This window comes from Aotus nancymaae, unplaced genomic scaffold (assembly GCF_030222135.1).
Source record: "Aotus nancymaae isolate 86718 unplaced genomic scaffold, 86718_ANA_hifiasm-v0.15.2.pri h1tg000079l, whole genome shotgun sequence".
NCBI lineage: Eukaryota > Metazoa > Chordata > Mammalia > Primates > Aotidae > Aotus > Aotus nancymaae.
This window is the reverse complement of record NW_026988494.1, coordinates 23,400,395-23,977,110: the sequence shown is the minus strand read 5'-3', so window position 1 is coordinate 23,977,110 and position 576,716 is coordinate 23,400,395. Positions and strand designations below refer to the sequence as shown.

The window sequence follows — 576,716 nt, the reverse complement described above, 5'->3', positions numbered from 1 at the left end:
ATCCTTTTATCCTTAAATAATGTTCTTCTTTGTCATTTATTTAAAAAAACTTTGACTTAATGTTTTCTAATTTTAGTATAGCCTATCCAGTTCTATTTTGGTTGCTATTTTCAACATTTTTTCCATCCTTTCATATTCAAGCTGTATGCATCCTTAAATTGAAAGTGAGTTTCTGATATACAGTATATTGATTAATCCTGGGGGATTTTTGGTTTGTGTTTATTTATTTATTTGTTTATTTTTATTGAAATGGAGTCTTGCTCTGTTGTTCAGGTTAGAATGCAGTGGTGTGATCTTGGCTCACTACAATCTCTCCCTCCTGGGTTCAAGCAATTCTCCCACCTCAGCCTCCCAAGTAGCTGGTATTATAGGCATGTGCCACCACGGCCAGCTAATTTTTTAATTTTCAGTAGAGATGGAGTTTCGCTATTTTGGTCAGGCTGGTCTCAAACTTCTGACCTTAAAGATCCACCTGCTTTGGTCTCCCAAAGTTCTGAGATTACAGGTGTGAGCCACCACACCCAAACAAATCCTGTTTTTTAAAATCAAATTTTCCAATATATCTTTGATTGGGGAATTTAATCCACTCACATTCAAAGTAATTGTCTATATGGAAGGACTTACTATTGCCTTAACTTACTATTGTTAATTGTTTTCTGTATATCTTATAGCTTTTTGTTCTTCTTTTTCTCTCTTACCGCTTTCCTTTATGTTTTGTTGATTTTTCTGTATTGGCATGCTTTGATTTCCTTCTGATTTCCTTTTGTGTATATTCTATAGATGTTTTCTTTATAGTTACCACTATAATTACATATAACATCTTAGAGCTATACTTTATTTTAAACTGATAAATTAATTTCAATGTCATCCAAAATCTCTAGTTCTATATGCTCCATCTTCCACTTGTTATTGCTATCATAAATGGCATCTTTATAGATTGTATACCCATTGACATAGATTTATACTGTTTTAATGTTTTTGTAATTGAAATTCTATACAATAATTAAAAGTGAAAGCATGGAATAAAATTACAGTAATAAAGTTTACAATTACTACGAATTTACCTTTATCAGAGAACTTTATATTTTTGAGTGGATTTGTGCTACTGTCTAGCATCCTTTCCCTTTACCTTGAGGCATTTCCCTTTAGCATTTCTTGCCAAGCAGATCTAGTGATAATGAACAGGTCCATCAAGATCACCTGTGTTTGTCTATCCGACTAAGTCTTAATTTATTTTTTAGATTTGAAGAACAGTTTGCTGGACACAATATTTCTTAGTTGACAGGTTTTTTAAATTATATTTTTTGTTTTTGCATTTTTCTTTCAGCACTCTGAGTATAATATTCTACTTCCTCTAGCCTTCAAAGTTTCTGCTGAGAAATTCACTAATCTTATCAAAGTTATCTTGTATGTGATGGGTTGCTTTTCTTTTGCTGGCTTCAAGATTCTCTCTTTGTCTTTCATGTTTCACAGTTTGATTATAAAATCTCTAGGTGTCGGACTTTTTGGATTTATCCTTGCTGAAGTCTTTGCACTTCTTAAATTTGTATGTTCATTGTTTTCCTTCAGTTTGGAAGATATTTGGCCATTATTTCTTCAAGTAAGAGCTCTGACCCTTTCTCTCTCTTCTCCTTTCTCTCTCTTCTCCTTCTGGAAATTCTATAATAAGTATATTGAGCTGCTTGATAGTGCCCTGTAAGTTCCTTGGGTACTCTTCTCTTTCTTCATTCTTTTTTCTTTTTGTTCCTCTGACTTGATTATTTCAAATAACCTGTCTTCAAGTTCAATGACTTCTTCTGCCTTATCAAGTCTGCTGTTAAACCTTTTTGGTGATATTTTGAGGTTACCTATTATGGTTTTTAGCACCAGAATTTCTGTTTGGTGTTTTAAAAATAGTTTCTATCTCTTTGTTAATAGTCTCATTTTATTAATATCATTTACTGATTTCATTTAGTCATCTGCAATCTTTTTTAGCTCATTGAGCATATTTATGACAGTTATTTTAAATTCTTTGTCAGCGACCCCATACGTTTTAATTTCTTTAGGGTTGGCTTCTGAAGTTTTATTTTGGTCCTCTGATTGGGCCATAAATCTTTGTGTGCCTTGTATTTTTGTTGTGTTGATGATGTTGTTGAGACTTGGATATTTGAAATGACAACCACTTTTCATGAACTTTATGGTCTGGCTTCATGCAAAAGACTTTCACTTATCAGCTTAGCTGGAGATTTTAGGATCTTTCAACCACTTTCTGAGAATGTGTCTTCTCTGGGCACGTACATATGCTTTTAGTCCTGTGAAATTCCCATGGCAGCTTGTCCTTGCTTCTTCTCAGAAGCCTGTAATCTCTTGCTCCCTCTGGCACCTGCCTGTGGAACTGCAGCTCAAAAATGTCACGATTATTGAACCTGTTTTTAGCCACTTGCAAATAAGACCACAAACTCAATCAGCCCTCTGAGTCAAGTGAGATAGACAACAATTCTTGAGGCAGCTCCCAGACTAGTCAGACTGTTGTACACATGGTCTTCTCTTTTGTTTTCTTTCAAAGAGAGGATCCCTGGTGTGGGAAGTTTTCTTCCAGTTGTGTTGCATTAGGTGAAATGGGAACAGCGCACAGATGAGCATACAAAGTGCTATGAACTTCCCTAACCCTTTATCTGAAATCCCTTCCTGTTGTATGTTGGTCAGGGTGCTTAGACTTCTCAACTGCTCTCCAGAGTTCTCACAAAACTATTTTGGTCCACATATTTTTACTAACTTAGTGTCCCTGTGAAGCTTCCTAGTCTGCATCTCTAAATGTGTATTACTTTAATAGTAAGAATAAACTATTATATTTTCTAAAAGAGATGATTCTTCATTTAATGGATATCTCTCCCATTTTCACTCCCAAAGCACTTTGTTTCAATCTTTCTCATATTGATCACATTCTGCCTTTAGAGTCATCTTTGACATGTGTTGAACCTCTCCTCTACAGTATTAGGTGCCCTGAACTGTGTGTGTATCGTAGGGTGGTGTCTTTTAAGTGAAAAATAAAATAAAACAAAGTGAAGGGACTTCAAATAACAAGTCAAGGAAGGCAGTGGATTGGGGAAAAGTAGGTGTTCCAGGCATAGAATATGATAAAGAAGGAAAGAGTTGGCGATCAAGAGTAAATAAATCTGAGGGTACTAAGGGAAGGTGATAGAGGACCCATGGAAGTCTGGCAGAGACTAACAAAGGAGTAGGGAAAGAAATAACCATTTTAGTTTGCAACTGACAAAGGCCTATTGAGTATTGGGATGCTCATAAATGTTCTCTACACATTTTAACTTTAATTGACACAGAAACATGAGGACTGCAGCTCCATGGTGCATTAAAAATCAAGTCTATAGCTGAGTGCGGTGGCTCATGCCTGTAATCCCAGCACTTTGGGAGGCCAAGGCGGGCAGATCATCTGAGGTCAAGAGTTTGAGACCAGCCTGACCAACATGGTGAAACCCCATTTCTACTAAAAATACAAAAATTGTCTGGGCATGCTGGCACATGCCTGTAGTCCCAGAGTGAGCAGAGTGAGACTCCATCTCAAAAAAAAAAAAAAAAACAAGTCTATAGCATGCAAATGGTGTGCTTAAAAATGGGAAATGTGAAGACACACTGACATTAAAAAATAAATGGACTTTCACAGACTTACATAAACAATTGCATGCTGACCACCAGTCCATTGAACAGCAGCCCTGTTTTATTTTCTGTTTCCTGGTGTTGAGTACCAAAACTTATTTAAAAAATAACAAAAGTGAAGAGGGAAGACAAAAAGAAAGAACCTACTGTGAAATTCGCTTGGTTTTCAGGCCTCAGTGAGGGAATTGTATCCCAGGGTTCAGGGCCACCAAGATCACCTGCAGAGCCATTTGACTCAGTAGAGTTAGAGGAAAAGAGAGCCGTCCTTGTTCTTTATCAAATAGGGATACCGAGATAATAGTTACTAATCATCCTGCTGCCTGAGAAACACATGAACACATATACCATCATGGGCACCTGTGATTTGATAGAGTTTAAGTCGTAATTAACTGACAATGAGCAAAGTTAACTTATAAGCCAATTCTTCGAACATTTTCTATAATTACCCCAGTGTTCCTTACTAAGTCTCAGATAGCCGATTTTCAAATTGATGGGAAAAAGTCCATTTGGAGGTTTTGGTAGTGGTGCTGGTAATTTGGTTTGTTTTAACAATGGCAGGCCCCACCCAAAGGGAAATGGATCATGGCATTGTTCTTAAAAATGACCTGAGCTTTTAGCTTAATGATTGAGGAGGATGATGCAGTAGATATGATGAATCAAAAACAACCACATGAACTCTGACAACACAGTCTGGAAACAAAAGAATGCAGCTCTAAACATGAACCATAAGGCTTCATAACTAACAGCACTTTTAAATGTCTGGATTGTTGCTATTGGTTTAAATCTGGCTAACATTTGGCCTGTCTTATTATAACTGAAATGTTAGGTATAGATGCAATCTCTCTTGTATTTCAAAATGTTGTTTTTAAAGCCAGATATGAATACATCAGAGGCTCTTTCATATCTTGCAGAGGGAAAGTTCAAATGCATGAGCCTCTGTAATAAAGCCTACCCAGATATAATAAATGGGGCTGTCAGATTGATTCTCACTTGAGACACCAACTGTAGCTAATATTACTTGATATGCAGATGTTTTCTGTCTCTCTCTCTCAGACAAAAAAAAAAAGCATTTAAATGGAATAATGATAAATTAGTATTAATATGAAAAGACTCTGCTACAGTGTGGCAAAGGACTCAACAGGTCAAGGCTCGGGGACCTTTGTGAGCAACGGAGCTCTCACCTCTGTTCTAAAGGGTCTCAGGAATTTATTAGCTGAACTATTCACTCTGCTCAGGATCACACAACACTATTTTTAAAAAAGAAAATAAAACCCTGAACTATACTACAACTTCTGGTAGGAGAGACAAGGTCCCCCGCGGTGCCTGAAACACTGCACTGCCTTGCACACAGATAGAAAAGAACGGCTTAATCGCAAATAAAAGCACTAACACAAGTCCATCAAAGTGGTGAAAAATAAAAAAGCAAATCCTGACAATTCTTTATCCCAATGCCAGAGCTGATGCTTGTTCTCAGTGATTCCACTATTTCTGGACTCACCGCCAGGCTGCCTTCTGGAATTTCATTCCGCAGCACCATCACATAGTCACCTTCACATTTGTTTCCACTTAAGTTTCCCCCGCCTCTCTCGCCTTCTTGCCAACTTGTGTGCAGGTACACAGCACTGCGGAGGAATGTGTGAAAACATCACTTCACTGCTTTTCAAAAAAGGAAGAAAAGAAAAACTAATGATAGGAGCAAAGGGCAAGGGTTCTAATGGGGCATCTCCCTAAATGATGAGGCATTTCTTCCTAGAGTACACTTGGGAAGCTCTTATGAAGCGACTCCTGGTGGTAATCAAAGGCTCTCTGAAGTCCTTAGGACCTGGAGTCTGTAAACCTGGAGCACAGCCTTTTATTGTGCTTCTGAGAGTTTACTTTGAACAAATAAATGAACTCCATGGAGGGAGGGAGATTTAAGTTACCTGAAAACATAGTGTTCTAATACCCAGTCTGCAAATGAATAACGTGAGAGGGCAGTGGCTTAGGTATTCATTTATTTACATATATGTTATTAGTGGAAGTCAGAAACTAGAAGACAGCCATAGAAAGTGAACTGAATATTTATTCTATTCATCAGGACTCTATATGGCTACACACTCAACTTCCAATTTTCCACGGAAATAGTCTGGATACCCACCATATTATAGAATTCTTCACATATTACCCACCATATTATAGAATTCATCACAAAGCAACTGTTCCTCCTTCTTTGTCTTAAAACTTCAATTAAATTGAGTTAGGCTAATATTAAAGATTGCCAAATCTCAGCACCCACCTAATTCTCAGCTGAGAAAGGCAATGGAGAGCGTTACCATGATAGAGAGGCCAAGCTGATCCCAGGAATTGCCAGAGAAAATTCATTAGGTAGGAGGATCTGACCTACTAGATTTGTAGGTTAAAGTTCCAAGACTTCAAAAGAATTGAGAAGAGTAAAGGAACTTGGAATTGGCGCTTCTGGGCTGTCTTCCCCACGTCATCTCCTGCAAACTCAGGAATCATCACTCAGTGTGCTTATGGACTTCAAAGTTCCAGAGTTGAGCTTGCTGCTAACACAATGCACTGCCAAGGTCTTTCTCTCATTCACTGATAAGCCAAGGGGAGAAACAGGAGCTATGCCCAACTAAACTAAGCCCAAGAAGTAGAATGAAACAGCTGATGGCATGTCCTACCTCCGCGCTTCTCCTTGCATGCACTGTCACCCATTCCTGGGCACATTCTCTCTGCTCTGCAGCCATGGCCAGCCAGCCTTTGCCCTCTTCATCGTGGATGTGTGATGCACCAGCAGCAAATGCACAACCTGTTCTGCCCCCTTTTTTCCTTTCCAGGACCTTTGCTCCATATTTCCCCTTCCAAGGGACCTCAGATTGATTTCCTTTACACAAGACAGCTAGCAGCTTTATAGAAAACAAAAGGTGCATGTGTCATCCTGTGCAAAGGGCCAGCAGGGCCATGGGAGATTTTCTCTAACATAAGGGCTTGAGTCTGGCCCTTCTGTAACAGTCACGGGTTCCTGATAGGCCCCAGACACGCAGGGGTCCCTCTATCGTAAAATAGAAATGGTAACAATACCTCCTCCCAGCACCATTGGGATTGGATTCAACTCTTGGCTGCCACATTTAGTAACTGTATGCCTGTGAGCACATGACTTGGGCTTTCCAGCCTTAGCTTTCTCCTATGTAAAATAGGTTAGTAATAGTATCTACCTCATCAGGTTATTGTGAGGATTAAATTACCTGGTTTAAGTAAAGCACCTAGAATGAAACTGTCACACTGCAAATGCTAAGTAAATGTTGGCTGATACAACTGTCTCTTGGATTTGTATAATGTGCTAAGAAGATAACTTGAATGAAATTGCTTTATGAGCCCCATACAAATACAGGCCCTTGTACTCTCTACTCCTTGAAGTTTAATTTGAGATAAGTCCACAGGTTCTGGAAGATGCAGAAAGACCCTCACTGTCACTGTTTTCAACAGTGACTTGCATCTCACAAATGGATCCCAAGGCTACTTTGAGGAGAGGTTTTCCCTGGAGCTGAGAACAGAAAACAAAGGTTCCCACCTTCATGTAGAATGAACCACAAGTTGCTCAGGCACCTATGTCATTTCTTATCTGAACAAGAACTTTACTACTCTCATCTTATAGCTAAGAGTTGAGGCATAGTGAGTATAGGCCTAAGGTAACCTATTGACAGGTAACAATGATTCAGGCCAAGCATGTCTTCATTGCTCCCTTATTTTTTTTATCTTTGTGTTAAAAACATCTTCCTCTATGTTCCCATTCCCTTCCACATCTCAGTGCACCCTCATGGGTCAGAGTCTAACTGGTAAAGGATTTAGACTTCAGATAAGCTGATTTGTAATAAGAAGTGGGTGGCTAATGGCATCATCTTCTCCCCACAGGATTTACATTCTAAGAGAGGTCCATTGACACAGCAGGACAACGGCTAACCAAACAACCCTTGACACTCAGAAAACCAATTCATTAAAATGAATCAGAGGGTACTTTTAAGATGACCAACTTCCCAGTTTGCATGGGGCTGAGGAAGGTGCCCATCATGTGGGATTTTCTTTTTCTTTTTCTTTTTTAGAGTCAGAGTCTCACTCCGTCACCCAGGCTGGAGTACAATGGCATGATCTCGGCTCACTGAAACCTCCGCCTCCCGCGTTCAGGCAGTTCTCCTGCCTCAGCCTCCCAAGTGGCTGGGACTACAGGTGTGTGCCACCACACCTGGCTAATTTTTGTATTTTTAGCAGAGATGGGGTTTCACTATGTTGGCTAGGCTGGTCTTCAACTCCTGACCTTGTGATCCACCCACCTCGGCCTCCCAAAGTGCTGGGATTACAGGCATGAGCCACCACGCCCGGCCCATGTGGGATTTTCAATTTGAAAACTGGGACAAGTTGGCCACCCTGCTTTCCAGGCACATACTCTGCTTCCTGATGAAGCCAACCTCGCTTTGGTGGCTGGCAGTGGTAACAACCTGCTTCTTTGCGATTTGGCTTGCACAGCTACTGTTTGATCTGCTGAAACCATCTCTATACCCCCTTCTCCACACCACCTCTGCCTATGAGTTCCTTGTCATTCTTCGGAATATAGCTCAGTGGTAATGTCCTTGGGGTAACCTTTCGAGCCCACTCCACCTCAGATCCAATGGAGTTTCCTGGTTATATGTTTTCATGGCACCCTGGACATTTTCTCCCTAATACCTGAACTATAATAACAGCTTAGAGAAATCTATGTATTTGCCTGTGATTGTTTCAGGAATGGCTTCTCCATGAGTCTGTAGGCTTCATGAGAATAAGGACAAAGAGAATAATACGTCATCCATTGATTATGGTGTAAGGCAGTTGAAGGAATCAGATTCTTCTGGTGACCAACCCAAAGTAACAAAAGGAGTGACACTCGATGTCTTTACAGGCAAGAGCTCCCAAGGTCAGATATTTAAAATCTCCCAATCAAACCTCCACCAGCCAGGTCTGCCCAGGCCCTTCTTGGCTCAGTTCGTATGCACTCCTGAGTGGCTCTCATCAAGGCAAGCTGAATTTCCAGGATGAGTGACTCCAATCCAGATCTGCAGACCTGGGGCTCCTCTGGCCGAGTCATCCCTGTTCCAGCCACTGCTCTGGGTTATGCACCCCAAGGCTTTCCAAAGGTCTTACTGTGAGGTGGTTGCCTGAAACCATGCATGAGCGAAATAACTGATGAACTAAATGACGGGGAGGTGGCTCAAACACGTCTTCCCTGTACCCTCACCCTCACTTAAATTTACTTCTCCTCTAAAATATACCCTTTGACCCTGTAACAACCTTCCTAGGAACCTATTCCAAGACAGGCAACCAGATTTATGCATTAAGAGTATGGAGAGAAAGGACTTTATTTCTTTATCTTGTTTGCAACTCTTCTTATCAGATACAGGCATCTAATAGCAATTTACTCAATTACTTACACAGTATGATAGCCACTCATGAAAGCCCTGAGTATCCATGCCTAGAAAAAAAACTGAGAACTGGCCAAGCATGGTGGCTCATGCCTGTAAACCCAGCACTTGGTGAGGCCAAGGTGGGCGGATCACCTGAGGTCGGGAGCTCGAGACCAGCCTGACAAACATGGAGAAACCCTGTCTCTACTAAAAATACAAAATTAGCTGGGCGTGGTGGCACATGCCTGTAATCCCAGCTACTTGGGAGGCTGAGGCTGGAGAATCACTTGAACCCGGAAGTCGGAGGTTGTAGTGAGCTGAGATCACACCACTGCACTCCAACCTGGGCTACAAGAGTGAAACTCTGTCTAAAAAAATAAAACCTGAGAACTAAAAGTGTTTACAACAGACAACTGTTGGGGTGAGCGAGGCTTGCATAAATGTTTTCATCTTTCTCCTCTTTCCAAATTTGCAATAATGTACATGATACATTCTTTTAAAAAATAAATGAATGAATATGGAATGTGTAGAATCCTTGGTGATACTTGGTTTAAAGCCATGGAAGTAGATGGATGTCTAGGGCAGCAAGACAAGGGAATGCTAATTAGAGTCTCACACAGCCCCTTGCTGTTGCTGACCCAAGCCCAGCCTCCTAGGGTCCTGCCACCCAGACATAGCTGACCTCATCTTCGGAACAAGTTTCTTTCTCTCCAAGTCCCCTTTCTCCTTTCCCACAACCATGCCAAGAAAAGAAATATACATACTGAAAAAAACTGCCCACTTCACAATTATTTAGGGGATGGGTCTAATTTGCATCCAACTCTGCAGGAGTAAAAAGTGATCACATGGTAAAAGTAAAAAAATACAGGAGAAAGTATTCTTCAAGGTAAGGTCAACACTCCTGCAACTCATTTGTCAAAGGACACATGGTAACTGACTTCAGGAAATACAAGAACTGCTTGAGAAAAAAAGAAAAGACTACTCATTTCCAGATCTTGCTAGGAAAGGTCATTTTAAAACCCTTGAGTCAGAAGGAACAGACATACATAAACAAAAGATCGAATTGTATTCTGGATCCATTCATTATTGCTGTTTATCCTGCATGTAACCCTCAGCTTCCAGGAGCCCTCAATATTTGTTTCTGAATATCCCAGGGAATGAAACAAACTAATATTCTCTTTCTTCATTGCCAGACTAAGAAAGTGAAAGTTTTATTTTTTTATTTTTTTTTAGCAATCTGCAAAGGCCCAGAAAGCTTTGAAAATCTAATTTAGAGCCATTTAGACTCCAGGACTTACAGTCTTATTTAATTAACATTTATGGAACACCTGTTATGGGGAGGGTACTGTGGAAGGATAAAAAGATGGTTAAGATGCAATTCCCACCCTCAAGAAATGTTTGAGTCCCGCAGAGCGACAGTCTGGTGGGACAGCTGAGAGCAGCAGGAAGAGAATGTGGCCAGGTGAGCTTGAAGAGATCTGGTCTTTTCTGGCCCCACGTCTACTCACTAAGAAATACTGGTTCCATTCTGTCACTGCTGAAGGGCTTGGTTTTGTCAGCTATAAAATAGAAATTAAGATCATTGCCCTACCACCTTCCCTGGGACTGCTACCCAAGAAGCAAATGAGATGCCGGGTAAGAAAGCCTCCTGACTAAAGCATAAGATGGTGCCATCACCACTGTGAGATCCTCACTTCCTACAACTCTTTGAAAAGGCTGCAAAAGGGCTTTTATTGTTACTTATGGATGTCATTGCCCTCATAGAATGCTTTTGAGTGTAAGACAGTCGGGCACCGTGAAGAAGAGAATAAATGACATCTTCCCTGTGACGCTTTTCCCTCCTGAGTAGGTGTCGGTGTGTGTAACAGTTTCTGTCTTTGGCCATCATCTTTTCTTTTATGAAAATGCCTTTTATTTTAAGAGTAAAGGAATTTACAAATCATCGACTTTGGTCCCCAGAGAAACTTCAACAAGGTGGTTTGAGGAAGAAATTTTTGTGTCATTTTCTTCTAAATGTCTCTTTCTGAAAACTAAAAGGACTCAGTTCAAGGACATAACAGTGAAGTATTGACTGTTTACACAACACAAAAATGGTTTGAAAATGAGGGAAAAGAAGACATTAATTCAGCGGTTTATTGGAATTCCCCAAACATTCTTTTTTTTGTTTTTTTTCTGGGACTACAGGCGCGCGCCACCATGCCCAGAACTCCCCGTTCTATTTCACCTCACCGAAATCTACAAGTTCAGCTTTTTACTTTCAGATTTTTTTTTTTTTTAATAAAAATGTAGGATTTGGCTACCTTAAGGCAGCTGAATTTCAATGTTTGTTTTCAACTGTTTTACCTTCCGTATTCATTCCTTGATTGGCTTATTCTCAATCTGAGCTCATCAGCAGATATGGTAACATGAAAGGAAAGCAGAGTGTCGGCCAGATCTTTACTTGTCTTCCAGGGAATTCCAAGCCCCAGTCTTGAGCTTCCATATCTCCCCACATGGCCCCCACACTGTAACACACGAAGTTCCCCACTTCCACTACCACCACCCACCCTGGGCCTCAAACATGACACGTGTTTTCCCCACCTCTGTGCATTCGCTTGTCTTACCCGCTTGGCTTGCAAATACCCTTCCCTAACGCATTCATCTGTCAAATCCTATTGCAGATCAAAGGTCAGCACAAATGCCTCCCCCATCTGGTCTTCCCAGATTACTCTAAATTGACATCAATGTTCGCTAATCTGTGTTCCCATCACTCTTTCTTTGCAATTCTCCCATCAGCTACTACATTCTGTCCAGTCTAAATGATTTCTTTATATGCTTAGCAGAGTGTCATGCTGGAAACTGACTTGTGTTCGTTTTTCACAGTTAGCGAGAGGGGTCCTGGTGATTATCCCTGCACATTCTTTGGAAGGTGACTCATCTCTGAGATAGAGAAGGCTTTTCTTTAAGTGAAGGGAAGCAATTGTCTTGTGTTTCTAATAGCTAGGAACATCTTTGAGGGAAGGAGTTTATTTAAGGGAGAGAGGAATGGGTGGAGTGACTGGTGAGAAACCCTGGCATTTCTCGGGTTGAAAGGAAGTGTTCATGAGCCTGGCAGGGAGCTGACTCCTGAACCTTCCTGGCACAGCTCCCCAAGGTGAGGAGGAGGACTGTATAGAACCCAAAGGGCTGGGCACTGAGGGCTGTCATCTAGAAACCCAGTGAGAACAGGCCACGGGGGATAATTTAGGAAGTGGAATTAGCTGGGACTTACCCTCCTCAAAAAAGCCACTATGGCCCATTCAACAGTGGCACCATGTGGCAGCGAGGGGCAACGGCAGAGGCAGGGGCAGCCCAAGAAGAGACACCGGCTCTTACCTGTTTGCAGGAGGGGTCACGGGATCTCCTTCATTAGAGGAGCTTTATTCATTTTATTTATATATTTATTACTTTTAGAGACAGGGTCTCCCTGTTACCTAGGCTGGAGTGCAGTGGTGCAATTATAGCTCATTACAGCCTCCAATTCCTGGGCTCCAAAGAGCCTCCAGCCGCAGTCTCCCCAGTAGCTAGGACTATAGGCATGTGCTGCTACCTATTTTATTTTATTTTTTTATAGAGACAGGGTCTCACTGTATTGCCCAGACTAATCTCAAATTCCTGGCCTCAAGTGATCTTCCTGCCTCAGCCTCCCAAAGCAATGGGACTACAGGCATAAGCCACTGCACCCAGCCTTTTCTTTAGATGGTTCTGAGGATGGAGCAAGAGAGCCATAAGAGGGGGATACTGGACTTCTGACAAAGTTAGTGGGAGATAGGGAAAGAGATAGGAGAGAATTTTAATTTAATTAGAGAAATTAACAAATGATGGAAAATCTTAAATCCCCTACTAAGTTGCAAGCTCCTGGAGGACAGAAATCATTTTCATCTCAGTGCCTTGGGTGCAAACAAAGCACTAACTTGACTACATTAAATGTAAATATTTTTACTTTGCATATATTTGAGGACTAAATAAATGAGACCATGGACTCTCAAAGGATGTTATGATTGATTTAACCACTTTCGGCATGGGCTAACCCCAACTGTTGTACACACACACACACACACACACACACACACACACACACACGGTTAGTCAAAGATCAGCCAGTTGGTCTACAAAAATATTGTCCGTGATTCTCTAGGATTTAAACTTTGCTGAATTTTGTGATGTTTACGAGGACATAATTTTCTGTTTCTGAAGACCTTGCCTGCTAAGTCATCCCCGACCTACTCAAAGTCCCCAAACTGTAAACCCAGTTCAACTGACTTGGGTTACGGCCAAGTTACATCCCCTGATTCTTGGCACCTGCCATTCCCCACTTTATTCTGCATCAGACTCAATAGCATTCTCTTCTTCTTTATAAGCTACACTGACACATTCAGCTCATGAATATGCACTTCCACATCCTTTGAGAGAGTTAATTTTCACCCAGAATGGCAAAGTTTTAGGTCATAATTTCCCCCCTTCCTCTGCGTTTTGTATACTCATACCTCCTTAACTGATGGCCTCAATTGTGAGCAAAACTATTTTCAAGTAGATGAGAAAAGTGGGGCTTGAAATATAGAATATATCGTCATCTCCTCTTTCATGATAAATAGCTGTTATAGTCATTTATTGTTCCCATGTTCCAAAATCTAAAACTGCTTTACAGATGTTCTTCAGCCCAGCTTCCTAACATCTGTGCAGGGAAGGCAGGGCGCAGAGTTACCAGCTCCATTTTGCAGATGAGAATAGTTATGGGAGGCCCAAGGGGCATGGACTTGACATTTTTAGGACGTTGTGATTATACTTTATTAGCCTCTACTCATAACATACTGGAGCAGCAGGCAAACAGCCTGTGTCAATGCCCAGGTCATTCCATGAAGTCAGTGAGAGCTAGAAACAGAACCCAAGATCTGGGGACTTACTATCTCAAGTTGCACTCCCTATTTTCCTAAGTTAAAGAGGTAGGCATAAAATCACAAATACATACAGATACACCCCGAAACAAGAACACTTAGGAACCCACAGAGGTATATGTTAATACGAGGCAACAGAGTAATTTGCTTTACTTTCAAAAAGCAAAGCAGTTCATTCTGCCTTTCTGGTCTCTTTTGTGACAACTGACCTCAATCCAGTCGGCCACCCCAAAGACACAGTCCCTTCACAGGGACTATTTGTTTTCTGGGCTCCTCGAGTCTCTAATGAATATAAAGTAGGACTGCACTCTTGTTGTATGTCACTGGAGTCTATCCAAATAGGAATCAGGAAAAAAAAAAGTAATAGAACATTATGCTGGGATTTCCATATCAACACTTCAGCGATAGCTAGATATTCTCTCAATTTTTTTCCTAAATGAAGTCTAATACCTTGAGGTATTTCCCGAGGTGCGCTGTCTATTGTCTATATGAGCACTGGGTACTTCAAAGGCCGGGTTTGGGTTGCACTGAGCAGCTGGTTGGAAAACTGCATTAACCTATGTCCCAAGGTGAAAACAGCAAAGCTCCCTGGAAACGTGGGAAAATGCCCCACTTCTAATTATTTTCCCCTTCCTTCCTTGGTACTTGGCACTTGTACTGCACACCAACTTGAGAAGCATTTCCAGGGAAACGCGCCTACCTCTACTCACCCACATCATTTAAAACCCACCCAGGAAGGGACAGCTCCGTAGAGCCGGCCAAGACTCTCTGGTATCCACAGGTCAGAGACACAGGGCCCAGCTGCAGCTTTGAGGAAATTCCCAAGTATTTTATGGCTCTCTTATTCTAGATGTCCTATCAGTCTTTGGCAGGGCGATACAGTCAACCAGCAAGTCAGGAACACTGCTCTCTAATCATCAGTGAGGGTTTGGAATCGAAGTAGCTGCTTCCTTCACCTTAGATACAGTGCCTAAAATCAGGTTACCCCATCATCTGACCAGAAGCCTTCCGTTGGGTGTGTTTCACCTGACATACTCTTCCGCTCAGGAATCCTGCTTTTCATCTAGGACTGGAGCTGTTCAACGTGGCCATGCTGAAGAGTACCATGTTTTCAGCCAGGCATGGTGGCTCACACCTGTAATCCCAGCGCTTTGGGAGGCTGAGGTGGAGAGATTGCTTGAGGCCAGGACTTTGAGACCAGCCTGGGCAACATGGCAAGACCTTATCACGACAAAAAAAGAAAAGAATACCAAGTTTTAAAAGGAGATCGAGGCTGGATGCGGTGGCTTACACCTATAATCCCAGCACTTTGGGAGGTCGAGGCAGGTGGATTGCCTGAGCTCAGGTGTTCAAGACCAGTTTGGGTGACAAGGTAAAACCCTGTCTCTACAAAAAATACAAAAATTAACGGGGGGTGGTGCCATGCGCCTCTAGTCCCAGCTACCTGGGGAGGCTGAGGCAGGAGAATCATGGTCAAGACTGCAGTTAGCTGTGTTCATGCCACTGCACTCCAGGCTGGGCCACAAAGTGAGATCTTGTCTCAAACAAAGGAAAAAGGATGCTGGGTATGGTGGCTCACACCTGTAATCCCAGCACTTTGGGAGGCCAAGGCAGGTGGATCACTTGTGGTCAGGAGTCTGAGACCAGCCTGGCCAACATGGCAAAAACCCATCTCTCCCAAACATGCAAAAATAGCCAGGTGTGGTGGCAGGCACTTGTAGTCCCAGCTACTCGGGAGGCTGAGGCATGAGAATAGCTTGAACCTGGGAGGCGAAGATTGCAGTGAGCCAAAATCACACCACTGCTCTCTAGACTGGGTAACTGAGCAAGACTCTGTCTCAAAAAAAAAAAAAAAAAAAAAAAAAAAACAGAAAAGGAAAAAGGAGACAGAAATTCAAAGTAACTCAGTAACAGACCTAGGCATAATTTGGCTCTTTTTCGCTTCCTTAATCATTCTTGGTGATTTAATTTAGCCTTAATCTATCTTCTTCAATTTTCATTAAAATGCTTTTTCTTTCTTTCTTTCTTTTTTTTTTTTTTGAGACGGAGTTTCGCTCTTGTTACCCAGACTGGAGTGCAATGGCTCAATTTCGGCTCACCGCAACCTCCGCCTCCTGGGTTCAGGCCTCGGCTTCCCAAAGTGCTGGGATTATAGGCGTGAGCCACCGCGCCCGGCCAAAATGCTTTTTCTTAAGTCACCTTAAAACATTCCCTTCTAATCAAATCTTTTCTGGGAAAGAAATGTATCAAGCCTGTTTGGGATGGGAGCCCTGTCTGGTGCACGTCCTTCACTGTCGGAACTGATCTCTGCCACTCCAGGTCCCCTCTTTACCTGGCCAGGCTGCTGGAAAAGGACTGGTTTAATTGGTAGTCAGGACAGGCATCACCAACCCTGCCAGCAGAGCTGCCATCACCTGCCAGGGAGGATGCAGAAAGCCACCACCTTGCCCATATTTGACATTATCAAAGTCTTACCTCTCTTTTATAATCAAAAGGAAAGATTTTTCTGCTCTCAGATTGAACAGGTTTTCTAAGAGAAGCCAACAGTGGTTTCATCATCGCACCCTGAAGCAAACATTTCAGAAAAGTTTCCCCTTGCTCTTTGTTGGTTGCAAAACAAACACCAGAGGTCAATTGCTGCTTTCTCTGGCAACCTTAGCATACAGATGCTGTTGGCCAGCACTTACACTCATGCTTCAGATGAGGTGGAGACCTTCTCCTGCCAGGGATCCTGCAAGCCCAGTCCTTGACAAGCATTGCAGGATTTTAAGAAGGTTTCTATGTTACTTTAACAAAAAGCAGCAGTTTAATAAATCTATCCTTCTGCCAGGGAGAAAAACTTACTTTGTGTCACTCAGAAAGAAGCCTTATTTCAAGTTTATAGCGGGAACCCAGGAATGTTCTAGTAGTTCAGTGCCATGGAAGTCCCCATCCCCATCACCCCCACACACAGCTCACTGTCTCACCCATTTAGTGTGGGCTTGTGGAACCACAGAGGGACATATAAGAATGTTTTAGGCTGGATGCAGTGGCTCACATCTGTAATCCCAGCACTTTGGGAGGCTGAGGCAAGCAGATCACCTGAGGTCAGGAGTTCAAGACCAGCCTGGACAATATGGTGAAATACCATCGAATATAAAAAATTAGCCAGGAATGATGGTGCACGTCTGTAGTCCCAGCTACTTGGAAGGCTGAGGCACAAGAATTGATTGAACCCAGGAGGCGAAGGTTGCAGTGAGCCCAGATCACACCACTGCACTCTGGCTGGATGACAAAGTGAGACTCCATATCAAAAAAAAGAAAAGAAAAGAAAGAAGGAAATGTTCCAGGTCATAAGAAAAAATCTGGCTATCAGAAAACTCCCAACTTTCATATGATATAAATAACAGAGACATAAAATTATTTTGCCAAAATTTCATCCTGCAGAAGCTATTTAGCACCCTGGTAAAATCATGGTGAAAAAAGTGTCCAAGTATGGATTGACTAGAGACCTTTGTAAAAAGAGATTAAAATGGAAAATAAAACAAAAGAAACAGGACTTCTTAGGGTCTGCGATAAAATTTCTATTGATTCTGTCTGAAAAACTGTTAAGAGAAAAAATGTTTGCAGGTGCAGTGGCTCACACCTGTAATTCCAGCATTTTGGGAGGTCGAGGCAGGAGGGTCACTTGAGACCAGGAGTTCAAGATCAGCCTGGGCAACATAGTGAGACCCCGTCTCTGCAAAAAATTAACAAATCAGCCAAGGGATGGTGTGCCCCTGTAATCCCAGGTACACGGGAATCTGAGGCAGAAGGGTCGCTTGAGCTCAGGAGCTGGAGGCTGCAGTGAGCTATGACTACACCACTGCACTTCAGACTGGGCAACCCAGTGACACCCTGTCTCTAAGAAAAAAAAAAAAAGATATATATATATATTTCCCTCTCTCATTAGAAAACACAAAGTACCCAGTTCTCTTTTCTGCCTCACTCACAGTTGCCAGGCTGAGTAGAAATCAGGGGACAAAAATGGGTGGCCGTGGAGAGCTGAACCTTGGCTTCAGGAGTCTCTGGCAGGAGATCTGCCTTTTCTCAAAGGGAAAATCTGCCCATAGGAAAGGCCCAATTCTCCCTGAAGTACCAGCGGGCTGAAGATGCTCCACTCTTCAGGTATGGCCCTGTATCTAAGGTCTGGCCAGAAATGATCTGAGAGAAGATGGAAGATCCATGAGAAAGGGAGGGAAAGAATCACAGTGGGAGCACTCGGATCGAATCCTAAGACCCAGAGCTTTCCAAAAGTCGGTCCATTACTCATCCCGATCACAGAAGGGCTCACATGCAAAAAACGAGCACAATTTACATACCTCTCACCAAAGAGCAATTACTCCAGAGCTGATGTCTGCAAAGCAAGAGTATCTTTTTTGGTATACTTCCCTTTATCTAAGGCAATGCAGAGCGTGCCTGAATGCAGCCTCCTCCTGCCTCCTCTCTTCCCAATCCTTTCTCTGTTTCATTCTTTTTTCCTTTCTTTTTTCATTCTTATTTCAACTCCCCTCTAAGATTTGAGCTTCAGAAAACAGGATAGGATTCTGATAAGGTTTGGGAAGAAATCTCTTCCAATTTCTGGTCCTGGCTGTGGAGCCTGAAGGATTTTTGAGGCATTAAGTAATTGACCTCTCACCACCTCCGAGTGTTAAGAGACACGTGCTACTGTTATCTCCCATTTTATAGTCAGCACAACAGAGGCAAAGCGAGGTTTAGAGACTTGTCCCAAGTACCAGGGTCAATAAACAAGCAGGAAACACACGCTCCTTCTGTACTCACTACTCACTTCCAATAGCCTCATTTATTGTCAAATGCATGCTTGTTTGGTTAGTTTTAATCCCCATGCCATTAACATGGAAGCCTGGAACATGTTGGCTTCTTAACAGCTCCCAGAACCACAATCATTTAGGTTGGAAAGTAAACAGCATCATCCGTATGAGGGTAGACGGGAGGTCAGCGGAGAGGGAGGCTGTGGCTCTGGACGGCCCACAAGGAGGGCTGGCCGCACCAGCTCTCACTGAGCGGGCCGTGTGACTGCGTGGGGCTCTGGTCTGCGATGTGCTGACTGACCTTTCCATTGTCTCCATCGTCCAGGTCAGCTCCAGGTATCAGTGATGGCGGATTCAGGTACAGGTATCAGATCCTAAGGCTGTGAACGCCGCTCATTTGCCATTGGACAAACTCCCACAAGCCCCTCCTTAAATTCCTATCTCCTATAATCCAAATTCTGGCTACTGCGAATGTCTAATTCAGAAAATACTGCAGCCAAAAGGAGATAGATTTGGAGTCAGGCTGACCTGTCCTCCTCTTGCTGCAGCTTTGCAGCCGGAAGGCAAGTCACAGGACTCCCTAGGACTCCCTGCCCTGTTGGTTGTGGGGACAGATGATGCCCAGCTCTAGGGAGTGTTTGCTGGGATAAGGTCTAGAAAGCGTATTCTGATGCCTACCACGCGTCAGCATGGGATAGGGATTTGGAGTTCCTATTTTTTTCCCACATTTAGTTAAATAATCAATAGCGCAGGCCAGGCACGGTGGCTCATGCCTGCCATCCCAGCACTTTGGGAGGCTGAGGCAGGTGGATCATCTGAGGTCAGGAGTTTGAGATCGCCCTGGCCATCATGGTGAAAGCCTACCTCTACTAAAAATAGAAAAATCAGCTGGGTGTGATGGTGAGCACCTGTATCCCCAACTACTCAGGAGGCTGAGACAGGAGAATCACTTGAACCCGGGAGGCAGAGGTTGCAGTGAGCTGAGTTCACACCATTGCACTCCAGCCTGGGTGACAAGAGTAAAACTTGGTCTCAAAAAAAAAAAGTACACATTTGATAATTTGATTAATTTTATCCAATATCGCTGTTACTTTATTCTCTACCTGTCATTAACCATTGAGAAACAGTATTCTGCAGAAAAATAAAATTACAAAAAGAAAGAGGGAGGGAGAGAAAAAGGAATGAAGGATGGAAGGGAAGAAGAAAGGAGAGGGAGGGAGGGAGAGAAGGAAGGCAAGAGAGAAAGAGGGGAGAAAAGGAAGAGAAGGGACTGAAGAGGAAGCAAGGAAAGGGAAGAGAGAGAGAAAGAGGGAAGAGGACTAGAAGGGAGGGAGGAAAGCAGGCAGGTGGCTGCCAGCAAGGGCTGTCTCCAGCAGCAATGCATTGCTAGAAATGGGTATGGGGTCAGAGAATCTGGATTGAAATCGTGTTTGCTAACTTATGCTACCTTGGTGACGCTGGACAAGTTACTTAACCTCTCTCCAGCTTTCTTATCTCTTAAATATGCTTGTAATAAGAAAACCTAGCTCGTGAGATCATTTTGAGGATTCAATGTAATCATAGTCCTGAAGGTGTCTAGCATGGTATCTGGCACTTGACAAGTATAAAACAAGAAAAAAAGAAAAGAAAATGCTGATCAAATTTAATTGTCAATTCTAAGATATTCACCTCAACCATCCTAGAGAGGATAACTCAGTTTCCACACCCAAAATAATCAGAACAGCTTTCCAAGCTCAGAGTGCTCAGTGTGGTGTGTCCTGGAGGGACAAGAGAGCTTCGCTGTATAGTTGCAGTATTAAGTTGTTCTTATTAAAATCAGCTCGCCTGACTGCATGGGGACAGAACAAAATTCAACCCATCTACAGTGGGGCAAAAAGCAATCATTCTGTTCCTCGGCACACAACAATAAATAATTCACCGAGAAGGAGACACGAGTATCCTTCCAATTTTTCTTCTTCTAGTCATGAATCCTGCTTATATTTTCTGGAACATGGTGAAAGCCTGTCTCTACTAAAATTACAAAAATTAGCTGGGTTTGATGGTGAGCACCTGTATCCCCAGCTACTCAGGAGGCTGACACAGGAGAATCACTGGAATATGATTTTACAAACTGAGGGAGAGATGAAGCATGCTAGAAATGCAGGGAAGTTATGACACATTTTTCCCTATCACCCGGCCTTGGTGACCTTGTCCTTGATTTGAATTCCTTCAGCATTGGATTTATACTCTGTGTGACACTGTTACCAACTGGAGTATCAGACACCTTGGAGGGATTTTTCTTTTCACTTCAAAGTTGTTCTCTCAGCAGTAGTAAGAGTTAATGTTTATTGTGCACTCACTCTGTCCGAGGCATCATTTTATCATTTGATTTTCACAAATGTCCTCTATGTTGTCCTTTAAGTAAAGACCGAGGCCCAGAAAGGTTAAGTAGCTTGTCCAGTGTCACACTGTTAACAGGTGGCACAACTAAGATTTGAACCTGACACATACTCTTCATGAGTCATGGTGCATATAACCAGGATGTAAGTTTCTTGAGGGCCAAGGGCTTATCTTCCACCAAATTTGCTTCCCACTACTTGCTAGAAAAACTGAGAATTAGGAGAGGTTTGAACGGATGATTGGTAAATTGAACTCAATGAAGGCATTTGCAGACTTCCACTAGAAGACTTCAGTATACATCCCTTACCCTTGAAGACCACCACATGCAACCACACTGACCATGCCCTGCACGACCCCAGGGGTACCTTTCACAGAGACTACAATACAGAGGGACTATAATACTAAGCAAGGCCATTTGCCTCTTGCCAACCCAAATCCGTATCATTTCCCAAGCCCTTTTCCGTGCACTGCAGCCCAGACTCACTCCACTGCCAAAGAGAAACAGTCAGACACCTAGAAGTAAGTAAGCAGCAAAGTTGTATATTTCGATGTCCAGCACACAGAAGACATTTAGGGAACACGTGATACAATAGAAAAGGAAAAGGGAAGTACTGTCTACTTCTCATTTTATACATTAGAAAATGAGGTTGGAGTGTAATAGGAAATGTTTACAGGCTACGCTTTCTCCTGTCATCAAAAATAAAATCTGTGCTAATCAAGAACACAGGAGCATGGATCAATTTTTATTCACATCAAACTTATCTAAATAGGTCATCATCCTTGGCACCAGTACAACCTACAATGGTCTGCAGTGATCTGCCAGCACCATTGCAGCAGAAGAACATAGGAAACGCAGGTGCAGTTCAATGATATCATGTTGCACCCGTGGTCAGAGCCTCCGTGGAATAACACAACTCTGTGGATCAAGATGAATCCAGGAGTGGGACAGTCAGATTGTAGGCAGTACGATACACATTCATATGGTAGGAAAAGAGAATCAGCCTTCACAACATCTCCACCATTTGCTAATCACCCTTTTTAACAAAAAAAAAAAAGAGCATGGCTCAACATTAGAGCTTTCAGTATACAAGTGAATCTAGATAGAATTTAATAACATCATTTGCATGTTTTGATCATTACCTTCCCTCTTGGCCAATGATATTGGTTTTCCATTTACAGTAACGATATAAAGTTTTAAAATAAATGCATTTAAGTTTAAAAAACCAATTAGGTGATCTAAAGAAAATATATTGAGTACAGTCTGTATATGGGTATGGCAAAATTTGTGAAAGTGACAAATTAATGAATGAAGATTGGGCATCGGCCTGACACACTGGCTCACACCTGTAATCTCAGCATTTTGGGAGGCTGAGGCAGGTGGACTACCTGAGCTCAGGAGTCTGAGACCAGCCTGGGCAATATGGTGAAACCCCAACTCTACTAAAATAAAAAAATTAGCCAGGTGTGTTGGCACACACCTGCAATCTCAGCTACTGGGGAAGCTGAGGCACAAGAATTGCTTGAGCCCGGGAGGTAGAGATTGCAATGAGCTGAGATTGCTCCACTGCACTCCAGCCTGGGCAACAGAGCAAGACTCCATCTCCAGAAAACAAAAAAAATAAATAAAGACAGCATCACAGCTAAAGTGAAGATGGACAGAAGTTAATACAGGTGACCCAAGTTGCTCCAGAGAGTGGAAGAGGAGGTAGTCAGGGAAGCTAGAGAGAAAGCTTAGAGGATTAGTGAAGGAAACAAATGTCCTTGTCCCCCCAAAACTAAAATTTGGATGCCTGGGGTCTGAGCTCCTGGCCAAGTGATTGCAGGAGGGTAAAACCACAGAATGTGGGTGTCACCTGCAACCCCCATAAGGAGGCAGCATCCTCTGATGCCCAAAGAGATGGCAAGGAAGTCGGGGGAAGATGAAATGTCTGGATAAACATAAAACCACCAAGGCTGGATTCCAGACAAGCATTGTGTGACGGCAATAAACACACAGAGGAAAAGCCCTGGGGTTCTGTGGAGAGAGCACTGAATTGGGAGTCTGAGAGACCTAGTTTTAGTTCCAACTCTGCTGTCTCTGCATGACCCAAAACAAAGACTTACTCTTTCTTGCCTTCAATTTCCTCACCTGTAACACACCCCTTCCAGTGACTACATTCTTTGCCTCTACATTCTGTAACAAGTACGTTAGCACAATTTCCAATTTGATATTATGGGGATACAATTTAAAAGAGACAATATATTTGCTGCAAGAATACCAACCTCTCCTGATGCCAGTGCACACGTGTGCGTGTGAACGTGTACACACACACACACATACACACACAATTGCATTTAGAATTCTAATCATTTGACTGTTAATATAATCACTGGCAAATGTTGGTCATAAATATTAAGTGCTAACGGGGTCAGATTCCCTGGTGGATGTTGAGGAATGTGCCTGGTGGGTGGTGGAGGGGAGCTCCTTTTCCAGGGAATTACGAGGGAATTAACCACCAGTCTGTACCTCTGTGGCCTTACAAACAACACCCACACTCTTTCTGCCTAACTCTACAACTGGAATTTGCCCAGTCTTTTGGAAAACGTACTTCAACTTTGAATGTTGGAAACTGCCTATGGTACACAAAACCACAGCTCTTCTCTCCTGAGAATCAACAAAGCAAAAAAGGAGAGAGTGGATTTTTGTCTTGGTAAACTGAGGTTCAGAGAGTGCTTTTATGGGACTCACCCAGAAAAAGGTCTCCCTGTTTGTTGCCTACTGAAGGACTACTGCATTACCAGAGATGTTGAAATAGCACACATAAAAGGAAGCAACATAAACACAAAATCAAACTACCGCAAGCATCTACTGAGCACCTACTATCATTCGTGCAGAATAAACAGAAGGATAAAACACGGTTCCTGGTCTCAAGACGTCTGTGATCTAGCTAGAGTAAAGGCCAATACACACAGAACAAAGAAAGAGAAAACAGCATAGAATTGAGCACAAAAGTAGGTGATTTCCATTTAAGATAACCTTCACTTGCAGAGCTCCACCCAATCCATTCTACACCTCAAGCAGAGCCACTTTCCAAGACATAAATCTAATCAGACCACTTGCGTGCTTGAAACATTTCAACAGCTCCACCTCCAGATAAAGTCCACATTTCTTACCATGGCATTAAAGGCCACTTGGCACTGGGCCTCTGCTTACTGCTAGGGTCTCATGTCTTACCACTCTCCTTTCTCCTGGTCCTCCATGTGTCCTGGGAAATTTATACCATGTCCTGCAGAACTGAAATGTGTCTTCTCCCAGCATGCCTCTCTCTCTCTCTTTCTCACGAACATTCACATACTTCCCTCTGCCTGGAACATTTGCACACAGCCTGGTGGGCTGACTACTGCCTATCCTTCAAGTCTTAGCTGACATCACCTGTCAGGGTCTCTCTCCCCGTTCCCACAGCTTCCTATCTTCCCACATCACAGCATTTAATATACCATATTGTAAGTATTTCTTTAACTGACTGCTACCATCATTATACCTTAAAATCTACCAGGTTGCCAGGTACAGTGGCTCATGCCTGTAATCCCAGCACTTTGGGAGGCCAAGGCAGGAGGATTGCTTAAGCCTAGGAATTCAAGACCAGTCTGGGCAATATGGCAAGACTCCCGTCTCTACAAAAAATATATAAATTAGCCAGGTGTGCTGATGCATGCCTGTAGTCAGTCCCAGCTATTCAGGAGGCTGAAAGGGGAGGATCACTTGAGCCCAGGAGGTCAAGACTGCAGTAAGCTGTGAGCATGCCACTGGACTCCAGCAGGGTGAAAGAGCAAGACCCTGTCTCTAAACAACAACAGTAACAATAATCATAATAACATCTATGAGGTCAGGAACTGCGATTGTCTTAATTCACACGGTATTCTCTCCTCTAGCACAATGCAAATTCTAAGTGTCCTTTCACCACTTTTGGATGAATGAACATATGCTGTAGTTACAGAAAATGAAGATTAGTAAGAACCGGAATGTAAAGAAAGGAAGACTGCATGGAGGAGGTGCTGCTTAATTGGAACTTTCAAGGGTAAGGACGATTTCACAAAAGGGAAGGAGCAGATTAAATTATGCTCAATAGTAGAGGTAAAGTACTTTGACTTCCATCCCACACATGGAGGCCATTCAAACAAATGCTAAGTAAATTCGTGAATAAATTAATGAATGAATAAAAAATAAATAAGTGAATGGCTTTCTTGATGAAAGGCGTAACAAGTAACATGAATGAAAGGCATTTTTTTTCTAAAAATGTAACTAGCTCCCTTTATCAATATCCCCAAACACGTGGTCATTGAGTATGTATGGGAGTAGGGTGGGGGAGTTACTGACAAGTCTCAAGAAAGCAACACATTTCCATGTCTCTCGTCATTTCCAATGTCCTCCTACCCTCTCTTCGCCTGGATGTTTTATTATTTTTAAGATGTCCAAAAATCTAAAAAACACTTTTTCTCAGTTGCTTTCAGACTTTAAATATGTTCAGTAAGGTTGTATTTTACCCCACAGTTCTCACCTGAACACAAAAAGAAAGGCTCTCTTTCTACTGAAAGTACATCTAGAACTGAGAGGACTGATGGGTATTCAAAGCCAATCTCAAAAACATTTTTCAGATGTGATCATTTCTGAGCTTGACCTTCTTTTCAAATGCTCTGGATTATCCTGGAATTTTTTATTTCGTTTGCAATTCTCCTGACTAGAAGTCCTGATTAATAGGGGACATGGAGTCCTGTTTGGAAAAATTCAATACATTCTGCTCTAGTCTAATATATCCTCAGCAACTCTTGCAAACCCACACTGCAACATTCACGTTGACTCTCTCCTTGGGGGTTTGAGGGGCCGGGGAAGGGAGAAGCGAAGAGAAAGAAACCAGCTTCTTGGCTGCTTCTCAACAATAGCTTCAGCTCCCTAGCCCTTCCACACACACAAAAAATCTTTTACATAGTTGCTCTAACCAAGAAAGTATGCATACCTTCCCGACAGATTGGATAACGTGGAGATTTGAGAAAAGTGTGCAATTTCCCTCATTTTCATTTTACCCCCAAATGCTCTGGGTACAAGTATAACTTCCACCCACATATAATAGTAGTTTCAATTTCTTAAACTGAAGAGTGGGAACAGGGAGAAGTCTTTGAGCAAAGGTATTTACTTAGGCAGGAAACAGTATCAAAATGACACCCAAGTCTGTTTAGGGCTGCCCTTTTGATTAGCACTCAATTTGAGTCCAATCTCTCTCAGCAGAGCACCAGCTGACCCTGAGCTTCCCTGAGATTAGACAATACAAGGAAACCTTCCAGCTCGCAAGTTAGAGAATCCAAAGGAACCTGAATCCCAGCTCCCAGTTGCCAAGAAACTCTATATGATGCAGGTGCAAATCATTTTTTCTTCCTCTTTTAAATTCAGACTCATTAAAATATGTATTTTGCAAAGGGATTAAATTCAAACATCTGGGAAAGGGGAAAAAAATCCACAACTCTGAAATATTTTTAACTTGGTTTTGGTTTTGATTGTTTCGTTCTTTTAAGTTGGGGATAAGAGGCTGCTTGTTGTTGGGATGACAGAAAGGGGCAGAGAAAGAGTTGGAAAATTACTTCGAAGGGCCCCAGACTTCATCAGCAGCCATAATTGTGGGAAAGTAACCTGAAGATGCCAAACAACAGGAAATTATCAGAAGAATCTGTCAGCACAATCAACTGCTATTTTCATTGTTCTTTGGCAAATTTATACACAGTCGGGAACACCTGGGCTGGCCTGAAGCCCAGGTTTGACTAATTGCCAGGGGAGAGGAGTCGTCATTTGTCTTCGGAGGGATTTCCTCCATTCGCTCCTCAAAACATGTGGTTTCACTTTTCCCCTCTCTCCCCAGGAAATGGCAGGACAGTGAGACGCAAAATAAATGAGTTCACTTCCAAGAGGTTGCCTCCTAAGAGGCCACTCCAAAAATAACTGTCTTGTGAGAGGTTGTTAATAACCAAGATTCTATATACTGTCCTCAGAAAACAACGTTTCAAAGGTACAATGAATTCCACCCCCAGCCCCTTCCCTTCCAAGCACTGTGCACATTAAAAATAACAGCCATGGGAGCCGAGAGAAGTAATCAAGTCCTGTCTTCTGGAGGTAGGGAATGTCACTCCTCTCACTCCTTTGCAAAGCCCCTCTCCTTAGAGTATAACCTCTCCCAAATCCTGTTACCTGACAAGTGAAAGGTGAAATTGGAACAGCAAGCGATGTCAGAGTCCAGTCTCCCTGGTTCTTCCTTACTGCCCGTCACCAGTTGCCCTGTCTTAAACTCAACATTTAAACTTCCCAATGGGTCGACGCTTCTTGTTTGGCAAAAGAAAAAAATAAAAAACCAAACTTCTCAATGGGAACCAAGGGAGATTCCTTGAAGGCATGGACTGAGTCCTGCTTATTTTTGTTACCTTGTGCCTGGCATACAGTTGGTGCTGGATCAGTACTGGTTGAAGGTAGAACACCGAGAAGTCTACACAAATCACCTGCTTTGCGGCTTGCTGCCTAGGAGTGGGTGTAGATATTTAGAAATTTCTTGAACTTCGAGAGATCACCTTTTTACAAGAACCACCTGCCAGAATGACAGCCTTCTCCCTTAACCTCTCTCCATATTTTTATAGGTTAACATACCACTAACACACACATACACACCCCTACCTACCCGTCTCATTATTTAAGCATAGTTCTAGCCAAGATATCCTACTTGGGTAGCAAAGTCATGTTTTATATTCCTTCTTGAAGCCAGTAGAGCTTTCTAACTTAATTGCCTAGTATTTTCAACGTGCTGATTGGGAAATGTCACAGTGACAGTATGTTTCATATTGAAATGTACATCCGCCTTTGGTATATTTTCACCTGCGTTGTGTTCAACCTCTCCAGTGATTTAGGGGTTCTGGCATCGCATCAGCAAAGAATCAACTGCTTTTTCTTTCTCTCCTTCTTTCTCTTTAAAGCATTTAGAGCACGCGGCAGATCATTACTACCCTAGGTGAAGCCAGCAACATTTGGGTTTGATTTGCTTTCAGTCACAGACCCCTTTCTCAAAGTTGAGCTGTGCTGTAATTCTAAACTGACCCACCTTCCCCCTAGCAAAGGTGAAAAAATGTTATGGAGCGTTTTACAACCCACAGCCCATCATTTATGCCGAAACACTTGGAGAGTTCAGACTTGGCTTATTTTCCCTAAATCAGAGATGTTTTGACATGTTTATTTGTTTAATTTGTTTATTTTGACTAGCTCTGATTATAATTGGCAGCAGCGTATAGAATTAACATTAGACAGTGCCTTAGACTTGCCTGTTACAATGATGCAAAAGAAATGTGAAGAGAAACCTGTCCACAATAAAACAAGAGCAAGCAGGCAGGAGAACGATGGGAGGTTTCTTTCACAAAAAGAAATGCAACCCCAATTTTATATTTTATTGAAAAATTTATGCTGACAATTTTGCAAACTATCCTTAAACATAAATATTTCTTTTATTCAATAAATCTGCCCCTCTGCTAATATAGTTGTGAAATATTTACTAAAAGTGGAATTTAAAAAAAATATTTTTAACCTTTGGAATTTGTTTTTAGAGATTTTCTACTGTTCTACGGCCTCTTTAAAAATAAAGGTGCTATAACTATTCAATAATATTGCAGTTATGTTGGAATGATCACATAGTATGTATGCAATTGTACAGTTGAAAATGCACTTTCTGAATTCTTTGTCTACAAATTCCTGAACAAAGATTTACATCCCAGAGAAGTTTGTCTGACTCAGGCAATTTCTCCTGCCTTTATTTGCTGTAACAACAGTCCTATCATGTTCACGTTCTTCTTTATGCTTGCAAATCTCTACATAAAGCTTATTTCACAAGGTTGCTCCATATTCCACATATAAAAGATATAGAATATGCTTTTAGAGAAAAAAAAATCTATATTTGTTGCTTAGCTAGATCATACTTGGAAGTCTCTGAATTCATTATGAGGCGTTAGTCCCAAACCAATGAAGAGCCTCCTCTTCCCCCAGCCTCATCCCTTGCCCCGGAGTTGAAGGCTGTGCCCCAAGACATGTCTGGGAGGGCATCTGGCCATATCTCCTTAAAGAGGAATACAAGAAATCAGTTCATCTACATATTCTACTGCCAATTATGCACAGAGCACAAACATGCTTTGCTCACATTTATTATCCCATAAATATTTTCCCCATGCACAGTATGGTAAATTGCTGCGTGTGATCCTGACTTGGAACACCATATGCACTCGGAGACGGGGCCAAGTTCAGGTTGCCATATCTATGCCAAGCAGCCCAGAGGTCTCCCGCTATGGAGTGTTTACTCTGAGAAGCCTGGAGTCTCTAAACAATGGGTCCCGCAGCCTCTATGTCCCTTTAGCTTAAATCAGACTTCTTTGGGGCAAGAAAACTCATCCTAAGATTATAGGCATGGCCAGTTACACATGTGCCCCCAAGAAGTTCCTCCATGCTAGGCTCTGTTTGAGGCACCAGTTCGTATTGTTGATGGGAACTGGGAAGACAGATATCTCTTAGAGGTATCAGAGTGTTATTTACAGGAGACTGAAAATGTATTACTCCCCCTCCCCCTTTAACAAACACAGGAATTGTACATGACACAGGGAGTGAGATCGGGCATCAAGGGCAGGTTTTAAACATACAATATGGAGAAAGGGTGATGCAGAGTTCTGCCTTTCCCGACTTGCATCCTGAGTTTTCCCAAGAGGAGTACAAAGGGGAAATGGACATGGAGCTGAACACCCAGATGGACAACTTGCAGTAACCACAGCACTCAGCAACACAATCTCCACACTCTCTGAGCCTTTACACCATGGTAAATCCTTGTTGACTGAGGCATCACCATGCCAAGGTAAATGTGAAACACACAGCAGGATTCTCCTGTATTGGGTGAAAATATAACGCAGGGCTCCACCCAGACACCAGAACACGGTCTCCTTCCCAGTTCTCATCTCTGATCTATCAGAAGGTCTGACAATGATGAGCTGGTCTGGATAGGGACTGGAACTCAGAGAACCAGAATCACCAAGGAGAGATTCAACCTGGGTCTCCAGACATTACAAAGCATTCAAAGAAGAAGGGTTTACTGCAGGACATTTGTTTACTGTTTAATTCAAAGAACTAAAATACCTCATTCTCTGCATACTGGGTTAATTGTGACTTTACCATAGACAATGTTCTGTGTTGTTCCATCAGCGTCTTGGGAAAACCAGCCAGAACATGGAGATAAAGAATGCAGCCCCACATCTGGAAGCAGAGGCAGGCCTGGGAGACTCTTCCTTTTAGTTGAGAAAAGATAAAACTGTACAAGATTTGCCACAAAGAACAGTAAAAGGAAGTCCCTTTCCCCTTTTCTCTAATTTACCACCGCATACTTGCAACTGGTGTGAATGGAATACTGACTGGAGTCAAGTCCGGTCTCTGATTTCCAGTCTGCCTGCTTTTTGCTGTGTTGTCTTTGACCAAACACTTGCTTGGTCTGTTCCTTAGATTCTCCAGTCGTTTCATTGTCCAAATTACTTTGAGCTTCTTGGAAGAGAAATGTGTCATACCAAGTGCTATTATTACTACCTATCTCCAAAGGGAGCCCTTAAATTTGTTAATATGAAATGGGCTGACTATCTTTTTGGTTAAACTAAGTAATGAAGCATGGGCCATAAGTGTTTTTAAGCTCCTTGGATATAGAGGTTATATAAATACAAAGCAATATTATTGAAATGAAAGTTCTTTAGGGCGTTTGCCAAGGGACCCGGTGTTAGGAATATTTTACGCGAGAAGATTAAATGAGGGATAGTGTAATGAAGTCTTGCTGCTGAAGGTTCCATTAGGGCCAGTTCTAAATCCCACTGGATATCTGGGTGAGTTAGAACAGGAGAGCAACTGAAGAGTGGCTAACTTGAAGAATTTCGAAACCATTTCACTGCCTGCCAATGTAGTTCTATGGCTTCAGAGATTTCCCAATCTCATTACATTAAAAATTATCAAAAGATATTCAAAGAATCCTTCAGGATAATAATACCTTATGTGTGTTCATCTTTAAAAAAATGATTCCTTCTTCTAATCCTCAGGTTAAAAACCTCTGACTTTTAGATATCAGATTTCATTGCATAAGAAGAAGTACTTTTAGTTTACTGTCATTTTAAGATACATAAAAGCTGTATGTTATGTAGATAAAACAATTGTCATGGAAGAAGGAAAGTGGTGTATTGGCCAGGACTGTGAAGGTTATGGGGCTGAGTACTGAGAAGATGAAATTGGTCTACTTTTTGCCCATAGCCAAGCTCCTCCCTAACGTCTTCCCATTCCCTAACCATACCCTGCCACACACAGCCAAGGACACTCACAGGACATTACAACACTCTCTGATGTCTCATTTTCTGGTGTCACTTTAGAGTAAAGACAGTTGAGAACAACGAAACTAAAAAATTGAATTAAAATAAGAAATATTTAATAAAGTATCTTATAAACATGATATTCTCTTTTTTTTTTTCGTCACCCAGGCTGGGGTGCAGTGGCATGATTAGAGCTTGCTGCAGCCTCAAATTCCTGGGCTCAACCTATCCTCCTGTCTCAGCCTTAACAGTAGCCTGAGATTATAGGTGCATGCCACCACACCTGGCTAATTTTTTTATTTTTTGTAGAGATGGAATCTTGTTATGCTGCCCAGGATGGGATATTCTGTAAAATATATAAAAATAACTGCAAAACTAAAATGTAAAATAAATGCCAGGTTTTGCCTGACTTCTGCCCCACTCTTTGAACACATTACAGATGTCGCTGGATAAGTCACTCAATTCTTTCTGGGCCAAAGTAACTGCACTTGGTAAATCAGGACTATGAATAGTACCCTCCCTACATAACAATGCTATATGAATCAAAGTAGATCATGGGTATGACCATGCTTAAAATTGTGTTAAGTCTTGTACAAATATATGGTATTATTTTTGCTGAGGGTTGAAGGTTGAAGTAAACAAAAATAATTCAGTGGAAGGTCAGAAATATCAAATGGTCTGAGAGACACAGCTCATACTGTACCTTGACCTCAGTGTTACCAGCCATGTTACATTCAGGAAATCAACAAAGCTCTGACCACAATAAATGGGTTTGAAGTGGCTTTCAAATACAGAAACAGTTTCACATGTACTCTGAAAGCAGAACCAAATTCTGTCATCTCTCAAGAGAAGTTCCCTGTCTTGTCTTTCCAATATGCTCTTGGCCAAGAATGCCTTTCTTCTGTTTTGCTTATGATATAAGTTTATACAAATGTGAAGTGGTGGTATTTGAACATAGGTTTTATTAGTATTATTATTTTTTGAGACAGAGTCTCACGCAGTCGCCCAGGCTGGAGTACAATGGTGCAGTCTCGGCTCACTGCAACCTCCACCTCCTGGGTTCAAGCGATTCTCCTGCCTCAGCCTCCTGAGTACCTGGGACTACAGGTATGCACCACCACATCCGGCAAATTTTTGTATTTTTAGAAGAGATGAGGTTTTGCCACGTTGGCCAGGCTGATCTCAAACTCCTGACCTCAGGTGATCCACCCATCTCAGCCTCCCAAAGTGCTGAGATTACAGGCGTGAACCATCACACAAGGCCCAACATAAGGTTATATTCAATATTATTCAAAAGATGTTCCAGAGAAGTCCCTTCTTTGATTCTGATCGCTAGACCTCCCCACCTAAGAATCTCTGAATAAGCATGCTCTGGCACTCCAGTGCACACTCATAGACCGGCCTTTCTCCTTTTCCCTTGCCTGCACGCCTCCTCAGAGCATGCTGCCTCTCCCGCTGGCCCCAGACCCCTCCTTTGGAGCTCCAGGCTACAGGGACAATCAGTGGCTGACACTGTGGGAGAGGGTTTCAGGATCCCAGGGGAAGTTGTGCAATCTGGCTCCAGTTCTCAGCTCAACAGACACGGAGTTGGGGTCTTTTCTGGACTCCCACTCTGAGTCCCAGGCCAGGGGACGGATTCTCAGGCTGCACATCCATCAGCCACTTGGATCCCTGCAGCCAGCCCATGGCCCTCTTGACTCCCCAGTGGTCGGAATCTGGCTCTCGGTGTGTCCTGCACACAACCTGGGCAGAGAGCCAGGCAGGGCCACTGACACGAGGCGGAAGGCTCTGGGAGCTCCAGCAATGGCCGTCTTACAAGTATCAGTAGGTAACCTCTATCATGAGAACATTCCATTCTTCTTCTATTCTATCCTCTCTCCTTTTTTGTCTTCTCTTTCTCCTTCAATTTTTACCCCTTCTCTCTTTTCCAATGTGATAGTCAAGCCAGTGGCACCTACACATTACTGACTGCACTCAGAGCCAAAGAGATGTGCAGTCATTCCAAACTCACAAGATGGCTACATCAAGAAGTCCCTGTTTTTTCTGTCTCTGTCTTGCTCCAATTCTTTGTTTCTAGAACAACACCATCAATTAAGTCCCAGGAGGGCAGCAACCCCCACAGGCCTTTGTGTGCGCCATATAACCCAGGCTTTCCCTCTTGCAAGCAGGAAGCCACTGGAGTTTCCTTGCTCTTCTCTCAAACTTCCCCCAAAACCTCACATCGTCTTCTCAGTGGTCAGACCAGGCCCAGTGAATTGCCCAAAGGAGACAATTAGCCTGGAGTCTACCAAAGACAGATCTGATTGTCTGTAGGGAGGAGGCAAAAAAAAAATGTCATACCCAGCAAAGTTGGCTACTTAGTTCTCAATTAAAAGAAATTTTTTTTTTCAAAGAGCAACACGTGCTGTTGTCTAAAAGGAAAAGGGGGAAATGTTGCTTGGCAGTTTGCTCAGGAGTTTTAAACAGAGACCATCCATATCCACACCTATGTTCCTAATAATGAAAAATAACAAGCATGGCCACAGGTGGATGTGAAGAGATAGAAAATGGGCACAGAGCGAGAAGGGGGGTCTAAACAGCCAAGAATCAAACACCTCATAAGCAAAATTCTTGGTACTGTTCCATTCAATAAAGAAAAGGGATTTTAAACTTCAGCAACATTGAGGTGAAGTTATTCCAGGAGCCGGGACGCAGGCATAGACGGCTCTCTGTTGCCATCCAGTGGATAATCGCTGCATGATCGCGAGATTCTTCGCTGAAAGGTTCCATGCACAACATTCAGCCTGCATAAAATCACATTATCTCCTCCAAGGAATTGCTAAAGCTTCCAGAATGTCCCTTCTTCCCTCATCCTCCCACCTCCCTCATTAGCTTCCTTTGTTTGTCTTTGAGATAAAGGGATTTTGGCCGGCCTCTCCTTGTTGACTGAAAAACTCAGTACTCAAAAAGAATAGCTTTTGTGACACTTGGAGCAAATCTGCAGTTCCCTTAATTGGTTTAAAAGATGGGGCAACGGGTGGGGAGGGAGAATAAATGAGGACCAGGGAGAGACTGAGAGACCTGGCTCCCTTCTGAATGCCAAATGGTAAATAAGCCCTTTTTATTGACTCATTTGGTCTCAGTGCTACAAAGGCTGCTCTAATTGAGGGAGGAAGCAGACAGACAGTGGCTGCCTTTAAGTGACACTGGATTCTTCCTGGGGAATGCTCAGGTTTGTGGCTGATCTGAAGAACAGATAAGAGGGATTCGCCCATGGCCCTTTAAGTCCATGGGTTAGTGAACCCAGAAGGAAGCTCAAATCATCCCAGAATTTTCTTCCAAGCACATCCCTGGCTTTTCCCTCAGTGGGTCTCCCATCCTCCGGTTTATGCTCTGATGCATCTGAGACAAGCTCACAAGCCGGGTCCTGCCTATGTCAACTGCCCGCCAGCTATCCATGGTGTCTGAGCCCGACCAGTCTGAGGGTCAGTTGTCAATGACATGGGAGGTGTGGAGAGCCCTGGGATATTGCAGGCAGTTTCAAAATGTGCACCCCTGAACCCCAAGTTACACAAGGGTTTGACAAATAATGTGAATCACATATCTTTAAAAACTAGTTTTACCTTTAAAAAAGTTAAATGCACTATTGGTCTCACATGTCAAATTTTAACACACTGGATACCAATAAGTTAGCCTGTGTGTCTGGACTTTTTACAAACCCAGGCCTACGCATGACTCCGTGTATAACACTGTACATGCATGTATTTTTTGTTTGTTTTGTTTTTGATTTTTTTTTTTTTTTTTTTTTTTTTTTGAGACAGAGTCTCGCTCTGTCACCAGGCTGGAGTGCAGTGGCTCAATCTTGGCTCACTGCGACCTCCGCCTCCCAGGCTCAAGCGATTCTCCTGCCTCAGCCTACCTGAGTAGCTGGGACTACAGGCATATGCCACTACACCTGGCTTATTTTTGAATTTTTAGTAGAGACAAGTTTCACCATGTTGGCCAGGCTGGTCCTGATCTCCTGACCTCATAATCCACCCGCCTGGGCCTCCCAAAATGCTGGGATTACAGGCATGAGCCACTGCACCCAGCCACATATGTTCTTTTAACATGAACTGACTGTACTCATGCATATCTGCTCAGAGGACGTGTCTTCCAGCATCTGTCAGTTGTATAGTAACCAGGAAAGAGATGACAAGGCTTGGGATAACATCATGTTACCAATACTGCTAGCATTTATTATACATTTTTGGATACTTTTTATTTTGTTTATCTCTTAGTGATAAAGAATATTAACAGATGTTAAATATTGGTAGTGATTCAACCTAAGTTTTTTTTTTTTTTAATCCAACTGTTTCTCTTTTGGGCTCTGTATCAACATATTTGAGGAGTATCCAGAGAATGCAATATGAGCTGTTTATTTTAAACTGTTACCATTTGCCAGTGTAGAAATGACAATTTCCTCAATATTGTTCTACCAGAACAAAATAAATATTATATTAATAAAGCCAGGGGAAAAAATTCCTCTTTATATATTGATGTTTATGAGCAGATTTCATGAACAAACACAACAATGGACTTCTGTTGTCTAAAAACGTGTATACAGAAGAAAAACATAAGCTGGAGTCTGTGATGTGTCCCTCCAAAATGCATATGTTGAAGTTCTAACTCTCAGTACTTTGGAATGTGGCTATATTTAGAGATAAGGCCTTTAAGAGGTAATTAAGTTAAAATGAGGTTCTTAGGGTGGATCCTAATCAATAGGACTGGTGTCCTTATAAGAAGAGATTAGGACACAGACACAGAGAGAAGACCATGTGAAGACACAGGGAAGAGAAGGCGGCCATCTGCAAGCCAAGGAGAGAGGCCTCCTAAGAAACTAAACCTGCCAACACCCTGATCTTACACATCCAACCTCTAGAACCATGAGAAATAAATTTCCATTGTTTAATCCACCCAGACTGTGGCATTTTGTCGTGGTAGCCTGAGCAAACTAATACAGAGTCAAAAATAATTAGGTCTAAAATTACCTACTTTGCTACATACTACCTGCATGGTCTTTTTAAAAAATAGCTTATTGAGATGTAATTTACGTATCATAGAATTTATCTATTTTAAGTGTATAATGCAATGATTCTTAGTATATTTACAGAGTTGTGCAACCATCACAATACCCGTATAATCTTGAGATAGGCACTTACCCTCTCTGAGCCTTGATTTCTTCATCTGTGAAAAGAGGTTAACACGTTTTACATGAGTTTGTATTGACCATTTGATGACATACATAAAGCATGTGACACATGTTTGTTTCCTTCCTTCTCCCATTTTCTTATGACTCTGGTCTCTTCTATCTTAACCCTAAGCTGCACCAGAATTCCTGACTCACAGAAACAGGGAGATAATAAATGTTTGTTTTAAGCTGCTGAGTTTGGGGGTAATTTGTTACATGGCTATAGATAATCAAGATGCCCAATTTCCATTACTGTAGAAGAAAAAGGGTCCAAACAAGGCTGACTGCTTCAGAAAAGTCCCTACTTAGCTTATTGACCAGCACCCTGTCAATGGTCAAATCACTAGCAAGTACCATGAGCCCACACTTGGCCTTTGAGAATCTGCTAACATTTCAGTTGCTCCTGGTTGCCACTTCTTCCCATCCCCTGCAGAAAGCACAGCAGTTCATGTGTCCTAGGTCTCCTCAGATGGGCTTACTGCCCCAACACTGGAATTCAGTTCGGGTTGCCTTGTGACCTCAGCTCTCTGATAGACTCAAAATAAAGTAATGATTTTGTAGATTGTCCAGCTTTTGCTCAATGTTAGGGTGGAAGCAGTGGTCTCTTGTGGCTTTCTGCATCTTAAGTGGAAGTGGAGCCCCAGGCTGGGTTTGAATTTTGATTTCTCCCTTCTTTTCCTTCTGACCCAATGCTGTGACACAGGCCCCAGGAAGCCCACATGACCAAGATAACAAGGCTTGGATTTACTCTGAGTCCCAGTGTATTAGTCCATTCTCACACGGTTATGAAAAACTGCCCAAGACTGGGTAATTTACAAAGAAAAGAGGTCTAATTGACTCACAGTTCCACATGGCTGGGGAGGCCTCAGGAAACTTACAGTCATGGTGGAAGATGAAGCAGGCTCATCTTCCATGGCAGCAAGCAAGAGAGGGTGCAAAGAAGGAATGTCAAACACTCATAAAACCATCAGATCTTGTGAGAACTCATTCAGTATCATGAGAACAGCATGGGGGAAACCACCCCTATGAACCAATCACCTCCCACCAGCTCCCTCCCTCTACATGTGGGGATTATGGGGATTACAATTCAAGATGAGATTTGGGTGGGGAGCCTCAGCCAAACCATATCACCCAGGTCTAAACTGACTGGTCCCACACATTGATCCAAAAGTGACGGGACACTTCAAGGTGGAGGATTCAGGGCATCTGGGTAAAGCATTCAACTTGACTCCTTTCAACATTTACGTGGCTAGATTACCAACTACTTCTTAAGAGGTAGAGAAAGAACCAAGGTTTGTAGTGAAACTCTCAGCCAACAGGGTAACCTGGGCATGGTTTATTTAAAACTCTATTGGCCTGTGACTACCAGTTGGTAGAACAACCTGGATCCACTGAAATGACCAGAAACCTGTGCTGTCCCTCATTCTGGCAGCCTCTGCTTTTTGAGTGCAATGTGGCTCTAGAGGCAATGTCATTGATTAGATTGTCCTATTACACAAGTCTGCTACACATGTACTCAGATAAGTGGCATTGTGTTAGAGGGGAAAGCATGGTGTTGGAATAGCATTAGAATGGAGTCAGACACGATACTCTCTCACCCAATCCCCAATATGTGCAAGGGTAAAGGGTGTCACCTCAGATTTGGAGCCATGAGACACTAACAGATCCTATGGGGATATAGCCAAGCGCCTTGGCCTTGGTCTCATTAGTACCAAGCTCTAGCCAGCTCAATCAATCACAGAAACTAGCACTTATCTGTGTCACACATTGTTTTCCCAGGACACTTAAGGCTGGATTTAAAGGAAAGTTACATTAACAGTAGTAATCCATATTTTGTTGAGTGTTTCTACCCTACTTGCTGTAATGGAATATCCATCCAATCCCCTAACCAGTTCCCCAGTGTTACATCTCAGGGCCTCGAAGGAGGTTTTACAATCCACAAGAACAAGCCCCATCAACCATAGTGTCGCGTCCACCTCCATTAGTTTCCTTCCATCGTCTCTTTCACTGCCCTTTTAATGTCACCAAAAACTATTAACATTGAGTCCTTTAGCTTATAGCATCGCACCAGCACCACACTCCATGGAGTAAGGAAGAATCTCCCTCTAACTCCTAATGCCCACCTACAGCAACCACTCAGCCACCAGCACCATACCCTGAGAGTATACACACATGCATGCACACACAAGCACACACATGTATACACACACACAGGTTCCCGGTGACAAGGTCTCTCATAAGGATTCCCAAAAAAGAGACGTGTTATATCCCAAATCTTAAGGAGATCCTTTGTACAGAGCACATTTTCCATTCCCATATGTAGGGTTCCCTTCTTTTTATTTCCCATAGACCCATATGTGAACTCTGGTGCTGACAGAGAACCAGCTCCATGGCAGCTCCACCGCCCACTGCCTAAGCCCTCACCTCACTGACCCTACGCCCCATCCCTTCCTGTCAGCCAAAACCTCTGTACTTTCATAACCAATCCCTTGGTCGTAGCCTTGTGCTTCACTTTGATGTTTGTTTGTATGCAGATAACATCTATTTTTGTGTAACTTAAAAGATAATACAGCAATTGCTACTAAACCCAGTAATGCTGGAGAAGGAAGACTCATTGCTTCAGTTTGCCTTAAAGAAGGGAGTCCCACTACAGTATGCTTTACGGTACAGTGAGGGAGATGAATATGATGGAATTATCTTAAAATGACAGAGGGGAATTTATTTCTTTTCCTCTGCTTCTTACCCGCCATCTTATGGAGAGATACGTGAGCCATTGAAATAGAAAGTCTAACAACAAAACAAAAGAGAGTCAATCTGGTTTCATATAATTCGCCAACTAGGGAAGTCGATCTTAAATGGAGAGTGCTAAAAGTTCTTGGACTACTTGGTAACATTTTAGATTCAAATTCAGATCTCTAGTACCAAGGCCCCCTTATCTTTCTAATTCTGTATTAGAGACTTTCTTATACATTCTCCCACTTAATCTCCATGATTAAACTGTGACAGCTATAATATTTGAAACAAAATATATTGCTTTGTGCTACAAATATTCACTCTAAAAAAAATCTGATAAAAAGAAACATTAAAAAATATCTACACTTCCTCACCTAGAGAAAAACTATTTTAGCATTTTGATACATGTGATATATATTATCTATCATCTTTTGCTATGCATATGTAATTTATAATATTATCATTTTGAAGCTAATTTTTTAACAAGACATTAGTGAATATTTTTCCATATGAGATATGTTTTTCTAGAACATGTTATGATTGCATGAAGTCCATCATATGTCATACACCGTGATATATGTAACCTATTATAAGAGACTTAAGATGTTTTCCATTTGTAGTTATTATAATAATGCTTTCATCAACAATCTAATAGCAAAATCTTTGCACATATACATGATTATTCCTCTCAGATTTATTTCTACAAGTAGAATTTCTGGGTCATGGCCACATGTAAAATTTTAAGAATTTTCTTCTGTATTGTCAAATAACCCTCTAGAAAAGTTATAGTGATTTATATGGCCACAAGTGGTATAAAAATACACTAATTTCCCTACAACACTGTCAGTGATTTTATTTTTATCTTGGCCAACTTTTTGGGAAAAAAGTTACCTTTCAATTGTTTAAAATGTGTACTTCTTGACATTTACCAAGGAAGTTAAATATATTTTTCATGGACTTACTGGCCATTTACATCCTTTTCTGATGTGAAAAGATGTCCATTTCTTTCATCTGTTTTCTATTAAGTTGTTCATCTTTTTCTTGTTGATTTCCAAATGCTTTTTTATTAAATCTTCCATCTGCATTATAAATATCTTCAGGTTAACTCTTCCATAGGCACCAAAAATATGGTCACTCAGTATGCCTTTTAATAATATTTAGTATTTGATATATATGTAAGTTTTCATAATACATTTTTACTGAATAAAATTATCTCATCTTTTTCTTTATGATTTCTGTACTTTTAAGCACATTTAGAAAAGCCTTCCAAGATTACTAAAAAAATTACTTAATTATATTTTAGAATTGTGAAGTTTTGTTGTTTACATCTAAATCTTTACTTTGGATGTGGTCTGAAGGCGAGATTTTATAAACTGTCTTAATTAAATGGCCGGCCATTATTAAGCAATCCATTCTCTTCCCACTGACTTGAAGTGCCAGTGTTATCACACACAAAATTCTGTCACATATTGACTTTATTTCTGTTCCGTTCCCTTGATGTAGCACACGGGTCTCATCGGTCCCACCTCTTGCCTTTTCCATGTATCTTGCTCTCCCACTGGGAAACCGATTCCTTTTCCATCCAAAGTGAGCACTGGTCAGCTGTGTTTAGATCTCCTTGAAGAGAAAAGGATGAAAATAATAATTCACCACAGACACCATTTTAGACTTGGATATTTTTAATTTAAAGAGTGTCATTTCAAAGGAACTCCTTCCTAAAGAAATGGACTTCAGTTCCAGTGTTTTTGTTGCTATAAGCCATTAGCAACTCGGCAGGGGGAGGGAAGAGTCCTGTTAAAACACTTGTCTCTCTCTTTTTTAACCCTTGAGTTACATGAAGACCTAGTTAAAGGAAGGTGGGAGTTGGCCAGAGCAGCAGTGCTATACGATGCACGTTTATAAAGCAGGGAACCATGACCTACCCACTGGACCATCTTGTCTGCTGCCGCTCCTTTAACATGGTAGAGTAAGAACCCACTTATGCTCTTGAGTAGTGTAAATAGGCCTTTGACCCTGCACCAAAGACCTCTATCACTCACTGTTTTGAATCTGTTTCTGGTCAACTCAGTTGGCCTGAATGCGGCTCTAATGAGGCTGAGGTCATGGGTTCAATACCAGTGTGGTCTAATTACCAATAAGTCAACTGTTTTGGGGCCTCAGCTTGTACTTCTCAACCAGGCCAGCCATTTTGCATATGCCCAGCTTTGGTCACACATGGGACAAGGTGAGAGACCAGAGATAAATCAGAACAAATCTCCCACCATATTGGGACGTGCACTCAGTGCCCTGCTGTTGGCAAGTCAGTAGCAGGATTTTGGAGATGAGCAGCAAGACCACATTTTTACATGGGCACCACGGCCATCAGTAATTGGCATATGCTCCTCCACATCCTGTGGAGAGGCTGCCAAACTCCCATCTCAAAGGGCTTATTATTCTAATTTAGAGGATAGAGACTTTGAGGGGAGGGGGCCTAGTGCTTTAACAGGAATGTTTTCAGTTACCACCGATGTCCAGGAGAACTCAATCAGAAAATTGAATGGAGATGTAACACTTCTTTTTAGCTTCATTTTTTATTATGAGGTAAATAAAAGCATGTTAAAGATAATTTAGAGAACAAGGAAAAGAAGAAAACATCTAGTCTTACCAACACAATGCATGTACAACTAGACATTTTTTTAGATATATTACACATTCATTATTTTAGCGCATTGCACAAATAATATTCAACAAAAGGAATAAACATTTTTAGGTAAAATGAAAATTGCCTGCCATCTCTAACAAAGTGACTCTTTTAAATTTTCCACAGAAACTTCCAGTCATAAACCACAGAAGCACCACGTCTTGAGTGACTCCTCATAAGTGAAGAGGTCCACGAAGATGCTGGCCCACCGACATGGCAGAAAGCCCATCATCAAACTATCCCAGGAAGCAAAAGACACCTTGGTATTCTCGATACCACTCACACTTCACATACCAAAGAACTTTCTAATAACAAATATGCAGCACGAATCTCATTTGGAAAACATCAAGAGGGGGAAAAATCCTCCCTGCCTGATGTGAGTTGGTGCTCCCCTTTGGAACGTACTGTAATTTCTCATGGAAACACTTTGTGAAAAGCCAGTCGTATATCGTAGCCCCCAAATACGAGACCACGGGTCCCTCTCACCACACAAAACAGCTGTGCCCTCACAGGAAAGGTCATCTGCTGCAGTTGTGTTTCTTTTTACTTTTAAAGAAATGTCAGACCATGTTTTATGCAGTCCTTATGACAGGGTGCTGTTTATTGTATCACCAAGCTGCCATAACTTCAGGACGAGGAAACTGCCATTATTTGGAGAGTATATATCTTTCTGACTTGCAGGAAAGATGAAAATTAAGAACGGCCCTGTTTCGGAGTGGGTATAAGTATTCTTTGACAGTCTCCTACAATATTTCAAATATCTTCGTCAGACCCATAAAACCTGATGCTTGACTCCCTTAGCCCAGATGAGGCTGTGCTGGAGTGAAGACATTTATCCCAAGTGTGGTGCCAGGCTGCCCTTGGCAGATGTTTTGAACACAGACTTTAAACCAGCTTACTTGGTGCCCCCCAAGACACCAAGGCATTCATCAAGAAATCACAGACATGAGGAAATAATCACAAGAGCTAAGGCTGATCATCTGCTAGCTTCTGTGTTAAGCATTGCATGGGCATTATCTCCATTTATCCTCACATCTACAAGGCAGTCACTATTAGTATCTCTATAAGATATCTGCAATTAGATATACTTATTTACAGATAAGAAAACTAACATGTAAAGAAATCAAGTAAGACCGGGCACACTGGCCATGCCTTTGAATCCCAGTGCTTTGAAGGGCCAAGGCAGAAGGATCACTTGACGCCAGCAGTTGGAGACCAGCCTGCACAACATAGCGAGACCCCCATCTCTCTAAAAAAGAAAATAAAAAGCTTTAAAAATTAGCTGGGCATGGAGGTGTATGGCTATAGTCCTAGTTGCTCAGGAGGCTGAGGCAACAGGACTGCTTGAGCCCAGGAGTTTGAGGTTATAGTGAGGCTATGATCACAAGCTACTATCACATCACTGCCCTCCAGCCTGGGCAACAGAGTAAGACCCTATCTCTAAAAAAAAAATAATAGTTAATTAAAAATAAAAGAAAATCAAGTAACTTGCTCCAAGTTCACACTGCTGGAGAGCGAGGGTGTCAGGATTCAAGCCCGTAGGGCCTCACTCAAGCAACACGTGTAATCAACATGTATGAATCATGTGATGCTTCCCAGGCGCTGTGGTCCCATATAACAATGAGTGTCTTCGGGCTCTTTCCATGTTGCTGTTACTATCTCAATTTTCTCCAAGATGGTAAGTCCCCTCCCCACTGTAATGCAACCATGGGACAGCTTGCATTTGAAATCGGGTCTGCGTGACCTCAAACTCCATACTCCAATCCCAAAGTTCTTGATCTGCAGAGTTTTCTAGATGAGAAGTAAAGGCAGTGTGAAACATTTTCAAAACTCTGCTCCAGTTCTTCATCATCTTGGGTCAGGAGGTAGTGGGGGTGGTGGTAGGCATGTGATGAACTCACTTGCAAGTTCTGTTTAAAATCCTTATCCAATTCTGTTTCAGTGTGTTTCCATACTCTAGGGTAGGTGAAATTCTAGGAGGTCCAAGATGTTTCCAAAAACATTTCGGATCTGGACCAGGCTTATGAGGGACCCATGATTGTTAAGTACATGTAACCTGTTAGTATGGGTTAATCCAGCAGTAGTTTGCCCTGGTTGTGCAGCTAGCTAGTTGTGTCACAGGGCAGTCTCGACCAGGCCTCCAGCCAACTATAAGCTCTCTGGTGGGATGGGGAAACCGTGAAGTTCAGATTGAGTAGGTGATATGGCTGTAAACTTTCTTCTGCTTAGAGGAAAGCAAGTCACCAGGGAGGCCGACAGCCGATGTACAAATTTAGTTTTTCTCCTCCCACTTTCCCTACCCCCACATTCCCCACTCTTGTCCTGACCCCGCTCTTCTACCCCCTCCTCGGCCACCCTGAGAGCCGTGTGGTGGGAGGTTACTAGATAGGTGGGCTGGCTTCTAGCCCTCACTCTGACAGTCACTAGCTTTGTAACTTTAGACAAGTTGTTTAACCTATGTCTTTCGACCTCAATTTCTTCACTTTTTTTCAGCAGATTTGTATTAAATGCCAAACGAAATGCTCATATTTCATCAGTGACATGAAGGAGTTAGGCCAAATGGACACTTGAGTCCCTTTTAGGTTTGAAACACTGTGACTCCCCCTCTTTTATGACAATGTCCCTTTCCTTTTTTTTCTTACCTTTCCCCTTCCTTCTCTACTTCCTTCTTCTGTGACTTGTATTCCAGCACACCTCTAAGTCTCTCTCCAACACTGAAGCAGAGAAAGAAAGGTGAAGGGAAAAGAAATTCACAGTTGTGTCGACTTTCTCTTTCTCTCTCTCTTTGTCTGCTAACCCCATGGAGCTTTTCTTTGGCTTTTGAAAGAGTATTTTCTGGGGCCAGAGACGTCCCTTCACTCATTGCTTCATTCAAGCAAGCATTTTTAGCACTCACAAGTGCCAGCATTTTGTTAGGGATGGCCATAACAGTAACCACCACTGGGATCTGGGAAACACTGGCCAACATTGGTTTGCAAACAGTGGTTTTTTGGGAGAAAAAAGGATCCTCTACAAGGAGCGCCTTAACCAAGCATGAAGACTTCCTTAAAAGGGATAGTCTCGGGAGCCTACAGCAACAAAGCATGAAGGTTGCCAGTGGTTCTGGTTAGGCCCATTTGATTATTATAAGAAGACTCACTCGCATTAGTTTAAGCAAATGATGGAAGCAGCTGAAAGGAGGTGTATAGAAAGTCTATAATCATTCTATACAGAGAGTAGGATATTGGGGGTCTCCAAAATCAGGAGCTTAACAAAGTTAGGTCTTCCCATGACTAGGTGGTTCTGGAATAAATTTCAACAATTAGTTAAAAAATAAAGAACTCCATGTGAGATATCTATAAAAACTGTATTAGCACTTTTCTGGGTTTTAGCCTAAATACGTACCAATGATAACGAAGAAGCAGATGGGGGTTTAAAGGTATCTCAAGTGCAAGAAGACTAAGGAAGCCTTGTGCTTGGAACACAGATTGAATATTAATTGATCATAGATGAAAATAGAACTATTCAGCTCGAGTTAATTTTTTTTCTATCTTATCTCAAGGTGATTGAGCTTCATATTTGGAAAGATAATAAAAACATTGTAAGAGAAAAGCCAAAGTTGATTATTATTGCTCTCAATGATTTCAGATCTCCAGGTCTACACCAATTATACCAAAGGCCAGGCACAGGGGCTCACGCCTATAATCCCAACACTTTGGGAGGCCAAGGCAGGTGGATCGCTTGAGCCCAGGAGTTTGAGACCAGCCTGGGCAATGTCGTGAAACCCCATCTCTACAAAAAAATGCCAAAAAAATTAGTTGGGCATGGTGGGATGCTCCTATAGTCCCAGCTACCAGGAAGGCTGAGGTGGGAGGATCACCTGAGCAGCCTAGGAGGTCAAGGCTGCAGTGAGCCATGATGGCGCCACTGCACTCCAGTCTAGGTGCAGAGTGAGACTCTGTCTCAAAAATAAATAAATAAATTATACCACCAAGGTCTTGAAGAAATAATGAAAGGTGAAATGCTACAGATACTTTCTGAACAATTGTGGAGAATGAGGGTAAGTCTCTGTAGGCTGGAGAGGATTAAATATGTTCCCACTTTTCAAGAAAAGATGGAAAGAAAGATTCTGTAAACTAAAGACCAGTGGACTAAAGGAATGGATTGTTGATACATTTTGAAAGGAAAACAGTGATCACCAAGAGTCAGAATGGGTTCACTAAGGATAAATCATGCCAGTCTAACTTCCATTCTGCTTTTGGCCCAAAGACTTGCAAAACACTTAAATTACACCTCAACAAGGCATTGGACAAAGTCTCTCATTAGCTCCTTCTGGATTAGATTCAGAAATCTGAGCTCAATGCTGGTACCATTAGATACATTAGCAAGCACTTGGATAGCTCTCCTCAAAGAGTTTGATTAATAAATGACTGTCAACCTGAAGGGAGGTTTTTACATCGTGCCATAGAACTATCTGTCCTTGGCCTCCTCCACGAAGCATTTGCAGTGACTTACATGAGGACAATGACGGTATGTTCATTAAATCAGCAGATGACAAGGAACTAGGAGGGATAGATAACAGATTTCAGGCCTCAAATCTGCTCAAACAATCTGAGATGGGCCAACATGGGATCTGCCGTAGTTCACAATGACAAATACCCTTTCAGCTCATTGAAAGACCAGATAGGGTAAAGCCAGGAAAAATTCTCCTGAGTGATTAAAAACCCGGTTTCCACCATTTTCTGTGATCAGGCCATCAGAAACAATCTGCCTTCCAGTCTCTTCTTGGCCAGTCTTGTTTTGTGGTCAGCATAACATGCACAACGCCTCTTATCTCATCCCTTTTCTCTTGTTAGGACTCGCCTCCAGGATGACTCCTCCATCCCTTGTCTTGGCGCCCTGCTCCCCAGAAAGAAGTTTCCAAGTCTCAACCCCCAGTTATAGCCTGCAGCACTCTGCTCCCCTTCTTGGTGAGGAAGCCACAAGGCCAATTCTTTTGTTTTTGTTTGGAGATGGGGTCTCACTCTATTGTGAGTATAGCGTTGTGATCATAGCTCACTGCAGCCTCCAACTCTTGGCTTGGGCTCAAGGGATTCTCATGCCTCAGCCTCCTGGGACTACAGGCCTGCACCACCACACCTGGTCAATTTAAAAAATTTTTTTTTGTAGAGACAGTGTCTCACTATGTTGCTCAGGCTGGTTTTGCACTCCCGCTTTGGCTTCCCACAGCACTGAGATTACAGGTGAGAGCCATTGCACCCAGTGACTGACATTTTTAGATGACATCAGAGGTCAAGCTGAGCCTGCCGGACAGAGGATACTGCAGATCCCCACAACAAACCCAAGATGGTCACTGAGGACAGAAGCCCTCTTCAACCCCATCAATACGCAGATTTCAAGAACTGGCCTGGCACTCATCTTGATCTCTGAGATCATCTAAAGGTCTCAGCAGCTGGGCATGGTGGCTCATGCCTGTGATCCCAGCTACTCAGAGGCTGCATAGGAGAATTGCTTGAGCTGAGGAGTTGGAAACTGCAGTGAGCCATGATTGCACCACTGCATTCCAGCCTGTGCCACAGAGCAAGATCCCATCTCTTTAAAAAGTACAACACAATAAAATGATAATGAAAATAAAGGTCTCAGCCAATGATGCTTTGCACCTTAAGGCCTTGAGACTAAGGTCCCTGTGATATATGACAAGGTTTGTTGGGTTCAAAAATCAGTAATAAAATAGCAGTGGAACAGTAGTAGCTTGTGCAAAATCCAATGTGATTTGAGCTCTCCTATCAAAGATAGTGAGTCCATTAACAAATTGAAATTTCCTTGGAGAAAAGTGGCCAGCATAGTTAAGGGGCTTGAAGCCAATTAAACAAAACAAAAAAGTTGAAAAGTTTATGTTTTTAGCTTTGAAAGGATTATAATAGTTATCCACAAATTTTAGGACTGGCATGTGAGGAAGGATTGGCACTATTCTCTGAGACAAAGCAAACATCAGTAGGTGAAATCTACAGGTAATCAGATTTCTAACAGCAATCTGTAAGAATCAGAACTGTCCAATACCGGCCTGGGCTACTTTAGGATGTTCTAAATTCCCTGCTGTTTAGGTGCTCCAAAAGAGAGGGCTAAATGTAACGTTACAGTTGAAATGAACCACACTGCATGAACCAGTGTGCAGTTAACTAGAAAATCTTCAAGGCCCCTTAGACCCTAGACCTGTGAGTTTATAATTATAGATCTGATCTAACTTGGGCTATTATTTCCTAATTCTCCTCACCTACCATTCCAAGAATATATTCTAAAGAAGATATATGATGTTTCTTTTTAGGTTTCCAAGGCCAGAAAGAGAAAAAACAGGGAAGACCAAGATTAATTCTTCTTTGAAGACACAGCTGGTAAATATCTGCTAGGGTCTCCAAAATTCTCCTTATTGTTTGTAACAACCCTAGTCTCTATCCTAACTCCCTTGAGTTCTTTGAAATATGACCTCAATCCTGTCCTCTTATCAGAATCTGGACAACAGGTCAATATCTCTCCCAAGCCTTCCTCTTCACAGATGGGAACCACTCCAGAACACTGTGGCCAAGTGTGGTGGAGGAGCCTGCTTTACTCAGTCACTGAAACCTACCCCAATGATCCAATTCACTCTGCTATGTCACAGGATAAGAAGGGGAACAGAGAAAGGAGAGGGTGAGGACATGGATGATATGAAGCAGGCTCATTCATTCCCCTGTGTCAGCCCACGGCCATTCAACTGCTGGGCTTTCATATGTAAGTCTGTCTCTCCAGCCAAACAGCCTAAGGTGACTCCCTATCTCTCCCCCATGCCTCTGGGCCGTCTTTCCCAAATGACAGGATGTCTGCATCAGTAGCATCACTATCCAAAACCACACCTCTCACCTGGAAGAGGAAGATCTGGTTCAGACAACTACCTTCAGACAGGGAAGGGATGATTATCTTAAGTGTTACTGTTATCATCTTGATAGCAACAGGGGGCAGCCAAATGCCCAGGCAGTTAGGGATAGGTATCTGGTGGAACCCCCCCTCCAAGTGAAGACAGTTTAAAGCCTGAAAGCCAAGCTACAAGTTAAATCCTCAGACAGGACTGAGAGCTTGTCTTCCTGTTTGGAGTGCTTTCCTCTGCATCCTTCACCTATTTTACATATACCTACCCTTTCCTAATTGGTTTTCTACACTGTCATGGCCAGCTTTGACTGGTGTCTTCACTTTAACTTTTTCTGAATACCCACAAACCAATCAACACACACTCCCCACCCTGCGCCTATAAAGACCCCAGACTCAGTAGAGGAGGAGATGGCCTGACATAGGAGAAAAGACAACCTGACTTTGGGGAGGATGACCTACCCTTCTTATTCCCCCTCCAGCTCCGCTCTCCGGACCCCAGACTCAGTCAGTAGAGAAGAAGACAGCCTGACTTAGGAGAAAAGACCACCTGACTTTGGGGAAGATTACCTGCCCTTCCCATTCCTTCTCCAGCTCCCCTCTCTGCTGAGAGCTGTTTTCATCTCTCAATAAAATTATCTGCCCTCACCATCCTTCAGTCGTCAGCGTGACTTCATCCTCCTTGGATGCCAGACAAGAGCTCAGGACCCGCCAAGTGTGGGTACGTACCCAGAAAGGCTTTCACACTGGCCCTTTGCCCTCATCAGCGGAGGGCAGCCACCCCCCATGACAAGGCAAGTGGCCAACTGAGCTGCTAACACACCACTGTCCGTGGATGGTGGAACTAAGAGAGCATTGTAACACCCCCTCTGGGGCTTCGGGGTCATGGGCACCCACACCTGGGTGCTGCCACATTCCTCTTGAGGCGACACACCTGGTCTGGCCATGGGCCCCACACAAAGCTTGCTTCTGTGTCAGTGCCAGGAGCAGCTCGCTAGATCCCGTACTCGCTCACTCATGCCCACATGCTCCCTCCTGCAACGGGCTGAGCATGGGGGCAGGCCAAGTAGACCGGGTGCCCCTGCTGTGAGTCCAGCAAAGGGGCTGAGAAAAATCCTACATAAATCTCTACTTCCTCAAAACTTACAATTTCAATACTTGAAGATACTTACTTTAACAGATAAGGAAACAAGCCAGGATAAAGAATATGGAATATTCAGCTAGTCACAGGGCATGCTCTAGAGAGAGCCACAGGTGAAGGGAGGTGAAACTAGGTGATCCTAAGAGACCCTGTCAAAGCTAGACTTTGATACCGTGATTTTTAGTTTTTCTGTGTCAGCACATAGCTAATAAGGATCTGAGACACTACACAAAAGGAGGTAAGCAAGTAGGAAGGCAATACCCCTAGGCAGGAAAGTCATAGTTCTCACGGACTAGAGAATTTCCTAACTCAGAAATCACTGACCAGGCCAAGTACAGCAGCTCATGCATGTAATCCCAGCATTTTGGGAGGCCAAGGCCAGCGGACTGCTTGACCCAAAGAATTCATGACCAGCCTGAGCAACACAGTGAGATCCCCATCTCTACAAAAAGTACAAAACTAGTTGGGTGTAGTGGTGCGTACCTGTGGTACATGGGAAGCTGAGGCAGGAGGATCCCGGGAGCTTGGGAAGTTGAGGCTGTAGCGAGCTGTGGTCATGCTACTGCACTCTAGTCTGGCAACAAAGCAAGACCTGGTCTCAAGAAAAAAAAAAAAAAAGAAATCACTGACCCTTAACAGCTACCTCTCCCAGTCCAGTCTTCGTTATCTGATTTTCAGCCAACAATACATGGAGAGCAGCCCATCTGAAGAGAGGAGGAGGTGGCAAGGAAGTGATGTTAGAGGAAGACCCAGAGTCTAGAATGATATTGGATAACGATCAAAAGCATATATAAAAGCCATAAAAGTCAACCGGCAGAGGCCATTGAGTGCTGAAGCAAACAGCTCTTAGCAGCTCAACAGGCCCTGAGGGCCCAGAACAATGACTGATGCTGGTAGCAAGGACAGCATGGCATCATTCTAAGAGTTAAATACCGTCTGTGTTCTTATTTAATGAAAGCAGAAAAGCAATATTCTCATTAGATGCTTTAAATGTTTTGTTCTTAAGTGTTGCTCTTTAAAATGGAATGTGTTTCATTGTCTGGAAGATTCCCTGACCCAGAATCCCTCATTTTCTAATGATGTCTGATAAGTGAGTGTGCCAGGGAGCCAGGGATGCTCAGAGTTCTGCCATTTACACTGCCTCCTTTTTGGGGAGGGAAGTAAACTCCAGGAGGGTTTTTTTCCCTACATAGTTTGCCATACTCTTGCATATGTGTTCTCAGTTAAATAAACTCACATGGGCTACACGGGACCAGAGATCGATGCAAACCACAGGCAACCCATTCTGTAGGCATGGGGAGGGCTGGGGTGGATTGGGAGGTAAATGCTGCTCATCAGAAATGCTCTAGGTTGTATGGTAGCAACCTGATCCAACCAAATACTTTTGGTCTTTTGGGTAGGGTAAATGCTATGAAATAAATAGACGGTGGGCTGATCAAGCTTAGCCCCTTGTTCCAAAGCTGCTGTTTATGCTGAATATGTCACTTAGACTGCTTAACAAGCCCACCAGCTCTTTTTAAGGGGACTTCAGCACCCATAGTACCCAAGTGATGAAATCAGATGTTTCTTGAGCAAGAGAGCCTTTTATTGGACGAGAAATGCCACCTGCTCCAATACTGGCCAATCTATAGGCTGGTCCCCAACCAGTAAGGTGGCATGGCATAAAACATTCCACCCAATAGGTAGTTTGCTAGGTGGACCTTTCTCTCCCATCAGAATTTGATTAAGGGCCAGGCACACTGGCCTCATACCTCTAATTCCAGCACTTTGGGAGACAGAACTGGGAGGCTCGCTTGAGCCCAGGAGTCTGAAACTAGCCTGGGCAACACAGTGAGACCCTCATCTCTACAAAAAAGAAAAATTTAAACATTATCCAGGTGTGACTGCATGCACCTGTGGTCTCAGCTACTTGGGAGGCTGAGCTGGGAGGATCACTTGAGCCCAGGAGGTTGAGGTTGTAGTGAGCTATGATCACCCCACTGCACTCCAGAGTGAGGCACTGTCTCAAAAAAAAAAAAATTACAACAAGAAACTATGGAGAGACTGAACCAGTGTGCTTGGGGTACAATATCAATAAGGAAATTACTCTCTGCCCTTGTGGAGCTTACTGAGGAGTGGTTTTGCAGACAAGTGAATGCTATGACCATGAATGCTGTGAAATGGTGTGAGACATGCCGAGATAAATGAAGACAGGGTGCCAAGAAATCACAAATCTGGATTTGAGTTTGAGAAAGGCTTGCTAAGGTATAATATCAAGGCTGAAACCTAGAACCTAAGTAGAATGATGAGAAAAGAGTAGGGAAGCCAGAGCAAATCGCAAACAGATAGGACCAGTGTCAAGAAGCCAGCTAGTCAAATGATGTAAGATTAGAGCAGTAGAGAATGAGCCAGGGAAAATGAGGAGGCAAGAGAGATGTTCCAGGCCTCAGACACCATTACGAGTCTGGGCTTCGCTGTGAGGGAAGAGAGGAGCCACTGAAGAGTTTTAGGCAGAAGGGACACAATTACACTTGTTTTTAGAAAGACCATTTGAGGCCAGGCACGGTGGCTCACATTTGTAATCCCAGCACTTTATGAGGACAAAGTGGGCAGATCCCATGAGCCCAGGAGTTCAAGGCCAGCCTGGACAACACAGGGAGACCCCCTATCTCCATGAAAAACATAGCTGGGCATGGTGGCGCATATCTGTAGTCCCACCTACTTGGAAGGCTGAGGCAGGAGGATTGCTGGGACCTAAGAGGTCGAAGCTGAGGCTGCAGTGAGCCATGATCATGCCAGTGCGCTCCAGCCTGGGCAATATAGTGAGACCCAGTCTCAAAAAAAAAAAAAAAAAAAAGACCACTTAAGTTATAGAATGGAGACTAGATAGGAACAAAGCAAACAGCAAGTGAGAACGCACAGTGAGAAGGCTGTGCAGCAATCGAAGGGAAATGCTGGCAGCTTGAATTAAGGAGATGGCAAGGGGCCTAAAGAAATGGGAAAGCTGGGTGGCCTGAATTAGAAGCTGGTTTCAAAGGAAGTGAATTCTTGATTGGATTTGGGGAGCCAGTGAGAAGGAGTCAAGGATCGGGTTTCTAGATTCAGTAATTAGGTGGACAGGGATCCATTCAATGAGAGGAAGAGCAAGGTGGAGCCGGTTTATGGGAAAAGACAGTAAACTCAGATTGGCTTGATTGATTTAAAGCCTCGGGGGCAATCCTGAGGAGCTGCCCAGTAAGTGAAGTTACTGAGTCTCGGACTGAGCAGGGACACGTGAGCTGTGGCTGGAGACGCGCCTCTACCCTCTCAGCTGCAGTGGTGCAGTTACCTCTTAACCATTCTCAGAGTTTTTTCCTTTTTTTTGAGACACTTTTTGTTTGTTTGTTTTGAGTCAGAGAGTCTTCAGCTCTGTTGCCCAGGCTGGAATGCAGTGGCATGATCTCAGCTCACTATAGCCTTGACCTCCAGGCTCAAGTGATCCTTCTGCCTCGGCCTCCAGAGTAGCTGGGACTACAGGCACCCATCACCACACCTGGCTAATTTTTGTATTTTTTGTAGAGATGGGGTCTTGCTATGTTGCCTAGGCTGGTCTAGAACACTTGAGCTCAAGTGATCTTTCTGCCTCGGCCTCCCAGAGTGCTGGGATTACAGGCATGAACCACTGCACCCAGCCTTTCACCTTTTCTGGTCCTGCTCTTGATATAGTCCTTTTTTTTTTTTTTTTTTGAGATGGAGCCCTGCTCTGTCACCAGGTTGGAGTGTAGTGGTGGGATCTCAGCTCACTGCAACCTCCGCCTCCCACTTTCAAGCTATTCTCCTGCCTCATCCTCCTGAGTAGCTGAGACTACAGGTATGTGCCACCACACCCACCTAATTTTTGTATTTTTAGTAGAGATGTGGTTTTACTATGTGGGCCAGGGTGGTCTTGATCTCTTGACCTCGTGATCCACCAGCTTCAGCCTCCCAAAGTGCTGGGATTACAGGTGTAAGCCACAAAGCCTGGCCCTACTCAGCTCCTTTTATCCCCAAACAATGACCATGTGGCTGGCTTCTTCCAGGTTTTAGCCTTAGTGCTGTACAGAACCATGGGAGCCTGAGACAAAAAGAAAGACATGCTCCCCTATATATATCTTTATGTATCATTTAAATGGTCAATATTTTTCCAGAACATTAAAGTAGTTGAAAAAAATATAGAAAAAATTTAAAAATAAGTATGTTAAAACTCACAATGTTATTTTAAGTTTAAAGATTTTATCTACACCAAAACCAGGATTTCATGTAATTTTCCTTTTCTGGTTTCAGCAAAAGCAAACTTGTCAATAGCATTTACAAAACTGACTTCATGGCTTATCTCATTTTCAATTGAGTGGACTGTCATATTTCACAATATCTCCTGACCAAGTGATGCTCTTAAATAATTTGTAATTAACTTCATCTGACTAGTACTTTATTTTTAAGTTTTGGTATTGTGTTCCTAATGTTTTTGGCATTGGTTTTGCTTTTGTAAATTACTGCACTAAAAAACTGTATTTATTTTGGCTACTGATATTTTGATGCCCCCTGAAAATCTGTGCTCACTGGCCTCACCTAGGCCCAGACCTGCTCAGCTTAAAGGCCTCAAAGACACCTTCACTGACCCCTCTATCCAGACTAGCCTTCCAACTCTGCACCTGCCTAGTTACCTTCTTTTCCATTACCCTGAGTTAGGGTTTTTGTTTTGTTTTTTTGTTTGAAGACAATCTTGCTCTGTTGTCCAGGCTGGAGTGCAGTGGCATGATCATGGCTCACTGTAGCCTTGAACTCCTGGGCTCAAATGACCTTCCTTCCTCAGCCTCCTGAGTAGCTGGGACTACAAGTGTGTGCTACCATGCCCAGCTAATTTTATTTTATTTTTTGTAGAGATTCTACAAAAGACCTCCATGTTGCCCAGGCTGGTCTTGAACTCCTGGCCTCAAGGGATCCTCCCACATCAGTTTTCTAAAGTGTTGGGATTACAGGCATGAGCCATCATGCCCAGCCATACCCTGAGTTAGTTTTAATAGCACTTCTATTATTCTTAATGATCTTATTTAACTTTTAAACGTTTTCCTAGTTTTGCCTTCAGACCCCAAGTAGAAGCTCCATGAGACTATGTCCATCTTATTCACTGCTATAGCCACAGCACCTAGTACAGTGCTGACACTTATCTGATGAAGTAACTGGGAGTACTTGTATTATAGATGGTTCTTGAATCCATGGGCTTCAAAGAACATACAATACAAAAAGACAAGGTAGACTAGGGCAAAACTCTGGGAAATAGCAACATTTAGAGGGCACAAAAAGAGGAGTTTAAAAAGGTAACTGAAGACCGGGCATGATGGCTCATGCCTGTAATCCCAGCACTTTGGGAGGCCAAAGCAGGCAGAACACCCGAAGTCAGGAGTTCAAGACCAGCTTGGCCAACGTGGTTGAAACCCTGTCTCTACAAAAATTCAAAAATTAGCCAGCCAGGCATGCTGGTGGGTGCCTGTAATCCTAGCTACTCAGGAGGTATAGGTGGGAGAATCACTTGAACCTGAGAGGCAGCGGTTGCAGGGAGCCAAGATCATGCCATTGTACTCTGGCCTGGGCAACAGAGAGAGACTTCATCGTAAATAAAAATTTAAAAAAAAAAAAAAAAGATAACAAAGAATGCACAATTAGGGAAGCAGAAGAGAGGCTAGGCATGGCGAGTCACACTGTAATCCCAACACTTTGGGAGGCCAAGGCAGGAGTTCTAGGCCGCAGTGAGTTATGAATGTGCCACTGCTCTCCAGCCTGGGTGACAGAGTGAGACCCTGTCTAAAAAGAAAGAATATAAGAAAAAGGATAATTTAATTTTCAATTTTTCTGACTAGGTAGCAGTCATGGAAACCAAAACCCCAGTGGAGGAATTCACTTGGAAGAGAAAGGGAAGCAAAAGGTAGAATGGGGAGAAGGCAGTGGAAAGGCAGATACACAAGATTAATGGTGTCCACCCTGGTGCTTTCTATTTTCTTTTCTATGTAATTGGAAGTAAAATCATCTGCTGAAATGATGAGTGAGGCAACTGGATAGGAAGTTTTATTCATTCAATAAATATTTACTGGGTATCCCCCATGTGCCAGGCATTATTTTGAGTACATAGAATTCAGAAATGGACAAAGCAGACAAAGGCCCTGCCATTGTGGAGCTCGTATTCCAAGGTGGGAAGACAGATAATCTACAATGAATATAATAAGTGATTACATAGAAAGCTAGAAGGTTGTGAGTGTTTTGAGCAAATAGAGCAAGGTGAGGAGAAGGAAGAGCACTCGTGGGGAGGATGTAGAGGGAAGCCTGCAATGTCAAGTGATGAGGTAAAGACGGGCTTCATATGTAAGCAAATATTTGAAGATGGTGGGGGAGTCAGCCAGATGGGTGTCTGGAGAAAGTACTCGAGGAGGAAGGAATAGCCAGCACAAAAGTTCACAGGTGGGAGTGTGCTGGATAGTGTGTAAGTTCCTATTGCTGATGCAGCAAATTACCATCAACTTTGTGCTTAAAAACAACATAGATTTATTCTCCTATAAGTTTTGGAAGCCAAAACTTCACAAGGTTAAAGTTGAGGTGTCAGCAGGGCTGGACTGCAGGGGACAATCTGTTTCCTTGCCTCTTCCTGCTTGGAGAGGCTGCCTACAATTCTTGGCTCATGGCCCCTCCTTGTACCATTCCAACCTCTTGCTTCCGTTCTCACACCGGCTACTTCCTCTTCTATAGTCAAGTCTCCCCTGGTCTCCTCCTTGTCAGAACACTTACATTACTGCTTCTCAGGCCAATCCAGCATAATCTCCCAATCTCAAAACCAGATCCTTCATTTAATCACATCTGCACACAGTCCCTTTTGACACATGAGATAATATTCACAGGCTCCAGGGATTAGGTCCTGAATATATTTGAGAACCACTCTTCAGTCTACCACACTCATCTCCTGAACCTTAAAGATTCACAACCATCCAGGATGCAAAATACATTCACCTCGTCCCAACATCTTAATGCTTTATGGCATCAATTCAAAGACCAAACTTTCATCTAAACTTTACCTGTTCAAAAATCTCAAATCTCATTATCTAAATCAAGGCTGGTAACATTGAGGTCAAGGTATGATATGAGTTGTGTCTCTCAGACCATTTGATATTTCCTGCTTAACCACTGAATTATTTTTGTTTACTTCCACCCTCAGCAAAAATAATACTATATATTTGTACAAGACTTAACACAATTTTAAGCATGGTCATACCCATGACCTACTTTGATTCATATAGCATTGTGATGTAGGAAGGGTACTATTCAAGTCCTGATTTACCAAGTGCAGATATTTTGGCCCAGAAAGAATTGAGTGACTCATCCAATGTCACCTGTAAGGTGTTAAAAGAGTGGGGCAGAAGTCAGGTCTCCTGTCTCCTAATCAGGTGTTTATTTTACATTTTAGTTTTGCAGTTATTTTTATATATTTTACAGAATATCTCATTCTGGGCAACAGAGCAAGACTTCATCTCTACAACAAAATTAGCCCGATGTGGTGGCATGTGCCTATAATCCCAGGCTACTTGGGAGGCTGAGATAGGAGGATAGCTTGAACCCAGGAATTTGAGGCTACAGTGAGCTATGATCACACCACTGCACTCTAGCCTGGGTGACAGAAAAAAAAAAAAGAATATCATGTTTATAAGATACTTTATTAAATATTTAAATCGTCTAACTCAGGTATAGGTAAGACTCTGGGTATGATCAGTGCTTGTGCAAAATTCCTCTCTGTCTATGGACCTGTGAAATTAGAAAACAAATTATCTGCTCTGCAAATACAGTGATGGGATAGGATGCCAGTTGCAGCTATTCTCATTCAAAGCAGGACAAAATGAAAGGAAAAAAATAAAACTGGTCCTAAACAATTTTGAAATCCAGCAAGGCAAATTCCATTTTTCAAGGCCTGTGAATAATTCTCTGTGGCCAGAGGCTCCACCCTCTAGGCCTAAGGTTCTACCTTCTGGGCCATCCTTCCTTTTTTTAGAAAAGATTGTGTGTGTTTGTGGTTGAGCAGTTTTATCAGCTTGTTCTGCCTGTAGAATACTGGGAGTCTTACAGCTTTCTTTCATTTGGTCCTCTTTTTCAGCCCTCTCTTTCAATTCAGTGTTTCTGCTGTTACAAATCTCTAAAGACTTGTGGGTCTACTATGTAAATCATGGGAATCCACTCCATTAGACCAAAGACTCTTCCATAGGTTTCTCCTGATAATCTCATTATTATTCCTGGCTTCTGCTGAGATGGCTAAGTGGACCTATGAGTCATATGCCTAATCTCTTCAGAGTCCTCCCTATGACTGAATATTCTGAATTTTTATCCATTCCAGGCACTAGCAAAAAGCTGTCCACCCACACCTTTGGCCTTCTTTCCAGAACGCAGCTTTCCAGACAGTGGATCGCATCATTTTAGCATCTTTTGCAATCTGGATAGGCTGAGGATTTCCCAAATCATCAAGTCCTGTTCCTTTTTGATTAACAGTTCTTAATTAGCTGGGCATGGTGGCACACACCTGTAGTCCTAGCTACTCAGGAGTCTGAGGCAGAATCGCTTCAACCCAGAAGGTGGAGGCTGTAGTGAGCCAAGATCGTGCCACTCAACTCCAGCCTGGGTGACAGAGTGAAACTCCATTTAAAAAAAAACAAAAAAACAAAAAAAAAAACACAAAACAAAACAACAACAACAGTTCTTCCCTCAATTGATTTCTTTCCTCTCACTTTTTACTACAAGCACCAAGAAGAAACCAGGCGATGCTTTCAACACCTTGCTTGGAAATTTCCTCAGCTAAATATCCAAGTACATTGTTTAAAAGTTCTCCATTCCTGTAGGACACAATTCAACTCAGTATTTTTGCCTCTGTATAACAAGGATCTCTTTTTCTCCTGTTTTCAAAAATATATTCCCTGTTTCATTCTGGGTCTTCAAGGTTAGCACCTTTTTTGTTTGTTTCTCAATTACTATTTTTCTTTAAAAATAATTATTTGTTTTACTTTAATCCAAGCCAGTAGGTTAGCACCTTTAATGTCCATACTTCTACCAACCATCTGTTTCTGACAATTTATGTATCCTCTAAGACAATTTAGGCTTTCTCTTGTATGATCCCCACTTCCTTCTGACCGCTCAGAGAGTCTTTAACATCCATATTTCTCCTAAGTCTGTATGGCAATTTAGACTTTTTAAGTTATTTTTCTTTTTTTAGAGACAGGGTTTCACTCTGTCACCCAGGCTGGTGTGTAGTGGTGCAATCATAGCTCACTGCAGCCTTGAACTCCTAGGTTAAAAGAATCCTTCTACCTTAGCCTCCCAAAGCATTGGGATCACAGTTATGAGCCACTGCTCCTGACCCCAAGTTAGACTTTTTGAATTATGCTTCTCTAAGTTCTTCCAGCCTCTTATTCACTGCCCAATTCTAAAGCCGCTTTCACATGTTTAAGTATTTGTTACAGTAGCACTTCACTTTCAGGTACAAAAATCCATGCTGGGGTTTAATCAGAGAAACAGAACCAGTGGGAGATATATTAAGATATTTGTTGCAAGGAATTGGCATATGTGATTGTGGAGGCTGCTAGGAAAGTCCAATGTTTGTAAAGCAGGCTAACAGGAAAGGCAGGGTAGAATTCTAAGGTATGAGCTGAGGCTTTAGTTTGCAGAAAAGCCTCAGTTCTGTTCTTTAGGCCATTCAACTGATTGAATCAGGCCTCTTGAGATTATCTGGGAGCTGGCCAAGGTGGCTTACACCTGTAATCCCAGCACTTTGGGAGGCCGAGACTGGCGTATCACCTGAGGTCAAGAGTTCGAGACCAGGTTGGCCAACATGATGAAAACCCATCTCTAGTAAAAATACAAAAATTAGTCGGGCATAGTGGTGCATGCCTGTAATCCCAGCTACTCAGGAGGGTGAGGAATGAGAATTGCTTGAACCCATTAGGCAGAGGTTGTAGTGAGCTGAGATCGCACCACTGCACTCCAGCCTGGGTAACAGAGACTCCATCTCAAAAAAAAAAAAAAAACTATCTGGGATTATCTCCTGTACTTAAAAGTCAGCTAATGATGGGCTTTAATTACATCTACAAAGTACCTTCATAACAACACCTAGATTGGTACTCGATTGAATAACTGGAGAATAGCTTAGTCAAGTTGTCACACAAACTGAGACTCACAGATCCACTCCAGATTTAGGAGGGAGGCCAACAAGGCTGGACAGGTGTGAGCAAGTGTGGTGGCAGTAGGAGGTTGGGCCAGAGAAGCAATGGAAGGCCTGCAATGTAGGGTGTTGTAGGCCATTGAGGAGAATGAAAAAGGTTTAAAATCATTAATTCAGAGAATTCAGCTCAGAAAAAAAACATCAATCTAGAGCCTACCAATCTATATGATAAGGTTTTTTTGTTTTTTTTTTTTTAAGAAATAAGGTAGTCCAGGTTTAAGCAAGATGAAGTCAGACACTCAAACTGACCTATAATCCCAGGGCTTTGGGAAACATCAATCCAGGGTTTTCAGGGCGGATGTAACAAGAAAAAAGAAGTTAATTGGCAAGTATATTAGTCTGTTCTCATGCTGCTCATAAAGACGTACCTGAGACTTGGTAATATATAAAGAAAAAGAGGTTTAATGAACTCAGTTCCACATGGCTGGGGAGGCCTCACAAACATGGTGGAAGGTGAAAGGCATGTTTCACATGGCAGCAGGCAAGATGGAGAATGAGAGCCAAGGGAAAGAGGAAACCCCTTATAAAACCATTAGATCTTGTAAGACTCACTACCATAAGAACAAGATGAGGGAAACCACCCCCATGATTCAATTATCTTTCACTGGATCCTTCCTACAACATGTGGGAATTATGGGGGCTAATATTCAAGATGAGATTTGGGTGGGCCAAATCAGCCAAACCATATCAGCAAGGGAAATGTGGAAACAATGAATCAAAAAGTCTAAGGTGGGTAGAAAATAAGGTGAAGACTGGATAGGGAAAGAGCTGAGCCTCCAGGGACTAAGGGACAATGACAATAGACCACAGGGTCGGGAAACACGTGGGACAGGCATGAGTTCATGAGGGAGTCACAACATTAAGAGGCCCTGGCTGATGGAGGGCATGTCCACACTTATCATTTTGGGGATGGACAGTTACGGGTTATGATAAAGTACAGGATATGTTTGTGAAAAGGGTGGCTGGGGAACAGTAGAGAAAATGTCACAGAGATGAGCAGGACTTAGAGTGGAAAGTAGGAGCCTGAGCCCCATGCCAGAGACTTCCCTAAATGGAGGATATTTTTCAGGTGGACAGTGAGTGGCAGTAACAGGAGAGAGAGATCTATGGCAAAAACTGGGTGACAGCAGGGATTTTCTTCCCACCTTCAGGCATGCATGGAGTGAGAAAATGAAAAGGACCCATTTAAGATGGCTCCCGGGGCAAAGCAGTGTCCAGAGGAGCCAGCCCAGCTTCAGCTCAGGCAGGGCAACAGAGGAGCCTTCAGTGAAAAGGCTGAGGATGCTGAGAATCCATTTACTATGGGAGCGGTGGAAAGCTTAGAAAAAGAGCAGTGAGAAGGTAAGATGGAGAAGAGCAAGCAGAGAGCTAGCAGCAGAGAAAAAGTGGTAACCAAGGGCAACAGGGAAGGGAGGCATGATGGACTCGGTGGTGGTGAGTTTTCTAAAGGGGCATGTCACAGCAACCTCTTGGTAAGTGAGCACAGGGACACTTGGGCCTCTAAGCTTGCAGAGCTTGGGTGGGTTCCACTGGCAGGACAGGACAAAGCCTGTGGGATGAGTAGATTCTAACCTCACTAGAAGAGAACAGCAATCATCAAAGCTAACAACAGGGGCTCTCAGTGGGCAGTACCACAGGGTCTTGCAGTGGTAGAATATAAGGAGATGTGGAACCCCTCATGCCTGTAATCCCAGTATTTTGGGAGGCTGAGGCAGGAGGATCACTTGAGCCCAGGAGTTTGAGACTAACCTGGGTGGGCAACAAGTGAGACCCCATCTCTACAAAAATTTTAAAGAAATAGGCATGATGCCACATGCCTGTAGTCCCAGCTACTTGGGAGAATGGGGCAGGAGGCTCACTTGAGCCTAGGAGGTAGAGACTGCAGTGAGCTATGATTGTACTGCATTCCAGCCTGGGTGACAGAGCAAGATGCTGTCTCAAAATTAAATGAGATGTAGAATCCCACATATAAGGCTGACTACTTGGAAATGATATTGTGAGTCCCTCAAGGGTGAAGGTCAATTAAAAAAGAAAGTTCCAGTAGATTAACTATGGGACAAAGCCATAGTTATAAATACACACGCATATCTTTATACTTCTGTTTGGATGCTATAAATATTAGCAAATAAATGAAAGCTGAAGCTATGATATCAAGGAGGAAAAGTGCCATCCAGGGATGTCATGTAGAATAACAATAATAATAGCAAATATTTATTGAGCATTTCCTCCATGATAGTCATTGATCTGGCACTTGATATGTATTAACTAAGTTAATCAAACAATTCTATGAGTAGGTACTGATATTTTTCCCATTCTACAGATGCTGCTGCAAAATTTATAAATAATGGTTCTAGGATTCAAATCCAGAACCCATACTCTTAATCTCAATCTTATACTACTAAAAAAGATAAGAGAATTGAAGATATAACCCTGGAGAACATCAATAATTAAGAATATACTGCAGGCCAGATGTGATGGCTCACACCCATAATCCCAACACTTTAAGAGGCCAAGGTAGGCCGATCCCTCAAGCCCAGGAGTTTGAAATGAGTCTGGGCAACATGGCAAAACCTTGTCTCTACAAAAAAAAAAAAAAAAAGTAACCAGGCATGGTAGCACTCCCAAGTAGCATAATCCCAGCTACTTGGGAGACTGAGGTGGGAGGATCACCTCAGCCTGGGGAGGTCGAGGCTGCAGTGAAACATGATTGCACCACTGCATTCTAGCTTAAGCAACAGAGTGAGACTCTGTCTCAAAAAAGTATATATGTATGCTGCAGATAAAAATGTAGAAAGTATACATGATTGGGCTACATATCTAATGGATCCTAAATACAGTATTGAAAGTTGATTTTAGGATAAGTTCTTGACAGCATCTTGTTTTCTTGCCATTAAGTTTTTTTTTTTTTTTTTTTTTTTTTTGTAAGTAGAATGCATTAAAAAAATGGGTTCAATTTGGTTTGGTTTCAATTAATGAAACTTTTGTTGTATCTGCTTAATGGGTTAATAAAAGCAACTTTAGCACTGGGAAAATTTCCTCTGGTCTTTCTGCATTCCCACAAGAAACTTTTATTTAAGAAATAATAATCACCATAATAATAATTTTCTTGTTTTCCAGAATGGACTCCTTGGACTCCACTGACTACAGCAGTTACTGAGGAAGGATCAGAGGTGAATTTTAGTTCTCCTGGGTTATGAACACTGACATGGGACTTAAGAAAAACCTTCATCCAATTTTTTTTCCAAATTAAATCAAGAGCATTGATAATTAGTTTCTATCAAAGACATCTAGAGGGAAATGAAAGAACTGAAAAAGCCATAAGCTGCCTTTACTTCATTAATATTTGCTCCCAAATGCAGGTCAAATAAACCACACTCCCAGTTTTAAATGAGTTGCTTTAAATTTGATGAATTATTTTTCTCTTTGGATTTATACCACCCGTTGTGGCTAATTATTCCCATTACATTCTCTTCTTTTACTTGAGGTTCCAGTCAGACAAAGAAAACAAAGCTTGGCTCCCTAGAAATTGAACTCCATTTTGTTTTAAAATTTTCTCTTACCGCATATGCAATCCCATGTGGAATACTGAGATAACTGTTTTCACAATCAGAACTCCTGGCCCTAACAGTTGGTGAGGTCTACTGATTTTATGGCTTTCAGAATCTCCTGAACAGAAAAATGAGTTAGGAAGCTAAAGCCTGTAGGATCTGCAAATGCACACTCACTTGTGACCACCACTATGATAATTTTTCTCAGTTGAGGCTTCTTTTTACCCTGCTATGCCCAAGTTTGCTCATCTGTAAGACAAGGATAAGACCACTGTAGCATGGCTGGGCATGGTGGCTTATGCCTGTAATCCCAGCACTTTGGGAGGCCAAGGCGGGCAGATCACCTGAGGTCAGGAGTTTGAGACCAGCCTGGACAACATGGAGAAATCCAGTCACTACTAAAAATACAAAAACATTAGTTGGGCGTGGTGGTGCATACCTGTAGTCCCAGCTACCAAAGCAGAAGAATCGCTTGAACCTGGGAGGCAGAGATTGCAGTGAGCCGAAATTACACCACTGCCCTCCAGACCGGGTAACAGAGTGAGACTTCACCATCTCAAAAGAAAGCAAAACAAAACAAAACACTGTAGCAGAGACAGCTAGCTGGCCACCAAAAGTCATGCTTCCCCTCCTCTAGTGCAGAGTTACTGCTGAGAAGTAACTGTTCAGTCGAGAACATCTCCTCACCCTCCTTGTATCCAAGTGGAGCCATACAACTAGTTGTCACCAGCAGAAAGGAGATGGAACTGTGTAGCCCGAACCCTTGAGAGAGTGGGTGTTCACTGCCCGCAGCCCTATTGTCCCATAGAACTGATGTTTATGGTTTCTTTTGAACAAACAGAAATTGACCCTCCCAGTCTTAACACTTGAAAAAGTTACATTGATCTTATCTGAGTTCTTTTCATATGAAACCTACCATCAGTCCTACCAGATAGTAGCAAGGAGTTGAAACTTACCAGAAATCTGCATCTGGACAGTGAAAAGCCAGACCCCTTGTCCATCATGACTGCTTAAGCAACCAATTCCTCTTCCTTACCCCTCCCTAATTCATGTTTTCCTGCATGTACTGCATTTCATCCCTGCTATATAAACTCTTGATTTTAGTTTGTCAAGGAGATAGTTTGAGACTGATCTGGTTTAGTTGGTTAAGGAGATGGTTTGAGACTCATCTCCTCCACTGCACCACTCAATTAAAGCCTTCTTCCCTGGCAGTGCTTGTTGTCTCAGTGATTGGCTTTCTGTGCAATGAGCAATGGGACCTAGACTTAACTCTGCCATTTTGGTAACAGTAAAAGAGACTAGATTTACCCTCACACATGGAATACCAAAACACTAGACTATATATATGAAGTGATGGTTCTGAAGAAAATAAAGAGTGGGTGATGGTTGCCTGATGGCAAACAAATGAGATGAGCCTTATGTTAGCCCAAACATATTGCCTGGAGAAAGTTTCAGATCTTCAGCACAGGGAGGGGGAATCCAGGAAGATCCCTGTCATTCCCCTGAATTCAGGAAATGGAGCTGGAAGTCTGGGAAAGCCAAAGCAGTTAGAGTTCATGGGGCAGAGCACCAGAGAAGTGAGAGTTGCATAGAGTGAACTCTGGAGAGCTGCAGAGGGCCCCCATTGAGTATTCAGATGAATATTGTGTGAGTAAACTACCTGAGCTCAGGACATGAGCCACTCACTCAAAAGGATTAGAGGAAACAATACCCAGGGTATACACAAGGTCACAAATAGTGACCTTATGATATTGTTTGGATCTGTATCCCCACCCAAATCTCATGCAGAATTGTAATCTCCAATGTTGGAGGTCGGGCCTGGTGGGTGTGATTAAATCATGGGGGTGGAGTTCGCATGAATGATTTAGGACCATCCTCTTGATAGTGAGTTCTCACAAGATCTGGTCATTTTAAAGTGTATAGCACCTTCCCCTCACTCTCTGTCTTGCACCTGCTCCTGCCTTGAAAGACTCACCTTCTGCCATGTTTGTAAATTTCCTGAGGCCTACCCAGAAGCCAAGCAGTTGTCAGCATTATGCTTCCTGTACAGCCTGCAAAACCATGAGCCAATTAAACCTCCTTCCTTTATAAATTACCCAGTCTCAGCTGGGTGTGGTGGCTCATGCTTATAATCTCATGTTTTGGGAAGCTGAGGCAGGAGAACTGCTTGAGCTGAGGAGTTCAAGACCAGCCTGGGCAACATGGTGAAACTCCATCTCTACAAAAAATACAAAAATAAGCCAGGCATGCACCTATAGTCCCAGCTACTAGGGAGGTTGAGGAGGAAGGATCCCTTGAGCCTAGGAGGTAGAGGCACCTGGCCTAGCATAAAACAATATAAAATTCATAAATGTCTGCCATTCAATAAAAAGTTATGAGGCATGCAAAGTAGAAAGATACAGCCAATAATGAGGAGAAAAAAATCTATTAAAACTGACTCATAACTGACACAGATGATAACATCAGTAAAGAAGGACATTAATAGTTCTTATAATTGTATTCCATGTATTCAAGATGCTATAGAAAAGGTAGAACAAGCTAAATAGTCATAGAATATATTTTTAAAAGAACCAAAGTGGGAAATCTATTAGAACAAATACAAGAAAACTATTAAATATAATAAATGATTTTGGCAAGATTTCAGAATGAAAAATTAATACACAAAAATCAATTGTACTTCTATATAGTAGCAATTAACAATTAGAAATTGAAATGTAAAAGCAATACCACTTACAAGAGCAACAAAAATACTTAGGGATAAATCTGACAAAAAATGTGCAAGACAATATATTGACAATAACTCTCAAAACACATCCTATGACCAAATCACAGTCAGCAGAGAGCATTTCCCCTAGACATACTCTTGGTCTCTTTCAACGCTCTCATTCCGCCCTGCTATGGTCTGAGCATTTGTCATCCAGAATCCATGTGTTGGAAGCTTGATTCCCAATGTAGCAGTCTTGGGAGGTAGGGTCTGGTGAGAGGTCTTGGGATCACAGCCTTCATGAATGGATGAATGCCATTATCTCAGGAGCAGGTTAATTACCTTGAGAATGGATTGTTATAGAGCAAGTCTGCCCTTGTGCTCTTGCTCTGTCTCATGTGCTTGCTTCTGCCTTCTGCCATGGGAGGACTCTCATGATGCTAGCCCCATGCTCTTGGACTTCCCAGCCTCCAGAATCACAGACTAAATAAACTTCTTTTCTTTACAAATTGCCCAGTTTATGGTATTTTTTTTAACAATGGACAATTGACTAAGACACCTCCACATCTAATTAGGTCTTTGCTCTCCCCTAACCCCCACCCCCTGTCTCCAGTCTGAAACCTGCCCCAAGGTCCCACCTCCTTTTAGATTATATTTAGGTTGAGATCTGCCTCTGGCACTGATGTCAGGAAGACGTGCTTTCTGCATCTGATTCACAGTATCTGGAACATAATCACCCTCTTTTATAGTGAAGATTAGCCTCCTGCTATCTTTATCTATTGTTGGATGATGTATGTCTTCATTGCAGTCTTGAGGTAGCTACCAAGGGCCTCTTTCCATTCCTCAGATTTCCAGGACTTCAAGAAGGTGGTAGATGAGAAGAATGGGGAAACATTTCTTACCCTAATGTAACTACCTAAACTGCACGAGTAGTTGGATAACTGTCCTTAATAAATATTTATAAAAGCACTTTAAGAACCAATTGAAATAAGAACATACCTTCATCCAGGGAAAGAACTCTGTCAGTCATTAGATGCTAAGACAAGACAGCATTCAAATATCAGCCTTGGCCTTGGCTTTCTGAAGCAGACCTTCTCTATTATTCCCTCAATTAAGAAGGTCTCCTCACTACCTACAAGGCATTTGAGACATTCCTTTATCTGGCCAACATCACCTCTCATTACTTCCAAAGGGAACCCTAATGAAACTGATTTTGTCTCAGATCCCTCAAACTTACTAGGCAGGTTTCCAACTGTCAAGGCTTTTCTCAAGTTGATCTCTCTGTCTGACATTTTCATTTTTCTCTCTCTGCCCAAATTCTCTAGATAGATTTTGTTTTGAGAAAGGAGTCCAGCACTGTTACTCAGGCTAGACTGCAGTGGCACGATCATAGTTCACTGAAGCCTCAAACTGCTGGTCTCAAGTGCTCCTCCCACCTCAGCCTCCAGGACTTGAAGAAGGGAGTGGGTGAGAAGAAGGGGGAAACACAGTGTTGGGATTACAGGCATGAGCCACTGCACCCAGCACAAATTTCTTAGACTCTTAAAAGCCCTAGCTTGCCCACATCCTCCATTTAGGCATTGCCTGTTGGCACCATACATTTTACCGTTTACTCACATGATCCCACTTGATCATCACCTTATTGAGGAGAAAGACCACAATCCTCAGTGAATCAGAAAGACTAATTTTTTTCTTTTTTTTGAGACGGAGTCTTGCTCTGTCTCCCAGGTTGGAGTGCATGGCATGATCTCGGCTCACTGCAACCTCTGCCTCCTGGGTTCAAGCGATTCTCCTGCCTCAGCCTCCTAAGTAACTGCAGCATTACAGGCGCATGCCACCACGCCCGGCTAATTTTTGTAGTTTTGGTAGAGATAGGGTTTCACCATGTTGGTCAGGCTGGTCTCAAACTCCTGACTTCGTGATCTGCCTGCCTCGGCCTCCCAAAGTGCTGGGATTACAGGCGTGAGCCACCGTGCCTGGCCCAGAAGGACTAATTTTTATATCCCCAATGCTTATCATAATTCCTGTCATATTGTAGTCCTTAATATTTGCTAGCCAAATAAATTATTTAACTTTTAAATGGAAAGTGTCATGGAGGAAAACAGTATAGTGAGAACAAAAGTTCTAAACAGTTCTGCTGCAGCCTCAAATTATAATACTTCCTAAGCCAAGTCAAGCATCGTGGCCTGTGTGTGTAGTCCCAGCTACTTGGGAGGCTGATGAGGGAGGATTGCTTGAGCCCAGAGTTTGAGGTTACAGTTACCTGTGACGGCATCACTGCACTTCAGCCTGGGCAACAGAGTGAGATCCTATTTCTAAAAAAACTGGTAAATCAGGCCTGTCACAGTGACTCACACCTGAAATCTCAGCACTTTGGGAGGCTGGGGCAGGCAGATCACTTGAGGTCAGGAGTTCGAGACCAGCCTTGGCAACATGGTGAAACCCAGACTCTACTAAAAATACAAAAATTAGCCAGGTGTGGTGGCATGCACCTGTAGCCCCAGCTACTTGGGAGGCTGAGGCAGGAGAATCACTTGAACCCAGGAGACAGAGGTTGCAGTGAGCTAAGACTGTGCCACTGCACACCAGGGGTGACAAACTGAGATCCTGTCTCAAAAACACACACACTCACACACACGCAAAAACAAACCAAAAAATTGATAATGTAGTAAAAAGTTTTAAACTTTCCATGCCTCAGTGTCCTCTTGGACAACACAGGCACACTAACCTCACTGTGTATACCACACCCAAACACATATATATTTGTTGCTTTTACTATGGAATGCCCTTACACGGCCATGTGACAAGTGCAAAGCAGCTCTACATTTCTGCACAAGAGTTCTTGTACTTGCACTGATATGGCAAAGAAAGTGAGGATGGTCATGGAGGAAAGGAACAGGTAGAAGGGAGAGTGGAGTCTCGGGGAAAGGTTTTCAATACGGCAGCACAGCCTCGTGGAAAAGAACTGGATCAGTTCTGGTGCTCCAGGAAGCAGACACCAGGATAAAATTAGCAGTTTCTGAGATTTATCCTAGAAATACCATGAAGGATAAAAGAGACAGGGAGCAGGAGGAGGCAGGGAGAGGCTTCTGACATCTGTGGAAAGAGTGAGGAGTAGAAGGAGGGTTTGATAAAAAGGGCTTCATGCTGCAATGCTGGGGAAAGACAGCATCAGAGGCAGCTTCCTGGGGGACGTGGCATCTAATGCAAGGCCTGATGGACAAGTTAGAGGCTAGCCGCGGGCAGTAACAGAGTGTGGCAGCAGGAAGCGGGCAGCAGAGCAGTGGCCCTGAAGGAAGGAACGGCATCCCATGGCCAGGCGACAAAAGAGATTGCAGCCAGGAACTGAAAAAAAAGATTAGTATGGATGAAGTGCAAGGAACTTGGGGTGCAAGAGCCTGCCATGCTCCAGGAAGTCAACATTCTGCGTCAGGTAGAAGATACGGTCAAACGCCAGTTTGGGGAGAGAGGTAGGCAGGACATTTATGCTGGGTCCTGTGAGTGCTGCTCAGGAGTCTTGGCCTCTGGACTAGGGGTAAAGGGAGCAGTCTGTGAGCAGGACAACGAAGATGACCCAAACATCCCTGGGCTTGGTATCCTCTCTGCTGTAGTGGCAGGGTGGAGAGGGTGGCTAAAGGCTGGCTAGACTCCTTCCCTAGAGCACAGCTGAGTGAAATAGGACACATTAGCTGGGCATGGTGGCGAGCTGCTGTACTCCTGGCTATTCGGGAGGCTGAGGGAGGAGAATCGCTTGAACCCAGTAGGTAGAAGTTCTAATGAGCCAAGATGGCACCATGCCTGGCTAATTTTTGTATTTTTAGTAGAGATGGCATTTCATCATGTGGGCCAGGCTGCTCTCGAACTCCTGACCTTCAGTGATCCGCTCACCTTGGCCTCCCAAAGGGCTGGGATTATAGATGTGAGCCACTGTGCCTGTCCAGGTGTTTTCACTCTAATCCGCCCCTGCCTGTAGGAACCAGGTAATCCACTCCCAGTACACTGCTGATGGGCTGGATCCCTGCACCTGGAATAACATTCCTGTGAGGCTTTGAAGGTTGAGTGTTAAGCGCCCAGTCTGGGTCATCTCAGGTTCTCCACCATCAGCATGATCTGGGCTTGCCCCAGTCATGGCCTGAGGCATGGCTTTATCAAGAACCACAATCAGTTTCAGCAAGAGGACTATCTGAATCCATATATGAGGAAAATTTGTTACCTAATACAGAAAATAATCTCTGGAGATACAACTTTGCCTACAAAGAAGAAAGAACAGCTTATCTTCTTAGAACCTCTAGTTTATTTAAAAACTATCCTTTCCAAGATGAAAAGAATTGCTAGATTACATTCGCAAAACCAAGTTTCCACTGAGCTGGTCTTCCCACAGTCACGAAATATTTGTTCTGAAGTTCTTTCAAGACTCCATGATAAAAAAATTAATTTTTTCATCAAAGTTTCCAAGATCCCAAGACTAATTCTTGGGCAGGGCTCAAGTTCACAGTATCCATACTTGTCTTTTCCCAACTTACACTGCAGCAGCTCATGCAAAAAGGGAATATTTCTAAACCAGCAGTCTAAGATGGGAAACTGCCCACCCACAGCAACCCCCGGGGATCACAGCCTGTATCATATTATATGATACACATGCGCACACTCTCACACACATGTAGATAATATAACATGATATGCATATATTATACATAATACAGCACACTATGTGTAGTTATACCTGACTTATAAACAGCTGAAATATTAACAGCTCATGCCTATGAATGGCTGCCTGGCCTAAGACATGGGGTGCCTTAGGCATTTTCTAAAACATCAACCAGAGTCCTTGTTCTTAACAGTAAGATGAGGGTCCCCTATACCACATTTATAACAGCAGATAAAATAGGATTCTGACAGCTACAGGAAAGAGGGAACCTATACCATTTGAACGAAAGCATCCTTAAATCTATGCACATATTAATACTAAAGATACGTAGTAATTATCTGGATTCCACATTGTAAATAGTTTCTGAGGAACATCATTTTGTGGTGGTTTTTTTTTTTCTGAGACACAGTGTCACTCTGTCACCCAGGATGGAGTGCAGTGGCTCGATCTTGGCTCACTGCAACCTCTGCCTCCCAGGTTCAAGTGATTCTCATGCCTCAGCCTCCCTACTGGCTGGCATTACAGGCTCCATTTTCTGTTCTAAGTGACTTTGAACACGACCCTTACTTTCTTTAATGTGTTTATAATATATGATATCTGTAACAGTCCAAGAAATATTTTCTCTCCATATTTTCCTGTGACATAAATAACAGGCAGATTGCTAGCTCCATTTTACAGATGAAAAATGTAGGGCTGAGAAAGTAAATGAAACAAAGAAATTCTCCAGAGGCCCAGAGGAGAGTTTTCTTCTGCTAGGCAACACTGCCTCACCAGCACAAACCAATCTTCCAGACGAATAAATAAGAACCCGAAGAGAGAAAAGGGGAGCAAACCTTGCCCAGAAGACGTTGTGTCATCTCCATCGCCCAGCCCTGCAGACCCTGGAGTTTTTATCATTTTTCATAAATGCAGAAGTCCGCTTTGGCCAGTTGGCATGATCAGTGACCATGCTATGACAGAGGAATAAGAGAAACACAAAACTCCAAAGGATGTTGTGACTGTGCTATGCTTCTATCAATCAACCAAGAACTTCCTTGCTGGAAATAAGTATCCAAACTCCTAAATTTTCCCTCCTGTCTCCCAATCCTGCCAGCTCTGGGGAGAGGCCACCAAGTGCTCGGGACAGTTCCCCTCCTGTCCCCTCTCACTGGGCTACATTGAGTTAGAACTCCAAAAGAAACCCTGACTTCTACCCTGCTCCATTCCATTCTTTCTTAATAATGCACTCCAGGCATTCCGTTTCAGGCTAGTATTTACGTGGCTACACGGGTTAGTTCCAGGCCCAGCTATTACCAGTGAACGCGGTGACATTAATATGAGTAAATGCAGGAAAAGGGATGAAATAAAACATATCCTATTGAAGGAAATGAGCGCTCCTTAAGAAAGGAAAACACACATAGGAAAAGACACGGGCATATCAGAATACAAATAGGGCCCTTGGGAGCAGTGGATTCCACAGGCATGATGTTATTGAAGTATTTGATACTAGAGTAAGCACCTGCAGATATGAATTACATCCTTGTTCAGACCACTAACATTAGAGTACTGACATCTCAGGAAGCGCCTATGTTATATTTCAAATCCCCCTGCCTGCTGCATAAATATCCAATAAATCAATCAGTGATAAAGGACGCTAGCTAAAAGGCTCATAAAGCTGAACAAGCTGCCTCTCCCTCCTCAGAGAGGCTGCCACCCTTAATTTACTGGGGGCTTCCCTAGTCACTCACACCTCCAGCCTTGGGACATAGAGAAGGTGAGATGGGTGATTAACACCTTCAGTGCTGCATTGGGGGAAGATCAAACAGGTTGGGCATCTGGGGATGTTTCCCTAAAGTGGGCATAAGCTTTGAGGGGGCAGATAGAATTTCCTGGTGTCTTTCAGGAACTGCGAACACCCACCCTCCTCACCACCTTCTTAATGTGGTTGCTGGATTTATGAAATGAAAGAAAAACATTTCTTCCTCCTTGAGGAGAGACAGAATCATGGGCCACGTTCATTGTATTTGGTCATAATAACATGTCTTTTATATATATTCAAGGCAGGTTTTCTAATAATTTTTTGTAAGTGGAAAATCAGAGGCATAATAGAAATCTTCATGACTTTCCCGAGTAAATAAGAAACAACATGAAATCTCTAGTCAAACAGAATGGGTGATTAAAAAATTGATCTGTGACACATTAAAAAAAAACAAAAAAAAAATGTGCCAACTCTAATAATGGCTATCTTTGGGTAGCAGAACACAGAACCGGGGGGAGTTTTGGCTTCTTTCCTGCATTTCCCAGATATTCTACAACATGAGTATGGGGTTAGTTTTATGTGTTAACTTCAGTAGGCTCCAGAGTGCCCAGATGTTTGGTTATACATTATTCTGGGAGTGTCTGTGAAGGTGTTTTGGATGTAACATGTGAATGCATAGACGGAGAAAAGCAGGTTTCCCTCATTCAATCCAGTTGAAGGCCTGAATAGAATAAAAAGCCTAGGTAAGAAGGAGTCTCTCCAGCTGAACATCTTCAAGCTGGAGCATCAATCTTCTCCTGCCTTCAGACTCACGTTGGAACGTATACCATAGGCTCTTATGGGTCTCCACTTGCCAACTACAGATGTTGGAAATTCTCAGCGTCCGCAATCATGTAGGCTAATTCCTTATAATAAATCTCTTCATATGTTCATCTCTCCTGTTAATTCTGTTTCTCTGGAATCCATGACATGCAGTTGTGTTCCATGTTCATTTTATTTGGTTATAATAACAGTATATTTTATATATTCAAGGTGGTTTTTAAATATTTGTTTTATAAGTGGAAAATCAAAGGCATATGGAAACATTTGTGACTTTCCCACAACTAGTTTTGCACTTACACATTTGATATCAATGTTATTTCTATAATTAGAAAATAATTTTCAAGCTGGCATGGCAGCTCCACCAATAATTCTAGCACTTTGGAAAGCCGAGGTGAAGGATTGCTTGAGCCCAGGAGTTTGGGACCAGCTTGAGCAACATAGCAAGACTCAGTCTCTACAAACAAATAAACAAACAAATAATAGCCAGGTATAGTGGCATGTGCCTGTGGTCCCAGGTATTTGGGAGGCTGAGGTGGGAAGGAGGATCGCTTGAGCCCAGGAGATCAAGGCTGCTGTGAGCCATGATCGCACCACTGCACTCCACCCTGGGTGACAGAGTGAAACCCTGTCTCAAGAAAAGAAAAAGAAAAGAATTTTCAAAAATTACCTACACAAATTTAAGAATAACCATGTACTACACAAAGAAAATCTCACAGAATTAATCCCACTGCAAACATTCATACTACATTCAAGTTTAATTTTGATATTTATTGTTACTGCATAAATCTTAAATCACCTAGAGAATATTAACGTAAATAGTATTTACAAAACATCACTCAAAGCCTTTACTGGTTTTGAGAGCATCTTTTTTGTGTTTAAAAGTTTTGCATTGGATATGAAATCAGTTTTAGTTATATACCAACATTATTTTTCTTTAGTGATTTTAAAATCAATAATAACAAAAGTCTTAGCTTTGTTCTTCTTTTTTTTTTTTTTGAGAAGAGTTTTGCTTTCGTTGCCCAGGCTGGTGTGCAATTGGTGCGATCTCGGCTCACTGCAACCTCCGCCTCCCGGGTTCAAGTGATTCTCCTGCCTCAGCCTCTCCGGTAGCTGGAATTACAAGCATGTGCCACCACACCTGGCTAATTTTGTATTTTTAGTAGAGATGGAGTTTCTCCATGTTGGTCAAGCTGATCTTGAACTCCTGACCTCAGGTGATTCACCTGCCTCGGCCTCCCAAAATGCTGAGATTACAGGTGTGAACCACTGCACCTGGCCTTAAAACAGGTGGGTTTCAACAAAAATTTATACATACTGCATGGTAGTAAACTGCATGGACAAGAAAAATGACAATAATGAACATCTGTTTAGCCTACTAAGTATAGTATTATCTTATCAATTATTACCTTATTTAATGATTATTTAGAGAACCCCATGTCTCAGGGACATCAACTCCATTTTACAGTGGAGGAAACCCGAGCGGGCAGAGGTTCCGTGACTCACCGAAGGTTAAGCAGCACTGGGTTTCGAATCCAGGCCTCTATTTCTAAATCTTAAGCTCTCTCCTATGGCGTGTGACCCATCTCCCTGTGCCTGAAGAGCTTGCTGTCAAGAAGAGATGAATATGCAGGAAACACCGAAGAGTATAGGATGAAGCATTAAATCTGAGTGGTATGTTTATCGACTTTCATCAATTACAGCAAGTCTCATCTGACTTGCTCCATTTTGAAAACTCAAGTTCAAAGTTAGGAAATAATTCACCCATGTAGTTAGTGGCAGCTCCAGAAAGAGAATCCTGGACTGATGGCTTATGTTCCAAATGAGGCAGAAACACAGACGGAGACTGCAGCCCAAGGAGCTGTGTTGTGAGGAGGGCCAAGCAAAGGCTGTCCCCGGCTCTGCCCAGATGTTCAGGAACAACAGAATGTGATGATTCAGGGGGGAAAAGCTTTTGTTTGATTGTTGATTTTTATTAAGCCTGTATGAAATCAGTGATTCTCTTCAGAGTCCTCAACATCTTTCGTTTTTTTTTCTACATAGAATGCCAAGAACCGGATGTTCTTTTATAATTAGCCTCTTTCTTTGGATCACACAGAGTGGGACTGAGGGAGGGGCAGGGAAGGAGGATGATGGCAAGAGTGGGGAACGATCAAGAAGGGACAGAAAAAGCAGCAAAGAAGAAAAAGAAAAACAGAAAAAAAAAATCAGTTTTTTGCCCTATTCAAATTTATGTTTATTATAATTAGCCACTTTTCATGAGCATTTGCTAAGGGTCAGGGTCTATCCTAGGTGTTTAATTTACACTGTTTAAGTCTCACAAAAATAATTTGAAAGGTAGGCGCTGTTTTTATTTCAGACAACAAATTTTAAATTAACTTGCTCAGGTCACACAGTCAAGTGGTGGAGCTGGGATCCAAATCAGTCTGACCCCAGATCCCAAGGGCTGAACCTCTATGGAGGAGTTTCCCCATTTCCAGACTCCATGGGCAGAGGTCCCAAATATTCCCAGGTGCTTTCTCAACTTGGCCAAACATTCTAACTGGCGGCTTCCAAGCTACTTGGAGTTGTTTTTTTTTTTTTGAGATGGAGTCTCGCTCTGTCACCCAGGCTGGAGTGCAGTGGCGTGATCGCAGCTCACTGCAACCTCTGCCTCCCAGATTCAAGTGACTCTCCTGCCTCAGCCTCCTGAGTAGCTGTGACTACAGGTGTGTGCCAACACACCCTACTAATTTTTCTATTTTTTTAGTAGAGACAGGGTTTCACCACGTTGGCCAGCCAGCCTCGAACTCCTGACCACAAGTGGTCCACCTGCCTCGGCCTCCCAAAGTGCTGGGATTATAGGAGTGAGCCACCATACCTGGCTGGAGTTCTTTAAATATTAAAGTGCATGGTCTGTGAATTAAGATGCTTTTCCCATTGAATTTTAATACAACTGATAGCCAAGGCCACCGATTCATGTACAGGATTTTATTCAAGTAGAATTAATGCTGGTTCTAAAAGGGATCCGCTGGAATTCTTCGGTACTAAAAATCTCTAGGATTTTTTATATAGATATAAAGATATCTAGGAAGGGAAAGATATAAAAATATCTAGGAAAGAATATTTCACCCCAATGCATTATGTTGTATTTGTTGTTCTCTTTGCTTAGTCAGAAGACAGTTGAGCCAGACTACATTTAACTACATGAGGAAACAAGTTGACATCTCATAATTGCTTCTAGAATCTCAAAGCAGAGCAAGAGGCTTGAAAACAGATGACATGCCCTTGTTCTAAAGCGAGGTTTAACCATCACGCTGTTAACAATATCCTCAGCATTTCTTAGGAAAATAAACCTTCATTTCAAAAATAAACTTGACTAAAGGTATCTGAAGACAAAAGACTTGGTTCCCAGCCAACAGCAAAATGTGTAAAAGGATCACAATTATTTTGAAATGAAGTTCTGAAGAGCGCTTCAGAATGAGAAAGAATTGTGAAAACCAAACCCCTGCAGCCCAGGCCACAGATGTACGTGACAGTTTAGTGGCAAAGAGTGCTCACTGACTCAGGGGCCCCAATAGAGTTGCTTCTTGTTTTCCTTAAATAGTTTTCTCTCTCTTTTTTTTTTTTTAATTGAGATGGAGTCTTGCTCTGTAGCCTGGGCTGGAGTGCAGTGACGCAATCTCAACTCACTGCAACCTGTGCCATCTGGGTTCTAGTGATTCTCCTGCCTCAGCCTCCCAAGTAGCTGGGATTACAGCACCTGCCACCACTCTCGGCTAATTTTTGTATTTTTAGTAGAGATGGGTTTTTGCCATGTTGGCCAAGCTGGTCTCAAACTCCTGACCTCAGGTGATCCACCCGCCTCGGCCTCCCAAAGTGCTGGGATTCCAGGCATGAGCCACCGCACCTGGCCAGTTTTCTCATTTTTATAGCTGAATGTTGTAGTCAATCTATTAGGCAAGAAAGAGCACCATTTTTACTAGAGCGAATTGGGTTCAAATCCCAGTTTACCATTTCACTGAAGTCCTCTGGGCAATTTACTAACTTCCTTGAGTCTTAGTTGCTATGATCTGCAAACTGGAGTTACTAATCTGCTGCTTCACTGGGCTACTGAGAGAGATCAATGGAATATTTTTTGAACATCTAGCACTATACCGGGCACATAATATGCATTCAGTAAATTTTACTTTGATCATGATGTGAATCTGAGTTAGAGAAACATCGTGGAACTGCTTCAAGTACTTCCACTGCAATAATTACAATACCTTAAGTAAGTAATCAGTTTAAGTAGGTCATCTCTTATTTTTAGGAAATATACACTGAAGTTTATTTGTTTTGTTTTTGAGACTCACTCTGTCGCCCAGGCTGGAGTGCAGTGATGGGATCTCGGCTCACTGCAACTTCTGCCTCTGGGTTCAAGTGATTCTCCTGCCTCAGCCACCCAAGTAGCTGGGATTGCAAGCATGTGCCACCATGCCTGGCTAATTTTTGTATTTTTAGTAGAGACGAGGTTTCACCATGTTGCCCAGGCTGGTCTTGAACTCCTGACCTCAAGTGATCTGCTCACCTCAGCCTCACAAAATTCTGGGATTACAGGCTTGAGCCACCATGCCCAGCCTGTGATATTTAGGAGTAAAGAGGGATCCTGTCTACAACTTTACTTAAATTGCTCAGAAAAGAAAAAAAAAAACCATATATCTAGCTAGATATATGGAGACAGAGAAAGCAAATACAATAAAATGCTAATATTTGGGGAATCCTTTTGTATCATTTCTGTAACTTCTCTTGAAGAATAAAATTGTGTCAAAATAAGAGGTAAAAAATTAATATAACCTTATTGCATCTCCATCACATACAAAATACCAAACAAGGAGCTTTACATACATTATCACCACATAATTCAACACTCACAATAATTGTAAAAGAAAAATATTATGAATATCCTCATTTTACAAATGTGACAATTGAGGTTCAGGAAGTTAAATAATTTAGCAAACACCACAGTAACTGAGGCACTGAGATTTACACTTAGGTCTAACCTCAGATCCCACACCCATTGGTTGCTCGGTCAAAAGGACTAAGCAGAAAGTCCCAGCCAGAGCAATCAGGCAAGAGAAACAAATAAAACACATCCAAATAGGAAAATAAGAGGTCACGCTATCTCTCTTCACTGATGATATAATTCTATACCTAGAAAAACCTAACTCCACCAAAAGGATCTTGGATCTGATAAACGACTTTAGTAAAGTTTCAGGAGGCAAAATCAATGTACAAAAATATGGCATTTCTACACATCAATAAAGTCAAACTCAGAAGCAAACCAAGAACACAATCCCATTTCCAGTATCCACACACACAAAAAAATAAAGTATCTATGAATACATCTAACCAAGTAGGTGAAAGATCTCTATAAGAAGAACTACAAAACACTGCTGAAAGAAATCACAGGTGACACAAACAGAAAAATTCCATGCTCATGGATTAACATAATCAATATCATTAAAGTGGCCATACTGTCCAAAGCAATCTACAGATTCAACACTATTCCTATCAAACTACCATTACTATGCTTCACAGAACTAGAAAAGGCTATTCTAAAATTCACATAAAACCAAAAAAAGCTATTCCAAAATTCACATGGAAGCAACCAAAATAGTCAAAGCAATCCTAAGCAAAAATAATAAAGTGGGAGACATTACATTACCCAACTTCAGTCTATGCTATGAGGTTACGGTAGCCCAAACAGCATGGTACTGGTACAAAAGCAGACATGTGACCAATGGAACAGAGTAGACAACCCAGAAATAAAGCTGCACGCCTATGGCCATCTGATCTGTGACAAAGCTGACAAAAATAAGCAATGGAAAAGGACTTCCTACTCAATAAATGGTGCTGGGATAGCTGGCCAGCCATATGCAGAAGAATGAAACTGGAGCCCTACTTTTCACTGTATACAAAAATTAACTCAAGATGGATTAAAGACTTGAATGTAAGAAGACTTCAAACTTAAGAATCCTAGAAGAAAACTTAGAAAACGTCATTCTAGACATCAGCTTTGGTAAAGAATTTATGACAAAGTCCTCAAAAGCAATTGTAACAAAAACGAAAATGGACAAGTGGGACCTAATCAAACTTATGGGCTTCTGTACAGCAAACAAACTACCAACAGAGTAAACACACAATCTACAGAATGGGAAAAAATATTCACAAACCATGCATCCAAGGTTTAATATCCAGAATCTATAAAGAACTTAATTCAACAAGCAAAAAACAAATAACCCCATTAAAAGGTGAGCAAAAGGCATGAGCAGATACTTCTCAAAAGAAGATATATGGGCCAGTCACAGTGGCTCACACATGTAATCCCAGCACTATGGGAGGCCAAGGCAGGTGGATCACTTGAGACCAGGAGTTTGAGACCAGCCTGGGCAACATGGGCTAACCCCATCTCTACTAAAAATACAAAAATTATCCAGGCATGGTGGTTGAACTCCTGTTGTCCTAGCTATTAGGGAGGCTGAGGCATGAGACTCGCTTGGACCCAAGAGGCAGAAGTTGCAGTGAGCTGAGATCGCACCACTGCACTCCAGCCTGGGCAACAAAGCAAGACTCTGTCTCCAAAACAACAACAACAACAAACGGAGACATACAAGTGGCCAGAAAACATATAAAAAATGCTCAAAACAACTAATCATCAGATAAATGCAAATCAAAACCACAAAGAGACACCATCTCACACCAGTCAGAATGGCTATAATTAAAAAGTCAATGCAACCCAGGGTCCAGTGGTGCTTACAGCAGTGAGTCAAAAGAGACACTGTCTTTAGACAAAATGGACATTGTTTTCACCTGCATTTTAAAGAAGTTCCCTGTTTAAAATGGATCACATTTTAGAAATACTGAAATGATTGAGTGAGACTCCTTATCTACCCTACTCTACTCTGTCCCTATGACTCTCCCAAGGTTATAGCACTCATGTGGATTACATGTTTATGTATCAGAAATAATTGTCACAGCCCCCAGGTCAGGCACATCATTGTGGTAGTAGTGTAACCCCTCAATCCCTCAACGAGCATTTATTAAATGTGTCCTCTGTGTCCAATAGGGAGCTGGTTTCTGGGATTGGTACACAACAGAAAGCCTAGCTGGCTCCCATGTCAAGATGGTTAGAAGCTGGTTGGGTGATAGAATATCACATATCACACACAAGCAATGCGGAGAAAAGAAACACAACTGCTCTGTTGATCAAGAGACCTGGTCGCAGCCTTGAGGCTGGAAGCTGTGACCTTAGGCAAGGTACCCCAATTCTCTTGTTATCAGTTTCCTCATCTGTAAAGTGAGAAGGCTGGACAAAATAGTCCTAATTTTTTTCATCTCAATCATTTTGTAATTTTTTTTTTATACTTTAAGTTCTGGTATATATGTGCAGAAAGTACAGGTTTGTTACACAGGTATATATGTGCCATGGTGGTTTGCTGCACCTATCATCCTGTCATCTACATTAGGTATTTCTCCTAACGCTATCCTTCCCCTAGCCCTCACCCCGCAACAGGCCCCGGTGTGTGATGTTCCCCTCCCTGTGTCCATGTGTTCTCACTGTTCAACTTCTGTTTATTTTATGTAGTTATTTATTTTTGAGATGGATTCTTGCTCTTTCACCAGGCTGGAGTGCAGTGGCACAATCTCGGCTCACCGCAACCTCCATCTCCCGGATTCAAGTGATTCCCCTGTTTCAGCCTCCTGAGTAGCTGGGACTACAGGCACACACCACCACACCCAGCTAAGTTTTTTGTATTTTAGTAGAGATGAGGTTTCACCATGGCCAGGATGGTCTTGATCTCCTGACCTCATGATCCACCCGCCTCAGCCTCCCAGAGTGCTGGGATTACAGGAGTGAGCCACTGCGCCCAGCCCAACTCCCGCTTATGACTGAGACAATGTGGTGTTTCATTTTCTGTTCCTGTGTTAGTTTGCTGAGAATGATGGTTTCTGGCTTCATCCATGTCCCTGCAAAGGACATGAACTCATCCCTTCTATGGCTGCATTGTATTCCATGGTGTATATATGCCACATTTTCTTTATTCAGTCTATCATTGATGGGCATTTGAGTTGGTTCCAAGTCTTTGCTATTGTGAATAGTGCTGCAATAAACATACGTGTGCATGTGTCTTTGTAGTAGAATGATTTATAATCCTTTGGGTTATAATCCTTCGGTTATAATCCAAAGGTTCCAGTAATGTGATCTGGGTCAAATAGTATTTCTGGTTCTAGATTCTTGAGGAATCACCACATTGTCTTCCACAATAGTTGAACTAATTTACACTCCCACCAACAGTGTAAAATGTTCCTATTTCTCCAAATCCTCTCCAGCATGTGTTGTTTCCTGACTTTTTAATGATCACCATTCTAATTGGCATGAGATGGTATCTCATTGTAGTTTTGATTTGCATTTCTCTAACGACCAGTGATGAAGAGCTTTTTTTCATATGTTGCTTGGCTGCATAAATGTCTTCTTTTGAAAAGTGTCTGTTCATATCCTTCACCCACTTTTCAATGGAGTTTTTATTTTCTTGCAAATTTGTTTAAGTTCCTTGTAAATTCTGGATATTGGCCCTTTGCCAGATGGATAGATTACAAAACTTTTCTCCCATTCTGTAGGTTGCCTGTTCACTCTGATGATAGTTTATTTTGCTGTGCAGAAGCTCTTTAGTTTAATTAGATCAAATTTGTCTATTTTGGCTTTTGTTGCAATTGCTTTTGGTGTTTTAGTCATGAGGTCTTTGCCTATGCCTATATCCTGAATGGGTATTGCCTAGGTTTTCCTGTAGGGTTTTCATAGTTTTAGGTTTTACATTTAAGTCTTTAATCCATCTTGAGTTAATTTTTGTATAAAGTGTAAGGAAGGGGTCCAGTTTCAGTTTTCTGTAGATGGCTAGCCAGTTTTCCCAACACCATTGATTAAATAGGGAATCCTTTTCCCATTGCTTGTTTGTTTTAGGTGTGTCAAAGATCAGATGGTTGCAGATGTATGGCATTATTTCTGAGGCCTCTGCTCTGTTCCATTGGTCTACAAATCTGTTTTGGTACCAGTACCATGCTGTTTTGGTTACTGTAGCCTTTTAGTATAGTTTGAAGTCAGGTAGCGTGATGCCTCCAGCTTTGTTCTTCATGCTTACGATTGTCTTGGCTATACAGGCTCTTTTTGGTTCCATATGAAATTTAAAGTAGTTTTTCTAATTGTCTCAAGAAAGTCAATGGTAGCTTGATGGGATAGCATTGAACCTATAAATTACTTTGGGCAGTATGGCCATTTTCATATTGATACTTCCTATCCATGAGCATGGAATGTTTTCCATTTGTTTGTGTCCTTTCTTATTTCCTTGAGCAGTGGCCTGTAGTTCTCCTTGAAGAGAGGTCCTTCACATTCCTTGTAAGTTGTATTCCTAGGTATTTTATTCTCTTTTTGGCAATTGTGAATGGAAGTTCACTCATGATTTGGCTTTCTATTATTGGTATACAGGAATGCTTGTGATTTTTGCACATTAATTTTCTATTTTGAGACTTTGCTAAAGTTGCTTATCAGCTTAAGATTTTGGGCTGAGACAATGGGGTTTTCTAAATATACAATCATGTCATCTGCAAATAGAGATAATTTGACTTCCTCTTTTCCCATTTGAATACCCTTTATTTCTTTTTCTTGCCTGATTGCTCTGGCCAGAACTTCCAATACTATGTTGAATAGGAGTGGTGAGAGAGGGCATCTTTGTCTTGTGCTGGTTTTCAAAGGGAATGCTTCTAGTTTTTGTCCATTCATTATGATATTGGCTGTGGGTTTGTCAAAAATAGCTCTTATTATTTTGAGATACATTCCATCAATACCAGTTTATTGAGAGTTTTTAGCATGAAGGGGTGTTGAATTTTATTGAAGGCATTTTCTGCAACTATTGAGATAATCGTGTGGTTTCTGTCATTGGTTCTGTTTATGTGATGGATTACGTTTATTGATTTGCATATGTTGAACCAGCTTTGCATCCCAGAGATGAAGCCAACTTGTTCATGGTGGATAACCTTTTTGATGTGCTGTTGGATTTGGTTTGCCAGTATTTTATTGAGGATTTTCACATTGATTTTATCAGGGATACTGGCCTGAAATTTTCTTTTTTTGTTGTATCTCTGCCAGGTTTTGGTATCAGGATGATAACTCATAATATGAGTTAGGGAGGAGTCCCTCTTTTTCCATTATTTGGAATAGTTTCAGAAGGAATGGTACCAGCTCTTCTTTGTATCTCTGGTAAAATCTGGCTGTGATTCTGTCTGATCTTGGGCTTTTTTGGTTGGTAGGCTATTAATTACTGCCTCGATTTCAGAACCTATTATTGATCTATTCAGAGATTCGACTTCTTTCTGGTTTAGTCTTGGGAGTATGTATGTGTCCAGGAATTTATCCATTTCTTCTAGATTTTCAAGTTTATCTGCATAGAGCTGGTTTTAGTATTCTCTGATGGTAGTTTGTATTTCTGTGGGATCAGTGGTGATATCCCCTTTGCCATTTTTTATTGTATCTATTTGGTTCTTCTCTCTTTTATTCTTTATTAGTCTGGCTAGTGGTCTATTTTGTTAATCTTTAAAAAAAAAAACAGCTCCTGGATTCATTAATTTTTTGAAGGGTTTTTTATGTCTCTCTCTCCTTCAGTTCTGCTCTGATCTTTGTTATTTCTTGTCTTCTGCTAGCTTTCGAATTCATTTGCTCTTGCTTCTCTAGTTCTTAATAATTGTGATGTTAGGGTGTTGATTTTACATCTTCCCCACTTTCTCCTGTGGGCATTTTAGTGCTATAAATTTCTCTCTTAACACTGCTTTAGCTGTGTTCCAGAGATTCTGGTATGTTGTGTCTTGGTTCTCATTGCTTTCAAATAACTTTTTTATTTCTCCCTTAATTTCGTTATTTACCCAGTAGTCATTCAGGAGCAGGTTGTTCAGTTTCCATGTAGTTGTGCAGTTTTGAGTGAGCTTCTCAATCCTGGCTTCTAATTTGATTGCACTGTGGTCTGAGAGACTGTAGGTTATGATTTCTGTTCTTTTGCATTCATTGAGGAGGGTTTTACTTCCAATTGTGTTGTCAATTTTAGAATAAGTGTGAGGTGGTGCTGAGCAGAATGTAAATTCTGTTGATTTGGGGTGCAGAGTTTGTAGATGTCTATTAGGTCCGCTTGGTACAGAACTGAGTTCAAGTCCTGAATACCCATGTTAATTTTCTGTCTTGTTGATCTAATATTGACAGTGGGGTGTTAAAGTCTCCCACTATTATTGTGTGGGAGTCTAAGTCTCTTTGTAGGAGTCTAAGAACTTGCTTTATGAATCTGAGTGCTACTGTATTGGATGAATATATATTTAGGATAGTTCGCTCTTCTTGCTGCATTGATCCCTTTACTGCTATGTAATGCCCTCCTTTGTCTTTTTTTATCTTTGTTGGCTTAAAGTTTGTTTTATCAGAGACTAGGACTGCAACCCCTGCTTTTTTTCTGCTTTCTATTTGCTTGGTAAATATTCCTCCATCCCTTTGAGTCTGTGTATGTCTTTGCACATGAGATGGGTCTCCTGAATACAGAACACTGACAGGTCTTGATTCTATCCAATTTGCCAATCTGTGTCTTTTAATTGGGGCATTTAGCCCGTTTACATTTAAGGTTAATATTGTTATGTATGAATTTGACCCTGTCATTATGATGCTAGCTGGTTATTTTGCCTGTTTGTTCATACAGTTTCTTCATAGTGTTGATGGTCTTTGCAGTTTTGTATGTTTTTGCAGTGGCTGGTTGCAGTTTTTTCTTTCCATATTTAGTGCTTTCTTCAGGAGTTCTTGTAAGTCAGGTTTGGTGGTGACAAAATCTCTCAGCATTTGCTTTTCTGTAAAGGATTTTATTTCTTCTTTGCTTATGAAGCTTAGTTTGGCTGGACATGAAATTCTGGGTTGAAAATTCTTTTCTTTAAGAATATTGAATATTGGCCCTCACTCTCTTCTGGCTTATAGGTATTGTGCAGACAGATCTGCTGTTACGCTGATGGGCTTCTCTTTGTGAGTAACCCAACCTTTCTCTCTGGCTGACCTTAACATGTTTTCCTTCATTTCAATCTTGGCAAATCTGACGATTATGTGTCTTGGGTTGCTCTTCTTGAGGATTATCTTTGTGGTGTTCTCTGTATTTCCTAAATTTGAATGTTGGCCTGTCTTGCTAGGCTGGGGAAGTTCTCCTGGATAATATCCTGCCGAGTGTTTTCCAACTTGGTTCCATTCTCCCCATCACTTTCAGGTATACAAATCAAATGTAGGTTTGGTCTTTTCACATAGCCCCATGTGTCTTGGAGGCTCTGTTTGTTCATTTCATTCTTTTTTCTCTAATCTTGTCTTTATGCTTTATTTCATTAAGTTGATCTTCAATCTCTGATATCCTTTCTTCTGCTTCATCAATTTGGCTATTGATAATTGTGTATGCTTCACGAAGTTCTTGTGCTGTGTTTTTCATCAGGTCAGTTCTTGTGCTGTGTTTTTCATCAGGTCATTTGTGTTCTTCTTTAAACTGGTTATTCTAGTTAGCAATTCCTCTAACTTTTTCTCAAGGTTCTTACCTTCCTTGCGTTGGGTTAGAACATGTTCCTTTAGCTCAGAAGAGTTTGTTATTACCTACCTTCTGAAGCCTACTTCTGTCAATTCATCAAACTCATTCTCCATCCAGTTTTGTTCCCTTGCTGGTGATCCTTTGGAGGAGAAGCAACATCCTGGTTTTTGGAATTTTCAGCCTTTTTGCACTGGTTTTTCCTCATCTTTGTGGATTTATCCACCTTTGGTCCTTGATGTTGGTGACCTTCGGATGGGGTTTTTAAGTGGACATCCTTTTCGTTGATGTTGATGCTATTCCTTTCTGTTTATTAGTTTTCCTTCTAACAGTCAGACCCCTCTTCTGCAGGTCTGCTGGAGTTTGCTGGAGGTCCACTCCAGACATTGTTTGCCTGGGTTTCACCAGCAGAGGCTGCAGAATAGCAGAGACTGCTGCCTGTTCCTTCCTCTGGAAGTTTCGTCCCGGGGCACCTGCCAGATGCCAGCTGAAGCTCTCCTGTATGAGGTGTCTGTTGACCCTTGCTGGGAGATGTCTCCCAGTTGGAGTCACAGGAGTCAGGGACTCATTTGAGGAGGCAGTCTGACCCTTAGCAGAGTTCAAGTACTGTGCTGGGAGATCTGTTGCTCTCTTCAGAGCCAGCAGGCAGGAATGTTTAAGTTTACTGAAAGTGCACCCATAGCCACCCCTTCCCCCAGATGCTCTGTCCCAGAGAGATGGGGGTTTTATCTATAAGTCCCTGACTTGGGCTGCTGCCTTTCTTTCAGAGATGCCCTGAAGGCAGTCTTGCTACAGCGGCTTTGCTGACCTGTGGTAGGCTCTGCCCAGTTCAAACTTCCCAGTGGCTTTGTTTACACTGTGAGGGGATAACCACGTACTCAAGCCTTAGGAATGGCGGATCCTACCACCACCAGCACCACCACCACCACCAAGCTCGAGTGTCCCAGGTTGACTTCAGACTGCTGTGCTGGCAGCAAGAATTTCAAGCCAGTGGATCTTAGCTTGCAGGGCTCCATGAGGGTGGGACCCACTGAGCTAGACCACTTGGCTCCCTGGCTGCCTTCTCTCCAGGGGAGTAAACGGTTCTGACTCACTGGTATTCCAGGTGCCACTGGGGTACAAAAAAAAAACTCCTGCAGCTAGCCTGGTGTCTGCCCAAAAGGCTGCTCAGTTTTGTGCTTGAAATCCAAGGCCCTGGTGGTATGGGCATCTGAGGGAATCTCCTTGTCTGTGGGTTTTGAAGACTGTGGGAAAAGCATAGTATCTGGGCTGGAATGCACTGTTCCTCACAGCACAGTTCCTCACAGCTTCTCCTGGCTAGGGGAGAAAGTTCCCCAACCTCTTGCACTTCCTGGGCGAGGCGATGCCCCACCCTGCTTTTGGCTAACCCTCCATGGGCTGCACCCACTGTCTAACCAGTCCCATTGAGATGAGCCGGGTACCTCAGTTGGAAATGCAGAAATCACCTGCTCTCTGCGTTGATCTCACTGGGAGCTGCAGACCAGAGCTGTTCCTATTTGGCCATCTTGCCAGCCATCAGCTCATTTTGTAATTTTATATAATGGTCAAGTATTGCAAATCCAAACTACAAGTACAAAATAATATATCCTGAAATTTTATAATTTGACATTTTACTGTCACAGGAACATTTACAGGTGAAATGCAACATAAGTGAAGTAAAAGTTCTTTATTCATTTATTTATTTTATATATTTATTTCTATTGATTTATTTTTATATTGACTGATTGGCAAGATCTTGCTCTGCCATCCAGATTGGAGTGTACTGACACAGTCAGCTCACTGAAGCCTCGAGCTGCCAGGCTCAAGCCATCTTCCCACCTCAGCCTCTGGAATAGCTAGCACCACAGGTGCGCCACACCATGCCTAGCTAATTTTTGTATTTTGCATAGAGATAGTCTCACTATGTTGTCCAAGCTGGTCTTGAGCTCCTGGCTCAAGTGATACTCCTGCCTTGGCCTCCCAAAGTGTTGGGATTACAGGCATAAACAACTGTACCCAGCCAAGACACATTTTTTAAATGATCGATTCTTTGGAAAAACTATCGGGGAATGGAAGGTAGTTTTCTTCAAATTTGGAAGTTAACTCCTACAGGAGGGGATTCGCATTCTCTCTCCTAAATTTCTGTGTAGAACTAGAGCAAGGAGACGGAGAAACCCCTTAACAAGTCTCATAACTTCAGTGTGCCAACTAAAATTATGCTCTACCCACCGTCTGGTAATTAGTTGTCACTTAATAAACACTTTTGGCACTTGCTGTCCTAAGCCCCCAAAACGGGACCTGTGCCAGTTTCCCCTCCAGACCTCCCAGCAGAAATGCCAACAGCTGCCCAGAGTACAGACAGGTCTCTTCCTGGAATTAAGGTGCCTAGGATGGAGGGAGGGTGTTCAACTCCCTACAACTATCCTGAGAACAGGGCAAGACTCCCTGATAGAAACTGTTCTTTTATCAGACTCCAGAGAGAACTTCCTGGCAATCTTCCTGTCCTTCCTTCACTGACAAGCACACCTGACCCCTCCTGTTAAGCCATAGGCAGGCATATTTGGTTGTGAAACTGATTTAATAGTCCCATAGACTAAACATAAGAATTGACCCTTCTGGTCTTTTTATTTTTTGAGACAGAGTCTCACTCTGTTGCCCAGGCTGGAGTGCAGTGGCACAATCTCGGCTCACTGCAACCTCTGCCTCTGAGATTCAAGCCAATTCTCCTGCCTCAGCCTCCGGAGTCGCTGGGATTACAGGCATGCGCCACTATGCCCAGCTAATTTTTGTATTTTCAGTAGAGATGGGGTTTCAACATGTTGACCAGGCTGGTCTTGAACTTCTGACTTCAGGTGATCCATCCACCTTGGCCTCCCAAAGTGCTGAGATTACAGTTGTGAGCCACTGTGCTTGGTTGACCCTTCAGGTCTTAAAGCTTAAAACTTGTATTTGTTTTATCTTAGTTCCTTCTTTAGGAAGTGACCTTCAGCCTCTCAAAAAATTATCAAAGAACTGAAACTCATCAGATCACCATATTTAGACAATGAGATGCTGAACCTCTCAGTCATCATGATGAATACAGCGTGTGTGCATCATGATGAATACAGCTTCCTTGCCCCTCCCTAGTTCCTGTTTTTTTACATACTATTTCATTTCTTCCCAGCTATATAACCCCTTAGTTTTAACTTGTCAGGGAGATGGATTTGAGACTTAGCTCCCATCTCCATGTCTGCAGCACCTGATTAAAGCCTTCTTCCTTGGCAATAATCGTCATCTCAGTGATTGGCTTTTAGTGTGGTGAGCAGCAGGACCTGGACTGAACCTGAGTTTCGGTAACATGGTGAAAGATTCATGGATGGTTTTTAATTTCCATGGCTAGGGACAAGCTAGAGTAAGGCTATGGATAGGCTGGTGACAATTTTTAGCCAAAGCTAGTGTATTCAATAGAGGATGACACAACAAATGACCTCACTGGATTCATATAATTTCCTCACAATGTGATGAGGACAAATCTAAACTAGGAGTAAGGAGTGCAGTGGCGGGCAGCGGGGGTGGTAGTTGACGTGTGTGTACTACTAATGGGATGGATTCTTTTGGCAGAAATGCAAGATAATGCTATGGCTTAAGGAAGGAGAGTAAGACTGGAAGGAAAACATGCCCCTCTAAAGGAGCCAAGACATGGTCATTGTATCTCCAATCACGTGGCGAGGGCGGCTCTCTATTTCTGAGGACATTGGCAAGTTTCGCACAGAGAAAACTCTAATCTGTCCAGATGAGTCTCTATTCTCCTCTTTCACAGCTCCCAAATCGTTGCCTCTCCAGGTACAGCATTTTCATCAAAGGAGAATGAACTTGAGGGGAAGACAGACTTCTAATTCCAGTTCAGCTACCGACCAGCTCTGTGACCTTGGACGGGCCACATGACCTCTTAAAAGTCTCAGCTTTCAGCTGGGTGTAGTGGCTCATGCCTGTCATCCGACTTTGGAAGGCTGAGGTGGGAGAATCATTTAAGGGCAGGAGTTTGAGATCAGCCTGGGCAACATAACCAGACCCTGTCTCTACAAAAAATAAGAAAAAGTCAGCGGGATGTGGTGGCACATGCCTGTAGTCCTAGCTACCTGGGAGACTGAGGCAGGAGGATCATTTGAGTCCAAAAGTTTAAGCCTACACTGAGGTATGATCCTGCCATCGCACTCCACCCTGGGCAACCGAGTAAGACCCTGCCTCTTAAAAAAAAAAAGTCTCGGCTGGGTGCAGTGGCTCACGCCTGTCCCAGCACTTTCGGAGGCTAAGGTGGGTGGATCACAAGGTCAGGAGATCGAGACCATCCTTGCTATCATAGTGAAACCCCATCTCTACTAAAAAGACAAAAAATTAGCTGGCTGGGTGTGGTGGCACGCGCCTGTAGTCCCAGCTACTCAGGAGGCTGAGGCAGAAGAATTGCTTGAACCTGGGAGGCGGAGGTTGCGGTGAGTTGAGATCACACCACTGCACTCCAACCCGGTGACAGAGCGAGACTCCATCTCAAAAAAAAAGTCTCAGCTCCTTTTCAGTAATGTGGGTGTATAATGAAGTCACATAAAATGAAGGCACCTGGTAGCACCCCTGCTGCAGTGACAACACTGTGGATAAACAATGCGATGAAGTATTTTTCATCTTTTGGTTACCCTGTGATCAAGGGAATAGGTGTCTATAGCAAGGTGTAGGATGCTGGACTGATAAAAGCAAATTCAGAATATCTGTGTTATTTTCATAGAGGTCCCATAAAGGAGGCATCACTATTAGTCCCATTTTACAGACAAAGTTAACTGAGACTCACACTTTTGTTGTTTTAAGCACTTTTTAAAACTGATTTTAAAATAATGATGGATTCACAGGAAGTTGCAAAAAATAGCAGAGGCCCTGTGTACTCCTCATCCAATTTCCTCCATCCTTGCGTCTCCCCTGACTAGAGTCCAGCAGGGGCTTTGCCATTTCCTCACCTGCACACCTCAGGAAAGAGCTGGCCTCCCCGAGGCTGAGTCAGGAGTCTGGCTGGGGCCACAGGAGGGCTTTTATTAGGACAGAGGAATAGATTTCAGTGAGCTGGGGAGCTGTGCTAATATTCCCATTGGAGATTTATAAGACAAGACAATGCTAAGATTGGCTGACATGGTTAGCATGCTCCTGCCTCCAAGAAAGAAATCAGCCCTACCAATCTAGCGTTCAACCATCCTGCCAAAGCAGGCAGCCAACTCGCCCCCGGCGCTTCAATCTGTTAACCAGGCGCTGGACGCTGTCAAGCTGCCAGTCACTAGCTGGGCATTTGGCGATGAAAGGCTCGTCACTTTCATTGCTTAGTCCCTCCCGCTTCTCAGCTCTTCCCTCCCAGTGACCGCTGTCCGCCGCCAGCAGACGCACACAGCCAGTTCTCCTGGGTCTCTTCTCCACTCCAGCTTGTGAACTTGGAAAAGCAAACAGCTCCCACACTTCTTACTGCACTGTTTATTATGAGAGTTATTTCATCAGTCATTAACGTCTTTCCCTGAGAACCAGTTCCCAGGAAAGAGGAACTTGAGCCTCTTCTCCAGCACGGATGCTGCATACGAAGCCACGCTATCTGCACAACTGTGCTGATCTCTTCCAAACAGTCAACAAGCATTGCCCCTTTCCTGATGGCCATGATGCCCCAGCAGCCCCCTTCTCTTCTCCCTACTCACTTGGGGGTGGGGGGACACCCTTTTGCGGCTGCTGCGCCCCAATCTGCCCTAGGGTCTAGTGTCGTGCCCCGGCTCCTGAAACCGAGGAAGGGAGTGTAATGGCAAAAAACAAAGAATACTTGTATTCCTTAAAAAAATAAAGGAGAAATGTTCTCTTTGACCCCCAGTAAAACAAAAACCCTTACAGAAAAAAGCACCCTGCTCAGCTGCAAGAAGGTGAAAGTTTAAATGTGGACAGAGTAGTAATATATAAGCAGTTTCTTAGTTTTCTGATGGGAATACTTAACAACCTAAGTATGTTTCCCCAGGAGGTCATCTATTATATTTTGTCCAATTTCTTCCTCCAAGAACTGAATCAATTCATGATGTAATGCCCAAGGGAGAACAATCTTCTGGAAACAGAGTATCTTTCTGGGGACAAGGTTGAGGAAAACATCTTAATATTGTTACAGCTTTTGGCCTGGTGGAAACAGGCGTTGCTCGTGGATGGCAGAGCAAGAGGGAAAGTCAAAGGGACACACGCCTCAAAACTGCCAGAGAAATGCCTATTTTCTTCTCTTCGAGAAATATAGGGTAGAGATCCACCCATTTATAGGACAGCGCTAGGGCACTGGGCACAAACCCTTAGGGAGTAAGCTGAGAATGCTCCTTAGTCAGAGTGCTGACATTGGAAGGTAAACACAGTGCTGACTTCTGGGTTATTCACTTTTTTAGAGACAGGATCTTGCTCTCTTGCCCAGGCTGGAGTGCAGTGGTGTAATCGTAGCTCACTGCAGCCTTGAACTCTCGGGCTCAGGGATCCTTTTGCCTCAGTGTCTTGAGTATCTGGAACCACAGGAGTGCTCCATCACACCTGGCCTATTTTTGTATTTTTAGTAGAGACAGGGTTTTGCCATGTTGCCCAGGCCGGCTCAAACTCCTGGCCTCAAGTGATCCTCCTGCCTCAGCCTCCCAACTTGCTGGGATTAAGACAGGCACGAGTCACTGTGCCTGGCCGACTTCTGCTTTAAATAATGCTGCTTTTGTTTTCTTCCCTGCTCCCAACCCCTCCTGCACCCCAAATATGAGAAGAAAATGTAAATCAACATTCATCATTCAGTTAAGAAAACAGATGCAATTTTGGATTATTTTTGAGAGATTCTGGTTGGCTTCAAAACTCTGTTGTGGGTTGCTTTCCCTGGATCCCCCAACTAAACTTTGAAAGAGCAGCCAACAAGTATCCAAATGGCCTGAGATCCTCAAACATGGGAAGCTGGGGCAGCTGCAAGATGGAGGCGGCGGCTGAGACAGGGAAATAAACCACAAGTGGAGGGTCACAGGCCTCCAGCGTTTCTGTCGCCTGCTCCTCCAAGCACTTCCCTCTGCCTGTCTCATTCATAAAAATGGAAGCAATGGCACGTCTCCCTCTGTTCCAGAGGCAGGGAGATACCTGACAATACCTTAGAGAGATGTTTTCTATGTTTTACTACAGTATGAGGTGCACCAGAAAAAAAAGGGAGGGGGAAGGGCAAAAAGTCTAGATTAAGTATTGTAAGGGGGGGGTGTGGAATATTTATTTAAAAGAAAAGCCAGTTGTTTCTCTCTAAGAGGAAAGAAAGCCACAGTGGAACTTGGAGAAGGTAAATTGTTTTTAAACCCAAAAATTTTATTTAGGTTTAAAGTGATCCCTTCAGCTGTCACAGGGTTAAAAAAATAGTAAGGTAGAACTTGGATAAAGCAAAGTGTTCAATTAGTCCTTTTACCCAGAGAAAGAACTCTATGGCCTACCACATTTAAGTATTAAGACCAAGAACTGAAAGCAGTATGTACAAGTTGAAAAGGGGCCTGCTTTCCCCCCAAGATGCTAGTGCCTCCTCCCTCTCACATTAGCTTCTCGACAGCCTGAGCCACAGATCTTGGCAATACCCATGTACTCACTCGTGACAAACTACAAAGCACTCCCTCAACACGCACTGCTTGAAACCCTTTATATGCCTGGGATGTGCCAGTCAGGCTGGTTTATGGGAATATAACTGGATCTCAGAGTGCTTGGCAAAAGGTTATCTTTCCACTGCTATGCAGGGCTTCTGAGATGCAAGAGGTGGGCCTTTTCATCTGCTGTGCTTATTAGATGGAAAAGTAGCAGCCAATGGAATTTCCAGTTATTTCCATTCACACAGATGTCTAATATGTTCAGCAAAACTTCAATGAAGGCTAGAATGTTGTATTTCAAAGGGATGACGCTGGGTTGAAGTCTTTGCTACCATTATGCAAGGCAAGCTGTCTGGCTTACAATTTGTTTGCCATATTTCTTGGTTAAGAAACAAACTGAGAGCCAGCTGGTATAAATTCAAAGCTATTATTGTGACCAGTAAATATATTTTGTCGGGGTCATGAAGCACAATGGCACATTAGCAAATGAATCATCTTGATAGTGCAGAATAGGTTCTCCCCACAGATCCAAAGCAGGGAATAGTTACCAGCCTAAGTCAGAGGGGCTGGAGTCAGTAAACAACGCTGGGGGTTGCGTCATAAAGGAGCCACTGACGCTTCCTAGAGTGGATGTCTTGGGGACAGTAGAAGTCAAGGGGGTTTTAGTGCATATTTGCTGGGTATGATATTCCTAGAATTCTCAGATTCTTAGTGGTCCCTAAATGTTTAAATACTTAAATTCAATCATTTACCACTCTTCAGGGACCTCTGTAGAATTTATTTACATTCAGAGTCATTATTATCAGAGAGTTCATTTAAAAAATATTCACAAAAAGTAGTCTATTTAAAAGTATTACCACAAATGCAATTCCTTAAGACAAATCTCCAACTTTTAAGAATGCCACCTGCAAGCTGTAAATACAAGCATTAATTTTTCCCCACAGTATTTGCTTTGGCTGTGACCTACCCTAATACTCAGTTGAACAAGGGCTAAAAATTGTCAAACCAAATTCTTGCTTGAGAGCTAAACTCTAACTGCAGCCAGTTTGAGAGAAACACACATCCAGGTTTAGGGAATATGTTTTGTTTGTTTTGGCTATGACATAGGGCAGAACAGTTTCCATCCCTTCGAATGCATTCAAGAGAGTTTGAAATATTGCACAATAAAAGTCATTCATTATATCTGTCTCCTTTCCCTTCCAAAAACAAAAATGGCTGCCCAGTTCCAAATCTACACAGGGGGCAGGAAGAAGGGAGGCAGAGGGTCACTGGAAATCACCCAAGACTAACACCAGGTTTTTCAGGTTTGAGTTAGGGAATACTTCTGAAATCTTCATTCCCAGCGTTTACTTAAAACAAGAAAACACAAGACTGGTTGCTTTAGGTTATTGATGATTGCTCTGTTGTGAGCAATTATAAAATGCACATATTGTATTTTATACAAACGTTAGGCAGATAATCTTTTATTTTACATTCAAGTGCCTGGCAACCAAACTAAATGTACTTGAACTGAAAACATTCCTATTTTACTCATCTTCCCTATAAAGTTTCAACTGTTTGACACCCATTTTACATTGAAAAATTATTCCCATGTTTGAATCAGACACAGGGATGAACCTATTTTGGCAAGCACCTGATAGTTAGCAGTTATGTGATGTGAAAAAAGGAGAAGTAATTGACATTTACTTCCTTGTTTACCAACAAGCACCTGGGATATCAGAACACTGGGAATGCAATTTACTTTTCAAAGGCAAAAGAAATGCCGTATCAGATCACTGTATTTGACATTATAAAATATTATCAAAGTGGAAGAATTTTGAAAGCAAATTTTGAGTGAATAAACCATGAGAATTATTAGACATAGCAAATACATGTAAGTTACCTTCAAATTCTGAGCTTAAAAATTCACACACATACACTTAAGAATTAGAAACTTTAGGCCGGGCGCAGTGGCTCAAGCCTGTAATCTCAGCACTTTGGGAGGCTGAGGCGGGTGTATCATGAGGTCAAGAGATCAAGACTATCCTGGTCAACATGGTGAAACCCCGTCTCTACTAAAAATACAAAAATTAGCTGGGCATGGTGGCGCGTGCCTGTAATCCCAGCTACTCCGGAGGCTGAAGCAGGAGAATTGCCTGAACCCAGGAGGCGGAGGTTGCGGTGAGCCAAGATCACGCCATTGCACTCCAGCCTGGGTAACAAGAGCTAAATTCCGTCTCAAAAAAAAAAAGAATTAGAAACTTTAAAAAATTTAGATAATTTGACATTTCTTCAGTTACCTCTAAAACCAAAATCTCAGCTGTATGCATTCCTGAAGGCAACTTTTTATCACAGAACATAAATTAAGCTAGTCAATTTGTATGCCGAGGACAAATGAGAAAAAAGACTTAAAAAAGTCAGCTCTCTAGGTGGTCACTGGAAATTTTGCAATGAAATCCCAACCTACCCTTTAGAAAATGCAAACCTGTATTCTTCTTTAATGTAAATGCTCACATTTTCTCTTTTCATGTAAGAGATATAATGCTTAAAAAGTATCAAAAAATAAAAGCAGTTTCAGAAAATATTTGCTTCTCAATTTCTTAGGAATTTCTAAAAACCCTTCTAATAAATCTTTAAGGTCACATCATAATCAGGTTAAGTATGATTTTGGTTGAAGATGTGGAACAAAAATATGTAACTGTTGAAAGGCAGTAATTACTCACCTTCTCATTTAAGCTATTATGTTACTTGCAATCTGTATCCCAATTTCATAAACAGAAAAGTATCAAAGAATATGCAAAAATGAACACACCTGCACAATATTAGATACACTTGAAACTAGGCCATAGTACATTAGTTAACCAATTCTAGAGCTAAGACAAGGCTATGTAATAATCTTCAAATAAACTTAAGAACCCCCAAAATTTGCTACTTCTTGGACATACAATTATTTGCTATAAATTAATTTTATCCTAATTCCACTTGGTCTAGGACTCCAAACCCAGAGTGAAACCCTTTAGATACACTTCAAAGAAACCCAAGAGTATGAGACAGGAATGCCTAAGCATTTGAGAGCAGAGCAGGTTTCTTTAAAATTTTAGGCACAATTCACAACTTGTAGTCTAGCTTCAAATTCATGCTTTTTCCAGATGTATTTACATGTTAGAATATAATAAAAGCTAAAAAATACTTAGCAGAAAAACATAAGATGAAGCCTAGTCTTAGTTTAATGAATAATGAAATTACTGAATAGTTATTGAATAACAATCAAAGGAGATTTGGAATGGGATGTGCCTTTTGGGTCCCCATTCCTCTAAAACTCCTATCAGTGAGTTTTGTTTAAGCATCATTTCTTCTGGAAGGAAACTAAACTTACGTGATCCGAAAGTTGATGCCCTGGAGGGCTAACAGGTTGGGGTATTTCTTTTTCATCATACCCTGTATTGTAATTTTGTCCCCTTACAGAAAGAAATCTGAGTATCTTGAAAGTAATTTAGAAATTAATGCCTGGCACATAGCAGTTGTTGAATAAATGGCTGGCAAATAATTTTATCAATGAGTCCATAATCTGCCTACCTAGAACGAGCTGGTGCAGGACAATTTTCCTACATTAGGAAATCATTCTCAAATGCTGAGGTTACTGGGTAAGGACAGTGACATTCATTATTTAAGACAGGGTCTCACTCTGTCACTCAGGCTGGTTTGCAATGGCACGAACACGGCTCACTGCAGGCTTGACCTCCTGGGCTCAAGCGATTCTCCTGCCTGAGCCTCCAGAGTAGCAGAAACCATGCCCAGCTTTTTTTTTTTTTTTTTTTTTTTGGTAGAGGCAGGGTCGTATTGTGTTGCCCAGACTGGTCTCAAACTCCTGGGCTTAAGCCATCCTCCCCTCCCGCCTTGGCCTCCCAAAGCGCTGGGATTACAAGAGTGAGCCACCATGCCTGGCTAGTAATTTTTATTCTAAACCAAATTACAATAAAAACTTCAATTTATGAAAATAAATGAGCCATGCTTATTAGATAATTTTTAGCGATTTAATTTTGAACCTTAATTCACCCTATTTTTTTTTTTTTAACTGCTATACAGAGTATGGTGTCCAAAAAGAGAATTATTTCTTGATGACTGAATCTTTCAGTGACTTAGGGTCAAATTTTAAATCATAAACTGTAGTAAACTAGTTTCTAGACGACCAGACTGAACAAAGAGGCACCCAGAGAAGTGGGTTTCCTTGTTTTGTCTAGGATAGCCTGTCATTGCTGACTTGGCTTCTTGCACCCAAATGGTAGTACAGGACTGGGTATAATGAACGGCCCAGACAGATGTGGCTAGTCAACCTTTTGCTTCTTCTGGCCTCCTCTCTCCACCATAAAAAAACTTAAACTATGACTTAAAAACAAAAAATCTAAAAACTTCTTTTATAGATGCCCCCACTGTGGTGGCATGATATTGGTAGAAGAAACAGATGAACAGAATAATGTCCAGAAATAGATTTACACATATAAGGTTGAATAATTTTAACAGAGGTGCCAATGTCAATGAGAAATGGTTAATCTTTTCAACAAATGATGCTGGATCATTTTCATTAAAAATTTAAAAAACCCACCTTCACCTTATACAAGAAAATTAACGTGAATCTAACACTTAAGTGAGAGCTAAAACTATACAACTGGAATACAGAGAAGAAAATATTCGTGCCTTTGCATTTGGCAAAGATCTCTTAGCCAGGACACAAAAAGGATGAACAATTAAAGTAAAAACAAGTAAACTGGACTTCATCAAAATGAAAATCTGTTCTTCAAAAGACACTGCTAAGCAAATAAAAAGATAAGCCACAAAATGAGAAAAACATATTTTAAGAGACATAGTCAATGAAGGATGTGTATCCAAATGTACAGATTATTTTAAGTAAATAATAGTAAGACAACAATAACAGCAACGACAAACATGCACAAGAAATTTGGAAAGACATCTCAACAAAGAAGATATAAAGATGGCAAATAAGCACAGAAAAAGATGGTCAATATCATTAGTCATTAGAGAAATATAAATCAAAACCCAAGAGAAACCACTGCACACATACTAGAATGGCTAAAATGAAAAAAGACTAACAATACCAGATGCTGGTGAAGATGTGGAACAAACAAAACCCTGTGTTGCCAGTGGAAATGCAAAATCACGCAGCCACTATGGAACAGTTTGGCAGTTTCTTAAAAAGGTAAACATATTAATACTACCACCATACGGGCCAGGAATCCTACCACTAGGTATTTATACAAGATAAATGAAACCATGTGTCTATAAAAAAAGGATCCATATGCGAATGGTTATAGCAGCTTTATTCATAATAGCCCCAAATCAGAAATAATCCCAATATCCATCAAGTGGTAAACTGATAAACAAATTTTGGTACATCTAGAAAATCGAATACTACTCAGCAACAGACAAGTATCAACTACTTACAGCATGCAACATGGGGGAATCTCAAAAGCATCATGCTAAGCTAAAGACACAAAGGGGTATATGTTGTATGATCTCATTTGTATGATATTCTAGAGAAGACAGAACTGTAACACTAGAAATTAGATCAGCAGTTCTGAAGACCTGGGTTGGCAGGTAGATGACTGACTACAAAGAGGTATGAGGAAACTTCTTCTGGGGTGACAGAAATGACCTATTACTTGATTGTGGCACTGGTTACATGACTATATAAATTTGCCAAAATTCAAACTGGATGCTTTAAAAAACCAAACTTTACTGTAGGTTAATTATACCTCAATAAATTTGACTTTGAAAAGTAGCTCTCATAAAGCATAAATCAGGCATAATTAATCATTCTCTTCTGCTTATACCAGATCTAAGCCTCACCCTCAGTTCTGCAGCTTAAGTGGAAGTAGGGGCAGTAGTGACAGAAGATGGAAGCAAAATGGCATTAAGTAGTAGGAACAGAAAATGAGACGCAGAAAGAAGGCAAGAATGCTAAAATGTTTGTAAGGGGAATGTGCCAGTTACGATCCACAGAAGAGAACATAATCGTTTTAATTTCAAGAAATTTATCTTACAGATATTTTCAACAAGCCCAATATGGCTTTGTATTTGCTGTGATATGTACTGCTATAATCACAAAAGCTAGAGACAACTGACATTCATCCATCAGTAAGGAGATGGCCACCTTCTTATAATATAATACCTTATATTCAAGGTATATAACTCTATGCAGGGCTTAAAAAAGACTGAAGTAGCAGCACTGGGGCTATCCATAAAAAGACTAAAGGATACTATGGCATTTTGGTTAATTAGAAAAACCAAGTGGCAGAACGGCACATAGAGTGATCCTGTTAGAAAACAACAGAACTATGCATGCCTATTTATACAGGAAAGGTCTGAAAGGCGCAGGCCAGGTGTTAAGTGCTTCCACAGAGCTGAAGAGAGGAGGATGTGACTGGATGATGCCTATGTGGAATTGAAGGAAAATAGCTGCCATATTCCTACTATTAAATTCTGTACAGTACTGTTTTTCAATAGATACATACTATTTATGGAAGAAAAATAAGTGAAAATAGAGGGCCACCCAGGCCACAGCCATTGGGTTATGCAGAGAAGGAAAAACTTCAGAGGTTGTGCTGCCATCTTCTGGAAGAAACAAGAATCTACAAGAACAGAAACGATTTAAGAACAGCAAGGGCAGTGAAAAAGATATGGCAGGGAAAAAAAAAACCATTTTGAAGCCAAGTTTTTGATTTAACCATTAATGAAAACAAGTAGTTAAAAAAGAAAACAAGAACAACAACAACAAAAAAACCCTCCAACATGCAATAACAACCAAATACAGAACAAATCTCAGACAAATGAGACCTGGTAGACAAAAAACTGCATCTAACTTGATTTTTCAGATCTGTTCTTTTCAGGAAAAATGCCTATTTGTTACTGACAAATGTCAACAAAATGTTTACAATGAAACATTCTGAAACTAAGAGTGTGTTTACATTTTTAACTGCTGCTAGAAAAACAGACATTTCACATTTGAAAAACCATGCCAACAGATCGGAACAGTTTCCCTCATTCTCATTAACATTTTTCTGAGAAATAAAACAAAGCATGTGAAATTTAAAAAATTAAAATACAATTGAGATCATGTATCATTATGGAAAAATAGGGAGTGAAATTACAATCAATAGTTGTCAGTCTTCACATCGGACAAGGTAGAAATGCAAAATAATTTTATCAGGTTTCGGAAAGTTTTCTTTTAAAATCAGGCAAAATGAAAAAGCTTCAGAGAAGCTAATTCGTTCATTGTTTTGGTGTAGCGGGGGCGGTGAGCTTGTTTTTAGTGGTAGTGAATTGCCAACCACACCAAACTAGAAATGGGGAAAAAAAGAAGTCTATAAATAATTTACATGTAAAGATAAAAGAATTTTAAAAACAATCCACCCTTGAGCAGAAGAAATTGGGGATCACTTTGAGTGTTAATGTAAAATACATTAGTCTTTAGCAGCAGGAGTTCCAGACCTGCCGGTGCCAAGAAGGTAACAAACAGTCTCTATCTAAGAAGGGGGAAATGGGCGCCCAGCGGGAGCTTTCTTCCCTGCTGTGTTATTTATAGAGACCTCTATTTGTTAACATGTTTCTGCTATCAAGGAGAGGGAAAGTTTAATGATTTAAAGGATTTCAAAGACAATTGTTTAATGATATAATGATTTACGTGCATTCATAAATTCCAGATATATAGCAATCTAGTTTTTCAAACTGCTATCACCGAAACAGCCATAGGAGACGTTGTAAAAGCTAGAGAAATCAAGTCAAGTGCCAGATATTACATGAGAAAAAGAATTGCTGGAAAACTCAGTGTTAAGAAAAGAAATCAGTGACCTACCACCACACTTCAGGGTAGTAAACTAACTTTCTCAGTGAGTTTCTGGTTTTCAAAACTTTATAATGGAAAACCATGAATTAAGTCCCAAACTGCCTGTGCCTAATTAGAATAATCTCAGACCCCGGTCTGTAACTGAGCTGCTGTATTTTCACCAAAAAAAACAATCCTCCCACACACATACACAATAAAGCATATAGGAATCTTGCTTGAAGGAGTGAGCAGTTTCACATCAGAGTTATTTCTAAATTATATATTCATTTATGATGAATTTATAAGATTGTGGTTATTGAAAGAATTTTCTGAAATTTTCTTGTTTAGGATTTCATCTATTAAAATAAAAATAAAAATCTCATTTGAGACAGTTAAAGCAAGCCATCAATGCTTCTCTTAAATTTAACCAAAGGAAAATAAGTTTTGTAATTTCAACTTTTGTTAGTTAAGATTTACAGCCAGGTTGTTTTTTATTTTTTTGCTATTTAAAGAAAAACACGTATCTTACCCACTTTCTTTAAGTCTTCAAGTTTATATTTCCTTCAATTTTCATAAAGTTCCATAATTATATCAATTTGTCTTTTGTGGAGGGGGGGACCTCTTTTCCAGATAAAATCAGTTGATTCTAACAGATGCTTCTAACAACAGTCTAAACCTTCAGTGGTAAATACGTACTTAAATATATATATACTAAAAAAAAAAAAAAAAAGTCTAAAAATTTAGAGATGTTTTGTGAGTCTAAAAATAATTGCTTTAGCAAAATAGTAATAATAAAACATTTACTCTCTGAGGGAAAGAGTATATTTAATAGACTATTTTCTTTTTGAATGATGAAAAAATTTATTTATTTCTACTTAAAAGTAGGTTCAACTCAAATGAGTTTATTTGTTAGGAACTTCTGAAACACCAAGGTTGAACAGAAGATGGGAACTAGACAGATCATTTCGGCATAGACGGTTACTTTCCCTCTTGCCACAGGCTCTTGCAGGAAATGTCAATTACTGCTTTCTTTCTCTGCTATGCTCAATCCTTTCCAAAGCAGTCAGAGAGCTCTCTCCCTTCCCACTGAGAGAGGATCTTCTCCGGTAGCCTTTGGGCTGGGAAACAGCTTTAGTATTTGCAAGTGTAGACACACAAAAGCTCTTCCTCCTCTTTCCAGGTTCACCAGAAGAACCAGCAGCAGGGCCCAGGCTGTTTTCTTGATCTGAGATGGGAGGTGCCATTCCCGGTTTTTGTCTGGAGGGCACAGTTCCTTTTCTGGGAGACATACTATCAAATTCACTGCTGTCAAATGTACTTATTGTTCTTCTTTTAGCTTTTTGGGAAGTGGAAGGAAGTCGAAGTGAAATCCATACAAGCCCTTCCTCTTCCAACTCTTTCTGTAGCCTCATGCTACGTCGCACTTTGATTTCACTATTTCTCCTCTGAAAGGTTTGCTCAATGGTGTCGGACAAATCTTTACAAAGTTCAGAATTTTCTAAACTAATTTCTACAGCGCTGCCCACACTGTAGGAGGGTGTGTGATTTCCGTTTTTTTCCAAAGGTAAACTATGACCATCAGAATAATACATGGAGCGTCTTCTATGTTTCCTGTCTCTGCAGCTCATAACGCTGCTACTTTCTATGGGTATTCTTCCCAAATCCTCACTTTGGCTTTTATATTCATTCTTATTTTCAATGAAGACATCTCCTAAACAATGACAGTCTATTTGTGAGTTAGGCATTAAATGATTACATTGCAGTTTTCCTTCTGCAGCTACTAAGAGGTCATCTTGTCTTTCACACTTTATGTTTAGATCTGGTGAAATTTGGAAGATGTGAGAAAGGGTTTCCGCATTTTGACCAGCAGCAGCAAATTCTTGACCCTGCTGCAGGATCAGAGCAGGTTTGGGACTCTCTAATGCCACACGTTCTTCAGTTACAGAAGCACAACAAACAGGACCATCAGTTCCAGCTTTGGGTTCATTTTCACTTTCTGACTTATTTTTTGCTTTTGGAATATTTTTATTTTCATCAATGTTCATCATATTTGTATTTGGATCTTCATCAGAAGCAGTATTACCAAGTGATGAGGCACTTTTTACATAAGAGGAGAATTCAGAGGCATCATATTTATCAAAGCCTTGATGCATATGCAAATCTGGGTCCTGAGGCAAAAGATCCTTTCTTTTCACCAGATTTTTAGGAGCCTTCACTTCTTCCAGTTTGCCATTTGAGTTGAAATAACCTATGGGCAGGTAAATAAGTTTAAATCTAATTAAAAAGTAACAATGGGAACGAACTTTACATTTATTAAATAATCAGGTGCCCTGTTTTGTTTTTGTATTTTCAGCTTTCACAAGACCCACAAAATTTACAATGTACTCGGCCATCTGTCATCATCCTCTTCTTTTAGTTCTTCCACGATCCACAGGTTAAGAAAATAGGTATTCAATGCATGAATTAATAAAGCATATAACCTCAAACCATGAAAATAAGAATGGCATGTGATACTGCTCCCTCCATTCTAATATCTTTCCCCTGCTACAGGGTCCATTAGCACAAGACAGCAATGTTTCCCCATTTCCCTGAAAATGGGCAACATGATGCTTCTGAAACTTTCTATCAATGTGTCCTCTGAAAAGCAGAAGGGAAAATTTGGAATTCTGGGTTATTTGAGGACTAATGAGCTTAAACAGCATGCCTGAAGACACTCAGGTCTCATGCCCTTTGTTAAAAATTACCATAAAGTGTACTGTACTCTCAAACAGAACCATGTTTGTTTCAATATTCTCAAAATCGACCCCTAATTCCTCATACTTTGACTAATTCAGGCTTTATGAGTTCTAAATCTTAGATCTATTAGATGGAATCTTTTTGGTTATCGCAGATAATGTTTTTAAGTGGACAGTCAGATGAATAAAGTGTTTTAAACAAAATAAAAACTAAAAGATGCACATAACGTAAGGCAAGACAAAAGTCTGAAAAACAATGTTTCCATTTAAAAATACATCTATAATTAAGGTACTTAAAATCATGTCACTTAAAGCTACAGATTAAACAGGTAAGTGTCCTCTCAATGCCAACCATTGTTTTTTGGGCTCTTCAGACAGCATTAAAAATTGATATTTATGGCTGGGAGCAGTGGCTCATGCCTGTAATCCCAGCACTGTGCGAGGCTGAGGTGGGCGGATTACTTGAGGCCAGCAGCTGAAACATCATCTTTACTAAAAATACAAAATTAGCCGGGCATAGTGGCGTGTGCCTGTAGTCCCAGCTACCCAGGAGGCTGAGGCAGGGAGAATTGCTGGAACCCAGGAGGCAGAGGTTGCAGTGAGCCGAGACTGCATCACTTCACTCCAGCCTGGACAACAGAGCAAGACTCCATCTCAAAAAAAAAAAATTGCTATTTATGTATTTTGCATAAAATCCAACATACTAGAGAAGGAAGGTAAAGGAGATATAGGGAGACAGGAAAGGAAAAAGAGAAGGAGAGAGGAAAGGAAAAAGAGGGAGAGAGAGAGAAGATAAAAGAAGGAAGGAACTGAATTGCTTTAAACCCATATAGCTGGTGATACCACTGGTTACAGATAAAAAAACGCTTCAGGTATTTTTAAAAAGAAATTTTCTAATAGGATGCAAGATGGAAAATTTTACTACAATCACTGTTTAAACATCTTTTGAAAACTTCCTATTAGGAAATAGAGATGTAATGAAAATAAGACTTAGTTTCCACTGTCAAGGAGACTGAAGTTTTAGGGAGCAGACGAACATGGAAAATAGATCATAAAGCCAGGTGATGGAAGTATGTCGCAGAGTATTCCTGGAAAAACAGACGGGACATCCAAATCTTGGAAGATAAGCAACATTAGGCCAGATTAAAAAGATCTAGAGTGGTGGATCCCCTGTCACAACACAGCCTTAAGAAAGCATGGCAGAAGAAGAGTGAGCCACGGCGTGGGCGACAAAGTGGTGGCTATTTATTTAAACTCCTGTGCTATCCTAATGTTAAGCAGACGCGGAAGCCAAGAGTCTATGGTGGCATGTACCTCATTCATCCTCAAGTCTATTATTAATCTTGTATAGTATACTGTAAATAGGAGGCAGGCTATAAATATCTGATGACTGATAAAGGTAGCCATTTAAATGATTCTATACAAAATCAACACACCAAGTGGACACACATCATTATTTTCAGGCAAGGCAGGGTGGGTCATGCCTGTAATCTCAGTACTTTGGGAGGGAGGCTAAGGTGGGAAGACTGCTTGAGCCCAGGAGTTCCAGACCAGCCTGGGCAACATAGGAATACTCCATCTCTACTAAAAATTTAAAAAAAAAAAAAAAAATCCTTATGATTTTCAGCAAGAGTCAGTCCATTTACAATTTTGGCATTAGAAACCAGAAGCAATTCCAATCCATTTTTATCTACCCACTATATCAACTGACTTGCTAATAAAATAACTTTCAAGTTAATCAAGCTCAATTTATATGTATTATTTTTAGAAAATGCTCAGTAGTGCCATCTCTAACAAAACATAATTGTCCTTAACTCATATAAGGTGTATCTATTACTGAACCATCAACTCGTTTACTTTTTTGTTTTTGTTTTTTTAAGAGACAGGGTCTTGCTATGTTACCCAGGCTGGCCTCGAAATCCTAGGCTCAAGCAATCCTTCCACCTTAGGCTCCCAAATGGTTGGGATTACAGGTGGGTGCTCCAGCTCTCGTTCACTTTCAATGATGGACTACACCACCCAGTGGAATTTATTTTCACAAAATGCTTTAAAAAGCCAAAGGAAACAGGATGCATATAGATTATTACTAGTATTATATGCAAAACCTTGTGTCTCAGTTTTTCTGGGTAAAGGAGCCAGAGTTTCCATCAGAGTCTGAAAAGGATCTCAGCCACCTACAGGTTACAAGTGACTTTCCTCCACTTGAAATTCTCATGCTAATGTGAGGAAATGCTGCTTTTTAAATTTATGTACTCTTTACACAGTGAATGGGAAAAAACTGAAAAAAGTGAAATAGCAATGAAGAGGGCAAAGAGAAAAGATAAAATATAACTCCCAGGAAAAGGACAGGATACCTGAACCTAGTCTTCGGACGCTTGGAACCGAAGGTGTCATCTCAGAGACTTCAGGCAGCTCAGGAATAGGACTGAGGAGGGGCTTCTTAGAAGCAAAGTCTCTTTCCCCATATATAGACTTCTGAACACTTTTCTTTCCCTTTCCTTTCTTCTTTCTGCAACTTTTTAAAACCTGAGAAAATGCATTAAAACATTGCAATTGAGAAAGATGTAGTACCATGTAAAATTTTGACCCTTTAACTTTTTTGAGACAAGGTCTCACTCTGTCACCCAAGCTGGGGTGCAGTGGAGCGATCTCGGCTCACTGCAACTTTTGACACCGGGTGCAAGTGATCCTCCCACCTCAGCCTCCAGGGTAGCTGGGACCACAGGTGCACACCACACCACCATGTCTGTTTTTTATTTTATTTTATTATTTTTTTTGGTAGAGATGGGGTCTGTCTCATCATGTTGCCCAGTCTTGTCTCGAATTCCTGAGCTCAAGCAATCTTCCTGCCTTGGCCTCCCAAAGTTCTGGGATTGCACGTGTGAACCACCACGCCCAGCCTGACCTTTCAACTTCTATAATATCTCTCATTATTGTTTATACAGTGCTTTATTTAATAGATAATTTTTATATTTCATTTAAAATTGTAAGCATGTGAATTGAGGGTAGGGAGTCAGGTAGCTTCCACAAAGTCACAAAGTCAAATAAACGACAAAGCAGAACTGTGTTTATACATCGTATGGTAGCTTTCTACATTTCCACAAAGTACTTGCCAAAACAAGAGCTGGATAAATTTAAAAATATATGAGATGCTTGAGAACTAACTGCACGGATGTAATGTCGTGAGACATCTGTAAGAAGCACATAGTTATGATGACACAGGATGAACGTAGTGTGAGTTACACGCTGCAAGCTATGGAGACTGCTTTATGTTCCTAGGTCTGGATGAAGAAACAGTAGGTGTGTATGTAAAATACGAAGAAAACACAAAGCTAGCTGAATCTGCAGATTCAAACAACAGATGAATTAATCAAGATTCAGTCAAAACAGTGGATTTTTTTTTTTAATTAATTAATTTATTTATTTTTTTTTATTGCATTTTAGGTTTTGGGGTACATGTGAAAAACATGCAAAGTTGTTGCATAGGTGCATTCATGGCAGTGTGATTTGCTGCCTCCCTCCCCCTCACCCATATCTGGCATTTCTCCCCATGCTATCCCTCCCCAACTCCCCCCCCCCGCTGTCCCCCCCACTCCCCCGCAACAGACCCCCGTGTATAGTGCTCCCCTCCCTGTGTCCATGTGTTCTCCTTGTTCAACACCCTCCTATGAGTGAGAACATGTGGTGTTTGGTTTTGTGTTCTTGTGTCAGTTTGCTGACAATGATGGTTTCCAGGTTCATCCATGTCCCTACAAAGGACGCGAACTCCTCATTTTTAATGGCTGCATAATATTCCATGGTGTATATGTGCCACATTTTTCCTGTCCAGTCTATCATCGATGGGCATTTGGGTTGGTTCCAGGTCTTTGCTATTGTAAACTGTGCTGCAATGAACATTCGTGTGCATGTGTCCTTATAGTAGAACGCTTTATAATCCTTTGGATATATGCCCAGTAATGGGATTGCTGGGTCAAATGGAATTTCTATTTCTAGGTCCTTGAGGAATCGCCACACTGTTTTCCACAGTGGTTGAACTAATTTACACTCCCACCAACAGTGTAAAAGTGTTCCTATTTCTCCACATCCTCTCCAGCATCTGTTTTCTCCAGATTTTTTAATGATCGCCATTCTAACTGGCGTGAGATGGTATCTCAATGTAGTTTTGATTTGCATTTCTCTAATGACCAGTGATGATGAGCATTTTTTCATGTTTGTTGGCCTCTTGTATGTCTTCTTTTGTAAAGTATCTGTTCATATCCTTCGCCCATTTTTGAATGGGCTTGTTTGTTTTTTTCTTAGACTTAAAGAGAGCCAAATCAAGAACGAACTGCCATTCACAATTGCTACAAAGAGAATAAAATACCTAGGAATACAACTAACAAGGAACGTAAAGGACCTCTTCAAGGAGAACTACAAACCACTGCTCAACGAAATAAGAGAGGACACAAACAGATGGAGAAACATTCCATGTTCATGGTTAGGAAGAATTAATATCGTGAAAATGGCCATACTGCCCAAAGTAATTCATAGATTCAACGCTATCCCCATCAAGCTACCAATGACCTTCTTCACAGAACTGGAAAAAACCACCTTAAACTTCATATGGAACCAAAAGAGAGCCCGCATAGCCAAGTCAATTCTAAGCAAAAAGAACAAAGCAGGAGGCATCACACTACCGGACTTCAAACTCTACTACAAGGCTACGGTAATCAAAACAGCATGGTACTGGTACCAAAACAGAGATATAGACCAATGGAACAGAACAGAGGCGTCGGAGGCGACACAACATATCTACAACCACCCGATCTTTGACAAACCTGATAAAAACAAGCAATGGGGAAAGGATTCCCTGTTCAATAAGTGGTGTTGGGAAAACTGGCTAACCATATGCAGAAAGCAGAAACTCGACCCCTTCCTGACACCTTACACTAAAATTGACTCCAGATGGATTAAAGACTTAAACATAAGGCCTAACACCATAAAAACACTAGAAGGAAACCTAGGCAAAACCATTCAGGACATAGGCGTAGGCAAGGACTTTATGACCAAAACACCAAAAGCATTGGCAACAAAAGCCAAAATAGACAAATGGGACCTAATCAAACTCCACAGCTTCTGCACGGCAAAAGAAACAGTCAAAAGAGTGAATTGGCAACCAACAGAATGGGAAAAAATTTTTGCAGCCTACCCATCTGACAAAGGGCTGATATCCAGAATTTACAACGAGCTAAAAAAGATTTACAAGAAAAACAGTGGATTTTAACAAGCACAAGCAGAAGAAGGAAGACAAAGTTCTGAAATTAATTGATGGAAAATATAGGTTTCCATAAAAATTGAAAGTCGCTTAACAATATCTAGAATGCAGTATTACATTCAACTCTGAGTGCCATATCAGCAACTAAGAAATAATGTTTTTTTTAAAAAAAATTCGTATGGAAAAGACTTCAGGGAAACTCAAAATGCTGTACTGAAATGCTAGAAAGAAAAACTGGTTTGAGTAAAAGGAATGACATATATTCAATGTGATAATGTTGAAGAGAACCAGACTTTAGAGCTAGCATACAACATATTAACAATTAATACATCCAGAAAATATATCTGGAATTTATTCACAAATTTACTGAGACTGCCATTTGCCAGCTAATGACTTGCCAGGTGTCAGATCTACAAGCAAAGAGAATGTGTTCTTCAAGGAGCTGCTGGTCTAAAGGAAAAGAGTTACATATGTATGCACCATGCCAGACTGTGTGAACTGAGAAGATGGTACCAGGCCTGCAGGAGGTGTTCAAGATTGGTGACACAGGAAATGTAACGTCTAAGGCAAATCTCAAACAAGCAAGGGCTGTTTTGGCCTATAATGGGCTTTTCAAAGAGAAGGGAATGCCACGTGCATGAGCTCAAAGTGAGACGGCACAGCACAGGTGCAGGGCTTGCATGCAGCAAGACGCGGCCAGTGGATCCAACGGGGAGTGGCAGCAACAGAGCCCTGGTCACAATGACTTGAGTAAAAGCAATGAGGGCACACCACATGGCGACTTCGGGAGTGTCAACGTTTGATCTTAAATTCAAGAAAGGTCATTTGGATGACAGCACAGAATACTTAGGTGAAATTAATGGTGAGATTCAAGAGTACAGAAATGGCATGAAACTATGTGCTCCCTGAGATATCTATAGATGTCTTCTGAAAACAAAACATTCCACAGAAAAATAATTTTAGAATTGTACAAGATGAATGTTCTTCCTGGTGATTTACAGTATACATTTAACATGAAATTCTCTGAGAATTCCACAGTATAAATAATCTCTAGACACATTAGGAAAATGCTGGGTTAAATCTTTTTCCATTAAATATTTTTTTCATGGAACATCTGTTGATATTCCAGGGAACAGTTGGGGAAATGCTGGCTTGGTCAATGAACCTGAAAGAAAAGAGAAAATAAAAATCTGAACTTGGGGCTCACAGGTAAGTTGAAAAAGAAAAAATTGGCCTCTGGTGGCAGACACTTTGTTAAAGTCCCGACTCTGTTACTTAAGTGCTTTATAACCTTGGGCAAGTTACCTCAACTTTCTGCACCTCATTCTCCTCTGCAAAATAGGAATCACAACAGCACACTCCACATAAAGCTGCGGTGAGTATTAAACGAGTTGACACGTGATATAGTTGGTTAATGTAGGGCCTGACGTGGTAAAAGCTATCTTGTTCTTTTAAATTCTTTTCCATTACTTTGAGAGTTAATATGAGGAAAAATACTAAAAGGTTTTTTATATTTTTAGCTAGGCATGGTGGCATGCACAGCTCCGCAAGAGGCTGAGGTGGGAGGACTGCCTGAACACAGGAGGGTGAACTGCAGTGAGTTATGACTGCACCACTGCACTCCAGCCTGGGCAACAGAGTGACCCTTTTTAAAAAACAGAAAAAAAATTTTTTAATTGACAAAAACTGAATATATGTATGGCATGCAACATGAAATTTGATATATGTATACACTGTGGAATGGTTAAATCAAGCTAATTAACATATCCATTAACTCACATACTTTTAATTTCTAATATTAAATTATGTATTAGTATTACTGTAGGGCATAGAGCCAGTGTGGTCAGTTAATACATTGTAGGCACTGCCACCAGATTATAACCTCCAGAATAGTTTCTGATTTATGGATTTTAAAAAAAACTTCATCACGTGATTTTGGAAATCATGTCGCTGAACCTACAACAGTGCCTAATACACAGCGGCTACTCCACAAACATGAACGAATGAAGGAATGAATGGTCAAAGAAGTACAGTTAAGCTTACATAAAATTTGCTCAACATGATTGAAAGACTAAACTTGTTTTTTCATGGTTATGGGCCAACAGAAGTATATTACCACCCCCTCACCCCGCAGAAACAACAATTAAAGCACCTCAGGTCTGTCTGTCCTGAAAATGTTATCTGGCAGTGCCGATCTCAGTCTTGAGAAGATTTTATCAAAGGCCAGAAACTTATCAAAATCTGAATTTACCACAGTATAAAAGCCCTGCTGATTGTATAATACACAGAAGCAGCTATATACGATTGGAACCCCCCTTGGGAAGCCATTTGATCAAGAAATGGTTAGGATGGATTATGGCTTACAACAGACAAAGGACAACTGCAGGGACTGTCCCTAAAGCAATTCCATTTACTCCAAAATCACTGAAGCCTCTTCTCACACAGTGAAGGAGGTCAGGGAGCAGAAGTAAATGTTCATCTTTTGTCTTATTTGCATAATTAAGACTTCTTTAAATTCTTTTCAGAGAATAGCTTTACAATTATTTAAAAATAGGCCGAAGCAGTGGCTCGTGCCCTTAATCCCAACAGGCAGAGATGGGTGGACTGCTTGAGCTCAGCAATTTGAGACCAGCCTGGGCAACATGATGAAACCCCTTCTCTACCAAAAATACACAAATTAGCTGGGTGTGATGGTACGCCCTGTTCTCCCAGCTACTTGGGAAGCTTGAGGCAGGAGAATCACTTGAGCCTGGGAGGCAGAGGCTGCAGTAAGCTGAGATGGAGCCACTGCACTCCAGGCTGGGTGATAGAGAGAAGGTCTGTCTCAGACAAAAAGAAAAATTAATGGACATGGCAACAAATCACACCGTACAGGAAAGCTTCCAGTGATCAAGCCCATGCTTCCCAGCCCCTGGTGCTCACTTATCGACTGGGTCCACTTTTAGCTCTTGCAGTTAGCTCCCTCTCTCTAAAGGGCTCATACTGCTAATTTTTAACTTTTTATAATGGAAAATTTCAAACACCCAGAAAGTACAGAGAATAGTTTATTGAATCCCATGTACCCATCAGCTAACTTCAACAATTACTAGCATATAGAAATCATTCACTTATACTCCCCTAGCTCCAGACTATCTTAAAGCAAATCCCAGATGTAACACATCATTTCATCTGAAAATCCTACAGTATCTTGAAGAGTTAAAGGTTCTTTTTCTTTAAAGACAATTACGAATATGGTTTAACAACAAAAAGAACTACTGACACACATAACAACCTGGACAAACCTCCAGAGAATTATGCTGAGTGAAAAAGCCAGTCCCAGAATTACACAGTGCATGACTCCATTTAGGTAACCTTTTCGAAATGACAAAACTGTAGAAATGGAGAAACATTAGTGGTTGCCAGGGGATGAGGCGGGGTTATGAGTAGGAAGTGGATGCAGCTGCAAAAGGCCATGTGAGAGCTCTCTGGATCTCGACTTTATCAATATCTTGGCTGTGACACTGAACTATGGTTTTGCAAGATGTCACAACTGGGGTAAACTAGGTAAAGGGTACTTGGGATCTCTCTGCATTACTTCTTAGAACAGTGTGTGTACCTAAAATGATGGCAAAACTTAAAATGTACACCAGGCGAGGCTCATGCCTGTAATCCCAGCACTTTGGGAAGCGGCGGCAGCAGTGGTGGCAGATCACCTGAGATCAGGAGTTAGAGACCAGCCTGGCCAACATGGTAAAACCCCATCTCTAATAAAATACAAAAATTAGCTGGGCATGGTGGTGTATACCTGGAGTACCAGCTACTAGGGAGGCTAAGACAGAAGAATCACTTGAACCCGGGAGGCAGAGGCTGCAATGAGCCAAGATCTGTTCCCAGGAAAACAAAACAAAATGTAATTCAACAAAACACAAAAACCATGATGGCAATTTTCCCTAGTATCTCCTCAAAGTTGACATTTCTCCCTTGGCCCATAATTTTTTTTTAAGCAGTTGGTCTAATCAGGACCCCAATAAGATCTCCACACATCCCATTTGATGAATATGTCTTTTACTCTCTCTTATTCTATAGCTCCTTCTTTTACTTCCCTTGACATTTATTTGGTGAATCTATGCTGTCACAATGACAGGATTTCTTTAAGGCCGAATAGCATTTCCTTGTGTGTGTACACACATATTTCTTTATCCGTTCATCTGTTGATGGATACTTAGCTTGAGTCCGTAACTTGGTTATCGTTCTTTGATATACTGATTTCATCTTCTTCGGATACATACCCAGAAGTGGGATTGCTGGATCATATGGTAGTTCTATTTTTAATTTTTTGAGGAACCCCCATACTGTTTTCCATAATGGCTTGTGAAAATTGATTATTTGGAGTTGTCATGTCATAACCAACTACAGTCCAGAGACCAGGGGGAAAAAATACTTGGATTGTAAGACTAGATTAAACTACCACCATCACTCACCAGTCAGAACTTACCGACTCCCCAAAACTCTGCTTAGAGCCAGTGAGTTTTCTTTCTAAATAATATGTAACATTTCTCTTTATACTAAACATTCCAACTTTTTTTGTTGTTCAGACATATCAAACACCACCTCAGTCTGTGTGTATGCCTCAAATGGCAGTTATGTTTTCCCAAATAAAACGTTTTGTTTAGAGATTTAGCTCTGTATTTTTAGTTGACTCTGCCAATCAAAACAGGCTGCAGCAATTTACATTCCTACCCACAGTATACAAATGGTTCCCTTTTCTCCATATCCTCTCCAACACTTGTAATCTTTCATCTGTTTGATAGTAGCCAGTGATAACTCATTGTGGTTTTAATTTGCATTTCCCTGATGATTAGTGATGTTAGCCATTTGCATGTCTTTTGAGAAATGCCTATTCTGGACCTTTGCCCATTTTTAAATTAGTGTTTTCTTGCTATTGAGCTGTTTGAGTTTCTTATATATTTTGGCTATTAACCCCTTATCAGATGTATAGTTTGTAGTTACACTATCTTCTCCCATTCTATACGGTGTTTCTTTCCTCTGCTGATTGCTACTATGATGTCATATCAGCCTTTTATCTAATGTTTTAGCAGCTTTGTTGAGCATTTTTTATTTATTAGCTGAAATTATTTTATAAACAACTTCTCCCTCATCAACTATTTGTTTACCCAAAATAGAGCTCAAATCTTACTTTCTCGTTATCAAAAAAAATGAGTAGCCTGGCAAGCTTCTACAGTGGCCACTACTTGAAAAAAGTGATAACAAACTTATGTGTTATTTCATGATTATACTTTAATGCCTTGCAATGCTGATGGTCTTATCTGGTCCGTGGAAGCCCCCTGAAGATGGTTTCGTGTCCGTTAACATGACACCATTAGTTTTTTTTAGCATCGTTCCTTGTACTCTGGTACAGACTCAGCCAGGTTTGCTTTCTAGATTTGTTGTAAATCTGAAAGCAGCCATTTCACCAAGGGACCCTAATCCCTTTTAACTGGTATGTCTAATGACAGTCTATGCACCAGGGATGCTCATGAATCTTAAGCTTTATCAGCAGATAGAGCTGGACAATTCTTTTAAATGGAAAATAACATGAGTTTTTACTCTTATTTTTAAATCAAATTTAGTCTAATGAAGTTTTAAATTTCTTTGATTTAAAAATTTATCTTTTGTCTCTTAGCTAACATCTTGATTCTTAACGAGGGGGAAAACTGCTTATTTCCTTTATTCTAAATTGAATGCTTCTATTGAGTGTTTCATATTGTTTATAATTTCTTTGTACTTATTTTTGTCCTTAAGATTTATCCACCTTATATTCAAATTTCTAGGTTTGAAAAAAATTTTTAATGAGGTTAAGCCACCAACTTCACATAGTAAGATTAATTTGTCAAATTTTGCTTTCACTTTTTAGAGACTGTTCTCTTTCTCCTCATTTTGGTTTATTTCATAGTCAGGTAAAACATTTACATGGTGGTCCCACAATCCAAACTAAAACACAGTACACACTTAACCAAGTCTAGCTGGCATTCCCATTCTCTCCTGTCTCCTCCCTTCTCCCTATTGCCAGTTTTTTCTTTCTCTTTGGTTTACTCTTCCACTTAAAACAAAAATTATAACACCCTATATATGTGTGTGTATATATATACATAAACCATTATTATTTTTTAACGTTCTCTACTTTCTTAGACAAAGGGTAATGTATTAGTTTGAAAGGCTGCTGCAATAAATGTCAGACTAGGTAGTTTAAACAACAGAAATTAATTTTCTCTGTTCTGGGGACTGACAGTGTAAGATCAGGACGTTGGCAGGCCTGGTGACTCTTGAGGCCTCTCTCCTTGGCCTTCAGATGGCCATTTTCTCACTGGGTCCTCACATGGTAATTTCTTTATGGACATGCTTCCCTGGTGTCCCTTTGAGGGTCTGAATTTCCTCCTCTTATAACAACACCAGTTAGATGGATTAGGGCCCACCCTACGGATCTCATTTTAACTATGAAGTCTCCTAGATTCTCTTGTTTCCAGTCTTTCTTTTGCTCTACCTTCTGGGAGACATTCCTTAACTTTAATTCCTCTGTCCAACTACTAAATTTTATGATTTTGCAATTCCTTTTTCATAACATCTTGCTTTTATTTGGGTCATATTTTCTTAAATTGGAATACATAAAGTATTTATTTATATAAAATTTCCTTCTATTCTTTGAATAATCTATTTCTCTGACATCAGTGTTTAACCTTAACATCTCTTTCATGGTATTTCTTCTATTCAACTGTCTGTTTCTTATTTAAGATTGGTAAGTTGGTATAGGTCTCCTCTGCTTTCCAGCTCAGTCTCTTTCTTGCATGAAGATCCTACCCAGGAATTCTGTGTGGGGCAGAGCAGGGCACAATGGGGAGTGTTAACTGTCAGGCTTTGCATTAAGGCAGGAGCTGGTTGTCAAGATTGTGGGACTTTCCAAATGCCAGAATGAGGGCTTTAACCTAGATGACAACATCTGTTCTGAGCATCAGGGTGGGAGGAGGATGGCATGCCAACTGGTGCAAACTGTCCCACATACAGGACTTCAATTAATACCTCGGTTTTTCAGTACCACCTCTCACTCTCACCATCCATCGTACCTGCCAATTCTGGGCCAGGGTCTCTTGGGATTCCCATGAACAGGCCGGCTCCCAGCTCCTCTCTAGCTTCCTCCTAGCACATTCTGAGCTGTAAATCTTTCCACCTTTTTTATCTGTCAACATATTCCCATCTGCTTGGTCTTCTAGAAATTCATTGAAGGCTGTCGTCTGTTGCTTAGTACCTCTCCTCATTCCTTTCCTCCTCTCATTGCTATTCTAAGTCTATTCCTTTTTATTACATAAATTGTATTAATTCAGCAAGGTCCGGGGAGGGATTGCAGTGAGTTAATGCTCAATCCTTTTTGTACTTTCCGGCCATAATTTTACATGAATAAATAGGTGCATATTCTTTTTAACGTGCTTTAAAATTTTATATATATATATATATATTTATATATACACACACGCAAAGGAAGAAAACTGATTTCTAATGTAATAAGCTGTATACATATTTTTGAATTAATAGTATTTTTTTCAGCAAGATAATCTTTCATCATTTTATCAGGAGTGTGTGACCTAAAAAGGGAAAGCAGGAAAACACCCACTTTCTTCTGGATTTTATGACTTAAGGATATCTGTGCCATTCAGCCAAGAAAAGCAGTCATTTTTATTTCATGGAGGAGGAATGGAATTTATAGAATGTTCTGGCTATGCGTGTGGACGGTAAGTCTGGTTTTAGAAATGTTGATTTTGACATAGCATGGTTAAAGACAGATGCCTAGTAGGTAGTTGAACACAGATTTAAAGATCAGGAAGTTATGGTCTTCATATATGCTCACTAACCATGAAATTACCCAGAAAATAAATAATTTGCAAGGTAAAGAGGAGAATTCTGGAAAATACAAACATTTAACAATGGGGGACAGAAAACAAACCTTAGACAGAGACTGTACAAGAGTGTTCCACCACATCAAATGCTACGATGTCCAGTAAGAACAGGACTGAAAAGCATGCACTGGCTTTAGTGTTAAAAATAAAGTGAAGTGGCAAAGTGGTGAAGAGGAAGGCCAGATGGCAGTGAATGTGTAGGAGTACTACCCTCAACTCCTGTGTGAGTGTCTCGGTCAGATGGGGGAGAGGATAACTCAGTATGACTGGAAATTTTGCTGGATGGATGAGGTGGAAGGAAAAGGATCTGGAATTGAGATTCCTGACAAGAGTTGGAAACATTTCACTCAGTTCAGGATGAACAGGGAAATGTGAACTTAAGGTGTATCTGAAAGCTTCGTAGTGCAGAAGGAATGCCAGAGTAAGGGAGTGAGTAGGCTGGATGGACAGGAAGATGGGGTCAGAGAATGAGCATTGCTGTAACTGCAAGGGTGTTAGGCAGTAAGAAGTTGTAGGAATGGCAGCAAGAGTGAGTAGGTGGCTTCAGAGTAGTGGAGACCAGATCACTGAGTTGGAGAAGGAAAAGGAACTGGGTTAAGGTGTTAAATTGGCTAACCATGTGGACGGTAAGGGTATTTGAGGTGATGAGAAGTGTTAAGAAAGACTGACAGCTAGTTTCTTCATTTCTCCTTAAATATAGGGAAAAATTGGATTCTGCAACTGGAAGAAGAGAATCTAACAAGTAGCAAGTGGTGCAGTCATCCCTGTCTAAAAAACTCAGGATTCCCAATAGGGTGAGATGTTATATTCAAAGAGGAGAATCAATTTCAGGTTTGAGTGCCTATTAATTTACTGTGCAGGACGTACACAACACAAGATGATAAGACGCAAAAGTATCCCTTAGGTAATTCAGAGTTACGTATATAGCCCCCTATCCCACGCACCACATACTACTCCGTAAGATTGCATTAATAATCTTGGTCCAATGTCAACTGGAAAAAAATTTTTTCTATATTTTCCTAATCATACAATAAGGAAATACACCACTTCTACTCTGTATTCTATCTTTAAACACATGCTTACCTGATTCTTCTTAGGAAGTGCTCTCTTTGTACACTTTGTTTCTTGAGACTTCCTCCTATTAATTTTCTTTTCTTTATAAGGCTGAACTTCTGTATTCAGTAAGTTGCAAACACTCTCTTCTACAAAACTGACCAACTGCTATAAAGAAAGTTTAAAGTGAGGATACCATAAACCACAGCAATTACATGTTAATGTGCAGCTCTCATTCTTGTTGTGCTTCCCAGGGTATTTCTACCACTTTAGATCTCATTTCTTAATTCACAAATCCTATTAAAAGCACTATAATGAAAACTGGTGGAAATGGTAATTGCCAATTTCTAAAATACAAAACGCAGACCCAGAAGCATACATACATTACCCAATTATATTACGGAAGAAAGAAACACAGCTTAAAAATTCATTAATTCATAGGAAAGAAAACACAGCTTAAGAATTCATTAATTCATAAGAAAGAAAACACAGCTTAAGAATTCATTAATTCATTTATTCATCAACTACTCATTAAGAACCTAAAATTTAGCACCTAACTGCTGGGTTATGGGGAAAAAAAACCATTATTTTTAGATTATCTACGTTTGAATCCTGGGTTTAACATCCAGCCACATAAGCTAAATACCCTATGACAGTATATGTTTATACTTTATGATGTTATAAACAAAAATCCAAATTTTATCTAATTTAACAAAATGGCAATTTCACCTCAATGAATTCACAAAATCATATAGATCTCAAACAAATTTTGTTAACCTCCACATTAACACAACTCTGAAAGCATCTCAGTTTATTAGATTTTTCTTCTACTAGAATTAAAATTAAATCAGAAACATGTAATCACTTTATATGTTACATGTTAGACAGGATAAAGTATTAGCTTTGGCACCATCGTGGCTCACTGCAATCTCCACCTCCCTGGTTCAAGCAATTCTCAGCCTCCTGAGTAGCTGGGATTACAGGTGCACGCCACCATGCTGAACTAATTTTTTTGTATTTTTAGCAGAGAAGGGGTTTCACTGTGTTGGCCAAACTGATCTCAAACTCCTGACCTCAGGCAATCCACCCGACTCGGCCTCCCAAAGTGCTGGGATTACAGGTGTGAGCCACTGTGCCCAGCCAAAGTATGACTTCTTAATGACACTGATTAAACCAAGATTTCACCCATTATCATTTGATCATGAAAACAGAAAAGGTATATTGCATGATTTAAAAACAAATACATTGTGCCAAACACAAACACTTACATTTCTTCTGTTAGAAGTCCTTGTTATTCTACCGACTTTACAAGAGGCTATTTTCTCATGGTTATTTGAAGAACTAAAGGTATCAGTGCCTGATAAACAAGACAAAAGCCGAATCAGAGTAGGAAACACAAAATTTTAACATGGATCTTCCTTTAGAAACACTCTGTTTAGGATAGTCACCTTTAATGCCATATCTCAACAAAAATAAGAAGAACCAAGTGGCACAAATTTTGAAATCCAATTTTTTTTTTCATTTAAAAAAACTTTAAGCTTACTGGATACTCAAATTTTCACCACTTTCCATGGTGACTGCTTAATATATTACCAAGCTAAGATAGCAGAATAAATCACATTACAATAAATGCATGTTATTTTCACAAACGTCCATTTATTCCAAGATACATTTTGTATACTGAAATCACAAAAAGGACATTAAGATAACCATGAAAATACTTATTTTTAAAATGTTTTAAATTTTATTTAAAGTGTAGAAATTTTATTTTGACCACTTTTTAATTTGAGATGGAGTGTCATTCTGTCACCCAGGCTGGTGTGCAGTGACGTGATCTCAGCTCACTGCAACCTCCACCTCCCAGGTTCAAGTGATTCATCTGCCTCAGCCTCCCAAGTAGCTGGGATTATAGGCGTCCACTACCACGCCTGGCTTTTTTTTTTTTTTTTTGTATTTTCAGTAGAGACGAGATTTCACCATGTTGGCCAGGCTGGTCTTGAACTCCTGACCTGAAGTGATCCACCTGCCTCGGCCTCCCAAATTGCTGGGATTATAGGTGGGAGCCACCATGCCTGGCAGATGACTTTTAATGATATAAATTAAAGACGGTATGTGTTTAAGGGTATGGGCTTTGGAACGTAATAGACCATGGTTCAAATTTTAGCCCTAACTTAGTAACGCATGGCTTGGAGTCTACTACATTTGGTTTATGTCAACAAGAAGCCATTAAAGGGTTTCTGCCAAGGTAGATACCTGAATAAAGGTGCCCATCCCGTGACATCTGCAAGCTAAGTCCTGGTTTGTCAGAAAAGCTGGGAGCAATCTCTGTTGCTTTGTCATAATCATAACAAAGTCAAAGACCTTAGAAAGCACATGTGCTAAAATGACGCATTAATGTTGAGGAAAATGTCTGGATATTTAAGAACGATCCTTACAATCCAGATGTCAATTCTGCAAACTGTGAACAGCAGCTTGTCATTGATACTTAAGAGGTGAGAGGCTAACACCACTGCTTCTAACAACAAAATGGGGATCCCATCTGAGGAAGTGAATTGTGGGTGACATGAAGTATGAGGCTTGGAATGGAAAGGGATGAATGAACGGCTTCATATCAGCTTTCCAATACTATTAGGTTTTTTTAAAACCAAGTATATGCTGTGGTAACAAATATAAAATTTTTAAAAGAAAATAAAAAGTGTCAACGTATTCACATATTGAAAATGACATTTATGATTTTAAGATAAACAAAAGTTACTACCTGAAAGAGTTTCGGAGACTGATGACTTATTAGGAGAACTCAGAACAGCAAATGATACTTGAAGTGGTTCTATGTTTTCCTAAACAAGGAAAAAAGAATAGAAATTAGATATTTTTAAATTCAGTGAATATATAATGTGCCAAAAAGAAAAATAACAACTTATTTTGGTAGGAGAAACTATAATAAGCATAAAGATGGGTAATCAAAAAGATTCTGAAAGTCAAAGCAAAACAAAGAGACCGAATATAAAAATATATGTAGATTATATCATTTACCAATCATGTTTGCAATGAAATCATTTTCTTTTTTTTTTTTTTCTTTTTTGAGACGGAGTTTTGCTCCTGATACCCAGGCTGGAGTGCAATGGCACGATCTCGGCTCACCGCAACCTCCGCCTCCTGGGTTCAGGCAATTCTCCTGCCTCAGCCTCCTAAGTAGCTGGGATTACAGGCACGCGCCACTGTGCCCAGCTAATTTTTTGTATTAGTAGAGACGGGGTTTCACCATGTCGACCAGGATGGTCTCGATCTCTTGACCTCGTGATCCACCCGCCTCGGCCTCCCAAAGTGCTGGGATTACAATGAAATCATATTTACTAACTGCAATCCATCAAAATACTAAGACAATTTTTAAGCGAAAGTACAAAAAATGATCCACTGCTAAATTTCTAACTCCTACAAAGAAAATTTAAAAGTTCATTCATAAACACAGTTTAACGTTATAATATTATTCAGGGAACTCCAAGGTAAGATGGCAAACAAATACAGATAGCAAATCTTTCCCACATAATTGCTGGTAAGATAGTAACTGTTGCTTTTGCATAGACATTTGTCAGTTTGAAGAAATTCCCTTTTATTACCATTTTGCTCAAAAGTTTCATTTTGTTTTTTAAATGAGAAATGGATATGAGATTTTGTTAAATGCTTTTTCTATATCTACTCAGATGACCACATTTCTGTATGAATCTTTTAACAAGGCAAATTACACTGATTTGTTTTCAAACATTAAACAACATTGCAGCCGAGGCTAAATCTCACATGGTTATGATGTATTCTTTTTATATATTGCTATGCTTACAAGGATGCTGAACTGAAGCTTTGTTCTCTTGTAATCTCTGTCTGATTTCGGCACCAGGTTAATGCTGAAATCACAATGCTGACATCAATTAACCCAGCCCTTCAATTTGTGGAAAAACTTGTGTAGAATTAGTATTTTAATCTGCTCAAATGTTTGGTAGAATTCATCAGTAAAATAATAAAAAACTAGCCAGGCATGGTGATGTGTGCCCATAGTCCCAGCTACTCAGGAGGCTAAGACAGGAGGACAACTTGAGCCTGGAGAGGTTAAGGCTGCAGTGAGCCATGAGCGCACTACTGCACTCCAGCTTAGGAGACAGAGTAAGACCTCATCTCAAAAAAAAAAAAATAAAAATAAATCATCTATACCTAGAGTTTTCTTTGTGGGAAGGTCTTAACTACAGTTTAAATGTCAAGTTGATATAGGGCCATTGAGCTAATTTATTTCACCTTTAGTGAGTTTCGGTAGCTTTGTGTTTTCCAAGGATGGCATCCAGTTTACTTAATTTGTCAAATTCATTGGCATAAAGCTGTTCAATATGTACAAGGAGTCAGGGAAGTATTATTTCTAATGGGGAAAAATTCATAAAAACTTACATAGAAAATAGATTAATTTAAACCATGGTATATCATTTAGTCTATCTCATTTCAAAGCATAGTTATTGCTCATGCAAAGCAGGGTAGGTCTGATGAAAATATAGGCAAGTTTGTTTAACACTTTTCACACTTACAAGATTCTCCCCTTTGTCATCAAAATCTGGCTGAGGTAATGGCTCAGGAACTGGTGACTGCTCAAGCAGCAGGGAACTGAGACCACTCAAGTCCTTTTTACAAACAGGTGTTCCTCCTTTACGCAATGGAGTATTTGCTGGCAAAGATTCATCAAACACTTCCGGGCTTAACTCCTCTCCAAAAGTAACTCTTTTCCGCTTCCTCATATTTAGAAAGGCCGGTGCTTCCAACTTTTCTTCATCTTCTATAATTAGATAATAAATGAAAGTAACTTCTAAAAATTAAGCTAGATTTCTTATCTAAAAGGCATAAACTACAATCTTTTAATGTGATTATATTCAGCTATTATTTATATAACAGCTAGCAAAGCAGAGCTACATAATAACTATTGGTAGAGCAAATTCAAAATGGAGAAAATAAGCACATTTCCAATTAAAATTTGGTAACAGATTTCCAAGTAAAATTTTGCATGAACATCTTAAAGGTTTATAAAATTGAAACATAAATTTTCTTTACAAATTCCACCACTAAGTAAAACTGGATTCATGAAATGGACAGACTAATTCTGAGGCTCTCCAAGGAGGTTCTATCCCTCTCAACTGTTCTTCATTCACGTGTTATTTCAGACACATCAAGGTATTAATAGACCACTGAAAACTCTATATATTACAACAGGTTTTATTAACAAGAAAATGATATTTATAAGCTTAAAAACAAATAGGAATTTCTTACCCACTTCTCTATCTTTACAATAGTTTTCGAGACTTGGGATTACGCTCGGATGAGTCCCATCTTCATCACCACAGAGGTTGTTACAGTGTTCCTAAATAGAACAAGCATCGAGGAATAATTTTACATATAGAATTAAACAGACATCATTAAGAATGACAGTTCTGAATTTCTCTGTCAACTGCAGATACTCCAGTATTAAAGATTACCTTTATTTTCATTATTGTTCTGGCTCAAAACCATTACATCAGGCACAAATCAAAACTAGGTCCCCTAGATACTACTTTAGAAAACAGCATTTTACGCTAAAATTAAAGCACAGAAATAAACAAACATGGGTCAAATTCATTCTACGTTCGATCTAGCAAATAAAGCTAAGGAAAACGTGAGTAGCTAGAATAATAATATGGTCATCCCTTGGTATCTACGGGGTATTAGTTTTAGGGCCCCCCTGAAGATATCAAAATCTATGGATGCTCAAGCCCCTTTTATAAAATGGCATAGTATTTACATACAATCTGTGTACATCCTCCTGTACACTTTAATATTTATAATATCTAATACAAAGTAAATGTCATGTAAAGAATACTCTTCGTTTTTATTTTTTTTGAGACAAGGTCTGGCTCTATCGCCCAGGCTGGAGTGCAGTGGTGCAATCTCAGGCCTTGGCAACCTCTCTCCCAGGTTCAAGCCATTCTCCCGCCTCAGTTTCCCGAGTAGCTAGGACTACACCTGTGCACTACCATGCCCAGTTAATTTTCGTATTTTTTGTAGAGATGGGGTTTCAGCATGTTGCCCAAGTTGGTCTTGAATCCATGAGCTCAAGCAATCTGCATGCCTCGGGCTCCCAAAGTGCTGGGATTATAGGGGTGAGCCACTGCGCCCAACCTAAAGGAACACTTTTAAATGGCATTGTTACAATGCACTGTTAATATGTATGGTACAATACTGTTATATGGTATTGTTTTGTATTGTTTTCATGTTTTATGACTTTTTTCCCTCGTAATTTTTGATCTCTGGTTGGTTCAGTCCATGGATGCAGAAACAATGAATCTGAAGGCTACATGTACCATATATGGTGTCAAATGAGGAACACTATATAAATGATCTGAGATACAAGAACTGCACTAAGACAAGAAAAAAGCCAACAGTTAAATGGTATAACATCGTGTTCTTTTAAATGTGGGAACCACACCTATTCTTAGTATTTAAATCTTTTTACATTATTATATTCTTGAGGAAGAAACAAGGAAATAAGGTAGCATTTGTCCCTGAGGGTCTCTCCAAATGAAGATTACAGTGTAGGCAAGTTAGGAAGAAAGGGATACTGTAAGCCCTGAGGAAAAAGACAGAATAAGCCTAAATAAACCAGGGCCCCTGGAGCTCAGCAAGAGAGAGCCAGGCCTGCAGACTGGATTAAAGTTCCCTCTTTTTTTTTTTTGAGATGGAGTCTTGCTCCGTAGCCCAGGCTGGAGTGCAGTGGTGCGATCTTGGCTCACTGCAACCTCTGCTTCCCAGGTCCCGGTTCAAGCAGTTCTCCTGCCTTAGCCTCCCAAGAAGCTGGGATTACAGGGATGAGCCACCATGCCCAGCTAATTTTTGTATTTTTTAGGAGAGACGGGGTTTCACCATGTTGGCCAGTGTGGTCTTGAACTCCTGACTTTGTGATCCAACTGCCTCGGCCCCTCAAAGTGCTAGGATTACAGGTCTGAGCCACCGTGCCCGGTCTCCAAGTGCCCTCTTAATCGCCACCTACTTGTCCAGCCTCAACCTAAACCTCTGACCAGTCCTTCTTGTCAAGAATGACTCATTTTCTCCTGCACACCCAATTCTAAGAACAGTACCTGCTCTTAGAAATAGTCCTGCCCCAAACAAACCTTCTTAATCTGTCTCTGAAGTCAGTTCATTTTTCTGACCAGGAAAATGTACATACCAATACTGCAAAGTAAGTTAACTTATACAACAAAGCTCATGTTTACTTTTAGATTTATGTTCAACTAAAACAATCAGAAAAGTCACCAAACAACTCAAATTTTATATGCCTACGAGTATCACCATGTTAGTAAAAAGATCATTAATTGTAAATGTTTTCATATGATTCTAATGACAGGACTTGATACTTCCTGTGTCATATTGCTAGAAAGCAAGAGTTCTGGCTGGGTATGGTGGTTCACATCTGTAATCCCAGCACTATGGGAAGCCGAAGCAGGCGGATCACGAGGTCCAGAAATCGAGACCATCCTGGCTAACATGGTGAAACCCTGTCTCTACTAAAAATACAAAAAATAGCTAGGTGTGGTGGTGGGCACCTGTAATCCCAGCTACTCGGGAGGCTGAGGCAGGAGAATCGCTTGAACCCAGGAGGCCGAGGTTGCAGTGAGCTGAGATTGCGCCACTGCACTCCAGCCTGGGTGACAGAGCAAGACTCTATCTCAGAAAAAAAAAAGAAAAGAAGAGTTCCATGGATCATTCAGATGTTAAGTCTTTTTGAGGAGAAGATATGAACAAGCAGTGCATACATACATCCAAATCAGCTTTTTTTTTTTTTCCCCCAGACTGGTCTCAAATTCCTGGGCTCAAGTGATCCGTCTTCCTTGGCCTTCCAAAGTCAGGGGATTAAAGGCGTCAGCTATCATGCCTTGCCCCAAATCTGCTCTTTAACCAAAAACGGTATTAATGCTGAGACTCCTGCCAAGATGGCCGAATAGGAACAGCTTGAGAGCGCAGTTCCGAGCGAGAACAACACAGAAGGTGAGTGATCTCCCATCTCCAACCGAGGTACCAGGTTCATCTCAATGGGACTAGTGAGACAGTGGGTGTAGTCAAGGAGGGCAAATCAAATAAGGGTGGGGTGCTGCCTCACCCCGAAGTGCAAGGGGCTGGAGAAACCCCTCTCCTACCCAAGGGAGGCCACTGGCAATTTTCAGGACACTCCGCAACTCCAGCTCAGATACTGCACTTTTCCCACGGTCTTTACAGCCCACAGACCGGGAGATTCCCACCAGTTCCGACAACACGAGCGCCACGGGTTTCCAGTTGACTTCCAGCATAAAACTGGGTGGCCGTTTTAGCCAGCACCTGGAAAGCCTGTGAGACACAACCGCCCATTCCCCTAAAACAAAGGAGGCTGAAGGCAGGGAGCCAAGTGATCTGGCTCGGTGGGTCCCACCCCCACAAGGACCAGCGAAAAGACCCACTGGCTAGAGATTTTCGCAGCCAAGGACAGCAGTTTGATCTGCACCTGGGATGGTCCAGCTTGGTGCAGGGAGGGGAGTCCACCATTACCGAAGCAGTTCTAATCTTGCCAGCGTAAACAAAAACGCGAGGAAGTTTACATGGAAGGTGGGCAGAGCCCGTGACAGCTCAGCAATGCCTCTGCAGGCAGACTGTGACTAGACTCCCTCCTTACTGGGCAGGGCATCTCTGAAAAAAAGGCAGCAGCCCCTCAGAGACCTATAAATAAAGCCCCACCTTCCTGGGACAGAGCACCTGGGAAAAGGGGCGGTTATGAGTTTCACTGCAGCGGACTTAAACATCCCTGCCCAGCAGCTCTGAATGGAACAACAGAGCTCCCAGCACAGCACCTGAGCTCTAATAAGGGACAGACTGCCTCCTCAAGTGGCTCCCTGACCCCCGTATATCCAAAGAGAAACCTCATACAGGAGAGCTCTGGCTGACATCTAGCAGATACCCTTCTGGGACAAAGCTACCAGAAGAAGGAACAGGCAGCAATCCTTGCTCTTCTGCAGCCCCTGCAGGAGATGCGCAGGCAAGCAGGGTCTGGAGTGGACCTCCAGCAGTCTTACAGCAGAGGGGCCTGTTAGAAGGAAATCTAAAAAACAGAAAGAAATAGCTTCAACATCAACAGAAAGAACGCCCACTCAGAGACTCCATCCCAAAGTCACCAACTTCAAAGACCAAAGGTAGATAAATCCACAAAGATGGAAAGAAACCAGCACAAAAAGGCTGAAATCACCAAAAACCAGAACGCCTCTTCTCCTTCAAGGGATCACAACTCCTCATCAGCAAGGGAGCAAAACTGGATGGAGAATGAGTTTGACAAATTGACAGAAGTAGGCTTCAGAACTGGGTAATAACAAACTTCTCTGAGCTAAAGGAGCATGTTCTAACCCAATGCAAAGAAACTAAGAATGCTGAAAAAATGTTAGAAGAAATGCTAACTAGAATAACAAGCTTAGAGAAGAACACAAATGACTTCATGAAGCTGAAAACCATAGCATGAGAACTTGGAGAAGCAAACACAAGTTTCAATAGCAGAATCGATCAAGCAGAAGAAAGGATGTCAGAGACTGAAAGTCAACACAATGAAATAAAACGAGAAGGCAAGATTAGAAAAAAAAGAGTGAACAGAAATGGACAAAGCCTCCAAGAAATATGGGATTATGTGAAAAGACCTAATCTACGCTTGATCGGTGTAACTGAATTTGACGGGGACAATAAATCCAAGCTGGAAAACACTCTTCAGGATATTATCCAGGGGAACTTTCCCAACCTAGCAAGGCAGACCAACATTCAAATCCAGGAAACACAGAGAACACCACAAAGATATTCCTCAAGAAGAGCAACCCCAAGGCACATAATCGTCAGACTCACCAGGGTTGAAATGTAGGAAAAAATGCTAAGGGCAGCCAGAGAGAAAGGTCAGGTTACCCACAAAGGGAAGCCCATCAGACTCACAGGGGATCTCTCGGCAGAAACCCTACAAGCCAGAAGACAGTGGGGCCAATAGTCAACATCCTTAAAGAAAAGAACTTTCAACCCAGAATTTCATATCCAGCCAAACTAAGCTTCATAAGCAAAGGAGAAAGAATATCCTTTATGGACAAGCAATTGCTGAGAAATTTCCTCACCACCAGGCCTGCCTTACTAGAGCTCCTGAAGGGAGCACTAAATATGGAAAGGAACAACCAGTACCAGCCACTGCAAAAACATACCAAATGGTAAAGACTATTGACACAATGAAGAAACAGCATCAACTAATGGGCAGAACAACCAGCTAGTATCAAAATGGCAGGATCAAATTCACACATAACAGTATTAACCATAAATGTAAATGGGCTAAATGCCCCAATCAAAAGATACAGACTGGCAAATTGGATAGAGTCAAGACCCATCAGTGTACTGTATTTAGGAGACCCATCTCACATGCGAAGACACACATAGACTCAAAATAAAGGGTTGAAGACTTACCAAGCAAATGGGGAACAAAAAAAAGCAGGAGTTGCAATCCTAGTCTCTGATAAAACAGACTTTAAACCAACAAAGATCAAGAGACAAAGAAGAGCATTACATAATGGTAAAGGGAGCAATGCAACAAGAAGAGCTAACTATCCTAAATACATATGCACCCAATACAGGAGCACCCAGATACAGAAAGCAAGTTCTTAATGACCTACAAAGAGACTAAGACTCCCACACAATAAAAGTGGGAGACTTTAACACTCCCCTGTCAATATTAGACAGATCAACAAGATAGATACCTAACAAGGATATCCAGGACTTGAACTCACATCTGGACCAAGTGGACCTAGCAGACATCTACAGAACTCTCCATCCCAAATCCACAGAATATACATTCTTCTCAGCACCACATGGCACTTACTCTAAAACTGACCACGTAATTGGAAGTAAATCACTCGTCAGAAAATGCGTAAGAACGGAAATCATAACCAACAGTCTCTCAGACCACAGTGCAATCAAATTAGAACTCAGGATTAAGAAACTCACTCAAAAGTGCACAACTACATGGAAACTGAATAACCTACTCCTGAATGAAAACTGGATAAATAATGAAATGAAGGCAGAAATAAGGATGTTCTTAGAAATCAATGAAAACGAAGATATAACGTACCAGAATCTCTGACACACATTTAAAGCACTGTATAGAGGGAAATCTATAGCACCAAATGCCCACATGAGAAACGAGGAAAAATCTAAAATCAACACCTTATCATCACAATTGAAAGAACTAGAGGAGCAAGATCAAACAAATTCAAAAGCTAGCAGAAGACCAAAAATAACCAAGATCAGAGCAGAACTGAAGGAGACAGAGACACAAAAAACCCTTCAAAAAAAAAAAAAAAAAATCTATGAATCCAGAAGCTGGTTTTTTGAAAAGATATACAAAATAGATAGATGGCTAGCCAGATTAATAAAAAAGAAAAGAGAAGAATCAAAGAGATGCAGTAAAAAAAGATAAAGGGGATATTACCACCGATTCCACAGAAATACAAACTACAAAATCTGATGAGAGATTACTACAAACACCTCTCTGAACATAAACCAGTAAATCTAGAAGAATTGGATAAATTCTTGGAAACATACACCCTTCCAAGACTAAACTAGGAAGAAGTTGAATCCCTGAATAGACAAATAACAAGGTCTGAAGTTGAGGCAGCAATTAATAGCCTACCAACTAAAACAAGTCCAGGACCAGACGGGTTCACAGCCGGATACTACTAGAGGTACAAAGAGGAGCTGGTGCCATTCCTTCTGAAAGTATTCCAAACAATACAAAAAGCGGAAATCCTCCCTAACTCATGTTATGAGACCAATATCATCCTGATACCAAAACCTGGCAGAGACACAACTAAAAAAGAAAATTTCAGGCCAATATCCATGATGAACATTGATGCAAAATCTTCAATACAATACTGGCAAACCAAATCCAGTAACACATCAAAAAGCTTATCCATCACAATCAAGTCAACTTCATCCCAGGGATGTAAGCCTGGTTCAACATATGCAAATCTATAAACATAACCCATCACATAAACAGAACCAATAACAAAAACCACATGATTATCTCAATAGATGCAGAGAAGGCCTTCAACAAAATTCAACAGCCCTTTATGCTAAAAACTCTCAATAAACTAGGTATAGATGGAGTGTATCTCAAAATAATAAAAGCTATTTATAACAAACCCAGGCCAATATCATACTGGATGTGCAAAAACTGAAAGTATTCCCTTTGAAAACTGGCACTAGACAAGGGTGCCCTCTCTTACCACTCCTATTCAACATAGTATTGGATGTTCTGGCCAGAGCAATCAGGCAAGAAAAAGAAATAAAGGGTATTCAATTAGGAAAAGGGGAAGTCAAATCATCTTTATTTGCAGATGACATGACTGTATATTTAGAAGATCCCATAGTCCCAGCCCAAAATCTCCTGAAACTGACAAGCAACTTCAGCAAAGTTTCAGGATACAAAATCAATGTGCAAAAATCACAAGCATTCTTATACACCAATAACAGACAGAGAGCCAAATCATTAGAAATTCCCATTCACAAGTGCTACAAAGAGAATAAAATACCTAGGAATACAACTAACAAAGGATGTAAACGACCTCTTCAAGGAGAACTACAAACCACTGCTCAAGAAAATAAGAGAGGACACAAACAGATGGAAAAACGTTCCATGCTCACGGTTAGGAAGAAACAGTATCATGAAAATGGCCATACTGCCCAAAGTAATTTATAGATTCAATGCTATCCCCATCAAGCTACCAATGACCTTCTTCACAGAACTGGAAAAAAACCACCTTAAACTTCATATGGAACCAAAAGAGCCCACATAGCCAAGACAATCCTAAGCAAAAAGAACAAAGCTGGAGGCATCATGCTATATGACTTCAAATTATACTGCAAGGCTACAGTAATCAAAAGAGCATGGTACTGGTACCAAAACAGAGATACAGACCAATGGAACAGAACAGAGACCTCGGAAGCAACGCCACACATCTACAACCACCTGATCTTTGACAAACCTGACAAAAACAAGCAATAGGGAAAGGATTCCCTATTTAATAAATGGTGTTGGGAAAACTGGCTAGCCATGTGCAGAAAGCTGAAACTGGACCCCTTTCTGACACCTTACACTAAAATTAACTCCAGATGGATTAAAGACCTAAACATAAGACCTAAAACTATAAAAACCCTAGAAGAAAACCTAGGCAAAACCATTCAGGACATAGGCATAGGCAAGGACTTCATGACTAAAACACCAAAAGCATTGGCAACAAAAGCCAAAATAGACAAATGGGATCTAATTAAACTCCAGAGCTCTGTAGAGCAAAAGAAACAATCATTAAAACACAAACAGCATTGGCAACAAAAGCCAAAATAGACAAATGGGATCCAATTAAACTCCAGAGCTCTGTACAGCAAAAGAAACAATCATTAGAGTGAACTGGCAACCAACAGAATGGGAAAAAATTTTTGCAATCTACCCCTCTGACAAAGGGCTAATATCCAGAATCTACAAAGAACTAAAATAGATTTACAAGAAAAAAAACAAACATCCCCATTCAAAAGTGGGTGACAGATATGAACAGACACTTTTCAAAAGAAGACATATATGAGGCCAAGAAACGTATGAAAAAATGCTCACCATCACTGGTCATTAGAGAAATGCAAATCAAAACCACATTGAGATATCATCTCATACCAGTTAGAATGGTGATCATTAAATGGGATTTTATACTATCCCATTTAATGGTCAAATTACTCTAAAAGTAGTTACTAACTTAACACTTTTATAGATAAGGAAACCAGGCAGAGAAAGGTCAAATAACTTGCTCAGTGATTACATTTCCAAGTCAGGATCTGAAACTTGGCATTTTCACTCCCGAGGCTAGACTCTCAACCTCTCATGGACTGAGAATCTGTCATGAATTTTAATAGCAGACTTATCTGGGTTCACTGAACAACCTACAAGCCCAAGTGTATGTCAAACAGGTCTTATACCTTTCTCTGAGCACTGCTGCTGTATATATGCCAGAACTATAAAAATGACTCAATAAATGCCAGCTAGTTCTCATCAACTTCCTCTTTCCTCATACTGACTGAGCTTAGAGTGAAAAGGATGGGATGGCTCTAAGAGGTACTTTTTTTTTCTTTTTTTGACAGGGAGCCTCGCTCTGTCATCCAGGCTGGAGTGCAGTGGTGCGATCTCGGCTCACTGCAATCTCCGCCTCCCGGGTTCAAGCAATGCTTCTGACTCAGACACCCCAGTAGCTGCGATTACAGGTGTGCCACCATGCCCAGCTAATTTTTCATATTTTTAGTAGAGGTGGGGTTTCACCATGCTGGCCAAGCTGGTCTCAAACTCCTGACCTTGTGATCCGCCCGCCTCAGCCTCCCAAAATGCTGGGATTACAGGCATGAGTCAATAAGCCCGGCCAAGAGATAGTTTTAAGACCAAATATTTTGGGTGGAATGATCAGTTTAACAGATTGACACATTAATTATGATTAATTAGTATCACTTATATAATTTTATAATTAATCAAAAAGATACAATTATGTTAGTGCAGTAAGATTATGACCTCTATAAACTACAGTCTACTTATATTAAATTCTGCATACTATATACTATATTTAATTTTAAAAAAAATAAGAACAGAAAGAAACTACACATAGTGTTGTCAATAAGATGAGGAAAAAAATTTATAGTAAGACATTTCCTTTTAAACCAGTATGATATGACATTTCAGTGGTATTACTTTGAAGCAAAATGCATTTTTATTCATTTGCTTTAGGAAATTTAACTCTCTTCTTACCTGTAAGCTCTCTAGACACATTGGAACAGAGGGTTTCTTCAGAACAGAACGAAGTATAAAGGTGTTAGGGGAGGGAAGGTCCTTCCTGCACACTGGAGTAGCTGGTGCCCTGCCATCAGGGACTGCGTCTGAGCTCACTTCTGCTGTGAATGGGTCAGGCGAACCGGCACTGTTTGATCCTTTGCCCACTACGGAGTCAGCAACCTTGAGTGCTTCAAGATAAACATGTAATCTTGAGAGGTGGAAAACCTCTTAAATGTGTTTGTTCTAGACCAAAAACACATTATGTATTTGCAAAGATAATAATGTGCTATGAAAAATTCAAACTTAATACAACCTGCTTAAAGAGTAACATCTGGGATTTCATTTGGAAAGCAAAATGGAGGAAAAGAAGCAGCACTGGTCACTTTTTACCTCAAATCTGACTATGAAGCATAAAGTGAGTATGGGGATTTGGCTCCCCAGGAAATCTCTGCATCAGAGTTTGAAAGAAGGTATCATGAATCAGCTATAAACTATTAGCGTGCCTCTACTGACTGCACCTATTACTTGGACTATAAAAGCTAATTTGAGCGGAGCACTGACTAACAAGCAACTTTATTGCTAAATTCACAGGCATTTCAACATCTGAGGGTGGCAGGAATAAGAAAAAGATCATCACACCAAACTGCAAACACACTGTATGTGCCCCAAACAGGGTCAGATAAAAACAGAGGACATGGGATGGAGACTGCAGCCACCAAAGAGCAAATTCTGGTGGGCTGCATTCCAGCTAATGGAAGTGCCACACCTGAGAAACCAGCCAGCAGTATTAAGCTGCAGGAAACATGGTTAGTGGGTCTTCCAGGTTAAAATCCCTATCCAGCTTCCCTACACAGCCTGGGTGCTCCCATTAGGTCTTCCCCAGCTCAAGAGGAAACTGCAGGTCAGCGACTGCCCAGAGGAAACGTCTGGCCCTCTAGCTGTAAAGATGTGATCCAACAATATGTTCTGGTGCTTGCAATAAGTCCTTCCCCATGGGGGAGCAACTGTAGGTCAGCAATTGCCCATGAAAAGTACATCTGGACCTACCGAATCCTAGCAGTGGAAAGGTGATCAAATAAGCCCTTGTGCTCTCACTAAGTCTTCCCCAAACCAGGTTGTGTGGGTGATTACCCGTGGAAGGAGCATCTGTTCCTGCCCAACCCCAGCTGCAGAGCAGTGACTCTACCAAACCTCAGTGCTCTGCTTAACCCTACCCTAAGCTGGGAGGCAAGCCCAAATCCACACACATCTGTGGAGTACAGCCTCAGGCCCTGAGCACCCTATGGGGCCAAGCAACAACCTCCAGCAGTCTCAGAGCCCATCACGTGGTTCTGCGCAACTAGATTCCAAACAATAGTACTGACCAGCCAAGGAAGACAACCTGCGACTCTGCCAAATCAGAGACCATCACAGAGCCAGGCAGCAGCTCCACCTGAAGGCAGAGTGCAGCCAGTGATCTTACTAGACCACGGAGTACAGCTGGCAAGATCATTTGACTTCCCAGCACAGGAAGCAAACTAGCATTACCAGAAAACCTGACACCAAAATACAAAGGATCGCAAGAAACTACTATAAATAATTAAACACCCAAAATTGGATAACCTAAAAGAAATGGATCATGAACAAACAGAAAATCTCGAAAGACCAATAATGAGTAAGAAGACGACTGAATTAGGCCAGGTGCGGTGGCTCACTCCTGTAATCCCAGCAATTTGGGAGGCCGAGATGGGTGGATCACCTGAGGTCAGGAGTTCGAGACTAGCCTGGCCAACATGGTGATGCCCCATCTCTATTTTTTATTAAAAAAAAGAAGAAGAAGAAGACTGAATTAGTAATAAAAAGTCTCCCACCAAAGAAAAGCCCTGGACCAGATAGCTTTATTGCTGACCTCCACCAGACATTTAAAGAACTAGTAAGTTTTCTCAAACACTTCCAAAAAAAAAAAAAAAAAAAGTAGAGAAAATACTTCCAACTAACTCCTTGTCATTTAACAAGGTTAGCACTCCCCTGCTACATATAAGAAAATTGTAAGAAAATATGTAAGAAAATTATACACCAATATCCCTGGTGAACAAAGATGCAAAAATCCTCCACAAAATATTAGCAAACCTAACTCAGGAACACATTGAAATAATCATTCACCATGATCAAATTAGATTCATTCCTGGGATGCAAGGATGATTCAACACATGCAAATCAATGTGATACATGACATAAATAAGATGAAAAATAAAAAATTATGTGATCACCACTTTCTGTGTGTTTTCTTAACCAGATCATTGTGAAATTATTCATTAATTATGCTATGGTCCTCTGCCCAGTTTGTTTGTATCTGACAACTGCTAGGATTTGGTCAACACTATCATGATTTAGGGAAAGGAGCAAGTCAGAATAGAAATTAGTACTCCCCTCCTTGCATTACGATAGTAGTCTCAAAGAAGCTACTGTAAGGCAATTGTGTTGCTCTCAGCAGTGTTTCGTGTGTGTGTTTTACACTGGTAGGAAACTGGGTGCATATTTATAAAAATAAAAAACTGGAAGAAATGAAAAAATATATCAGAAATAGCCTGGCTGCAAATTTTAAGCATGTACAAATTCTGTCTCTGCGTTATATTATGAAGCTTTTATGTGAAACATGTTTCTTTGTAATGAAAACCATGGTGGAGATGTTTAGTAATTATACCCTCTTACTGGTACCAAGACTACTAGGGAAATGCCTGTGTACTTGGAAGTACTTTTGACGTTTTATTATACAGACAGAAAAACTGAGATGTAGTCCCTCTCCTGGAAGTGCTAATTTTGAATAACTGCTCATATGATGCACATGTACTGATTATTGCCTATTTTAATAAACACACTTGAAAAACGAAAAAAAAAAGATGGAAAACAAAAACCATATGATCACCTCAACAGATGCAGAAAAAGCATTTGACTAAATTTAACACAATATCACGATAAAAATCCTCAGACTAGGAATAGAAAGTTCTTCAACACAATAAAGGACATATAACAAACCTGTTGCTAACATCCTTCTCATCAATGAAAAGTGTCCATTAATCAGTGAATGGATAAAGAAAACATGGTATATACACACAGCAGTATACTACTCAACCTTAAAAGCAAGCAGACTCTCATTTGCAACAACATGGATAAATCTGGAAGAGATTTTGCTAAGTGAAATAAGCCAGGCACAAAAGACAAAAACCACGTGATCTCACATACATGAGGAATCCATAGAAGGAAAGAGTTTATAGAAGGGAAGAGTTGAATTTATAGAAGGAAGGAGTTGAAGTGGGGTTCCCAGAGCCTGTAGTTGGGGGGTGCGGTGGAAGGAAGGAAATGGGGAGTTGTTGATCAAGGAATACAAGGTTCCAGACAGACAAGCAGAATTGGTTTTGAGATCTATTGCACAACAGAGGGTCTACAGGCTATATTAATGTATTATGTATTTCAAAATAATGAAGACAGTAAATTTCAAATGTCTCACCATAAAAAAAAAAAAGACAGGTAAGTGAAGTGAGGGACATGTTAATTATAAGCCTGATTTAATCATGCCACATTGTATAAATACATCAAAACATCATATTGTTCTCCATAAATGTATAGTTATGGTTTATCATTCAAAAATAGTAATAAATTTAGCCAAACAAAATTACATGACACATACACTATAAAATTACTTGTTTAAAACATAAATTATACGTATCTAAATTTTAAAAAGAAAAGGAAGGAGTGTTGGCTACTTTAAGGGAAAAATAAGGTGTGAAAGTGTGTGAATTAAGAAACAACACAGATGGGCCAAGAGTGGTGGCTCATGCTTGTAATCCCAGCACTTTGGGAGGCCAAGGCAGACAGACCACCTGAGGTCAGGAACTCAAGATCAGCCTGGCCAACATGGTGAAACCTCATCTATACAAAAATACAAAAATTAGCCGGGCATGATGGCGGGTGCCTGTAATCCCAGTTACTCAGGAGGCTGAGGCGGGAGAATGGCTTGAACCCGAAAAGCAGAGATTACAGTGAGTTGAGATCACACCATTGCACTCCAGCCTGGGCAACTCGGTAAGACTCTGTCTCAAAAAAACAAAAACAAAAACAAAAAGAACCAGCACAGAGTCATTTGAGATGAAAAACTGAGGCTATCAGCATACCAAATAGCAGCTCTGGGGCAGGTGCAGAGAAGGTGGAGAGATTCACTGAGTTGGATTTCTGGATAGAAAGGTAAAACAGAGGAAGCAGAGAGGGTAAAGGAGAGATGGAAGGTGTCATGCAGGTGTCCTTCCCAAGCTCCCTCTTAACAAGGGACGTTCGATTCCATCTTACAACATCTTTTTATTCTTCTCAAAGTTGCACTGCTGGGGATGCCACCAAATAACCACACAGTTTAAAATACAGAAATCAATGCCAGACTCCTTTAATCGAGGCCCCATCTACTACGGTAGATCTATTTTTCCTGTCTTATTACAGTATTTCTGAGTAGGGCTTCGTGGCATGGTGAAATGAAATTTTGACCCTTGTGATTTCAATGCTTCACATTGTAGAGTGAGAGTTTGGTATGATGACAACTGTTAATCACCACACTTCAATCTATAATCACTGTCAGAGAATCTGTCACTCCTAAGCAAAGTCCCATAAGAGCAAAGGAAAAAGAATTGTTAAGAAACTGTTGAAGGTAAGAGCACCTTACTCCATATCGTGGTAACAAACTCACAACCTGGCCCTGTGCAGTAGGACCATACAGGCCGACATCCACCCATTTATCTTATGACTAAAATTAAAAGTCAGAGCAGATTCACTACAAAAAATGCTAAAGAAGTTCTTTCTCAGGCTGAAGGAAAATAAGACAGAGAAACTCAGATCTTTAGGAAAAAATGAAGAACATAAGAAATAGTGTATCTGGGTAAATATAAAAGACTCTTTTTCCCCTCTTAACCTGTTTAAAGCACGTATAACTGTTTTGGTTGGGTGTGGTGGCTCACATCTGTAATCCCAGCCCTTTGGGAGGTCAAAGAGGGCATATTGCTTAAGGCCAGGAGTTCAAGCCCAGCCTGGCCAACATGGCAAAACCCCATCTCTACTAAAAACACAAAAACTGGCTGGGTATAGTGCTGCACACCTGTAATCCCAGCTACTCAGGAGGCTGAGACATGAGAACCGTTTGAACCTGTAAGTGGGAGGTTGCAGTGAGCCGAGATCATACCACTGCACTCCAGCCTGGGTGACAGAGTAAGAAACTGCCTAAACAAAAGGAAAAAGAGAAAAGCACATATAATTGTTTAATGCAAAAATGATAAGATCTTGTGGGACTTAAAATGAAGTAACTGTGTATCTGTAAAGGATCATAAAAGCCATGGCTGGTAGGGAGAGGAAATTCATCTGTAGAGTTTGTAAAGCTTCTGTGTGAAATTGTACAGTATTACCTAAATAGACTATGAAAGGTTACAGAGCAATAATTAGGAACAGAAAACATACTATAAAATGACAGATGTGAATAAAACCATGTAAGTAATTACTTGAAAAGTTAACAGGCTAAATATTCCAATTAAAAATAAATTATCAAAATGGATTTTAAAAAAACACAAGATCCAATCATATGCCCATAAGAGTTTTACTTTGAGGACCCAAATAGAATAAGCCAATCTAAACCCTCACTAGTAACGTTCACTCACTACAAGCATACTAATTTTAAGAAGGAATAAGTCATTATTACATCCTGATAAAACTCTTTTTACATGCATAAAAACAAATTAAAATACCATGAGTAGTGTTTCTCTAACAAAGAATATTTGCTAATATATTCATAGGTCCTACCTCTTTATACTAAATTTCATGAGCTTGGAAATACTTCACTAATTCTTAGAGATGGTAGCTTAAAAAAGAGAATATCCCTCATATAACAAGAATTTGGAAGCACTTCTAGTGGGCCACGAGCTCCTAAAAAGTAGGGAACCATTTCAGTTCCCCTAAATTTTAGCAAATAGGTACACTAATCATAAATGTCTCTGAATCAGGCAACTGGCTGTGTACTAAGAAAAAGTTAAATACTTACCATTTGAAATCTCTGTGAGCTCTGAAAGGGGAGCAGACTCTTCCATGAAAAATCCAGACTGTGTTGAACCAGGTTTAGACGATTTCTTGAGGAAACATTGAAAGAGTATTACATTTTATTACTTACAGTACTACTAATAACTTTTTGAAGATTTGAGTAAACATTATAGATTACCTGGAAATTTGGTATTCAATCAGTCACCTTCATTAGCTCATAAACTCAAAGTATACAGGAATCTAACAATGAAGTATTCATACTAATTGCATCCTAAACATCCCACAAATCAACTTTTAATTCCCCATGAAACGTTTAAAGGACCTATTTTTGTTGTTAAAGGCTAGACAGTTGTATCTACAGTTCTTTAGAGAAAATTCTCAAAATAAAGACGTTTATATAATTATTAATCAAATGCCAAACATTATCAATAACTAAGATATGAAAAACATTGAACACTAAGATAAAAAACACATTCACATTAATTCAGAAATAATGTCTGAATCATGATGTATGTTCAAACAATTAACCAAAGTTCTGCTTACAAACAATTACTATTGTTTCTGTCAGATGGAGATTTCACATTAACCTGAATAAGGCAGAGGGAGCCAAGATTACAGGTGACTGATATACAAAGGAAACCCACTGAAGCCTGAAGAATCTCTAACAACTATCAAACCTTTATTCTGCTAGTCCACAGCCAATGAATAGGACAAGCACTGGATCTAAGCGACAGAGAAGGTACAGAAAGAGTTCCAACTGTAATGGTGTTAGGTGTCTCCTCTCACAAAGGACATGAGAAGCTACTGTGTCAAACCAGAATGAGGAACGTAAGCAGGAAAAGTCCATCATCAAAGACCAGCTCCCTGTTCACACGTGCGTGAAGGTCACCTGATCTTCACTAGTATTATTTTTCTCCTAATAGCACCTTTTGATCATCTTGACAGGGTTTAGGTAGTTATAAGCCACAAAAATCCCTAGAGCAACTTGAAAGAAGTGAGCAGTGCAAAGGAGCAATTGCTGAATGGCACCCTGACTTCCAGTCAGTAGGAAAGCAGTAAGGGGCAGTAAGAAGTGCAAGATTCCCAGACCTGTGGAGTACACCCCACACACAATCTCCACCTGATCCACCAGCTCCACTGAAGCCATCTGCTTATAACCCGCTCCCCAGGAGAAAAAATACTGCCTGAGGGCAGGACTGTGACTTCCTCCCTTCTTGGAGCATCACCCTATAGAGTATCTCACACACGAAAGACCACAGGGCTTATTCTCTTCGTAAGGTTAGTAGTCAAAAGTGAGATCTCTATCCAAACACTTTCTAAGAAGTGATAAATACCAACAACCGGCCGGGCGCTGTGGCTCACGCCTGTAATCCCAGCTCTTAGCGAGGCAGAGGCGGGAGGATAGCTTGAGCCCAGGAGTTCGAGACCTGCCTGGGCAATATGGTGAGACCCCATTCTCCACAAAAAGGAAAAAAACAAAAAGACAAAAATAAATAAATAAATAAATAAATACCAACAACCAAACATAAAATTAACAAGTAGTAAACACATACACACACACACACACACACACACACACACACACACAAATCCCAGCTACCACAGCGCAAAACGAGGTAATCATAAAATTAACAGGTGGGAAACACACACACACACATACACACATACACACCTTCACTCACCCATCCAGCTACCACAGGGCAGAACGAGGTAATAAATTGAAGAACAGCACTGACAGCCTTAAAACTGCCTATGCAGAAAACCAAAATTTCCTTTTCCTATGTGTAAAGTTAAGTGAATTACCTTGGAAAGATCTGCAGAAGATTCAACTGCACATCCTCTGTCTGTATCAATATTGAGTATCTGGAGATCAACTGCTTTTCCTTCAGCATCCCTTAGATTTTCATCAGAGTCCCTCTGACAGGATATTCTCCGACGTTTGGAGGCCAACACTGCAGGGAACCCAGACTGCTGGCATGTGCTAAGACCTGCCTTTACGGCTATAAACACAAAACAAAAACAAAATGACACAGGCATAAATGTTTTCATACATACACACACATATATACATATGCATGTGTGTGTGTGTGTGTATAGTGTGCGTGTGTGTATGTGTCTGTGTGTGTGTGTCACACGGAGGTTCGCTCTTGTTGCCCAAGCTGGAGTGCAATGGCGTGATCTCAGTTCACTGCAACCTCTGCCTCCTGGGTTTAAGCGATTCTCCTGCCTCAGTCTCCCAAGTAGCTGAGATTATAGGTTAACACCACCAGGTCCAGCTAATTTTTTATCTTTAGTACAGATGGGGTTTCACTGTGTTAGTCAGGCTGGTCTTCAACTCTTGACCTCAGGTAAGCCACCCGCCTCAACCTCCCAAAGTGCTGGGATTATAAGCATGAGCCACCATGCCCTGCCATTGTGCACCATCGTAATTTTCTTACAATCTAAGAGCCTAAATCTAGTAAAATCTAGTGCCTGAGTCTAAATTATCAAGGAAAAGAAAAATCTAGCACAATTTTTTATACCAAAAAAACAAAAACTAACAGAAAGGAATGTAACATGCCTATTGAAAAGATAATAAATTTTATTATTAGAATTGAGTTTTTTCAGACCTTAAAATATGCAAAGATATACTAAAATACTTTTGCGTGTCTAAGACAGTACCTCACATTTTAAATGTATGATGACAACTGTTATTTTACTTATTTGACAGAGTCTCACTCTGTTGCCCAGGCTGGAGTACAGTCGTGCAATCTCAGCTCACTGCAACCTCTGCCTCCCCGGTTAAAGTGATTCTCCTCCCTCAGTCTCCAGAGTAGCTGGGATTACAGGCATGTGCCACCACTCCCAGGCTAATTTTTGCATTTTTAGTAGAGACAGGATTTCACCATGTTGGTCAGGCTGGTCTCAAACTCCTGACCTCATGATCTGCTCGCCTCATGATCATGCTGGGATTACGGGCATGAGCCACCGTGCCCGGTGACACCTGTTATTTTAAAAGATGTGGTTATGTTCTAACACTCTGTACGACTTCGTGAAAAAGGCCACCACAATGTGCCTCAGTTTTTTCTAGCTAAAAAAAGGAGTTAAATTGTGTGCAGAATTATAATGATGTAAATAAATTTAAAAACCCAGGAAAAAACTGAAACAATAAGTGAGTCACAAAGTACAAATCTAAATAGGAACACTGAATGGATCACGCACTCTAGATGAGTGAGACTTGTCTTGGGCTAACAGAGCAATGCACATGGGTAGTGTTGAAATGTACTTGAAGATAGTTCAATAATTCAAAACCAAATCATTTAAAATCTTAGCATGTAAAGTACCAGAGAAATGGTTGTAATGATTACAGTAAGACCAAGATTTTGTCACATTCTGGTGTCTGAAATGCTCTGTGACTGGAAAAAAAAAAAAAGAAAAGATTGAAAACACAACCAAATGAATTATTACAATCTAAGAGTTAAAGAATATAGCAGATTATCAGACTGGATATATTTGTATTTAACATCAGGGTTGGGTGTTTGGTACTCACATAAAATTTACACAAATTTATTTCACTTATTAAATGCTTGCCAAGCTTAATAATGATCCTGTAAAAAAAAATCAAGGTTTGTAAACTCAAATTTGCCACAGGCTCTATGGTAAAGGTGAAATTAGCTAATTCGCTCTGACATTTAAAAACTTAAAATTTAATTGCAACCATGTGGAACTGCAGGATTAGGAAGGTCTGATATCAGGTTTTTTTCCAAGAGAAACCAGAAATCCTTATTTTTGTGTGAAATGTCCCAAATTTTCAATGTTAGCCTTGTTTTATAAATATACCTGTGTTCTGAAACTATTAGTTTCACACTAAATCATTTCATATCTCAGAAGTTTGTCTTTATAAATATAGAAGTGAAAACTGAATGAATCATTTCTACTCACTCAAGTCTGTCACCTCGGACACTCTTTCTGCCTCTGAGAATTCTGGACAGCTGGTCATTTTCTCATTTTCCTTTATGGAGTGAAAAGCTGACTGGAAGGCAGATATTCGTTCTCTTAAAGAGTTAACACTTCGATACAGCGCAGGGCTGCCCTGTGAAAGTATAAAAAATACAAGGGGTATTATAAATCAATTCATACTTTCTACCTTTTTTTTTTTTTTTGAAACAGAGTCTCTCTGTCGCCAGGCTGGAGTTTGGTGGTGTGATGTCAGCTCATTGCAACCTCTGCTTGCTGGGTTCAAGTGATTCTCCTGCCTCAGCCTCCCAAGTAGCTGGGACTACAGGTGCATGCCACCACGCCCAGCTAATTTTTATACTTTTAGTAGAGGCGGTTTCACCATGTTGGCCAGGCTGGTCTCAAACTCCTGACCTCAAGTGATCCGCCCGCCTCAGCCTCCAAAGTGCTGGGATTATAGGCATGAGCCACCGCACCAAGCCTCAATTCATACTTCCTATATTCTAGGCCTATACCCATTGAATCCAAAATTAAATACAGTATACATACTTTCTGAAGATCAGAGGTAAGGAGTTAGTGTGGCAGACCCTCCTCACCCTGGAATTACACATTTTCAGTTTGAATAAAGTTAAGGTTAGCATAAAATGTTGAGAGGCCAGCCTAAGATTATATGGAGGGCACCAAAAAACCATCGTGCTCTGGGATGGTGCAAGGAAGAAGGAAGAGGAGAAAACCTGTTTATTTGTAATTTTTACCAAGTATTGTGCTGGGTGTATCCATAGGAAGGCATCGGCATGGTTCCTGTGTCACAGGTAAGTCTCAGCATACCTCCTTCAGTCCAAGATGTTTCTACTCAGCGCCTGTCTACAGATGCCCTCTAGCCCAGGGGCCAGAACAAGACACACAAGTTCTATACATGCTCAGATACCACACTTGCACTGCTCTCTTTTTTTGGCTCTTCCCAGCTAATTTTCCTCATAGTATAGGACCTGGAGGATGTTTACTTCTTAGGGCTGAAAGACAGTCACTCTCTTAAAACACAAAGTTAGATGGTGTAAGCATGCAATTTCTCTGGAAGTCCAGTTAACAGGGTTCCAGCCAAAAACTGATAAAATAAAATTTATACTAGTAGGGATTTAGAAGTGTCAGATAAAGGCAAGTAATATGAAAACTCAGAGTTCTGTTTACATAAAAAATAAATTACAAATGAAGTTCTCTATTTAGATGTTTTTTACTACTTGGACTACTAGTATTTCCACTGATACGAAGTTTGTGGCAATTTTAAAAAATTATACCAATGGGCAAAAGTGAAGTAAAAACTACCTCCCTTTAAGATATCATACAGAGTAGGCTGGGTGCAGTGGCTCACACCTATAATCCCTGCACTTTGGGAGGCCGAGGTGGGAGGATCACTTGAGGTCAGGAGTTTGAGATCAGCCTGGCCAACATGGTGAAACCCTGTCTCTACTAAAAATACAAAAATTAACTGGGTATGGTGGAACATGCTTGTAATCCCAGCTACACGGGAAGCTAGGGTGGGAGAATCGCTTGAACCTGGGAGATGAAGGTTGCAGTGAGCCAAGATCACGCCACTGCACTCCAGCCTGAGCAACAAAGCAAGACTTGGTTTCAGGAAAAAAAGAAAAGATATCATAGGCAGAAAAAGTAGTTAATATTGTGAAGCCATGTTTGATGGCAATCTGTTCACACATTTGATTCTCTTCTCAGTGAAATATACTCAAAGTTAATTGCCTACTATATAATAAGAGAACACTTTACATTGAAATATGCTTGAGGACATAAGCCTTTACAACATAAACAGCACATAATATTCATAAAAGGCTTGTGGTGAACTCATCTTTAAGAACGATAGGAAAAAGATGACCCCAAATTCATATAATTTACTTTCAACATGCTTTCTTTGTACTCATATTTGAACACAGCAGGGGCAGGTTTAATCTCCTAGGAACATGCAGCACTTTGAAATGCTGCTGCAAACAAATTTTAAGTTTCTCTAGTCAAACTTGGGTTTTCTCTATTTTCTACTGGAGAAGGAGAACGTTTACATACAAAGCAAATGAAACATTCAAAAGGTACTGTTTTTTTGATGTTTTTGTCTTAGGAATTGTGTTGGTCAATTAACAACCTTCCTTCCATGCCCAACAAACTGTTCGAGAAGCTCAGGATTCAGGGAAAATTATTTTTATTTGTGTCAAGGTCTCTCTATCAGCCAGGCTGGAGTGCAATGGCGCGACACAGCTCACTATATCCTCGATGTCTTGGGCTCAAAGAATCCTCAAACTTCAGCCTCTCAAGTAGCTTGGACTACAGGCATATGCCACCACACCCAGCTAATTAAAATTTTTTTTTTTTGTAGAGACAGAGCTTTGTCATGTTGTCCAGGCCAGTCTCAAACTCCTGGATTCAAACAATCCTCCCTCCTTTGCTTCTCAAAGTGCTGGGATTACAGGTGTGTGAGCCACCATACCCAGCTAGGGAAATCACTGTCCAGAGTGAAATTCTGAAAACATATAAATGTAGTTACAGGTACAAGAGGTGCTACTGAGAAGATAAAACAGTAACGTGGCCGAATTCCTAGAAGTGCTGGTTTAGCTAGAATCAGGACAGACCTCTAGCTTTAGTATAATATGAGTTGAAAATAAAACAATGAGAAAGTGGTCTAAGGAAAGATGTCGCAGGAGGGAGAGATTCTCCAAGAACAAGGCAAACAAGAGGCAAGGCCCCAAGTGGAGACAGGATGGGACAGAAAGGTCAGCACGCCCTGTGAATAGAAGGAGATGGGGAGAAAAGACCAGAGTGGGGGTAAGGCGGCATCAGGAAGGGGTGTGGGTTTAATTCAAGGGATTGCAGAAAACCACAGGAAGGTTTTGAGCAGCAGGGTGAGTGATTTGATTTCTACTTTAAATGAATACCTCTCCTTTACTACTCTATGGGATACCCAAGGGATCAGGGAAAGACGCATGACACTGCTGCCAGCACAACATGTATACTACATTAAGGTCCTTTAAAAAAAAAAAAAAAATCAGTAGAAGGAATACACTTTAATAATAAAAAGTCTATAGAAAATACATAAACCAGGAACACAGTCATTCATTAACACTGTCAAGTATTATGTGTTGTAATCTTCTGTGCTAGATTTTTATACAACTGGCAGCACTGCAGAACAAACTGTTTGTACCAGCATCACCACAAACACAAGTAAAACATTGCTTCACACTGTAATGTTAGCTACATCACCAGGTCATAGGAATTTTTCAGCTCCATTATAATCTTATGAGACCACCATTGTATATTCCATCTATCATTGTGTAAAACGTCATTATGCAGTACATGACTGTATTTGACTTTTTAGGGGCATGTACTATTTTAATAAAAATTTGAAAAAAATAGCTAAATATATCCCCATCAGCAGATAAATAATCTGCCCCTTTCCACAAGGTTGTCCCAAATACATTTTGTCCCAGGAGACCCTTAACCCTATACGTCAACACACAGTAGTCATGAAAAAATTAGAAACTTAAAGATAAGCTCTTAAAAAGGTGGTAGTATCTCACCTCATAGAAAATTAGAACTGAACTAGAAAAAAAAATTGCAAAATAAAATAGAAAGCTCTCCTAGAAAGCTGTTTCTATCCAGGGTCTCATAACTCTTAAAATACCCATGTTTGGGTTGGGCACTGTGGCACACACTTGTAACCCCGGCACTTTGATAGGGATTGCTTAAGGTCTGGAATTCAAAACAAGTCTGGGCAACACAGTGAGGACCCATCTCTTAAAAAAAAAAAAAAATTTTTTTTTTAATGAGCCCTTTGCTGTGGCATATGCCTAAAGTTCTAGCTACTTGGAAGGCTAAGGTGGGAGGATTCCTTGAGCCCAGGAGCTCATTGCTGCAGTGAGCTATGAGCACCAGTGCATTTCAGCCTGTGCAACTGAGATCCTGTCTCTAAAACAAAAAAAAGAAAAATCATCCATGGTCGAGATCATCATTTATGATAAATGCATATTCTTTTTTTTTTTTTTGAGACAATCTACTCTGTCTCCTAGACTGGAGTGCAATGGCACAATCTCAGCTCAGTGTAACCTTTGACTCCCAGGTTCAAGCAATTCTCGTGCCTCAGCCTCTGGAGTAATTAGGATTACAGGCACCTGCCACCAAGCCAGGCTGATTTGCATGTTTTTAATAGAGACAGGATTTCACCATGTTGCCCAGGCTGGTCCCGAACTCCTAACCTCAGGTGATCCGCCCGCCTCATTTTCCCAGAGTACTGGGATTACAGGCGTGAGCCATCATGCCTGGCCACTAACTGCATATTCTCTAAGACACAGAGAAAATATCTCTCCAGATTTGAAACAGATCAGATGTACGAGGAGGTGTAAAGAATGCATGGAAGCTTCACAAGAGAATTCACGACAGAACCGAGAAGAAAATCGTACCGGGGAAGGACAATCTTGTGCCAAAGGAGATTTTCTAGCATTCTTTATATTTTGCTGCCGAGCGATGAAACGAATCAGATGGTTTGTTTCAGGAGAGCCCCGAGCCCCAACTGCAGAACGTCGTCTAGATTTTTTAAGGTAGGATGATGACTTTCCTGTAATGAAACTCTCTTATAAATTTGAACAAAACAAGACAATCATCAGTAATCACATCCAATACTCATGATGTACCAGCCTGAGAGAGAAAACATGATAAACATGTGCTACAGAAAACTCAGTAGAATGTTACTGGCACAGTTATTCATACACAATCAGTGGAAGAGGAATCTCTGTCTGCTGACTTAGTCTATGCTCCTAGAACAGCGCCTGGTACGTAGAACAGTTAGTAAAAGTTGTTGATTTTGGGAGGCCAACGTGGGGAGATCACGAGGTCAGGGGTTCGAGAACAGCCTGACCAACATGGTGAAACTGTCTCTACTAAAAATACAAAAATTAGCGCATGCCTGTAATTCCAGCTACTCAGGAGGCTGAGGCAGGAGAATCGTTTGAACCCGGGAAGCAGAGGTTGAAATGAGTGGAGATTGCAGTGAGTGGAGGCCACTGTACCATTGCCCTCTAGCCTACCCGACAAAGTGAGACTGTCTCAAAAAAAAATAAAAAAGATGTTGAATAAATACATGAACACATTTTAATTAAGTTTTCATTTTTGTTCCGTATTTCCTACAGAGACATGGGTGATGGCTTTTGCCTCAGTATTTTTCTTTTTCTAAATAAGTCAGTTTTATTTCCAACAACTGAAGGTAAGATCTCCACCCAGACACATGCAGTCTCAGGTTCTTTTTTTTTTTTGAGACAGAGTTTCACTCTTGTTACCCAGGCTGGAGTGCAATGGTGATCTTGACTCACCGCAACCTCTGCCTCCTGGGTTCAGGCAATTCTCCTGCCTCAGCCTCCTGAGTAGCTGGGATTACAGGCACGCGCCACCGTGCCCAGCTAGCAGTCTCAGGTTCTTAATTCTTCAAGATGATTTTGTTTCTTACAGATACCTAACATCAGCACTGCCCTGAATTTTGGACATATGCCTAAGCATACAAAATTAATTCAGCTTTATAAAGGCCTAAGAGTGATGTTCTTGAGAAGGAAAGTGAGGGTGGCTTGCCACTTTCGTCTTGTCTTATCCATGTATTACCTGGTCTAGTGCCCTGTGATGTTCAAGTCTTCTATTATCCTCCAATTCTAAATGCTATTCTCTAATCCAATTCCATTCATAGTATTTCCTTCTTTTCCATTTAAGTCAAACTTCACAGGTAAACTTCATTTCTACCCCTTGAAGGAGATTAGCAGGAGTCAATCTTGTGTTTGTGATTTTTTTTTTTTTGTGACGGACTTTTTCTCTTGTTGCCCAGGCTGGAGGGCAATGACACAATCTTGGCTCACCCCAACCTCCGCCTCCCAGGTTCAAGCAATTCTCCAGCCTTGGCCTCTTGAGTAGCTGGGATTACAGGCCTGTGCCACACCCGGCTAATTCTGTTAAGGAGAGATGGGGTCTTTCCATGTTGTCAGGCTGGTCTCTAACTCCCCACCTCAGGTGATCCACCTGCCTCAGCCTCCCAAAGTACTGGAATTACAGGTGTGAGCCACTGCGCCCAGCCTTGTTTGTGATTTTTAAAGGAGGCATACACTAATCTTTCAATATTATATTTACTTAATTGCTCTTAAACATTGTTATTTTTGCCATACATGAAAATAAAATGCATTATTATTATTCATATCATACACCCTCTTGTATCCCATGTGTCAGGTCAAAAAGTGACTCACACACACATTTTTTTCTAGTATTGGCATCAAGCACGACTGACTTTGGAACACTGTCATCATGCTGGGTGCCTTGCAATTCTGTGATCCCTGCTATGCTAAATGAGCCGTGCATGTGCACAGAAGTCTCCCTGAAGAAGCAAATTTGCAGAGTAGGCAATTTAGATACCTAAAATAATATAGCAGTACACATAGGCAAAAAAAAAAAAAACAAAACAAAAAAAAAACTGAGTTATATTAAAGTTATAACTTCAAAAGCATTACAACACAATGACAACTTCCGTTACCTGCAGAATTCATGACAAAGCTTTCAGGTGTAATTCCCAATTGCTCTACAGTTACTGTGGAAAAGTTCAAAGGCGATTTAAAAGTATCTGGTGTGCAAGGATTAGGAGGTAATTCGCCATGCTTCTGAGGAGTCACAATCTTCCCAGGTCCCAAAATGAAAGAGGTGTTTCCTGAAACAGACAACATATTGTCGGGGTGAGGACAACTCTCTATCTAAACCTTCAACTTCACAAGGAGGCAGCAGAGCATCACATACCAGCATTATTCACTGCAGACTCCTCGGTTTCAGGGGGCTTGTCTTTTGAATTGGCATCCATCTAAGAGGTGAAGAAAAACAAGAAGAAAAATGAAAAATAACCCCACCAGCAAAATGAATGTGATTCGATCACGAAACTCATTCAAGACTGAATTGTAATACAGTCCATACTGGCATAGAAACACATGTCACAGGTGTCATTTTCCAGTTTATGTGGGTATTTACGGCGTACGTAAAATATTTTGATACAGGTACGCAATGCGTAATAATCTCATGAAAGTAAATGAGGTAGCCATCATCTCAAACATACTTTGTGTTTTTAATACTCAACATACTTTTTGTTTGTAATACTTTGTGTTACAAACAACCCAATTATACTTTTAGTTAATTTTTAAATGCACAATTGTCACGTACCGTCACCCCGTTGTGCTAGCAAATACTAGATGTTATTCATTCTATGTTTTTGTACCTGTTAACCATTCCCACCACCCTTCCTAGTCTCTGGTAACCATCCTTCTACTCTAAGCGCGTACTTTTAAAGCCAAATTAAATATAAAGAAATGGAGGAAACTGCTGCTCAGGATACACTAAAAGCAGACCCCAAGGGATAAGCCATGGCTTTTTAACCATAGCGAAGACCTGAATCATCAGGGTACTCCGCTCAAGACGCAGCTCTGTACATTTCGGGAAATTGTCGCTCAGCAGGTCCGGATGCACCCCTCGTCACCCAGAGCAGCTCCTGAGAGAACCACTAACTCTGTGCTGCAGGGTAAACCGAACAAACTCCCGAGAAACGCCGCGGAGAAACAGCCCCGTGCAGCAAGGCTGCAGTCCTACCTCTCACGCCGCACCTGGAGGCCCGCCAGGCAGCTAGACTTACTCCCACAGCCCCGCGGCAGGCGAGCGTCACGCTGGCCGCTCCTTCCAGACCCCGGCTCCTCAGTTTGGAAGGGTTCTCCTGGCAAAGCACCCGCAGTCGGGAGCCGCTCTCCGAGCCTGGAACCCGGGTTCCTAGAAGCCCACTCGGACTCGCAACCCGCGCAGTCGCCGCCTCTGCCCGCCGCCCGATTCAAATCCCCAACTCCGCCCCTCGGCCCCGGCCTTAATCTACGAATCACTCCGCCACCGCCCCCTCCTCCTGTCCGCGTACACTCCAAGCACTCCCAGGCATCTCCCTCGGCACGGGAGTGGCTTCCTGGGCTCTGAGAGGAGCCACCGCAAGCTGCAGCCAACCCTCTGACCACAGACACCGGCTACTGACCTGTGACCGTGGGAACTACTTATCGGGAGTGTCTCGCGGAGTAACGCTTCTTTTGGCTCTTTAATCCGCCTCCCACATTTCGATTGGATGCTGCAAACTTCGAAAAGACTCATTTGACCAATCCTAACAGGGCGACGAGCTGGCTCTTACCCAATCAGTCCGTCCCTACTGCAGCCGTTTCCTCGCTGGGTTAGCTTGTGGGCGGGGCTAGGGTGGGAGGAGGGGCTGACCGTCACGGGGGTCCCTTTTAGAGCTCCACCTCCTTACCGTAGACCCCGCCTCCGCATGCAGATAAGCGCTACCTAGACTTGAGTGTGCGCCTGCTCAGTAACGTTGAAAGCCGCCGTCCGGCTCCAGAAGTCGCTCTGATTGGCTGATGCCCCTTCCCATCTACTAGCCTTCAGTGTCTCTTCCCTCCCTCTGTCCCGGCTCGGTTAGCCAGAGCCCTCCCGATGCTGGGTGCTGGTTGGCTGGGCCCTGGCTGGTGACGCGAGTTGGTTGGTGCGGCTCAGTGTCAGTCTCGGAGAGGTGGGGGAAGGGCCCCAGGCAGGCTGAGGAGCCTAGGGGCGGGGTGGGAAGGAGGACCGGCCGAGCCCTGGGTGTGGGACAGAGTGCGTGTGTGTGGTGTGTCCCCCAGGGCAGGAAGGTGGCGAAGGGAGGCGAATCCGAGTGGGTGGAGGGAGGGGAAGGGCGGGAAGAGAAAAAGGTGGGAGGAGGACTAGGTGGGAGGGTGGCGGCTCACTCAGGACCCAGCGGGGGCAGCGCGATGAGGCGGGTGACCCTGTTCCTGAACGGCAGCCCCAAGAACGGAAAGGTAACGGGGGCGTGAGAGGATGCGGCGGGCTGGGGGTCGGGGCGAGGGCGGCCGGTGCGGACCCGGCTGGCGGGGCAGCGGTGAAGTTGGGCAGAGGGGCTGGGAGGTGGGCGTGCGCGGGCTGGGGTCGCCCGGGGACAGCGCGGGATCCCCGCGGCCTCCTCCCGACCCTCGGGACCCTGGTGCCCGAGCCCGCCCTTCAGCGCCTCAGCTGCCCGGGGGCCGGCGCGCGTCGCGCCGGGGGCTCCGGAGCTCCCGGATGCGCGGTGCAAGGGGCGCGGGGATGGGGGCGCGGGGAGGGCCGCGGTCACCTGGGCGCCCGGGCGGTCGCGCCTCTTCCCGCCTCTCCCCGAGACCCCTCTCCAGACACAGGAGACTCGCCGGCTCCGGTGCTGAGTAATGATCTGCTCAGAAAGTGGCGGCGAGCACCAGAGCCTGTGGAGATGGGTCAGGGAGACAGAAGTAAACTGCTCGTGGATAAACAAAATCTTCTCCCATCCGAGGTCGAAGACAGGATTTTAAAAACGGGGTCATTTTCTTGTTGATTTTTGCCCTCCTCTCTGAGATGCCTCAAGCCCCCAAGCCCTGCCGCCGCCAAACTTCTCTGTACACGTTTTATTATTTTGCCTTATTTTGATTCCTTAGAGGACGGGGACAGCAGACCCAAAAGGGATCGATTTGACAGTCGCCTTTGCTGTGTTAGGCCTTTGCGGAGGGTGTGGTGCTAAATGTTCTTCCAGCGCTGGAGCCAGCCAAAACGAATTCTCTTCCTTCCCAGCCTCTTGCCCCACCCATCAAAGTTGTTCTGCTACTTTGGGAAATTTTGACTGTTCTAGGCAGACATTTATTGCGTGGCTAAATGATACCCAGAAGTAACTCAGCCTTTACGAGTCTAAGGTAAAGGTAAAGGGGCCTCGCTGTTAGTTGCCGAAATACTCTGCTGCCTGCACATTCGGAAAACATTGTAAAGTTTTAAATAGTGAAATTGTCTAGTGGTATTAAAAATGGCTTTCCAATAATTCTTCAGTGTAGAGTAAACATGCTCTGAAAATTCGAATCAGAGTGTGGTTTGTTGACTATAATTTTATGTTCTTCTGGTCTTAGAGATTTAATACTCATGTAAAAACAGAATTGTTATAAATTTGAGTTCTTGAGTTATGAATGCCTCCTCAAAAATATGTTTTACGAAGTTTACATTTATGAGCACTATTGACTTTTTCTAAACCAGTAGTTAGCTACTACTATCTAAAACTTATGTTGTTACTCTAAGAATCTAAGAAAGATTTAGTATATCCAAAACTAGTAATATTTCTCAAAAACAAACTTCCGATTGACCTTTTTAATGCAATGTCTCTGCTATGTTATTCATGGAAGACAGGTATTTAGACTCAGTCATAAATATTTATGCTCTAAATCTCTCCCAAATCCACTGAATTTGGTTGTCAAAAATTAACTGGGTTGGTCTTTCCATATTGTTGTTCACAAGAATTTTTTTTTAAGCTAATTAATTTCTTACTACATTAGATTCTTAGATCTAAATTTTATTTACTTTAAAAATATTCTGCTAGAGAATTTCAGAAGATTGGGTAAAATGCATCTCAAATAATTAAATATAAATTTGTTTATGTTACAACGATCATAAAACTCCAAACTGGAGAGTACTCGATTAAAAAGAAACAAAGTAGTGATCTTCACTACTCAACTGACAACGTATTCTAAGGCAGCCTTGGCAGTGTTTTCACTCCTTTCAGTTGATGAAAAAATTTTATAATTACTCTTATTTGACAAAAGAGCTGCATAATACGTAACAGCTTGCATTTTTATATATAAAGTGACTAATTGGATTGGCATGATCATGACATGAATGTTCATTAAGAACATGCTGGGGAAAAGTGCTACTCAAATAGAATAGAATTTGATTTCACATCCACCAATTGGAATATCTATACCACTTACTTTATCTCCTTTACCTAGTTTCTGCTTTTGTTGCCTGGTTATAAGAATAATTTCTGTTTTTTCAAATAAGTTTCCCTCTCATAGCTTGTTTAGTGGGGTTACTAGACTATGGGGCTACAAAGCCTGGGGAAGGGCATGGAGAGGCACCGAATTCTCCCAGGGTGCTATGTTATATGCTCACCACAAATTTTCTGTATGTTGAAGAAATGGAACTACTGAATGTATTTGATATTGTAGAGACGGCTATGCATTCTCTGAGCAGTGGTTTCCAGAGAACAGATGGTATCCAAGACAATTTATTGGAGATTGGGAAGAAATATACCTTTTGTTTATATCTTACACTTGAAAATATAAAATAAAATGAAAACTTGATTTTTTAGATCTAGAAAGAAACTTGTACCTCCAGTCGCTGAACATGTCAGCTGGCCTCAGGTCTCCTGTGTGAAAAGGTTAATAGTGGCTTCTTCACTGATTGGTTGTCATTGACATTGTGATATGGAAACTTACAACTGCCACATTAAAATTTATATCTAGTTTTAGGCCAGATGTGATGGCTTATGCCTGAAATCCCAGCACTTTGGGAGGCCAAGGCAGGCGGATCACCTGAGGTCAGGAGTTTGAGACCAGCCTGACCAACATGGAGAAACCCTGTCTCTACTAAAAATACAAAATTAGCTGGGTGTGGTGGTGCACACCTGTAATCCCACCTACTCGGGAGGCTGAGGCAAGAGAATCGCTTGAACCCAGAAAGCGGAGGTTGCGGTGAGCCAAGATCCTGCCATTGCACTTCCAACCTGCGCAGTAAGAGCGAAACTCCGACTCAAAAAAAAAAAAAGATTTATATCCAGTTTTAACTAAATTAACCCTGACCAAAATGCCAAGTGGTAAGTGATCTTAAATGATTACATCAAAGAAACTGAAGTTTGAAGACAATATTAATTATGCAAGCAAAAGTAAACAATGAGGAAATGTCAGGAGCTGCCACTTATCCTAGTAAACCATGAGACTAAAAAAAGATTGGATCTCTTTGGAACTGAGAAGTTCAAACTGTGCTGAGTTTTAAAGAAGACTATTTGAAGTCCTGTTTATTAATTGCTGTTAATAATCAGCCTCTCCCTAAGTGTGTGTCATCCTTTGAAATATTAGCCATTGACAGGATGAGTCACCCTAGTTAGCAAGATATTTGGAAATATTCTCTAGAACATGAAGACAAATGGCTTCAGATTTTTTTCTCTTCTGATTTTTTTGTTTTTCACTTTTAATGTTTAAAGTCAATCCTGTATTTGCCAGAATTTCACCAAATTTAATGAAAAATATTTAGGAGATTCTTGCTGGTTGATTCATAGTCTGAATCACTGAAAGTCCTCATCATTTGAGAAAACATGTACTTTCTGACAGTGGAATATAGTTTGTAAATATATAAATATACATATGTTTGAGCACATGCCCAAAAGTGTGTTACCAATGGGGTGCGTGGTTAGAAACTTTTGAAGGCCAAAGTTCTAAACACTGGAATCTTCAATTTTGAGGATTTTTTTTGTTGTTTTTAAAAAATATTCCAAAAGAGTTTATGTTGTACCTGTCACCCTTTTTTCATGTGCCTCAACATTTTCATTATTCTTTTTTTAATAGTCCCTAAAAGAGTTGTCATTAAGGAAATTGAAATGGGGACTCGCACCTCTGAATGCAGTGTGTGACTTCTAAGCAGCTTCATGTCAGTGCAAAGTTTCTATACATCTTGAATACAGAATTTTTTTTTACTTGAGAATATTGAATGATTAGCTGTGCAAGTCATATGCCTTTTGTATACTGATTCATTCATTCATCATTCATTCATTCATGAACACTTAGTAAATGCCATCTGAGTATGTGGCATCATGCCAAGCATGGCAAACATAGTGGCGAAATATCTTCATTCTATACCATGTTTGCATTCTTGGTCCAAGAAATAACTTTTCTTCACATTTTGGTATTAGGTCAGAAACATGTTGTTGGGGGCAGGCACAGTGGCTCATGCCTGTAGTCCCAGCACTTTGAGAGGCTGAGGCAGGAGGGTTGCTTGAGTTCAGGAGTTCAAGACCAGCCTGGGCAACATAGTGAGGTCCCATGTCTAAAACAACAACAACAACAACAAAGAACAAAAAAGAAATACGTTGCTGATAGTAAGTATCCAGGTTTAAATCCATTACGTTGTTAGAGTTGGAGAAAGGTGAAAATTTATGTAAACCCTGCCTCTAAAGTCTAAACATTAATAAGAACCTAGTGAAGGCCCAGTTTTTAAGCTTCAACATTTCCTAATATATTTTATACATAGAAAAGACTACAGTAAAGAATATACATAAACATTAAAAGGAACATAATATAACAAATATTTGTAAATCTGCCAGACAGCTCAAGAAGCATCATGTTATCAATAACATAATGTGTTCATTCTGCCTCTTCCATAAAGGCAGCCATTGTCAGGAGTTTTGTTTTTCTCTTTGCTGTGTGTGTGTTTTTAAATCAGTAGTTTTGTTACATATATATGCATAACTAAATTAGATTTTTTTTTTTTTTTTTGGGAGACGGAGTCTCTTTCTGTTGCCCAGGCTGGAGTGCAGTGGCGCTGTCTTGGCACACTGTAACCTCTGCCTCCTGTTCAAGTGATTCTCCTGCCTCAGCCTCCTGAGTATCTGGGATTACAGGCATGTGCCACCACACCCGACTAATTTTTGTTTTTTTAGTAGAGATGGGGTTTCACTATGTTGGTCAGGCTGCACATGAACTCCTCACCTTGTGATCCGCCCACCTTGGCCTCCCAAAGTGCTGGGATTATAGGTGTGAGCGACTGTGCCTGGCCACTAAATTACATTTTTAAAAAATCAGCTTTGGCAAATACCGTATTTCAAATTGGTATGATACTGTATATAGTTTTTTGTGGAGATAGTGTCTTCCTATATTGCCAAGGCTGGTCTCAAACTCCTAGGCTCAAGCAGTTCTTCTTCCTCAGTCTCCCAAGGTGCTGAGACTGTAGGCATGAGCTACCATGCTAGGCCAGAACTTGCTTTTTTCATTCAGTATAATTCTGTTCCAACCATAATCTCTGACATAGTGATAATTTATTCATTTTTACTGCTTTATTAAAGTACATGCTATACAAATACTACCATGATATTCCTGTCAGTAGACGGTAGGTCTACTACATACACATTTATACCATGTATTTTTTTACCCTAATGACAAACATTAGGCTGTTTATTTTCTTTATATTTTGTTGTTAAATTAACAATGCTGTCATGAATATTTCTGTATATGTATCCTGGTGCACAGCAGCAAGCATTTTTCTAGGGAAGTAGTTCTCAAACTTTAGCATGCAGCAGAGTCACTAGGAGGACTTGAGAAAACTGCTGGACTCCATCCCCAAAGGTTAATATTCAGTAGGTCTAGGGTGGGGTAGGAATGTGCATTTTTAATTTGCACCAGGTTGATTCACATGCTGCAGTTAACGGGATCACACATTTGAGAACCACCACTCCGAGGTATAGACACATAGTTGTAATTATTGGGTGTTAAAATACGTAAATATTCAATTTTGCAAAATAACATCAGATTGTTTTTCAAAGTCATTGCAGTAATTTATATTTGCATCAGCATTGCATAAACCTTCCCCACTGGTACACATCCACTCCAACACTTGGTATTATCAGAATTTTTCATTTTAAATATTTTCATTTTTTACCTTAGAGTTAATTATGTCATCTTTTAAAGAATAAGATCATGTAAATATTTAAAATGTATTTGACTAAAAGTATACGTAGAGAAAATTGAGTTCTACATTTAGATATTAATTATGATTAGTGCTTTCGTTGGGTAAATCAGCCTGCATAAATTCAACAAGTATCGTGTATTATGTAATAAATCTTGTGGGGATAGAAGAAAAAATATTTTACACACGTGCAAGTTTTAATTTTCAAATTTAAATGTAATATATTTTAATAATATAGGCTACAATTTGAAAATGTTGCTTAAAGGCAAATTAAATCTAGCCAATTCTACTAGGCATGGTGTACCATTTCCTTTCCCAACTCAAAGATAGCTTTCACTTGTCATGGGATCTGAAGTTTAAAAAGAATTGACTCTAAACAGTAGTATAATACAGTCATCATTAATAGACATGCTTCTCAATTTACTCTGTAAAATGCTTCCATTCTTAGTGCCTAAGTTATTAAAGTAGATAATCACAGTGACTTGGAAACATCAGGTCCACATGGCGGAAGTAACACATAAAAAGCAAATGACCTTTGTAAGCACTATCATTTTATGATTTCTTTGGCTCAGTAGGAGGACAAAAAGAAACTTAGTATACTAACTGGAGCTTAAGTCCATGATATACAAGATTTTCATTGTTCCTCTTTCTCAACAGAGTTGTTATATAAAGAAGAGTGCATGTGCCAGTCTGTTTGAAACTTTTTCAGTAACTTAATCATCTTTTCCATATGTATGACAAATTTATGTTGATATGTGTATTTTTAAATCTGGTTTCTAATTAGTTTAAAATACAGAGATTTTAACTATTTGAATATTAGTATTGCAACATAACTCCTTTTTATTTGTTTGGTATTGTTAGTGTGCTTGAATGATTAGTTGGAAAACAAATGTCAAGAATAGCCCTCCAAGTGAAAACAAGTTTATTGACCCAACTTAAGGGAAATTTTCAAATTTGTAGAACTATAAGATTCTTTGTATTAATTTAAATTATGTTTTCTCTAACTGACCATGCTTTGGTTATTTCACTTAAAGGAAATTGCCAACTGCTAGATTGCAAACTACTAAAATAATTTTATCTGGAGCTATAGAGACCTTAAAATAAATTAAAACTTCCCGCCTTATAGCAAAGTTAATATAGGTTTGTTGTAAACAAATTTGGAAAACAGAATAAAACAAAAAACTCATGATTAGTTAACCATAATTTCATTATCCAAAGACAGCCACTTTCAATAGTTTTATGAATATCACTTTTTTTTTTTTTTTTTGAGATGGACTCTCACTCTGTCGCCCAGGCTAGAGTGCAGTGGCACGATCTTGGCCTACTACAACCTCCGCCCCCTGGGTTCAAGCAACTCTCCTGCCTCAGTGTTGCGAGTAGCTGGGATTACAGGCGTGCGCCACCACACGTGGCTAATTTTTGTATTGTTAGTAGAGACACGGTTTCACCATGTTGGTCAGGCTGGTCTGGAACTCCTGGCCTCAAGTGATCTGCCCACCTTGGCCTCCCAAAGTGCCAGGATTATAGGCGTGAGCCACCACGCCTGGCCTTAGTATCACTTTAGAATTACATTTATACCTGTAGTTTTTTACCCTAATGACAGTGTAAGAGACTTAAATGAATATGACAGATTGTCATACAAAAAAGGTGTGTCCTAGTTCGACACTCAACATTCAAGAAATATTTATCAAAGGCCTATTATAAGCCAGGTAATGTACCATTTAGGTAGGTGGATCCTTTCATTTGAACCTATGGCAGTTATTAGTAGAAAAACTCAGGGATGTACCTCTTCAGTGCTGCTCATCAGCTTTACCAAGGGATAATTGGTCACCTCTATTCACAGAATACATAAAAACTTTTTGCAAATAAAAATTTTTTTATTGCCGGGTGCGGTGGCTCACGCCTGTAATCCCAGCACTTTGGGAGGCCGAGGCAGGTGGATCACGAGGTCAAGAGATTGAGACCATCCTGGTCAACATGGTGAAACCCCGTCTCTACTAAAAATACAAAAAATTAGCTGAGCATGGTGGCGTGTGGCTGTAATCCCAGCTACTCAGGAGGCTGAGGCAGGAGAATTGCCTGAACCCAGGAGGCGGAGGTTGCGGTGAGCTGAGATCGCGCCATTGCACTCCAGCCTGGGTAACAAGAGAGAAACTCTGTCTCAAAAAAAAAAAAATTTTATTGAACCTTAGGATCTAGGCAGAAAGCCAGATTAGAAAATATTTAGTGATGTGGTAAATTGTTTTTGATACTTTATTAGGATTGATTTAAGTGCCAATAAAATAAAAGTTGAATTCAATTTGTACCTAGACTGTGCTCCTTAGTAGTTTACAGCCTACAAAGAAATACCTATTGTACCTTGATTGCCTTGAGAATAGTTCTTTCCAAACAGTATTTATGGTTTTTTTTTTCTATTGTGTGGTCAAATTTGACTTCAATGGGGAAGAAAGGGAAGATGGCAACATCCCAACCCTCTAAATAAAACAGAAAACAGGTCTTGAGTTGTGTTTTATCAGTTTGTTACTTTGAGTTCCTATATCATGGAAAAGCCTAACAGAATTAAAACGGGGGGTTTTTTCCTTCATTTTTTCCTACTTTTTAGAATAGTACTGTCTAATAGAACGACTGAAATAATGGAAATTTGTGCTATTTAATATGGTAACCTCTAGCTAATGTGGCAGTTGAGCACTTGAATTGTGGCTACTGTGACTGAACTGCATTTAAACTTTTAATTTTAATAAATTAAAATTCAAATAAACTCATACAGCTATTGGCTTCCACATTGGACAGCACAGCTTTAAAACATGGAAGGTGGCCTTTATTTTCACAGGGACACAGCTGATCCACAGAAAAGCCAAGTCAATCATATGGAAGTAGATGGCAATTCAAGTTAGTGTATTTTGAATAAGTCATATAAGATCGTAAGCTCTAATATTTACATTAAGTATAGAAGTATAGACAGATGCATTCAACTTGCTTCTATTTTACGGCATGGCCAACAGAGCAGTGAAAGAGATGCTGAGAGAGAAACTTGATGTTAGGGCAAGGAGGGGATATCAGGCAAAAGAAAGCCACATTGAGGTATAAGAGGCAAAAGAAAGATTTAGAAAATTCTTTGTATAATGGCAGCTATGCCAAGAACATTGAATTGGAAGAGAGGTGCTTCTTACCCTCCTCTCATGGCACCTTCCTGACTGTAGTAGTTGTTGTGTATCTGCTTTGGTCAGTCTCTCGCTCCTTTGCATGTTTGCTGCTCTCTTCTCTGTCTTTACTCTCTTCGCTCCTTGTCTTAACAGAACCCTAGCTTTGCTGTGTGCAATGCTTTAGGTACTGTATTTCTCTTCCCTTTCTCCCAGGAATGTGTACAGCGCAGTTACAGAATTCCTAACTGTGATGCAGAGGTGAACAGTACTAAGAAATATGGGACATATTTTACTCAGGCTTTAATTATTTATGGCAAACCTGCTGTAAGACACTGTCCCAGGTGCTTTGCATTATTTTTTTATTGTGGTAAAAAATACAACAAAATTTATGATTTTAACCATTTTTAAAATGTATAATTCATTGACATCTTTTACATACACAGTGTATGTAACCATCACCATACTGTTTATTTTTAGTACTTGGTCATCATCTCAAACAGAAACTGTACCCACTAAGAAGTAACTCTCCATTCCCATCTGTGCCTTGGTAGCCTTTATTCTGCTATCTGTCTCTATGAATTTGCCTGTTTTGGGTACTTCCATGTGAGTGGTATCATAGAATATTTGTCCATTTATGTGACTGGCTTACTTCATTTAGAATACTGTCAGAAAGGTCCATCCACATTACAGCATGTGTCAGAATTCATGTCTCTTCTCTTCTCCCTCTCCCTCTGCTTTCTTTCTTTTCTTGCTTTCCTTTGTTTTTTCTTTCCTTTCCTTTGTCCTTTCTTTTCTTTTTCCTTTCCTTTTTTCTTTTCCATCCCGTCATATCCAGGCTGAAGTGCAGTTTCCTGATCTTGGCTCACAGCAGCCTTGACTTGGCAGGCTCAGATGATCCTCCTGTCTCAGCCTCCCAAGCAGCTGGGACTACAGGCACATGCCACCATGCTTAGCTACTTTTTGTATTTTTTGGTAGAGACTGTGTTTCACCATGTTGGCCAGGCAGATCTCAAACTCCTGGGCTTAAGTGATCCACCTGCCTCAGCCTCTCAAAGTGCTGGGATTACAGGCATGAGCCACTGTACCTGGCCTCATTGTTTCTTATTGCTGAGTAATATTCAATTGTATATATATATATATACCATATTTTATTTACACAATTACCTGCTTATAGACACTTGGGTTGTACTTTATTTTTTATAATGAACTTAGTTCTGCTTAAATTTTTCTTGCCTTCAATGCTTTGCAAAATGCCCCAGCACTCTTCTGGCTTTCATCCTTCTGATCCGAGAGAAAAAAGTTGGAATCTGAGTACTCTGCTTTTGAAAAACTGTACACTCCTATGTTACTGAGCAGCTTTTTCCATGTCCTCTGTTCACTTTATTTATTTAACTGTCTACTGTAGAAACTGTCTACTGTATTCCAGTCACTAGTGGACAGAGGACCAGCCTTAGTGCTCACTTCATACGGCATCTTGACATAATAATCTAGGGACATCCATGAGCTCACTGATTGTGCTTCATGTTTAGCTCTTCACCTGTGCTTTTTTCCTTTTTTGTGTGTGTTTGTAGCTTTTTTGAGACAAAGCCTCACTATGTCACACAGGCTGGAGTGCAGTGGTGCAACCTTGGCTCACTGCAAGCTCTGCCTCCCTGGTTCAAGCTATTCTCGTGCCTCAGCCTCTGGAGTATCTAGTCATGCGCCACCACACCTGGCTGATTTTTGTATTTTAGTAAAGATGGGGTTTCTCCTTGTTGGCCTGGCTGGTCTCAAACTCCTGGCCTTAAGTGGTCTGCCTGTCTCAGCCTCACAAAGTGCTGGGATTACAGGCATGAGCTACTGTGTCCAACCCTCACCTACTTTTTATTCCTAACTTTCAGAGGTCATAACTGATAATGATGCAACTGTACAACTCAGCCACTGGGAACCCATAGTTACATTTAGGACCAGGGCACAAAATTCATTTATGTGTAGAGATTCTCAGCTCCCTGCTTAAACAGTTGCGTGTGTCTTGTGCATATATCAGACTACTTGATTCAAAGCAGGACAGATCAATTCACTGTCACCCAGGTGTGTGTTCTGTTTGTAATGTTAGATGCTAAAATCTGGCTTAGTGAAGAATTACATAAATGAGGTGGGAAGTTACCTTTTCTGTGATAGTTGATGTAGTTAATGGTATGATAAACAGCACCAGAACACTCTTATTCTAAGGATGAACAGCACCAGAGCACTATTATAAGGATGAATTTATTTATTAAATAAATAATAAAAGGGCAACAGAATAGGGACTTACTAGGTCTCAGGCACTTTGCTAAGCTCTTAGGTATGAACTCATCTCATAATAACCTTCTGAGGTAGGTGCTACTGTTTTCTTCATTTCTAGTTGAAGCAACAGAAGCATAAATAGATTGACTCAAGTTGACAGCTAGAAAGTGTCAGACTCTAGATTGAAGTATAGGTTATTTTACTTCAGAACTGGAGCACTATTTAACTCACCTTAGGATTGTAGATTGTTTTTGGTCAGAGATGATTTCTTATGTCTAGTTTAGAAGTCTGCAGTGTTAGGCATCAAGCGAATAAATGAGTCATAGAAGAAAAGGGGGCACTGTTAAGAACCTCTTGAAGTCTCCTTTTATATGATAACCTGATTTTTTCTAGTCCTGTTCTAATGTGATGGTTTGTAACTTGTTGGGGATAAAATTTATTAAATAAGTTGTTCATATTCATCTGGTGTGTTTACAGGTGGTTGCTGTATATGGAACTTTATCTGATTTGCTTTCTGTGGCCAGCAGTAAACTCGGCATAAAAGCCACCAGTGTGTATAATGGGAAAGGTGGACTGATTGATGATATTGCTTTGATCAGGTAACCTTCACCTTTTAATAAGCTGTCAACAGTATACCTCAAGTTCTTGGTGCTATGCTGTTTCCCTTAAGTAGTAATTTAATCACTGTTAAGAATACAGGATTTTGGCTAGTGATGACCTAGAAGTTGCTGTTTGGAATTTAAATCATTTGGGCTTAAGGTGTATTGATCAGATAGAAAACGCTTAGTACATTTCAGTATACTGATAGTGTTTCTGCATAGTTCATATATGGCTATGAGGAAATTTCTTCTCTATGGTACTAGAGAAGGATCTAATAAGACATGCAGTTTTTAACATTAAAAATCTAATTCATCTCTTCACTTTTATAGGCACCTGCTTATTAATCATTTCTTAAGAATGCTTTGCATTTTATAAACATTACAGAGGCCGGATTTTGTGCAAACTTTATAAATATGATAGGATTCTAAGTAGAGATAGCACCAGTGATCCACCATAATTTAGGCTTATTTGTTTGTTCTTTAAATTTCCCAGGCAGATTTATCTCTTAAAAAAAAAGTGTGTAGTTTACCTTACTTCATCTTCACAAGGTCAGAGAATTTTGGAGCAGAAAGATGCTTAACAAAGAAGATGGTAGAATGAACACAAATTAAGTATTGACTATACCAGTTATGTTATAATTGCTTTGTCTGACTTGTACCATTTAATTTTCAAAACATGAGTTTTTTTAATTGATGATGTGAAGATAATGATGCTCTAACTTACAGCAGTAATATACTAAGTTTATCTCCATATAAATCCAGATCAAAATGACCTTTCAGTATAATAATACTGCTTTTGAAGTTAGTCAGTTCTAGACTCCTCATTTTACAGATGAGGAAACTAATTACTTGTGAAATTGAGAGACTTACCTAGGTCATACAGCTAGTTCGGTTTTGTTAATGAAAAGAAAACAGATTTTTATACCAAACTGAAAAAGTTAACTGGCATGGTGAACAAGTAGGAAATATTACACACTACATTTTAAATCCAAATAAATTAGGATAATTAGTTTTTCAATATATATCTCCCAGCTTCTTTCAGTTTATAAGGAAAGCTGAGTCACATTGTTGAATGATGGTCTGCATCAATCTAACTTTATCCTTAAGAAACACAAACTCTGCCTCTTAGAAAAATTCAGCGTGTCCTATGAGTCTTATAGGAAATAAAAATTTCTACAATGGAAGGTCATAAGTGAAGCCTTCTTAGCTATAAAATATCTGTTTATTTGTTTTTGGTTCACAATATAGTATCTGGTGTAATTGCTTGGGGAAGAGGATGTATACTGATTGTCCAGAACTGTGGGTTATGTGGAACCATTTACATTTGTGTGTGTGGTAGATGTGTGGTGGGTAAACACTGATAGCAGAGTTACTTCCAGTTATATTTTTCCTAGATTTAATATGACACTTTATTTCATCTCCAAAGCACACAACAGCTAATGATTTAGGGGTAAAAAATTTAAAGAAAAAAGAGTTGGCTGTGGCTTTAATCTATCCTTTGAGCATAATTATTCATTCTCAATTGATAAGAAAGCCGAATTCCCATAATTTGTGTAGTGGGATTTTTTTCCCCCATTTCAAAAGTACTTTCATGTGCAAGATCTTATTTTTGAATTTAAATTCAAAGACAGTTAAGTTCAGAGGGTTAAACAAAGCATTGGAAACTTAGCTTCTTTGCAGTCTAGATTGATAGCAAAACCTATCTTTATATAATTCTAAGGAACAGTTTCTATAAACAACAGATAATTAATGTGATTTTTAGATTTTGATGGTGGCTTTTTAAATTTTGATTTCCCCAGGGATGATGATGTTTTGTTTGTGTGTGAAGGAGAGCCATTTATTGGTAAGTGACTTCCTTAAAGCCAATTTTATCTGCCAAAATAATAATAAAAAAAAGGATGGAATGGCAGTTATTTTAAATGAGGCCCTTAAGCTTAAACATTAAAAATGATCTGATGGCTGGATTCAGATCTTCTCACTCTTTGATTCTGCACTGGATATATATGTATATGTTAAAGTAAATTTTTTCCGATATGATCATATTTTAGTAGATGTCTCGTCTTTTGCATGGTTTTAAAATGCTTTTGAGGTGTATATATTCATTAACTTTAACATGTTAAGGTAGTTTTGATTTTAGAAACAATTATTTTGTTTCAAAATTTTTTCTCTGCTAGTAAATGTCAAAATTTCTCTAAGTGTTGTATCACGTATTTGTGAGTAAATACTGCTTGCATAAGTAGTGTTTAACAATATTTCCCAGTGATCAAATCAGTCAAAAAATGACTTGATATCAACCATATACACACAGGTGTGCACATACTCTATCTCTTGATTTGGAAGAAAGCTTATAGTTTTATATCTTAAAATAAAAGGCCTAAAGTAAGATAAAGTATTTGATTTATTTCACTCCATACAGTCAACACTGAATATTTAAGTATTTTTAAAGCATCATCCTAATTGCATTTGGTGAGTGGAAGTAGTTTTCAGGATTGTTGCACAGGCAGTTGCCAACTTAGAAGTAAGTGCATACTCTTGTCTGTCTGTCTCTACCTTAAAACTGTGAGCAAGAACTTCTCATCTTCTTTTATCCATTGGCCTAACAGTGATTGGCAGGCAGTGGTCTCTTAATTGGTCCACTGCATACAAACACAATAAAAAGTGATCAATTAAGATTTATTTTAGTTTATTGTTATTAACTCATGGATTTTAAAATATTTGTTATGTTTTCATCCTCTGCATTTATTGATGTTCAGATTGTTTTAACTTTTGGCCACCGGAAATCTCTTCAGGTCTTTTTAAGGCAACCCTGTTAGATTTTATAGCTTGCTTATTATCTGGAATAAAAGGTGTTCATCTTAACCTTTTCCTGTCCCAGACCTGGATCAACATTTTTCCAACAATCCTTGATTTCTTTTAGTGGGAAGTGTCATTCTAAGGCAAATCCGGGGAGGCTCTTTGCTATTGGGTCCATCATTGTCTCTATGCCTTTGGTGGACAGAATTGAAAATATGTAGGTAGAGATAAAATTTATATATAATATATATTATAGGTTATAAAGTTTATATGCCATATATAACAGAATATGGATACTAATACTTAAAGTTTATATTTAGGATTATAAGGGTTTACTTATCCTCTTCTATCTTACATCTGTGTCTCCTTTCTTCCTTATCAATAATCCTGACTTTCAGGGACACAGGTACTAATTGACTTATAAAGTCACATACTCATTTACTTTGCCCCTCACAGAACACACCTAAAAGTGTCACAGTAACAAACCTAATACTTTCAGTACCAATATGATTACTAAAATGTTAAATGTTTTCCATATGCTAAATCCTTTCTCCCTTTACTTAAAAAATAAGTGTATTGTTTCTGCATTGTCAGAACATATAGCCATTGTATATTATACTATCTCCCTTAATACCCTCATTTAATTTTACTTCAAGTATACACTTACCTCCAATCTTTTTGTTATGTTGCCGGGGGTTATCTGAAACTTGTTTTCTAGTAGATTTCTCTCCAAGAAACTATGAGAATAATATTCTCTGACATCTTCCAATGGCAAGATACCATTGCCATCCACCATCTTTATATAATTTTGATATAACGTATATGTCAAAGCTTATCAAATTATAAACTTTAGTATGTATAGTTTATGTTAATTATACCTCAGCAAAGCTGTTGAAAAATCCTTGGTTCACATTATTTTCCTTTGAATATCTTAAATTTGTTGCTGCATTTTATTCTGCCTTGAAGTTTTGGTCTCAAAAAATCTGATCTTTTTTATGTGATTATTTTCCACAGATCACCCAAAGGATATTTCTCTTTCTTTAAAGTACAGTAATTTTAGTAGAATATTTCTTGGTGTTCTGAGTTGTTCTGCATTGATTTTCTTAGTATGTGATGGATCCTTTCAATATATAGTTTCAAGTGTATATATTTTTAAATTTCAGTAAAGTTTTCTTGAAGTTTACTTTTTTTGTTGTTGTTCACTTTGATTTGATTTCCTTATTTCAGCACTTTATTGTATGTATGGTGGATCTTTTACACTTGTTTTTTACGTTGGAAACTTTTTCCTTTTTATTTTTTATTTTTTTTTTGAGAGAGGGCCTCACTTCATCACCCAGGCTATAGTGCAGTGACATGATCTTGGCTCACTATAGCTTCAAACTCCTGGGCTCAAGTGATTCTCCTGCCTCACGCCCCACAAGCAGCTGGGACTACAGATGTGTGCCACCATGCCTGGCTATTTTTTTTGCATTTTTTGTAGAGATGAGGTTTTGCCATGTTGCCCAGGCTGGTCTCGAACTCCTGAGCTCAAGTAATCCCCCTGCCTCAGCTTCCCAAAGGATTACAGTCATGAGCCGCCGTGTCTGGCCATTTCCTTTTAATTTTTCAAGCTATTCTCTTTGTTACCTTTTCTTTCCCTTAAGTCATTGTCTATTATGTTTAATAACTCTTGTATTTCTTTTGCTTTAATCTTTATTTTTAAAATGGTTTTTCATTTATTTCTAATTCTCTCCTGAGTTCTTGCTATTCATTTCTGAATTTTTAAATTCTGGTTTATATTGTTATTTTATACCTTGTATAAACTTCTTTTAGCATGTTTTGGAATATTAGATTATAATTTTGATCTATTTTGTGGGTATTTCTGGAATGTTTTCATTATCTATAAGGACATTATTTTAACACCTTTGTATGACATTTGATCAATCCCTTTGTATTGCTTATTTTTATGTGACATTAGTTTTTCTTAACTTGAAAAGAGGGCTGACTTAGGACAGTTTTTCTAATTTCATGGCTTTAGAGTTCCCTTTTCCGTTGTTTTTGGGAAGTGTTCAAAAATATAGAACTCATTTTCTGATATATTCTGGTCTATTAGACCTCTTATTTCGTCTCGACCCTTTCTTTTTTTTTTTTTTTGGTCTCTGTTGTCTTTGTTGCATTCGACTTGGATTATTTTCCCAGCATCTTACTGGTATGGAGCTCTGTCCTTAGAAGGGAGTTTCGGCCATGTGGTTTTGAGAGTTTATTTTTAGCCCTATCAGATCTTACTGCAAACTACTTGCATCACCCATTTTTGGGGTGATCTCAATCTGTTGTTCTCTGCTAGACTTACTAAGCAATGAAGTCAGTATCCATGGATGGCTTTGACATTTGTGGGTTCATCATATACCCTGTTGCTTCTCTCTGCTTTTTCTTTCACAGGCGCTGAAAGCATGCTGCTCTTATAGCTGTTGGTATTGGTGGGACTACCTTATCACCTAGTGTTGTTTTAGATGCAGTCTATGGGTTTGGGTATTGCTGTCCTAGTAGCTCTGGTATGCTTTTATTATGTGTGTATTCAGTTTAAAAAATTATGCCATTGCCATCTTCCCAGAATCCTCAATCTTAATATTTTTATTATTTTCTACATGTCATCTCTAGATCCTCAGACAGATTCTAAGCAGCCTGAAGGATTGTCAGGATTCCACACAGATTGGCTAACATTAAATGTTGGAGGGCGGTACTTTACAACTACACGGTAGGTCTGTGTGTATGTGTGTTAGAGAGAAAGAGAATGCAAAAGGAACACTGTGTACCTTTGTTCTTCAATTTGCTGATTTCCTTAAAATATATTCAGATGCAGCTTAAATATACTATGTGATCTGAAGCCATTTTTTATAACTTTTTTTGAAGAAAAAAGTAAAAAAATGGTTCATTCCAGAGAAGGCATAAAAGGCATCACTTCAGTGTTTTAAAACATGCTTTTCAGATGTTGAATAATAAACACACATTACAAGTAAAAATTAACACTACTGAAATTTGTAGAGACTACAACTGCTTTTGTTAAAGGGCAGAAAAATATAAGTTTGGAAGATCAAGAATATTATTATGTAGTAGCTTGCTAACAAGATAGACAAGTAGTTAAATCAAAGGAAGTACCCGATTAGAAGGGATCTGATAAATGGCAACTTACTGCACGTTTTTGTTCCCCAGCGTTACTCCTACCAGGTTGTAGCATGCATCTTTTTGAGAGAGCAGCTGGGATCGAGTATACTCTTGACTTAAATATGTTTGTTTATAAAGACAAATGGAGAAATCAATTTTTTTCCCTGAATTCTTAGGAGCACTTTAGTGAATAAAGAACCTGACAGTATGCTGGCCCACATGTTTAAGGACAAAGGTGAGTATAACACATTGTTTTCACATTCTGTGTTACCTGTTTTGTATCTGTACTGACTTTATAACTTCTAACCTAATAATCTCAGTTTTAAGAGTAAAAACTTACTGATATATTAAGCAAATTTTTCCTCATACATTTCTGACTTAATTTTTTGTTTATGGGGGACTTTCTTTATTATATGGTAACACAGGTGTCTGGGGAAATAAGCAGGATCATAGAGGAGCTTTCTTAATTGACCGAAGTCCTGAGTACTTTGAACCCATTTTGAACTACTTGCGTCATGGACAGCTCATTGTAAATGATGGCATTAACTTACTGGGTGAGTTTATGAAGACTTCCAATATAATTATCTAACTACTCACATTTTTGTAAGTTTAAGATTTTAATTTTGTTTCACTCGGTATGTTTCCATAATTTTTTTTCTATTTTTTAAACTAAATGTTTTCACATGTATATAAGTGTATATAGGTGTAGAAATAGATTTAGCACAGGTAGTCCTTCAGGTAGGTAGTCTTTGTACATATGGATAAATATCTAAGCCATACACTTCAACTTTATATTCTAAATTGCTTTAGATTCTATCACAAGTGACTTGAAAGGATTTTGTTGTGTCTTCTTTTTAAGCATTGAATTGTGAGTGTAACTTGGCTCCAAGTTATGGATATTCTCCACATTATGTGAGAACTAGAGTAGTCAAGAGGGGAAATCGTGCTTTGCAATCATAAATCTGGACTCGAGTCTTGACTCTACAACTTGCTAACTTGGGGAAACTAACTTGGGGAAAATTTTTCTGAGTCATATTAGAAAAATGAGTGTTAAAAGCACTCTTGTCCCTATCTACATCACAAGATTTTTGTGAAGGTTCATAGAGGGGAATGTAGACAAAAGCCCCTATAAAACACTGGTTGCACATTTGGAAGCAAACAGGCCTCCAAGTGACTGAAGTTGATCTGATGTTAGTACTTGAGGAATGGTAGGCAGTTGGCAATCTTGAGGTTACACGCCTGCCAACTTCAGCACATCACTGCCATGTGGGAACATGGACAGATGTAGCGTACCAGAACCTTGGTTTTTAAAGAAAACCTGGGTATCTAAAATTTTATGTGAAATATTTTTATTTTGAAAACATGACACGCTGAACACATCAGAATCAGCCTGAGGACTGCTAGCTTACAGTTTCTATAGTGAAATACAAAGTACCCACTAACTTTTAGTGTTGCCATATCAAACTTTATATTCCCTTTAAAATGTACCTATTGCCAAAAAAAAAAAAAGACACTATTTGACCTTTTTGGCTAGTTCTATAACTTTATAACTAAATTCTGGTTGCTTTCTATTTCTCCCATTTTAGTTTTTCCTCAAATTATTGATAGCATTTTATATCAAACTTGTCTAGAAAATAATGTTAGAAATATATATATATCCATGCTATGTCACACATCTGCAAACCAAGGTATTACCAAGATTTGCTAGTTTTTTCTTTTTCATGTTTCTCAACCATTTCTTTTATTTGTTCAAGTGTTCAAAAAGCAGAGCTCTCTGCTGGATTCGTTTTATAAAGAATTGTTTTTAGTTAATACAGTTTCCATCCCAACTCTACATTGCCTACAGGTTGCCTCAAGTAATTATATGGTTTAAAACAATGTACAGTAATTTCACTAACACCAAAAAGTAGTAGTGAGTGGCAGAGCTAGTATTCAAATCCAGATTTTACTTGTGCTAATAGTAAAATATACTAAATATTTCTTCCTTTCTTCTATCTACTGTTCTTCATGTGTGTCTTTTGTATTTCTTTTCTTTTTTTTTTTTGAGACGGAATCTCACTCTGTCACCTAGACTGGAGTGCGGGGGCATGATCTCAGCTAACTGCAACTTTTGCTGCCTGGGTTCAAGCGATTCTCCTGCCTCAGCTTCCCTAGTAGCTGGGATTACAGGCATGCACCACCATGCCCAGCTAATATTTGTTTTATTTTTTAGTGGAGATGGGGTTTCACTATGTTGGCTGGGCTGGTCTCGAGGTCTCCTGATCTCAAGTGATTTGCCCGCCTCAGCCTCCCAAAGTGCTGGGATTTCAGGTGTGAGCCACTGTGCCCGGCCTGTCTTTGATATTTATAAGGCTTCTCAGGAAGTTTTAAAGGTTTAATTCTAAACCTAGAATTAGAAACGTATTAGATCTTAGCAAATTGAGAGTGTGGCCCACAAGAACCTCTTTTATAATATGTTGGTTTCCACCAGAGATATTTATCTTAGTGTGCCTGCCCATTCAGGAAGAATCCAAAGATTATGCCACTCTGACTGGACTGGATTCCTCCTAAAGGGGAAATCTGGACTGTGTATGCCAGAGTGGCAACCTGATGCTATACCTTGGATGACCTTTGTTTTGCAGTTGGATTATTGACCACAGAGTTTGGTTTTCACGGAAAAGATTGTATTATTCTTCCCAAATAACTGTAGTTTTCTGTATCTAGTTACCCTTATTAGCTTGTAAGTGTTTGAAGGGAGGGATTATGTTTAATACTTTCTTTGTAATTCCAGAGTTCTAAGTAGCTTTTTACTAGGTAGACAGCCAACTGAATGATTGAGGTTTTCTCATTTGAAAGATAATGGAACCCAAATGTATTCCCACACATTCTGATGTTTATTAACAGATTAGAATTAGTAAAAATACCAAGTCATTTAAAGGATGTACATATTTTTTTTTACCAAGTTAAAGTAAATGATAGATGAAACCCTTATTATTTACAAATATTTTTAAATTTTATTCTGCTATGAGAAAGATTTCTGAATTATACTTTTGACATTTTTTGTGAAGCCATCATTTTCTGATTCAGTATGTAAAAGATACTTGTGGCAAACCTGTTCAGATCTAAAACATCAATTAAATGTTAAGATTATGTGAACTAATCGTATTTTATTACATTCACAATGAATGTAATACATTCACTAAATTAGTGTTTCAGAATCATTTTTGTTTTGATAGGTGTGTTAGAAGAAGCAAGATTTTTTGGTATTGACTCATTGATTGAACACCTAGAAGTGGCAATAAAGGTAAGCCTGGTTTTACATTAGCCACTTATTAAATTTATTGTAGCTACCTCCCAAAAGACTCTACTAATTTCTTAATATCTTTTCCAAGAATTCTCAACCACCAGAGGATCATTCACCAATATCCCGAAAGGAATTTGTCCGATTTTTGCTAGCAACTCCAACCAAGTCAGAACTGCGATGCCAGGTAATTAAAGCAGACTTTTATATGAATTATTTCTGTCAGCAAATCTGTGAATAAAATTTTACATTCTTCTAATGTTTTGGGGGTTTTTTTTTGTTTGTTTTATTTTCCTTTTATGTGCAAGATATAATTTAATTATGGGTCATAGCATTGATTTAGTTCTGAAATGGTTAGCCAAAAAGAGATGCAATAATAGCCTTTTTTTATTGTCTAATTATATCACATGTAGCAGTTTGTGAATCATGCATGGAAATTGCAGCAGTTTTTTAAAAGTCAGTATTTGTACGTTTGCAATATACAGGCTGATCAGTGGCAAATACTTTTACTTATGTGTACTGTAGCATTTCAGATTTTTAAAGACCACAGTACTCATTTCTGCCTAATAAATCGTCTTGATTTATTGAATTAATAAAATAATTTAAATATAATTAGGTTTAACTAAACACTTACTAGCAGATCGAGGACTAACAGGGATCCCTGTTTAGAAACTTCTACAGATAAATGAATTACAGCCAGGCTATATACTCTAATATACTTAGAGTTTATTTTATGAGGAACCTATTTAATGAAACTTCTTTTATGTATCTAAATTCCATTTTGATCATGTTTTATAATAAACTCCAAGTGACTGAACTGCCAATTTCTTCTAAAAACAATTTGGTGGTTAGCTATAGTAATTAAATTTAATACAGATGATTTAATTATAGTGACAATTTGTGCTTTTTTATTTCAGGGTTTGAACTTCAGTGGTGCTGATCTTTCTCGTTTGGACCTTCGATACATTAACTTCAAAATGGCCAATTTAAGTCGCTGTAATCTTGCACATGCAAATCTTTGCTGTGCAAATCTTGAACGAGCTGATCTCTCTGGATCAGTGCTTGACGTAAGTATCATTTTAGGCTACAAGAGAAAATTAAATTTTTAGTCTATTGAACGGTCTCAAAGAGCCTTTGAGACAGGAATTATAACTATCTTTTACTGGAGCTTTTATTTGAAAACAGATAATTTATTATGTTGATATATGACTGAAGGGTCAGAAAGTGAAATGGATTTGGTTTTGCAAGTTTAATATCCTTTCTTAAACATAGACCTGAAAGGTTTAGCAACTAATAAGAAATTAAATCTTGGAATTAGCTCCTGATCTCCTTGATATACTGTACTTTATTTATCAGGACTCATATTTTCAGCAAATTATAAAGGTAAAGCTGAAAGGAACCTTGAAATCTATTCAACCTCATTTCTGGAATGGGAAAATGTTATTGCTCAAGAAGAATTTGACAGAGATATTTTGAAATAAACATGGTATGCATCAGTCTGGAAGTTAACATCTCAGTGGCCTTTTCCCTCTCTCTACATATATACGTATTTATATATATATATATTTATAACAATTATCTGTGTTTATTTGAAGTTAGAGGATATATTCAGACCAATGAAATCTATTAACTTTTAACAACTGTAAGTTCCTTATCACCAAGGCCCATGTCTGTATGTCTTTTGAATTAATAGCATCTTGCTTTTGGCAGTCATTTATTGAATTATTATAATTTGGGTTTACTCATTAGCTGCAGCTTATTTTTCCATGAGGTTTTGTATCAGAGCTAGTAACAAAATCTACCAAATACACATTTTAGTTATTTTCACTGTCCTTATTCTGTCTTATCATGAAGAGTCAGGTTGGTAGCAAAATAGGAAAAAGATTAACATCATCAAAAAAAAAAGTAACAAAATAGATAGACCGCTAGCCAGACTAATAAAAAAAAAAAATTAAAAAAAATTTAAAAATAAAAATAAAAAAAATAATAAAAAAAATAAAAAAAATAATAAAAAAAATAATAAAAAAAAATAAAAAATAAAAATAAAAAAAAATAAATAAAAAAGTTTGAAGGACCTAGTCTTTAAATAGAGGCAGCTTCATTTATGTTAAGGACAAAAAAAAAGACTTTTGTCAAAAACTCTTTTGAGATAAGTAAACATAATTTAAAACTCTTGGCTGGGTGTGGTGGCTCACGCCCATAATCCCAGCACTTTTGGGAGGCTAAGGCAGACAGATGACTTGAGGTTAGGAGTTCAAGACCAGCCTGGCCAACATGGTGAAACCCCGTCTCTGCTAAAAATACAATAATTAGCCAGGCATGGTGGTGCACGCCTGTAATCCCAGCTACTCGGAAGGCTGAGGCAGGAGAATCACTTGAACTTGGGAGGTGGAGTTGCAGTGAGCCGAGATAGCACCACTGCACTCCATCCTGGGTGACGGAGTGAGACTTTGTCTCAAAAAAACAAAACAAAACAAAAAAATAAACTCTTAAAACATATATTTTCTGCCATTTTACTTTCTGTTCTGCATTACACATTGTGACTTGGCTGCTCAGGGTTGATAATGTTGCAATGGCTGGTGCAGAAAGACCCAACAAGCATCCTGTTAAGTGTTTTGTAGCTAAATAATGCCTTTAAATGCTGGCATTCTTATTCTGACCTCTGAGTTGAAGGCAGTAGGAGCATCTTTGGATTTCAAGAATTTCACTTAGAACATCAAGATTCCTACAGTAATAAGATAAAATCCATATCACTAAGTTTATGCCTTCCTTAGTCATACATTTTGACTGTTTCATTGTCATGCATAGGAGTGTTTATAAAAATAGGCATAGAGATGTCATAGTTCTGACTCTCCCAACTTTTTTATCTAAACCATTATGTTTCATGTAAAATGAACATGCTGTTGTTAATTTGCATTTGTTTTTTAAAAAACAGTTGTTTAAAAAAATATTTTTTAATGTTCCCAGTTCTTTTTTTTTTTTTTTTTTTTGAGACGGAGTTTCGCTCGTTACCCAGGCTAGAGTGCAATGGCACGATCTCGGCTCAGCGCAACCTCCGCCTCCTGGGTTCAGGCAATTCTCCTGCCTCAGCCTCCTGAGTAGCTGGGATTACAGGCACGCGCCACCATGCCCAGCTAATTTTTTGTATTAGTAGAGACGGAGTTTCACCATGTTGACCAGGATGGTCTCGATCTCTTGACCTCATGATCCACCCGCCTCGGCCTCCCAAAGTGCTGGGATTACAGGCTTGAGCCACCACGCCCGGCCAATGTTCCCAGTTCTTACTGGGTTTAATTAGAAAAGCCTTTATTGTAAACAGAAAATAATTGATTATGAGTGTGTTGAGTTGAGCCCTTTCCCTTTTTCTATTTTTTTCTTTTACTGTTTGAGCTAATTTGAACAAAATTATGAACCTCATAACCAGGACTTTTCTCTTTTCTTTGCAGTGTGCAAATCTCCAGGGAGTCAAGATGCTCTGTTCTAATGCAGAAGGAGCATCCCTGAAACTGTGTAATTTTGAGGATCCTTCTGGTCTTAAAGCCAATTTAGAAGGTGAGATCCTATCTGTAAATAGCTATTTATGGAGAAAGGAGACCATAAAGGAAAAAGCCCTGGAAAATAATTGTTAGGGGTGAAACAGGATAGCTATAGGGGATATATTTCTTCTGTCATCATATTTGGAGAACTTCCAAAGAGGTAGATACCTCCATTTGGTCTCAATCAAATGCTAATCCAAACTGAGGACTTAGAAGAAATAAAGCCTCAAAAATTAAGGTTTTAGTTGGAAAATTAAATATCAACATCTTAAACTTTCAAATGGAATAAAATGTTCTTATACTGGCCAAAAGGAAAAATTTCATATGCATAAAGCCAGGGAATTTTAAATAATCGTTTTAGATTTAATATATTGTTTCTTAGTTTGTTATTGTTATATCTGTGACTGACCACTTTGTTTACTTGTATAACTCCCTTATAAACCTGTAGAGGCACATTATGAAAGTGCTAACTATCATAAAACAGAACTAAATTTATTCCTTCAAAAGTATTGATGAAAGCATTCTTTCATCAGTGAACTCTTTATATATATGTTTGTTGAGAGACAAGATTTTAGATTTATTTCCAAAAGTTAAAGTAGGCTGTCATTATTCACCCCCATTAAGTCATCTTGAAGTTTTATTGAAGGTGGATAACTATATTTTTAAGTTAAGCTACTCCCAGAATGTGTTCACTCTAGGTGCTAATCTGAAAGGTGTGGATATGGAAGGAAGTCAGATGACAGGGATTAACCTGAGAGTGGCTACCTTAAAAAATGCAAAATTGAAGAACTGTAACCTCAGAGGAGCAACTCTGGCAGGAACTGATTTAGAGGTGAGTTCACCAACATTTTAAGAGTTTTTATTACTCTAAACTTAATAAGTATTTCATGCAAAATTTATTGAAATCAAAACAAAGTAGTTGGCTGGTAAAACTGCCAGGTAACATGCCAGGACAGCTGGAGGGATGTTTTCCTTTGATTTGTGTGTTTACACAAATAAGAATTCCAGAGCAGGATTCACTTACCTATGTCATAGATGCCACTTGTGGATTGGAAGACTCATCTGACATTCAGTCTAAGTTGATTTCATTTCTCTCCTTTTCCTGGAGTTTTTCTTAAGTAAATAAGTTTGATAGATGCGTTATTAATCTAATATATTGCATTTTCCATAAAAAATAATTCTGAACAGAATTAAATAGGCTAGATTACTTCTTAAACTACTTAAGAAATTTAAATGATATCCAGGTTTGACATCAGGTTCAGGAAAAGTCTATTTAACATTCGAGCCATGTTTTTTGGTTTTCAGCTTGAGATTATAATTTTGCCTACTCATCTTTTTCATAAGAATTGTATTTGTATGTCTTCTTAATTTGCCAGTTTAGCTACCAGACTCGATAGCTGTTGATAGGTCTACACCAGCACCATCCAGTAGCACTTAGTGCAGGAGGGACACGTTCTATATCTGTGCTGTTCAGTATAGTAGCTACTAGCCATAGATAGCTGTTGAGCACTTGAGATGTGGCTAGTGCAGATGAGAAATTTATTGTTAAATTTTATTTAACTGTAATTCATTTAAATTTAAGTAGCCACATGTGGCTGGTAGCTATGAAATCCGGCATAAATTGGATTGCAGAGAACAGTGTTTCAAATTTTAGCTTGCTGTTAATTTATTTTCTCAATGCTTTTGTCTAGATCTCTTGATAGCTGTCAGTAGCAGAGGAGGAGGCCTCTTTCAACCTGAAGGCAAAACGAATTGACCCAAGATTATAATCCTATCACAAGCACAATTATTTATTATTTGTTACATTACTTCCATCTAAGATTATATTTTTTTCCTAGGTTTTAGTTACTGTGTAGTCAGTGTGGCTTAGCAGCAAAAACCTCCCTCTGTCTAACTGACTGCAAAGACTGATAAGATTGACTATTGAGGGGAGAGCTGCTGACATCTGTTCTCCTAACAGGTTATGTTTAGTCACCCTTCTGACCATTCTCCCCCTATCATATCCAGGGACTTAACTAGAATCTCTGTCTTATCTATCACGCTGTGATCTCAAGAGAAATTAAGAGCTGGGCCCAGTGGCTCATGCCTGTAATCCCAGCACTTTAGCAGGCGGGCAGATCACCTGAGGTTGGGAGTTCCAAACCAGCCTGACCAACATGGTGAAACCCCCGTTGCTACTAAAAATACAGAAACTTATCGGGGTATGGTGGCACATGCTTGTAATCCCAGCTACTCTGGAGGCTGAGGCAGGAGAATCTCTTGAACCTGGAGGGAGGGGGAGGGTTCAGTGAACCGAGATAGCGCCATTGCACTCCAGCCCGGCAACAAGAGCAAAATTCCATCTCAAAAAAATTTTTTAAAAAACTAAAAGAAATAGCTTCAAATTGTGGTAGTTATACTACTCTGTACATCTATCAAAACTCATTGTATTATATGGGGCTTTAAAAAGAAGGGCAGTTCCTTGCTATAAAAATACTAGGTCTAGGGAATGGAAAAATCTGTTTGGGGCTTTAAAAAGAAGGGCAGTTCCTTGCTATGAAAATACTAGGTCTAGAGAATGGAAAAATCTGTTACACAATTTGATTAAGTAAAAGCCCCATCTCATGCCTTTTGTTGTTGTTGTTGTTGTTGTTATTCTCGGATCACAGTAAAATTGTTTCAACAATCTTTATCACCTTGGGGCCGGGTGCAGTGGCTCACACTTGTAATCTCAGCACTTTGGGAGGCCGAGGAGGGCAGATCACTTGAGGTCAGGAGTTTGAGACCAGCCTGGCCAGCATGGTGAAATTTTGTCTCTACTAAAAATACAAAATATTAGCCAGGCATGGTGGCAAGCACCTGTAATCCCAGCTTACTCGGGAGGCTGAGGCAGGAAAATTGCTTGAACTGGGAGGTGGAGGCTGCAGTGAGCCAAGATTGTGCCACTGCATACCAGCCTGGGCAACAAGAATAAAACTCCTCTAAAAAAAGAAATTGTGTGTGTGTGTGTGTGTGTGTGTGTGTGTGTGTGTGTGTGTGTGTATATATATATATATTACTATGTTAGAATCCATTCTGTATTTTAAATCAATGGTCCCCAACCTTTTTGGCACCAGGGACCAGTTTCATGGAAGACAGTTTTTCCACAGACCAGGGTTAGGGGGTAGTTTTGGAATGATTCAAGTGCATTACATTTATTGTGCACTTTATTTCTACTAGTAGTATTACATTGTAATACATAATGAAATAATTACATAACTCACCATAATGTAGAATCAGTGGGAGCCCTGAACTTGTTTTCTTGCAACTAGACAGTCCCATCTGGGGGTGATGGAAGATAGTGGCAGATCATCAGGCATTAGATTCTCATAAGGAGCGTGCAGCCTAGATCCCTGGCATGCACAGTTCACAACAGGATTCACTCTCCTGTGTAAATCTAATTAATGCCTTGGTCATCCAACAGGAGGTGGAGCTCAGGCTGTAACTTGAGCCATACAGGGAGTGGCTTTAAGTACAAATGAAGCTTCATCTACTGCTGACCTCCTTGCTATGTGGCCTGATTCTTAATAGGCCGTGGACCTGTATGGGTGTGTGGCTCAGGGGTTGAGGACCCCATGTCTCATTAGAAAATATGCAAGCACAAGTAACATGCTTCCTCGTTAACCTTTGTTTATACATATTTATGGTGATCAGCCTGAACATTAACTAGAAGTAACAAATACAGATAGAAGATAGAAGAACATCTTACTTTAGGGTGGTATATCATGAGAAGTTTTCCAGAAATTAACTGAGTTTTATTATATAGGAACATTTTCCTAATATGCCCCAGAAATTGTTTTGAGAGGAAATAGATAAGGCCTGAAATCTCCACATGAATTACATGAGTATTGTTTTCATCTTGCAGAATTGTGATCTGTCTGGCTGTGATCTTCAAGAAGCCAACCTGAGAGGGTCCAACGTGAAGGGAGCTATATTTGAAGAGATGCTAACACCATTACACATGTCACAAAGTGTCAGATGAGAATTTTAGGGGCTGGAGGAAGATGTACAAGATGAAAATGTTTTCCTTACCACTTTTCTTTCTCCACCCACTCAGTTGTCTAGAAGAAATAACACTGTAAGGAAATTTAAAAAAAACATTTAGAGGATTACGCTTGTTCTCAGCGGTGCATAAGGGAAAAAATTGACTTTTTTTCCATATTCTGATTTTTAACAGAAAAGCACTCATTTAATAGATGTAGGGAAACTAGATATTGCTGCCTTTTGAACGGGGTAGGGGGGTTTACCTGGTTTTATGACCAGGAATAGTATCTATTATATTTGCTTTTAAATAGGCATGATGTGGAAATACCATCTTGGTTTGAGATGCATTTGAGGATTTTAATTTATGGAAAGCACAACATATGCAATTATATTTATTGAATACCTAGATGCAGTATGGATATTTAAATTGTTAAAACTTTATGAAAACTTTGAAAAGGTTGTTCAGGTTTATAAATAGCTTTAGTGACGCCTTCCCTCTTTAAATACCTGTCACACCATATGAATATGGTGAGACTGGACTCCCTAAGACTCTTTTCAGGTTCATTTTTATAAAGTTTACTTTTAAGAACAAAACAGTAGTTAAATTAAAGTAATATCCAGTTCTTACTGATTGAGACAGAGTGGAAAGAAAGACATCGTTGTACATCACTCATTGCAAAGGTACAGTGGAACTCCAGATGGAGGAAGAACTTACCTATCACTACAACACTTAAAAATGAGCATTTCTCAGAATTTCATTCTAGGCAAATTCCACTCAACACCAGACCAAGCAATTCTGTCTATTTACACTGTTAGCCTAATTTTCTCATACAATCAGCACAAACATAGGAAGATACTTCAAAACCAAAAAACCAAGGTACATCATTAATATTCATTTAATTCAAATACCAAATAGTTTTTACATAGGGCCAGCTTAGAAATAGACACTAAATCTAGATCTGCTGCAATCAAAGCTTATACAATATGAATGAATATGGTAGAGTTGCCTGTTAAAAGGCATCTAATATAATTGCAGCTAGAACCCTATAGTGAGGAATGAGGAATTTTAAACAGACATTTGATGATTATAGCCACTAGAAAATGCATATAAAGTAAAAATAAAGGCATTTGGCTGGTCCAAGATGTAACAATCAGTCAGCACCTGTGATTCTTTAACTTATTTTATTTTTATTTTTTTTAAACAAATGTTAGCCCAATTTTCTTGAGTCATTATCTCTCTGCAACAGCAGAGGAAGGGGCTGTACCTCCCTACTAATGACCTGGTGTCCTTACGTCTACCCCAAGAGCAGGGATATTAGCTGTGTCCAAATGGGTTCTGAATTCTACAGACTCATCAACATGAGGCAAGGAATCATTGAAAACCACTTTTGTCTCCTTTGGGAGAATGACATATCTTTAGTATTTACGTAGCTTATTCTTCTATATCTATATATGCAAAGCTTTCCTTAACAGTAAAGGGTACATATGCATAGTGGGAGGAGATCAGACCTTTACAAGTGAAGGAAAGCAACTTCAGAAATGAATTATTTTCTTTGCTTTATTATTTTTACCAAGACAGAGAAGTATTGTATTGAGAGATAATCTATTTTCATAATCAATATGTGCCTAAATTATATTTAAATCATTTCACTCTGTACTATATTTTCAGGAATTATAGAATGTGTTATTCATTCACTTAAAGGTACCTCCGTAGAAATAACCTAAAACTGCAGAAGGATCTGAAAGATCTAAACATGGTGTGCTTAGAAACTGCAGATTTTAGATCTAATGTATACTGCATTAATAAACAATATAAAGTGTTGAAAAGGAGTTTCTTTTCTTGCTTTTGAAAATCATCACTTTCTGTATTTTGCTTACATTTCTTCAATATGTATTGACAACCAGCCCTGTGGTTCTGGGTAGCAAAGGAAATACAGTATAACTTAATTTGTTATGGATTAGTCTTTTTGAAAGTACCATTAAATTTATTTCTTTAAACATGATTATTTTTATCATTCTTTTTAAAATACACCATCCTAACATAAACCTTATGAATTCTGAACAAAAGACTGCCTCCCCAAGAATTCATTTAATTTGTTTGTGTTAAATTCATCACTCTTTAGGTGATGAATATTACCAGTTAGCTTTATTAGACTGGATAAATAGTATACCCCCAAAGCATTTTTTGCCTGATAACTAGGATAGAGAATTTTAAGGAAGGAGGAAACTGTCAAAATAGTAAAACTGGCCAGGCGCGGTGGCTCACGCCTGTAATCCCAGCACTTTGGGAGGCCGAGGCGGGTGGATCATGAGGTCAAGAGATCGAGACCATCCTGGTCAACATGGTGAAACCCCGTCTCTACTAAAAATACAAAAAATTAGCTGGGCACTGTGGTGCGTGCCTGTAATCCCAGCTACTCAGGAGGCTAAGGCAGGAGAATTGCCTGAACCCAGGAGGCGGAGGTTGCGGTGAGCCGAGATCTCGCCATTGCACTCCAGCCTGGGTAACAAGAATGAAACTCCGTCTCAAAAAAAAAAAAAAAAAAAATAGTAAAACTTCCATTAACCCTAGTGATGAAACATGTCTGTACACATAGGTAAAAATACAGTTGTTGGGATGACAGGGAAAAGGTTTTAAATCTAAACTAAACTAGCTAGATTATCTGCATTAACAAAATTTGGTACTCAAGTAACTGTCTAAGCAATACTATCTATTGTAGTCTAGTTCTTTCAACTACAGTCTCAAGGAAATTTTAGTAGAAAATCTTATAAATTCAATATTCTTATGAAGAGTTCAATTATAAATCAAACTTGGAATATTTTCTCTTCATTTTATGACTTGTGTGTGTACTGTAAATCTGGCCTGTATCATCTTTAAATCATCTTTAATATATTAAAAAAAACTTGGAATTGCATTAAGTCCCCAAGGAAGAAGTACCTTTAAAATTAAAAGGTTCCTTACCACAAAGAAAAGTGGTTACATTATTTCAGTATAAAGCACCTTATCCAAGGATTAATTCCCTGAAACCCTTTCACAACCTGATTAGACATGTCAGCAGGAATTAACCTTGAGTGCTTCCTGCTGAGATTCTACATTAGGGCAAGACAAAATTTTTCATTTCTGTTATTTCAGTGAAATTATGAAATCATCATAATAACTTTTAGGTGTTTTGATATTGATGAAGCAGTTTTTTCTCTAAAGCCATTCTTTCAAATTTAGAAAAAAATATGAAAACTATAAAATCTAATTATTTAAACCCAATTACATTTAAGTTTTTGGTAAATTGACCTAACCATAGAATCCTTAAATGGTTTAAAGTCTGTCATTCAATATCAAAAACTCATTAATTGCATAGTTGTTTGATAACCTATTTGGTGCTATAGAAAGTAAGACAAAACAAAGTTGACTCTTGCCTTGAGATCTGTGTGACCTAAGACAATGCTAATGGAGACTTTAAGGACATACAGCATATTTAATGAATTCATAGACCATGTTTGTGATGGTTAATACTGTCAACTTGGATTGAAGCATGCAAAGTACTGAATCTGGGTGTGTCTGTGAGGGTGTTGCCAAAGCAGATTAACATTTGAGTCAGTGGGCTGGGGAAGGCAGACCCACCCTTAATCTAAGTAGGTACCATCTAATCAGGTGCCGGCAAATATAAAGCAGGCAGAAAAACATGAAAAGGCTAGACTGGCCTACCCTCCCAGCCTACATCTTTCTCTTGTGCTGGATGCTTCCTGCCCTTGAACATCAGACTCCAAGTTCTTCAGGTTTGGGATTCATACTGGCTTTGCTTGCTTCTCAGCTTGGAGATGGCCTCCTGTAGGACCTTGTGATCATGTGAGTTAATACTTAAACTCCCCTATATATATGTGTGTGTGTGTGTATATATGTGTTTGTGTGTATATATATACATTATATATTAATCATATATATATATATATATCAGACAGAGAAAGATCAGTTCTGTCCCTCTAGAGAATACTGACTAATACAATGTTGTTGTGTTCATCTTAATAATTTCAAAGCACTTGTCAAAAATTTAATGCTAACTGATAGAAATAACCTACAAGAAATCTAATGAGGCCTACTTACCCAGGGATAAGTGATTCACCTGACAATAGGCTTCACAAGTCTTAACTCCCATTTTATTAGTCGTATCCAGAGACCACATTTTCTGTTTAAGCAATACTTAGGTGCACATCTCTCAGCAAACACAAATCAATTGGACAATTTAAACTAGCACTATTCAACCATAATGAACTCTTGTTGAAAAACAGTCTGTCCCTAGTTGTATATTGTAGCGAGAAGAGATTCCAATCTTCATGTTAGAATGGCACCTATATGAGTCAAAATGTCTAAATGAAATAATTTACGTGGAGCAAAGTCAAATACTTATGTTTTATTTTTAAATTATCCTCTATTTGCAATTATAAAGTGTATCCCCCTCTCTGTCCTCTTACGAGGGCTAGACAGCCTCCACAGAGACGGCTGGGACAAAGCAAGGGTAAACTTAGGTAAGACACCATTTCTTGTTACTCTGAAATCCCTGCAAATGTACTTATTCCAGAGGACACTGGGCAATGACTGATAGGGTTTAGCATCCTACCTGAGGGGAAACTGCCAATCCCAGCTGTAAAAACTTAGCTAATATAACAGGATTTACAGCCAATTGTACATGAAAGTTTAATTCTGTGTCAGATAAAGCATATCTTTGACGCAGAAATAGAGACAGCATTAGGACTTATCTGGTTAAAAGGTTTTTGCCATTCATTAATTCATTCAAACCTATGCTTACTGAATACTGACTAAATGCCAGGGGCTTATTAAGAGACATTAAAATAAGATGGGATCTTTGACTATTATAGGTTTCAGCCTAGGGCTAAATTAGGAGAAGACAACAAGGTATTCAAATAAATGTAATTAAGAGTAATGGTTCTGTGTGTGTGTGTGTGTGTGTGTGTGTGTGTGTGTCCTTGAGGTTGCATCTCTAGGGTGGAACAGCTATAAAATTTTGATAATGATCCATTTTGCAGGGCTATTGTAATGAGCGCTCTTATACATGTGCTATATATTAAATAACTATAATTTCTCATCTTTCTGTTCCCACTTCCCTTAACAGTGGTTTGCATATTTAATTCAATAAGCATCTACTGAAATGAACTGATCAGTTGATGTAAGTATGCTCAATATGGTGTTGCTCTTGGTATTTGTTTCTTGCCTTTTTGATGCTTTAGAAGGCTTTCAAAGTAAGCAGGGAACGTGATGAGTAGATGAGGGAATTTTCAAATACATATTATCTGATTTAGGATCCTACATGAACTTGGTATATACTGTCAATAATCACTTATTTAAAAATCAGATTTTTAAAACGGGAAGCAACTCTTTGATCATCTAGTCCATCTAGTCTACATCCTTCCTTTTACAAATGAAGAATCCAAGAACCAGAAGCTTTCAGACATCCTGACTCAATGTCCTGTATTGATTGCGTAGCCTCCTTTGTGGAAGTTATGTATGCATTTGACTTCACTTAATCTAAGACATTTATTTTCCTTGAACTCTTGATAGGTCTGCTGGTTTCCTCAAGGGAATCCAACCTAGCTGGATTTTAATCTCTTTGAATTGTGGCCTCAGCTATAAAAGTTTTAGCTGAGGTTTTAATGGCTGCACTTAAGTAAATTTAACATACACCAGGGGGTGTTCCAATTATATACACCATTAAAGGGCTTTATGTGAGGATTTGAAAAAATTACCATTAAAAAGAAAGCATAGTCCCTGTGCAGTATAATTTACCAGCAGGAAAGATTTCAATGTCCTGGAAAAGTTCCCTATAAAAAGGAAGCTAGGAAATTAGAAAAGTCACAGTACTCAACATACTTCAAGGGGACCTTGAAGGATTTTTGCCTCTAAGAAGCTCTCTGCCTCTAAACAGGTAAAAGTCTGTATTATTTCTAGCACGAGTTTTTCTTTTTTAGATTGCATGCTATTGTATGTCTACAGGGCATTTGACAGCCCAAGGACTAGATCCTGGTGTGACAGTATCTAATGAAGTTCTGTCCTTCACTGTCCTTGCCATCACCAGTCACAGAGATCCAGCCTTTGGGGAATCCCACAGCTTATGGACCAGTATTTGATTTAGTCTTTAGCCTCTTTGCCATCAAATGAAAATTAACTTGGAGACACATTTCATTAGATAATTTCAGGTCCACTTGGCTAGGAAGGCATCTGGTCTGGGACTAACTACTCGAACACTGTTGAGTCCTCTCTCCTACAGATGGTCCAGCCAGCAGTAATGTTAGGAAGATTGAAGGATAAACAGAAAAATGTCATTAGTACCATGGGGTAGCCATTTAATGTCAAGCAACTTTATATTAGTCAGATTCCTAGTAGAAGCTACTTTTCTTAACAGATGGCTCAGTTCCCTTTAGCTCAGCAATGAAAGAGTTGAAGACCAATCCAGAGCAAGGGGAATGTTAAGCCAAAAATGGTGAATTTGATAAGGGATAAATTATGGGGTTTGGATAACCAAACAATAAAAGTATAGCCCGTTTTAGTACTAAAAGGTCCTGAACACGTGAGCTTAAAGTACTTATTTTGTCCCCAGTGACTAAGAAACTCAAGGCAAACCAGCAGGTGTTGCCTTGAGTTTCTGAGTTTCTTGAGACTGAGTTTCAGCGTCTGTGTGTAAAAACGGTGACTCTGACTTCGTCCTCTGCAAGGTTAATGATAGAAATGCTAGCCGTTTCACAGAAGAGGTCTTTAGTTTCTACTCAAACTTGTGTGGATCTAATTTGATTGTGCATTCATGTGCCTTAGAATGGAGCTGATTCCAAAACTCCTAGCTGGCCTTATTCTGCTGACTTTGTGTGTGGCGGGCTGCTCCAGCCAGCACTGGTCCTATGGACTGCGCCCTGGAGGAAAGAGAGATGCCGAAAACGTCATTGATTCTTTTCAAGAGGTAAGTTTCTCTCAGCTTCAGAATAAGACACAGCTATTTGATTCAATTTAACTATATTAAACATTCAGGATGAGCCCCAATGGCAATGTTCTATGATGTTGTACCCTAGATACTCCAGGTGAGATAAGGCACTTACAAAGTAGAAGTCCTATTCCTACTTTCAGTTCAGAAGGGATTGAAGAAACAAAAGAGCCAGAAAAATTCCAAAAGAATAGCAACAAGTATGAGATAGTACATCATACTCTGAGTGTATGGAATTGCTAAAGGAATTAGAAACGATCGGATAGGGTCAAGGTCTGTATCAGAAGATGATTCATTGGGATTTGGAAAAAAAAGTTAGAACTTATTTTTTTTTCTCATTCATCTTTTAAAAATATCTATGATATTAGATCAGTACATCTGTATAATTTATGAATGAGTATCCTTATCAAGGATGCACACCCTAAAATTTCTTTTCACTGATAGGGGCACTTAAGCAAAGTTGGAGACTAGTAGAATACAGGAATTAGCAAACTCAAGATGATAAAATAGTACAGTGGAAAACATGCTGGATTTAATTTCATATAGGTTAGATTATAGGACAGCACAAACACTAACATGTGGTACTTGCTTTTTTGTTTTTTGGGGTTGTTTTCTGAGACAGGGTCTTGCTGTGTTACCTAGGCTGGAGTTAAGTGGCACAATCACAGCTCACTGCAGCCTTGACCTCTTGAGCTTGAGGGATCCTCCCACCTCAGCCTTCTGCATAGCTGGGACCACAGGCATGCACTATCATGCCCAACTAATTTTTACATTTTTTTTATAGAGATGGGGTTTCCCTATGTTGCCCAGTATGGTCTCAAACTCCTGGGTTCAAGGGATCCTCCCACCTTTGCCTCCCAAAGTGCTGGGAGGTTTTTTATTTATAAAATATGACCTCTCAGGGTCATGGAGGGAGAGAAGCCATCTTTGTTAGCTGATTAACCCAAAAAATAACCCAGGGCTAAGAATGGGAAAAATTTTAAATCATTTCATTATCATTGGAAAGAAATATCTGTTTTTTGAAAAATAATAAATATAATTTAGTATTAAAGAAGCCCCAGAATCTGAAGCCTCTTTTCTGCAGGTTATACATGAAACAAATCTCATTTAACTATGACATGTTTAGTAAAACCTAGAAAATAAAAACCAACCCTTTTTACAACTATAAACTCTTAGGGGTTTTTTGTTTTTTTGTTTTGGGTCTCTCATGTCTCTCATGAGACTCAAAGCACCTTGTCATCTCTAAGGGGAAAATATGATCTCTTCTCACTGTCTCCATTATGTCCAGATCCCCATGCCATTCTGTAGAAATACCAGATGGCAGATCTGTGTGCTTAAAGTCCCTATGCTAATCTTACAACTTTCCCAGTCCCCTTCAGCCCCACAGCCCCCTTGACCCCACTCTCCACAATTTTTTGGTGGAAACAGAAAACACCATTTCATTTCCTTATCTACATCTCAAAGAATTACATTCTCTTTCTTCAGATAGTCAAAGAGGTTGGTCAACTGGAAGAAACCCAACACTTTGAATGCACCATGCACCAGCCACGTTTTCCCCTTCGGGACCTGAAAGGAGCTCTGGTAAGTTAAAGTGATCATAACATAGAGCTTTAGATGTAGATAGGCCCTTGGGGATCACTTAGGACAGCCACCTCCCAGCCACTGCCAGGCTTATGTTCTTGACTCCTGTGGTACCTCCTGTGGTAGGACTGTATTTCATGACAATCCCAGTCCATAAGACAACACTGGGGGCTGAAACGTTTTTGTTTTCTTTTCTGAAGTTGAATTGAAACTCTCTATAAATTTTATCTGTTAATCCTGGCTCTAGCCTTTGGGATAACCAACAAAACAAATTTCTTCCCACTGCTGGATTTCAGTTCTTCAAGTATTATCACCAAACACCCTAGACTACTCCTCTCCAGGCCACTCCACAGCCCTCCACCTGATCCTGCAACTGTACTTTATATTACATGGGTTTCTAGAACCCTGGGGAATATAGACATGAGAAACGCTGATCTAGATGGGTTTTTTTCTCCTTTGGAATGAAAAATGCCAACGTTTTCTGATAGGACTATACCACCTCCAAATCCCCCCCACCCCAAATGGAAATACACTAATCATATTAAGTTTTTGATGAAAAAATATAAAGAGAATTGGATGTATAAATTGAATCTTTTTAAAAAATTATTTGTTGGCCGGGTGCGGTGGCTCAAGCCTGTAATCCCAGCACTTTGGGAGGCCGAGGCGGGTGGATCACGAGGTCAAGAGATCGAGACCGTCCTGGTCAACATGGTGAAACCCCGTCTCTAATACAAAAAATTAGCTGGGCATGGTGGTGCATGCCTGTAATCCCAGCTACTCAGGAGGCTGAGGCAGGAAAATTGCCTCAACCCAGGAGGCGGAGGTTGCGGTGAGCCGAGATCGCGCCATTGCACTCCAGCCTGGGTAACGAGCGAAACTCCGTCTCAAAAAAAAAAAAAAAAAAAAATTATTTGTTGAGACAGGATCTTGCTCTGTTGCCCCAGCTAGAGTGCAATGGTGCACTCAATGCTCACCACAGCCTCAACCTCCCAGGTTCAAGCAGTTCTCGAGACTGCCTCAGCCTCCCTAGTAGCTGGGACTATAAGCACTTGCCACCACACCCAACTGATTTCATTTTTTAGTTTTTTGTAGAGACAGGGTCTATGTTGCCCAGGCTGGTCTCGAACGCCCAGCCTCAAGTGACCCTCCCAAAGTGCTGGGATTAAAGGTGCGAGCCACATTGCCTGACTTAAGTTGAATCTTGGATTCAATGTTGATATTCTCTGAGCTCTATTGTCCACTTATTTGAAGCAATCAGAAGGCATTACAGTTAATTATCAGTTACACCTAGGAGCTGGGAAAGCCCAAATAAGTCATATATAAAAATAAGCTGTAATTTTAATTGTCTCCAGTGACTTCAACTTAATATGCCCACAAGACAAAGAAAAAAGTGGGCTGACATGTTTATTTCCTTTTTCTAATCTTGCTTATCGCATTACAAAAATAGCAAGCACTGAAATTTGCCAAACATGGTATTATGAAGAAATTGAAGCAAAGGCTGGTTTAAAAGCGAAGTAGTTGACTGTAATATTTTTTCACTTCCTTCCTCACAGCTCATCCTTAAACTATTAATGTAGATTTTATGTATATTAAGTAGCTTAAAAAGACCCATTCGGCTGGGCGCAGTGGCTCATGGCTGTAATCCCAGCACTTTGGGAAGCTGAGGTGGGCTGATCACTTGAGGCCAGGAGTTCAAGACCAGCCTAGCCAACAGGGCGAAACCCTGTCTCTAATAAAAATACAAAAATTAACCAGATGTGGTGGTACATGCCTGTAATCCCAACTACCAGAGAGGCTGAGGCACGAGAATCATTTGAACCTGGAACGGGGAGGTTGCAATGAACTGAGATTGCACCACTGCACTCCAGCCTGTGCGATAGAGTGATAAAGCGAAACTCTTATCTCAAAAAAACAAACAAAAAAACAACTTACTGTGTCTCCCTAGAGTAAAAATCAAACAGACCAATTCCTTCTAGACAGATACTTTGGAAATTAAAATGTCAAAAATGTAATGAAATTCAGCTGGTAAAGTCAGCCTTGATATATTTGTTATGTATTTTTCAGGAAAGTCTGATTGAAGAGGAAACTGGGCAGAAGAAGATTTAAATCCACTGGGCCGGAAGGAGTCACCATTACTAACGTGACTAACGTATAATTCCGACATTGACATTTATAACCCACTAAATACCTGTAAATTGTCTTAATTTCAGAAATCCTTATACCAAGTCACACACATTCCATAATAAAGTGCTGTGTTGTGAATTAAGTGGCATACATGTTAAATCTTTCTCCAACTCAGAACTCTGGGGGAAGGGGCACTATAAGCCCACCAAAGGGAGCCCTCCACATGTGTATACAGGTGGCAGATGGGAAGGCAGAGGAGATAAAGTGTCTGTTGTTAACAAAAGAGATCTCAGGCTCCCTCAAAAAGGAAAAGACTTATGCTAAGAAATTTGAACAGGGGTGACAAACATCCCGGGGCGGGGGGAACAGCCCCTTTTTAATGCAAATATTTGCTACAGCACAATGATCAATTTCCCAAATACCTTCATTGGAAGAGTCTCTAAAGTGGAATCAAATAATTTCTTCACTCCGTCTTTAGTAAAATTAGGCAATGATGTGATCCACAATCTGCTTTATGAAACAAAAGCAAAACTGCATTATTAATACATGTGAGCAAGATGAGAGGCTTCCATTAGCTAATTACTCAGTGACTTTTTTTTAATGAAAACAGTATATTTTACAATCTTCACATTACTTAACACATTAACAAAAAGCAACACACTCACTTAACTTACACATCTGCTTGAAGCATTGGATTTCCCTAGCCCAAGTTTGTCTTTGGGACAATTTCTTTAGGGGCAGCTGCGAGCCTCCTTTGAATAGGATAAAAAGATGCTCATCCAACTGCCTGATGCTGATGTTAGAGACTTTCAGGAGGTACCCTTGATCCTCAAATGGCCCAAATTACTAAGGAGGAGGAGGAGAGTGAAAATGGCCCCTGTGGAGCTAAGCATGGTAGCTCACACCAGCAGTCTCAGCTACTAAGGAGGCTGAGGCGGAAGGCTTGCTTGAGCCCAGTTTGAGGCTGCAGTGAGCCATGACTGCAACACTGACTAGCTTGGGCAACAGAACAAGACTCCGTCTGAAAGCTGAAAATGGTCTCCTTATAGAAATCATAAACACTTCCCTGAATCTGAGTAACTCTAACTCATCAATGTAGCTTTAAGGAAAAAAAAAAATCCTAAGCTTTTTATAATAAAGGGTAGGGAAATATATCAAATGATATATTTAATGAAATGAGTTCTCAAATATATATGGCTTTAAATGAACAAGTAGTAAAAAGAATGGTTTGAAAATAGTTCATTATAGCAAAACTTTTAGAATTTGCAGTAGCTTACAGACGATTACAAAAAAGCCAAGAATCACTACATAAGATAATAGCACTTAGATCTGGACAGAGGAAGACACTTCATAGTATTTCTCTATGGAGATCCTAGAGCCAAAAGATTACCCAGGTCTGTCAGTTTAGTATTTAGGGCCCAAATGCTGGGGTGTTTTTAAGAAGCAGTGATTCCTATAAATTACATGAACACAGTGAAGCACTATTGCTTCTAAAAAGCAAAGCACTGGAACACATTTTTTTTTTTTTTTTTGAAATAGGATCTCACTTTGTCACCCAGGCTGGAGTACAGTGGCATAATTACAGCTCACTGCAGCCTTGACCTCCTGGGCTCAAGTGATTCTCCCACTTCAGCTTCCCCAGTAGCTGGGACTACAGGCATGCATCACCACACCTAGCTAATTTTTATTTTTTGTAGAGATGGGGTCGTACTCTATCGCTCAGGCTGGAGTGCAGTGGTATGATCATGGCTGACTGCAGGTTTGACCTCCCAGGCTCAAGCGATCCTCCTACCTCAGCCTCACAAGTAGCTGGGAGTATAGGCATGCACCACTGTGACGGCTAATTTTTTTTAAATTTTTTGTGGAAACAGGGTCTCACTCTGTCACCCAGGCTGGAGTCCAGTGGCATGATCAGGGCTCACTACTGCTTCGACCTCTGGGGCTTAAGCAATCCTCCTGCCTTGGCCTCCCAAAGGGCTGAAATTACAGGCTTGAGCCACCGCTCCTGAACAGAACAGGAGCGGTTTTTCTTTTCTTGGGGGGATAAAAATCATAAGCATAAGCTCAGGACTAAACAGTGGTGCTAATAAAGGTGTGACTGCCCCTTCCCTCTTTCCAACTTGACCCACCACTAGCAAGGGATTTTATGAAACACACCTTAAATACCAATTTTCTAAAGTCTTATTTCCTTTATGTGGTGGTTTTTCAACCTTGGCGTAACATTGGAATAACATGGGAGGGACTTTAAAGAAATATGGATGCCTGGATCTTACTCCCCACACCCAGAAATTCTGATGTAATTGGTCTGGGAGTGGCCTCTCCTCAGGTGATACAAACATTTAACAATTTTAGAACCAGTTCCTATCATTTTCATCTAAGTTATTTCATGTAAGATATCCCCTTTAACCTTTTTATTTCTCTTTACTTGTCTAAATATCTCTGGGGAATGGGTAAAGAACAGAACCTATGTACATTAAATGAACTGCTATCAGAAAGTTGTCAGGCAGGATGGCAAAAAAATAGATGGAAGGGGTGAAAAGAACCAAGCGGTTTGTAATTTTTCTTATTTCCAAGCAAAGATGACTCTGAGACCCCACAGTGCAGGTTTAGCCTAACAGGACCTGTAAGGAAACAAGCCAGAAAAATGCTGGGTGTAACGTGTCGTCAAGGAGGCATGGATAAGGAAAAACTGCAAAGTTCAGGAATGAGTTCATTTCATTAAAATAACGGCAATAACAAACTAAACACACAATAAACTTTAAAATACATTTCCATTTTTAATTTAAAAAATAAATAACAGCAAATCTGAACAAAATCTTCCTACTTCAATGCACATCTTAACTGTCCATGTTTGAAACCCAGCTAGTAACAAAATCATGGCAAAGGCATTTTTGACAAAGTTTAGATGAACAACTCACAAAATATGGCGAATAGATGAGTTTGAACAGCTGATACTGCAAATCAGCCTTGGCTAGATCCTAGGTGTCAGAGGGAAGTCCTGAATTTCCTTTCGTAGATTAGAATTGATAGTTCAACTCTCAACCCACCCAAACAGAAACTTACCTTTTCCAATTTAATTGTAAAAGCCAGACACTGCAACTTCTGACTCCCTGGTTCAAGAGATTCTCCTACCTCAGCCTCCCCAGTAGTGGGGATTACAGGCATGTGTCACCACGCCCAGCTAATTTTTGTATTTTTAGTAGAGACGGGGTTTCAGCATGTTGGCCAGGATGGTCTTGATCTTCTGATCTCATGATCTGCCCACCTCAGCCTCCCAAAGTGCTGGGATTACAGGCGTGAGCCAAAATAAGAAATCAGCCAGTGACATAGGGGCAACTAGAGGAGAAGGACTCTTCCAGCTTGCAAAGAGTAAACAAAGGTAGATTGTTGTCTCAAATCCTGCTTTACATCTTGTTTTTCATTATGAATTTGCAGTGTGGCTGCAGTTTTTAATGGGTTTCCCTGGCAGGAGAAAATGACTGCAATTCTGGAATCAAAAGGTTAAGGTGAAGCGGGAGGAAGCACCCCATGGCCCAGCAATCTTATTTAGGGTTTCATTTTCATCTGGTACCACTCCAGTTCCAATCCTACAGCACACCAGAGTGAACTGTCTTTGTATATTTGAATACGCTCAACTGCTACATATCAAGGGCGAGTATCATGAGTGGCATTCCATAAAAACTTGATATATGTTGAATAAAACAATTCTTTTTAAAAAGTCTCAAAGCAAGACAAGTCACTAGAACAGAGATAGAGGAAAAAAAGATTTAAAAACAACACCTCCAACCATACACCAGGATTCACAAAAGTGGTGGCCATTTTAGGACTCATTTCAATGTCTTTCAATGTTCTAGAGAGTTCTTAGCAAGAAAAACAAAGACCAAGCCTCTTTTTTCCTCCCTGCTCCTTATCTCGCTATATTTAATGTAATCATGAGGTGTTTCTCTGCAGTCCTCCTCTTTGACTTCAGGACAGACATTACTTATGACTTTTTGTCAAATTTGACTTCCGACCCAACAGCTTCCCCAAAAAATGAACCTTCCATCATCCGCTATAATCTCTTAGTCACAATACTACCTGGAATCCCTTTTGTTCAGGCAGGAGAGAGCTATTATTTCCATTAAGGTAGAAAGGGAATCATATGGAGTAACATGTTCTATTAAAAAGAGAAGGTGTCCAGATGTATCCTAGCTTCCGAGCCTCTGCTCAAAGACCAGGCTATGGGACTCATTTCTACTGCTGTGGAAGGACAGCCTTGAGGTTTGTTTTTTTTTGGTGACCCAGTTTATATCTTTCTATTTTAATGGCAGCCTGTAAAATAGACTGTGGTACAAATCTCCCCAAGCTGGTCTGCTGAGTGACTTCTCAGAAGTCGTGCCAGGCTCTAGGTAAGCCCTACATGTCCTTTCTGTTGGCTCCTCCTTTCTCTACAGCTTAAGTTCTTTCCAGGTAAAATCCTCTTGAGTTCTTATTAAGTTTGTCTCTAGTCATAAATAATCATGTAAAAGACTCCAAAGGAAACCACCATTTGGAGAAGGACCATATGTGCAGAACTAACTGGCACTCACATTCCAAATTACCTTGGAAGAAAAAAAAAGTATCAGTAATGCTTTCAGAAAGTTCCAGTTCTTACTCAGGCCTAGCAGAGAAAAGCAATGACCATCATGTGAGTATCTCTTCCCGTAATTCATAACAACTCATGCAGGAGGCATTATCCCCATTCTGAAAGGTAACAAAATGAAGACTCTGATAATTTCAAATAATTTGTGTGTGTTTGCAAAGTTAATAGATGTCATAGCTGGGATTTGAAACCAAATGGGTTTAATTCCAAAGCCAGTGATGTTTCCATGCTAGCACACTGCAGGTTCTCCTGGATGGGGGGAAAGGATCACCTTTCTGAAAGGTGATCTGAAAGCTTTCTGCTTCCTTGCCCTTCATGATGAACTGAAAGGGTGGCGGTGAAACAGGAAACACAGAGAATCAGGCAGGCAAATGCCAGCTCTGACAGCGGAAATCTCTTTCTCTGCTCTCTTCACTTCCTTAGTGGAAAGGACTCTGGGCAAGGTTGTGGAAGAGACCACTATCGAGCTTCCTCCAGTGATGACCTTTGGATTCACAGTCAAAAAGCTTTCTGCTTTGCCACAAGTGTCTCAGTAGCATAGAAATATCTGGGACATTTCAAATATTGTTCCAACCGGGAGTAAATATTAAAGAGTTTGTCCTGAGTTGTCTTCTAGAAGTTACCTGGGTATAGCCTAATTCAGCAAGCTGGGTTATTAGAATCTGTAGTACAATTTTCTGTGTGTAGCCTCAATTTCCTTACCTACTAAGTAAGGGGGCTGGTTGGTTGATCTTTGAGGCTTCCAGCTCCAAATGTCGAAAACTTCATGTGGCTATTTATGTATGTAATATTTGGTCACCTAAATCACTCCATTTTTTTCTTCTGAAAGGAATACGATTAGTACCATTAGCAAGTAATCAAATTAATTCCACAATCAAGAAGAATAAATAATGGAAGGGAGATATTGCACTGTATTCTCCAGGGTAAAATCAGGTAGCAGATGGGGCTGCTGAGTCATCCAAATGGGGTCTGGAAAAGAAGCTGCTGAATCCGACTGCTAAGTCCCTTGTAGCCAGTGATTTGCGCTCAGACGAGGTAACAGGACAAAAAAAACCGCATGTGCAAAAGGAAGAGCTTCAAAGAAGTCCATAGGGAAGGAGTGGCTGCAGTGCGTAGAAAGCTATTAGTCAGGAGTGTGGTGGGAGAGGGAGACGGCAGCTGTCCCGTGCCACGAGAAGATGGAAGATGGGAGGACGCAAGAACTCAGGGCTCACATTTGAGTTCATGCTCTTTCAATAATGACAGCCACACGTACCTGAAAGCAGTCGACTTCCATTAAAAACGTGTGTTCTTTTCCTCAAAGGAGACACAGTCGACATCAGAAAGATATGATTATTTCAGCTACCAAAGTGTATTTGATGTCCATATCTTCCAAGATGCAATATGGGATGGGATGGATGTGTTTGCACGAGAAAAATACCGAAGTCTCAAGCACAGCTTTTCATAAGCAAAGCAAAAAATTCTTCCAAGGAGTAGATTACAGGCGTTGCTCCACCATCAGCGTGGAAGAACTCGTCCAGGCTTGTGCAGACCACCGTGTCTCTGCGGTACAGGCTGACATTTAACAATGGTGAATGCGATCTCCTCTTTGAAACATTCAGAGGATGTGGCTGTTCTGGAATTCCAGGTGGACTGGAAGGGAGGTAACATGGCCTCAAACATCTATCAAAGAGAAGCTTTTGGAAGAACATAACTGGTTTTGAGCTGGTAAATGTCATCCCAGATCAGGAAACGCAGTCAGCAGGGAGCCCCGTGGAATGAGGACACTGGCTGGAGGCCAGTTCTCAGGCAGCAGCTGTCTAAGGCACTCTGTGTTGTAGAGAGGGCAAAATCCTTACTGGGATGCAGGCTCGGAAGTAGGGATGCCAGACTTCCGAGCCTTTGGAGGTGGAGGAGGTGGTGCTTTGGCTTCTCTTCGGACAGGCAGTGGGGGAGCGAGCTGCAGGAGCAGAAACACAAAATTAGAAGCAGGTCTTAGTTTTCTTCCCAACTCTGCCTTTTCCTCCCATTTCCCACATTCTGCTTTAGCTTCTCATTGATCTGAGTTTATCTACCCATGCTTTGCAAGGTGAAATGGAAAACTACACTGATTTGTCCTCGTTTCCCGTGAGCTAATCACACATACACACACACACACACACACACACACACACTCTCTATTGCACTCCAGCCTGGGTGACAGAGCCAGGCCCTGCCCCCACCCCTACCCCACCCCCCCAAAAAAGTGAACTAGAACTCACAACTTATTTCACAGGTACCCAGGATGAGGGACAGAGAACACCTGCTCTACCTTTATCATCTGCTTGAATGTCTGTCCTTCCCACTGAAAACTTCTCTATCTCTTGTGGTTTCAGGAATGAGCCAAGAATCGACTGCAGTGACAGGTCTATGAGCAAACCTGCCCACTACAAAGCCTGGAAAACCTGATGCTGCCTGCCAGGAGTGGCACTCCCTGGTCATAGTTGCCAGCTGTGGTTTCCCTACCTCGGTGGAGTTCCTCTGGCTGCCCTCATAGGGCTTGCTTTTGGGGGGTGGTGGCGGTGGGACAGGAGTGGCTGCAAGTCCATCTGTCTGCAACGATGGGGAGCCTAGAAATGACACAAAGGGCACACGGGCAGAGAGAGGCACTGAGCAAGGAAACTCACAGAAATGCTGCTGGCACCGTAACACCTAAGCCAACCTGGTCAACCAACTTGTGAAAGCCACATTCTGTGGTTTCTGTAGATAGAATGAAGACTTCTCACCCCACATTACACAGGTAATGCCCTCACCAGAAAGTTTCAAGAGCTTCACAAGATGTTCTGAAGCAAACACTTTATTTTTTCTTCAGGGTTTTGCAATTAAGCTAAACATAAGAACATTTTCTGGAACGTATGGTATTATTCTGTTCTCTGATAGAGCCCAAGTGCTTAGGAAAATATTCACTTCCCCCAGGAAACTGTAACTGATTCACTCCTGGTTGACAACTGTCTCCCATCTGGCTCTGATAAACCTATCCCTCCACCATGTCTCTGGACTATGGGTACCTTGCAGTTCTTCTCACGTGTTGTGCACTGCTGGTTCCCCAAGCCAGACTGTAAGCAGTAGATGGAATGGGTCTATTTCTAGTCCCTGTTGAGGTCTACCTAACCTAATGGTTAGCTTGTAAGTTACTTGTTATCTGTCTAGTCCTAGAGCAGATCTGTCTCATTTATACCTTCACAATTATAAAATGGACACTAACGCCCTTTGGATCACTCTCCAGAAAAGTGTTTTTTTTTTTTTGAGACCGAGTCTTGCTCTGTTGCCCAGGCTGGAGTGCAGTGGTGCAATCTTCGCTCATTACAACCTCCGCCTCCCGGGTTCAAGCAATTCTCCTGCCTCAGCCTCCTAAGTAGCTGGGATCACAGGCGCATACCACCACACCTGGCTAATCTTTATATTTTTTTAGTAGAGATGAGGTCCTTCCATGTTGGCAAGGCTGGTCTCAAACTCCTGACCTTGTGATCTACCCACCACAGCCTCTCAACGTGCTGGGATTATAGGCGTGAGCCACTGTGCCCGGCTTATCCAGAAAAGTTTAATGAGTCCTAGTGGCCAGCTTGCCAAACTCCAGTCCAACTGTATTATACCCACGACCACTGAATTGAACCAGTTTTACAATGGTCTTACATATGTTGTGGCTGGTTTAGTTACAGACCACCCAGATTCATACACATACTCCATATCCTAGTGTAAAGACTGTAAGGGATATAGGAAAACTTACTTAGGGTCCTGGTGGCTTTGGGAGTGAGTGGAGGTGGTCTCAAGGGCGTTGACTGAGGAGGTGAAGAACCGTGAAACGGTGAGAGCCGATTATCCACCAACTGGAGACTCTTTGGCCTTTGTGCTTTTTTGGCTGGGCTCTAGAACCAGAGAGAAAAAGACAGCAAAACATTTTCACAGTGAGGAAGGCTGAGCTCAACAATGCTCTCAACAGCCTTGTCTTCTGAGCAGACACTTGGAAAGGACTTCAGGAGCGATTTTTAAACTTGCTACATTGTCATATGGTGGGCACCACCGACCAGGCACTAACGAGAACCACTGAACCACAGATGACTTCCTGGCTGGCCACAGGCCTGATTTCCATCACAGTTGGGCTGTGTCACTTAAGTTGGAAATAAGCCACCCTGATTCTCAGGAAAACGTGGTCTTCCCACATTTAACAACTTGTTGTGGCTTATGGAAGAAAAACCTTTTTAAAAAATTAAAGAAGAGAAATGACAATGTTTGCACTGACCCAGGGGACAGAGTGGTGACAACCACAGCTCTAAGTATCAACCCACATGTTTACATTGTAGGTACAAGATTTTCACCAATACTGATTTATGGACTGGAACTCCTTGGAATGTGCCTTCCTTACCACAACCTGCGGTCTATCACTAACCCAGGCTGCTCAGTCCTGAGACAAGCCACAGCCCAGCTTCAATCTGGGAGGGGATGGAGACGTGCCTGGATCCAGGGAAGGTGGGGGCAAGCCTCCAGAGATTTCTTTTTCTCTTTTTTATTTTTTTACCATCAAATCAGGTTCTGGCGCTTTCTCTGCAATGACCTGGGACTTGCTGAGACTCCAGTCTTTTCTCTTACACTTGCTGATTCGGTTCTCGCTGTTCTCCTCTTTGAGGGACAGATCTTCAGCTCTGGCACCTGAAGAGGCCCTGCGCTCCAAAAGTGGCTCCAGGATTGAGCTACTGGCCAGGAACAAGGACAAACATCACAAACACTGATCACCTTGCAATCAAAATTCACGATGAAAGTACAAGCAGTTATGACTCTTCAGCCTACTTTTCTTTTCTTTTTTTTTTTGAGAAAGGGTCTTACTCCCATCATTCAGGCTGGAATGCAGTGGTGGGATCACAGCTCACTACAGCCTTGACTTCTGAGTAGCTGGGACTACAGTGTGCACCACCATGCCCAGCTAATTTTTTTTTCTTTTTTTTTGAGACAGAGTCTTGCTCTGTCACCCAGGCTGGAGTGCAGTGGCATGATCTCGGCTCACTGCAACCTCCACCTCCCGAGTTCAAGGGATTCTCCTACCTCAGCCTCCTGAGTAGCTGGGACTACAGGCATGCGCCACCACTCTAGGCTAATTTTTGTATTTTTCAGTAGAGATGAGGTATCACCACATTGGTCAGGCTGGTCTCTATCTTTTGACCTCATGATCTGCCCACCTCAACCTCCCAAGGTGCTGGGATTACAGGTGTGAGCCACCACATCTGGCCAATTTTTTGTAATTTTTTTTTTAGTAGGGATGGGGTTTCACCATGTTGCCCAGGCTGGTCTCAAACTCCTGGGCTCGAGTGATCCTCCTATCTCGGCCCTCCCAAAGTGCTAAGACTAGGGGCATGGACCTATGACTTCACTCTGATTCTAAATCTAAATTTTTAATTACAACTGAACAAACATCTCAAGGTGTTAATGTACAGAAACAAGACCATCAGATGACTGGATGAAAATATTAGTGAGTATCTTATCCCAGGAAGAGAAGGTCTTAATTCAAATTTATAGACAAAGACAGAATCCCGATTCAATAGATGTCTTTATATAGTGGGTAACAGCACAACTCTGGAGCCAGATAGCCTGTGTTCAAACCCTACCCACAAACTACATACTACTAGAATGTAGTAATGTAGATGACTATATTCTAGAAGTAATCCCAGCACTTCTAAGAATGCATCCTAATAGGAAAGCTACATGTACAAATATGTTTGCTATAATTTTTAATAAAAATATATTCTACACTGATACAAGTTACATATTTTGTATTAAAATCTATAATGAAGTTTTTCTTTAGAAAGAAGGATACAGCTTAAATATTCTATAGTAGGAGAAAAATTAATCATGGTGCATTTGTATGATACAATGTCCACTGCCATCAAAAATGATGGTAAAAACTGATAATAAAAATAAAGATTACACAGCAACATGAAAAATGCTTGTAATAAAAAGATGAGAAGATAACAGCAAAGTAGCAAACTATATGCTATAATTGGAACTATGTAAAGATATGTATATCAATGAAAAGGATGTATAAACGATTTAAGAAATACTACATATTTGATTTCCAGGCAGGGTGGCATTCAGGTAGGTTATTTTTATGATGTAATTACTATATTATGGAATTAAACATTTGTGAATAAATGGTGAGTCAACTGGTGACTCATATTCAACACTATCTTAAATACTTAATGATTTATAAACACTCATCACCTATATCCTATTAAGCAGTATGCCACAAAAGGATAGATGCAATGCTTTTCTACTTGTATAAACATACTTTTTTTGGTATTATATAACTGAACTTTAACAGTAGTTATCTTTGAGTGATGAAGTTATAAAGCATTGTTTTCTTTTAAAAGTTTCCAGTACTTTAGCAATATATTATTTAAAAATAGTAATCTCAGGCAGAAAGAACATGACTATAAATTAACTGCTTTCAAATATTTTAAATTTGAACATAAGGAAAAGCATTTTATGTTTTTGGCAAGGAAGCCTCAGCATCAAAAAACTACCAGTCTTCCTAAAGTTGGTCCATACATTTAACATGATCCTAATATAAAAAGTAATAGGTTTCTGGACAATATCCAACAGCAACACTAGCAAAGAGCAACACTAGCAGATTACATTCTGAAAAGGAATATTAGAAAATAAAAAATGTTTTATATCTATAGTAATTAAGATTGCATAGTACTGATACATGAATAGACAGGTAAATCTAAGAAATAGAAAAAGAAAAGTCCACAAACAGACTAAAGAGTATGTAGAAATTTGTTATGATTGACATTAAAAAAAAAAAGATGACTTGCTCACTAAATGTTTTAAGAAGAAGTGAGTAGCCATTTGGAAATAAACATGTTGGCTTCATACCTAACATCTTATACTAGAATGAATTCCAAAGGATTACAGACAAAATTGTGAATAGTGAAACCCTAAAAGTCAATGGAAAAAAAATAGTACATTTTTTGTTATCTTAGAGTGGGAAAGGCCTTTAATTGTGAAATAAAATCCAGAATACATAAAATAAAAAATTGATTATATGACTATATAAAAAAATCAGCACAACTCGGTAAAAAATTAGAAGCAACAAATTAGAAGTCAAAAGACAGAGGAGAAACTGGGAGAAAATATTTCAACTTATTTCACAGAAAAAGGGCCAACAATTCAACAGAAAAAAAGTATCTGACCACACAGGTCACAGGAAATAAAACATACACAAATGAAAAGAGGTTCAACTTCAGGCCAAACAAAAGAAATAAAAACCAGAAAAGAAACAAACCAAAAACCTATACAAGAAAACATTTTCTACCTACCAGATTGGTAACATTTAAAAAGACTGAGTACAGTTTGGGGGCTACAGTGTGAGTAGGCACTCCTGTGTGTCGCTGGTGGGAGTGTGAACTGGTATAATCTTTATGGAAGTCGGTTTAGGAATAATTTTCAAAATTGCAGATATACATCTTTGACAGAGAAATTTCAAAAGTGGGATTCTTTTCCCAAATTGATATACTTGTATATGTACAAAATAACTTGTGTTCAAGGTTATTCACTGTCACGCTGAAGTGACAGTAATGGACTGAAACCAACTACATGACCACCAGTAGGCACTGGTAGAATATACAGGTTGAATATTTCTAATCCCAAAATCCAAAATGCTCCAAAATGGGAAGCATTTAAATGCTGACATGATGCTATAAAGAAATTCTTACTGGAACATTTCAGGTTTGGGGTTTTGGGATTAGGGACGCTGAACTGGTGTTATACCAATATCCAAAAATCCTAAAACAAACAAACTTCTGGTCCCAAGCATTGTGGATAGGAATACTCTACCTGTATCGTGCCACATACATACAGTGAGATATGTAGTTACAGAAGATAAAGAGGGGGCTTTTTATGTTTTGAAATGGAATGAGTTTCACGATATAATAGCAAATGAAAAAAGCAAAGTAAATTCTACCACTCATATAAAAAAAGTGTGGGGAAGAACATGTAATTAGGCAATGTTTGTGAACCTATACACAACTGCCAAGGGGTACCAAGAACCTGAATGTCAGCATCATTTGGCTCCGGGGGGTGGGCTACTGCAGGGGTTCTACTGTAGTGGGAAGTCTGGGATTAAAAGGAGATTTGTTGTTAGATATCCTTTGGTACATTTGGAATTTCATATCATGTGATTATAAAAGCTATTCATAAAATAAAAGTAAAAATTTATTTTTTAAAATGGAAATGATGAAAAAAATGGGTAATGACTATAGGTATGTAATAGTGTGGTGAGATTATGGGTGTTTTTTTGTCATTTTTCATTTTTACTAACTGTTACTATTCTGCTAATCGTGACATTCCTCATTAGGGAAACAATGGGAATGACCCAAAGGCTATTTTTCTTAAATGGGGTGATGCGTGGCTAAAGGCAAACATTAGTAAGGCATTACCCCACCCTCCCTGCAGTTGAAAGATCAAACCCTTACCCATCAGATCCTGGTCTGGAAGGAGCATTGTCAGATGAGTTTGAAGAGGTGGACACCACAGAGGAAGTGACTGAGGTGATGGACAACCTCCGCAGAGTGGAAGACATGATGTAGGGGAGCACAATAGAACCTGTGCGGCTTTGCTTCCTCTCCGTCAAGTTGGGTGGCTGAAAATACACAACTCCAAAGGGTTAGTGGGCCTGGAATTCAGCTCCTATGAACTGGCACAGCTGCCCTGTTTGCTTCTGGCTAACCAGTACCCATCTTTATTGGCTGGTACTCAATTCTGATGGGTTGATGCCTGTGCTGCCTCTATTGTTAAATATTGCAGATATTGATATTGTTAGCTATGGCTACAACTTAGGTTAAACCTCTAGGATTCTAAGACTACAGACAAAGTTGTCCTAATTTTCTGCCACCTACATGATAGAGGAAGAAATTAAGATGTTCTTTAGACTCTCCAATAAATAGCAAAACCTTCTGTCTGCTTCCCCAGCTCAGCTTCTTTCAGCTTTTTAAAACATGCAATATTGGGGTAAGAGAAAATTTTTAGATTGACACCGTAGACATGCAGCTTAACCTAGTGAATCCTACATTCTCCAGAAATGTCACCAGTAGGATTATCCCCAGATGCCACCATATGAAACTGACTCACTAATACTGGCCTAGTTCTAATAATGACTAAGCTCATTAAATTGAAGACACAGTCTTTGCTGTCTAGGAATGTGTGTGCAAAAGAGAAACACTCCTAGAAGAAACCCTTGAGTAGCAGAAGGTTAGTAGGCACAGTCTTAGGAAGAAGGCAGGACTGAGCACTGTGATGGCTGAGAGACGGTCAAAAGATGCCCTGGAGGAAACGGTACTGAAGGTGGGCAGACAGCAAAGGGGGAGAAAAGAACATGAAAAGAAACACAGAGCTATGTTTGAGGAAATAATATTAAAGTCAGGGTTTTAAGAATAAGACCATTACAGGGCTGGGCATACTGGCTCACATCTGTAATCCCAGCATTTTTGGAGGCTGAGGCAGGAGGATCACTTGAGTCCAGGAGTTCGAGGTCAGCCTGGGCAACATAGCAAGACTCTATCTCTACAAAAATTTTTTTAAAATTAGCTGGCTGTGGAGCACACCTGTAGTACTAGCCACGCAGGAGGCTGAGGTGGGAGGATGGCTTGAGCCTGGAAGTCAAGGCTGCAGTGAGCCATGATTGTGCCATTGTACTTCAGCCTGAGTGACAAAGAGAGACCCTGTCTCAAAAATAAAAACAAAACAAAAAGAATAAGACCATTAAAGAGAACAGGATGAATTCAAAGAAAAAAATGCAGATAAATAAAGCTAGAATGTATTGCACCATCACCTACTGAGAGAAAAGGTTAGTGCATGCACTATTTACTCAACTGCTCAGGAGGAGAAAAGAAAATTGTAGCTGTGAGGAGCTTGTCAAAAACAATTAGGAAAGCAGCTACAGGCGTATGAAATGTAATTCATAATTGCTTCCTCCCTTCAGAGGCGTGAAAACTGTACACTTTTCATCAAAATAGATACTATTCCTAAGATTAGGAAAAAATAGAAGAATTTGGCCAGACAGGACAAGAATAACCAGTGTCTGGGATTCAGAAAACTTGGGTTTTTTTTGTTTTGTTTTGTTTTGAGACAGAGTCTCGCTCTGTTACCCAGGCTGGAGTGCAATGGTGTGATCTTGGCTCAATGCAACCTCCACCTCCCAGGTACGAGTGATTCTCCTGCTGCAGCCTTCTGAGTAGCTGGGACTACAGGTGCTCACCACCATGTGCAGCTAATTTTTTGTATTTTTAGTAGAGATGGGGTTTCACCATGTTGACAAGGCTGGTCTCAAACTCTTGGTCTCAAGTGATCAGTCCGGTTTGGCCCCTTTGTGCTGGGATTACAGGCGAGAGCCACTGCACCCCTAATTTCTAGTAGACTGGTTTTGATTTCTAGTATAGTGGTTCTCAAAGTTGTCCCCCGACCAGTGGCATCAATATCTCCCAAGAACTTCTCAGAATTGCAAATACTTGGGCCCCACCCTGAGATCTGTGGAATCAAAAACTCCAGGGTTATGGCTCAGCCATCTGTATTTTCACAAGCACTCTGGGTGGTTCTGATGGTTGTTCAAGTTGGAGAACCTCTGTCCAGCACAAGGACTGTTCAAGGTCACCAAAGGAAAACACGCTGTCTCCCACCAGTCCCAGTATTTCCATGCCATACCTGAGCAATCACAACTCATTTGGCATCTGAAAAACGAATCAGTATCATAAAAGGTCAAGGAGACTAGAAAAAAGCATGATGGCCACTTAGATCATGCTTACCAGTGTTATAACCCCATAGCGCTTTTCTACTTTCTCCTTGAGTTCTCGGAAGCAAGAAGACAACCGCTCATGCAGCGGCTTGAGCTGCTCTGTCAGTTTCTCCCCATGGATGCGGATCCCTTCCGTGAGCAGGGGCATCTGGAAAGAAGGGCAAACAAGGAGTGAAATGTGCTTTGAGAAGAGGAATCGTTTTGATGTGGTTGGGGAAGGGAGGGAGGCGGTGGACAGGTAAACTGGTAGACATAGTGCTGGGCTATGTGAAGGCCACTTCTCAGTGTAGGGCTTGTGGCCTAGATGGACTTTGGTTAATGATGTGGGAAAATGTGCACACCAGCAATATAGGTTGGCCCTAAACTGGGGAAGGGCTGCTGGATGAGGCAAATCTAACAGAGCCCTGGGGCACTTCCGTGGATGAGCAACTGATAGGTTTAAGTCTTAGACCAAATTTGATAGTCATTTTTTCTACCACTGCCCCCTGAAGTCATGAGAGAAAAAAATGAGGCCAGCATCTCTCAGTTGGAAACACATGCCAGGAAACCAAATGATGAACCTTTTTTTTTTTGAGATGGAGTCTTGCTCTGTCGCCCAGGCTGGAGTGCAGTTGCGCGATCTCGGCTCACTGCAACCTCTGCCTCCCAGGTTCAAATGATTCTCCTGCCTCAGCCTCCCGCATAGCTGGCATTACAGGCATGCACCACCATGCCCGGCTAATTTTGTATTTTTAGTAGAGACAGGGTTTCACCATGTTGGCCAGGCTAGTCTGGAACTCCGCCCACCTCGGCCTCCCAAAGTGCTGGGATTACAGGCATGAGCCACCACGCCGGCCCCAACTGATGAACTTTCATCCCAGTTTTAAGAAGGCTCCGTCAACTCTGGGCAGTTTAACTGTGTGCCAAGCAAACAAATACATAGATAGGCTGTGGTTCCATAAGGGTTAAAGAAAGGAAAGTAACCCTCAGTGGGCTTGCTGACTTAAGCCCTGGAGAATACTGGGCGTCCCACAGGGTTGCCTCCCCAGGAGTGTAGAGGAAAGCCGTCCTGTACCTGTAATGCTATGAGTCGCTTTAGCAGCTCAACTTTCTCCTGGTCTTCAGGATGTTCCTGCAAGTACTTTTCTGTAAAAAAAGCCTAAAGGCAGAGCATATGCAAGTGTTAATTAGGACACATTCCTATCTGTGCTGGAAAGCCAGGACAGGTGAAACATGTCTCCTGTGCTGAAGAACCAGGTGTGTCTAACTAAAAATGCATTCCTTTCCTGGGATAGCTCTTATGCCATGTCGGGCAATGCAAAAAAAGTGTGTGCTATTGTGTGGTCTTTCCTTAATTAGCTAATTCTTAGCAAGACTACATTCTCGGCAGTCACCATCCCACCACACACTCATGCTAATCAAATCATCTACATCAACAAAGCAAAATGTCATTCATTAAAATAACTCTCCCAAAGAACAAAGCAAAGGCCAAATGACAACATCTCAAGGCTAATCATTAAATTAAGTGCACAGATATTATAAGGGAAAGAGCAAAAAGTTAACAAGCAGGAGATGGAGGTGACAGTTTTTCCACTCTTCCCGTGATATTGGCTATATCACGCTTTTTTCCTATATTAAGTGAAGATTAGTATCTGTATTTTCTTACTAATCACCTATCCCAAATGCTATTTTAAAAACAAAATGAGATATACATGTGAAGACATTTCAAAAATATTAAATGCTTGTTGCCCTTATTATTACATATCAGCACCATGCTCGTCAGTAAATACTCATGACCTCCCAGCTAAGTCTCTGTAACAGGTAAATAAAACCCAAAACTTTAATTCCAAACACAGGCCTCACCTAGGGTACTGTTTTAAAGAGATAATTTATTAGGAAAGAGAAATACAAGCTTGCAGTAAATGTTTCTAACAGGGTCCAAAATAGGAGTGACATGTTTTCTTCTCAGACCTTAACGTTCATTTCTGAAAGTGCTTTCAAAGACCAGCCTTCAGATTCCCCTTCAGTCTTCTGCTTTACTGCCATGAAAGCCAACGCCCGCCCCTCCCACTGGCCCACTATATAAAACCAATAGCTCCTGGAACAACAGGACAGACTTACAAAGTGAATGGCCCATTTTGGCGGCAAACAAAATATGTGCAAAGTCTACCTTGTGGCCAGATATTATGGGTTGAATTACGTCCCTGCCAAATTCCTATGTTGAAGTCCTATCCCCTGGTACCTCAGAACGTGACCCTATTTGGATGTAGGATTGTTGCAGATTTAATTAGTTAAAAGGAGGTCATACATACTGAAGTAGGGTGGGACCCTAAGCCAGCATGACTGGTGTCCTTATAAAATGGGGAAATTCAGAGACAGAAATGCAAACATTAGGAGAACACCATGTGAACAGATGCAAGAGGATGGCCATTGACAGGCTATATGGCACATCCTCAAGCCATGGACCACCAAGAAGACACGAGAGGCCAGGAAGAGAGACGTGAAATATTCTCCCACAAATCCCTCAGAGGGAATCAACACTGTGACGACCTTGATTTCAGATCTCTTGCTCGTGGAAAAGTGAAACAATAAATTTGTTGTTTTAAGCCACCCAGTTTGGAGGACTTTGTTACAGCAGCCCTAGCAAACTAATGAAACAGAGAATCTGAATATATAGGAAACAATGATCACAAAAAAGAAGCATGATAATATCATGCATTAGCAAAACAGCTCATTCTAGCCAGAGTCGTGTTTAGAGGGACTGTTTGTATAAATGAAAAAGGAGTATTTACTTGAGTCTTCTTTGACTTTTACCTTTCAAGTACAAGCACTTGACATTTTTGAAAGTTATAATCATTGTTTTTTAATAAATGATAAAATACATAGAAATTTTCCAAGTACTGGTTAGATCAGGAAACATTGGAGCAGAGTGCCCTGAAATTCATTTTTCTAGCAGAGCTGTGCCTCAGAACAGAAAGGGTGATGAATTACAGCACACAGCTCCTGTGTTCTTATCACTTTGACGATGAATAAAGAGCTGGTTTAGAATATTTACCTACATCAAATATATAATGATGGGCTTCCCAATTGATTGCAATATGTCATGGTGATTAGCAAGTTGACCTTTTTCTTACATTTAGAAATGTGCAATCATACATATTAATTAAATGAATACCTTAGTATTTTAACCAAAGGTCCTGAAATGTATTTATTTATTTATATATCCTTGCTTTTTGTTCACTTTAATTAGAACACTGTCACACTGGAAAAACTTCATATGAAATTATGTATTATTCACAGATACTGGCATAAACAAATCTGTGATGGGGGTATTCTGTAAAAATTAATACTTGGAAAAAACACTTGAAGATTAGTACCAAAGACTACGTATAAAAAGTACACACTGAAAGCACTACAGTATGTAAAAAGTATTTTTATTTAAAAATATTATTAAATATTTAAATATTTAAGATATTTAAATATTTTTAAAATATTAGATCCTATTTTTATATTGACTGCCACTGTAACACTAGATATTATTATAGCACCTAACATGGGCAAATTAGAATTTCTGTCTGGTGTGGAGTCCTTCCCAGCTGCTGAGTACAGTAAGGCTAGAGAAGGCTGAAAGGCTGGGAAAAAGGATAAGAAAGATGACCATAGTGGCAGCCACAGAGGACAGAGTCACCACCCATGAAGAGCATTCCAATTATACCATCTGCTCCAAGTAGGCAGGAGGAGGCAGGAAGAAAACCAAGACTGGCAAAGCCTCAACTCTATGCCAAGCACTGTCTCCTGCTCCTTTTATAAAGGACGTCTCCCTTAATCTTCCAGTCCATCCTGTGATCTACCTTGTGAGTCAGGCATTTTTCTTTCTTCTTTTTTTTTTTAGATGAAGTGTTGCTCTGCCACCCAGGCTGGAGTTCAGTGGTGCTATCTTGGTTCACTGCAGCCTCTGACTCCCAGTTTCAACAATTCTCGTGCCTCAGCCTCCAGAGTAGCTGAGATTACAGGCACCCACTATCATATCCAGCTAATTTTTTTTTATTTTTATTTGAGACAGGGTTTCACCAAGTTGGCCAGGCTGGTCTTGAACTCCTGGCCTCAGGTGATCCTCCCACCTTGGCCTCCCAAAGTGGTGGGATGACAGGTATGAGCCACCGTGCCTGGCCAAGTCAGGCATTCTTCTCACTTTGCAGATATGTAGAGCTCAGAGAGGTGAAGTATGTTGCCAAGAGCACACAGTGGCCAATGGGAAGCACTGGGTCCTGGGAACAAGTGAATGCAAAGCCCTGCTCTTCCCAGGACACACACACACACACACACACACACACACACACACACACACACACAGATACACACACGGACACAAGAGTGCCACCCAGTTAATGCCGCTTGCCATTCCCCTCTGGCTGCTTTAATTTCTACCCACTCTCCAGGCAGCTCCATAAAGGTCTCCTTGCCAAACGTGGATTTATATCTAAAAAGTTTATATTCAAAAAATATTTAGCCACTGAAAACATACCATAGCAATAAAAAATTCTGCCTCTATCAGTTATACTTAACATACACTGAATGCATGATGAGTATTTTAAATGCTGTCACATCCTAACCTTATGCCATGGATTAAATTGTGCTGAGTGCTGCTTTCATGTCTCAATTAAGAATACTTAGTTGAACTAATTTAATTGTAGAGCTAGGGCCATCAGTTGTCCACACTACTTCTGGCACACCAAATCAGGGCAGGGATCTTAGAAGCTAATTCTGTTGCCCACACTGGAGTGCAGTGGCACAATCTTGACTTACTGCAATCTTCGCCTCCGGGGTTAAAAGCAATTCTCGTGCCTCAGCCTTCTAAGTAGCTTGGACTACAGGTGCATGTCACCATGCCTGGCTAATTTTTGTATTTTTAGTAGAGACACGGTTTCACCATGTTGGCTAGCCTGGTCTCAAGTTCCTGACCTCAAGTGATCCACCTGCCTTGGCCTCCCTAAGTGCTGGAATTACAGGTATGAACCACTGCTGTGCCCAGCCCCTAGAAGCTAATTCTTTTTTTTTGAGACAGTCTTGCTCTGTAGCCAGGCACCAGGCTGGAGTGCAGTGGCACAATCCCGACTCACTGCAATCTCCGCCTCCTGGGTTCAAGCAATTCTCCTGCCTCAGCCTCCCGAGTAGCTAGGACTACAGGTGCATGCCACCACGCCCACCTAATTTTTGTATTTTTTTAGTAGAGACGGGGTTTCACCATGTTGGCTAGGATGGTTTCAATCTCTTGACCTCATGATCTGCCTGCCTTGGCCTCCCAAAGTGCTGGGATTACAGGCGTGAGCCACCGTGCCTGGCCCCTAGAAGCTAATTCTAAAGAGAGTGTGGCTCTGCCATCCCCAGAGATGCTGCTCCATTTCCAGTGCGTCCTGGGTTCTGGGGTCCACCCATTAGCTTTAAACCTCTCAGGAGAGACAGAATAACAGGTGCATTGACCAGAGGTATATTGGGTTTTTCCCCCCGGGGATGCTTTACTAGGCAATGTTCTATACCAGCTGGGTTGCTGATAGTCTCTAAGAGGTCAGGGACAATCATTTCATTGGCTTTACTTGCCAGAAGGGAGAGTGAACATCTCTTAGAGCAGTTGTAGGAGATGAATCTGTCAGTGGCAAATGGCACAGAGGGAGGCACAGAGACACCCAGGTCTGCAGATTCTCAAGGGGTTCTGGGACCAAGCGAACCTTTTCATAGTTGGAGAAGCCCCCCATGACAGCTGGGTCCACGATGCCACTGAGCAGCATGGAGAGGGGATGCACAGAGAGGGACCGGTCCCAGGCGTGCTGCTGAACACAGTTGCTGATCCTCTCATTGGTCAGCTCCATGGTTTCGATGGCATTCTCCAGAGGACTGATCTCCTCCTGGGTGACAGAGCACATGGGAGAAAAAGGACAATTTTCAGCTCCAAGGAACGACTGAAAAGGTTTAACTCTTCCCTTGAAGAGGTATAAAATACCAACAAGCTATAGAAAAGGGAAGATTTGCTTATGAAGGTTAGGTTTTTAACAGCGATCCCCAAACACCAGGCCATGGATCAGTGTCAGTCTGTGGCCTGTTAGGAAACAGGAGGTGAGCAGCAGGTGAGTGAGGGAAGCTTCATCTGTATTTAGAGCTGTTCCCCATCACTCTCATTAACACCTGAGCTCTGCCTGCTGTCTGATCAGTGGCAGCATTAGATTCTCATAGGAGCACAAACTCTATCATGAACTATGCATGCGAAGGATCTAGGTTGCAATGTTCCTTATGAGAATCTAATGCCTGATGATCTGTCACTATCTCCCATCACCCCCAGATGGGACCATCTAGTTGTAGGAAAACAAGCTCAGGGCTCCCACTGATTCCACATTATGGTCAGTTGTATAATTATTTCATTATATATTACAATACAATAATAACAGAAATAACGTGCACAACAAATGTAATGTGCTTGAATCATTCCAAAACCATCCCCTATCCCCCAACACCCCTCACCTTCCCACCCCAGGTCCATGGAAACATTGTCTTCCAGGAAAGCAGTCCCTGTTCCAAAAAGGTTGCGGACCACTAGCTTATAAGGACACCAAAATTTTTTGGAATTGTGGTAAGATGCAAAATAAGGTATTTAAAAACTCCTTACCAAGTAGAATGACGACTTAAAAATGGGAGCTATGGTAATAATTATTCCTTGGACAAAACGTCTGCAGAAAATTTGAGAAGAAAAGAATTGGACCTGTAGTGAGAATCATTTCTTAGGCAATGCTTCCTTGGAGGCTTTTGGCAAGATCAATGACAACAGAATCGCGGGATATCAGTTCCGAGTCACTTCTGCACCACCAAGATTGTCCAGTGACAAAACGTTTGATGCTTCCTCCATGGAAGGAGGTAAGTGATCTTGGAGGCCATGCATTCAGACTATATATAATCTTAGTATGAATTCTACGGTTGTCAGAAGTCAGAAATAATAGGATGTATTAGAATCTACAGGCTGAATTTTGGATGAAAAGAAAATAAGACAAAGTACAGATTCAGAGAGCTCTTCCTGTGGAAATGCCTTCAAAATCAGGTTTCAAAAAAAAGTATCTCCTTCTTCATTTTACCCATTATCAGCCAACATGACCTCCTACTCCAGGCTTGAATCCAAAAGTTTCCATCCAAAAATCATATCCATACATGAGGAATAATGCCAAAAAACATTTTTTTTTTAATTTTAGAGACAGGGTCTCACTCAGTTGACCAGGCTGCGGTGTAGTAGTGCAATTATTCATAGCTCACTGCAGCCTCCAACTCCTGGGCTCAAGTCATCTTCCTGCCTCAGCCTCACAAGTACCTAGGGTGACAGGCATATGGCACGACACTCAGCTTTTCTTTTCGTAGAGGTGGGGGTCTTGCTATGTTGCCCAGGGTGGTCTCCAACTCCTGAGCTCAAGTGATCCTCCCACCTTGATCTCATAAAGTTCAGGGATTACAGGCATGAGCCATTGTACCTAGCCATGACTTGTAACACATCAAACTTCAATTCATATTTGTTCAGGAAACATTTCTTGAACATCTGTTTTAGGTTAAGTGCCATGCTATGCAATATATACAAATGTGATTAAGATGCAAGTACTTCATGGCTTGGAGGAACTGATGGTGTTAGCAGGACATGTAAACACAGTAGGTTAGAAACATGACCAGGGTGCCACAGGGGACAGACTAAGGGCAGACTAACACCCAACTTGGGTGTTCCAGAGATGGATTCATTGAGAAAGTGGTGCCTTGACAGTAGTTAGGTGCAGAAATTGCAAGAGTGTGTTTCAGGCAGAGAAAATGATCCAATGTCACAGAGGACTGAAATTAGCATGGGATGAACAGTATGGTTCCAATAGATTGCCTAGGAGATGACGCGGAAGAGTTAGGCTGTATGTGGGAGTGCTAAGGAGGACGGGCTTTATACTCCAGGTACTTGGGCTGTGGAAGGGCGTTCAGCATGAGAATGGATGAAATGGTAAGGTTTCCTTAATGGAATTCCCACTGAGGCAGTGAGGAAACTGGACCTGAGAAGGCTATGCATGGCAGGGAGGCCAATGAGAAGGTAGGCAACAAATAAATACTAAACAGGTAAAATGAGCGGCTTTTGGGAGAGGTGAAGAGGGAAGAGTCTAGGGTATTGGTGACATGATTAACTGAGAATAAAAGAAAAGGCTTTGGGAGGGAAGATGTAATTGACAGGAAACTCCAAAGCGGCATTCCAAAAATGTTTCTGGGTGCCAGCTGGATCGCTGAGCAGACACCACTCCTCTGGACATAAAAGAGCCATTCACTGTAAGTGACCTTTAGGGCTGGTGTTGTCACATCAGTGTTACAAAGGAGCTCTACTATACAAGCTTGCCTTTTATTTCTCTTTTGAAAAACAAAGTTGGCCAGTGGAGTCTGGCCAAGCTGGTGTGAACGGCAGTGGGAATTCAACAAAGCCTGTGATTATATTTGGAGACAGAAAGTTTTTTTCTAAGTGCCGATTTCAAATGACTCACTGTTGAAATCTGTTTGACTTCAAACCATTTGAGAATCCCAGGAAAGGTATATGCAGTCGTATATGTGGTCCGTTCAATCCACATCGTCTGGTGGCAAGAAAGAAAACATGAAATATTGGTCAATTCCCAGGAGGAAACCATAGAATGTTGGTCAATCCCCAGGGAAAACAGGGAAAACTCCCTGTTTCAATTAAGTGAGATTCTATTCCCAAATGTCTCGTAGGGAATGAGCCAAATTTTCTCGTAAAAGTCAAGTATTCTGAATGTTTAAGGCTGAAAGGGATCATCTACTTGGGACTTCTCACCCTACAGAGGGAAATGTGAGGTCCAGAGGGGCACCTTGCCCAAGGTCATTATGAGAAGCAGGCCCAGGAAGAGTCCAGATACTGGACTCCTACTCCAGCATTTTCCATGGAGATGACAGGTGGCTGGCTAGGTAACTAACAGGGGAGGCCCCTGTTCCCAGGGGTGCTATCATTTTTCCTGTGGAAGCTGGTTAGGTAGGTGGAAGACCTCCACTTGGGATGTCAGTTTTACCTCTTAAAGGACAAAAGGGGCGAACTCACAGCAAATTCATTGTCTGGATCCTTCTCTCCTTTCCGGAACGGCCGGGAGTACCTGAACTGCTGCACTTCATTGGCTCTGTAGTAGCTGCAGAAGGACACAGCAAAGCTGTATTTTCTCTCTCAGAACAACCACTCCTGGATTTGACTTCAACAAAACCTATGACACATCTGCCAGGTCTGAGTGTTCCCCACTAAGCTATCTCACAATCAACAGTGCCTCCACATGAAAGCCTGAGAAAGCACACAATCTGATTTTATTTCATGTCTTACTTTTATATTATTTAGGAATTTATTTCACAGCACACAATCTTATTTATTTATTTATTTATTTATTTATTTTGAATTGGAGTCTCACTCTGTCGCACAGGCTGGAGTGCACTGGTGCTATCTTGGCTCACTGAAGCCTATGATTTCTGGGTTCAAGTGATTCTCTTACCTCAGCCTCCCAAGTATCTGGGATTAGAGGCATGTACCACCATGCCTGGCTAATTTTTTGTATTTTTTAGTAGAGATGGGGTTTCACCATGTAGGCCAGGCTGGTCTTGAACTCCTGACTGCAAGTGATCCACCTGTCTCAGCCTCCCAAAGTCAAAGCACACAATTTTATTTATTTTTTATTTGTATTTTTGAAAATTATACTTTAAGTTCTGGGATACATGTGCAGATCTTGCAAGACTGCTATGTAGGTATACACATGCCATGGTGGTTTGCTGCCTCCACCCGCCGTCACCTACATTAGGTATTTCTCCCAATGCTATCCCTCCCCAATCTCCCCACCCCCAACTATCCCTCCCCTATACCCCACCCCCCAACAGAACCCAGTGAAAGCACACAGTTTTAAAAGGTATACGTGGCCAGGTGTGGTGGCTCATGTCCATAATCCTACCACTTGGGAGGCAGAGGTGGGAGGCATTGCTTGAGTTCAGGAGTTTGAGACCAGCCAATCTAGGCAGCACAGCAAGATCACACGCATGCATGCATGCACGCACACGTGCACACACACACACGTCAGGCTCGTGGCACATGTTCCAGCTACTCAGAAGGCTGAAGAGGGAGGTCTCTTGAGCCCAGGAGTTTTGAGGTTGCAGTAAGCCATGATCATGCCACTGCATCCCAGCCTAGGTGACAGCAAGACCCTGTTTCTTAGCGGGTGGATTGCCTGAGCTCAGGAGTTCAAGACCAGCCTGGGCAACATTGTAAAACCCTGTCTCAACTAAAATACAAAAAATTATCTGGGCGTGGTGGGGTGTGCCTGTAGTCCCAGCTACTGGGGAGGCTGAAGCAGGAGAATTGCTTGAATCCAGTAGGCAGAGGCTGCAGTGAGCCAAGATCGTGCCACTGCACACCAGCCTGGGTGACAGAGCCAGACTCCGCCTCCAAAAAAAAGTGTATGCACTTATACTTACGTTTGTGATCTCATTTGTACAGTTTTATAAGAGTTCTATCAACCCTATTAGCATTCAGCTTTTCAACAGAGGAAATGAGGCCCTCCATCACTGGGGACCAGCCACTCCTCCGTGATGGTTCTGGGTGAAAATAAATGCTCAGGGATATGAAAGCTAGGAGAGAAATTCCTGAATTTCCTCTGCCTAAAAAAACAAAACCCCCACATCCCTGTAAATTACCAAGCTTTTATCTTACACTCAAAGTAGAAAAGACAGTAGGTCTTGCAAACTGCAATAAATATGAGGCTTTGGTTTTGACATGCTCCAAACGAGTGTGAGAGAGAAACCAACTTTTCTCTTTTTTGCAGAGACAGAGTCCCACTTTGTTGACCAGGCTGGTCTCAAATTCCTGGCTTCAAGCAAAACTCCTCCCTCAGCCTTGGAAAATGTTGAGATTACAGATGTGAGCCACTGTGCCTAGACACGGATTTTTTTTTTTCTTTTCATGAAAAACCACTTACTTTAAGATCTGCTCTGGAACTGGTTTATCCTTGTAGCTGGGCGGCAAGCTCATCACTGGCTTTACGGTGAAGCACTGCATGTCTGAGGAGCTCGTTAAGGAAAGGAGAAGGGCTGGGGCCACCAAGATGTCAGACAGCAAAGGCCCCTGTTCCTCCTGGTTCACAGTCAGAAATGCCACCAGCACCAATCACTCCCTTTGACCCAAATGCCAGGACTCCATTGAAAATGGAGTTCCTTTATGTATCACCAAAATGTCTTATTCAATGATTAGAATGAATCCTAGGACCCTTCTTCTTCTTTTTTTTTTTTCGGTCAGACATCTGGCAAACACCTTTGCCACAAGGAAATAGACATCAATGCAATATCAGGAAATAGGTGCTTAGAAGTGGATTTAAACAGTTTCTTGGGACAAGCATCCCTCTGAAATCACCAGACTCAGAGCCCAGGCAACAGGAATTGCTTTTATCTTTGGATCTCATCTGTTTATCCTGTGCCACAGCTAGGCACTGTGCTAGGTATTTTGAATATGTTATCTCTAATACAACAACTCTACAAGAGGGATATTATTATTCTCTTTTCACAGATGGAGAATCTGAGGATAAGAGAGGTTAAAATCCAACATCACACAAGTGGTAAGTGGTAAACTTAGGCTTCAATACCTGCTCGAGGGTAAGGGCACCTGGTTTGATTTAATGATGGAGTCTTAGAAAGTTTTAGCACCCCCAACCACCAGTGCAGAGATACTGTTTGAAAGTCTACAACAGAATCCAGAATTCAGAATAGGAAGTCTATGTTCCACTTAAGCTCGCCATCTGGCTAGGAAGTATATTTCATATCCATCATTTGTCTATTATATCTTCTTTTGCTATGTCATCACCACCAGCTAACACTATTAGGGTCCCAAGGATTTTACATGGAATGGGAAGCAGCATCAGAGTGCTTGAGAGGATGGGACTGTAGCTCCTATATTCACTGGCTTAGCTGGGGCTGTGCAGAGCCGTAAGAGCCTCAGAGCTGTATTCTCCACGGGAAGGATACACTGCTTGGGAGAGGACTTTATGTCTTCCCCAGGAGGTGTGGTACTGGTCATCTTCTCCGCATTGGGAAACTGGGTTAGCAACCTCAGGCTGAAGTCCTCTCGCCTCTCATATTCCTTTCCCCGGTAGATGAAGATTTTATTCTGCAGTGGAGAGACAGCAAAGGAAGCCATTAAATAGGAAGAGTGAAGAGGCAACTGGCGTTCTGGATTCTGAGGGAGACATGGCACTCCCCAGCCAAAGTTCAATCCACACCATCGAGTTCTCATTGAATATCTAGTCTATGCCTAACAGTAACCGTCATATCTTACAAGAGCTACGGTTTATTTCAGAAGTTAAATCACAGGCATGAAAAATACTTAGGCCAGTGCTTCTTCTAGTGTGGCCCAAGGACCATGGCCAGTCTGTAAACAGTCAGGATCCATCTGCAAGGAAATAAGGAACTTGTGCCCTCTTTTAAATCAATGGCATCACCAGGCATGCTGATATTTTCATGGCAAGACAAAATATCTTCCTAAGGAAGGAAGGAAGCGCATTAATTTACATTGAAGGACTCCTTAACGAAGTCATCATGATCCAGTAACAGTTTGTGGACCACCACTTGAACAGCACTGCTTAAGTGTCTTCTAGCACAGAGACAGAGTCACAGAGAACAGGAGTAATGGACCACAGTCCCCAGCCAATCCAGAAAGTCTGATAGAAAATCACTGCATTAAATACTATTTTCTCCACCCTAAACTATAAATTTAATCTGTTTAATCAATTTTTTTTCCAAAGAAATTTCCTAGGCCCCAGGAATGGGAGTAATTTGTCTCACAGCTGTGGTTGTCTGGGCAAGTGCAAACACAGCCATGTATGAAATGAGCAGTTTGGCGGGTAGCCCACACATGCTTCATTTTTAACCAAGACTTGGGCCTAGGTTGTCTTGTAAAATGTCTTTGAAAATCACTTGTCCATTCATGTAACAAATATTTATTGAGCAAACAGAAGATCAGCTGGAAAACAGGAATATAATGGTGATCCTGCTCTCACAGAACTTAACTTCTAGAGGAGAGAATAAAAAACAGGCAAGTAAATAAATAAGTAAACATGATAGTGTAAGTACCGTGAAGGCAATTACACTTTCCAGGCAAACACTGAATGAAGGGAGTAAAAACTGCTGGATCTTTTGGAATACATAGTAACACTTTTACAAGCCAGGAAAACTCTACGGGACTTAAGCCTGTTGAAATTCTACCATTCAGATGAAACAAGGTGGGCAAAGGATCAGAGTATAATAAAACGCTAGTTGTATGATGCAGACAATAACCGTCAAAGGAATCAGAGAAGCAGGTCAGCAAGAATCAGCTCAGCTGGAAAGAGAAAGCTTCAAGGAAATCATGGGCCTTAGATGGACATAGATGGATGAATGAGATAAGGAAAGGTACAGAGAAGGGGAGAGAAGGACCAGGCGGGTATGTGGAAAGGGGAAGGCCCAGGGGCAGAAAGATCAGAGTTCCAGAAGAGATAACCTTGGACTGGAAGAATGAGCCAGACTATGAATGGTCTTGCATACCACACAGAGGTTTCAAAGACACAAAACATGTTCACTGGAGGTTCTGGAAGGCGGCAGCTGCATCACAAAAGAAGAAGTGTAGACAATGTAAGCCAACAGTGGAATCTATGCCCAACTGAAGGCTCACCGGCTGAACTGAGCAGGAGAAGGAAAAGTAACAGCATTCAGTGTTTGCCTCTTTGGTGTTGGGAGAAGTCAGATAGGGGAGTTGATGCTGATTCAAAGATCACTGGTCTTGAGCCTAGGTAACATAGAGAAACCCCATATCTAAGAAAAACTAAAAACATTAGCTGTGAGGAGTGGTGCATGCCTGTTAGCTCACCTACTCAGGAGGCTGAGGCAGGAGGACTGCCTGAGCCTAGGAGGTCAAGTCTGCAGGGAGCCGTGATTATGCCACTGCATTCTAGCCTGGATGACAGAGCAAGACCCCGTCTCTTAAAAAAAAAAAAACAAAAGTCACTGGTCTTGGAGTAGGAAGAACGGTGGTACCCTTGATGGAAACAAAGGAGATAATGAGATCTCATTGGGTTGGAAGGAGATAATGTAATTTTATATATTCTGAATTTGGGGAACTATCCCATAGAATGGAAGGGCACTGAGGTTACATCACTCCTAAGGATTTTATATTCTATAGTACACTTTGAGGTATGTTAATGGCTATAAACTACTTAACAGCTAACTAAGCACTCCTATATGCTATTTAATTCGCAAAACTTCCCTGTGATATACGCATTATTTTTCTAAATTACATATCAGAAAACCAAGACTCAGAGATTACGTGATTGACCAAAACCACACACTCACTCAGCAGGTGATTTAGACTAGAATGCTTTCCACTTGAAAGTCTGGTGTTCTTGATTTCATGGAACCACGGCTGTCTCTGTGGTCACATTTCCTGATTTCATGCAACACATAGGCATATGTAACAAGTACAGCTGGGGTACCCATTCTCTTATGTTGACCTAGATTAAACTAGAGCTAACGCTAGACCCTGATGCATTTAGAGCCTATAGTTTTTCTATTTTTTAATTTTTGTTTTCTTGAGACAGGATATATCACTCTGTCATCCAGGCTGGAGTGCAGTGGCTTGATCACAGCTCACCGCAGCTTCTAATTCCAATCCTCGAACAATCTTCCTGCCTCAGCCTACTGAGTAGCTAAGACCACAGGCACATGCTACCATGCCTGGCTAATTAAAAAAAAATTTTTTTAGATATCGGGTCATGCTATGATGCCTAGGCTGGTCTCGAACTGCTGGTCTAAAACTCCTGGGCTCAAGCAAGCCTCCTGCCTTGGCCTACTAAAGTGCTGGGATTACAGGCATGAGTCGCCATGCTTGGCTCCAGACCTTCCACTCTTTATTCTCTTTCCTCTGCCCGGTCCATTTCATCCTCGACCATGGTTATTTTAACTACATATAAGTAACTTACCAACTTTTACCTCCTGTCTGTAACTTCGTTTGAGTTCCAGATCTATACAGCTAATGGTTGACTTGTGCCTTTTGGATGTTCCAAATCTACCTCCCCTTGAGTATGTGCAAAACCAAACTTTTGCAAATACTTTAGAAAGCCCTGAGAGGCCCTCTGCCATCTGGTACACAAAGCCATCCGCCCCATTCTCCTGTGCACCCTCTTGCACACACTACTCCAGCCTCACAGCTTTGGGACCTGCTATTCTCCAGGTCTGGGACCCTTGCTCATCCTCTTGAGAGCTGCATGGCTTACTCTTTAACTTTTTTTCTGTTTTTTTCAAAAATGCCATTTTCTTTTGGAAGTCTTTCTGGTTTACTCTATTTGAAATTGCAACTCCATCCCAACACCTGCCTCTCTAGTCACCTTCCCTAAGACCTCTTCTCCAGGATACTGAACAGTGGTCCGGGCCATCTAACATACTAAATAGTTGATTGATTGATCTCATTTTTTCATCACTCCAAGCTGGAACATAAGCTTGATAATTTCAAGATTTTGGTTTGTTCTGACTCTGCTCCCATGCCTATATTAAAGCCAAGTACATGGTAGGAGTAAATAAATATTTACTCAAGGAATAAATTCATTCTCTCCTCCATGACTCTGGCCTTTTCCGGTCCTGCTGTCTCAGTAAATGGGGGTTCAACTGCCCTCTCCAATGATGCAGGACAGAAGCCCAGAAATCATTCTGGGCACCTCTCGCTTCCTCACCCACACAGCCCATCAATCATCAGATGCAGTGACTTCATCTCCACTACTCGAGTCTTTCCGCTTCTCTCTAAAGCCGCCACCCCCACTTCCCAAGTCTAGCCTGTCATCTTTTTTCTGAACATCTACAATGGTCTCTTAGCGGTTTACTCTCAAGCACCTTCTGTCCATTCTCCACGGACGACCATGGAGACCAAAGCCAGATGACCTTTCCAACACGAAAAATCTGCAGCGGCTCCCACTGCTCTCAGGATACAGACGGAACACCCCAGGAAACCCCAAGGCCTTGCAGGCTCTTCCAGGGCTTCCTGCCTCCCTGCCGGCAGCCCAGCTCTCTTTGTGCCTGTTGCACTGGCCTTTCCTTCCCCGGCACTGCCCTGCTCTTGCCTGCCGCTTCCTCTGCCTGCAGTCCTTTTTCCTACCCGCTTTACCACCTGACCTTTCAGAACGCAGCTGAAACAGAAGTTCCCTGGAAAGCCTTTCCTCATGTTTTATTTTATTTATTTTGAGACAGTCTGGTTCTGTCAGAGTGCGGTGGCACAATCTCGGCTCACTGCGACCTCTACCTCCTGTGCTCAAGTGATTCTCCTGCCTTAGCCTCCTGAGTAGCTGGGATTACAGGTATGAGCCACTGCTCTAGGCCCTGATTGTTTGTTTTTTTTTTTAAATTAAGACATAGGCTGTGTGTGGTGGCTCACACCTGTAATCCCAAAACTTTGGGAGGCCAAGGCAGGTGGATCATCTGAGGTCAGGAGTTTCAGATCAGCCTAGCCGACACAGTGAAACTCCATCTCTACCAAATACAAAAATTAGCCGGGCCTGATTGTGCATGCCTGTAATCCCTGCTACTTGGGAAGCTGAGGCTCAAAAATTGCTTGAACCCAGAAGCCGGAGGTTGCAGCGAGCAGAGATCACACCACTGTACTTCAGCCTGGATGACAGAGTAAGATACTGTCTCAAAAAATAAATAAATAATATTAAGACATAATCTACATACAGTAAAATGGATCCCTTTTAGTGTAAAATTCTGTGAGTTCTGACAAACATAACCAAGACCAATCAATATACAGAACAGTTTCATTGCCACCAAAACTTTCCCCAGGCCCTTCTGCAGCCAACCTCCCCCTGACCAGCAACCACTGATCTATTTTCTGCCCTGATAGGAAATGTTGCCTTGGCAAGAATTTCACATAAATAAAACCACAGAGTCTGCAGCCTTTTAAGTCTGACTTCTTTCACCTCGCAAGACGCATGTGGGAATTGCGCCTGCAGTTGTGCATTTCAGGAGCTCGCTGCCTGTGGCTGCTGCAGGATTCTGTTGTGTGGATACACTGCATTCTGTTCATCCTGTCACCACATCAGGGACACTTGGATTGTATCCAGTCTTTGGTGACTATGATTAAAGCTGCTGCTATAAACATTCCTGTACATTTTTTGTAAAGGGGTAAGTTTTTATTTCACTTTGGTAAATATTTCCTGGTTACAAATTCTTATAGTACAGGATATCTTTCTTGGTTACAGTTTATTTGTTTATTTATTTTTGAGACGAAGTCTCGCTCTGTCACCTAGGCTGGAGTACAGCGGTGTGATCTCTGCTCACATCCTCTTCCTCCCTGGGTTCAAGCAATTTTCCCCTGCCTCAGCCTCCTGAGTAGCTGGGATTACAGGCATGCACCACCATGCTTGGCTAATTTTTGTATTTTAAGTACAGACAGGATTTCACCATGTTGTCCACACTGATCTTGAATACCTGACCTCAAGTGTTCTGCCTGCCTCAGCCTCCCAAAGTGCTGGGATTACAGACCAGCCCACTGCGCCCGGCAGTTTAAATTTTACATTCATGTGTGATTAAAATATCCCCTCATGAATTTAGGTTGTAAAATCCATGAGGGTAGGAACTATGTTTGATTGCAATCAGCAAGATATTTTTAATGCCTTCCCTATGCCTGGCACAGAGTAGACGCTCAATAAATATTTACCGACTGAATGAATAAACTGTCTTTTCATTAGGCATTCTTAGGAATGTAAATTGCTTGCTTTACCACTTGTTTTAAAATTAGGAGAAAGGAGATGGATAATAAATATTTAAGCAAAGCTCAGTTCTAAGAGAAACTTTCTTTTAGTAACAGATAAGAATTTTTGTTTATTAAACTGTAAAATGAATATCACATTACAGAGAATTTTGAAATGGAAGAAAATATCATCATTGTCATTATTATTATAATAAAATGTTTTAATTTGAGAGACTCTTGCAGTCTGGTTCTTGGGATATCTACTTTCAAATTAGCTCTGGCTAGAAACAAAATAAACAACAAAGTATATCAGTCCACACTTTTCCCCGGCGTGACCTGTGGCAGCTGACCAGGGCAGGAGATGGTTCTGTTTTTTCCCTTTTTCACTGCACCTGGGAAAAGTCATTTCACAAAAGACCTGCCAGAACACCAGGGGTGTCTGGGGGTGTGGGGTGAAGAGGCCGGCCGCTCAGGAAGTGGTTTACCTCCCCTACCTCCCACAGCGAGAACATGGGTCGGCAGCTGCTAACACACTGTTGCCCATCTGGAAAAGAAATGAGGCTCCTCCTTCCTCCTAATGGCCTGGGAGACCACCATCAGGTTTCTTACCCGTAGGAAAGAAGGAAAGCCCTGTCCATAGTATCCAACAGCAAAGTATTCAGGCTGAGGCCTCATTGCCTTAATGATGTTCTCATAAAACGAGGCCCTTTTTTTCTGCAAAACAAAACAAGACATTCCAAAGGGAGGTTATAAGGACACGGTTGAGGGGGAAAAAAAGTCAGACTTTGTTTTGTTGTTTCCCATGTAACACAGGGCAATGAAAGGTCTTTGGAAAACACGCTATGGGCAGAAAAGGGTGATTCTGTTCTCGGATCACAGGTTATGGACCTGGGTTCCATGAAGGGGTGTTGGAGGGCTGGGACTCCCTGAGGGTATATGAAGAAGTGTGCGCACATTCAAATTCTTCTGCATAACAGGGCAGTGCACAACTCTGAGCAATTTCTCAAACTGGGCTCAGGACCTATGAAAGGTTAAAAGGTGCATTCTGAGATTCACAGAAGGTGGCTGCACTTAACCAGAAGCCGTTGGGAGAAGATAAAGATTCTTCCTCCTGACCTCCCTTCCAAGGCCAGGCACACTGGCTCATGTCTATAATCCTTGCACCTTGGGAGGCAGTGGTGGGAGGACTGCTTGAGGCTAGGAGTTTGAGTCTAGCCTGGGCAACATAGTGAGACCCCATCTCTACGAAAAATTTTAAAATTAGCCAGCAACTGAGGCAGGAAGTTGTCTTGAGTTCAGGAGTTCAAGGCTGCATCTATGACTGCGCCACTACACTCCAGCCTGGGTGACAGTGAGACTCTATTTCAAAAACATTCTAATAATAAAATAAATAACATTTTTTTAAGGAAGAACTGTGCAGTTCCTGCAGGCAGTTTGGATGAAAATGTCTGGTAAATTGTAAGTGCCCAGAAGGTGGTGGTGATGTTCTGGTTTTCAGTACCTGCTACCAACCTTCTATCTTTAATTCTTCACAAGACGAGGGGCTTCCCAGCTCTGACTCACAGGGTTGGCCTTAAAGCAAGCAAAATAGCCAGCCAGACTTGGGCAGCTCTGAGCAATGACCTGAGCCCCGTCCCCACAATACTTAGCACGCTATTACTCTTCTATCTAGGTGATGGGATCTGTCAAAATACTATTTTCTTAGACTGGTAATATGTCGCATTTGCTAGTATTTCAGCTCAGTCAGTTGATGAAAAAAAAAAAAATTTTTTTTTGAGACAGGATCTCACTCTGTTGCCCAGGCTGGAGTGCAGTAGCATGATTACAGCTCACTGTAGCCTTGACTTCTCAGGCTCAGGTGATCCTCCTGCCTCAGCCTCCCAAAAATTAGCTGGGACTAGAGGAACATGCCACCACACCAAGTTAATTTCTTGTATTTTTTGTAGAGATGGGGTCTCACTATGTTGCTCAGACTGGTCTGGAAGTCCTGGGCTCAAGCGATCCATCTGCCTCAACTTCCCAAAGTGCTGGGATTACAGGTGTTAGCCACCGCACCCAGCCCAGTTGATGATACTAATATGTGAGTTTTTTTGCATGTGATGGTAGGGGTATAGTACACTGGTAGACTTTTTACAAAGTGATCCTGACACATGGCTCCCCAAATAAATGATAATTTCAGGACTATGGGTGACCTGATCTTTTCTAACTCCTCTACTAAAAATTATTGAATGCAATATTGTGGTTGCCACCATTGGGTATTCAGAATGGCGGCTGCCTATTATCGGGCATTTAGAATGGCAGCTGCCTTCTATTGGGCATTTGGAATGGTGACTGCCTACCACTGGGCATTTGGAACAGTGGGTGCCTTCCACCAGGCATTTGGAATGGTGGGTGCCTTCCACTGGGCATTCATTTTTGTTTTGCTTTACTGATGGCTGGGAATATGGAAGGTCCACAGAAAGAAAAATTGCTTCAGGAAGAAAGAGAGAGCTGCAGACGGAGATCCTGAGGGATGTGGAAGGTGAGTCACTATTATCTGAAACTCGATATTCTACACCTTGAAGGCAACACCATTCCACTTCCAGGGAAGCTCTGAGCCTCCCGTGAAGAATAATTTGCAGAAATATTGATGAGAGCCTTTGTACTACATCTTTTCTTTTTCGTTCTCATTTCAAGCAAAGTTTACTTTTCCACTGTAAAAGACACAATTCATCCTATCAACTAACAGAAACATTTTCATGAGCACGAATTTTAGCAACGCTGTTGGAGGCCGAACAGATTTTGACCCAGACTCACCAGGAGGTTGCCAAGGCCCTCGTAGTCAAATACTTTGCTTTCGTAAGTCTCAGCCAACTCTTTGCTCAGTTTGATAGCCTTCTCCCACATCTTCAGAAAAAGGAAAGTAGGGTTAAAGTGGAGAACAAGGCAGTTACCAATCCAGCAGCAAAAGCCACTGGCAAGTCACTGGGAATGAGCAAGTGGTTGGGGGATTGAGTTTCGGTAGATATTCCTCACTTGCTTTATCCCTTGTATCAATGAAACCTTCATTTTCTGACATCATAAAGATAGTGTAGATTGGTAGCTTTGCCAGGGGCAGCTTCTGTAGTTCTGTTTGCGAGGACATTAAGAATAAGTACCATGTGTCCCCCAAAAAGCAATACTGCATTTAACAGGCAAAGCACCTACAACGCTTGAAAGTAGAGAGGACCCACTGCCAGTCAAGGTTTGGAGAGCATGCCAGTCTTGTTAGAGGGGGAAAGGAAGTTTCTGTGGGACTCTGGCTCAGAAACGTGTGTGTTTGTGTGTGTGTAGGGGTGTGTGTGTGTGTGCACGTAGGTATAGTTACACTGTTTGTGGGATGGAAAAAGTTCACAATACTGCTGTGTGGAATTTGGCAATCTGTATATCCATGCAGGGCACTGATTCCCCTACTTAGTAGATGTGAGTTTTAGGAAATGGCTCCGAACATGTATAACATTGTAAGTTACAGGCCAATGAGTGTCCTCAGTGTCTGAGGCTAGCAGCCCAGATTGAGCCTTCTAATCACTTTGGTATTTCATGAGCTGTCTCTTAGACGGATACTATTCAACCCACAGCATTGGGTCACTTCCTGCTTCATTCCTGTTCACAAGGTGCTATGTTCTATCATTTCTGGCTGCTGAAGGAATGTGTGCAGAGCCCACAAGCCACTGTGAAACACTTCAAAATTCAATCTTTTAAAGTCATTGTTTGCAAAATTTGTCCCCCTCTGAAATCTCAGAATTCAAGGATACGCAAAGAGAGAATAAACAGTAGTTGTTTTTTATTGTTGTATATTAAATAATGTATCTGGTCTTGGTCCTGAGTTCCAGTGAGGTGCCTCCTAAACCCTCAGAATTTCTCAAGTAATAAAAGTCTTTGTTATTCCTGGTGCCACCATCCCAGGATCACACCCAAATCTGTGCTAATGAGGTGACTCATGGTGGCCTCCTAGTCTCAGGATGGGGGCTACCATGCCAGAAATACCAACCACATGACTAGAAGGTTAGGGCTGTGAGGCACGTGGTATCAGCCTGACCTCCAAGGACAAAAGGAAGGCTAAAGATCAAGTTCATCATGTAGTTAAAGATTCAATCAATTATGTCTGTATCATGAAACCCTATAGCGGCTCATGCCTGTAACCTTGGCACTCTGGAAGACCAAGGCAGGAGGATCACTGGAGCCCAGGAGTTCCAGGTTCTAGACCAGCCTGGGCAACCGGTGGGACTCCATATTTACCAAAAAAAAAAAAAAAAAAAAAAAAGAAACTGCAATGAAAACTCTGTGGACCCATTGTTCGGGTGAGCTTCCTGATTGAGGAACACACTGATTTGCTGGGAAGGTGCCCCAACTTCACGGGGGAAGACACAGAAGCCCCGTGCTTGGGACTCTCCCAGGCTGTTACCTATGGATCCCTTCATTTGGCTGGCCCCAGTTTACATCCTTCTTGATGAAGCTGGAATCGTTAAATATAACACTTTACTGTGTTCTGTTGGTTGTTCTAGTAGACTATGAAGCCTGAGGGGGTAGTGGGAGCCCCCCAAATTTGTAGCCAGTGGCCCAGAACTGTGAAGAGACTGGGGACCCCTAAAAACTTGCAGATGGCATCTGAAGCGGGGGCAGTCTCGCTGGAGACTGTACCCTGAACCTGTGTAGTCGGTGATAACTCTAAGCAGTGAGTATCAGAATTGCACTGCGATACTGCAGTCATTTCCTCATTCCCCCAGTACAAAAACAATCCAATACTCACTTTGCCTTTGTCAAAATATGATATGATTTCTTGATACAGCTTCTCTTTAAGCTCTTGCTGAGTATAAACATAGTAACTGTCCCTCTGAAGCAAATGAGGCACACAGGGCTTGTCAGACCACTGAAAAGGAAGGAAAGCAACACACAGTTAATACAACAAATATTCAGCCCCTCACAACCAAGACGGTATTGCACATATGACTCATTGACACTGTATTTTAGCTTATGTATTAAACTCAAAAGTTACACACACACACACACATAGACACATGCCAGCTCCAAAACAAGTATCATGCCAAATGAATGAACACTCGCAGACATCCCCCCACAAAATCAGCAATAAAGAGAAGGTCGCTAACCAGCATGACTATCGCTGTATCGGGCCATGATTAATAAAGTCAGTTAAAAGAAACAAATTAGGAGTATAAAAATGAATAGAAAGAGGTAAAACTATCACAATTTGCAAACATTATGGTTGTATTCCTCATAAGGCAAGGCTGTTGACTAACAAACTGCTACACGCAATAAGAGAATTAAGTTACGCAGCAGGGAAAACATTAATATACTTGGAATAAAAGAGACTTCAGATACATGGAAACTAAATATACAGAAGATAATACAAGAACAGAACCAAACAAAAATAAGTCCAAAAAGATAACATTTCTAAGAGTGAACATTACAAGGAATACGCAAGACTTATATGCAGAAAACTTTCACACGCCATTGAAGGGCACAAAAGCAGACTCGAACAAATGGAAAGTCATACCATGCTTTTGGATAAGAACACTCTATTTCATAAACATGTAAATTCTCACTAAATTAATTTTTAAATTTCATGTTTCCAAAGTCCATATGGAAAAATAAACAAAAAGGAATAGGTAGGAAAACTCTGAAAAAGAAGAGCAACCAAGAGTAACTACCAGGTAATAAAACATACTATCCAGAACTCATAATTAATACAGTGTGGTACTGGTACATGAATAGACAGAGACCCATGTAAAAGCATATACAATCTAGAAAGAGATTCCCTCCCCGCTAAAATAAGAATTTAGTAATAAAGATGGGATCTTATACCAATAAGCAAAATGTGACCTATACTTAACAAACAGCATCTCTATTTAATAGCATGCTAAGGGGAAAAAGCTACATTTATAACTCATACCTTACACCAGAATAGGACAGTTTCTGAATTGCCCAAATGAAAAGACCTACAGTTGCAGACACTGGGGATTTCTTTCTGATCGTGCAATGGCAAAACCCACAGTGAACAGCTTCACCTTCTAATCTATATACAATAAGCTTTTTTTTTTGGAGACAGAGTCTTGCTCTACCACCCCGGCTGGAGTACAGTGGCACCATCTCAGCTCACTGCAAACCTCCACCTCGCAGGTTTAAGCAATTCTCCTGCCTCAGTCTCCTGAGTAGCTGGGACTACAGGCATGTGCCACCATGTCCTGCTAATTTTTTGTATTTTTTAGTAGACATGGGTTTCACCATGTTAGCCAGGCTGGTCTTGAACTCCTGACCTCAAGTGATCTGCTGGCCTCAGCCTCCCAAAGTGTGGGGATTACAGGTGTGAGCCACTATGCCTGGCCAATTATCCACTTAAATATGAATTGTGAATTTCCTTTGGGAAGTGGTGAAGCATAGGATTCCTGTTTTTAACTTGTATCTTAGGACAATGCGTGTATATTACTTTAGTATAAAATAAAAAATTAACTGTAAAAGAATATGAATAGCTGGGAACAAGACTGGAGGCAGAGAGATCCAACAGGAGGCTGCTGAAGTCCTAAAGGTGTGACATGCTGATGGGATGGACCAAGGTGGTATCCAGGGAGATGAAGAAAAGTGGATTGGCCAGTGTTGTGGCCCACACTTGTAAGCCTAGAACCCTGGGAGGCTGAAGTGGGATGAGTGCTTGAGCCCAGGAGTTCAAGACCAGACAGGGCAACATAGGGAGAACTCATCTCTTAAGAAAAAAAAAGAAAGAAAAAGACAAGTGGATAGGTTAGGGGCATGTTCTGAACAGAGGGGACACATCTCTTGCTTGTGGAGAACGTGGGAGTAGTGAGTAAAAGAGAGAAATCAAAGATGACTATGAGGTTGCCTGAGCAACTAAATAGATGGGAATGTTATTAGTAACATGGTAATGAGGTGCGGTAGGATGGGCTGGGGAGGAGCAGAGTGAGAAATCAAGGTTCCTGTTACTGGTTTGTTCAGTCTGAGCTGCGTATTAGCCAGTCAAAGTTTATACGTCAATCCAAAGTTAGAGGAAGTGATCAGGGCCAGAAATAATTACTTGAGGTCCATAACATATAGATGTATTTATAGCCAAGCCACAACATAAATCTATTTAGGGAAAGAATATAAATAGTAGAGTATTTCTATGGTATTATATTCACTTACAACTCATCTTTCTGCAGTTTTCTGCATTTTACACATTTTTAATGTATTCATCAATGTGTGTTTTATTTTTAATTAGAGTGTCAATTACCAAAGTTTCCTAAGTCATGGTCTGCTTTCCAAGGATTTTTAAATAAAAGATAACTTGAATTTTCCCATACTTGATCTACAAACTAGCTGTGCCTATTTAAAAAGAATTAAAAAAAAACCAACTTGTATAAAAGGATATCCCTGGAATAAGGTTTTTTCCCATTAAACTCCTGAAAGGTATAGAATTTAGTCTGAAAGGACACTGTACTCCACCCCGTTGAAACAGGCTCTCAGCCATTCACCTGCAGAAGCTCAGCGTGCAAGAGAAGCGTGTAGGCAGCTTCCGTGTAGTTTTCACAGTCTCGGTGCAAATCTCGAAGCTTGTACAGATATCTGGCAAGAAGGGGAGAAAGGAAGCCTTTTGTCACTCAAGAGTTTTTTGTTTTGTTTTGTTTGGTTTTGTTTGGAGACAGGGTCTTGCTGTGTCGCCCAGGCTGGCGTGTGCAGCGGTATGATCATAGCTCACTGCAGCCTTGAGCTCCAGGGCTCAAGTAATCCTCCCACCTCACCTCCTGAGTAGCTGGGACCACAGGCATGTGCCACCAAGCCTGGCTAATTTTCATATGTTTTATAGAGACAGGGTTTCGGCATGTTGCCCAGGCTCGAGAGTTGATCTAGTGTTCAGCTCATTCCATAACCAGATCCCAGCCTGCTTGCCTGCCTGACCCCCTTCCCCATTACTGTACAGAAGCATTTCCTTCCTCTTGAGCCAAGGAGTTGGTTCCTCCCCATTTCTTTAATACACTGTGCAGTCTCCTGCTTTCATGTTTTTCCAGCTCCATCTAAACTAGACAGAGTTTCTCCTCTTTCTCTTTTTTTTTTTTTTTTGAGATAGAGTCTAGCTTTGTCTCCCAGGCTGGAGTGCAGTGGAGTGATTTTGGCTCACTGCAACCTCTGCTTCCTGGGTTCAAGCGATTATCCTGCCTCAGTCTCCCAAGTAGCTGGGATTACAGGTGCCAAACACCATGCCCGGCCAATTTTTGTATTTTTAGTAGAGACGGGGTTTCACCATATTGGTCAGGCTGGTCTCGAACTCCTGACCTTGTGATCCCAGCCTTCCAAAGTGCTGAGATTACAAGCATAAGCCACCGTGCCCGGCCTCTCCTCTTTCTTTAAGGCAGTGATGCTTAATGTTTTTAAATTTTAGATCTTAGACCCCTTTGGGAAGCTAATGAAAGCTATGGAATCTCTCCCCAAAAACACGCATATTGGTTATGTACAAGTTTGTTTTATGTTCAGGGATTTGCAGACTTGAGGCTAGGACTCTTTGGCAGGTTTTCCTGCCTCTCCCTGTATAGCCTCTCCCTACACAGTCTCTCCCTGTATAGCCTCTCCTGCCCACCCAGGCAGAGAGAAGTTGTGTATCTCTCCCCTGAGCCCTGACATGACCTCACTTATGCACTCCTTCTGGTCGTACTTACTCATGTATCTGTCTAAAGAGTTTATCTGTTCAGGGTGAATGAAGCGTATCATGTACTTTAAGGGGTCTCTCAAAGCAGCAAACATGGTGTTGGGCATGGTATTTGTTTACTGAAGAAATCAATCACAAAGCCATGAAATCAATAGCAGAAGCAAGGTGTTTCCTTCAGCTTACCGTATGTATATGTCCTCTCTCTTCTTTTCTTTATAAAAATTCTGCCAGAAAAAAAAAAAGAGGATCACAAAATCCCAACATAAATCAAGAGCTATTGATGAGCTGGCCACAAAAATAGCCAAACCACTATTGTCACTTTCCCACAGTTTCACTTTTCCAAAGAGTTCACTGTCTCCCTTTAACAAATATCCCCATAAGAAAAGGGGATATTTATCCTCAGGAAGCAAAGTCACAAGAATGACATAATGGACTTTGGGAACTCAGTGAGGAAGGTTACAGGGGGGTGAGGAATAAAAGACTACATTTTGGGTATAGTGCTTGGGTGACAGGTGCTGTAAAATCTCAGAAATCACCACTAAAGAACTTAACCATGTAACCAGAGACCACCTGTACCCCCAAACCTATTGAAATCAAAATGAAAACAAACAAAAAACACACCAAATTTATCCTCAGGGTCTGTGGCTGCTGATACCTGTGAGCTGAGCCAGCCATTCTGATTAGACTCAGGAAGAACCGGCTCTATAAGGTACCCCAGGGCGCCTCTGTGTTTGTGAGATCTACCTAGAGCTGAGCTGTGGGGTGCAGGGGCGTCCTGGCAGTGCCCTCCCGACATCCCAGGGACATGTCATGTACCAGCACATTCACGGTGCAACTCATGCGGTTCTCCTTGCTCTCATCCTGCATGACGATGGTTCTATAGTCCAGCAGGTTCTCTAAGAGGCTGCTGACCAGGAGGGCGAAGACCTCCCCAGAGCCGGAGAGGTATTTGTGTTTCCGGCAATGTTCTAGGAGCCTGGAGGGGTGGAGGGAGAGACAAAAGCCCAGGTCCCACACTGTCATTCCAGTTGCTCTGACCAGGGTCTCAGCAGCAGTTGGGGCAGGATTTGATGACACAGAATGTCAGCCTTAGGTATGAAGTGACACAGTTACGCCAACACACACCTCGGGCAACACCTTCCTATCCTGGAACCTTCTCTTATGCTGCGCTTCTCTGTTGACTCGAGTTCCAGTTTTCTTTAGGACTCAGCTCAAGTCCCACCATCACTTAGAATCCCAACCCACAATGTCCTTCTTACAACGTCTTTTGTGTTTGTGTTTTATTCAGTCAACAAACCCTTGCTCAAAAGGCTTATGTGTACTCTCTGAGGACTCGAATCAAGCTATATGAGACCATTTTCTTCCTGTCTCTATTCTCCCTGAGGCCCGGCACTAAGGGCGTCCTTCGAACATTCTGGAATGTCTTGGATGGGATGTCCAGCCTAGAGGAACCTAGCACATCTCCTGAAACGTTGAAACATGGCTCTAAAGTGTTAGCTTCAGATAAAAATGCAGAGTGATAAAGAAGCAAACTGAGGCTAAACTTTCAGTCTAAATCCTGTCCCTTTGGATGCACATAGAGCCAAATTCTGGGGCTTATTAGATTAGGTAACTAAAAGAAAATCTGGGACAAGAGGGAGAGGGAAAGAGAAAGAAATGGGTCCAAAACATTAGTCCAGATTTAAGGTTATTCTTTGGCACTGGAGCCCTATGTATCTGTATTTTTTCTGAGTTAGTGATCTAGGAAGAATGAAGAAAACAAGGGAAGATCCTTATGTAAAAATAATCAGCTGTAGGATTAAAAATAGTAGCGTATCATGTGTAAATATTGTGTGTGTATATGTGCATAACCATTTAATTCCACATAACATCAGAATTGCAAAAGATATAAACTGGGAGGTTTGAAGCTCAAATGGAGAGACTTAATGGAAACAGGATAAAAAGATCAACAGAAGTTCTTATCACCATTAAAAACAAAAGAAGAAAGACTTCTAGTCCTTTAAAATACAGACTATTCATCAATTCATTTCCATCGCTAAGTATTCAGAGAGCTAGTTCCTTAAGGAATCTTCAAAAACAAAAACATTTGGGAGTCCTGTCCTTAAACACAGACCTTCATCCACAAACAGGTGAGCAATGTAGTGACTAAGGCAAGCACTCAGTTGGAGACGCAGTTGGTCAACATCAGAAAAGTTCAGGGGACATGAGAAAGCAATGGTCTAGAGTAGCTACCACCTGAATGAAGGGTAGGCCTGTAAATAATAACAGTAGGCCAGACGGGGTGCCTCATGCCTGTAATCCCAGCACACTGAGAAGCCGAGGCGGGAACATCACTTGAGGCCAAGAGTTCAAGACCAACCTAGGCAACACAGCAAGACTCCATCTCTACAAAAATAAAAATAACCAGCTGGGCATGGTGGTACATGCCTATAGTCCTAGCTACTAGGGAGGCTGAAGTGGGAGGATCACTTAAAGCAAGATTTTGAGGCCAGCCTCGGCAACAAAGCAAGACTCCTTTTTTACACAAATAAAAATAGGAAACAGCAAGGCATGGCAACACATGCCTATAGTCCTAGTACTTGGGAGTCTGAGGTGGGAGAATTGCTTGAGCCCAGGAGTTCAAGGCTTTGGTGAGCTATCATGGCACCACTGCACTCCAGCCTGGACAACAGAGAGAGACCCTATCTCTTACAAACAAACAAACACAGGCCAGGCGTGGTGGCTCATGCCTGTAATCCCTTGGCACTTTGGAAGGCCAAGGTGGGTGGATCACGAGGTCAGGAGTTCAAGACCAGCCTGGCAAAGATAGTGAAACCCCGTCTCTACTAAAAATACAAGAATTTGCTGGGCACAGTGGTGGGTGCCTGGAATCCCAGCTACCTGGGAGGCTGAAGCAAGAGAATCACTTGAACCCAGAGGCAGAGGTTGCAGTGAGCCACGATTGTACCACTGCACTCTAATCTGGGCGACAGAGCAAGATTTCATCTCAAAAAAAAAAAAAAAAGAAAAAAAAACCACACACATACAAAACAAACTGTAATAATAACAACCATGAACACTAGAGCAGCCAATATTTATTAGGCATGAACTCTGCAACAGATGCTATGTTAGCCCATCATCTCCTGTAATCCTCAAAATAATATTAAAAAAAATAGATGCTATTCTTGGAGAGGGGGAGAAAAATGAGGTGTTGGATAAGCAGAATCACTGGACTAAGGCCAAACTCTTAATATGTGGCAAAACAGGGTTTGAAGCTCAGTCTCTCACTGAGGCCAGCACCTAAGTGTTTTTAATCACTTTCCCAGTCTTCATGACTCCACAGGTGCCAAGGAGGATGACGAGGGCAAGAGGGTTATAGGTGAGTGTGGTGTGGGGCAAGAGGGGACAGTGGGGATAATGGGAGCCCAAATAGAGGTATAGATGTGTGGAATGCGGTGGATGACAGGGCAGGGCAAAGACCAGTCTGGCTGGAGATAGCACTGCTTTGGTTTTATGTCCTTTACGGGGCATAAGGTATTTGTGACATATACAGCAGACCTTGAAATATTTCTTCCTTTACATTGTTGCTTTGCAGTTATAATCAGAGGTGCTAAGACTTTTGTTAAAGTTTAAAAATGCAAACACTGGGCAAAATGCCACCACTCTGTGGACCTCCTCCTCGCTTCCATCTGCTGTGTTCTCTAGGGCCAGGCTGGCCAGAAAACACCGACATTTGACTCCCACCAGATAAAGATGTCAGCCATGGACAGTACACACCCATAACCATACCGAAGACCGCAGTCGGGGTGGCCCCGGCGACTCTGAGACTATCGGTGCAACAGCACCCCTGTTTTTCTCTGTTACTAAATGACACCACTGACTTAAGATTTTGTCCCCGAAATACTCACAGTTTTTCCAGAAGGATCTTGTATTGTTCGTCTCCTCTGCCCCCTTCTACCTCCTGGTCCAGCTTTGTGATCAGCTCATTCTCAAACTGAAAGCAAAGGCAGAGTTTCACAGGAAAACATTGCATCCATAGAAGACAACATGGCCAACCTTTCCAGACTTGGTCAACCCATTCATTAAGTTGTGAACTGTTTCCAACACAGATAGGGAGCATCACAGAGGGTCACACATAAATTGTGCACCAAGACCCTATCAAAATGTTCTAACGTAGTCTCATGTTATCTTGTCCTCTGCATCACATTTGATTAAAAAAATAATTATTATTATCCAAAACATTGCATTCTGTTACAACTATGCATGTAAAAATAGAATAATAATTCTCAGGCTGGGTGCAGTGGCTCACGCCTATCATCCCAGCACTTTGGGAGGCCGAGGAGGGCAGATCACGAAGTCAAAAGATTGAGATCATCCTGGCCAACATGGTGAAACCTCATCTCTACTAAAAATACAAAAAATTAGTTGAGCGTGGTGGCGTGTGCCTGTAATCTCAGCTACTCGGGAGGCTGAGGCAGGAGAATTGCTTGAACCCGGGAGGCGGAGGTTGCAGTGAGCTGAGATCGCGCCACTGCACTCCAGCCTGGCAACAGAGCGAGACTCCGTCTAAAAAACTAAAAACAAAAATAAAAATAATCCTCGTTTTTCTATTTTATCTTAGTTTCATGTTCAAGTCTCTGCAGTGAGATTGCTTTTGCAGAGGTTCACAGCCGCTAAAAGGTCCTTTCAATATTAATACACATTGTAGATAAGAAAACAGAGGCATGGAGAAGACATCAGGAAAACCATGTTCTCAGAGCTATAGAGTAATGGATTAGAACTTAATCCACTGCACTGCTTTCAGTTGTACTATATTAGACAGGTTTTTAAATTCAATTCACTACATTACTCTCTGGGCTATACTGAAACAGCCAGGATCAAAATGCATGAAGTTAAGGTTTTTAAATTATCCAGAGACAGGGTGTTGCCTTAGGAAAGACATGTAGCAAAAAGATCTCTTCTAGGCTCTGAGATGTATTATCTGACTCGATCTCTAATTGCTTTACAAAATGAAATGTAAAGTGAATTTTCAGATCAACGTGGACTTGCACTATTTAGGTTACTGCTTCTCTACATAGAAAGAAATGAGTTATGAGTTGACTCTATGTGCATTTACTAATACTACAGGGTCTACCACTTCTTACCATATGGAAATTGCCATTTCCACTGAAATTGAACTCACACTGCATCATATCAAAGAAAATGGGGATTGTGGCTTTCCGGAGCTCTACTTCAGGGGTCAGAGTGACCTCCAGAATGGGACCCACCATGGATGGGATGAATTTGATTTTGTGGGGACCTGAAATGAAAGTGAATGAAGATATTAAAAAATTATTTCACTGAAAGGAAAGTGTTACAATCTTCCTCCACAGGGCCCATAAGAAAAGAAAAGGTTTATGTGGGAAAATCAACTCAATTCAGAAGTAAGCGACTCAATACTATATTCTGATAACATGTGGATGCCAGAGTAAGAGGCAGTTCATTGTCAATGAAACCTACAAATCAACTTTCACTTTCAGACACAAAGACAAATACATCTCAGGGTTATCTGGATTAAAATAAGAAAAGAATTCATCATGGGATGCTTATCACTCAGAGGTTGTGATCAGGGCTGTTCAAGGCTAGACACTCACCCAGGTTATACCACATGTCCCGGATTCTAAAGCCGATTTCCTTTCTCATGTCCCCATATCTAGGAAGAAGATCATAAACCAGAAGGAGGATTTGCAGTGGAAACGAATCGCATAAACACGATAAGAAGGAAAGTAAAAACAGTCTGTGTACCTCTTGGTCACTCTTAAGGCCCAGCCTTAAGAAATGAGGTTCATACCTAAATGAGCACCCAAAGGGAATGGGGAACACAGAGGCCAGGGGACCCTGACAGCATAAAAAGCCAAATGAAAATGCTGAAAAATAACTGAGAAGATGAGATTAACAAACGCACTTCAGGGAGAAGAGTGAGACACAGACACAGACAAACAAAACACGGCAAACACTGATGAAAAGGAAGATGAACAAAGTATGATTATCCAGTAATGTGCCTGAAGTCTAACAGGCAGACTCAATACTTACATACTTTACAGACTTATATTTGGGGAATACACATCCATTCCAGTGTGTTCTTCAAAGTATTCACATTGGAAGGCTCTACATCACGCACTCTCAATGGGACTGATACCGCCCACAAAGGGATACAAATTGGTTCTTGGGAGCAAAAAATACTTTGCAGTTTTTGGCAGGTTTTGAGGGAGGAACCAGAGGTAGAAGAGACTAAATAATTCTCCTAGGTATCACAGAGATCTCAATAAGGGAAACAGAACTAAAATTTCAAAGTCTTCAAGTAATACATTTCTCAAGTTATTTTTTAACAACATGGCCTTTGGGTTTTCTGTCTCTCAATGAAACGAAACGTTTCTCTAAATCTCTTATCACTCCTGCACATAATTCCATTTTGAATTCCAGGCCAGGAATCTCGAGGGCATTTTTCTGCAATGTTTGAGTTCTGACTTTCTCTGCTGAAACGACAGGGAGGTAGAGCCACCGTGCTGGAGTGTGGTTTGCGAAGCACTATGAGCGAGGAGGTACTATGCCTGCAATTTGGGGAAGCTGCAAGCAGAGGCGCAGCTGTTCTTGGGGAGGGACATGCTGAAAGCTGAGGTCCCTCTCCAGGTACATATTTGATAAAAAGCTTGAGATGACTGATGGGAAGATGGTTGGGCCATAAGAAAAGAGAGGTGAACCTGGGGAATATGACGTCTATTAAGTAATTAGTTTAAGGCCTACCTCACTAACAACATGGATAGTCACTAAATAATAATTTCTGTGATACCTAAAATACTGCTCTCAATATAAACTGAAGAAGCCCCTTCCCGATCTTAACTTTAAACGGACACTTACTTTTTAAGAATTTTGGTGCGCTTGGCTTGTGAGAAGGTTTCAAGCTGAAGGGACTCGTGGGTGAGAAATGCTACTGCCAAATGGAAGTAATTGTTCCAGAGCTGTTCAAAATTAATTGTGTGAGTAAAAGGAAATGAAAAATAACATGAATAAGGGTCATAATAAAACAGTGTCACATGGTAAAAAGTCATTAATCAGGGATTAATGAAACAACAAAATACAATCTACGAGATTTCTTTTTCCTGGGTTTTGATTATTCAATCCTAAAAGTTTTGAGACTTAATATTAGCTTTAAAAAAACATTTAAACTATTATATTTTTCTTTACTCCTGGGATAAAGGAAAACTGCTGCCAAGGAGTGTATCTATTTATAGTAGTTGTTTGGCACTATGTTTCAAAAGCCCTACTATTTTCCCAAACTTTGGAACTAGTAAACACTTTTAGGACTTTATCCTGATGAAATAACGACGAATATGTATATACACACAAAGATAAATATGACAAATGTGTGTCTGTGTGTGTTTTTCTTTTGCAACAAAGTCTTGCTCTGTCACCCAGGCTGTAGTACAGTGGCGTGATCTTGGCTCATTGCAACTTTTACCTCCCAGGTTCAAGCGATTATCTTGCCTCAGTCTCCTGAGTAGCTGGAATTACAGCTGCCCACCACCACACCTGGCTAATTTTTGTATTTTTAGTAAAGACAGGGTTTCGCCATGGTTGGCCAGGCTGGTCTTGAACTCCTGACCTCAGATGATCTGCCCACCTCGGCCTCCCAAAGTGTTGGGATTACAGGTGTGAGCCACCACACCCGGCCAACCACAAATATTTTAAAATATTTAAAGCAAGGAAATCCATCACAGTGTTATTTAACATAATAGAAAATTGAAACAATCTAAATGTTCATAAGAATTTGGTTAAATACAACATGGACCAGTCATAGAACAGACAGTATTCAGCCATTAAAAATATAAAAATATTCAACATTATTGAAAAGATCACAGATAACTGAGAAAGGAAAATAGTTTAACAGGGTACCAAAGAACTGGACAGCTCAATTCCATTTTGGCAAATATACATATATACATACACATACATACAATATATATTCATCTATATGTGTATGCGTGTGTGTGTGTGTGTGTGTGTGTGTGTGTGTGTGTGTGTACTTTCCTCTACTTATGATGAGTTTCCACTTTTAAAGTTCTGAGGCAAGTAAACATGGCCTTGAGGCAGGGCACCTAAGGCCAATTCACACTGACTTCGTAGAACTGAATCAAAAGGAAACCCTCACTCCCCACACCCAAGTAACGAAAGGATCAGAGACTACCCCTTTGCACCATATGGTAGATGACAAATTGAAAGTATTGGTCCCCTCCCACAATCAATCAGACTGGTCACTAGCCACTCCTTCATTTACATAGGGTGTAACCAAGTAACCAATGGGAAACTTCTAGAGGGTATTTAAATGCCAGAAAATTCTGTAACCAGCACTCCTGAGCTGCTTGCTGGAACCCGCTCCCACTCTGTGGAGTGTACTTTCATTTCAGTAAATCTGTGCTTTTGTTGCTTCATTCTTTCATTGCTTTCTTTGTGCATTTTGTCCAATTCCTTGTTCAAAATGCCAAGAACCTGGACAATTCGCAGTCAAGAACCTCCACCGATAACAGTTCCACAGATACAAAGACAAAGAACACAGAAAGCACCTCACTCACAAAATGCAGAGTACTCTGGGAGGTAAGCAGCATGAGAGCAAGGAGCTTAGCTGCCTTCACCAGGGAAATGCCCCTACTGGGGCACAAAATAGTGCCCTGTACATATAAGTACTCTGACATTTGTTAAATGGATGAATGAATGAGTGAATCAATGAATGAGTGAATAAAGATAGAGCTAGTGAATCAACGAATGAGTGAATGAAGATAGAGCTAGTGCGATAATCTGTTCTGCAATTCCTTTAGACTTTTACAAGCTGTGCATACAAACTGTTCTTTAGAACTCTCCATTTGTAGGTAGGAGAGTTACCTGTGTCCTTATTTTAGCCATGTGTGTCTATGTGTATTTGTGTAAATATACAAAGGGTTAACTCCAAATGTTTACAGCGACAAGGAGGATTATTTATATTTTTGATCTTCTACTATTTTTAAATTTTTCTTTTGTATTTTTACATGTGTTACCTTTAAAGAAAGAAGAAACAACCCCTATTTTATTGTGTTTGGAGGACAGTGTGACAGGCATGTGTGCTTTAGAAAATGAAAAAACACAGGAAAACCTTTTTTATGTGAAAATGGTGAAATCTGAGGAGACATTTTCCAAATTCATATAGTTCTCTTGCCATGGGCCAAGAATTCCAGAAGCATGTAGGTGAGTCACATGCCTACCTGAAGTTCAAAGCTTGCCTGATCCATGAAGCATTTTGTGAGAACTTCAGCAAACTGATTTATAGCACGGAGAAAAACCCTGGGGAAGGAAAACACCAGATAAAGAAGGCAACTTTACGCCCTTTGAAACCTTTTCCCACCAATGTTAAAAACTAAATCAAACCTGAACCTGGCAACATAAGACCTCACAATCTTACAGTGTCCTGGTAGACCAAAAGCACAACACCATCCGCAGACGGGGCACAGGAGCTTAGTTTATAGAACTAACAAGACGAGCCACTCAGGGCCACATCCCAATGTAGGTAATTGATGGCAGATCTGTGACTGCAAACCAGGCCTCTTAAGCCTCAAACCAGAGTAATATAGAGTCTAATATGATGCTTCTGTTTAAGCTTAGGGTTTCTGATGCAATTTTTAAAATCTAATCTGTACCTAGCAGGGAAACCTTCTAATCAGGTATCAGAGTAGAATTACTCAGAATCAGATATCATGTAGAGTTAACAATAATGCTTACAATAATGGTTTACTTTATTTAGCTCATTGAATTCCAACACTCTTTTAATATAATATGTATTCAGTTCATTTCACTTCTGTTCAACAAGTACTTGTGGGCCAGCAACTGCAAGGCAGGGGCTCAGGTCTGTGCTGAAAGACACAGTTCCTGTTCTTAAGAAATATATAAGTTAGGGAAATTAACAATATGTACATCTACATTATCCAACGTAGAATCTGAAAACGATTCTATGAGAAGGTTTGAATGGGGTATGGAAAATCAAAGGAAGAAGAGATGACATCCAGGCCAGAAAGGCTTCCTCTGGAGGTGGCGCTTGAGAAGAACCTTATGGAATGGCAGAAACACTGACAGCCAGAGGTTATAGGGAAGGCACTGCTGGTGGAAGACCAGTGTGAGGCAGAGCAGACCATGTGTTGAGGGACTGGGCAGAGGCCAGTTTGGTTGGAGTACAGGTACACACACAGGGAAGCAGCAGAAGCGACTAGTTATCGGGCACTATGTATCGGAAGCCCTACAATTTAGCCAAACTTTTGAACTGGTAAATTCTTTAAGGAGTTTATCCTGATAAAATAACCATGGATGTTTTAAAATATTTAAGGCAAGGAAGGCTATCACAGTGCTACTGCACATAACAGAAAATGGAAATAATCTAAATGTTCATAATAAGAATCTGGTTAAATGCATCATGGACTGGTCATAGAACAGACAGTAACAGTCGAGCCCTAAATGTCAGGATGAAGCCAGGCCACGTGGAGCCACTGAAAGGTGCAGTGCAGAGTTGAGGATGACGATGACCATGAGAGCACTGAAGACACTGCTCTAGAGAAGGGAGCGAGAGCCCAAGGTGGGCAAAGGCAATGGCCCTGGGAAACTCAGGATCATGAGCACATAAATTAGGTCCTCTGGAGCAGGAAGATCCTCACTTTACAGATGATGGGTTTGAAGCAAAGGGATTTAATGACACTTCACAAAGTTCACACAGCAGTCTCAGGTATTCAGACAAATGCCTCAGGGCTGGCCACGGGCTGTCTCACCTGCTTTGAGTCATATTCATCACCATCCAATCTTTGGCATAGACATTCTTTCCAATCAGGTCCTTGAACATGATAAAAGTTTCCATGAGGAAGTCCTGTGGAGAGCAGAGAAGAGGTTGGGGGAAAACTGGGTTCCATTCATAGTCTTTATTCCGGTGTGTACGTAAGCACAACCACAACCTCAGAACAGGATGTCCTTAGTCCCACAGTAATGGCCCATCTTTCAAACGTTGCAGGAATAACAAAGCATTCTTACAGCTAGCTATGACGTGATTTGATTTTTGAATTGTAGGACTCTATAAGGAAGATGAGGACAAAAGGAATCATCCACATTTTACAAATGGTACAACTGAGGCTAAGAAAAACTAAAGGACTCGCTTAAGGGCATAGAAAGTGGGAAAGAGGGCCAGGTGTGGTGGCTTATGCCTGTAATCCCAGCACTTTAGGGGGCCGAGGTGGGCAGATCATGAGGTCAGGAGTTCAAGACTGGCCTGGCCAACATGGTGAAACCCCGTCTCTACTAAAAATGCAAAAATTTGCCAGGCATGGTGGTGTCTGCTTGGAGGCTAAGGCAGGAGAATCGCTTGAACCTGGGAGGTAGAGGTTGCAGTGAGCTGAGATTGCACCATTGCACCAGACTAGGGGGCAGAGAAAGACTCCATCTCAAAAAGAAAAAAAGAAAGCGGGAAGAAGAGCTGGACGAGAACTTGGGGCTTTAAACCCCAAGTTTGAAGCCCTTATCTCTTTCATCCTCTGCTGTCATAGCTTATCAGAATGTATCTCATGTACTTAAACATAACTCACCAATAATTGTTGGGAAATGGGTACGTTTAATAGATTTCAGTTCAATTCTCCTTTTTATGGTTAGAACAGGACAATGTGATACACATGAGAGGCAGAATCACGATTCTTCTTGTGCCAGGGACATTATCATGTGCAGCCTGGAAGAACGATCCTAAATGGTCCTTAGAAAGGGATCCTAACAGTGACTGGTAATGACTAATAACTAATCACGTAAGCATACAGAGCACAGAATAGGAAACCTGGCTCTTCTGCTCCAAAAGGGACTGGGAGCCAAAACTAATTCAGAAATAGAACAATCAGAGTTGAAAGCAAAGCTAAAACGTTTTGAAGGCATTTTTATTAGTTAGCTAAATTTAGACCTTTTCCAGTGGGATTCCTGAAAGTCCTGTCCAGTTTCTCTGGCACTAACTTACATCAGTCCTGAGTGGACACCTGCATATTGTGCAGTAGTAAAAACAGTACGTGAGAGGCAGGAGGCCCAGGTCTATTGCTAGCCATATTTCTCTGAGACACTGGTCAAGCTGGGTAACTTCCTATACTTGGGATGCTGAACGGCATGGGGGATGGCTCTCTCTGGCTAACAAGTGTGCATGCAACTGTGGATTTTCACCTGGTTTTATGGTGAGTTAGACATATCCACCCTCATTTCTGAAATCCCAGACATAGTTAATGAATCCAAAATTTGTTTCATAGTATATTTTATTTATTTATTTATTTTGAGAGGGCGTCTTGGCCTGTCACCCAGGCTGGAGTACAGTGGCATGATCTCGATTCACTGCAACCTCCACCTCCAGGGTTCAAGAGATTCTTCTGCCTCAGCCACCCCAGTAGCTAGGATTACAGGTGTCAAGGCGTTCTGCTGCCACCCCTGGCTAATTTTTCATTTTTGTATTTTTAGTAGAGATAGGGTTTCACCATGTTGGCCAGGCTGGTCTCAAACTCCTGACCTCCAGTGATCCACCTGCCTCAGCCTCCCAAAATGCTGAAATTACAGCTGTGAGCTGCCACATCTGGCCTCATTATATACTTTAAGTGCTTCTCCCAGTTTATTAACCATTCTGTTAACCTTTCTTTGAAATCCATAGGAATTCACGGCTTGTGAAGCAAGGATTGAATTTAGATACTTGTTATTTGGTTCAGATACAGATTCTCCATTGAACTAGAAATCTAAATTAATGAGGCAGCATGATAAAGGAAACTCACAGAGAATCCCAAAGCTCCGTTTTATCCACCACTTCCCAACGGCCTTTATGCAGTTCACTCAGAAGGCAGCATGAGGGAATGAAAGGAATGGCCACTGGGAGGCAAAGGCCTGGCTGTGCACGGTAGCTTGCCCACTGGAGACTAAATTCAGGCATGTTCTCTCATTTCCCAAGGCCTTCGTTCCCTCATGGGGATAATGATCCTCTTTTAATTACATAATACACGTGGAGGAGCTCGCCATCATGCTGGCAAACAACGGAGTCAAATTGTTAGGGTTTGAATTTAAGCTTCCCTATTATGCCTGCTTTCTGAAGGAAATTTGAAAAAAAAATCTCTAAAACGTTTAATGTTAATTTTACTTTATATAGCAGTAACAACATGATGATTGTTGTGAAAAGCTTGTCCTCATAGGCATTAGCTACATACCAACCTGCAGAAGCTGGTATGTAGCTACATACCAACCTGCAGAAGCTGGTATGTAGCTACATACCAACCTGCAGAAGCTGGTATGTAGCCACATACCAACCTGCAGAAGCCACCTACTCAGCATGACAGATGCAGAAAGTGGAGAATCCAGAACAAAAAGACTCGAATATGCACAGAGGATGGGAAGTTATCCAAAGACTAGTGTCCACATGACATCAGTATGCTAATTCAGCTGCATATCCGGTCCACTGCTCTGCAAAATCTAATAACACCTTCATGGACATCTGAACATATATAGCAATAATTATATATATAAATAATATGAAGGGCCACCAACAACGCCCTGAAGGGAAGGCGTTGTGAAGTCACAGCCAGAGACCTAACTCAGTCTCTTAGATGAATGCTTCACAGCAACTAGGAGAACAATTTTCCTGCTTAAAACAATAGAGAACAAAATATTTTCAACTGAAGATAACTTATAAATGTTTTTAGGGAGAGAGAGAGCATGGGGAGAAATGCCAGATATAGGTGATAGGGAGGAAGGCAGCAAATCACACTGCCACGTGTGTACCTATGCAACAATCTTGCATGTTCTTCACATGTACCTCAAAGCCTAAAATGCAATTAAAAAAAAAAGAAAGAAAAAAAATGTTTTAAAGCAGGAGTCCCCAGCTTTCTTGTCACCAGGGACTGGTTTCATGAAAGACAATTTTTCCATGGATGAGGGCAGGAAGGGGTTTTGGGATGAAACTGTCTCACCTCAGATCATCAGGCATTAGTGAGATTCACAGAAGGAGCTGACAACCTAGATCCCTCCCATGTGCAGTTCACAACAGGACTCCACTCCTGTGAGAATCTAATGCCTCTGCTGATCACACAGGAGGCGGAGCTCAGGAGTTAATACTGGCCCACTTGTACCCGTTGTAAAGGGCAGGGATTACCCCTTTTTATTGCCCTCTTCCAAATGATATCAACGATGTCTTAGGAGACTTTGCACACTCCTGCCTTCTAAAATCCTTGCCACAGCATCAGTAGTTATTGTACCCACATATTAAGCAATATCCTCTTTTCAGAGCAAAAAACGTCTCCTAAATGTTGCTAAATAAGGGTTCTCTCTAAACTCAAGAGAGATTAAGGTGTGTGATAACCTCTTGGTATATGTGTTGTACTCTTTTTCAAACCCTGTCAAAGAAGGAAAGTAGGAATCAGCTCTCTTCTTTCCATAATAACTGTGGACAGCCTCATAGCACTGGAGGTGGGTGGGAAGAGAACCCTGGACTCATGGTGTTCAGTTTCAGTCATTTTTTTAAACCAAATATAAGAAGTCTTCAGGTTACCAGGACCCCATAAAGGCAACTTACAGTGATGTCTTGTCTGGTTTTGAAAGTGCTGATGTAGTGGCCATAGTGGCTGTCATCCATTTGCTGCAGGATGGCAATCATGCAAGCCACAAAACTCCCCTGGAAGGAAAAGGAAAGCACAAATCCAAGACTCCTTAGACCACCAACAGATAAAAACAAGATGTGAGCCCCATGAACTTGGCTTTTCCCACTCAAAGAGCCATGCCAGTCCCCGCCACACTGGAAACACACTGCATTCTAAAGGTCCAAAAGCCACGTGCTTTGCTGTTTCTGCTTCAAACTACCTCCTTCCAGGTCTGAGTGAAGGAATCCCATTAACAGCTATGAAGTGTGGATTTCTACAGACAGGACACCTCAATGAGATTACCAGTGAAGATGTAACAACTTGCGGGGCTTTGTGTCTCTTGTTGAGACAGAGCTGTAGTACAGCATTCCATGGAGAAATGTCTGAAATACTTAGGTTAGTTAAACAAATCTGAATCGGGAGGAAGGCTAGCAGGAAAAGAAGTGGCAACACTGAACATGGGGGAGAGGAGCACAAGCAATGATGATGATAACTCCCAGTTATGTCCCCAACCAAATCTCATCCTGCATTGTACTTCCCATTATCCCCATGTGTTGTGGGAGGGGCCTGGTGGGAGGTAATTTAATTGTGGGAACGGTTACCCTCATGTTATTCTCGTGATAGTGAGTTCTCACAAGATCTGACAGCTTCACAAAGGGGTTTTCCCCCTTTTGCTTGGAACTTCTTGCTGCTGCCATATGAAGAAAGACATGTTTGCTTCCCCTTCCGCCATGATTGTAAGTTTCCTGAGGCCTCCCCAGCCATGCTGAACTGTGAGTCAATTAAACCTCTTTCCTTTATAAATTACACAGTCTCAGATATGTCTTTATCAGCAGCATGAGAACAGACTAATACAACCTGATACCACTTCTCCAACTCCAGAACCCTTCAGCCAGTTGTTCTCACATATTACCCACATGAACTGTGAGCCTGACTTGAAGAGAAAAAATTAAAACTAGATGGTTAATTAACACTGCTTCCATTTGTGAGTTCAGAAATTACATATTCAAGGTTTTCTCCCCTAGTCCAAAAATATTTGAATTATAGACTTGTTTTTTTAGGAAGGGGATAAAGATCCAGGAGTACTAACCTCCTGTATTCATCTAGTTATGAAAATAACACAAAGGAATTTAGCACAACAGAGATCAACAAGAATTCAATGAACAAAGGAATTTAGCACAATAATTCCCTCTGGAAAGATTCCCCAAGCAGAACAATGAAAGACTGTCTGTGTCCATCTCTTTCTGAACATATGCCTTAGACTGTCTCTTTTGTTTTAAAAAGTTTATTTTTTAGGCCAGGCATGGTGGTTCACACCTATAATCCCAGAAATTTGGGAGGCCAAGGTTGGCTGATCACTTGAGGCCAGAAGTTCAAAACCAGCTGGCCTACACAGTGAAACCTCATGTCTCCTAAAAATACAAAAATTAGCTGAGCATGGTGGTGGGCACCTGTGATCCAAGCTACTTGGAAGGCTGAGGCAGAATTGTGTGAACCCAGGAGGCAGAGATGCAGTGAGCCAAGGTCACGCCACTGCACTCTAGCCTGGGCGACAGAGCCAGAGCCTGTCTCAAAAAAAAAAAAAGTTTATTTTTTCAATTATAAAGCAGTGTAAATTTATTGTACTAGGGCCTTTGATATATATATTGCCAAATTATCAGCTAGCTTATATTCCCACCAGTGTCTAAAACGATTTGTTTCTCCAGGACCTTGCCTAATCTGGGTATCAGAGGCTTATTTAATCTCACTTTGCATTTTCTTTTCCTTTTCTCTGAATTAAACAGTCTGTCCATGAACTTTTTGGCTATTTATCTTTCTCACATTCTCCCACCTTAGACTCCTGAGTAGCTAGAATCACAGGCAGGCACCATCACTACATGCAGCTAATTTTTAATTTTTTGTAGAGATGGGGTCTGACTATATTGCCTAGGCTAGATCATTTTCTCTTAATGGAAAATCCATGTCAGAAGCAAGATCTGCTCAAGATTATAACCAATAGCCCACGATATGAGAAGTCCATGTGAAGAACAGCCTGAAGCCACTGGCCCCAAAGGCCTCCTGATAGGCGGGGGGACAGAGAGGCAACAGAAGCCGTGGGATCCACCAAAGAGATACTCACGATGTGGGGAGACTGCCGGCTCATTCCAATCACTGTCCGGTTGATCCTTCTCAGTAGCCGTTCCATTATAAGCTGGATGTGTGTCGCAGTGGCACCCTGGGGGGAACACAGGATTTGACTCCATTTCTTCTGACTCAGTTTTACTTTTCTTTAGGGAACCTCAGATAGATGGGTTTTGTCTTTAGATCTCTTTCTGGCTCTTCCCTACAAAGCAATCTCTTGTCCAAAAGGGAAAAACTGTCTCACAGAATAATAACTTTATAAAGAAAATCAACTGAAAATGATCAGTTATAACATTTAAAAGATGAAGGTGGTATGTAGGGATGAGCGCCTTCCTAGTAATTCAGACCGCTCAGGTGCACTGAGAGCCTACTGTGGCCACTGACTCAACAAATAGTTTTGGGGGACCCCCATTAGCATGACCTATTCTGCTCTGAGGTTGAACAGATTAGAACTGCCCAGGTCAATAAGGCACAAGTGTGGGATATGAAAGCCCAAAATACAACGTTCTTGCCACCTTCTGTGTCGGAGAAAAAAAAACACAAGAAATTCAGGTCAAGAGGATTGCTATGGAGTAAATGTTTGTGCCTCCTCCAAGTTCCTATGTGAAGCCCTAACCCCCAATGTGATGGTATTAGGAGATGGGGCTCTTGGGAGGTAATGAAGGTTAGCTGAAGTCATGAGGGTGGGGCCCTGGACTGATGGGATGAATGCCCTTAGTAAATGAGGTATCACAGAGCTTGATATCTCTCTCTACCACGTGAGCACACAGCAAGAAGGCAGCTGTCTGCAGGCCGGGAAGAGAGCCCTTACCAAAACTTAACTGTGGTGGCACCCTGATCTCAGATGCTCAGTCTTCAGAACTGTGAGAAAATAAATGTCTGTAGTTTAAGCCACACAGTCTGTGTTATTTTGTTATGGAAGACTGAGCAGACTAATGCAAGGATTTTGTATTCTGACTCTGTCATGTGTGACTTTGAGCAATTATCCAACTTCGCTGAGCTTGCAGTTTTCATAGCTGCAAAGGGGGATAGTAACAGTTTTCTTATAGAACTTGGGCTGACGTACATAAGTGTGCTGAATAAATGCATATTCTTTCCTTCACCTTCTTTCCTTTTTTGTAGCTAGATAATACACTCATTTGGCTCCAACTTACCCAGATGCAACTTGACTTTTCATAGCCTCTATCTGTCCTTGCCTTATGATAGGTATTTTGAAACTCCTGCTTAATACTTCAAATAACTAAATCATTGCTATATGTATGGTTTTTTTTTTTTCTTAACAGTTTTATTATTTTTTACAAATTTAACTGGCAAAGTCTGTATTTATAAAGCGTGTACAACATGATGACTTGATATACATAATTGTGTAATGATTTCCACAGTCAAATTAACACATTCATTGCCACTCATGCTGTACATTAGATTCCCAGAACTTGCTGGTCCTATAACTGACACTTTCTACCCTTTGGCCAACATCTCCCCATCCTAACGCCCTGCAGATCCTGGTAAAGACTGTTCTACTCTCTGCCTCTAGGAGTCTAACTTCTTCAGATTCTAACAGAAGTGAGATCAGGTAGGATGTGTCTATGGCTATATGTTTTTGTTTTTGTTTTTTTCAATAGTTTTTGGATTACAAGTGGTTTCTGGTTACATGGTATTGGTGATTCTGAGATTTTCATGCACCCATCACCCAAGCAGTGTACACCATACCTAATGTGCAGTCTTTTCTCCCTCACCTACCTCCTACCCTTCCCCCACAAAGTCTATTATATTAATCTTATGCCTTTGCATTCTCATAGCTTACCTCCCACTTATAAGTGAGAACATATAATATTTGGTTTTCCATTCTTGAGTTCCTTCACATAGAATAATGGCCTCCATCTCCATCTAACTTACTGCAAAAGACATTATTTTGTTCCTTTTTATGGGTGAGTAGTACTCCATGATGCATATATACCACACTGTAGCCACTCACTGGCCAATGGGCACTTAGGTGGGTTTCATATTGTTGCTATTGCAAATTACGAAGCTATAAACATGCAGGTACATGTGTCTTTTTCATATAATGACTTATTTTCCTTTGGGTAGATGCCCAGGAGTGGGCATGATGGATTGAATGGTAGTTCTACTTTTAGTTCTTTAAGGAATCTCCACACTGTTTTTCATAGTTGTTGTACTAATTGACATTCCCCCCGGCAGTGGAGCAGTGTTCCCTTTCACCACATCCATGCCAACTATTGTTTTTTGACTTCTTTTTTTTTTTTCATACAGAGTCTTGCTCTGTTGCACCCAGGCTAGAGTGCAGTGGTGCAATCTTGACCAACTGCAACCTCCACCTCCTGAATTCAAGCAATTATCCTGCCCTAGCCTCCTGAGTAGCTAGAATTACAGGTGCCCGCTACCACACCTGGCTAATTTTTTGTATTTTTAGTAGAGATGGGGTTTCACCATGTTGGCCAGGCTGGTCTCAAACTCCTGACCTCAGGTGATCTGCCCACCTCAGCCTGCCAGAGTGCTGGGATTACAGGCGTGAGCCACCGTGCCTGGCCGCTTTTTGACTTCTTAATTATGATATGGCTATATGTATTTCAATTACGGTATTAAGTATTTTGGGTCCACCCTCCCTCTCTGCTTCCCTCTGTCCCTTCCTTCTTCTCTCCCTCCTTTCTTTGCTTTTTATTAGTCATTTACTTGTTTCCCATTTCCCTGAATGAAAGTGATTCATAAAATCAGCCTCTCCAGGAGACGCAGCTTTCACTTCCATTTACATAACATTTCCTTAGTGTGGGACTAACTAGATGTGCAAGTCACATGCTGTGCCCTGTGGGGAGGTATGAAATGAACAAGGCTCCTCTGAGCCTTAACAGATTTATATTGTTGGGGTGGGGGTGAGCGAGACATAAATTTTAATAAGCATAACACAAGGATCTGCTAGAAGGTGGGCTCCTGGGGGCAGGGTGCTTGCTTCTCTAGTTCACTGTCATAGTCCTAGCCTATCCCAGTGCCTGGAGCATGCGATCAGTTTCCCAAGGATTTGTGAGCTGCATTCTTTTTTTTTTTTTTTTTTTTTTAAATACAGAGTTTCGCTCTTGTTGCCTAGGCTGGAGTGTGGCAACATCTCGGCACAATCTCGGCTCACCGCAACCTTCGCTTCTCAAGTTCAAGCGATTCTCTTGCTTCAGCCTCCAAGTAGCTGGGATTACAGGCATGCACCACCACACCTGGCTAATTTTGTATCTTTAGCAGAGATGGGGTTTATCCATGTTGATCAGGCTGGTCTTGAACTCCTGACCTCAGGTGATCTGCTCGCCTCAGCCTCCCAGAGTGCTGAGATTACAGGTGTGAGTCACTGTGCCCGACTACTGTGAGCTGCATTCATAACTCAATGTACAAAGTGATAAAATCCTCAAAAGAGACTCGAGGGGAGCATGAAGGGAATCAGTAGAATTTGGCAGGATCACACCAGGACCAACTTCACAGAGGCACCTACTGCAGCTGGAATTGAAAGAATGAGGCCAATTCCAAAACAGAGCTGTTGGGAGAGGAGGGAATCCTGCAATATTTTTTTTAAGGCAGGTAGAACAAATGTCAGTAATTAGAACCTTGAATTAGCCGAGGAGATGAGAGGACAAGAGAAGATACTGAGCCAATGCACACATTTCAAAATGTTTAGGGAGGGAAAAAAATACCACAATGACTGACAAAAAATTATTGGACTTATTACTTTACCAGAGCTCCAAGATCAATAATTTTGAATGTCTCTGCTCCTTACAGGGAATATAATATTGGGAAGACTGAAATAAAAAGCTAATTTAAGTCTCCTTGCACAGGATTTAAATACACTCAGGAGTCTTTTTAAAGAGTCTTTCTATGTGGTGAGGTTGGTAGAGATGCTAAGTATTAAAAAATAGAGTCAGAAGTGGAAGAGACCTAAGAAGTCATCTAGAACAATTCCTATATACAAGGAACTGGATAGGAAACTGAGGCACTGAGATATCTGCCTAAGGACAAATAGCGACAGAGAAGTAATAATGGGACTAGATTCCAATGCCTCAATTCTTGTGTTTCACATTAACTTTGGATCATAAACATATGATTTCTAGAACAATGGATTCCTGCCTAAACCAATGTGTCAGGTACATTGCTGCCAAATTTATAGGGCTTGGAGCTTTACTTTATTATTTTAAGTAATTACTGAGTTATAACAGTTACTTAAAAACAAAAAGTACTGTGTTTATGACGTGATTGGTCACATTTATGTATTTGCCGCAAAGTCCTTGGTTAGGAACCAAATCACCAATCACAACATGCTTTGGGAACATTTATTTCATTTTATAATGTGCTTTCTATAAACATACTTAATAAGAAAAGGGGAATGGCCTATAATGAATAAATATCAAATAAACAGTGCAAAGGGTAAGTGGGATACAGGGGCTTAGGGAAGCGGAGGGACAGAGACGGGGGGAGTGGCAAGAGACAGCAATGGTACTCTCACATACTTCTGAGGCTGCAGTGTGGATTCACAGAAATGTAATGTGCCTGTGCAAACCATGAGCAGGAGAAAAAGTAGAAAGAAAAGGTAGGCCATGGTCAAATGATGGTGGACTCTGACAGGTGAACTAAGGTTTAGCTATGGGAAAAGGTGTAGTATTCATATCCTTTGGTAGAACAGAACCCAAGATACTGCAGAGATAAAGAGTTTAGGCAAAGACAAAGTAGTTTTCCTGTGCTGTGGGAACACCTGTGCCATGCAGCCACCATAGACGTGGTGACTATGATTTGCGGCAAGATACCTTTTCTTTCTCAGCCCTAACTGTTCAAGTGAACGCATTCTGCAAAGTTCTCCAGCTTCCTGTGTGGGGGCTCTGCTAGGCCTGTGGGCTGCACTATTTCTAGGACATGTGCCCACAGGCACAGCATGTGACTTGCACATCTAGTTAGGCACATCTAGGACATGGTGAATACAGGCAGGTTCAGCCCTAGGTTTTCAAGAGGGATGGGGGCCAGGTCATACAAGATAAGAAAACATAATTTCCACAAGGTTTCCAGAGAAAGCATCAATGTCCAACAGGAAATGGAAATGAGAACTTCTTAGTGGCTCAGAAATAGCAGGTTGTCAGGCATCAGAGGATAAGAAGGAAGAGGTTTCTGGTTTCTTCATAAAAACAGAATGACCTTTTTTTTTTTTAATAGAGACAGAGTCTTACTAAGTTACCTAGGCTGATCATCGGTCTTTTTTTATTTTTTTGTTTTTTTGAGATGGAGTCTCGCTCTGTCACCAGGCTGGAGTGCAGTGGTGCGATCTCAGCTCACTGCTGCAACCTCCACTTCCCAAGTTCAAGTGATTCTCTTAACTCAGCCTACTGAGTAGCTAGGACTACAGGTATGTGCCACCACGCCTGGCAAATTTTTGTATTTTTAGTAGAGACAGGGTTTCACCATGTTGGCCAGGATGGTGTCAATCTCTTGACCTCGTGATCCACCTGCCTTGGCCTCCCAAAGTGCTGGTCAGTCTTGAACTCCTGGGCTCAACTGACCCTCCTGCCTTGGCCTCCCAAAGTGCTAGGATTACAGGCCTGAGCCACCATGCCCAGCCAGGTCTTTGATTCTTAAGAATAGTCACAGGAATCTCAATGGTGGGCACGCTGGGCAAGCCAGGAAAATCAGCCCGTGGAAGGCACCAGAAGTAAACTGACTTCGCCTGGACCTAGATTTGCACTGGAGGCTCTGACCTCCTTAATTATCTCTAAAATGGGCACAACCTGCCTTAATACCTAAGTTGGAAACTAACCGAAAAGAGGAAGGCCATGGAGTCACTCCTGTCTGGGTGCAAAGCGGCCAGTGTGAGCTCTGTGCAGCATCAGAGATGAGTCAACTCACCACATCCTTCCTGTCCAGCACTTCCAGGATGTTGCTCAGAAGCTGCGAGCTTGCCTCAAGGTCAGGCTTGCTGGAGTTGTCATCTAACTGGCCACTGAGTTGGTCCGTCAGCAGCGGCAGCAGCACTTCTCTGCACTCTGAGAAGGAAAACACAGACAGCTCACATGCAGTAGTGCCACTGCGTGCACCGCCTCGCCTTCCTACAACTCTCTCTCAGCCTGTCCCAGTGGCTCTAAGCTCTGCAATCAGTCCTGCAGCGATGCAGCCCCTCCAGGCCACCCGGAAATACCAGAAACCTTGTCTCTACTAAAATTATAAAATAAATTACCCAGGCGTGGTGGCATGTGGAACTTTACCCTTGTTCAGTGTGCAGATGAGTGAATTAAAAAAAAAAAAAAGAACTTCACCTTTGCAACTGGATTATACAAACTAAGAAAATGACGCCTCCCCCAGGTAAAGGTGCCAACTTAGCAAAATGTGTAAATTATTTAACAATTTCTCTAGCTTTTAAAAATGCCAACCTAATACATGACAGTGAGGCCTTCTGAAACAAATAAAATCAAGCAAGTCACAGATTTTTTTTTTCTAAAATTTTTTTCACCTAATGGAAAAAAATTACTAAAAGAAGTTCCTACAAATACTGAGCTTCCCTAGTACATTTCAATGGGATTCTGCTCATGTCTGTGCAGGCCTGCAGATTTCAGAAAGTAAGGTATGATCTATTATGTCTTTTAAGAGCTTTGCTATTGTAACACATTTTATAATGAGTTCAGGTACTCTGAATGCTACAGAAGTGACTGTTAAAGTGATCACATTCTAATCAGAACTATCTAGTGCGTGCTTGCTCAAACACCTTATCTACCATCTCAATTACCTTTTCTGTATCCTTAGAAGCAAAAGGTATCAAAGTATATTAAAATGTTTAGTAATAACTTACTTTAGAAATAAATGTTTTCTACTTAAGAGCATTCACAGGTCAGGTGTGGTGGCTCACACCTGTAATCCCAGCACTTTGGGAGGCCAAGGCGGGTGGATCACAAGGTTAGGGGTTTGAGACTAGCCTGATCAACATGGTGAAACTCCGTCTCTACTAAAAATACAAAAATTAGCTGGCCATGGTGGCATGGGCCTGTAATCCCAGCTACTCAGGAGGCTGAGGCTGGAGAATCGCTTGAACCCAGGAGGCAGAGCTTGCAGTGAGCTGAGATCGCGCCACTGCACTGCACTCTAGCCTGGGCAACAAGAGCGAAACTCTAACTCAAAAAAAGAAAACAAAAAACCCAAAAAGCAAAGAGCATTCACTAGCTTTTGGCAGTCATGACCTCTACCTCCAATTGTGTCTTAGAAACATTTGCAATTTCTAAGCACAAATTTATAGAGTCAGAAAATATCAGAACCCAAAGAGGCTACTGATATGATCTAGTTCAAGTCCTTCCTTCCACAGAGCTGGAAGTTGAGACTTACAGAAGGTCACTTATTTGTCCAGTTACATAACTTGCCAGGGACAAGGCCAGGAAGGCTCTCCTACCAATGATCCACTCAACTTGTTCAATGTTGAGGCGTCCTGCTGGTCTTTAGATCCCCAGGAAATATGCACACATAACATGAGGTCACCCTCTGGGAACCCCTGATCAAGTAAGCTCCAAAAGAAGCCTCTACAGCTGCCCTACTCTAACAAGTCTTGAGTTTATGGGGAAGGCTCAGGTGCTGGACCTCCGCCTTATATAGCTTTGGGGCAGAAACACTTGGTGGCTATTTGCTAGACTCTACTTACAAAATGAAAAGTATTTTATCAGTGTAAGGGTTTTCCCTCCATGCCCCACTCCTTTCCCAGTAATATACTAGTAATCTGGCTTCTGCCAGCCTACCCCCACCACAAAGAAAAGGCTTGAACAGGCATAGTGGCTTATGCCTATAATGCCAGCACTTTGAAGGCGCCAAGGCAGGTGAATCACCTGAGGTCAGGAGTTTGAAACTAGCTGGCCAACATGGTGAAATCCTGTCTCTATCAAAATTACAAAAAAAAATTAGCCAGGCATGGTGGCACATGCCTGTAGTCCCAGCTACTTGGGAGGCTTAGATAGGAGAATCACTTGAACCTACGAGGCAGAGGCTGCAGTGAGCCAAGATTGCACCACTCCACTTCAGCCTGGGTGACCGAGAGAGACTCCACGTCAAAAAAAGAAAAGAAAAGGCTTGCTTTATATGTTTGTCAATTTCCCTGGTGTAAATACTTCCACCATGGTCAATTTCCAGTTACAAAAGTGGAATCACTGAATGTGGAGTTGAGAAGGCATGCACGTCAACAGCTCTCCTGTGGGATCTAGCACATTGCCGCTTCCCTGTCCCCTGGTTTTTAAGGTCATGCAATAAGTATAGGCGAAAGAAGAAGAATTTCTTTAAAAAGGATCATCTTTTTCCTACTTCCTTGTTGCTTCCTGATGTTCCTATTTTAAAGACAAAATTCTCTAATTAATGAACCATTTGCAGATTGTTCTAATTAAAGATTAAAGAACACATGATTTTGCTCTTTTAGGAACTGTTGGAAACACTGAGCTGGCTTGAGTTTCTCCTCAAAACCGCTCTCCTTGGAGGTCCTTCCATACCAACAAACAACTGGCAAAATATTAATGACATTTTAAAAAGAGAAAAGCCAAGTGCTGACTGGACACAGTGGCTCATGCCTGTAATCTCAGTACTTTGGGAGGCTGAGTCGGGCACATCATTTGAGGTTGGGAGTTTGAGGCCAGCCTGGTCAACATGATGAAATGTCATCTCTACTAAAATTACAAAAAATATATACATGTATTAGCTGGGTATGGTGTTGCATGCCTGTAATACCAGCTACTCAGGAGGCTGAGGCAGAGAATCACTTATACCTGGAAGGTAGAGATTACCGTAAGCCAACATGGCACCACTGCACTCCAGCCTGGGAGACAGAGTGAGACTCCGTCTTAAAAAAAAAAAAATTCAGGTGTTAGCTGCAGAAACGGGGCTGGCAGCTCAGCATGCAGCAGTTTGTTTTTGTTTTTCTGAGATGGAGTCTTGCTCTGTCACCCAGGCTGGAGTGCAGTGGTGCAATCTTGGCTCACTGCAACCTCACAGAGCAATTTTTGAAGGAGACTTACCTGACTGTCGAAAAAGAGTGCTCTCTACTATCTTGGTCATGCAGTTAAGTTTCTGTCGAACCAGCTGGTTGTCAGGAATGCTTTGAATGAATTTGCAGAAGAGCACGCTGGAAGAGAAATCTCAGGGTTACTCGTGTCTTCATTCTGCCAAGTTGAAGGCATCATTATACATTTTTCTCCTCTACTCTGAGATTTGGGCATGGAGAGATTTACCTGGAAAACTACAAAATGACCTGAGAGTTTATGACATGGCAGCAAGGGAGACTTTATCCTCACTTACTGGAGGGCTCTGCCTTAGAGCTGAGTATTTAAACTGCCAAAGAACACCATGTCCATCGTTGCATTCCAGACCCGCCTTTGTGAAAATGGCTTTCTTGGCTAACTCCACTCGCATGTCAATTGAAGTCTGAGTTTGCACTGCTGGGATCCTTAGGGATAGGGTTGGAAGTATGTCATTATGCACTATCTTTTGTAGTTAATTTTATGTCTGCATGTCTTGTTTTCCCAGAGAAAGTGCAAACCTCTCTGCGAGCAGGTTTTGTATGTTCTTTTGTATCTTCCATAGAACTGAGCACAAAAGGTATTCAGTTAACACTTCTTAGAAAAATAAAAGCCACGTAGCAGCCTGGCTCCAGCCAAGCAGGGGAGTTGTTTCTCAGTTAGAGTTAAGGAACAGAATTTTGTTTTGCTATTTACCTGAGTTCAACAGGATCAAATACAAGTTTGACGTCATTAATTATGCTAGGAAGGTACTTCAAAGCTGCCCCCTGTAAGAAAAACACCGAAGGCAATTGAGTTGCCATGCAAGACAAATACAGTATTTACTGCTTGATCCCAGGAAGAAAAGGCTGTGCTTGGAAATTAAACAGGGAACTGGACACAGATACCCTTGCAATAAAAAGGAAAGCTGGCATTGCTCTGCATGATCTCCTAAAATGCTTTTCCTGAAGATGCAAGGGGGTGCAGCTTTCTGGTTCCCACTGCCAACAGGCTCTGTCCACTTGGAGTTCATTTCTCTAAGGAAGTCATTAAATTCTTGAAGTCTCTCTTACAACATGGCCATAAAGAACAAAAAATAAATATTAATAGTAAAGTTCATGTTTGAGTCCTGAGGGATGTATTTCATATTTTTAAAAAATTGATGAGATAAAGATGGTGACTTTGCACTTCTTGGTAAAATGAGGAACAAAAAATAGAAGATTGTCACCTGTAGTAGCAACGGGATCAGTTTGCTGAAATCATGGAGTTAAGCAGGGTTCACAATGGTCTTTCAAGGGATGTCTAACTGGGTAGCCTGTCTTTGGAAAACTGACATTTGAAAATACCAGTGTCTGTAGAAGTTAAAATGGGTTTTTTTCCCTTTACTTTCTATAAGTCATACTAAAATCCATAAGCTATCCATGAACCATGATTCATTTTGTTTCTCCTGCATGATGGCTGATTTTAAGTGGTCCCAAAACATCCTCATCACAGCCTAAGAAGAGTTACCCATACTGACACCAGGCTGACCTTGATCTTGACGGCTTCCTCCAGAGGCCTGTCCATCAGCGTATTGAAAGAAAGAAATAAATGGCGGATTGAATCATTAAACTCATCTCCATCTTCGCTCTGGCCATAAAATCTTAGCAGGAAAAAAGAGAAGAGCAGTTGGACTTTCCATTGTTAAAAGAAATTTTAAAATAGGTTTGTTGCCTCCTTCACTTCTCCTTCTTTGTCTCACCCTCATTATTTTGACTCACCTAATCAAGACCCAGGCATCTGAAGTTTCAAGCAATGGGTTAGAGAAGCTGCTCAACCCAGGAAGGTTCTGATCTCAACCCAGCCTACAAAACCATTTGCTCCATTCTGGCCACCAAACTGCCCATGCTGATGCTGGCTTGCTCTACCACAAGGGCCTTCCAGGACATAAGACCCCTTAGTCTTTACTGATACATGCTTGCCTTAATTAAAGTATTCTACTTGTCTTCAAAAGATCTGTCCATCAACTCAAAAGTGGGTTCTTCCTCATAAATAGAAATCAAGAGATATTTGGGCACTTGCCAAAATATACATTAGTCCCAAATGATAGTGCATATGCACAGATAATGGTTGGCAATTTCACCACCAACTGGTCAAGAATAGGATAGCTTGAATTCAGAATTTCATTCACACACTCAAACACACACATGAATATTTAAATTAGTTTCCTCCATTCACCTATACCATATATGGTACCCAAAGACTATGTACCTCACTGAGATAGTTAATCAATCAGAGGGTTACTGGTAATTCTCAATTCATCCATGTTGCAGAACTAGAAAAGAACTTTATTTGCAGTTTAGTCCCCAGAGTATCTCAAAATTAACACATCTACAACAGAACTCGCTTGATTTTCCTGCTGAGCTTAGTTTTCCAAGTGTCAGCAAATGGTATCACCATCCACCTCAAACCAAGATGTTATTTATGCTTCTTCCCTTTCTCTTATTGCGCCATTAAATCCAACAAAAAATCCTCTAAGCTCGAGTCAGTCCATTCTCTCTCCATCTGCCTCTGAGATGGAGCTGCAGTATCTCATACTTGAACCACAATGGCCTCTTAAAGTGGTCACTGGCTTCTACTTTTAGACTTTGATAATCCATTTTCCATGTGGGAGAGGAGATGATCATTTAAAATATAAGCCAGATTTTATTACTTCTCTAGTTGTCCCCCAGTGGCTTCCCACTGCACTTGGAATAAAATCCAAGCTCCTCACTATGGCCTACAAGGCCCCACATCATTTATTATTTGCTGGCCACTCCCGCCTTCTCTCCTGACACTGGATTCTCGTTAGTTCTCACACATGCACACATGGTACCCCATAGGTCCCAGCCTGGGGCAGGTCCTGCTCTCACTAACCCTAACTTGACATCCCTGGAGGCCGCTTCTTCATCTTTCAGTCTCAGCTGACATGACACACACCACCTCCTTCTCCACCCAGCTCAGCTCGGGCAGCCTTCTCTGTTGGCTCCACCACCCCAACACTGCCCTCATTTAGGAGGTGATCTCTTTACTCCTTGCCTCCCTGAACCCCATGGGACCCACACACGTCATCACAGTGGGAGCCTGGTCACATCTGCTGCAAGGGCCCTGCACCAATGCAGAATACTTGACACTCTATGTATGTGACTTAATTTTTTTTTTAACTACTAATGATAGGGAACTGAGGAATTAAGATCAAGCTTCTTAATATCCTATTATGGGCACTTTACAATTTCCTCTTGGTGTTTTGCTGATTGAGGTGAACTCCAGCCAGGCAATGGGCTCATAAGAGAGATTTAAGCTCTGATGAAGGTAACAGGGGGACTAGGGACCAGGTGACATTCCACCGCAGCCGCCGGACAGGGCCAGTGCACTGAAGAGACCATTCAGTCTAAGCAACTGGAGGACGCACATTGCCAGTCTCTTCCTCAGCTCAGGTTCTTCTTTAATCACACATAAGGAGAAAGTAACCATACGCAACCTGTCTCGGACAAGGTGCAATAAGGCAACTCTATCCCAGACAATTTCATGGGTCCTCTGTTGCCCTAATCTTTCATTTTCCACACTTACCATCCTTTACTGTCCTATCTGGTATCTAGAATGAGGACCCTGATGTGCTTCGACAAACAAAGAGGAAATGAACTAGTGAGCCAACCATAAGCAAATACACTTTAATTTCACATTCAGGTTTTCTTTCTGTGGTTTAAAGGTGATGCTGATTTTTGGACATCAGGGTTTACTCTACAAACAAACTTTTGGGTAAGAGAATGTTCCCTTGATAGAACACTCCATGCCCCAACCATTTCTGAATATATGGAAATGTACTATGACTAAACATAACGAACAAACTTTAAAAGAAGATCTTCTGAAAAGAAAGCAAATACAGAGACTGTGCATAAATTATGTGTGGGGAAAACAATGCTCGCTTCCACCTGGGAAAGAGGAATAGCCATTCAGCCAGCTGGGTTTTTAAGTCATTAAACATTTTTTAAAAACAATTAGAAAGGTAAATATTCATTTAAAAATTCAAAAAGGATAGAAAAAATACAAATAAAAATATAATAATAAATATAAAATGCCAAAAAAATACAAACATAAAGAATGAAAAAATAAATTACAACTCTGTCACCTGAAGTTTTAGTATTATTGATATTTCAGACCAAGCACGGTAGCTCACACCTGTAATTCAAGCACTTTGGGAGGCTGAGATGGGCAGATCCCTTGAGCCCAGGAGTTTGAGACCAGACTGGGTAACACAGTGAGACCCTGTCTCTACAAAAAATATAAAAATTAGCTGGGCATAGTGGCATGCCCTTGTGGTCCCAGCTACTTGGGGGTCTGAGATGGGAGGCTAGCTTGAGCCTGGAAAGCAGAGTAAGGCAAGCTGAGATTGTGTCACTGCACTCTCGCCTGGGCAACAAGCCAGACCCTGTCTCAAAAACAAAAACAAAAAACCCTAAAAAACTCTAAAGAGACAACAACAAAAAAACACTTTAGCATGTGATCTACCCAGTCTTCTTCACTATACATATTTCAAATCAATATGATTTTAAAAGGAAGATCATACTGTACTCATGCTTAATACCTTTATCATTTAAGAATCTATTGGGCCAAGCAAGGTGGCCCACGCCTGTAATCCCAACACTTTGGGAGGCTGAGGGAGGCAAATTACGAGGTCAGGAGATCGAGAGCATCCTGGCTAACACGGTGAAACCCTGCCTCTACTAAAAGTACAAAAAATTAGCCAGGCGTGGTGGTGTATGCCTGTAGTCCCAGCTACTTGGGAGGCTGAGGCAGGAGAATCGCCTGAACCTGGGAGGTGGAGGTTGCACTTAACCGAGATCATGCAACTGGACTCCAACCTGGGCGACAGAGCGAGACTTCAACTCAAAAAAAAAAAAAAAATCTATCATGGTGATCTTTCCTCATTAATATACTATAGGTTTGAAATGACTGTACATACTTTCATGTTCATTATTGTCATACCTGATAGATGTTTTTTCCATTAGATAAATTTCTAGATGTGGTATTATTAGACAAATGTGACACTTTTTCTTTTTCCTTAAAAATTTTCCGTCTACAACCACCTGATCTTTGACAAACCTGACAAAAACAAGCAATGGGGAAAGGATTCCCTGTTTAATAAATGGTATTGGGAAAACTGGCTAGCAATGTGCCGAAAGTAGAAACTGGACCCCTTCCTGACACGACACCTTACACTAAAATTAATTCAAGATGGACTAAAGATTCAAACATAAGACCTAACACCATAAAAACCCTAGAAGGAAACTTAGGCAAAAGCATTCAGGACATAGGCACAGGCAAGGACTTCATGACTAAAACACCAAAATAAATGGCAACAAATGGGATCTAATTAAACTTAAGAGCTTCTGCACAGCAAAAGAAACAACCATTAGAGTGAACCGGCAACCAACAGAATGGGCAAAAATTTTTGCAATCTACCCATCTGACAAACGGCTAATATCCAGAATCTACAAAGAACTAAAACAGATTCACAAGAAACAAACAAACAAACCCATTCAAAAGTGGATGAAGGATATGAATAGACACTCTCAAAAGAAGACATATATGAGGCCAACAACCACATGAAAAAATGCTAATCATCACCCGGTCATTAGAGAAATGCAAAATCAAAACCACAATGAGATACCATCTCACGCCAGTTAGAATGGTGATCATCAAAAAATCTGGAGACAACAGATGCTGGAGAGGATGTGGAGAAATAGGAACACTCTTACACAGTTGGTGGGAGTGTAAATTAGTTCAACCATTGTGGAAGACAGTGTGGCGATTTCTCAAGGACCTAGAAATAGAAATTCCATTTGACCCAGCAATCCCATTACTGGGTATATACCCAAAGGATTATAAATCATTCTGTTATAAAGACACATGCACATGTATGTTCACTGCAGCACTGTTAACAACAGCAAAGACCTGGAACCAACCCAAATGCTCATCAATGATAGACTGGACAAAGAAAATATGGCACATATACACCATGGAATACTATGCAGCCATAAAAAACGATGAGTTTGTGTCCTTTGTGGGAACATGGATGAATCTGGAAATCGTCATTCTCAGCAAACTGACACAAGAACAGAAAATCAAACACCACATGTTCTCACTCAAAGGTGGGTGTTGAACAATGAGAACACATGGACACAGGGAGGGGAGCATCACACACTGGAGTCAGTTGGGGAGCGGGCTGCGGGAAGAACAGCGGGGCTGGGGAGGGATAATGTGGGAGAAATGCCAGATATAGATGATGGGGGGAAGAAGGCAGCAAACTACCTTGCCATGTATGTACCTATGCAACAACCCTGCATGATCTGCACATGTACCCCAGAACCTAAAGTACAATAAAAAAAAGTAATTTTCTTTTTTTTTTTTTTGAGACGGAGTTTCGCTCTTGTTACCCAGGCTGGAGCGCAATGGCGCGATCTCGGCTCACCACAACCTCCGCCTCCTGAGTTCAAGTAATTCTCCTGCCTCAGCCTCCTGAGTAGCTGGGATTACAGGCACGCGCCGCCATGCCCAGCTAATTTTTTGTATTTTTAGTAGAGACGGGGTTTCACCGTGTTGACCAGGATGGTCTCGATCTCTTGACCTCGTGATCCACCCGCCTCGGCCTCCCAAAGTGCTGGGATTACAGGCGTGAGCCACCACACCCGGCCCAGTAATTTTCTTTTTAAAAAAAAGATATTTGGCAGGACAATATCAAAGATGAAAAAATATTTCTGTTTTGCTTTTTATTCTTACTGTCCATTTCTACTCTAAAGAATTTATATCTCCATTAGAATCAGAATTCAAATACAGGGCCAATTTTTGCCCAATCTCATCAAAGGACAAAGATTTTTAATCTTTTTCAAATGTATAGGTAAAAGATGTTGTGTGTGTGCATGTGTGTATATCAAAATTCTTTTGACAGTGAGAATGAAAATTTTTTTTAATTTATTAACCATTAAATTTTGCTTTTGTAAATTACCTGTTTTTGTTTTCTATTATGGCTATGTATCATTCTTTTATTGACTTATAAAAGCTTTAACTGAGAAAAGCTATTAACCTTTCATCTATACTATATGTAAACTTTTTTCTAGGTTTTTGTCTTTAATTTTATTTTTTCAATAAACCAAGTTTCTTTTAAAAATACATAATGCTAAAATCTACAAACCTTTTTTTAAATTATATTTTAAGTTCTGGGGTACATGTTCAAAACATGCAGGTTTACATAAGAATACACGTGCCATGGTGATTTGCTGCATCCATCCCCAGTCATCTACATTAGGTATTTCTTCTAATGTTATCCCTCCCCAATCTCCCCATCCCCACTATCCCTCCCCTAGCCCCCACCCCCCCGACAGACCCCAGTGTGTGATGGTCCCCTCCCTGTGTCCATGTGTTCTCATTGTTTAACACTCACTTATAAACAAAGTTTCTTTTAAACATACATATGCTCAAATCTACAAATTTCTTACTGCCTTAGAAACAAACTTTTTAACAGTTTGGAAATACAGCTATTTCTGATGGGCAGGAAAGTCACTGGGGTCGTGGGTGCTCCCTGCAAAGCTATTTGCTCTTCTGTGGTTTCTTCTATTTTGGATGGAAATGTTATGCTAGAAATCCAAAGAGGGAATGATCCTATTTCTAGTGTTTAGTTGCCCAGGTAGCTAAGCACATTGTCAACAAGGAAACACTCATCTCAGCAAATACCTCCCCTGAGAAGACTGCTTCTTCTGCGAGTGACAGCAGATCATGATCCTAGATTTGCACAAAAAACATTCACAAAGTCATCTGCTGTATTAGGTACAATCTTGCCATAGGAACCTGCTTCTCCAAGTCTCGAGGTTATTACTGCCCCAGAATTTTGCTGATCTACATAAATGTCTAATGAATCTTCTCCAACAGAAACATAGTCCACCTCCATCTTCAGCCCTGCAGTTCTGAAATAAGGCAATTCTAAGAACTAACTGCTCACAGAGCTGAACACCAGCGTGGGGAGTGAGGGAAAAACTACACAGAGTGACAGCTGATAACCTAAACATCTTAACTGCAGTTAACATTACCTCAAGTAGAGCACTCGAGATTGGATGATGAATCTAAACAAGTACTTCAAGGCTTTCAACGCAGCAAAAAGCATTTCTGTCTTGCTGGAGTCATCTGCATTAGCCACGTAGAAATTCAGTACCTTGGAGAGTTTCCTTAGAAGGATGAGAAAGAAAAATTTATCCAATGAGCAACAGGGTACTCTGAGGCTTGGGTAAGCTATCTAAGAGGGGAACTTGGCATACTGGAAGGAGAAGTCATAACTAACTATTTCTTCTAGAATTAGAATATGCCCTGAACAGGAAAACTGACACTTTTCCAATTAAGTTTCCTTATCTGCCATCTACATTTGGAACTACTCTTCCGTTGAGAAATATTAGAAGCTTCCTTTCCTTTTGTGGAATTAAACAGGAAGGTTATGAAATGAAATGGTTTAAGTGACCCAAATCACTAGGAGATTTTTATCTCTCATATGCAATCCTGACATCTTCAGATGCTCCCTTAAGGGAGGGATTATGTCTGTCTAAAGGAGTTGACTTAAAATAAATCAGATCCCTTTTATTCTGCCCAAACCCTTTGAGATCCATCAATATGGAGTCAGATGGAAATTTCATGGAGTGAAGGAAGAGGAACTCAATCTAACTCTCCAGAACATTCATGGTTCTAAGCATTCAACAGATAAAATTGTCCTTCGGTTTTAGGTTGCTCTTTATGACTTTCTAGAGTTTTTGGGCTAGGAATGGTCTTCATTTTGTGCTATACCTTAGACTTCGGAGGGCACTGATATTTTAGTCTTAAACTTTCCTTCTGGGAATCTTTGAGCTTTCCTAGAATCACTATTTTTTAAAAAGGAAACATATAGAATTGATCAAGACTTGCAAAGTAAGCCCAGATTACAACCACTGGAGTGCTGCATTTGGCTCGGTGAGGATTTTCTCATTTGTAGCTACTGCCCACTTGGATGTGAGGCTTGCAGGTGGAAAGGGCACTGTCACTGGTGCGCTCACTGACAGGTCAGTGGGCAGCAATCTACAGGATCTGGCCCAAGCCAATACCTAAGAACATCATTTACCAAGCCAGCTACATTCCTTTCACTGTTTATCACATTCTGCACAATAACTGGAAGGCAATGAGGTTGGTGTGGCAAGAAGATACAATACCATGGTGAGCTGAGCGCTCTGGAGAGGAATGCAGACTGGACATTAGTTGCTTTCCTTAATCAGGGGTCCATTAACCAATGACAGAAGGAAGATTGCACTATGGAAAAGGTAGAGACCACTGCCTCTTACGCAAAAGATGGGAAAATGAAATCTTCTCATATCTTGGAAGTAATACATGTTATAAAGCATTTGTGGCATGGGTTGAGGGTATGATCTTTTCTTCTATCAAACTTTGTCATGTTTAATTCATGGTTTGATCTCTTTGATGCCCCCATGCTGATCCCACTGACATCTGACCTCTAAGATCCTGAGATGGGTCATTTGTCATTGATTTTGCTCTTGTTTTTTTTTAGATACAGGGTCTTGCTCTGTTGCTCAGGCTGGAGTGCAATGGCATGATCACAGCTCACTGCAGCCTTGACCTCTCTGGGCTTAAGCAATCCCCCCACCTAAGCCTCTGGAGTAGCTAGGACTACAGGTGTGCACCACCACACCTGGCTAACTTTTTAATTTTTTGTAAAGACAGGTTCTCGTTATGCTGCTTAGGCTGGTCTTGAATTTTTGGCCTCAAGCAATCCTCCCACCTTAGCCCTACCAAGTGCTGGGATTGCAGGCATGAACAACCATGCCTGACCTATTCTGGATTCTTAAGGAGATTTCACCTTATCCAGAAGGAAGGCTCTGATCTTGACCTCCTTTCCAGAGTTAGAATACTTACATGGTTCCCTTTTTCCACGAGGAAGCTTAGAATGGAGTTCTGCTTTAACAGACACATGCACTGAATATAGGTCCCTTTCGTTTCTCAGCAATCCAGCCCTAAGAGTACAAATCCAAAGATCCAGCAACACGCAGTTCCCTCAGATCATACTTACACGTATGCCAAAGTGGCACTGAAGTGCTTGTAAATATAGGTTTCAAGTACAGGATTGAAATGCTGGAACTTGATGTCTCCTATCAGTGAAATAATGAATACCTGCCAAAAGTGAAAAACAGAAATAGCAGCACTGCATAATCCCAAGCATCCTGTCAACAAGCTGGATTTTAACATCTCGGTACCTTCTTTTTTCTCAGGATCATTTCTGCAGCATACCCACTCCACTATTCCAGAGTTGATGTCAAGTCTTGAGAATTGTATTTATTTAACATAAAGAGAGAGACTATTATGTTTCAGGCACTGTGCTAAATGCTGGGAAGAAACCAATTCACGCCAGCATCCCTGGCCTCAGAGAGCTGACTATCTCTAAGACAGGGGAATTGGTGCCCAGGTAACCTAAGCGGCAGGAGGAACGACGCTCTGGAAATGGGTTTTCTCTAATCTAAGAAAGCAGCTAATGAAACATTCCATGATATTTTTCTCCAGGATACACTGTGAGTGCCCCTAATAACAACTTCACTAGAGTTTTATCTCCCAATTACCCCTTGTATGCTCCCTTGCACTGTCATCAGGCACATGACCTAAAATTAGCCACACCGCTCTGCTAAAGACAGAGAGATCAAAAGCAATCAATGCCCACTGCCAGCTGCCCTGCTCCAAGGAATTTGTTTCCAGACCTTGTCCTGAAGCATCCATAACCATTATCTCTCTTTTCCATAAACCTGAGTTCAACCAGTTGGATCTCAACTAGGCAGCATTTTCTTTATCTTAAACCTCAGCTTTAATGCCTGATCATTTCTTAAACTGACTAGTTTCTCCAAGCTGTTGAATCACCTAAAGCTGCAACTGACCTTCCTCCTCAACTGTGGCATTCAGGTAAAATCCTTCCCTGAACTTTCACCCCACCCAGATGAAAATGATGCTTGCTTTGGGCCTTTCAGCTTTTTCCCCTCCACCTTTATCTCTGGCCTTCCCAGATTCTGATACCACTTCTCCCTGTTCTGATTTCAGTTCTTGGAATGGGTTGTAGTCTAAGTAATTTGTGTGACAAATTCAGTTGTCTGCTGGGTTAAATATTCTGTTTAGATCCTAATGAGGCTAAGATTATTAACCTCTGACTTGTGAATTGAGTCTCTCTTGCATAATAAACATGCCAGTGCACACACACACACAACATGTAACAATCTTCTTCGTTGATGGTATTGCCTGGTTTACAACCAGAGAATGATAATGTGAGTTAAAATGATTCCTGATTTCTAACAAAGATAAAACATCTCCTTTTCTCTAATGAGAAAGAGAGATCATATCAAAAAATAAGATCTAACAGGAAACAAACAGACAAAGGCCTGAAATATCAGTCATTTTTTTTTCTAATTGTACTTCTAGGATCAGCCTAAAACAATAACCAGAGAGATGTGAACAAATATTTATGTGGGAAGATATTCACACAATTACTTATAATAGTGAAATACTGAAAACTACATAGTTGCAACAATAAACACTAGTGAATATGTTTAACCGCTTACCAGTGCGTCAAACACAAGGAAGTCATAGGTTTCATTGTCTGACATTTCCATCATTATGTTAAAAAGTGCATCTAGCGTATCCTGCAAAAACTGAAGATAAGAAAAACAGAGAGGTTATTAGGATGCTTTCATTCAGCTCCATACCATAGAAATCTGGGGACAACTAGGTTTAAATCCAAGATGTTTAAAAATAGCATTTTTTTAAAAAACTGGCACACTTCCTTAACAATGTAGGTAAGTTTTATGTTTACAATGAATGGTTTAGTTTTAAATGTTGAACCAATTATGTATGATTGGTATAATAGGCATATATACGTATATTTCTAACTATGAATATACAAACATACCTTAACAATCTCTCCTCCATCCACCTCCATTAACTTCTTTAGATTGTGTTTGATGTTCTGGGAGTTGGAACGCCAATTTAACAAGCCTAACAGGTCAACTAGGAAGAATGACCAGAAACCATAAATATTAGATACAGGTGAGACAGAACAATCCAGACCATTTCAGGACATAGCTAAAGAATTCTCTGGAACAGATAATTGCTCTTAATAGTGGCTAATTTAAGATGCCTTACATATTCTCTTAAGTTACTATCTCCTATCTAAGAGAAAACCTTGTGGTCCTCTTTCATTCTTCAAAGAGAAAAAAACTAACGATTAATGCATAAGAACTTAAAAGAATGTTTGACTGAAACTAACATTTCTCAAATAATGACATCATGGTCATAAGAAGTAAGAAGCATGCTTATGTAACCTTCCTACTTTTAATTTGCTGCCTTACTTAACGTGTCCCTTATCACTATCTATGTCTGGGCAGATTCAGAGGGAAAGAGGAACATAGGTATGTGTGCCTCTTTCCTTCCCTCTCCTTCTCTCTCTCTCTCCTCTCTCTCTCTCTCTCTCTGTGTGTGTGTGTGTGTTTGTGTGTGTGTGTATGCATGAATTAATTTATTTCAACATCATGACCACACAGATTTTATTTTTTCCATCTTTTAGATGAGGTGATAATACGTTAACAGTCCAGATAACTGCGGTTTCTCTGAGACACACACACACACACACACACACACACACACACACGTTTATTTCTTAATAGAGACAGGATCTTTCCATGTTGCCCAGGCTGGTGTTGACCTCCTGAGCTCAAGTGATCCTCCTATCTTGGCCTCCTAAAGTGCTGGGATTACAGGTGTGAGCCACTATGCCCAGCCCCTTTGACATTTTTAATAGCTCAACAATTATCAAAGCTGTAAGTGGCTTAAAGTTTCAAAATTCTGCATTGTAAATCAAAAGACACCTTAAAATTTTTATCCCAGATTTATACTAAGGGCTATGAATCTGTTCCACCTTTTCCTTAAAATAGCCACCTGATTTGCCTGTCTATTCTTCCCTTCGCTTGAGATACCCAGAAATACTATGTATTTGGTAAGATGTACTTGGTGTCTCCTTGACTCTTCCCATAGTTTTGAGCCATTTGAAGGCAGGAACTATACAGTGTTCATTCTTTTATGTCACCATAGTAGTAGGCATCTATAAGGTGTTCAATACATGTTTGATGAAGGAATGAATGAATGAATGGAAAGGGAACCAGTAGCCCTTAGGAAGCTCGTAATATACTTAGTCCAATCATTAATGCATTCATTCATTCAGCAAGTAATAGGTACAATGCTAGGCCTTCCACTAGGCACCATCCACTTCCATATTCTCCAGCTCTTACCTCTGCCACAGGCTAGTTGAAGGTATTACTCATTCCATCACTTGACTCATAGTTGCTGGATGAAAATGATTTAGTCCCTTCACCAGAGGTGAATATTCACCCAGCAGCTTCAGCCCCAGCAAAGCCCTCATCTATCAGCCCAGAAGTCTATTTCCTAGTGATATCTGCATGCCAGACCACTGCTCACATAGGAATATATTTTGGCATTTGGTGAATTGTAAGGTCTTAGGGCCAGGAGAGCAGTGACACAGGGTTACATAAAGAGCCCAAAGTTTCCTGTGTTTCTAAGATTTATACAGGTTTATCCGTGTAGCTCTAGTCAATTTTTTTTCTTGCTGTGCAGTGTCTTTTCAACTGTATGGGTGTACACAATTTGTTTATCCACTCTGCTGCTGGTAAAAACTTGAGTTGTTTCTAGTTTTTTTATGATCATAAGCAATTCTCCTATGAACATTCTCATATATCTTTTGGTATACAGGTAAAGCAGCTTCTCTGAGGTAGAAAACTACGGTGGGATTTCTGGGGCATCAGGAAGAATATCTTCAACCATATTAAATATTATCCAAAGTCACTGTCCCCATTTTACATTCTTGTCACAAATGTATAAGAATTCAGGATACTTCAAATCTTCAGTAATGCAGAGTAAAAGCGCAAGTTACAAAAGAATTCACATAGGACACAAGACTTCAACCAGACAGTTCAATCATTAACTACATTAATACTGTAGACTGCATAATACTGTATATTGTATACTTGAAAATTGCTAAGATAATAGATTTTTTTTTGAGATGGAGTTTCACTCTTACTGCCAAGGCTGGAGTGCAATGGAGTGATCTCAGCTTACTGCAACCTCTGCCTCCTGGGTTCAAGTGATTCTCCTGCCTCAGCCTCCCGAGTAGCTGGGATTATAGGCATGTGCCACCATGGCTAATTTTGTATTTTCAGTAGAGACAGGGCTTCTCCATGTTGGTCAGGCTGGTCTTGAACTCCTGACCTCAGGTGATCCGCCTGCCTCAGCCTCCCAAAGTATTGGGATTATAGGCGTGAGCCACTGCGCCTGGCCAGGAGAGTGGATTTTAAGTGTTCTCACTACCAAAAAATAAGTAAGGTGGCATGCAAAAGTCACTGGCTGCAGGAGATTACTGGGCACTTGAAACGTGGCTAGGGCAACTAAGGGACTGACTCATAATTTATTTACATAAAATAAAAACAATGCAAAATAAAACAATATACTTTTAAAGGCTACAAATGTGGCAAAACTATAAAGAGAAGCAAGGCATGACAATCCCCAAATTTAGGGTAGTAATTGCCTTCTACTGTAAGGGAGAGAATTTAAGAACACATACTTTTTTTTTTTTTTTTTTTTTGAGATGGAGTCTTGCTCTATTGCCAGGCTGGAGTGCAGCGGCACAATCTTGGCTCACTGAAACCTCCATCTCTCGGATTCAAGCGATTCCCCTGCCTCAGCCTCCTGAGTAGCTGGGACTACAGGTGTGCACCACCACACCTGGTCAATTTTTTGTATTTTGTAGAGACAGGGTTTCACCATGGCCAGGATGGTCTCATCTCCTGACCTCATGACCCGCCCGCCTCGGCCTCCCAAAGTGCTAGGATTGCAGGTGTGAGCCACTGCACCTGGCCAGAACATATACTTTTAAAAAGAAAATAATGACAAAGGTATTCAGACTCAAAAGGTTAAAAGCCACTGGAGTTTGTAACAAACATATCTCAGAGATTCTGTAACTGCAAAACGATAAACTATAAACTGTTAGGAGCTACAAAGAGCTGTTTTCAAAACCCAAGTCCACCACTTAGAAGTTTAAGAAAGGCTTTTTACCACTTTAAAACTCACTTTTCTGATCAATAAACTGGAGATGATCATGGCGAAGTTGGTGCTGGAGGGTGAAATGACTGACGAGTATGAACCTCCTGGCCCAAAGCCATGCATCTCTGAGGACCTGCACATCCCTCTCTTTTCCCTAGAAAAACAAATCTATTCCCTGCCATTGGGCCCAGCAACCAATGATCCCACACAAATCGGTCTGTTCTAGTTTTTAACAAATAATTCAAGTAAACAAAAAAAAGAGTCTTCAAGATGCTGAAACTCCAGTGGCTTTTAACCTTTTGAGACTGAATAGACCTCCTCAGGCGACGGAGGAATGCCTTTGGTCACCCTCTCAAGTGAGAACACAGCTATGCTCTCTACTCAGTAAATGCCCTCATACAGTTAGCTGGTGGCTTATTAATGTTCTTCAACTTTTTATTAAATCAAATTCATTCTTTATAATTTCCATCAAGTCAGAAGAAAGCAAATGCATGAATCATCTGTAGTCATCTGTCCCTGGAATACCCCGTTTTCCCTGATGCTCGAGATGCCTTGCCAAGTCTCCGCCTTTCCCTCTCTGTCCCCTGTTCCCTCTACTTACTCTCGGCCCATTTGGATGGCAGGTCACTCCTCTCTGATTTAGATGAGGCTTGCCTTTTTAAGCTTTCTTTGCAAGAAGATAATACTTCTGACTTTTTAAATGTGTGTTAAGATGATTTTGTTTTTTTAAATCAAAACATCAGGAATAAGGATGACAAAGTAAAGCACACCGTGTTATCCAAAGGAACATTCTGTGATGATGGAAATGTACATCTATCTACCCAACACAAAAATCACCAGGTGCAGGAGACCAGAGCGCTTAAAATGCGACTAGGGCAACGAGTGGACTAATTTATATTTTCATTAATAAAACAATTAACTAACAAAAATTGTATATATAAAGTGTACAACATGACGTTTTGATACACACACACATACACATTGTGGAAGGCTAAATCAAGGTAATTAACATACACATTACCTCACTTATTTTTTGGTGGTGAGAACACTTAAAATCTACTCTCTTAGCAATTTTTAAGTATATACCATATTATTAACTGTAGCCACAAAAATATATAATACATTTCTCAAACTTATCCTTCTTGTCTAACTGAACTTTTGTACCCTTTGTCCAACTTCTCCCCAATCTCCCCACTTTCAATTTTAATTAATTCAAATTTTACAAGCTACATGTATCTGGGTGCTACTGTATCAGGGCAGTACAGCCTAGTTAAGAACATTCAGAAGCTGGGATGAAGTACATGTATCAGCAAATGAAGGGTCTACACTGAAAACTGCAACTTGTCAGGAAACCCTAAACTTTGCACATGGAGATAACAATGTAACAATATGGTTATCTCTAACAGAAATTCCTTTTGCTTTTCAATACTAGTTAGTTCCACAAACTTTTATTTTTGTTTTCTTTATTCTTCTTTGATCTCTAGTCCAGAAAGGATAATCTACTAGATGTTCAGTAAGTGTTATCCCTCTCAAATATCCCTTCGCAGTTTTAAAAGAACATTAATGCTTTATATAGTATACTACCATACTTAACTTTAAAAAATAACATTTTTACATTTCATAGTTAAAAATTTGAAAAACAACAAAAAGAATAAAAAAACAACAATTAGCAAACTTTTGTAGTCCTATTTGTCTTTCTCTGTGTACAAATAATGATGATGATGATAGTGATAGCTAAAATTCTATAGCATTCCTATACAGACTGAATGCTATTTTGCTTTTACTTACTTTAATTTACTGCATTCTCTGAAATATATACTATTATTGCTCCCATTTTAAAGACAAGGAAACCAATGTACAGAGATGTCAAGTCACTTGCCCAACATGAAACAGCTAGGAAGTGGCAGAGCTGGGATCTGAAGCCAGACAATCTGGCTCCAGATTGCTTACATATACTTAAATAAAACTGGAATCATCCTGTATATAGTGTTAAAATGTTTACCGTATCCTTCATTATGTTTTGAAATACAATATTTAGCAGCTGCATCTATTTTGTCACTTAATTATATTATAAAATGTAGTTAAACTGACTCCAACTATCGGACATCCGGGTTATTTCCAGAATTTCCCTGTTACAAATAATGGGGAAACAACATCATTGCACATCAGTCTTTGTGCATATCTCTCATTGTTTACTTAAGTTCAACTTCCAGGAGTCAAATCACAGGCTCAAAGGGTCTGAAGACATTTAAAATCCTTTCTATGCCTTCTACATTATCTTCCATAAATATTGTACCCATTAGCCTACCAGGAATTTCTTGTTAATATATTCACTTTTTCCATAACAAAGGATAAGTTACTGATGGTTTTGTCATGTCTTCTATGTTTTCTGGCTTAATTTTTGGTGAGCCTGCTCTTGCTTGCACATACGGATTTACCCTAAACTTCACTCTGTTGAGTCTAGCCACTTGTCTAAGCTGAAATGCAATCCTTTTTGTCTCATCAACCACGATTTGTCAAAACAAACGTAACACTGAGCCCTTCTAAAGATCAACCAGGATCTGATCCCTGGGTTTGCCCTACAACCACACTATTTTGTCTATCTTTGCCTTCCTCACAGCAGAGCTCTTCCTTGTACCTCACTCGAACTGTCTCTTAGGCCAAAGGCACCAGTCTCTACACAACATATGGGAGACAGAATCTCTAGGGCAAGTGCCCTAGGCAGCGCATTCTTGGTTTACTACATTCAGTAGGACTCCTTACACATGACAGAAGTTAAATAAGTAAGAAGCTGATATTGGTTATCAAATGCCATAATCTACACAAGAGAGGTTAAAACTGATATCAGAGGTTTGAAGGAAAAACCAAATGAAGCCCTCTTTGAACTATTCAGCTGAATTTATGGAAAACCTCTGACTGCTTGGAAAAAAACTGGGAAGAGGAGAATAATTGAGGGAAAGACAGAACTCAAACAGGAAGCCCTACCATACCTGTTTGGACAGGACACTGATCATATTTCTTTGCCAGGCTCCTCCCCTTACTACCAACATCTCTTTCTTCACATACTATACAGAATGCACTATCAGGGAATATGGCTTTTGAATTTTACAGGTGCTGTTAATAAATATATTTATAGGTTTTATCATATACTAAAATGTCTTTCTTTTCCCCCTCCCCTCCTCTCCCCTCCCCTCCCCTCCCCTCCTCTTCTTTTCTTAGATGGAGTCTCGCTCTGTCCCTCAGGCTGGAGTGCAGTGTCGTGATCTTGGCTCACTGCAACCTTTGCCTCCCAGGTTCAAGCAGTTATCCTGCTTCAGCCTCCCAAGTAGCTGGAACTATAGGCACACGCCACCATGCCCGGCTACATTTTTGTATTTTAGTAGAGATGGGGTTTCACCACTTTGCCCAGGCTGGTCTCGAACTCCTGAGCTCAGGCAATCTGCCCACCTCAGCCTCCTAAAGTGCTAGGATTACAGGTGTGAGCCACTGCACCCATCTTAAAATATTTTTCATCCTGCTTTAAATTGGACAATGAAACTTCAGAAGAAGCTGTGCAATGTGATCAGTACTACCCAGAACATGACTTGAAAAGAAGAGAGCAGAATCCAGTTGGCCAACATCCTACCTAATAAGACCGAGCCCCATATGGTCCAGCCCTGTGAGTCTAACCAAGGAGCCCAGGAAGGCTCAGCAGGAAGCTCATTTGTGTCAACATATTCACAACTCCTACCGTTCTGGGTGAGCTTTGTGGAGCAGATGAGGGTGGCTATCTGAAAGCTGTCTTTAGTGCTATCCTTGCTTGGCATGAAGATGACCAGGTTTTTGGATGCTTGAAGCTCTTTTTCTTCCATCTCCATCTTGGTCCCAGGCAGGGTCAGGTATAATTTAGCATCTTCCATTTTCTTGTTGTCACCCTAAAAAGGAAGCATGTTAGGGTGCTAAATGATGGCCAACATCTCTTATATGCAAATAAAAACAATTCTATCATGCATTTCCAGCATGAGAAGCGTGGCTTTATCAAATTATCCTGAAGATCCCTTCCAACTCTGAGATACTGTATCTTTCCACGGATATTGGGCCCAGAAATAATTTCATGATTGAATGGAAACAAAGTAAGCTGTGAACCAGAAACCAGAATATGCTAGTCTCTGCTAGAATAAATAAATATATTACAGAATAAGGTTAAATTTTATTTTATTCAATCTAAATGGGGACAATTCTAATTTACTAGGTTGATGGAAAAAGAAATAGTTTGCCATCCCTTCCAAAATGATTCATAAACTAAGATGTTAAGAAAAATATTCATCAGGTAGATGCATCTCAAAAGAGCAGCTAACTTGGGGAAAACCCCAGATACTGTTGGATAAATGAGATCTAACCAGCCACTACTTTGTACTCTAAAATCTCAGTAGAAGTGAGAGCTCAGCACCAATTGGAAGACAGCAACGACAAAGTCTCAGGGAAGGAAACAAGGCCCCCAGAGCACAGAAATGGTACATGGCTCACAGTAATAGGAAACTACATCCACTGTTACTGAAGCCCAAGAGTGCACCTGTCCACATGCCATACAGGATGATGCAGAGAGCACGTCGTGAGAGGCCGGCCCCTTACAGTTCACTGCTAGGGAACACCATTCACAGGAGAGGGTGAGAGCCTCCTTAGAAGACCATAATAATGCGGCCGGAGACGATGGCTCACGCCTATAATCCCAGTACTTTGGGAGGCTGAGGAGGGCAGATCATGAGGTCAGGAGTTCCAGACCAGCCTGACCAACATGATGAAACTCCGTCTCTACTGAAAATATAAATATTGGCCGGGCGTGGTGGCACAGGCCTGTAATCCCAGCTACTGGAGGTTTAGGAAGGAGAATCACTTGAATCTGCGACGTGGAGGTTGCAGTGAGCCGAGAACATGCCATTGCAATCCAGCCTGGGTGACAAAGCAAGACTCCATCTCAAAAAAAAAAAAAAAAAAAACGGCAAAAAAAGACTCAGTAATAATGCAACTCACTCTCTTCAGAAAGGAGGTGGGAAACCACGCAGCTGGAGGTCCCAGAGCCCTTTGGGTTTCTAGACTTTAATGGGCAAGTACCTGTAGCTCTAAAAAGGTTTCTGATGTTTGTATAAATAAATGTAAAGGGAACCTTAAACACCCATTTGAAAGGGAGTAAATATTTTTCTCAGTCATTTTCTGTTAGCACCACCTTATAAACCACCAGATCGTGCCTCCCATCCTGCAGAGTGGTGCCATCCGGGTTCATCAGCTTCACGAAGGCCACCCCAAATGCTCGTTCCGATTTATCTCTGGCTGAAAACACAGAAATACATGTCTGGGCAGTGCAGAAAGACACCAGGAGGCAGTGGCGATGACAGCTGATTCCACATTTTGCTCAGGGTTGTGATATTCAACCATATTCTAATAAGCACAATTCAGCAGGTTGCAATAAGCCACATACCATGTGTCACTGAAACTGCCTGGCACCCCCAAGTATGCGATCCTGTTCCTACGTCCCCTAACAAATGAGACTAGCGTCTGCCCAGTCAGACAAATCAGAAACGTGCGTGTTGACACAAGCTTCACCCCATGTCAACTCCATATCCTAAATAGCTCTGAAGCCTGTCTCTTCTCTCTCCATCCTACTGTCCCTTCCTGAGTTCAGGCCACCCTCAACTCTTCTCTTTATTTCTACGAGACCTTTGCAATGCATCTCTCTGTCTCCAGGGCTCTCACAGCCAATGCATTCTCTATGCTGGAATGAGGTTTCCGAAGTCCAATCCATTCACGTCAACCACCCTGCTTCAAAACCTTGAATGAGAGACCTCAATTTCTGTTGCTCAAAAACAGACTCTGCAATATATTTTTTTTTCTTTTGAGATGGAGTCTTGCTCTGTCACCCAGGCTAGAGTGCAATGGCATGGTCAACCTCTGCCTCCTGGGTTCAAGCGATTCTCCTGCCTCAACCTCCTGAGTAGCTGGGATTACAGGTGCCTGCTACCACGCCAGGCTTGTATTTTTAGGAGAGATAGGGTTTCACCATGTTGGCCAGGCTAGTCTCAAACTCCTGACCTTGTGATCTACCCACCTCGGCCTCCCAAAGTGCTGAGATTACAGGCATGAACCACCATGCCTGCCCAGACTCTGCAAGATATTTATTATACTCTAGGGTTTATGGTGCTGCCCAAGGTTTCTTCCCCCTTCCTCCCCAGAATATCAGCTCCAGTGCCAGGAAAGATCTGTATGCCCTGTGGCAGCTGGGAAGAGGGTGTGGCTTCATGAGGAGGCAGTATCCCTCTCTTGGTCTTCAGGGCCAATTTCTGAACTCAAGAGGTCCCCTGCCTCGGTGGCTCTGACTGGGGTAACGTGTGACCTGTTCTCATCACAGGCATGGCTCTGTGGTCTGCTGTGACTCTTGGGTCCCCACCCTGGTGGAGTAGTCAGGCATTGTATGATTATACCTCAATGTGTTTATCCATTCTCCTATTGATGGGTATTGAGGCTATGCTAGTGTTGGGAGTACTATAGGTAAAGCTGCTATGAACATACACCAACCCCTCCCAAAACCTCAAAACCTGAAACCACCCTTGAATTGCACCTCCTTAACAAGGTTGAAAAGCATCTTCAGCCTTCATGGCCTGGCTGCAGCCTAGCTAGAATCACATTGCCTGGGTGCCAACCCAGCTTGCTCATATGCTAACCTTGTGACCACAGGCAAGTACCTAATCTCTCTGTGCCTTAGTTTCTTTGTGTATAAATGTAGATAAAAGTAAAATGTACCTTATTATGTTATTGTACATTCTAAACAGACCATGTGCAAATATAGCTTCACAGAATATCTCATGCAAACTAAGACCTTAATAATTGTTAGTTCTGTATTATGCAGAACCATATGAAATGGCTGATATTTGGCCACTTAGACCTAAAAAAATTGGCAATTTCAAATGATTCGACCTGATACTATTATTGCTTCACTGGTCTGCTTTAGCCATACTGAGCTCACTTACGTTCTCCAAACACATTTCTCCCATCACCCTTCACTGGGCTAATTTCTACTCACCTTCATGTCTCAGCTAAGATGCAGGAAGTCATATGCCTAAATCCCCCAGACTAGGTAAGGAGCTGCGTTATGCATCCATTACAAGTCTTTGCCCTTGTAATGTACATATCACACTATTGTGTACATACTCACTTTTTCATTCATCTTCCTAACCAGACCACAGAGAGTCTGCACGGCAGTGTCCAGCTGCCTCTCATATACCAGGGCCTCACCTATAGCCTGTTGTGTAGATGGTGTTCAACACATGCATTTTTGGAAGGAGGGGTTACATTTTTATGCAGCACTAAATGAGAATAAGATGCTTCTAGAAATTTTGTGATCAATCTGAAAACAGTTTTCTTCTCTGCTCACACTTTAGTGGAGCCATTTCAAGAACCGTGACCTAAAACTTGAAATTGTTTTTTTTGTTTTAGTTTTGTTTTGTTTTTTGAGACAGAATCTTGCTCTGTCACCCTGGTGGAGTGCAGTGGCATGATCTTGGCTCACTGCAACCTCTCCCTGGGTTCAAGCGATTCTCCTGCCTCAGCCTCTCGAGTAGCTAGGACTACAGATGCGTGCTACCATGCCTAGCTATTTTTTTTTTTTTTTGTATTTTTAGTAGAGACGGGGTTTCATCATGTTAGCCAGGATGGTCTTGATCTCCTGACTTTTTGATCTGCCTGCCTTGGCCTTCCAAAGTGCTGGGAGTATGAGTTTGTGGCCTGTTAGGAACTGGGCTGCACAGCAGGAGGTAAGTGGTGGATGAGCAAGCAAAACTTCATCTGTATTTACAGCTGCTCTTGGCCAGGCGTGGTGGTTCACGCCTGTAATCCCAGCACTTTGGGAGGCGGAGGCAGGCGGATCATGAGGTCAGGAGTTCGAGACCAGGCTGGCCAATATGGTGAACCTTCACCTCTACTAAAAAACACAAATTTAGCTGGCTGTGGTGGTGCGTGCCTGTAGTCCCAGCTACTTGGGAGGCAGAGGCAGAAGAATCGCTTGAACCCAAGAGGCAGAGGTTGCAGTGCTCCCTGCTCCCCACTGCTCACATTACCACCTGAGCACTGCCTCCTGTCGAATCAGCAGCAGCATTAGATTTTCACAGGAGCCGAATCCTACTGTGCCCATTGTGACCTGCTCATGCAAAGGATCTAGGGTACACACTCCTTGTGCAAATCTAATGCCTGCTGATCTGTCACTGTCTCCCATCACTCCCAGATGGGACTGTCAAGTTGCAGGAAAACAAGCTCAGGGCTCCCACTGATTCTACAGTATGGAGAGGTGTAGAATTATTTCATTACATATTACAATGTAATAATAATAAAGAACACAATAAATGTAATGTGCTTGAATTATCCTGAAACCATCCCTGCCCCTGGTCCTTAGAAAAATTGTTTTTCATGAAACCAGTCCCTGGTGCCAAAGATTGAGGACTGGTGTCTTTGAGAATATCAGTGTTCACAAAACACATTTTAAGGAAGTTCGAATATAGAGTGATAACACAGACCTTGTAAGCCCAGCAAAATTCATTATGCTGATTTCCTTAGCATCAGTGAGTAATGAAATAAAGTTGCCAAGTATCTAGTTTCCAAATACCTTGTTCTCCAGATTCACAAGAGGACTGTCAAGCAAGAGTAAATTTTTTTAAGTGGAAATATGTAATAGACCTCTTAATACTTACATTCCTGAGATGATCTGTGTCGGAAGGTAAATCTTATATGACAGCGTGTGACCTCTTCTATAGCAATGGATACCTGTGTCACAGTAAGAAATTGGTAGTTTACAGATACACAGTACTGTGCAGGCATGGTTTATTTTATGGAATTAGGCTCAATTTTATACTTTCCACAGCACAAATTACTATAGAGTGAGACTTGATAGAGGTTTCATTCAAAGAAGACCAAGCTATTTTCAAATCAAAAGAATCTCAGATCATCTTGCTGCTTATCATAGATTCTGAGCATGGAGATACCGTGAATTTCTAGCATTTTCTTTAGTGTGAAACAGTAATACTTCACAGAGGTCTATACAGGACCTTTCAGACTGCAAGATGTGTATAAATATAGTAATAATCGAATCTATAAGACATAATTATTCTATATAGAGAAGGAAAAGGTAGTGATTAGTGCCCATAAAGCAGCTTTCTGTTGCTTACATATATCTACAGGGGAGAGAAGAAACAGAACCTCAGAGCACTGAAACAAGCAGAGATTTGTGGTGTGCAGTTAAATTATGGCATGATTATATACTGAAATATGCAAGTATCTAAAAATACATATCTGAAGAATTTATGTGCCTTGAGATAAGTCGTTTCAAAAAGCACAATATAAATTTGTATCAACAGCATCATTCAAAACATATGAACTATATAAAGCTGTTGAAAATGGTTACTTCTAAACTGAGATATATGAACGCAATTTTTAAAAAATTTTCTATGAAGAACTCATATGACTTCAACAACCAGAAATTGCTGATGGAGCCTGGGATTCAGAAGTGGGCTCTAGTTCAGGCCCTGGTATCAGTCAGCTCTATGATCTTGGGAAGTCACTGAACTTTGGGTCTGAGTACCTAATCAGAAAGAGGCCATGACAAGACCTATGTGTTTGAGCTGCAGAGCCGCTGTGGGGCTCAAAGGAGAATGACTGATCTGAAAAGCACTTTGGAATGTGTAATACACATATTGAAGTTGAAAAGAGGCCCAGAACACTTGGTGAGAGGCCAAGAAGAAAAAAATGTTAGGAAACTGTTTGCACAGTGTGAAAATTTCCGTTTGGTTTTGCACCATCTTGGCAGTCTATTATATCTATCACATCAACCACAAACTTTGCTATTCAAATTTCCATACATGAATTAGAACATTATTGAAGAATGCTGAGTCTGTTAACAATAAATGCTCTTAATACAGAATTATAATTACCAAGTCATTTCTTACTGCACACCATAGGCAACTTATCCAAAAATTTCAAAATAAAGTAGGAATAATTTGGGGGTAAACAGAAGATAGAAATCTAACTGAGGTTTAAGGGTTTAACAGGGGTTACAAATGACTCATTCTTACCTTGACAGTCTCATACCAACAGGGCTGCTTGACCTGGTAATAGACTACAGACTTGTATTCTGAAATGCCTTCATATCCAGCACCAGGGTGAATTGCTTTCTTCGAATGGAAAGCAAAAATTAGAAGGGAGTAATTTTCTTTAGAAAACTAAGAGGATTCCCATAAATCATACACAAGCCCCTTATCCCCCAACATGCCCATACATGCCCTACACTGGCACTGAACAGCTGATTAAATTTGGGGGATAAAGAATAGAGAAGACTACGCTGGGAGTGGTGGCTCATGTCTGTAATCCCAGCACTTTGGGAGGCTGAGGCAAGCAGATCACAAGTTCAGGAGTTTGAGACCAGCCTGACCAACATGGTGAAACCCTGCCTCTACTAAAAAAAATTACACAATTAGCCAGGTGTGGTGTTGCACACCTGTAATCCCAGCTACTGAGGAGGCTAAGGCAGGAGAATTGCTGGATCCCAGGAGGTGACAGCTGCAGTGACCGGTAAGCAGAGATCGTGCCACTGCACTCCAGCCTGGGCGACAGAGCAAGACTTCGTTTCAAAAAAAAAAAAAAAAAGAATAGAGAAGACTGAATTTCTACCACTTTATTCAAGGGTCTATAATATAAATCTGGTAGCAGCTAAGGAACCCAGCAGCACCTGAAAATCCTTCTTTCCTATAACTTGTATTTTCTCTTCCCTCTCCAGGCATGCATTGTCCTCTGATTCTTTCCTCATTTCTCTCTCAGGGAACATGACGATGACTAGAAATTAGGTGACACATGCAGACGTGCCACTGTTTGCGGAAAAGCATTTATCTTTCCTGTCTACATTCCGTTTTAGGGACTTGGGGCACTGGAACAGCATATTCACTCAAACTCAGGGCTGCATCTTGTTTTGGTCATGAACCACTTAGCTCAGTAGAACTAGGCCTTGGTGGGGCACTATCCAACGAGTTAGCGAAGCTATGAAATGACCAACCAGGAGATGGTGTCTACTTGAAATGAGTTCATGTACTCTTATCAACAGCACAAATAAAACATTCTCATACAGTGGCTCACAGCATTCAGTTTATCCCTCTCATGTAGAATACGACTTGACTTAGTAAATTTTCTGGCTGTCTGCATCCCTACTAGATTATAACATCCATGGGAAGTGATAAAATTATATTTCACTGTAGCCTCAAACAACTATGCAACAGGACACTCAGTGAGTCAAATCGATCTAGAGTTTGGTCCTTGGTTACCAAAGCAGGTAACTACGGCTCATACAAGAGGAGCTGGAGTTCAGCAGAGGCCATGCAGCCTCCTGTGACCACCTTCTGCCTATGCTCTTTGATGTCAGAATCAGTACTCTTCTTTATATGGGCAGAAATCTGGCAGATACCTGCTTTATATCTTGTCTTAATTTAAAAAAAAAAAAGGAAAGAAATAAGAAAAAATAAAGAAAAGGGAAGGAAAGGGAAAAAGTAAGAGAAAAAGGAAGGGAAAAGGGAAAAGGGAAGGGTTTTAAAAAGAGAAAAGAGAAGCAAAAAAAAAAAAGGAAAGGAAAAGAAAGAGAAAGGAAAGGATGAGAAAAGAAAAAGAAGAGAAGAGAAAGAAAAGAAAAGCTGCCAGAGTTGGAGGAACTCTGGACTGGAATTCAGGATATTTGGATACTCTCCCAGCTCTGCCACTAACTTCTGTGTTTCTCAGAGAAAATAACTCATCTTTTTAAAGTTTCTTAGTTTCCTGCTCATTAAAACTAAAGAGTAGTGGTAGCGAATGCCTACCCAAAGGCTCTTCCGGTTTCAGTCTCTAACAAGCACATCTCCTTTGGTTCTGCTCACCCAGGGAAATAAACGTGCTTTGTGATGCCATTCAAGTACCCAGGCCACTTAGCTGAAGCCCTAGAGGAACTGATCAAGCTTGAAAGTGGCTAAATAAGTTGAAAATGATAAATAACCTCTGCATTGGATGCTTACACATAAAATCATTAGTGGTTGGAGCTATTTCTTAGCACAGGAGAAATACAAAAATAAGAGTCTACATAGCTTCATTAGTGAAACTGCTCACTGCCAATCACAAATTTAACAGGCTTTATATTTCTTTTCTTAGGAAAAACAAACCCATCCTGATGCAAAGAAGAATAAAAATAAGACCAAAAGCCAATTGTGATTGTAAAAATGGATGTGATGGCAGCAGGATTTCTGGGCCACGCCACGCACCTCCAAGAGCTTGCCCTCCTCGTCGTGCACGGACATCGTCACCTCCACATTCTTTGGCGTTTTCTTCTTCCCTTTGTCAAACTCGCCATGGATCAGGGTAACATAAATGTCATTCCGAACATCTCCTGTAACATGACAAGCATGCTGTGAGTGCTACTGAGAGAAGTCATTCTAAGTTTCAGGATGTCGTATGACATAAAAGACAAATGACATGAAGTGGTCTGGTTTTATAATGAACTACTCATTCGACAAAAGGCTTTCATGCAGTGGCCGTCTTTGGCATCTCTCATTTTACCTTTCCATGCATACCAAGATGTCTTTGCACTGTAGTTTTATAGAAAATTAACACTTTTCAGTAGTAATTTTCTCTAATAAAAATTGCTTTCTAATGATAAATACACATTGTATATTGTTAGGTTACAATATGTAGATGTTGTAACCTAACAATATGGTAGATGGTTTTTCAGTAGTGCCTTGGAGAGTGTGATATTTTGAAAACATCTGATAATAATGAAGGCAATTGTCTACTGAGTGCTTATTATGTGCTGTGCCAGGCACTGGTCAAAATGTCTTACATGTATTAATGTAATCAATTATAGACTAACTTGTTAATCTACAGAACAACCTGATGAGATAGATACTCTTTCTGAAAGCTTATAGAGTATGTTTTTCTTTTCTTTTTTGACATATGATCTTGCTCTGTTGCCCAGGCTGGAGTACAGTGGTATGATCTCTGCTCACTGCAACCTTCGCCTCTTGAGTTCAGGTGATCCTCTCACCTCAGCCTCCTGAGTAGCTGGGATTACAGGCACACACCACTATGCCTGGCTAATTTTTTGGAGAGAAGGAGTCTCACTACGTTGCCCAGACCAGTCTCAAATTCCTGGACTCAAGCAATATGTCCACTTCAGCCTCCCAAAATGCTGGGATTACAGGTGTGAGCCACCATGCCTGGCCTAGAGTACTTTATATTTCTTTAAATCAGTTTACTTGCTTTGATCAATGAAAGCATGCTTTCTGCTTGTCTTTTTTTTTTTTTGGTTACCCAGCAAAAAAGAAAAAAATCATTTAATAAATGCATAGCCCATATATTGGATAAAACTATTAAATGTTATTGAGGTACACAACTGAAACTTGGAATAAATGGAAAGTATATTAAACTCCTAGATGAAAAAAGTATTGAAAAAATGATTCCAACACCTGCCCTATATTAAACTGCCTCCCAATGTGAAAAACAAAACCTTTTAACATTATAAGAAAACAGGAGTGCATATTAAGAGCGCTGATCATTTTGACCATTTCCCCAACTGGAAAAAAATAAGATTCCACTTACAGTTGCTGAGAATGAAGAAAAAGGGGTTTATTCACACAGCACGGTTTAAAACATTACTTGACACACTCTTTGTCGACGGAGATATTGAAAATGTGTCAAAAGCCTCAAAACAGCAATTCCACTGGTAATTTTTGTCTCAAAGTATTAAAAATGTGAGCAATAATTTATCTGTAAGGATATTCATTGTGGTGTTTATAAAAGTAGAAACATGGAAACATTCTTGATTTCCAAGCACAGGGAATTAGTTGAATAAATTATGGTATATCAGATGATTGAGGTAATATTCATTATAAAAAGTGCTTGAGCTCCTACTCTGCAGCAGGCATGTGCTGGGGGTCTGGGTGGCAATGGGGAGCATGCACCAGCTTTGCCCCAACTCAGGTTACAGTCTAGTGCCGGAGAGAAGCACCAGTCAAATAACCTGCATGAGTAAACCCACCATTACCAATGGAGGCACATGCCAGGCTCTGTGAATGCACAACACCAGGTCCTGACCTGGTCTGCATGGTGTGAGAATCTCTCCTTTCAGCTGGTAGCAGCAGAATCAGTGAGAGTAGCCTGTGCAAAGGCCCAGAGGTAGGAGACAACCTGACTGACATCCTCACAGTGAAGGGGTATCTGTGAAATGAGGCTAGCGAGACAGAAATAAAACAGCTCCCACTGAGGCCAGTGGGGAAATTAAGAATTTATATATATATCCTCAGCATAAATGAAAGTCAGTAAGATGTTTTCAGTGAGGAAGGAGTGGGATAAGATCAGGTGTGCTTACGCGATAGAACATTCAGGATGCAGTATGGAGAAGAGGAAATGAGCGAAGAAAGAGTAGAAACATGAAAACCAGGTAGGAAGCTATGGTAGTTGTCAAGGCAAGAGGCCATCCTAGCTCCAAATTGGCTAGTGGTAATGTAGATGGAGAGAAGGGGATAGATTTGAGAGTCCTTTCAAAGGTAATGCTGACAGGTCTTATCCACTAACTTACGTGAGTTGTAAAGGAAAGGGAGATATCAAGGGTGACTTTCTGGCTTGTGCAGTGGAGGGATGGGTGGGTGGATGGATGCGTGGGTGGGAAGGTGGATGGATGGGTAGGTAGATAGATGGATGGATGGATGGGTGGATAGGGGTTGGATGGATGGATGGGTGGATGAATGAATGGATGGATAACGAGTTTAGATAGGTGGAGAGTTAGATGGGTAGGTGGATAGATGGATGGATAGAGGCTGGGTAGGTGGATGGATAGATAGGTAGATGGGGTTGGGTAGGTGGATGGATGGATGGATGAATGGATGAATAAAGGTTGGATAGGAGGACAGTTGGATGGGTAGGTGGATGGGTGAGTGGGTGGATGGATGAATGGACCAATGAATGGAGGTGCTGTTCTCTTAGAAAAAACACAAGAGAGATGTCTCAGGCCTAGATGCACAGAATTATGAGGTCCAAATGGGGAAACTGAATAAGAATTAGCCAATTAAAGCAAGGAAGGGTTGGGCATTGTGGCTCATGCCTATAATCTTTGGGAGGCAGAGGCAGGAGGACTGCTTAATCCTGAGATCAGCCTGGGCAACATAAGGAAACTCGGTCTCTACAAAAACAATTCATTTAATTATCCAGGTGTGGTGACTCATGCCTGTAGTCCCAGCTACTTGGGAGGCTGAGGTGGGAGGACTGCTTGAGCCTAGGAGATTGAGGCTTGCAGTGAGCTATGATCATACAACTGTACTACAGCCCGAGCGACAGAGCAAGATCTTGTCTCTAAAAAAAAAAAAAAAAAAGAGGGGAGTTCTGAGGCAGGAAATAGCTGGCTATATGGCTCTAGAACTCATAAAGAGGTCTTGGTGTTGAAGCTCCAGATTTGCAGGTGACGGGCAGATGTAAGCCAAATGAGTGAATGATACCTCTAGGGAGAAAATACAGCTGAGACAGAAAGAGGGCTGTTATGGGCTGAACTGTGTCCTCCCCAGATTCATATGTTGAAGCCATAACCCCTAGTAAAGCAGAATATGACCGTATTTGGAGATAGAGCCTTTAAAAGAGGAATTAAGGTAAAATGAGGTCATACAGGTGCGTCCTAATCCAATATGACTGGTGTCCTCATACGAAGAGATTAAGACACACACATGCACAGAGGGACAACCAAGTGAAGACACAGGGAGAAGATGGCCAACTGCAAGCCAAGGAGAGAGGCCTCAGGAGAAGCCAACTCTGCTGTCACCTTGATCTTGAACTTCCAGTCTCCTGTCCTTTCTTGTGAGAAAATAAATGTTGTTGACACCAGCCGGGTCTGTGGTGTTTTGCTATGGCAGCCCAAACACACTATTACAGGGTGTCAGGACCAAATTCAAGGAACTTCAACATTTAGAGGTCAAGCAGAATGTGAGAAGGTGGCAAAAGGGTCCTTGCAGAGGCCCCAGGGAAATGGAGAAACAGAGGAAAGTGAGGGGGTCACCAATGAGAAGGGAAGGAAATATTTTGACAACATCAGATGCTGCTGAGAGGTCAGAGCTGATCACTAGGCTGGAAAATGCCCACCAGACACAGCGATACCATGATCATGGGTGACTCTCATGAGAGCTACTCTGGAGAGGCAGGAGGCAGCCCAGCAGAGGTGACAACAGAGAACAGTGGACAGAATCACTCCTGTGACGCTGAAGACAGGGAGTTGGAGCTCCTTGCTAGAGGGCAAGAGGGGACAGGGAAGAGTTTAGGAGGCAACTGGAACCAGTTCCCAGGGTAATGGGACAACAGGAAGGAGTTCCGAGCCGAGGGAGTTGGGCCTAGACCTGAATTTCTCAGACCTGACTCAACACTAGATCACCTTGGGACCTCTGAATTGGTCTCTAGAAATCTGGGAATCTGCATGTTCAAGAAGATCCTGATTAGCTGATCCATAGTCTAGCACTGGGAACCATTGTTCTAGATGAATTTTTTTTTCTTTTTTGAGACAAGTCTTACTCTGTTGCCCAGGCTGGAGTACAGTGGCACAATCTCAGCTCACTGCAAACTCTGCCTCCTGGGTTCAAGTGATCCTCCTGCTTCAGCCTCCCAGATAGCTGGGATTACAGGTGCCTCCCAACATGCCTGGCTAATTTTTTCTTTTTTTTGAGACAGAGTCTTGCTCTGTTGCCAGGTGCCAGGCTGGAGTGCAGCAGCGCAATCTTGGCTCACTGTAACCTCCGCCTAATGTGTTCAAGCAATTCTCCTGCCTCAGCCTCCCAAGTAGCTAGGACTACAGGTGCACGCCACCACACCCAGTTAGTTTTTGTATTTTAGAAGAGACGAAGTTTCACTATGCTGGCCAGGTTGGTCTCTATCCATCTGTCTCAGCCTCCCGAAGTACTGGGATTATAGATGTGAGCCACCTTGCCTGGCCATATTCTAGATGAATTTTAAAACCTAATTTGCCCTTGGCATTCTATAAACCAATCCTATTGACTAAAAACAAAACAAACGAACAAAAAACCTTAATATTCTTTTAGAAGCCAGATTTCAAAGGTGTACTCACCTTACTTAAAGGCCTCAGAAAAAGCTAACCCTGTTGTCACCTTGATCAAAGAATAAACTTTCTCTACTTAATTTTTTTAGATTCGTGTCTTGTAGCAGTAAAACCATCTTCAGGTAGAGAATATTACTAATAGTTTTTTTCCCCCCTTAACATTTTCCCAGAATGTTGATGACTGCGTATCAGGGTGAAATAGCAAAAGAAAGCAAAAAACTTTCTTCTTCTATAAGAAAAAGAAAAAAGAGTAATCTCCATTTTAAAACTTTTTTACTCATTCATTCCACAAATATTCATTTAAGATCTACTACAGGCGACAATGTGGGTGGCAGCAAGTTATCAGTGCCCCTTAATTTCTCAAAGGAGAAACAAGATCTTGTATTACTTTAAAATAACCTCATTTTTTTCTTTCTTTCTTTTTTTTTGAGACAGTGTTGCTCTGTCATCCAGGCTGGAGTGCAGTGGCACAATCATAGCTCACTGCAACCTCTGCCTCCTGGGTTCAAGCGATTCTCATGCCTCAGCCTCCTGAGTAGCTGGCATTACAAGTGCCTGCCACCATGCCCAGCTAATTTTTGTATTTTTAATAGAGACAGGGTCACCAAGTCGGCCAGGAAGGTCTTGAAGTCTTGACCTCAAGTGATACGCCTGCCTTGGCCTCTCAAAGAGCTGGGATTACAGGTATGAGCCATTGTGCCTGGCCTAAAATAACCTGAATTTCTGTGCAGTAGATAAGTTGGTTTTCTAGAATTTTTCTAACAGGGCATAGTTGTTTTTCTAGAATTCCTATTAATATCAATTAGGTTATAGTAATATGTATAAAGTTCCTTGAGAGACTTATTCTCTTTTCTTAGTATGGAGATTAAAATTAAATGGGTGAATCAGTGAATTCAAGAGAACACACACATATGCAGATCACCAGAAAGATGATGAAACAGGAAAATGCTGACATTCTCATCACTACAAGAAAGGGAGAGCCAGAGCGCTTTTAGAGCTTCGGAGAATGGCGAGAGGAAGGCGCCCACATGCTGGGGACATGAGAAAAGGGACACACAAGTGAGGCCAATTAGTCTCCTGAACAGAGCAGCCTGTGCTATTTCAGAGTCTGTGTAAAAGAGAGTAAGAAAATTTGAGTTATGTTTAAAAGCATTATAGGCTGGGTGCAGTGGTTCACGCCTGAAATCCAAGCACTTTGGGAGGCAGAGGCGGGCGGACCACAAGGTCAAGAGATCGAGACCATCCTGGCCAACATGGTAAAACCCCGTCTCTGCTACAAATACAAAAAAATAGTCGGGTGTAGTGGTGGGTGCCTGTAATCCCAGATACTCAGGAGGCTGAGGCAGGGAGAACTGCCTGAACCCAGGAGCTGGAGGTTGCAGTGAGCCGAGATCACGCCACTGCACTCCAGCCTGGGCAACAGAGCAAGACTCCAGAAAAGAAAAGAAGTAATGGCTGCACAGGAGGAAGCAAAACAGGTGAGTCATGTAAAGTGCTTACCTGGCAGTATGATTTCAGGAAAGCCCATCTTCCGGGCGATTGCTGTTGATCTATCAACCAAGTGTGAAAAATTCTTCTGAACCTGTCTGAGGTCACCTGGCAATAGCTTCAAGGATACCCAAAGTCCTTTAAAGAAATAAAAGATAAACTTTTAGTTTTCTATATAATCTATATAACACACACATAACTGGTGAAAAGAACATTTGAGTTGTATAGTCACAACCAGGTACCTTACTATAAAGATGTAAATTCTGCCCCAGTTGACTTGTAATTTTAATCACACTTCCACAACAGGACCTTTTGAAAATGTGACAGAGATGTGAACAGATGCTAAATTTAGGGGAAAAAATGGTAAAGAAGCCCCTACCAGATACCAGAATATATTGTAAAGCTACAATAATTTGTGATACTAGTGGTAAAAATGATATATACATAAAACAATGAAATACTATAATATATAGCAATTTAATGTATGACAAAGAGGCATAACAAATCATGAAAAAAATCCAATCATTACATGAATATTCTGGGATTATTTTCTTGTTATTTAAGAAAATTTAATTTATCATCTTATATTATCATTAAAATAAATTCCCAATAATGAATTAAACAGAAAAAAGAGGCAGAACATTAAAAGAAAAAAAGTATATAGTTATTAAAACTCTGAGAAGAAAAGAAAAAACCATTTTCCTTTCTTTCTTTTTTTTTTTTTTTTTTCTGATAGAGAGTCTCACTCTGTTGCCCAGGCTGGAGTGTGGTGGCGCCAGCTCAGCTCACTGCAACCTCTGCCTCCAGAGTTCAAGCAATTCTCACGTCTCAGCCTCTGCAGTAGCTGGGATTGCAGGTGTGTGCCATCACACCAGCTAATTTTTGTATTTTTCTTTTTTTAGTAAAGATGGAGTTTCACCATGATGGCCAGGCTGGTCTCGAACTCCTAACCTCAAGCAATCTGCCTCCCTCAGCCTCCCAAAGTGTTGGGATTACAGGTGTGAGCCACTATACCCAGCCCTAATGATTTTTAAAAATCAGTTCACAACATAACTAAGAGTGCAGTAAGATAAACACTGGAACACAACAGAAATCTATGGCAAGTGATTTGGCATATGTATATCTCCAGCTGTAGGCTTGTTCCCAGCATGCGACCCAGAAATCCAACTTCCAGGAATTTTCTTGGGGAGATAGTCTCAAACACAGAAAAGACTTCCATGTATAAAGATAGTCAGAGCAGAGTTTTTTATATTTGTAATGATGACAAATTAAGAAGCACGTAAGTGTTTATCTAGGAGAGTCCCTTTTCTTAAATCTAAACACTGGAATACTATGCAGTCATAAAAATATTCATGAAGAGCATAAAAACATTTGAAAAGTGCTTGTTTGGCATGAAGTATAGTATTTAGAAAAAAAGAAAGAAAAAAGAATGAAAAGTGCTTGTTTTGTTGTTAGGCAGCAAGAATGGAAATGACTTTTTTTTTTCAGTTTTGTTAAATAAATTATACATACATGGTAATCTGTTTAGTATAAGGGTTTTCCACTGCAACTGAAATTATAGTTAAGAGCTCTAAAAAAACAGAAATAGGGTGCATGCGGTGACTCACACCTGTAATCTCAGCACTTTGGGAGGCCGAGGCAAGCAGATCATTTCAGGTCAGGAGTTCGAGACAAGCCTGGCTAACATACTAAAACCCCGTCTCTACTAAAAATACAAAAATTAGCCAGGTGTGGTGGCAGGCACCTGCAATCCCAGCTACTTGGGAGGCTGAGGCAGGAGAATCACTTGAGCCCAGGAGACGGAGTTTACAGTGAGCCAGGATTGAGACACTGCACTCCAGCCTAGGAGACAGAGTGAGACTCCATCTCAAAAAAATAAAAAAATTTAAAAAAATTTAGTTATTTGTTTTCAGATTATTTATTGATTCCTTGCTTGTCTTTCCTACACAGGATAACTGCAAATACATCAGAAACTAAATATAATGAAAATCATGTGTTTTCTGATTGCTTCCATTTTAGAAGACAGTTATAGGGTAGTGAAAAAAAGTCATTCAGTCTATATGTATTTTTGATACGTACAGGCTGATTAAGTCTCTACTTATTTTTGATAAAGGAGTTAAGAAATTATTTAGGCAGATAGTGAGGGTAAGGAAATCCTCAGTAAGGTTTTCCTTTTAATGAAAAACAGCCCCAGAATAATTTTCTTTTCCTGCAAAATCGGGCTGCAGACATAGACAAGGAAGCCGGAAGTTTGCATGGGTAAATGCCAGCCAATAGTAAAAGGCTACCTGGAGCTAGACATGTCCAATATGGAGGCTCCATTTTCCCTTCTCTTTGCCAGCCCAGTGTGCAGTAAGAAGCAGACAACATGGCGCCAGCCAGATGGAAAGCCCATTTGTATAAGATTAGGGTGGGGTGACCAGCTTTCCCTGCGTGCTGTATACATGTCATACCTCTGGTCCAACCAATATGTGGGCCCTACATAAATCAGACACACCTTCTCAAGCCTGCCTATAAAATCCAAAAGCCCCTATCTCTCACGAGAGAGAGAGAGAGAGCTGTTCTCCTTTCTCTTTCTTTTGCCTATTAAACCTCCGCTCCTAAACTCACTCTGTCTGTGTGTCCGTGTCCTTAATTTTCTTGGCATAAGACAACAAACCCCACACAGCAACACTGCTTAATTTTTTTAAACTAATTTTATAACCTTTGCAAACATAAGACCTTAAAAAATTGGTTAAAGCTCAGAGTGGTTCCTCTCCACGGAAATCTTCAGTAAAAGGTGAAAGATTTAGAAAATATTAAGGACAATCAAAGTATTCAATCTTCGACGTTATACAAATATGGCCACCATCTTGGTATTTGAATATTAAAACTGTTTTGATTCAAAATGCAGTTTCAATAAGCAGAACTTCTCTTGGTTAAAACACTCCATCAACAGAACATGTTAAGGAGGTGCTAAAAACTATAATTTTTGCATTATTTCATATTAATACATATTCATTTATATTACTTTGGTTTCCTTCCCTCAATTTAAACAAATGTGATGGGATCAGAGTAGAGTATAATTATTACCTAGGATCAGCATTGGGAATGAAGATTAGACAAAAATGTGGAGGCCAGAAGTGGTGGCTCATGCCTATAATTCCAGGGATTTGGGAGGCCAGGATGGGAGGATCACTCGAGGCCAGAAGTAAAGAAGAGCCTGGGCAATATAGTGAGACCCTATCTCTACAAAAAAAAAAAATTAGGCCGGGCGTGGTGGCTCATGCCTGTAATCCCAGCACTTTGGGAGGCTGAGGCGGGTAGATCACGAGGTCAAGAGATCGAGACCATCCTGGTCAACATGGTGAAACCCCGTCTCTACTAAAAATACAAAAAATTAGTTGGGCATGGTGGTGTGTGCCTGTAATCTCAGCTACTCAGGAGGCTGAGGCAGGAGAATTGCCTGAACCCAGGAGGCGGAAGTTGCGGTGAGCCGAGATCACGCCATTGCACTCCAGCCTGGGTAACAAGAGCGAAACTCCGTCTCAAAAAAAAAAAAAAAATTAAAAATTAGCTAAGCATGGTGGTGCATGCCTGTAGTCCCAGCTACTTGGGAGGCTGAGGTAGGAGGACTGCTTAAACCCCGGAAGTGGAGGCTGCTGTGAGCCAAGATCATGCAATTGTACTCCAGCCTGGGTGACAGCATGTGACCATCTCAAAAAGAAAAGACTCATGGGATAAAACTTTGTTCCACAGAATTTACAAAATAAACCGTGATCAAAGTCACTGCTGGGTGCATCTCAAGGCAGTTCAGTATTAAAAGTCTGTAGTAGGAAGCTGAGGAGGACGGTCCCCAGCGGAGGCTGTTTTGTATAAAAGGAAGATAATAAAGGGCAGGAGTCCAAAGACCCAGCTGTGAATGTCCCCCACCCTCAGCAGAGTCCCTCCCAGCTCTGGCACTGGACTGTATACCTTGCCCCTTGTGATTCACTTCCTTTGCTGTAATCACTTTATTCAAGACTGAAGTGAGTGGCTCATTCTCCCCAATCACGTGTGATGTTATCAAGGGCGACATGATGATCTGCCTCTGACGGATGTAGGTTTCCATCGCAATTCTTGGGAAAGAGAAATAAGAGGTAAGCTGGGAGGGGAAGAAAGGAAATCTCTGCAGCACAACCTCAGATAATGGTGAGTCTTATGAGAATGATTTGGAAATATCAACACTAACTATACCTATCTTTCGATCCTTCCTTTATTTTTCCATTGACGGTCTATCTTAAATACTAAATTCACCTTGGAAATGAATTGAGGCAAAGAGAGAGAGAGGAAAAAAACCCCAAGAGTACACAAAACTGGTGATCAAAGGTTAGCAACTAAAATCAGAGGCAACGCTCCAGGCTCTTTCAGAAGCAGAAGAAGCTGCTGCAATAGAATTGAAGACGACCACCCACAGAAAGGGCAGGAGCCCTGGCCTCCAGGTCTACTTCTACCTGAGTGAGCTCTGCAAGAATTTCCCTTTGGGCCTCAGTTTCTTCATCTGTAAGAGATGGGCTGAGATCGCCTACTTGCTAAGGCTCCTGTCTAGTGTCAGCCCCCCATGTACGAGCGCAGTGTGTACACCTGATGTCTGGTAGAGGTTCTCAGATTTCCATGTGATGACAAGCTAGATCTTGGCATGGGTGCTGCCAAACAAGCTCCACTTGAGGGATCCTAACAGGCTGCAGCTCGTAAAGGGTGATCAAAGAAGCAAACACAGCCCCATTTTACTGAGGGCAGAAGCACTATCAGCAACTGCACATCAGCCTGGTGCAGGATAACAGTCTCCTGTCTTCTCTCTCCACTGCACGTAAGCCAGTTTTCTCTGCAGGGTTCCCTATACCCTGACAATAAGACACTGCCATATGTGACTGGCAAATGGGATTCCTATAGTCTTGAGTTCCTGTTTTTTACACATGACTTTTGATAACTGGACTCGCAGGATACACATACAAAACTCTCCTACTGGAAAACACTGTAAAGTTTTTAAAGTAGGTTATGGCAGAACTCGCCATAAATCTTAGGCATTCAGTGCCAGAGGCTGCAGTCTGCATAGTAAATACTTCACTGTGGCTGTTGGCTGCACAGTGAGTGGAAATAACATTAGGGCGGGGTTCATCAGGAACTCAAAGTGCAGATTACATGGTGAGGACAATCTCAGGACTAAGTACTGGGATATGGTTGCTGGAGGAAAGCTGGTTCAGAAATTAAGGAGGAAGCACATCACCACCAGCAAATATACAGATGACTGTTTCAGACACCTTTCAAATCCATGAATGCAACTCATTTTACGTACACATACACATACGTATAATCTTAAATGCAAACATAATACATTTATAGTACTATTATATATATGGTACATTTATATTTATTATTATATATGTCACAACATTCACATCTGCACTTCTTCAGAGTGACAAGGCTTGCTCCCAACAGCTCCCCAGTGGCCTACTCATGGCTCCAGCTCCTGCAGCTCACTATGGAGGGCCTCAGTAAAGCTCTGCAGGGATCCTTTCACACAGTCCCAGGCTGGCTTTCCCCCGACATGCAGGAACACTGGCCCATGGGTAGGTCAGCCCTTCGCTCTCTCATTTCCTCAATCCTTGCTACAGACAGTGTGGCCCTCAGACCAGCTGCATCAGCATCACCTGGGAGCTTGTCAGAGGAAGAATTCCCCTGCAGCCTAACAAGCTCCCCCAATTGCATGACACAGTCTGAGAAGCCCTATGCTATCTCACGTGATTCCGAGTATTCCATGATGCCTGTTTCATGCAATAGACTCCACAGATACTTCAGCATTTCTGACGCAAAGACAGTACCACTTTCTGCATTCTAGGGCAGATGGATATTTGCCCTTTTCATATTCCTTTGGTCCTCTCTATAGAATCAGGAAAGTTCAGTTTACCCTCTTCCATGGGAGTCCAACATCAAGGACTTTGAATAAAGTCTTCTGTCCAGCTCCTATCTGACAATCTTTCAGCTTAGAATCTTTCCTTCTCTCAGAAAATGGTTTCTAGTACCTGTTTCTGTGTTAACACACGATTGAATGGCTAATTCAGGTCTCAAGTCACCTGGGATACATGCCAAAGTACTTACTGCTGAAAGGGAATAAAATGCTGCTTTTCTTCATCATCCACCTTCCCATGTATGATATCAGTAATATCCATCACTAGAAAAAAGATAAACTTCATTAAAGAAACTAATTGCTTCATGCCTCAGTAAGTTACTATGGAAAAGGACAGTATCAGCAAACATAAAATGCTAGAGGAAGAAAGGTACCAAGCAGGGACTTTTTAAAAAAATTTCTTTACCAATGATGATTCCCACTGTACCCAGCCCAGCAAAAGAATAACTCATGAGATGCTGAGAAATGGGTCTGGGTTTTACTGGATCAATTTTGCAGACTACCCACTTTCAAACTCTACAAAATCAAGTTGATTATTATTATTATTTTTTTTGAGATGGAGTCTTGCTCTTTTGCCCAGGTTGGAGTGCAGTGGCGTGATATTGGCTCACTGCAATCTCCACCTCCCTCGTTCAAGCAATTCTCCTGCCTCAGCCTCCCAAGTAGCCGGGACTACTACAGGTGCATGCCACCATGCTCAGCTAGCTTTTGTAGTACAGACAGGGTTTCAACCGTGTTAGCCAGGCTGGTCTTAAACTCCTGGCATCAGGTGATCTGCGCACCTCGGCCTCCCAAAATGCTGGGATTACAAGCATAAGCCATACAAACTTAGCCCGAGTTGCTAAGTTCCTGAGAAATTTAACATCAGGTTATTTTTTAGTAAGTTTGGAACAAGGGTCCAGAAGCAGAATTACATTTCCTTGATCGTTTTCGATCTATGAGCAACCAAAATGTCAATGTAAGGCCCCAAATGCATTTCCTCAATTGAACAAACTATAGAGGCAGGTTCTGGGGTTTAATGTAAGCCAAGAAGCCTTTTGGAAAGAACTCAGAAACAAACACAACATTGCCTTGAAAGAGTACATTTCCTAGACAGGCAAAACACTTCCCAGCAAGTATTTCATCCCACTAAAATCACAGACTTCAGCAGATGGAGACAGGGAGGATTCTGATAGTCACAACTAAGGTTCTACTGTGTGTAAGACACAGCGTTGGTCACTAAAGGAGAAAGCAAAGAGTGGGCCAGGTAAGGACACAGAACCCACGCAAAAAAACTGGCAGTGCCAGGCATTGTCTGATACTGACGATGACAACGTGATCCATCTCTCACTATTTCTTCCCGCCCTTCTTCCTCCTTCCCTCCCTCTCTCTATATTCTAAATTGTAGCAAAACACACATAACATAAAATTTACCATCTAGCCTATTTTAAAGTATACAGTTCAGTGGTATTAAAAGTATTCACATTGTTGTGCAAACATCCGCACCTTCCATCTCTAGAACCTTTTCATCTTCCCAGATGGAAACTCCATACCCATTGAACACTAACTTCCATTCCCCCTCTCCAGCCCTTGGCACTCATTATTCTATGCTGTCTCTATGAATCTGATCACTCTAGGTCCCTCATATAAGTGTGATAATACAATATTTGTCCTATTGTGTCTGGCTTATTTACTTAGCGTAAAGTCCTCAAGGTTCATCCACACTGTACGTAGCATGTGTCACAACTCCCTTCCTGTTTAAGGTGAGTATTATTCCATTGTACATACACACCACATTTTCTTTGCCCATTTATGCATTGATGGACACCTGGGTTACTTCCACCTTTTCCCTATTTGTGAATAAGACTGCTACAAACTTGGATGTACAAATATCTCCTCCAGACCTTGCTTGTGATTCTTTTGAAGTGGGACTGCTGGATCATTTGCTAGTTCCACGTTTCATTTTTTGAGCAATCGCCATACTATTCTCCACAGGGCTGCACTATTTCACATTTGTCTTTAGGTCTTTCTCGTACCTGCCACTCCAAAAGGTCTTCGTAGTCCGCAGGTGTGCTTCTTGCCTTCCTTCAGCTCCATGTGGCCGACACGGACAATCTGGCACACGAGGCTGACACGGGGCCGGATGAGGTCCATGCTGCTGAGGTCCTAAAGGGGCAGAGAAAGTGCAAGAGAAGGTGGGGCTGGGCCACTCTGTCACCTGTGTCTCTCTTATCTTTACCCTCTACAACAAAATACTGTTCAGACCTTATTTCTGAATGCTGAAATACCAGAAAGACTCTCTTCTTCCCCATCTCCCTCCAAGAGCTATTATGGCCTCAGAGAACATGACTTTGTGCTTGTAAACAAGGGCCTTTTTGTTCCCCAGTTCCTACTCCAAATTTACAAATTAGATCATAGTCCTTCGGAAGTCTCCAGATCATCAGGTTAGGCAGGGTACTGAAAAACCAGGGCCCTCATCGTTGCGACTGTACATTCTTCCTGGACAAATCTCAGCATAAGATGCACTTCAGCTTCAAATGAAATAAAAACCTGTGTGATACTGACATTTACTGGGTATCCACACAAGTCTGTGACATTTCATTTCCTCTTCATAGCAAGCCCGTGAGGCAACTATAAGACAGGCACTGCTTTATGGGATTATTCACCTGATTTATGAGAGGTCTCCATTGAAAGCTTATCCATGTACACAGAATCATCACAGATGTGTCGTAGCTAGGGCTCTACATTTGTTTGTATCACTTTGTTTTCCCTTTTTATACAGACGAGGTCTCCCTATGTTACCCAGGCTGGTCTTGAACGTCTGGGCTTAAGGGATCCACCCACCATGGCCTCCCAAAGTGCTGGGATTAGACAGGAGACACAGTGCCCGGCCATTATTTGTATTCTTAAGGATGGGTGAGTAAACCCAGGAATGAGCTGATATCTCTCATTCAATTCAACTTCAGAAAAAAATTAATCACATCTCAAATTGGTTATATGAAACAGTTGCCCGAGGCCTCTTTACTGAAGCAAGAATCACTTTTAAAATACTCATTCCAAATCCAGCCCCTGTAATTTAGTTAACTCAGGTCTCCAAGATAGGAATATACATCAATGATAACATCCACCCTGCATTTCTGCTCTAGGTTCTGCAAGGCTTCTGTGAATAGAAAAATAAAGACTCCAGGCGAATGGCTACATATATTGTGGCACATTCATAGAGTAGTCTCCCCTTATCTGTGATGAGTATGCTCTGAATTCCCCCAGTGGATACCTCAAACCAAAGACAGGACCAAACCCTATATGTGCTGTTTTTTCCTATACATATATGATTATAAAGTTTTACCTTTACACTTAAAGGAAGCACTTGGTGCTTGTCTTTGGCATATCCGAACTGCCAGCATCACTCCTCTTGTACTTTACTTTGAGGTCATTTTTTCTTTTTGTACTTTAGTAGAAACAGTTTTACCATGTTGCCCAGACTAGTCTCAAACTCCTGGGCTCAAGTGATCCTCCCACCTCAGCCTCTCAAAGTGCTAGGATTAAAGGCATGAGCCCCTATGCCTGGATTGATTATTGTTTATTATCTGTCTTACCCATTAGGACAAAAGCTGCTTTTTTCCCCTGATTCTTCATAGATGTGTCTCAAGTGTCTATATCAGTGTGTGGCATCTAAAAGGTGTTCAGTAAGTACATGTTGAATAAATGGGTGGATTATTCCTTTTAGGGGGATTGATGATTTTTCATCTTTTCATTTTGTATGTTTTCCACATATTCATTATGTGAATCTGCTCATACCATAAACAAAGAGAATGACTGAACAGAGGGAGGACTTACAGTAAACACTGCTTGGAGGTTATTGAGCTTCTCTATTTCCTTGGGCATCCCGTTACTGCCCCAACGAATTAGATAGTTCTCACTGGCAAAGGAAAAAAAAAATTACTCTTAATGAGAGGCTAACTGGGGCTGGAGGCGAGGCTGCCCTTAGTATAGACTTAGAAGGGAAGGAGGAAGGGCCAGAAATGCTCAGTGAAATTCAACAGGCCAGTGTGAAGAGAGCTGAGTTAGGAACTGAGTACACACAGATGACCACTGTTGGTGCCCCGGCATTAGAGAAGCGTCCCTGCCGTGGCTCTGCAAGGCATGCCCTATACAGGTACAGGACATGCCCTGCTCCCATTGGGTACAGACACGGTAGAGCTTATAGGATGCTACTGTCTGGGTCGTCCTTCCATCTCAAAATCTTTGAATAAAAGTTTCAGCTTTGCTGAATTAAGAATTTAATTTTAGGCTGGCATGGGGGCTTATGCCTGTAATCCCAGCACTTTGGGAGGCTGAGGCAGGTGGATCACCTGAGGTCAGGAGTTCAAGACCAGCCTGGCCAACATGGAGAAACCCTGTCTCTAATAAAAATACAAAAATTGGCTGGGTGTGGTGGCAGGTGCCTGTAATCCCAGCTACTCGGGAGGCTGAGGCAGGAGAATCGCCAACCCGGGGGGCAGAGGTTGCAGTAAGCCAAGACTGCGCATTGCACTCCAGCTTGGGCGACAAGAGTGAAACTCTGTCTCAAAAAATAAAAAATAAATAAATAAAATAAGAATTTAATGTTGTAACAGTCATTCCAAATCTATGCCCTGTAATCCACATTATGATGTTAAAAAAATTATTTTTTGAAATAAATTGTCAGCAATTACTTTTAACTATCTTCTCAAAAATAAATTCTCCATTTTCTTAGTTGCTAAACAGTAGTACTACTCTAGGGTTGAACAATTCCAATTCCTTAGAGTCTTAAAAAAAAGTTTTTTTGAATAGACATCATCTTCTTAGAGCAGTTGTGGCTCTGCAGAAAAGTTAAGCTGAAAATAGAGTCCCATAACATATTCTCTCCCCTCAGACACAACCTCCTTTGCTATCAACATTCCCTCAACCAGAACGGTAACATTAGTTCAAACTGATGAAGCTGCACTGACTCATCATTTACCCAAAGTCCACAGTTTACATAAGGGTTCCCTCTTGGTGTTGCGCATTCTGTGCATTTAGACACATTCATAATGACACGCATCCACCACTACAGCATCATACAGAATAGTGCCGTTGCTCTACAAACCCTCTGTGCTCTGCCTGTTCATCCCTCTCTCACCCTCCCATGCAGCCTTTTGAATTCTTTGTATCTCCAATTCCTAATGAGATTTATGTGATCTCTAAACCCCTGGGAGTAGACAAACTGGCCACATTGTGTCAGTAGTGACAATATGAAGGCTTCTTAGCCCAAAGGATTTTACATCCTACCGCTTAGAAATCTTCCCCGCTTCCCTATTTTCTCTTCTCCAATCTGGCAAAGAGCTGCCCAGGTGGGAATCAGGGGAAGGCTAGGTATCTTTGCCAGGTCAACAGCAAGGGATCTGGGTCTCTGCTACCTGATAAAAGTGGACTGGTCTGGGTCATAGAGGGCCATAAACAACTCTGCATCTTCGCCGATGTTGCAGACGAAGTTCTTGAAGTTCACATAGAGGCCGTAAGTGTGGATGGTACTGAAGATGGACTGGCCCCTCAAGTCAAGGTTCTGCAGGATTGACTGAATGAAGAGGAAACAGAAAAAAAATCTTGGTTTCAGCAAATGGGAAATGTTAGCCAAAAAAAAAAAAAAAATATATATATATATATATATATAAAAAATATAAATATATAATAAAAATAAATAAATAATATATATATTGCCTGCAAATGGCAGACAAAGGCTGGGCACAGTGGCTCATTCCTGTAATCCCAGTGCTCTTGGAGGCCCAGGAGTTTGAGACCAGCCTGAGCAACACAGCAAGCCTCTGTCTCTACAAAAACTTAAAAAATAATTAGCTGTGCCTGTAGCCCCAGCTATCTGGGAGCCCAGGAGGCTACAGTGAGTTAGCTATGATGGAGTCACTAAACTCCATCCTGGGCAACAAAGTGAGACCCTGTCTCAATCAATCCCTTGATTAATCAATAAATAACAAGTAAAAAAACACAGTCTAATAACACCTAAGAGGAAGTGTATTTGCTGAGAAAAAGTGCATGTAAGTAGACAAATGCAGTGAGCAAAATATAATCATTATAATTTTAGTAATCAAGACTGTCCTGTTGAGGGCCTTGCATCCAAGACATTCAAAAAAACGCTGTCTAAAGGGGGTAATTCCAGAGATTTGGTAGCTCCCAGAAGTGCTTATCTTATACAGTAGCTTGAAGCTCAAAAGCAAAAACATGATCCACTATCCTGGACACAGAAGTAACTCTCATTCAAAACAAAACATTCCACTGGAAAGGCTTTACCTTCAGGCGTGGTTTGCCATTGGATTCAGAACACAAATATTATCATGACTGTGCAAAAGAAGTAAACACCACAAACCAACAAACCAAAGAAACTGACACAAATCTTTACTCATCAGAACAGAAAGACTGGGAGAAAAACACATACCAAAATATCACTATGTTTGGGTATGAGAAATCAAAATATGAGTACCGGGGTTTTGTTGTTGTTGTTTTTAAGAGGCACAGAATCTTGCTTTGTTGCCCAGGCTGGAGTGCAGTGGTATGATCATAGTTCACTACAGCCTCAAATTCCTGGCTTCAAGCAATCCTCCTGCCTCAGCCTCCCGGGTAGCTAGGACTACAGTCATGCACCACCACACCCAGCTAATTTAAAAAAATTTTTTGTTGTTCAAATGGGATCTTGCTATGTTGCCCATTTGGTCTTGAACTCCTGGCCTCAAATGATCCTCCTACCTCAGCCTCCCAAAGGGCTAGGATTATAGGCATGCCTCATCATGCCTGGATTCTAATTTTTCTTTAATGTCCAATTATTACTTTTGAAGTCTTTCAAATACTTTATTTAAAAATATTATTTATTTTAGTCTGGGTACAGTGGATCACACCTGTTATCCCAGCACTACAGGAGGCTGAGGCAAGTAGACCACTTGAGGTCAGGAGTTCCAGGCCAGCCTGACCAACATGGTGAAACCCCGTATCTAATAAAAATATAAAAATTAGCTGGGTGTGGTGGTGAGCGCCTGTAGTCCCAGCTACTTGGGAGGCTGAGGCAGGAGAACTGCTTGAATCCAGGAGGCGGGGGTTGTAGTGAGCCGATATCGTGCCACTGCACTCCAGCCTGGGTGTAGTGAGACTCCGTCTCAAAAATGAATATGTAAATAAAAAATAAAAATAAATAAATATTATTTATTTTGGAAATTGCAATACATGCAATGAGTGCAGGAGATTACATATTTCAAAAAGTCTCCCTCCCACCCAGTTTTCCTTCCCAGCGGCATCCATTAATAATTATTTATTTCTTGTTTCTTATTTCAGAATTAGTCTATATATAAGCAAGCATTGATTTACATACTTTTTTTGAAACACTAATAATAGCATTTTATATACACCATTCTGCATCCTGATCTTTTCACTTAATATGTGTCTTTATAATATTTCCATATCAGAACATACATGTACCTGCCTCATCCTTTCTGCTATGCTTCCCTTTAAAAATGATTCCACCGTCTTTCATTAAAAACCAACACAAAAATGGAACCTCAGGGGCAGAATTTCACATGTGGGGAACTCTACCTTCTCTTCTTGGATCTTTTCCTCAATCCTTTTGGAGGCTACCTCATGGGCCTTGAAGAGGGCAATGGTGCTGGTTTCGTCGGGGTCTAGGATGTTCCCATTGTCATCTCGAACCACCAGGTCTAACCCCAGCATTCTGGAGAGAAAGGAGCAGTCAGCTGGTTCTCCTCACCAGGGGCAGACTTTTTACTGACGAATCCTCATGAAGGAGTCCAGAGGATCCATAGCTAGAAAGGGAGGTGCCGGACAAGCCCAGGGAAGCACAACTTACTGACCTTTCTCATTTCAGTTTCTGCCACCTTTCCACATAACACCGTCACAAAACTCATGAGATGACATTAGCCGAAGTCGTAGAAGGATATGCAACTATGGTCCAGAGACCCTCAAGGGAAAAGTAGAATCGGCACTAATTCTGCCTAATTCCTCTGGCTAATGCTTCTTACCTGTAATCTTCTGTTACTATAAAGAGGAACTATGAAATGAAGTAAATATAGCGTACAAAACTCAGATTCAACCTGTGTTTAATAAACATCTCCTTTGGCCAGGAGCCGTAGCTCACGTCTGTAATCCCAGCACTTTGGGAGGCCGAGGCAGGTGAATCACTTGAGACCAGGAGTTCAAGACCAGCCTGGGTAACATAGTGAAATCCCGTCTCTGCTAAAATACAAAAATTAGCCAGGTGTGGTGACACATGCCTGCAGTCCCAACTACTTGTGGGGCTGAAGTGTGAAGATTGCTTGAGCCCAGGAAGTTGAGGCTGCAATGAGCCAAGATTGCACCACTGCACTCCAGCCTTCATGAGAAAGTAAGACCCTGTCTAAAACAATAGACACATACATACATACATACCTCCTATATACATTTCACATACGTGATTGATTATAACACCATAAGGTAGGGTGGAGGTAACTGTTATTATTTCCATTTTATGAGTAAAGAAACAGACCAAGTAGGTGTGGTCTCACTGTTTATTACATTGCTGTGAGGACCAATGAATAATCATTTGAGGGTTTGCCTTGATTTCCTTACTTAATTCAAGGTTGTCATAAAGGAGATGAGTGAAGTAAGTCCTGGCTTGTTGCTATCTCATGCCCAGCGCATGGGCTCTGATGTCATTTAGACCAGGATTTGAATCTTGGCTTGAGTACTTGCCACCATGACCTTGGAGAATTTACTTAATTCTGCAAAACTTTGGTTTCTTCATCTGTATATATTCCTTATCCTTCAAGGTAAGGAATTTTTTAAATTTTTTTTAGAGGCAGCCTTAAATTCCTGGGCTCAAGCAATCCCCCTGTCTTAGCCTCCGAAGTAGCTGGGACTACAGGAATACATCACCATGCTCAACTAATTAAAAAAAAATTGTAGAGATGGGGGTCTTGCTATGTTGTCCAGGCTACTCTCGAACTCCTGGCTTCAAGTGAGCCTCCCACCTTGGCCTTTCAAAGTGCTGGGATTATAGGCATAAACCATCGCACCTGGCCCTGTTGTGAGAATTTAATGAGATAATGCATGTGAAGCACCTAAAACAATATCTAGCATACAGTAAGCTCTCAGTTTAAGCATAAACGTTAGCTCTTGATACGGTTTGGATCTGTGTCCCCACCCAAAGCTCACATTCAATTATAATCCCCAATGCTGGAAGGAGAGCCTGATGGCAGGTGACTGGATCATGTGGGTGGATCCTTTATGAATGGTTTAACACCATCCCTTTGGTACTGTTCTCATGATAGAGTTCTCACGAGATCTGGTTATTTAAAATTCTGTAGCCCGTCCCAACTCTTTCTCTCTTGCTCCTGCTCTGGCCATGTAAGATGTGCCTGCTTCCCTGATTGTAATTTCCCTGAGGCCTCCCCAGAGGCAGAAGCTGCTATGCTGCCTGTACAGCGTGTAGAACCATCAGTCAGTTAAACCTCTTTTCTTACAAATTACCCAGTCTCAGGTATTTCTTTATAGCAGTGTGAGAATGGACTAATACAGCTTTTATTGCAGCAACTGGTAGAAGCAAACACCTGGCTGTGTGTGAAGTTGTAGCTGTGCATGTGCTTTGGAACAGTAAGGGCCATATCGTGGGTGAAATCCCTTTCCTCAAGGCTTTTGTGCCCAATGTGTAGACAGAAGTAGAAAAAATTTGCTTAGGCTCAAGAAGTTGAGGACTGTGGTGGAAACAGGATAGTGCTATCTGAATACCCAGCATGCATTCCAGGCACTAAAGAGCAAGACCGCTCAGCAATAAGCCTGAAATAAGCCAAGTCTTTGGGAAGAAAGCAAAAATGCCTCCTTTCCCTCCTCCCTGTTGTACAGCATCTCCATCAACTGATTTGATCTGGCAGGTTCCTTTCCATGGCGGCCAGACCCACAGGCCACCAGCCCTACTCATGAACGATGGCCATGCTGGCTGCTCGGAGACTGGATCAGGAAGGCACTGACACAGAAGCTCCATTTCCTGAGCTACTTTCAAGAGCTGGAATGGGAAGGCAGGCATGTTCTGCCGTTTATGGGGTGTGAACATCCTGTGCCAGAGATCACGGGACTTCCAGGCCAATGGCAAGACATCAAATGACAGAGGTGTCCTATGCACAGTGGGGAGCTGCCTTTCCCCCCTAATTGGCCTTTTATTTATTTACTTATTTGAGACAGAGTCTCACTCTGTCACCAGAATGGAGCACAGTGGCACAATCTTGGCTCACTGCAACCTCCACCTCCCGGGTTCAAGCCATTCCTGTGCCTTAGCCTCCTGAGTAGCTGGGATTACAGGTATACAGCACCACGCCTGGCTAATTCTTGTATTTTTAGAAGAGATAGGGTTTCATCATGCTGGCTAGCTTGGTCTCAAACTCCTGACCTCTGGTGATGTGCTCACCTCAGTCTCCCAAACTGCTGGGATTACAGGCATAAGCAACCTCACCCAGTCTAACTGCCCTTTTAATAAGTCCTCTGACACCATACGCCTGGCAGTGCGGCCACTGTTGGTATGGTCTTCTGGGTGGTCAAGTAGTAGGTGAGGAAACTGTTAATTCTTTCTCTTTTTTTTCTTCTGAGACAGAGTCTCACTCTGTTGTCCATGCTGGGGTGCAATAGAGCAATCTTGGCTCACTGCAACCTCTGCCTCCCGGCCTCAAGTGATTCTCCTGCCTCAGCCTCCCAAGTAGCTGGGACTAAAGGCTAGCACCACCACACCTGGCTAATTTTTTTTTTTTTTTTTTTGTATTTTTAGTAGAGATGGGGTTTCACCATATTGGTCAGGCTGGTCTTGAACTCCTGACCTTGTGATCTGCCCACCTTGGCCTCCCAAAGTTCTAGGATAACAGTTGTGAGCCACTATGCCCAGCCCCTGGAACTGTTAATTCTTAACCCTAAGAAGGCAGCATTAGACATGGAGTCAAAAGTATTGGGTTCAAATTTAACCTTTCCCATTTATTAACTATGTGACTAGGAAGTAAATCACTTAAACTCACTTGGTCTGTTTCTTTATCCATAAAATGGAAATAATAACAGCAATCTCAACCCTATGTTTTAAGATTATAATCAAGTAATGGATATGAAATGGGGCACATAGAAGGTGTTTCCTAAATATGGTTGAATCTGAATCTTGTATGTTATGTTCACTTCAGTTATTTCAGAATATAGTTGTCAGAGTCTATGACATTTAAATAAGTGGTATAATAATCTGTATTTTAATAGGTCTCTGAGGGATAGCCAAGAATTCTGAGATTGGAAATGCAGGGTAGAGGAGAAGGAAAAAGAAATGTAGGAAGGAAAAAGAAATGCACACGTTGAAGAAATGTAGATAATGAAACTAAATTCCAAAAGAATCACCAATAACAACTAATCAAGGAACCACTTCTGCCTTTTAAAAAATAGCTGGTCAGGAGGCAAAAATCCCAGGCCACCATCCATTTGGAAAAATGACTGAATTTCTCATTTTCCTAAAGATGGCAATATCTGGAGCCTACATATTGGCCTGAGCTAATCAGAAGATAATGAAGTGATTAACTCTGTAGAGGTGATTGCAGACACGATCCACAGGCTACAAACATGTCACACCACTCCTGCAAGCCTGCTTCTCATACACGGTAAACAATGGTCTCGGTCAGGGGGAAATAAAGAGAAAGAAAGAGAATGAGTCTGGTATTGATTTAGAATCCACTGTTAGAATAAAAATAGATACAGTCCCAAGTATCTGAAAATGTCAACTTCAGAGGCTTGGTCAGTTTCAGTGTTTTTATTTTAGTTTACTTTAGTTTAGTTTTTGAGACAGGGTCTCACTCTGTTGCTCAGGCTGGAGTGCAGGGGTGCAGAGCTCACTGAAGCCTTGAACTTCCAGGCTCAAGTGATCCTCCCACCTTAGCCTCCCGAGTAGGTGAGACAACAGGTGTGCATCACCAGACCCACCTAATTTTCAAATATTTATTGTAGAGATGGAGCCTCTCTATGTGGCCCAGGCTGGTCTCAAAATACTGGGCTCAAGCGATACTTAAGCAAAATCCTCGTAAAGTACTTGGATTACAGGTGTGAGCCACTATGCCCAGCCAGGTTATTTATTTTCGTTTTCTTCATTTGGAGTAGAGCAGCTTCAATCCAAGTCCCATCTTTCCTGGTCATCTGTCACCTCCATTGGATGAGACATTCAACACAGGGCCTGGCCATGGAGGGGACTGTAACATTTTTTTCAACAAAATTAAATGTCTTCAAAGACAAAATGAGAGCAGTAAGCATTATTCTTTGGGAACTCTAAAATCAAAAGTCTGCTGCAAACAGTGTCATTAGTGTGAACAGGCCCAATGTTTGCCAAGTTTTCAGTGAAGACATCCCTGGTTTACCTACCGGTTCCCATGATCAATTTTGGCTGTGACTTTCTTCTTGAGCTCGGCCAGTTCATCCTTGGGGAGCGTCCCAGACAGGATCTGGGACCGCCACTCGATCAGGCTGTATGTCATCTGCTGCAGCTGGCGGAAGAGGGTGAGCTTGTTGTTCTAAGATGAGAAAATAAGATGGAGAAAAGGTGTGACAGATGATGGGAACATCCTTTGTTTATTTGTTTGTTTTTAACAGGAATGTCAGACAGATGAGCGGGAACATCTTTTGGCTGATTGTTTTTTTGAGATGGCATCTTGCTCTGTTGCCCAGGCTAGAGTGCAGTGACACGATCTCGGTTCACTGCAACCTCCACCTCCCAGGTTCAAACGATTCTCCCGCCTCAGCCTCATGAACAGCTTGGACTCCACGTGTAAGCCACCATGCCCAGCTACTTCTTGCATTTTCAGTAGAGATGGGCTTTTATCATGTTGTCTGGTCTCAAACTCCTGATCACAAGTGATCCACCTGCCTTAGCCTCCCAAAGTGCTGGGATTACAGGTGTCAGCCACTGTGCCTGGCCTGATTCTTTATAAAGTGTTATTTAATCAATCGTATCATACAGTCAGCTGCATGAATCCAAGGATTTTTTAAAAATACACTAATAGGGATGGCTTTGTCTCGAGCCCTTTCTACACCCTCCCCTCTTGCAGCTGTGGAAGCTGGTGATCATAGGGTGAACAGTGGGTCATAAATCACAAACATATCAAATCATCTGTGTACCCTAAAACTCTAGCCATGCCCCTCCTGGGTTTAAAGCCCTCCAGTGAGTTTCACTGTCCTCCAGCCACAGTGGATCACACGCGATCCTTCCGTATCTCGACTCTTAAGCACACTCCCAGCTGCATTTCACACCAGTCTCCACCCCAACAATCTATGTTCCCTTCCATGCAAAGCCACGTCCATTTCTCTCTGAGGCTCCAGATCCTCCCAATATGTTATTTCCTCTTTTGCTCTCTTCCTCCAAATCTACCCCCACCCCTATCCTTTTCTGACTCGCACTACACCCTCTGCCAACTGGTAATTGTGACTTCTTCAGTCTCAACTTACATGTGTCTACCTTGAAACTTTAACTTCAGGTTAGGGGTCCCACCTTCAGTGCCCAGAATTTGGTCCCATGATAGCAAGGAGAACCCTGGGTTACACTGGCTCATCTGCCTCCCCACTTAGCTGGTAGGCTCTTATAGGACAGAGAGCTTGTTCATTTGTGTGTCCCTAGTATATAGGTGGTACAAGTAGGCATTCTAGCAAAGGTACTAAATGAGTGAATTATAAATAGAGAAATAATTATAATTTCAGAGATAAGGAACACTAGAAAATACAATTTAAAATATTATTTTAAAGTCCCCATTTCCCCAGGCAATTGTTAGACCATTCACATATGAAACTGTTAATCTTGGTTTCATTAGTAACTTACTGTAACCAAAGTAAATTACCTTACAACTAACTAATCATCTATTTTTCAATCATTTTAAGAATCAATTACTTTTTATCTAAGCCATCACAACCTTCTAAATCACGCTTGTCCAAACTGCGGCCCTGGGCGGCTTTGAATGCAGCCCAACACAACTTCGTAAACGTTCTTAAAACATTATCATATTTTTTTGCAATTTTTGTTTTTCAGCTCATCAGCTATCATTCATGTTAGTATATCTCATGTGTGGCCCAAGACAATTCTTCTTCCAATGTGGTCCAGGGACGCCAAACGATTGAACATCCCTGATCTAAATGATTGATTACTTCATTTTAATTTTTTTGTGAGTGAGATAAAGTTTCCCTCTTGTTGCCCAGGCTGGAGTGCAATGGCACGACCTTGGCTCACCACAACCTTCACCTCCTGGGTTCAAGAGATTCTCTTGTCTGTCTCCCGAGTAGCTGGGATTAAAGGCATGTGCCACCACGCCTGGCTAATTTAGTATTTTTAGTAGAGATGGGGTTTCTCCATATTGGTCATGCTGGTCGTAAACTCCCGACCTCAGGTGATCCGCCTGCCTCAGCCTCCTAAAGTGCTGGGAATACAGGCGTGAGCCAACACATCTGGCCTGTATTAATTTTTTTTTAAGTCACTGAGCATCCACTATGTGCTGGTTACAAAGTTCCTGCCCTCGAGGATCTAACATTCTAGACAAGGAAAGACAGTTTATATGTAAATAAGTTTATATTATATATATTAATAATAATAATATAATAATATATATAATAATGAGTATTTTGGATGTATATTATAAAAATATATGTTACATATTAAGTAACCATATACCCTATATGTTATATCATAATATATACACACACGAGATAATTTTTGATGATGAAAAGTGCAAGAAGAAAAATAAATACGGCAATCTTGTGTATACAGGGGAAGGGTGTTACTTTAGGTAGTGTTCAGAGAAAAGTCTTTTGTGTATCTCTTTTGAGATAAGTTAGTTAAATAAAATCCCACAGAATTCCACTCAATCCACATATAGTACAAATCCATTTCTTTCTTCTTTATAGTTGAAAGTCATAATATAGTTAGATAATGATATACTTCGAAATTATTAGAAAACATTCTTCTTATCTGCTATAAAAATAAGGCACACTGGCTGGGCATGGTGGCTCACGTCTGTAATCCAGCACTTTGGGAGCCAGAGGCAAGAGGATCACTTGAGCCTGGGAGTTTGAGACCAGCCTGGGCAACACAGTGAGATCTTGTTTCTGTAAAACAAACAACAAAACCCAAATAACAACGCACACACAGAGAGATGTTGACAGCTGTACAAAGTTCTCCAGTGATGTTCTTCTAAGACAATCCTAAGGACAGAGATGCCTAGACCCAAGTATCGACTAGAAGCAGGCTGAAAACATACAAAATACTCCTTAACAAAGAATAAATGAGGAGGGAAAAGCCCTAGGTATAAAGTAGGGGGTAATGAACAAAATAGAGATTAGCAGAGTGTGATAAAACCCTAACAGTAGTTCGAAGTCCACTAGCAACACAAAGGAAAGAGACGAAGAATCCATTTCTCTGTGATTACAATATGCTCTCTTAACACCACTGATCTTACAAAACAAAGAAAGCAAAGCATGTTTAAAATTCTAAAACTATCTACATTTACTGCTTTGAGCATTTTCTTAATTGCCTCTTCCTCATCCGCCAGGCTGTAGTAAAACATAAAAATGAGGCTTATAAAGATACTATTTTTAATAAGCAAAGGTAAAAACCCTGCTTTTCCCCTTCAAAATCCTATATAAAATGTTCCCATTTATTTTCTTCAAAGTTGGAAAAAGAAGTGAGTAATTAAACCTATCGGTTTTTGCCTTTCAAAACTGCTAGGCAGAAAGAGTCTCTTTTTTTCTTTCTTACAACGCACTTGTCTACTCTTAGCTATTTAAAATGTTTTCTAACGTTAAGATATTGCTTCTCATAATATGGTAGAGAAAGAGTTCAAAGGCTCAGAGGATCCTCTGTGTGAGACAGTGCTTTGTTTGGGGCACATGTGCACAAGTTCTTAGTCTCAATTATATTAGACACTATCCGTGGCAATTTAATTATTGCCTGTCCATACCAGCCTTGTCTGCCAAGTTCTTCCCCCAAGGAAGGATGAAGACAGCCATTCTTCTCTGATTCATTGTACCAAGTGAGTTATGAATAGACAAGCTAGAACACACCAAAGGAAGCAATTTCCCCATTTACTTCAAGGAGGTGGACTTTGTTGCCACATTCCTAAGAGCGTTCTAAGCAAGATGTTTTGCATAATAGCTGCTCCCTAACACATCATGGGTTTTGCAGGAAGCATATAAGGACAAGTGAAGAGAAAACCAAACACTCACCAAAAGAACATGGGCTGGCCAGGCATGGTGGCTCACACCTATAGTCCCAGCGCTATGGGAGGCCAAGACAGGTGGATCACCTGAGGTCAGGAGTTCGAGACCAGCCTGACCATCATGGTGAAACCCCGTCTCTATTAAAAATACAAAAATTAGCTGGGTCTGGTGGTGGGCACCTGTAATCCCAATTACTCAACAGGCTGAGGCAGGAGAATCGCTTGAACCCGGGAGGCAGAGGTTGCAGTGAGCTGAGATCGCGGCATTGCACTCCAGCTCGGGTGACAAGAGCAAAATTCCATCTCAAAAAAATAAAAAAATTTTAAGAAAGAATATGGGCTAAACTCCTCTGAGGCTCCATTTTCTCTCCAGTTGCCCTCCGTTCTTTCTCTTCTGATCCTACACTGGCCACCGCCTCTTGCAGAAGCCTTCTCAGTTATCTCTCGACTCCAATCACTTGAGCCTTTTCTGCATTATCAGCCATTGTCACATCATCCAAGAATTTCTATGACCCTCTCCACAAAAGACAGCATAATCCTAAAACAATAGGGACACAAAAACAAACTCTGACCTCTCAAATTTAAAATAACACTCTATAATACTCTGCTTTCGATTTGAGTGAAGAAAGACTCCACAAAATAAATGAATCTAAATTTTTTTTTAAGATAGCAAAGACATTTCTGCATTTGCTTAGAATAAATTCTCTCTTTTCTACTTGTAGCTACCTGAGGCCTCAAAGCCTCAATTTTTATACTTTTAGTCCAGATATTTATACCTTTTTTTTTTCCTGAAATGTAGTCTTACTCAGTTGCCCAAGCTGGAATGCAGTAACACAATCTCAGCTCACAGCAACTTCTGCCTTCCAGGTTCAAGCGATTCTCCTGCCTCAGCCTCCCAAGTAGCTAGAATCACAGGCACATGCCACCACACCAGGCTAATTTTTGTATTTTTAGTAGAGAGCAGGTTTTACCATGTTGGCCAGGCTGGTCTTGAACTCCTGAGCCTAAGTGATCCTACCGCCTCAGCCTCACGATGTTTATAACTTTTTTCTCCTTTTTTTTTTAGAATGTCTAGAGATAAACACAAAGTCATAAGAAAAAACAGCTTTGCCTTCAATACTGAGTGGAAAGCAGGAGTCATTTATTGAGTATTACAGAAATTTGAGGAGCCATTTAGATCATGGCCCCGCTGCACTGGGTGTCAGAAAACCTGGACTCTATTCTTCATTTTCCCAAGGATTGCAGATCAGAGGCCTGGGTAGAATGGTCCATAACTATAATCTTAGCACTTTGTGAAGCTGCGGTGACAGGACTGCTTGAGCCCAGGAGTTTGAGACCTGCCTGGACTAAAGACTCTGTCGGTACAAAATGGCAAGACTCTATCTCTACAAAAAATAAAAAATTAGCCGGATGTGGTGATGCATGCCTGTGGTCCCAGCTACTCAGGGGGCTGAGGTGGGAAGATCGCTTGAGCCTGGGAGTTTGAGGCTACAGTGAACTGTGATTGTACTGCTGTTCTCCTGCCTGGGTGGCAGAATGAGACCCTATCTCTGAAAACAAAAAACAGAAAAACAGTGCAGACCACAGTCAAAAACCCTTTCTCTGGTCTTCTATCGTTCAGTGTATAAAAGGATTGATATTCACTCTGTTCACCAACCTTTCCTCTGCCATGCAGATTTTTTTTTTTTTTTTTTTTTTTTTTTTTTTTTTGAGACGGAGTTTTGCTCTTGATACCCAGGCTGGAGTGCAATGGCGCGATCTCGGCTCACCGCAACCTCCGCCTCCTGGGTTCAGGCAATTCTCCTGCCTCAGCCTCCTGAATAGCTGGGATTACAGGCACGCGCCACCGTGCCCAGCTAATTTTTTGTATTAGTAGAGACGGGGTTTCACCATGTTGACCAGGATGGTCTCGATCTCTTGACCTCGTGATCCACCCGCCTCGGCCTCCCAAAGTGCTGGGATTACAGGCTTGAGCCACCGCGCCCGGCCCAGATTTTATGACTTAGAGAGAAACAGCCTTGGCTGAAAGTATGGGTGCTCGGCCTCTAGCTTGAATTCTATCATTAACTTGCTATGTGGCTTTGGACAAATTATTCCCTTTAGAGTAAACTCATCTATAAAAAAAAAAAATGGACTGGCACTAAAATCCATTCCCAGGATAAGCGTCTTTGAGTCTCTGACTGAGACATTAAACTCAATTACTCGTCCCAGGCAACTTCCTGATTGACCGCATCTGACTCAGATCATCTCAATCCTCACTCCCTTGCATACTCGGTTGGAGCTGAAACAAATTTTCCCGACGCAGAGCTCTTTGCTATCAACATGCCTTTTCCACGTAGCTACAACACCTGGGTCCAGATGGTGTGTTTTGGTCCTTCTGTGTTCTTGAGCTACACTGACTCCAGGGACCCTGGGAAGAAGAGAATTCCCACTGCTCCAGACAGGCTTCCTATCCATTCTATCGCCTTTTTTCTGTGTCAGATAAAAACAAAGTGTGTCTGGGCGCAGTGGCTCATGCCTGTAATCCCAGTACTTTGGGAGGCCAAGGTGGGCGGATTACAAGGTCAGAAGTTTGAGACCAGCCTGGCCAACACAGTGAAACCCCATAGCTGAGCATGGTGGCAGACATCTATAGTCCCAGCTACTCGGATGGCTGAGGCAGGAGAATCACTTGAAGCCGGGGGGTTGGGGGGCAGAAGTTGCAGTGAGCTGAGATTGCACCACTGCAGTCCAGCCTGGGCAACAGTGCAAGACTCCCTCTCAAAAAAAAAAAAAAAAAAAAGAAAAGCACACTCTGACTAGCAAAGGTCTGATTTCTAAAGAAACCATTCAAGTTAAAGGTCATTTTTGCCTCGGGAAGGAACATAAATCCTAAAAGCCAGGCAACCAGGTCAGAGGAAATCAAAACTGGAAAAATGTCCAAAGCCCCGCCCACGTCTGGGGGCCGGTCAGTCAGTCCCACGCCACATCTTGGTTCTCTTGTTAGAGCCACACCGAAGCAGGGCTTACAACTCCCAGGTGAAATGCCCTGACAAGAGGACAACGTTTGCTATGGGAATTTTGTGTCCTTGGTAATAAGCAATGAGATGCTGGTTTCAAACCATGAGGCCAGCTTAATTATACTTCAGAACTTATGTTCCAGCAGCCGGTTATAACCACCAGTTCAACGAGATTAGACTTGAGCAGCTTAAAACTGCCTGGATATTCGATGATGAAAAAAAAAGGGCCATTCAGTGTGTTCTGCAAGCTCCCCCACCCCTACCCTAGTTATAGACACTTTTTCTGCTCCTGAGTTTTCCAGAACTATAGACTGGCACAGGGTTCTTTATTGCTGGCAAATTTTAAATAAGAGGAAAGAAGTCCTTTCTACAAACTACATTTTAGCAATTAGATTCACTTGATTGGCCGGACACAGTGGCTCACACCTGTATCCCAGCACTTTGGGAGGCCAAGATAGGTAGATCACCTGAGGTCAGGAGTTTGAGACCACCTTGGCCAACGTGGTGAAACCCCTTTTCTAATAAAAATACCCACCCCTTCTGCCCAAAGCTGCAAGATGGGGAATAACCACAGTAGGTGGGCAACTGTACCCTTACATGACCTCAAGGCCAATGTCACTAAATCTTCTAGTGTGATCCAGCTCTTTTCTCACACTTCTCATTATCAATCAGCTCTTTCTAGGAACAGAGTTGTGAGGGGTTAGTCAGGGACTGTCATGTATTGACCACAGTGTGACAGGTACTGGGTTTTATACAGATTAGCCCGCTAAAGTCTTACAGTAAGTTTGCAAGGCATATAGTACATAAAATACCCACTTCAGAGAAGACACAAAAACTTAAGGAGATCAAGGGACTTGTCTTAGGCGCAGGATCAGCTAGTAGCCTTCTGCATCCAAGTTCTTTCTGTTTGGGTTTGTTTATTTTCAGGAACTATTACTGGGTTTGTTATTTTTTCTGAATATAAAAGTACAAACTCAGCAAGCGAGAAGCCAGAACTTAAGAACTAGTTGGGCTGTGTGACTCCAATGTCCAAGGTCTGGGCACGTCACAGGTGGCCTCCTTGATCACAGTGTTTCCGCCTTCCCTGAACAACCACGAGAAACACACCCAGTGACCAGTTCCAACTGAGGCACAGCCATAGAGAAAGCCCATCAGAAACTGCTATAACTTTGCAGTTTCTCTGCATTTTGGAATGATCCAGGCCTCCTGGACTTGAATTGAAACCAAGCAGGTTCTCTATCTATGGTGAGAAATTTAGCTCCGCTGCTGAGTGCTCAAGGCCACTCGCCTAAGACGACTGTTCCAAAGGAAGTGGCCTTGGATAAGGGGCCATACAGAAGGGAGCTTCAGAGTCTCAGGCAGGCAGTCGGGTGACAGGGGAGCTATGCCAAGGATTCCCAAGGGGAGGGTGTCCAGAATGGCTACTGTTTCCAGCTAAGATAATATCAAAGCACATGCTCCCGTTGGCAGAGTCCTTGACGGTCTTGTCAGCAGCACAGATCACAGCCGCTCTCTCTTTCCATACTCTCACAGTTCTATAAGGCCAACAAGGCAGCTTTTACATCAACTTTTGCAGAGGAACAACATCCAGCAGACTTGAGGTGTTCAAGTGACTTGCCGAAGACCACAGAGCTGGTTAGGACGGGGCCTGCACAGGACATCCAGCTTCCTAATTGCTGCACCAGTGTCTGCCTCCTAAAGCCCACTTCCTCTCCTGAGCATAAGTGCAACACTCACCGGGGAAGATAATCCAATAGAAAACAATAATAATATACCAAAGGACCAGAGGGACCATGGGGGGAGTCAACCCTTCTATTCTGGATAAGTGGAGTCATTTCTGTTCTGGTGTATACACTCCCCTCCCCTTTAAGACATATTTATGATTATTCTACATGGTTACCACATAACTGCTAAAAATAAATCACAGCTAGACAAATATTTTTCCTTTCTAGAATAATCACCAGGGTCTAATCTGGTTAGTGGATTGCATTTTCCCCTCATATGAGACTATGGATCCATAATGTACATTTCTGGTGAACTCAGACTGAAAAGAAAAGAACAAGGAAATGCACTACAGAAATATTGGATTTCTAACACATCACAGGTGTCTTTTTTTTTTTTAGAAAGGGTCTCACTCTGTCACCCAGGCTGGAGTGCAGTAGTACAATCATGGCTCACTGCAGCTTCGACCTGTGGAGCTCAAGCGATCCTCCCATTTCAGCCTTCTGAGTAGCTGAGATTACAGGTGTGTGCCACCGTGCGGATAATTTTTGAATTTTTGTAGAGATAGGGCTTGCTATGTCACCCAAGCTGGTCTCAAACTTCTGGACTCAAATAATCTCCCAGGCTTGATCTCCTAAAGGGATGCGATTACAGGTATGAGTCACTATGCTAGCCACAGGTGTCTTTAAAGACATCAAACGGAGTGCCTGGTGTCATAATCTACAGGGGGAAATGCAAGAGCAAAATAATACAAGTATTGCTACATACTAGTAAAACGTATATTTATCTTTACACAGACTAAAGGAACTTACAGAATCAGAAGGCAAAAACATCGACAAAAGCATATGGCGGGTGAAAGGAGGTGGGACATGAAAACTAGAGATTTGCATACTTTTTACTTGTTTCCCAGTGAAACATAATACTGAAGTTTGCTACTCTGATACAGAAATTTTTCAGTAAGAAGTTCAGAAATTCTGCCTGAAATGAACTGTCAATGGTTTAGCAAGGGACAGGAAAAAGAAAGAGAAAGCCACAATTAATACTAGCCTCAATTACTTTTGCACTAACCTTAATAACAAATCTTAGTGGATGGATTATTTCCTACTAGATGAGCATGTATCAAAAGCAGAAGAAGGTTTATTAGTCCTATCAACTGATTGAGAATTCCTGCAATGAATGTCTTTTAGTCAATCAACAGCAGCTACAAGACATTTTAAAGTATTCACAAATACCAAAATAATTATGTTATTAGATATCTAAATTAAAATAAGAAATGTGCTACCCTTGAAGAGGGGATGGCTTATGTATATATATGATTGCGTTTTAGGTTTTGGGGTACATGTGAAGAACATGCAGGATTGTTGCATAGGTACATACATGGCAATGTGGTTTGCTGCCTTCCTCCCCATCACCTATATTTGGCTTTTTTTTTTTTTTAACCAAATTCTGCTACTACAATATGAAACTCTCCTACCTAAGAAATGCTCAACAAGACCTTATCACCTTTAACTACTAAGAGATTTTGGCAGCCAAAATACAAGAGTCTTAATTCTTCATCCCCATTCACTTCTTTTATTTTTTATTTTTTGAGATGGAGTTCTACTCTTGTCCCCCAGGCTGGATTATAGTGGCACGATCTCCGCTCACTGCAACCTCTGCCTCCTGAGTTCAAGTGATTCTCCTGCCCCAGCCTCCCGAGTAGCTGGGATTACAGGCACAAGCCACGACACCCAGCTAATTTTTGCATTTTTAGTAGAGACAGGGTTTCACCATGTTGGACAGGCTGATCTCGAACTCCTGACTTCAAGTGATCTGCCTTTCTTGGCCTCCCAAAGTGCTTGGGTTACAGGCATGAGCCACTACGCCTGGCCCCCATTCACTTCTTTCTCAGTTCTATTCAATGGTTGACCTGGCACAATTACTTGTGGATGTGTAGAGGACATAGATAATAAACTGGGCACACCAGTTGTGTTTTAGCAAGAAAAAAAGGCAGCCTCACTCATACACCCCACTCTCATAAATCTTTTTTTTTTAAACCCTCCTTTCCCAATACTGATTATCTAATGCATTTCAACACTCATCAATTTCCAGAAAGAACATATTAAGGAACCAACCCATGTATATGCAATTCCTCATCCATCAACCTTGTTACATCCACCAAACCAATCAATAAACCAGAACCAGAGAGTACTCTCAATGTAAGTGCAAGATGATCAATGAAGGCCACAGGGCTAACCGTAGCGTCTCCATCCTCCTTGTGATTTAGGAACTTAACACGCTTTCTCTCTTCAACTAAACATAAATAGATCAAAAGATCACCTTTATTATGAGGCAGTGTGCCCCAAGGGTCAGATGATGGGTTCAGCACTAAGTGCTTCTATGGTCCAGAGGGAAAGATTATAGATTGGTGTGTTTAGAAGATACAATATGAAGAAGAAAGTATCGAAACAAGGTCTTGAAGGATGAACAAGTAGAGAAATATCATGTGCTTTTCCACCAAAGGGGTTGATTTCTAATGCTGTGACTAACCAAGAGAAACAACAGCCCTGAATGAAAATGAAGTATCTTCCATGAATTCTTAGAAGTTATGCTAAAATGAGCCTTTGATTATTACCTTCAGTACTTAGGGTCTAGAGTAAGGTATTCTCAGTGACATATTAAGATTGGCTTTTCAGAGTTAAAATGAATCAACACATGACTGAACAAAAATTTAGATACAAAGCCACATAAAGAAAAGAGGAGGGTTCCCAGTCTATCAAGTCTGGTCTACAACCTCTCTGAACTCATGCACACATCTAACGAGAGAAAATATATTTGCTATAGGAATTCCTGGTGAGCCACAGAAGACTGGAGCCCACTAACAGAGGCAAGACCCAGTGATGCTTAATTACAAAGGCTCCAGGCAAAGAGGCAACTTCATAATAAACAGTCTTTGTGGGCAGGATGCAATGGCTCATGCCTATACTCCCAACACTTTGGGAGGCCAAGACAGGTGGATCACTTGAGGTCAGAAGTTCAAGACCAGCCTGGCCAAAATGGTGAAACCTCCTACTAAAAAAATAAAATAAAATAAATAAATAAATTAATTGGGCGTGGTGGCACATGCCTGTAATCCTAGCTACTAGGGAGGCTGAAGCAGAATTGATTGAACTTGGGAGGTGGAGGTTGCAGTGAGCCAAGATTGTGCCACTGCACTCCAGCCTGAGCAACAGAGCGAGACTGTGTCTCAAAAAATAAAATAAATAAATAAACAAACAAACAAATAAATAAATAAATAAGTCTTTGTGGATTCCAATATTAAGAAGAGAGTTTTCTATGCTGGAGATGAGGTGGGCTTGCTGCCAATAAACTTTGAACATCCTTGGCCTCTTGCAACACAGTTATTCTCAGTTTGATCCTGTTAAATGCTAGATTTAATTGGTCCTGATTCCTGTGTATAACTTGTGCTTATTGTTTATCATGGAGAGGATGCACTGGTTCCTCATAATTTCCCTGTGAACTGACACACTGTATTAGCATTCTGAGGTCAAATGGTGTTGGGTGAAAGAATACTGTGAGTCTGCCCAAAAAAGGCAATTCTCAGACCACAACTTAACACTACTCAAGTTTCTGAGTCTGTAAGGTACATGAAAAAAGGTGAAGAATGTCATTCTCATGTGGCTGAGCCCTGAAATATGGACAAATTTCAGTCTAGTGGCGTACATGAAGAAGCTAAGACCATGACTCAGGTTCCTTATTAACAAATTCATAATAACAATTGCACCTACGTTACAGGAATGTTGTGAGGATTCATAGTTTCTGGCACTTAGGAAAGACTATGTATGTGTTTGCAGTGATGATTATCATTAGTATTTTCACATCAGCATGTTTGTCACTTGAGAAAAGACTGCTAGAATGATTATGCCCACGTACTCCACTACCCCATCAATGACCCAGCTCCAGGGAAATGAGAATCTCCTGCTTATCAGCCTTTGTGTGGTCCAGGGAAGATGCATCCCACTCCATGAAGTCAGCCAGTAAGGGGCCAACACCCTGCAAAGGACCTACAAGCTGAGGATCCAGAGTGACCCTGGGGCTCCAAGCCACAAGGGGAAACTTACCACGTAGAGCTTTCGCCAGATGACAGCCCATTCTCGCAGAGTGGAAGTGAGCTCCTGCACCAGGGGGAGCTCACCAGGAATCACGGTTTCGTGCTGCCTACAAAGAACCAAATGAGGGTCATGTTACTCCAGGCACTGCTTTACTTGATAGGGATCAGACTCCTTAACACTCAAGGATGAGAAGAAAGCTCTTTGGGCATGGGGTCAGGAGTTGTGTAGGGGACTTTATCACATCCAAGCATCTGGGCGAGGAGAAGGAGAACAAGACAGCACACTCCTCAAAATAGGCTCAGTTCCTGCAACTGAATCCCAACCTCGAACTCCTCAATTTGGATTTCTCCAGGAGACTCAATTACTGAGCCAGGCTGGCTTCAGTGATTCTCAGATGGAAGCAAAATATGCAGCATTTTAGCTGGTTCCACCAAACAGCTGTTTCATTTGGGAGGATGCGTGGAGAGGTGTGTGTGGCACAAGTGTCCTAGGGCTGTGACTCCACCCAGGACCTGCTTAGGGCAGGGGCCAGGGTGGAGGTTGGGGATGCAGAGGCAGCACCCCTTTCTGGAATAGTCCCATGTTTTCTTCTCATCTGCAGTTTCACAACATAGAAAATGTACACTTAACAAAATCCTCGCTTATTCACAGAAGACTCTCAAAGAGGTAGGTACTACGTTTACTCACATAAATCCTCTCTGGCATTTTTATGATTAGCAAAAAGAAAAAGGGAGAAAGCAAGAGCAGGCAAACAAATGGGAATTGGCGGTAGGGCTGCCAGACTTAATGAGGAGAAATACAGGAGGCCCAGTTAAGTTTGAATTTCTGGTAAAGTAAGAAGATTTCTTTAGAATCAGTGTAACTTATGAAATATCTTGGAAATGCTTACCATGAATAATTACTATTTGAATTGCAAATATAGCGAGCATGCTGTACAACCCTAATGGGTGTGAATGTGCCTCCCACCTGCATTTCCAGTAACATGGTGGGTGACAGTGTAGGGTGCCCATAGCCCGCTGGAAAGAGGACTTCTCCAGCAGGGCAGGAGAGCTGGTTTTTGCTCTTGGTTTTGCCACCAAAGAGCGGTATGGCTTTGAGGACATCTTGACCACTTGTCTATGAAATGATAGTGCTGCCATTTCTTGTTCCCTGTGCTGTGTCTGGGAGTCTGGAGCGACGAAGACCTCTGTGCTTGTAGGCGGGTCCTTCCTCCTTTTTTTTACTGTTTTGGGATTCTTTGGGACTTGACCCAGCAACAGTTTCAATGTGTTCTGATGATTGGTTGTTAGTCAGAATCAAAATAAGGCCCTTCGATAACAACATGGAAATCAGAATTGGCAACATACACCTGGGAGATAACCGTCCTGTAACAAGACTGTTCACACTTAACTACGAGTTTTCCTATCCTGTCTCTTCTTGTGGAATAAAGAAAATTATGTTCTAAAGAAATGGTGTTGCCATATTATCAGAGATCAGTTACAGACCACTGATGCATACTACCTATGAGTTTCCAGGGGTTTGCTTTGTGAAGAGGCTTAAATTCCCATCTGTGATGCATTTTGCAATGAGTGGGTATGAGGCAGCACCTTGAAAGATATTACTCAAAAAATGAAAAGACAGGAGCATCAGTGCCCACATGAAGTAAAACATGTGAACATAATTTTAGCAGTGTGAATAAGGAGCAACTATCCATGAGTCACTGCATCAATAATGCCTGTGTTATAGCACCCCCTCTTCCCTACGGCACAGGAGCAAGTGGTACATGCTTGTCTGGGAACCAGATTCATCAGTTCTGTTGTTTAATGGTCCAAAGACGAGTAACAGTATCTGTACCAGTTTCACTACCTTTTGGAGTTTGGGAAAACATATCTATATAATGACATTTACACTTTTTAATGAGTTAATTTTAAGTGAAATTGCCATTCTAATTTTATGAAATCAACTTCATATATAATAAAGCTTGCCCATACTAAAAAAAAAAAAAAAGTAAAGAAAAGAAATGATGGTGCTGAACTATGGTGGGAATGCTCTTTCTAGCTGCGAGGCTGTGTGGCTCTGTGACCCAGCTGTCCATTCTCTCCCCAGCCCCACTCTATCAGCCCCAGGGTCCCAGTCCTACCCCAGCCTCTCCTTACTACCTCCTGTCCAGAGACTCACCACCACCTAAGTGACCTCTCTCTCCCAATGAAACTAAATAGCTCACTCTTCTTAGCTGCCACAGAGGCAGTACTTCCCAGGACAAATAAGGTGGGCAAGAAATATGAATATCCAAAATGTAGCAGATAGTATCTGCAGAACACATTTGCATACGTTACCTCATTCAAATCTCATGACAAGCTCATGATCAAAGCAGGGCCAGATTGTTTTCCCCTAATATGCTGTGAAAAATCCAAAATACACTTCAGGCTAAATGACTCATCCAAGGCTCAGAGCCGGTAAGTGCAGGCTGTCACTTAATCATCTATCTCTCAAATATCGTAAAGTGGGGGCTTCTCAGATCTTATCAGTCTAAGTCCTAAATGTTCATGTGTGCAAACACACACGCAAACACACACAAAATCAGTGAACAGGTAATAAATATAATATAGAGGCAAAAACCCTTGGTTTACTACTTCTGTTTTTAATATTCTGGAGAAGTAATGCAGAGGAGGAACAATTACAGAAAGAGAAGACAGAGGAAGGAATTATATCAATTAAAAGTTTTTCTTCATTTCTCTCTCATAGAACTTATGAAATTTTTTTTTTTTTTTTGACACAGAGTCTCACTCTGTCACCCAGGCTGGAGTCCAGTGGTGCAATCTCAGCTCACTGCAAGCTCCACCTCCTAGGTTCAGGCAATTCTCCTGCCTCAGCCTCCCCAGTAGCTGGTATTACAGGCGCCCACCACCATGCCTGGCTAATATTTGTATTTTTAGTAGAGATGGGGTTTCACCATGTTGGCCAGACTGGTTTTGAACTCCTGACCTCAAATGATCTGCTCACCTCGGTCTCCCCAAGTGCTGGGATTACAGGCTTGAGTCACCGTACCTGGCCTGAGATGAGAGAACTATTAACATACATAAGGCACTAATGCCTTAAGATGATCATTAATGACAATCTTACATCTTCATCATTTTTGAGAGTCTTCCTAGGTTGGAACTTACCCCAGGTCTTCCACAGTTGCCTCTTTCAAATGGATATACGTTTCAGGGAAAATGCCCTACAGAGAGAAGAACTTTGGTTATAAGGCCATAAAAACAAAACAAAACAAAAACAAAAAACAGACCAAAAAACCCACCTGAGCACAAAGTAAAGAGAATGAATGACAGCAAGAATGAATGAGAACACCTGGGCAATAGCTAAATTCCTGACATCAGGTTTGTAGGACTTGACTTACGTTGACTGGCTACCTCAACAAAAGCATGGTGGAAACACCAAAAAGGTAGAAATTAAAATTTGGGTTCAGAGAGCGTAGGATATTTTGTGAATGAAGAGGCAAACATGCTGTGTCAGCTCAGAGATACCATAATGGCAAAGAGTGTAACTGTGAGCTCCTAAACCCCTCAGATGCTACTTGCCATGAGATGCTTCCCATAAGGGTTTCACATAAGGGGTGACGTGGAAGCTATGCAGGACTTAGTAGCCCATAAAATAAGTCATCACTCAGAATACATAAGGGATTGGTTCCAGGAACTCCCTTCCACAGAGCATATACCCAAATCCACACATACTCGAGTATGGCACGCAGCCCCGCACAACCCGCATGTACTTTTACACAGGTTTCATGTCCCAAGAATATTGTAACTTTGATCTGCATTTGGCTAAAAAATAAAATCCATGTGTAAGTGCTGCACAGTTCAAATCCACATTTTTCACAAGTCAACTACATAGTAATTTTTCTAAAGTAATTCCTCTCAGCACTCCCACTTAAACCAAATGCACTCAAAAATCAATGAGTATTAGTTACCTGGTTATTTTTAGCACCTCACAGTCTCAAACTCCTCTCCATTCTATATCCCTAAGAGGCAATTCTATACCAGTATTGTAACACTGCCCCTGGGGAAGACTTAGGCATGGAAAGACCTAAGAGAAAGAGGAGAAACTGATAGGTAACAATTGGAGAACGGAGGATCAGATCTAACTAACAGAAAGCAAGTCCCAGATGTGAGTGTTCTTATGCATGTCGAAGCTTCTGCTGTTTACTGTGTGATATGCTCATATACAGACAGAGGAGATGCCTTCTGGAGATGGCACTGCTGCTCTGTTTCATGGTAACTTACATGCAACTTATAGCTGGCACTGTTGGCGAATTGCTTCCCAGCCCTACTCCTGGAAGAGGTGGTGTGAATTCCACGAACATGACATGTCAGGGGTGCCTGATCATAAAGGTGGGGCGGGATGTCCCACTGCCCGAAAGCATATATACCCATTGATCCTTACTCCACTCAGACAGGAAACCAGTGAACATTGACGGGGTTGTTCTTGTGTCCAGTTGCATGTGCCTTATTTGTCTGTACAATACTTTGCTTTTTCTCTTTTAATCCTTTGCCAGTAAAACAGGAAACAGCAAGAACATTTGAGATTAAGCTGCTCCTTGCACTGGTGATGACAGAGTAGATCCTGCACGTGCTTTCCCACCAGACACAAAGCCCCAAAATAAAAAGTGCATTCCTTCTCCTCCTCGCTTTAAGAAGGGGGCAGACGTGGGGCATATGAGTGAGAAAGCATGATTCTAATCCTGTTACTGATGAGACTAAGAACACACACAGACGCAAGGTGACAATGACCTCTTTCATTATGGGGGTGGAATTCAGAAGCATTTTGGAAAACAGATCAGACAATTGAAAACAGAAATTAAATGTGTGTGTGATTCCTCTGGGGCCTGATTTCTGCAGTTCTGAAACTCTAGGCCTGCCCCTAGGATGCCTAAGGAACTCTGGGTGTTTCTTCTGCCTGCTGTGCCACTGCACCATGGTAAATGATTTGTTGACTATCATCTCTGTGGGAACCCAAACTGGGATGTTGGGAATAAGTCAGTCACAAAGGACAAATACTGTATGGCTCCACTTATACCTGGAGTAGTCAAATTCATAAAGACAGAAAGTACAATGGGGATTCGTAGGGACTTGGGGGAGGGACAATGGGTAGTTAGTATCTAAAGGGGACAGAATTTTAGTTTGGAAAGGTGAAACACTTCTGGAGATGCATGGTGTTGATGGTTGTACAACAATGAGAATGTACTTAGTGCCACTGAAATGCACACTTAAAAATGGTTAAGATGGTAAATTTTATGTTATATATATTTTTACGACAATAAAAAGTCCAAAACTCATAAAAAAGCAGGGGTGGGGGTGGGGTGCTAGGTAGGGATGAACTGTTTAGTTACAAGGATCCGTATCTGGAAGTCAAAAGTAGAATGTATCACTGCTACTACAAAGGAACATCCTTGCTGAAGGTTTTACAAATGAGAAGGTAAAGGACCAATTAAAATCTTCATGCATTCACAATCTGTTGACTAGTCCTTCCTAATAAGTGGAAAACATTCAAGATAGACGTATTCAGAAAAAATAAATGCATACTGATGAATTTTCTGGCATCTAAGCAGATCATAAGCAGATACTTTATACTGGGTGTTCAGACATGATGATTTTCATATGAAGAGAATATTTAAGGCAGGGCACAGTGGATCATGCCTGTAATTCTAGCACTTTAGGAGGCCAAGATAAGAGGATCACTTGAGCCCAAGAGCTCAAGACCAGCCTGGGAAACAAACTGAGACACCGTCTCTACAAAAAAACTAAAAAAATTAGCACAGCATGGTGGCACATGCCAATGGTCCCAGCTACACTAGAGGCTAAGGGAGGAGGATTGCTTGAGCCCAGGAGGTCAAGGCTTCCGTGAACCATGATTACGCCACTGTATGCCAGCCTGGGCAACAGACCGAGATCCTATCTCAAATATATATGTATGTATGTATGTATGCATGCATGTGTTTATTTGTTATATTGCCACTCTGTCATCTGTAGGCTTCACCCTTCCATGATGACACCTGGCCATTTACAGTAATAGAATTGCTCTGGTAAACCTGATGCTTATGGAATGTCTCCTATCATAAAGGATATATACAGAAAGTCAGAGTAAACCTAGGTCATGTGTTTCTGATTTACAGCCTAGCTCTCAATTCTGCTTTTTCTTCCTCAATGCAACCCACTCACTTGAGTAGAAAAATACACTAATGATTTTCTAGATGTTGGCCTTATCCACACTCCCACAATTCCACCAGGATCAATAATCAGTTTCAGAAAAGCACTTGGTTTCTTCAATTTGTAAAACCACTAGCTCCTTTTATCATCACTCTAAATGGCTGGGTCAGCTTCTAAATGACACCAAGAATTTCCATTAAATCAATAGGCCTTTCAAGCAGCTCCTCCCCCTACAGACGGAGAAATGAGGGATGATTTATTGTTTTTAGGCATTAGAAGAGCATTTTTAATGAGCTGATCTCTTAATGAAAGGGTGTCAAAAGCAGAGCAGAATTCATGGCAACTGATTTTGAATTCCCTATATTTTCCCTGGATCTCTCCACAAGAAGGATATTTTAACTTAAAACAATCATCAAATAAATGCATGGCTCTTGTTTGTGTTATCATTCCACTGAATTCCAAAGTTTTCCTTTACTTAACAAGAGAACAAAGAGAAACTCTTACTGAAAGATTTCTTCTAAGGGGTGAGATTTTAAGCTTAAAGGTTTTAAGCACTCTTTAATGAACACGAAAAAATTAAAAACACATCCAGAATGTATCATTTAGCTCCCGATGGGGCACCCTATCTATCTACTGTTCAAAGCTGACAACAATGGCACTATTAGCTAGATTGATTTTTATATACACCAGGCCCTCCGTATCATGGGTTCAACCAACCGATGGTGGAAAATATAGGGGAAAAAAGTAAAAGGTTTATTTCCTTGTCATTATTCCCTAAACAATACTGTATAAAAACTATTTACATAGCATTTACACTGTATTAGGTATTACAAGTAATCTAGACATGATTTAAAGTACACGGGAGGATGCACAGAGGTTATATGCCAATATTTTGCCATTTTATGTCAGGGACTTGAGCATCCATGGATTTTGTTATTGTGGGGGTCCTGGAACCAATCCCCTGTGGAAATGAGAAACGACTGTATTAGAATATCATAGGATGCTTTAGAAAGCAAGGTCTTCCATGTTCAAAATGATCCTTCCATACTGTAGAGTCTACGAAAAGGAAAACCTGATCTAGGACCTTGGCTGAACATAATTGACATTTCCCAGTGAAAAATCAAGAATTTAGTTTGTTCCTTAAGTTCATCATGTAATTTTGAGAATGGCTTTTTGTTTATTGTTTTTAAATTAACATTAAAAAAAAAGAATTGGGAACTGACATAAGCATTCTTACTGTTTAACAAATGCAGAACATCAAAGTTGCTAACTCTAATTGTGCTTTGCAATAACTACCACTTCCATAACCATGAGTAAAATGAACACCAATTAGGCTAAAAAGCGGGAGTGGCCATAGTCAGGTACTCTGTGTCACTGAGGATCCCAGAAGAAAGGTTTTCACTATAATTCTATCATGCTCTCACTTACTCTGCCATGACTACACTCTTGGCCCCTATTTGATGGCCCAAAGAAACTGAAGTCAGTAAGAGATTAAATGAAAATAATTTGGTTTGAAATAAAGACATGTGGTGTAAGAATCTAACTGTGGGTAGAAAAATTCATTTTCTGGTTTGGGGAGAGAAAAAAGGACCAAAACTGTAGGAGTTACATTAAAAGCAAACATCCCTTTATTTTGCTAGATTCGTAAACTGTCAAAGTTAACAAAATGTGTATGTGTACACATACATGTGCAAATGCTGAGTGTGATTTAAGCATCAGCAATGCAGAAGCAGTCCTGGTGTTTTATGAACGATACCACGTAGAACGGTGTCTTCCCGGGCCCCATATCCTTTGGAGAGTTGGGTGTGTAACATCAGCCTCTGGTGCAGGATTACGTCTTTCTCCTGCTGTCCGTGAAGAGTAAGAACTGTGGGTTTGGCTTTCTTTTTTCACTCCTCTTTTGATAAATTCTAAAACGTTTCTCTTATCTCTTTCCTAATTTGCTATTTGGCATGTGAACTAATTGTGAAATAATAAGGCCCTATCAACTCTGCTTTTTCAAAAGAAAGTGCTGACATGTCATGCTGCCCCAGCGAGCAGTATCAAAGGAACAGTGCTGACAAGACCTAAAAGAAACTGAGGGGGGTATTAACATAATTAATACAATCTCTTTAGCCTGACGATTAGTAGTTTTGGCACTGACAAAAGGAACCCTTTAGGTCAGTATTTTTCAAACAGTGCCTCTGGTGAACAGTAATTTTTATGGCAACCAGTAGTACATATGAAATACATAAAATATAATAAAAACAATAAATAAAAGTAAATACGTAAAACAAAAGTTTCATGAAGCAATACTTACAATTGCATCTCACGTTCTCTACTTTTCGGTTTCATTTTTTGGAAAAAAAAATTGGTTCTAATCCACCATATTGATTTCATAATGTATTACTGGGGTATGACGCTCACAGTATGAAAAACACTCTTGTTTATCCAATGTACAATGAAGGAAAGGATCATGTGGAAATGGGGAGATCCTTTAGTTTGGAATTTTAGCATTGGAAGTAAAGGATGAAGGGAGAAGCATCCGTCCATCCCTCCCGGAAAGAGAAATCTCACTAGAGCAATGAATGTGTTTCCAATTTGCTTAATTTGAGGGACAGGAAGCAAGAAGTCTTCCAGGACTTTCTCCTTGAATTGGCTGGTGAGAAATACAGTCAATGGGATTTACACTATTAAATTTAAGCACTGAGGTCAAAGAATTTGCTTTCAAATCCAAAGAACAGCCATCAAAGAGAAAGCAAACTAGGTCTAAAGGCAGCAGAGACCAGAGGAGTGAATCAGATAGCACAATACAAAACTAGCAGACAGATTTCAAATGAAATAAAAAGTGGATGATACGTCATACCTTTTTAGATTTATTTTGGAGGGTATATCCTCTGTACCAACCTGTCAGAGCAAAAGAGAACACAAAATATTTTATGTTTTCTGGGATATCATAAAGGTATTAGCAATATACATTCTCATGTTCTGTTAGCAATACTGGAATGCAACAATTGATACTGGAATGCAACAATTGATAGAGACAACAGATAGTATGTTAGAAGATGAATGTTTTAGTTTGTTACACAATAAAAATTGAACTGTATTTTAGAGCTGCATCCTCTTAATAACAATTGGATTTAAAATTCACTTAGAACCTAGCCTCATCTCTACTCCATTGGAGGAAGAATAGAACAACAAAAAACCAAGACAGCCCACTTCTTGACACCTTAATACCTTACAGTCATTTAATAAATGTTTTTGCATGAATAAATATGGACTTTCATTGTATACATGCTTTCTATATGTCACCTTATACTATTAAAACAGATATTAAATAATTTATATTTGCTGTAACTCTTCTGAGTTCCCAGGTTAAGAACCGCAATTCTGGAACAATTTTAAATTGAACTAGCAAAGCTTCTGAAGACAAATATTTGCACTTCAAAAATAATCAAAATAATGAAAGAATAAAACGAAACTGTGTGCAATTCTTGGTAATGCTAAAAGCAACCCCCCTCAATAAAAAGACCTTGTCTGTTTGCTTGCTGAGGCTTTAGGTAAAGACTTTAAGTTTGTTTTTAAAATTCCAATAAAGGCACACACCCCTACAGATATTTTCCAACCCTCTATCTTGTAGAGAGAGTATACAATTTAATCTGTCCATAAACAGATTTTTATATTAAATATTTGCTGAACACCTACTATACAAAGTTCACTGTAATAATTTCCCTCATTCCTCATGCCCATCAACTGAAGCATCGATGTGGTCATCTTGCCCAGGTAAACCTCTTGGTATTGGGTTGGTGCAAAAGTAACTGCTTTTATTGACACTGAAAGCAATGGCACACACGTATAAGGTAACCCTATACACACAATGAGTAAGATGCAAACTGTAATTAAAACTTCAGGCATCTGCCAAGAGGATCCTAGAACTCTCTTGTAATTTGCTCTACATGAAATCAACCAGAAAATAGACACATACTCTATTTTGTACATCTTACAGGTAAAAAACTGGATTTACCTTCTCTGGGTGTATATTCTATAATATTTTCACAAATATTGTACAAGTAATATTTCACAAATATTCTAACTGTGGCATTCAGACATTAAAAGGGTTTGCTACGTTTCACAGGGAGGTGTGGGGTACTATGCTGTGAAGTTGTGGTTTGCATCAAGGCACAGGGCTGAGAAAAAGATACCGAAACAGGAAATACTTCCCCCAATTTAGGATGCCAAGGCGTAAAAGATTCGGGAATAAGAAGGACACTAAGCTAAGCTAAGCATTTCCCCCAAGTGTTCACCTATCTGTATATACTTGCTTGGTTCTGTGAAAACACCGAAATGGCTTTTGCATGAATAAATGGCTTCAACCCCGAGACAAGGGCAAAGCGGGAGTGGGGCAGGCTGAGAAACAAGTTATTTATCTTTTCCAAGCAGTTTTCATCGTTCTATGCCCTATAAAGCCAAGCTGTCATAGCACAAACTTCATTCCCCTTTCAGAGAAGAATTTATCTGTACTTCTGTAAACAGTATTTTGCACAGCCATTCATCACAGAATTATGCTTCCTAAACCTGTCATTGTTGAAAAAACTTTTTTAAATTTCCTATGTCTTCTCTAGAATTGTGGTGTGTGTATGTGCCCTATCTGAAGGCACAAAATTATCATGCTGAATTTGTAAATGTGAATGTTCATTTTCCTTGCATCAGGTATAAAAGAACACATCTATCTCTGGAGTTTTAAACATATACTGTCAGGACTCCATAAATTCAATTTTAATAAATGCACAGAATATGATAATAGTTCACGAGTATGTTTGCTCATTTCCACATTACAAACCTGGGTTGTAATACAAGCAAGAATGCAGTTTTCCAGTTAATCCCACGTGTTTACAGTAAGACGATTATAATTAAACACAGCATGCTATTAGGCTTAAGAAGGCAACATGCCAAGAGGTAGCAATGGGCATATCAATAGCTGCAATCAATGGGTAGCGTGAACTGGTCAGCAGGATCTCAGATGCTTTCTTAAGTTATTATACTATTAAAATAAAGGGAGTGGTGAGGGGATACTGAGTCCAGAGGGCTACCCTTGCCTACATTTAGGGGAAATGACAGTTGCAAAAACCAAGTTCATAGCAACCATGGCCAACACCAACTTATTCTATGCTGAGGGATGCTCTTTCGTGAGGTTCACGAGTGATTTCTGCTTTCTTGGGACTGCTCTAATCCAGAATAAAAATCTGTCCTCTCCAATTGAAAATAACAGAGAGTTGCTTATTCCACTGTCAAAATTACTTATTTTATATCTGGCTTCTCAAGTAATCTCCATCAGTCAGGACTCTCACCTGCTCCATTTCACTTCACCTATCCAAATGTCTCTCTGGCTCTTACACACTTTCTGTCCAACAGATTCCTTACCTGATTCTTCTCCTCGCTACATGCAGACATTCTACAAATCTTTATTAAGCACTAATTAAGAACCACGATGTAGTGGAAAGGAAGAGTTCTCATGAAGATTATACTCTAATGTTAAAATACACACAAGTGGTCGGGTGCGGTGGCTCACGCCTGTAATCTCAGCACTTTGGGAGGATGAGGCAGGCAGATCACGAGGTCAAGAGATCTAGACCATCCTGGCCAACATGTTGAAACACCGTCTCTACTAAAAATACAAAAATTAGCTGGGTGTGGGGGCATGCGCCTGTAGTCCCAGCTACTTGGGAAGCTGAGGCAGGAGGATCGCTTGAACCTGGGAGGCAGAGGTTGCAGTGAGCCGAGATTGCGCCACTGCACTCTAGCCTGGCAATAGATTGATACTCTGTCTAAAACAAAAAATAAAAACAACAAAAAAACATGAGTTGAGATAATGACAGTGCTAAGAGAAAGAAGTGAAAAGTGGGCAAGGAAAGTAGCATGGCAGACAATGGTTGTAACATGGGACATTATTTTAGATATGGTGATCAAGGACAGATTACCCTAAGAAGCTAAAAGAAATGAGACATTAACAGAGCTGGGCAAAGAAACCTGCAGACAGAAACAAATCAAGTGAGGAAGCTGTGAGGCAAGAGTAAGCTTACTTCAAAGAGAGAAGAAAACTGTCATTGCCAGAGTTCAGTGCCAGCGACTGAGGTGAGGAGAGGCAATAAGAAGGTAGTTAGAGGAGGCATGGTTCTCAACCCTGGGCACCCATGAGACCCACCAGGGAACTTTTACAAATACTGATGCCTAGGCCACACCACCAAATATTCTGATTTAACTGGATCAGGGTAAGGCCCAGACTTAATGCTTCTATAAGGGTCCCCTGGTGAGGCTGATGTGTAGCCAAGATTAATTACCAGACATAGGTATTATAAGCCATGGAGAAAATCAAGTTTTATTCTAAGTACAGCAGGAAGCATTAGAGGGTTTCAAATGTCATCATGTCTTATGCTGCTTTTTTTTTTTAAAGACAGTCTTGCTCTGTTACCCAGGCTGGAGTGCAGTGATGCAATCTTGGCTCACTGCAACCTCTTCCACCCAGGTTCAAGCAATTCTCATGCTTCATCCTCCTAAGTAACTGGGATTAGAGAGGTGTGCCACCATGCCCAGCTAATTTTTTGTATTTTAAGTAGAGATGGGGTTTTGCCATGTTGGGGAGGCTGGTCTTGAAATCCTGACCTCAATTGATCTGCCCGCGTCAGCCTCCCAAAGTGCTGGGATTACAGGCATGAGCCACTGTGCCTGGTGGCCTTAAGCTTTTAAAAGAGCATCCTTGCTGCTATATGGGAATGTATTGTGGGATGTGAGGTGTAGTAGAAAGAGGAATATCAGGCCGGGTGTGGTGGCCCATGCTTGCAATCCCAGCACTTTGAGAGGCCGAGGCAGGCGGATCATGAGGTCAGGAGTTCAAGACCAGCCTGGCCAACATGATGAAACCCCATCTCTACTAAAATATAAAAATTAGCCAGGTGTGGTGGTGGTCACTGTAATCCCAGCTACTTGGGAAGCTGAGGCAGGAAAACTGCTTGAACCTGGGAGGTGAAGGTTGCAGTGAGCAGAGATTGTGCCACTGCACTCAGCCTGGGTGACAGAGAAAGATTTTATCTCGAAAAAAGAATGAAAAAAAAAGAGGAACACCAGAGAGGAGTGGTGGGTGCAGTGAAGAAGAGGAGGGATGAAAAAAAATGCAAGATATATATATTAAAAAGCTCACAAATATTTATATTTATATATATATATAAATATTTGTGAGCTTTTTAATTTTAATTTTTGTTTTTTCCTTGTGGCAGGGTCTCACTCCGTCACCCAGACTGGAGTGCAGTGGCACAATCACGGCTCACTGCAACCTTGCCACCTTGGCTCAATAGATCCCACCTTAGCTCCCACCACCCCACCCCCCAACTCCTCACAGCTGGGACTACAGGCACATACCACCACACCCATCTAATTTTTGCATTTTTTGTAGAGACAGCATCTCCCCATGTTGACAGGCTGGTCTCAGACTCCTTGGCTCAAAGTGCTGGGATTACAGGCGTGAGCCACAGCACCCGGACGCATGATATACATGAATCAACAGGAGTTGCTCATGATTTTGCTGGAGATGGCCATGAATGGGGCAGGAAAGGGAAATTCTCAAAGGTATTTCTATCTTGGGCTTAAGTAAACAGGAGGACAGTATTCTTTAGTATAGGAAGATTGAAGAAAGGAAAACCTTGGGAAATGGGAATCAGGACAGAATCAGGAAATGGATCTTGGCCCTTCTGTCCTCCCCCCTGGGCAGCTGAGTCCTGAGCTATGGGGTGAAGCAGGGTGACTTGGGCATTTGCAGTGGGGGAGGGCTGCACATCCCCAGAGGGGTCTGGACAGGCATGGCAGAGAACGAGGTGGGCATCCGTGTAAGGGAGCAGATGGGGTGTCAGAGCCTAAGTGAGGCAAGGAGGTACTTGCACATAGGACTTGGGGGTGGTGCACTGGCCTCAGATATCAGAGCAAGAACGAGGTGAGGGGGGTGTTCCCATGGAAGACAGCATGCTAATAAGGATGAGTGATCAGTTACATACTAGAGAACTGAACAAATAACAAAATCTATTAAAAATAGGGGAAGCTAGGTTTCTTACCGTTATAGAAGGGAGTTATAAGCCCCAGAAGGAAAAAACTAGAATAAACCCTGTGCTACTGGATTGCAGTTGAAGGTATCCATGTGAATTTATGATGTTTTATACACGTGGATCAGTCAAAATTAACAGGTATTAATTTATATAACTACAAATACATACTACCCCTAGCTCTGTTGAATTACCTAGTTAGTTCCTATTTTTCTGTCCATGAGACGGTTGATAAAGGGAGCTCTCAGAAGAAGAGAGATGTCACTGGGAAAGCGCAACCAGTCCCAAATGAGGCAGGGGACAGACGGTCCCATGAGGAATGAATCCAAGGAAAAAAAAGAAACTGAGAAATGATCTTACTTGTCTGAGCACATTAAAAGGTATGTCAACACTTCTGTCAGCAACCTTGTGTATGAAACAGAAGTATGTCCACAGAGAACAAAGAAAAAAAGAATTAGCTCTAGAAACACATATTATTCAAGAAAGGAAGTGTAATCAAAGTAAATCCCACAGCCTCTGCTTACACTACATAGACATAATAATCCAAAGCCTGTTAAAAAAAAAAAAGAAAAAAAAACTGAGGAGGCGGAGGCAGGAGAATCACCTGAACCTGGGAGGTGGAGGTTGCAGTGAGCTGAGACCATGCCATCGCACTCCAGCCTGGGAGACAGAGTGACACTCAGTCTCAAAAGCAAACAAACAAAAAACCACATTAGGATATATCTATATTTGCTTTTCTATGAGGGATTCATGAGTATCTGTATGGCTGGTGGAGGGTGAAATCCTTACCTTCTATAGTAAGAAGTGAGTTTAGAAATGAAGAGATTTATGCCACCAAAATCAGCTGAAAGAGTTGAAAGACTTACGAAAAAGTTGAAACTCCTCAGAATTCAAGAGGAGTTAAGAAGGGTCTCCTGTTCTTCATTATAAATGTTGTAGAACTGGTCTTGATATTTAAATTTATAAACATATATGACTGATAAAATTAAAAAATATACAGCTGATAAATCCTGGTAGGCCAGAACTAGGCAAAATTATAGGGAGAAAAAACAGAGTTGCCAAGTGCTCAAGGTGGCATGGGGATGACTGAAAAGGGACATGGGAGAACTTGGGAGCTGACAGAAGGGTTCTGTAGCTTGACCAGGGTTGTGTTTCATGATTGCATGGGTTTGTCAAAACCTGCAGAATTGTACACTAAAAAGGGTGAAGTTTACTCTATGCAAATTATAACTCTGAAAAAAAAGACACAGTGAGATACTATACACCCACTGGAAGGGCTAAAGCCAAACAGATTGATTGTGCCAGTCACCAGTAAGGAGATGGAGCAATTGGAACTCTCCTCCATTGCTTTCTTATAAAGAAAGCAATGGTTTCTTATAAAGGTAAACATACACTTATTCCATGACCTGGCCACATCCCCACTCTGATGCATTATAAGAAAGTTTATCAATGCTTTATTTTTAGTAGTCAAAAGCTGGAACCCATTGAAATGCACATTAATGTGAGTATTGACAAAGAGTGTTATATGTATATATTATGTCATTTACTACAATATAATTATAATATATAATATGTAATACATTTACACTTGGCAATATACAGGAGTAAACTACTGATGTGCAACATTGTGCATGAACCTAAAAACCATTACAATAAGTGAAAGAACCCTAACACAATAGACACATCTAATTCCACTGAGATGAAGTTGACTCACAGGTAAAACTAATTCACAGTGATCTAAAGCAGATCGGTGGCTGTTTACTGAGGGTGGGAACTGTGTGCACAAAGATACCAGGGAATTTTCTGGGGTAAGGGAAATGTGTTTTATCTTGATCAGAATGTTAGGTATACAAGCTGCGTTCATTCGATAAAACTCCTTGAATTGTAAACCTGAGATGGGTGCATTTTGTTGCATATAAATTTTATTGCAATTTTAAAAAATGTAAACATTGACACTGTCAAATGAATATTACTCTATAAACACCTCAAAGTAACACAGAATTGCACTGCTCAAATATGACTGAACGCTTTTGATTGAAAATGCCTCTGAAACGGGTTTGAGTCATGTGTGAAAAAGCAAAGAACTAATTCTCCATTACTTTAGTTGGTATTGTGTCTTCCCAAAGACATTATTCATCTTAATTGCTACTGCATGCTCCCAAACTCGTTCTGAATGAGTTTTGCTATTTCCAGAAGTTCAGCTGCAGATTGGAGATTCATTTATCCCATGAACAACCAGTTACAGATGTTAGGAAAGCAGAGTATTCAGTGTCTCCATGCCCTAAATCTTACTTAATAATGGAAAGAAAAAATATATATGTGTAAACACACAAGCATATAAACAAGAAAAGTAATTTCATGTCTGGCTAAAAGTTATTAAGGTATAAAAGAGACTAACCTGGGAGAAGGTGACTCCTGAGAATGGAGCAACTTTAGAAAACATAGAAAATTCTCTCTGAGGCTGGACGTGCTGGCTCACATCTATAACCCCAGTACTTTAGGAGGCTGAGGTGGGACACGAGCCTGGACAACATAGACAAGACTCTGTCTCTACAAAAAAAACCTAAAAATAAAATATCTAGCCAGGTGAGGTGGTGCACATTTGTAGTCCTAGCTACTAGGGAAGCCAAGGTCAGAGGATCCCTTGAGCCCAGCAATTGGAGGCTGCGGTCAGCTGTGACTGCACCACTGCACTCCAGCCTGGGCAACAGAGCAAATTCTATTCCTTAAGGGAAAAAAAAAAAAAAAAAGCAAGAAAGAAAATTGTCTGTCTCTAAGGATGTACATTTAGGCTGAAGATTTACATTATTAATGTAGTCATTCATTCACTATACAAGAAAACACTTATTGAACACCAGTGTGCCAGACATTGTCTTCAAGGAGGAAGGAAACAGATCTGTAAACAAATAACTAAAAACAAAAGGGCTTTTAGTGGTAATGCTTGTAGACTCTGGCACACAAAAGAGAAAGTCATGAATATGCTGAAGACTCAGAAGCAATTATTGAAAGGGACTCATGATTTCACAACAACGACATCATCATTTAGATGCTGAAATTATGGAGAGTTTCGTAAAATCTCTCCCTACTTTCTGATCACTAATTTCTGATAAATTAGTTTTACCCCAAAACACACATAAAAGATCAATAAATTATTTTTAACTTCTTAGGAATTAAAGGTAAGAAATAGACAAGGAGCTACGTTTCTATACACCCACATTGTGTGTCTGTTCGTGAGGGCGGCGGGGGTGGGCGGTGATTCCAGAAAAGGAACAGGCGCTAAATCCTGTTGTTTTTCCTTTAAGTGTTGCTGGTCTGGTAGCTTGCTGGATAAAACACAGTTAATGAGGCCAAAGTCAAAGGTTCCATCCCCTGTGGGCCAGATAAATTTGTCAGGTTTCCATGGGCATTGCCTGTCCTCCCAACCCTAGTGAGCTGTCCCTCCAACAGAAGCTGGTTGTGCCTTGGGAAGCCAGTGAACAGAAACAGCTGAGTGCAAACTGATCACAGGACAGACAAAGGTCTAAAATCCTTCCTTACATACAGACAGTGGCTGAACCTCTGCCTGTGCATAAACCACAGACCGCCTTCCTGAGCCTTGGGTCTCATGATGTTCACACTCCACATGCACTGACCATCTCACCGTGGCTTTTGAAAATAAGTTCAAAGGCAGAAAGTCAAGGGTTGTAAAGATGGTAAAAGAGGATTCTATTCTTTTATACTTCTTGATGAGACAAACCAGTCTTCCAGGTTAATTATCTGAGCTCAATTTTGTGGATTTGAGATAACCAGATATTGAAAGGAACTCAGAGCTCACTGAAATTGAATACCCTTACTTAAAAGAAAAGAGCCCAGGTGCGGTGACTCACACCTGTAATCCCAGCACTTCGGGAGGCCAAGGCAGAAGGATTGCTTGAGAACATGAGGTCAAGACGAGCCTGCCTGGGCAACATAGTGAGACCTTGTCGCTACAACAAAATTTTAAAAATCAGCCAGGTGTGGTGGTGCATGCCCCCAGCTACTCAGGAGGCTGAGGCAGGAGGACCACTTGAGCTCAAGAGATTGAGGCTGCAGTAAGCCATGATGGTGCCATTGTGCTCCAGCCTGGGTGATAGGCAAGACTGCCTCTTAAAAAATAAAATAAAAAGTAAATAATTTAATAAGGAAAACATAGGTAAGGAACTGAAAAGGCTTGTCCCATATCACCTAGCTGCTTACTACCTAAGCTGGGGATACAAACACAGGCTTCCTTCCTGCCAGCTCATTGCTTTCCCTTATACCAAGCTGGCCCACGGCCCCGTGGGGCACAGCAGACATGACACTTTCTCAATGCACCACCTCTCAAGTCAGGTGAGCTAGGCCATGGAATTTTATCAGTATAAAACACACATGCATAGGCACACCATCTAAGTGAAAAAGAAGGAAGATAAGCCTTTTAGCTTCATTCATTCATTCATTCATTCTTTGAGACAGAGTCTCACTCTGTCGCCCAGACTGGAGTGTGATGGCACGATCTTGGCTCACCGCAACCTCCGCCTCATGGGTTCAGGCAATTCTCCTGCCTCAGCCTTCCAAGTAGTTGGGATTACAGGCATGCACCATCACGCCCAGCTAATTTTCATATTTTTAGTAGAGAGAGGGTTTTACTATATTGGCCAGGCTGGTCTTAAATTCTTGACCTCAAGTGATCCACTCGCCTTGGACTCCCAAAGTGCTGGGATTGCAGGCATGAGCCACTGCACCAGGCCTATTTTATTTTTTTAATGATCAAAAAAGGGAACTGTCTTTTGCAGTGCCTGGCATGCAGGAGGCACTGAGTAAACATCTGATGAATAGAGCAAAGAGAAAGGGTGGTGTTCTTGAGCCACTGGCCAGGTATAGAATAGACTGCTGCAAGGAATATGCAATGAAACCTGCACCCACAAGACACACTTGGACAGCAGGGTCTGAGTGACCCTTCTTTGTTCTCCTGGGATCCCATGCCCAGTGGGCAGAGCCAGGCAGGGCTAAGGCACCCTGCCAAGGAGGCCAGAATGTCCAGAATAGAAAAGCCGCTGCTTCTTTATAGAGAACTTGTCTGAAACCAAAAGGCCTGGTTCTCCATCCTAGTTCCACAATAGCTCTGGGGGACTCCATTTCTTCCATTGTCAATTTTAAGTAATTATGGTTTCAATCTCTTAAATTTCCTTCCACAAAAACATTACATATATGTTTAATCTTAACTAAATTATAACTCTATAATTTAGTTCTAACTAACTCATAAAATATAACTCTAGCCAAGAATGCCAAGGTTTCTTCTGGTTGCCTGTAATGGAGCGTAATGGCAGAGATTCCTATTTGCAATCAGTAAATACCTTCTGAGACAAGCAGAGAGAACTGGTCTTTCAGTGAGGGGCGAGGAAGAGGACCAAATCACAGTCGGCAAAACAGAGAGATGATATATCCAAATTTCCAATGCAAAACGAGGAAACCTTTATCTGTGCCTTCACAGAGCTCTGGAAGCGCAGTGAGAGGAAGGAAATAACACTTCCTGTAGCCTGGACAACATCATCTATTTGTTGGCCAACTCTCTTAATATTTTCTGGACATGGCTCTTCTTTCCTTTTTAAAGCAAAGTAATTTTGCCAGTGGTTAGTCCCTCTCACTAAAAGTCTAACTTTCCTCTTGTGTGATGCATTACTCTAACTTACTCAACCAGTCAAAAAAGCTGAGATGACAGGAGGTAGCATGTGGTTTTATCAGTAAGAGAAATGAATTTGCTGCAACTCATTCTTATGTTGGTTTTGTTATATCAGCATGAGTTTGGAAGACGAACAAGAAAGAGGTACAATTAATCAACCAAGATATATTTAATGAGGTCCACTTTTCATAAAGAGTTATGGTAGAAGCTATGGGGTTTCAAAGAGTTTGAGAGTATAACCCCAAACCCTGATCGCTCTTCAGGGCAATGAGGAGACCACTTAGTGAGAGTGGCAAGTTTGTGTGCTAAGAGCTGTGGAGGAAGCAAAGTTCAGAAACAGCTCACTGCAATACAGACACATTTGGGATGCTGCTAAACTTTTTAGGTGGCTGTTTCAAAGGCAAAACAACTCCATCCCCTTTGAAAAACTTTATGTTATGTCCAAAGTATAAATGTCATTTACTGAAGGGCTGCACCTTGTGGAAAGAATATACTAGGATTCCACAGGACCCTGGTAGGAAGCACAGCTCTGCCATTTAATAGCTGCATGAATTTCTTCAAGTTTCTTAACCTAAATCTCCACATTGATTAAAAGAGCATGAATAACTCTGGTCTCCTGGGACTGTAAGAACTGAGAGTCAGTACATGAGATGCCTTAGCTCAATGCCTGGCATAGACAGGGATGTAAAATGTCAGACACTGAAGGTACCCAATGGCACGGTGCAGGGACCATCTGCAAGGCTGAGGGCTGTCTTCTGGTTCCTATGCTGCTGACTGTATGGGGCTCTGTTTGGAGTAACTTTTTACTTATTTTTTGAAGAATGTGTCTGTGCTCCTCAAAAAGAGCAGAATCTCTCTCAACTACATAAATTACTAACAACAACCAAAGCTGAAACACACAAAACAGCTAGAATACCACGCCAGGGGTGTCCCGACTGTAGTGCCTAATATGAAGACATAATTTTATTTTCCAACATGATAACTTCACTAGTCCAAGGAGATAGTAGAAAAGATGACTTTAAAAGAAAGATGACAAAAAAAAAGTCAAGAAGAAACAATTTGAGTGACATAAAAACTCAAGACTGTGGCTAGAGTAATTAGGAATCAGTAACCAGGGCCTCAACAGAGACCAAATGGGGCCAAACTCAAAAGTTACCAAAACTGGTTATCTAAGGCCTGATGAAACACTTAGTGTCAGCAATGAAACTGACACTAAGACAAAATTTCACCCCTTTGTATCCTTCAATTCCAACTATAACAATTATTATTATTATTATTATTATTATTTAGACGGAATCTTTCTCTGTCACCCAGGCTGCAGTGCAGTGGTACAATCTTGGCTGACAGCAACGTCTGCCTCCCAGGTTCAAGCAGTTCTCTTGCTTCAGTCTCCCAAGTAGCTGGGATTACAGGCACACGACGCCACGCCCAGCTAATTTTTGTATTTTTAGTAGAGACAGGTTTTTGCCATGTTGGCCAGGCTGGTCTCGAACTCCTAACCTTGAGTGATCCACCCACCTCAGCCTCCCAAAATGTTGGGATTACAGGCTTGAGCCATTGCACCTGGCCTATCACAGATTCTTAGACTGGCATTGGTGAAAACTAAATAAGTATTCAAGGTTAGTAATGTAATACTCATTGTTCCTGCCATTTAGAAGATTAACAAAATTGCTAGATACAGTTGTTTAAAATCCTATATTCCTATTGCCAAAGTTACATACACACATACATTTAATATTCTTGGTTGCATGCCAAACATTGGGAACAGATACACAGAATATAATGGTAACACTAAGAATCTTTCTGTAATGAGAAACTCTCCTGTCTTGCCTTGTCCATTCTTATTTGTAGCTTGAATTATACATGGAGATGAGGCCATCTAAGACCCATCTATAAAACACAAGTTTTTTAGGCAGTCTGTTTCCTTCTACTTATGGTCATTTCTGTTGAATCATTCAACTCCATGGGTGAAACAGAACGGGAGTACTCAAGCACAGAGTTAATATTTATGACACTGAAGTCTCCTTATATGCTTAAAATTTTTTAATACCTCTTAATTTTTAAGTCCACAGCAAAACTGAGTAGAAGGTACAGAAAGTTATCATATGCCTCTTAACATCTCTGCTATCAATCTACCTCACCAGAGTGGTACATTTGTTGCAATCAAAGCTACACTGACACATCAATATCAAAGTCCATAGGTTACACTGGGGTCCACCATTGGTGTTATACATTCTATAGGTATGGACAAATGCATAATGACATGATTCCACCATTACAGTACCATACAGAGTAGATTTACTGCCCTAAAAATTCTCTGTGTGCTACCTCTTCATCCCTCCTTCCCTCTAGCCCCTGGCAACTACTAATCTTTTTACAATCCCCATAGTTTTTCCTTATCCAGAATGTCATATAGTTGGAATCATATGGATTGACTCTTTTCACTTAGTAATATGCACTTAATAATAGATATGCATTTCACTTAGTAACATGCATATCTATGTCTTCATGGCTTGATGACTCATTTCTTTTTGGTGCTGAATAATATTCCATTATCTGGATGTACCACTTTGTTTATCCATTCACCTACTAAAGGATATCTTGTTTACTCCCATATTTTGGCAATTATGAATAAAGCCACTACAAACATCTATGTGCAAGCTTTTTTGCACGTATAAGTTTTCAACTACTTTGGGAAAAAACCAAGGGCAGAAACTGCTGCATCATATGCTAAGAGTGTGTTTAGTTTTCTAAGAAGCTAACAAACTGTCTCCCAAAGTGGCTGTACCATTTTACATTCCCATCAGCAGTGAATTAGAGTTCCCGTTGCTCCACATCCTTGTCAGCATTTGGTGTTGTCAGTGTTCTGGGGTTTGGCCATTCTAACGGGCACAGAGTAGCATCTCATTGCTTTAATTTTCAATTCTCTAATGATATATGATACTGAATGTCTTTTCACACACATATGCCATGTGGATATATAGATATCTAATTTGGTGAGGTTTCTGTGAAGGTCTTTGCCCATGTTTTTTTTTTTTTTATTATTATACTTTAAGTTTTGGGGTACCTGTGCAGATCCTAAAGGATAGTTTTAACTGGGTTGTTTTCCTATTGTTGGATTGTAAAGCGCTTTAAAATCTTTACATGTTTTAGATAATAGTCCTTTATCAAATGTCTCTTTTACAAATATTTTCTCCCATACTGTGGCTCAACTTCTTATTCTCTTGACATTATCCTTCACAGAGCAGAAATTTTAAATTCTAATAAAGTCCAGTTTATCACTTATTTCCTTCAGAGAGTTGTGCCTTCAGTGTTATATCTAAAGTCACCCCTATATCCAAAGTCACTTAGTTTTTCTCCATGTTATTATATTCTAAGAGTTATATACCTTTATATTTTACATTTAGGTCTAGAATCCATTTTGACTTAATTTTTGTCAAGGGTGAAAGGTCCGTGTCTAAATTCTTGTCTTGGCATGTGTTTGTCGGATTGTTCCAGCACGAGTTGTTAAAAAGATGATCTTTTCTCTATTGTATTGCCTTTGTTCCTTTGTCAAAAGTCAGCTGACTATATTTGTGTGGGTCTATTTGTGAGCTCTCTGTTCAGTTCAGTAGACCTGTTTGTCTAGTATTCTGCCAATACCACAGTCTTGATTACTATAGCTTTAGAGTAAGCTGTGAAATCAAGTAGTGCCAGTCCTCCAACTTTGTTCTTCTTCGACATCACGTTGGTTGGTCTGAGTCCTCTGCCTCTCCACATAAATTTTAGAATCCATCTGTCAATATCCACAAAATAACTGCGATTTTAACTGGGATTGCACTGAATCTATAAATCAACTTCAGAAGAACTGACATTTTGACATTGAATCTCCCTACCCATGAACATGGAATAGCTTCCATTTATTTAGTATTCTGAATTCTTTCACCAATATATGCTTTTAAAGATTGTAAATGACTCATATTACTATGAACAAAGCAGAGGCACATATGTAACCTTTTATCCATATAAGCAAGAGGAGAAATATATCTTATGATCATTCGCCCTCAATCAATTTTAAACCTTCCTCTAAGGCTTTCTCCTTACACTAATCCTTAACTGAGGCTTAGCCAGCTCAACAGTGATGTTATATGGAGATAATCTAAGGTATTTTTTTTTTAAAAAAATAAAGGTTATGCACCAAACAACATGAATGACCCAGCAATCAGGGGTGTGAAGACAGCTGTGAGCGGGTATGTGTGTGCGTGGGATGGAAGGACTCTGCTCCCATTTCGACCCCTTGATCCAACCAAGATCCGCTGTGGTCCAAATTCTGTGGAATGCTAAAAGCTCCCAGGAACATTCCTCCAGAGTACTCCCAAAAGCATCTTTGCTTTCAGATTGAGTTTGCCTCCTTAGGTGCATGGGAGCTGCCCAAATAGATAATTCCAAATACTTATTCATGGCAGAATAACTGAATGAAGGTATCACTCAGGAAACAGTTCTGAACTCTACAGTAGAAAATTCCATACATGCCTATACCTGAATCATGTACATTTTTAAAGACGGAATTTTAGGGTTGGGCACAGTGGTCCATGCCTGCAGTCCCAGCACTTTGGGAGGCTAAAGCAGGCAGATCACATGAGGCCAGGAGTTTGAGACCAGCCTAGCCACCATGGCAAAACCATGTCTCTACTAAAAATACAAAAGTTAGCCAGGCATGGTGGTGCATGCCTGTAATTGCAGCTACTCCAGAGGCTGAGGCACAAGAACCGCTTGAACCCAGGAGGCAGTAAGCTGAGATGGCACCACGGCACTCAGCCTGGGAGACAGAGTGAGACTCTGTCTCAAAAAAAAAAAATAAAGATGGAATTTTAGAAGCGTATTGAAACATACCTGAAAAGGAAAAATAGGAGAAGGCATTCGCTCTGTTTTTTTTTTAAATTTATTTATTGCATTTTAGGTTTTGGGGTACATGTGATGAACATGCAAGACTGTTGCATAGGAACACACATGGCAGTGTGATTTGCTGCCTTTCTCTCCATCACCTATATCTGGCATTTCTCCCCATGCTATCTCTCCCCAACTCCCAACCCCTCGCTGTCCCTCCCCTATTTCCCCCAACAGACCCCAGTGTGTGATGCTCCCTTCCCTGTGTCCATGTGTTCTCATTGTTCAACATCCACCTATGAGTGAGAACATGCAGTGTTTGATTTTCTGTTCTTGTGTCAGTTTGCTGAGAATGATGGTTTCCAGGTTCATCCATGTCCCTACAAAGGACACGAACTCATCATTTTTTCATGGCTGCATAGTATTCCATGGTGTATATGTGCCACATTTTCCCTGTCCAGTCTATCACCGATGGGCATTTGGGTTGGTTCCAGGTCTTTGCTATTGTAAACAGTGCTGCAAAGAACATTCATGTGCATGTGTCCTTATAGAAAAACGATTTATAATCCTTTGGATATATGGATTTTCACTCTTGTTGCCCAGGCTTGGATGCAATGGTGCGATCTTGGCTCATTGCAACCTCCACCTCCCAGGTTTAAGCAATTCTCCTGCCTCAGCCTCCCAAGTAGCATGCACATCATACCTGGCTAATGTTTTGTATTTTTAGTAGAGACAGGGCTTCTCCATTCACTTTTTTTAAAGATTAAATCTGAGATAAGCCTTCTCACTGCACTCCTTTTAATTTATTTCTCTGGTAAATACCCTCCTACTGCCACACATATCTTTTGAAAAACACATCTCAGGAACATATGTCACCAGCAGTAGTAGCTAACAAGCTGTACTTAAGGTAAAGGTCAAACAGATGTGGGAAGTGACCAAACACACTCAACAAAATGCCACATGGCCTTATCTGCTTTCCAGGCTAATGTCAAAATGTTTGCAAGCAGTGTCATAAAATCCAAGCTGTTAGGCTTACTGCCATTTATGTATGTGAAAGGCAGTGCTTCTGTAACTAGATTGTGGAGGCTGTATAGATTCTGAATTACAATAAACTTTCAATTAGTTTAATTAGTGGGTAACAAAAGTAAACAAAAGTTCCGAATACCATGGACGCCCCTACTGAAGCTTATATTCAGTAAACTTTTACACATTCTATTAAGAACTGGTTTTTAATAGCAATTTTGAATCTTTTGTCTCTCTCTTGGCTTCTGACCACTGGGCATGGATGACCAGGAGAGAAAGAATTAAGTAGAAAGGAGGAACAATAAAGAGATTTCAGTGTCACCAGACTGATTAATTGTCATGGAGAATAGCAGAATGTAACAATCACATTCTCAAAACATTTGAGAAACCACCATATATTATCATATAGTCCAATGTGAGGTTCCTATTATCACATCTCAGAAGGATGATTATTAAGCCTCGGCTTGAAAAAATCTTTTAAAAGTACTCCTCTCTCTCTCTCTCTTCTTTTTTTTTTAGACAGTCTTGCTCTTTGCCCAGGCTGGAGTGCAGTGGTGTGATGTCGGCTCACTGCAACCTCTGCCTCCCGAGTTCAAGCAATTCTTGTGCCTTACTATCCTAAGTAGCTGGGATAATTTTTGTATTTTTAGAAGAGAATGGGTTTCGAAATGTTGGCCAAGCTTATCTCAAACTCCTGGCTGCATGTGATCCGCCCACCTTGGCCTCCTAGAGTACTGGGATTACAGGTGTGAGCCACCAGGACCAGTCCATTCTCTTCTTTTTCATGTCTCTGTTAAAAAGTTTTGGCAAACATGCAGATAAAATTCATTCCCATGTAACTTACCTGTCATAACACTGCCCTCTGTCCCTACTCACACAGGCCTGCTTTATAAAGATGAGATTCAAAACACATACAGCTCAAGTCCTAATCCATTTTTTTTCCTTTCCATATTAGAAGGGAGTAGATTTTTTGATTAAAGTGCATTAAAAAACTGGCCTCCTTCCATATAGAAGAAAAAACATGGGTGTTCTGGGGAACTTCTGTACATATACAAACGCTTCTTTTTGTTTCTTTTTTCAGGCTTGCCTATTTCCTCTGGTTCTAGTCCAAGTACTTGTGCTATCCTTTGAGTCTTTACAAATTGCCCTGAAATAATATAAAACTGTGTGCTGTGCCTGACTCTGTACAGCTCAGGTCACCTTTGAGACATTTCATTGTGTTTGTTCCAACAACAGTCAACAGTGCTGCGTTTACCCCAGAAATCCCTGCTAACCCCAGCATACCAGCCACCCTTTCTCGTGAGCTTCTGAGTGATTTATGGAGCAGAAAAAGAGCTAATAGATGGATACGAATTAAATACAGGAAACCAGCATTAGCGGAACCTCAGAGCCTAGGCCTAAAACCACTTGTGACTGGAACGAGGTTAATTACAGGAGAGGGAGCTCCATGGTAACAGGTTGCTGAAACCTGACATGCACCAGACACTATGCACTTTTCAAAGCACTTACATTTGATCATTTCTATTCAAAAAGTGACTCAAATTTAGATGAAATGACCTTGTCACAAAGACAGGTGCAGTGTCTTGCCCAGGGACAGTCAACCTAGACAAAGACAAAACCACCTAACCTAGAGTAGCCCTTCTTCTCCCTCTCCACTGCTGTCCTCCACCTCCAGCCTCTGCAGTATCACCCTCTTCTCTCCATAGCATTTGTAAGCACTTATCTGAATTGTTTTGTTTACTGACTCCGTTTACTTATTTTTGTCTGTCCCTCTAATGTAAACCCTATGAGAGCAGGAACTTGCTTTCTGTCACTCAAAAATCCACAGTGCCCAGAACATCTCTCATGCTCAATAAATGTACTTGGCTCACAGCTGGTGATAGGTAATGTTGAATGAATAAATGACCTCACCACAGGGCATCTTCAGAAGTCAGTGCGTTTTCTGCCATGGATCTGGGGTGGAAAGGAAAGTTCACAGTAATAAACGGCTACCCCACTGCCAAATACATTCCACGGTAAAAGAAACAAAGACACACAAATTACGGTGGGCAGGCCAGTGCCAAAGATGAAGAAAAGCAAGAACGCTCGCTTCCGTCCTCAAGGAGTTCTGTTTCCTGATAAAGTAACTGAAGACTAATAATTCCTGGAGACTTGTAATGAATAAGCAGTAGATAGCTTCTCAGTCAGTTCTGCTTCTTTCCTTCATTTAGTAACAAATGACGCTCAGGGGCAAGGCCAGAGAATCAAATGAGTGAGAGAAGATGATGGACAGAAGCTCTGTCATCTGGACTCTGGTCTCCTGTTTTGCAGCCAAAGGTCAAACAATCTGGCAGTTCCTCAAAAGATTAAACACTTAGTTACCCTATGACCCAGCAGCAATTCCACTCCTGGGTACCTATCCAAGAGAGATGAAAACATATGTCCACATAGAAACTTGCATGCGAATTTCACAGCAGCATTATTCATAGTAGCTGAAATGTCTAAACAACCCAAATGTCCATCAGCTGATGAAAATAAATAAAATATAATGTACCTACACATTACATATTATTCAGCAATGAAAAGAGTTGAAGTTGAGCCACGTGCAACGGCTCATGACTATAATCCCAACACTTTGGGAGGCCGAGGCAGGAGAACTGCCTGAGTCCAGGATTTTGAAACCAACCACAGCTACATAGTAAGACCCTGTCTCTACAAAGAATAAAAACTGAGCTGGGTGTAATGGTGTGCACCTGCACTCCCAGCTACCTGGGAGGCTGGGGTAGGAGGATGCCTTGAGCCCAGGAGGTCAAGGATGCAGTAAGCCATGATCATGCCACTGTACTCCAGACTGAGCAACAGGGCAAGACCCACTTTCTAAAGAAAAAAGAGAAAGATGAAGTACTAATACAAAACATGATGCTAAATGAAGGTAGCCAGTCACAAAAGACCACACGGCGTGTGATTCCACTTATATGAAATGAATTTGAAACTGCCTAGAGCCAGGGAAGGTGTGACTACCAGTGGGTACAGAGATTCTTTATGGGATGATGAAAGCGTTCCGAAAGTAGACGGTGATGATGTTTGCCCAACCCTTTGCAACCCTCCTCGTAGTGAACTTAGTAAACATCCATTGAATTTTATACTTTAAATAAGTAAATTGAATGGTGTTTGAATTATATCTCAAGAAAGCTGTTATTTAAAAGCAAACAAAAACCACAAGGTCAGGCACGATGTCTCACACCTGTAATCCCAACACTCTGGGAGGCCGAGGTGGAAATACCGCTAAAGGCCAGGAGTTCCAGACCAGCCAGGAACACAGCAAGGCTTCATCTCTCCTAAAAAAGTAAAAACATTAGCCAGGTATGGTGGCATGCACCAGTAGTCTCAGCTACTCAAGAGGCTGAAGCAGGAGCATCCGTTGAGCCCAAGAGGTCAAGGCTACAGTGAGCTATGATTATGCCACTGCATTCCAGCCTGGGAGACAGCAAGACCCTGTCTCTAAAATAAGATAAATAAAATAAAAACAAAAACTTAAGCAATGACTAAATCCTCCTAGAATCGCAGAGGACAGAAAAACATTGGCACCCTCGGTGTTTTCCTCAGAGAAGGAACAGCACCTTTGCATTATAATATCCAGGGTTTTGTGGAGGTGACCCCTGACCCCCTTACTCTCTACACTAGCTTGCCATGGTCTCCTGTTTTATCATCATTATTCAATAGATTGCTGCTGAGCACCTGCGTATACCAGGAGCTAGGGAGGCACAGTATCTGCAGATGAGGGAGAAGCAGGCTTTGCCTTCAAGGAGCCATCACACTCTGAAATTTTTCATCCAACCACGAAGCAGGAAACAGAAAAAGGAGAATCAAAAAACAGTATTCTGTCATGGGCTGTGGGGAGAAAAACATTTTTCCTGTCTGGGTGGATTCATGTCCACGCTGGAAAAACACACACAGATCTGGTATGCAGACATCTCGAGGGCAGGGTGGGGTAGGGTGCAGGGAGTGCCCCAAAGTCAGCTCAGACAGGAAGCTGGAAGACACGAATCCCGGGGCCATAACACAGTGCCAGTGTCACCCTTCAGTTCCGCCCAGCCGGACTGTTGGTGTTTTCATTCTGTTTATTTTTCTAAAGTTAAGAGGGACTAGGAGAGGAGGGGTAGAAGACAAGTGATTACTCAGCATTCCCATCGCGTCTCATGTTTGCAAAGCACTCCTGCCCTTGCCTAGTCCTGAGCTGCCTTAAATAATAAAGGAATTTGAGAATCCAGCCAAGAATTCTCAGTGCTTAGCAGATACAAGGACCTATCACAGGGCATCTGCCAAAGTAGGCATGCTTTTAAAAATTAATCCCATAAAATAAACACTATTAAAAATATAATGCAATATCGTAATCTCTCTGTCAAGCTGACCTCCCACTCGGTGGTCAATGAACTTGGTAAGCTCATGATGCAGGCTCCACTGTTCTCAATCTCCCTCACCATTCACACCTTGACACGCACTCACTTTAAAGAATAGGCACTGACATCCTTTGAGATGAAGAGTTCTACAACTGACTCAGCAAAAATGTTATGGTAGCAATTAAGAAGAAGGGCGGTTTCTTGCTGGCAGGACTACAACATCTGGACCATCATAACTGAAGAAATGAACCATTTTTGTGTGATTGTCAAATGGGCCAGTACATCCCACGAGCATTCTGCAGTGTGAACTATAATATACTAACTAGAAGCACTGCGGGTTTTGGACTGTTTGGACTCAAGTGCATGATATTCAAAATGAACGTGTCTGTGTTTACATTTATATTCAACTAAGCTTAGTGACCTCCCTTAGCTTAATGCATAGGGATGCTGTCTTGAGGAATGTTCATTGGCCAAATGGAGAACTCTTGGTAAAGTATAAATAGTGCACACTTAAAAGCACTTTTTTTTTTCCTTTTTGTGACAGAGTCTCACTCTGTTGCCCAGGCTGGAGTGCAGTGGTGTGGTCAGCTCACTGCAACCTCTGCATCTCAGGCTCAAGGAATCCTCCCACCTTAGCCTTCTAAATAGCTCAGACTACAGGTGCATGCCACCATGCTTGCCTAATTTTTAAATTTTTTGTAGAGATGGGGTCTCACTATGTTGCCCAGGCTGGTCTTGAACTCCAGGCCTCAAGGGATCCTTCCATCTTGGCCTACCAAATGCTAGGATTAAGGAGTGAGCCTCTGCACTCATCCTTAAAATTACTATTGCTATGAACCCTAACAGGACAAAGTGCTGCAATTTACTATTTTTAGAAATATGCTGAGGTCACATAAAAGCAAAAAAGGAATTATAAGACATATTTTAAAGATATCATCTAGGCCAGGCACTGTGTTTCACGCCTATAACCCCAACACTTTGGAAGGCTGAGGCAGGAGGATCATTTGAGGCCAGGAATTTGGGATCAGCCTGAGCAATTTGGTGAGACCCTATCTCTATTAAAATAAATAAATACATAAATTAGCTAGGCATGGTGGCATGTGCCTATAATCACAGCTACTTGGGAGGCTGAGGCAGGAGGATAGCTTGAACCCAGCAGTTCAAGGCTGCAGTGAGTTATGATCACACCACTGTACTCAAGCCTGGGTGACAGAGCAAGACCCTGGGTGTCGCAAAGGAAAAAAAAACAAAAAACAATACACATTGTCTACTTTATTTCAGACCAACTCTCCACTCTTCCTTCCCACACTCTGTAGGACAGTTACAAAAGCCTGACAAAACAATACACACAAATATATCCACCACCCTCCCACAACCCCGCCATGCACACAGACACAAGAACTAACACAGCAGTGAAGGAATTACCAGGTCAAAATCTGCAAAAGACCAAAACCTAAAAAGACCAGCCCGGCATCTGGGGCTGCTTTCCACTTGGGACACCCATCAGCTGATTTAAGAAAGGATTCCTGGCTGGCACGGTAGCTCATGCCTGTAATCCCAGCACTCTGAGAGGCTGAGGCAGGCAGATCACCTCAGGTCAGGAGTTTGAGACCAGCTTGACCAATGTGGTGAAACCCCGTCTCTACTAAAAATACAAAAATTAGCCAAGCGTGGTGGCAGGCATCTATAATCCCAGCTACTTGGGAGGCTGAGGCAGGAGAAACACTTGAACCCAGGAGGCGGAGGTTGCAGTGAGCTGAGATTGTGCCATTGCACTCCAGCTTGGGCAACAGAGCGAGACTACATCTCCAAAAGAAAGAGAAAGGATTCCTGAGTAGCTGAGAAGCTGAGCAGCATTTCTGATGGTCTTGTGGAGCCAGGAGGACACAAATTGAAGCTCTAGGACTTGCCAGTGAGTTGGCTGCAATTTTACACAACAGAGAGTAAAACATAGCATATTGCTACAGATGAAGACAATGATAAAAGGTTTAATAAACAGGAAAGTTAGAACTGCTTAACACAACAATTCTAAAATAGCAGGCACCTAAAAACAAGTCCGAGAATACATAAAGCCAACAGCTGACATCACCGTAAACAGACACAAACTACAATCATGGTGGAAGAGTTAACACAGTTTTTTTAGTAACAGAAAAAGCAGGAAAACAAGTTAGCATACAGCAAACCTGAAAAATGATTCCTAAATTAGAACCTAATTGTCATATACAGAACTTTGCAGCCAGGTGCGGTGGCTCAGGCCTGTAATCCCAGCACTTCGGGAGGCTGAGATGGGGATATCACCTGAGCTCGGAGTTCAAGACCAGCCTGGCCAAATGGTGAAACCCAATCTCTACTAAAAATACAAAAATTAGCCAGGTGTGGTGATGCATGCCTATAATCCCAGCTACTCAGGAGGCTGAGGCATGAGAATTGCTTAAACCAGGGAGGTGGAAGTTGAAGTGAGCTGAGATTGCACCACTGCATTCCAGCCTGGGCAACAGAGTGAGACTCCAGCTCAAAAAGAATAAAAAAAAGAACTTTTTGCACCCAATGATTCTTAAATATACATTCTTTCCAAGCCCACATGGAAGAGTTAGAAAAACTGAACATATACTTTTTATTTGCACAATAGGAAAATGTGCATCCATTGAGGCTAGACGGAGTGAATTAACCTGGCCTCCTGACAAAAGAAGTATGAGCTGATAAGCCTGGAAGAGCTGTGGTTTCCATAAGCAAAGGAATCTGGAAAAGATAAGGCGACTGTCCCTAGTGTCTTGGAGACTCTGAATTCATGCTTGGCGGGCCTGAGATGATGAGCAGTAGAGAGAGAATGGAAAGGGAAGAGTTCACACAGCCCTGCCTGTCTTCTCTCTGCCCCTGGGAGCAACAAGATTACATTGAGTTGTGTGGAAGGGAAAAGGATAATGTGAAACCCCAGGCCTCTGCCAAAAACTAAAGGGAGGTGGCAGTAATAGCAGAGTCTTCCGTGCAACCAGGCAGATAATTTGGCTATTCTATGGCCAAATCCTGCTTCCTTTCCTCCTGCCTTCCTGTCTCCTCTTTCTCATCCTGTGTTCTCCTGTCCTGCGTTAGGAACTTGCATGGGGCTCTAGAGGACCATCTCTGCCATTTCACCATCACAAGGATTTACATGGGGGCTAGACCCGGAAAATGCACGGCCCCTGTCAAATCTGCCTAACTTCCACCTCATTTGTACCCTAACCTTCAGGGAGAATAACTGGACCCTAAAGGTTGTTCTTGGTTTGGTCTTAATTTCAGTGGTCTGGCTATGCTTTTGTTGTGCTCTGGAGGTTTGGATTAAAAATATGGATTCATGGAGGAAGCCTTCTTCTAGGATTTAGAGACACCCAAGGTGAAGTTAGAAGCCAGCGGTGGAGTAGGTACAGACATGACTGGTGCTTTGCAGATAAACAGGCAGTCCTGAGTACGACCCTGCAGCCCACTAACAGGTTAATGGAACCACCACCCTCGCCTGACCTAGTTGAAGGAAATATACAAGCAGGCTTTCTGGACCTGCTGCAGTCCTGACCTAATTTTTCTAAAAGAATCTCAGCAACACCAGAAAGACTTTCTCCCCCAACCTGGGAACATTTAGTGCTGAATAGAAAGGGACCCTTAATCAGCAGTGCTTCCTTTGAGCTACTGCCAGCCCAACGTCCCAAGTGTCTCCTCGAGAGCCAGCTCCGTCACTGATCCTTCTGTTGTGCCCAAGTGGCTGGGCCACACCAGTGCCCTTCACATATGCATGAGCTTTTACCCTGGTGTCTGTGCATGTTTGTGCTCATGTATTCAGCCGGCTGTTTTGAAATCACACTCCGTTCAAAATTGTGTCACCCAAGTACTTCCTGAATTTTCACCAGCTCTGCTTCAGGAAGTAAAGCATGTTGATGTCTGTTCTAAGTGCCTTTTTAATAAGTAACTTACACTGTTCTTTCCTTGCCTTTGTCTGACGGAAGGCCAGCCACACTTACCCTCGTACATCTCCAGGATGTGAACTGTGTCACCGATCTGCAAGGAGAGCTCCACATCTTGAGAAGCATTGTAGTTGTAGATCGCTGGAAATGAGAAATAAAAAAGGGAAATCAGAATTTATGTCACTAAAGGCACATGTAGGGATTCGTGAACAACTCAGTCAACAAACAACTCTCTATTTAATAATTTCATGTGAATCATCCATTGTAAAGCAGAGAATGGATACTCATTTCTTCCATCCAACAAATATTGATCAGTTGCCTGCTACGTATCATGATCTGTGTTGGAGACTAGTGATAGAGGAGCAAATCACATAGACATGGCCCCTGTCCCCAGGGAACTTAACAGTCTAGTAGAAGGAAGAAAGATACCAAATATACAATCACAGAAATAACTATTTAGTTAAAATCGTGGTAAGTGTTAGGAAAGAATCAGGCTACAATGAGAATATATTGTGGGATTCTGTTGGTCAGGACCCTTGTTCATCAGGTAACTCCAGCCTGCAAGACCACTGAACTGATGATCTTTAGGACAGAGATGAGTCATGTCCTGGCTTCCATGACACAGTATCTGATGGCAAGAGGCCACCTGTGAGGCCCATCCACCCTCCAGTGACAAACTGACACAGGGCACGGTGCAACCATGGTGCCTGGCCCTAGCCCAAGGTACCCTGCAGAACTGGGTTACCATGGCACTTACTAAACAAGGTGACCTCAGCCACCACAGTCCTTAGGGCTGGCAATGGCTGGGCCAGGCTGTGTAAAACAAGAGACTAACTCATAACTCAAAAAAAGAAGACAACCCAATTTTAAGACAGGTGAATAGATACTTTGAATAGATATTTTGCCAAAAATTATGTATGAATGGCTAGCAGGCAAAAGAAGAGATGTTCAACATGATTAATCATGAGGAAATACAAATTAAAACCATAGTGAGATACCACTCCATACATATTAGAATGGCTATGATTTAACAAGGAAAAAAAAAAAAAGAGGCAAATAATTGACAAGAATGTAAGAATGTGGAGAAACTAGAACTCTCCTGCCTTGCTGGTAGGAATGTAAAATGATACAGCCCCTCCTGAAAACAGTTGGGCAACTTCTCAAAAAGTTAAACATAAATTTACCATAGGTCCTAGCATTTCCATTCCTAGATATCTACAAAGAAAAATGAAGCCTTATGTCTACATAAGAACCTTACGTGAATGTTCAGAGCTGCCATGGTAGGCTGAAAAGTTTCCCCCGCCAAAAGAAATCTACATCAAATCCCTGGAACCTGTGTATGTTACTTGTAAGGCAAAAGAGTTGATTAAGTTAAGGATTTATTTTTTTTTTAATACTTTAAGTTCTGGGATACATGTACAGAATGTGCAGGTTTGTTACACAGGTATACACGTGCTATAGTGATTTGCTGCACCCATCACCCCGTCATCTACATTAGGAGAAATGCTCTCTCTCCCCACAACAGGCCCCAGTGTGTGATGTTCCCCTCCCTGTGTCCATGTCTTCACATTGTTCAACTCCCATTTATGAGTGAGAACTTGTGGTGTTTGGTTTTCTGTTCTTGTGTTACTTTGCTGAGAATGGTATTTTCCAGCTTCATCCTTAACCCTGCAAAGGTTATGAACTCATCATTTTTTATGGCTGCATAGTATTCCATGATGTATATGTGCCACATTTTCTTTATCCAGTCTATCATTAATGGGCATTTGGGTTGGTTCCAAGTCTTTGCTATTATGAACAGTGCTGCAATAAACATACCTTTGCATGTGTCTTTATAAAATGATTTATAATCCTTTGTGTATATACCCAGTAATGTGACTACTGGGTCAAATGGTATTTCTGATTCTAGATCCTTGAGGAATTGCCACACTGTCTTCCACAATGGTTGAACTAATTTACACTCCTACCAACAGTGTAAAAGCATTGCTATTTCTCCACATCCTCTCCAGTATCTATTATTTCCTGACTTTTTAATGATTGCCATTCTATCTGGTGTGAGATGGTATCTCATTGTGGTTTTGATTTGCATTTCTCTAATGATCAATAATAAATTAAGGATTTTGAGAGAAGTGGCCTTCCCTGAATTATCAGGGTGGGCCTTAAATGCAATCATACATATTTACAAGAGAGAAACAGAGAAAGCTGAGAGACACACCAGAGAGAAGGTGATGGGCAGATGGAGGCTGAGATTAAACTGATGTGAACTCAAGTCAAATAAGGCCAGTATCCACCAGGACCTGGAAGAAGCAAGGAATGGAATCTCACCAGGGGTCTCCAGAGGGAGCACAGCCCTGTTTGTACCTTGACTTCCTAATTCTCGTCTCCAGAACTGTGGAAGAATAAACTCCCACTGTCAGAAGACATGAAGTGTGTAATTTGTCACAGCAGCCACTGAATTCCACTACAGTAGCATTAGTCACAACAGCCAAAAAATGGAAATAATTTATTAACTGATGAAAGGATACATGAAATACGGTATATCCATGCAATGGAATACTATGCAGCAATGAAAAGAAATAGAATACAGACACATACTACAACGCGAATGAACCTCAAAACATTATACTAAAGGAAAGAAGCCAGATGCAAAAGACACATAGTTTATGATCTCATTTATTCAAAACGTTCAGAATTAGGCAAATCTATCAAAGGCAATATAGGAGATTATTGGTTGCCTGGGACTGCAGGAGGGGAATGGTGTTGACCACAAAAGGCCCTAAGGAGCTTCTTGGAGAGATTAAAACATCCTAAAACTGGGTTGTGGTGATATTTACACCACTCTGTAAATTTACTAAAAATCACTAAATTATATGCTTTAAATGGTTGGCTCTTATGGTATGTAAATTAGACTTGATGGAAGCTTCTTTTTTTTTTAAAGTAGATTTATTTCTTACCCTCACTCTACTGATGAGGGATCTCTCCAGGAAAAATGAACCCCCTTCAGCTCCAGCTATGGACTTGACAATCCAAGGAACTCATAAGGCTCCCATCTCTGCAGGCCTGATGAGTGACCATCCATACTGATGAATGGATAGTCACTCAATCCATCAGTATATCCCACAGGGAAGAAAGGCATCCCTGTCATTGCCAGTGGCAGCTCTTCTCCACTCTTCCCAGCACTTCCCTGAGCCTGTGGTGCACCGTGCACCTGCGGCTTGGCTTACATCATCATCAACCTATCAGTGAGCAGGGAGGAGCACACGTCCAGCCACCTCTTTTCCAGTGGCCTCTTCTTGATAAAGAAAGTCATCCAAGTAGTGCTCTCCTGCACTCCTGGCACAGAAGCCGGGACAAAGTATATTGGAATTTATTTTACTATTGAGCTTATGGACTAGACTATGAATTCACAAACAGGTTTGGCTGGTGACATAGGTTAGGAGACATCATACGTGATTCAGAAGCAGGAGTAATTTCCAATTCCTAGACCTGTTCATGGGTCACTGGGCCACTGCTGCTATTCCCCTGGAGTTCAACTCCTTCACTGGTCTGCTGGTTTATGCAGATGCTCTGCCTGCTAGTTTGGTAGATCTCACATCCTCGACATCTCCTAGTCCCTATTCATGGCCTTATACTGAAATGCTCCCTTCCATTGACCCCCTTCTCAAATGAAAACAGGAAGTAGTCAGGTCACTGAGTCACAATGCATTGTGTAATGAGCAAGCTTCACCTCTTCCTGGTTCTGGTCATTAGGAAGTAAGCAGTAGCTCTCAAAGGCAGCACCTGCACTGGAAGCTCCAAGCTCGAACACCTACCAAGGACTGCTGGACACACACACACACACACACACACACACACACACACAAACTTAGATCTCTAGGCCTAACTGAAAGTACCCCCAAAATTGTCCCAGCCCATAATTATCCATCTTTGTCTCCACTATCTGCAAAATTCCAACCCACTCTCCAGTGAAGCGTCTCTCAATTCTGAACTCAGTCCATGGTTTGTTCCCACCTAGAACAAGGGCTTGTCTTGACTTAGTAACAATCCAAATCTCACATCCACAATTCAGTTCAATAAATGGCTACTAGCTCCCTATTACCTGCGTGGATCTCTTTCTTCTCTAACATCCCATGACAACTTCCCTTTCCAGTGCAGTCTGGGTTTTTAATCACAGACAGTCTTGTATAATGGTCCGCCATTAATTAGAAGGAAACCCCCCATGATTGGGGACTTCATTACATATTACCTTTTTGTCTTTCTCATTACAAGGCACAGGCTTAGTCCCAAACAAAGTATTCAAGCTGTAATAATGACTTTAGAAAAGAATATATTTTAAAAACACATATTTTTATTCCTTCTATAAAAAATCTATCAAAAAGTTCAGTTATTCCCCACTTCTTCCCCAAACTCAAACACACTTCTGCTTTCCACCAGAGAAGCAGCTGTGGTTTTCCACCGTTCAAGAAAGGGTTACTAAAATCACTTCTCCAGCCATTTGGTGTATCACAAGAGAGAATCTGCCTCTCCAATCTAAGCTTTCAAAGAGATTCATGTTAGAAGCACATCCCTCCAACAATGCCTTTCACTGGAGTCAAAAGTCACTGCTTAGATGTTTGTACAATCTGTTTCGTATCTCTGGGCAAAAGCACAAACAAGATTTCCCATCACTTACAGCCATCATCCATCTATTCATTCCAACTCCTGTCTTTGGTAGCATACCCTCCATATCTTAATACACCTCATATTTCCAGTGTGTTTCATAGTTCACTTTCATATATATCTTTGCAATTGTATAGAGTAGATGCCAGGTGTCACATTATTTAATGGGGAAGCTGAGGCTCAGAAGGGTAAAACCCAGCTTGCAAGCAGCAAAGCTGTTATAAAGCTGGTCTGTTCATCACATTTGACAAATACAGTCCATAATGGTGAAGATATGCCCTGGAATAGCCCAGAAACAAAGAGAAGAGCCTAGATTTCTTTCTTTAAATGACCCACCCTAATTCCCAAACCAAGCTTTCTCATACACATAAGTGACTGGTGATCACACTGTCTGCTAGTCTGATGCTATTTCAAGAACAAGAATACAACGAATGCACTTAGTAAGCCCAGTTTCTTTCTAGAACATGAATAACTGTTGTAGAGAAAGCTAGAGAAACTGGAAACCAAGAAACACCTTAGGGTAAGCAAAACGGATTCAAGACTCAACTTTACCACTTACACGCTGTGCGACCTTGAATGAGCTACTAAGCCTGGGCCTCTGTTTCTTATCTGTAAAACAGAACTGGTTTCAAAGATCCCTCTGGCTCAAACATCTTCTGATTCACGGGGTAATGAGAAGAGGCAAAAGAAACACATTGTGCCATTTTTGAACCAGCAGGCACCACCACAATCTCTTGTTTTGACTGAGGAAATTAAACAAGAACTGGAAGTTGCTGTACATACGTTGCCTCACTGGCTGCCATGTACAGCATGGGAGAGACAAATTGCTGGAATTCTTCCCTAAGCAGCTTACTGTTTATAACAGGAAAGTATAATTTTGCAGAGCCAAGTAGACAAGACAAAATAGTTTGCATTTTACTGAATCCTTGATTTGGCTTTTTCTTTTAAACCAGGCTTACATGAGGGAAGAAAACTGAAGTCCTGGGATTATGCAATAAGAAACCAACAGAGCAGACTTACTGGTTGCAAACTGAGTGATCAGTTTTGAAGATGAAAAGTCTGTAGGCTAGTAAGTAATAAATATTTATTTTTTAAATTGATCGATTGATTGAGACAGGGACTCACTCTGTCAACCAGGCCAGTGTACAGTGGCACAATCGTGGGTCACTGTAGGCTTGACCTCCCCAGGCTCTAGTGACCCTCCTGTCTCAGCCTCCCAAGTAGCTGGGACTACAGGCATGTGCCAACAAACCTGGCTAATTTTTAAATTTTTTTTTTCTGGAAATGAAATTTCACCATGTTGGCCAGGCTGGTCTCGAACTCCTGGGCTCATGTAATCCACCCACCTTGGCCTCCCAAAGTGCTGAGATTATAGCTATGCAACACTGAGCCCGGCCGAGTAATGAATAATTCTAATGAATGAGATTATTTCATGAATCCTCGAATTATAATCCCCTGAAGAGTAACTAGAACATTATATTTTTTAATAGTCACCTGATAGAATCTACAAAAGATCCAGCAAACACAGAATGAGATCCCAATTGGAGGCGTATACTATTCATAATATTCCAAAGATGATTACGGCCAGGCACTGTGGCTCATGCTTGTAATCCCAGCACTCTGGGAGGCCGAGGCAGGTGGATAACTTGAGGTCAGGAGTTCAAGACCAGCCTGGCCAACATGGTAAAACCCCATCTCTACTAAAAATTAAAAAAAAAAACATTAGCTGGGCATGGTGGCGCATGTCTGTAATCCCAGCTACTCAAAAGGCTGAGACAGGAGAATTGCTTGAACCTGGGAGGTGGAGGTTGCAATGAGCCAGCACTGCACCACTGCACTCCAGCCTGGGTGACAGAGTGAGACTCCGTTTCAAAAAAGAAAAAAAACAGATGATTACAATTCTTCTTTTCCATTATGATCTTGATCCGCCTAGTTTCAGATGTGTGTCCTATAAAAACTAAAGAGGCATTACTCATCTTTTATCTTCATCTTGGCTTTATTGCAATGATGTCCTAGAAGGCCAAGCACATTTCATTTTCTGGTGCTCTTTAATTACATTGGACTATAAGGACTAGAAAATCATATTCAACAATAGGTATAACACCAAGAAGTAAAATCTGTGGTTTTAGGCTGATAATTACAAGTAGGTTCCAAATCAGTCTTTCTACAATGAAATGACCATCAAATGACCTCTCTGCTCAGATCCATCTATGACAGGGGCTATCAAGTTAGGACATCAGCTTTGTTTCTCACCAACAGTACTCCCTATGAGCAGGCTCTTATACGATTCTTAACTTCATTTTCTAGAAAGTTTAGGAGAAGTGAGGATTTTATAATCAATGCATTAATTATTATTTAGAAATCTCTATGTTGGTCAGGTGAAGTGGCTCATGCCTGTAATCCCAGCACCTTGGGAGGCTGAGGCAGGTGGATCACTTGAGGCCATGGGTTCAAGACCAGTCTGGCCAACATGGTAAAACCCCATCTCTACTAAAAATATAAAAATTAGCCAGGCATGGCACATGCACCTTTAATCCCAGCTACTCGGGAGGCTAAGGCACAAAAACCACTTGAACCCGGGAGGTGGAGGTTGCAGTGAGCTGAGATGGCACCACTGCACTCTAGCCTGCATGACAGTGAGACTCTGTTAGAAAAAAAAAAAAGAAAGAAAGAAAGAAAGAAAAGAAAAGAAAAAGAAAAATATCTCTATTGTAAAGATTATATATATTTGTGAATGGAATAGGTAAATGTCTTGAACTGGAGGGATGTTTCTCAGATATAAACTCAACTATGGTTTCTTGATTGCCTCACTGGCAGCAAGTGATGACTTAGAAGCCATCTCATTTACACAAATACGAGATTAAATTTACATGAAATGCTTAAAGCAGGAAAGCAGAAACAAGGCAATTCGAAATCACAGAACAAGGCCCCAGCATGGTGGCTCATGCCTGTAAACCCAGCATTTTGGGAGGCTGAGGTGGGAGGATTGCTTGACCCCAGGAGTTCGATACCAGCTTAGGCAATATTTGGAGATCCTGTTTCAACAAATAATAAAAATTAGCCAGGCATAATGGCCTGTGCCTGGGGTCCCAGCTACTGGAGAGGGTGAGGTGGAAAGATGGCTTGAGCCTGGAAAGTCGAGGCTACATTGACCTGTGGTTTTACTGCTGTCCTACCTGGGTAACAGAGCAAGACCTAGTTTCAAACAAACAAAAACAAAATTACAGAACAAAAAGTCTATGGTATACAATCATGAGGAGTTTTTTCCCACAACTTCCTCATCTGAAAAAGGGAGGCAACAGTACATTCTTCATACGGTTTTGTGAAGCCCCAAAAGGAGAATTTGTGCAGGGACTAGAACTATGACTAACACCTGGCAGACAGTGAGTAAAGAGTAGTCTCCTCCTCTCCACTCCTTCCCCTTTCTCACCCTGTCCAGCTTCCCATTTGGGGCATGGTGAAGATGGACACCACCCCCTCATCAATAAACCAGTGGGAGTTGGTCAATGAAAACTGTGAATCAGGAAGGACTGAAGAGGTCACAGAACAAATCAGCCTCAATGGTCCTTCCAAGGCAATGGTAGATGGACAATGAAATGCAGGTGTCCTTGATCAGAGCAGTCATTTTATTTCAGGCAGCTAAGTACAAAGCACCTCTAAAAGCACCACCAGGCACAGGGAATATTTTAATACATCCATCATTTCTTGCTGCCCCTTCCAAGCATTTCTGCACCAATTCAATGAGGAACCAGGGTATTATTCAGAATACTAAAGATGGCCTCAGTCATGTACTCACTACAGGATCCTCAGGCTGTATATAATATCAATGATACACATGCTAATGTTGTTTAAGCCTATAGTTCCATTGGCATCTATTTTTCTCAATGAATATCTTCCTTATTAAGCAAAATAGGAAAAAAGTAAAACAGAAAAAAATCTGATGGCAACTACTGCAGGGCTTTAATGATGAAGGAAAATAACTACCCAGTGCAGAACAGCTTTTCCAAAGCAAATGAAGTTTCCTTATCAGGTTCTTCTTGGTACACATCCTTATTAAACAAAAGCTGAACTGATCTAAGATTAAGACGGTCACATCTAAGACTCTGTTGAGCTAAGACTCTGTTATAGACAGAGATCATCACTGAGGAATAGAGAATCTGAAGACAGATGTCAGAGGTTACTGTGGAATCTAGAAAAAGCATTTTCAAATGACAGTTGCGGATGTCACTGATTAATTTCTCCGTATGTACACAAATGAGGCAAACACATTTCACTGAGTAAAGTAATGATTCCCAACCAGGATACAAAGGTCATTACTTTTGAAAATATCAGCGTTAAAAATGCAACTACAATAGCAGCTTTCAGCCCTGGGCCAGCCTGAGGACAAGCTCTGGCTTGACTCTTTTCACCTCTAGATCCTATTCAGGAAAATTTTAAAACTGAATCTCAACTTGCTGGGTAATTTATACACAGCAGAATCACACCCTACTGAAATTGTAGTGAGGAAATGGAAGGACATGTGTACGTACGTGTGTGTATGCATGAAGTTCAAAGTGACAGACCTCATGTGATTATTTCACACTGCATGTTTGCATCAAAACATCTCATGTACCCCATAAATATACACACCTACTATGTACCTATAACGATTAAAAATAGGCCAGGGGCTGTGGCTCACATCTGTAATCCCAGCACTTTGGGAGGCTGAGGCAGGCAGATCATGAGGTTAGGAGATCGAGACCAGTCTGGCCAACATGGTGAAACCCCATCTCTACTAAAAATACAAAAATTAGCTGGGCGCGGTGGTGGGTGCCTGTAATCCCAGCTACTCGGGAGGCTGAGGCAGGAGAATCACTTGAACGCAGGAGGCAGAGGCTGCAGTGAGCCAAGATCACGCCACTGCCCTCCAGCCAGGGCGACAGAGCGAGACTCTGTCTCAAAAAAATAATAATGATAAAGTAAAAATAAATAAATAAATTTTAAGTGAAACATTAAAAAATATCTAGAATTTTAAAAAAGAAAGAACAGTGATAGACCAAGGTGAAACAAAATTATAGCTGTGACACTGAAGATAGTTTCCATAGCGTGGCCAAAAAACTACCATCCTGGACTCCAGGGCAAGTGATTTGATCTCTGCAGGCTTCTGTTCCCTCATCAATAATGCAAGCTGATGCTTTATCTAACTCTTCTGGTTAAGAATAAAAAGAGAAGAAACAAAAATGAGCAATTATTGGTTATGTCTTTGGAACCAAGATCTTTCCACAAGAAAGATAAGTACATAATCAAAAAAGTTAACTGATTCTGAGACGATCTGGATTGCAAATATCAGTTTGAATCTGGGATTTTTTTTTTCTATCTAAAAAAACACATATTTCAATTCTACTTATTGCCCAAGGGGACCAGAGAACCAACCCATCAGGGAACAGATGAATTATCCTGCTTTAAGCATTAAAAACTGGGCAAAACATATGACACGTTGGTTTTCAAACACTGAACAGCAGGCGATGCAGGGAATGATATCTGAGAGGAGAGAGAGAGATGAGTGAAGTCTATACCTGCCTGCACTTACTGCTCGAACAGGGTTTCCAGGCTACTGTGCAGGCAGCCAGTGGTCACCCTGAGATGAGGAAAGAGAGTGGAGAATTCAGGGAAGCCAAGGTGGCTGGAATGTGCAGGGCAGAGAACAGGAGAGAAGAGGCCTGCTCAGAGAGTGCTAGAGATGTGTAGAAGGTTCTCCGAGTCTTTAGCTGAGTACTGGTCAGTGCATGCATGTGAAAATACCCGAGGCTAAGAAAAAAATCACTGGAAAAGAGCAATAGGCATCATTCCCAACCCTTACACAGGGAAAAGAACAGCTTACAGATCCCACAACCAGAGTAGAGAAAGCTTGCAATATGAGGGTACTGGGCTGAGTGATCAGAAGGGTACTGAGTACTCAGCAGTGCAGTGTTATGGACTGAATGTTTGTCTCCTGTTTATGTTGACATCTATGACCACAGTATTAGGTATTAGGAGGTAAGCTTTTGGGAGGTAATTAAGTCATGAGGGTGGAGCTCTCATGAATGGGATTAGTGTTCTTACAAAAGATCCCAGAGAACTCACTTGCCCTTTTTGCACCATAGGAGGACCCAGTGATAAGCTGGCAACCCAGTGGTAAGTTCTGCAACCCAGAAGATGGCCCTCACCAGAACCTGACAATGCTGGAGCCTTGACCTTGAACTTCTAGCTGCCAAAACTGTGAGAAATATATTTCTGTTGTTTATTAGCCACCTAATCTATGGGACTTTGTTATAGCACCCCAAAAAGACTTACACATGTAGCCAAACTGGCCCCAGAATAAAGACTGTGTCGGTCCTGCATAACAAAGCTTAAATGCAGACCTTGAATAAGTTTCGCAAAAACTAGCTAAGCCTTGTTCTGCATGGCATTGCATCTGCATTGCAGAACAAGGCTCAAACTCCCAGAAGGATTAAATTCACAACGTCTGACATCTGGTTCAAGATTACCAAGCAGCCAAAGAAGAAGACACATATCATTCATAGTTAGGAGAAAAGAGACTTTTAGAAAAAGACCCAGAAATGACATAGATCAGGCAACAGAACAAGTCCCAATTAATTTAAAAGGATGCAAATCATACAAAGCATTTTCTTTGACTACAACAGAAGCGAATTACCAATTAGTAACAGAAAGATACTTAGGAACCCTCAAAATATTTTAAAACTAAACACATACCTCTAAATAATTCGAGGAACATTCCAATATCAACATCACCCAACATATTATGATGAAAACTGGAAAAAAAATGATCATCTCAATAGAAAGGCATTTGGTAAAATCTGATCTCTATTCATAAAAAAAACCTATCAGCAAAGTAGAAAAAAAATCCATGATACACATATAGCAAACACCATAATGAACTGTTAAATATTAAATGTACTCCCCTAATACTAGGTACAAAGCAAGGACATCTACTTGAATCACTCTATTTCACATTTTAATGGTGGGTCCAGCTACTGCAATAAGGCAAGAAAAAGAAATAAAAGGCTTATTCATTGGAAAGAATAACATAAAATTATGTTTATGAGAAAATACCCTGATCATCTATATAAAAAACATCTTAAGGCATTAACAAAAAAAAGTTACTACGACTAATTCGAGAATTTTTAGGGAGGTTTCAGGGCGCAATTTTTTGGTCAATGTATAAGAATCCACTGTATTTCTCTATACTACAACAAACAATATGAAATTGCTTGGTTATGATAAAAAGTGGATTTCTTTCCATGAAGTACAGGTGTAGTCATCTGAAGACTACTGCCCCAGAGAAACACTTGCACAAGTGTACTGGGAAATATGTACAAGAAAGTTCATGGAACAGTGTGTGTGATAGCCCTTTGAAATCGGAGTCAACTCAATGTCCCCGGAAAGGAAAACAGAGAAATAAATTATGGCATACTCAGATACAGAATTATATTTGGCAGGGAAAATGAGTACATGCATGACACTAACAGAATGTAGAGCAAATTTAAAAATAACAGAAAAAACATACACAGGATGATGCCTTTAAATACAATACAAAATCTTACAAAACTAAGTGGACTCAATTTGCCTATACATATGTGTATGGATGATAAAACTACAGAAAAAAATGAGGAAATAAAATATACTAATTTGCAGGTATGTTTGCATCCTGGGTGGGGCTAAGGTGTCAGACAATTAGGGAAGAGCATGAATATAGAATTAATATATTGAGAACCATATTTTTTGCAATTCATTTGACAGGGATATGTAGGTACTTTCACTACTGTTTTTCTTCATACTCTTTGAAAATGGTGTTAATAGTTTTGTTTTGTTTTGTTTTGTTTTGTTTTGACAGAGTCGCATACTGTTGCTCAGGCTGAAGTGCAGTGGTACCATCTTAGCTCACTGCAACCTCCCATCACAGGTTCAAGCAATTATCCCGCCTCAGTCTCCAGAGTAGCTAGGATTACAAACGTGCACTACCACGCCGAGCTAATTTTTGTAGTTTTAGTAAAGACAGGGTTTTACCACATTGGCCAGGCTGGTCCTGACCTCCTTGGCTCAAACAATCCTCCCACCTTGGCCTCCTAAAGTGCTGGGGTTACAGGCATGAGCCACCGCACCCAGCCTGGTGTAAGTATTTTTTATGCATTCAATGTTTAATTAAAACAACAAAAAACAGTTAGACATATATGTGTGTGTGTATATATATATATGCAGGGGAGGATCATAATGACAAAAAAATCCTGTTTACATAACTGATTGCATGTTAACACAAACCTACATATAGGTATTATTCCAGTGGTTTGCAACATTTAGCACACATCAGAATCACGCGAGAGGCTTGCTCCAACCAGATTGCTGGGTTCCAAACCCAGTTTCTGATTCGGTATGTTGGGAATAAGGCCCAATAATGTGTGTTTGTAGCACATTCCCAGATACCACTGGCGCTCCTGGTTCAGAGATGACATTACAAAACCCCTCCCTGCATTACTATACGTGAGTCTCATACAAACCAGCAGAGAAGAAAGAGCTCATGGTCCTCATTTTACAGATAAAGAAACATAATCTCTGAGAGATTAAGAGGTCTGCAGTATTACATAATATTTAATCATACCAGCTCTGGACTCGGACTGTTTATGTCCAACCCTGGCTCTATACTTGCTGATTCTTATTGAAGGTAATTCTAGATCCAATTGCTGTTTTCACTTGTAAGAAGACTATGACCTGAATGAAGTAGCTTGCTTAAAACCATACAGAGAATTAGAGGCAGTCTAGGATGAGCAAGCTGGAACCATTTTTTTCAAGGACCACATAAGCAATCTCTATAATAAATTTTACTCTGTATTAAATAACACTTTTAAAGTAAACAATAAAAACAGTGGAAGAATAAAAACAAATGACCAATTACCATTTATGCAATGAAGGCATGCATGAATCAGTCAATCAGTCAAATAAGAAAGCATACATTCAGGTCTGTTAATCATTATATGTGAATATATCAGAGGGTTAGAATGAATGATAATACATATATATGAATATATCAGAGGGTTAGCATGACCCTCTGATATATTTAAGTTCTTCATATATATATATATGTGTGTATATATATGAAGAACTTAAATATATATATAAACATATATATATATAAAATGTTAGCAACCAAATACAATTTTCTTTTCAAGATATAATTAGTTGCAACCAATTCAAAGCAAAGATATGGAAAATTCTTTTCAATTTCATTTCTTCTTCCAGTCTGAAGAAAGATAAATCATTATTTCTATAACTTAATTTTAGAAGAAATGAAAACTTAAATTCACCTGAACTGCACTTTCTTTTCTTTTCTTTTTTTTTTTTTTTGAGACAGTCTCATACTGTCACCCAGGCTGGAGTGCAGTAGCATGATCTGGGCTCACTGCAACTTCTGCCTCCCAGGTTCAAGAGATTCTCCTGCCTTAGCTCCTGAGTATCTGGGATTACAAGCGAGCGCTACCATGCCCAGCTAATTTTTGTAATTTTAGTAGAAACGGGGTTTCACCATGTTGGTCAGGCTGGTCTTGAACTTCACATCTCAGGTGATCCCCCTGCCTAGGCCTCCCAAAGTGCTGCAATTATAGGCATGAGCCACCACACCTGGCTCCAAGTAATTTGTTTAGTCAAGAAACGTATGTGTGGCATTCTTTCTGGTTCTTATATCTGTGACTTTTTGCTGCTTTCAAGTTCAACTGAGTTTAAAATTCTTGCATCAAAGTTTTTTTTTTTTGGTAGACATGAGGTCTTACTACGTTGCCCAGACTGGTCTTGAACTCCTGGACTCAAGTGATCCTCCTGTCTTGGCTTCCCCAAGTGCTGGGATTACAGGTGTGAGCCACTGCACCCGGCTCACAAATATTTTTGTTTAAAAGATTGAAAGAAGACCCAAGAAAACAGACACACGTCATGTTCCTGCAAGAAAAAAAGCAATCTTATAAAGAGTTCAATTCTCTAAATAAAACATAGACTAAGTGAAATTCTAATTGAAATAAAAAAGGGTTTTTAGAAAATGATACAAAAATGATAACAAAATGTATCTGGAAAAATAACTGTGGGAAAAAAGTTAAAACAGTCCTAAATAGCTTGAAAATGAAAAATCAAAGGGATACCTGCCTCGACACACTTATATCAGGTTACCAATGCCACAGCAACACCTGGAAGTTACTGCCCCTTTCCATGGAGACAACCCAACGACCCAGAAGCTACCACCCTTTTTCTAGAAATTACTGCATACTCTGCCCCTTAATTTGTCCATAATTAAAAGTAGGTATAAATATTACTGTAGAAGCAGAGCTGCCACTCTGGGCACACGGCCTATGGGGCAGCCATGAGGAACAGTCCCTCTGCCACTGTTGTACACTGCCACTTCAATCAAAGTTCCTGTTTAACACCACTGGTTCACCCTCGAATTCCATCCTGGGTGAAGCCAAGAACCCTTCCAGGCTAAGCCCCAATCTGGGGGCACACCTGCCCTGCATCACGTATGGGTATTAAATTAGACAGTTACTTATAAAATTGCCATAATTTTTCCTAAGTAGAAAAAACTATGCTGAAATATCTTAGTATACTATGTTCTATTTTCATTAAATAATTAACTATGTGTTTCAAAAACACAGAAAATGGCCAGGCACAGTGGCACACACCTGTAATCCCAGCACTTTGGGAGGCTGAGGTGGGCAGATTGCTTGAGTCCACGAGTTTGAGAACACCCTGAACGACATGGCAAAACTCTATCTCTACAAAAAATTAGCCAGGTGTGGTGGTGCGTGTCTGTGGTCCCAGCTACTCAAGAGGCTGAGGTGAGAGGATCACTGTAGCTTGGGAGGTGAAGGCTGCAGTGAGCCATGATCTTGCCACTGCACCCCAGCCCAGGTGATACAGTGAGACCCTGTATCAAAAAAGAAAACAAAACAAAAGCACAGAGAAACACCTTCATGTCCCAGCCATAAATTATCAGTGGGTGCTTAGAAAACTAGAGAAAGCATTATCTAATACTTTATAGTTTGCTTGACGAAGATGAAGATACATCTTTGTTCATAAAACACAATGAGACATACAAATATATATATACACACACCAGATTATATGTAGTAGATTTAAATAGGATTAGAACCTCATTTGGACTTTTTAAAATAACTGAACAAATGGTTTAAAAGTTCATAAGAAGGAAAAAATATCTGAGAGTTGACAACATTTTGAGAAGGGAAAAATGGCAAGGGATTTTGCTTTCAAGACATTTTCTAGAAGGTTTATATACCCAAAGCAATCTCGCACTGACACAGAAATGAAAAAATAAATTGATGGAATCAAATAAGAAAGTATTCAAATGTATATAATCATGTATTTTAAATTAGTGGGAAAATTATTTAATAAACAGCACAGGTATAATTGGTTATTCACCCAAAAGAAAGCAAAATTAGACTCCCTATTTTTTATCATATCCAAAAAAAATGCAGGTTAAGTAAAAAATTTATAAAGGCTACTCAACTTCCTAACTACATGTTTGAAAGATCACAGGAAGCCATTTTGCACCTGCAGATTTCAGTACCTGGCCCTTGCGGGCGGTCAGCAGGCAGGCTTCTCATGAAGTGTAGTATGAACATGAGCTGCTCTGGACTTTTTTGGAAAATAATCTGGCACTCCTCTTGACCTAGCAACACTTTCTGAAATTTGGCAGAAGTCAGAGCAACCACAACAAGACGCTGTTAATTACAGCACTGTTTGTAGTGGTAACAAAACTGGAAATAACCTGAAGGTTCAGAAAAAGGAAACATGAAATAAATCATGGTACACACATCCCATAGATAATTAGTCACCTTTTAAAGGCAAGTGAGTCAGATCTATATTTGCTGACCTGGAAAGAAGCCCATGGTATGGATTTAAAATGTGGGGGAAGGCCAGGTGAGGTGGCTCGTGCCTGTAATCCCAGGCCTAGGTGAGCAGATCACCTGAGGTTGGGAGTTTGAGACCAGCCTGGCAACATGGCAAAACTCGTCTCTATTAAAAATACAAAAAATTAGCCGGGCATGGTGGTACATGCCTGTAATCTCAGCTACTCAGGCGGCTGAGGCATAAGTGTCATGTGAACCTGGGAGATGGAGGTTACAGTGAGCCGAGATCATGCCACTTGCACTCCAGCCTGGGCGACAGAGTGAGATTCTATCAAAAAAAAAAAAAATGGTGAGGGAGAAGGAAGTTGCTGACTAATGTATGTAATATGATCCTTTTAATATTATGTTAAAAGTCAAAAGAAAGCAAAAAGCAGCCTATACACATATTTGGCTTGTATAAGCATTATGATTAGTGTGGAGGATACATACTATCCTCTTTTTAAATTTTATTTTACTTTTTTCTTAATTTTTATCTTTGTTTTATTTTAATTGATAAACAGATTCAATTTTTCTTTTTACCTGCTAAATGACTTCAGTTTTTCTTAATTTTTAATTGTTATGAAATAAACATAGCATAACATTTACCATTTTAAAACAGTTTCAGTTGTACAGTTCAGTGGTGTTAAGTATATTCACATAGTTGTGCAACCAATCTCCAGAACTCTTTCATCTTTCAAAACTGCAACTCTATACTCATTCAGCAATAACTCCCCATTCACTCTCCAGACTCCCACCCCCCCACAACCCCTGTAACTCCCTTTTAACTTTCAGTCTCTATAAATCTGACTACTCTAGGGACCTCATATAAGTAGAATCACAGTCTTTTTGTTTCTGGCTTATTTCCCTTGGCATAACGTCCTCAAGGTTCATCCATGTTGTAGCATGTGTCAGAATTTCCTTCCTTTTTAAGGCTGAATAATATTCTTTTGTATGTACAGACCACATTTTATTTCTCCATTCATCCGTACAGGGACAATTTTGTTGCCTCTACATTCTGCTATTGTGAGTGGTGCTGCCAGGAACATGAGTGTACAAATAGCTCCTCCAGACCCTGCTTTCAGTTCTTCTGGATATACCCAGAAGTGGAATTGCTGGATCACATGGAAATTCTATTTTTAATTTTTTGAGGAACTACCGCAATGTTTTCCATAGGGACTGTACTATTTTCCATTCCCATCAGCAGTGCACAAGAGTTCCAATCTCTCCACACCCTGGATGACCTTTTTTGTTTTTTTTTATAGCAGCCATTCTAATGGATGTGAGGTGATATTTCATTGTGGTTTTGATTTGCATTACCATACTGCTTAGTGGTGCAGAGAATCTTTTCATATGCTCGTGGCCATTTGCATATCTTCTTTGGAGAAACAGCTTTTCAAGTCCTTTGCCCATTTGTTAATTCAGTTCTGAGGTTTTCTGATGGTTAAACTGCAGGGCAGATGACTTTCTTAACACCATTCTCCTGAGAAGGGTGCCAGGGTGGCCCAGAGCAGAGGTGAGGCCCATGAACACAGTAACCTTTTCTTTACACATTTCTGTATTATTTGATTTGTTATAAAACACATGGCGGTTGCCTTTCTGGCTGTTTTTACATCTAATGCATTATAGGAAGAAAATATGATGCCATGTCTTTCAATGCAGAGAACAGCCTCAAGTCAACCTCTATAATTTCTAGTCCATCGTCCCTCAGCCGTATCTATTTTAAAGTTTCTCTCCTCTAGTTGAAGTATTCTTACTTCATTTGTACCTTTTCTACCTACAAGTTAGTAAGATTCAGAGTGACACACTTCCTTGCACTTGTTCTCATGGATATAAGAATGTTCATAATATAAGCCACACAGTGAAAAAGAGGTATTTGTTTACATACAGATGTGACAAAGAAGATTAGGGTCAGGCACAATGCCTCACGCCTGTAATCCCAGCACTTTGGGAGGCCAAGGTGGGAGGATCACTTGTGGCCAGGAGTTCGAGACTAGACTGGGCAATGTAGTAATATCTTGTCTCTATATTTAACATAAAATTTCAAAAAAAAAATAACCTTCACATATTAATATTCCCAATCACAAAACATTCCAGCACATGTACTTTATTTACGGGACTGAGACCCTGAATACCTATTCCAAATCTCGTCTTTCAGGTAAGCCACTGGGCCCAAGCAAGGATGGATTAATTAGCTCCTCAGTTGCAGGACTTTCCATGGGCGTACTTCATGGGCACCTGGGCAAGCAGTACTCAAGGTAGGGTGAGCAGCCCTTCAGGAAGGGGGTTACTTGGGGTGTCATCTGCTGAGCACGTAGCTGCCAAGGGCACCAAGTGTGCAAGACACTTTTGGCAATTTCACACACTGCGCCCTTACTGCCAATGGGAATATGCCTGCAGGCGGGGAAATGCTGAGGACCTACAGCCTCTATGAAAGTCTCATTGAGCTGCTGTGGGCATGGTGCTTGCTGAAGATGAGGACACACAGCCCAGGGCGGCCAGGAGCCCCTACTGGAGGCGAGGAACAGGTGGAAGAAAGGGAGAGTAGAAAGGAAGGAAGGATTTCTAATGTGCTCTACCTTAGTGTGTTAATGCAGCAATAATTATGATTCCTGGTCTTCATCCTATCAGATTAGAGGGTAAAAGAATGAATCAGAGATCTTCTTACTTATACTCATGGAACTCCTGTAAAACAGCTAGAGAAGGGGCATATCACGCTTTTACTCATAGCTCAGAAAATAAAGGACCATCTGAGTCAGGGGCCAGTTCAGGCCACCTGACTCCTAGGAGAGCTCTCATATCCCCCTCCCCCTGCCAGCCTAGAAGTGAACATAATATGATCCACTGAATTATATTTCCATTTATTTTAAAGGCAGCGTTTGGGAACAATTCATAAGTGATAAGGCACAGCCCTCAAGACTATGGTCTGCCTTTCAGATCCCATTTGAAATAATACTGGAATTATTCAAAGCAAGATAAATCCACAGCCACCCTAGAAAGCAAACCAAAGCATTAACCATAAGCCAGGGCCTTTGGGACAGCACTGTTTTATCTAATAACAGTGCCAAGTGGACCAGCAGGAAGCAAGTGAGATCACCAACTCATCCTTTTTCCTTCAGAGAAAATAGTGTCCTTAGAAGTAACAAAACCCCTAGCAAAAAGCAACATTCTCTGTTATCCTGCAGGGCTGAGAGCAGGAGAGAAGGTAAGATTCAGAGCACTTTCTTCACTACCAAAGGCCCTGAAGATGCATCTTGGTTGGCATGGGTCAGCACAGCCCTGGCAGTGGGGAGCTGATAGGATTGGCGTTACTATGCCATCAATGAGCCTGGATATGAATCTCAGCTCCAAGCACCCACTAACCCTGGGACTCTCGAAATATTATTACACTTCTTTAAGTCTTCATTTTCTCTTCTGCCAATCTGGGGAATAACTGTGCACTTTATAAATGATTGTTGTGAGGATTAAATGAGATGAGAATGAAAAGTGCTCACAAAGGTCCCTATAAGGACTCAGCTAATGACAACAGTGGTGATGGGCTGGTGATGGAGATGATGATGATGATGATGGGATGGTGATGGAGATGATGATGATGATGATGGGATGGTGATGGAGATGACAATGATGATGGATGGTGATGGAGATGATGATGATGATGGGATGGTGATGGAGATGACAATGATGATGGATGGTGATGGAGATGATGATGATGATGATGGATGGTGATGGAGATGATGATGATGGGATGGTGATGGAGATGATGATGATGATGGATGGTGATGGAGATGATGATGATGGGATAGTGATGGAGATGATGATGATGATGGGATGGTGATGAAGATGACAATGATGATGGATGGTGATGGAGATGATGATGGGATGGTGATGGAGATTATGATGATGATGGGATGTGATGGAGATGACAATGATGATGGATGGTGATGGAGATGATGATGATGGGATGGTGATGGAGATGATGATGATGATGGGATGGTGATGGAGATGACAATGATGATGGATGGTGATGGAGATGATGATGATGGGATGGTGATGGAGATTATGATGATGATGGGATGGTGATGGAGATGATGATGATGATGGGATGGTGATGGAGATGATGATGATGATGGGATGGTGATGAAGATGACAATGATGATGGATGGTGATGGAGATGATGATGGGATGGTGATGGAGATTATGATGATGATGGGATGGTGATGGAGATGATGATGATGATGGGATTTGATGGAGATGACAATGATGATGGATGGTGATGGAGATGATGATGATGGGATGGTGATGGAGATTATGATGATGATGGGATGGTGATGGAGATGATGATGATGATGGGATGTGATGGAGATGACAATGATGATGGGATGGTGATGGAGATGATGATGATGGTAGGTAGCAGAAGTGGAACTTAAGATTTGGCAGAATGTAGCTGAAGCTTTTAAAAAGCTCCAGGTATTTTGAATAGTCTTATTATTTGATCTAATAATTTCACTTACTAGATATATTTCTTTGGAAATAGAAAGAGAAGGTGAATTAATCACAAAGTTTAGTAATAATTGGGAGAACAGCAAACAAGCTAAATACCCAACAATGGCAGGGGGTTTGAAAAATCAACTGTAGAAATAAAGTGATACAGGTAGAATGGCCCCAATTAGGGACAGACTGGAGAGGCAGACAGCTAAAAAATAGGGAAATTTGAGAGATGGGATATATGACCGCCATCCCTGTCCACCCACTCCAAACATCCAGATAACAATTCCTTCTCCACTCCCACAGGAGACAGGAAAGTTTATCCTCTGTAAAAAACTAAATGAGAGGCCAGGAGCAGTGGCTCACGCCTATAATCCCAGCACTTTGTGAGGCCGAGGCAGGAGGATAATCTGAAGTCAGGAGTTCAAGACTAGCCTGGTCAACATGGTGAAACCCTATCTCTACAAAAATACAAAAATAAGCCAGGCATGATGACCTGTAATCCTAGCTACTTGAGAGACTAAGGCAGGAGAATTGCTTGAACCCAGGAGGCAGAGGTTACAGTGAGCCAGGATTGTGCCACCATACTCCAGCCTGGGCAACAGAGCAAGGCTCTGCCCCCTCCCCGCCAAAAGAAAAAAAAAAACTGAATGAGAGATGTTCTGGTCTCAGGGACACCAGGCACTCGTGAAGTGCTGGGGGGTAACAGGACACATGAAATGTGCTTAGACCCCAGCCCCTCTCGCTGCAGACCAAGAGCCCTAGCAGCCAGTGTGTTCTGCCTCAGTATGAAATTAGAAAATCTTTCTTGGAGAATCTGAATTGCCCCAGAGAAATTTCTAGAGATAAAGACATTTGAAAAGTCCTGAGAGACAGATAGAGAAAGAAAGAGGGGCCAGTTAAGTGTGCAGTCCACCAATCAACATACCTAGCCATACACAGAGCATCCAATCAACTTTCAGTTTCTCACCTTTATATAGGAACAAGCGGCCAAGGACCAGGAAACCATTGGGGAAATTCTCTAACAGGAAATATACAAACACATACACACACACACAGACACACACACACACACACACACACACTAAAAGAAAAGAAAAACTTGGCAGAAAGAGAAGTAGTGTTAAGTATTATAGGAAAAACTAAAATAATAATAATAATATCGAAATGATCATTGATATATGCAGAGAAGTAAGATGAAATGTCATGTCTGTCAAACAAAGAGAAGGACAATAGAAAAAAACAGAAGAAAACTAAGTCAATTCCAAAGGACAACATCTATTAGAAATTTCACAAAGAATACACAAAATGAGTAAGAAGGAAATATTATTCTAAATGACACAAGATGGTTTCGAGGTAAAGAGCACAACTTTCTGGAATCAATGAACACCTAATACAAATAACTGAAAGAAGATTCCTATCAAGGCATACCAACACAGAAATAAAAAGAAGATTCTAGAATCTTCCAGAAAGAAAAACCAGGTCACAGTTGAAGGGGATAGAAAGTCAAGGGTGGTTGTGAACATCTCAAAAAACAAAACAAAACACACACACACACAGACCCTAGAGGACAATGGATTACTACATATGCATTATTCCCATGGGAAAATCATCTTCAAGTTCTATGTGCAAACTATCAAGCAAGTGGGAGGGTGGAATAGAGATACTTTCAGACATTTAAGCTCTCAAAAGTTACCATGGAACCTTTCCTCAAAGAGTTACTACAGGATGCAATCCAGAAAAACACATAAGTAAACCAAGAAGAAAAAGGACAAAATCCAACAATGGAAGTAGGAAAAGGGAGTTCCCAAAATGAGGAGGACAGGAGGTCTCAGATGACAGCCATGGACAGATATAAAGAGCAACCATGCCAGATTGAAATAACAGGAAAAGTGTTCCAGGAATGAGGTTTTTAATTTAAAAAAAAATGCCATTGACAGATAATCAGAGGGGATGTATTGGAGGACATAGAAAGGACATAGAAACGAAGCAATTATTAACTCCAGAGAAAAGGAAATTGTACAAGGAAGGGCTCAGAGTCATAATACATACTTTATTCAGCCAAGAATATCTGCATAGTCATAATATCATAAACATGGAATGTGAATTTAACAAAGAAATTGTGACTCAGAGGGTAGGGGAAGTAGCCAGGTAGAAGAGCAAATACTCATCTCCCAACAGATAACAGATATCAGTAAATAATGCCTAAAACTGGTGAATCACAAGAGAGCAAAATAAGCATATTTAGAGTCATCATTATGAATACCAAAAGAACCCTTTTTAGAAAGGAGTATTAGTGAGATTTGGGTGAGAAGGAGAGGAAGGAAAGTGTTACCTTATACATTATAAGCTGGTTAATGCTTCTTGGATTTTGAAAACTATATGCCTGCATTATTTTGATTACAATGATTATTATTTCAGTTATCCAGCCTTCAAGGCCCTACCACCTAAGCTCTCTTCCTGGAAACTTACCTTCCTGCTCTAGCCTTCAAGCCTCTCCCTAGAAGAGCCACAGCACTGCCACAGAGGCACCACACAAGACAGTCCTTAATTGTGACAAATCGATTAGTGTTTCCATCTATGTTAGATGTATCCCTATAGCGGGAAAGTGAAGAAATGCTATCACCTTCTCCTGCATTCTCCATTGCCCCCAGCATACAGCTGACTGTGTCATAAACACCACAGGATGGACTTAAAAGATCCTACTAGTCAGGGATAGGGAACATCTCCTAGGCACCAGTAAGGTGACACTGGGGATGCCCCCTTGAAACAATTCAGGTGTCCCTGGACCATGGCAAGATCCAGACACCACAGAGAGGCACTACAGAGGACAGCAGCATGAAATAGAACTGTAAGGGCACAGTGGCTGTGGTGGCATGTGTGTGGTAACCAGGGAGAAGCTGATCTCTGCAGCCACCCTGGGCCCTACAGAGCTGCCCTATGATAATTAGAGCCTGTGTGGCCAACCTGAGGGCACCCGGGCATTCCACACTCCATTCCTATCCACGAAGGCAGGACAGTCCCTGTCACTTAATCAGGTCATAACAATTCTGAAAAAAACCTACAATAATATAACTTTCACCAAAGAAAAGATTCACGAAACCCACTTGAAAACAGATTCCAGAGACACCAATAACCTGGGTCAGGATCTCCCAGGCTCTGTGTGTTCATGTACCTAACTCCATGATTTCAGTTCCAACAGCACGTCACCTGTGATACTTAGTTACTCACTATTCTGTTAAACGAGCTCACTGTGTTTCTCATAGGTACATCATTTAGATTTATTTGAAATCAATTTAAATAATTTTTTTTTTTTTTTGAGACAGAGTCTCGCTCTGTCACCCAGGCTGGAGTGCAATGGCACAATCTCGGCTCACTGCAACCTCTGCCGCTCCTGCAGTTCTGTTCAAGCGAGTCTTCTGCCTCAGCCTCCTGAGTAGCTGGGATTACAGGCGCCCACCACCATGACTGGCTAATTTTTTGTATTTTTAGTAGAGACAGGGTTTCACTATGTTAGCCAGGATGGTCTGGATCTCCTGCCATTGTGATCCGCCCGCCTCAGCCTCCCAAAGTTCTGGGATTACAGGCGTGAGCCACTGCGCCCGGCCAACTTCTTTATAGTAATTGGAAAACCAGTACCACTCCTCTTGAATAAAAGGTAACAAAGAACAATCTTAGTAATTGCAGTGGCCTGCAAGACTGGGATTGCAAAGGTTAGAGAGCCGTTAACATGTTCCATTCTATTTAGTAAAAACAGAAATACTGAAAGAGAATTTTAAAAGAATCATTTCCTCACTATACGATTCAATGTTAGATTAATGCCATGCATACTGCACCCTCTAAAACTACCATATGGCTCTCTGAAATCACAGACATGGTTCCCTTCTTGCAGGTGCTGGCCCAGGTAATAATATTCTCCCATCAACCTTGATACATTGTTCTCCACCAACATAACCCACTCAGGAAGCACCTGAGCTTGCTGATTTCTGGGTCACTGAAACTAAAGGCATTAGAACAACACTATTTGCCTGATGTCTGGCCCATGCAATGCTGGTATCAGCTGGCACAGAAAGAAGAATCTCAGACTCTCCAACAAGTGAATCCTACTGGCCAGGGCAAGTCCACGAGTAGTAACTTCAGTAAACTCATGACTCAAACCCCTAACTACAATTCTCCCTTTTTAAGTTGTTCATTACTAAGGTGGCCAGAGATTACCAATATAATTAATTGCTTAGACACAAACTAGTTTTTACAATCTCCCACTAATATGAAATTGAATATTACACACACACATATATGCATATATGTATACATATACATATATACATATTATATAAATATATATTGCATACACATATATATACTATTGTATACACATATGTGTGTATATATGTATATATATTTCCAGGGTTTGAAAAGATTAAGAAAAAATCTGAGATGTGTTACATTTAATTGTCTAATATAAAAATGACAATAACTTTTTTTAGTATCCAAACTGGGAGAAGTAATATCAAAGTTAATAGCTATCGCTTTCTGTTATTATTGGAATAGAAATTATATATTCACTAAAAACAGAACAATACTGCTTTAATAAAGTTTTTTTTTATATTTAAAGGTTTTAAATCATACATAGTGTTGTCAGCAATGTTGCTGCTAGAAACAGAAATAGCACAACGTCCAAGGGATTGAGTAGGTTGTAAATTGTTCTCCTGCTCTGCTTGGGAAGAATTCCTTTCTCCTGATCTGTGCCCTCCCGAGAGTCACTGTCCTACCCTCACAACGAATGGCAACCATCACATTGTGGACAAGTTGCCCTGGTGACCTTACTCGGCCTCTGACGATGGCCAGGGTGCTGGGGGGCAGGGTGTAGAAGAAACACTTCCTGCACTTGAAGCTCTGAAAGTTCTGTTCCTCTCTCTCCCCAGCCTCTACGGATCCAGGACAGAGACGAAAAGACACGCCCCCACCCCCATCCTACCCTCACCCAGGAACACTGCCTTCTTCAAAGGCCCTCTGTTCCCACGGAATATGTTGACAGCAATGTCACCCTAGCCTATCCATGCTTTAAAGTTGAAATCAAACTGGTCACCCAATTCCCCTGTTTTTCAAACAGACACAAAGAGTCCAGCTGAGCCATTGTTAGGGCCTTCCCTGGCCTGAAGCACCATATCCCAACAGGGGCTGGATGACTCCCTCTCCTAAATGGAGTCCAAGACCCCCCCCAGCTCCACAACAGGTATGTTTTCCCAGATCCCCTAGTCACAGATCATGTCTCATTCTTCCAAAGGCTCATCTGCTGATGCCTGGGAGGAATATGTCCAGCCAGGAGTATAGGAAGTCTTTCATTCCAGGCCCCAGCCTCTGCTGGCAAGAGAAATGTTGCAGCTGGCCAGTGTGGGGATAAAAACAAAGTTAGGGTAGGACACAGATTCTAGCCATCCCATCTGGTCCTCTGTGCTGTGCCATGACCTCAGTGGAGCGGCCGGAGACAGATGGGCCTCTCTTATGTGTCACAACCCGACATCCTGATCCTCTCTGTCCCCTTTCACAACGACAAAGTGTGTGGTTTGTGGAAGATGAATGACCAACCAATGACTACTGAACCGATAAGACTATTCCCACAGGATAAAAGAGGTACCAGGGATGGCACTGAAGGCACAATTTAAGAGAAGTGGTAGTGGGGCTTGGGGGTCAGGGGACTGAGGGAGTTGGCAGGTGGCAGTCTTACAGTGAAGGTACAGGAATCACTGAGTATACTTAGGGATACTGACAGTGTGTGTCAAAAGCCTGGATGTTGAAGAGATGAACAGGAGATTGAAATTGGGAACTACCAGATTAGACACAACCTACATTTGGTGTGAAAATGCCACTTCCCCTTTATCAGAGGTACTCAGAAATGGTTTTCTCACTCACACGCCCAGGATCCCTTGACTCCAAAACACACACTCAACAAGGGGTCCCAGCTCACCTCTCTGTGACCTCCTGGATACCAAACATCCAGGACACAGAGGGAAATATCCACCATTAAGATCAAAGAGGAACAGGCAAAGCAGAGAATTTGCTCTCTAAAAGCAGAGGGGTCGGTTGGTGGTGGGGAGAACAGAACCTGGTACAGGTTGTCATCCCTAATCCGGAAACCTGAATTCCAAAACACTCCAAAATCTCAATCTGTTCGAGCATTGCTGAGAGTGATGATTTTGCTTTCTGATGGTTCAATGTACACAAACTTCGCTTCCTGTACAAAATCATTGAAAATAACTGTATAAAATTACCTTAAGGCTATGTGTATAAGGTATATATGAAAACAATCAATTTTGTGTTTAGACTTGGGTCCCATCCCCAAGATATCTCAGTATGTATACGCAAATATTCTAAAATCCAAAATCCAAAACACTCTGGTCCCAGGCATTTTGGATAAGGGATACACAACCTTTAACAGGTTTACTAATCAAAGCTTCAAACTCTCCGCCCTCTCTTATTGCATCTAAAGAGGCCACTCTGCCAAGGCCACAGTAAGAAGCATAAAATTGTCCGTCCGGCTCCACCACAGTCATTCCCAAGAACAAATGTGTTTATGATGCCAGGATTAGAGCGACGGCAATTCTGGATATGCATTTAATTTGCATCACTGCTTCTCTTTGTGGGGGGTAAGGAGGTATTCACAAAGAAAGTTTATTCTTCCCTAGGGCTACTTTAAAGACAGTTGCTAATTAAACCCTCATGTAACATGAGGAAAATGAAAATGCCAGACCCTAAACAAGAGTAAAAACTAGTAAAAATAAAAATAAAAATAAAAAAAAAACCAGGTTTCCAGTTTCTCACATGTTAAAAGCCTTCAGAAAAGGAACACTACCAGATGCACACAGAGGAAAAGTTACAAACAGCTTCACCAGCCAGAAGGGGCTGAAACCTAGAGATTATCAGCTTTTTTTGCTACATTTTCATGCCTGTTTTCAGGAGGCTCTTGACTTTACTGGGAAACAAAAACGTCTGGGTGGGGAGAGCCTTGGACATCAGAGAGACCCGGGGAAGTCACGGCGGCAGCCCGTCCTGGTGCCCATGACTTTGAGGCTGGAAACACAGAGACCTCCCCTGTCTCTGAGGTCTGGCCCTGATGCACAGGAAACTACTCTCTTGATTAGACGCCTGCTGAGCCCAAGGCTTAACTTTCCAACTTCCATTCCAACAAACACACCCTGCCTTTCCACCAAGAGTCCAGTCACGGGGGCTTTTCCAACAAACTCGCCCACCCATGACCACTGTGGGCAACCTCCAAGACTCCGCTCACCATTAACCTTGCCTTCTTCTGGGAACTAAGAGACTAGCCTTTAAATCACTCAGGGAATATTCTCTAAGCACCAGATTCATCCTTATTCAGGGTTTTGGCAGTCAAACCTCGGGTCAATTAAGCAATGCCAAGCCCTGGTGCCTTAATCTATTTCCTGAGCACTTCCATGCAATGGCGGAGGAGGGTAGAGGATGGTGTCCGCCCCGTCTAGAATCAAGCTGTCCTGACACAGAGCTCCCCTGCCAAGGTTTTCCTCTAGTCCAGCATCAAGGCGTTTTCGGCCCTCTCTCTTGCAAGTATCGAAATAAAATTATTCAGACACTCTCTAATTACTTCAGATGAATTGGTCACAGTCATGTGATGCATCTGGATATTTCCTTTCTAAACAGACTTTGCAAGTGAAATGGGATCCAGATGTTGTAAGCAGAGGTACATCCAGTCCCCTTCCTAGGTGGTACCCACATAATGAAGACTCAACATAATTTGACTTTTGTGTAGACTTCTTATTTCCCCAACTAGAATGTAAGCTCTCTCAGGACCCCACACAAAACCTGCCCATGGCCCTTAGCACAATGTTGGCCCACAGTTGGTCCATAAAAGCTGCTCCGATTAATGAAGTAATAAATAACACAGACAGTTTAAATGTATCAGATTAAACACAAGCCAAAGTCAAGAACAAAATGTTTCCTGAACAAGGTTATACAGACGGATTTAGATTTGGAAAAATCTTGATCCTCTTGTTAATTAAGACTATTCATAAAGCTAACAGCCAGATTTTTAAAAAATAGCTGGCTGCTTTGATTTGAATAGTTCCTTAGATGGAAACTGTATTTCTAAAAAATCTGGATGATAAACTATGTAGATAGCATTCACTCATTCATTTACTCATTCATTCATTCATTTATTGAGAAAGGTTATTGCTCTGTTGCCTAGGCTAGAGTGCACTGGCGTGATTGTAGCTCACTGCAACCCTGACCTCTTGGGCTCAAGTAGTCCTCCTGCCTCAGCCTCCTTAGTAGCTGGGACCAAAGGCATGTACCACTAACCCAGGCTAATTTTTCAATTTTCTGCAGAGCTGTGGTCTCGCTATGTCGCCCAGGCTGCTCTCAAATTCCTGAGCTCAAGTGATCCTCCCACCTCAGCCTCCCAAAGTGTTGGGGTTACAGGCATGAGCCACTGTGCCTGGCCATAGATAGTATTTTATATTTCAGAAATCCTAACCCTTCTTTAAGACCCAAGTCAAATGCTCACCTACATTTTATTGAGCACTTACTAGGTGTGTGCCAGGCCCTGTGTGGAAAGCTTTCTAGGTTCTCACACAGTTTGTCCTTCCAAAGCTGTGGGAGGTTCTAATAACATCCCCATTGCATGGGTGATAAAACTGGCCTTGTTCCCTGGGGCCTTCCTGACCTCTCCAATAGAAAGTACTTACTTCCTCTCCTGAAACTCTATTTGGCACTTTCTGTGCTTTTCTTATGAAACCAGTAATTCTCCTATATGAATAAAATAACTGAGACATAATCCTATCCCCTATCCTCCACTGTTAAGCTCCCTAAAGACGGGGTTATGTGATTCCAATGATTCTCTAGAAAGCAGACTATCCGGGTGCTGCTGACACAACCAGGTTTGAGGACCGCTGTCTTATTAAAGCAACCCATTGCTGATAATGAACCAAGACTACGAAATGAATGGGTGGCTCATGAATAATCTTTATTATTAGATGTTATTTGAGTACAGACAACTGCTTTTCCAGTAGACACAACTACATCCACCCCAGCTCTGCCAATATCTCAAACCTGTCTCCCACCTGCCCCTCCCTCTCCCCTCATTCAGCTCCAGGAACATAATGCTCTTATTTTAGATTTGCATGGCTCAATCCCTCTTTTTTTTTAAGAGACAGAGTCTCGCTCTGTAGGCCAGGCTGGAGTGCAGTGGTACAACCTCCATCTCCCAGGCTCAAGCAATTCTTGTGCCTCAGCCTCTCAGGTAGCTGGAATTACAGGTGTGTGCCACCACACTCAGCTAATTTTTGTATTTTTTAGTAGAGATGGGGTTTCTCCATGTTTTGCCCAGGCTGGTCTTGAACTCCTGGCCTCAAGTGATCCACCCACCTCGGCCTCCCAAAATGCTAGGATGACAGGTGTGAGCCACTGCGCCCAGCCTCAATCTCTCTTTTATTCACATCTTTTCCCACATGTCCTCTCTTCAGAGCCCTTATCTGACCACCCTAACTCGATGACAGCACCCGCCTCATCACTGTCTACGGTATCACTGTGCTTTATCAATGTTTTCAAAGCCTTGATCGCTGACATCATGCTATATATACTTTGCATTTATTATCTGTTTCTTCCCACTTAGGATGAACACATCGAGAGGTTACAGAGGGCCGGGTGCAGTGCCTCATGCCTGTAATCTCAGCACTTTTGGAGGCCAAGGCAGGGGGATCACATGAGGCCAAGAGGTCAAGACTAGCCTGGGCAAAATAGTGAAGCCCCATCTCTACTATATGTAATTAGCTGGGCATGGTGGCATGCACCTGTAGTCCCAGGAGCTCAAGAGGCTGAGGCGGAAGGATCACTTGAGCCCAGGAGTTCAAGGTTGCAGTGAGCTATGATGGCACCACTGCACCCTAGTCTAGATGAAAGAGTGAGACTGAGACCCTGTCTCTTAACGAAAAAGAAGTATGGAGTCTTTTGAGGAAAACACATGAGTCTCCCATGTTGCTTGCACCTTCTGCATGAAATGCTGGCAGGGCAGGCTTGCCTGTTGTTGAGGGTAGAAGTGAGAGCCCACCTGACATTCTGAGTTCCTTCCAAGATCCAATGTCTCAGAAAAATGCAATTGTAGGGATACAAAAAAACCTCAGACACCATCTCATGCAAGACTTCTTCTTAAGCTGGGATCCTTGAGTCCCCAAAGATTTGTAAACTTGCTAAAGTTGTATGTGAAATGTCATCGACACACATGAACCATTTTCTGTGGAAAGAATCCACAGCTTTCATTACAGTCTCAAAGGAGCTTTATCTCTCAAAAAGTTAAAATCCTCTTGGCAACATCCTTCATTATAGATGAAGAAGCAACTTCTGGAAGGGCAAACGGCTGGTTAGTGGCAGAGTTTGAAGCAGAATTCACATTTGCTGATTTCTTAGTGGTCTCTTGCCTCCACCCCACTCCCTCACAATATTTGCATTTTGAAAGGAAGGATCCTTCCCTGGCACTGCCAGACTGGCATTCTGGACCACTGGCCTCCCAAAGTAGCGACCTCGTTGTGTGTCTGCCTAAGCCTCAGGCAAGAGCCACCACACAACTTTCCCCTTCCTAACAATTTAATTATTCACAAACTTGCGTGTGGTGAGAACATCAGACAGGGATGAAGGCGCAAATGTGCTCTGAGCCTCCTTCAAATGGCATTTCATACTAGAGCCATGCACCCCTGGCATCTTCACAGACCCTCCCCACCAGATGCCCTCCGCAGATAAAGAACTCATTTTCCTTTCCCTGCTGCTAATGGCTCGCATTTTCTTGTGATTTTCTGTAATGGTAAATGCCAACAAAACATCACCCCACCACATTTTCCTACTGGCTATTCTTTCAGTAGCATGAATTCCAAACCAGCTCTGCTGGAATGAAAAAGAATGAAAAAATAATACTCACAAGCCATTTGGAAGGAGTGCAGGCAGGGAGAGAAGTCAAAGAAATGAAGGTCAGGGGCATATTTTAACTTCAATCAGATGCACGTGATTTGTCCTCTACTCTTAAGAAATTTGCTATACAGGCATACCTAAGAGATACTATGGGTTTGGTTCCAGACTGTGCAATTAAGCAAATATTGCAGTAAAGCTAATCACACAGATTTTTCAGTTCTCCAGTGCCTATAACACTTAAGTCTACACTACAGTCAATTAAGCGTGTAATAGCATTATGTTTAAAAAATGTACAGACCTTAATTTGAAAATATTTTATTGCTAAAAAAATGCATATGCTCATTTGAGCCTTCAAGGACTCCTAATTTTTTGCTGGTGAAGGGTCTTGCTTTCATGTTAATAACAGCTCATGGATCAGGGTGGCAATTGCTGAAGGTTGGGGCAGCTGTGGCAATTTCTTAAAATAAGACAGCAATTAAGTTTGCCAGATCAACTGATACTTCCTTTCACAAAATATTCCTCTATAACATGTGATGCTATTTGATAGCATTTCACCCACAGTATGACTTCTTTCAAATTTGGAATCAATCCTCTCAAATTTTGCCACTGCTTTGTCAACTAAGTTTATGGATTATTCTAAATCCTTGGTTGTCATTTCAACAGTGTTCACAGCATCTTCACCAAGATAGAGTCCATTCCAAGAAATCACTTTCTTTGCTCATTGATAAGAAACAACTCTTATCTGCTCAAATTTTATCATGAGATTGCAGCAATTCAGTCACATCTTCAGGCTCCACTTCTAATTCTAGTTCTCTTGACATTTCCACGATATCTGCAGTGATGTCCTTCACTGAAGTCTTGAACCCCTCAGAGTCATCCATGAGAACTGGAATCAATTTCTTCTATACTCTTACAAATATTGATTTTTTTGACCTCCTCCCATGAATCGCCAATATTCTTAGTGGCATCTAGAATGGGGAATTCTTTCCAGAAGGTTTTTAATTTACCATATCTAGAACCATCAAAGTAATGAGTATTTATGGCAGCCACAGTTTCATGAAATGTATTCTTTTAAATAATCAGACTTCAAAGTCAAAATTATCCCTTGATCCATGGGCTGCAGTATTGATGTTGTATCAGCAAGCATGAAAACATTCATCTCCTTATACAACTCCATCAAAGCCCTTGGGTGACCTGGTGCATTGTCAATGAGCAGTAATATTTTGAAAGGAATCTTTTTTTTCTCAGCTGTAGGTCTCAACAGTAGGTTTAAAATATTCAGTAAACCATGCTGTCAGCAGATGTACTGTCATCCTGACTTTGCTATTCCATTTACAGAGCACAGGCAGAGTAGATTTAGTGTAATTCTTAAGGGCCCTCAGATTTTCAGAACGGTGAATGAGCACAGGTTTCAATTTAAAGTCACCAGCTGCATTAGCCACTAACAGGTGGGTCAGCCTATTCTTTGATGCCCATCACTGACTTCTCCTCTCTAGATATGAAAGTCCTAGAAAGCATCTTCTTACAATAGAAGGCTGTTTCATCTACACTTAAAACACACTGTTAGTGTAGCCACTTTCATCAATATCTTCACTAGATCTTCTGGATAACTTGCTGCAGCTTCTATATCAGCACTTGCTCCCTCACCTTGCACTTCTATGCAATGGCAAAGGCATCTTTCCTTAAACTTCATGAACATTGCTTTATTGATTGACCATGAATCTTATGGTCAATGAATAAAGTGATTTGCTCTAGAAGGAGATATGCCTGCATTCACAGAAAGCGCTGCTAAGTACCCTAAGTTGCCACATAAACCTTTTCAGTGATGCCATTGTATTGCAAGGAACAGAGACTGACTCAAGTTGCCTCAGAAAAGGGATGTTTTAGACCTGGACTTGGAAAGCTGCTAAATACAGGGGCCACTACAGGGCTGTAGGGTTTCTCCACTTCTGCTCCCCTCTCTCTATTAATCAGCTTTTTTAGCTTCCCTGTGGTTTCCATTCATAACGTTGGCTTCCATGACTTTAGATTGACACTGACTCAACTCCCAGATGACATCCTTTTAGCTTTTGCTCCTATGGCAAAATGTATTGGGATTCCTTCATTCAAATTCCCAAGAGAAGGAAACTGATTGAGCACGTATTTCTTTGGGTCAAACCTTATGTCATTGTCCAGGTTATGGAACGGCCTCTGGGTAGTGTGTCCACCCATGGACAATCAGTGATGGCCATAGGAATCTTAGATGGTGTAAAACAAGGCTACCTAGGCCTTCTCCGGGTCTTCTGTCCAGGCTGTGGGCAGGCAGGTACTGTAACTATCTGTCATGTAGAAACTAGCCCAGGTTTTTCACAGAATGCTGGAGCAAACTTGTACTAGTTTGTGAGGGCCACATGTTAAATTTTCAGGAATTCTGTGAGCTATCTGTTAATCCACTGCTAGTCTGAAATTGGCCCCTGTGGGAGTACTTACACCATAGATATTGGCAAATGCTAAAAATTCAGGTTTTTTTTCTCCCACTCTAGAGAGCTAGTTTACCAGCACACCATTGCAGCATGAATGCTTAAAGAGGAAGAAAGAAAAATCAAGGTAAACAAGTCTTTCCACAATCTGACACAATCTGTATCATTTTCCTCTTTTTTGCTTCACCCACCCTTTGCTTCAGCCAGAATGGACAACTTCCTCATTATCCACTTGGCAAAAATACCTGTGTCAGAGCCAGGGCTCGCGCTGTGCCAGGTCCTCAGCGTTCCTAAACCCGATGTCCATCCCTATAAAATTCACCTTCTTCCCTGAAGCTTCCCCAACTCTCTCAATTAGAATAACCTCTGCTTCTCTAAACTCTCATAACCCCAACTGGACTTTGTTGGAACTTTTTTCATGTTCAGCCTTCCTTTCCCTGGAGTTATTTATGGCTTTATACATTGGGGTCTTTTAATTCATTATAACCTTCCCACAAACAGAATTTGTGTCCACTTTTTAAGTGTTAAGAGAAGTATCAATTAAGTATTATTAAAGATAAATCATTATCTCTGAGTATTCCAAGTGCTGAGTGTATACCTGATACTCAGATACCTGGTGAATAGGAAAAGAACGAACACACAGCACTTATTTGCATGAGCCTCCAGTAACCCATCCACATCTCTTTCCCCTTCCCACACCTGCAATTCTAGACCTACAAACTCATGAGTTCCCAAACTGATTTGGGCCCTGAACACTGAATCAGCAACAGCAGGATTTTCAAAAAGTTGCTAAAGGCATGTATCTGATGTGTGTACGAATTACTTTCAGTAGATTCAAATGCCTGTAAAAGAGTGGGGGAAATCAACAGTTCAACCACAGAGATTAAACTTTGATCTGACAACAGTGGGCTCATATTTCAAATAACATTCAACTCCCTGTGTCTCAGTCAGCTCAGGCTGCCATAACAAAATGCCACAGACTGTGTGGCTTAAGTAACAGAAATGTGTTTTCTCAGAGCTTTGGAGACTGGAAGTCCAAGATCAAGCTACCATCACGGTCAGTTTCTGGTGAGGACTCTCTTCCTGGCTTGTAGACGGCCACCCTCTCATTGTATCTTCACATGGCACAGAAAGAGAAAGAGAAAGAGAGAGAGAAAAACAGAGAGAGAGAGAACACATGAGAGAGCTCTCTTCTTATAAAAGAAGAGAAGAAACCAGGCACGGTGGCTCACATCTGTAATCCTAGCACTTTGGGAGGCTGAGGCAGGAGGATTGCTTGAGGCCAGGAGCAAGACCAACCTGGCCAACATAATGAGACTCTGCCTGTACTTTTATCAATTTTTTAATAAAAGAAATTTTTAGGGGTTTTGTCTCCATTGTTCCGTCTTCTCTGCACCAGCAACTCCTGGGTGAGGTTACCATACACCCTGTTATCCTGTGACCTGCAGGTACTGGGAGATCCATAGGGAGGACCCCGGAACCTTCAGAGGCCGGAAAATGGGTGATGCGTCCTCAGCCACTCTTCTGTATTTTCCTGGTTCTGGGTTTTACAACTGTCTGGGGTTGACCCAAGATGCTCACAGTGGCCCTGTCTCTTGGAGTGTCTGTCTCAGCTTCCTTTCCTGGCAGACACGTTGGTGCTGGTACTAAGGAGAAAAGGCACACATGCATCTTGTCCTCTGGGTTCTCTCAGGCTTGTGAAGGGAGAATAACTATCCCAAAGTGCAAGAAAAACCCACCTTAATGAGACACATGGCCTTAGAGAATCCAAGCAAATATCCATCCTAATTCTGCAAAAGGGGGTCATTGAAAGCCAAGTTAGTTACTCTCAGGAAGTCTTCACTGCAGCTGTCCCAATCTGTTTAAACCAACCATGGAAGGAGCTCTGTATGCAGAGTCTTGGAAAAATTGGAATCCACAGGGAAATTGGAGTAAGCCGCCCTGGGCTACCTTCACAAGGACAGTGGACACCAAGCTGGGGAACACGTTTAACCTACTGAGCATGTGGTTTCTTGTGAATGTGAATACAAGAGGATGCTTCCCTGGGCTACTTTCCTTTTTTAAATAACATAAAACCTTGCTGCCATATTAAAAAAAAAAGAAAAGAAATTTTTAAAAATGTTTTTAAAAAAAGCACTAATCCCCTCATGAGGGCCCCACCACAATCTCATCTAAATCTAATTATCTCCCAAAGGCCCCACCTCCAAATATCATCACACTGGAGGCTGAGGCTTCAATACAGGAATTTGCGAAGGATATAATTTAGTCCATAGCACCCTGTTAAAACCAGTCTCCCTTTAAATACTTTGGGAAAGATGACTGAGAGATTTGGGAAAATCTGAGAACTGGAAACCAGATGAAAAAGATCACAAGTTCAGCCTTAGGTGGAGAAAATTAGTTCTTCCTATTATGTATGACTTAGCCAGTCTGAAGAGTATATGAAAGCCACCAAGAAGTCAGCAGGAAAACTACTGGCTTACCATTGGCATGGGAAGAAAATCTGGCCATAAAGTAATGGGGTTCTTTGCACCAAAGCTTCTGTAGACAAAGTCTCCTGAGTAAGTCTTCAGCCAGAAAGTTCAATGGCATGTCAACTTTAGATCTTAGCAGTTTTTAGTCCATCAATGTGGCCTTACAGGCACTGCTTAATTCATTTGCAGAAATTTTCAACAACTGAAAATTCATCACACTCTGAGAATCTAGGAGGTAAAAAAAAATTATCTCTGCTTTGCAGATGCAAAAACTAAGGTAAAGAGAGTCAAACCACTTGGTTGTCACTGTAACAGAGATTGAAATACAAACCCAAGTTCCTAATCCTGGTATCAATACTTCTCTGTTAGTTTCACTCCGTGCGCTATCCTCCAAAAACCTAAATGCCCCTAAAACAAGTGACTTCTATGAAGCTGATAATTCCTGAAGCTTTATCGAAACCCATGCTATTAAAAAAATTGGCAAAGAATTCTAAGAACTGAGGCAGACAAACAAACATGCTATAAGTAACTATTTCTGCAGGAAAAACAAACCAACCCTTTAATCTTCCAAAAGTATAAAACCCTGTCACTCAAGGCTGCTGATAAATGCAAGAAGATTAAGATATCTAAGATGAATGAACATATATTTGATTTTAGATATTTCTATTTCCTCCATCTGTATTTTTTGGTAGGAGCAATTTTAGGAAGACAGGACCACTGAGATGCTGTACTTTTCCTAAGGTTTTACAACTGTTAGCTAATGTCTCCCCAACATGGAATTTTGTACCTTGGACCCTAAAAGAAATTAAACCAAAAGTAAAGAGGCAGGGGAAGCAAATAAAAGTAAAAACCAGTATATGTCCATACAACCTCCCTGACAGACTCCAATCTGATCTTTAAAAATGAGTCTTTTGGGCACACGAGAGGCTCTCTTTTTCCTGGTCTAAAATCTATCCCCATGCCACCAAGTTGTATCCAAATCAAATGCCACCAGAGGAGAGGGATACAGGGTTTGCTTTACAGAGTGAGTATTTGTTTTTGAAATAAGTCATGCTGTCGAAATCAGAGCTCAGCAAGTATACCCATTTCTCATTCAGGAAAGAAAATATAAGACAGATTCAAAATTTCCAAGGCTCTTGGCTTAGATCACAGCTCAAACATGAAAAGAATTCTTCTGTAGCCTCAAACCAGTTCTGAATTTGTGAGCTCACCAGAGGACCTCCCTGAAGCTATCAAACAATTTGAAAACAATCTTGATCAGCAACTCTAATTCTGCCAAAGAGAAACTGGATGCTACCCTCTGCCAAGCCATGTAAGGATCTCCTGAAAAGTGATGCCAGGATATTCTATATGCAAGCAACTCTTTAATTCAAGAAGACATTAGTCTTCTTGGATCTGAGGCAGGCTTTCAGGCACATAAGATAGTCATTCAGGATTCTGTCAATGGATTCCTGTCCTCGGATTCTACGATAATCTGGGTGGTAAGACAAGAAATAGCTGACCAAGAGCTATGGGTCACATGTCCATGAATTCATAACAATGGAGATATATTTTGTAGCACTCTTATCAAGCCAAAGAAAAGGAAACCAGCATTATGAAGCCCTGCCTCCTGCTTCTACGTGTGTTTCTACAGACTCTATCTTACATAGTCGTCCCCCAATGTCCCCCGTGTCATGTGGCTTCAGGTATCCAAGGTCTAAAAATATTAAATAAAAAATTCCAAAAATAAACTGCCAGGGTATTGCAGTGATGTTCAGGTCACCCTTATTTTATTTAATCATGACCCCAAAGTGCTAGAGTGGTAATACTGGCATATTGTTTTGATCCTTCTTTTTTATTGTTAAGTTATTGTTCATAACCTCTTACTGTGCCTAATATAGAAATTCAGGCTTATCCTAGATATATTTGTATAGAAGAAGCATCGTATAATTCACACACACATTATCCGCAGTTTCAGGCATCCCTTCAGGATAAGGGGGGACTACTGTGTGATCCTCACCACCATCCAGCTCAGCAAGTCCCTGGAACAGAGAAGGTGCTCAGTGAACATGGGCTTCCTCAGAGCAGTGAGGTAAGTTAGCTGCAGTGAATGGGGATTCACATTCAAGGTGGCGTGACTCAGAACATTCATGTTAGTTTGCTGTGTGTGCATTCATTCATTCATTCATTCCTCTTAGGATCCCAGGCTGTTCTAAGCCAGTGAGTAGGTATCACCCCAAAAGCACAGGATCAGAAAGCAACAGTCCCATCACCCAGAGATCCCTGGGAATTCAAATATTTTCCAAGGGAAGGCATAGTGGCTCACATCTGCAATGCCAACACTTTGGGAGGCTAAAGTGGATAGATTGCTTGAGGCAAGGAGTTCAAGACCAGCCTGGCCAACATGGCAAAACCCCATCTCTTCTAAAAATAGAAAAATTAGCTGGAGGTGGTGGCACACACCTGTAATCCCAGCTACTAGCAAGGCTGAGGAATGAGAATCACTTGAACCTGGGAGGCAAGTGGTTGCAGTGAGCTGATATGGTATCACTGTACTCCCGCCTAAATGACAGAGTGAGACTCTGTCTCAAAAAGAAATACATATATATTTTTTTTTCCAGGAAGATGGAAGATTCTCGCACGATAAGACCATTTCTGGCCATAAGGCTCTAAATTAAAAATATACTCAAATCTATTCTGAACTTTGAGGATAGGTTCTGAGCCAACCATATTAACTACTTGGTAATCAGCCCTGCTCTGCAAACAAAACCACCTGATTGCCAGCAAGGGTACCGTCAGGGAGGGTGCTACTGATCAAACTTTCAGATAGCGATCAGGTACTGCCCACTGTACCAGGAAGTGTGCTAATCTTATTCCTACCTTCTTACTTGGCTTACAGCCTTCTATGACTTCACAAGGCAAAGAGTAATAAAAGTTAGGAGACCTGCACTTCAAAAACCCCAGCCACCAAGCAACTACTCTCCAAAACTCCATTCTGCAGCCGATGGCTTTTGCATCTACTTGACGATTCTGATTTCAAGCATGGTTTGGCTGCCTGGCTCCACAGCCTGCAGGAGTAAAATTAGTACCCAGTTTTCTCATGTTAGCTTAACCTATTGCCCTGAACAAGTCAACATCTGTATCCCAATCTCCTTCAGTAACTCATACACACACATACACACGCACGCGCGTGCACACACACATACACACATATACATATATATATATATATTTTTTTTTTTTTTTGAGACAGAGTCTCGCTCTGCCACCCAGAATGGAGTGCAGTGACACGATCTTGGCTCACTGCAACCTCCACCTCCCAGGTTCAAGCAATTCTCCTGCCTCAGCCTCCCAAGTAGCTAGGACTACAGGCGCGTGCCACCATGCCCAGCTAATTTTTTTGTATTTTTAGTAGAGACAGGGTTTCACCATGTTGGCCAGGATGGTCTCGATCTCCTGACCTTGTGTGATCTGCCCACCTTGGCCTTCCAAAGTGCTGGGATTACAGGCGTGAGCCACCAAGCCTGGCCTCAGACATGCTTTTTAAAAAGCATATAATATTAGTGATACTGTTGGACTATACAAATAATTATATTTAAATGTTCTCATTACTGAAATACTTTGTTTTATTTAACGGTAGACCAAGTGTTTTACATACCATGGGGCTAAGTATTACCTTATCAAAGTAACACAATTACATCATACTTTATTTAATCTTCGAACAGAGAGAGTAAACAAAGCCTGAGGCTAATGGTTTATTCACCATGAAATGGCAATTTAGATACTTAAACAACCAACAAATTAACACTACAATTAATAAGTATAATTCTACGAGTTTTAAAAATTAGGATCATAAAGAGATGAGACCAGCACAGGCATGTTTTATTTTGCCCTTTATTGAAGGAACATCTTGGATTTGGTTTTTGATGATTAACAAAGAGATGGTTATAAGGAATTAACTGAATGGCAGAAAGCAAAATGTATTAAATTATAGATGGTCTATTCTAAGGTCCTGAAGATGTGCCCTTATGTTTTCTCCTATGAGCTTTCACTGTGTTATCTTTCATACAGCTAGAATCAATTGTTTATATGGTATTAAGTGGGGTCCTGACACAGGTCGTTCAGTATCGATAATGACTCTACCATTTTTTGAAAAGATTATCCTTCAACCACTACATGCCACTGTCACCTTTGTCAACACTTTGTCCATCACTTGAGCCAGATTCTTTTTAATGGCTGTATAGCTTTCTATTGTATGCATGTGCTATAAATTACTAAATCCATCCCCAATTAGTCAACACTTACGAGTGTCCATGTTTTTGGTATAAATAATGCTGTAATGAATAACCTTGTCTATGCATTATTCCTCATATGTGGAGTATATTTGTAGGATAAACTCCAAGAAATGGAATTGCTAAGTCAAAGGGTATGCACATTTTTCATTTTAATCAATACATGATAGAGGTTATACCAATTTTAACTGGAATTTTCAAGCCACAATGAACTCCAAAGTATTATGGTAAGATACAGCACATTATCATTGCAGTTACACCAAAGTTCCCAACATTTTTAGCCCTTAGGATTCTTTTATAAAAGACATCAAATGTGTAACGATGCTTCAGTATCCCCTGATTGAAAGTATATACAACCATTGCAAATTCATAATCTAAAACAAATCATGCCATCACAATAGGATAGACAGGTCTTCTCTGTTTATGGTAAACAACAAGGGCAGCTTGCTATTTCTGCTCTGAAAGAAGCTCAAAGCCCAGCACTAGCACCTCTGTTCCATGTAGGTAGATATTGCCCCATTTCAAGAGTTTCCTTCCGATGGAGAACGACAGTGGTAGTCTCTGCATGAGAAGAGGCTGCATCTACTCCTTTACGGTACAGCTGTCTGCCCCCAGCAAAGAGAACAGAGCATAAGTCGGCTAGGCGCGGTGGCTCACACCTGTAATCTCAACACTTTGGGAGGCTGAGGCAGGAGGATCACGTGAGGTCAGCAGTTCGAGACTGGCTTGGCCAATATGGTGAAACCCCATCTCTAATAAAATACAAAAATTAGCTGGGTGTGGTGGCAAACGCCTGTAATCCCAGCTACTTGGGAGGCTTGCCTGATCCTCAGAAGAATTGCTTGAACACGGGAGGCGGAGGTTGCAGTGAGCGGAGATGGTGCCACTGCACTACAGCCTGGGTGACAGAGCGAGATTTTGACTCAAAAAAAAAAAGAGAATAGAGCAAGAAATGGAAGCTGAAGGAGAAGGCGCTTACTCAAACTTTTCCTAAGTCTTCAGAACATGGCCTCACATTTTCTTTGAAATACAGGTCTGAAAAAGTAGAAATGTTCTCTCACTTCCAGGTTACTATTATAATTCTTTATTAGAAATACATGCCCCTTTCTTCACCCCTTATGATGCTCATTCTCAAATATGCCTGTGATATAGTGACAATGCCACATTACTTATTCATTTTGCAACTGATATCATGTCCATACCACAGCGCTAAGGTCTGAAACCACGTGAGAAGTCAGCGGCCAAACCGTGGAACCCACAGTATCACTTCCACTTTGCAGGCTCAAACGTCCCCAAACATACTTCCTTCCCAGAACTCTTAAAAAGGGGAAGATATTTAACAGCTGAACCTTCCTTATAATAAAACGTCCACCCGGAAAAAAATCCAGGGAGACACAGGCATCTTCCCCTTTGGATGAAGAGGGGAGAGTTTACTCTTGGAACCTTTAAGGATATCTGATTAACAAACTGCTCTCTCCAGAGTTGTAAATAAAGAGAAAGAGAGCAGCTAGAAAACAACAAGTTGAAACAAAAATTTGCTACTAGCTGTTTGACTTTCAGATAAGTCATCTGATACCTATGGGGCTTTTTTTCTTCTGATAAAACAAGGGTGTTAGCCAAGAGGTGATGCTTACAAACTCCAGCTCTTAGTAGCTTCTGATTCTACATACAAGAGGGCAAAACTGTTAGATTTTTGACAACTGAGTCTTATTTATGACTTAGTTTTTTTTTTTTTTTTGAGATGGAGTGTCACTCTGTTGCCCAGGCTAGAGTGCAGTGGCACCATCTCAGCTCACTGCAACCTCTGCCTCCTGAGTTCAAATGATTTTCGTGCCTCAGCCTCCTGCATAGCTGGGATTATGAGCACACACTACCACGCCCAGCTAATTTTTGTATTTTTAGTCAAGATGGTGTTTCACCACGCTGGCCAGGCTGGTCTCAAACTCTTGACCTCAGGTAATCTACCCACCTCAGCTTTCCAAAGTGCTGGGATCACAGGTGTGAGCTACCATGTCCAGCCATGAGTTAAGTCTTACAACTGGTCTCTGGCAGGGAAAATTGGGTCATGAGAGCTGCATTGTTCCAGGCTCACAGAAAGTACAAATCAAATACAATGCAACTTGTTACAGGTAAACAGGTAACAAACTCATCAGGAGGGTGCATTCTAATGCACCTTGGCTGAGCCAGCCAGGAGTTATTTTCAAGAGAGAATTAGTCTCCACTGTGATTTCCTTCCCTCAAGCTGTTTAAAAAGACAAAGACACAGGCACGGTGGCTCATGCCTGTAATCCCAGCACTTTGGGAGGCCAAGGTGGGCAGATCACAAGGTCAGGAGACGGAGACCATCCTGGCTAATGTGGTGAAACCCTGTCTCTACTAAAAATACAAAAATCAGCTGGGCATTGTGGCGTGCACCTGTAGTCCCAGCTACTTGGGAGGAAGAGTCAGGAGAATCGCTCGAACCCAGGAGGCGAAAGTTGCAGGGGGCCGAGATTGTGCCACTGCACTCCAGCCTGGTGACAGAGCAAGACTCCATCTCAAAAAAACAAAAACAAAAACAAACACTCTCACCATCCTTAGAGAGAGGGCATCTTTGGGGTCCAGCTATCATCTGAGGTGGACAGTAACAGGGTTTAATCAGCTTTGGAAATGTGAGAGCAAATGGCACATTTGGGAAAAGGTGGATAATGACCGTGAACCCATTCGAACAACAGTGGCTTTGCAACGACACAGAGCATTGTGACAGACAAAGCCCACTTCTGTCTCCCGCCTCGGAAGTGGCTGCCAGCATTCAGACAATCGTTTGAGTGAGCCCGGGCTCTGAGAGGACATGGCCCAAACATTACTTGGAAAAATACAATTAACATGCTCATCCACATCTCTGCCTCAAAATAATTTCTCAAAAAACACTTTTTTAAATCTTGACAATAAAAACCCCATTATTCCTGAGGTATGCTGGTGTAGTTATAAATCAGTCAAAGGATTCCCAAAGGACTTATTATGTCCTTTAATATCCACACAGAGAGTAGACATATTCTTGGTGATTCTACCTATTTAAGGAAGGAAAAAACGATTTTTCCTTCTACTGATTTTTTTTTTTTTTTTTTTTTTAAATAATAGACACGGTCTCAGTACATTGCCCAGGCTGGTCTCAAACTCCTGGGCTCAAGCAATATCTCCAGCCTCAGCCTCCTAAAGTGCTGGGATTACAGGCATGAACCACCTCACCCAGCTGAAATATTTAATGAAGAACAAATTATGTATTCCTGGACCACAGAAACACGGTTCAATTCTGCTACAACTCATTCCCAAGAACTAATCATTCCTTTTTTTCATTCTTTTGAAAGTACTAAAATCTTTTATATGCATTGAATTATAATTATAATGTCACTATTGAATACTGCTGGAAATAAGCTAGAAGTTAGAAAAACTGCTTAATGGTAAAATTAAGTACAATGATATTTGATTCCTTACACTCAAACCCCACTGATTTGTCTCTTGAAATTTAGATGAGGAGAAAACACAAATTAATTTATATTTTCAGCTAACATGATGGCTATATGGCAGCTATGGCCACAAGAAAAATGTAGACAGACTGATGTTTGAGTAACCATGGCTTCAAAGCCCCTCGACAGTATTCTAAATTACTTTTTCTTCTTCTCCAAATTACTTGTGATCTCTCAGATTTTTTCCTTTAATTATTGAGTGTACAGTACACAGGATCTTTTTGTAAGGAATCTCAACTCCGTGTACTGGAAAGGGGAAATAACAGATGAATCTAAATGTCTTGTTTCTTCCATGAGACTGCACCTTCTTTCCTCTCCAATTCACATGCTCAGCACAGCACCAATCCAATGACTCAGAAACTCCCAAACCACGTGACCACCACGCACAAGCATTTTCTTTCCAGGTAGCCAAGTCTGCAATGTCCCTTCCTCCGTAAAGCCTCCATAAGTAATAATCAAAAAATTAAAAAGCAAATCCCATCTCTTCCATCTGATCATGCAACATTTAGCATTCTAAGTCCTCTCCCACCCCACACAACTCACGTTACCTTTTGCATATGTAGCTTATTAAATCTATTTTCTTCATTACTTGAACGTCCCTTTCTCTTATGCCTTTGATGTTTCTCTCATGAGAAGGACATATAGAGCAGTATTTTCCAAAGTGTGGGCAAAATCCTGCTGATGGTAAGCAAGATAAACTTAAATAGATGACGGGTTAGCATTCATGGATTCATACGGTATATATTTACTGAGCACTTACTATGATCCAGGGGCTGAGGCACACTGATGAAATAGAGTTTGTGTGGCCAGGCGCGGAGGCTCATGCCTGTAATCCCAGCACTTTGAGAAGCTGAGGCGGGCAGATCACAAGGTCAGGAGTTCCAGACCAATATGGTGAAACCTCATCTCTACTAAAAAAAAATACAAAAACTAGCCGGGCATGGTGGCACGCGCCTGTTATCCCAGCTACTTGGGAGGCTGAGGCAGGAGAATCACTCGAACCCAGGAGGCAGAGGTTGCAGTGAGCTGAGATTGTGCCACTGCACTCCAGCCTGGGCAATAGAGGGAGATTCTGTCTCAAAAAAACAAAACAAAAAAAACCACGAACAAAAAAGAGTTTGTGTCCTCATAACTTTACATTCTAGTATGGGAGACAGACAGTAAACACTAATGAATAAATAAAGGAAAAGGGCTAGACATTCTGAGGTGTCAACAAGGAGGCGGGATCATACAGTTAGGGTACTTCTCAGAGAAGCCTCTCTCTAAGCAGGAAATATCTGGAGGAAGACCTAAATACAACCAGAGAACTGGACATCTAAAGCTCTAGGGAAACACATTCCACAAATGGGAGGAGCAAGTGCCAAGGTCCTGACTCAAACTGAGCTTGGCAAGTTCAAAAACCAGAAATGAAGCTGGTGTGGCTGGAAGGCAGGGAGGGAAAGAGGTAGGCGGCACATCTGATCCCACAGGGCCTAGAGGGTATGACCAGGAACTTCGGTGCCATCCCAACTGCAAGGGGAAAGCAGGGGAGTGGCAATGTCAGGTTCTTGCCTTTAGAAAGTTCCTCTTGGCTGGGCTTGGTGGTTCATGCCTGGAATTCCAGCACTTTGTGAGGGTAAGGAGGGAGAATCACTTGAGGCCAGGAGTTCAAGACCAGACTGGGCAACAAAGCAAGACCCTCATCTTAAAAAAAAAAAAAAAGTGGTAAGGACTCTAGTTAGAAGACCATTGCAGCTGAGTGTGATGGCTCATGCCTGTGATCCCAGTATCTGGGAGGCCAAGGCGGGTGGATCACTTGAGGTCAGGAGTTCAAGACCAGCCTGGCCAACATGGTGAAACCCCGTGTCTACTAAAAATGCAAAAATTAGCCAGGTGGAGTGATGTACACCTTTAGTCCCAGCTACTCGGGAGGTTGAGGCAGGAGAATCACTTGAACCCAGGAGGTGGAGGCTGCAGTGAGCCAAGATTGCCCCACTATACTTCAGCCTGGATGACAGAGCAAGACTCTGTCAAAAAAAAAAAAAAAAAAAAAAATCACTGCAGTAGCCCTGCAGAAGCTAATGCAAGCTTGCACTGAAATGGAAACATAGGAGCGGTAATCTCAGGATGTATTTTGGAGGAAGGACAGAATGAACTTGGTGACAGTTGGAATGTGGGGGGACTCCTAGTGTTCTGCATAGGCCACTGGGCAGAGAGCAAAGAATGGGGGAAGTGCATATCTGGGGTTAGAGAGCATCCACACTTCCGTTCTGGAAGCAGGGACTGCCTGTTAAGAAAGCCACTGGGGCTCCCGAATGTTCACTGCAGCGCTGTTTATGAAAGCAAAGACCTGGAACCAACCCAAATACCTAACAATGATAGACTGGACAAAAAATATGTGGCACATATACACCATGGAATACTATGCAGCCATAAAGAAAGATGAGTTTGTGTCCTTTGTAGAGACATGGATGAACCTAGGAACCATCATTCTCAGCAAACTGACACAAGAACAGAAAACCAAACACTGCATGTTTTCACTTATAGGTGGATGATGAACAATGAGAACACTTGGGCACAGGGAAGGGAACAACACTCACAGGGCTAGGTAGGGGGGTTGGAGGGGAAGGGAGCTGGGGACAGTGCAGGGGCAGGGAGGATGGGGAGAGATAACACTGGAAGAAATGCCTGATGTAGGCGATGGAGGGTCAGGGGGATGGAGACAGCAAACCACCATGGCATGTACGTACCTATGCAACAATCCTGCAGGATGCAGGATGTGCAGACGTACCCCAGAGCCCAAATACAATAAAATAAAGAAAGAAAAGCAAAGAAAGCCAGTGGGAGAGGCCCAGTGCACAGCTGGATGCGATTCCGAAGCACAGGGAAGGGGTCTGGGGTTAGGAATGTGGACGGCTGCGGCAAATGGATGGGAATGAGAGCCAGGGCCGGGGAAAAGATCACCTGGTAGCAGGTAGATAAAGGAGACACAAAAGCAGCCAGGTTATGGTAAGACTTCAAGTTCTGGCAAAGCAGAGGAAAGGCAGGGAGGAGGGAGGGTGGTGATATGGGAGGAAAACCATGGAGAAACAGGATCAAAAGTCTGGCAAAGAAAATGTTTCCAAAAATAAAGTCAACTGCATCCAATCTGAGAACAAAGACACATTGGGAAAGGAAGTGATTCCATTTTCAATATTCTCTTTTTTTTTTTTGAGACAGAGTCTGGCTCTGTCACCCAGGCTGGAGTGCAGTGGTATGATCTTGGCTCACTGCAACCTCCACCTCCTGGGCTTGAGCGATTCTCCCACCTCGGCTTCCCTAGTAGCTGTGGTTACAAGCATGCACTGCCATGCCTGGCTAATTTTTCTTGTATTTTTAGTAGAAACTGGGTTTCACCATGTTGGCCAGGCTGGTCTTGAATTCCTGACCTTAGGTGATCCACCCCACCTCAGCCTCCCAAAGTGCTGGGATTACAGGCATGAGCCACCGTACCTGGCTTCAATTATCTTTTTATGGAAATACAGTAGGTCCTCATTGCTGACGGACTCCATATTTGCAAATTCACCTACTCATTAAAATGTATATGGAACCTCAAAACTAATACTCCTGCACAAGTTCCGCGCTGAGGGTGAGCAAGGTGACGCTCTGCATTCTCGTTTCTTTAATGTCTGACTTCACTATAGGCAGGTGGATTTTTATAGCCGCCTCTTCATTTGATCTGTGGCCACATAGCACTTTGCAAAGCCTCTGGAAAACTCCACAAGACGGTAATGAAAGAATGAGAATGTAAACAGGCCAATAATGTCTTAGTATTATTGCAAAAAGAAAGTTTTCATTTCATGGACCCCCTGCCCCAAACGTGTCTCCAAGACACCACATGTCCCTGGAACATACTAAATTAAAGGGTTCTGAACAGTACCTCACAAGGAAATTTCTCAATGAATATTAATGATCTTTTCCTTTTGTTCTTAGCCTCAATGTTGTTAAAACATGAACACATAAGGCTAGGCCTTCTTCAGGTCCTTATACTTGTATAATATCCGGCACAGTGTTATGTGTAAAGAGGGGGTCAACAAGTATCACCGTGTTGCCCAGATGGTGCTCTAACTAATTAGCTATGTGATCCTCAGCCAAGGATACTTAATCTGTCAAATCAAGATCCTGAGACTTGAATCAGAAAAAAAGTTACATCTCTATTTTCTGACATTCAGCACTTACTTTAATTGTGACTGTAAGCAATAAATCACAGTTGCACTAGTAGTGCCCGTGATACTGTCACCAATAAAAATCATGGAGGCTGGGTGTGGTGGCTCATGCCTGTAATCCCAGCACTTTGGGAGGCCAAGGCGGGCAGATCACAAGGTCAGGGGTTCAAGACCAGCCTGGCCAATACAGTGAAACCCCATCTCTATTAAAAATACAAAAAATTAGCAAGGCATGCTGGCATGTGCCTGTATTCCCAGCTACTTGGGAGGCTGAGGCAGGAGAATAGCTTGAACCGGGGAGGCAGAGGTTGCAGTGAGCCAAGATCACACCACTGCACTCCAGCCTGAGTGACAGTGTGAGACTCTGTCTCAAAAATTAAGCAAAATAAAATAAAATTCATAGGGATTTTTATATCATATTATGGTTACTACAGATACCTTGAAAAATCATGTATGCTCATTACTAATTCAAAATTATGGTAGTTATTGATCTGTCACTAGATCTTTGTGCTTTATGCATTAATAAAGAAGTACATATATTGCAGTATCATAAACTTTGAAAAAATCTTCACAGCTGTACTTCAATACAGCTGTTTTCATTTTCGATTCTTTTTTTACTTTATTTTATTTCTACAATAACTTGGGACTTTGTATCATACTTCATGCAATGACGAACATTCTGAGAAAGGGGTTAACTGGCTTACCCAAATTGCCAAGAATACATGTGACCAAAAAGACAAGAGCCCTTGGTGTTAAGCAATTCACTTAACCTCTGCAGGCACCAAAGTTCCTCTCTTTAAAAGGAGAGGATGCTTACTCCCTAAAACCGCTCCCAGTTCTACCACTCCAGTTACAGTATATGGAATGTGATGTCCACAGTGGAGAAGAATCAGATGGGAAACCACATACCTGAGGAAATTAACAAAAAGCATGTGTCTGGGTCAGGCACAGTGGCTCACACCTGTAATCCCAGCACTTTGGGAGGCCAAGGAGGATGGATCATCTGAGATCAGGAGTTCCAGACCAGCCTGGCCAACATGGTGAAACCCCATCTCTACTAAAAATACAAAAATTAGCTGGGCATGGTGGTACACACCTGTAATCTCAGCTACTTGGGAGGCTGAGGCAGGATAACCGCTTGAACCCAGGAGGCAGAAGTTGCAGTGAGCTGAGACCATGTCACTGCACTCCAGCCTGAGTGACAGAGTGAGACTCCATCTCAAAAAACAAACAAACAAAAACTACAGGTCTGCAGTCAGTATTAAACCAACAGATCTATTCTGTGAAATTAGATACATCTAAACAACTAAAGAGCTTTAAACAAGTAAACAGCTGAAGAGCTAACAGTGAAAGCTACTATTAATATTTCCCAAAACTACCTTTTGTTACATCATTAAAATATATGTGATCACAAATCCCAACTTGCAACAATGAGCTACTTTTCAAAGAATCAGGCCAGGTGTGGTGGCTCAGGCCTGTCATCCCAGCACTTTGGAAGGCTGAGGCGAAAAGGCAGTGTGAGCCTAGGAGTTCCAGACCAGCCTGGACAACATGGTGAAACTCTGTCTCTACAAAAAAATACAAAAATCAGCTGGGTGTGGTGGCACACACCTGTAGTCTCAGCTACTCAGGGGGCTGAGGCTGGAGGATCACTTGAGTCCAGGAAGTTGAGGCTGCAGTGAGCCACGATTGTGCCACTGCACTTTATCTTGGATTATAGAGCGAGACACTGTCTCAGAAGAAAAGAAAAGAAAAAAAAAATCAGCCAGGCTCATGGCTCACCCCTGTAATCCCAGCAACTGGGAGGCTAAAGGCTGGAGGATCACTTGAGGCCAGGAGTTCCAGACTAGCCTCGACAACATAGTGAGACCTTGTCTTCAAAAAGATTATTTTAAAACTGAAACAAAAAATCAAATCTTAAGCCAGGCATGGTGGTGCACACCTGCAGTTGCAGCAACTTGGAAGGCTGAGGTGGGAGGTTGCAGTGAGCTATGATCGTACTGCGCCCCAGTCTGGGCTATAGAGTGAGACTCTTGTCTCAAAAAAGGAAAGAAAAGAAAAAAAAAAACTTTGCAAAGACTCCATAGTCAACCTAATCTGAGGCAGCTCTTTACGTAAATGGCTTGTGTAAAAGCAAACTTAAAAATAAATGTTTTGATAATCAGAAGACTATCCTGGATATTTATCACTAATGTGCTTTAAAGTGTTTGATATCTTCATATGCTCAAACAGAAAGAGAGAGAGAGAGAGAAAGAGAGACAGAGAGAGAGACAGAGAGAGAGAGAACAAAGAAAGAAAAAAGATGGGGGGGAAAAAAAGCACATTTTCCATGTCTCCACTTGGAAATTTGGAACACTTACCATTGAGCACTTCATGCTGGCGTACTAGAGGACCATAAATTTAAAGGATCAAATGGATGGGTCACCTCACTTGATGACACACAGAGACCACTGAGGTCACTTAATGCTAAACCCTGAGCCAACACTGCTGTTGAAGAACTAAGAAAGCCCAGACAGGCTGCATTTCAGTCCCTGCAGAAACGTCTAGGATATGTCAGGAACAGCCAACAGTGGCACCAAGATAAAATATGACAGGAGTGACCGCCAGCTTCAGTAGGCACCATTCAAACTGAGTCCAACACTCTATCCTCACACAGAGTAGCTGTGCAGAGGGACACTCCTCTTAGAGCACAACAGGCGAAGTCATAGCTAGCTCTGAGTCATCCAAACGCTTCAAAATGACTAGCCTATGGTTCCTTCACTCAGAAACCAAACCTGACCAGCAGACACTCAGAAAAGTCCAACAAGCCAATTTTCCCAATTATATTTAAGCAAGTCTGTCTGCTCCACGCTTCCTTGTTTTCTCAGCAGAATATCTCATTCTCTTACTTGCAGAGAAAAGACAGAGTGGACGCTCTCCCTTCCTCCATTTAACCAAACAAAACTAAACTCATATTGGGGTGACTGAGATGTTATGCCTAATGGGAAAAAAGAAAAGAAGAGCATTCGGCCGGGCATGGTGGCTCACACCTGTAATCCCAGCACTTTGGGAAGCCAAGGCGCACAGATCACGAGGTCAAGAGGTTGACAGCATCCTGGCTAACATGATGAAACTCCCATCTCTACTAAAAATACAAAAATTAGCCAGGTATGGTGGCATGCCTGAAGTCCCAGCTACTCGGGAGGCTGTGGCAGGAGAATCACTTGAACCCAGGAGGCGGATGCTGTAGTGAGCCAAGATCGTGAGACTGCACTCCAGCCTGAGTGAGAGCGTGAGACTCTGTCTCAAAAACAAACAAACAAACAAAAAGAAACAACTGCATTCAATCACCAGAAAAGTTAAGTCAGTGTGATTTAGATCAGCACCCCAACATCAAGGACAAGCAGATTGAATGCACCAACTTATACCTGGTACACCTCTTGAGTGCTAGGGATACAAAACCATAATGGTCTGATTCACCGAACCCAAGGATGGCACAGTCCAGAAGCTGTAAGGAAGGGGCCTGAAGGTTTGGGACATTCTGACAAATAGCAAATTTGAAGGACGGAGTAGGAATGGATTTGCACCCTCAAGGAAAGGTAAGCTGTCCCAGGCAGAGTTGGGAGGGGACTCCTGGCAGGGACAAGCACAATGGGAGCAAAGTCCCAAAGGAGGGACTCTACAGGGTAGATTGCACAACAGTGGGAAGGGCAGCTAGTCTGCACTGGAGAATTAGTGAAAGAAGCCTTGAGAGAGAATGCTGATGAAGACAGGTTGAACCAGATTAGAGGAACCTTGGAAGTTAGGCTCAGACTTTATCCTGTTGACCATGAGAGGCTTCCAAGCAGGGAGGTGACATAAATGTAAGTAAGGAGGTGATATAAACAACAGCGAGTTTTAGGAATAAGCAATAGGGATTTCTCTCTTCAGTTAATTTATCCTAACTGTGGGTCCTTCTGTCAAACCCAGAGCAACCAGAATCTATGCCTGGTAAAATAAGTGTTCCGCATTATATCCTGGGACAATTTGCCTAACACCTAGGCCCTAGCATTGCAATCCAAATATTTTACCTCTCCCACCACACACACTGTATATACACACACATTTCCACATATATGTGTGTGTATAAAATATATATGTATATACATTTTATATACATATAAAAATATATATTATATATGGTGGCACATGTATATAATATACAATTATGTATATATGTATATTGTATATAATATATTACATAATTATATATATAAAATCATATATTTTTGTGATAGGGTCTCATAATATCACCCAGGCTGGAGTGCAGTGTCGTGATGGTGACTCACTGCACCCTCAACCTGCCAGGCTCAAACGATCCTCCCACTTCAGCCTCCTCAATAGCTAGAACCACAGGCACAGGTAACCACCCCCAGCTACATTTTTTTCATATTTATTGTAAAGACAGGAGTTTTGCTATGTTGCCATGCTGGTCTCGAACTCTTGGGCTCAAGGAATCCTCCTGCCTCTCCCACTCAAATTGTTGGGATTACAGACATGAATCACTGCACCTGGCCCAAATATTTTTCTTGACTGTTAAGTGATGCACTAAACTGACTCCAGAATATAAAAACAAAAAATTAAAAACATACTTGCTCCTACGTCTATGGCAAACAAAACCACATTTTTGAAACATGATTGCATTAATTATGCTCAACTCAATAGTCTTGGAAAGAACTTTTAATGCTGCTAAAATTAGAGTTGATAACATTTCTGTAGCTATTAGGCACTGTTAAATATGCTTTCACCTAGGGGTCAGGTAAGTTGGCTCACGCCTGTAGTTCCAGCACTTTGGGAGGCCAAGGCAGGCAGATCATCTGAGGTCAGGAGTTTTGAGACCAGCCTGATCAACATGGCAAAACCTGTTTCTACTAAAAATACAAAAATTACCCAGGTGTGGTGATGCAAGCCTGTAGTCCCAGCTACTCGGGAGGCTGAGACAGGAGAATCGCTTGAACGCAGAGGCGGAGGTTGCAGTGAGCCGAGATTGCGCCACTGCTCTTCAGTCTGGGCGACAGAGCGAGACTCGTCAGTCAGTCTCAAAACCAAACAAACAACAACAACAAAAAAAAGAACCCTGAGGCTGAAGCAACATCTCTACCCATTTCTGAGGTGCAGCTATGGGAGAGACTAAGATTCTAAAAGTAATCTAAGAGCAAAAAAGAAAACGTTTTTTGAATTCAGGGAAAACAAAGAATAATAATAAATATATAAAGGATCACAACCTAAAAAAAAATAGCAAAACCTAAAAAAAACAAAATAAAGCAAACCCAAAAAACCCTGACTTCTGGCTACAGAGCTGAAAAGCCCCTAGCCACGTTAAGTATCTCTTAATTGAGACTCCACTTCATTAACCAGTGAGGTGAGGAAAAACAGGACCTCGGTAAGGGAGTAAAGTCAAAGATTAAATTACAAACAGGTCAGATAAATGGACCTGAGAGGAAGTGATAAAATTCTCAACACACTCAGCCGTGTTTATGGTAGCGAATCACCCCAGTCTAACTGCCATTGTAATCACCCCGCTCAGGGCAGAAGTCTTCCCACCGGACCTCAACAACCTCACTTCTTGATAAAAAGCTAAAGGAGCCTGACTTTCCACCTGGGTCAAAACCCCCGCATATTCATTGTTAGGGATCCAAAGCACCACCACCAGCAACCCCTGCGCACAAGCCCGGGGCTCTCCAGCATCGCTGTTTTGAATGCCAAGTGCCCAGCACGGGACCTGGCACCGTTTCCTTAATAAAATGTCCTTTTCTCGTCTTCAGGATGAAACTCAGGATCCGGAAGGCAGCCTTACACCCTCTCCAGACAGGCTCCGTTAAGGGATGAGTGCGCACAAACAGCCCCAGGGGCCAGCCACCCCCTTCCCGTGCCACAACTTCCTGTCCCTTCCATCACCTCCACACCGCGACTCTAGTTTCCATCCAGTTCACAACTGTCATCAAGATCCCAGTCCCTGGTGGAAAGAGGGGAGGGCGGCTTTCCACCCCCAACTCCTCACTTGGGGGCGTCTGAGAAGAACCTACGAAAAGGGAAGCCAGAAAGCACTGGGACCATGAGCGCCAGTCCATGTGCCGACCTGGGCTGGCCACCTACTCCAGGGTGAAACTCGCGCTGGGCGAACGGGGGCAAGCCACAGGGCTGCGGCCCCAAATGAGCAGCAGGCGCGCCCCCCTCGCGTTGACGTTTCTCCGGTGTGAAGTGCCGGAGCTTGGGATGCAGGCGCGGGATTACGGTCCCGAAGCTCAGCGGCACTTGGAACCACTCGGAGTCCCCACAGCCTGGGCGACTTCCCCAGCAGCGCTCCCAGGAGAGGGCTCCGACCGCCCCTGGCTCCCAGAGCTGCGCAGCGGTCAGGGCAGCGGGGTCGAGCCCCAGCCGGGGTCCTCCGCCGGGCTCTCCGCAAGCCTGGCAGGGCCGCTGCACGCGAACTTGGACGGGTGGGCCGGGCCTGGACGAGGTGGAGCGCGCACTCACCAACCCCGTACTTCTGCCTCTTGGTCGGGATCCAGCGGGCCATGGCGGCGACCTCGCCCCGCGGCGGTGGAGCGGCGACTGAGGCGGCTACAGCTCCTCGGGCTCCGGCCGCCGCGGCGCCGCGCTCCTGCGTGCCCCTGGCGCTTCCGCCATGTTCCGCCAAACTTCGCTGGACTCCGCGGGCCGCCTCCCCACCGCGCCGCCCGCGCCCGTGCCCGCGCCGCCCGCGGTCACCTGCTGGGCCGGGCGGCCGCGCAGCCGTGCGCGCCCCTCCCGGCGCCGCCCCGGCCCCTCCCGCGGCCGCGCCCTCCGTCCGCCGGGGCCGCCTCCGAGCCGCGGGCGCCCGGCCTCTCCCGCCTGCGCCGCTCTCTACGCTCTGCCGGGCGGGGGCCGATGCGGCTCCGCCTCGCGCGCTTCCCAGGAGCGGCTTCCCGGGCCGGCGGGGCTCTGGGGCTGGCGGCGCGTTGCCTTTCCTCCGCCCTCCCCACCCGGCTGATACCCGGAGACTGGGTCCCGGGGGTCCGGCTCCCGACAGAGGGCTGCTCTGGAGGCGCCAGGCACACCCAGGCAGGCCAGGCGGCGAGGAGTGCGGGCTGCGCTCCCACGGCGCGCGCCGGGCCCTTGGGAAGCGGAAAGGATCAGCCAGAGCCGCTTCTTGCCCCGGGGCACCGCCGGTGCCTGGCACGCAGAGGGCGCGCAATAAATATTTGTTGAATGAATGAGCAGTTGACCACTGCCTTCCACCCCCTGGAGCTTGAACCGCCGCCGCAAGCTCCGGAAGCCAGACTCGGAGCAGACCGGATCTCCCGGGACCACCGTTTAGAGCCTGGAAAGCAGGACGTTTATCAGCCAGAGAACGAGTGCGAGGGAGGCTTTCTCCTCAGAAGTATCGGACCGTTTCCTAGGGGATCCTCTGCAGGGAAGTTGTTTAGAAAGCCCTAATTTAGAAGTCCTGTATCAACAAACCCTGGGGACCACCCCCTCAACCCCAAGCTGAAGAAATTTAGACCCTCATGCCCAGGGGGAAAGTCCACCTGGAGACCTCCCTGTTCCAACCAGCCAGCAGCCCAGAGAGCATCCCCGCGGAGAAAGAGGGCGCATCCCTGTCTGTTTTCCGTCACCGACTGCGTTTCCCTGAGGAAGATCCCAAGGCCGGGGCTGCGGATTTGAACTGCTTGGGCTCCAGGTGGCTCCTCTTTGGAGCTCCCCTCTATGAATTCACTCTTTCCTGGAGAATGAAAATCCAGGGTTTTTTCCGCTACCTTGTTTAGAAGTAACATTGCAACTGGAGTCAGTGACCAGCTTAATTATGTTCGTCGTCGAAGAAGATGCCTCTAGAGAGAAATTATATCCTCCTTGCAGTCTGTGAAGGTTTTCATGCGTTTTTAGAACATGCAAGAAAGGAAGACAAACGTAGTAAAGACAGATAGTAAAAATATACAAAATAGTAAAGTTTCACTGCACAATTAGTGCATTTTAACTTTGGTGGTTTTTTGCAAAACCAGATCTGATTTTTTTTTTTAAGTCCTATTCACCGTGGGTAACTACTAGAGCTGGCTTTTCTTCTTCATCAACCAATAGGTATTTATTCACAATGGTTAACGATAATTTAAGAAATTCCTGTGACACCCAGAAAGAATTCCACCATCTTCCCCAAAATAATTTCTCTTCCTCCATCAGTATATCATGATTCTAATTTCCCAGGTTAGGTCATTTCTTTTTCCTTCTTCCCGCAAATATTAGGTGCTTACGCATAAAGTGCCCGGCATTGCTCTAAAAACGGGGGTGCAGCGGTGAGTACAGTAAAATATCTCCCTTCACAGAGCTTCCAGTCTAGACAGGGAGAGTAAGACAATAAAGAAACATACAGCAAACGAGGGTAAGCCTTAGAGGAAAATCGGAAGCAAGGAGGATAGGACGTTCAGGGTGCTGCTGTTTAAATGGAGTGGTCTGGGAATGCAGCTCTGCTAAGCTGAGGTTGAGGTGTAGACCTGAAGGAAGTAAAGATTCCAGGGGAAAGGATTCTGGAGAAAAGGAACAGCAAATGCAAAGGACACCAAGTGGGTTTGGCAAGTTCCCAAGTCAGCAAGGAATTCTGGGTGGTGATAGCTGAGTAACAGGTGAGAGGAAACTTGGTGTAAGAGGCAGGGGGGTGCCAGATAGAACAGAACCCTGGCAGGCATATGGACTTTGTATATCACCACTACAAGAGAGGTTCGGAGGGCTTGGAGCCAAGCTGGGACATGTTGAACTTGCCTGCTGTGGTATGATTCCATTGTAAAGGGGCAAGGGAAGTCCATGGATGGAGGTGGGTGGCTATTTCAGTCACTCAGGCAAGACATGAAGGTAGTTGGGTCCAGGAGGATAGGGGTGGAGGGGAAAAAGAAGTTGGGTTCTTGACACAAGTGAAACTAGAACCTGGCCAGATGTGGTGGCTCACACCTGTAATCCCAGCATTTGGGAGAGGCTGAGGTGGGAGGATCACTTAAGGTCAGGAGTTTGAAATCAGCCTGGGCAACATAGTGAGACCCTCCTCTACTATATATATATGTTGGGCATGGTGGCTGTGCCTGTGGTCCTATCTACTTAGGAGACTGAGGTGGGAGAATTGCTTGAGCCCAGGAGGTCAAGGCTAGCAGTGAGCTATGACTGCATCACTGCACAAAAAAGAACCAACAGAAGGGCCACGTGAACAGCAGGGGGATTTGGAGACTTCTAACGCTCTCAGTATGCTTCAGTCTTTTTTTTTGGAAAGTTTTCCCCCAGAAAGAGATATACTTGCATTTTTTTTTTTAAGAGCCCTACTCCTATTGTACATAATTCAGGCCCCACACACCTTGGTTCTTGCCCCTGAATGCGAGATACAACCTGGGTCAAGAATGACTCTTAAGCCAGCTAGGTGGCAGGTGCCTGTCATCCCAGCTGCTCCAGAGGCTGAGGCAAGAGGCCTGCTTGAGCCCGGGAGTTCCAGGCTGCAGTGAACTATGCCGATCAGGTGTGTGCACTAATTTTCACATCAATATGGTGACATCCTGGGAGCAGGTGACCACCAGGTTGCCTAAGGAGGGGTGAACAGACCCAGGTCAAAATTGGAGTGGGTCAATTATTTGGAAAGCCCTAATTTAGAAGTCCTATATCCTGAAACTCCAGTTCTTCTCCTTAGCTGAAGAAATTTAGGCCTACCCATCCAGGGGAAATGTCCACCCCAAAACCTCCCTATTTCAACCGGCCGGCAGCCCAGAGAGCATCCCTGTGTAGAAAGGGACCGGATGCATCCTTGTCTTTTCTTTCCTTCTTTCTTTCTATTTTTTTTCTTTGAGATAGGGTCTTGCACTGTTGCTCAGGCTGTAGTAAAATGGTGCAATCTTGGCTCATTGCAACCTCCGCCTCCCAGGTTCAAGTGATTCTCCTGCCTCACCCTCCTGAGTAGCTGGGAGTACCGGCACACATCACCACACCTAGCTAATTTTTGTGTTTTTAGTAGAGACAGGGTTTCATTATGTTGGCCAGGCTGGCCTGGAACTCCTGACCTTGTGATCCGCCCACCTAGGCCTCCCAAAGTGCTGGGATTACAGGCAAGAGCTACGCACCCAGCCATCCTTTTCTTTTCTCTGTCACCGACTGTGTTTTCTTGACAAAGATCCCGTAGCCAAGACTTCACGTTTGAACTACCTTGGACTCCAGGTGGCACCCCCTCCTGAGCTTCCCTTCTGATCAATAATGGGATGGCACCTGTGAATTGCCACTATATTTCAGCTTGGATAACTTAGCAAGACCCTGCCTCTAAAAAAAAATTCCTTAAAAACAAAAAGAATGACTCTAAGGTTTGGGGCTTGGACAACTAGTGAGTAGAGTTGCCATTGTCTTGGTCACCATTGATACCTGCCTTGTCTTTACCCTTTCCTGTCCCAGTTGCTCTGGATCGAAGTTTTCCTTTCAATATTTCTTTAGGACCCACTTCTTCACGTCTTCCTCAGCAACTTCTTCATGTGGCCCCTTAAGAGATAAAGCACTCTGCAGTGGATTATATGACCTGCCTGTTGTGGATTTGGAGCTTCTCAAAGGTACATGGGTTCTCTGTGCTCAGGGAAAGTGGATGACCTCTGTTCTCTGACCACAGGTATATTTCAAATTTAATGTAGATCAGAATGTTCATGCTCTTATCCAGCGGAACTGGGTTTCTGCCAAAGCGATTTCAACTGCCTCATCCCACGCTTGCACTGAAGTCTTCTTTTTCCAATACTTGAGGTTTGATTTGGGGCACTGGAGATTCCAAATTTGCCAACAATTGCTTCAAGACAGTTGGAGGAAAATGGAAAATTTTAATTACAGCTTTCAGTATGTTTATCCTTTCCTTCTGAAAACTGAAATCCACTCACTTTGTTATATCAGATGGCTAAATGCCAGTTTGAATGTCCCTTCAAATCATAAAAGCAGAGCTATTCAAAGTCTTTTATTAGAATGAGGCTTAAAATTAGAAAGTCAACCAGACAGGTAGTTGGAATGAGAGCATGATGCCCAGAAATATCTTTTTCTTTTCCCTCTGGTATCTTTTAAGAAGAAACATTAAGCATATTCCACAATCAGAGATCTTCAGACTCCAAAACCCCCACAAATACAAACACACTTATGCACACGGACACTCACAGGCTCTGCTTGAAGGAGCCATGGAGAAAAAAATGAGGATAAGTGACTTTGAGGGTTAGTTTGACATGAGTATTGTGACTATCCCTTACGATGCCTTAGAAACAAGATGTGAAGAGAACTGGCAAAGGCCTCACCTGCCCTGTTGATTACCAAGTCTATTTTGGCAAATCAGGCTGATCTGATGGCTTCTCTGTGAGATGCTGTGGATTCTTTTAAAGTGTTTTTTTTTTTTTCTCTCTCTCTCTCTCTAGGTAGAGAAATATCATTCTTCGATCCTATATGGGTGGGTGGCTACTGGAACTAACAAAAAAATTATAATAATAAAAATAGTGTGATTGGTCTAAGCAGTGTTTTGCAGGCTTCTAAGGATGGTTCTAAGTAAGCCAGGAGTAAGTGATACATTGTAATTTAGGGACCCATGAGTTTAGCAGGACAAAGGAAACAATCAATCACTCTAGTCACAGAAGTAGCTTTTTATAGGCCCCGGGGATTCCAGCATCATTATTCACTCTCCACTCTGCAAGTGACTTAGGTGGTGAGTATCTCTGGGTCTGCACATGGCTCTGCCATGTAGCTGTGGGGTTCTGGCTTCTTTGATGGATGGGAAGATGATGCTCAGGGCTAGAATGCTATTATCGCCTCATCCCTGTCACAAGGAGATTTATACTTATGATTTACCTTTTTCATGAACATGGCAAAATTATTTTTTCTGGTTTTGTTTCTGGAATGTTCTTTGCTGTGTCTAAATAAGCCAAGGCCACTTTTGGGAGAGGCTGATGATGTGAGCAGTAAGAAGGCATTAGTTCGTTGAAAACTAGATTCACATTTAGGGGAAATAAAATCAAACTACTTGATTAAAAAAAAAACCATGTTCATTTACTGTATGTCTTGATTCCTATATATGCTGAAAAATTATCTTCATAAAACTGTTTAAAATAAGAGATGATGGGCTGGGTGCAGTGGTTCACGCCTGTAATCTCAACACTTTGGGAGGCCAAGGTGGGCAGATCACTTGAGCCCAGGAGTTCGAGACCAGGCTGGGCAACATGGTGAAACCCTGTTTCTACAAAAAATACAAAAATTATCAGGTGTGGTGGTGTGTGCCTGTAGTACCAGCTACTCAGGAGGCTGAGGTGGGAAGATCGCTTGAGCCCAGGAGGTGGAGGTTGCAGTGAGCTGAAGTGACACCCCTGCACTCCAGCCTAGGTGACAGAATAAGACTCTGTTCCCGCCTGCCCTCCCTGCCCCGCCAAAAAAGAGAGATGATAAAAACTGAGAAGAAACGTGGAAAATGTATAATGTAAGATTAAATGAAAATAATTTGATGTCTATGCCACAAAATGATTATAACTATAGGAAGTCATAGATGTACAGGGAAAATGACCATAGAAGAACCTAAATAAATGAAAAATTTTTTTCAACCTTCTTCAAAACAAAATAAAGAAAAAGTCTTGATTGCTAAAGTCTCTGGGCTATGTAGCAAGAGCAGGAAGTTATTTGCCTAAATCTGACCATTTTTTTGTGACAAGAGTAAAGTTTCATTCCTCAGTTCCTTGGTCACACAGACACTGTGACTGTCTTGTTTAGACGGCCATCATATTCAGCAGATTTTTTCTCCTATTTGTGGTCAGTTAAGAAAACAAGCATTTAAGTTGGGCGCAGTGGCTTATGCCTGTAATCCCAGCACTTTGGGAGGCCGAGACGGGTGGATCATCAGAGGTCAGGAGTTTGAGACCAGCCTGGCCAACATGGAGAAACCCCATCTTTACTAAAAATAGAAAAATAAGCCGGGCTTGGTGGTGCATGCCAGCTACTCAGGAGGCGGAGACAGGAGGATAGCTGGAACCTGGGAGGCAGAGGTTGCAGTGAGCCAAGATTGCACACTGCCCTCCAGCCTGAGCAACAGAGTGAGACTCCATCTCAAAAAAAAAAAAAAAAAAGGAAAGAAAACAAGCATTTAATCCAGAATTTGCTTTTAATACCAGAACGATTTTATTTTTCACAGCCACCAACTGTAAAGTTACAATAACTGTGTATGAAGTAACAAATACTGGCTCTGAGTCAACTTGTTTAATCCCCATACAACCTAATGAGGTAAACATAACTCTCTGGTCACTCCCACCTCACAAATGTGGCTTAGGAGATGTTAGGAAATTACCTACATAATTAATTAGTGGCAAAACAAAATGCAGACCCAGACAGCCTGACTCCAGGGTTCATGCTCTAAAGCAGAAGTCTGCAAACTTTTACCATAAAGGACCCACTATGTATATTTTTTAGGCTTTGCAGGCCATATGGTCTTGTTGCAACCACTCAACTCTGCAGCTGTAGCAGGAAAGCCTCTGCAAGCAATATGTACAATGAATTGAGTGTGGTTGTGAACAGTAAAACTTCATTCGTTGTATTAGATCAAGTTTAGCCTAAACCTGCCTCCTTACATATTTGAAGTTCAGCCTAAAGGCTTCTCTTTACATAGTGAACTGTAACCTCAATGGAAGTGCAAACAGACTGAAACCTACTCTTGTGCCAATCACTGAGTTTGGGCTAATCAAAGGGGGCAGACTGTTCAAACTATGTTCAAATAAGGTAAATGCCAAGATGCCAAGCTGTAGCCAGTCTGCCTGTTTCTGTGCCTCACTTCTGTTTTCTGCACATCACTTTCCTTTTTCTGTTATAAATGGTCTTCACCATATGGCTGCACTGGAGTTGCTGAGCCTACCCTGGCTCAGGAGGCCGCCTGATTTGCAAGTCATTCTTTGCTCAATTACACTGTTAAATTTAATTTGGCTAAGGATTTTCTTTTAACAGCAGATATAAAATGCTAATTTCATGTAGTTTTTATGCACATGAAATATTATTCTGGCCAGGTGCAGTGGCTCACGCCTGGAATTCCAGTAGTTTGAGTGGCTGAGGTGGGCGGATTGCTTAAGTCCAGGAATTCGAGACCAGCCTCGGCCACGTGAGGGAATCCCGTCACTACAAAAAATACCAAAATTAGACGTGTTGGCACACACATGTTGTTCCAGCTACTCAGGAGGCTGAGGTAAGAGGATCACTTGAGCCTAGGGAGGTTGACTCTCTAGTGAGCTGTGATTGTTGTGCCAATGCACTCCAGCCTAGGGGATAAAAGTGAGACTTTATCTTAAAAAAAGGAAAGAAAATAAAAGAGAAGAGAAAAAGGAAAGGAAAGAAATGTTGTTTATTTTTCTTTTGACTTTTTTCTTTATCATTTAAAAATGTAAAAACAATGTTATCGCAGGACAGGGTGGCTCATGCTTCTAATCCCAGCACTTTGGGAGGCTGAGGTGGGCGGATCACAAGGTCAGGAGTTTGAGGCCAGCCTGGCCAACATGGCGAAACACCGTCTCTATTAAAAATACAAAAATTAGCCAGGTGTGGTGGCGGGCATCTGTAATCCCAGCTACTTGGGAGACTGAGGCAGGAGAATTGCTTGAACCCAGGAAGCAGAGGTTGCAGTGAGCTGAGATTGTGCCATTGCTCTCCAGCCTGGGTGACAAGAGTGAGACTCCATCTCAAAAAAAAAAAAAAAAAATCTTACCTTGTAGGCTGCACAGGAACAGGTGGAGAGCCAGAATTGGCTCTTGGGTCTTAGTTTGCCAATCCCAGCTCTAAACTATGAGTGTCACCCCTTTGGGTGGGTTGGAAGGCTGGGGGCCTCCAGGAGAAGGAGCAGCATAACTAAGGAAGTGTGTGGCGGGGCTTTCCCACTGGAAGTCTGTTTGCATAAGGATTTGTGAGAAGCTCTTGGAAGAGAAGTCATGGGAAGAGAAGGACTCCAGTAGTAAAAGCTGCCTAGAAATCAGAGGATGGGGGCACTTCTGAGAGCAGTGAATATCTGTGTTGGCGAATTCTCTACTGGCCTAGCCCTTTGAACTCTATTTCCAATGATAAGAACTATAAACAGCAAACTTGACTGAGTGCAATGTCTCAGGCCTGTAATCCCAGCACTTTGGGAGACCAAGGCGGGCGGATTACCAGAGGTCAGGAGCTCGAGACCAGCCTGGGCAACACGGTGAAACCTCGACTGTACTAAAAATACAAGAATTAGCAGGATGTGGTGGCCCATGCCTGTAGTCCCAGCTACTTGGGAGGCTGAGGCAGGAGAATCGCTTGAGCATGGGAGATGGAGGTTGCAGTGAGCGGAGATTGTACTACTTCACTCCAACCTCGGAGACAGAGTAAGATTCTGTCTCAAAAAACAAAAAATGTTCACTAAACCCCGGTGAGACAACAGCACACAAACAATTCTTTGGTACCCATTAAACAAGCAGGCTTCTAAAGAGGGGAGGGTGGCATTCTCATGGGTGTCCCAGTGGAAATGACATGGGGTGTGCCTGAGATAAGGGTGCTAGAAGGAGGTATGGCAGTATCTATGAAAATATTTGCAAGACCAAGTAGATACTGGTGGTAGCACCTGGTGAAGGTCAGAGCAGAAGAAAACAGAATAGCCCAATTGATTTGTGAGTACACCTTGAGATATTCCAAAAATACCTGAAGGAGGCTGGAAAAGGAGGTGGGCTGATGAAATTGTAGAACAAGCACCAGTTGGATAATGTCCCTAAACGCTGTCATATTCATTAGCTCACTGAGCTTGGGACAGCTATTTGTTGCCTTCTGGGGTTCCTTGTCCTCAGAAGTCGTGTTTTTGAATGTCAGTCTTTACCCTTTTGGGAGAAACTACATTTAGTGTAGAATTGTTACAGTACCAATGAAAGTGACTTAAAGTTTTAGGGAATATTCATTTGGATGGCCAGATTTCGAATTTCTTCATAGATATTTTGAAAGGCAGTGTTTTAATTAAGCAACTAGGTGATTGCCATACTCACTCGTAATAGCCAAACTACAAATCTTCAGTATTAAAATGTAGGGTATATTATTACAGTTTGGGGTTTTGGTGTTTTTTTTTTTTTGGTATTATCTTCAATCTCAAAGTCTGGCTTTATCCCAGGGTTGTTTGTGTCGTATTTGAGCAACATTTCTGAATTCACTTTGTTCAAAGTAACAAGGAATCTTTAAATACTTTGCAGCAATTTCCTGGCTTGGCTGAATCAGGAGGACAGGGCCCTAGGGCTCATTACTTACGTAGTTTCTTAGTCATGTACTGTGGCATAAAGTTCTTATTTAAACAAGCCCTTCCCTCCCATGAAATGATGCCTCAGGGTTTGTTTCCCTGAATGACTTATACCACACATGCAAAAAGTCTCATAAGAGGAGAGAAAACCCACTTAGGTTCTTCCTGGATGCAAACTCCCTTTAGAAATGATCTGATGACTATTGTCTGTCCTTGTTAGCTTTGGGCTTGACCCACACAGCAAGTGCTGGGCAAACACTGGCATTGGAAGTTGCATTTTGATTTCTCCTGTGATTTGCCAGAAAGGCCTCTCTTGAATACTGTCTTCTTTGTAAAATTGTTGTTGTGATGTGTTGCCTGGGTACAAATGTTAGAATTCTTCAGGATGGTATATTATTTGAAGACAGGAAATTCCACTTAAGTTTACCTAGAATGTGAACAATAGGAAAATTCAAATGGCTATGTATTTTGTTTAATATTCTGTAAGCTATTTTAAGGAGAAACATACCAATAAAATGAAGACTTTTAGTGAATCTAGTCAAGAGTGAAAGAAAAACACAAACCGACATAGTAAGTTGAAAGAATGAAAAGCAAATTACATAAGACTAGGATATGCAGTATAGTTCTTACATAATACATAGTGAAACTCTCAATGAAAACAGAACTCATTAGGAAAATGTAAATAAACAAAATTGAGCCAAGAAACAGAAAACCTGAGCCTACCAAACAGCATAAAAGAAACAGAAGATGTGATCAAAATATTATAGCTGAGAAATGGGCCAGGCCTAGCTATAAAGGCAAATACTTTTGTACGTTCAGGGAACAGGTCAGCTGAATGTAATATAAACTGAGAACAGGTGTGGTGACTCACGCCTGTAATCCCAGCATTTTGGGAGGCCGAGGTGGGTGGATCACTTTAGGTCAGAGTTCAAGACCAGCATGGACAACATAGCAAAACCCTGTCTCTACTAAAAATTAAAAAAAAAAAAAAATTAGCTGGACGTGGTGGCATGCACCTGTAATTACAGGTACTTGGGAGGCTGAGACACGAGAATCACTTGAACCCAGGAGGCAGAGGTTGCAGTGAGACAAGATCATGTCACTACACTCCAGCCTGGGGGATGAAGTGAGACTCTGTCTCAAAAAATAAATAAATAAATAAAAGAAAAATTTATTTCATGAAACTAACCTAATCCTGGCAATAAAGCCTGCTAAAATATAGAGCAAAAAATATAAAAAGAAACATGTATCTGTATAAATATAATACAAATTCAGCTATAAACCGAGATCCAAAACTAAAGAAAATGTTAGTGAATCTCATATTGCTCTGCATGAAAAGAATGATACAGGATTGCTAAATAAGTTTTATACTTTTTTTTTTTTTTGAGATGGATTCTTACTCTGTCGCCCAGGCTGGAGTGCAGAGGTGCTATCACCGCTCATTGCAACCTCTGCCTCCCAGGTTCAAGTAATTTTCCTGCCTCAGCCTCCCAAGTAGCTGGGATTACAGGTGTGTGCCATCACGCCTGGCTAATTTTTGTATTTTTAGTAGAGATGGGGTTTCACCATGTTGGTGAGGTTGGTCTCGAACTCCTGACCTTAGGTGATCCACCTGCCTCAGCCTCCCAAAGTGCTGGGATTACAGGCATGAGCCCCTGTGCCCTGCTATAAGTTTTAGTCTTAAAGTACAAGAGCAGTTCAATAATAGGAAACTTATCAATAGAATTTATTTCATCAAAAGGTCAGTAGAGAAAAACCAAATAGTTATCTGGACTGATACGTAAAAGGAATGGCTAGAGTGCAGTTGTGCGATCTCGGCTCACTGCAACTTCCACCTCCTGGGTTCGAGTGATTCTCCTGCCTCAGCCTCCTGTATAGCTGGGACAACAGGTGTGTACCACTACGCCCACCTAATTTTTGTATTTTTAGTAAAGACAGGTCTCATCATGTTGGCCAGGATGCTCTCGAACTCCTGACCTTGTGATCAGCCTGCCTCCACTCCCAAAGTGCTGGGATTGCAGTCATCAGCCATCGAGCCTGGCCCCAGCTAATTATTTTTTAATTTTTTGTGGAGATGGGGTTTCACTCTGTCTCCCAGGCTGCAGTGCAGTGTCATGAACATAGCTCGCTGCAACCTTGAACTCCTGGCCTGAAGCAATCCTCCAACCTTGGCCTCTCAAAGCACAGGGACTACAGGCATGAGCCACTGTGCCTGGCTGAATAAATCAGAATTTTATTTTGTTTAACTTTTTTCTCTTGTTTTGAAGTACATGTAAAGGGACTTCACAGGCCGTGTGTGTGTGTGTGTGTGTGTGTATGTGTGTACAATATGGTATATATATATGTAATATATGATATTCTATATTTTATATAACATATGATATATATTATACTAATGAAATTCATTAAATTTACTAATTTGCTACTTCTGTAATATATGATATTTCCTTTTTTATTGAGACGGAGTCTTGCTCTGTCGCCAGGCTAGAGTGCAGTAGTGCAATCTCGGCTCACTGCAACCTCCGCCTCCTGGGTTCAAGCAATTCTTCTGCCTCAACCTCCTGAGTAGCTGGGACCACAAGTGCGTGTCACCATGCCCGGTTAATTTTTGTATTTTTGGTAGAGATGGGGTTGACCATGTTGGCCAGGATGGTCTCGATCTCTTGACCCTCATGATCCACCTGCCTCGGCCTCCCAAAGTGCTGGGATTACAGGCGTGAGCCACTGTGCCAGGCGAATATATGATATTTCAATACGTAATGTTTCAATTCTGCAAGTTATGTTTTCCTCTCTGAATTTGTTCATCTTTAAACACAGAAGAGACTCTAACTTTCAAATAAATTTGTTATGGAAAAGTTTAAATAGGTCAACCCGATTGTTGTTCTATTGCTTGTCAGTGGGGTCTTCTTTGGGTGGAATCAGCCTTTGCAGTGGTTTACATGGTGTCATTCTGAACCCTTCCAGCAAGGGGGTGCCAAGGCCCCCATAAAAGGCATTTGCAGAACCTCACAGTTCACGTCCCAGCCCAGCGGCAGCTGACAGCCCCGCCCCTGTGGTTGGGATGCTGTTGCGATCTCCGTCAACATTATCCTTTCTGTACTAACCACAGGAGTCTGGTTGCAATGGAGACTTTACTGGTGGTGTTTCCACAAATACATTTTGCACAGAAGTTGTTTGCCTGAAGTTGACTCAAAGTGAGCATCTTACCCCTACTAACTGAATTCACTCTTCCGGAGACTCTCCAAACCTGTGATACAAGGGAATCGCAAGCCTTGTTATAGTTCAAGCCTGATCACGCAAGTCAGTAAAAAATTCGTGGCTTCCTAAGCCAGGCTAGAGAAGGAACTATCGTTAATTGTAAAGGCAGCAGCGTACGAAATTAAATATATGAAGATACTTGTGAGAGCAACAAAAATATAATTGGAAAATATAATTACAATTGCTGCCAAATTAACCACGAGAATATCTATCAAGCAATTTAGGAGCGATTTCAGAGCCATTTATAGTTTTCCCGTCATGATGCTCAAGGTCTTTTGAACGTTCCTTCTAACAAATGCATATCCTGTACTATCCTAGAAAAGGCTGCTTGGCCAGGTTTTAAAAAAGGCCATAGATGTGGAATATTTTTGTTTCAGTGGCCCATAGTAGAATAGCACTATCTAATTAAAAAAAATGAATTAGAAAGCAGACAAAACCTCAATAAATTTCAAAATTTCATGAAAGCAGTTCATGGCAATTCATGTCTGCGTTGTGAAATAGCAATAATTTATCATATACAACTGAAAATAGCTTATAAAACTATATAAGAATAACAACAATTTTAAAAGATCAAGGGGGAAATGCTGCTTTTCCTGAAAAAGAAAGGTGAAAAAGATGCTTAAAAAAATTAAGATGAGGCATGGTGGCTCATGCCTATAATCCCAGCACTTTGAGAGGCTGAGGCAGGAGGATCACTTGAGCCCAGGAGTTCAAGGCCAGCCTGGGCAACATAGCAAGACCCCATCTTTAAAAACAACGACAATAACAACAACAACAAAAAACCCAACTATGTATTAACCAGGCATGGTGGTGTGTGCCTGTGGTCCCAGCTACTTGGAAAGCTGGGGTAGGAGGATCACTTGAGCCCAAGGAGGTCGAGGCTGCTGTGTTCTGATGGTGCCACTGGATGACTGGGCAATAGCAATAGAGGGAACAGAGGGAGACTGTCTCAAAAAAAAAAAAAAAAAAAAAAAACCATGGTTCTAGGTAAAACTAGATAGATATGCTGCTAGTGCCACCTGCTGTTACAGGTGTGAATTGCAGCTATCAAATTGCTGGTTACTCTGAATAATCAGTATTCTTTAAAAACCTGCACCTCTCATGGCAGGAAACATGAGTTTTATGTTGCTTTCACTATTTCCACTTATCCAAATCTTACTGTATGCTAAGAATTACAGTGCCAAGAGCTTTACATAAATACTCTCATGCATGTAGTTGTCGTAGCAACTCTACCAGGTAGTTAGCGTTTTTATCTGTGAACGAAGAGAGCTTGAGAATTACTAAATAACTTACCTAAGGACAGGGAGCTGGTGAGTGGCAGAGCCAGGGAGGTCGGCAGATCAGAAGTCTGTCTGTCTGATCGGAATACAACCTCCACCTTTCATGCTATGTTGCTTTTCATTGGGATCTCCCTTTTTGGAGACCTTACAGAAAATTTATGTTTTTATCACTTTAGCCTCAGTTTGCTGTATTCAAAAGGATTAATCTAGTGGAATGGATTATTACAAAACATTATTAGACCCAACAAAATGTTCTGCATGTTATTTGGGGTGGTCTTTTACATTTTGTGTGTGAGTGTGTAGAGATGAGGTCTTACAATGCTGCCCAGGCTGATTTTAAACTCCTAGGCTCAAGCAATCCTCCTGCCTCGGCCTCCCAAAGTGCTAGGATTACAGACATGGGCCATCATGCCTGTTCTGTCTTTCACATGTTAATACAAAATTCGTGGCCAGGTGTGGTGGCTCCCATTGTAATCTCCCAGCACTTTGGGAGACCAAGGTGGGCTTATCACTTGATGCCAGGTGTTTGATGCCAGCCTGGACAACATGGTGAAACCCCGTCTCTACTAAAAATACAAAAATTAGCTGGGCAGGGTAGTGCATGCCTGTAATCCCAGCTACTTGGGAGGCTGAGGCATGAAAATCGCTTGAACCTGGGAGGTGGAGATTGCAGTGAGCTGAGATTGCACCGCTGCAGTCCAGCTTGGGTGACTGAGCAAGACTCTGTCTCCCAAACAAACAAAAAATAAAAATTCTTATCAAATTTTGGGCCTTTATGTGTCTTCATGCTAATTTGCATTGCATAGTGGAAAGTAATAACTGTTACTCCTATATTTTCAGAGTAACCTAGTTTAGAAATGAGAAGATGAATTAGATTCCCCTGAAAGGCACTCACTTAGACATGATATAAACATTGTATTTCTGTCAGAGTGACAAGAATGGCTTATTGGTCCTTATTTGGTATAATATATATAGCTTGCTGTAAAACATTTTTTTTTTTTGAGACAGAGTGTTGCTCTGTGGCCCAGGCTGGAGCGCAATGGCGTGATCTTGGCTCACTGCAACCTCCACCTCCCAGGTTCAAGTGATTCTCCTGCCTCAGTCTCCTGAGTAGCTGGGATTACAGATGCACACCACCATGGCCAGCTAATTTTTTTGCAATTTTAGTAGAGATGGGATTTCACCGTGTTAGCCAGGATGGCCTCGTTTTGGTTACTGTATGCACATGCTAAGAACTTTTACACCATGTTCTAATGAGTCCAAGGGTTGGTTGCTAAATGTGATGATATTTTATGTCCAAGGACTGAAAACACAAAACAGAGAGGGAATGAAACAGATGGAAAAATACAGCGATAACTGGAGTCCAGTAGGGCAGAGGGGCAAAAGCAGGAGGGAGACATAGGCACGTTAATAAATCCAAGTGGAGAAGAATAGCAAAATCAGGAAAGTGTACCCAGGAGCCAGTTATTGGAAGAGTAGAAGTGGTGATGCAGTTCCAGCACACACTCGTGAGCAGCACAAATAGTTGAAATCATTCCTTGTTCTGGCAGGTTCGAGGCAAGTGGCTGGGGACCCCATGGCAATGTGTGTTGTTTCTTAGGAGAACGTGTCTGAAAGCAAGCAAGTCAACACCAGATACCATTAGAGTCCAGTCAATTCAATCGGATAAAGATTTATCCAGCGTTTTTGCTGTGGAAAAGCATTGTCAGTTGCACACTATGAGTAGTCAAAAACCTGCCTCAACTCACATCCTTTCTCTTTCTTCTCCTCTACAGATTTGCCGTGGACAGCACTTGATTTAATCCAGCTGTAAGTAGTTAAAAACCTAGGTTGCTGAGTTTCAATCTGAATCCAAGAACCACAGCCCAATCACCTAGTACAGCTTAGGTTGGCATCCAAAGCTGTGCAATTGATTGATTGATGGCGGGGCCAGCATCCTACCTTTTGCCTGGAAAACCCTGCTTCGTGTGTGTGTGTGTGTGTGTATGTGTGTGTGTGTGTGTGTGTGTGTTTTGTTGTAATTTTATTCCTTTTGAAAAATTGTTGCTCACAGGTCTGGGGGTTGGGAAGGGGGAGCTCAGGCTCCTGCAGGCTTAGTGTCTGGTAGGGCTTTCTCTCTCTCTAGCTGGGACTGCAGGTATGTATCAGCAAGCCTGGCTGATTTTTGTATTTTTTGTAGAGATGGGGTTTCACTATGTTGCCCAGGCTGGTATTGTCTCCAATTACTCACTGCCCTCCCGGTAAGAGGAGTGTATACCCTATATTATTGATATGTAGCTTGCTTTAATTAATAACATGTAAGAAATGATATATATTACTCTATGTTGAATCATATGATATAGAGGTAAGGCAACTGGTATCCACAAAGGCTCCCAATAGGTAGGCAGCTTGACCAGAAAGGAAGCCAAGGGCTTGGAATTGGGTCATCTGGATTCAGTCCCTGGCTCTGCCACTTACTACCTGATAGGCCTGGGGCATTGCTGGGCTTCAATTGGTGTCAGTTTCTTCACTGGGAGAATGTGCTCAAATAATGGATTTGCACTAATCTCACATTGTCTTTTCATCCTGCTGTGATACACCACGGATCAACCGTGCACTAATAATCTCTTAAAAGAGAACTCCTTGCCTTAAGTTGAGTCCTTTTTTTGCCTGTATGTGTCCTGTGGATTAAATTTAGTATTTGTCCCAATACTTATTCATTAAGTTGGGGTTTTCCCCCTAAAAATGAATATTCCTTCCATGAACAAAAGCAGTGAAAAATCTACTGATTCTAATTTTTAACAGGAAAATTCCATTGGCTGAAAAAAAGAATGCTGTTTCAGGAGTGACCTGGTGGGTGCAGGAGAAACATCAGCACCTCAGGACCTTAGACAAAAGCAGACCCTTTTGAGTGTGTTGAGGGTTTTGATGGAGAAATTTTGTAAAAGGAGCTTGAATGCACTGTTTTAGTTCCCCCTCAGCTCCTCCAGGCTACATTTCAGAGCTCCCAATTGAGCACCTCACCTGCCCTGGTCACTTTCTTTTCCTTTTTCCGTGGGAGAAAGATTATATTTCACTTGAGTTACACCAACGAGATTTCCTGAGCTAAGACCACCAAGGATGTAGTTGTGATAAAAAGTAAGAAGGCTAGGGGTGAGGGTGCCCAGTGGCCGCTAGTCAGTCCAAGATTTGTAGTGCTTTCAAAATCATCATATAGGCTGGGTGTGGTGCCTCACACCTGTAATCCCAGCTCTTTCAGACGCCGAGGCAGGAGAATCACTTGAGCCAAAGTAGTGAGACATTGTCTCTACAAAAAAGTCAGAACATTAGCTGGGCATGTGGTATTGTCCTGTGGTCTTGTGGTCCCAGCTACTCAGAAGGCCGAGGTGGGAGGATTATTTGAGCCTGGGAGGTAGAGGCTACAGCGAGCCATGATCATGCCACTGCACTCTAGTCTGGGTGACAGAGGGAGACCCTATCTCAAAAAAAAAAATCGCCATATCACTCTTAAGTTAGTGATGTGCCTAAAATCACTCTGCTGGACACTTTTTCTAAAGTGTAAAGTTCTGGCATTGGGAGCAAAAGAAAAGACCCTTCCTCCCTGAGAATGGTGAATTGGATCCATGACACAAGAAGGGAGGCCTCAATTTGCCTGGCTAAAATAGTGCCATGTCCTGGATTTCCTAGGCAATGTCCTGTGACCTCTTAGCAATCTGTCTGACTGATGGTGACATCAATTTCGTAATGGATGGCCATGACAGGAGCAGATGGGAGTGCTACCCTCCACCACCCTGGAGCAGGGTCTAGATTTCTCAGAGCCATCCTTCTGTATGTACATTGCTTTGCTCTCTGGGTCAGGTGCAGGTGAGTAGGATGGCAAAAAATTCTTCCACTTTGAAAGTCATTCAGGAAAGAACCATGTCTGATAATTTAGTATTTGGGCCTTCAGGGACATAAGGGATGTTCCTGAAGTTTTGCTGACTGGTTAAAGCTTTTTAAGCTAGTACATACAAAATGAAAATATGGCCTTTCCTATTTTCACCAAGGAAAAAGGGTAGGACTCCATTCCATTTCCCACAAATTTAGTGGCTTAAAACAACATAAACTTATTATCTTGAAACATTATTATTATTAACTTTTAAAGATAGGGGCTCTGTCACTCAGGCTGGAGTGCAGTGGTGCAATCGTGGCTCACTGCAACCTTGAACTCCTGGGTTCAAGCAATCTTCCTGCTTCAGCGTCCTATGTAGCTGGGATTTGGGAATGAGTCGCCATGCCATGCAAATTTATTACCTTGAAGTTATGGCGGTCAGGAGTCCAAAATGGGTCTTTTGGTATAAAATCAAAATGTTGGCAAAGCTTTGTTTCTTCTAGAGTCTCTATGGGAGTATTCTTTTCATACCTTTTCCAGTTTCTAGAAGTTACCCAAATTCCTTGGCTCGTGGCCTCTTCGTCCATCTGCTAAATGCATCACTTCAAACTGCTTCCATTGTCACATCTCCTCTCTGACTCTCATGTTCCTCCCTCCTTCTCATAGGGACCCTTGTAATTGCATTGAGCCCATCTAGAGACTCTAGGATAATCTCCCCCACCTCGCAATCCTTAGCCTAATCATATCCGCAAAGTCTCTTTTGATATGTAAGGTGACATATTTACAGGTTCCTAGGACTAGGACATTGACATCTTTGGGACCATTATCCTGTCTATCACACTTAGTAAAAAAACAATTAGTAGCACAGAGATATAAAGTAAAAAGTGAAATCACCCCCAATAATTTTAACTGCTTCTGTTATCTGGTTTTTCTGCTTATTTGCCACTAAATTCTGGATAGCTTGTTCTATATCTCTATTTCTTGATTCATCAACTTAAAAAGTATAAATTGACTCTCTGCAACAGAAACAACCAATGGGGAAAGGACTCCCTATTCAATAAATGGTTCTGGGATAACTGGCTAACCATATTCAGAAGATTGAAACTGGACTCCTTCCTTACACTATATACAAAAATCCACTCAAGATGAATTGAAGACTCAAATGTAAACCCTGGAAGAAAACCTAGGAAATAGTGTTCTGGTCATAGGCCCTGGCAAAGATTTTATGACAAAGATGCCAAAAGCAGTTGCAACAAAAACAAAAATTGACAAGTGGGACCTAATTAAACGAAAGAGCTTCTGCAAAGCAAAAATAAACATCAACAGAGTAAACAGACAATCTACAGAATAGGAGAAAGTATTTGCAAACTATAGCATCTGACAAAGGTCTAAAATCCAGAATCTGTAAAGAACTTAAACAAATCAACAAGCAAAAGAAACCAAACTGTAGGGCTATGAGTCCCACAGGGTCGTGGGGCATCCCTTTTGCTGTGCTGAGGCACAGGATCTAAGAAGTAAAGAGACCGGACACTGAAGAACAGGAGAAGAGCAGCTGGACTCAGGTGGCCACACCACCTATGAGCAGAGACAGGCGAGGCTCCGAACGTCCAGAAGCATCTGTATTTATTAGGTACAAGCAGGGGGAAGGGTCATAAGTGAGGTCATCATCTATAGGCTTAGTGACAGGGCATACATAATCAAGTGAGTAACAAGGGAGGGGGCCACCCTATTATGTCACCTAGGCAGAGAGGTGGGCCATGCGCAGTAGAGGGCCGTGCCATGGACAGTAGTAGAGGGTCATGTACAGAAAAGGAGTCCACTCCCATTAGGTCACCGAGGCAAGGAGGTGGGCTATGTTCAACAGGTGTCATGTGCAACACTTTTTATCATTGGCCAGAACTTTACACATGGCCATACTTGACTGCAAAAATAGGAAATGTAGACTTCAGCTAAATGGCTTTGTCCTTAGCTAAAACTTAAAGAATCTGTTACTAGATAAAGGATACACATGAATAGTCAGTTTCTGTCACACCAGGGCAGGCTGTCTCTCTCCTGCACTACACAGGCCCAAACATGGACTTCAGCATGTTTCCATGATTCACATACAAACATAAATGCATACACACACAAGGCTTTTGTTGGAGATAATAGACTAGTTTGGGGAAATGGATGGCATTATGTAATACCTGATAAAAGTTATAATATTAGACCTTTTTAAAACAGCTTCATTGGGATATAATTATTTTCTTTTTTTTTTTTTTTTTTTTTTAAGATCTCATTCTGTTGCCCGGGCTGGAGTGCAGTGGCACAATCACGGCTTACTGCAGCCTCAGCCTTCCCAGGTTCGGGTGATTCTCCCACGTCAGTTTTTGTATTTGTAGTAGGGACAGGGTTTCACCATGTTGCTCAGGCTGGATTTGAACTGCTCGACCTAAGCGATCCTCCTGCCTTGGCCTCTTGAAGTGCTGGGATTACAGGTGTAAGCTACTGCACCTGGCCTGGGGTATGATTGATATGCATAAAAACTGTACTTATTTAATGTATATAATTTGATAAGTTTGGACATCACATGCACCAGTGATACCATCACTACAGACAAAGTAATAAATATATCAATCACCTCTAAAAATTTCCTTGTGTCCCTTTGCCCTGTGTGTATGTGTGTGTGTGCGTGTGTGCGTGTGTGTGTGTAAGAACACTTATGAAATCTTCCCTCTTCACAAATGTTTAAGTGTACAACACTGTATTGTTAACTATAGGCACAATGTTGTATGGAAGATATCTAGAACTTACTCATTTTTTATAACTGTAATTTTATACCCATTGAACAACTCATTCTTCCCTTGGCCCCATCTGCTGGAAACCACCATCCTATTTTCTGCTTCTATGTTTTACTATTTTAGGTACCTTACATAAATGAAATCATGTAGAGTCTGTCCTTTCGTGCCTGGCTTATTTCATTTAGCAAAATGTCTTCTAGTGCATACCTTTTGTTGCAAATGGCAGAATTTCCTTTTTTAAGGCTGAATAACATTCCTCGTGTGTGTGTGTGCCACATTTTTTAAGCACTCATCTCTTGATGGACTTTTGTGTTGTTTCTGTAACTTGGCTACTGCGAATAGTGCTGTAATGAACATGGAAGTGCACATATCTCTTCAAGGTCCTGATTTCAATTCTGGATAAATTCCCAGAAGTGGGACTGCTGGATCATATGGCAGTAATGATCCAGCACTTTCTTTTCCTTAAGAACCCCAGCCATTTCACTACGTTTTTAGCCCCCTCCTTCTGCTTTTCTTTTTACTATGCTTACTTTGTATTTCCAGACTATTGCTCATCCCTAATGCTGAATGGCTTAGCTTTCTTTCTGTGTTCTTAACTATATGCCCTGACAGTCTCACTTTCCATTCAAGTGATTTTATTAAGGAATTTTGCTAAAGGGAGATGATTCTCCTCTAAAAGGAAATCAATGGTCAAATGTTAAAATTATGATTTTCTTTTACTCTGCTCTGAGTTTGGGCGGAGTAAAGAAGAGATTGGAAAGAAAATTATAATGTTAGGTTGGTGCAAAAATACTTGCAGTTGCAAGTATTGTTAGCCCTACAGTTTAGTTAAAATTATGATTTTCTTTTAATCTGCTCTGAGTTTGGGCAGAGTAAAGAAGAGATTGGAAAGAAAATTATAATGTTAGGTTGGTGCAAAAATACTAATGACAAAAACTGCAATTAAACTTCCATCAACCTAATACAAAAAATATAAAGTACATATAATTGCAGAGTAAGATTATGAAAATTTTACTTTTTTCTCTTTTATAAATTTATTATCATAGAAATGTATTTCCTTGATCATAGGAAAAATATAACAGACATATTAAAAAAGCAGTATTTTTTCTTAAAATCGGTGAACACTTTGCATAAATTACATTCAGACTACCTTCCTCTCTGCATTTCCGTATGTAAGAAAATAGAAAAGAACAAATGATAATAGCTAAAAATCACTGGGTGCTGACTATGTGCTAGGCAATTCACTAGATACTGTACATGAATTAACTAATCAATATTTATAACAACCCTACGACGTAGGTACTGTTTTTATTATTTTCATTTTATAGATAAGGAAAGTGAAGCACAGCTTGTTACTTGTGTGAGCTCATACAGCTAATAATAATAATAATCAAAACGAATTCATAGAGCACTTACTATATGTGCTTCTCTAAGTGCTTTATACATAATACCATTTAATTCTCACATGAACCCTGTGTGATAGACGATATTATGGACCCCATTTATAGATGAGTAAATCAAGGCCCAGGAAGGTTTAGAAACTTGCTTCAGGCTGCTCAGCTAGTAAATGTTGATATGGTTTGGCCCTGTGGCTTTGCCCGAATCTCATGTTGACTTGTGATCTCCAGTGTTGGAGGTGTGGCCTGGTGGGAGGTGATTGGCTCATAGGGGTGGACTTTTCATGAATGGTTAGCACTATCCACTTGGTGCTATTCTTGTGACAGTGAGTGAGTTCTTGCGAGACCTTGTTCTTTAAAAGTGTGCTGTAATGTCAGAATAGCATTGCCCCTGCTTTCGCCATGTAAACTGCTTGTTTTACCTTCCACCATTAGTAAAAACTCCCTGAAGCCTACCCAGAAGCAAATGCTGTCATGCTTCCTGTACAGCCTGCAGAACTGTGAGCCAATGAAACCTCTTTTCTTTGTATATTACCCAGTCTCAGGTATTTCTTTATAGCAAAGCAAGAATGGACTAACACAAGTGGCGAGGCTGGATTTGAACCTGGACATTTCAGGTGCAGGTCCATGCTCCTAAGCTTTGCACTCTTAAATATTAACACACACTACCTGAGCTTGAATTGTAAAGTTAACAAGTTTTTTCTAACAAATGAGAGGGTTGTTGCAGAGACTACCTTTGAGAATACCAGTATCAGGGATTGCAGACCCTGGTAAATAAGCCTGCTACTGCTTGGTCATTATGAGCATTAAGTTGGTGGAATTGAATTTCCATGGAATCTAGTTGGGTGCATCCATTCACAGCAGGGCAGGATGACTCCTAGGAGGGCAGGGTTTGAATTACAGCAACCTAAAAATGAAGTGAGACCCTTGCCTGGAAAGTAAACACCGGAATGCTTATTCAAAAAGCAAAGCCTGGATTTGTTAGGCTCTCGAGAGAGATGCCATAATTATGAAAGGCCTTATCCCTGCTGGCTTCCTGTGCACAGCAAAGCCTAATGATGCTGACAGGTCATATAAGTTTGCACTAATGGGCTCATGTTTTATTTATTCAGGTGCTGATTTGACATTGCCCAGCTCCAGTGAATCTATGGATTTGGAAATAACTGGGTTCTCTCTCCATACTGTGATGTTATCTCCAAAAATGAAGGAAATGAGAAACAGGAAAGGCCTTGGATTCCCTGCAGATAGCTCCTATAGTTTACAATAAGAACTCAAATACTACAAAAAGCATTAGGCAACATTTAAAACACAAATCAACAGTGTTTAACATGATATATTGCAAAGAAATTTCTGGCACCAAAAGTCTCTCTTTAAGCAACACTTCCACCCAGTGCCAACTAAATAATGTAACAGCATCTGGACTCTTTCTAAATTGAGCATGAAATTATGTATTTCTCCCATGACACAGATGATACCAAAAGGCAACATTTCCTAAAATAAAAAATGAAGGGTAAATTAAGCAGGCTAAGGAAGGCTCTCCTGTGCCTTCTTTCTTTTATTTTTAAATAACTTTTATTGTTGAAATGAAACATACCCACAAGAGTAAAAAATCATGGATTTATATCTGGGCACATTTTACAACACCCAGGTAGCTACCATGTAGATAAAAAAATCAGAAAATGCCATGTCCTCAAAACTTTTATGCCCTCCTTAAACCCTTCTCCTCAAAATCAGTATCCTGACATTAAAAATATTTTTGATTGGCCGGGCGCGGTGGCTCAAGCCTGTAATCCCAGCACTTTGGGAGGCCGAGGCGGGTGGATCACGAGGTCAAGAGATCGAGACCATCCTGGTCAACATGGTGAAACCCTGTCTCTACTAATACAAAAAATTAGCTGGGCACGGTGGCGCGTGCCTGTAATCCCAGCTACTCAGGAGGCTGAGGCAGGAGAATTGCCTGAACCCAGGAGGCGGAGGTTGCGGTGAGCCGAGATCGCGCCATTGCACTCCAGCCTGGGTATCAAGAGCGAAACTCCGTCTCAAAAAAAAAAAAAAAAAAAAAAAAAAAAAAAAAAAAAAAATTTTTGATTTAAAATATAATGCAGATCCACAAACCACATAAACATATTTATAGAATACAAATTATTATAATGAACACTTGCAACTTCCACTAAGGTTAGGGAATGAAACTTGACAAGTTATAGTTATGGGCTGAATAGTATGCTCCCAGAATTCATATGTTGAAGTGTGTGTCCAGCCAATTCTCGTCTCAAATTGTAGCTCCCATAATTCCCACATGTTGTAAGAGGGATCCTGTGGGAGATAATTGAGTCATGGAGGTGGTTTCCTCCATACTGTTCTCTTCCTAGTGAATGTCTCGTGAGATCTGATGGTTTTACTAGGGGAAACCCCTTTTACTCCGTTCTCTCATTCTCTCTTGACTGTCACCATGTAAGACATGCCTTTCATCTTCTGCCATGATTGTGAAGCCTTCCCAGCCACATGGAACTGTGAGTCCATTATACTTCTTTTTCTTTATAAATTACCCAGCCTTGGTACTTTATCAGCCTTGGTCTTTATCAGCAGCATGAAAACGAACTAATACAAAGCCCTAATCTCCCTTCCCCCAATGTGATCGTGTTTAGAGATAGGTTAAATGAGGTTACAGGAATGGGGTCCCGATCCAATATAACTGGTGTCCCTAGAGGAAAAGGAGCAGAAACCACGATACACATGTACAGGGGAAAGATCGAGTGAAGAGGCAGCAAGGGGTTGGCCCACTGCAAGCGAAGGAGACAGGCTTCCCAAGTAGCTGGGATCACAGGTGTGCACCACCACACCCGGCTAATTTTTTGTATTTTTAGTAGAGATGGGGTTTCTCCATGGGGTCAGGCTGGTCTCAAACTCCCAACCTCAGGTGATCTGCCTTTCTTGGCCTCCCAAAGTGCTAGGATTACAGGCATGGGCCACTGCTTCTGGCCTAGTTTTGTCTGTTTTATAAAAAATATATCATTGCTATAGTTTGGGTGTAGTTTGTCCCCTCTAAAACTCATGTTGAAATGTAATCCCCAATGTAACAGTATTAACAGGTAAGGCCTTTAAGAGGTGATTAATCCATTCATGAATTAATGGATTAATGGGTTAACTAATTAACATGTTATAAAAGTAGTAGGTGTACCATAAAAGCCAGTTTGGCTCTCAGTGCAGCCCTCTCACTTTGTGATGCCTTCTACCACATCATGATATAGCATGAAGCCCTCAGCAAAGCTGACCAGATGTGGTTGCCTGATCTTGGACTTCCCAGCCTCCAGAATTGTGAGCAAAATAAACTTCTTTCCTTTATATATTGTGCAGTTTGTCTCAGATACCTTGTTTTAGCAACAGAAAATTGACTAAGACAGTCATTTAGGCCTTTTGTAATCTAAAAGCTCCCCCACTATTATTATATCTTATCTGTGCACTGTACTTGTTGAACAAGCACCCTTTGCCCTGGTAATATTACCCAGTAAGAAGTAATCTGGCCAAAATGTCAAACTTGAATATAATCAAGACTTTAGATACAAATTTCAGCCAGGCTATGGCAAGACTTAAAGTTCTGGCAAAGTGGAGGGAAGGCAGGGAGAAGGGAGGGTGGGGCTATGGGAGGAAAACTATGGAGAAATGGGATCAAAAGTATAGAGAAGAAAATGTTCTCAGAAGTAAGGTCAGCTGCATCTAATCTGTGAAAAAAGACAAATAGACAAGGAAAAGAAGTGATTCCATTTTCAATTATCTTTTTTTTTTTTTTTTTGAGACAGAGTCTTGCTCTCTCTCCCAGGCTGGAGTGCAGTGGCAAGATCTTGTCTCACTGCAACCTCCACCTCCTGGGTTCAAGCAATTCTCGTGCTTCAGCCTCCTGTGTACCTGAGACTACGGGTGTGTGCCACCACTACTGGCTAATTTTGTATCTTTTAGTAGAGAGGGGATTTCGTTATCTTGGCCAGGCTGATCTTGAACTCCTGGCACGAGTGATCCCCCACCTCAGCCTCCCAAAGTCCTGGGATTACAAGCTTTAGCCACTGTGCCCAGTCCAAATGCCATTTTATAGGAAATGCAGAGGACAGAGGACGTCGTTCAAATACTCACAGATGCAATTAGCAATATCTAGTACAGTTTCTATAAGGAAGCCAGGAAATATGCTTATTTTTACTTTTAAGAAAAAACAATGTTAAAAACAATGAGTTGATTCCCCATCACCCTTCAAAGAGAACCAAATTTTTAAAGCATCATTTTGAACTCAGATACTTAATTTTACTTAAGATTAGTATAAAAATTGTAATTTGTGTTTTTCAATAAATTGTCAACTTTATCTAAATTTTCAAACTTATTGGCATATAGTTATTCATGATTCTGGCTTATTATACTTTTAGGAGATGTAGGATTTACAATGATATCCCCTTTCTCGTATATAATATTGGTAATTTCTGTCTTTTTCTTTTTTTCTTAATCAGTGTGATTAAAGCAGGTTTTCTCAATATCAGCATTATCAACAATTTAAACTACATAATTCTTTGTCATGGGGGCTTTCCTGTATATTATAGGGTGTTTAGTAGCATTCTTGCCTTCTACCTACTAGATACCTGCTGTACTCTCCATTGTAACAATCAATAATATCTCCAGACATTGCCAAGTCGCCTCCAAATGAGAAGGTTTACAAAACTCACTGAAAAAATAGGTTATCCAAGTCACCAATTATCTATTAGAGAAACTAAATTTGTACATTTAAAAATGTTCTCATGAAGAAAAATTTAGGTCCAGATGGCCTTACTGGTGAATTCTACCAAGAATCTGAAGAAGAAACAATATTAATTATACAAAAATACTTCACAAATATTGAAGTAGAGGAAATATAACCCAACTCATTATATGAAACCAGCATTAACCAAAACTGAACACAAAACCCTATAGACCAATGTCTCCCATGAATGAAAACGCAAAATGTTCTGATAAAATTTTAACATGTCAAATTGGAAAGCACACGAGAAGGAGAATATGTCCTGACCAAGTGGGATTTATCCCAGGAATGCAAAATTGATTTAATATTTTAAAATCAATCAATATAAAAATCAACTTTTTACCATATTAATAAACTGAAAAAAATTCAATGATTATCTTAATAGAAACAGAAAAATGTTTGGTAAAATCCAAAATTGATTCCTGATTAAAAACTCGTACTTCATTAAGAATAGAAGGAAACCTCTTCAATTTGTTCTTGATAAGAGACAACTGTTAAAATGCACAGCTAACGTGTGTAATAATAAAAGAGTGAATCTTTCTTTTCCTGCGAAGCCAAGGATGTCCACTATTAACATTTCTATTCAATATTGTACTGAGAGGCTAGCCATGCGATAAGGTAAGAAAAAGAGACAGACTAGACAGACATCTATCCCTACTCAGCAGAAATAAGGAGACCCTCACTCAGGTATCCAAAGAAGCACAATGGGTAACCTCAGCTTCTACCCACATTGAGCAGTAATAATGTAGCATCTCCCTCCTTCCACTCCAGAGCGGTGTCAAAGGAAGCTAGCTGAAACGGAAGGTTTTAAATAAGATCCAGAGTCTCATAGCATCACACTTAAAACAGCCTGATTTATATTAAAATGCACTAATTATAGAGGGATTAGGTAAGTTCTCCCCGCGGTAGACTCCAAATGCTCTTTGTCCTGCCCCTGCTTGGCGAAATTTACCAAAATTACCCATCCCGCTGGAGTGAGAGCCGGGAGAGAGCTGGAATCGCGACTCTACTGCTCACCTTTGTGTCCTTAGCTCTTTCGCACGGGGTCCGACCGCAACACGTGCTCTGGATAAACGCTGGTTAACTGGGTGAGAGCCAAGAGCTCCCTCTTTGCCCAGCACCATCAGGGCAATAGCTGGTGCTGAAGACAGTGGCTGCTTGGCAAGCCTGGATCTCCAAGTGACTCCAAGAGACTCCGTCAGCAATTCCTGACGAACAGAACTGAAGCCAATATTAAAGCAGCTCAACCAAAGTTTCTTCTCTGGTTTAGACAAGACAGCAAAAGGACAGACTCCCTGTGGAACCTAGCATCGTTCTTCTTCCGCAGCACTAACGTTTGCACTCCATAAGATCTTTGCAAACCACACACAAGAATTGCTGATCATCCTGCCAACAGAAAAAGACTCTGCTCACAGAACCAAATTTCCTGTGCTGGATTGTCACTTACGGGCTTATAAGAGACTGGAGTAGGAGACTGGAGACCCAAGGTGGCCAGAATCCAGTTGGGCCTGATCTCCCTGTTGAAAGGGCTCCTCGTGGAATGGAGCTCACTTGGCTCCCGTGGTGGATCTCATAGTGTGGCACAGCAAGTGATGCAGGCATGCCAGGGGCCATGGCCACAGAAGATGCTCCCAGGGTCCCCTGTGTACTCCAGACAGACACTGCAGGTCACCTCTCCCAGCAGGTTCCCAGTCAGGGGCCCCATTGTCATGACTTCTGTCTAAGGTGTGCTCAGAAATCTCTTCATAAACACCTGTGACCTTTTGACAGGTGGAGGATGTGGTCAGGAATGGGAGAAGGATTCAAGATGGGAAGAGGGAGGGGTTCAGAATGAAGAGGAATAATCTGTGCCACAGATGCTGGCCCTGTGTCTTACCTGAAATTCTGTCTCCTGCAACATGAAGGGTTTAGCCTGGGAGGAGGTGGTGAGAACTCTAGGAGAGAAAAAAGGAGAGAATAGTTTACCCATGCTAAAATTAAACCTTTACCTAGAGAAGCAAAAAACACACTGTTCTATTTTGTGCCTCCTTTCCTAGAGTTTTAGCCAAAGGTTTGGCTAAGTAGTTGCTATTGACCTTGTGTTAAGCCTGTACTTGGGGACAGTTTTGCCAGGGCACTCACTCGTATCTCGAGTCTGTGTGACTCACTCCCTATCCTCCTCCTCACCTCTTTCAGGCAGGGTGGGGAATAGCAGCAGGAGATTTTGGGAGCCTGGCAACTCCTGCAAGGACCGCAGGACAGCACGTCTGGGGATGCATGGTGCCCCATCTGCTGCCCTCTGAAGAATGCACTGCCTTCACTTCCCTTTACTGTGTTAAGAGTCCATCCAGACTGGTCTATCCAAGTAATAGTTTCTTTTTCCCACAGGCAATCAGGAAATGATTCCTTTCCCGACTAGTTCTGTCTAGTGCCTGGGAATGTTGAGTCAGTCTCTCAATAAGTCAGTGACTAAGGAAATCTTTCCCGCACTGAGCCTCCCAGTTCAGGTTGCTTAGGGAACCTGATATTTTCATGGAATCCATCTACACATGGGCACCCAACAGCAGAGTTAATGGTGGTGACCAAAGTGAGCAAAGAAGTATAGTTGTGCCGGCTTCCTGGTTGCCCATGCAGACAAGTCAGCAGGATCAGGACATGAGGAAGAGTAAATGTGAGACAGTCATGTGACTTCTGCGATCCTATTCCAGATTTTTTAACCCAGAAATTTTGCTGAAATTTTGATGAGACGCTGAACTTTCTTTGTGGCATACACTGGCATTCTCTGTCCCATCATACAGCTATCTCATGTTAAAGCTGTTTTTCTTGAGTACTGATGAGTAAGGTTGGTATATTTAAGTTCTTCGTATCAACAAAAACCCCTTTTCCTGTAAGTCTTATGTTTAGTGTTTAAGGAACTAAAACTTTTTGTGAAATAGTTGACACTTCACTGATAATGATTTATTTCTTGGATTAATACATTTTCCAAAATTTGTCTTATTATGTAGAATATGGTTTGCAACCAGCAGATCCGTTAATCTATACTGTGATGATAAGCACTATGTGTTAACTGTTTAAAAGCTTCTGCTTAATGATATAAAATGCTCTATTTAATTACACATTCAAAAAAAAAATGCACTAATTATAAAAAGGACCAAAACAATCTCAAACTAATTAAAAAAAAAAAAAGACAATCAATAAATGCCAATGCTGAGATGACAAAGAGAATGAAAGTACTTGATGAAGACTTTAAAGTGGACATGATAAAATTATTACATAAGCCATTAAAAACACACTCAAAACAAATGAAAAAATTGAAAGTCTCAGCAAAGAAATAAGCGATATAAAAAAGCACATCTTATATAATTCTGTACACACACACACTCAAATTCTTTTACCTCTACCTCTCACCTTAAGAAAAAATCAAACTCCAGTTTTTAATACTTTTTTTTTTTTTAAGACAAAGTCTCGCTCTGCCACCAGGCTAGAGTGCAGTGGCATGATCTCGGCTCACTGCAACCTCCACCTCCCGGGTTCAAGCAATTCTCCTGCCTCAGCCTCCCGAGTAGCTGGGACTACAGGCACACGCCACCATACCCAGCTAATTTTTGTATTTTTAGTAGAGAAAGGGTTTCACCATGTTGGCCAGGATGGTCTCTATCTCTTGACTTTGTGATCTGTCTGCCTCTGCCTCCCAAAGTGCTGGGATTACAGGCGTGAGCAACCGTGCCAAGCCTTTAATACTATTCTTAATAGTAGCTATTTTTAAGATAATTTATATACCATAACGTTTGATATTTTAAAGTGTGCAGTTCAGTGAACTTTAGTACATTTTGGAATTATGCAAGAATAAACCCTATATAGTTTCAGAACACTTTCATCACTCCCAAAAGAAACCCCACACCCATTAGCAGTCACTCCCCATTCCCCATTCCACCCAGACTTTGGCAATGACTTATCTGCTTTCTGTTTCTATGGATTTGCCTATTCTGGACATTTTACATAAGTGAAATCACATAATATATGACCTTTGTAACTAATGTTTTCAAGGTTTATCCATGTTATGGAATGTATGAATAGCAGTTTACAGGTGTGCGCCATTATGCCCAGCTAATTTTTGTATTTTTTGTAGAGATGGGGTTTTGCCATGTTGCCCAGGCTGCCTTCCATTTTTAATTGAGTTGTTTGGGTTTTGTTGTTGATTTCTAGGAGTTCTTTATATATTCTGAATATTAATCCCCTATCAGATATGATTTGGAATATTTTCTCCCATTCTCTGGGTTGCCTTCTCACTCTATTGATGGTGTCCTTTGATGCACGAAAGTTTTTAATTTTGCTAAAGTCCTGTTCACCTATTTTAAATATTGTCACTTGTGCTTTTGGTGTCACATCTAAAAAAGGTCATTGCCTAACCCCAAGTCACAAATATTTAAGTCCTATATTTTCTTCTAACAATTTTGTATTTTAGCTCTCATGTTTTAGTTCATGATTCATTTTGAGTTAATCTTTGAATATGGTATAAGGTAGAAGTTCCAATTCATTCTTTTGCATATAGATATTCACCTGTCCCAGCACCCTTTGTTGTATTCTTCCCCTATTGTAGTGTCTTAACATTTTTATTTATTATTTTTTAAATTTCTCCAACTTCTTTTATTTCCAACTTTTATTTTAAGTTCGAAGGGTACATGCACAGGCTTGTTACATGGGTAAATTGCATTGACATTCATTGAAAATCAGATAGTCACCAGGTTGTGTACCAGCAGAGCAACAGCTGCAACAGCTGTGCCCCATTCTCCCAGGACAGTCTGAACCAGCGAATGTGATGCTGGATGAGAGGATGGTGCAATAATTCACTGCAAGAGATCATTTGAATATATTTTGCTCTATAAGGATGGAGTGATGTTTCTGATTGAGCAAGCTACCAAGCAGGGCTCAAAGATGACCCTGACAGAGACCTAGGAGCCTGCTGACATTCCTCAGAACTGCACCTTTGAAGATCAATACTCTACTGGGGGCCCCCAGGTACAGACCAGTGTCCAGGAGTCATTGGACAGAAAGTCAGCCAGATCCTAGGAAATCTGGATTGGCATCTATACAGTCAAAGATTGTCTCCCTGTCGGGAAACATTTATCAAAAATTACAGTGTGATACTGTCCATGTGATTTTTTTTGACACATGGCTGAGTATTAAAGACCCCTTGGTGTTTATCCATTTGAGCACATGCCAGATGGTCCAGGCACAAAAGATGAGCAAGAACTGTTCCCGGTGAGCCTGTGAACACACAGAAGTTATAGCATCAGATGTCAGTCGCCAATGGCTTCAGCTGGAGATGGTCTTGTGACTAGTTGAGATGAGAATCTTTGAGATAAATATAATTCTAGGAAGATATACATTGATGTGGGCTTTTTGGTATGTTTGATTTTGACTACTCAAGATATGTTTACAGAAGAAAATTAAGTAGAGAGGATGTGGTACTATGGGCTGGCTAGATGGCTAATATGAACACTTCAGATATTTCCAATGGCTATTTGGGTCTGGGTTTTGTGCATGTGCAGGTATATATGCAGTGCAGTGCCATATAAAGAAGGGACAGGTCAATAGGAGCAGTTTACCTTGGCAGGGAGTATTTTATTACCAACATTGTTCCACATTGGTGGTGATAATAAAAAGCAGAATGATTTTGGCCAAAAATTAAAGAAAAAGAAAATCAATTGACTATGACTAGGAATGTTAAGAATTTATTTCTGGATTCTTGATTTTCACCCATTGATCTATATGTCTTTTCTTTCTTTCTTTCTTTTTCTTTCTTTCTCTCTTTCTCTCTCTTCTCTTCCCTCCCTCCCTCCTTCCTTCCTTCTATTTTTTGAGATGAAATTTCATTCTTCTCACCCAGGCTGGAGTACAATGGCATGGTCTCAGCTCACTGAAACTTTTGCCCCCTGGGTTCAAGTGATTCTCCTGCCTTAGCCTCCCCAGTAACTAGGATTACAGGCACATGCCACCATGCCCCGCTAATTTTTGTATTTTTAGTAGAGATGGGGTTTCACCATGTTGGTCAGGCTGGTCTCAAACTCCTGACTTCAGGTGATCCACCCGCCTCAGCCTCCCAAAGTGCTGGAATTACAGGCGAGAGCCACCGCACCCAGCTTTTATACGTCTATTCTTATGCCAATAACAAACACACTGCCTTGTTTACTGTAGCTTAGTAATATATTTTCTTTTCTTTCTCTCTTTTTCTGCCTCTCTCTCTCTTTTTCTCTTTCTCTATTTTTCTCTTGCTTTCTTTCACAGTCTCACTCTTTTCACCCACTCTGGAATGCAATGGTACAGTCTCGGCTCACTGCAACCTCTGCCTTCTGGGTTCAAATGATTCTCCTGCCTCAGCCTCCAAAGTAGCTAGGATTACAGGCGCCCGGCACCACTCCTGGCTAATTTTTGTATTTTTAGTAGAGACAGCGTTTCACCATGTTGGCCAGGCTGGTCTCGCTTTCATGATCTCAGGTGATCCGCTCACCTCGGCCTCCCAAAGTGCTGGGATTACAGGCAGGAGCCGCCACACCCAGCTGTAATACGTTTTCAAATCTAGAAGTATAAGACGGATATGGTGGCTTACACCTGTAAACTCAACACTTTGAGAAGCTGAGGAGGAAGGACTGCTTGAGCCCAGAAGTTTGAGGTTGCAGTGAACTGTGATTGCACTAATGCACTCCAGCTTGGGTGACAGAGCCAGACCCTGTCTCCAAAAAAAAAAAAAAAAAGTGTGAGCCCTCCAATTTTGTTCTTTATTTTAAAGATTGTTTTGGCTAGTCTGGGTCTCTTGCATTTCTATATGACTTTTAGCATAAGCTTGTCCGTGTCTGCAAAAATAGCAGTTGGGATTTTAATAGCTACTGCATTGAATCTTAGATCAATTTGGGGAATATTACCATCTTAATAATACGGAGTTTTCTGATCCATAAACATGGGATGTATTTCCATATTTTTAGGTCTTCTTTAATTTCTTTCAACATTTTATAATTTTTAGTATAAGCTTTACACATTTTGTTAAATTTGTTTCTGAGCATTTTATTATTTCCCTGTTATTGTAAATGCACTTGTTTTCATTTTTGATTGTTAATATGGCTTGGCTGTGTCTCCACCCAAATCTCATCTTAAATTGCAGCTCCCATAATCCCCACGTGTCATGGGAGGGACCCAGTGGGAGGTAATTGATCCTGGGGGCTGTTATCTCCATGCTGTTCTGCTGATAGTGAGTTCTTACGAGATCTGATGGTTTTATAAGCGGTTTCCCCCACTTCCCCTGCTACATTTTGCACTTCCTGCTCCTGTCGAGATTGTAAGTTTCCTGATTCCTTCCCCAGCCCTGCAGAACCGTGAGTCAATCAAACAACTTTCCTTTATAAATTACCCAGTCTCAGGTATTTCTTCATAGCAGGGTGACAATAGACTAATACAGTTTTCCTTTGCTGGTGCATAGAAATATAATTGATTTTTATATACTGATTTTGTATACTGAAAACCTGATAAATTCATTTACTTGGTCTACAGATTTTTGTGAATTACTTAGGAATTTCAAGACACAGTCTGAAAATAGAGATAGTTTTACTTCTTTCCAATTAAAGGGCCCTTTATTATTTTTTTCCCTGTCTAATTACCTTCATTAGAATGCTGTATAGAAGTGCTGAAATTGGACATCCTTGTCATGTTCCTTATCTAAGGAGAGATTTGTCAATATTTCAGCATTAAATATAATGTTAGTTGTGGCTTTTTCACAGAAGTCTTTTATAAAGTTGCAGAAGTTACCTTCTATTTTTAGTTTATAGAGTGTATTATGAAAACATATTGTATTTTGTCAGACTCTTCGTGTCTATTTAGACAATTATGTGGTTTTTGCTTTATTTGTTAAAATAGATTATTACATAAATTTTCATATGTTGAACCAACTTTGCAGTCCTGTGATAAATTACCCTTAATCAAGAGGAATAATCCTTTTTATGTGTTGTTGGATTTGGTTCGTTAGTATTTTGTTGAGAAATTTTGCAAACATATTCATAAGTGATATTTGTTTGTAGTTTTCTTGTGATTTCTTTTGCTTTCAAGGTGATACCAACCTCGTAAAATAAGTTGAGCGATGTTATCTCTTTTTCTATTATTTGGCAAGTTTGTGAACCATTGTTGTTAGTTAAACATTTGGTAAAATTTACCAGTAAAGCTGTTTAGGCCTGGTTCTTACTAATTCATTTTTTAAATTTAATATTTGTTATACATCTATTCAGAGTTTGTATTTTCTCTTGGGTCCATTTCAAGAGTTTCTGGCTTTCTAGGAATTTCTTCTTTCATTTAGGTTATCTAACTTGTTGGCATATCTATGTTCAAATTATTCTTTTATATTCCTTTTTATTTCTGTAAGGTCAACAGTAATGTCTCTTTTTTCATTTCTAAAATTAGTAATTTGAGTCGTCTTTTTCCTCCCCCCCACCTTGGTCAGTATAGCTAAAGAATTATCGGTTTTGTTGTTTTTAGTAAAATGCCTTTTGTTTTATTAATTTTCCCTCTTTTTCTATTCTGTATTTCATTTACTGAAACTCTAACTTTTATTTTCTTTCTTTTGCTTACTTTTAATTTAGCTTCCTGTTATTTTTCAAGTTTCTTAAAATAGAACATTAAGTTACTGATTTGAGTTTTTTTTCTTTTTTAGGAATTTATACCTACAAATTTCTCTCTAAGCACTACTTTAGCTGCGTCCCATAAGTTTTGGTATTATGTATCTTCATTTTCATTAATCTCAAATTTCTAATTTCCCTTATGATTTTCTTCAATTGATTAGTCATTTAATTGTATATTGTTTAATTTCCATGTATGTGAATTTCCCAGATTCCTTTGTGTTGTTCATTCTTTTGATTCCACTGTGATTAGAAAACATACTTTGTATGATTTCAACTTTCCTAAATGTATTGAGGCTTGGTTTATGACCTAGCATATTGTCTGTCTTGGAGAATCATCCATGTGAACTTGAGAAGAATTTGTGTTCTATCTTTTTGAGTACATTGTTCTATAGATGTCTGCTAGGTAGGCTTAGTTTATAGTGTTGTTTGTCTTTTTACTGCTTTTCAGCCTACCTCTGATTCACTATTGAAAATGGGAATTGGCCGGATGTGGTGGCTCATGCTAATCCCAGCACTTTGGGACGCTGAGGTGGGTGGATCACTTGAGGTCAGCAGTTTGAGACTAGCCTGGCCAACATGGTGAAACCGCATCTCTATTAAAAATAAAAAAGTTGGCCTGGCATGGTGGCAGGCACCTGCAGTCCCAGCTACTCAGGAGGCTGAGGCATGAGAATTGCTTGAACTTGGAGGCAGAGATTGCAGTGAGCTGAGATCACACCACTGTACTCCAGCCTGGGTGACAGAGTGAGATTTCGTTACGAAAAAGAAAAAGAAAATTGGATATTGATAACTCCAACTATTATTTTTGAATTATCTATTTCCTCCTTCAAATTTTTCCTTCTCTACTCTCAGTCTTTACATCTTTCAAGTCCTTTCAATTAAGCTATTGGACACCATACGCAATCAGCTCTTTGGACAGTCATTGATGTTTTTAATCTTTTCATTTACCACAATTTGGATAATCTGGGCCATCCATTACATCTTTCTGGTGATCCTTGAGGGAAATTTCTGGCTTGGTTTGGCTCAATAATGATTGGCCTGGTCTGTGCAGATAATTTTGCTCTATGAATGTAAGTTCCCAAACGTATTTCCCAAAGGCAGGTGTAGCAAGTGGAAAACAATGAAGGCAGCTGCCCTCCATATTGAAAGATCCCATCTGGGTTGCTATGGCCAAGTGAGAGAGAGATCAGTGGCATTCATTCTGGGCTGTTCCTGAATACGAAATCATGTCAAGTTGCCCTCAAAAAAATACTTCCTCACGCCTGTAATCCCAGCACTTTGGGAGGCCGAGGCGGGTGGATCACAAGGTCAAGAGATCGAGACCATCCTGGTCAACACGGTGAAACCCCGTCTCTACTAAAACTACAAAAAATTAGCTGGGCATGGTGGCGCGTGCCTGTAATCCCAGCTACTCAGAAGGCTGAGGCAGGAGAATTGCTTGAACCCAGGAGGCAGAGGTTGCGGTGAGCCGAGATAGTGCCATTGCACTCCAGCTTGGGTAACAAGAGCGAAACTCCGTCTCAAAAAAAAAAAAAAAAAAAAAAAATACTTCCTATAATGAAGCCTGCCTGGAGTTTGAGTTATTTTCTTAGTGGTTGCCCTGGATTACTACTAGCATGCTTACAGTAATCTAGTTTGAATTAATGTTTATTTAAACTAAAGAGCTTTGGCATTGCAAAAGAAATGATCAACAGAGTATAGAGACAACCTACAGAATGGGAGACAATGTTTGCAAACTTTGCATCTGACAAAGGTCTAATATCTAGAATCTATAAGGAACTTAAACCATACAACAGACACAAAATCAATAACCCCATTAAAAGTGGGCAAAAGAGATAACACACTTCTCAAAGAGGTGCAAGTTGCCAACAAACATATGAAAAAATACCCAACATTATAATCATCAGATAAATGCAAATCAAAACCACAATGAGATACCATCTCGCATCAGTCAGAATGGCTGTTATTAAAATGTCAAAAAATAACAGATACTGGTGAGGTTGCACAGTACCTCAAAAGGAAACAGTTATACACTGCTGGTGGGAATGAAAACTAGTTTAGCTTCTGTGAAAGCAGTGAGGAGACTTGCCAAAGAACTTAAAATATAACTACCATTTGACCCAGCAATACCAGTACTGGGTATATACCTGAAGCAAAATAAATTGTTCTATCAAAAAGATACATGCACTCATATGCTCATCACAGCACTATTCACGGTAGCAAAGACAAACAATCAACCTAGACACTCATCAATGATAGGCTGGGTAAAGAAAATGTGGTACATATACACCGTGAAATACTGTACAGCCATAGAAAAGAACAAAATTATGTCCTTTGCAGCAGCTGGAGGTCATTATCCTAAGCAAACTAATGCAGGAACAGGAACCAAATACTAGATAATTCTTTGTAATGGGAACTTTCCTGTACATTATAAGATGTTTAGTAGTAGTCTTGGCCTCTACCTACTAGATACCAGCAGTACTCTCCATTGTAACAATTAATAATATCTCCAGACATTGCCAAATCACCTCCAAATGAGAAGCATTGGATTAGAGGTTTATCACTTTTGTTGATCTTTGAAAAATATTGGTATTTAATTATTGATTTGAATTTTTTGTCTTCTGAATATCTCGTATGTTTATACTTTCTGTAACTTTTTGGACTTATGGAATACAGTTATAACTATTCTTGTGTTCTTGTCTGCTAATTCTAATATCTATGTCAAGGCTGGGTTGGTTTTGAAGGATTGATTTACCTCCTTATTATGGTTCATATTTTCCTGCTTCTTTGCTTACCTAGTAAATTTTGACTGGATAGCAAACCTTGTGAAATGTACCTTGTTTCTTGCTGGATATGTTTGCTTTTCTAGAAACGTTCTTGAGTTTTATTCTGATAGACTATTAAGTTACATGGAAATCATTTGATGCTTTTGGTTCTTACTTTTAAGATTTATTAGGTAGGATGAGAGCAGTGTTTAATCTTGAGTTGATCATTTTCCACTATGAAAGCAAGATTCGTTTGAGTGCTCTACCTAATGTACCATGAATTATGAGGCTTTCCTGACTGGCTGGTGGCAGCAGGCACAATTCCCAGCCCTGTGTGAGCTCTGCACACTGTTCCCTTTATTCATTTTGGGACTTTTTTTCTTTGGCCTGGGGTAGTTTTCTCACATATTTATGCCAATCTGTGCTTTGGTAGCCAATGGTTTGAAGATCTCTGGAGTTCTCACTCGTGTGCTCCTACTCTCTCTTCTTTGGTACTCTGCCCATATACTGTAGCCACCTTGGTCTCCCTGGACTCAGCTCTACCTTCTAAACTCTGGGAGTCCCCTAAACTCCCCATGGGATTTCCTGCCCTGTGCTGCATCCTGGAAGTTCTCTCAAGGCCATGATCTGGTCAGTCTTAATGTTCATATGGCTAATTTTCTATCTCTCTGGGGTCACTCCTCTTTGTTATTTGATATTCATATATTTTGCTACTTATTAACAATTATTTCATGTACACATTTATATTGCTCAGAAATATAAGGCTATGTAAATATACTTTTAAAATCTTCAGAAATAGAGTATGTTTTTAGAAAAAGATAACATCAGATTTAAAGAACAATAAAATAGGAAGAGATATATAATTATGAAATAAATTGAAACAAGTCTATGTAGATATGAACATCAAGATCAGGCAGATTTACAGTCAATGTCTATAACTTGTTCAAGGAACAGATAACTCTAGTCTCATACAAAATATTCTAGAGAACAAATGAGGAGGGAATTTACTTCATTTTATGATACTAATATAACTTTGACAACAAAATCATTCAATGCAATAAGAGGAAAGAATCTTGCTATGAACAGATACACAAAATCTCTGGCCAATCTTGCTATGAACAGATACACAAAATCTAAATCTAGCTATATATATATATATATATATATATAATATTAAATCTAATCATGCCCATCCCCTGCTTTGGGTTCTTCAATGGTTTGTCAAATGTAGAATAAAATTGGAATGCCTTAAAAAGGCTATACACGATTTGTTCCCTACTTGGCCTTCTGATTCCTCCTACCCCCTTCTCTTCTCTTTCCACTGTTGTGTTTCACTGTCCATTACATACAACTTGTTTTATTTTGTTTTTGTAAGTCAGAGCTTTCATACTTGCTCTTGCCCACTTCCACGCCCCTCTACCACCCAGATCTTCATAAGGCAAGCATACACCTAACCTACCCATCATTTAGATTCAAGCTCAAGCCTCACCTTTTTATAAAGTCTTTTCTTGTCTGCCTTTCCCAAATAGCTTCCATTCCTTTTGTCCTTCTGTCCTCTTTCCTTGCTTTATCTTCTTCTTGGCACTTATTAGTATGTGATTATTCATCACTATGGGATTACTATTATCTTTTATTGTTACTTGTACTCTTCTTCTTGCTAGTATATAGACTCTAGGAGGGAGAGGGCTTAATTTTATTCACCTCTGTATTAGCATCTAGGACTATGCTTGATTCATAATAAAGGTTCAATAAATACAGGTTGAATTAATGGATATCATATCTTCAAAATATCTATTTTAAGGTTAAATATCTTCATGCTGTATTTTTCCTCTAATGAAATAAATAAATATTTTGGGGTATAAGTTGGTTAAGTAGTTTAATTGTAACTTATAGTAAACTCTTATTCATTAGAATTAATTGGAATAAACAAATTTTTTATCATAAAATTCTTCAAACATGCACAAATAGAGAACTGTAAAATAAACCTTTATAAATGCTTTATACAGATTCAATAATTATCACAATTTGCCCCACTAGCTTTATCTATTTTCCCCTTTTCCTGAATTATTTTAAATACGATTCAGTAAGTCATGTCATTCTCTTTTCTAGAGTTAGATATGGTTCTAAAATATGGATATTTTCTGAACTAACTACAACATTATTTATATTTAGCAAAATTATTAACAACTCTTTTATGTGTTTTAGTACCCAGGTCACAACCAGAAGTTTTCAATGGCCTTCAAAAGTATTTTCACATTTAGTTTGTCTAAAGCAGAATCCCAGAAGAAATCTACATATTATATTATGTTGTTTAGTGTTCTTAAGTGAAGCAGAAACTCTACAACAATATCTACTCACTTTTTTTCCATGCTACTTACTTGTTTCAGAAACTGGGTCAGTTGTCCTACAAAACATGCCATGTTTAGAATTTGTCTGTCTTTTCTGGTGCTGCCCCCAATTTGTTCTTCTATTCCTCATATTTCCCATACACAGAAGTTAGCCACAGAGCTAGCTTAAATTCAGTTTCTGCTTCCTTGGCCAGACTCTTTTATAGATGATGTTTCGTGCTTTGTATTGTATCATAACAGAAGGCACACAAATGTCTGCTTGTTCAACCGTTAGTAATGCTAAGATCGATCACTCATTTTAATGAGTGATGACTTGAAACTTGTGTTATAAGTTCCCCATGGAGTTATCCTTTTTCTTCCCCTCCCGGCTTTTGTTTCCCAGGCTGGACTGCAGTGCTACGATCTTGGCTCATTGCAACCTCTGCCTCCCAGGTTCAAGTGATTCTCCTGCCTCAGCCTCCCAAGTAGCCATGATTACAGGCATGTGCCACCACATCTGGCTAATTTTATTTTATTTATTTATTTTTTTGAGGCGGAGTTTCGCTCTTGTTACCCAGGCTGGAGTGCAATGGTGCGATCTCGGCTCACCGCAACCTCCGCCTCCTGGGTTCGGGCAATTCTCCTGCCTCAGCCTCCCGAGTAGCTAGGATTACAGGCACGCACCACCATGCCCAGCTAATTTTTTGTACTTTAGTAGAGACGAGGTTTCACCATGTTGACCAGGATGGTCTCGATCTCTTGACCTCGTGATCCACCTGCCTTAATTTTATATTTTTAGTAGAGACAGTGTTTCACCATGTTGGCCAGGCTGGTCTCCAACTCCTGATCTCAGGTGATCCACCTGGCTCGACCTCCCAAAGTGCTGAGATTACAAGCATTAGCCACTGCGCCTGGCCCTCAATTTATACTTTAATGGTTTTCCCTACTGATGATATTTAACTGAATCAAATATTTCACTAGGGGTTGCAAAATGATGGTTTAGAAAAGTTACTACATTTCCTCATGGATTCACTCAATGTTTTCTGAGAAGAGAGACTTTATCCACCAAAGCTATTTGGTTATCCTAAAATTAGGTTACGAAATGAACCTTTGTATTTAAATTATGAATCTTCAGAGTAAAAAGTTAGTTTTCTGGTCTTTTCTACTGGTTTCCCGTGGGTCTTTTCTACTGGTTTTTGATGTTGTCCTTGTTTGACATTTTATTTCTTTTCTTACTTTTTTGGTATAATTCAGATTCCAAAAAAATGGATATTTAAAAATAAGTCAATATGTTTAAATTAATTGCTTTTACTAACTGTTTGGATGCACAAACTCTTCTATTCTTGAGCAAAGAAGTCACCAAAGGCTTGTTTTGGTACCATTTGAAAGTAATCTTTTAGTTTTGCTATTTTTATCTTTGAAAGACTTCTTGATTTCTGTCATGAAAAACAATTCTGGTTTTGAGAAACGTTAACATTATAGATTTTTCATGAAGTTTCTTTTTTCCAAGTGTACAGAGAGACTTGGACTGTGAAAAAAATGCTGCCAAGTTGTCCATCTGGATTTCTTGTAATAACTCATCTGTATACCAGCAATAAATGTGTTATTTTAAAACCTTTTTTCTTTTCTGTGTTCAATCTTTCATACAGCAAATATGTATTGAGTGGTTAATATATTCAATGTAGTATTCCACTTTATGAATAAACAGCAATAATCAAGCAAATCAAAGGTCCTGCTGACGAGAAATTTACAGTCTAGTAGGGGAGATAGCAAATAAACAAGATAAATGAGTATAATATATTTTTTAGTGATAAGTGCTAAGAAAAATAAGAGAAGAAAGTATTTTTACGTTTGTGAGGATGAGTAGCGAGTGTTGAACATTTAGATGGGGTGGCCAGGGCAGGCTTCACTGAGAAAGCGATATTGGAGTACAAACCTGGAGGAAGTGAATGAACAAATCATGTGAATATCTTGGAGAAGAAAATTTAGGTGTGGTCATGTGTACAATGGCTCTGCACTGAGAATATACCCAGTGTTGTCAAGGATTGCCAAGGCCAGTGTGGCTGGAAAAACGGTGTAAGGGGAAGAAGTTTAGGGCAACAAGAAACAGTGGTGGGGGGATGTTATAGAAGGCTTTTTGGGTGGCATTGAGACTATGCCTTGTTGACCTCCAACTGTAGAGAGTGTGTTGAACAAGGGCTCCAGCTACTGCATTCTGAAACCTACCAGTGTTTCTCAGAACTGCTCTTAGCTTATAACTAAGTATGGCAGAAATACTAAAGCAGACCCATTTCTGGGAGAAAATGGGGATTCCTCTAATGGGGGACATTGAACAGATCCAAATCATAGCAGTAGGCTCTTTATTACTGATTGAATATCAGAGCTTGTTATTAGTCTGAGACGAGTTTTGCTCTGTTGCCAGGCTGGAGTGCAGTGGCATGATCTTGGTTCACTGCAACCTCTGCCTCCTGGGTTCAAGCGATTCTCCCTCCTCAGCCTCCCATAGCTGGAATTACAGGCACGTGCCACCACGCTCAGCTAATTTTTGTATTTTTAATAGAAACTGGGTTTCGCCACGTTGGCCAGACTGGCCTCGTACTCCTGACCTCAGGTGATTCACCCATCTTGGTCTCCCAAAGTGCTGGGATTCCAGGCATGAACCACCACACCGGGCCAGAACTGTTTATTTTTTTCTGGGTGAAAATGAGTGCTTGGATTTTCCCAGTTTGCTTTTTTGTTAAAATCACATCTTTATTTGTACTTTTTATCCCATCTTGGCATCTACTTCTCTAAGACCACAGACTAATATAGACTTGAAAGTATTTCAGAGTATTTTGCTTTTTCTCGGATTGCAATTAGAGGCAATGAAGATTTGGAGCAGAAGAATGACATGACGTAATTTATACTGTGAAAGGATTTTTGCTAGATGCTCTCTTGAGAGTGGGCTTGACTGGTGTCAAGGGAAAAAAACAAGCAGAGCAGTTATAAGACTGTTGCAGTCGTCCAGGCAGGAGGTAATGGTGGCTTGGACCAGGGTTTGTAGCAGCAGATGTCAGATTCTAAATATATTTTATAGGCAGAATTGATGGACTCTACTGACAAATAGGATATTAAGGATAAAGAGGCAACTGGGAGGTTGGACTTGCCAGTGGCTGAAAGAGGGGGAGGCAGTGTGCAACTACCCAGAGCTCAGTTTTAGAAAAAATAATTTTGAAATGTTCTTGAGACTTACAAGTGGGAATGTGTGCTTATAGTCTACAGAAATTTCTGTGCTGGGAAAGTAAATTTTGGATGGCGAAAAGATGGTAATTAAACCTTTGGGACTAGATGCAAGTACAAAGAAAATGAGTGTAGATACAAAAAACAATTGGTCCAAGGTTAGAACACTGGGATACTCCAGCATTTAGAGTTCAAGGAGATGAGTAGCCCACAAAGAAATGTTAATAAAAGTAATTACATAAAGGCAACCACAAGAATCTTATGTAATTTATGTTCTTGAGAAAACTAAGCTGGAATAGGTCCAATAAATACAGATGAATTCTATGAGGTAGTATATTCACATAGCTAGCTAACAGTCATTTTGGCGGTTATAAGATTAAAACCTGCCAATTGAATAAATTATAAAAATACCATTTATATTTGACAGATATAGAGACATAATATTTGTAGTCACCACGGTGACTTAAAATTCTTTACTAACAGGTGTAAATTATGCATGTGTATATATACATACACACAAACACGTATTCGTGTATATATATATACACACACATATACGTATGTATGTATATTAGGATTCTCCAGAGAAACAGAACATACATATAAGCATATATGTGTGTTTGTATATAATATGTATATGTATATATGGGGTGGGTGTGAGAGAGTGCACCCACGTGTGAGAGAGAGAGCTGATGGTATAGTTACAGTACAGAAGCCAGGAGCCTCAAAATTCAGGAAGAGCAAATGTTTTTGTTCAAGTCCAAAGGTAGCAAAACAAAATCCAACTCTTTACCCAAAGGCATCATACAGAAGTTTCTTGTTACTCAGCTCTTTTGTTCTATTCAGGCCTCCAGTTGATTGGATGGAACCCATCCTCTGTTTATTCAATCTGATTTGAATGTTAATCTCATCCCAAAACAACCTGACAGATACATCCAAAATAATGTTTGACCAAACACCTAAGTACTCTTTTGCCCAATCAAGTTGATATAAACTTTATTCATCACAGGCTCAACCCTTGTCAGCTTGGCACCCATATACGTCTACTTAACTCATGCTAAATCTCCAAATGAAGACAATAACAATGTCATAATTCTGCCTAACCTGACACAACTATTCTGTGTACAAATGAAAATACATTAACTCTTTCCCCCAAAGAGGAGGTAGAGCCATTCAGTAATATTGACTTTTCTTTTTGATATGCAATAACTTTAATACTATGATGTAAAACTAAGAACACTCAAATACTGTTATAAAGTCAATACATTTTCTTTCACATAACATCATGCTGACTGGTCATCCTATCTACTAGATAATTAAAATCATCCTCTGCTGAGGACACCCACGTCTGGCCAGTTCTCCTTCCAAGCAAAGTCAACAACCAGGTGCACTGCTCAAAGTTCTTCCCACTGGGAGGATTTTCCTTCACTATTGTTCTATAGGGATCTCCTGGAAAGTGGATGCAATGTTGCAATTGCCCAGTTTTGGGTAGTGTGTATGTATCATGCAGAACCATCTATAAACCAGTTCTAAATCTTTTCTTGCTCCGTCAGTTGATTGTAGGGAACTCCTCATTAGGTCATAGGTGCAGGCTGAGAGAGAGAAGGCAGTATAGCTACATAGGGGATCATGGGTATTTGGGCCACCTCTTCATACAACCTACTTGTGACTTCAAGGCTTGCTTGGGCCCAGTCTCATATATACTACTTCCATTTGATGATGAAGTACTACTGTGCACACCTCAGCTTTATGGTTTGCAGAGTCAGAAAGCCACCCAGTTTATGAAGGCAGCACAGATCACATGGTAACTTAGTGGCTCATGGCTAAACACTCAGTCTCTACTAAGGTCTAGTAGAAGACCAAGAGCTGTTTCTCAAAAAGAGAGTAGTTATCTGCAGAGGACGGCAGGGCTTTGCGCCAAAATCCGGTGGCACTGCACTGTGATTTACTATAGGGGGCCGCCAAAGGCCCCAAGCAGTATCCTTGCCACTAACACTTTAAGCACCATTGGATCTGTTGGATCATAGGGCCCAAGTGGCAGAACAGTTTGCACAGCAGCCTGGACCTGTTGCAAAGCCTTTTCTTGTTCTGGGCCCCACCCAAAACTAGCAGTTTTAGGTGTCACTTGGTAAGTGGGCTGGACTACCACACTCAAATGGGGCTATATCGTCTCCAAAAGCCAAAGGCCCTCTATGTGTTGTGTCTCTTTCTTTGTGGTAAGGCCAAATGCAGCAACTTGTTCCATATCTTAGAGGGGATATCTTTGCATGATTCACACCACTGGATCCCTAGAAATTTCAGTGAGGTAGAAGTCCACTGAACTTTTATTGGATTTATTTTCTACCGTCTGATATGCAGAAGTCTTCACTGTAAGTCTAGAGTAGTTGCTCTTTCTTACTCACTAGGTCCAGTAAGCCAATTATCAATGGAATAGACCAGTGTGTTATTTTGCGAAAAGCAAAGGTCACCAAGGCCCCTGCAAATTAAATTATGACATAGGGCTAGAGGGTTGATACACCCCTGAGATAGGACAGTGAAGGTGTATTGGTGGGCTTATCAACTGAAAGCAAACTACTCTTGGTGGTCCTTATTGACAGAGATGGAGAAAACAGCATTTGCAAGATCAATAGCTGAATACTAGGTATCAGGAGATGTGTTATTTTGCTGAAGCAATAAAACCATGTCTGGTACAACTGCTGTGATTAGAGTCACCACCTCATTAAGCTTATGATCATCCACAGTCATTCTCCGAAATCCATTTGTCTTCTGCACTGGCCAAAAAAAGGCAAGCTGAATGGGATTGTGATTGGAATCACCACCACTGCATCTTTTAAATCTTTGATGCTGGCACTAGTCTTTTCACTCTCTCTAGAAATAAAGTATTACTTTTGGTTTGCTATTTTCCTAGGTAGAGGTGGTTCTAGTTCTTCCACTTGGCCTTTCCCATTGTAATAATCCTCACTCCACAAGTCAGAAAACCAATATGGGGATTCTACTAGCTCCTGAGTATTTTTATTCCAATTAACGAATTCTGTAACTGGGAAAATAACCATAGGATGGGTTTGAGTACTGATGTGGCCCACTGTGAGATAAACCTGAATAAAACTCTATTGTTTACCTGACCTCCAAAAGCCCCTACTCTGAGTGGTAGACCACAGTGGTGTTGGAGGTGTCTTGGAATTAGTGTCAGTTCAGAGCCAGTGTCCAGTTATCCCTACAAGATCTGATTAATTATTTTTCCCCAATGCACAGTAAATCTGGTAAAAGGCTATAGTTCCCTTTGGGGCAGGCTAGGAGAAATATTAACAGTATACCTTTTTGGTAGTGTACTGAGATGCTTCAGAAACTCATGTTCCTCTTCAAGGGGTTCTGGGTCTATAAACTGGATGAAGTCTGTTTTTATGATTCATATTTGACTTTTGTTCATTTGACTTGGAAGTTTTCTGCTGATAGAGTTCAAGTAAGAATTTAGTATGCTTCCTATCTATTTTACTTCTAGATATATATGATCAACTAGCCAGGCATGAGTCAGACGATTCTGATTGCTGCTTTGACTCTGCTGTCTGTTATAATAATCACAGTCATCTTGTTTTTGACAGTTGGGTGCCGAGAATTGGCTCCTCCCATCCTGGGATTCAATTACTTCTACTGTATTTAGTTTTCCCAGTTCAATGACCACAGTTTACATAGTAAGATCTGGCATTCAGAGGAGTACTATCACAAAACTTTTAAAGGATACCAGAACTCCTTTCACAAATTTATTTCTCACAGTTGTGATGAAAGGTATGTTTTCTGGATCCTCCCTGTGTGGGTAAGTAGGTCTTTAGTGATATCTCTAGTCTAACATTCCAATCTCCTTTGAAATCCTTCTTCTACATTAAGCTAAGGCATGCTTGGCATTTTCATGTTACTTTTGTTCCACGTTTCAGCCAGCCAACCAACCAACCAACCAAACAGTTAGAGTTCTTTCTAATTGCCTGAGCTGCAACATGAAATGTAGAAACTGCTTAGGCAACCCTTGTCAATAATTTTGGCTTGATCTGACCTGATGTTTCTTCCGACATTATTCCTCACCGTTAATATTAATTCCCACACATGTTCCCCAAATTTCTGTTTGTATAAATTAAAAAACTCAAGTACTTCTTTTGGAGTATAGCACACCTCCTCATGGGTCACATTTTGTATTGACCTTTAGGGGCTTTCTGGAACTTTAGTTTATAGGTCTATAGAAGCAAAGAGGGATGTTGGGGGTGGGTCCTGAGGAGACGCAGCATTGTCCTGCACAGCACCTACCTCAGGAGAGACCATTACAATTTCCTTAGGAGATGCAAGGTTAGGTTCCTCATGCAGAGGTGGAAAGGCTGCTTTCACTGGGGATTTGGAGGCTGCCTTCACTGTAAGGTGGAGAGGCCTCTTCTCCTGGCAAAGAAAACTTGTTAGACCTTGGGGGCTCAGTGTCTCCAGCATCATCAGGGTTTTCCCTCACATCCCCATTCCAACATTTGGCATCCCATGTCTTCCCAGTCAGTGCCCTCACTTTAACAGTAGATCCCTAAAAGTCTGGAAATTCAACTTGTGTTGTAATTCAGCTAGTCACTGGGAAGAGATTCTGAGTCTGATTTTCAGCAATCTCAGCCCTGCAGCTACAGGATATAAGGGTCTCCTTTAGGCACACATAGAAGATTTCAGATAATTTATGTGGGTTTTGAGCTGGGAATTAAAATCTCTGAGCTCATATTTTTCTTTCCCCACTTTGTCCAGTGACATTAGGAGCAACCAATCAGTTTCATTATATGCATTAGTTTGCTACAAATATTTGAAATATACAGTCACCCAGCGAGTTGCTTCTTATAAGTGATTAGTTAGGAATATCTAATGACAGTTGGGTGTTATTTTGTGTATCTTTATTGCCAAATCATTGCCACTATCCATGCTCTCTTTACTACTGGAAATTGAGTCATTAATGTCTTTAAACATAATCAGACTAGCCAATTTCAGAAACCCAAGAGCTAGTTCAGAGAACTCATTCTCAAAATTCTATTCCTCTAGACCCCGCCTCACTACCAAATATGGATTAGTCAGAGTTCTCCAGAGAAACAGAAACAGTAATATATATAAAGGAATAAAACAGATAAAATATAATATAAGTATAAAAATATGTATTATAATGGCTCATGTAATCATGGATGCAGACAGGTCCCTAGATCTGCAGTTGACAGTCTGAGACCCAGGAAGCAAATGGTATAGTTCTCGTCTGAAAGCTGGCAGATTTGAGACCTAGGAAGAGCCAATGTTTCAGTTTGAGTCTAAAACAAGAAAAAACCCTCATGTCCCTGAATGAAGGCAGTCAGGCAGAAGAAATTTCCTTTTTGCCTTATTTAGTTCCTTTTAGGCCTTCAAATTGAATGAGACCCCGCCTTGTTAGAGGGCAATCTACAGATTGAAATGTTAATCCCATCCAGAACTATCCTCACAGACATACCCAGAATAATGTTTAAGCAAATATCTGGGTACCTCATGGCCCAGTCAAACATATTTTTTTTCCATATCTGTATATTTTATAATTATTGTCAGTACTACCTGGAATACATTTAGAGACTTTACTTGCTGTGAAAGTAAGGGCTTACATGTAAAACAGATTCACATTACTGAATGCCTTTATGTGTCGGGATATAAAAAAATGATGATGCATGTATAGCAAGATTTAACACTTCAGAGTTAATGTATCACGTAATTGTTCTGTATCAAATTATCTAATTAATTGTAGAAAATGGATTTCTAAGTAACCTAAATCCCAACATATTTGTACAGAGTAACTTTTTCCTAGCATATAGTTTGGCAATCAGCAATCTGTCACATGCAGGGGTTTAAGTGAGAAATTAACCATGGTTAGTTGGGGAGCTGGGTGCATGCTCTGCTGTTAATTTTTTGATGTCAGAATATAATTTGGGTCAGTGAGAGCCATGTGAAAAACTGTGGTAGACCTCTAATATACGGATTATTCTTCCCATTTTATAGGTAGGAAATTAAGTTGGTGAATTTACATAATGGTATTCTACAACTCAATGATAGAAGGATATAACTTAGCAGGCTGCTCAAACATTCCACTGCAGTTCATATATTTTCCTGGCTTTAGTTTAATGACTTCGACCTAATGTTCAGTGAAAAATCTTGGCTTTTAAATAATCCCTACAGAGACCATTTCACGATGCCAACTAAAAAGTTTTTCCTGGTCACATTTTTTGTTATCCTTCCTTTCTTAATAAAACTTTCTACATCAACTGCCTGGAAGAGATTCATTCAAGTTGTATGCAGAGGCTCCAGGTGTTATACAGCTGTTGAAACTCACTAGCTACAGGTTCTCAGGGAGCATGCTGTGGCCTTCCCTCTGCTGAGAAACTGCAGGAACCAGTATGTCTGAATTCAGAGTTTTGTTAGCAATGTTTTTTCCCTGATTATGAAAGGAATCCATGCTCATTGTAAAAAATGATAAAAGCACAAATAAAATAATAAAAATTAACTGAAATCACCAATACAGACACCATTGTTAAAATTTTACATTCTTAAAAAAAAGGGAGAAAAAAATTTACATTATTTTTTCTATGTGTATTATAAACACATATGGACAAAAATGAGTATACACAGATATACACACACACAAACACACACAGTAATACCTACACTATACTGAATGTACGTATTTATTATATTAAAAAAACTCACTCTAGAAGGTAAGCTGCCAAGGATTAGAGGTATTCTCCATTTTATTCATTTTTATTCTCTGTGTCCTAGGATAATGTCTGGCTTTTCGTAGATACTTTATGTCTGTTGAATGCACAAATTAATAAATAAAAATTTTAAGATTTAAAATAATGTTGATGTTTTCTCATATTATTAAATACTATTTTATAGCATCTCTTAAAAATGTTGAAGGTATAATTTATGTACAGAAATTGTACATATTTTAAATAGACATCTCATAAATGTTTACATCTGCTTGCATCTGTTACCCCACCCTAATCAGCACATGGAGCATTCCATCACTCCATAGGTTCTTTTGAGCCCCTTCCCATTCAGCATCTCCCGACAGGTAACTTTATTCTGACTTTTCTCATCAGAGATTATTTTGCCTATTCTTGAATTTTATATAAACATATATTTTTTTGAAAGTACCCTTTTGGATCTGCCATTTTTTATTGAACATAATTTTTAAAAGATATTCATCTATGTTATAGCATATACCAATAGTTCATTCTTCTTCATTGTTGCTGTATAGTATTCTAATGCACAAATATACAGCAGTTGATTTATTCATTCTCCTATTGACAGATACTTGGGGTGTTTTCATTTTGTATTCCTATTATGAATAAAGGTATTGTGGACATTCTTGTATAAGTTTTTTTGTGGACGTATGTTTTCATTTCTCTTGCTTACCTAGGAAGAGCACATCACAGGGTAGGTGTATGTTTCAATTGACATTCTCACCAGTGATGTAGGAGAGTTCCAATTGTTCCACATCCTCACCAACATTTGGTATTCTCAGTTTCTTAAATTGTAACTATTCTAGTTGGTATGTGGTGGCATCACTGCCGTTTTAACATGTATGTACTTGATAAGTAATGATGTTGGACTCCTTCATACTTACTGGCTGTTTAAACATCCTCTATGGTGGAGTGCCATTTTTTTTGTGATCTCTTTTGATAAACAGAAGTTTTTAACTTTAATAAAGTCCAATTTATCAATTATTTTTCTTTTGTGGTTAAAACTTACAGTCTCCAATTTAAGAAAGTTTTACAGGCCAGGCGCAGTGGCTCATGCCTATAATCCGAGCACTTTGGGAGGCCGAGCCAGGCAGATCACCTGAGGTCAGGAGTGCAAGACCAGCCTGGCCAACATGGGGAAACCCTGTCACTATTAAAAATACCAAAAAATTAGCTAGGTGCCTGTAATCCCAGATACTCAGGAGGGTGAGACAGGAGAATCGCTTAAACCCAGGAGGCACAGGTTGTAGCGAGCCAAGATCGCGCCATGGCACTCTACCTGGATGACAAGAGCAAAATGCTATGTCAAAAAAAAAAACAAAAAAAGGAAAATTTTACCTACCCAAAGATCATAAAGCCATTCCTCTATGTTTTCTTCTAGAGGCTTGATAGGTCTATGATCCATCATAAATTAATGTTTGTGTATGGTGTGAGCTAGAGGTCAAAGTTCATTTTTTCCATATAATATCCAGTTGCTCCAGCACCGTTTATTGAAAAGATCATCATTTCACTGGTGCCTTTGTTGTCATTACAGCATTGTTTTTAATGATTTCAAAGCTCATTTGTTTTATTTTCCTCCCATTGTTATTTAGTTTGTTACTAAACTTTCTCTTTTATAGACACGAATATTCCCAGAAATAGGCTTTTATGCAGATCTATGACTTTGTGTTTCCATAGAGTAAATTGCAGAACTAGAACTGATGAATCTAAGGAATGTATATATTTTAAGTGTTCCTATACATTTTCTAATTTCTATTCAGAAATATACTAAGTGTCTGCCAACAATACGTGACAATGCGTCTTTATACCAATGCTTATACATTTTTTAAAAATTATCTGTAAATTTATGTTTGAGCTAAAGGCAAAATATATCTCTCCATTTTGTTTTTGCTTTTTAAATTATTAGTGTGCCAAAGGTGGATTAAAAAATACATATGTTCAATATATATTCAAAAAATATATATTCAATAATTCAATGGCAATTTGGTTTTTACTTTTGTGAATTATATGCTTGTATACCCTTTCAATTTTCTACTGGGATGTTTGTATTTACAGCTATTAAAAATAACTCTTTTGAATATTTAATATATTAACAATTGTCTGCATTTGTTTGTCATATTTAGTGAAAATTTTCTCAGTTGGTTTTTTTAATTGCAAATATTTTATGTTATTTTTAAACCTAAAGTGTAATTTTTAGGGTTTATATTTTTCAATTTGTTATCTTTTAAATTAATCTCTTTCATTACAAGTTTGTCTCTATCATCATGATTATAGTCTTTTTCCATTCTGAGGTGGTTCTATACATTCACATATATTTTATTTGATTTACTTTAGGATTCTTACTATAAATTCTAAGAAATTATAAATCTTCTCCTAGTTCAAATTTATTGGCATGAACATTTTGTATTATTATTTTATACTTTAAAAAATATCCATTCTACTTGCCCGTCTTTGTTTTCATTTCTCAGAGAGATTGTTTATCTCTTTTTTTCTCTTTTTCTAGGTCAGTAATCAGTGTTTTTCTATTTTTTCTTTTCAAAAAACAGCTTTTTTTATACTCATGTTTCTCTAATTTCTTCTCTTTATTAGTTTTTCTCCTACTTAGGATTTATAGTGAAGAACTTAAAATTTGATGTTTTGTTCATGATTTAGTGTGTATATTTTTCTCTAATGCTGCTTAAGCTTTATATTAATGCTTTTTACATGTCTTTTTTATTTTTAAATTTTCATTTATTTCCTCAATTACTCTTGAATTATTTGGAAGTGTGTTCTCTAATATCCAATTGTACACATTTTGGAATTATCCTTTGTTTATTCTGAATTTCAGGATATTGTAGTCAGAGAATTTTGTTGGTAGAATATTAGGCTCATGCATCATCACTATTTGTAAACATTCCACACATCTTTGGAAGGTTTTATAATTTCTCATCATTGGCTTCAGGGTTATATCCCTGTGTCACTTAGATGAAGGTTGCTAGTTGTGCTATACAACTTTATTCTTAGTAGTCTTTTGTCTGCCTAATGTATCACTTATAGAGCGATTTGTGTTAAAACCTCTTACCACAACAATGCATTTATCGTTTTCTTCTCATAATTCTGAAAAGTTTTATATATTTGGAGCATATATAGTTAGGTACATATGTGTTTAAATTTGTTAAATCTTGAAGGTGAATTGTTCTTTTTATCATTAAGTAGTGATTAACTTTATCACTAATAATGCTTTTTTTCCCAGTTAGAGCAGCACCAGTTGTCTTTTGGGTACCCTTTGCATGGTGTATGTATTTTTTTTGTGTGTGTGTGCATATGTGTGTCTGTGCATATGCTAATTGATTTACTTTCTATCTCTACGTAATAGGTTTTAATTATGTCTCTTGTAAATATCTACCTAATATGGGTAGAAGCCTTTATATGCTTTTATTCTGTTGAAAAAAATTGTATCTTTTTGTATTTTTTGTTTTTATTTTTGCCAAGACAAAGTCCTGCATTAAGTTTTGCTCTTTGCTGCCCAGGCTGGAGTGCAATGGCACAATCTCAGCTCACTGCAACCTCCGCCTCCTGGGTTCAAGTGATTCTCCTGTCTCAGCCTCCTGAGTACTGGGATTATAGGCATGCGCCACCACACCCAGCTAATTTTGTATTTTCAGTAGAGACGGGGTTTCTCCATGTTGACCAGGCTGGTCTGGAACTCCCGACCTCAGGTGATCTGCCCGCCTTGGCCTCCCAAAGTGCTGGGGACAGGCGTAAGCCACGGCACCCGGCCTCCTGTATTAAAAAATACTTTAAAATCCCAGCCTCCTGAGCCAGATCCAGAAGAGGGGGCTACTCCAGCACTGGTAGAAAGTATCCAGAAAGGGGCTTCCTTCACTAAACAACTTCCAGGAACCAAAAGTAGAATACATATTCACAGGAGTCCAGGGAAAAACCAGATCACTCCTCTCTCCATGGAAGAGGAAGGGGCTTTGGGTCCAGCCTGGCTCTTACCCCAGAGGCAGGGGACTCCCAGAAGTAATATTTTAAGTGTTAAACTTCTTGAACCTATTCTGTTCTCTTGTGTTTATTAATAGATTCAAGCATTTACCTTTGAAACCATGGACATTTCATATTTCTTTTAAAAGAATTCCCAGCTGGACACAGTGGTGCATGCTTGTAGTCTTGTCTAATGGGAAGGCTGAGGCAGGAGAATCACTTGTACGCAGGATTTTACAATAGTTTATCTGTTAACCTTAAATGTTAGATTTTGGTTTTCACAGGATCTTTGAGATTAATTTAAGAGAAGTAGGGAAATACTGTTAGGTCATGCTAACCAGATGGCATTTGAAACTGAACTTGAACTCATGTTTTAGGCTTTTAAAAAGTATGTCGAGAAAGTTGGGTGGCCTCCTCAGCCTCATACAAATTTTGAGATTTTACACAGCTATATTTTAAGCACATTGTTAGGATAATAATATGAGCCATGTTCTCATACTTAGGCTATTGTTTTGTTATGATAATCATGAATAATTATTATCTATTTATTACAGCACCATTGCTATCCATAATAGGTTCCTAGTCTGCTGGAACAAATTATGCCAACTAGGTGGCTTAAAACAACAGAGTTGTATTCTCTCACTGTTCTGGAGGCCGGAAGTCTGATGCCAGGTGTTGGCAGGGCTGCACTCCCTCCGAAGGCTCCAAGGGGAAATACATTCTTTTGCTTCTTCCTGCATCCAATGTGACAATGCTTTCCTTAGCTTGTGATCACATCAGTCTGCCTCGGTGGTCACATTGCTCCTCCTCTTCTCTCTGTGTGTCTTCTCTGTATATCTCTGAAAACTCTCTCTGCCTCCTCCTTCTAATGGTACATAGGATGGCATTTAGGGCCCACCCAGATAACTCAGGATAAGCACCTCCTTTCAGGATCCTTCATTTAAGCACATCAATTTCGCCATATTAAGTAATATCAACTCTTTTGCTTTATAAAGTGATAATCACGGGCCCTGGAGATGAGGATGCTTGTGTATCTTTTTGAGGCCACCATTCAGCTCATCACACTACCTAACATGTTGGCAGCCTTGTTTAAATTACTGTACATCAAAATAACGAGAATCGATTTTTAAAATTTCAAACTGAGAATTAAAATATCAAAGTTACCTACTTTCTTCAGCTGATTTATACTTTTTCAGAGATAACTGGGTGAGATATAAATAGTCCCTATTCCCTTTTCCCCACTCTTCTGTCTCCTACTCCAAACTTAGCTTATGGAAATGGATTAATGTCTTTAATTTTTCTCCTCATCTTTATAAAAATACCACAGATACACAAGGAGTGTTTCTTTCTATTTCTCAGCACCAGTAACATGCTACATTAAAAAAAAAAGTCTGCCTTTTTCTTAGTTGTGCAAAATAATTGCTTATAATTTACAAGTATTGCTGGGGGTATTTGCTTTGCTGTGTTTGGCTTTATTCTTACTTTTCACATTCCTGCCAGGCTTGGCCATCACAGAGAAGAGAAGCAGCTGTCTGTAGAGTGTATACTGGGCTGGAGAGGAGGCTGGTGGCTGAAAGTACCTTAGCATCCATCATCTCAATCTCTTCACCTTGGAAATACAGAAACTGAAGTCCAGAAAAGGGGAGTGACCTGGCCGAGGTTGTGGGAAGTGCTGGAAGAAATGGAATGAGACCCTACTCTCCTTTTCTCCTCCATGGCACAGTGATTCCCACTCTTCTCATCCCTGTATACCATGAAGGCAGTAAGACCATGTGACATCAGGGGCTCTAAAGCTGTGCAGGGGAATCAAAGTCAACATACCTTTAAAGTTTTGTCTCAAGACGGTGCTTTTGAAGGATCCTTTCCAAAAGGGGAAATGCTTCTGGAATTATTTAATGCTCCCCTCACTTTTTCAAGCTGGTAATGACACTTGTGGAAATGCCTCTGAAGGTTGAGGTGTGTGGGATTTCGAGGTGTAAGTGGTTTGCTTGCATGGATGGAAGAGAGGACTAGAAATAGGGTTCTGACACCTTGTCAACTCTTCTATTTGTTATTTGAGGCTCTTTGCTCTGCAAATGGATAATTTTGTCAATTTGCAAAAAACAAGAACGCAAAAACTAATATAGGCATGAGAAAACCTAGCAATAAAAGGAAACCTAATATCCATCTGGCAGCTTTTTCATTTTGGGGGTTAGGAGTGAGGATCTCTGAATGTGAAGAGGTTATGATGGTTTCAACACAGGCGCTGTGTTCTTACACTAGTTCTGTCTGTGAGTACAGAAGTCTGACATCATTTATCTCAGTGCCATCGTCCCTAATATTTCCTTCCTTTTCTGCTGGCTGATAGCTGAAAGGGAACATGCTAATACTCTGGGACAGGTCATGCTCATTGAAATGTGTGCAGTAGAATAAATAATGGACATCGTCTCTCTTGCTGGAAGCATGCTCTGTTAAGAAGGAGAGCCAGGAAGAGGTCATAGCCCTGTGAAGGAAAGAGTTTGGAGAAAACAAACATGTATATTCTTGGGTTTTCATTTTTGCTTAAGGCTGGTACTGGGAAGAAGGGGAAGATCTCCAAGGACAGAGAAGGAGCAATTGCGCCTACTCCAGCTCTTTGGTTAAATATAATTTGGGGAACTTGATGTGCATTTGAAAATGCTTGACAGCTGGGCATGGTGGCTCACCCAGCACTTTGGGAAGGAAGCCGAGGCAGGCAGATCACCTGAGGTCAGGAGTTTGAGACCAGCCTGTAACATGGCAAAACCCGTCTCTGTAAAAATACAAACAGTAGCTGGGTGTGGTGGTGCATGCCTGTAATCCCAGTTACTCAGCAGCCTGAGGCAGGAGAATCGCTTCAACCTGGGAGGCTGAAGCTGCAGTGAGCCAAGGTTGTGTCACTGCACTCCAGCCTCGGTGACAGAGCAAGACTCTGTCTCAAAAAAAAAAAAAAAGAAAAAGAAAAAGAAAAAAGAAAAAGAAAAGAGAAAGAAAATGCTTGGCAGGTAGTTACTAAAGATCCCCTGAGATACTCATCAGTCTGGACTCAGAAGCCATTGTCTAGTAAGGACAATGAAGATGTTTAGTGAGTATTTGCACTTCCATGAGTTACTATCTGAAATGTGTTACCATTCCCTGAATGATTTGTGGGGCCTGTTTTGCTGAAGCTGAAGAGTCTGAGTAAATTTAGATTATAACGTTAGGCAAAGTTTACACTTACAACCAAATCTCAAATCAAAAATGTCTGCCTGCCTGTGGGAAAAATGACTTTTGACATGCTTCCCAGAAACTAAACTTTGTTTGTTTGCCTTCCTAGGACTTAAAAACCAAGCTTTCCCATCTCCCAAAGCAGTTAATTAATGGCAGTAATGAAGTTGAATGAGTTAGGTTGGCATAGGCTAGCAAAGTGAAACAAAATATGAATTCCCAGCCTTAAGAAAGACAGCACCAGGGATGTTTGAAGATCTCAGGAGCAGAAGCAAGCCAATTCTTTCTTTGGAGAGTAGCAGAAAGCCTTTCCTATCTCACTTGTCAGTTGTAAGTTACCTATTTGGAATACAACAAGTGAGCAGGGAGGCTCTGGGCCAGCCTTTGATGACAATGACATCAGAACCATCAAAAATAGGGGAGGGTTAGTTATTTCCAAAGAAAAGAAGAGATACTGGGTAGATAAAAGTAGCCAATGTCTCCTTGCAAGGTAAGGGAGGCAAATCTGTTTCCTGAATGCCTTGGAGGAGATAATATTCTTTACTTGAAATGAGAGAAGCAGGTGAAACAGTCACGAACTAGGAATTAGGGGACCTAGACTGACTACCTGTGACTCTCTGTGGTATCTTGAGAAAGTGAGGGACCCTGTGTCTGTGCTTTGATTCCTGTCCCCTTATCTCCTCAGCTCATCTACTGAGCTTCTCTGAGATTCAGACAAAAGAATGGATATGAGAGTGTTTTGTAGGCTGCAAAGCAATTTGAATATAGAGGATCACACCATGCAGATTTCTTTGTTTTTGTAATACTTTAAGTTCTGATGGACATGTGCAGGTCATGCAGGTTTGTTACATAGGTAAACACGTGCCATGGTGGTTTGCTGCATCCATCCTCCTGTCATCGACATTAGGTATTTCTCCTAATGTTATTCCTCTCCAATTCCCCCCAACCCTGCTATCCCTCCCCTACCCTCCTCACCCCGCAACAGGGCCTGGTGTATGATGTTCCCCTCCCTGTGTCCATGTGTTCTCATTGTTCAATACCCACTTATGAGTGAGAACATGTGGTGTTTGGTTTTCTGTTCTTGTGTCAGTTTGCTGAGAATGATGGTTTCCAGCTTTATCCGTGTGCCTTCAAAGGACATGAACTCATCCTTTTTTTTTTATGGCTTCATAGTATTCCATGGTGTATATGAGCCACGTTTTCTTTATCCAGTCTATTATTGATGGGCATTTGGGTTGGTTCAGTGCCACAATAAACATACTTGTGCATGTGTCTTTATAACTGAATGTTTTATAATCTTTCGGGTATATACCCAGTAATGGGATTACCATGCAGATTTCTTAAATTCCAAAGTGACCATGCTTGAGAGCATCAGAGACAGTAGCTTACAAAGCTTAACACACCAGGAGACAGACTTCCAAGTTCTCAGTACAGAGTTTAGTTGCACTCAGGGTAGATGAAGAAGACAGCTGCGTAAAATTCCCCTAGAGAGGTTTTATCAGTTAGTTCTGACTAGAGACCAAATCTCTCCCCTAGTTTTGGTTCATTCCCTGTTTTTGCTTCCCGGGAGTCCAACTCCTGCTTACCTCTAGTACCATTCAGAAGGCAGTGCTGCTGCATTGTGTATTCCATACTGGATTTGATTCTTGATGAAAAGAACACGACTGGTCCAGATGTGATGGTTCCTCCCTTTTTTGCCTTCTGAACAGCAACATGCATCCCAGATTTTTCTTTCCTTGCACTTCTTGCCGGATTTATGGCAATTGTTGTCAAAGAGTGCTCAACAGTAGTATTTTATAGTAATATTTTAATGTCATTATTGAAAATTCAGACATGTTTGTGGGGGGTGGTTGGTTGGGGAGCTGGTTACTGCAAGTCAGAAAAAATGTCTCTTAAATGGCACAGTGTAGCTGGCTTAATGCAGTCTGTTGAGACACAGAGTTTGGCATGAGCCACATATACCATAGGCCCATCTGTGGGGACTCAATTACCTATAGGGTCTTATTGTAATGGAACTTTACAGAGCTGCAGTCCTCACGTACAGAACACTTTGTCACTGAGGACCGCATAGTCATCATTCAGAAGTGGTATCAGCATCATTTGCAGGGGTACGACCATCAGACAGCACAAGAGGCCAGAACCTGAGACTCAGAAATACTTTGAGCTACCAGGAAAGCAAACTAAAGCCAGATTCTAAGATTAGAGGGAGTGATAGGTCAGGAACTGGGTACTTGGCAGATGAGAACAAGGGTGACATGGACACTGAGAAGCCCCAGTAGGCAGCTGGGTAGGGGAATAACTATGGAACAGGAGGAGTGAGACCAGGTGACCTAGAGGTGAAAGACCCAGCACTGTCACCCCTGATGGGGTCTCACTCCACTCCGTTACAGATGTATTAGCTGTCTGCAGTAGATGTTAGTCATTCTCTTCAGTTGCACATTGATCGAGTCCCATTCCAGTGTCGTCATTGTATAGAACTCTGTGCCTTATGAGTGTCGTAGTGGGAGTGAGAGAGTTCACCTACCATGATGGAAGCAAAGATCGGCAGGTGCTCACTTTCCCACCCTGTCTTGCAGTGAGGCCATAATCATGCAACCTGGGCTTTGCCAACCCCACACACTCCTTGACTTTGAACCAGGAGCTGGGAACACACAGAAACAAGTACTGCAGTGAATACTCTGGTGGTGGCAGCGGCTGCAGCATGACCATCTCCCTAGTGCAGCGGTGGCTGCAGGCCTGATGGTTACCAGATGCAACAAGATGAAGATTCCATGGTAGTAGTGATGGGAGTGAAGCCTGTGGTATCTTATCCTAGGGGTAAGTGGGTAAATAATGAAGGAGAAGGGACTGCTAACTTGGAGTTGGGAACCAGTTCTGCTGTGGGTTTTTGGGTACTGTTCCTGGTCTGGCTCCCTAGATTTCCTAGTAATTCTATGAGCTACCTATTACTCTTTTAATACATCACTCTTCCTGCTTATGTTAGCCAGATTTGATTTCTGTGGCTTGCTTCCCAAACTCCTGCCTAATGTAGTGTTATGTGCTATGTCGTGAAAGGACAAAACGAATGAACAAGCAAGCCAACAGGCAAACCAACCCCAAAAACCCGTATCTGAAAGGCCAGTATATAACAATAGCTCTGGCTTGTGGAAAATATTTTCTCTGTACTGTGCTGAGCTATAAGGTAAAGTCTCCATAAAGCTTCCATGTTTCAGACCACACTTTCACTCACAGTACAACCTCTACGGAGGCCAGCTTGTCACCAGGTCCTGTTGGGTAAGGAGCTCAGAGTTTGGGGGACTTTCTGAAGGTACTGGGGCTGGGTTGACTTGAGAGTGGCATCCTGCCGTCCTGCCTTGCACTGTTCCCAAGAGCAGGGGTCTGGGGTTCTCCCTGGTCTCTTCCAGAGTCATTTGCAGGTCTTAACCTTGCTTCTTGCCCTCCCTTGACGTGTAGACAGAATTCTTGCAATGACCTGGACTCTGCCTGATGTTCTAATAATTTCTGCCTTTCACTTCCAAAGTTGGGATCTCCTCCCAGACTCGCCACTTCCCACACTGCCCCACTCCCAGCCCCTGGCTGGTCAGCTGTGTTGGTGCTGGCCTGGAGTCAGGGCTGAATCGGCCCTAGCCCTGCTTGGACTTGCTCATTGCTTCTCTGTTTCTCCTTGAGATTCCTCCGCTTCTGCCGCTGTGCCCCTCCCCTCACTAGTGTCCCTGTGTTCATGAGAAGGCCACCACCCAGCAGCGTCCCCTCCCCCCTCAGAGAAAATCATGACAAGTGCCAAGGAGACCTTGATTCTGAGGCGCAGTCTTGTCCCCGCCAGAGTCTGTATGTGCTTCCCGCTGTGACAGATGCCCACCCTGTAGGCAGAAACCTGAACAAAGTCTAAATTAAGAGCAGAGCCCAACAGCTGTGGTTTTCCTCAGGTTACCTAATAGGAAATTTTGTTTCAGGCAATAGAAAAAAGGAATAAGGCAAGTGGAGAAGAAACATCAAATACAAATCAGATATGTCAGATTCTCAGTATCAAACACAATCTGCTATGGCATTGACATCCAGAACCCCCTGAGAAGCTTACTAGTTTTTAATTTTGTTACTATACCAAATAAGTGAAAAGTAAAACTTCAACCAAAAGAAAGTGGTGAAAGCTTGGGTGGTTGGAAACAAAACTCTGGTTTAATCATTTATGTTTGTAATCAAAGTAATCAGCATTGATTTGTCCACTGTGATCGGCTCACCGCCTGTAACACAATTCTTTTCATATTTATCTTTGGATCTAACCCCTTCATCTAATTAGCAGTTATGTTAGGCAGGAAATACATGAATGTGTACAACCAGTATTCCACAGTCTTTGTAAAGAGAGGCCCCTCTGCTAAGTTGGCAATGACACCAGCCTCATATCCTGTATTATTTGAAGTGCATTGACTGTAGGAGTCTCTGCATATGTTTAGTTCAGATGAATTTAGTCTAATGAGGTAAGGCCAAGAAACTCTAATTAGTTTGTGAGAAAACGTAGATGTCTCATGCTGTTTTGTGTGGGTTTATCTCTGAGAGAAAGACCAATTCATCTTTTTTTTTTACCCTGAGTTTTCTGATTACCCAACTCTCGGGGCCACATTATTTCTTACCTACTTATCAATTCAGTGAGAAAAAGTTGGATGGCTTCACCAGCAGGTGTTGTAAAACTTTCAAAATTAGGATTGCTGAAATTCAATATAGGAGCAAATTAGGCCCTGTGGTGCTAGAAAGTTTTGAATGTTCCCTTCCAAAATTGTTTCCAAAATGTCTTTGTGTTTTGGAATCCACCAAACCCCATTTGTCCCTGACACACTCAGTATGAAAGAGACCCTTGGGCTTCTACTTGATGGAACACATGAGGCCGAGAATAAATTACTTCTCAAAACTTGGCTAAGCTTTGCACTCTAGAAGCAATATAAGTTTTAAAGTTGTTTGGCCTCTGCAAGACACTGCACGAAGTTGGTTTCAAGCACTAGCCAAGCAAATCAAAGGGGTATTCTAACCACGCAGATTCCGATTCAGGGAATGTTTCAGGTCTGCTGTTGAAAAGTCCACACGACCTTCACAAAGCCTCAGGGACAAAAGAAAAAATTGCTGTGGATTATTTTTGCATTTGTATCTATATCTATATCTATTTTTTGAGACAGAGTCTCACTCTGTCACCAGGCTGGAGCGCAGTGGTGCGATCTCAGCTCACTGTAACCTCCGCCTCCTGGGTTCAAGCAGTTCTCCTGCCTCAGCCTTCAGAGTAACTGGGACCATAGGCGTGTGCCACCACGTCCAGCTAATTTTTGTATTTTTTAGTAGAGATGGGGTTTCACCATGTTGGCCAGGATGGTCTCGATCTCTTGACCTCATGATCTGCCCGCCTCGGCCTCCCAAAGTGTTGGGATTACAGGCATGAGCCACTGCGCTTGGTCGGCCTCATTCTTTTTTACTTTAACCTATTTGTTGACTCCATTGGAAATGACTTTACTGTTCAGGAGGAAGGGTGCTATGGTCTGAATGTGTGTGTCCTCCCCAGATTCCTGTGTTGAAACCATAACACCAATGTGACTGCATTAGTCAGTTCTCACATTGCTGTAAAGTCTCTATACCTGAGACTAGGTAATTTATAAGAAAAGAGGTTTAATTGACTCATAGTTCTGCAGGCTGTCCAGGAAGCATAGTGGTGTCTGCTTCTGAGTAAGCCTGGCGGAAGGCACAGAGGAAGCAGGCACCTCTTACATGGCTGGAGCAGGAGGAAGGATGGGGAGGTGCTGCACACTTTAAAACAACCAGATCTTATAAGAACTCACTCACCACGAGAACAGCACTGAGGACAGTGTTAAACCGTTGATGAAGGATCCACCCCCATGATCCAGTCACCTCCCACCAGGCCCCACCTCCAATATTGAGGATTACAGTTGAACATGAGGTTTGTGTGGGGACACAGATGCACACCACATCAGTGACTACATTTGGATATGGGGCTCATGGGGAGATGATAAAGGTTAAATTAGGTTGTAAGGGTGGGGCTGTAATCCCATAAGTCTGATGTCCTTATAAGAAAAAGAGATGCTAGAGCTCATCCAATCCATCCTTGCTCAGAGGAAGGGCCAGGATAGGACAGGGCCACCTGCAGGCCAGAAAGATAGCCCTTACCAGAAACTGAACACTACCCGAATCTTGATCTTGGACTTTATAGCCTCCTTCTGGAGAAAATTTCTGTGTTTTTTTTTTGTTGTTGTTATGGCGGCTCAAGCTGACTCATACAGAGGAAAAGCACAGAAGCCATCCTTACCCAACATTTTATTATTATTATTATTATTATTATTATTATTATTATTGAAACAGAGTCTCGCTCTGTTGCCCAGGCTGGAGTACGATGGCTGGATCTCAGCTCACTTGCAACTTCTGCCTCCTGAATTCAAGCAATTCTTCTGCCTCAGCCTCCCAAGTAGCTGGGATTACAGATGTGTGCCACTATGCCAGGCTAATTTTTGTGTTTTTAGTAGAAATAGCATTTCACCATGTTAGCCAGACTGGTCTTGAACTCCTTACCTCAGGCAATCTGCCTGCCCTGGCCTCCCAAAGTGCTGGGATTACACGTGTGAGCCACAGTGCCCAGCCCCAACATTTATTTTTAGGAAGCATTTTCCCTCTGCTCGTCCATTGGTTTCCTAGTGGTCATTTGACTTGCTGAGAAATTATTCCATTGTTGTCTTTCATGACATTCTGTGTTCATTTACCAATAACAAAAGTAGTTCTAAGTCTGTGATGAGCCTTTATTCATTTTAAGTCTTCTGTGGTGTAATTGGATGTGATAAAATCACTGGGAAAATCATCCTGGAGGAACATCTCATTAAATGAAAACTGTAATTAAGTAATGACAGCAAAATCCCAGGGAAGATCACTGAAGCACGTGTGTCCTTAAAGGCACAGCTAATGTATGTTCTATATAAAATGTTATGATCCATTAAAAAAAAATCCGGACACTACAATGGCTTTCTTTTTCCTTTCATGCAGAAACTTTGGGAGCTAACACTTGTGTTATACCCAAGATGCAAAATATCTTGAAACTTTTATTCTGGAATTTTTTTCAGTAATGAAGTCCATTTTTTGGAGTAATCTCAATAGATATGTTTGTCTTTGAAGCTAGCTGTTAAAAATGGAAAACATTCAAAAGTCACTTGGAACTTATTGAGGTGTATAAATGTTCTTTGGTGGCAAAAAACAAGGTTGAGAAGAAAGTGATTAAGTAGATTTTTTATGTTTGTGTGTCTCTTAAAGTGGCTTGAAAAAGATTCAGAATGGTCCCCTAAACACTTGCATAATGGCAGCATCACTGAAATAGGTTATTCTCTCCATGGTGACTATTTTGAAGGACAACATGTATTTGTGTTGTCATTTTACTGTCACTCTTTCTGAGTTGTCTTGACCATTTTAGGGTTTCCGTCCTTTCATATACTTGTTTTCCTGAGTTATTAACAGCAATTGAGAAGGATTTTAAAATGCATGCCTAGTGGGATGGCTGTTAATACTACTGGTTTCCAAAAAAAAAAAACACCACGAGTTAGATGGCTTTTATGCTCAATAAAATTTGTGAACTTTTCAGTCTCCTGTGACCTCTCAGTCTCTAGGAACTGTAAATACTAGGACTAAAGTATTTCATGCTATAGACGTGAAATACAAAGAGAGGCTGAGTGGATCTGAGCCCAGAGATACCTCATTTCTCATAAAATCCTGAGTCCTGGAGCCAGATAATCTGACATTTTAAGATTAAATAACTCCTATTTTTCCCCCCATGGAAACCAGGCACTTAAATAGTTTTGAAAAGCACTATTTGGTTAATCAAAGCAAAAGTTGCCAGATTTAGGACTCTTGGACTCAATGTCTTTCTTTTTCCAGTTTGGGCAAATATTTATCATCTGTTTTTCATTTTTGAGTCACAGAAATGAGCACTTTTGAAAGAATAAATATGGATTCATTACAGGGTTTTACATGTTTCAAAATCTTTGCCTCAGAATAGTCTTTGAAACAATGGGTTGCTGTAGAAAGGTTTTACACATTTATAAGATAAAGAATATAGGCCAGGTGTGGTGGCTCATGCCTGTAATCCCAGCACTTTGGGAGGCTGAGGTGAGCAGATCACCTGAGGTCAGGAGTTCAAGGTCAGCCTGTTCAAGATGGTGAAACCTAGTCTCTACTAAAAATACAAAAAATTATCCGGGTGTGGTGGCAGGCACCTGTAATCACAGCTACTTGGGAGGCTGAGGCAGGAGGATCACCTGAACCTGGGAGATGGAGGTTGCAGTAGAGATTGCAGTGAGCCGAGATTGCACCACTGTACTCCAGCCTGGGCGACAAGAACAAAATTCCATCACAAAAAAAACACCAAAAAGCCCCCCAAAACAAAAGACAAAACAAAAACGCACATAAATAATTGAATTAGAAATAGCATTATTTCTGATATTCTAATATAGTGACTGAAATTACATATTTTCCATGAATATATTCAGTGTTGCAAAAATTGCATATTTAGTTTCATAGCCTGAAATAATTTTACCTTGCCATCACTAACAAGAACTTAAGAAAATGTATCCAAACATAGATTTTTTTAAAAAACAAATTTGCTTCCATGCTAAATTAAAAAAAATAATAATACATCAAAAACAAAGGCTAGGAAGCCAAATTATTAATATATATATATGTATATTAGATGGAGTCTCACTCTGTGTGCAGGCTGGAGAGCAATGGCATGATCTTGGCTCACTGTAACCTCCACCTCCCAGGTTCAAGAGATTCACCTACCTCAGCCTCCTGAGTAGCTGGGACTATAGGCATGCACCACCACACCAGGCTAATTTTTGTATTTTCAGTAGAGATGAGGTTTCACAATGTTGGCAAGGCTGGTCTTGAACGCTGGACCTCAGGTGATCCACCTGCCTCAGCCTCCCAAAATGCTGGGATTACAGGCGTGAGCCACCGCGCCTGGTCTAATTGTAAATATTAAAGTGTGTATTGGCCATTATCCTCTGTGGTTCTTCCCTCCCAGGGTTTACAATGTGACCATTCCAATCAGCCACCTTGAGCTGAGCCTCATCTCATTTTGTATTCATGTGACATGAAGCATTTGTCTTGATCAGGTTTGGATTCTGCAAATTAGATGTCCTGGACTCCATTATGTCTGGTGTCCTGTTACATGGTAACATGTCACCAAGTAGATCTCCAGTGGGAGACGGGAAAGCAGGAGGAGGGGAGATGTCCTGTTTCTAGCTCCCTTTAGTATCCTGCCAGCAGCACATGCCAAGTTCCCAGCTTCTTTCAGTACTTCCGGAACCTGCCATATGGTGCCCACCCTTCAAAATTCTTTCCTTGCAGCGGCTTTGTGATGCCTCCACTTCAGAAATCTAAGCACTGGCCAATCTAACCAGAAATCTAACCACTCACCCTTCCAGCTCCTAAGTTGTGGTAATTCTCTTCACTTTGTTCCTCTAACCTGGGGTGGGAGCTGCTTCCTGTAGTTACTCATATCTGAGTTGCCTCAACCTTCCAGCACTATATAACCAGTTCCCTGTATTAAATGCCCTCTATTTGAGAAGCCTACTGTGGTTTCTAATTTCCTGACTTGACCCAGACTAACATAGTACTATTATGTCCAGGTGATATAGTTTGGCTGTGTTCCCACCCAAATCTCAACTTGAATTGTATCACCCAGAATTCACAGGTGTTGTGGGAGAGGCCTGGGGGAGGTAATTGAATCATAAAGGCTGGTCTTTCCCATAATAGTCTCATGATAGTGAGTGTGTCTCATGAGATCTGATGGGTTTACCAGGGGTTTCCGCTTTTACTTCTTCCTTTTTTTCTCTTGCTGCCACCATGTAAGAAGTGCCTTTTGCCTACCTCCATGATTCTGAGGCCTCCCCAGCCATGTGGAACTGGAAATCCAATTAAACCTCTTTTTCTTCCGAGGCTCAGGTATGTCTTTATCAGCAGCATGAAAATGGACTAATACACCAGGGACTAGTCTTGTTAAAATTAGCACAGTTATGACTTCAGTACAGATTTTAAAATGATAATAGAGAGATGATTTTCCTGCACTAATTGATATTAGGACAATAAATATGATAAATAAGTATTTTGTTTTCATTTCTGGTTCCTGGCACACAGCTCCAAAAACCCTTGGAATATCCTGGGTGATTGGACCATTTTTTTTTTTTTCTAATGAGGCTACTCTTAGATCAAAAGAGTAGACCCCTAGATAGCTTCAGGATAGAGGCTGTTGCCAGAAAGACCAAGGTATGATAAGAATGGAACTTTCAGCTGAAACTCCGGAACTCTAGGGAGAGAAGAGGGTCTGGAAATTGAGCTAGTCATCAATAGCCAATGATTTAATCAATCATGCCTATGTAATCGAACCTCCCTTCCAGCCAAAAAAAAAAACCCAAAAAACAAAAACAAAGCAAAATTCTAGATGATGGAGCTTGGAAAGCTTCCAGATTGGTGAATGCATCCACGTGTTGATAGGGTGGTGCACTCCAACTCCAAGGGGTCAGAAGCTTCTGTGCTCGGACAGGATGGAGATGGAGCTGGGGACCAAGAAGGGACAGGCAGACACCATTCATTTCAAGAGCCTGGGTGGGAGAGGTGGGAGGGGAAGGATCAGGTCTGGGAAGTGTGGGATGAACTGTGGCCTCCAGTGGGAAGTACTGTGCACTTACATGGTAAGGACAACCTGGCTTTGATTTTTAAGTCAAAGAAAAGCAGTCTGAAAGCTAGAAAGAAAAGAGTGGAAAAATCATGTCTATCTGGGATATGGAGCTGGCAAGGGTGGAGTAAGCAAGTAGGTTCTTGTCAACACAATGGGGCAGGCATGGGATCCCTCGTAGATGCCAGTGTCCCAGTGGGTGCCTGCACTCACGTGAGGGTGTGCACCTATAGGCACATGGTTGTGTGTATGCCCTTGTTGATGTTTGTGCATGTGCTCATGTATGTGTGTCTCTGTGTGTGCATATGTGTTCACTTGCTCATGTGTGCATGTATGTGTATGTAGGGAGCTAAAGCAGCAAAAAATATAAGGATAGGGAAATTCCAGATATTTTCCTTAAATAATAGAACCAGCAGATGTTTGCCCTTATAGACATAATTGAGGGAGAGTATGAAGGATGGTTATCCAATGATGCTCTGAATTGTGGCACTAGAGCCCTCACACATGTATCAGAATAACATGTCCACTCTTACAGATACCACAATAACAACTACAGTTATAAACACTGATGATTAGAACAAAGTAATAAGGTCAGGTCTGATGTAATTTGTTGGTAATATTTTCCTTATCTTAGTAACTGTAATAACTAATTAGATGGAGCCTCCTTGCTGTTTTAATAACCTGGTGTCATTCATTTACAAAGATCACTTAATCTTTGTAATCTACTTTCTCTCTCTCCATGTCATCCTAAATTAGCTGCTGTCAGAATCATCCTTCTAAACAGAGCTCTGATCATATTCCTTGCCTACTCAGAAAAGGTCTGTGATGAACATGCACTTCCCTGTTAATGAATAAAATCCAAACTTCATGGTGTGGCATTTGAGGACACTGTGAAGCAGTTCCAGTCCACCTCTCCAAATCCTGCTGTTAGTCCCTCTTAAAATCTTGTGTTCAGAGATGATGGAGCAAAAAATATGTAACAGCCAATAACATGCAGACACCAACACTGAAAACTAACATGACCACAGGGCTGGAGCGGGGGCCTCACAGGAGTCTGCTGTGTTGGGAGTATCTCCTTGGGCAGTGGGGGAAGCTCAGGATGTCCACGTGGCAGCTGGGATGGCCACGTGGGAACTCGGGAGCTGGGACCGGTGACTTTTGATAACTAGTTCAGAAGCATCTCATTCTTTGAATAACTTGCATACCCTTCCTGAGTAACAGCTGAGTATCTGCCCAGTCTATCTAGACTCTGTTGCCAGTCTTTTGTTCTCTGCTCCCTGCATGGACTTTTACATTTCTACCTTCCTATTTTTGTACATATTTTTATTTATCTCTGCACTTCCAAATCCTACGAATCTTTCAAGTTCTAATTCAGATGTCACCTTTCCCATGAGGCTTTTTGTAATCCCTTTTGCCAAGTGCTGTTTCTTTCCTTTGAGCTGCCTCAGCACTGTATCTGCTTTCTTATGCAGTCACCACTGACAGAGACTGATGAGATGCTCACCGAACCCTTTTCTTCTTCTTCATGGACAAAGGGCTGAAACACATTTCCCAGTCTTCACTGAGGGGCGGCCACATGACTGGGTCCTAGACAATGGAATGTGTGCAGATGTGATGTATGTGAGTCCTCAGTCTGGCTTATAAACCATCTTCTGTGCAGTCTTCCACTCTATTTGTTCCCCAGAATGCCAACAGGATGCTGAGGGTCCAGTGATGCACCAAGAGGCTGTAGGAAATGGCAGAGCCATGCAATGACAGAACCAGGGTCTCCATACCACCATACAGAAAGTGGCCTACTCAACTGTTTGAACTGTTGAAAGAGTGAGAAATACATTACTATCATGTACCATGTAGCACCCTATTACCTTCAAGTTTATGTTATTGTTGTTCATATGCTCTTTTGTTTCCTTGATTGTAGATTTCTTAATATTCAACTTTTTGTTTCTTTTTTTTTTTTTTTTGAGATGGAGTTTTGCTCTGTTGCTCAGGCTGGAGTGCAATGGCACGGTCTCAGCTCACTGCAACCTCCATCTACCTCCTGGGTTCAAGCAATTCTCCTGCCTCAGATTCCCAAGTAGCTAGGAATACAGGCATATGCCACCACGCACAGCTAATTCTTTTTTTTGTATTTTTAGTAGAGACAGGGCTTCACCATGTTGGCCAGGCTGGTCTCAAACTCCTGACCTCAGGTTATTCACCCACCTTAGCCTCCCAAAGTGCTGGGATTATAGGCACAAGCCACCATGCCTGGCCCAAATTGAACTTTACTTAAGTGAAATATTTCAAACATATATGAAAAGCATGAAGAATAATACAGCAAACATAATATATTCATTAGCTATACTGAACAAATGTTATAATTTACTGATGCTTGCTTTAGATTCTTTTTAAGTAATAAAGTTTTACAGATACAGTTGGAATTCATTCTTCCATTTCACAAAGCTCATTGCAAGTATTCAAGAAATGCTTTGTGAATGGATATATGAAGTTTGACATCACTGAGCTGTTTTCTCACTGGTGGTAGTTGATTTAAATTTGATCTCCTTTTTGATCAAATCCATGCGTTTCTGGGATCATTTGCTAACTTCTCTATAATAGTTTGACTCCACGAAATGCAATGAGGCTAAATAATTCAAATTTGAGTAGAAACTAAATCTGTTGCCTCTACTTGTATCCAAATCACCTGTATCACCTGGCTACAGCCTGATTTTATGATGGGATGGCATCAGTATTCTTTTTCCTAAAGGTTTTATTTTAATTCCAGGATACATGTGCAGAATGTGCAGATTTGTTACGTAGGTAAACCTGTGCCATGGTGGTTTGTTGTACCTATCAACCCATCACCTAGGCATTAAGCTCCATGTGCATTAGCCGTTTATCCTGATGCTCCCCCTCCCCTTGCCCCCCTGACAGGCCCCAGTGTGTGTTGTACCCTGCCCCCCAGGTCCATGTGTTCTCATTATTCAGCTCCCACTTATAAGTGAGAACTTGGGGTGTCTGGTTTTCTGTTCCTGTGTTAGTTTGCTGAGGATAATGGCTTCCGTCTCCATCCATGTCTCGGCAAAGTACATGATCTCATTCCTTTTCATGACTGCATAGTATCCCATGGTGTATATGTACCCACATTTTCTTTAACCAGTCTATCATTGATAGGCATTTGGGTTGATTCCATGTCTTCGCTATTGTGAATAGGGCTCCAATAAATGTAACATGTATGCATCTTTATAATAGAATGATTTATATTCCTTAGGGTATATGCCCAGTGGAATGAGTATTCTTTAAAATACATAAGCACTGAACTTTCTCTGGAAACAAAATGCATTTTCATTATGTACTAATATGGCTCTGATAAGTTTATTTCAATGTAAATCTATATAAACGCTGGGATTATATTTATTTTGGTTTCTTTTGTATTTCAGTTGTTATATGTTGATGGATATTATATAAAATATAATACTAGTATAGTAATAGATAATATGCTGCTACCTATTTTATTAAGTGTTCTCTTTCTATTTTATTTCTATATATATTTCTATATTTCTATTACTTCATTTGTCTTTAGACATGCCAATACAATATCTCTAAAGCAGAGCCCTTGTTGAGTCACAATTATGTGATAAATAAGCTTCACTTTTACTGTAGTCTTTGGACAGAAGGATGTGTCAGCTGAGTACATTTCTCCAACTTGAAACATATTAGAATCACCTGGGGAGGTTTAAGAATTTCAATTCCCAGAGGTACAGGGGCTCATGCTTGTAATTCCAGTGCCTTGGGAGGCTGCAGTGGGAGATTGCTTGAATCCAGGAGTTCGAGACCAGCCTGAGCAACATAGCTAGACCCTATCTCTACAAAAAATACAAAAATTAGCTGGATGTGGTGGCACACGGCTGTAGCCCCAGCTACTGGGGAGGCTTAGATGGGAGGACCCCTTTAGTCCAGTTCGAGGTTGCAGTGAGATATGATTGTACCACTGCACTCCAGCCTGGGCAACAAGCAAGATCCTGACTCTAAAAATAAATACATAAATAAAATAAAAATATAAAAAATTCTAGCTCCCAGACTGCACCCCACACTGATTAAATCAGCATCTCTGTGGAAGGACTAGGGCGTCAGTATATTTAAAAACTTCACAGATAGTATCAAAGTGCAAGTTTGAGAGAGTCAGAATTTTTAATTTTCAACTATTCTTTGCATTATTTACAGAAGGTTCAAGGATTATGAGAATCAAGTTGCTTTCTTTATATCAGATAATCATTGCATTGATACATTTCAAATGAGTTAGAACATTATCTTGTTTTGACCAGACCTTCACCATGGCAACACATTTGATCATTTGTGTATAAATGCAATTTCATAATCCTTGGCCCACACTCTGGTAAATTGCTTAGTAACCTTCTCATTGAATAATAAGATTGTAAATAAAATCTTTATTATTACTATCATAAGCAATTACACATTCGAACACAGGCTATTTTCTTTCCAGTTGGTGTTAAGAAATTAAAGCCATTTAAAGCCTAATAATAGGACTATTTGCTATTCATTTAATTTCTGTCTAGAAGAAAAAGTTCTCATTAATAATTTAGTATCTGGAGATCATCTTGCCTTTCTTATTTAAATGACACTTTAGTGAATGTAAAAAAAAAATTATTCTTCTAAGCACAGATAGAAATGGCTAAATTGGGAAAAGTGCAACCTTCTCTTTCACATCTAAACAATTTCCTAAAGCAAATATCCCAGAAGAGTAAAAGTTTACTTAAAAAGGCGTGAGTTTGAGAGATGATTTCCGGGACTGAGCAGGAGAGACGGAAGTCAGAGTGGTGTCTCTCCTGCCCAAAGACGATTCTACAGTAATGTGTTTACTATTTCTCATTCTTTCTAAGCAGTTGGGATCGGTTTTTGCCAATCCAGATATATTCCTGTCAGAGCTTCATGTTGCCCAATTCCAAGGAATGCCGTCATCTTGAGGTCTTCTAGTGAATGCCTGCTGTGCACTGCACAATGAAAGCAACCTTGCACACAGGCCCCTGATCTCTCCTCCCTGAGCAGTCTCAAACACCCACAAAGTAAATTCACAAGTTCACTCAACGTGACTGGCTCACTTAGTTTCTTAGCCATTTGGAAGCTCATGATGATTGGGTAAATTCTGATTGTTATAGAGAAACATTAAGGCTTTAGTTAGAGTTAAGAAGGAGAGCTAGGAAATGAATGAATTTGAAATACATTTTTCAACTTTTTTTCGTTTGCACAGTCTGTTTTAATAGGCATTTGCTTTAGGCTCCTTTATTATATTCTAGAAGATAGCAAAAAGCAAGCCATGTCTGGTCCCTTCCCCTACCCTCATTTCTATTCCTTGTCACTCTGTTTCCTCCTGACTCTACTTCCCCTGGCTACCTAGATTTGCCCTTGCTGTCATGTTTCTGGCTTCAGGTGCTTGGATTTATATTGTTCTGTCTGCTTTTCTGCATTAGGAAAATTGTGTGTGGAAAGGGTGATTAAAACATGCCAATTATCTCTGCATCTCTTCCTGAAGGAATAATTTCAACGAACAATTAGCAAAAGCAATACTAAGAATTCCCCTGCAAATGTCTGATGTGTCTTACCAAGAATCTCTCAACCATTATATAAATAGAAAAATGAAGATACGGAAACATTTTAATAACAGAAATAAGACACTACAATAGAGTTGCTGGGTTCCTTAACTAATGGTTATTGCAACTTGTCAGTTTCCTCTCCACAGTGGAACTTATGAAAGGGCCAGGATTTAGTTGTCTTGATCTTTGTATACATGGTACCCAGATTTTTTTTTAAGTGAAAGCAAGTTTATTAGCCAAGAAAAGAAACAAAAGAATGACCACTACATAGACCAGCAGTCCCCAAGCTTTTTGGTGCCAAGAACCAGTTTTGTAGAAGACAATTTTTCCATGGACATTATAGGTGGCGATGTTGTCAGGATGATTCAAGCACTTTGTTTCTATTGTTATTACATACTCACCACAATGTAGAATCAGTGAGAGCCCTGAGCTTGTTTTCCTCTAACTAGACAGTCCCATCTGGGGGTGATGGGAGACAGTGACAGGTCATCAGGCATTAGATTCTCATGAGGAGTGTGCAACCTAATCCCTCACATGCACAGTTCATGATAGGGTTTGTGCTCCTATGAGAATCTAATGCTGCTGCTGATGTGACAGGAGGCAGAACTCAGCTTCTCTCCCTTGCCTCCTACTCACCTCTTGCTGTGTGGCCTGGTTCCTAACACACCACTGGGTATTGGGCCATTGCCCACGGGTTGGGGACGCATGCCATAGACGGAGCAGCCCCAAGGGCTGCTGGTTGGCTTTTTTTTTTTGGTAATTTCTTAATCATATACTAAATAAGGGGTGGGTTATTCATGAGTTTTCCAGGAAAAGGGTAGACAATTCCCAGAAATGAGGGCTCCTCCTCTTTTTAGACTTCATAGGGTAATTTCTGGATATTGTCATGGCATTTGTCAACTGTCATGGTCCTGGTGGGAATGTCTTTTAGCATGCTAATGCATTATAATGAGGACATAACGAGCAGTGAGGATCGCCAGACATTGCTTTTCACCATCTTGGTTTAGATGGGTTTTGACTGGCTTCTTTACCACATCCTGTTTTAGGGTCTTTAAGACCTATATCTTGGGATGTCAGTCCTGCTGACCTCCTGTCTTATTCTGTGACTAAGGATGCCTCACCTTAGGAATGCAGCCCAGGAGGTCTCTTTCTCATTTTATGTCAGGTTCAAATATGTCAGGTTCAAATGCCTCTGACATATTTCCCCCACCTTTTGACGAGAGAACCCTTAATCCTTAAGGGTTGTAGAAGGTTAAAGATTCACTTTCTGTAACTTCTTCAGGTGGAATAGGGGTGCTAATATTACTGTCTAACTATTAGAGTCTCTTGTAAACAGGGTGTCCAAATTTTAAATCTTGCCTAGCTAGTACTATAGTTTAAAATGATAGATTAGCAACAAGAATTTATTATCTCTGCCACCCAAAACTTATCTAAAATGATAGATGAGGAATGAAAAGACAAAGGAAAAGAACATCTAAGAAAGGCAGGAGGAAGCAAAATATTACAACAGAGTTTTGGAAGAAGGAAAGTAGATGAATGAATCGCAGTTGATTTCACCAAACAAAAGAAGCTCTACGGCCGGGTGTGGTGTCTCACACCTGTAAACCCAGCACTTTGGGAGGCCGAAGAGGGCGGATCACGAGGTCAGGAGTTTGAGACCAGCCTGGCCAACACAGTGAAACCCTATCTCTACTAAAAATACAAAAATTAGCTGGGCATGGTGGCAGGAGCCTGTAATCCCAGCTACTCAGGAGGCTGACGCAGGAGAATCTCTTGAACCCAGGATTTGGAGGTTGCAGTGAGCCAAGATTGAGCCATTGCACTCCAGCCTGGGCGACAAGTGAAATTCTGTCTCAAAAAAAAAAAAAAAAGAAGTTCTACCCTAAAATTCTTGCAAAACTGTTAGGCTTCAGAGAATCACTGAGAGGTTCACCGAAGAAGGCAGGTGTGAGGGGCAAGAAGAGGGAATGAAAACAGGAGACTTAGTTGAAAGGCTGAAAGCAGAATGATTAGACATTCAGGTCTTCTACCCCTGCTGACTGTCAGCTGGTCACACCATCAGGCAAGAAAGAGGGAAATTCTCCAGAGAAATTGACCAATAGATACTTGAGAATTAGAGATAAAGTGATGGCAGAAAGCAGGTGGATTGAGCAAAGTTGATGATTGAATTGTGCTTCTTGGATTCCTTTTCTTCCCTCACTTCAGGAATGCAGGAAGAGGAGAATGGAAGGAATCTTCTCCAGAGAAAACAAACAGCCCCAGAGAGAAGACACTAACATTTGGAGATCATCTAATGAAATGGCTGGTTTCTTTCCCAACCACCATGCAACAAAGCCCAGGAGTCAACAAGCTTTTCCCAGGAGCAGTTTCCAATCAATTTTCAATGTCTCATTCTTCAAGGCTAGCTGAGGATCACCCTCAGGATGAAAAATAGAGATTATAGTAAGCAGACAAAAGGTTCCTAAAAGATCAGATGTAATGCTGAGAATCAGAGAAAATATCAATAGCTTCAAACTAATGTTTTCAAAGGAAACCTCTCACAAAATTTGCTGTGAAAAACAGAAAATGAAGAAATGTCATAAGGTAAAAATATGCTACTGAAATAAAAAAATTGATAGATACTAAGGATAAGAGACATGGAAATTGAAAAATAATAGATAAGTATAAGCTTAGAGGATCTACCCAGGAAATCTAATTTCTGACTAATTTCCAATTAGTCAGAAATTCCAGAAAGAGAATTAGAAATTAGTCATTCCAGAAAAAGAAACTGAAGAAAATGAAAATGAAGAAATTATTAAAGAAATAGGTTGGGCGCCGTGGCTTGTGCCTGTAATCCCAGCACTTTGGAAGGCTGAGGTGTGTGGATCACCTGAGGTTGGGAGTTCAAGACCAACCTGGCAACATGGTGAAACCCCATCTTTACTAAAAATACAAAAATTAGCCAGGTATGGTGGCAGGTGCCTGTAATCCCAGCTACTCAAGAGACTGAGGCAGGAGAATGGCTTGAACCTGGGAGGCACAGGTTGCAGTAAGCCAAGGTCACACTATTGCACTCGTCTGGGCAACAAGAGTGAAACTCCATCTCAAAAAAAAAATCAATAAGAGATAAAGTCAGGGATGTGTGGGGATGGGGCAAGGGGGAATGGGGACGGGGGCTTTATTTGTTATTTTAGAGATTTTGATTGCTACTCAGAGGTACTCCATATCAGTTCAACAAGAGTCCTTCTTTCATTTATATACAGATTTCTCTATTGTATGATTGTACCATGGTTTAATAAACCTGTCTACTATTTGAGAATTTGGATAGTTTTTAATTATAAATTAGAAACCTAGCAAATTACAAATACTGCAGGGTGAAAAAACTAATGTATAGGTTGTTTAGAATTTCTGGAGGTATAATTTCATGGTAAATTTCTAAAAACTGGATTGCTGAGTCAAAGGATAAGTGCATAGGTAGTTTTGTGATCTATTCCCAAATTCCCTTCTATATCACCTGCATACCAGCAGCATACCTCCTGCATACCAAATTCTCTTCCATATCATGGGCATACCATTGTGCAGTTTTACCAGCAAGGCTTGAGAGTGACTTTTTCTCCATTTTTTCACCAACAAAATGTGTTGTCAAGCTTTTGAAATTTTGTCAGTCTGACATATGTGAAATTGTAGCTTTGCGTAGTTTTAATTTTCATTACTCTTAGTACAACACAAGTTGAGCCTCTATTTACATGCCTGAGGACCATTTGTGAGTCTTTTTCTGTGATATGTTGGTTCTTGTCTTCTATTTATGTTTCTCTCAAGTTTTTTTTTAACCCCTTTTATTTTTTTTAAGAGCTCTTCATGTAGGTTGCATTTTTTTTTGGAGGTGGAGTTTCATTCTTGTCACCCAGGCTGGAGTGCATTGGCATGATCTCAACTCACTACAACCACTGCCTCCCAGGTTCAAGTGATTCTCCTGCCTCAGCTTCCCAAGTAGCTGAAATTACAGGCTCCTGACACCATGCCTGGCTAATACTTTGTATTTTTAGTAGAGAAGGGTTTCACTATGTTGACCAGGCTGGTCTTGAACTCCTGATCTCGTGATCTTCCTGCCTCGGCCTCCCAAAGTGCTGGGATTACATGTGTGAGCCACTGCGCCCAACCAATTGCAAATATTTTGTCCCAGCTTGTCATTCTTTTGTTGTTGTTGTTGTGCGATTCTGCCATGTTAAAAATTGGACTTTGTTATTATATGGTCAAACTTACTAATTTTCTCTTAATTGCTTCTAGATTTTGAATCATGGATAGAACAGCTTTCTTTATACCCTATACCCAGGAACTTACTCATACTTCTCATGGTTCCTGTACCTTTTTCTTTCACTGTACTTTTTCATGACATAAAAAATAGTCTCATTTAGCCTTTAGTTAAAATGGCTCCCCTGTTGTTCCAACATCATTTAGTAAAAAGTCTGTCTTCTTTTCAGTGATTTGAAATGCTACCATCATTATACTAAATGTTCACCTGTACTTGGGACTATTCCTGCCTTTTCTATTCTATTCTGTTGGATTGTCTTTTGTGCCAGTGTACAGTTTCAATCGTAGAAGTTTCACACTGTGTTCTACTATCTTGTAGGGTCAGTTCTTTTCTTTCCTATTCTCTTTCAGCTAGTTTCTGGTTTTCTTCTCTCTCTCTCTCTCTCTCTCTCTCTCTGTGTGTGTGTGTGTGTGTGTGTGTGTGTGTGTGTTTTCATACACACTTTAGAATCAACTTATCCATCTCTAAATAAAACTTGTCAGCCGAGCGCAGTGGCTCACGCCTGTAATCCCAGCACTTTGAGAAGCCAAGGTGGGCGGATCAAGAGGTCAAGAGATCGAGACCATCCTGGCCAACATGGTGAAACCCCGTCTCTACTAAAAAATACAAAAAATTAGCTGGGCATGGTGGCGCGCCTGTAGTTCCAGCTACTCGGGAGGCTGAGGCAGGAGAATTGCTTGAACTTGGGAGGCGGAGGTTGCAGTGAGCCGAGACTGTGCCACTGTGCTCCAGCCTGGCACCTGGTGACAGAGTGAGACTCTGTCTCAAAAGAAACAAAAAAGCAAAACAAAAAAACCCAAAAAAACAAAAAACTTGTCCATCTCTAGGAAAAGAAATTATTATTTGTATCAGAATTGCTTTAAACTTACATATTAACTAGTGAAGAGCTGACATCTTTATATGTCGTTATCTTATCGGAGAACAAGGAATGCCCTTTTGTATCTTTCAACCAGGCTTTGAAAGTTTCCCTTGTATGACTTTTGCACATCTTTTTGTTAAGTTTATTCCTAAGAATTTTATTTTTATTTTATTCGTACCAAAAATGATGTTTTCTTTTCCTTCACACCTTCTAACTCATTATTGATTGTACATATGAAAGCTACTGATTTCTCAGTGTTTAGTTCATAGCCTGTTGTCTTATTGAGTTCTCTTGTTTACAGTAGCTTTGCCATTGATTTTCTTGGCTTTCCCAGATGGACTGTCATATCAACTGCCTTCCCCTCTTTCCACGCACTCCCAACCTGACTCTTCATTCTGACATGAGCTCTGTAGCTGTCTTACTGGTGTTGGATATAATTTTCCTGCATACATAAGATTTTCAATATTCTTTGTCTCCTGGTTTTCCTGCAGACTTTGGTTAGGGGCGCCTTTATCTCTTTCATACTAGTTCATCTGCATGGTTTTTGAAGAGGGTGTGAAGCAATTTGGATTTTAATTGTCCCCATTGTCCTATTAGAACCTTGAAGTCCTGATTCTGTTAAGTGTGAACTATTTTCAATATTCAGAAAATTAAAGAGAATAACATAATGAATAACAATATACTTGATACCGAGCCCCATCTTTTTTGTCTTATTTTATTTTTTGCTATGTTTGTCTCAGATTGCTTTTCTTTTAATAGAAAGAAAATATCTCATAGATACACTTAAAGCTTCCTGTGTGGCGCTCACCAGTCATATTCCCCTCTGCCTCAGGGGTAACAACCATTCTGACCTCAATATGTATAATGGTCACCGATGCTTTCCTACTTTAATGAAGTATTATATTTTTCTAAACAAAGCATTATTGCTTTAAATGTTTGTAAGTTTGTTAAGGAGGAGGATTTTGCTGTGCATATCTTCCTGTGACGTGCTTTTATTGTGGTTTATTTCAACTTCTGAATCGTATTCTATTTGTCTCCAACTGAATTTACTTGTTCATTCTTCGGTTCATGGACATAAGTTTATCTTAGATGTTTGTTTCATTATTTATTTACTTATTTTGGAGAGAGAGTCTTGCTCTGTCATCCAGGCGGAGTGCAGTGGTGTAATCTTGGCTCACTGCAGTCTTGACCTCCTAAGCTCAAGCTATCCTTCTGCCTCAGCCTCATGAGTAGCTGGACCTATAGGTGTGCGCCACCATACTGGGCTAATTTTTATTTTTATTTTTTTGTAGAGACAGGGTCTAACCATGTTGCTCAGGCTGATCTCAAACTCCTGGGTTCAGGCAGTCTGCCTGCCTCAGCCTCCCAAAGTGCCAGGATTACAGAACCACCATGAGCCACCATGCCCCGCCTGTTTTATTTTTGATTAGAATTGGCTGCAGTGAGGATTCTCACACATGTCTGCTTGTTGCCTGGATGAGAATTCCTAGAAGATATGTGTCTGGGGATAGAAATGCTGGGTCATGTTGCTTAATTGTTCCTCGTTTCATGCCAAAACTAGTGTTTAGGAATCAATATGTAGTTACATAAGCACCAATACTTGACACATCAGATCTTTACATTTTTTAGGACTTCGACAGGTTTTGAAACGTTCTTTTTTCTGAGGCTTCATCAATACAACACAGTTACTTTAAAATACTGAGTCCTTTCTGTAATGAGAATGGCATTACTTACAAACAGCTTTATACATAGTGAACGCTAAAGGATTTATCAGCTTTCAATCTCTAACCTTAATTAGTGTGTAAACAATAATAATAATTGTCATTTATTGAATGTCTGCTAAAAACTTTACATAAGCAATCTTTGATTTTATAGATGTCCAATGAAGCAGGAATAAGTAAATTTATTTGTTAGATGAGGAAACAGACTCAGTTTTCAAGGACATTTCCAAGTCACAGAGCCACTAGGTGAAGGCAAGATGTGAAATCGATCTTGTGGTGGTGCAGGCTGGTCCTCCTGTGGGCCTCACACTGTCCCATCCTGTGTCTCCCAGGCAGAAGCTGTGCCTCTTGTTCTGTGACCTCACTACCCTTTCCACTGGTGGGCTGTCACCTGCATTGTTGCAAGTGCCAAGTCGTTTTTACAGAAGTCTATTTTTTCTTTTAATATTCTCTGGAAATCATTGACTGCCTGCTCCAGTCAATAAATGGGATGGGCTGCACTGCAACTGTGTGACCTCTTTCTTCTCATGCATGATCTCAGCATTTTCTTTTTTGGTTGTTTTTATTGTCTTTGCAATGTAGCACTCTCCTTCAAAATGTGTAACAAGGCATGGCAAATAGATACCTAAAGGGGATTACTAAGTCAAAAAGACGAAAACCAAACCATAAAACAACGTAAAAATGGATGTCTTTGCTGACAGTTCTTAGGCCATCCCTCTGCTGGCCAGTTCTCTATTTAGCTCCTGGCTGGGCGCCATGTTGCTGTGGCCAGCCCACCCTCCACAACAGGATTGCCTTGACTGTGTCCTCCTCTTCAGGTTCTTTTTCTTTCTGCAGCCTAAAGAGAGGAAGACAACCTCTTCCCATTTCATGTCTGCCTTCCAGACAGCCTAGTAATCTGCAGAGATACACAATGAAGACAGAGCATTTGAGCCCCGTGTTTTCCCAAAGTCTCCATTCTTGAGCAGAAACTGCAATTTTCTCTTTTCCCTCCCCTCCTCTCCCCTTTGTTTTTTCTTTCTCAAAAAACCGTCCAAATAAGGTTTCTAACTCTCCCCAACAAAAGGGCTGAAAACTCCGTTTTAGACTTGCAGCCAAATCCTAATGCTAGCCACCAAGTTTTAAAGAAATTGAGAGTGACTGTCTGTTGGGTACCTTATCACATCTTGAGAATCAAAATTATATAGGGTAAAACAGCACAGTAGTAATGCATAGATTGAAATATTTGTTAAATGTATTGAATTGAATGACTTTTTCTTCAGCAATGATTTACTTGACCACTGAGGTCTCTTACAATTTTCCAGAAAAGGGTGAAAGTCATAGACAGGGCATGATATCCAAAAACTAATGATGGCTGGTGGGAAGCTGGAGAGAGATGACTGGCAGGCCTGAATTATCTGTCCTGCCCAGAACAGTGGGCCACTCGTTAGAGAGGGACAACTGTTCAGCAGTTTACTTGGCTTTACCAACTCCAGCTATTTTATCAATTTACCTGGGAAAACAGTAGATGAGTACCAGACTCTAAGACATGGATTCACACTAATAACAGTTATGCAAAAATTATAAACTCAGGATATTAATTTACTTATTTTAAATGGTAAGTATATGTGGGTCTAGAATCTTTTTTTTTCTGCAAATTTTAATCCCCACATCTTTAAAAAACCATTTTTATACTTATTAGGGAGCAAAACTTTCCTGAAGTGATATGAGATGTTTAATTTCCTTTTCATCTTCCTTCATGTGAATATTTATGAACCGTACTCCAAAAATACATGTTTCATTTCATGGTGTTACCCTAGACCCTGCTGGAGTTGGTACATAATTAATACACTATATACACATGTATGTATATATGGACACACAAAATTGATATGTACATTATTTCTGCACAGTAGATATTAATATGTACACTGTTTTCTTTCTAGAATTCAAAAATAAATGCATTTTTTAGCATGCTTGGTCCCAAAGGTTTTGGGTGAGGAACAGTGGGCTTGTGCTGCCAGGGGTCAGAGGACTTACACCCAGCCCTGAGTGAAATCCCTCACTGGTGTCAAGATGTCTGAGAAACAGGACCCCAAGGCCAGCAGGGGAGCATGGCGCCTGATCAGAAGAAGCTGGCTGAGCACCAGTCTCTTGAAGGACCTGTAAGAATCCTCTTTAATTTTAACAGGAGAGCCATTCTTTAACCAGACCACTCAATTTATCAGTTTGTTTTTCCCATACAAAGACCTGGATAAACACGCAAACTGTCCTACCACCAGATTTTTGTGTGTCCATATTCCCTAGCAATAATAAATGACTTCTGTCATTGGAGCACTGCTTCAAAATTCATCAAATCATAATTTACAAGAGTGTCTCTCTCTCTCTCTCTGTTTTTGTTTCTCTCTGCCTCGTCTCTCTCTCTCTCTATATATATACATACATATATATACACACACATATATATGTATGTATATACACACACACACACACACACATATTTTTTGAGACAGGTTCTTGCTCTGTTGCTTAGACTGAAGTGTGGTGGCATGATTGTAGCTCACTGCAGCCTCCCAGGCTTAAGTTAACTTTCTACCTCAACCTCCCAAGTGATTAGGACTACAGGCACACACCACCAGGTTAGACTACTTTTTGTATTTTTTGTAGAGATGGGGTCTCACTATGTTACCCAGGCTAGTCTTCAATTCCTGGCCTCAAGTGATCCTCCTGCCTTGGCCTCCCAAAATGCTGGGATTACAGGTATGAGCCACCGAAACTGGCCTAAATGTTTTTTAATTGAAATATAAACACACACTGAAAAGAACACAGATCATAAGCATAGAGCTCAGTGATTTTTTATAAACTCAATATCTCTAATAACTGACATCCAGATCAAGAAACAGAACCTCACCCAGCTCCCAAGGGGCTCCCCTCATGCTCTCTTCCAATCACGACTCATAGTATATCTTCCTAGTGTCTTCTTGATGAGATTCTGGAAGCCACCCTTGGGATTTTGAAGATCTGTGGGAGACACACTCTTCTCCCTAACCACATTTGCAAAATATCATTTAATGGGGTTGACACATTGGAAATATTTGCATTAATAGCTCATTCCTTTTCTTTGTATGAATTCCTATTTACTCCTATGACACTGACCTTCTCTGGCCTTGTCATCCAATTATTGGTTGTCTCTTACTTGTGGTCTGCAGTTATTGTGCATTAACTAGAACTGTTCATCAAAGATTCTAGGAAGGTCAAGAGCATATGTGAGTTTGGGAGGGGAAAAATCCTGTTCTCTTTTCTGGGAAAATCTAAAGTATGACAACAAGATATGATCGGGTACACTGAAAATCTGTCGTTTGGCTGCCCAAACATACATTGCTGCTAAAGTAGCAAGTCAGCCTGGCCTTTTGGTACCTGCCTTTTTTTTTTTTTTGCATTTGCATTTGATGTTTCTTTTTGTCCTATGCACTTGGGGGATTTGCTTCTCATTCAGATGAAGTGGTGGTGGAGCACAGGACCAAGCTTAAGTCAGTTGGGGTATTGCCCTAGTTCCTGGGCCAGAAGTGCACACATATAAAGGAGATTGATTGTCAGCTTGCTGTGGAGGGTGGTGGGGCAGAAATATGTAACCATCTCTACTTAGTCCCATACAAGCATACAAGTACAGGTCCTAGAACTTTCCTTTACCCAACATCTCTACCTCCTGTGAGTATTCAAGGCATCACCCTTTATTTTTGGGGGAATTAGAATGGTCCTGACATGGGTATTGTATCAAAAGTAAAGTTTGATGAGCCCATCACAACCTTGCTAGGTCCTGGGTGGGCTGCTGTTGACTGGATGCCTTCCAGCCTGGCATAAGAAGTTTAGCAATGCCTTGCTGCTCAGCATAGGTCGGTGGCACACTTCCCTGCCTGGATGGACTCTGATCTCTGCGACAGCTCCCCTGAGCCTCAGCAGTGTAGACTGAAAGTGTCACCTGCCTGCATTTGGCTCTCCTTGACATTGACTCTGTGTTCCTCTACATGGTGCTCTAGGTCGAGGAGTCTCCAATCTCCTCTCTCCTCTTCCTCCTCTGTCTTCCTGCCCTTTTAGCCAAGAAAACCTTCATCATCTTCTGCAGAGCAAAAAGGCCTAACTTTTTATGAACTTCTATTTTCCATCCAATTTAGTGAATCAATGTTATGCCCTGCTTCTTTCAAGCTTTTCCTTTTGAGGGAAAAAAAAGCCTTCTTCTGGCCAGGCACGGTGCCTCACACCTGTAATCCCAGCAGTTTGGAAGGCAGAGCCAGGTGGATCACCTGAGGTCAGCAGTTTGAGACCAGCCTGACTAACATGGAGAAACCCCATCTCTACTAAAAATACAAAATTAGCCAGGCGTAGTGGCTCATGCCTGTAATCTGTAATCCCAGCTACTCGGGAGGCTGAGGCAGGAGAATCGCTTGAACCCGTGAGGCAAAGGTTGTGATGAGCCGAGATTGTACCATTGCACTCCAGCCTGGGCAAGAAGAGTGAAACTACATCTCAAAAAAAAAAAAAAAAAAAAAAAAAGGCCGCCTTCTTTCCTCCTACAGTGCCTGGCTCTTGTAAAACAAAAGCTTCAATTTTTACAATCATGGTTTACAGATTTCAAGAGTCTTTTTTGGAAGTGGACACTTGACCTTGTCTTAGAGAATGGGTGGGGAGGTCACCCAGATGCAAGTACAAACCAAAAACAAAAAGAATGTTAATGTAAATGTGAAGTACTATTTCATGAGACACATTATCTTTGCTCTCCAGTCAGAGTGACACTCAGGATCCCAGCTGGCAATGGGTTGTGAGCCAGGAAGGATATAGCCCAGGGTCTTGGCAGCCATCTTTTTTTTTTTTTTTCCTTTTGGTAGAGGTGGGGTCTCACTGTGTTTTCCAGGCTGGTCTTGAATTCCCAGGCTCAAGCAATTCTCCGCATTGCCTCCCAAAGTGCTGGAATTACAGGCGTGAGCCACCATGCTTGGCCTTTGTCCTTCCCCTTGTTATGTAAAGGTGAATTGGACAATGCAGACACATGGGCCCAAGGTATTAGTCAGCTAGGGCTGCCGTAACAAAGTGCAGCTTCAACAGCAGGCATTTCTCTCTTCAGTTCTGGAGACTGGAAGGCCAAGATCAAGGTGTTGGCAGGGTTGGTTTCTCCTGAGGCCACTCTCCTTGGTTAGTGGATGACGTCTTCTTCCAGTGTCTTCACACGGTCTTCCCTCTGTGCCTGTCTGTGTCCTGATCTCTTCTTATAAGGACACCAGTCACATTGGATTAGGACTTACTCCTACAGACTTTATTTTACCTTAATTACTTTTTTTTTTTTTTTTTTTGAGATGGAGTTTTGCTCTAGGCATCTAGGCTGGATTGCAATGGCATGAACTCGGCTCACTGTAACCTCTGCCTCCCGGGTTCAAGCGATTCTCCTGCCTCAGCCTCCCAAGTAGCTGGGATTACAGGTGCCTGCCACCATGCTCAGCCAATTTTTGTATTTTTACTAGAGATGGGGTTTCTCCATGTTGGCCAGACTGGTCTTGAACTCTTGACCTCAGGTGATCCACTCACCTTGGCCTCCCAAAGTGCTGGGATTACAGGTGTGAGCCACCATGCTAGCTTATTTTACCTTAACTTTTTTAAAAGCCCCTATCCCCAAATAATTCAGTCACATTCTGAGATATTAAGTAGTAGGACTTGCACAAATAAATTTTGAGGGGACACAATTTAGGCTGTAACAAATAGCAGTTTTCCAGATTTCTTTATTTCTTTTAACAATTTAACTTTAATTCACTTGTTTCTAATTTGAGTTCAAATTAGCACAATAAGTAAAGTTCATCTGTGTGCTTCCTGACTCCCTGAGGCAACTGCAGTGAAATTGGCTCTTGCTGAATTGGTTACTGCCAGGTAAGACTGAAGAAGCCAAGAAGGGGAGAGAGAAACCAGATCCTGATTACATCAGCAGGCTCCATAAGCAGCAGCACCTAAAGCCACTGCTTATTTACTTGAGCCAATAAAATCCCTATGGCTCAAGCCAGCTGGGATTGGGGTTTCAGTCACTTGCAACTGAGAGTCCTAATGGGTATGCACACAGTGGCATTCTTCCCTCCCATCCCACTTGGGGGTGCTAGAATTATTATTATTGTTATTACTACTACTATTATTTGGAGACAAGGGCTCACTCTTTCACCCAGGTGGCGCAATCATGGCTTACTGCAACCTCAACCTCTTGGGCTCAATTGATATTCCCACCTCGGCCTCCCAAGTAGCTGGAGACACAGGTGCGTGCTCCCATGCCTGGCTAATTTTTGTATTTTTTGTAGATACAGGGTTTTGCCATGTTGCCCAGGCTGATCTTGAACTCCTGGGCTCAAGTGATCTGCCTTCCTTGGCCTCCCAAAGTGGTGGGATTTCAGGCGTAAGCCACCCCTCCCAGCAGTTGTACAATTATTTTTATTAATTTTTGCTAAGCTCAAAATAATTGCCTTTAAACATCTAAATAATTTAAATTATTGATATAAATATATAGCTGTTAACATTTTTTATTGATACTTTCCCCATAATGAATTGGACATAGTTTGAGTGCATGTCTTAGTCCATTCAGGCTGCTATAAGTAAATACCATAGATGGGGTAGCTTATGAACAACAAACATTCATTTTTCCCAGTTCAGGAGGTTACACAGTTCAAGATCAAGGTGCTGATGGATTTGGTGTCTGATAAGGCACATTTCCTCGCTCACAGTTTGTGTTTTCTCTGTGTCTTCACATAGTGAAAGGGGTGAAGGGTCTCTCTCTCTTTCTTTTCTTTTTTAAGATGGCGTTTTGCTCTTGTTGCCCAGGCTAGGGTGCAGTGGCGTGATCTCAGCTCACTGCAACCTCTGCCTCCTGGGTTCAAGTGATTCTCCTGCCTTGGCCTCCTGAGTAGCTGGGATTATAGGCATGTGCTACAACGCCCAGCTAAATTTTTGTGTTTTTAGTAGAGACAGAGTTTCATCATGTTGACCAGGCTGGTCTTGAACTCCTAACCTCAAGTGATCCACTGGCCTTGGCCTCCCAAACTGTAGGGATTGTAGGCATGAGCCACCTTGCCCTGCCAGGTCTCTTCTTATAAGGGCACTAATCCCATTCATGTGGGCTCCACCCTCTTGACCTAATCACCTCCCAAAGGCCCCACCTCCTTCACATTGGGAGTTAGGTTTTCAACACATGAATTTTAAGAAGACGTAAAACATTCAGATTTCAACGGTGCAGTTTGATGAGTTTTGATAGAGGGCCACATTCATGAAACTACTACCACATTCCCAAGCAATCCTGTATCTGAAAGGTCATTCTTATTTCTTCATATTCTTTATGTTGCCTGTCATTTTCTGCAGCTAAAACTGCTTAAAAGAGAACTTTCATTTTCTCTTTAGCGTCGATTTTTACTCTTATATTTGGAGGTTCAGTACTAATGCAGTGGGAGAACACTCCCAAAGGGGAGCTTAAACCAAAGGAGTGAGAACAGATGACTTTTTACTTGTATATTTTAATTAAGTGTCATTTACTGAGTACATGCTACATGTTTGGCACTATTCCAAGTCATAATTTATCTTGTTTACTCTTGAAAATAAGCACTTGGGGTAGGTACTCTTATTTCCAAATTTTACAGATTAGGAAATGCAAAAATAGAGCAGTCGGCTTGATCAGAGTTAAGGAGCTCACAGGTGGCTAAATTCGTGTTATGGTTCAGTCAGGTTACCCCCAAATTCATATGTTGAAGTCCCAACTTCTAGGACTTCAGAATGTAACTGCATTTGGAGATAAGGTTTTTAGAGGCAATTAAAGTGAATGTTAGGGTGGGGCCCTATTCCAATAGCACTTCTGTCCTTATAAAAAGAGGGAGAAAACCAGGGGTGTGTAAGTGAACAGAGAAAAGTTCATGTGAGGACCCCATAAGAAGACAGCCATCTGTAAGCTAAGGAGAGAGGCTTCAGGAGAATCCGATCCTGCCAATGCCTTGATCTTGGACTTCCAGCCTCCAGAACTGGAAGACAGTAAATTTCTGTTGTGTAGCCACTCAGTTCGTGGTATTTTGTTTTGGCAACCCAAGCAAACTAATACACATGGCCAAAGGGACTTTGCAGGGGTGATTCTTGTGGCTCTTGAAATAGGGAGTGTCTTAGGCTGTTCTTGCATTGCTGTAAAGAAATACCAGAGACTGGGTAATTTGTAAAGAAAAGAGGTTTAGGACTGGCTGTGGTGGCTCACGTCTATAATTTCAGCACTTCGGGAGGCCAAGGTGGGCAAATCACCTGAGGTCAGGAATTCAAGACCAGTTTGGCCAACATGGTGAAACCCTGTCTCTACTAAATATACAAAAATTAGTTGGGTATGGCATGTGCTTGTAATCCCAACTACTTGGGAGGCTTGAGGCAGGAGAATTGATTGAACCTGGGAGATGGAGGTTGCAGTGTGCCAAGATCGTGCCACTGCACTCCAGCCTGGGCAACGGAGAGAGACTGTCTCAGAGAAAAAAAGAAAAGAGGTTTAGCACTCCAATCTGGGTGACAGTGTGAGACCCTGTCTAAAAAAAAAAAAGAAAGAAAAGAAAAAACAAAGGAGAGGTTTATTTGGCTCACAATTCTGCAGGCTGTACAGGAAGCATGGCACTGATATCATTTGGCTTCTGGGGAGGCCCAGGATGCTTTTACTCATGGCAGAAAGCTAAGTGGGAGCTAGTGCTTCAATGGTGAAAGCAGGAGCAACAGAGAGAGTAGTGGGGAGAAATGGCCAGATCTTTCAAGAACTCATTATCACAAAGACTAGTACCAAGCCATGAGGAGTCTGCCCTGAAGATCCAAACACCTACCATTCCCCTACCTGGCCTTACCTTCAGCACTGGGGATTACAATTCAGCATGAAATTTGGGTGGGGACAGACATTCAGACTATATCAGGGAGATTCTCATGTGTTATCCAGATGAGCCTCGTGTAATCCCAAGGGTCCGTATTTTTAATTTTAATTTTATTATTTTTGAGATAGTGTCTCCTTCTGTCACCCAGGCTGGAGTGTAGAGGTGTGATCTTGGCTTACTGCAACCTCTGCCTCCCAGGTTCAAGCAATTCTTGTGCCTCAGCCTCCCAAGTAGCTGAGATTACAGGTATGCACCACCACACCCAGACCCGGTTAATTTTTGTATTTTTAGTAGAGACAGGGTTTTGCCATGTTGGCCAGGCTGGTCTTGAACTCCTGACCTCAAGTGATTCACCTGCCTTAGTCTCCAGAAGTTCTGGGATTACATGCATGAGCCACCACGCCCAGCAGAGAGTCCTTACAAGTGAAAGAGGGAGGCAGGAGAGTCAGAATTGGAGAAGATGTGACAAGGGAAGCAGTCAGAGTGATGCAGCATGAGAAAGACTCCACTGGCCTTTGCTGGCTTTGAAGATGAAAGAGAGCCAGGAGCTAAGGAATGTAGCAGCCTCTAGAAACTGGAGAAGGCCAGGACAGGGCCTCTCCCCTGGATTTCCCAGCAGGAATGTTAGCACAGTGACACTCAGTACCAAACTTCTGACATCTGCAACTGTAAGATCATACATTTGTGTCATTTTAGCCACCAGGGTTGCAAGAATTTGTTATAGCAGCAAAAGGAGACCAATTCACATGGATTTTTTTTTTCACTTATAAAGAGGCATGATAGTTCTAAATTTGAGAATCACTACTGTAGGAGATTGACAGCTATTATAGATTTTGTTGTAGAGGAGGATTTAAGAATCAAGTGTTAGAAAGGGTAAGTCAAATTGGAGTATAAATTGGAAAAGGTGAAGATTACAGACAGAGAGGTTAAAAGAGAAGCTATTGTAATAGTTCAAACAAGAGATGATGAGTATCTGAACTTGGGCAGGACCAAGTTAAGTTTCAGGATAAGGGATGTGTTTGGTAGTTTTAGCAGGAAGAATCAACAGAGCTTGTTAAGGAATAAGATAGGGTCTTGGATGACATTCAAGTTTGTGGTTAGGGGAACAGGGTATAATGTGGTACTAGTTTTGTTTGGTGTCTAAGTTGAAAACCGGTGTTTAGGGGAGGAAAGTTTGAGCTGGAAATAGACTTGATGTCATTGGTGTAGATAAATGTTGAAGCCACAGTTACGTACGAGATCACTCAAAAACAAAAGGCAAATGGAAGAAACAAATGTGCTGAGACTCAGGTCATTCACCTCATAATAACTCAGTTACCTTTCAGATTGTTTTCTGCAAACAAAATCTTCACTTAAATCAAACATTTACAGGGAAAGAACCATTTAATGGGAACAGTTGCCAATAGATCTCCAAAACTATGGGTGGTCCAGGGTCCATGTAATCAGATTTTGAAACTATTGCTACTGCTGGGATATTGTGGGACAGCGGGAGGAGACCACGTCTTAGTACAGGAATCATGCAGACACTTTACAGTTCTTAGTGGGGGCCAAGTGGGACAGCTTGTGTTTTACTACGTGAAGTTGCTGTCCTGATCTAATGGATCAGCAAAATGGCTGTTACTTTGTTTATTTATTTATTTTGAGATGGAATCTCACTCTGTCACTTAGGCTGGAGTTCAGTAGTGCAATCTCAGCTCACTGCAACCTCTCCCTCTCAGGTTCAAGTGATTCTTCTGCCTCAGTCTCCTGAGTAGCTGGAACCACAGGTGTGCGCCACTATGCCCGACTAATATTCGTATTTTTAGTAGAGGAGGGGTTTCACCATATTGGCCGGGCTGGTCTTGAACTCTTGAACTCTTGATATGCCCACCTTGGCCTCCCAAAGTGCTGGGATTACAGGCGTGAGCCACCACGCCCAGCCAAATGGCTGTAATTTATTTAAAGTTTTTTTTGAGAGTCAAGAGTCAATAATAACAGGAAAGCAGTACAAGTGTGAAGAAGCAGCACATGGGGGAAAAATTCCTCACATTTGCCTGATCTTGTGGGTGAGTCATGGCTCCCAAAATAGGTTACATGAGTTTGAAAGAAGAAATTGTGTCTTAAAAGCCTATGGATCTTCAAGCTACTCTCCTATGAACTGTTTTGTGACATAGGCTCAGGTGTTTGATTCATATACTAAGGAGGAAATTTCCCAATTCCTGGTACAATTTAACCAATAAGAGTTTTTGCAAGTCATTCTCTTACATCGTTACTAAAACCTTTAAACCTGCTACCCTGTGGGATGAGTGAAAAAGTACTGCCCCCCCATATATATATATATATGTGTGTGTGTATAGATATATACATATATGTGTGTGTATATATATACATATATGTGTATGTGTGTGTGTGTGTGTGTGTGTGTATATATATATATGGCTAGATAGAAACACCTGATTATTCTTAGTCCAATGGCTTGTTTTATTTTGGAACACAAGAGCTTACGGTTGTGATTTTCTTCTTATAGTGAAATTGTCTTTGCAAAATTGTAACTGAGGAAATTATGACAGTGAAAGAGATCAGACCTAACCAACTCCATCTTGCTTCTAACCTTTAAGCCCTCCTTGTTCATTTCTGGGCATAGGCTGAACTTACTTTGGGAAGGAATTCAGTTCATGGTTTGGCTCTGAAGCAAAACTGATAACAGCCCTTTCCGGAAAAGACCCCCTTCTTGCCTGGGTACCAGTCTGCCTTTGCAGGACTAACAAATTAACTACGAGATTAGAAATTGTGGTTTAAGGGGTCATGCAGCCTCTGGCTCCAAGAGTCTGAACCTCCCCAAATTGTTCCTGGGGATAACATCACTATTGCAAAACCTAAGATCAGCGCTTGAGATGTTTTGCAGACCCTGTACTGGATGGATCACCACCAACCAGCCGGGTAATCTGGCTCAACCAGTTCTGCCATCCCACCCAGGAACAGAAGACAGCAAGAAAACCTCGCTTCAACTCCCTATGATGCCGTTTCCAACCTGACAAATCGGCACTCCCCACTTCCCGAGCTCCTACCGGCCAAATGATCTTTAAAAACTCTGATCCCCCAATTTGAGTAATAATGAAACTCCAGCTATCTCTGAGTGAATTACTCTTTCTCCATTGCAATTCCTCCTTCTCCTGTCTTTCTAAATCAGCTCTCTTTAGGCAGCAGGCAAGGTGAACTCACTGGGGGGTTATAATAGTTAGCAATCATATTTCCCACTTTGAAGAATGAAATGAAATCTGTTTTCTAATGTGTATTTTGTAGCACATTAATTCTGTGGGATTCAGGGCTTACCAAAAAAAACACACAAAAAAACCTCTTCAGTCAAGTAAGTTTGGGAAACACTGGTTTAAACAAAATTAAACTGTTTCCTCAGAGTCTATGAAATGAGATTGTACCTACATATCTCCCGGAAAAAGTGGAGCTACATTTCCCAAACATCTTTGACCTCAGCACCATAGTTTTTCTCCACTCTATCTTGTGAGGCTATTGTTCCATAGAAGGCTTAAAAAAATTTTTTTTTAAACATTGATATTGAGCATCTCATGTTCATGTGTAGGTAATGATTCCTGGGTATTTCATCTCCTAAACAAACTTGAGAATTACTGCTCTATGTCACCAGAAAAGGCTGGGAGATTACTAAACAGTAGACATAGAATGGCAAAGACTTCTGATTGTTCCCAGTATCCATTCTCATCATCAGCTTTTGATAATATGACTCCCAAATTTTAACCATGTACAGGAAAGCCCAGAAAAGTCTTCCTTTCAAGCCTCCTTTGTAGGGAGTAAAAACATTGGATTCTGGAGGAACCAATATGAGAAATCTCCATGTTATCACATATTTTAAGCTTCACCTCTCCTATTTCTGTTGGCTGGAATGCAGCTGTGATGGTAGGAGCCAGAGCAGCCATGCTGGGATGGGAGATGAAGCCTGAAGTTGAGAATGGCAGAGAAATATGATAGAAATAGCCTAGGACCCTCAAGACTGTAGAGCCACCATATCTACCCTGAAGTGCCTACATCGTGTTTTAGATAGAAGAGAAATAAACCTTAATCTGGTCTAAGCCATTTTTAAATTGTGGAGCCTTTGTAATAGCCACTGAATTTATATCTTAACTAATCACTGAGCATATGAATCAGGAGGAATGAGAAACATGTGAGGATATGACAACCTGGGTGTTGAATGTATTCAGAACAGCTGTGGTTTGCTGGTTAAGAAGCTGATGGGGTTTTATTTTCTGATTATTATTATACTGCTTTCTTATTGCCATCTTCATTGTAAACAATGCAATATCAGCTGAAGTTTCTCTTCCTCCCAAGGCTATTATGCTTATTGAAATAATATATTTACATTTTATAGTTTTTTTTTCTTTAGAATTCAAGGTAGAAATTTTGACATACAGTTTTTTGCAGCAAATGAATTCTTTATTTTCTCAGACCAGTTTTCAAAAGAAATACAGAATGTCCAGGAGACGTGACAAACCTGAATTGTCATTTCTGTCTCCATGCCACCTGCGGCAGAAGAAGGTTAAATTCAGCAAGCATTTATTGAAAACCTACTGTATACTGTACACTGTATACCATCTAGCTTTGTGCTCGAGGCTGTGGCAATAACAGAAGACAAAGTCCCTGCTATTAAATAGACTACCGACTGGAGTTCCTGCCCTGCCTTTATTGGATTTGTTTGTTTTGCACGGATGTGCTACATAGGGCTCCCCTTTCCATGTGCACTTTTAGCAACGTGGGACTTAATCAACAAGTGCTGAACACCTGCTGTTACAGATTGTTGCTACAGATATGTAAGAAACATGCTCCTTTAAGACTAATTAAAAGAGCACATATAGCAATGAGCAAACAGTATAACAGTGTGAAGTTAAATGTTGCCGATTTAATAGCGGCAGGCATCCAGGTGGTCAGTTTTTGCCCAGTGCATAATCTCCATGGGAAAAATTTCTGTAGCTCTCTGCCAAAAAATTAATTTCCTTATAAAGAAAAGAGGAAGAGTTAGGAGTGACAGAAGATGAAGTGTATACAGTTGTGATGTGAAATGGAAAGGGTTCCCCCTCAGACCCCCAGCCTCTGTTTTGATGCATCCCATTTGTCATTTTCATTTTTGCCTAGATTTGCAAAATCACTTGTAATGTCAAAGAACATGCTTAGAGTGTCAGAAAAGAAAACACGGTAACTAGCTTTGATGAAGATACATGAGCCCTTTTTCTAAATAACTTGCTTGTGTCTGCAGGTGATGCCTTCGTGATTTACTGAAATGTCTGCCCAAGAGAAGACCCACGTTTTCTAGATGAGGGAAGTCCTTGTGACAGATCACCTGCAGACAAACAATCATAAATTCTTCTCCATAGTCACTTACACCTCATAGTCCTTTCTAGTCCCCAGGCATCCCATGCTTTTAAGGCAATTTTTCTTTGTCGTTATTCACAGCATCACTACAAATGTGTGGAGTTCCAGTATTTGGATAGCACAGGAACAAAAATGATGGCAGGATTTTTTGAGGCCAAAGTTGAGCCTTAATAATTGTCTTGACTGGGCATGGTGGCTCACACCTGTAATCCCAGCACTCTGGGAGGCTGACGCAGGAGGATCGTTTGAGTCCAGGAGTTTGAGACTAGGCTGGACAGCATAGTGAGACCCCATCTCTAAAAAAAAGTAAAATTAGCGGGGTGTGGTGGTGTGAGCATTCAGTCCTAGCTTCTCAGGGAGCTGAGATGGAATGTTTGCTTGAACCAGGAGGTCAAGGTTGCAGTGAGCCATGATCGTCCCACTGTGCTCCAGCCTGAGCGACAGAGCAAGACCCTGTCTCAAAAACAAAAAACCAAAAAACCCCAAACTGTCTTTTGTGTATCCCCAGTAGAAAGAGTGCTGGGAACCAAGTTGGGAAAGATAAGTGGAGCATGAGTGGAGTCAGAGGCTTAGGAAGGGAGGTGTGGAAACAAAAGACTGAGCGCCTCCTCTATGTCAGGCATGTACTTCCCTTTCCTTCTCTCATTTCATCCTCACTGCAAGGTAGGCGCAATTATTTTGTGAAAAAGAAAATTGAGATTTAGGGGTATTAAATAATTTACTCAACTGGACAGCTGGATTCAGTCTTTCATTTGTCTATAGTTGTTGACAAAGGGCAAAGCAGAAGTGACCTGTGTGATCTAATATATGGAGTGCATTTTCCTAAATGTCCTGTACTGTTTATAGCCTCTTGAGACCTTCTCAGACAATGGGCTATAGCGTGGGAACCCATGTCATAATTGAAATAAAATTTTCTGATGGCCTAATGAAAGGCAGATCACATCAACTGTTTTTGATTTTGGGGAAAATGTGATATTTCCTGCACACTGATGTTACAGACTGCAATTTGTATGTAACACACATGTAGAGTGACCCAGTGAGTTTTAGTCATTGTGAATATTAACACAACATGGATGCCACCCTCAGAGAATAGCTTGTATTTATTTTATCGGCTCTAAGATCGTGCATTAGAGGCATCCAGACCCAAGGCAGAACCTCTGGCTTCTTTGCATTCTTTTTAGCTGACTCATGGTGCAATTCTCTGTCTCCATCTCAGCCATTTTCAAGGCAGGAACTGATGCAGAGAATAAAATCTTTTAACACAGATGTCCAAGACACCCTTAAGAGTAAGATCAGGAAGCTGACAGTTTTAATAGAGAGGTGCATATCTGAATTGTCGCCTTGACCTTCACCATGAAAGGTAAGCATCACACACAGCAGCCAGGACTTTATGTCTGCGAAAAGCTTTAACAGGGCTTGTGTCCTGCAGACAAACATTCTCAAAGAAAAAAAAATTCCTCTGAGGAAAAAAAAAATTCCTGTAATCACAGATGATGTGGTATTATTTGCTCAACCTCAGGGTAGGAACATTCTGTTTCTCTCTGGGAGGGAATGCAGATACTAATAATAATGAAGATGAATGAAGATTCCTGAGATTCCTTGTTTCAGGGAACAAATCCTTTGCTCCTCTTGTTCTATTTTCAGGAAATTGTCTGGGAGCAGACTGCTTCCTGCTACAATTGCCAATAGTGGGCAGACAGAGAGAAGGAAAGGCGAAGGAGGGGGCGAGAAGGAAACTGCTCGGCCGCCTCCCTTGCCGCATGCTTCAGAGCCATACAAGTATTCCAAATATGGGAAGCAAAGAGTTTCTCTTCCTTACTCTTGGTAGTGACTTAAAATCCTCTTTTCTACTTTTTGGTTGAATGTTTGGCCTGAGAAGAATTGCAGCAGGCTAGAAAAAATTTTGTTCTTTTTATTCTCAAATGGGATGTTTTGAAGTTAGCATTGCAGATCTGTTATAATAATAGGCACATCTATGATGGAAGAGCTGAAAACATTTTGTGTGGGATTGAGCTTAGATGGTAGAGCACGCTGCTGGCTGTAGGACTAGATTGGACTACATCTGGGCAGACCTCGGGAGTTGGGGAGTGAGAGTGTGGCAGCCGTAAAGGGAGACAAGGAATCTGGGTGAATTCTTGAGCAATTCAAACCCCTGTGGCTTCAAAGAGCATCAACAACTTCCCACTAACTAGTTTTGCTGGCAATTTGTTACTTCTGAGACACAAAACCATCTACATCAACAACTTGTTGCCTATGTAAACATGACTATGTTATTTGGCCATCTTCACTAACATGACTTTACTTTTCTCCTGTCTTCACTGATGTGCCTTACTATTCCAATGAAGTGGATCAGAATATGGCATCCCAAAATATGCCACTTAGGCATAAAGATTGTTTTGAGCAGAAGTCTATTAAGTAGTAAATACACAAAGAGCTCTCTCTCTCATCCCCTGTCTGTCTAGAAGTAGGGCATAAATTTCCCTTTGTGAAGTTTCCCGCCCTCCCATCTCACATGCAAGGAGGAAGAAAAACAACCATTATCCCTGGAGATAGTACCAACATGGGTCTGTACATATAAACCTTCCTAAAATTGCCTTTATTTTTCATTAGCCTTCTCCTCCTTCCTACAATTTACTATTCCTAGAAGCCCAAATCCCTTTTCCTTCATTTTATCACTTCATCACAATTTATTGTCCTTTGTCAAAATGGTATATAACCCTCCATCTATAACCACTTTTTTGGGGTCTTCACTTCTTTCCCTTGAAAGTCTTTGTGCATATAAAGATAAAAGTATTGACAACAAAGAAAAAATATATGACTTTTCTCCTGTTAACCTGTCTTTTGTCAGTTTAATTAGCAGTCCTTAGGAACTGAATATTTCTCCCCACGAGAGGGGAGAAAATAGTTTTCTCCCGGCTCTTGCAAATGCTTGCCCAATAAGAAGAAAACTGCAAATAACTTTATTATTCACTTCAGGAACTTCCTGAAAAGCTCATTTAAATGAACATCAGACTGTTCCATCTTTTAATAGATAGCATGAGATATCTGCTTACTGTACAGGTCTCTTAAAAAGCTTCACCTGAAAACCATCTTCTTATGATGTCTACACATCCTAATGGTTATATGGTAACTATTGTCCTAAAAATACCCTGCATTAAAAGACTCACCTTGGCCAGGCACAGTGGCTCATGCCTGTAATCCCAGCACTTTGGAAGGCTGAGGTGAGTGGATCACCTTAGTTCAGTAGTTCTAGACCACCTTGACCAACAAGGTGAAACCCTGTCTCTACAAAACACAGAACAATTAGCCAGGTGTCATGCTTGCCCATAATCCCGGCTACCTGGGAGGCTGAGGCAGGAGAATTGCTTGACCTTGGGAGGCAGAGGTTGCTGTGAGCTGAGATCCTGTGACTGCACTCCAACTTGGGTGACAGAGTGAGTGAGACTGCATCACACACACACACACACACACACACACATACACACACACACACGACTCACCTTTAATGAAACTGCCAAATCTCATATATATTCTGACTTTGCCCCATCCCTCTGAGATGCTATGTAGGCTCTATCAAAGTACTGCTCTTCCTCACCAGTGAACTCAGCTTTGTCTCATCAGTGAGTTGTCTGGGTGTTGTTTTCACAAAGCCAGCGATCTCCTTCATCTCTTAAAAGTATCTGCTTACTGATTTTTTTTTTTTTTTGGAGATGGAGTCTTACTCTGTTGCCCAGGCTGGAGTGCACTGGCCTGATCTAAGCTCATTGCAACCTCTGCCTCCTGGGTTCAAGCAATTCTCCTGCCTCAGCCTCCTGAGTAGCTAGGATTATAGGCGTGTGCCACCACGCTGGCTAATTTTTGTATTTTTAATAGAGACAAGGTTTCACCATGTTGGTCATGCTGGTATCAAACTCGTGACCTCATAATCCACCTGCCTTGGCCTCCCAAAGTGCTGGGATTACAGGCATAAGCCATGACTCCTGGCCTATTTCATTTTATCTCAAAACTCTCTTAGCTCTTGGGATCCTAAACCCTTGTGGTCCCTTTCTACCCAGAAGGCATCTCATTTTCAAGACTCTCGGTGAACATCTCCAGAGAGATGACAAGAAAATTATGTCTTCCTTAGGATTTGTTTCTACTTTTCCCTAAAATGAAAGGTTTCTTTTTTTAAAAAAAGTTGGAATAATGTTTTTTTATTTAACCGAATATATAAAAAATAGTATCATTTCCACGTGTAATCAATATTAAATTATTAATGAAATATTTTGCTTATGTCATTGCTCTTATTTTTGGAGATTCTTTAAAAAATTTTTTATTTTTAATTTTGTGGATACATAGTAGGTGTATATATTTATTGGGTAAGTGAAAGTTTTGATGCAGGCATGCAATGTATAATAATTACATCATGGAGAATGAGAATTACATCTCCTCCAGCATTGATCCTTTGTGTTGCAAACAATCCAATTATATTCTTTTAGTTATTTTGAAATGTATACGTTATTACTGACTGTAGTCAACCTGTTATGCTAAGAAATAGTGAGTCTTATTCGTTCTATTTTTTTTTGTACCCATTAACATTAACCATCCCCACTTCACCCTCACCCCCTACTACTCTTCCCAGCCTCTGGTAACCAACCTTCTACTCTCTATGTCCATGAATTTAATTGTTATGGCTTTTATATCCCACAAATGAGTGAGAACATGTGATGCTTGTCTTTCCATGTCTTGCTTGTTTCACTTAACATCATGATCTCTAGCTCCATCCATGTTGTTGCAAATGGCAGGATCTCATTCTTTTTAATGACTGAATTATGTGTATTTGTACCACCTTTTCTATATGCATTCACCTATTGGTAGACGCTTAGGTTTCTTCCAAATCTTGGCTCTAGTGAATAGTGCTGCAGCAAACGTGGGAGTGCAGCTATCTCTTTGATAGACTGATTTCCTTTCTTTCAGGTCTGTATCCAGCAGGGGGGTTGCTGGATCATATGGTAGCTCTATTTTAGTGTGTTGAAGAACCTCCAAAGTGTTCTCCATAGTGGTTGTACAAATGTACATTCTCACCAAGTGTATGAAGGTTCTGAAAGGCTTCCGCTTGAGTATTTTCTTTTCATTGCAACCTCAACAGGTTCCTGATCCTTTTCTCTCCCTCCCTTTCTTCTTTCCTTCCTTCCTTCCTTCCTTCTTTCCTTCCTTCCTTTCTTTTGTTTTTTCTTTTATTCTTTCTTTCCTCTCTTTCTCTCTCTTTCTTTCATCTTTCTGATGATAATATGAGACAGTCAAATTTGAAATATTTTTATTATCTTTGGTTCATTTCTTCCCTTTGTTGCCTATGAGTAATCAGTCACTAAATCCTGTTAATTTACCCTGAATCATTTTAATTGATCCCCTCCTTTGTATTCCTACCTCTGTCAGCTCAGTCTGGACTTTTATCTTGTGATCCATAAACTTTATTGTGCATATAGACTCCTTTGATATTTTAATAAAATTTATGAATCCTTTTTTCCCCAGAAAAATGTAATTGCGCATAGACACACAAAATTATGAGTATACCGGGAGATTTTCAGAAGCCCTGAAGTCCAAATTGTTATACAATTGATTCTGGCCATCTGTAATACCATCCTTCTCATTCCTTCCATGCAGCACCCATTCTAATCTTTTTTAATGTCATCCCCTATAAAAGACAGCTAATGGCTTCCTATAAACTTGAGAATAAAATCTGAGGCTTAGTGGGGCATTCCAAAGGCCTTTCCCAGTTCTATAAAAGAAAATCAAACTGGCTTTTCAGTTTTACCTCTTCAAACACAGAAGAAAAGTAAACCTAATAATAATTAATAATAAGGCCGGGCGTGGTGGCTCACACCGGTAATCCCAGCACTTTGGGAGGCCAGGGTGGGCAGATCACGAGGTCAGGAGATTGAGACCATCCTAGCTAACACGATGAAACCCCATCTCTACTAAAAATACAAAAAATTAGCCGGGCGTGGTGGTGGGCGCCTGTAGTTCCAGCTACTCAGAAGGCTGAGGCAAGAGAATCACTTGAACCCGGGAGGTGGAGGTTGCAGTGAGCAGAGATTGTGCCCCTACACTCCAGCCTGGTGACAGAGCGAGACTCAATCAATCAGTCAATCCATCAACCAATAGGCACACAATATTCAATTGAGCATTTATCGTGTGTTAGGATGCTCTGCTGGGTGCAGAGGTTGCAGGGACTCCCTTACTTTAAGCTCCTCCAACCCCTTGCATTGCACAGCTGGTCTCCTTATTGTCTGTGTGACATGGGCTGGGGCAGGGGGGTCAGGAGGGAGGAAGGAAGGGTGTGGGCTTTGGAGCTAAGCAGACTGGGGACTGAAAAATCTATAGTATTCTCCCAATCTGACTTCATTGAACCTTACTTCTCCCAGAAAATAGGGATAACATTAACTATTCAGAGTTAAGAAAATTACCTAAAACAACACAAACAGCTAGAAGAAAGCGTGACACCTAGGAGTTGCTCTACCAGTCATAGATGTTTCCGAGCTCAAATTATATATTAATTTGAATGTCTTCTAATCTAATAAACAATTGCTGAGGTTTTCTACCAGGCAAACCCTTCACTAGAAGATACTTCTCTCACCATTGGCCTGACCAAGCAGCAAATCGCTGAATGCCTTCAAAAGGCCAACTTATATCTCTGTGTTTGTGGGTGGACCCCATATTGCTCCATCTGCTAGGGTAAGGGGGAAGCAGTGACTCCACCAACAAGCCTCTGTCCCTTTCAGCATGTGCGCTTTTCCAATGTTGAGCACAGAATAACCTTAGATAGTTCTACAGATGGTCTCAGGACAGAGCCCATGAGCTTAGAGAGCACTGGCTGAAAAAATCCTAAAAAAAGTTACCAGGAGTATCTCACTACTTAGTAAAAATGTCTCAATGATGAAAGCATGTTGATGTTTTTTATTCACATTTACTGATTTAATTAAGGGGGTAGAATTTTATTTTCCCCATCAGCAGAGGATGAGTAAGGAGCAGTGAGAAACTGAGGTATTTTAAATTACCTTTTTTTAAATCTATGATTTATAACTCATTAAAGAGAAATATGTCTTTAATGAACTTGAAAACTTTGTTAGGCATTGTGCTTGAGGGAGAGGTCTGGAGGGACTCTTCAAAAGGGGAGTTTTAGGAAAAAAAGGTGGGGGAGATTTAGCTGAACTAAAAATATATTATAATCTTACTGGGGAGACTATTTCCAAAGTAATTAGACCATATATAATTGACTTCCTATTATTTTCTTTTATGGAATTGAGAACACTATTTTGAGATGGGGTTCATGGACTTCTTTAAACAACTGAAAAAAGAGAGAGGAAAATAAAACAAAGGTTAAAAATTGGGTCATGGCTTGAAGCCTCCGTTTTAGTATGGGTTCAAGGTTGGTCTCCTGAGGAAGGCTTTTCAACTATTCCTAGGCACATGGAGGAAAGGCGTGGGCTGGGAGGATCTCACTATTCCCTTCTTTTGAAGCCAGGATCCACTTGTATTGAAATTGGCATCCTGAAGCCTACTAGGCTGACACCCTGACATAGTGGAAGTTCCTAACAGCAGCTACAACATCTGCAGAGGATCACTGGCCCCTCATACTGCATCCAGAATCTGAGAACCTTAGAATCAATCATACCCTTTTGGCCTGGATCAAAACCTGTAGTGTAGGACTATGCTGTTCATGCAGCAGCTTGAGCTGGAGCCTCCCTGGAAAACAGAGATGGAATAGAGCAGCCCCCTCCTTAGTTATTCAGAGGCAGCTGCTGAGATACTCCCTCACCTCACAGCAGAAGGAAGCAAGGGCAAAGAAAGAAGTGGGGAAATGACTCTGCCAGCAACAGCCAAGGACTGCTGAGTTTGAAGGCCTGCCTCCACCTCTGCCCATTCCCTCCTCCATGCTCAGAAAACAAAAGAGAGAGAGAGAGAAAAAAAAAAAAAAAGGCTCTGGCTGTCTCCTTTGATCACTGCAGAGTTGGCAGGACCTTTCCCTGTTGTCAGCAGGAGAGAGCCTTTCCTAATCCATCACAACCTTCAGATAACCTGATTCATGCCCTACAATGGTGTCATCCTGTCTGGTGGCAGACAGATTTCAATTTCATTTACCTGCACTGCATTTTAAAATAAAATGCTAGTGACAGTGGAGGCAGACTGCCTCTCCCATCTCCCCCCAGACAGAGCCACTGCTAATGCTAGGGGCACTGCATTTATGTCGCCCTTGCTGGGTAGTTTTATGTCTTTTGGTGAAGGTTTGCTGTCCTCTCTGTAGGCTTGGCTGTCTGTTTTGATCAGAATAAAGTCAAGTGGTGTTATTGAATATGGTAGGAGGGCTGGGGGAGGCACTTTAGCTGGGATCCTCTGGCTGTGGACCAATGACCACACTGACCTCCTGAGATGTCTCTGAATATTTGAAACAAAGTATCCATCCCTCCACTTGCTGTGACTGTCCGGGGTGTCACTGTGTCTTCAAAGACTGGTCAAGCTCAAATCTCCTAGCTTATGTTTACAGTGCTCAGCATTCTAGCTAGGTCAGCTCTAATCAGGTTCAGAGGCAGATACTAGTCAATCCTTGGTGACCACTACCTTCTTCTCCTAGCTTAGCCAAGGGCATATGACTAGACACATGCAATTCTTTTCTTTTCTTTCTTTTTTTTTTTTTTTTTTTTGAGACAGAGTGTCTCATTCTGTTGCCAGGCTCGGCTCACTGCAACCTCTGCCTCCCGGTCCCAAATGATTCTCCCGCCTCAGCCTCCCAGGTAGCTGGGACCACAGACATGCATCACCACACCTAGCTAATTTTTGTATTTTTAGTAGAGATGGGGTTTCCCCATGTTGGCAAGGATGATCATGATCTCTTGACCTTGTGATCCACCTGCCTTGGTCTCGCAAGGTGCTGGGATTACAGTCGTGAGCCACTGCGCCCAGCCACATGTGCAATTCTTACACATACACCTTGGGGAGCTGAGCTGTAATGTTTGAGCATTTATGTGCCAGGTGCTTTTTAACTTCTCATATGAAATGAGTACTACCTGTGGAGTCTGACCATGGTACAACAGTTAAAATCCTGTAACGATGCTGGGCAAAGTGGCTCACACTTGTAATCCTAGCACTTTGGGAGGCCAAGGATGGTGGCTCACTTGAGTTCAGGAGTTCAAGACCAGCCTGGCCAACATGGTGAAACCCTGTCTCTACTAAAAATGCAAAATTAGCCAGGCATGGTGGCACATGCCTGCCATCCCAGCTACTTGGGATGCTGAGGCAGGAGAATCGCTGGAACCCAGGATGCGGAGGTTGCAGTGAGCTGAGATCATGCTATTGCACTCCAACCTGGGCAACAAGAGCGAAACCCTGTCTCAAAATAATAAATAAATAAATAAGTAAAATCCCAAAAGAACATTCTACCCTATCTGTAGCTCAAATCCCAGCTCTTAACCTTATTCACCATATTAACTGGTTTAGTCACCTAATGGCTGTGTCTCCATTTCCTCCTCTGTGAAAACAAGGACAAATGCTTTCTTATTAGGGTACTGGGAGGCAACAGGAGAAGGCATACCTGAAGACACTCACAGTGTCCAGTACACAGAAGCCTCTTAGATGTCAGCCCTTTCCTACACACCAGCCCTTTTTTATTTGCCACCAGACAGGATGACACTGTTGTAGGGCATGAATCAGGTTATCTGAAGGTTGTGATGGATTAGGAAAGGCTCTCCTGCAACCATGCTATAAATCCATGGCAAGTTTAGGGGAACAGGGTAGAAAAGAAGGTCATGCCACATTCTTGATTCAGAAGACACTATAAAAAAAACACAAACAGACCACCTTAGCTCCAAAGACAATGCACTGGAAGATTTTTAGTTTTGGTATCTGTCACTTTTATTCCTACAATTTAATTATACTTATTATGAATATTTTTTATATGTTATAGTAATCGTTATATTGATCCAATGAAGTTGTGTGCAGTCAGCTGCATTATGATGATCTAAACTGACTCCAAGTTCAAATAGACCACTATCTTAGTAAGTTTTCAACTTGTGTGTCTAAGATATTATTGTACTTATCAAGAAAGATATTAATATATGTTTTCTTTCTTGCATAGTTCTCTCAAGGTGTCATATGCAGTAAAGTAATATACAGCAACCTGCCTGAGTTCACCAATGTTTTCTTTTCAACCCAGTTTGGAAGGAAATAAGACATTATCTTGATTTGCTCATTCTCTACATTATGTATGTGAACCTAGGATGGTTAAGCTTCTCAACGTCAGGCCAATGGCAAAGACAAAACCCAAATCTCGTTCTCCTGATGACAGAAGGAGTCAATAATCTCTCCTCAACATACTTGGCAGATCACACTCAAACTTACTCTTCTACCACTCGGGCATGTGAACTTGGTGTAGAAAGATATTCTTATGTCTTAGAGCAGTTTTGATCCAGGAAAGAAGTCTACCAGGCTGTGCAAGACCTGCACTTGGTGCTTTGCAGTGATGCAATTTGACCATTAGGTGGCAGGAGCCTCCAAAGAGAGAAAATTTAAGTTGGTAAAAAAGGCATTGATATGTCTGTGCAAATATTGTATGTAAGTGCAAGCCTATGAAGTCCTCTCATTCTTTTTTCAGTATATGTGTTACCAAAGTGAGCACGAAGTCCCCTCACTCCTTTAGCTCTTATTCTAAAGGCACCATAACTAACCACTTATAGAATGAATCCTACGAGGACAAATTCTCCAATAAAGCAAAAGTTTATGGAACCCTCACCCTTTTGTCCCTTTCTGACTAGTACTTTGCTTCCCCCATAAAGAAATAAGTTGGGGGGAAATATATATTGAGCATCCCGCAATGGGCTGGAACATTCAGCTCTTCTATGATGATTTAGTTCAACAAGCCAGATTACCATCCAACAGGAGCAGGAACATATTAATATCTTTGTTTCCTTTTTTGGACCTTTCGCTTGGAGTATAAGATGCAGTAAAGTAATATAAAGCTGCCTCTATGGGACTATCGCAGAGACCTGCTATTTTAAACCACCTAATTGGGTTTGTCATCTTTGTTAGTAAGATCTGGAAGGTGGGAAGTTTAAGAGGAGAGGAAGGCACTTAATTGGTGTTGTGTTCTATATATCTTTATGTAACTGCAGGCTCTTGAAAAAGGGGGAAAATCTTATTTAAAGAACTCGAGGAAGTCTAATCAAGGGAGGATGCAGGCAAATGCTCCAACTGCAGACAAATTGTGCTAGGAGTGTCACTGACGTGGACATGACCATGAACGAAAACCTGTTTCTAACAGGCTCATATGGTCTCATGTTCTTGATGAGTCACAGTCCTTAAATGAGTGAAGTTTTCGCTATAGCAAGGTTAAATAAACCCTCACAAAACCGCACAATTAGAGCAGAAAAATTTTCCCGAAGTGTGAAAAATGCAAAAAGTAAAAAAAGAAAAGAAAAAAAAAAAAGGAACCCATCTGCATTCAGGGATTAAGCTTGAAAATTCTGGAAAAGCCCAACGTTGTGTGTATCTGAAAGCATCTCTGATTCAAGCTTTAGAAATTACTTGTTTCCCATTAAGTGCTTTGTCTCTAATGAATTATTGAACATCTGTGGGGAGCCTTGTTTAAAAAAAGCAGCTTGTGCTGTTTCTCTCTTATGTATTAATCTGTAGATACCAGGCTCGTGGCATCATCCCTGAAGCCAAGTAGCTCATGGGTGGCACTGCTGGTTGGCCTCTGCAGGGGTAGCACCTCAGGGCACTGGGTGCAGCCCAGGCTCTGGGACGGTCTCCACCCAGCCTGGGGCTGCTGTTGCACAGAGCTCACTGCAGTAGAGACTGCAGCAGCGGCCTGGAACGCCCTGTTAAAGTCGCAGTGCTGAATTCCCTGCAGCCAAACTCCATCTTTGGCTTTGCCTAGGGCGGCTCTGGCACCATGGAAAAAAGGGCTGGTTTTCAGTAAGGTACCCTCAGATCTCAGGAGAATCCCAGCCTCCAAGGCCGTAACATGTATAGGGCAAAAGATGATATTTTTAGGTTACATTTCTTCTTAGAATTCTTAGATCTGTGACTGCTGAAAACTCAGTCTTATTTCCGGGGGGAAATGCCTTTCAGCTTTCCACCTGCATATTCGAGCTCATTTTAAACTTTCTGGGATTCTCTGCCAAGGACTGTATTCCCTGAGCTAGTGACCACTGGGTCCGAGTGAAATTGTCTACAAAAGGGATAGTGAGATCCTGGCGTTTTTACACAACCTGCGTCCTAAGAGAGGCTTGGGCAGTCTTCTTTATCCTCACAGGGCTCTTCCTCTTGGGGTGCCCTGAGCTCATCCTACCTGCTGCCTGCGTTCAGAACATCTGGTAAACCTATTCACAGCAGGGCAGTGGGAACTGAAGAAGTTATTCTTTCTGGGGTACTTCTATTGTAAAAGATACAAAAGCCTGGAAACCGTTTTTCTATCTCTCGGTAGTTAAGTAAGGGAAGTCTATTTATACAGTGGAATTTGATAGAAGCAGCTCTACATTTACTGATCTGGAATCTTTACAAGAAGCAAGGAGCGAAGCAGGACTACAGTTGGTGTTACACGCATAGTCTGAACATATATGCTTTTGTGGACATAGGGTAGGTGGGAAAAGCAGGTATTAAACCTTAAAGAGGTTCAACAAGACAGAGGGAAGCGCATACATATTCAGGGTGGAAAGTAGAAAGAGGGGCTGGCATATTGGGAAACAGCAGAAACTTCGGTGCAGAAGGAGATTAGGGAGGGCACAGGTGGTGGCATGGAGGTGAGGCTTTGCAGGGTCTGGGCTTGAGGGCATTCACTCCTTCTGGTGGAGGAGCTGCCTACTGCTCCCTCTGAGAAGAGCAGAGAGCTTAGCTCCTGGAAGAGTGGCTAGGAAGTCACAGACCCAAAGTGGCTATGGTTCCAGGCACTCTGATTAAGGACATGTGTTTTCTTAAAGCCCGAATACAGTGAGGATGGTGAATAAACCTCTGTCCAGAGCCCTGTGGTCAGAACTAAAGGGAACATTAAGTAAGATGCTGTTACTGCCTTCTAGCCAGACAGATCCACAATAATGGCCAACATTTATGTAGTGCTGACTGTGCGGTTAGACCTGTTTTAAGGATGAAATTAACTCGTATGTTAGTATATTACCTCATTAAATCCCCATAATAACCACATATAAAAAGGATTAGTATCATTCCCATTTTGCAGGTGAGGTAAATGAAGTATGGAGAGGTTAAGTAATTTGCTCAAGGTCACACAGCTAGCAAGTACCAAACTGGGATGCAAATGCAGGGAACCTGGCACCAGACTAGAATCTACTTAACTTGTGGAATCCTGTCTCCAAATGAATAAATAGACTTTGAGGTAGAAGAGAGTAAATGCCAGGAGAAATTAAAGTCCTGTAAGATGCCAAGGAGGGGAGAAATGATGTCCAACAGAAGAAGATTTTTTTAAAGTTAGCATTTGAGATGTTTCCCAAGAAAATAGAAGGCCTTTCTTCAGGCAAGTTCAAGGGAGGATATTCCAGATGGAGGTAAATAATGTATGCAAATGAATCCTCCTGCCGTCATCTGAAATTACCATCTAAGTCTGATTTGTTTGCTAAGAGAATGCTGATTTTTTTCCTATTCCCTTTTTAATTATTATTTTTTATTCATGTACTTCTCAGGAACCAGATCCTATTCCTTTTTGTTTCATTTATCCATGCATTCATTCACTCATTCATTCATTCATGTCTTCATTCATTCATACAGTATATTTGAGCATTTACCATGTGCCAAGTGTTCCCCCAGGCTGGACATTCGCAATGCAAGCAGAGCCTTTACTGCATTTTTTCCCTCTGCAAACAAAAATAAATGTCACTGTTTCCTCTCCAGTTAGTGAGCACTAATGGAGACTTTCTGCAGCACTCCTTGCCCTGACTTTAGTAAGGAAGGCTTCAAAGTTGAGGAGGAGAAAGAAAAAAGTTGAGTTTATGAGAGAAAAAGGGAAGGACACAAAACATTCCTGACTTGGATATGTTGGTTTCAATTCCCTTGTGGTGCTGAGAAGCTGGAAGATGAGAGATCACCTCAGGGGACCCTTGTCACTGCGTGCCTGGGAGGGGAATGCTGATTTTTTTTTTAATGCAGTTACCGAGAATGAGAGTGTAGCTCTGCATGTCTTCACTGTGTGGCCTGGGCAAGCTTGAAGCCCCTGGATGCCTCAGTTAACTCATGTGTAAAATGCAGTGAATGATAACACACACGCTGACAGCACTGTTTGGGGAACCAAATGAGATAATGCCCATAAAACACTTGCACAGTGCCCAGCATGGGGCAATCTGAGAGAACAGAGGCCAGAGGAACTCATACAAGGGAGAGGTGAAGGATTCTGAGTTCAACTTTCACTTCACCTACTGCATAGTTTTGCCAATTGGGCTCCATGTATAACCACAGTGTGCCCCAATAAAAAGGCGCTATGAGACAGGGAGGGCAGGTGCACTGGGCTTCTGACCCCTTGCCCTGCTGTGTGAGTTTAGCTGTTCCCCTAATTCCTCTGAGCCCAGTTCCCTTATGCAAAAACAAGGGTAATAATACTCCTCTGGCTGAATTATTGTGAGGGCTTAAGTGAGACAACATGCACACATGTGCTAGCAATTGCCACACACCCAAGAAGAATTCAATGCATACCAGTCCTATTTCTGACCTCAGACCAGGGCCATAAAGAGGCTGGAAGTGGTCACTCGCCCAGAATCTTCTTCCCAGGAGCAGGGTGGGGTTACTGCAGCAGCCCTGGGAAGCTCTAGCAGCAGTCTCAGCTCTGGCATGTTAGGACAGACAGCAGCGGTTTCAAATACTCCTCGGATGGAGAATCTTTTTGGGGAGGAAGGGAGACAGTTGTGGAAACCCAGAAAAGCACTTTTTGAGGCGTGTGGGGGCTGAGGAAGGGCGTAGTCACTGCAGTTGTCTGCGTCAGGAGCATCGGTAGAGAGGAGAGGCAGCGCTGGCTGGGCACCAGCTTGCAGCAAGTGCAGAAGGCTGGCCTGTGACAGATCTGGAAAGGAGCTAGCAGGCCCCTGCTGTCAGGGGAAGAAATGCCTTAGGAAAGCATGAGAAGGAGCCACCTAGAAAGGGGAAGATGCATTCAGACGGCAGAGGGGCAGCACATACACCCCTTGAGGAAAGAGAAACATGTGCCTGGGTATGAATATAACATTCTGCAGGCTGGTGATAACCTTCTAGGTGCAGATAGGCGTGGTGTCAGGTCCCAATTCAGCTTCTAACCAGCCCCACGACCTTGGACAGTTCCCTTTACTGCTCTGTGCTTGCATAAAATGAGATCACACCCAGTCCAGCAGTTGGTTTTTTTTTTTTTTTTTTTTTTTTTTTTTTTGAGAAGATGAAATGAAATAACCTGCACTCAAGTTTCTGTTACAGGTGCTACAGTGCTTGGCATGTAGCTTTCACTCAATAAATGAGTTACCAGTAGAAGGGTTGTGATCTCTACTATTAGGCATTTGGTACTAGTCCACCTCCATTTATGATAATTACCTGTTTTTCTCAGGCTATGAACTCTTAGAGGATAGGGAGTGTTTGTGATGGAAGCCAAAAAGATACTGTGATTGTTCAATAAAGAAAGAGATTATGTTCTCAAAAAGCATAGTAGGCTGGGTGTGGTGGTGCACGGCTGTAATCAGAATACTTTGGGAGGCTGAGGCAGGATGATTCCTTGAAGCCAGGAGTTCAAGACCAGCTTGGGAAATACAAAAAATGAAAAAAATTAACTGGATGTTATGGTGCATGCCCGTGATCCCAGCTACTTGAGAGGCTGAGGTGGGTTAATTGCTTGAGCCCAGGAGGTTGAGGCTGCAGTGCACCATGATTATGCCACTGCATTCCAGCCTGGGTCATAGAATGGGACTCTGTCTCAAAAAAAAACAAAAAAAGCATAGTAGGTGATGGGGGCTTATAGACGTGTTTTTAATTAGCCTGTGCTAGACACTGGCCTTCAGGTAGCTCATAACTTGTTGGGGGTGATACAGTTTTCACCCCCAAGAAATGAACTAAGAGTTATACTGCCAGATTATGTATTTTAATTAATTAATTAATTAGTTAATTTTAATTTTTGTGACAAAGTCTTACACTGTTGCTTGGGCTGGAGTGCAATGGTGCCATCTCAATTCTCTGCAACCTCCACTTCCCGTGTTCATGCAATTCTCCTGCCTCATCCTCCTGAGTAGCTGGGATTACAGGTGCCCACCACCACACCCAGCTAATTTTTTGTACTTCTAGTCGAGATGGGTTTTACCATGTTGGCCAGACTGGTCTTGAACTCCTGACCTCTTGATCTGCCCGCCTTGGCCTCCCAAAGTGCTGAAATTATAGGCGTAAGCCACCATGCCTGGCCTATATTTTTATTAATAAATTGAATTAATTGATTAATGTGTGTGTACAAAATATACACTACCAAATATATGTACCAAGCATATCAATATACACTACAGAATAGATATGTGTCATGTGTGCATGTAGGGTTCTCGGAGGATAAGAGATTATAGCGGCAACATTTGGATAAAATTAGCTGCAAAGGCTTATAAACAAGATAGGAGGATGAGGAAGGCTTGGAGAGGAAAGGATTTTCAACAACAAATAAAGGTAAAGGGCAAGAAGATGAGAAAGATCAGGGTGGAGAAAGCCAGGGGTGGTGAGAAGATGGGCCAGGGTGCAGGTGAAATTCTGTGCTGTCTCAAGGTCACAGAGGACCCTGAATGGCAGAGTGAGGATTCTTACGCTTTTCTTACATGTGTCCTTAAGCCAAGGGTGGCATGATGACAATGATGCTTTTAGCTGATTAGTCTGGAACCATAGTGCAGGAGCAATTGAAAAGGAAACGAGGTCCTGTCTGTTAGAAAGTTATTGCTGCAGTCCAGACATGAGACACGTGAGTCCTAAATGCACTAAATTGTGCTTACGTTCAATGTCATTCAACTTTCTGACCCTTTACTGTGTTCCCAGAACTACAGTGGGTACTTTTGCACCTCATGTAGGAATTTTTTCCAGTTGTCAAAAAACTTCAAGGATGAATATTTACCCTTCCTTTACAGATAAAGAAGTTCTGGCTCAGAGAGGCTATGTGAAATTTCTAACAGCTTGCAAATGACAGTTGGCAGATTGAAAGCTGGGTCCTTTCATTTCCGACCCAGTGTTTTCTATGTTATACAATAATTGACTTTCTTATTTGAGGACTCTGTGGCAGGTAATGAGTGATGGAACTCATAAAAAAGAACAAAGTCATCATTTTCAGGATCAGGAGAGGGTATCAGGAATTTGATGTCCAGATTGAACTGGAAGAGACAAAGATTTCTATTGAATCTAGGGGATAAAGTGGGCTTAAAAGATATTTTTAGTTTATTTGTCTATTCATATTATGTTATGATTTTTTAGAGACAGAGTCTTGCTCTGTCATCCAGGCTGGGGTGCAATGGTTCTATCAGAGCTCACTGCAGCCTCTAACTCTTGGGCTCAAGTGATCCTCCCACCTTGGCCTCCTAAAGCACTGGGACTACAGGTGTGAGCCACTGTGCCCAGCCTTAAAAGTTATTTTAAATCAAATACAAATGATTTGGGAAATTGGATGGGAAAAAAAGACTTTTTGCTTTGGTGTGCCCATGAGAAGATGACCTGAAGATAAAATTGGAGAAAAAATTACGAACTCTGTAGTAACCCACTGGAATTGTATGATGGTGGATTGTTATTGTTGTTGTTGTTGTTGTTGTTTATTTTCTGAGATAGGTTCTTGCTCTTTTGCTCATGCTGGGGGGCAGTGGCACAACCATAGTTCACCAAAGTCTGAAACTCCTGGGCTCAAGCATTATTCTTGCCTCAGCCTCTGGAGTAGCTGGGACTACAGGTGTGTGACACCATGCCTGGCTAATTTTTGTATTTTCTGTAAAGAGGGGTCTTGTTTTGTTGCAGAGGCTGGTCTTGAACTCCTAAGTGATCCTCTTTCTGTGGCCTCTCAAAGGGCTGGGATTGCCAGCCATGAACCACTGTGCCCAGCCAGAATTGCATGGTTGAAGAAGAAGAAGAAAACAGCAGATAAGGAATAAATCTAAGATGTGTTTGAAGAATAATAGTATTATAAGATTGGAAGTTTAAACATTTTAATGAAACATAAAGTACACTGATATACTATTTTAGAAAAACATTTTAAGTAAAATGATTCCATGAGAGAAATGAGATTCTATATAAAAAGCTGTAGTATATTGACTAGTTTCTTCCTCAGAAAAAAAAGTTTGAACATAAATTTTTATTTACCACTTAGAACTTTTAGTTTTGGATTCATAATAGGGTACAAATTTTTTACTGTATGCTATAAATAAATTATAAATAATTTTCAAATCCTGTTTCTTTAGAATTTAAATAGGCTAGAATTTAAATAAATTCTTATTTTAGGCCCCAAACACTCCAAGTAGAAAGACTGATGTTGAGAGAGCAAGTGAAATGTTGTCCTGTCTCTTGAACTATGGGATTTTGTGTCAAATGAGGCTGATGAATGTGCTCAGCTGAATCTGAACACTGAGGTTATAATTTACAGTCTTCCATAAAGCCAATAAAAACCAGAATTGCCAGAGATTTTTGGACTCATATAAGGATGCTCTACTTTACAATTGCAGCAAGAACAAAAATGAATAACTAGAAACTAATTAAACTAAAAAGCTTCTGCACAGCAAAAGAAGCTATCAACAGAGTAAACAGACAACCTACAGAATGGAAAAAACTATTTGCGAACTCTCTGGCAAAGGTCTAATGTCCAGAACCTACAAGGAACTTAAACAAATCAACAAGGTTAAAACACCACCATTAAAAAACGGGTCAAGAACATGAACAGACACTTCTTAATAGAAGACATATAAACAGTCAAGAAACATATTTTTAAAGTGCTCAATATCACTAATCATCAGAGAAATGCAAATCAAACCCACAATGAGATACCATCTCGTACCAATTGGAATGGCTGTTACTAAAAAGTCAAAAAATAACAGATGTTGCAGAGGTTGTGGAGAAAAGGGAATGCTTACATACTACTGATGGGAATATAATATAGTTCAGCCACTGTGGAAAGCAGTTTGGAGATATCTCAAAGGACTTAAAACAGAACTATCACTTGACCCAACAATCCCATTACTGGAAAGGAAAACAAATTGTTCTACAAAAACAAAAAGCAAAAAACAACACAAAACAACACATGCCCTCATATGTTCATCCCAGGCCCAGTCTATCACAATAGCAAAGACATGGAATCAACCCAGGTAAGCATTTATGGTTGATCAGATAAAGAAATGTAACACATATACACCATGGAATATTATGTAGCCATACAAAAGAACAAAATCACGCCATTTGCAGCAACATGGATGGAGCTGGAATCATAATCCTAAGCGAACTAACACAGGCATAGAAAACCAAGGACCACATATTCTTGCTTATAAGTGGAGCTAAACATGAGTACACATGGACACCAAGAGGAGAACTATGGACACTGGGGCCTCCACCGGGCCTCCACTCTTAAGTACGGTGGGAGGAGAGTGAGGGTTGAAAAACTACCTGTTGGGTACCCTGCTCACTACTTGAGTGATGAAATCATTTGTGCCCCAAACCCCAGCAATATACAATTTACCCATATAACAAACGTGCACATGTACCCCTGAACCTAAAAAACAGTTGAAAAGGTTAAAAAAAATCCTCTGTTTTGTCTTCCAAATTTAATTGATTAGAAAACTAAATATTTATTGATTCTCTTGCAAGTATATTATGTTTAGGTGGAATGTATGAGGTTTGCAGCAGTCTTCCAAGATTGAAAATTAGTGAGAAAACTTCAAGAGTAAACAAGTCTCAGGTGACAGAGAGAGGGTCTGGGAGGTCCAGGTCCATCCCCACTCCACATAAAGTTCAGCATTTGCAATCTTGGAGGATCAGGCTTTGATTATCATTAAGGAAATTGGAAGTTGTGAACATACATACATGAAACCAATTAGTATGATCAGTATGTTTTAAAAAGTCAACACTGTAAACCCCTGACCTCCCATCCCCACTTACCAAACAGGAGAGTGTTGAGCCACATCTGGAGGATCTCAGGTGCTTCTCTTTGCCAGAAAAGTGCCTGTTCACTGTCCTAGCCTGGGAAGGAAGGTTCAGAGCCTATCTCTGCAGCTTCTGTTTTTCTTGGAACCTAGATTTGACGCAATTCTTGACCTTACTAAATTAAGCCACTTGACTTTCCTGAGTTTCCATGAAATTTCTCTATCATGTGAATTATGAGTTTTCCCCTATCATGTGACCTATGAGATAAAGTAAGTGGCTTGAAACTGAAGAGGCTAATGATAATAGGCAGAAAACTGAGGGAGTCCTTACCCTATGCTGTTTATTCCCTCTGTAGGCATGATAGGAGGCAAGTTAAGTTCCTCTTCTGATACCAAGGGGCCAGGGGAGAATGGGAGATGGATTAATCTGAAAGACTTGCTCCATTCAGCAGAATGCATTTGTGGCATCTATCAGACACAGAGTATGTGCCAGGCATTGACCATGTAACATCTGATTTGATTTGGTCCCTGCAATATCCCTAGGCCACGAGGTCAAAAATACAAGCTCTGCAGAAGATATAAGCTCCACCTCTTTATCTTCTTGGACCTCAGGGGAGTGCATGCATTAGCCAACAGGAATTGACAGTGATCACCCGTTTCTTGTCTGCCATTCAGAGAAGACTCATAATAAACATTTGTTGAATGAAAAGTGAATATGAACACTGGAAGATGGTTTTTAACCCACTATTTTCAGTCAATAAAACTGAGTTTCAGAGAGGTTTAAGTAACTTGCTAATGACTTGTTAATGGTGGCCCATCTGGGATTCAGTCCAGTCATTTGACTCCCAGGCTAGTGCTTTTCCATTACACTGTGATGCGTTTTTACGTTACCAGTGAAACTTTGTGGGTCGGTTTTCTCATTGAGTTAGCTTCTAAGAGTCAGACTAACCCTTTAGAGCACCAGAGCAGCATACGTTCAGAGGAAAGATGCAAGGTAAATGCAGTGATGATAAAGTGGAACTCCAGAAAACTGGATGGATTTAGGGAAAAATTATTACCACCATTGACTAAGAGCCTGCTATGTTTCAGCCACTTTGAGGACCATGTTACATGGACGGTCTTATTGAATCCCAACAGCTACCCTATGAGACAGGCACTATTGTTCCCATTTTACAATGGAGAAAACAATAAGGCACTTTGTAGTTGGGTAACTTGCCCAAGGTCTCACAGCTGGTCAGTGACAGAGTTGAGACTGGAGCTCTGATCTGTCTGGCTCTAAAGACCTGTGCTATTTCACTACAACAAGGTATGAAGGCACTCAAATAGCCTATCTAAGCTTTGGTTTTGATGGAAAGACCATTTAACTCAATCCCACAAATAGTTACTGAACATCCAATGACAGTAGATGAGACAGTAAAAGATAACGAAGGCAAACTGCTTTCAGGGAGATTATAATGTGGAGACATGACAGAGTATGGCATGGGATAGGTGTTCAATAAATATGTGTTTGGTGAAGGAACAAATGATGAATGAATGATGTAGCTGACTGTAACTGAGAAGAAATTCTGTTAGAAAATTGCAGCTCAAAATTCTTGAGAGGACATGCATTATAGCTCTAAGATCATGTACCTGGAAGGGATATTAAAGATCGTGATGTCTAAACCTTTATTTGTTAGATGAGGAAACTGAGGCTCACAAACATGAAATATTTTGCTCTGGGTTTTATAGTCAGCTAACAGCAGAGTGTGGACTAACACAGTCTTCAGACTAGTTTTGTTTGTTTTTTGTTTGTTTTGCTCTTATTGCACAGGCTGGAGTGCAATGGTCCAATCTCAGCTCACTGCAACTCCGCTTCGCAGGTTCAAGTGATTCTCCTGCCTCAGCCTCCTGAGTAGCTGGGATTACAGGCACCCGCCACCATGCCTGACCAATTTTTTTTTTTTGGTACTTTTAGTAGAGATGGGATTTCGTCATGTTAGCCAGGCTGGTCTCAAAATCCTGACCCCAACGTGCTGGGATTACAGGCGTGAGCCACGGCGCCCGGCCTGTTCTGACTAATTTGATGCTCTACGATTTGCAGTTCTTCCACTTTCCACATTTCACCATGCCTAAGCTGCATTTCTGTCTTCCCTCTGCATGTTACCACGAAAGAGCTATTGTTACGTCCTTCCCCAGACAGAACCTCTTTATCTTCTTGGACCTCAGGGGAATGCACGTGTTAGCCAACAGGAATTGACTACCTATCAGTCATGAAGAGAAGGTTCTTTTGAAAGAAATGAGTCATTTCTGGGGATTGAACTTTTAATATGTGAAAGCTCATTGACTTGCTATTATGATTCCCCTGATATCTCTGAACAGGTGCACACATGTGTAAGCACACACATCCACAATACCCAACAGTGCATCTGTACTGAAAACCAGGGGCTGGAGAAGACTGTTGAGGCAAACAGCTGACTCATTCAAGGAATCCTTACAATTCCCTATTGTTCTTTCTATTCCTTCCTCTCTTATCACTCTTTCCTCACAGATGGTGCCCTCTCCTCAAGTGTCACTTTCTATTCACCCTAATTAAGATTCTATTATTGAAGGTGGCCAAGAGTGGTGTTTCAATAACATCACAATCTCCTGTAATTTTTAATTTCATCTGCCTGACAGCGCAGTGGTGCTCAGCACCATGGCATTATTTTTCATAAGTAACCACATTAAATCTTTTCTTCAAGAAAATGACTGATGTTTTTAGTGATTCCCACCTGCTTTCCTGTTTATCATATGATCTATAAAAATGCTTCCTATGATGAAAAGCCTCAGCACCAAGTACAATCAAACCAGTCATTAAAATAGGTTAAACATTTCAGATAAGAGAGCTTTCATAACCCATGCAAAAAAAGCCAAAGCTGTCAGACACAAGGTTGTAAAAGAATCACATTTTGATTCCAATTCTTTAGCAGTGAGCACTTTTTGAAAAAGAGCAGTTTCTAGATTATACATACATGCCATTTAGCAAATATTTACTAATAACTGGTTTTGTGGTTTTACATCTTATTGTTTATTAAGAGAAGGCTCTTGAACAAATAATTTCAGTATCATGGGTTGGGTTCTTGGACACAGACATAACACAACATGTTTCTCAAGTTAGCCAGGCAGACTGGAGAAGTCAGGGGCTTTGTTGCAGTGTGATTCCTTCATGGAAAATGTCTACCTCTAGGAAACAGAGAGAGAGAGCACACTTCAGCTTATAGACGTTTGAGCAGGGTTCTCCTTTCTAGCCTTTAGGAAGGAGCAGGGGTAGCCCCCTCACTGCATCAGTGGATGCAAGACTGACTCTTGGGTCTGATATCTCACTTTCAGATTCCCCATTCATAGAATGGGGTTCAAAGTCATTATTCTGTCCACGCCATCTGTATAAAAGGAAATACTGCAGTAGCATTCAGGAAAAAGATAACCACAAAAAGTACTTCTATCAAGTGAGGTCCTCTAGACCTGGCACTTCCTCTTAGCCAGTAACACCATCCCATACGGATAACTCTAGTCCATTGGAAAACCCCTAGCAAAGAAGACTTAGCAGCTCCTTTCACAAGAGGCAGGATGCAGCCCAGTGCAGGGGAGTGATTACGGGCAGTGGAGTCAGAGGCCCAGCTTCTAGCCATGCCCCATAGACCCAGCTTCCGGCCATGCCCCATAGACCCAGCTTCCAGCCATGTCCCATAGACCCAGCTTCCAGCCATGTCCCCTTAGGCCATGTCCCAATCTCTTTATGCTCAAGGCTTCTGGGCAATGCAGAGTTTCTTCATTATCCAAAAAACTAGGGATTTCTGCTGCTATCCTCTGTGCATATTTTATTATTTTATTTTTTTGAGACAGGGTCTCACTCTCTTGCCCAGGCTGGAGTGCAGGGGCGTGATCACAGCTCATTGCAGCTTTTATATCCCAGGCTCAGGTGATTCTCCTGCCTAAGTGGTCCTCTGCTTCAGCCTCGCAAATAGCTCAGACCACAGGCATTCACCACGATGCCTGGTTGATTTTTTGTAGAGATGGGAGTCTCGCTATATTGCTCAGGCTGGTTTCGAACTCCTGGGTTCAAGTTATCCTCTTGCCTCGGCCTCCCAAAGTGCTGGGTTTACAGGCATGAGCCACTATGCCTGGTTTCCTGTGCATGTTCTATCATGAACACCCTTTTATGGGTTTGGGTATTCAGCTAACTTTCATCTGAGTTCCCAAAGCAAGCATTCAAGACACTACCCAAAGCAGCAAGGTGGACACAGGTTTGCTTCTGCAAGCCATTAGGCATTGTGGAAGTCCTTGGATATCTTCCTTATGGAATGCTGTCAGGGCCACTGATGAAGCCACATGACTTAACCAGAAAGGGGACTCAATTCTGCCTGCAGAGTTTCCAGGAGGAGAACTTACAATAAGCTGGGGAATAGTGTGCTTCAGATTAATGGAAGTAATCGATTTGTTCAAGTCCATTAGCCTAATTCTGTCCGGAGATATTGATAACATAAAATGGCACCCCATCACTGGAGGTGTTTCGTTACCTTCACTTAGGATGGTCAGAAATATGAAAGAAAAATATAAGCTCCACCAAAAAGAAACCCATTTCTGGGCCAGAGGCGTCAGGCACAGAAGGTGACCTATATTTAATGCTGAACTGGCCAGCATGCCAGACGTGTGCTTCATCTTATCAGGGACTGCAATTTACCATGCTCAGAACAAAGAGGCTTTTGACTGCCTGGGTAAAAAGAGAACTTGATGGGCTTTTACAGAAAGCTTCCTAACTTCATGGCCTGTAAATGCTTTCAGGCCACTGCACGTTTTCTCTAGAGAGCCCTACAAATCCATCATCGTCTCCTTTCCCTTCTTCTTTACAAAGAAATAATCTAATAACGGACCTCCTGTTAGGCCCACATACTGTTAATCAAATGTGGGGAGTTGACCAATTGGCCTGGATTAACATAATTAATCTTTAAATCATACATATTCAATAGGCTCTAAAAAGCATCTGGGTACCTCTCAAAAATTGTTAGTGAGATGATCAGATTAATACCAGCATAATAAATCAGAACTGCAGCTGCTTAATCTGAGAGAGGGCTATTCTCCTTAAAAGCAATGTTTGTAAAAGATAGTAAATCCCACTGGACCTAAGGAAAAAAGGTATTCTTTGATGGAATTAATTGTCAAGAATAGCATATTTGCTGGAGATTAGGGTCCCCTGTTGGGGTTTCCAGATTCAGCTAAGCACAGAGAAACCGTCTGCATTTGGAACTGGTAAACCTTCTTAAGAGCTTATTTGCAGCATCATGGGGACAGATGAATAAACCATAGACACCTGTAGTTGAATGTTCAGTTTTGGTTATTCATCTATACTAATCAAATTACCTGGAGTTACTTGGTTTTATGCTGTTTAGACCCAGGCTTATTAACATCAAAGGCTCTTACACCAATTCTGCTTTATAAGTACTGAAAATAAAGGAGAGGGGTTGTGGTAATTGATCATAAAGCTTAAGCTTGCAGGAACCCAAAGCAAAAGGCCAGATGTTGGGCTAGAAGTGCAATCCCATATCTTATGAATTTGTAGGCTTTATCCATCTTCATAGCCATAGGGTTTGAAGTAAAGGGCAAACAGGAATATGCCCATGAGCATTCACCTTTGTTTTCACTAATTATTGTCTGCTAAGAACAAGACATTGGGTGATGTCTGCAATTAGCTAAAAGCTCCTATGATCTGTCACCTTCTTCAAGCCAAAGTCAATTCCTCTTAACAAATTGAAATTTCAAAGTGGCTGCTGCAGCCTGTGAGACTCAGTTTGCAGGAGATCTGATACTGAATGCTAATAGCATGCAGAAAAACACTGCAGCAGGGTGGAGGCTGTCAGGCAGAAGCAGGGAGAGATTATGCTGTAACAGGGGCTTTTGTTCAGAATACAGTTCAGAGGAGCCCTGCATCGGAAGTTAATTCATCCATACATCAAAGTAATTCATTTCTATAATTAAGCAGTGCTCGCCCCAGGTTGCTATTTACAGAGGATTCTTCAGTCTAAGAAAAACTGTTAAATAAAGCTTAGTCCCAGTCCTCATCTGTACATCATGCCTGAGTGTTTTAACTATGTCATGAATAGATATTGAATTATTATAAGTCCCTTTTTACCTGGACAATGTGACTTTTACATAGGCCAGCCTTGATCTTTGGGATCAACCTAAAGATCTCTTTAGATAAAGATCTTAAAATCAGAGAGCTGGCAGGGACCTTAGACAGGTCATCCGCCCACTTGAATAATAGAGACAAGAGAACAGAGGCCAAAATGTATAAATGATTGACCTAAAGCTACACGGCCAATTGTCCCAAATGTCCCCATCTCCCAGCTCTCAGTGCAGGACTCCATTGGCTTCAGCTAGAATGAAAGGCTGTGTCCCTTGGGCTCTCTGGCTTTAAGACCAATGCCGCTGAGTAGAGAACAAAACATGCACAGACACACGCAGAAATAAAAGGATTACACCAAATGAGGTGTTGTTTCTGGCTGGAAGTGACTTTTAACCTTTATTGTGCTGCTCTTTATTTTCCAAGTTTTTGATAGTGAACTTATCATTTTGAGAACTCAAAAGAAAATAATAAATCACATTGAAATAAAAGCCTGTCTCAGGCATCCCTTCCCCTGGGGAGCCCTCTGGCCTCTCTGCTGGCTGGACATCCCTGCACAAAGCTTCCCTGACACTTTGAGGGTACCACGACCCCTTGCCACAATGTTTTATAATCCCCTGTAAGAGTCTGTATCATTAGGTCGCGGGCTCATTCGAGTGGGGGCCATATCTCCCTAAGCTTCTTTGTATACTCACAGAAGTGTCTATCTTATAGGGGCTTAGGAAGGATGTTTGTTGAATGAGGGACAAAATTCATGAGTAAATGTCTTTAGACAATGCATGTCTTCCTGGTGGCTTTGTGTTCAAGTTGGTTTCAATAGCATGAAAAGCTCCCCTCTTTGGAAGCTATTATCACTGTCCTCTCTTTCCTGGAGGGGATATACGTCCCCAGACTCTTATTAAGGGGGATTCTTTGTCTTTCCCTGACTTTAACTAGAGGACATTTCTCAGGGTATACTGTTCAATCCCTGAGAGGACCCTAAATGAATTCAGCTTTGGGATCTCAGAAAACTTTATTATTATTATTATAGCCCCAGAATAAGATTTTCATTTGCAAGTAAGTTAGACCCTAGCCATCCATAATAAATGCTTCATTTCTCCTGAAGACTGCAGGACATTTGTAACCCCTTTGCATTTTCTTTCTTTTTTTTTTTTTTGAGACAGAATCTCACTCTGTTGCCCAGGTTGGAGTGCAATGGCATGATCTTGGCTCATTGCAGCCTCGGCCTCCTATGTTCAAGCAATTCTCCTGCCTCGGCCTCATGAGTAGTTGAGATTACAGGAGCACACCACCACGCCTGGCTGATTTTCTTTCCTTTTTTTTTTTTTTTTTTTTTAGCAGAGACAGGGTTTTACCATGTTGGCCAGCCTGGTCTTGAATTTCCAACCTGAGGTGATCCGCCTGCCTCAGGCTCTGAAAGTGCTGGGATTACAGGCATGAGCCACTGTGCTCTGCCCCATTGCATTATTTTACCCTCATTTGGCCCCATGGATGAAAGGAGACTATGTCCTGGAAATGGTGAAGATTTGCATAAGTGGCAAAACCACACATAAAATGCAGGCAGCATCACCACTCATGGGGAACATTTTGTTCTGATGCCACTCAGAACATCATTTTGTTTTTTGCAGCAATGGAAGAGTTACGCTGCCTCACGTAAACTGCTGCCAGATTAGAGCACCTATTACTGGACTGTGGTCTGGTCATTAAGAAAAAACAAGAAACAAAAAACAAAACCAGTAATGGGTAGGTCAGTTTGTGATTTTAAATTAGGTACTATGGTATCAAATATATACCTTTCTTTGTCATCTCTGCTAGGCAGATACTTTGTATTCTCAGCACAGCTTTGCAAAGAAAATTGCTGATTCATTCTATTCTTCTTCTCACTGTCTCCAGGAGAGAGAGTATAAATAATTTACATTAAGATATCAAGACAAGCAGTGGTTTTGAATTTGTTGCATTCCTGGCCTGAATTGCTTTTGTGACACTGAATTAAACTAAAAAGGCCACCGATGACTGCTGTAAGCTTTTAGTGTGGTCGGAACTAGCCAATTCACTGCAAAGTCCTAGCATTGAAGGTTAAATAAATATTTCATAGAACCTGTAGTTGGATATGTGGAACACAGATATTTTCAAGGACTGAGACTAAAATTTAAATAGATATTCTGTACTGGCTTTGAATAAAAAGCCCAGGTGAGTCTAAGGAACCACAAACGTGGTTAGATTGCTGGCTCCTCTAGTATCTAGGAAAGGTACAGGTTTTAGATTCAAGCAGATTTTAGTCACTGATTAGAGGAATTTTTTTTTTTTTGAGAGGGAGTCTTGCTCTGTAACCCAGGCTGGAGTGCAGTGGCATGATTTCAGCTCACAGCAATCTCCACCTCCCAGGTTCAAGTGATTCTCCTGTCTCAGCTTCCTGAGAACTGGAACTGTAGGTGCAACTGTAGGTGCATGCTACCATGCCCGGCTACTTTTTGTATTTTTAGTAGAGATAGGGTTTCACCATATTGGTCAGGCTGGTCTTAAACTCCTAACCTCAGGTGATCCACCCACCTCAGCCTCCCAAAGTGCTGGAATTACAGGCGTGAGCCACCACACCCAGCTGATTAGAGGAATTCTTAAAGCAGCTGTCCTGTGACTTCAGTGTCATCTGAGACTTAAGAAGCTCTTAGGAATCACTGAATCACTAGAAGCTAGATTGATACTTGCCTGGTGAACCCCATACTGCCAGATCCATCATGAGAACAAAAGGGGGAAAAAGAAGACTTGATGGGAAAGAAAAGAGTGGGAAGGAAATGGAGACCCATCTTCATGTTCCCTCTCTATTTCTGTCCGTCTCTGCTCCTCTGTGTTGGTTCCTCTTTCTCTCTCCTGCATCTTTTTCTAATCCACCCACGTTACTCCCTATATACTCCTAATTTCACGTCTAGACTCTTTGCTATTCATTTGCTATTCCTGATCATTAGACTGTTTTGCATTTAATATAAGATTTTGGCTTAATGTAATGTGTTAAGACGATGAAGAGAAAAATGCAAAGTGTTATGGCTTTAGTGAATCTTCTATTCAAAGAGATAATCACTTAATGGAAGATAGAAGATGGGAAACATTGATGCTTCCTCATCTCCCTTACAATGCCTAAGACAAAAGTTGCTCATTGAAGGCACCTTTTCCTGAAAAGCCTCAGAATCTTTCTTGACCCTGCACGCTTTGTAGCCACAACTAACTTCTCAGAGTTGGCACATGGGGTGAAGCCACTTTGTTAACCTTAATTAAATAATTTCAGTGAAGCTGTATGGGTTGATTTCAAGTGTCGGTTTTCAGACCACTCAGGGCATCACCAGTAGCTTTTCATCAAGGTAGCAGCAGTACATAAAGCAAACAATTGATTGCACCAGACAAGCATGGACGCATATTGTGATTTGCTAATTGTTCTAACTGCATGTCCTGCTGTTGGATTTGTTTCATAGAGATAATTATAATTATTGGTTGGAGCCCTCAAACTACTTTGTAAACAAATAAACAACTCTTGTTCAATGTTTATAATTCCGGCTTTTGCTTTGAACTGTTCTCCTCCAGAGTCTGAATCTCACAAGTTAGACTCTTGGCATCACCAGCTTAGATTATTACCACACCTGTAGTCCCAAATGGAAATATCTCCTCTCAAAGTGGACAGCCAGTTGTATGTGAGGTTCTTTGCAACATCTAAAATAAGGTGGTGCATTAGTCCATTTGGACTTCTGTAACAAAATGCCTTAGACAGGGTCATTTGTAAATAACAAAAGTTTATTTCTTGGCCAGATGTGGTGGTTTGCACCTGTAACTCTTGTACTTTGGGAGGCCAACACAGGAGGATCACTTGAGTCCAGGAGTTTGAGACCAGGCTGGGAAACAGGCAAAACCCTTCTCTACTAAAAATATAAAAGTCAGCCAGGTGTGGTGGCCCATGCCTATAGCTCCAGATATTCAGGAGGCTGAGATGGGAGGATTGCTTGAGTTCAGGAAGTTGAGGCTGCAGTGAGCCATGATGGCATCACTGCACTCCAGCCTTTCTGACAGTGTGAGACCTTGTCAAAAAAAAAAAATATATATTGCATTTCGAAAGACTGGGTGGTCTAAGATCAAGGTGCCAGCAGATTTGGTATCTGGTGAGGGCCCATTCCTCACACAGGCACCTGCTTGCTGTGTCTTCACATGGTTCAAGAAGTGAACACACTCCCTCAAGCCTCTTTCTTAAGCCACTAATCCCATTCATGAGGGCTCCACCCTCATGACCTCCTCACCTCATAAGGCCCCACCTCTTAATACTATTGCATTTGGGATTGGAAATTTTGGGGGCACACAAACATTCAGACCATAGCATTGGGTCTCTGAGCTCCCATTCTCAAATCTACACATGATTGACATGGTTTGTGCTGAAGAAAATGCCTATCTCTCTTCCTGTTTCATTCTTCACTTTTAACCCTTGGTATCTGGGTCTCGTTTCTGACACTGTATTATAGCAGCTCTTCTGGAGGACACCAGTGATGCTTTATAAGTCAGTCTATTCTTAACTCATACTTATCTCAAATCTTGGCAGAATCTGACACTATGGATTCTTCCTCCTTTTCCACAGCCCTTCCACATCTCTAGCCACTCCCTGTCTCTGTGAAACTCTATCCTCCTTTGGCCCTCATTACATTTCACTCTTCCAGTTTTCCTACCATTATTCTGACTGTTCCCTCAGTCTCCTGAACTGATTCTTTGCTCGACTTTCTTTAGCTGAGGATGCTTGTTTTATTCTCATGATTTCAGTTGTCATTGCTACACTATTGATCCTAAAATGCGTAAGCTGCGTTTCAAATGTATAGATACATTCCATTCCATCACAGAGCAACATATTGAATACCAGCTTGTAGACACTCCTGTATCTCCAAGTCAATTTTCCCATCCGAACCTTCATTTTTATCTTTAAGAGTCTATGGGTTGTTCGCCTGGGAATATTCAAGGCACTCCAATCCAATCTGACCATACTCATTACTTTCTTCTCTCAAAAAGATTCAGTCTCTTCCTTTCCACTTGGTTAGTGGCATCATCATTTTGCAAGTTACTCAGATATATTGATGTAAAACTTCCTATGACGCAGCCTACTTTTCCTTCACAATATCTTGTATCCACTACCCCGAAACCCATTTCCATTGATTTTCAGGCCTTCTGACCACTTGCCCAAATTGCTGTAACTTTGTGCTGTCCTAGCAGATTTTTCCTCTTTTTCTCTCATCTACCAAAACACATTGCTCTGTTTTCAACATGTCTCCCAGAATCCATGTGCTGGAAACTTAATCCCCAGTGCAACAGTACTGGGAGGTAGGACCTAATGGGAAATGTTAAGGTCATGAGGCTCTGCCCTTATGAGTGGATTAATGCCATCATAAAAGAGGCTTATGGGGGTGGGTTCGCTCTCTTGCACTCTTGCTCTTCCACCTTCTCCCACATGGTGATGAAGCAGAAAAGCCCTCCCCAGGTGCTGGTGCCTTGATCTTGGACTTCCCAGCCTCCAAAATTGTAAGCCAACAAATTTCTGTTCCTTATAAATTACCCAGTCTCAGGTATTCTGTTAGAGACTGAGACATACATGTTACACTATGTCTGTTCCCCAGAAAAGGACATTTAGGAGATCTGTATATATTGCTGCTTTATTGTTTCATGTCAAAATGTCACACTCTGCTCTTTAAGACTATCTGTCAACATTTCCAACATTATTTACCACTGTCCCTCAACTTGCATCATCTCACTTAGTCAAGTGACCTCGCTGCTCCACTCAGTCTCCATGGTGAGTTCTACCTCCACGTTGTGTAATGATGTCACTTTCACCTAGAGTGTCCTCCTCCTGTTTTCCATCTAGTCCAATTCTAATCATCATCTAAGGTTTTGTTCACATATCACTTCTCCTATGAAAACTTTACTGATTATTCCCACTCTATTTATCATTGCTACTGTGCAGTTAATCATTAATTGTTTTTAGCTTATGCTTGGCAGTCTTATCTCTCATTTTAATTTTAAATTCCTTGTTGGAAGGGTCCTTTCATCTAGTTCTTTCACTCCGCATGGAGCTCAGCATAGTTGTAGAAAATAATATGTGTTCAATAAATCCTTCATTGATTTACTGTTCTGTAATTTAACAAACATTCATTTGACTAAGTAAATTGTTGGGTGAATAAATCAAAGATTGGCTAATTGATTAGTTCTGCTTATTGATTCCATTCAATATTGTGCTCAGTTTTCTGCACTCTAATTTGAGCAGTAAGGGATGCTTAATATTTTATTTCCTCCCACCTCTGAATAATTCCAGGAATCGACTCCCATAATTAAATTGTTGGGATCAAAATATGTCTTCAGTCACCTCCAGGTGCAATTATAGGGAGCAGAATTTTAGTATCTGTATGTTAAGAACAGAGCAAGCCAAATGATTTTTGTGTTGAAACATCAAGGAGAAAGTATAAATCTTAATAAAACGGTAACTTAAATTCTGGCTCTCTTCCTGAAAGTGACATACTAAACATCAGATCATTTTTCTCTTTAAATTAAGAGAAGAATACTATTTCTGAAAACAGAACAAGTGGTACTGCCAATCTGGGTTGTACTTAGTACCAAATGGATTTTAGAGAGTAAGTGAAAAGTGTGGTAGCACTGTTGTTCTTACCTGGCCTCCAAGAGCTTTGTGTCTTCCAAAATCGTACTGTCCTTTATTCAATAAAGTCTATGTGTTGCTAAATGTTCTTACCTTATTTTTTAACCACTCACATTGTAATGTAAACTTTCTTATGGGCTGAATTATTTTCCTCTAAATTCACACGTTGAAGCTCTATCCCCAGTATACCTCAGAACGTGACTGTATTTGGAGATAGGGACTTTACAATGGTGATTAAGTTAAAATTAGGTCTTTAGAATGGACCCCAATTAATTCTAGCTATTCTTATAAGACGAGGAAATTTGAACACCCAGAGAGATACTAGGGATGTGTGTGTACAGAGAAAAGACCGTGTTAAGACACAGGGAGAAGGTAACGATCTGCAGGCCAAGGGGAAAATCCTCAGAAGAAATTGACCCTGCCCATACCTTCATCTTGGACTTCCAGCCTCCTAAACTGTGAGAAAATAAGCTTTTGTTGTTTAAGCCATCCCATCTATTGTGTATATATGGCAGCCTGAGCAGATGGATGTAAGCATGTATACTGCTGTCTCCTTACTGTGCTGAGGGCTCCATGAGAGCGGTGATCAGGTTTCATGTAGATTTGCAAATGCTTCACACAAAACTGATAATGGCTGAACCTACACAGTGTCATGGAAATGAACTTGTTGCTTGTTTGACTAATTAAAAATCTCATCCTTGGTGTTGCCTGAATGCTGTGTGCTCAGGACTATTCTAGACATTCTGGCTGGTTCTAGAAGGCGTAAAACACAGACCCTATCTCTAAGGAAAGCACTTTGTACTAACCATTATGAAAAGTTTGCAATCTCCTAAAGATATGCCATATGTATGTTATATAAAGTTATTTTTAATATACATGTATGTATATATATATTATAATGTTAGGTCAATGTATAGTCTATAAGATGGAAAGAGGTAATTGACATTGTAGCTGTAACTATTATGCTGACACTGCCTTGCACAGCTTCACATAAAAGAAGTGTGTGTGTATATATATATATATGTATATATATATATATATATTTTTTTTTTTTTTTTTTTGGAGACAGGGTCTGGCTCTGTCACCCAGCCTGGCAGGCTGGAGTGCAGTGGTGCAATCCTGCCACTTTGCAATATCTGCCACCTGGGCTGAAGCCAACCTCCTCCTCAGCCTTCTGAGTAGTGGGACTACAGGTGCCTGCCACCATGTCTGGTGAATTTTTGTATTTTTTGTAGTGATGGGGTCTCATGATGTTGCCCAAGCTGATCTCAAACTCCTGAGCTCAAGTGACGTGTTCACCTCAGCTTCCCAAAGTGTCAGGATTATAGGTGTGAGCCACCTTTCCTGACCAGGAAGCTAATTTTTATTCTCTGCAAATTATACTATTGTTCCAGGAGCCGACTTGGCCTTTTTTCTTTTCTTTCTTTTTATTTCTTCCTCTTCAAAATTGCATTACAAAATCTTCTCTGAATCTACACTTCATCTGCCAATATTCTCTTCAGGAAATTATTTTCAACAGAAACAGAAATGTTGAAGTTACCTTATGAAGAAAGCAGAACTCTGGAAGCCAAATAAGTGAAAACAAATATTCTTTGCATCTTCCCAACCAAAGACCAGGAGCTAGAGACATATTTTATTTGTTTAGGCTACAGCACATGTGTGTTGCATGCTTTCTAAGTATTTAAAACCCAGTGGTGGAGATATTTATGAATAATGTATTTCATATAGGTAATATCTGAGTCAGTGATGTAGGGTAATGGTTCTGGGATCCTCAGTTCTAGAAAATGCCCATGACTGAGATGCAATCAGTAGTCCCATGTAGTGTGTCAGATAACACTTCTCTAATGCACACAGAAACAGTGGTTCCTAGCTTCACATCTTGAGAGGACAGATATGACAAGTCTTCAATAATCTTATTGAAAACAGAAAATGTCACACAGTATGGCATAGATAGTGGGAGCACTTATAATGTGATGAGATCTACAGTGATGATGTGTTACGACCCATGTAAGTCGGGGCACCATTCCATTTGGCCAAAACACATGTTCAAAACCTGAGACTCATGAAACTTACTTTAGTGCTGTTGGGAAAGTGCTGAAGCACTGGTGACTGCTCTGTGAGCTCCAGGGATCTTCAGGGTAGGAAGCTGGCCCTTTGGTAGAGTACTGCAAAGTGAAAACCTACCAGATCATGGTTTTGAATGCTGCAAAACAGAACTAAATTTTAACCTCCCTTTTTAAAAATGTAAACTTTAACTCATATTGGCCTTAGAAAAAGTGTACACATGCTAATAACAAATAATAAGAATAAAAATCCTCTTTCACAGGGACTTTTGGACTTGTTAGGAACCAGGCGTACCATTAAGAGACAATGCTGGTATCTCACGGATGTGAGGGAGGAGCCAATAATAACATAACATAAAGTAACACACAGACATATGACTTGAAAGTGAAAAAATGAGGGGCTGAGCATGGTGGCTCAAGCCTGTAATCCCAGCACTTTGGGAGGCCGAGGTGGGTGGATCACAAGGTCAAGAGATCAAGACCATCCTGGTCAACATGGTGAAACCCCGTCTCTACTAATACAAAAAATTAGCTGGGCATGGTGGCACATGCCTGTAATCCCAGCTACTCAGGAAGCTGAGGCAGGAGAATTGCCTGAACACAGGAGGCAGAGGTTGCGGTGAGCCAAGATCACGCCATTGCACTCCAGCCTGGGTAACAAGAGCGAAACTCTGTCTCAAAAAAAAAAAAAAAAAAAAAAAGAAAAAAGATATACCATGAAAGCACCCAAAGAAAATAGAAGGAAATCATAAAGAAAAGTGCAGAAATCAGTGAAATATAGAAGTGGGAAAAAGCTTTTAAAAATCAACAAAAGCAGAAGTTAGTTATTTGGAAATTTTAATAAAATTGCTTAATAAATTTTTTGTTAATAAATCTAACAAAAGCCCCTAGTTTGGAAAAAAAAGAGAAAACACAAACTAGTAATATCTGAAATGAAAATGAAAAATAGAATATTATTAGATTCTATAGACATTAAGTAATAAAAATATATGATTAATGTCAATAAATTTAACATTTTAGAATAAATATAGAAAATCTTTGAATAAACAACTTTCTGAAACTTATGTTAGAAGAAATAGAATATCTGAATAGTCTTGTGCCTATTTACATTTTTGAAAATGTGATTAAAGTTTCACAGAGAAACTCTGGGACCAAATGTCTTTATTGATGAATTACGAAAGCAAACAAAACAAAACATTTAATGATGGAAAAACACCAATTTTACATAAATTATTCCAACAAACATAAGAAGAGAGAACATTTCCCAGCATAATCATGACACCAAAACCTGATGAAGACATCATAAGAAAAGAAAATTCTAGTCTAGTATTCTTCATGAACATATATGAAAAATTCTCAACTATTATTAGCAAATCAAGTCCAGCAATAATATAAAAAAGATCACAGTGGTCAAATAGTGTTTATCTTAGGAATAGAAATTGGCTTAACATTTGTAAATCAATCAATGTACTTTACCATATAGACAGAATAAAGGGGAAAACATGATTATTTCAATATATGCAGAAGTATCATTTGATAAAATTCAACAACTGACCTTGGTTAAAATTCTTATGAAACAGGGAATGGAAGAAAGTTTCTCCAATTTGATAAAGAATATCTGCTAAGGCTGGGCGTGGTAGCTTACACCTGTAATCCCAGCACTTTGGGAGGCCCAGGCAGGCAGATCACCTGAGGTCAGCTGTTTGAGACCAGTCTGGCCAACATGGTGAAACACTGCTTCTACAAAAATACAACGCTTAGCTGGGCATAGTGGCACGTGCCTGTAGTCTTAGCTACTCAAAAGGCTGAGGCACAAGAATCTCTTGAACCCAGGAGGCAGAAGTTGCAGTAAGCCAAGATCACACCACTGCATTCCAGCCTGGGTAGTAGAGTGAGACTCCATCTTAAGAAAAAAAAAAAAAAAAAAAAAGAATATGTGAATATCTGTTAAAAACCTAATCATACTTAATGGTGAAATATTAAATACTTTCCCTCAAAGATCTATACAAAGAAGTGATGTCCGCTCTTACTACTTCTATTCAACATTGTACTGGAAGACTAAGTGACAGAGGTGGAAAAGTACCCCACAAGAACTAAAAGAGCCAGAAGGTGAAAAAGAAGAAGCAGATACCTCAATTAAAGATGACATGTGTCTGTGTTGGGAAATTCCAAGGAATCTATAAGCCAGTTGAACCAATAAGTAATTTAGCAAAATTGAGGAATATGCATCAATATTTTAAAATCCATGATTTTTCTATATACTAACAATAAACATTGATAAATGAGACTTAAAAATGACATCATTTACAAGGGCATCAAAGAAATTCCCCTAGTATCTGGAAATAAATCTAACAAAAGATATCTAAGACCTCTATACTGAAAAGTACAAAACATTGCTGAGAGATATTAAGGAAGGTATAATAAATGGAGAGATATATCATAATCATTGACAGGAAATTTTAAATTATTAAGATGTCAATTTTTATCAAATTGATTTATAGACGCAATGCTGATAGACTTTTTTTTTGGTAGAAGTTGATGAGCTGATTCCAAAATGCAAAGGACATAGAATAGCCAGGACATCCTTGAAGAAGAAGAACACAGTTGAAGGGCTTATCAGATTGCAAAGGTTACTACCATCAGTTGACTTTTGTCAGAGACATAAACAATTTAATAGAGAAACAAATTTAATTTCAATAAATTAGCTGGGTAACCATATGAATGACCTTGACCAGTACTGCATCACACATATAAAAGTTAATATAAAAGTTAATGTCACATACATCCTAGACCTAAAAGTAAAATTATGGAATTTTCAAAAGAGAACTCAGAGGAATATCTTCATGATCTTTGGATGGCAAAGATTATTGAGGCACAAAAAGTACTAATGACAAAGGAAAAACAATGATGAATTGGACTTTGCCAAACTAAGAAACTGTCTGTTTATCCAAAGACAATGTCAAGACAGTAAAAAGGCAAGCCACAAACTGGCAGAAAATATTGGAATCCATATATTTGACAAAGAACTTGTATTGAGAATGTATAAAGAATGCCTATAAATCAAAAGACAAATCAACCTAAATATGGGCAAAAGATTTGAAGAACCTCAACAAATAAAGATGTCTATAGGCTTCATATGAATAGATTCTTGTCAAGAAACATCATTAGACATCAGGAAAATGTAAATGAAAACTGTAATGAGGTACCACTAACATTTTCAGGATGAGTAAAATTAAATAGGGTGAAACTATAAAGGTCGATGAGGATGATGAGCAATTACAATACTTACATTGTAGAAGTACATATTGATAAAACCGCTGTTGAAAACTGAGTTTCTAATAGAGTTAAATATCTATCTATACATATGTACCTATGACTCAGCAATTCCATGCCAGAGTAGTCAAGGAAAATGGTACACAGGTCCACAAACTGCCTTGCACAAAATATTCAAACTGAAAACTGGCCACACCCAGATGTTCGTCAACAGGAAAACAAATTGTGGCATATTTCTACATGGAATATTACTCGGTAATAAAGAAAGAACAAACTATTGATACATACAATAATACTGATGAATCTCAAAAACATTACATTGAGTGAGAGAAGCCAGACGCAAAAGAGGACACACATTGTATGATTCTATTCCAATATATTAATCCATTTATGTGGAGTCAAGAATAGTCCAAATAAATCTATGATGATTGGAGTCAGGATAGTGGTTGCCTTGGGGTGGGAGGAGGATAGACTGAGAAAAGGCAGGTGATGGAAATGTTGATCATAATAATGGTTACACATTTGTAAAAATGCATACGATTTGTGAATTTTACTGCTTATAAATTCTTAAGAAAGTCCAAGAAACAAAGAACATATAATGAGTGCAACAAAAACTGCTACAATCAGTGTCGCAGAAACTCCGCAGAGAGAAATGACTCAACAGGAAGGCTGGATGAGTAAGATTTCAAAGAGTAGGTAGAAAAGGACCTGAACCCCGCAGGATGACTAATATTTACAGGGGAACGGAATGGTTGGGGTGGGTGGTTTCACCTAGACCAACCAATGCCAAAAGCTTGTAGTAATTCTAAATCTCAGGAGCTCACATTGGTGCTGTGACTCTTCATGACTCTAAAAGTCACTAGAATATACTTCAACTGAAGATCTCTTTTTTCTAACAAGCCTAAAAATGAAAAATTGATAAGGCATAGGAAACATTTTAGGCCAAGCAAATAAGTTTGGTGTTTGCAGCAGCCATATTCAATGTTTCGTGATGTTCTGGGCTTATTTTGAAATTATCTTTCTGCTTGGTTGTACAATAACCAAAGTCATGGGTGAGACAAGCTAGAAAATTCCTAAAAGGCTTTTGAAAAAATAGATGAAATGTAAACTATAGAGCTATAAAAGCTTAGAGATTCATCATGGTGGTGGTTTACCTGTAATTCCAGCACTTGGGAGGCCAAGGTGGGTGGATTACCTGAGGTCAGGAGCTCAAGACCAGCCTGGCCAACACGGTGAAACCCTGTCTCTACTAAAAAATACAAAAGAAAAATAAATAAATAAATAAAATTTAAAAAATGAGCTGGGCGTGGTGGCGGGTGCCTGTAATCCCAGCTACTTGGGAGGCTGAGGCAGGAGAATTTCTTGAGCCTGCGAAGTGGAGGCTGTAGTGAGCCAAGATCGTGCCACTGCACTCCAGACTGGGCAACAGAGCAAGACTCCATCTCAAAAAACAAACAAAGAAAAACATCCATCCCAGGCTGGAGTGTGGTGGTGGGATCTTGGCTCACTGTAACCTCCGCCTTCCAGGCTCAAGCAATTCTTCTGACTCAGCCTCCCGGGTAGCTGGGATTGCAGGCGTGAGCCAGGATGCCTCGTTAATTTTTGTATTTTTAGTAGAGATAGGGTGTCCCCACGTCGGCCAGGCTGGTTTTAAATTCCTGGCCTCATGGGATCTGCCTGCCTCAGGCTCCCAAAGTTCTAGGATTCCAGGTGTTAAGCATTCTCATTTTGCTGGGTGCAGTGGCTCATGCCTGTAATCTCAGTACTGTGGGAGGCCAAGGCAAGTGGATCACAAGGTCAGGAGTTTAAGACCAGCCTGGCTGACATGGTGAAACCCTGTCTCTAATAAAAATACAAAAATTAGCCAGGCATGGTGGCAGGTGCCTGTAGTCCCAGCAACTCCGGAGTCTGAGGCAGAAGAATTGCTTGAACCAGGGAGGCAGAAGTTGCAGTGAGCTGCGTTTGAACCACTGCCCTCCAGCCTGCCTGACCGAGCAAGACTCCGTCTCAAAAACAAAACAAAACAAAACAAAACAAAAAACTAACATTCAAGATGGATGTTTTTGTTTGCTTTTTTAAGATGAAGTCTTGCTCTAAGGCTTCTTCCATTTTCAACAAAGCTGCAATCAAAGGTTTGATTTGCTGATTAACCTAATCATATTCTGACATGAAATGTCCTCTATAATCTGGTCCCAAGTCCCCTTACCATTTAAATCCTGTTTGTTTCCCAAATAACCACATCCTCACTGAAACCTTACAGCTTCTCTGAGTCCTCCTTTTACACCATCTCCTCTCATTAGAAAGTTGTTTTCGTGGGTATGTGATGGCAGAAACAAAACAAAAGTAAGTTGTTTCCAGCGGGATGGGGTGGCTTCCACCTGTATCTCGGCACTTTGGGAGGCCAAGGTGGGAGGATCACCTCAGGCCAGGAGTCTAAGGCCAGCCTGGGTATCATAGCAAGACTTTGTCTCTACAAAAAATTTAAAAAATTAGCTGCATATAGTGGCACACGCCTGTAGTCTTAGCTACCCCAGAGGTTGTGGCAGGAGGATTGCTTGAGCCCAAGAGTTCCAGGCTACAGTGAACTGTGATCATGCTACTGCACTCCAGCCTGAGAAACAGAGCAAGACCCTACCTCAAAAAAAAAAAAAAGAAAAGAAAAGAAAAGAAGAAAAAAAGAAAGTTGTTTCCATCTAGAATGCTTTAGCCACCTTCTCTGCACATAGACTCCTGCCCAGCCCTTTGGACCCATTTACTCAATGACAATTCCCTTTACACAATGATCACCCCTCCCCTGTATTTCTGCAGTGTTTGGGATTAAAATCATTTATTTGGCAAACATCATCTAGTGCCTTGTGTTATTGGTTATCCTTTAATATATCTGAGTTTTCTCTCCCAGATAGAATGTAAGAAGAAATAAGGCAAAACTGACAACATACATTTCCCTGCAAAATTTCCTCCAGCATCTAGGTATGCTATTATTATTATTTTTTTTTGAGATGGAGTTTCGCTCTTGTTACCCAGGCTGGAGTGCAATGGCGCGATCTCGGCTCACTGCAACCTCCGCTTCCTGGGTTCAAGGAATGCTCCTGCCTCAGCCTCCTGAGTAGCTGGGACTACAGGCGTGCGCCACCATGCCCAGCTAATTTTTGTATTTTTTTTTTAGTAGAGACAGGGTTTTACCATGTTGACCAGGATGGTCTTGATCTCTTGACCTCATGATCCACCCGCCTCGGCCTCCCAAAGTGCTGGGATTATAGGCATAAGCCATCGTGCCTGGCCTAGTTATGTTATTTCTAATCAAGGCTCCCTAAATACTGGGTGATTACTTGATTGGTTTATCCAGGTTAGGAAGGATTCCTTAGGTACTACCCACATTTTGGAATAGTATCATTTTGAAAAACGAGGCATCAAATATGCACAAATGCAATTCCCCAAAGGAGGGCACATTTGCTGACAGGAAATGTTTCCACGTGAAATCAGGAAAGCAGGAGAAGCAACAATCTCAGACCTGGAGAATCTCAGATTCACAGTGATGTTGATGGATTGGAACATGTTATTAGCAAAGGCAGAAATTGGCTAAATCACAGACTGAGAAGCATAATAAGCTTTGGCATTCAGTATGCTTTGCTAAATTAAAGTTTAAAAAGGAAGACATGAATAAATGAAACGGTTACTTGATGGCAGGCCTATTAAATGAAAATGAATCCATGCAAGTTCCAGAACACACACTGAGCCACTTTGGTTACCACTTAATCATGAAACTAAAAATATCCTCCAAGCACTCAGCTCATTTGTGAGTTTACTGAAAAGAATTAGACAGTATGAGAGGAATTAGTACCTGGTTGCAAAGGAAATTTGAAGCCCTTTGAAAATTCTATTATTAATAATCTGATAGCAGCGTTAATTGTAATTGTATAGGTGGAGGCTGTGGACTGTTGGGCATATGGCTTTCCATGGCCCTCAATATAATCAAAATCCTTCACATTTCACAAAGCCCTGCACGACATGCTCCTGTCTAACTTTGCAGCTGCTTCTAACACTTTTCCTGTTCTCCAGCCCACTGGCTTTTTGGCTTCCACGTACTGCACATGATTCTCTGCCTCAAGGCCTTAGCATATGTTCTTTTGCTTTCTACCTGGAGCACTCTCCTATTTTTTGCCTAGGTACTTCCTATTCAATCGTATTACTTTCTTTGGAAGCCACGGGGAGTTCTCTTATTACACACTCTTACAGCCCTCTGTGCCTCTGTTTGATGACGCAAATCAAAATTGGAATAAATTAAGTGCACGTATTTTTTTTTTTCCAGTTTAATGACTGTCTTCCACACTAGATTTTGTTTAGGAGAATATCTTTTCCTCTCACCCGATGTTTCCCTGTGCAGTTTCTTCCACCAGGGTAATTCTCCTGCCTCTCTTTACACCCCTTCTCAGGTAGTAATATTTGGCTTTGAGAGTTTGGGAGAAAGGGCTGAGCACGTGTGGCTTAACCTCTTGAGAATTTCTCTTTTCTGTTGCTGGTTTGTTGGCAGGAACCGCATCCTGAATCGCTTTGCCCTGGGTGAGAGGCATAGGATGGGAGGTTCACATTAGTCCAGCAAGATGTGTGAGCTGGCAGTGGAAAATCCAATAGGATTTATCAGTAATATTGTGGACATTTTGATGTTTGCTTCTTTAGTTGCTGTTTTGTTTCCCATGGAGCACAAAAAAGATGTTAAAAATTTTATTAGATTCTAAGTTTGTCTTATTTATCCAATGTAACCCCAGCACACAGCCCCCTTCCTACAAATAATGACGTTTCATAAATATTTACCACATGTATGAATTATTTAACCTCTCTAAGCCAGTTTCCTCAAATGTAAAATGGTGAGAAAAACCTACCAATCTGGCACTGTTTTATGAGTATCCAAGATACTATATTGAAGCACTCAGTATGGTATCTGGCATGTGGTTAAATGGATAAATATTCTGTAGCTATTATTATCTGGCTGCACCAACTGAGAACGATTTCTGTTTAGAGCTATTCCCTTCCACCAGGAGTCAAAATAATAACCACATGTCATTTGTGTCATAGGCAGACACAAATCTTTCTTAAAAATAACATAGGCCTGGCACAGTGGCTCACGCCTGTAGTCCCAGCACTTTGGGAGGCTGAGACAGGCAGATTGCAAGATCAGGAGATCGAGACCATCCTGGCCAATGTGGTGAAACCCTGTTTCTACTAAAAATACAAAAATTAGCTGGGCGAGGTGGGGAGCACCTATAGTCCCAGCTACTCGGGAGGCTGAGGCAGGAGCATCGCTTGAACCCGAGAGGTGGAGGTTGCAGTGAGCTGAGATCACACCATTGCACTCCAGCCTGGTGACAGAGCGAGACTCCATCTTAAAACAACAACAAAAATAACACCATAAAGTTTTAAAACCAAATACTACACAGACCAGAAAGCTTATCTACAATATATAGTAAGATATAATCTACTCAATGTATGCTTACAAATGTAAAGGAAATTACCAAAAATATGTAAGAATGACTGATTACATTCTGATTCCTTTGGCCCTTAGTGATCTTTCCATACTCAATTATTGAGAAAGCACTTTCAAAAACATAGAGTACAGTATCTTCTGGACTTGGTTTAAATACACTCTGTGTGATTCTGTGTGAACTGCATCATCCTTGGCATCTTTCACTGGTCTCTGTCACATTGGCCATTCTTGGTAGCAAGACTGTTGCACTAGCTATGTTTAGCTGTCCTGCCCTCAGCATATACCTTCGTAGCACCCAGTCCCTGCATTAGGACTTTCTGCTTCAGCTGTGCACTTCAGCAACAAATGCTGTCAGAAATGGTAGTGCCTCAGGATGTAGATTATAAAAGAGGAAAAGATGTATTATTATGAAGGGCTGGTCGGGTGAGGAAAAGTATTTTCATAACTGGCTATCTGTTGGCAGTCTCATTTGAAGAAGTGTGGAGTGTCTCCACTTCTTATGTGACATACTGAAAATTTTATCTTTTTAAAATTTGAAGGGAAGTTGGCTTACAGTTGGACTGAAGAAGGATGTAAACAATCTCTGCTCCTCAGGTAGAAAGAGAGAGAGAGAGAGAGAAAGAAAAAGAGAGGGGAGAGAGAGAAAGAAAGAGAGAGAAAGAAAGGAGAGAGAGAGAAAGAGAGGCAAAAGAAAAATCATAGTTTTCTATGGATCTAATTAAGAGCAGTGGATGCAAAGAAGCCATGGTGAGCTAATGTCCAAAGAAAATGGGCTCCCTGTCTATGAGTGGAGAGGTACAGAAGTGTCCATTCTTGGGGTGGATGCCTAGTCTGGTGGACATGAGAAGAAACAAGTCTTCTGTGGATGGAGAGTCTCCACGGAAGAAGAGAAAGACGCCTAAGCCTTGAATGGTAGTGAGGGCTAGCTGACTGGGTTGAACTTTGGAAGTGCCCCGAATGCAAAATAAAATGACTTGGTCCAACCATCCTTTTTACTTTGAAAACACACACACACACACACACACACACACACACACACACACACACTTTTCCTGATTTTTTCAGAGAAAGCAACAGTTGGGGAGGGATGAAAAGCAGAAAGACTGTATGTCCAGAATTTTGTCTAGATTCTAGAGCACTACTGGAGCTGAATTATAAACCAAAATTATCTGAAACTGAATCCAGCCTACTCCCAGATGAAATATTGATAGGATCCAAAAAATTCAGTCCCTGAGCAGTGGGTGCAGCACTGGGGGTTGGGCTAATCAGATATTAACTCAATCTAGTTAAAACCAGGGTCAATCTCCAGTTCTAGCTGGCTCTAGGAGGAATCTGAATAATCAGCACTTTCTCCTCAACCCTCATCAGCAGCTAGAGAAAAAGGTTTTCACTTGCTTCAAAATAAAGCATATAACACTCCAGTCTCCACTCTTTTTTAAACAGGAGTATAATAAAAACTGTTGAGTTGGGCACGGTGGTGCAAGCCTATAATTCCAGCTTTGGAGGAGGTTGAGAAGGAGTAAAACTGCCTTTTGCAAAAATTATGACAGTGAGAGAAGTCGACCATGGCTTGCCCCATCTTCTCTCTAGCCTCACAGGCTGGCTGTCTTCACTCATTCCTGGGTATAGGCCAAGCTAACCATGGGAGAAATTTAGTTTGTAGTTTAAGTTTGAAGCAAGGATGAGAATAGTTCCTCCCTGAAATGGCCTCCCTATTTCTTTGGGGACTGAAACCACCTTAGTAAGACTAATGAAAGGCCACAAGATTAGGCTTATGGAAGGGGCTCAAATTCTGCTAAAATGTAGTTGTAGCTTGCCTTTCCATAATGTGCTGGAGATCACAAGATTTGTGATTTCTCCAATTACTCCTATAGATAACATCACTATTGTAGGACCTAAGATTGGTCTTTTGAGATGTTTTTCAGACTTTTGCATTCATGCAGTCAACTGACCCACCCAGACCCAGGACTCATGACTCAACCAGTCCCATGGCCCACACCCAGAGGCTGACTCAATGCACAAGGACTATTTCCCACACCCCTATGATTTCAGCCCCACCAATCAGTAGAACCCATTCCCTAGCCCCCTGCCCAACAAACTATCCTTGAAAAACTGTAAACTTTGAGTCTCTTGGAAGACAGATTGGAGTGAAAACTTCCATCCTTTAGCTTGGCTGTCTTGTGGTAACTAAACCCTTTCTCTATTGCAATACTATTGTCTCTGTGAATTGGCTTTATCTGTGCAGTGGGCAAGAAGAACGTATCAGGCAATTACAGGAGGATTGCTTGAGCCTAAGAGTTCAAGTCTGGCCAGGGAAACATAGTGAGACCCTGTCTCTCTCTTGCTCTCTCTCTCTCTTTGACATAAACACACACTTACATGTGAAGAAGCAGGAAAATATGACCTTCCATTATATGACCTCCCATTAGAGCAAAGCAATCACTAGAAGCAAATCCAGTTATTAGAATTAGAGGACAATGACTTTAAACAGTAAAACAACTATTAAAAAATTGTTAAAGAATTTATAGGAAAAGATAGACACAATATGTAAAGATATGAGGCACTTCAGGAGAGAAATCAGCATGGTAACAAAAGAACAAAATGGAAATCTAGAATTAAAAAAATGCAATATCTGACATTAAAAAAATCATTAAATGCACTTAATAACCAATTGTGTGCCACTGCAGAACAAAGCACTGAGCTTGAGGGAAGGTCAATGGAAATTACTCAAATTGAAGGAGAAAAGAAAAATGGATTGAAAAAAAAAAAGAACAGAATGTTAGTACCCATAGGATACCATCATGTGGTCTAACCTACATGTAGTTTAAATCCCAGAAAAGATGGAGAAAGAATAAAACTAGAGAAATCTTTTAAAGAAATAAGGGCCAAAATTTTTCCAAATTTGGTGAAAAATATTAACCCAAAGTCCCAAGGAGCTCAGAAAGCCCCAAGCAAAACCAACACAAAGATGTCTGCACAAAGGGATATTAAATCTATGGTCCAGCCCAACTCTGCTGAGCTAGCAGAAATCTGAGTGACTTGCAACCCCCACCCCAACCTTACCAGCAGGCAGAGAAAAGGACTCTCACTCTCCCAGAAATAAACAGCACATAAATATCATTTCCAATTATTGTCCTACTTTTCAAACTGGTAAAAATCAAAGATCAAATCTTAAAACAGCCAGAAGAGGTAAAGGACTAGAGAGATGGTTATTCTGGTCCTAAATGTGACAAAAATAAAACTTTTTCCCAAAATAGAAGTGATGGAAGTTTGAGGAAAAATGATTATACAATTTTGGAGTTTACAAGAGAAAGACAGCCTGATGTGTTTCCATCATTTTTAGAAAGTCAGATTGAAAACTGAAATTTTTTGGCATGATTTTGTGGCATAAAACTCTGAAAGGGAATATAACACATAAAGCTTTCACACATATCATTCTTAATGTGCACTTCTGAGAGGTTCCAAAGAGGAAGGGTGTGTTTTGAAGTGATAATGAGAGCCCACAAAGGTAGAGGAACATCCAATTAAGTGAAATGGTCCAAGTCTATATGCTCAGAAGTACTGTTTTCCAGAGTACTGAGATGTACTGTTTTCCAGAGTACTGAGATACCCTAAAAATGAAGTTTACAAACTGCTGCCCCGAGGAATATATGTGCATTTCTGGTTTTTTAAAATGAGTCATGGAATCAGAAGAGGTACCAGAATACTGAGATTGGCACAATGTGTTCTGATTTTTTTGAAACAGTAAAGAAGATACATTCTTAAAATGCTAGGCTAATAGTTTTGGCATGGACTCTGCCCATGGTTCTGGATCGTGAGATTACTTAACAAATAATTTGTTTTCACTAGAAGCTGAAGTGTTTAGTTAAAAACACATACTGCCAGGTTAACATTCCTTTTCTGAATAGAGTAGCCAGACTAAGCAGTTTGGAGAAAAGCAGTTGATGTAGTACATCTGGGATTCAGCCAAGTATCTGATAAAGGCTTTCATGAAGTCTTTGTGGAAAAGTTAGAGAAATGTATAATTCTGCCCACATCCCTCCAATGAAGCAAGACTTGCCAAGATCTCCAATGAGTTGGTAGTCTCTAGACCTCATAGACATTTTATTTCACCTGCTTTCTCAGGGCAGTGGGCATTCCTGTAGGCACTATACTCAGAATCTTCTGCACTTGATTTTGGAGTCACCACTCTCACCAGACTTTCTTCTTTCCTCTTTCCAATACCTCCTCCTCCTCCTTCCTCTTCCTCCTCCTTCCTCTTCCTCCTCCTCCTCCTTCCTCCTCCTCTGCTTTTCCTTCTTTATTCCTTCTTTCTTCCCTCTTCCTTCTCCTCCTCCTCCTCCTCCTTGTCCTCCTCCTTCTCCCTCTCCTCCTCCTCCTTCTTTTTCTCATTCTACCTCTCTTCTTCCTGTCCTTCTTCCTCTCCTCTTCCTCCTTCCTTCTCCTTCCTCCTTCCTCCCTCCTCCTCCACTTCCTCCTCCTCCTTCTTCTTATTCTTCTTCTTCCTCCTCCTCCTTCTCTTCCTCCTCCTCCTTGTCCTTGTCCTCCTCCTTCTCCCTCTCCTCCTCCTTCTTTTTCTCCTTCTACCTCTCCTTCTTCCTGTCCTTCTTCCTCCTTCTTTCTCCTTCCTCCTTCCTCCCTCCTCCTCCTTCCTCCCTCCTCCTCTTTCCTCCCTCCTCCTCCACTTCCTCCTCCTCCTCCTGCTTATTCTTCTTCTTCCTCCTCCTCCTCTTCTTCTTCCTTTTTCCTTCTTCTTTCTTCTTCTTCTCTGTCACCCAGGCTGGAGTGTAGTGGCATGATCTCAGCACACTGGAGCCTCTGCTTCCTGGGTTCAAGGGATTCCCTTGTCTCAGCCTCCCAAGTAGCTGGGATTACAGGCACATACCACCATGCCTGGCCAATTTTTGTATTTTTAGTAGAGATGGGATTTCACCATGTTGGCCAGGCTGGTCTTAAAACTCCTGACCTCAGTGATCCACCCACCTAGGCCTCCCAAAGTGCTGGGATTACAGGTGTAAGCCACCGTGCCTTGATCTTCTTTTCTTTATACTTTTCACCCCCTAATTCATTCTTCCTCCTAGTGTCAGGACAATGCTTTTAAAACTATGAACACAGACATTTCCTCCTCTGCTGAAAATGTACCATTTGATCTCAGTTATTTTCAGGATAAAGTCCAACGTTCTTATCAATACATATAAGGTACTTCCAATTCTGACTGCTTTTTTTTTTTTCTTGAGACAGAGTCTTACTCTGTCTCCCAGGCTGGAGTGCACTGGTGCTATTTTGGCTCACTGCAACCTCTGCCTCCTGGGTTCAAGTGATTCTTGTGCCAAGCAGCTGGGTCTACAGGTATGCACCACCAAGCCTCGCTAATTTTTTCTATTTTTAATAGAGATGGGGTTTTGCCATGTTGATCAGGCTGGTCTTGAACTCCTAGCCTCAAGTGATCTTCCCACCTTGGCCTCCCAAAGTTCTGGGATTACAGGCATGAGCCATCATGCCCAGCCCCTATTCTGACTTCTAAATACTTTTCCGTTCTTATATCTCTCATTGCCCCCTTCATACCTTATGTTTTAACCATACTGAAAATATTACATTTTCTCATACTTTGATATCTCTGATGCTTATTCTTCTTTGCTGAAATGGTAGGCTCAAATTGAGGCCTTTCATTATAAGAATTAGATAAGCTTCCTCTAATGAGGAAGACAGACAAGCAAAAAATTACCATAATATAACCATGTCCACAGTAGAGATTTGTTCAAAAGGCTATGGAGCGCAAAGGAGGAAAGTAAGCAATAGAAAATGTTATATCCAGTCCTTTGCCTGAGGTTTGAATGCTTGTATCTCTTCCAAAATGCATGTTGAAACTTAATCTCCAGTGCACCACTGTTCAGAGGTGGGCCTTCAGGAAGTGATTAAGTCATGAGGACCCTGATAAAAGGCCTCAGGGGAAATAGCTGGGCTGGGCCTTTTTGCTCTTTTGTCCCTTCCACCATATGAGGACACACTGTCCATCTCCTCCAGTGGATGCAGCCATGTGGAGCCATCTTAAAAGCAGAGAGCTGCCCTTACCAGATGCTGAATCTGTTGGTGTCTTGGTCTTGGATTTCCCACCCTCTAGTCCTGTGAGGAACAAGTTTCTGTTCTTTATACATTACCCAATCTCAAGTATTTCATTATAGCAGTACAAAATGACTAGGACAGAGTATAAAAGAGACATTTACATTTATAGAAGAACTGTCACATTTTTACACTAGAAATTTACTAGAATTTTCGAGAGTAAGTAGAATAGTCTTTTTCTGGCTCTACCTTCCTTGCTTCCATTCAGTGCTGGTGGCAGTAGCTGCCTTCTCTGTACTTAATGCTTGATCATCTTAAAGCACTTCACGTAACAAGGCCATGAGACAGCAATGAATACTGAGCAGCCTTCCTTCTGTTCAATGAACCATTTTATGCTGTGAAAAAATTGTAGGTGTGTCAGTATATAACTAGTGTCTTTACAGCCTAGTCAAAGGAGGGATAGTGGCCAGGCATGGTGGCTCATGTCTGTAATCCCAGTGCTTTGGGAGGCCGAGGCGGGCAGATCACTTGAGGTCAGGAGTTCTAGACCAGCCTGACCAACATGGTGAAACCCCATCTCTAACACCAAAAATACAAAATTAGCTGGGCGTAGTGGTGAACACCTGTAAATCCAGCTACTTGGGAACCTGAGGCAGGAGAATCAGTTGAACCCTGGAGGTGGAGATTGCAGTGAGCTGAGATTGTACCACTTCACTCCAGACTGGGCGACAAGAGTGAAACTCTGTCTGAAAAAAAGAAAAAGAAGGGATAGTCATATTCACATAACCTGCTGTAGAATGGTAACTGAACAATGTGAATGCCCTGGATTGGTTCCTAAGGCCTAAATTTCGAGTTCTCAGTAACAGTATGGGGAGATCATCATTACGATTATTAATTTTACACAAGCATCGTACTGATGTAATATCTAGCAGTGCTACATTTCAGCATCGAAAGTATTGTCATCACTTTCTAGGTGGGCTGCTGCTATGGGTTTGGATCGGTGTCCCTGCCCAATTCTCATGTCAAATCTTAATCTCTAATGTCAGAGGTGAAGGTTGGTGGGAGGTGATTGGGTCATGGGGCTGTGTATTAGTCAGGGTTCTCTAGAGGGACAGAACTAATAGGATAGGTATATATACGAAGAGACATTTATTAAGTAGTATTAACTCATAATATCACGAGGTTCCACAGTAGGGCATCTGCAAGCTGAAGAGAAAGGAAGCCGGTCTGAGTCCCAAAGCTGAAGAACTTGGAGTTTGATGTTTCAGGGCAGGAAGCATCCAGCATGGGAGAAAAATGTAGGCTGGGAGGCTGAGCCAGTCTAGTGTTTTCACTTTTTTTCTGCCTGCTTTATATTCTGGCTGTGCTAGCAGCTGATTAGATGGTGCCCACTCAGATTAAGGCTGGGTCTGCCTTTCCCAGCCCACTGACTCAAATGTTAATCTCCCTTGGCAGCACCCTCACAGATCCACCCAGGATTAATACTTTGCATCCTTTGAATCGATCAAGTTGACACTCAGTATTAACCAACACATGTTCTTATGATAATGAGTGAGTTCTTGTGAGATCTGGTTACTTCAAAAGTGTGTGGCATCTCCCCGCTTCCCCTCTCTCTCTCTTCCTCCTGCTCTGGCCATGTGAAGTGCCAGCTTCCCCCTTTCCTTCGACCATGATTGTTCCTGAGGCCTCCAAAGAAGTCAAGCAGATGACGCCATGCTTCTGTACAGCCTGTGGAACCATGAGTCAATTAAACCTCTTTTCTTTATAAATTACCCAGTCTCAGGTATTTCTGTATAGCAGTGTGAGAACTGGCTAATACAGCTGCTATAACAGAACACCGGACTAAGTAGCTCTTAATCAATAAAAATTGATTTCTCATAGTTCTGGGGGCCAGAAGTCTGAGATCAGGGTCCCAGCATGGCTGGGTCCTGGTGAGGGCTCTCTTCTGGGTTGCTGATGACTGCCATCTCCTTCTATCCACATGGCACAAAGATGGCTAAAGAGCTCTCTATAAGGCATTAGTATAATGCTCTTTATAAGGGCATTAATCTCATCCCTGAGGGCTCCACCTTCCTGACTTAAATCACCCCCCAAAGCTCCATTCCAAATACTATCACTCTGGGGATTAGCACTTTAAAATACGAATTTTAGGGGGATTCATTTGTTGTATTGGAGCGAGCATAGAAAGTCAATACCAAGACAAAAGTTTGCCAAATTGCAGGGTCTTTATTGCCGGCGGCCATGGAGGACTCACGTCTCTCCAACCCGTGGCCCTGAAAGGAGGGTGTCAAGACCTTTTACACCCGTAAAACCACCTCGGGAGTGAGGGTGGGGGCAGAGGTGGGGGTGAGGGGCTTCAGACGTTCTGAGGGCTAGTGGATTCTGTAAATCACCTCCTGGGCAGATGAGGGTGAGGGGCTCCGGACATTCCAGTGGATTCCTGGGTGAAGATGAGGGTGAGGGGCTCCGGACATTCTGAGGGCCAGGGGACTTTTGACATTCTGATTGTTACTTAAGTGGTTCACAAAAGTCAAGATAAGCATTTGTTTACACATTGTCTGGGTAGGGTGGAAATTACAGTCCTTAATTACTTATTACAAGTCGCAGGGGCCAAGATAGCATGGATTTGGACTGCTTGCCTGTCACATTTGGGTTACAGAGAGCAGTTTCAATAGAAAGTCGAGGTATGGTTGAGGTATGCAGTTTTATGGGGCTTTTACCATGTCACACATTCAATTCACAACAGATAGCTATGATAGGAGTGATTTGGGGGAAGCCCAGGTCAGATTGAGGATATCTGCCCATGCAATGTTTGCTACTTTTCTGTAGTAGGAAAATGTACATAACTAGCATAATGTCACCCTTCTCTTTCAAAACAACAAAAAATTAGAGGAAAAGAAGTTACAAAGAAAGATGGGAAAGGGAACCAATATTTATTATTCATGTGTGTCGGACATTTTTTAACACAAATTATTTTTTTCAATCTTTTCAATACTTTTGTGTTGCAAGGAAATTGCAGGTACATGGGAATGGGACTCAAAAGTGAATTGTCTGGTCACAAAGCACATAGAAAACAGAGCTTAGCTTGGCTGTGACTCCAGGTCTGTGTACTTCCAAAATGCTTCTCCAGCACTCTGTCTACTGCAGCCTGACAGCAACACGCTACAGAGCACGCTGCTGTACACAACATTGTCTGTTCACCGTTGCGGCAGCTTCCCTCCCCTCCATCCTTCTGTGCCGCGCTGGGGCCATGCTCTTGGGTGCAGAATGCATTCCTTCTGCAGGCATCCCAGTGTAATAAAGGAGCCATCACGGAGATCAGGATCAGGCCACCTGCTTCTGTTCAGGCTCTGCTCCCAGCCAGACCAGGAGTGGGATCTGGAGCAATTAAGTCTCACCTCTCTTAGGGCCTATTTCTTTTTCATAGGCAAAATTAGTAAATTGGGACTTAGCTTCCAAGATTTCCACCAGCTCTAACATTCTGCTATGAGAAAATGCCTGGTTTATTTTGGTTCCTTGTGGAGTAAATTACCCTAACAATGAGGTCCATTTACATAATTAGGAGGTGGCCCGCTCCTGCAGAGCTAACAGTTTGTTTTATGATCCGTGTACCTCTCAACCAGCTACTTACTAGCCAGGGCTTACTGCTTCCCAGGATGCCACAGTGGTGCTGTAACGAGATGGGAGTGCTGCAGAAATGCCTGAGTCACTCTGACTCCTTCCTGAATCAGGGCTGAGGATGCAACAAAGAGACCCAGATGAGACCAGGCAGCCTCTAGACCCTGACAGCACAGAGACGCCAACTCCCTTGTGGTCTTAATTCCAAAATAAATCAGATCCTTTTTCTACTACTCATAGAAAGTCAGGAAACATATTTTTGGTGTGTGTGGAGGGGAGTGAGGGGAAACTCACTGGCAGCATAAATAGGAGAGAAAGTTTGACACTTACAGAATCATAGGATATTGGGATTGAAAGAGATTTCTCTACTAACTCCTTAATAAAAAGGCAGAGGCTGGGGACCAGAGTGCATGGAGCTGCCCCATCTGGGCTCTGCAGCACAGACTAGAACTCAGCCAGTGTCCTTTGAAAGCATCCACAAGCAGCATCCATTAACTCTGGTGACATGGTTTGGCTGTGCCCCCACCCAGATCTTACCTTGAATTGTAATAATCCCCACATGTCAAGGGCAGGGCCAGCTGGAGATAATTGAATTGTGGGAGCAGTTTCCCTCATACTGTTCTCCCGGTAGTGAATAAGTCTCGCTAGATCTAATGGTTTTACAAATGAGAGTTTCCCTGCAGAATCTCTATTGCCCTCCACCTTGTCAGACAAGTCCCTTTGCTCTTCCTTCATGTTCTGCCATGATTGTGAGGCCCCCTAGCCATGTGGAACTGTGAGTCCATTAAACCTCTTTCCTTAATAAATTACCCAGTGTTGGGTATGCCTTTGTTAACAGCATGGGAACAGACTAATACATCTGGCTATTCCTTTACCACTTCCCAGGCTTTCCAGCCTCCACTGCTGCCCTCCCCCAACCCCACAAGGAAAAGTTGCTTATAGTGAGGAGGTGGGGGTGGAAAGAGAAAAGTCAGAGATTATCAAGGCTTTGGGTCCTTTTTTCCTGCTAAGAAACTAGAGTTTCAATGTTTCTTCTCTGTAAAGCAATATCTACTCTTTCTAATTGATGAAAAGAAAAACAGAACACAAACAGTCATGTTGCATTTCCAGAAAAAAAAATTATTTGGTCTCTTTAAATTCTCCTTTAACCAATTTGCAAACCATAATGGATGATGGAACGCTGAGGTCTTCTCTGCCCAAGCACTGTTACCATCCTCCCGATTCCAGAAACAAAGGACTCTTAGTTGTATGAAGAGGGTCTGCTTTAATGTAATTGCTTTCTCAGAGTAGGGGCTATCAAACTATTGCTGTATACATGATTAGGCTTTTATCTTGAATTTTTCACCCACATTCTGGTAAATGCAAAATAGATTTTAAGATTCCTTTAAGGAGGGAGCAGGGCCCTCCTCTCCATCATAAAACAGGAATATAAATGCATAGTCATTGCCTCGGGAGCAATGGAAGAATTTTATGTTCTGTTTTTCTCACTCACTGTGTGGTTTAGAATAAAAAGACAAGGTGGTGGGGAGTAACCCATTGGTGTCTGTTACACAGTAGTTCGGTCCTCATAAGAAATATTAAATGGAAGTTAACTGCAAGGAGGAGTCAGCCGTTTATGGGCTCCTTACCTCTACTGCATGAAATGCTTTTTCATTTTTGTGTTTCCCCTGAAGAATTTTAATTGGAAATGATTTCCTATAAGTGTTTGAAAGGTAACCAAAATGTTGTTTACCTCTGTACATTCTCTGCTTTGAGCCTTCCTTACTGGGGAAGTATTTATCCACCCTTCCACTTCATGCCTTCAGTTTATGGGATTGGGTGTGTGTATTAGTCCCTTCTCATGCTGCTAATGAAGACATACCCGACACTGAATAATTTAAAAAGAAAAAGAGGTTTAATGGACTTACAGTTCCACATGGCTTGGGAGGCATCACAGTCATGGTGGAAGGCGAGTGAGGAGCAAAGGCATGTCTTACATGGTGGCAGGCAAGAGAGTGAGTGCAGGAGAACTGCCCTTTATACAACCGTCAGATCTTGTGAGAGTTATTCACTATCATGAAAATATCATGGGAAAAACCTACCCCCAGGATCAATTACCTCCCACTGGGTCCCTCCCATGACACATGGAGATTATGGGAGCTACAATTCAAGATGAGACTTGGGTGGAGACACAGCCAAACCATATCAGTGTGGGAACAGCAAAGTTGGTCTCTGTGCCTTGGCTACTGACCTTGGTTTCAGTCTGGGGTCCAGAATTTTCTTTTGGTCATGTTCTTGGTGGTATCATCCTAGCAGCTGTTCCTAGGATTTATCATGCTGGGGCATGGCTTAGGGTCTAGACTTTTGGAAAAATGTAAGCCTTTCATTAACTGAATGGTGAAGAAATTTAGAACATATCACCCCAAAATATGCTGCTTTGGCATACTGATTATTTTGAGCTGAAGGAACTTTGAGAAACAGCAGCTGCAGGAAGAGCCCTCTGACTTCCCCTTTTCTACCTAAAAGCAGGCCAGAAAATTTTCCCTGAGAAAAGTGCTCTCTCTCTCTCTCTCTTTTTTTTTTTGAAACATAATGTTGCTCTATCTCCCTCCTGGAGAGCAGTGGCATGATCATGGCTCACTGCAACCTCTGCCTCTCAGGTTCAAGCAATTCTCCTGCCTCAGCCTCCCAAGTAGCTGGGGCTACAGGCACATGACACCATGCCCTGCTAATTTTTGTATTTTTAGTACAGGTGATGGGGTTTCACCATACTGGTCAGGCTGGTCACAAACTCCTGACCTCAGGTGATCCACCTGCCTTGGCTTCCCAAAGTGCTTTGATTATAGGTGTGAGCTGCCATACCCAGCCAGAAAAGTGCTCTCTCTATACCAGGAAGAAACAAATATCCTCATCACCAGAGACTGTGAATCAACACTGAAATGGATGTGTACAAATTTACTAAAATAACTGTTATCTTCTGCTAGTTTCTCCCATGCCCCATATAGCCCCTAGTCATTTCCCCACAATTTCCTGCCCCTAGCCCAGACTCCCTTTGTCTTGTCCTTGCTTCACACATTTATCTTTCATTTTCTAAAAGTTCATTAAATTAAATTTGACTGAGGATGTCTCTGTACCTGAAATTCCTGTGGACAGAATAACAACCTAACTTAGTACAACAAACTGAAAGTCTTATTTAGGAGTGTAACAAACAGCTGAGTGGCAGTCAATCACAAGGAGGCAACTGATCAGACCATATCCAAATAAGGCAGAATGCCTGGCTGTAACTAATCAAGCTATTTCTGTACTTTATTTCCTGTTCTGTTTTGTAAGTGCTCATTGATCACCTTGCAGGGCAGAGCTCTCTGAACCTCTGTTGATCCTGAGCACTGCCCAATTCATGAATCATCCTTTGTTCAGATAAACTCTTATTATAAATTTAATTTGTCAAAAGTTTTTCTGCTGTAGTCACTTCTTTGAGTCTTCATTTTTTGTGAAAGTTCTCGTGTGCATGCAAAAAATACTAAAACTTGTATGCTTTTCTCCTATTAGTCTATCATATATTCGTTTGATTCTTGGGCCGACCTGGAGATATAGAGGGCAAGGAAGAACGTTTTCGTCCCCTACTATAGGGACTCTGGGAGATGATGAAGAGAAGGACATGGTTCTGCCCACTGCAGCTAAAATATACCAAGGACTCATGGGCATAATTAGCCAGTGAGCCTCCTCCTTCCCAGGCAAAGCAGGTGGGAATATCCACTGAGCCATCAGCCTTGCCCTTTGGTCACTTCCCTTCCTCTGTTTACAATGACCTGATCTCTTCTGGATGAATAAAAGAACAGAATGACGAATGGGAGGGTAGGGAGGAGAGGAGTGGTATAACCCTGTGGGAAACAGGAACAAGACAGTCTTCTCTCTTTTTCCTGGCTGCAACCAGGTGAAATGCAAGAAGGTATTCAACCTCCTAACTTCTCTACCTGCCTGCCCAGACTGTTTCTCTGCACCCTTCCTCTTTCCACATCTGGTCATCCCTTTCAGGTTCTCCCCTAGTCTCTTTCTGGAACTAATTTTTCCCTAACCTAAGACAGAAGATAATTAAGGAGCTCTAGCTCCATGTTCTAGGATTCAGCATTGGTTATGCCCTGACCTTGACCCACACTAGAGGTAAATGACATTTCACTGCCATGTTTGTCCCTGTGGTCCCGTGTGAGCAGCCTGCTGAGCATCACACTCCTTTCCTTGGACTAGTCCTTCCTTGCTTTTGCCGTTCCCCTTTCCAAGCCTGATAGCAAATGGCTGGTACACTAAACACTTGTAACATTAGCCCGTGGTTCTCAATAGGAAGTAGTATTTGGAACTATATATTGGATAGAGAGAAACAGGGAGGGAGCATTTTTGGTTGTTACAAGGAGTGAAGGGCACTGCTAACATTTAGTAGGTGGAGTTCAAGGATACCAAACAATTTGTCTGTTTAAAATGGCAGTAGCACTGTGTGGTTGAGGAATGTGGCTCCTTCCCTAAGTGGATGCATGCCCTGCTCTACTGAAGGTACGCTGAGACCCCAGTCCACCCAAGCCCTGTTTCTTAGTCTTCTCTCTCACTGTAGACCTTTTCCTACCCTGGTTTAGTAAGTTGGAACTGCAGTCAACTCCTTCATCCATTCTGGAAGGATTAGCCTTTCTAAGACTGGTCTTGGAGAGACCCAAGCTTTCTTGTCCCTACCCATTGAACCATATTTTTCTAATCTGTCATATTAGCCCAAAGCATATGTATTTCCCAGTTGCCAATTTTGATTCTACCCTTTAATAAAATTCTGCTTATCTTCTTGTGTACTAAGCTATGTTTGTTTGAGCCAAGACAGATACAGCCTTATAGACGTGTGTTAAATAAACTCTGGGAGCTTGTCTGCCTTATGTTCTTAACTTCCTTAGAGATGCTGGCCTCATGGGGCTTACATTCTAGTAAGAGGAGAACGACAACAGAAAAGTAAATATGTAGTATGTGTATTAATTTGCTAGGGCTGCTGTAAGGAAATACCACAAAGTAGGGGCTTAAATAACAAAAATTTATTGTCTAACAGTTCTGGAGCCTAGAAGTCTGATTCAGGTGTGGGAGAAACTAGATTCTTCTCAGGGCTGTGAGGAAAGACTCTGTCCCATGCCTATAATCTAACTTCTGGTGGTTGCTGGCAATCTTTGGCATCCCTTGACTTAGGTAGAAATATAACCCTAATCTTTGCTTTCATCTTCACATGGCATTTTGTGAACACCTGTGTGCATGTCTCTGTGTCCAAAACCCTACTTTTCATCAGATATGATTACAGTCGTATTTAGTTAGGAGTCTACTATACTGCAGGATGAACTCATCTTCACTAGCTACATCTGCAATGATTCTATTTCCAAGTAAGGTCATATGCTGAGGGATTGGGCATTACTTCTTCATGTGAACATATGAACATATGAAGACACACATGAAGGGAGAACACCATATGATGATGAAGAAAGAGATCAGGGTGATGATTCTATGAATGAAGGAATGCAAAGATTATGAGCAAACAACCATCAGTTAGGGGAGAGGCATGGGATAGACACAGCCGTTCCAGGAAGAAGCCAATCCTGCTGTTGATACTTAAATCTCAGACTTCTAGCCTCCTGGACTATGAGACTACAATTTTCTGTTGTTTAAGTCACTCAGTTTGCTACTTTATTATGGCAGTTCTAACTAATGAATATAACAACTGTCTATAGTTATTTATTGACTTATTTATTTTGATGATTCATAGCTTAAGGACTTTCCAAGCTTCTATAGGGTGTATGTTTTTAGAATATATTTTCACAATTTAATAAATTAAAATCCCATAAATGTCAGTTTATAAGTGCTATGGTTTGAATGTCTCCTCCAAAACTGTTTGAAATTTAGTCTTCAGTGTGGCAATATTGAGAGGTGGGGCCTTTAAGAGGTGACTGGATCATGAGGGCTCTGTCCTTCTGAATGAATTAATCCATTCAGGAGTTAATAGATGGAAGGGTTATCGTAGGTGTGGGACTGGTGGCTTTATAGGAAGGGGAACAGAGGTCTGAGCTAGCATGCTCATCTCCCTTGCCATGCAATGCTCTGTATTACCTCAGGACTCTTTAGAGTCCCCACCAGCAAGAAGGTCCTCACCACATGTAGTTCCTAGACCTTGGACTTCTCAGCTTCCTGTAAGAAATAATTTTTCTTTTTTTTTTATTAAGAAATAATTTTTCTTTATAAACTACCCAGTTTCAGGTATTCTGTTATAAGAAATAGAAAATGAACTAAGAATATAGTGGAATAGATCTTAGAGATAAAGACATATCTTTATCTTCTCCAGATAAAGAAATTGAGGCTCAGAGAAGGCCAGGCACAGTGGCTCATGCCTATAATCCTAGCACTTTGGGAGGCTGAGGCAGGTGTATAGCCAGAGCTTAGGAGATTGAGACCAGCCTGGGCAACATGATGAAACCCTGTCTCTACTAAAAATACAAAAGTTAGCCTGGCATGGTGGTGTGTGCTTGTAATCCCAGCTACTTGGGAGGCTGAGGCGGGAGAATCACTTGAACCCAGGAGACAGAGGTTGCAGTGAACTGAAATCATGCCACTGCATTCTAGCCTGCGCAACGTGGGCAACCTGGGCAACAGAGTGAGACTCTGTCTCAAAAAAAAAAAAAGAAATTAAGGATCAGAGAAAGGAAGTGACTTGCTCCAGGCCACATAGGAAATTTCCTTTGTTTGTTTTCTCATGTTACTTTCCTGTGGACTCTCTTCCAAGCCACGCCTTGATTTTTCTCTCTTTCGGCCTCTTTAGAGAAGAGCCTATCAATGGTACAGCTATATCTCCAGGAGGAGGTACATTGTGACCTTCACATTAGGACAACCCCTACTCCCTTCTTTACCAGTGTTTGCTAGGACTTCCTGAGACCTACAGAAAGTGCAAATCTCATTGTTCTAGCACCTGCTCCAGCAGACCATGGGAGATTAGCATGCTTCTCCATACTTCACTGCTCTAGTGCTATAGGACAAAATTCTCTAAACTCATACGCCCTAGACCTTGAGATCTGAAGGACTTCTCCCAGCCATATGGTGCTATGTATGTCTTACTTTACTCATAATATAGTAATTAGTCTTTTGCGAAGCATGTAAAATTCCTTTTTCCAAGTGTGTGATGATTTGGCCCTTGTCTCTTATTGAGAATCTGTCAACAGAACTGCTAGAGGTTCAGTGGTCTCCAGCCTGCAGTGCAGGTATCCCTGTGGCACTCTCCCTATAGAATGCATCTAGGGGCCTAGATCAGCTGCTGGGTGGTCCTGGACTGGGGAGTCTGCGAGTAGAGGTCCTGGAAGGATGATAAAGAAAATTCCAAACAAGAGAGCTACCTTCTCCCTCAGTTCTTAGGACGCCTTGGTGACTGATTCCATACTCCTTCACATGGTTACCTGATGTGGTTAGTCACATTGCCACCAAGTCATTTGCATCAAAGAGAAGGTGGTTTCTTCATAGGAGCTTATAATAATGCTGCTCCTCCTCCTTCTCATTCTCCTCCTCCTTCTTCCTCTTCCTCCTCTCCTCATCCTCCCCCTCCTCCTCCTCCTCCTTCTTCTTCATCTTCACCTTCTTCCTCTTCCTCTTCCTCTTCTTCGAGACAAAGTCTTACTCTGTCTCCCAGGCTGGAGTGCAGTGGAGTGATCTTGGCTCACTGCAAACTCCACCTCCTGGGTTCAAGTGTTTCTCATGCCTTTGCCTCCTGAGTAGCTGGGATTACAGGTACATGCCACCATGCCCAGGTAATGTATTCTACTTTTAGTAGAAGTGGGGTTTCACTGCATTGGCCAGGCTGGTCTCGAACTCCTGACCTCAAGGGATCCTCCTGCCTGGGCCTCCCAAAGTGTTGGGATTACAGGAGTGAGCCACTGCACCAAACCTGGAGCTTATAACACTTGCATTTCCCCCTTGGAATATCCCTTGTGATGTCAAACACTTCATCCCTGTTGGTAAACTATGAGTTGTGTGTGAAGTTTCAAACTTTTTAAATGGAGCAAATTACACTAAATTGTTGGTCTTAGACAAAAACTCATGAGTTTCAGTTTATTTTTGAGACTCAGGGAGAACATACATGTAGAAGCCAATATTTGGACTGATGTGGTATCAGAATGAATCAGAAAGTCCTAATCCAAACCTTTATCTGATTGTTGAAACCTCACCATCGTTGTTTTAGCCTCGTATTAAAAATGCACATGCCCTTCCTTGGGGGGAATCTTCATATCAGTTACTTATGTCTTAGTGTAAATAAGGCTTCTGGGAAGAAGAAGGTTCTTTTCAGCTGAAACACAGCTAAGTCGGGCTGCAGCTGAGCCTGGCCTCTCTAGTCTGTACCTGCTCCTCTGTTTATTGGTTATTTGATGTTAAGAGGGGACACTAGGAAGGGGAGGCTGGAGGGTTGAGGATAAACATGTCTGATGCCAGGACTTTACCATGGCATGATGCAAACTGAGGGACAGGAGGAGAGTTGGACCATCTTTCTTTTTTTCTTTTTCTTTTTCTTTTTTTTTTTTTTTGAGATGGAGTCTTGGTCTTGTCTCCAAGGCTGGAGTGCAATAGCACAGTCTTGGCTCACTGCAACATCCGCCTCAAAGGTTCAAGCGATTCTCCTGCTTAGCCTCCCCAGTAACTGGGAGTTACAGGCACCCGCCACCATGCCCAGCTAAATATTTTGTAATTTCAGTAGAGATAGGGTTTCGCCATGTTGGCCAGGCTGGTCTCAAACTCCTGACCTCATGATCTGCCCACCTCAGTCTCCCAAAGTGCTGGGATTACGGGTGTGAGCCACCGGGCCCAGGTTGGACCGTCTTTCATTTCCCAATTGCTTTTCAAACTTAGTGGATTAGGGAGGGCAGGTGCCAGAAAAAGATTCAAAGAACATGTTCAATTAGGCCTTAGGTATGCATTAAACATCTAAACTGTGCACAGAACTTTATGACACAATGTTGATATAAAAATGTCTAAGTAAAAAGATTTAATTGTACATTTTTAAATAACTAAAAGAGTAGAATTAGGTTGTAATACAAAGGATAAATGCTCGGGGACATGGATAACCCATTTGCCATTATGGGATTATTACACATTGCAAGCCTGTATCAAAACATCTCCTGTGCCCCATAAATAGATATACCTACTATGTACCCACAAAAGTTAAAAACTAAAAAGTTAAAAATCAATCCAATGCACAGTTTCTTCTCATGAAGTACTAACATGTTTGATGGGGAGATAAGATTTCTGCAGAACTCTCTTTCAGGAAGCCTTCATAAAGCTGAGGGGTTCTTAGCTGCCTGAGAATATGCAAATGTTGGAAAAGAATAGAAGTGGTTTCCATGGTGTCTCAAGGTCCTTACTAAACTTAGGAAACCCTGAGACCTGTTTGGCATTATCATCAGTACCTGGAGCCTTGGCTCCATCCTGAGACTTCATTCCCTATCTGGCTTTCTGAACTCCAGGGTGCTCAAAAAGGGTTTTCCCGCCTAACTCAAACAAACTTGTTCATTGACCCAACTGCAAAACCTAAAATGACTGCATAATTCTTTCTACCCTGCCCCCTGCCCCTTTTTCTTTTGAGGACAAGAAGGCTTGAAAATTAGGCCAATCTGCTATTTGTAGATTTGGAGAATGCTCTACCCTTTTCAGATTTTCAGAGTTCAGGTTCCATTCAAAAGAGAAGAGGGGACATTTGATGTGAAGAGGGGACACTAGGAAGGGGAGGCTGGAGGGTTGAGGATAAATACTTCTGATGCCACAACTTTACCATGGTGTGACGCAAACTGAGGGACAGGACGGTAGTTGAGGGCATGGATGGTCCTCAACATAGTCTCCGCTGACAGAATGTGACCTCAACACAGGTAAGAAAATTCACAGATAGAAGCAAGCTTTTAGGAAGAATGGAGCCGAAGAGGTTTCACAACAGAAGGAACAGTGGATGGAGAAAGAAAGCTAAAGTTTTGCTGATTCACAAATGGTCCAAGTTCAGGCGAAGACACATTCCCATGTGGGTAGATGGTCCAGTCTTTGCTCCCTTGGGGCCATTTTCCCCCAGTAACAAACTTTAATTATAACAGACCCATAACTCGGCAATTAAGAATAATTGATGTCCCTTTCCTAAGGGAGAATTAATCACATATGCCAGATAGGATCTCTTTATCATTTTGTTAACTAGAAAAGAAGCAGAGAGCTCCTTTTATTCAAGCCACCCTAAATATGGCCGTCTTTGCTACATAGCTCTAGGCAGTAGTAATCTTTCATTTTGTACCAAATACATTCTGAGTTCTCAATCTCTCATTTCAAAACAAACAAAAAACAGAAAGAAACTTAAAAGTAGCAGGAACAAACCGTGCTTTCCTTGGCTGTAATCAAATTACTCCTTTTGTCCTGGCATTAGACAGTAACTGGCAATAAAGTAAACCTCAGGAGTACAATATTCCTGTGATTGCATCAGGGTGGAAGATTAAACTTCTAAAGCATTCAGAATATCTCAGCTTTGCCCCTCAACCAAGAGGCTCTTACTGTCATCCCCACTATTTCATAGTGAAATATGTTTCTGCAGTGTTAGGGAGAATTTATGAGTAGCTCAAGGCTTCCTGTCTGAAGATACTTTCTCTCAGAAGCAAAGGAGAGGGAGGAAAAAGAAATCCAACCCTGAAAATCAAAATAGATCTGCTTTGTTCAGTTTTATGTAAGAAAATTTTATACCTTTGCAAAGCCCATATTGCCTGTGTAGGTTTCTAAACTAGCACAAACAGAACCCTTCTACAAAATTCCTAGTGAAGCAAAACTTTCATAGAATCACAGTTTAGTCTTGTCTTTCTCTTAGAAGTGATGAGTCACTGTAATTTGGGTATCATGATTCATTCCTGCATATAGCCAGAACACTGGAACAATATTAGTTACTCCAGCCTCATTTTCACTACAGAAGTCACTTCCAACCCCATCAGTTTCCAGTTCAAAAGAACACGCCAAGTTTGGTAAAGAAACTTGAAAATCATTTTCTCTCTGCTTTGATCTAACTTTTTTTTAAAAAAGGCTTTAAGTTTTCAGATGGTAGATAATAATCTTGAAAACCAGAATGCAGATATGCTAGCAGGAGCAGAAGAAATTCAGAATTGGAATGGAAGGTGAGGTTGCTGTGGGCAGAGAGAGAAAAGGGGTTCGTATTAGCTTCCTAGGCCCACTGTGGTCACTACATCTGTAATCTTAGCACTTTGGGAGGCCCAGGTGGAAGGCGCACTCGAGGCCAGGAGTTTGAAACCAGCTGGGGAACATAGTGAGAACCCGTTTCTTAAAAAATTTTGAAAAACAAAAAAGAAGCTTCATAGGTGGACTGATGACTGTGGAGCATCGCAGTGATCATAGCTCACTGCAACCTCGACCTTCTAGGTTCAAGTGATCCTCTTGCCTCAGCCTCCCAACTAGCTGGGACTCCAGGCGCATGCCGCTGGGTCCAGCTTGAAAAGATGTCTTTCTGTTGTCTTCTGGACACTGTTTCTGAAAAGAAATCAGTGATCATTGTTATCCTTGGTTCGACGTATGTAGTGTGTCTGCTCTGGCTGCTATAAGACTTGCTTTTCATCTTTGATTTTTCAGCAGTTTGGCTCTAATATACCTGCAAGTAGTTTAAAAAATTTCCTGTTTTGTATTTGTCAGGCTTCTTGATCTGTAATATTTTTAATCAGCTTTGGGATTTTTTTCATAATTGCCCAATCTTTCTCTTCTCTTTCTGAAGTTTCAATTGTATGTATGTTAGACTACTTGTATTGTTCCATAGTTCCTTGAGTTTGAATTTATTTTTTAAATATTTTTTCTCTTGTTTCTTCAGGTTGAATAATTTCAGCTAATACATCTTCAAGTTCACTGATTCTTTTTTCTTGCCATCTCTAATAAGCTATTAAGTTCATCAATAGATTTTCATTTTAGTTATTGTACTTTTCAGTTCTAGAATTTTGATATAGTTCTTTTTTTTTTTTTTTTTTTTACAATTTTCATTTCTCTACTGAGATGTCCCATTTCTCCATTTCTTCATTTTAGACCTTGCTTTTTTCTTACATTTTAAAAAAAGTAATGGGGTCTCACTGTGTTACGCAGGCTGGTCTCAAACTCCTGGGCTCAAAAGATCTTTCTGTCTTAGCCTCTTGACTAGCTAGGATGCACTGGCACACACCACCATGCCAGCTTCTTTCATTCTTTGAACACATTTTTACTCAATGTTTGGATATATTTATCAGAGCTGATATAAAATCTTTTTCTGCTCAGTCCAATCTCTGAGCCACCTCAGGTTGGTTATTATTGACTGCTATTTTTCCTGACTATAGAGCATATTTTTTAACTTTCTTGTTTGTCTAGTGAATTTTTAATTGAATATTAGATTTTGAATAGTATGTTGAAGAAATTCTAAATTCTGTTATCTTCCTCTGAAGAGTGCTGATTCTTGTTTAGCAGGCAGTTCAATTACTGACTGATCACCTTAATCAAGTTATTTCCAAATTTTCTTTACCTTGATGGGACTTGGTCTTTAAATTCTGTCCACCCCCCCATCCCCCGCATTGTTTGTCAATGCTCAGTTTTAGGCTTTGTTACGGCAGTTCTGGAATAGGTCTTACTCTGGAGCATGTTTTGATCCTCAAACCAATCCTGCTTACTCTCTATTTTTGAAAATACTGGAAATCAGTATTGGAATACAGACATGCTATTAATTTCAATTTTTTTTTTATGACTGGTTTCGTGCTACAACAGCAAACAGCAGAGTTGAGTAGCTGCAATACAGACCATATAGTCTGCACAGCAAAAAATATTTACCATATTGCCCTTTACAAAAAGTTTTGCTGACCCCCACTATAGAGGTTAGCCCTTATTGTGAAACCAAAACAGTTCTGATGTCTTAGCTGGATTTTAGGAGTGTTAAGAAAGTGTTTTTGAAACCTCAATTCTTTCCAGGTCAGAATTCTGGAGTTTTGGGCACAGCTCTTCCCCCAGCATTGCTAGTATCTTTCTCCCACAAGCATTTGCTAGCTGGTGAGTCCCAGGTGGTCTCCTTATGCTCATCTACAGCCCAGTCCTCAGTCATGGCCTCACAAGGGGCCCCCATATGGGATTTAGGTGGCATTTCCTACAAAGCTACCTCCTTGTTGATGCTTCACCCTGAAGATTCAGCTATTTCAGCTTTCCTAAACTCTGTTCTCTATCTGTTCAGGCCTACTCTTGAGCCCTGCTTGGACCTCAGCTCTCTGTGCTACAGTTAGAAAAATCTCTTCTGGCAGACAGCTGGATGATTTGGGGGTTCACCTTGTAAGTTTTTCTCTCAGAAATAACCATCTCTGGCTGTCTGTTGTCCACTGCCTGCTTCACATATTTTCTCCTGGATTTCTAGTTGTTTAAAGCTGAAAAACTAGTCCAGTACCAGTTACTGCATCATGACTAGAAGTACAAATCCTTAAAGTTCTTTTTAAAGCCTCATCACCCTCTTCGCAGATAATACCTTTCAGAGTCTGTGGCTCAATTTCTCATTTCTCCTTCAACTCCCAGCTCAGTGTGTCTTCTCTTCTTTAAAAAGGCCAGGTTGTCTTAGGATTTGCTAGTAATTTTCTATTTTCTCTCCCGGGGACATCTGCAGTTCACAGCCCATTTGCAAAATGAACCAACTAACAGCCCCTGAATGCAATGACTGATGCATCCCTTTTCAACTCTGGTAACCAGCTCTGCCTACTCCCTTTTGTTCCCTAGGATGACTCAGGAAAACATCCACACACCCTTCATGACTGTGAGGCTTTAGAATTATGCTTCACAATCAAAAATCTTGTTAACCTTAATATGAGTGCACATTTCCATCTGCGGAAGAATGATTGGTCACAGGCTCATGCATAAAATAATTAATCGATAACCAAGTCAATTCTCATCATGACAAAGGAAAGAGGGAAAATAAACTTTCATTTATTCAGGAACAGTGATGTGCCAAGCATTCTGCTAAGCACTTTTACATATATGATATGGCTTAATTCTTACTGCAACTTTGAAAAGATGATATTATTAATCTTCTTCTTGAATAAATAAGAAACCCGAGGCTTTGAGAGACTAAATAATTTATTCTAGCTCACAGCAGTTCATGTTGAAGTACTAAAGCTGGGCAGGTCTATATGACTTCAGAACACTTTCCCAAATGTCAAATGACCTCATCAAAAAGGGTGTCCCCCAACACGCACAATTTATAATGTTACAAGTTTTATGACTTATTCTTTTAAGTGTGTTCTTGGTTTAAACTGATTTTACTGGCATAA

At 41.3% G+C, this 576,716-nt stretch overlaps 4 protein-coding genes, 1 non-coding gene and 1 pseudogene across 12 annotated transcripts; 3 read left to right on the top strand and 3 right to left on the bottom strand.

The window, feature by feature from the left end:
* Positions 1-99,157: 99,157 nt before the first annotated feature.
* On the bottom strand, positions 99,158-151,886 carry CDCA2 (cell division cycle associated 2). Of its 5 annotated transcripts, none has more exons than XM_012435343.2 (15): positions 151,819-151,886; positions 150,558-150,618; positions 150,301-150,471; positions 148,199-148,368; positions 143,730-143,880; positions 141,612-141,808; positions 139,813-139,897; positions 133,740-133,951; positions 124,163-124,253; positions 123,430-123,674; positions 121,623-121,701; positions 120,133-120,221; positions 118,895-119,032; positions 106,987-107,158; positions 99,158-104,145 (listed from the first exon to the last, which is right to left on the bottom strand). In XM_012435343.2, exons 2-15 carry the CDS (start codon positions 150,616-150,618, stop codon positions 102,917-102,919), a joined length of 3,090 nt encoding a protein of 1,029 aa, XP_012290766.2. In that variant the 5' UTR covers positions 151,819-151,886; the 3' UTR covers positions 99,158-102,916. The 5 variants fall into 5 exon arrangements, with proteins under 5 accessions (XP_012290766.2, XP_064224761.1, XP_012290765.2 ...); XM_064368691.1 differs by lacking the exon at positions 151,819-151,886 and adding an exon at positions 151,708-151,720; XM_012435342.2 differs by lacking the exon at positions 151,819-151,886 and adding an exon at positions 151,395-151,603.
* Positions 151,887-152,397: 511 nt separating this feature from the next.
* KCTD9 (potassium channel tetramerization domain containing 9) lies at positions 152,398-183,095 on the top strand. Its single transcript, XM_012435334.2, has 12 exons — positions 152,398-152,632; positions 164,219-164,340; positions 166,140-166,183; positions 169,771-169,867; positions 170,451-170,509; positions 170,700-170,828; positions 173,490-173,557; positions 173,646-173,741; positions 174,472-174,621; positions 177,001-177,106; positions 177,789-177,922; positions 180,974-183,095. The coding sequence occupies exons 1-12, from the start codon at positions 152,585-152,587 to the stop codon at positions 181,088-181,090; spliced, it is 1,170 nt and encodes a 389-aa protein (XP_012290757.1). The 5' UTR covers positions 152,398-152,584; the 3' UTR covers positions 181,091-183,095.
* An 82-nt stretch (positions 183,096-183,177) lies between these two features.
* GNRH1 (gonadotropin releasing hormone 1) lies at positions 183,178-191,919 on the top strand. 2 transcript variants are annotated; one of them, XM_012435277.2, is made up of 5 exons: positions 183,178-184,936; positions 186,219-186,272; positions 187,913-188,054; positions 189,561-189,656; positions 191,721-191,919. In XM_012435277.2, exons 3-5 carry the CDS (start codon positions 187,914-187,916, stop codon positions 191,760-191,762), a joined length of 279 nt encoding a protein of 92 aa, XP_012290700.1. In that variant the 5' UTR covers positions 183,178-184,936; positions 186,219-186,272; position 187,913; the 3' UTR covers positions 191,763-191,919. The 2 variants fall into 2 exon arrangements, with proteins under 2 accessions (XP_012290700.1, XP_012290698.1); XM_012435275.2 differs by having other exon boundaries at positions 183,178-188,054.
* A 2,625-nt stretch (positions 191,920-194,544) lies between these two features.
* On the bottom strand, positions 194,545-413,923 carry DOCK5 (dedicator of cytokinesis 5). 3 transcript variants are annotated; one of them, XM_064368698.1, is made up of 52 exons: positions 413,662-413,740; positions 358,339-358,422; positions 333,184-333,224; positions 327,300-327,355; positions 324,166-324,262; positions 311,512-311,660; positions 306,688-306,823; positions 304,512-304,669; positions 302,932-303,013; positions 301,131-301,260; positions 299,307-299,379; positions 297,144-297,286; positions 293,202-293,327; positions 286,879-287,003; positions 284,680-284,778; positions 283,303-283,375; positions 279,792-279,895; positions 278,319-278,502; positions 271,389-271,486; positions 271,042-271,131; positions 269,514-269,614; positions 267,502-267,636; positions 260,930-261,041; positions 260,117-260,187; positions 259,421-259,527; positions 256,293-256,429; positions 250,411-250,506; positions 248,228-248,326; positions 244,434-244,528; positions 242,886-242,964; positions 240,511-240,611; positions 239,247-239,305; positions 238,758-238,912; positions 237,522-237,607; positions 234,451-234,610; positions 233,818-233,858; positions 232,466-232,556; positions 229,732-229,851; positions 227,760-227,849; positions 225,573-225,677; positions 219,224-219,365; positions 218,185-218,266; positions 216,279-216,363; positions 215,713-215,799; positions 212,905-213,081; positions 208,254-208,337; positions 207,210-207,347; positions 204,885-205,051; positions 200,936-201,110; positions 200,147-200,285; positions 198,886-198,989; positions 194,545-198,340 (listed from the first exon to the last, which is right to left on the bottom strand). In XM_064368698.1, the coding sequence occupies exons 1-52, from the start codon at positions 413,702-413,704 to the stop codon at positions 198,236-198,238; spliced, it is 5,616 nt and encodes a 1,871-aa protein (XP_064224768.1). In that variant the 5' UTR covers positions 413,705-413,740; the 3' UTR covers positions 194,545-198,235. The 3 variants fall into 3 exon arrangements, with proteins under 3 accessions (XP_064224768.1, XP_064224769.1, XP_064224770.1); XM_064368699.1 differs by having other exon boundaries at positions 200,936-201,107; XM_064368700.1 differs by lacking the exons at positions 194,545-198,340; positions 198,886-198,989; positions 200,147-200,285; ... (44 more) ...; positions 324,166-324,262; positions 327,300-327,355 and adding an exon at positions 330,869-331,299 and having other exon boundaries at positions 413,662-413,923.
* Positions 295,891-296,006, bottom strand: LOC135271490 (U5 spliceosomal RNA). The gene has a single exon (XR_010339654.1). It is a non-coding gene; the product is annotated as a U5 spliceosomal RNA (small nuclear RNA).
* Positions 413,924-443,346: 29,423 nt separating the features above from the next.
* On the top strand, positions 443,347-445,984 carry LOC105705298 (mammalian ependymin-related protein 1-like; annotated as a pseudogene).
* The last annotated feature ends 130,732 nt before the right edge of the window (positions 445,985-576,716 follow it).

Coding starts and splice junctions, on each gene's coding strand:
- CDCA2 (XM_012435343.2), bottom strand. CDS start 150,618: ATGGATGCCAATTCAAAAGACAAGCCCCCTGAAACCGAGGAGTCTGCA. Junction 143,881..148,198: donor CACAAGATTGTCCTTCCCCG/GTACGATTTTCT, acceptor ATACTTTCACAG/GGCAGCCCTGCGCTGTATCG. Junction 104,146..106,986: donor CGTCCGAAGACTAGGTTCAG/GTATCCTGTCCT, acceptor ACCTGCCCATAG/GTTATTTCAACTCAAATGGC.
- KCTD9 (XM_012435334.2), top strand. CDS start 152,585: ATGAGGCGGGTGACCCTGTTCCTGAACGGCAGCCCCAAGAACGGAAAG. Junction 152,633..164,218: donor GCAGCCCCAAGAACGGAAAG/GTAACGGGGGCG, acceptor GTGTGTTTACAG/GTGGTTGCTGTATATGGAAC. Junction 169,868..170,450: donor CGGTACTTTACAACTACACG/GTAGGTCTGTGT, acceptor CTGAATTCTTAG/GAGCACTTTAGTGAATAAAG.
- GNRH1 (XM_012435275.2), top strand. CDS start 187,902: ATGTGCCTTAGAATGGAGCTGATTCCAAAACTCCTAGCTGGCCTTATT. Junction 188,055..189,560: donor TCATTGATTCTTTTCAAGAG/GTAAGTTTCTCT, acceptor CTCTTTCTTCAG/ATAGTCAAAGAGGTTGGTCA. Junction 189,657..191,720: donor GGGACCTGAAAGGAGCTCTG/GTAAGTTAAAGT, acceptor TGTATTTTTCAG/GAAAGTCTGATTGAAGAGGA.
- DOCK5 (XM_064368698.1), bottom strand. CDS start 413,704: ATGGCCCGCTGGATCCCGACCAAGAGGCAGAAGTACGGGGTTG. Junction 256,430..259,420: donor CACTCTTTTTCGACAGTCAG/GTAAGTCTCCTT, acceptor TTTCCTTCTCAG/AGTGCAGAGAAGTGCTGCTG. Junction 213,082..215,712: donor AAGTCAAACAGATTTCAACA/GTGAGTCATTTG, acceptor TCTGTCACCCAG/GAGGAGATCAGTCCTCTGGA.